Genomic DNA, 576716 nt, shown 5'->3' on the forward strand with positions numbered 1-576716 from the left:
CGATAATATTCCTGGCCAGACCAGAATTTACAGGTCGACTTCAACTACATAGAGCAAAGCTCGATTCAAGAGTTCCATTCAAGGCACTCGAACAGTTTCTGCCGTTCCCGGTTCTCCCGGCAGGTGGCGCCAGAGCCCAGTTCCTGGCCTGCCTCGCCGAGTCCGCGCGCGGCAGTGAGAGCCGGACGCCGCCGAACGCCGCCAGACGGCTCCCCGCGGCGATTTCTGCGCTAGTGGCTGCGCGCCCCCAGAGGTCCGGGTTTGCGCTGAAGTTGGGGAGCCGTGAGGATCCCCCCGTGGGTGTCGCGCCCCGGCCTCGGCCGCACCTCGGGCTGGCAAGCCACGTGTGCCCGCCTCCGACCCTCGGCAGAGGCGTCCTATGCCAGGAAGAGCTGAAGTTCTGCGGCACCGGCGTCCGTCCCGGGACGGTCCTTTCCGCTGCAACTTTCTCTGGATAGAGGGTGCGTGCGGATGGATCCCGACAGGGAGCGCTTTGGAGAGGCTACCCACCCATGGGAAGAGGTGGCCCGTTGGGTTTAGAGCCAAGGAAAGGAGCGGGCGTGTAAACTAGGCTTTGGAGGGAAGTAATGGGAGGGGCGCGTGAGGCAGGTTGGAGGGCAGAGAGAACAGCCCGGACCGGCGCTGATTGTCAGGCAACAGACGGGAGTGGCATGGGGCAAGGAAAGTGAAGTACGTAAGCTTGTTTGGGTGGAGGGTTGCCTAGGGAAACGGAGCACTTGAGAGCCTCTTCTTTCCCCTCTCCAGCCTCCTCTTTGGTGCTGAAGTCACGACCCCATCGATTTCTCCTTCCTCCCACCCCTCCCGCTCTCCTTCAGCCTGAGGGAACCCGAGGCGCAGAGGGCTGAGAATGAGGCGATAGTGGAGGATGAAGACATAGCCTTGGAGCCCCGAGGACAATGAAACCGACGCCCCTGCTGCAGCTGGCGCTGCTTCTTGTCCTGCCCAGGAGCCTGAGGGGGAAAGGGTGTCCTTCTCCGCCCTGCAAATGCCACCAGGAGGACGACTTCAGAGTCACCTGCAAGGATATCCACCGCATCCCCAGCTTACCGCCCAGTACGCAGACCCTGTGAGTACCTGGGAGAGGAGAGGGGAGGACTCAGGAGCCGAAGTCGGCTGGAAAAGGTGAATGGAAGTGCACAAAAAGAGCTTGAGAGGGTTGTGTGTGCGTGTGTGTGTGTGTGCGCCCGCGCGCGCAATGAGTAAAAACTGCATCGACCAAACGTGGGACTGCTGACGCTCGAGTTACTCATAACACAGAAAAAGTTAACGAAATTTTAGTACAAGATGAAAAGTGAGAGTTGTTCTTTCTAAAGAGCTGCTGTTCTGCACTTTGCCTACTCCCAGCCCTGGCTGAATCTTAATTTTACTTAAGATGTAAATAAGATTAATAGCAACTCAAAAACGGATCCTTTTGATCTTATTTTGGGTGATGAAAGTTGCAAAAAAAAAAAAGGGGGGGTTTCAACTTTTAATCTTTCTAGATGGGAAATTATCTTACCAGGTCTCTTGGTTCATCAAACATTTAACAAAAATTTAATCAGGGCTCTTTTAAAAACACAGTCGTCCCTCGGTATACATGGGGGATTGGTTCCAGGACCCCTGTGTACACTCAAATCAGAGGATGCTCAAGTATAGCATTTGCATATCACCTATGCACATCCTCCTGTATACTTTAGATCATCTCTAAATTACTTACAATACCTAATACAATGTAAATGCTATGTAAATAGTTGCCAGTGTGTGGCAAATCCAGGTTATGCTTTTTGGAACCTTCTGGAATTTTGTTCCCCCAAATATTTTCAATCCAGTGTTGGTTGAATCTGCAGATATGAAACCTGCCCAGATGGACGGTCAACTGAATATCCTTTATACTTCGTCTGGAATTCACTTTGTATGAAGTATCTGAGTTATTTACTCAAATGTGAGATACCCACTGATGTAGTGCATCCAAAAATCTCCTTTGGCTTTGGCATGGTAGAGGTATAAAGAGATGAAATTTCATAAAGTACATTTTTATCTGCGTGTTAAATGTTACCAGATTAGAAACTTGATGTTAAATGAGTTTTGTGTACATCTGTTCCTTAACAGATGTTGAAATCAACGATTGAAAGGATAATTGTAAACAAGGGAAGAAGGCTTTCTTGGGTGATTAGAAATAGAACAGTAGGAAAGAATAGTAAGACAGTCTGGTTTTACTGTTTACTTAACTGGTTAAACCCAGTTAAGGTACAAAAGCTCAGGTTATTAAAGAAAATGTAGGTAAGTGGAAAGCAATGGTGAAGTTGTATTTAAGATTTCCTCAAGAATTCAGCTCATAGGGACATTCAACAGTGGGTTATGAACGTTTTGGACACAGGTGTGTATTTCTATGCTGCGATATCTCAGTTTCTTATCTCACCTGGGTCAATTAGTGTAATAACGTCCAGTGAATAACATTCATTCTCGGGCTTCCCTGGTGGTGCAGTGGTTAGGAATCTACCTGCCAATACAGGGGACGTGGGTTCGAGCCCTGGTCTGGGAAGATCCCACATGCGGTGGAGCAACTAAGCCTGTGCACCACAGCTACTGAGCCTGCGCTCTAGAGCCTGCGAGCCACAGCTACTGAAGCCCGCGTGCTTAGAGCCCGTGCTCCACAACAAGAGAAGCCACCGCAGTGAGAAGCCCGCACACCAGAACGAAGAGCAGCCCCCGCTTGCCACAACTAGAGAAAGCCTGCATGCAGCAACAAAGATCTCCATGCTGCCACTACAGAATAAAATACGTTCTTATCCTCTTGATTAAACCCCTGCATTGACTCCCCATGTCTCCCATGATAAAACTCTTTTGTACAACCTACAAGATCCTTTAAGACGTAGCCCAGTCTTTCAAACCTCATGGCTCCTACTCTGTCACACTTTTCACTCCTACTGAACAGAATTTCTGGCACTTTCCCCAAAGTTCTTTGCTCTCACAACTAACTGCCTGGGCCTTCCCTTCCACATTCTCTTCCCTCTGCCTAAAGCGACTTTTCCCTTTTCTTCATCTGGCTAATGCCTACTCCAAGGTCCAGATTAGGTGTCAACTCCTTCAGGAAGCCTCTCCTTGTCCATGACCCCTAGGCTGGGTGAGCGACCTTCTCCACAACATTCTGTGCATTCACCCTGTCCTAGCCCTTACACACAGCTTTTCCGTAACTTGATATTTCTTTGAGTGCCTGTCTAAGCAGGACGTGAGCTTCTCTAACACAGGGACCCTGTCATTCAACTCTGGAACTACTCTGATGCTCAAAAAAAAGCTTGTTAGGTGAATGAAAGAACAAACAAATATGCTGGTCTCAGATTGTCTGCTGTGTGTGGGGAGAAAGGAGGCCAGAGACATCATGACTTCAGAGACTTCTTTAAGGGGAGCAGAACTTCAAGAGTCATTGAAAAGAAATGTGGCTCTGGCAGTGGAAGGGAAGCTGGAATCATTCTGTGTATAGTTCCACCAAGTGATGGGACAGGTAGTGTCAGAGAAAGAGCAATGAAATCAGAGTCAGGATACACATCTCTTCCTCCCTCTCTCACTAACTGTGAAATTAGGTGAGATAATTTATGTGGCAGGACCCAAGTTTCCTTCAGGGTAAAAGGGAGGGTTCCATTAGGTTCTTTCTGATGCCTGTGATGCAATGAGAATAGTCTGAGGGAATCCACTGAATCACTGGATAAAGACAGTAGTGGGGAGAATCTGACCTTGAAAACAGTGGGAAGGTGGGGAGAGGGAGGGCAGGAGGGGAGCTGTTCTGAAGAATGAAGTTATCCTGAGATAGAGAAGAGAAAATTGATGAAAAGTATAGGTTAAAGAGCATGCTAATTTGAACAATGACCGCAGCCCTGGGCAAAAGTAGCAGAATGATTTTCAAATCTTTTAGGGGCAGTAGAACTCTTCTGTGAAAGGAAAGCTTATGAGAGAAGTCAAATATGTAAAGCTAACAATCATACTGTGCTTTTTCCTGTTCTCAGTACTTTATACCAACTCACCCATTGAATCCTCACAAAATCAAATCTAGTAGACGATTTTATTACTCTCATTTCATAGATGAGAAAACTGAGACACAACAGAAATGAAGCTATTTGCTCAATGTCACACAACTTGTAAGCGGTACTCAGGATGTGAAATACTGCAGAGCTGCACCCTGAGCCCCCTGCTTTCAGAGGAAAATGGGTCTCACCCTGCCAGCTCTTCCCCAGTATGGTCGTGAGGCTTTGGAGAAAAAAGTTTGAAAGCTAGTGATGTCAAATAAGCCACAGATAACCTTGGGGGCTATTGTCCCTAGAAATATGCAGTAACTCAGAAAATGGGAGGGTAAGAGGAAAATAAAACAAGGAAAGAAAGAAGGAGGGAAAGAAGAAATTGGGAGGGAGGATTGGGACAGAGGGAGGGAAAGAACTACATCTATCGTACAAGGCCTTCCCTGCTGGAGCCAACCAGATCCTTGTCATTAAAAACCTGTTCTGAGTGGTAACCCCTATTCCAAATACAGATGCTGTTTAACCATTGCCTAGCCATTTTACAAATTACTATGGTGCAATTTTCCCTAACCCTTACCTTCTATCCACATAGTATGGTGCTGAAAGGTAAAGAGATTGCCTCTTTCTTCACCACCCATACACCTGTCACATGGGCTGGGTGGGAGTTATACTGTTTATGGCTCCCACTGAAACAGTGGTTTGGAATCTTTTCTTCCACTTCCCTCCCTCCAAATGGGCATGATACACTCTCTTTATAACAGTGGTTCTAACTAGGTGAGAAGTCAGGGAGAGCTGGTATCCCTACTCCCCGGTGGAACATTCTAGAATCTTTGATATACAGGTAGTCTGAAAAAATTGCTCCTTCCAATTGAGCAGTACTGATTTAAGGGAACGTTAATGAAGCAAGAAGAATAAAATTTAAGTTTTCATGTATAATTATAGATCATATTACCTTAACACCAAGGATAACAAGATTGACCCATCACTCTCATTCAGAGAGTTGCCATTTGCTACTTCTGTGTATAAGAGACCATCCCTTCTCTGAATGAGGAGGTAGATGAGGTTAGATGGCTGTTCTGGATTTCTGTGGATTCTTCCTCAAGAAAGTGCTGCCTTACCTTGCCTTGTCCTTTTAACCCACCTGCTTTTAGTTTTATGATGGTGACAATCATTGCCTCCACCCCCTCCATCCCCCGCCTTCCAGAGTCTAGGGCTTCAGTGAAGTAGTGGTTTGTCCATCACGCACTTGTGTGCCTTCAGAAATGTTTCTGAAAGAGTTGTAGCTATTGTTTTCGGGTTCTGCATTTTGCTTCAGTTTTTAGTCATTTGCATTCTGTATCTGTGTCTCTAATTGATGGCCTGCCCTGTTGTCTTCTAAACTGAAGATGGTAACTCACCATCTTCAGGATTTTTGCCTTCTCTGTGTTCTACCCATGCTATTATTTACTCAATATTTTTAGGTTGACTCACTTCTTCAACTAAAAGAAATCTGTTTAGAAGGCTTATATTGTGACTATAAATGGAAAATTAGCACGCCTTGCTCTAAATAGAAGGTAACTAGAAAACTAAATACAATTAAAACATAAATGTAATTCTATTCTAGCTTGAGACTATTGTCTTTGAATGTTCTGAGCCTGAGGCTGCCTTCTCTTTGTTATAAAGGAAGTTTAATAAGTGTTCAAGAAATATCAAAGAGATATCAATCCACCAATCCTTGGTGGTGTCAGAAAGACTGAAGGACAATGGAAAAGGGAATCACTTTCTCACTGTGTGATTCAATATTATTTAAAGCCATGTGGGCATTCCACCTAAAATAATCTCAAGTATCTCCAAGTCACACCTGTTTTACACTTAGGGAAATGTGGATTAATTCTACATTTCACAATTACTTCAGTTACAATTAGCGGTCATAACCTGAATAACATTTGGCTTTAACCTAAAGAGAAGCCCTCTGCTTCAGCACCCATATGCTGTCCAAACACGGACCAATACTTTGTGTCTTATAAAGGCAGCTTCACTTCACACTTCCAGGCTCTGTGATTTATTCTCTGTTATTCTGTGTGAGTATGTGTGTGTGTATATCAGTCAAGGTTTTCATTGGTAAGTAACAGAAAACCCGCTGTGTCTAGCTTAAGGAGAAAAGAAATATTTTGAAAGAATTACATATAATTTACAGAATCATCGTAGAACCAGGCTTTGAAAATAGGCCAAGGCCCACAGCAGGCAGGAAGTTGGAACCACCGCCAACCATCTGGTTGGAACAACTCCATGGACAATACCGTGATCACAGCCACAGAACATCTGTGGTGCTGGGCACCCAGTTGTATAGCTGCTGGACTATCTGTGTGCTGTCATAACTAATTTCTCAATTGTCCCTGCCTCTTTGAATCACCAGCCAGAGAATGATATCCTATGTGAGAGCAACTGATTATCTGGTGTAGGTTACCTGCTGTGTCCTAGCTGCTGGGGGTAGGAAGAGGAAAGAGGTCTCCCTTTATCACTTTTGGTGTCAGCAGTAGGAGATGCAGAATAGTGTCCTTCTAATATTACACACAATGGGGAATTTCCCACCAAAGAGGGGCCATATGCCCTCCACATGGCTCATCACTTCTTTCATTCTGCAAATGTTTATTAAGCACTGGCTATATTCCAGACACTGTGCTAAGCTCTGGATTTGGTGGAGAATGATGCCAACATGTCCCTGTCCTCAGGGGTCTCACAGTCTAGTGTGGAAGCTGAATATTAATCCCATAAACATGTAATTAGAATTGTGTAAGTGTGCTGAAAGTATACTTGGTGGAAATGGGCGGATGGGGGGGTTAACTTTGACTGGGGTTCAAAGAAGGCTTTGAGCTGTATCCTGAACCAGTAGAATTTGGGTATAAGCGTTTCATGGAGGGTGAGGAAGCATTGTTCCAGGAGGTGGAACTGCTCGTTTGAAGAACTTTGGAGAATTCTAACTTAAATGCTGAAGGGTTTGATTAATTCGCTTGGGATAAAGATATTGATGGGCAACAAAATATGTACTACATACTTTCTTCATAATACAATACAGGTCAAAGTGAATTCTGATGTCAGTGGGGGCAGCTTTTGTGTCCAAAGAAGGCTTTTGAGGGTAACTGGTTTTAAAAACAAATATTTGACTCATTAAAGTAATAAATGTAAAACCTAGGGGGTTTTTTTTGAGTTTTCCATGTATTTATTATTTTATTTGTAAATCTAATTGTAACAATTACTTTAAGGAAGAGTTTATAATTTAATAATATCTTAATAAGTACTTTAATAAAATAATAAGTAGTTTAAATGAATACAAATGTAATATATTTTCTTTTAAAGCATGTGAATATTTGACAAAACTTTCCAAATACTTGGAAAATTCTAGAAAGTCTATTAAATTAAATCTTATAAGTACCAGGAATCCTAAGTTTTTAGATATCCCAGTGCTCTTTACGGGGCAGGAGAATAAAGTGGTTAAGAGCATGCTCTCTGGAGTGAGGTCATCTGGGTTGAATGGCTTGCTGTACTGTTTCCTAGGTATGCTTTTGAGAATGTAGGAGAGAAAAAAATTTCCCCCTACCCTTCTAAGTTCTCGGCTGGGGCCTCTGTAACAGTAACAGATTAACAAAAGAAAAGCATACAAGTTTATTTAATATAAGTTTTACATGACATGACACAGAGCTTTCACAAGGAAATGAAGACCCCAAGAAGCTATTATGCCTGAGCGTCTTTATGCTAGTTTTGATGAAGCATGGTGAGCCATGGAACAATATGACAAGACAAAAAAAGGTGTGAGCTAAGTGTAATAAACGGGCAAACAGCAAAGTCTGTTCATTCAGATTCCTCTTGCCTTCCCTCTGTCTTTAGAGATAGGGATGGTCCTTCCCTCCGGGTATAGGGAGGACCTCTCACCAGAGGGTGTTGTGACCTGCTTTGGGAGAAGGTCAGAAAGTCCTCCCTGCACATGCTGTTTCTCAAATTCCTTAAAATACTCAACATGCCAAAGTTCTGTATTTGGAGGTAGCCTGTCCTAAACCCCATCAGGAACATTGCCTGATTGTTCTGTGCCTCAGTTTCTTCATCTATAAAATAAGGATAAAAGTAGTACCTGCCTCATTGGATTGCTGGGAGGTGTGAATGACCTAACACTGTTAAAGAATAATTTTCAAAGGCAGGTAAAATTATGACTCTCCTACAGCTATAAATTGAACACATTAAAGATTGTGTTTAACTCATTGCAGCGTATTAGTTTCCTAAGACTGCCGTAACAGAGTATCACAAACTGAGGAGCTTACCATAACAGAAATGTATTGTCTCACGGTTCTGGAAGCTAAGTAAGAAATCAAGGTGTTAACACGGCTATGTTCCTCTGAAAGCTCTAGGGAAGGATCCTTCCTGCCTTCTTCAGCTTCTGATGGCCGTGGGAATCCTTGGTGTTCCTTGGCTTGTAGCTGCAGGATGCCAATCTCTGTCTCTTTATTGATGTGGCCTTCTCGCTGTGTGTCTTTGTCTCTGTGTGTCCTTTCCTCATCTTATCACAATCCCAGTCATTGGGTTTAGGGCTCACCCTACTCCAGTAGGACCTCAGCTTAACTAATTATATATACAAACACCCTATTTCCAAATAAGGTCACATACTCAGGTTCCAGGTGGACATGAGTTTTACGGGGACACTAGTCAATCCACAACAAGGAGAAAACTGGTAAGATGTTGCAATCAGCTTAAAGGAGAGTCCACAAAATCAGCACTTTTATAGATGTGGAATACCGAAGTGAACATGCGGATGGAGGCAAAACTAACTTCTTTCGTGTGGGGAAGAGTGGGCAGAGTCAACTGAAGCGCTCACAGGACAGAATTTGCGTGTCCGCAGACAAAATTGTTTCGCCTTGTTGTCAGTCATCTACAACCTACAGAGCTGTAAAGTAGCTCTTGTTGAATCAGACTCAATCTTGGAAGAATGTGCTCTAAATCAATGCATAGTTTTCCACTGAAGCACGATTTTGCCCCTACAATGTGTATAAATTGCTTAGAGCAGTTACTGGCTCACGGTAGACATTTACAAGTAAACACAGTAAAAAAATAATTTTCTTTTCAACTTAAATCACAGGTTGAAATAAATTACTCAATCATTCATTTTAAATTGGAGTTGCAAGGGCAATCTATTAGATATTCCAACAGCCCAAGTTTAAATAAGACAAAGACCGAACATACCAAATATGTATTGACTATTCTTAAACTCAACACAAACATATTGATACTGTGGATCTGGGTTAGCCTCTCATTTCTATTCTTAATTGTAAAATTTCCCAGGCTAAAAGATGTCTATTCAGTAAGCAAGTTGGTCTTCCTCCTCTAACGAACTCTGGTTCCTAAGTTCCTTGTAATTAGGGTTGCCCTATCTGAAAGGAACCTTCTCTTGTACCTGTTGTCCAGGTGTAATTAATAGCATTCCTTTCATTCTCAAAGGTGTCCCAATTTGGAGGATAAATTACTAATAGAACATGAAGTCCAGAGGCCCGTAGGACATATGGGGACATTCTTAGCCTTGTTTATTGTCACCGTAACTGGGAGACAATAACTTAAAATGGGTTGGTCTCTCAATACCCCTTCAAAATCTGCAATCCCCACATAGTTAGGTAGCTAGCTTCCTTCACTGCTTCGGTTGATTTTGTGTTTCTTTGGCTCTCTTAAGATACTGAAAGTGTCTTCCCTTCTTGCTTACTGTAGGAGCCTCCGAACCTGTCCCGTCTTCCACCCCTGCCCTCCACAGTCTGTTCACACAGCAGCCAAAGAACTTTTAAAATGTAGGTCAGGTCATGTCCCTCCTCTACTCAGGAACTTCTAACAGGGTTCCTAGTTATCTCAAGATAAAAACCAAAGTCCTTACAGTTTTGGCCCAAAAGGCCCTATGTGATTCAGACCTTCTTTACTTTTCCAATTTTATTTCTTATTACTTTCATTCGTAATCCAGCTTTCACTCCATTGGCCTTGTTGTTCCTCACATTTGTCAGGATTTACACATTTGGTCCTTCCCTGCATCTCAAACATTATTTTCCCAGACATCCCCACGGTTAATCCCTGCACCTCCTTCAAGTTTCTGTTCAGATGGTACCTTCTCAATAAGGCTTTCCTAATCACTCCATTTAAAATTTAACACTCCTGCTTTAAAACATTTTTTAATCCATAGCACTTGTCACCTTCCAGTATCTAAGTAATTTGCTTGTTTTTATGCTTCTTGTTTATGTCTTTCTCCACAAGAATATAATCTCCACAAGGGCAAGGTTTTTGTTTTGTTTGTTGTTGTTGTTTGTCTGTTTTGTTCAGTTATGTATCCCCAGTGTCCAGAAAAGGCCTGGTATATAATCGATAGTCAGTGAGTATTTGTTTAATAGATGAACAAACGCATGAATGAATGTCTCCAGAGGCACTCTAATGTTGTCCCGTTGGGTTCTTTGCACCCTTTTATAATTCTTTTTCCAAGTCCTTTAGTTTTATTGCCCTGTTAAGACGGATGGAATTCTGCTTTGTTTCGTATTTTTCCTGGCTATCTGGGACACTACTTCTTTAGATACTGAAGTGACATCCACATCTCTCATTGTTTGTTCATATTACTAAAGACCTGTCGATGAAGATCCTTTGAACTGCCACCCCCAAGAAATTAACTACCCCAGTGCTTTCTAAACTTCCCAAAGGTAGGGCTCCTCGGCAAGAGGAAGTGGAGCAGGGCCCCTGGGATAGCTGGGACACTCAGAAGGAATCCAGGGCAAGCAGGACATTCCTTCGAAGTCTTTGGTTTATTTTTTAAATTTAACTTCCAAAAAATTACTAAAATTTTAAATTCTTTTCCATCACGTATTTGTTTTTCATGTGGCTTCTTGTATACCTTCCCGGAGTTATTTCCTTGTACCTTCAGGTTAACGCATCTCTGTATTTGAATATCCCCGTCACTTGATCCACAGAAGTGCCTTGATGCACAGAATGGCAGGCACTGAAGGAGGCCAGTGAAGAAGTAGTTTGGGAGGCAGTGCTGTGTGTAAGAGCTCCATGATCAGACCAGCTCTGCAGAGGCCAAGCCCATTCAGTCCTGTTCTCAGAGACCTGGGTCCAGAATGGCTGGTTATGTCACCTGCCCCTGGGTCTAAGTCTGTCTTCGTATATCAGCTCTGATAAAGTAGTAGACATAGAAAACAAATTCACACTACTTAAAATGTGTTGTTAAATGAGTGAACTTTACCTGAATTTATCAGTCAATTAATTGAAATAGCTTTTTCCCTCCAGAGCTGAGAAATTAAAATGATATCTTTGATTATTTTAATGTTTCTTGGTTGTACAAGGTATGTTTTTTACCCTTCAGGTTAAGATTTATTCCCAGAGAAAACCATAATTCAAAAAAACACATGCACACCAATGTTCATAGCAGCACTATTTACAATAGCCAGGACATGGAAGCAACCTAAGTGTCCATCGACAGATGAATGGATAAAGAAGATGTGGCACATATATACAATGGAATATTACTCAGCCATCAAAAGGAACGAAATTGGGTCATTTGTAGAGACGTGGATGGACCTAGAGAGTGTCATACAGAGTGAACTAAGTCAGAAAGAGAAAAGCAAATATCGTATAATAACACATATATGTGGAATCTAGAAAAATGGTATAGATGATCTTATTTGCAAAGCAGAAATAGAGACACAGACGTAGAGAACAAGTGTTCTCTACCAAAACCAAAGGGGGATACCAAAGGGGAAAGGGGTGGGGTGGGAGGAACTGGGAGATGGGAATTGACACATATGCATTATTGATACTATGTATAAAATAGACAACTGATGGGAACATACTGTATAGCATAGAGAACTCTACCTAATGCACTGTGGTAACCTAAATGGGAGGGAAGTCCAAAAGGGAGGGAATATCTGTATGTGTATGGCTGATTCATTTTGTTGTGCAGTGGAGGCTAACGCATCATTAGCCGTACTCCAATAAAAATTAAAAAAAAAAAAGATTTATTAACCAGAGGTTCATGGGCTTCCTAGGGGTCTGTGGTTGGCCTCCTGGGAATCTGTGATAACGTAAAAATTTGTATACAAGAACATTAGGACATTGCTGAGAGAGTTTATAATTCTTTGCAGATTTTTCAATGAAAATTTTTGGAGGTTTCTTGACCTCCAAAGAAATTCTGTTTTGGCATAATTTGGCATTTTTGTGTAACTGTAAGTATACGTTTGGTATCACCTATAATTCTTTTTATTATAAACATTTTTATTTTACTACAAAGAATGCTTAAACATATATTTAAACAAAAAAAAAGTCTTGATCGTTGAATGTGATCTATTTTCTCCTGAATACATTAGTATGGTTACTTTTTTATGCCTCACACTTAGCCTGTCCTTTGAATAGGCTTTTCACACAGAAGTTCACTGAATGTGGCTGTTCTTCAAGCCAATAGTTTAAAAACAGATCTTACAAGTGTCTAATACCTCATGTCTGGCATCAACTCCTCCACACTGACCCTGTTTCCATTTTCACTGAAGCTGGCCAGTGTGCTTCATTACTCTTTAGCCCTTCATTCCTGCAATTAAAAAATCATTGAAGAAAATTTCAAGTATGGGCAAAATGGTCCCATTTGTTCAAAGCTACAAATTGGATTTTAAAGCATTCCATTTAGATGTCAGACACTACTTACTTTGCTTCATTCTTGTATGAATCCTTAAGATCATTTAGGGTGTTCTGGAAATGTTCAAAACAGATTCTTTTCTTAAAATTACAGAGCAGGCATTTGTGATTTTTAAAGCATCTTATAAATATTACTCTCTTAATGTAGTGACATGTAAATATGGCGTAGGTTTTGCACCACCACAATAGTCCAGAAATTCAAATATTTCATCTTAACTAAACTCCCCACACCCTTTTTGCACCTGGGAAGAGCTCACTGTGTCCCAGTTTTTCTTTCAAAACCACAATCTTTGTATTTATATGATACATAAGCTCTTGGTTTACATTTTCCAAGCATTAGCTTAATTTTACCCACACCCGTGTGTTATCGTAATTACTCAACTCCAGTTAGAGGATTGAAATCATCTCTTCTTATTGCCAGGTCACTCTCTATTTTGTTATTTCAATCTTTTTGTGAGCTGGGAAACGAGAAGGCTAACTTTGGGTGAAGGATGTGGACTTGAGAATAAATAGGCTCTAAAGGGAGGGTGTCAGTGAGGGGCTTTCCTGTGACAGAGTCCTTAGTGGGCTGGGTGACTGCTCTGTTTCCTTCTCAACACATTTTTCAATTATTTCTGGCTTCATGGCCATGGTCCAGAGGTTTGAGATGACCAGAAATCTTACCTCTAGATAGATAGCATTTTGTTCTAGTTAGTTATTCTTCCTTCCTTTCTTCTTTCTTTTTTCAATAAATATTCATTGATCACCTATTAAATGTAAATACCATTCTAGGCATTGGAGATATATAATAAATGACCTCCTTGACCTTACATTCTAGCAGGGGAAATAGCCACCGAAAATAAATTAATAAATAAATAAGGAAAACACATAAAATGTGATAAGTATAATGGAGAAGAATAAAGGAAGGGGGAGGAGGAATGCCGGAAGTTGCATTTTAAATGGTCAGAGAAGGCCCCACTGAGAAGGTGACATTTGGATAAAGACCTGAAGGATCTAAAAAAAACTAAGCCAGGCTGGTATCTGGGTGGGGGGGATTCTGAGTAAATGCAAAGACCCAGAGTCGGGGGGACAGGAGAAGAACACGCATAATATGTTTAAGAAGTAACAAGAAGAGAAATGTAGCTGGAGCAGAAAGAGTTGTTGGAAATGACATCAGAGCAGTTATAGATCATGTTTACTTTATAGATCATTATAAGGTATTTGTGTGTGTGTGTGTGTGTGTGTGTAAAAAATAAATAAATATTTATTTGTTTGTTTTCTGAGTGAGATAAGAAGTTAGTAAGGATTTTTAATCACCCCCCACAAGAAAAATCGCATAAAAAAAATACCCCCCATAGGTCAGGGTGTTAACTCACCAACCTTCCGGGTTTCTTATGCATGGATGATATAAGAGTTTCCAAATATTAACAGAAAAGCCCCGGGGTGGAAGGCGAGAGGAACATGATGCAGGGCTGAGATGCAGCACTGTCAGGGTGCACCTGGGTGAAGCCAGCTGGCTTCTGCATGAACCGGTGGCTGCGGAATGGCTAGAGTAGGAGGCACGTAAGGCTGAGAGGATCTCAAGTGAGATATAAGAGATCTCCAATGTAGTTCACTCTTTGCACCACTCAGAAACTGCCCAAGATTTCCATTATATCCTGCTCCCATACGAAAATATGTTATCTGCAGTTTTGTAGGAATGATATGCCCTTACTTCTTTCCTGTGAAAGAGGAGGATACAAGTCCAATCTGCCACTCTCTTCAAGATGCAATCTTTGCAAAGACATAATGCAGGAGAGTTTCTGACATGAGCTAAAGTCTTCTCTGTTGTGTTTGATCCCAAGCTTGTAATTGATAGTTATCATCTCTCTGCAACTCCAATTCTAGATTTCTTTCTCCTTCGGACAGCACTTTGACTGGCTGGGGTGATTGCCTAGTGGTAGGACCCAGACTTGCACCTCCAAGTGTTCTAAACCCTTAGTTGCCTTGCCCTTTTCAACTATAGTCGCCCCATTTTCTCATTCACCATTATCACTGGCCATAGAATAACCAAGGTATGTCCCAGTGAAATTCCTGGGTTCTAGACATACTCCTTGCAGCTGCTAATGTGTAGCAGCCACCCCAGCTTCTCCCGGTTCTATTATTCCCATCAGTAGAGAAACTCCTTTATTTTCCTATTCATGCACTGGTACAAGGAGCCCAAATGACCAGGTGGTTATTATAGCATTAGGCCCCCTGTGTTTTACTTTGTGGAAGTTATCTGTCCATCCAGGAACTAGGACCTCTAATCTGGCAGGAATTGAGAGGTTCAAATTCTGGAAGTAGGTCACTGTGGTGATGGTGAGAAAGGCCAATCCTACCAACTCCCCTAGGTCCTCAGACTCAGGTATTCTAGCTGTAAAGAACATAATAGCATACAATGGCTATTGGTTCAGTGTGCATACTTCATTAGATCAGATCCCCAACCCTGCAGGACTTAGTCTCCAAGTTGGAACCTTAGCTGAGCCTTTAACGGGTCAGTCCCTCATTTTATTAGGCAGTCTGCTTCTGCATGATGGTAGGACTAGTGGATATGGCGGTCATGCACCCTTTGTTGTGCCTTCTCTGTCATGAAAGGTGTCTCTTGGTTGAGGGTTGTATTGCACTGTTGCACAAGTCGCTTGTTGCGGTATTGTGCAGGATTTCCTACTGGTAGATCAAGCATTTTATAAGCCCTTGAATAGTGGTTCTGGTGGACGTGTTGAGGTCAGGGAAGACAAACTGAAATCTAAAGTAAAAATTCTTTTTAAAATGAATCACTATTTTCTACAGGATGGAAAGGGTCCAGTGTAACCAAACTGCCACCAAATGGCTGGCTGTTTTCTGGGGAAATTTACCTTATCAAGGTTGCAGCATAGGGTTCTGCTGTTGGCAGGTCGGGATTTTACAGAGGCAGTATCTTGACTAGCTGTGATGAAAAGGAGCCCATGTTTGGCTTCAGTCCCTGTCACCATGGCCGTTTCATTCATGTTCACTGCACCATAGAATGGGTCATCTTGTCCAGCTGGTTGTTGAACATCACCTCTATGGTGGCATCGTAGAAATTTCCTTAGGGTGATCCAGCCTCCCTTTCAATCAATAGACTCCTGGTCTCAGAGATATTAAAGTTTTTTTCCAAAAATGTGCATCTTAAATTAATGAAATAGAGTACCTCTTGATGTAGGTCAAGCAGTATTAGAGTGAAGAATTTGCCACAACAGTAATTTTTAGGGTTAAATTAATGCCTTGATGCCAGAAAACTTGAGTTTCAAAAACAACTAGTTCTTCAGAGTGTTTGGATTTCTGAAAATTGCCATGATTTTTATCTACTATGGTTTATTAATCCAAGTTACTTTTATTACATCATAACAGTTTGAGCAATAATAGGAATTAAATGAGTTCTGTGTACTGCCTTAAAAAGCCTATCACTGTTATGTTATTTTCTTTTGCTGAATTATGTTCTGTGTGTGAACTCTGTGTCCAGCCCCATGCTATGTGTTTTCACATATGATATTTCACTTAGGACTCATGGTAGCTCTGTGAGGTAGATGTTTGACTCAGATGAGGAATCTGAGACCTAGAAATGTCATCTCTCTTATCTTTTATGTCACAACGAGTTGAAGTGAAAGGGTATTCGAACTCGGGTGTCCTAACTCTAAATCCAAGGCTCTCTCTACTATTCTGTAGTTCTCTTCCTAAATAACTCCCCACCACCCTCTCTTAATTGATGTGAAATTCATACAGTGCACCGAGTAGTATTTAGTACGTTCATAGTGTTGTACAGCCATCACCTCTAGTTCCAAACTCTTCATCATCTCTAACGGAGATCCTGTACTGATGAAGCAGTCTCTTGCCATTCCCCCTCGCCACATAGCCCCTGGCAACTATTAATCTGCTTTCTGTCTCTATGGATTTACCTTTTCTAGACATTTTATATCAATGGAATCATACATATGTGACCTTTGTGTCTGGCTTCTTTTACTTCATGTTTTCACATTTCATCCACGTTGTAGGGATAGAAAGAATGTGGGTGATCAGACGAGTGGCCCAGTGCAAAAGGAGATGTAAAAGGCCAAGCTTGGTTTACTTTCAAGATTTTTCATACAGGTTCATTTCTAACGCACCTGTATAAAAAGGACCCCCACCCCTTGTCTAAACACCTTACACCTTAGATATAATCATCTGAACACCAAAAATGTCCATACTTATTCTCAGAGGCTTAGAGCTACAAAATGACTTTCCCATGTCAAAAGGTTTTAAGAATACCCATCTTGTGAGGGAGAGTGTTTCTAGCCAGTTGGCTGAGGAACTCCATGTTCTTAACCCTTCTGGATCCCCACAGCAATCTTAGTCAATACTTCTACAAAGGGGTGACTTAATAGCAATGCATGAGCCATTATCCATAATTCTTACCCTTTTAAGAGCCAATATTTATGCAAAGGACTTCCCTCTGTTATAGGGAAGCTGAAGAACTCAAACAGTATCCCATTTGTAATGGTGTTTCTTTTAATAATATTTTCCATCTCTGTTAAAAATTTTTAACCAATATGCCAATAAAGGAAATTTGCTAAGAATAAAAAAAGGTTAAATGAGAGAAGTAGATTATTCTTCCCCTTATGTTTACCAGAGTTTACTTCTCAGCTATTTCTTCCCAACCTGCTCTGGACTTGGAGGCAGAAGCTGTAGGGTTAAATCCTAGCTCTCCATCAACTCACTGTGTGGAAGACTCTATTTGCTCAACTCACAGGATGAACAAGCTAGTAAGTTGTGCTATACCCACATCATGGAGTGGTTATGAGGATCACGTGAGGTTATGCTAGTAGCATGTACGTGAAATACCTGATAAACCAGAATAAAGCGTTGATCACAGGTTAACTGTTATCACTAATGCAGTAGTGGGTCTGAGAGCCTGTGAGATCTGGCCTGATTTAACCCTTGATGTGGGTATTATATTGCCTCAGGGAGGTCAAGCTTCCATGCAGGGACCATTCAGCAGCTGTTTGGCTTGAGGGTTGCACAGCTTTATTAAGAAGAGCAAACACTTGTCCACTGTGCAAAAGGGACAGTTTAAAGATTTACAAGATTTCTTATCTTCTTCCCGAGATATTCATGCCCAAGAAGTTACTCTTAGTAGGGTAAAGTGACCGAAATTCTAGCTGGGAGGGTCTCTGTCCCAATAAGGCCCATAAATCTCTAGGAAGGGTTTATCTGTTCTGTGTCAGAGTTTGGCTGAAAGGCTTGTTAGTATTTCCAAACTCTCCAGATGCCCCTATTTAATGCTTGGCTGGCCTTCTTATGTAGCATAACCAAGTTGCCATTTCAAAACCATCCTCAATCCCTGGAATCTAAAACAACAAAGCCAGAAGCTCTGAAATGTGCTCTACGAAGCATGAAAGAATCCATTAAGGTTCTGTCTGATTCAGTTCTATGTGACAATAGAAGTTCTAATGTATTTATGAAGAATTCCTTCTACTCTTAAGAAACTGGGCACTTTACAGAAAGTATGTTATCTCATGGCCAAAAAAAAAAAAAAAATAGAGTGACTTGGAGGGGCTATGCTTTCTTTTTATATTATATCCAATGTCTTCAGTTTCAATAGCAGCAAAGTACGGAGGGAAATATTGTGGTTAAAGCCATGTCAGCTAAAAGTCATGGTGAAGAGTAGAGGATGGAAGTTTCTGGAGCAATAAGTAAATGATTATGTGACTATGTGACAGAACTCTATATAGTAAGAGTGGTAAATAGAAATGGAGGTCATAAGTCAGGAGACCTTCAATAAGTCATGAACATTTTAGCAAGGCACTTAATCTTTCTGTGTCTCACTTTTTGTATCTGTTAAATGAACACCAAGGAATGGCTCTGTCCTACCTCGGAGAACTGATGGGTAGACCAGGGAAGTAACTGTTCAAGTGTAGAAGGTGCTCTTCATTATTCAAGGACAAATCTTTCTCATTCAGCAGAGTAAGAATATGGGGGGTTATGCTTTATCAAATATTTTGGGGAACATAGATGTATCATATAGGGATTTTGAGGGAATTAGACTAAAAACAAAGCAACAACAACTAAATACTTAATTTAAAAGCATCCACACCCATCCTTTCCTCCTCCACTCTTACAATAATGGAAGAGGAGTCTCTCCACCTGTGTCCACGCTCCCTGGTCTCTTCACCCTAGACTTTTTTTCCTCTCTCTTTCTCTCCCAGATCCTTTCCACTGCTCTCCAAACACACTCAAGTCTCTGTCTTCTTAAAAACATCTCTATAGTTCTCACATTTTAGCCCATCTACCACTCCTACTTCCCTGCCTTCTTCCCTTCACAGCTACATATTTATAAAGAATTTTCTCAAGTTGCTCTCTTGATGTTTTTACTTCCTATTCATTCTTTAGCTTAGTGAAATCTGGCTTCTGCCCCCATCACTCAATTGAAAAATCTCTTTTCCAAAGTGACTAACAATCTATGTTGAAAAATTCAGTGGACATTTTAGAAACTTTCCTGGATTGAACCTTTGGTAGCAGTGATGACCATCTCCCTTGGAGTCCTCCACTTTACACTCTGATTGCCTGGTGCCTCGAAGTGGCTCTCTGATCATCATCTAAGGTAGGGCTGCTATTGCACAATGAGGGCAGATACTGAGATACTGAGCCAGTTAGGAATGTCAGCTGCACTCCTACAGCTTAATAGCAAGTGCTTTCTTGAACGGAGTGCTCACCTCCACAACTGGATCTCAGTTGGTCTCAGGATCACAATTGGTATTTATAGTCTCTCTCTTCCACTGTCCATTCTAAATTCCCCTCACACTCAGCTTTCACCTCAGCTGGTCTTGATGACTGATCTAGTTGTCTGATCCAAGCTTTCATTCCTGAGGGGTTTGAGCCCATGGTAACTATACGCTTCTCGGGTCAACGTTGCTGTCCGTGTCCATTTTAGTCATAACGAAACAAGTACTTCAATATGCCCAAATGGATCAGCTGAATTCCACACATATTCCCTTCTGCTCTCACTGTGGAACAGCAGCCCTACCTCTTCCTGCTGATCAGGATCACTTACTCTTGCCAAGATATTAACTCCTCCTTTAGTCTGCTGATTCCCTGGACATAAGGAGTCCAAAATGCCTAGGTAGCAGTCATAGTTTAAAATTCCCTGCAGAGCCTAGAATTGTAGGGATGGGAAACACAAAGATCCTTAGTGGGTCATTGGATATAAAGGCAACTGAGGCTACTCCTGCTTTGGCTGCTTGGTTCCCAGGCCCATTTTTCTTCCTAATAGATCAAACATCCAAATAGAGGTTTGTGATTCAATGTGTAACCTGCATAATGGTACTCCATCACGGTCGAGTATTGCCTACAAGTTGTGCCTTTTGCAGGCTATTCCATTGCTCTGTAAAATCAATTCCTTCTGGATTATATGGTACTTGATAGGACCAGTGGATCCCCTGATATGGACTCACCTCCCTATCTCCTTCTCTGTGAAGTAGGTCTCATCGTCAGATGCTCTATTGTATGAGATTCTATGCCTGTGGATCAGACACTTTGAAATCTCTCAGCTAGTGGTGCTGGTTGAGGCTCTAGCGGCAGGAAAGGTGAACAGTTACTGATAATGTCTACTATTATGACAATAAACCACTGGCCCTTCTAGGAAGAAAGGGCTCAGTGTGGTCAACTTGTCACCAAGCAGCCATGTGGTGCTATCAAGTAATAGTGCCACATTGATTTCTGTTGCCAACTAGCTGGACTTTCAATGGTGATAGTGGCCAGATCAGCCTTAATAAGTGGAGTGGAGGGAGGCAGGGGGGTGTCTATGGTATTGGCGTGTAGTCTCTACTCTGTTAATGTTCCATTTATGCTAGTTCTGGGGTGGCCAATGATGAAGGCTGGCTACTGTCAATTGATCAAGTGATTTTGTCTTGGTTATTTCAATGTTTCTTCTATGGTAGCTGCTTTCTGACGGTCATTAATATATGATACAAAGGTCTTCACATTTTACACCCTTTCTCATATATTCATTCATTCTCCTCCATCTAGCCCAAACTTTTTTCCCTTCAACCTTCTCATCTTTGTCTTTTCCTTTCTTTCCTTTTCTTTTCCTTTCCTTTCTTATCTTTTCCTTTCCTTTCTTTTCTTTTCCTTTCCTTTCCTTTCCTTTCCTTTCTTTTCTTTTCCTTTCCTTTCTTTCCTTTTCTTTCCTTTTCTTTTCCTTCCTTTCTTTTCCTTTCCTTTCTTTTCTTTTCCTTTCCTTTCTTTTCTTCCCCCTCCCCTCCCCTCTCCTCTTCTTTTCCTTTCTTTTCCTTTTTCTTTTCCCCCCTGCATCCTGAACATCTTTGATTTTCTTTCACCCGGGGTCTTCTCTTCACCTTCCTTCTTTTGCACACAGCGTCAGCACTTATCGTATGGAGCCTGGCCCAGGCACCACCACGTGGGGTGTGGGGCTGGGATTGCCCCCCGGTAGGGCTCACACAGTGCCCGGGGGGTGAGGGCGGGGGTTAGCACGGGGAATAGTGCTGAATGCTGCAGAAGTGAGTGGTGCTTGGCGGCAGGAACTGACGGAGGCTCAAGGGTGCCGCACCTGTTTCAGGCAGTGAATAACCTGACTTCCGGTAGCTGAAGACTATGGACTGTCACTGCCCAGCTGCCTTTTCTAGTCTTTTTCTTCCCAGGCCCCTGACCAGATGGCCAAACCATTTGTTCACAAATCCATATCTTTTTTTTTTTTTTTTTTTGCAGTACGCGGGCCTCTCACTGTTGTGGCCTCTCCCATTGCGGAGCACAGGCTCCGGACGCGCAGGCTCAGCGGCCATGGCTCACGGGCCCGGCCGCTCCGCGGCATGTGGGATCTTCCCGGACCGGGGCACGAACCCGTGTCCCCTGCATCGGCAGGCGGACTCTCAACCGCTGCACCACCAGGGAAGCCCCATATCTATTTTTTATCTCTGAACACTTTTCCATGAATTGAACCCATTAGGAAGATTTTCCCTTGCTGCTATCTTTCAAGGCCACTTCCACTTGCAGCTGATGTCGATTTTGGGTGGACATAGTGAACCAACATCTACACACCAGCAAATGATCCATTGACCAAGATCTGGCTTTTTGTTTTTCCCTTAGCTTCTCATATGGGACCTCATACAGCCATAGGTGTGAACAAGGAAGGGACTGTGCTGCAGTCTTAGTAGGTGACTTGAGGGTCTGGGTTACCTGTTCAGACAGTTTACTCATGCTTTGTAGTTCTGCCCAGGTTTGATCTTGGATGTACCACTTTCCATCTGATTAACTGCTGCTGAGTCTGCCAGGTACTCTGACTTAGCCAGTCCTATAGAATTCAGCTCATGATGGACAGTTTAAGGTGCGTGGCCTCTTGGTTTCCAGGGTCCAGTGTTCAGTCTCATTTGACTGAGAGCTCAGTAGCTTACCAAGAGCTGTTTTTCTGTACTGCAGATGGTGCGGCCTTGCTCTAGAACTCCAGGGGACTGCATTATATTTCTCTTGTGAGGGCTAACCATAAAGTCCACTCCACACTATCTCTTTCCAGTATTAACACCTCCAACACAACAGGGTCTACCAGGTCATATGACCCAGCTGCTTGCGCTACAACCTGGTGTGCAGAGTCCTGCTCAGTCCCTACCCCAAGCTAGCAGGCTTCCATGTCAACTGATATATAGACAGAGCAATCCTTGTACAATACTCTATTGAATGAATAAACCACAGTTTGTCCATTTTCCTACTGAGGGATAAATAAAAGCATAACTCTTAACTGTAAGTCCTGAGTTTGGTCTTCAGCTTTCTCTGATTTCGCACTGGACTGTACAAGGGCCTTTACATTTAGTTTTCAATTGTTTGTTAATTGTTCTCAGCTTTTCATTATCTGTCTGTAGTAGCTTCAATTACAACTTAATAAAAGCCAGCTCTTTCTTTGGATGCATTGCCTTCCTTCACTTCCCTCACTCCCACCTCAACCCATCCCCACTACTTTCCTAGACCATGAATCATTGCAAAGGCCAGGAAAGTTCCTCAACAAAACATTCTTCCAAGCCACTCCTGGTGAAAGTTTTAGTAATTGGGCCGCTACCTTGTGCCGGGGACTACTTGTACACCGCATACCACCCAGTATGGGATCCTCATTATCAACCTGCAGAAAGTGATCCATTCCCTAAACTCTACTTTTGCTCCTACTTTCTCATACCTGTTCCAGTACCAACTGTATAGGTTCAGTTATTCTGGGACAGATGCTGAGACAGAATGAGGAGTGCAAGTAGTTCGTTGGGAGATAACATCCGTGAAAGGTAAAGGGAGAAGAAGCAGACTTTGGCAGGGATACTCTCAAACTGTGCTGCACGTCTGACGAAGTCTCAGCCAACCCATTGGGGAGCTCTTGAGTGAAGATTGCCTGTTAGAGGAACCCCACGTTGGGTGTAAAGGGTAGGCTCTAGTGCCTCTTCCATGCTCAGTCACTGGCTGTGGGCTTCCCAGGAAGAGTGGGTATTGGTTCAAACTCTGTGACAGATCTGAACTTGCTACAGATGGAGGCTGGCAGCTAACTGCCTCTTGAGAGCAAAATAGAAAGCTGTTTTTTCCAAGGTGATCGGAGTGGCATGTCTCCATGGCTGCCGCATCCATTTTTCTCTTTCATCTGTTCTGTTTGCACATCCCTGGTTTTCCTTACAAGCTTCTCTTTCTCCACCCATCATTTAAACAATGTTGCTTATTAAGTTCTCTGCTCATAGGATACTTGCCCCCAACTGTCTTGTTCACTCCAATTCGTACATCCATTGAGATGCTAAATGAATTGCAATTTCAGATCTTTAGGCTAAGTCTATTTTCTGAGCACTACATCTATATCATCCAAATGCCTATTTAGACATCCTACAGACTCCTAACATTTATATTTCCCAAAGTGACCTCATTCTTTTCTTAGCCAAAACCACCTTTCTGTCTACTCATCTCAGAGAGTGGATCACCATTTACCCAGATACGCAAAACAGACAGCATATAATAGTATCTTTGGTACTATCTTCTCACGCATCCCTAATATCAATCCATAATCATTACCAATCTAAACATCTCTTGAATCTGTCTCTATTGCATTCGTGTTACTGCCATGCAAGTTCACACCACCACCATTGTTTTCCACCTGAACCACTATAAGTGGAGATTCTTCTGTCCTTATTAAACGCAGCAGTCAGAGTGATGTCTAAAATGTACTATGGATGGGGGTCTCAGTTCCCTGTTTAAAATACATTATTGGTTTTCGTTGTTCTCAGGAGAAATTTCAAACTCTGCTTGGTTTATGAAGCCTGTGTGATCTGGCCCTGCTTCTCTTTTCAGGCAGATCTCTTACCAGTTTCCCTCCATTTCAGTCACTTCTATTATTTCAGCTACTTTTCATTAGTTTTATAGTCTAGAATGTGTATGCACTGTGCTGCTCTTATGCAGTTTTGCACAGGCTATTCCTTCTTACTGGAACATTCTTTATCTGCACTCCTTTTTTATCTGGTTAACTCTTACTCATCCTTTACTTTTTAAAGTTATAATTTACATGTAAAAAGTACAAAAATAGCAATGCAGATGGCTGTGTATTACCATCAAGATTAACCAGAAGTTGGGGCTTCCCTGGTGGCTCAGTGGTTAAGAATCCTCCTGCCAATACAGGGCACACGGGTTCGATCCCTGCTCCGGGAAGATCCCACATGCCGTGTAGCAGCTAAGCCTGTGCGCCACAACTACTGCGCCTGCACTCTAGAGCCCATGAGCCACAACTACTGAAGCCCGCATGCCTAGAGCCCATGCTCCACAACAAGAGAAGCCACTGCAATAAGAAGCCCGCGCACCACAATGAAGAGTAGCCCCGGCTTACCACAACTAGAGAAAGCCTGCGCACAGCAACGAAGACCCAACACAGCCAAAAATAAATAAATAAATTTATTAAAAAAAAATCAACCAGAAGTTAACATTTGGCCTTATTTGCTTCAGCTCTCTCTTTTATACTTTAACTAAGTAAAATGTTATAGAAACAGCTAAAGCCCTACCATTAGCCTGTATTTTGCTTCTCTCCCCACCTATAGGTCAAGATATATGTCTGTTGTCTCTTGCCTTCTATTATTGCTGTTAAAAATCTGCCATCAGGCTAACTGTCATTCTTTGTCTTTGACTTCTATTTGCTTTTAAGGTCTCTTTGTCTTTGATAGTCCACATTTTTACTATAATGCACGCAGGTATTATTTAATTTTTATTTATCCTGTTTTGAACTCATTGTCATGAGAGTTCTCAGTCATTATTTCTTTAATATTGTCTCTCCTCATTTTCTCTATTCTTTTCTTCTGTAAGCCCTATTAGATGTATTTTGGATCATTTATCTTCCATTCTTGTCTCTTAACTTCTATTTTCTGTTTTCCAATATGATATCTCTCTATGCTACATTTTATCTATTTTCCATGGCTTTATCTTCCAGTTCACTCTTCTTCAGCTGACTACTTTTCTATTTAATCCATTCAGTATTACTGCATATATTTTTCATTTCTGTTATATTTCAGTTATCTGTTCTTTTTAATATTGCTCTATTCTTTTTTGTGGTTTGGGTTATATCTTTTATGTTTTGAATTATTTTAAACAAGCTTACTTTATAGTCACTATGAAATCGTTCTATTTTCTGAAATTCTTGGGGTCTCAATTTGCTAGCATGTTGAGTCTACTAGCTCTTTCATGGTGAATTGTAACCTCCTTATTTTTAAATTTTGGATTATAAACTCATTTTCAGCAGGGCTGTGTCACTGAGAATCTTGTGCAGCCTGGGCTGTGAGCCGAGCATGTTTCATCAGGAGCTCTGCATTTGTTTCTATCGGCAATGTCATGGATCTCATCACTCAGGTCCATACTTTGTGTTACTATCACTGCTTGGGAGGTATCTCAACCAGGCAGCAGTTTAAGTGCTAACCCAAACACCCACATCTGTGGGTAGGTGCATTCCAGATTCTTAAAATATTTTTTTAATACAGAATGTATACAAGGGATATACAAACTTTAGTCAGTGGGCAGATCTTTTCTGACTCACATTTTCACTAAGTGTGTAGCCATCTTACATTGCTAATATTGTAACAGTATCTTAATTCCAACTCTGCCCTTCACGTGTGCCAATGTCTGTTCTTATGACCCACTGTCAGCATTAAAAGCCAAGCTCCCAGGTTACTGAGTCTGGCAATGCCTTCCCCACTATCACTTTCCTATTTCTAGACCACTCACAAGGCTTACCATTCTGTTTGCCATTCTCTCTTGATACCAGGGGAGCTCACCTATCCATTGAAAGAATTATAGTGTCTTACACAGAATTTACAGATGGTCATAGTAGGAAGGATTTTGGATTGTGTAGACTTCCAGGAAGTCTCCATCTTTCAGTTTCTAGATTATTCATTCTACAGATATCTTATTGTCTCGGGGGCTGTATAGGGTGTTGAAGACAGTGTCTTAAGGAAAAGGATAGAGATCCTGTGCTATCAACTGTACAATATAAATTAGGCATCAGTTTCTCCAGGAAAACTTCCCTAACTTTCCTCAAATCTAGATTACGTAGACCTAATTCAGCACGGTATGTTTCCTCGTTCTTTAACACTATTTTAATTGCATATTTACTTGTATGTATCATCTTCTAGACTGGACTATAATCTCCAAGATGGTGAAGAATGTCCTCTCGATTAATGATTCCACATCACCTTGCACAGAGGCAGCATACTGTAGGAACTAGAATGTAATTGTCAAACACAATTATTTCCAAAGATACTTGAAAATTTTAAGTCTTTATGAAAATTCCATTTTCAGCCTTTTATTTCCCCCCATCATTCTTACGAATGTCAACCTTTCTTTTTTTCTCAAGTTTTTCTTCTCTGCATATAAATGTGCTCAGGCCTCCTCTATTCTTAAAAACAGAGCAAAGCAAAATGATACCTCCCCTGGTACTTGGTACCCTCTCAAGATAGCATTCTATCTATTCTTCGGTTACGTATTACTCCCTTCTCCATTCCTGCATCTGTGAGTTCTCTTAAAAGCAAGGCAAAGCATTTGCAGCAACATGGATGGATCTAGAGATTATCATACTAAGTAAAACAAGTCAGAGAGAGAAGGACAAATATCATATGATATCACTATACGTGGAATCTAAAAAAATGATATAAATGAACTTATTTACAAAACAGAAATAGACTCACAGACATAGAAAACAAACTTATGGCTACCAAAGGGGAAAGGGGAGGGGAGAGATAAAGTAGGAGTTTGGGGATTAACAGATACACACTACTATATATAAAATAGATAAACAACAAGGACCTACTTTATAGCACAGGGAACTATATTCAATATCTTGTAATAATCTATAATGCAAAAGAACCTGAAAAAGAATGTGTGTGTGTGTGTGCGCGCGTGTGTGTGTGTGTGTGTGTGTGTAACTGAATCACTTTGCTGTACTCTTGAAACTAACACATTGTAAATCAACTATACTTCAATTTAAAAAAAAGCCAGGCAAAGCAGTCTTGGTGCTACCCACATGTCATTTCCAAAGTAATACTGGTCCTCCATGAGGCAACTTGCTGTAGTACATTGACACTGGATGCCAGCATTTATGACTTCCAGCCAATTCCCTTACCTCCTGGTGACCCCCTGAAGGCTTTGCTTTCTCATTTCTATGCGGGTACTTCAACTCTGGTTCAGTTTTTTTATATTGATTGTATTTTAACTCTACTTCAAGTCTTATGCTGCATACCACACTTTAAAAAACTAAAACCTTTCATCCCACTTTTTCATTGACAGTACAGTTCACCTGAGATTTCTCCACCAGGTTGCTCAGCTCTGGAAGTTCTCTGCTGTTTCCTGGTAACTGACAGACCGGTACTTCGATTAGGTTACACTGCCAGTGCTAAGCGTTTTGCTTTATGTAGTTACCCCTCAGGTTCTAGTATCTTCCTTTCACTCTCATATTCCTCATTGCCACTGTTTGTTCATCCTCTATTCATTCCTCGTTCCTTTGCCACTTACTTCTGACCCCATCTTTCTACCAAAACTTGCTATCCTGTGTTTACAAGGGCTTCTTCTCAGTCTATCTTCTGGATGCTTTCTGGTATTTGAAATTCTCGTCCTTCCCTTTCCTTTCTACCCATAACACATTTATTCCAAGAACTGGAAGTTCTGTTACAAATTATCTACTTTAGGGGTTTTCAAATTTGACTACAGGTTAAAATTACCAGGAGAGCTTATTAAAAATATTGGTTCCCAGGTTCCATTCCTGAAAATTCTTACCCAGTAGGTCTGAGGTAGAGGTTGGAAATCTGCATTTTAATATATTTGTTCAGTTAGGTAAAACGTGTGCGTGGTAAAAATTTAAACAATACTAATGCGTAAGTGCTAAAATGTAAGTCCTTCTCCATCCTTCCCCTAAAGTTCCCTAAATTCTCTCCCCAAAGGCAACCACTCTTAACAGTTTCTGGATAGATCCATCCATACCCAAAAGTCCATATTTTTAATACATGTTTCAATTGATTTTGGTACAGCTGGTTCACCAAACTTGGGAAAACTTTTACCCTCATCTTTCTTGAAATTCTTTCTTCCCTTGAAATCCTTTATGCTGGTTGTCCACTATCTCTGACAGCCTGAACTCTGTCTTCTCGACTCATGACTTACTTCTTCTGACACCTAAGTGTGGGTATTCCCTAAAGGCATTCTCCTTGATCTTCTTCTGTCTCTGTCTTCCTCCTTGACAATCCTTCCCAGACCCGTGAGTTATTCAGAGAATACACTCATCCTTCAGTCTCTCGCTCCAATATTTTAACCTCATCACAGACCAATATTTTTTCTACTTTTTAGACATTTCTGCCTGGTTGTCTGGAAGGACCTCAACTTCAACACCCAAAGCAAACTCATTTTCCTGTCAACAGAACTGCTCATCCTTTGCTCTTTCCTGCCGTCTTTACAGTCTCCCATCGTCATTGCCTCTTCTGTCTCTTCAATGTTATCGTACCTCTGAAATGTCTCACACTTTCATGCTCTGCGTTCCAGTTTTATGTTACAGAATTTTATACACCACTTTCACTTCTGTTTCCCATTCCCCTGCCCACTGCTCATCACCTGCTTAAGGACAGGAGCTCTGTCTTCTTTATTTCTGTGTTCTCAGCACCTTGCTCTCTCTCTGTCACATAGTTAAGTGTTCTATAGATATGTTGAGTCAATGAATACAGAATAAAGCTCAAACTTAGCTTGGTGGTTGAGATCTTCCATTTTCTACTTTACCAATTTCTTTGATTTAGGTATCTATTTACCCCTTGCTTTGACCAAAATGAACTAGTCATACTCTCTCGCATACACGTTATACTTTTCCTTTTGTATTCCTTCGTGTATGATTCTCCTGCCTGACATGCTCATCTGCCCCATAATTGCCTATCAAAATCCTACAAATCCTGAAAGCTCAAATGCCTCCCTCATTCTTCACAGATGTTTCCCAAATCTCTAAAGCCCTGGGTCCGCACAACATTTGGATTCAGAAAATGCACCTGTCAGATTTATAAAGTCACAGGATTTTAGGTGTGGAAAAGACTTTTGAGGTTATCTAAGGCAACCCTGTATTTTACAGCTAAGAGCGCTGAGGCCCAGGAAGAATAAATGTTGTTCTCAAACCAGTGACCCATAGAGCCAGACTTAGAAGGCAACTCTCCTGAATCCCTTTTTCAGAGCTGTGCTGCCTATGCAATTATTTTATCTTCTCTTCTCGACTATTAGCACCTAAGGTCACGGATTGAATTTTATTCAGCTGTGCTTCCCTGTACCATCTAATCTAGTGCCTTGCAGATTCACAAAGTTATCCTGGATTGAAATGAACTTTCATGTGCTGGTTAATTGATATTTTTAGCTAATAGCCATCTTGTCCTAGATTCCCTGGAAAACAGAGTCTGAGGCGGAGGTTACTTGCTGATGTGAGCGTGAGGAAAAAGAGAAGTAAGGCAGGGAGGGCTGGGGAGCAACGCACTGCTGCAGCTTCCTTCCCAGTAAGCCAGAAAAAATCCTGCAGGTCATGTGGTGAGTGCATCTGCACAGCCATGTAGGGCATCTGTGGACAGGCCCTGTGGAAAACCCATGTTTCAGAAGACAGTTCATAAGAAGGAACCTACCCACGCCCTCCCATCTCTTGTTTCCCATTGATTGAAGTCACTCCCCTGCACTTACAGGTGTGTCATCTGGCCTCTTTGATGGCTACTTGGAAAGCCAGATTCTTGCCCAATTAGAAGGCTTCTCATTTGGGTCCATAATAGAAGAGGATGCACATAAGATGCATCCAATAGAATATCCCTGACCTAAGCCTGTTATGATTGTTACTGCACTAGTTTCTATATTGATGCTAGAAACACAGGACTGGTGGCAGTTTTCTTTAAGAGAGAGGCCTGAAATAGGAATAATTTTTAAACATTTTATACAAGTAAACGGTGACATTCATGAATAAGAAGATTAAAATACAGATCGAACAAGTCCTAATTTTTTTCTCTCTTAGTCAAAAGTAATTTGTAAATTCATAGACGGCTTTTAAAAAATCAGTATTTTCTCCTATGATGTTATTATGCTAAAGTAAAAGACCTAGAAACTCCTCTTTCCATTAAATTGTTCAGTATAGTGCAAAAGAGTCCAGCCTTTTAACCTGTCACTCTCTGTCCTCATATGTTAACTCACATCTTTAAAGAAAGCTGCTCACCAGTGCACATGACAAAAAAACACTTGAGTGGGGAAAAGAATTCTTTTTTTCAGACAAGTGGTTTTACCTACTTACAAAAAAGACTTGAGAACTTGGACACACTTCAAGAGCCTCTGAATATTTTTCTTCAGCAGAAATTCCAGCCCAGACATTCAATAACCCAGGTTTGTTTTCAAAGTGGAAATAAAGAAACAAATTTCATAAAGACAGGGCAAAATTTGAAAGCAATTAATGTTGACAGGGCCAGGGATTTTGCTTCATTTTGTTATTAACCCTACCCCTCTTTCCAGTTTTATTGTCAGATATTGGAGAAGAGGAGGGGGGAAAAGTCTGGGAACTGAAAATAAAATTCAACAGAAAGGGGACCTTTGAAAACCATGTTCAGAGTAGAGCAAGAGTAATCGAAGGAGCAGATGGTCCGAGAACACTGTAACAGCAGATGACAAATAAGAGCCTAAGGAAGGTTCTTAGACTTCAAACTCTGAAAGGAATTTTGAGGACCAAGTTCAGCTGACATATTGGTGAAGTTGCTTTAAATTAATTCACACCACTAGAGGGATTCACACCATTCAGAGGAATTACATCCCTCGGTGCTGAAGAGATCCAGTCATCAGTCTCTGAAGGCACAATGTGGAATATCTGGGGAATCTTGGGGGAAAAAAAAAAATTTTGAACAGAAAAATAGGACCCCTTTTTCCTGGCTTTCTAAAAAAGGGGAAAAGACACTTCTTACTTGCTGGGCCACTTAATTGCTCTGAGCCTCTGGTTCTTCTGTAAACTGAGGATTATTCGCTAACCCTATTATCCATCAGAATTGTTTTGAGAATTAAATAAAATCTGCAAGCTAATCATAAATCCTAAATCAATATAAAAATGTTAGCAGTTGTTTAAATCTCTTCCTTCTTTGCATGTTCACTATGCTTTACACGGACTCACGGACTCCTGTTACAGGTCTTAACACGTTGCATAACATAACTGGAAACTTTGTGTCCAGTTTCCTGACTGGAATGTGAGATCCTCAAGAGGAGAGACAGTGACTTAGTTTTTCATTTGACTGCACAACCCAAAACAGTGACTAGCACTTAGTGGCGCTTAATCAATATTTGCTGAATGAGAAGTGATTAAAAAATAATCTCAGTAGGCTATGTTATAAATCAAACTGTGCTAGATGATAAATTTAACCGAGATGAATATAAACCCTATAATCAGCTCTAAATAATAAATTACACAGTTACAGGATGGTAACATCCTAGCCCAGATTTCATGGTAAAAAGCCTCTGGGGGCTGTAGCTAACTATAAAAAGAGCCAAGAGACAGATGAAATTCCTAAAAATATTAACATTAATTTTATTAATAGTATAGGGTATGCAAATCAAGAGAAATGATAGCCTCACTGCATTCAGCACACGTCAAATCACATTTGAAAAGGGAATGGACAAACTAGAGAAATTCAGGTGACTGCCATCCAAGAAGGTAGACAGTACCCCAGGCTATATTTTAAAAGTTGAAAGAGCCCAGATAGGGCCCTGGGGGAGAGAAAAATAAAAAAAAACAGACTTGATCTGTTTTCGGATATTTAAAAGCTATCCGGTGTTGCCCTTGTAGACAAAACTTAGATGGGTAAAAATTTACTTCCAAATTGGATTGTCATCTTTCAGATTTAGATACAGTATAAGACGGAATGTTCTGAAGATAGCAGCTGTTCAACAGTGGAATGGACTCCTCTAAGAGATGGAGAGACAAGCATTCAGGCTAAACACCTGTGGCTTAGACCTTCCTTGTAGTCCCCTCGGTGCCTAGCATAGTGCTGAGCACACAATCCATATTCCCTAAATATTTTTCTCAGATTGATGCCAAGGGAAACAGTCATAGTTAATTATGAGCGCATGCCTATCCTGCCCAGTAAAGTTTCGAATTGGGCAAATCACCCAGAGGCGTGATCTCCAGGTTCAATTTATTGTGCGCTCTTATCAGTACATTTTTGAACATGTACTCCTAACATCCACATTTACTTATAAATTCCATGCTAAACTACTGAACTAATCAGCACACTTTATACACGCTTATAAAACACACAAATAATGTAAAGGCAAAAGGTGTGAGAAAAAGAAATGCTAGTGTGTTATCTTTCTGCACTTTAGTGGCTCAGCGTGACCCCCTGCTTTGCAGAGAACCAGCGGACCAGTTAAGGAGCTTAACGTACTTCTGTCTCCAATACCTGGCTGTATGGGTGCTTCTTGGTCTGAATTATCTACATATCAATCTTAAATTTTTCCTTTTCCCATGTAGATAAAACTAGTTTTGATTTTTTTTAAAGAAGGGTAAGTGATTTTCTGGAGTTTCTGTATATTTTTGTAAGTCAAAAAAAATTAATAGTTTCCTGTTGACCCTGCATGATTTTGATCCTATTTTTCTATCTTATGTCTTAAAAATAGGTGCATTCCCTTGTAAATATAATAAATTTTACAAAATTGCAACTGTGTGGTGTTCTGTTGAGACAGAAATTTAAATAAATGCATCAGCAGGAACTGAATCAAGAATTTATACCCCTTTCTGTCAGACTTTCAATTAAATCCCAAAGTCCCAACATGAACCCAGCAGCCTTGTTTGAATACTTAGAGGTTCTTTGCTTCACCAATATCTTTTCCCTTTCCTAGGAGATTTGAACTGTTTTTGCATAAATTATTATGCAGTACAATGCTACATATTCCCATGATTGTCCTTTATTTTTGGAAACATTGTTCTTTGGCCAAGTGACTATAACTTTATTGCAACATTTTCTGAATCACATTGCTCCGTCACAGTAAGCTTTCAGAGAACCAGCCGAGGGAGTAGTAAGAGACAAGCAGGTGTCATCTCAGAAATTTATTTCCAGTTACCTAAGGGGCCAAAAAACTCCCACAAATTCAGATCTGGTCCTCAGCAGAAAGAAGCACTGTTCTAGTAATTGGGAAAACCTGGGGTTTAAGCAATGGCACCACTAGGAATCCAATCTCTTGCCTAAGTTTTCTTGGGATTCTCATAGCAATAGAGAAGGGGAAGTCTCCTGTACTAGTTCTTCCTTGGGCCTCCCTGGCTCCTGTTTTCTCAGATCCTAATGAAATAGACCCTGTGGTCTGAGGTGGGTGGAGGTAGTGGGATAGAGAGAAAAAGAAAAAAGTTTCTTCTTGTTCAGCATCCACTCACCAAATCTTTCTCCCAGAGCAAATACAAGCCTTAGCACTGGTTTACCAAGTCTCTTACTGCTCTGCTCTCTGGGTACCCTGAGCCCAAATCAGTAAGCTACTGAATCTCAGTTTCTTCAACTGTAAAGAAGACATTATTATTATCATTATTATTATTATCATCATCATCATTATCATTATCATACTACTACCATCTTTTTAGTCACTTCTGTTTCCTGCACTTAATCTCATTTAACCCTCATGTCAGCCCTATGAGTCAGGTTTTGTTGTTCCCACATTACAGATAAGGAAACTGAGTTTTAGTGAGGGTTCAGGAACTCAGACAAGGTCATACAATTAGAAAAGAGTAGCCCTGGGACTTAAATGAAGCCTCTGTGACTCCAAAACCCCGTTCTCTGCACCTCCCTTGGGAGCAAGAAGAGCAATACCGTCTCACAGTTATACCTTACAGAGCACTTTAATCTTTATTATACCCACCTCAGAATAATTCCATGAGGTAAACAGGAAAAATATTAACATCTCTTCTTCCCTATTCCTCTGTACCTCTTTAGCCTGCATTTTAAAAATATTTAAGGAGAGTAAAGCCTAGAAAATGCAAAGGATTTTTCTAAGCTCTTATGGATAGTAAATGGAGTTGAGATTAAGCAGGCTTTAGTCCTGTGCTTGCTCCACCACACTGCTTTGTCACCTAGAGATAAAGAGACCCAGCTTTGCCTATAGCTAGCACTTCAACCCTAAAATGGTCATTTAAACCCTGCAGTTTTTGCCTATGAAAAATAGATGGGAATAACAATAATAATAACTAATACCTATGTTAACTACCTCACAGTGTTATTACAAAGATGAAATGAAATCATATATGTAGGTGTTTATGGAACAAATGGACAATACACAAACCCAGATAGTGTTATCATTAGGATTATGCTGGTTAAACTATCATAGCATTATTTGCCAGTCTGGTTTCTGGCAAAATTTAAGACAGGGCAGGTTTGTGGTTAACGCTGCCCATCTCCCTGCCTTCCAATTCCCAGGTAGCACATACAACCCTGCTGCCTTTGTCCTGCCTCTCAGAAAGGAATGTTGCCTGAAAAGGCATTTGAAGGTATTTAAGAAGCAGGAGATCTTCCATATTTACTTACATTTTTATGATGAGGCTGCCTATCGCAACTGTCCCATGAGGTGGTGTTCACCTACTTGGGAAACCATCCACAGCTTGTTCTCCCCTGCATGGGACTTGGGAGCAGTTTTGTTGTGCTTTAGAGGGAAACCTTGAAAGCCAGGTGAGTTGTGCTTACACCACTGAGAACTGTCCCAGCGCCCATTTGATATAGTTGGTTACAGAGACTAATGAAGTAGTTTAAAAGGAGGAAATAGAATCTTTGCTCTGATCCAGAACAAGGGGACAAGAAAATACTGCTATCTTTCTGAAATTTATGAAACGAAAGGGGAGGCTATTTTTATTTTTTTAAGGAACTTTCCCAAAACAGGTAAGTTGTCTGTCTGTGTGTGTGTGTGTGTGTGTGTGTTGTGATGTGATGTGATGTGATGTGATGTGATGTGGAAGATATGAGGAGAATTGGAAGGAGCAGATGATCATTTCCTTGCTTGATTTCTTCATTCAATTCAATATTTTTGAGTGCTGACACTATGCTAGGCACTGGAAATGGGATGCTGAACAAGACAGATAAGTTGTCCATACTCTCATGGAATTTGCATTCCAGACAGGTGGCCAACATTGATCAAATGTATCATTACAAGTTTGATGGGTATTATAAAGGAGAAAAAGAGACTTCCATTACAACTTTATTTGTGAGCATACTACAATGCCTTGAAGTTATTACTTATAAAGGTCAAGAAGAAGCTACTGCCACATTCTAAAGAACACCAAGTGATTTCCAACAATGAAAAACTTGAATTTCTTAAATAGTAACTATTCTAAAAAGAAGCTAGAATGGCTAATCTTGGCTCTCAGTCTCTCTAAAGCCAATATAAAGGAAATGAGAGCTATACAACATTATCTTGACCTCACTGACCACCAGATAGCCCAAGAAACAGTGCATGCAATATGGTAGAAGGAAGGATCAAAGAATGTGTTTTATAAGGATAATGAATTCTGCTGAATTTTCCCTGTCTGGGCTCTAATAATTTTGGCTTCTTTTGTAATCATACCCTGTTGGAAAGCCACATGGCTTGGACTGATTTTTGCCTACTACAGATTTTGGATTCCAAAAGTACATCTCCATGACTAAAGAAATGGGCAGTCCCAGGTTGGCTGGCTCCTTAAAGAATACTTAAAACCTGATTGCACAACTGCATGGCCAACTGGGGTCTTAGCATTAACTTGAATTTTCTTACTGGCATCCAATTTTGAGGATATCATATTACTTTGGGAAGAAGGGAGTAGTTATTATGATTTTCATGGACTTGAGGGGTTTTGGTATTGGAAAGAGGGACTTGGAGATCATCTATTTTAATCTTCTACCAAATGTAAGAATCTCTTGTGGTTGATTCATGATATTCATCCTTTGAATACATATGGTAAAAAGAACTTACTATCTCGTTTTTGAAGAATTCTGTTATCCTTTCCTGCACTGGAGAAAATCTAGCACTATTGGTCTTAGATGTGTCTACTTGAGTGCCACAGATCGAATCAGAAAGAATCTCATTTCCATTTAATGACTTTCCTCCTCCTTAGTCTTTTCTAGGCTGAACATTCCATGTTTTCCCTCCCTTTTCTACACAACATGATCCTCCAAACTGCTACACTTTTGGATGATAGATTGAGGAGATGGGAGAGGAGCAAAATATTTGTCTCTTCCCTAACACATTTGCCATTTCTCTCACACACACCCACAACTTAACTTTTTTGGAAAAGTTTCTTAAGTAAATAAAAATAGCCTCCCTTTGTTTCACAAATGGCAGAAAGATAGCAGTACCTTCTTGTCCCCTTGTTCTGGATCAGAGCAAAGATTCTATTTCCTCCTTTTAAACTACTTCATTAATCTTTGTGACCAACTATATCAAATGGGCGCTGGGACAGTTCACAGTGGTGTAGGCACAACTCACTTGGCTTTCAAGGTTTCCCTCTAAAGCACAACAAAACTGCTTCCAAGTCCCAGGCAGGGGAGAATGAGCTGTGGATGGCTTCCCACCTCAGCAGGTTCGATCAGCATACCACCTGTGCCCGCATTCATATTGATATTTAAACTGCACAAAGCTACTTTAATTGTAAAGATAAAAACAGAATTTCTCCATTAATATAGCCAGATGGGGTGGCTTGCCAACTCATTCTCTGTGGTTCTAGAAAATGCCCAATAAAATAATATTGACTCTAAAATTAAGCTTTGGGTTTGAAGATGCTACCATGCTGTTGAGTCACAAGACTATATTAGTTTTAACTTTTATAATGCTACTAATTTTAGTAACTTTGGCAAAGGGAATATAAAAACAGGCTGTCCCCAATTTATAGGGTTGTGTTCCACAAGTCAGTTGTTTGGAATGTATTTCACATGTGTATTAAATTTTCCGGCTAGCCTACTAAAGAGTTTTTAACCTTAAGATGCCAGACGTTATAATACCATTTCCAGAAATCAGCTGTAAACCAGAAGGTAGTCTCGGGGTTTTTTTGCTTCACATGCACCTTAAGCACCACCAGAAATATTCTGACATCTAATATGTTTTACCATGTTTCTATGGGTTAAAATGTCAAATGTCCAAGTGACTACTGGGATCACTAAGAACATTTTCATGCTTTCCCTTTCCTTTCCAATAGAGTTAGTCCCCCTGCCCCAGTCAGCTGAACAAAGGAACCAGAGGCTCCTTGTGACCTGAGCCTGGTGGTGGCTGGGAGGGTGAGGTGCAGTGATAGATGCCAAAGACCTTCTGAAAAAAAGCACACTGTCAAGTATACTTCTCAGTCTTCACTGGTTCTACTCAGACACCCATTCTTTTCTTCCATGTCAGCCTGATTCATAGTCTCTTCATATCCATTCTCAGTCTCTCTCTTTTTTTTTCTCTGTCTTCCTGGGGGTCACAATGAAGTCTTTCAGGTTTGCTTCACTTGTCCCTTAAGCATTCTCCAAGGTTTTAACGGTTTTTCAGTTTTTCCCCACACTGGGTAGCAAAATGAATGAATGAATGACTATTACTAGGGAAATAGGAACTATAAAGAATCTCTCTAGTAGCATCCTCTGTCCCTCAATATCTCTTTCCATTTTCTGTCTTACTAACACCTGGAAGGGAGAGGCAGGATCACCTTGACCCTACTGGTGGGTCAAGTAAAAAAAAAGGACAAGCAAGGACAGGCCATGCTAGACCTTAAAGGAAAGAAGGTGACGTCTGTCTGGCATCTATCTGAGCTTCGATAAGAAAGCAGAACAAAGGAAAGCTTCTTGGGACATTTGGGAGTGAGGAGCCGGGACCTAGCTCTACTAGTCTTCCTTTCACCCCCTTTTCTCTTGTCACAAAGGAATACGTGTTCTCAACCCTTTCCAAGGCCATACCCCCACCTCTGTTACCTTCTCCCCTTCCTTTCCTTCGGAGACATGTTCAGCTATTGTGGGAGCACTGTTCCCTATCCACAAAATTCAAACAGCTCTGTACAGTGACAATTTTTTGGTAACTCACAGAAGCAGAACTTGGCCCAAACTAAAGTGAGTTATTTATAGTCTTAATTCATTCATATATTTACAAGTGGCATATTCGTAAAGGGCTCTATTTTCCGGCATCTTTCTCTTTCCAGCAAACTGTAGAAGTTAAAAGCATAGACTCTAGTGCCCCTAGCTGGACTTAAATCCTACCTCTGATACCAGGTGTGTGTGACCTTGCTTAATTTACTTAACTTCCCTGTGCCTTAGTTTCCTTGTTTGTAAAATGGAGATAATAGCAATGCCTACCTCAGTGTTGTTGTGAAAATTAAAATGAACTGATCTATATAAAGTACTGAGAATAATTCCTGGCACATGGTAAACACTTTACGTTTACTATTACCATCATGCTTTGTCCTTCACTGCTACCTACAAATATTATCTCATTTCCCCCTTGATGCTATCTTCCCAATAGTTAACTCTCTATCAGTTTCCTTTCATTCTGTCTCAAAGAGAAGACCATACATTCGCAGTTCCCGTTTATGTTCAGTCTGCTAAAATCCTGTCCATTATCCCTTTACTCAACTCTGTGATAACTGCTCTCCTAAAGGTCCCTTAGGACTCTTAACTGCCAATTTAAAATGTTGCAGTTTAGTTTTTATTCTGCTTGATATTCCCATAGATTATGATATTTCTGTAACAAATAGACCCTCTTCCTACCTCATCTCCATTCTGCCTCTCCTGAGACTTGCTCATTAAATGTTGACCTTCCCCAGGATTCGATCCTTTGTTCCTTTTGCACACTCCCCAGGCTCCTTAGAAAATCTCATCCAGTATTTGTCTTTCTGTGGCTGGCTTATGTCACTTAGCATAATGTCCTCAAGGTTTTGTATGACTCCACTTATCTGGGGTATTTAAAGTCATCAAATTCATAGAATCAAAGAGTGGAGTGGTGGTTGCCTGGGGTTAGAGGGAGTCGGAAATGGGCAGTTACTAATCAAGGGACATAAAGTTTCAGTTAATCAAGATGAATAAGTTCTAGAGATCTGCACAACATTGCAAATATAGTCAACAATAAAGTATTATATACTTAAACATCTAAGAGGGTAGATCTCTAGTATTTTTACTAAAATGAAATAAAATTAAATAAAAATAAAATAACACCTAAAACTTAAATCAGAAAAAGCTGGTAGCTGTGCAATAGCCAGCTAGTAAGTTTTTCTTAAATTTTTCGGTAAGGAAAAGCAGTTTGCATAGTAATAGCATACTATGGCTTATGTGAAAGAGATATTTATTTTCTTTTGAACAATGTTAAAACAGACAAATTATTATGGAGTTCAGTAACGTAATGAGCTCACAATAGAGTTAACCTTTTAAAAGTCACTTCCAGTACAATCACAGTAATGTAGCATAGACGATTAGAGTTATTTCTTGCCACCTTATAAAATTGCCAGCTCATTTCACATTTTTCTTTTAATGTACTTCAGTGAATTATTGCATGTTATAAAAATTTCAGTCTCTTCATATAATGAACCTCTATTGATTGGTTTATTTTAGTTCCATTTACTATTAATTATCAATAATGAATCACATTTAAAAGACATGTTAAAATGTCATCCTTTATTCGTGTGCTAAATTGATCATTTCTTTACAGAGTTATAAGAAAGTGATTTAAGTACCCTCCTAAAAGAATAAAATTTGAATAAACCAAAAGAAAAAGGAAAAAGAAAACCTCATCCAATTTAACATGTCAGCTATCATCTGGATAATGATTACCAGACTTTATCATTAACCCTGAACTCTTCCAGGTACTTCAGACTTCATTTCCTATTGCCTCCTGGACATCTCCACTTGACGACCTGCAGGAAATTCAAACTCAGCTCATCTCAACCAAGCTCATCATCTTCTCACCAATATCCTGCCCATAATCCCCACTCCCAACCCCAGAAGAATCCCACATTTGTGCTTCTTCATTCTTCATCTCAGTTTTGACGACATTGTACTTCACCGGCTAGCTTCAGCCAGAAATTCCAAATCACCACCTTTCTTTACTTTCCACATTCACTTACTCACTAAATCCCACCAATTCTTTTTCAGTATCATCACGAAAATCTACCTACTGCTTTAATAAGAACTTCCATCAACTATCATGTAGATCAGTGGCTTCACACTTTTGACCATGACCCAGAGTGAAAAATATGTTTTGCATTGTGCCCCAGGACACAGACGTATTTATGGATGTGTGTGTTTTATTTTATTTCATTTCCCTAAACTGATGACTATGATACCCTAAATTGATTTAACAATCTACCGATGGGTTACAACCTGCAGTTTGGAAAAACACTAACCTAGAGTAATGGCACTTTTCTACCCCTTCCCTCTCCCATATCTGTAACAGGGGTTTAATACATAACACTACAGGGTGTGTGTATCAGGACCTCCAAGGGCAGGTGTTGCAATTTGAAAAAGAAAATCACCCCCCCGCAGGTGATTCTGATATCTCCTATATGTTCTACTCAGTTATCAAAACAATAAGAAATATTTATTAAGCTGTATATATAAAGCTTAAGGCAGTAGTCAAAATAAGCATGATTCACTTATCTGGCTTTTATATTTACTTTTACTCAGAGTCCTCACACATCTCTTAACACTCCAAGCATTTCACAATTCATGCCTTTGCACATATTATTCTCCTGCCTTGGAATGCCTTTCACACTCCCTTTCATCAGGTGCATGTCTACACTTAACAATGTATATAAAAATCTATTTCTTGGACTTCCCTGGTGGCACAGTGGTTAAGAATCTGACTGCCAGTGCAGGGGACACAGGTTCGATCCCTGGTCCAGGAAGATTCCACATGCCGTGGAGCAACTAAGCCCGTGCACCACAACTACTAAGCCTGTGCTCTAGAGCCCATGAGCCACAACTACTGAGCCCACATGCCACAACTACTGAAGCCTGTGCGCCTAGAGCCCGTGCTTCGCAACAAGAGAAGCCACCATAATGAGAAGCCTGCACACCGCAATGAAGAGTAGCCCCCGCTCGCCGCAACTAGAGAAAGCCCACACGCAGCAACCAAGACCCAACGCAGCCAAAAATTAATTAATTAATTAATTAAAAAAAAGCTCATTATCTCTTATTAAAAAAAAAGAATCTATTTCTTTACAAAAGACAACTCGATAGTAGGGGTGCTGTGTCCAGTTTATGTGCTGTCCAGTTACTCTGTTTCCTGGTGAGCATGGGCCCTGCAACAGCTCATGCAGTTCCTACTAGCTCACCCCAAAAAGCTCTGGTACATTGGCCTGCACCTCATTTTTCTCTGATGTGTTCTGATTCAGAGGTACTGGAAGTCAGGTTCAAGGTGAAACAGGAGGGAAGGGGCAGGCACACCTTTTATTTATTTACTTATTTATTTATTTATTTATTTATTGGTTGCACCTGGTCTTAGTTGTAGCAGGCGGGCTCCTTTAGTTGTGGCATGTGAACTCTTAGTTGCGGCATGCATCTGGGATCTAGTTCCCTGACCAGGGATTGAACCCAGGCCCCCTGCATTGGGAGCTCAGAGTCTTATCCACTGCACCAACAGGAAAGTCTCAGGGCACACGTTTTAAAAGAATGACTTAGCCATAGGACATGACAAAAACTGGTTAGAACCAACTAGGTCCAAGATGGTGGAAGATTTGACTTCCAGTGGACCTTTAGCCTCATTATACGCTCATTGTAATACATTAACATAAGCTAAGTGACACACCAACCAGCGCCATGACGGTTCCGAGGGCGACCATCAAAGATCAAAAAGTGGGTAGGGGCCCAATTCCTGGAAATCTCCGCCCCTTCCCCAAAATAGTTGGAATAATCCTCCCACTCATTAGCCTGTGAAATTACCCGGCTCATAAAAACCAACCACCCCATATTTCAGGGCCTCTCATCTTCTGAGATGGCCCACACTCTGTCTGTGGAGTGTGTCTCTTTCTAAATAAATCCACTTCTTACCTATCACTTTGTCTCTCACTGAATTCTTTCTGTGATGAGACATCAAGAACTTGAGCTTCATTAAGTCCTGAGACTAGGTGTGTGATTGCAATTAAAAGACCTGTGCAATCTGGGTTGCAAAAACTAGGTGTGTGATTGCAATAAAAAGACCTGTGCAATCTGGGTTGCACGGTTTCAAAGGTTTGTTGAAGAACAAGTAGAAAGCTGAATCTGACAGTATGGGCTGCAGGTTTTACAACCACATGGGTTTCTGATTAAGAGTGTTTCCATCCTGATGAAACCAGGGTTTTTTTCCTCATCCCTCTCCTACCTGGAAATACAACATGAGGTAGTACTGTTATGATCCCCATTTAAACGATGAGGGAGCCAGGGCAGAGAGAGATTAAATAATTTGTGCAAGGCACATACCCAACAAGTGGTAGAGCCTATAGTTTGAAAACATCCTTAAAGATGAAAATGTATTACTCGCCTCTACTATTGTATTAAGGGGGGAAAAAAGCCCTAAGAATCTAGTTTATACTTTCTTACCCAGTGGTTCAGTTTTTTCTGGCTACTAATGATATGGTCTCCAAACCTTTTTGTGTACTTTAAAATATATGTGTATTTAAAATATATGTGCTCTCAATCAGCACTTTAAAATATATGTGTATGTGTGCATGTTTCATAGACACATACTACTATGTTAACATACCATGTAAATTATAAGACACACACACACAAACAGAAATCCAAATATTTTAAAATTATAAATAGAGGTTCTAATTTTTTTCTGTACTCCAGAACGTTGCCTTGGACACTGTGTTTTGGAAACCAGCTATAAAGTATTATACTTAATAGAAAAACATGCTTTCCTCCATACACAGAAATAAAATTGACCTACAATCAATATTTATTCACAGAATTGCTTTTCAAGGTGTGTTGGTCCGCATGTCACGTCCCCCAGGGCAGCATTAAAGACAAGCATTTGCAGTTTTGAGATGGCTAACCCTGATTAGGAAAGTAAATTATAACTGCCACAGATTATAATCTGACTAATGTGCCCTTGAAACTGCTAGGCTACAGAAGTTTTTGAATTTGGGGTCAAATAGGAGTGATGGGAAGAGGGCTGGTTGATTAACAGCAGATAAGAGTTCTAAATAATTTGACTTCTGCCTAAAATAGCTATGGGACTTGGGCAAAACATTTAATAATGTCCTTTGATTAAATTGCTTTTGCATGTATTAATTCCACTGATGTCATAATAACCCTGTGAAATAAGTAGGGCAGATACTACCACCTTCATTTTACAAATGAGCAAAGGCTTAAAGAGGGAAAATAACCTGCCCACACAGCATGAGGTATAAGTGGGCTTCACCACAGCATTTTTGAGTTTTGTACTGCCTTGTTTAACCTCTTTGGGGTTCACTTCTTTAAAAAAAAAAAGTCTATTTGTAGAACAGTTTTAGATTTAACAGGAAAATTGTGAAGATAGCACAGGTAGTTCATATATACCCTGCACCCAGTTTCCTCTATGTTTGGGTTTGTTAGAGCTGCCATAACAAAGGACCACAGACGGGATGGCTTAAACCAGTGGTTCCCAACCTTTTTGGTACTAGGGGCCAGTTTCGTGGAAGACAATTTTTCTATGGACTGGGGGTGGTTTTGGGATGATTCAAGCACATTACATTTATTGTGCACCTCATTTCTATTATTATTACATTGTAATATATAACGAAATGATTATACAACTTACCGTAATGCAGAATCAGTGGGAACCCTGAGCTTGTCCTCCTGCAACTAGATGGTCCCATCTGGGGGTGATGGGAGACAGTGACACCCAAAGTGTGTTGCTTATGTCCAGTCTACTCCGTAAGATGCAGCTTAATTGTCACTTGCCACTCACTGATAGGGTTTTGGTGTGAGTATGCAAGCAATTGATTTATTATGGTCCCTGTGCAGTCAAACCTCTTTGCTAATGATAATCTGTATTTGCAGCCGCTCCCCAGCACTAGCATCACCTCCTCAGCTCCACCTCAGATCACCAGGCATTAGATCCTCATAAGGAACGCGCAACCTAGGTCTCTCGCATGTGCAGTTCACAGTAGGGTTCGTGCTCCGCTGAGAATCTAATGCTACAGCTGATCTGACAGGAGGCGGAGCTCAGGCGGTAATGTGAGCGATGGGGAGTGGCTGTAAATACAGATGAAGCTTTGCTCACTCACCCGACGCTCACCTGCTGAGCGACCACGTTCCTAACAGGCCATGGACTGGTAGCAGTCCATGGTCCGCGGGGTTGGGGACCCCTGGCTTAAACAACAGATATTTATTTTGTCATGGTCTTGGAGGCTAGAAGTCCAAGATCAAAGTACAGGCAGCTTTGGTTTCTTCTGTGGCTTCCCTCCTTGGCTTTCAGACTACCTCTTTCTCACTGTACCCTCTCAAGGTTGTCCTTGATCTGTGTATTGTCTGTGTCCTAATCTCCTCTTCCAATAAGGACACCAGTTGATTGGATTAGAGCCCACCCCAATGACCTCATTTTAACTGAATGACCTCTTTCAAGACCCTCTCTCCTGGGACTTCCCTGGTGGCACAGTGGTTAAGAATCCACCTGCTAATGCAGGCAACACGGGTTCAATCCCTGGTCCTGGAATATCCCACATGCCGTGGAGCAGCTAAGCCCATGTGCCACAACTACTAAGCCCGCGCACCACAACTACTGAAGCCCACATGCCTAGACCCCATGCTCCGCAATGAGAAGCCCACGCACTGCAATGAAGAGTAGCCCCCGCTTACTGCAACTAGAGAAAGCCTGCGTGCAGCCAAACTCAGCCAAAAAAAAAAAAAAAAAAGACCCTATCTCGTAAAGCAGTCACATTATGAGGTACTGGAGGTCAAGACTTCAAAGTATGAATTTTGCAGGGGACACAACTCAGTCCACAACACCATTTTATTAACACCTTATATTTGTATGGTACATTTGTCTCAATCAATAAACTAATATTGATATATTAACTAAAGTCCATACTTTATTCATATTTCCCTAATTTTTACCTAACGACCTTTTCCTATTCAAGATACCACATTACATTTTGTTGTCATTATGGAGCGAACTGTGTCTCCCCTCCCCCCACCCGAATTCTTATGTCGAAGCCCTAACCCACAATGTGATGGTATTTGGAGGTGGGGTCTTTGCAAGGTAATTAGGTTTAGATGTAGTCACAAAGGTGGGGCCCTTGTGATGGGATTAGTGCCCTTATAGGAAGTGGGAGAGACCAGAGCTCACTCTATCTCCATCATGTAAGGACAAAGCAAGAAAACTGCCATTTGCAAGCCAGGAACCAAATCCGCCAGCACCCTGATCTTGTACTTCCCAGCCTCCAGAACTGTGAGAAGTAATGTCTGTCTAAGCCACCTAGTCTATAGTATTTTGTTATGGCAGCCTGAGCAGACAGAAACAGTCATCATGTCTCCCTAGGCTCCTCTTGATTCCAACATTCTCAAGGGTTCCTTGTTTTTGATGACCCTCACAGTTTTGAGTACTGGTCAGGTATTTTGTAGAATTTTCCTCGATTGGAATTTGTCTGATGTTTTCCTTGTGATTAGACTGGGGTTACAGGTGTTTAGAGGAAGACCGCAGAGGCAAAATGCCATTCTCATCATGATTTATCACTATTAATACTAACCTTGATCTCCTGGCTGAGGTAAGGTTTTTCAGTTTCTCCACTGTAAAGTTATTCTTTTTTCCCCTTCCATACTGTGCTCTTTGGAGGAAAGTCACTATGTGCAGCCTGAACTTAAGGAACGAGGAGTAACAGGTTTTCACAACTTTTATCTGTAAACCAGCAGGGCTGGAGTAGTTGGTTTCTAAATCACCTTTAGTTTTTTCCCCACAATCATGAGAAGTGTTTTTCTGATTTAAAAAGAAGTCTGTATTCACAGAACAGGGTGAGAATTCTGAAAGCTTGTGGGGGTCTCTTCTTCACACCAATGACAGAGATTTGGATGCAATGCACTGTTTTCAGTAATCAGTCCTCAATAATTATGTTAATTGCTGATTAGTTGCATCTGACAAACAAGAAACTCAGTACCATTTTCTATAAGTAAAGGGTAAAATTTACTAGAAATTTTACCTTGAATACAAACTTTATGTAGTTTACATTTTTTATCCCAGTATATGACGCATGCAGTGAAATTCAACCAACACGAATATGTAAGATAGGCAAAATAAGTGAATGTTGAATGGAAATTGTTTTCAGTCTTTATCAGAGATGAATTATTCTTAAAATAGGAAGAATTGCTAATTGTTTCATATCAATTTTCTATTTCCTGCATCAGCTTAAAAGTATCCACATTAAGAGATTCTTGAAAGCTCCAATTATTCTAGGAAAAATAAACATTTTCTCTTTAAATATTGGAACACTAATTAGTTGTTCTTTAAGATTTCCTTCTTTAATGATTATAGAAGCACATCTGTTCAAGTTAGCAACAACATTTTATCCAAGCAACATGGAATTGTGTTTTACCCATAACCAGTCCTCAGATGACAAATAATTTTGCTGTTTACAAACTAATTAAAATCAAGTTTAAGCCCCATTAAACATGATTACATGGGCAAAATACCCACATTTTTTTTTTTTTTTATTTTTAACACCTTTATTGAAGTATAATTGCTTTACAATGGTGTGTTAGTTTCTGCTTTATAACAAAGTGAATCAGTTATACATATACATATGTCCCCATATCTCTTCCCTCTTGCATCTCCTTCCCTCCCACCCTCCCTATCCCACCCCTCTAGGTGGACACAAAGCACCGAGCTGATCTCCCTGTGCTATGCGGCTGCTTCCCACTAGCTATCTATTTTTTTTTTTTTAACATCTTTATTGGAGTATAATTGCTTTACAATGGTATGTTAGTTTCAGCTTCACAACAAAATGAATCAGTTATATATACACATATATTCCCATATCTCTTCCCGCTTGCGTCTCCCTCCCTCCCACCCTCCCTATCCCACCCCTCCAGGCGGTCACAAAGCACCGAGCTGATCTCCCTGTGCTATGCGGCTGCTTCCCACTAGCTAACTGCCTTACGTTTGGTAGTGTATATATGTCCATGCCTCTTTATCGCTTTGTCACAGTTTACCCTTCCCCCTCCCCATAGCCTCAAGTCCATTCTCTAGTAAGTCTGTGTCTTTATTCCTGTTTCACCCCTAGGTTTTTCATGACATTTTTTTTTCTTAAATTCCATATATATGTGTTAGCATACGGTATTTGTCTCTCTCTTTCTGACTTACTTCACTCTGTATGACAGACTCTAGGTCTATCCACCTCATTACAAATAGCTCAATTTCGTCTCTTTTTATGGCTGAGTAATATTCCATTGTATATATGTGCCACATCTTCTTTATCCATTCATCCGATGATGGACACTTAGGTTGTTTCCATCTCTGGGCTATTGTAAATAGAGCTGCAATGAACATTTTGGTACATGACTCTTTTTGAATTATGGTTTTCTCAGGGTATATGCCCAGTAGTGGGATTGCTGGGTCATATGGTAGTTCTATTTGTAGCTTTTTAAGGAACCTCCATACTGTTCTCCACAGTGGCTGTATCAATTTACATTCCCACCAACAGTGTAAGAGGGTTCCCTTTTCTCCACACCCTCTCCAGCATTTATTGTTTCTAGATTTTTTGATGATGGCCATTCTGACTGGTGTGAGATGATATCTCATTGTAGTTTTGATTTGCATTTCTCTCATGATTAGTGATGTTGAGCATTCTTTCATGTGTTTGTTGGCACTCTGTATATCTTCTTTGGAGAAATGTCTATTTAGGTCTTCTGCCCATTTTTGGATTGGGTTGTTTGTTCTTTTGTTATTAAGCTGCATGAGCTGCTTATAAATTTTGGAGATTAATCCTTTGTCAGTTGCTTCATTTGCAAATATTTTCTCCCATTCTGAAGGTTGTCTTTTGGTCTTCTTTATGGTTTCCTTTGCTGCGCAAAAGCTTTGAAGTTTCATTAGGTCCCATTTGTTTACTTTTGTTTTTATTTCCATTTCTCTAGGAGGTGGGTCAAAAAGGACCTTGCTGTGATTTATGTCATAGAGTGTTCTGCCTATGTTTTCCTCTAAGAGTTTGATAGTTTCTGGCCTTACATTTAGGTCTTTAATCCATTTTGAGCTTATTTTTGTGTATGGTGTTAGGGAGTGATCTAATCTCATACTTTTACATGTAGCTGTCCAGTTTTCCCAGCACCACTTATTGAATAGGCTGTCCTTTCTCCACTGTATATTTCTGCCTCCTTTGTCAAAGATAAGGTGACCATATGTGCGTGGGTTTATCTCTGGGCTTTCTATCCTGTTCCATTGATCTATCTTTCTGTTTTTGTGCCAGTACCATACCGTCTTGATAACTGTAGCTTTGTAGTATAGTCTGAAGTCTGGGAGCCTGATTCCTCCAGTTCCTTCTTTCATTCTCAAGATTGCTTTGGCTATTCGGGGTCTTTTGTGTTTCCATACAAATTGCAAAATTTTTTGTTCTAGTTCTGTGAAAAATGCCAGTGGTAGTTTGATAGGGATTGCATTGAATCTATAGATTGCTTTGGGTAGTAGAGTCATTTTCACAATGTTGATTCTTCCAATCCAAGAACATGGTATATCTCTCCATCTATTTGTATCATCTTTAATTTCTTTCATCAGTGTCTTATAATTTTCTGCATACAGATCTTTTGTCTCCTTAGGTAGGTTTATTCCTAGATATTTTATTCTTTTTGTTGCAATGGTAAATGGGAGTGTTTTCTTGATTTCACTTTCAGATTTTTCATCATTAGTATATAGGAATGCCAGAGATTTCTGTGCATTAATTTTGTATCCTGCCACTTTACCAAATTCATTGATTAGCTCTAGTAGTTTTCTGGTAGCATCTTTAGGGTTCTCTATGTATAGGATCATGTCATCTGCAAACAGTGACAGCTTTACTTCTTCTTTTCCGATTTGGATTCCTTTTATTTCCTTTTCTTCTCTGATTGCTGTGGCTAAAACTTCCAAAACTATGTTGAATAAGAGTGGTGAGAGTGGGCAACCTTGTCTTGTTCCTTATCTTAGTGGAAATGCTTTCAGTTTTTCACCATTGAGGATGATGTTTGCTGTGGGCTTGTCATATATAGCCTTTATTATGTTGAGGAAAGTTCCCTCTATGCCTACTTTCTGCAGGGTTTTTATCATAAATGGGTGTTGAATTTTGTCAAAAGCTTTCTCTGCATCTATTGAGATGATCATATGGTTTTTCTCCTTCAGTTTGTTAATATGGTTTATTACACTGATAGATTTGCGTATATTGAAGAATCCTTGCATTCCTGGAATAAACCCCACTTGATCATGGTGTATGATCCTTTTAATGTGCTGTTGGATTCTGTTTGCTAGTATTTTGTTGAGGATTTTTGCATGTATGTTCATCAGTGATATTGGCCTGTAGTTTTCTTTCTTTGTGACATCCTTGTCTGGTTTTGGTATCAAGGTGATGGTGGCCTCGTAGAAGGAGTTTGGGAGTGTTCCTCCCTCTGCTATATTTTGGAAGAGTTTGAGAAGGATAGGTGTTAGCTCTTCTCTAAATGTTTGATAGAATTCGCCTGTGAAGCCATCTGGTCCTGGGCTTTTCTTTGTTGGAAGATTTTTAATCACAGTTTCAATTTCAGTGCTTGTGATTGGTCTGTTCATATTTTCTATTTCTTCCTGATTCAGTCTTGGCAGGTTGTGCATTTCTAAGAATTTGTCCATTTCTTCCAGATTGTCCATTTTATTGGCATAGAGTTGCTTGTAGTAATCTCTCATGATCTCTTTTATTTCTGCAGTGTCAGTTGTTACCTCTCCTTTTTCATTTCTAATTCTATTGATTTGAGTCTTCTCCCTTTTTTTCTTGATGAGTCTGGCTAGTGGTTTATCTATTTTGTTTATCTTCTCAAAGAACCAGCTTTTAGTTTTATTGATCTTTGCTATTGTTTCCTTCATTTCTTTTTCATTTATTTCTGATCTGATTTTTATGATTTCTTTCCTTCTACTAGCTTTGGGGTTTTTTTGTTCTTCTTTCTCTAATTGCTTGAGGTGCAAGGTTAGGTTGTTTATTCGAGATGTTTCCTGCTTCTTAAGGTGGGCTTGTATTGCTATAAACTTCCCCCTTAGAACTGCTTTTGCTGCATCCCACAGGTTTTGGGTCGTTGTGTCTCCATTGTCATTTGTTTCTAGGTATTTTTTGATTTCCTCTTTGATTTCTTCAGTGATCACTTCATTATTAAGTAGTGTATTGTTTAGCCTCCATGTGTTTGTATTTTTTACAGATCTTTTCCTATAATTGATATCTAGTCTCATGGCGTTGTGGTCAGAAAAGATACTTGATACAATTTCAATTTTCTTAAATTTGCCAAGGCTTGATTTGTGACCCAAGATATGATCTATCCTGGAGAATGTTCCATGAGCACTTGAGAAAAATGTGTATTCTGTTGTTTTTGGATGGAATGTCCTATAAATATCAACTAACTCCATCTCGTTTAATGTATCATTTAAAGCTTGTGTTTCCTTATTTATTTTCATTTTGGATGATCTGTCCATTGGTGAAAGTGGGGTGTTAAAGTCCCCTACTATGAATGTGTTACTGTCGATTTCCCCTTTTATGGTTGTCAGTATTTGCCTTATGTATTGAGGTGCACCTATGTTGGGTGCATAAATATTTACAATTGTTATATCTTCCTCTTGGATCGATCCCTTGATCATTATGTAGTGTCCTTCTTTGTCTCTTCTAATAGTCTTTGTTTTAAAGTCTATTTTGTCTGATATGAGAATTGCTACTCCAGCTTTCTTTTGGTTTCCATTTGCATGAAATACCTTTTTCCATCCCCTTACTTTCAGTCTGTATGTGTCTCTAGGTCTGAAGTGGGTCTCTTGTAGACAGCAAATATATGGGTCTTGTTTTTGTATCCATTCAGCCAATCTGTGTCTTTTGGTGGGAGCATTTAGTCCATTTACATTTAAGGTAATTATCGATATGTGTGTTCCTATTCCCATTTTCTTAATTGTTTTGGGTTCGTTATTGTAGGTCCTTTCCTTCTTTTGTGTTTCTTGCCTAGAGAAGTTCCTTTAGCAGTTGTTGTAAAGCTGGTTTGGTGGTGCTGAACTCTCTCAGCTTTTGCTTGTCTGTAAAGGTTTTAATTTCTCCATCAAATCTGAATGAGATCCTTGCTGGGTAGAGTAATCTTGGTTGCAGGTTTTTCTCCTTCAACACTTTCAATATGTCCTGCCACTCCCTTCTGGCTTGCAGAGTTTCTGCTGAAAGATCAGCTGTTAACCTTATGGGGATTCCCTTGTGTGTTATTTGTTGTTTTTCCCTTGCTGCTTTTAATATGTTTTCTTTGTATTTAATTTTTGACAGTTTGATTAATATGTGTCTTGGCGTATTTCTCCTTGGATTTATCCTGTATGGGACTCTCTGTGCTTCCTGGACTTGATTAACTATTTCCTTTCCCATATTAGGGAAGTTTTCAACTATAATCTCTTCAAATATTTTCTCAGTCCCTTTCTTTTTCTCTTCTTCTTCTGGAACCCCTATAATTCGAATGTTGGTGCGTTTAATGTTGTCCCAGAGGTCTCTGAGACTGTCCTCAGTTCTTTTCATTCTTTTTTCTTTATTCTGCTCTGCAGTAGTTATTTCCACTATTTTATCTTCCAGGTCACTTATCCGTTCTTCTGCCTCAGTTATTCTGCTATTGATCCCATCTAGAGTACTTTTAATTTCATTTATTGTGTTGTTCATCGTTGCTTGTTTCATCTTTAGTTCTTCTAGGTCCTTGTTAACTGATTCTTGCATTTTGTCCATTCTATTGTCCATTCTATCTCCAAGATTTCGGATCAACCTTACTATCATTATTCTGAATTCTTTTTCAGGTAGACTGCCTATTTCCTCTTCATTTGTTAGGTCTGGTGGGTTTTTATCTTGCTCCTTCATCTGCGGTGTGTTTTTCTGTCTTTTCATTTTGCTTATCTTACTGTGTTTGGGGGTCTCCTTTTTTGCAGGCTGAAGGTTCGTAGTTCCTGTTGTTTTTTGTGTCTGTCCCCAGTGGCTAAGGTTGGTTCGGTGGGTTGTGTAGGCTTCCTGGTGGAGGGTACTAGTGCCTGTGTTCTGGTGGATGAGGCTGGATCTTGTCTTTCTGGTGGGCAGGTCCACGTCTGGTGGTGTGTTTTGGGGTGTCTGTAGACTTATTATGATTTTGGGCAGCCTCTCTGCTAATGGGTGGGGTTGTGTTCCTGTCTTGCTAGTTGTTTGGCATAGGCTGTCCAGCACTGTAGCTTGCTGGTCGTTGAGTGATGCTGGGTGCTGGCGTTGAGATGGAGATCTCTCGGAGATTTTTGCTGTTTGATATTATGTGCAGCTGGGAGGCCTCTTGTGGACCAGTGTCCTGAAGTTGGCTCTCCCACCTCAGAGGCACAGCACTGACTCCTGGCTGCAGCACCAAGAGCCTTTCATCCACAGGGCTCCTTAATTTGGGATGATTCGTTGTCTATTCAGGTATTCCACAGATGCTGGGTATATCAAGTGGATTGTGGAGCTTTAATCCGCTGCTTCTGCGGCTGCTGGGAGAGATTTCCCTTTCTTTTCTTTGTTCTCACAGTTCCCAGGGGCTCAGCTTTGGATTTGGCCCCGCCTGTGCGTGTAGGTTGCCGGAGGGCGTCTGTTCTTTGCTCAGACAGGACGGGGTTAAAGGAGCCGCTGATTCGGAGGCTCTGGCTCACCCAGGCCGGGGGGTAGGGAGGGGCACGGAGTGCGGGGCGGGCCTGCGGCGGCAGAGGCCGGTGTAACGCTGCAGCCTGAGGCGCGCCGTGCGCTCTCCCGGGGGAGCCGTCCCTGGATCCCGGGACCCTGGCAGTGGCGGGAGTGTGGCTAGTGACCTGTGTTCGCACACAGGCCTCCTGGCGGCGGCAGCAGCGGCCTTAGCGTCCCATGTCCGTCTCTGGGCTCCGCACTCTTAGCCGCGGCTCGCGCCCGTCCCTGGAGCTCTCTCAAGCAGCGTTCTTAATCCCCTCTCCTCGTGCACCAGGAAACAAAGAGGGACGTAAAAGTCTCTTGCCTCTTCGGCAGGTCCAGACCCCTCCCCGGACTCTCTCCCGGCCAGCCGCGGCGCACCAACGCCCTGCAGGCTGTGTTCACGCCGCCAACCTCAGTCCTCTCCCGGCGCTCCGACAAAAGCCGGAGCCTCAGCTCCCAGCCCCGCCCACCCCGGCGGGCGAGCAGACAAGCCTCTCGGCTGGTGAGTGCCGGTCGGCCCGATCCTCTGCGCTGGAATCTGTCCGCTTTGCCCTCCGCACCCCTGTTGCTGTGCTCTCCTCCGCGGCTCCCAAGCTCCCCCACTCCGTCTCCCGAAGTCTCCACCCGCGAAGGGGCTTCCTAGTGTGTGGACACTTTTCCTCCTTCACAGCTCTCTCCCGCTGGTGCAGGACCCGTCCCTATCCTTTTGTCTCTGTTTAGTTTTTTCTTTTGCCCTAACCAGGTACGTGGGGGGTTCCTTGCCTTTTGGGAGGTCTGAGGTCTTCTGCCAGCGTTCAGTAGGTGCTCCGTAGGAGTTGTTCCACGCGTAGATGTATTTCTGGTGTATCTGTGGAGAGGAAGGTGATCTCCGCGTCTTACTCTTCCGCCATCTTCCCGGAAGTCTCCATACCCACCTTTTTAAAGGAGAGCTCTACAGTGTTAATTTAGAAGAATGATTATAATTAATAGTTTCCACATTCTCAGATTTTTAAAACAATATTAATATAACCATACTTTTATCTCTTTATAATTTATGGGACAGGAAGCAAATGATCCTATCTTGAATATGGGAAAAATTTTTAAATGAAGTTTCTGGAGGTTTCAAGTTGGCAAAATGTTTTCCAATGACATCATTCGTCTTATAGGCCACTATTATTCATATACTTACTGGCTACCCTCCGCATATTGTAGGTTCTTTATTATAGAACATTTAAAATGCATAAAGATATACACTGTACTATAGCAAATACCCTCTTTCAAGAAAATTATTAATTTTATAGTTTTATGACATATGCCATATCATAAATACCATAGGATTGTGTTTTATATTTTAAAATTTTATTTAATGGTATCACATTTTGTGTATAATTCTATAGTTTAACTTCTTGACTCCATATATGAGTTCAAGAGAAATTAATATTGATATATGTAGTGTAGTTTATTTTAATGGCTATATATTATTTCATCACATAGCTAATCAAACATTATTTATCCATTTCCTTATTGATAAGCTTCAAGTTGTTTCCAAAAGTTGACTCTTGTGAAGAATGCTGCAATGAACATCTTTGTATATGTTGCCTTGTGACAGTTTCTTTGGGGTATATACCTAGGAAAGAGGATTTGTTAGGTTGTAAGATACAGTAAACTTCAGCTTTATCAGACAATGCCAAATTACTTTTTGTAATGATTGTAGCAGAATTCACTCCTAAGAGTAGAACATGAAAATTCTTATTTCCAAATATCCTCACCACATCCTTAGATGTTAAATATTTACCAATCTGATGAATATTTTTCTTGCTCTCATTTTCTTTGTAACTACTGAGGTTGAGCATTTTTCATATTTATTCATCATTTTAACTTTTTCTTCTGTAAATTATTTATTGCCTTGTCTTTCTATTGCTTCAAGGAGTCCTTTATCTATCTTGGGTATTAATGCTTTGGTATACAATTGGTAAGTATCTTTTCCCAGTCCATCACTTGCCTTTTGATTTAGTTTTTAAAATATGTATTGAATAGGAAGTTATATTCTAGTCATTTAACTTTAATTGTGCAATCCTTTATTATAGAGGTAATTTAAATTTTGATGTAGCCAAATGTATCTTTAATTTCCTTTCAATCAAATCTAGTAATTTACTCCACTGAGGTCTTGCATGTCTTCCATTTTTAACTATCTTGTAGTTTTGTTTTTATTTTTCTATGAGATTTTTTTTTAATTATATTTTCTAAATGATTTTTGCTGGTGTACAACAATGCTGTTGATGATTGTATGTTAATCTTGTTTAAAACCAACTTTGCTGAATTCCCTTGATTTTCCTCACAGAAAAATATATAAATATGATTGTTTTGTTTCTTCCATCTTAATATCAACTCCTAAATTTTTCTTCTCTTAGTGCATTGATTAGGAACTCCAGTACAACACTGAATACGAGCATCCTATCTTCTTGACTTTAAAGATAATGCTTTGGAAGTTTACCCATCACATATGAAATTTGCTGTATTTTTTAGTAGATGCCCATTGTAAGGTATATCAATCAGGATTTAGAGTTAGAGGTAACAGAAGCTTACCCCAATTAACTTAAGCTGAAATCAGACAAATCCATTACCAAGGACACCATTGCAGGTATTGCTGCCTCATGGCACTGAGTACTGCTCCTATCATGTTCTCACTGTCATGGCTATCAGAAAACTTATCAACTTCATTATGGCTTGTTGTCACTCTCTCAAGATTCAAAGGCGCATATGCGAGCAGCCAATTAGCTATAGCTAGGAAATAAGCATGATTAGGTTGGGCTTTTCCTTTCTTGTACTGTCAAGATTGTATGAGCTTCATAAAACTAGTTGGTACACCCTTCACCCTTCCTTCCTTCCTCTTTCTCTTGTCCTCTTTTCTTCTCTTTTTCTCCCTCCCTCCTTTCCTTCCTTTTCTTCTTTCTTTTTTTCTGGAATGATTTGTACAAGAAGGAGAGTGTCAGTTTCTTGAAGGTTTGGTAAATCCATTCAGGCTGGTGCCTTGGGGGAGACAGAGATAGATATATAGCTAGATAGATAGAATTTAATCATTATTTGTCTATTTACGTTTTTCTATTTCTATTTTTGGCCATTCATTTTTTTCTAGAGACTAATCAGTTTCATTTAATTTTAAAAATTTATGAGGATAAAGCTATTCATAGTATTCTTTTCAGTTATTTTTTCTTTTCTTTTTTTTTTTTTGCGGTACGCGGGCCTCTCACTGTTGTGGCCTCTCCCATTGCGGAGCGCAGGCTCCAGACATGCAGGCTCAGCGGCCATGGCTCACAGGCCTAGCCACTCCGCAGCATGTGGCATCTTCCCAGACCAGGGCACGAACCCGTGTCCCCTGCATCGGCAGACGGACTCTCAACCACTGCGCCACCAGGGAAGCCCGTTTTCAGTTATTTTTATAAATCTGTACAGTATGTGTAGTTGTAGCCTCTTTTGCATTCCTAATACAGTTACGTATTGTGCTTTCTTCCTTTTTTCTGATCAATCTTGCTAGATGTTTGTCTATTTTATTTTCTCAAAGAACCAGCTTTTATGTTTATCAAATTTTTAAAATTATGGTACAATATTTATGGCCTAAAAGGAATTACAATTAGAATTTTTAGTCATATGTAGTAATTTCTAGGAAAAAGTTTGTTTGTCTCAGTGACACTGAAAAGTCCCCTGGAAAATATGAATTAAGATTTTTTTTTTTCTATGTAACTCTTGCAAGGAGAATCTTAACACATGTACATATGTATAGAGACATTTAGGTGTTTTTTCTGATGAACATATGTCTATATAGGATTTGTTAGGTAAGTGCCATTGTGATAGACTTTGTTGCTACAAATATGAACATACATGCCCTGTCCTCCAGGAGTTTTCAAGCCAATGAAAATTTATAGCCACTTTTTCTGTTCCACTCTACTGTTAGGAGTCAAGGTCATTATTAATCAGCTTTCATGACACTGGGCACTGACTTCCTGGGAAAGTGACTGGCCTGGACCTCACAGCCTCCAAAGCTTTCTCTTCATACCAGACCACACATATGGCCCACGGAGTGATATTTACTCTGACCTTTTAGAGTCTGAGAAAACACTGTTTAGTGGTCTGGCATCATCTATATTTACTTGGCTTGATTTGGGATAGAGTATAATCCTAACTCTTGATGAAAGGATTTTCATGCATTAACCTTATGGGTCATGATATTTGTGGGATTATTCCCACTCATAAAGTGATTTGTGGAAAAAATGTGTACTAATCTTTAATTTAGGATTAAAACAGATATACCCAGGAGACATGGGTCTATAAAATTCACCTTAACTTGAGAAATGCAATAAATAAACATTTCTAAAATATCTTGTTGGTTCAGTTATTTCAGTCCAAAACCAATTGGAGATCTGTTCTATATCAAGATTCCCCAGCCCTCTTGTGAGAAGGAGCTGTTTTTCACAATGTCAGAGATGGTCCTCCTCAGAGCCCTACAGGGTCTGCCCATGTAGAAGTGTTTGTCTCCCCAGGAAGAAACAGGATGACCTGAGCTTAAGTGTCAGACCAGAGAGAATGGTCAGATTTAATATCAACAGCCAGTCCCTGACTTTAGAGGTATCCTGGCTGATTCACACGATGCCAAATAACAAATATCTTTCTTTTAGGTGTCAGAGTCCAGTATGGTGGGGAGTTTGTATCTAGGGGATATAAAGGAGAATAAATGAGATCCTACGTTGAAAAGCCAGCCAGAGTACCTGAAAAATAGCTTTCAGTAGATTTCTTCTCCACTTCCTCCTTCTCCTCGCCATCTCATCCTTAGCACCTATCTAGAATTGTCTGTATAAGCCCTAAAGGTTTGATTGGACTTTGGCACCATACAGTTAATGCTACTGGACTCTAACATGCTCCGATAGCCACCGTTTCATCGAATGGGATCGGGGTTGGTAGCCAAACTAAGCTAATGGACTTTGTCGTCATAGAATTCCCACACCAAGTAGGAGGCATAAAATGACTTGGAGACCTGGTCATGCAGCTATTAGTCATGGTGTGTTAGTGGAATGCAGTCTCAAAAAGTTATTTCCTAAGTGCTTTCCAAAGACCTGGTTCTTCACACAGAGAGTTTTGGCCAACTGTAATGGCAGGGAGAAACTAGAGTGTCAGGGAGAACAGAATTGATGTTTTAAGTTTAATTTTATTTTGGATCAAATGTTCCTTAAAAATAAACCTTCACCTGATCCTAATTTTCATTTCAGTGCCATAGACTGGTGATTTGAGTGTTGGGGATAGAGATCTTAGAATCTGTTTATGTGGTATAAATACAGAAATGGTCTGGTTCTGAGTAGTAGGATCATGATCAGTGTTTGGATATAAACTCAAAACCTCTCTAAGTCACGTGTTCTTTTTTGAAGCATAGAAATTGGTCTTTGCAAACACCCTAAATCCCTTTGTTTGAGAAACTTTAAATACACATTGAGTCTTCTTGCCATAAAGTTCTGCACTGCATCTAGAAAGCTTCTTTAAAAAATAGCTCTGAAAACCTGAGGCTGGCAAAGAAGTTGGATAGTTGAAGGGGAAATGATAGAGCATTCTGTTCTGTGGTAAAGGGGAACAAAGGAAGGGGGAGAAGTTATTATTGTCAATTTAAAATTTTGTTTTAAATTTCTAGTGTACAGTGTTCAAGACTGGCAAAAATTTCAGTTTGTTTTATCCAAACATAGTTACAGTGTTAGATGTGTGTTAGAAATCCAGCATGTGGATGCCACCTCCTTAAATTTTAATAGCACAAGAAATGGGAACAGCAAGGGAATAAGGAAATAAACAGAGCACAGGCTTTTGCAGTTGATGGAATACCAATGGCGCTTGGAGGTAACAAAGGTAAGCTAAGGAAAGAATTGAATTTGAGCAATGTCTCATTTTTACCCATGTTACAAGTTTCAACCAGTTCTAATGTTCTGCTAATATTTTGTAATTTTATAGATGGTAAATTTGGATGGTGGAGGAAAGGGACTGGCATTAGGGTAATGCCCGGAGGGATGCTGGAGTAACCCCAGTGCAGCTTGAAGGTACTGGGAAGGTAAAAGGAGAGAGGGAGTGTACAGAGGGAAACTTGCCCCCTTTAAAACTGAGGTCAGCTGTGTGTGACACTCCAGAGCATTATTTCTCAAAGTGTGGCCCCCAGGACAGCTTGCATCCAAATTGACTGTGAAACTGTTAAAAATCCAAGTTCCCAGATGGCACTCCAAATCATTGAAACCAGAACACTGGGAATGTGGCCTGAGACTATGCATTTCAAACAAATAGCCTAGGCAATTTCAAGGCATGCAAACTCCTGTTTGAAACTTTGTGCCAAAGAATGTCAAGGGTAAGTAAAAAAGTAAGAAAGGAACCTACAAATACCATACATTAAAATACCATATATAAAAATGGCCACTGCTCAGGCTTCCATAACCCTTAGGTCAAACTCTCCTCTGCAATTGCCTAGAGAGTCATTGGGGAAATTTCGAACATGGAAATTTTGGAGAATCTCTAGTGTAACTGAAAGAAGGGAAGAATTGCAAAATGCCACATAAGTAGATAGCATGCCATTTATTGGGACAGATTGGCCAGGGCCCATTTCATGTCTCTCCGTTCCCATCTTGAAATGTACGGTCCAGCCATACTGAGCTGACTACATGTCCTCAGATGGACCACACTTTCCCTTGTCTCCATGCCTTTGCACTTTGTTGTTCCCTCTGCCTAGAATGTCTTTCTCCCGAGGGCAGATTTCTATTTGCTTTTCACGTCTTAGTTCAAGTGTTGCTTCCTCTGAGGAGCCTGACCACCCCAAATTCCATATTGCACAATTCTCTATAATAGCACTTAACACCGTCTATTGAATTACTTACCTGTCTTTCCCACTAGCCCATTAATTTTTCAGGGCCATTTATTTATTTCCTCTATTTAGTACAGAGCTTAGTTCATGAAAGCTGCTTGCAAATGTTCTTTAATAAATGACTTAATGTCACATACTGCCTAACCTGCATAATCCAGTAACGAGAATATTGTCACTTCACGTTGTGTAAGATTCCATTTGGAGTAAGTGAGAATTTTAGTTCAATAAATGAAATCAGTCAGTTATCCAGTAGCAATGAATTGATTCCACCTTTGGTTTTCCAAGGGTAGGAGAGAAACTACACACAGAGTAAGGAAGAGGTGACATGGGTAATTTTGACAAAAGTTTTAGGGTTAAATTGGTTCTGAGTGCAGCCATGCAATGAATGGGTGAGGGCTGTGTAAGGGCACTGAGCAGGAAGGACTTGGCAGGTAGGCCATAGAGAGGTTGAAAGTGTGGGGTGGAGGTGGGTTAGAGGGAGGAGGATGCAAAGTGCTTATTTCAAAATTTTACCTAGAGATGGCCCTGCACTCAAGAGTGGAGGCAGCTCTATTTACAACAGCCAGGACATGGGAGCAACCTAAGTGTCCATCGACAGACGAATGCATAAAGAAGATGGGGCACATATATACAATGGAATATTACTCAGCCATAAAAAGAGACAAGACTGCGTTATTTGTAGTGAGGCAGATGGACCAGAGTCTGTCATACAGAGCGAAGTAAGTCAGAAAGAGGAAAACAAATACCGTATGCTAACACATATATATGGAATCTTAAAAAAAAAATAATGGTTCTGAAGAACCTAGGGGCAAGACAGGAATAAAGATGCAGATGTAGAGTATGGACTTGAGGACATGGGGAGGGGGAAGGGTAAGCTGTGACAAAGTGAGAGAGTAACATCGACATATATACACTACCAAACGTAAAATAGATAGCTAGTGGGAAGCAGCCGCATAGCACAGGGAGATCAGCTGGGTGCTTTGTGACCACCTAGAGGGGTGGGATAGGGAGGGTGGGAGGGAGACACAAGAGGGAGGGATATGGGGATATATGTATATGTATAGCTGATTCACTTTGTTACACAGCCGAAACTAACACACCATTGTAAAGCAATTATACTCCAATAAAGATGTTAAAAAAAAAAAAAAAAGAGTGGAGGCAGACAACTCCTCCTTGTCTGATGGCCATGGCCTCCTTATGGCTCCTAAACACAAAACTCAAGCAGGTCCTAATTCTACCACATGAATAAATGAAACAGGCTGTGGGAACCTGGCCTGAGAATTTGACCACCCTAAGGAAAAATGCATTCAAAATCCCAGAAAACAGATTTTCAAACAAACTTTTGAAATCTAACCAACTCAGAAATTGAACAAGGCCTAGATTAGCTTTCTCTTACAAATCAACTTAGTAATGAAAGCAGATTTTATTTGTGCAAAGGTCAGTACTCCAGAGATACAGCAAGAGACATTTTATGAGAAGGAAACTAGATGCAGTTTGAGGAGCTGGAGATATTAAAAGAAAAAAGTGCATTCCTTAAACAAAGAGTATCAAAATGACCAAACTTTCTGAACCCAACAAGCAGACACATGATCTTATAAGTCATATAACATATGAGTTGGCCCACTCCAAAGAATCTGTGGTGCGATCAATATATAAAAAGGGTGACTCAGCTGTGCCAAAATACAAGCAAGATTGAACAGGCAAGAAAATGTGAATGGTTTAGTGCAAGCCAATCGCCATTTCTAAAACTCATTAACAAATATTTATTAAGCGTGTGTGTGAGAGAGATACTTAGGCACATAAGAGGTATTTAATAAATATTATTGAATGAATGAATGAATGAATGAATAAATAAACATCTGCTATGTGTCAGGTACAGTACTGGAGCTGGGGAGTAGTCCTAAGACACACATGGTATTTATTCTCATGGACATTACAGTCTAGTGGGATGACAAACAAAAGTGTTATGTGTAGAAAAGGAAGTACTAGTTTCTATTGGAGAACATAGAGCAATTAATTTAAGCCAGAGGGTCAGATAAAATATCCTCTATTGAGATGAGGAAAATTGGAGAAAAGGCTGGCTTGGGGTTGGGATAGGTGGACAGAGATGATATCATGAGTTAGATCATAATGAGATATAGTTAAGCTCAGTTAACCTGTGAACTCAATATGTTATAGTGAAACACAGGAAACTTATCTGTAATCCATAACTCGAACCCAAAACTTTAAACCAAAGCTAGAGTTCTGCTTAAAATATGCAGCATTAGCAGTGGAAATCTTAATATCCAGGCAATGTTTATTTTAAAAACCACGTATGTAGTAAATCTATTCTTTGAAATGGAATTGATTGCCCAACAGAGCTGTTTTTCTTCCTGTCAACTTTATGCTAACTAAAAGAACTCAAGAGTATGGATATTACTTAATAAGTAGGTATTATGTTTCAGAGGAAGCCTGTATAATAATTCAGCTGAGTATAATTAATAATTTTAACTATGTAAATCTTTTGAAAATCTACTTTCACAACAACTTCCTTTGAAATATAATTGAGTTACAATACTAGGGTCAAAACAACTTCCTTTATTCAACAGATGTACATACACAATTTCTCAATCTTTTTATTGGGCTGAAATATATGGAATTGCAGGGTTTTGGTCAAAAATTATTGAATATAAGTTGTTTTGTGTGGGTTTCATATGGTTTGACCTAAAGTTCTGGAACGGTACCTTGGGATCTCTGATGAAATAAAAGGAAATCTCTGATACTTATGTCAAGGAACAACTCGAGATCAATTCAGACTAGACAGACAGATGCATAAATAGATGTTTTTCTTTCATTTTACTCTAAGATAAATGTTGAATCTGAGGGTAATATATATTTATTTCTATCTTTAATCATTTCAAATTTCTTAGAAACATAGACTGTTAGACCTGAAAACAACCCTTAGATAACTACTCAGTGAATTTAGGTAGTTAATCAAGTAAATAAATGTTCCAATTTGCTTATTTATTTTTGTTTATACAAATCAAGATTTTATTAAGCTGCCCACTTATTTCGGTCTTGGGAGCACCATGGTTGATTTTTTTTCCTATGTTTTTATTGAAGTATAATTGATTTACAATACTATAGTTGTTTCAGGTGTACAGTGTAGTGATTTGCTATTTTACACATTACAAAATCATCACTATGATAAGTCTAGTTACCATCTGTCACCATACAAAGTTACTATAGTATTAGTGACTGTATTCCTCAGGCTGTATATTACATCCCTGACTTATTTATTTTGTTACTGGAAGTTTCTACCTCTTAATCTCCCTCATTTATTTCACTCATCCGTCCACCCCATTCCCCTCTGGTGACCACCCGTTTGTTCTCTGTATCTATGAGTCTGTTTCTACTGTGTTACATTTGTTCATTTGTTATAATTTTTAGATTCTATATATAAGTGAAATCGTACAGTATTTGTCTTTCTCTGTCTGACTTATTTCACTTAGCTAATACCCTCTTGGTCCATTCGTGTTGTCACAGATGGCAAGATTTCATTCTTTAATAAATGTTTCAATTTACTGGTGGTGGTTACGGGGGCATGGGCTCTGAGGTCAAACAGACCTTGATTTGTCTATTTATTTGACAAACTCTTTTTGATATCTCACCATTAAGCCAGACACTGATAGAAGCTAACTTCAAATGGTGAACAAAAGTCATCCTTACTACCTTACACAGGACTGGTTTTGTGGGACTCAGTTTTCTCTGTTATTGGGATGGGAGAAGAATAAAAGTATATGCCTCAAAGAGTTGTTATGAATATTAAATGAAATAAATGCATGGAAATTATTTAGTAAAGTGCTGAGCATATGGTAAAATTTCAGTGTATGGTAGCTGTTGACATTACTGTGGACCAAGCCCTCATTTTAAAGCTGACAAAAACGGTATCACCCAGATGTTCTCATTCTCCTCACAACTCCAACTTCTCTTACCTCTGTATAGGTTTTATGCTCAGAAAGCCTTGCAATATGGTGGGAGCTCTAGGCTTGTTCTTGCTGCTAATGATTCCAATGAGAAGACCGTGCCCTTGCCCAGCGATTAGTGGGTGGTGAGCAGAGTGAGGGGTTAGCCCCACTTGAACCACAAAGAAAGTATTTATGAGAAAGAGGGTTTCTACTACTAGAAAACAAGGATCAAGGAAAGGCAAGCTAGACAGACAAGAACTATAGCTATCACAGTTCACTTTAGTGAGACAAAGGGGAAAAAAGGGATGTATATGTGTGGTGGTAGTAGTGGGGTATGTGTGTGTGCATGCACACATATGTGTTTGTGAACCGTGAGTATGACTTAGATGACTCTAAAGCAATGGACTAGAAACCACAAAAATGATCAGTTCCTAAAGAAAAAAAGAGAAAAGTGAGCACTCACAAAAAGGTCATTTTCAAATTTGCATTCAGATTCTTTCATTGTACTCTATTTTGCACAATTCCTTATTATTTAATATGGTGAAGTCAACTACAACACTATGGATGAGGGCAATCGAAGTAAGATTCCTATAATTGCAATGATCAGAAACCTATCTCAAATTACCATTTCATGAAGATAAAGATGGGAGGTGAGGGTAGGCATAGGCTTACCTGGGGATGACAAGGCCAAACCAGATTTCTGTACCAGGTAGATGCAGGTGATGAACCTCTTGTATTTGCAAATACAGAAACCGTCAGGTACAGCATGAGATTAGATTCTATAATCTAGAAGAATAGGAAAAGTAGGACTCCTTGAAGAAATTTCCATAACAACCTGAAACTTTAAAATATATGGGCAACAGGCACTTTCTAAATGAGTATGAGTAACCACTGAATGAGTTCATGCAATGAGCAGAGTCATCAAGAATTCACACTGCTTTACCACATTGATCATAATTTGCATCAACCCAACATCCTTGATCTCAGAGTGATACTCAGAAATATTAAGAAACATGTCCCAAAGTCACACAGCCCATAATTTAGAAGGCTAGGTTGGGAGCCCATGTTCCCTGAATCTTAACCTATAGCTCTTTGTCTGTACTAGTGGTTGTCAAACTTGAGCATGCATTAGAATCATGTAAAGAGCTTGTTAAAATACACATTGGATTGCCAACCCCTGAATAAGGGCCTAAGAACTTACATTTCTTTCAAGTACACAGGCAATGCTGATGCTTTGGGTCCAGGGACCACACTGAGAATGACAGGTCTATACCAAACCTACTACCTTTAATATTTCCTCAATAATAAATATGAGATACAAGTAACTGCCAACACTCACTGAGAATTTACCATGTGTCAAGCACTGTTCTACGTATATCTATGCATGTTAATTCCCATGAGACAGGGATAAAGCAGGCAACTTGCCCAAGGTCGTACAGCTGATATGTGGCAAAGCTGGGTTGCAAAATCAGGCCATCTGGCTCCAAAGGCCAGTATCTAATTTATACACTATAGTCCACCTTTGGTACTGCAGTAGTACCTGTGGTATATGTAAGTCTACCTTTAGCACGTATCTGGTGTAACGTCAGAAGACCCAGAGCTGACAAAGACAATGGCTCTTACTGGGAGCTGCTGGTGTACAGAAACTGAGGTAATGAGTAAGAAAAAATTCTTTTAGTAATATCCACAATCTCTCCATTGCCCATAATTCTACAAACAGTAATCGCAATTTGTCATATTTTTTACATTGTCTTATTTTCTAGTAAATCCCCAACAAAAAATGTAAAATGTTAAACATGAAATTATGTAGGTACTAATCAGAATACTGATAAATGTTCAATTTGATTGCAATTTCTTTCTTTAACAAAATCTGCAAGCAGAAAGTCAAGTATATAGAAATGGAAGTGGTGACAAAAAAACATAAGAAGAGATATCCAAACAAGTTATAAGAATAATAAGTGTTGAGAAAGATATTGGAAGGTGGAGTCTGAATTCATGGAATCAAAGAGCAGGACTGTGAGAGCAGGGAGTGATGGGAGTCAAAGTTTGGGTAATTTGGTTTCCAACCACAGAAAGAAACCTTGGATGCCTTAAGAAAAAATGTACTTAAAGACTATGAGGTTACTCACATCATTTAATAATTCCTTCCAGAATATGTCTCTTTGCTGACGAATCCCTGATCAACCTTTGAGGCCCAGCTTACATGTCTCCTCCCCTGTAAAGTCTTCTGTCAGCATAACTGATCACTATTGCACTGACAGAGTTCATCCCTTCATTTATGGGTTAGGTGTTCCTCCTGCTTGTCTTCCTCACTAGGATAAGAGCAAAAAGATTCTGTGTTTTGTCTATCTTTGTTTTCCCTAAATCTACTGATCGTAGTAAGAGAAGGAAGAAAGGAAAGAAAAGGAGTAAAGAACAGAGGAAAGGACAGTAAGAGGGAGAAGGAAAACAGAAAGATAAAATAAATCATGTTCTCCTGCCTCTAAAGAAATTATGGTGCATGAGAGATCTGGTAGCCTGGTTGTTAGATAATGGAAATCTCAATTCTACTTTATACTCAATAAACATTGTTAAATGACATTAATTGCCCTACCACTCTGGGAAGAAATCTGTAATTTTATAATGTTTTAGATCAGTTCTTTTTAATATATTTTTGCAGCTCATTCAAACCACTTAGCACACTTTTAACTATGCAAAATATACAATCTGACTCGTGGTAAAGACATTTTCTAGGTAACAATATCAGTAAATATACGGCTGCACTTTCAGTTATGACCTACTTTTACTCTTTTCTAAGTTTACAACCTCAGTCCGTTCTCGATGACTGATACTGTTCAATAGCTGGTATGTCACATACCTTGATCTAAAAGTGGGCTTTAAAATTGCAGTTATTAGTATGGGTATGATGGTTAATTTCATGTGTTAACTTGACTGGGCCACAGAGTGCCCAGATATTTGGTGAAATATTATTCTAGGTGTTTTTGGATGACATTAACATTAGGATAGGTAGACTGAGTAAAGCAGATTGACCTCTCTAATGTGCGGGCCCTGGATTAATCAGCTGAAGGCCTGCATAGAACAAAAAGGCTGACCCTCTTGCAGTAAGAGGAGACTCCGACTGCCTTACTGTTGAGCTGGGATACTGGTCTTTTCCTGTGTTTAGGCTTAACTGGAACACTGGCTCTTCTTGGGTCTCGAGCTAACAGCTTTTGGACTGGAACTTGTAGCATCACCTGTCTTGGTGCTCAGGCCTTTAGACTCACGTTGGAACTACACCATCAGCTCTGCTGGGTCTCTAGCTTGGCAGCTGCAAATCTTGGGACTTTCAGCTTCCACAGTCACGTGAAAACCAATTCCTTATAATAAATCTCTCTCTATATATATACATCCTGATGGTTCTGTTTCTCTGGAGAACTCTATCTAATACAATGGCTAAATCAGTAGAAATATATACTTGTTTTTTTTAATGTGAGAAGAGGTGGAAAGTTAGGTTTGGACAAATCTGAAGCTGCTTTTATGAGTAAATCCCTGATACTGATTTTTATAACTTAATGCCTATATATCTTTCACATAAAATAAGATGTAATGGGAAGGGTGTTTAGCTGGGAGTCCGGATGCTTGAGTTCTGGATTGGATTCATATTATAAACTATATGTGAAACCTTGACTAAATCACTGAATCTTTCTTTCTTTTTTTTTTTTTGCGGTACGCGGGCCTCTCACTGTTGTGGCCTCTCCCGCTGCAGAGCACAGGCTCCGGATGCGCAGGCTCAGCGGCCATGGCTCACGGGCCCAGCCGCTCCGCGGCAAGTGGGATCTTCCCGGACCAGGGCACGAACCCGTGTCCCTTGCATCGGCAGGCGGACTCTCAACCACTGCGCCACCAGGGAAGCCCACACTGAATCTTTCCAGGCTCAGGTTCCCTCACTTTAAAAGTGAAAAGATGGACTATTTAGTTTCAGAATAGTAAAGATATCTAGATCCTATACCAATCTCTGGAAACAAACCAAAACCAACAAGGAAAATTAGCAACAGACATTCCCATTGTGATTATTAGAAAACCCTCATTAACTTGAACCATAATGTACATGAGGAACAGCTGTCAAGTACAGTAAAATTGGCCCAGAGGGAGGGAATAAACTGAAAGAAGAGGGCTGCTGGGGATCATAGCCTGAGAGGGCAAAGTTCTCTGAGTAGGTGGTACATACCAAGGAGCAAGACATTCATAAAACAAGATGGGTGAGCTCAAGGAGCTCTGGAAACCACACAAGGTACCCTGCAGTGGCAGGGGATGTGATGATTAATGAGGGCATTTGCAGACAAGCTAACTCTTCAAGAAGTTATCTTTGTGTTTGGCAGACCAGATGAGAAACTGAATGATAAGCATTTTAGGCTCTCAATCTCCATCCTCTACAGAATGTAAACTCCATGGAGACAGGAACTTTTTTTCTGTTTTATTGCTATATTCCCCAAATCTAGAGCTGTACCTGACACAGAGAAAGTGCATAATAAATAAATATTTGTAGGATGGATGGGTGAAGAGAGACTATGGCTAAATCAACCCCTTAACATACTTATAAGTGATACACACACACACACCCTTTCATTTTATTTGGGACCTTGATGTGAACTGAAAAATCTTCCTGCTATCCCAGAGCACCTCTCTGTCCCTTCACATATTCTCATACATTATTCTGCTACACCCAGAGAAAAATCCTTCATTATCAAAAAAGAATTTGATAGGATTTATGCAAAAGCATAAGATTTACGCAAAAAATAAAAACCTATACAAGTAACAAAGAAAAGGAACAAAACAAATAAAAATTATAAAAAGGATACCTACCAAGCTATATTTATTGCCGTAGAGCAAACAAAACATGTGACCAAATAGTTATCTGTGAGCTCACAAAACTTAATGAGATAAAAGTCTCAAAAAAGAAAAAAGAATAAGACAACGTAAAATTAAAAAAAAAATTAACTGGCAGATCTTGGGATAGAAGTAAAAAAGAAAAATAAAGTTATCATAGATATAAAAGCCTTGATAGAAACAGCAATGCTACCAATGCTGAAAATACATTCAAGACATCTTGAGAAAACTAAGCAAAATGAAATGGAAAAGAGTAAAGATAATAGTAGATGGAAAAAAGGTAGCTAAAGAACAGAGAAGGAAATCCAACACATGCAACATATGTTTTAAAAGACAAGGACAGAACAAACGGAGCACAAAAATATTCCAATATGTGCCCAAAACTCCTGAAATAAAAGAAGACCTGAATCTATAGAATTAAAGGATGCAGTATTCCAACAGATATAAGTATCTCCTAATACCCACGGAAAATCTAGTAAAGTTAATGGATTTCAAAGAAAAAGAAAAAAAAAATATCCAGAGAAAGGTGACATAAAGATCCCATCTTAAAATCAAAAGAATTAAGGTAGCTTCAAACTTTCCACATTCAGTGCAAGGAAGAATAAAGTCATGTCTGAAAAGTTCTCAGGGAAATAAAGTGTGACCCCAAAATTGTATACCGAGACACACTAGGCACTTTATCTCACTGTTCATATATGCAATAACTTTTTCAAATATGCAAGAAGTTAGGAAAATACAAACTACATGAGTTTTTAAAAAATGATTATCAAACTTAATCAAGATATGAATGTATTACATATAATAAAAGGACCAGCTGTGAGCATAGAGTCACTTTATATGTAGAACTCAGGTTAAAATAACTTGGGAGAATTATGATTATAGAACAGACTATAAACATAATAAATTATCACTTTGTAGAAATAATATAACTAACAAAAACCAGGTCTAGAGAGAAAAGAAGATGGAGGTAGTATAAGTGTACTGATTTCCTAATCTTCAAAGTATGTGTTTAAGGCTGCTCTAAGATCAAGTACATAACTAAACAAAATAAGTGTAGCAGAGAAGAAAAACAAGAAGGTGAAACTGAAAGTATTCTAAAAACATAATCACTCAGAGTGGGGCATTAATAGATACTGGTTAAAGAAAGAGAGAATGTAATATATTATTTGAAGTTATATTTTAGAAGATGACAAAAATATTACTAGAACTAAAATTGGACCATACATCTTCCATATTATGAAAAAGAAATATACACATGGGCAAAATGAACCTAAGAAATCACAAATCAATGGTAAAATGTTAAAAACAAAGCATAAAAGACTTCCGCTTCCAGGAATATTCACAATAACATGAACATAACATGCACATAACATAAACCACTCCTGCTGAGAAAAAGTAACAAAGCAGTATAAAAAAATTATTTTTCAATCTCACAGTCATCAAGGTAGTAAAGAATTGTAACAAAGAAGAGAGAAAGGAAACCTAGAGAGGTGAATCCCAGGAGTGGCTGATGATTCTGGAAGAGGTAATTAAGGGAGAAAGTAAGCACAGATTTTGGCAGCCCCATAGGGCTAGACAGTTAAAAAAAATTCTAATCTAAGTTTTGTCAAGTAGGGATCTCTGACAAAGCCCCCACATTGAGTTGGGATCCCAAAGGGCTTCATCTTAATGTAAGGAGTCACTGGAAGAAACTTGGGACTAAAGTACAGTTTCAAATCATCTCAGTCCCTATAATTGGATTAAGGTGATCTAGGATTGCTGGTGCCCCTAACCACCTCCAAAGGCAAATGTAAATCCCACCTGGAGGAAACTAATTCCAGGTCTTAAATTATTTCAACATTTTTTTCCATATACAATGTCTTGCACAGAATTAAAAATAACCAGACAAATGAGAAGAGAAGATGATTTAATTAAAAAACCAAGAGAAATAACAGCAATAGAAATGGATGCACAGGAAATTCAGATAATGAATTCTAAGACAACTTTAAAATTTTTAATAGAAAAGAGTTTTTAAAAACCCAAAGTTTGCTGTACAGTAGAAACTAACACAACATTGTAAATAACTATACCCCAATTAAAAAAAAACAAAAACAAACCAAAGTTGATTGTTTAAAAAGATGAATAAAATTGTTAAACCCCAGGTGAAGCTCCTCAAGAAAAAAGAATAAGAAATGAAATGGGATATATCATTACAGAGCTTACAGATATTTTAAAAATTATTATATCATTTAAAGATATTATTAACAACTTTATGTTCCTAAATATGAGAATTTAGATAAAATGGACAAGTTTCTAGAAAAAAATTCAACTTACCAAAACCGACACAAGAAGAAATAGAAAGTCTGAATTATCCAATAAACTTAAAGAAATTAAAAACCATATCAAAGGTTCATTGTAACTTCCCCAGAGTTATCCCATTCACTTTTTCTACTTAAAACTTTATTTCCATATTTTTGAGAAAGCATTCATTTTTCTATAGGAGTGTTTGGGGAATTTTTAAAAATTATGAGTACCTATTTCCTCTTCATCTTATTTTACTCAATTTTCTCAAACTCTCCTATGATTTACTTTTAAGGATTATATGTATTAGCATCTCAATTATATTTCAAACCATAGGAGGCAGACCATGTGGCAGAAGAGTGAAGGAAGAAAAGGAGTAAGGAGGGAGACATGGAAGAAGGGAGAAAAAAAAGAACTGTTCTGACTTGAATTATTAAAGTTCTGCAACCACACCCTTTGCTGCCTATTTATAGCCTTCTTACATATAGTCATGAATAGTCATAGATGTTATTAAATATGAAATATATTCAGAGAAGCAATATGAAAAGAGGTTAAGATTTGTGTATGTGTGTGTGTGTGTGTGTGTGTGTGTGTGTGTGTGTGTGTAGTCTTGTAGTCCTTGAACAAGGTCCTTGGACAAATTACTTAACCATTCTAATTTTCAATTTCCTAATCTATAAGATAAAGATCATCATGGTACACCTCCCATACCACTGTAAAGATTAAATGAGAAAATACACGTCACAGTATTAGTACAGAGCCTAGGATATAGCAGAATTCTATGAATAGTAGTTATTTATAATTATGATGGAGAGAAAATAAATAAAAATATATGTGATATGATTTTAGGCTTTAAAATGTGTTAATGAGGAAAACCCCAAATCAGTCAAAGTCTCTTTATGCTTCTTTCATGGAAATACAAACTTTCTATACTAAGTGGTAGAAATGAGTATGGCCATTCTGGGAAACTGTTCTAAGTTGGCCTACCTGATGGCCTATGAGTTGAACAAAACATTTGACATTTTTCTAAAGAAAAGAAGGTGAAATAATAACTTGGCCTTTCTTTAAAAAAATATACCAGGGACTCTGCATCCTTGCCAGTTTTCTGTTACACGGTTTGTTGAGACTGCCCAACATTGTCTGGAATTTCGAAGCCTCAGCACTATAAAAATAATTCACTAAAACCATCCTCCAAATAATTTTATATTGTGTACTTACTTAACACTGAACTTTGGACTACAGTATGGGATGGATATGCTGGGAATTATGTTGAGTTCAGTGAGAGTCCTGTATAAAGCCTATTTTGTCATGAAGAGCAGACCCTGATGTTTAAGGAATGGTGCTGATAGGTTCCAGAAACTTATTACCTACAATTACTAGAACATATTTATCGCAGCAAAGAGGGTATTTAAGAATGGCTGATGCAAACTCTGCAAAACACGGTTACTGATGTTCCAGTTTGAACCTTCAAGAGCCCTTGAAGGAAAAAAAAATTACTTTCACAGTGAACTTTCAATTGCCTGCTCTCTGATGTCTAAACAGAATAGACTGAGTTCATTTTTTCCTTGTCTCTTGGCTAAAAGACCACAGCAAACTGATCCTTCACTTAATTTCAAGAAAAAACAAATTGTATTTCTTTTGGTTAAATTCATTTTTCACCTCAGGGTTTGAGTTCCAGTTCATCTCATCAAAATATATTTTCTTTAAAAATCTGAAATCCTTTCCCTGAATTTTATTGAAAGTAAATTCTACTTTAATTATAATACGAGGTAAAATATTTTAGTGTTAATCCTTTTCTCTTTTGGTGAATTAAAACACATAGAAGCACTATTTAAAAATCATGACGCGAGATAAATGTTAAATTCTTTTTACCAAGGATCTTTTGTTTTGTGAAACCAGCTTTTCCGAAGGCATCACTCAAAAAAGGACTTCACTGAAAAGTGTTTTTAATCATTCTGAATGGAATTATCTGAATATGACCTCCCAGATACTGATGCATTTGGATTTCCCATCCACTTAGACTATTTCATTCATAATCAAAAATCATGTGGTTTCATGTTCATTGTTTTTTCAGTTGAGAGGTTTGTCAGGAGGAAAGGTGAATGTGACTTTCTTGTCTTTTTTGTTTTAATCAAGAGAATTGTCAATAGGAATGATTTCTGTATAAAATACACATGGAGCAAATATGACCTTTTGGTCATGACATTTTTCCATTATTACACTGGAGATTTTTCAGAGGTACACATCATGTTTTGTTGCCCTTTTCACATAAAATTATAGCACCATAAAACTTCAGACCTGTCTGTGAAAGCTAAAGAGTATTGGGAACCAGGAAGCTCTGACTGATTGCCATGATGAATAAAACAACCAGGAAATCTCTAGATTTTTCTTCCATAGATTTGAATATCCAGGTATGCCCTGCATAAGCCCTCCATCTTAGAAAACCTGTCTATACTTTTCCAACAGGGGACAGGGGAGATGGAAATCTGACCTGCCAGTGACATATACAGCATTATACTTGGAAGAGCATGGGTTCCCTCCACCCTGCCACTCTGCTCTCACCATCAAGTCACCAGTTTAGGTCATGCAGTTTAGGTCTCTAGAGTCATACCTTTGGAGGAAATACAACTATAAGAGGCAAAGTGGGCATTGGCTCTGAGTATCTACATTAATATTTTGATGAATAGTATTTATCAAAACTTATTTTTAATTGAGTAATAATTTGAGTTATGGTAAAAATATAAAGTTGTTTGTTGGGAAAAACATTAAGCTTCATATTGGAGAAATAAATATATTTTAAGGGCAATTCTATCTACATTGTTCCTCATTTATTTACACTTTGCTACTATAGAACACCAATAGGGTATCTGGTTTCAGATTTTAAAACTTGTGGGTTTTTTTCTTTTAGTTAGATAAAATTTAATTTTTTTTTCATGTGCTTCTTTGAGCATCTGGTTTTCCATGCATCTCTGGTGATTTTTTTTTAATTTTTTAACACCTTTATTGGAGTATAATTGCTTTACAATGGTGTGTTAGTTTCTGCTTTATAACAAAGTGAATCAGTTATACATATACGTATGTTCCCCTATCTCTTCCCTCTTGCATCTCCCTCCCTCCCATCCTCCCTATCTCACCCCTCTAGGTGGTCACAAACCACCTAGCTGATATCCCTGTGCTAGGCGGCTACTTCCCACTAGCTATCTATTTTATGTTTGGTAGTATATATATGTCCATGCCACTCTCTCACTGTGTCACAGCTTACCCTTCCCCCTCCCCATATCCTCAAGTCCATGCTCTAGTAGGTCTGTGTCTTTATTCTCATCTTAACCCTAGGTTCTTCATGACCTTTTTTTTTTCTTCTTAAATTCCATATATATGTGTTAGCATACGGTATTTATTTTTCTCTTTATAACTTACTTCACTCTGTATGACAGACTCTAGGTCCATCCACCTCATTACAAATAACTCAATTTCGTTTCTTTTTATGGCTGAGTAATATTCCATTGTATATATGTGCCACATCTTCTATATCCAGTCATCTGCTGATGGACACCTAGGTTGCTTCCATGTCCTGGCTACTGTAAATGGAGCTGCGATGAACATTTTGGTATACGACTCTTTTTGAATTATGGTTTTCTCAGGGTATATGCCCAGTAGTGGGATTGCTGGGTCGTATGGTAGTTATATTTTTAGTTTTTTAAGGAACCTCCATACTGTTCTCCATAGTGGCTATATTAATTTACATTCCCACCAACACTGCAAGAGTGTTCCCTTTTCTGCACACCCTCTCCAGCATTTATTGTTTCTAGATATTTTGAAGATGCCCATTCTGACCGGTGTGAGATGATATCTCATTGTAGTTTTGATTTGCATTTCTCTAATGATTAATGATGTTGAGCATTCTTTCATGTGTTTGTTGGCAATCTGTATATCTTCTTTGGAGAAATGTCTATTTAGGTCTTCTGCCCATTTTTGGATTGGGTTGTTTGTTTTTTTGTAATTGAGCTGCATGGGCTGCTTATAAATTTTGGAGATTAATCCTTTGTCAGTTGCTTCATTTGCAAATATTTTCTCTCATTCTGAGGGTTGTCTTTTGGTCTTGTTTATGATTTCCTGTGCTGTGCAAAAGCTTTGAAGTTTCATTAGGTCCCATTTGTTTATTTTTGTTTTTATTCCATTTCTGTAGGAGGTGGGTCAATAAGGATCTTGCTGTGATTTATGTCATAGAGTGTTCTGCCTATGTTTTCCTCTAAGAGTTTTATGCTATCTAGCATTACATTTAGGTCTTTAAGCCATTTTGAGTTTATTTTTATGTATGGTGTTAGGGAGTGTTCTAATTTCATACTTTTACATGTACCTGTCCAGTTTTCCCAGCACCATTTATTGAAGAGGCTGTTTTTTTTCTACTGTATATTCTTGCCTCCTTAATCAAAGATAAGGTGACCATATGTGGGTGTGTTTATCTCTGGGCTTTCTATCCTGTTCCACTGATCTATATTTCTGTTTCTGTGCCAGTACCATACTGTCTTGATTACTGTAGCTTTGTAGTATAGTCCGAAGTCAGGGAGCCTGACTCCTCCAGCTCCATTTTTCGTTCTCAAGATTGCTTTGGCTTTTCGGGGTCTTTTGTGTTTCCATACAAATTGTGAAATTTTTTGTTCTAGTTCTGTGAAAAATGCCAGTGGTAATTTGGTAGGGATTGCATTGAATGTGTAGATTGCTTTGGGTAGTAGAGTCATTTTCACAATGTTGATTCTTCCAATCCAAGAACATGGTATATCTCTCCATCTATTTGTATCATCTTTAATTTCTTTCATCAGTGTCTTATAATTTTCTGCATACAGGTCTTTTGTCTCCTTAGGTAGGTTTATTCCTAGATATTTTATTCTTCTTGTTGCAATGGTAAATGGGAGTGTTTTCTTAATTTCACTTCCAGATATTTAATCATTAGTGTATAGGAATGCCAGAGATTTCTGTGTATTAATTTCGTATCCTGCTACTTTACCAAATTCATTGATTAGCTCTAGTAGTTTTCTGGTAGCATCTTTAGAGTTCTCTATGTATAGTATCATGTCATCTGCAAACAGTGACAGCTTTACTTCTTCTTTTACAATTTGGATTCCTTTTATTTTCTTTTCTTCTCTGATTGCCGTGGCTAAAACTTCCAAAACTATGTTGAATAAGAGTGGTGAGAGTGGGCAACCTTGTCTTGATCCTGATCTTAGTTGAAATGGTTTCAGTTTTTCACCATTGAGGACAATGTTGGCTGTGGGTTTGTCATATACAGCCTTTATTATGTTGAGGAAAGTTCCCTCTATGTCTACTTTCTGCAGGGTTTTTATCATAAATGGGTGTTGAATTTTGTCGAAAGCTTTCTCTGCATCTATTGAGATGATCATATGGTTTTCCTCCTTCAGTTTGTTAATATGGTGTATCACGTTGATTGATTTGCGTATATTGAAGAATCCTTGCATTCCTGGAATAAACCCCACTTGATCATGGTGTATGATCCTTTTAATGTGCTGCTGGATTCTGTTTGCTAGTATTTTGTTGAGGATTTTTGCATCTATGTTCATCAGTGATATTGGCCTGTAGTTTTCTTTATTTTTGACGTCTTTGGTTTTGATATAAGGATGATGGTGGCCTCGTAGAATGAGTTTGGGACTGCTCCTCCCTCTGCTATATTTTGAAAGCATTTGCGAAGGATAGGTGTTAGCTCTTTTCTAAATATTTGATAGAATTCGCCTGTGAAGCCATCTGGTCCTGGGCTTTTGTTTCTTGGAAGATTTTTAATCACAGTGTCAATTTCAGTGCTTGTGATTGGTTTGTTCATATTTTCTGTTTTTTCCTAGTTCAGTCTTGGCAGGTTGTGCATTTCTAAGAATTTGTCCATTTCTTACAGGTTGTCCATTTTATTGGCATAGAGTTGCTTGTAGTAATCTCTCATGATCTTTTTATTTCTTCAGTGTCAGTTGTTACTTCTCCTTTTTCATTTCTAATTCTATTGATTTTTTTCTTGATGAGTCTTGCTAATGGTTATCAATTTTGTTTATCTTCTCCAAGAACCAGCTTTTAGTTTTATTGATCTTTGCTATCCTTTCCTTCATTTATTTTTCATTTATTTCTGGTCAGATCTTTATGATTTCTTTCCTTCTGCTATCTTTGGGGTTTTTTGGTTCTTCTTTCTCTAATTGCCTTAGGTGCAAGGTTAGGTTGTTTATTCGAGATGTTTCCTGTTTCTTAAGGTAGGATTGTATTACTATAAACTTCCCTCTTAGAACTGCTTTTGCTGCATCCCATAGGTTTTGGGTCGTCGTGTCTCTATTGTCAGTTGTTTCTAGGTTTGTTTTTTTTTTTTCGGTATGCGGGCCTCTCACTGCCACGGCCTCTCCCATTGCGTAGCACAGGCTCCGGATGCGCAGGACCAGCGGCCATGGCTCACAGGCCCAGCCGCACTGCGGCACGTGGGATCCCCCCAGACTGGGGCACGAACCCATGCCCCTCGCATCGGCAGGTGGACTCCCAACCACTGTGCCACCAGGGAAGCCCCCGTTTCTAGGTGTTTTTTGATATCCTCTTTAATTTCTTCAGAGATCACTTCGTTATTAAGTAGTGTATTGTTTAGCCTCCATGTGTTTGTATATTTTACAGATCTTTTCCTGTAATTGTTATCTAGTCTCATGGCGTTGTGGTTAGAAAAGATACCTGATACGATTTCAATTTTCTTAAATTTACCAAGGCTTGATTTGTGACCCAAGATATGATCTATCCTGGAGAATGTTCCATGAGCACTTGAGAAAAATGTGTATTCTGTTGTTTTTGGATGAAATGTCCTATAAACGTCAATTAAGTCCATCTTGTTTAATGTATCATTTACAGCTTGTGCTTCCTTATTTATTTTCATTTTGGATGATCTGTCCATTGGTGAAAGTGGGGTGTTAAAGTCCCCTACTATGACTGTGTTACTGTCGATTTCCCGTTTTATGGCTGTTAGTATTTGCCTTATGTATTGAGGTGCTCCTATGTTGGGTGCTAAATATTTACAATTGTTATATCTTCTTCTTGGATCGATCCCTTGATCATTATGTAGTGTCCTTTTTTGTCTCTTGTAATAGTCTTTATTTTAAAGTCTATTTTGTCTGATATGAGAATTTCTACTCCAGCTTTCTTCTGATTTCCATTTGCATGGAATATCTTTTTCCATTCCCTCCCTTTCAGTCTGTATGTGTCCCTAGGTCTGAAGTGGGTCTCTGTAGACAGCATATATATGGGTCTTGTTTTGTATCCATTCAGCCAGTCTGTGTCTTTTGGTGGGAGCATTTAATGCATTTACCTTTAAGGTAATTATCAATATGTATGTTCCTATTCCCATTTTCTTAATTGTTTTGGGTTCGTTATTGTAGGTCTTTTCCTTCTGTTGTATTTCTTGCTTAGACAAGTTCCTTTAGCATTTGTTGTAAAGCTGGTTTTGTGGTGCTGAACTCTCTCAGCTTTTGCTTGTCTGTAAAGGTTTTAATTTCTCCATCAAATCTGAATGAGATCCTTGCTGGGTAGAGTAATCTTTTTTGTAGGTTTTTCTCCTTTATCACTTTAAATATGTCCTGTCTCTCCCTTCTGGTTTGCAGAGTTTCTGTTGAAAGATCAACTGTTAACTTTATGGGGATTCCCTTGTGTGTTATTTGTTGTTTTTCCCTTGCTGCTTTTAATATGTTTTCTTTGTATTTAATTTTTGATAGTTTGATTAATATGTGTCTTGGTGTGTTTCTCCTTGGATTTATCCTGTATGGGACTCTCTGTGCTTCCTGGGCTTGATTAACTATTTCCTTTCCCATATTAGGGAAGTTTTCAACTATCATCTCTTCAAATATTTTCTCAGTCCCTTTCTTTTTCTCTTCTTCTTCTGGGACCCCTATAATTCGAATGTTGGTGTGTTTAATGCTGGTCCAGAGATCTCTGAGACTGTCCTCAGTTCTTTTCATTCTTTTTTCTTTATTCTGCTCTGCAGTAGTTATTTCCACTATTTTATCTTCCAGGTCACTTATCCATTTTTCTGGCTGAGTTATTCTGCTATTGATCCTTTCTAGAGTATTTTTCATTTCATTTATTTTGTTGGTCATTGTTGCTTGTTTCCTCTTTAGTTCTTCTAGGTCCTCGTTAAATGTTTCTTGCATTTTCTCTATTCTATTTCCAAGATTTGGGATCATCTTTACTATCATTATTCTGAATTCTTTTTCAGGTAGACTGCCTATTTCCTCTTCATTTGTTAGGTCTGGTGGGTTTTTACCTGTCTCCTTCATCTGCTGTGTGTTTTTCTGTCTTTTCATTTTGCTTATCTTACTGTGTTTGGGGTCTCCTTTTCACATGTTGCTGGTTCGTAGTTCCCGTTGTTTTTGGTGTCTTTCCACAGTGGCTAAGGTTGGTTCAGTGGGTTGTGTAAGTTTTCTGGTGGAGGGGTTTAGTGCCTGTGTTCTGGTGGATGTGGCTGGATGTTGTCTTTCTGGTGGGCAGTTCCACGTCTGGTGGTGTGTTTTGGGGTGTCCGTGGCCTTATTATGATTTTAGCAGCCTCTCTGCTAATGGATGGGGCTGTGTTCCTCTCTTGCTAGTTGTTTAGCATAGGGGGTCCAGCATTGTAGCTTGCTGGTCGTTGAGTGAAGCTGGGTCTTGGTGTTGAGATGGAGATATCTGGGAGATTTTCGCCATTTGATATTACGTGGAGCTGAGAGGTCTCTTGTTGACCAGTGTCCTGAAGTTGGCTCTCCAACCTCAGAGGCACAGCTCTGACTCCTGGCTGGAGAACCAAGAGCCTTTCATTCACACAGAAAAAGAGGAAAAGGGGAAAAAAATCTTTCTTTCTCCCAAAGTCCACCTCCTTAATTTGGGATGATTCGTTGTCTATTCATGTATTCCACAGATGCAGGGTACATCAAGTTGCTTGTGGAGCTTTAATCCACCGCTTCTGAGGCTGCTGGGAGAAATTTCCCTTTCTCTTCTTTTTTCTCACCGCTCCTGGGGTTCCTGCGAGGTAGCAAAAGTATCACCTTCCTCCTGTACTTCCTCTCTCCAGGTCCCAAAGTCACCTTCACAAGGTCTGCTAGTGTTGGAGGGTCTCCTGAAGAGGCGGGAGGTGGCTGTGGCTCACCGCGGGGACAAGGACACTGGCAGCAGAAGTTCTGGGAAGTACTCCTTGGCATAACCACTCCCAGAGTTCCTAAGTTTTTTTTTTTTTAATCTGCATCATTTGGTTTATTCCCTTTCAATTATGTTTTAGTATCTCATGAATTTAGAACAATTTCCTAAAAATCTTTTGTGGTTCAGAAAGAAACATAGAATATTAAGGCTGGGCTTACTCTTTATCTGGTGCTGTCCAAGAGAAATATAATGCAAACCACATGCATAAGTTAAAATTTTCTAGTTGTCACATTAAACTAAGTAAAGAGAAATAGGTGAAATTAGTGTCAATTGTATGTTTAATTAAATTAGTATGTTCAAAATTTATAATTTTAACATGTAGTCAGAATAAGATATTATAAATATTTTACTTTTTCTCTTATTAAGTCTTCAAAATCCAGTGTGTATTTTACACCCACAGTTCATACCAGCTGCATTTCAAGGGCTTGGAAGTCACATGTGACTATGACAATTGTGTTGGGCATTACAGCTGTACTCTGTGAAGGGAAGTTATGGCTACCGTACTGGGTTGAAAGAACCAATACTTCCTTCTTTCCACTATGCTCATCCCCCAACCCCCATGCCTTTGAACTTTTAATGAGAAAATGACTCTTCTAGAACTATAGACCATGCTCATAGCTATGAGTAAAAATGATCCAACCCTGCTCCACCTAACCACACTTTTTTAAATGGTTAATAACTTTTCTTTCATTTCAAGTGAAATACATGTTTTCTGTAGACAAATTAGAAAGTACGGATTACAAAAAGAAAAATTTAAATATCTCTAATCCTACTCCCTGAGAACTTCTAATATTTTGTTGAACATCTATTTAGAAGTTTTTTTGTGCAACTGATATAAAACAGTTTTATAATGCATACACTCTTTTGTGACTGGATATTTTTTACCTAGTATTACCTTTTAAACATTTCTCATGTTCTTTTTATGCAACTTCTAGATGAATTTTAATGGCAGAATAATATTTCATTTAGTACATGTACCATAATTTATTTAACCAATCCCTTGTGTTTGGACATTGCAACTATCTAACTATCAAATTTTTTGCTATCACAAAGGAGTCTATTCTTTAGGTTTGTTTGGCTCATGTTTGGAGTGAGGGAGCAGGGAGCACTTTTACAGGTAATCCAAAAAACAGGAAGATAGTTGCAAATTGCAGCCAACTAAATAATAGTTTCTGGGTTTGTCTGGATACTTTGAAATGTTCAGTTTAGCATGCATAAGGGATCCTCATGAAACTATCAGAAAAACCATACACGTGTCTAAAGATCAAATGCATTTTATTTATTTATTTATTTATTTATTGTTGAATGCATTTTAAATGCTTTTCAGGCTTATGTAAGAAACAATAAAAATTAGTCTCTTTCTTTTTCCCAAGTAGATATTCTGAAAGAAAATAGGTAAACACAATCTCTTTTATGTTATCATTTGTTTTTGGAATCATCATCGCTGTTGCGATGAAAACATAAATCCAAACTCATTTCATTTTCTGAATTGTTAGGGAAGCTAGAAATCTAAACGGTAATTTCATGAATGTAAAACATCTGCCTCAAGTGTCTCGTTTCCAGGGTGTGGGAAAAGGAAAGATCGTTCGTTGAGTTCTCTCTCCATCTTACCCCCAAATTATTCAAAATTCTCGGAGGCTATTTTTCACTAAGTCAGTTTTGCTTCCTAAGAGCAAGTACAAATAGACCACTGTTGCCATGAAGCCACTGCTCTTCCAGGTCTCTGCATGGAATGAAGTGGGTCTTCAAAGAAAGAAGATCTTACATTCAGCCAAGCAAGTTCCATGTTCAAATGCCTCAGATTACAATGTCTTACCTTACGTTCTCATGACAAGCAATTATTTCCATAATGATCAGATTAAGAGGGATGACCCAGCCACAGGTCCACCCTGCACAGAATCACTATTAGCTCCATAACTATTTAAACTCCTGCAGAGTCTAGGTCAGAAGTCTAGATTGCCCTACCACTCAGGTAAGTTCCATCAAGGGGTCCCCTAGGTGTCTTTTCCTTTCAATAAATCACACTGAGAACCATCTTAGTCCTTTAGTGAGGTTCTAGTTACATCTCAGCTCAGGAGGGAAGGGGTAAAAACCTTCCTTCCCAGGAGACCTTGATCCTGGTACAAACTTTCTCATATCTTCTTCAGTGATCAGCCCTTCAAGCAAAAAAAGTAATGGAATAGAGAGCTTCATCAGTCCCCCAAATGGGCTTCTCTTACCTTTCTCCCAGGATGGCCTCACCTCTGGATTCAAAGGTCCTGGGTTCAAATCCTTGCCAATTCATTTGTTGTGTAACCTTGAGCAAGTCAATTAACCTTACTGAACCTCAGTTTCTCTACTTGTAAAATCACAGGGGTGTTGTAAGGCTTTATGTAACATAAAGCACTTAGCCCAGCAGCAGGCACCTAGTAAACTACAGTATTCATTCCTGTATTACTTACCTATACATAACTAAGAAGGGAAATAGCAGACTGTGGTGCTCCATCCATATCAATTTAGATCCCTTCATTGTTTCAGTGGACCCCTTCCCCAACTTCTGTGTGGTTTTGCTTCTAGCAAATCATGCTTGCTCTTTAGAGGAATGCCTGGAGCTGATTTGAGGAGTTTATAATGGACTGAAGTAGGACTAAGAAAGCCACACTCTTTCTTTGAGTGAGGACCAACTCTAAGACATGATCTATACTCCAGAGCTCTCTGTGGGACCCCGCTGAGGCTGGGACTCTGCCTGAAATCACACCTTCACTCTCACACTTCACACACACACACACACACACACACACACACACACACACACACTTCTCACTCTTTCCTGTCCTGCTTCCCTCTGTCCCTCTACAGTTTCCCCTAGGAATACTTCCCTAATAAATCACTTGCACACGAATCCTTGCCTCAGGGTCTGCTTCTGGACAACATGGACTAAGACAGGAAAATCCAGTGATTCTTTCTAAAACAAGAAAAATCTATTCCAAGATGTGTTGATGTCTTGACAATGTTAATAGCACCTTCTCTTGTGCACACACAAATTCCAGTCTGCTTAATGGGATATCAGATACAGTAGTAATACATAAAGCTTATCCCTAAGGTTGAAATAATAATGAAACCTTGTAAATTATTTCATGAGGGGAAAATTAGTGTTTGGCCATTTTGAGGCAACTCGTTTTATCATCCAGTTGAAATGATTTCATAAAATGGCTATTAGAAAACTTACCCCAAGAGAGTCTCATGATATGGAGAACTGAGTGTTTGTAGCCTTATAAAAAAGTAATTGATTTTTAAACTGTGGTAAGAAAGCATCTTAATGTTATTTTTTAAATAAAATTGTTTGCAGTGAGGACAATATTTATTAGCTTGTGCCTCCCTCCTTCCCCACCAAGAAAAACTCCTTGCGAGCCATTTTCTTGTATGATTTGTGGAACAAAATCAGGAAAATGTGTGGAGTAAGATAGCATCTAAAAATGAGGCAGATAGGACTTCCCTCGTGGTCCAGTGGGTAAGACTCCACACTGCCAATGCAGGGGGCTCAGGTTTGATCCCTGGTCGGGGAACTAGATCCCACAAGCATGCCACAGCTAAGAGTCTGCATGCCACAACTAAGAAGTCCGCATGCTGCAATGAAGATCCCGTGTGCCGCCACTAAGACCCAATACAGCCAAAATAAATTAATAAATTAATTTAAATAAAATAAAATAAAAATGAGGCACAAATAACCAGTAAGGCTTGGTCACTTTGTATAACCCAATACTTTGAGGAAGGAATGAAGTAGAAAAAGGAAGGGAGGAAGAAACTTTGTAGCGAATTTTGGAGGTTCATCAGGAGCGGGTTTGAAAGAAGGGAGAAGCAGAGGAAGGGCTTTTAAAGATGTGTTGTGAGGATTAAGAATGATTCCCCTTTGGAGACCAGCTCAGTGCTTTGTGACCACCTAGAGGGGTGGGATAGGGAGGCTGGGAGGGAGGGAGATGCAAGAGGGAAGAGATATGGGGACATATGTATATGTATAGCTGATTCACTTTGTTATAAAGCAGAAACTAACACACCATTGTAAAGCAATTATACTCCAATAAAGATGTTAAAACAAAAAAAGAATGATTCCCCTTTGAACCCTCCTGCACTGTTGGTGGGAATGTAAGTTGGTGCAGCCACTATGGAGAACAGTATGGAGGTTCCTCAGAAAACTAAAAATAGAATTACCATATGATCCAGCAGTCCCACTCCTGGGCATATACATGGACAAAACTATAATTCAAAAAGATACATGTACCCATATGCTCATAGCAACCCTATACCCAATAGCCAAAACATGGAAACAACCTAAACGTTCATCAACAGATGAATGGATAAAGAAGATGTGGTACATATATACAATGGAATACTACTCAGCCATTAAAAAGAATGAAATAATGCCATTTGCAGCAACATGGATGCAACTAGAGATTGTCATACGAAGTGAATTAAGTCAGAAAGAGAAAGACAAATACCATATGATATCACTTATATCTGGAATCTAAAATATGGCACAAATGAACCAATCTACAAAACAGAAACAGACTCACAAACACAGAGAACAGATTTGCAGTTGCCAAAGGGGAGCGGGGGAGGGAGAGGGATGGACTGGGAGTTTGGGGCTGGTAGATGCAAACTATTACATTTAGGATGGATAAACAACAAGGTCCTACTGTATAGCACAGGAAACTAGATCCAATCTCTTGGGATAAACCATAATGGAAAAGAATATCAAAAAGAGAGTGTCTATATATATATATATGTGTGTGTGTGTGTGTATCACTGAGTCAGTGTGCTGTACAGCAGAGATTGCCACAACATTGTAAATCAGCTATAGTTCAAATTTAAAAAAAGAATGGTTCCCCTTTAACACTAACTAACTCCCACAAGTAAAGACAGGACTTCCTTTTACTGACTTAACAGTATTTCTTTGCAAATGACATTGCAGTGAGCCTAGGTCACATGGGGCCTTGAGTTATTTCTGAACTAATATCAACCTCTACCTTTCCCTATTCCCTAAATCAGAATCAATTTCAGTTTGAAAATGAGAGACCTCTGTTCTCTTCAAACCACTTCTTTATCCCTATAATTGGGAGGGCAAATATTATGATATAAGAAGTTAAATGCTTGTTAATTATAATACCTATTAATACTATTATAATCACAATCATAAAATTTTCATTTACCTTCAGTTAGTTTGTTTTACCTGGTGGTCATTATAACCCTGTGGGTTAATGAGAAGAGATACTATTCTCCACACGTGAAAAAAAATTGAGGCTCAGAGAGTTTAAAATTCACCTAAAGTCACAGAGACAGTTATTAGCAGAGTTGAGATTGGCCAGCCCAGTCAAAAGGCAGCTAAACTCTCTCCCCCATTGTACTGATGGAACACAGGTGGTAAAATAAACACTAACAATGCTACATGGAGAAGAATCATTTCTAGTTTGCCTCCTTACAGGTTATTAAACTCTGTTATTACCCAAGTTTTCAAGTAACTTTGCAACCAGGATAGAAATAATAGAGGGAAAGAGAACAGTGGACATGAAGCTTAACTTCTGTCATTCTGCAGGTGCTTATTAAATCAATCCTATTACATTTATCTCAGCTTGGTGAGGTTTATTATGATAAGATGTGGCTACTCTTAGCAATATGTGATACACGTAAAATTCATAGCACAATATTTGACTGGGTATTTTAGTTATCTATTATTGCAATAAAAAATTAGAGGTTTAAAGCAACCATTTTATTATATCTAAATTATAATCAGGAATTATATAATCTAAATTATAATCAGGGTAGGATAAGATATAGCTGAATCATTCTCATGGCATCATCAGAGTTCACTTAATGGTATTTGTGTGACAAATGGGTGTCGCTGGAGAGCCCAAGGTGTGTTCCTTCACATGTCTGCTGCTTCGTGGGGATGGCTGAATGCTGGTCTCATGTGGGACTGTGACTGGAGCTCCTACACTCTTCATTTCAGGGTAGTCAAACTTCTTTCATGACAGTTCAGGGCCCTCTAGATATTCAAAGACACCCATGCAGAAGCTTCAAGACATCTTCTAATCTAACCACAAAATGCAAGAACACTACTTCTACCACATTCTTTGGTCAAGCAACCAAGGCTAGCCCAAATTCAAGGGGAGGAAAATTTGTGGCCATCTTTTTACTACCACAGTGGACATCAGTAAATCTTTCTTTCCCTTAAGTAACAGTTTCCACATTATCTTATCTCTCTAAGCAATAGGAATTTTTTTTTAAAAAAAAAAGACAGGAGGGGCTTCCCTGGTGGCTCAGTGGTTGAGAGTCTGCCTGCCGATGCAGGGGACACGGGTTCGTGCCCCGGTCCGGGAAGATCCCACATGCCGCGGAGCGGCTGGGCCCGTGAGCCATGGCCGCCGAGCCGGCGCGTCCGGAGCCTGTGCTCCGCAACGGGAGAGGCCACAACAGTGAGAGGCCCGCATATTGCAAAAAAAAAAAAAAAAAAAAAAAAAGTAAAAAAAAAAGGACAGGAAAAATGATCCATAAAAAAGAGAAAATCAGTTGATAACAACAGACCCATAATGACAGAGATGATGGAATTAACAATGACACAAATTTTCTGTTATAAGTCTTCTAAAGAAACTCAAGAAAAGAAAACATAACCATAATGAGGAGAGAAATGGAAGATATGGAGAAGACCCAAATGGAATTCTATGGTTAAAAATACATAAAATGAAAAATTAACTGGATGGGCTTAATAGCATTAAACACTACAAAGTGAAAAATATTAAGACTTTGAAGACTTAGCAATAGAAAATATCCAAAATTGAGTACAGAGGGGAAAAAAGATATTTAAAAAAATGAAGAGTGCATCAATGACCTGTATGACAAAATCAAGTCTTTAATACACATGTAATTGGAGTTCCAAAAGGAGATGAGAGAGAAAGGGAACAAAAGAAAATTTTGAGGCAGTAATGACCCAAACTTTTCCAAATCTGATAAAAACTCTACGCCCACAAGTCCAAGAAGCTCTAATGAAGCAGAAGAAGAAGAAACAGAAAGAAAGCTACACCAGGGCACATCATAATCGAATTGCTGAAAATCAGTGATAAAGAGAATATCTTAAAAACAGCCATAGAAAAAAATAAATACACAGAGTTCTTGTCAGAAACTCCACAGATTGGAATGCAACAGAATGACATCTTTAAGTACTGAAAGAAAGAAAAAGCTGTTAACCTATAATTTTATGCCCAGTGAAAATATCTTTCCATATTGAAAGCAAAATAAAGACTTTTTCTGATAAAAGTTGAGTAAAGTCATTGCTAGCAGACCTGCACTAACAACAACAAGAAGAATAACATGTTAAAGGAAGTTCTTTAGGCAGGAAAAAAACAATACCAAATGGAAATTTGGATCTACATAAATGTATGAAGAGCAGCAGAAGTGGTAGGGAGGAAGACTGTGGTTTGAAATCAGTGTATAACACTTAAGACGCAAGCACAGAAAAGAAAATTAACTCATTCAAAAATATTAACACCTGAAATGCAAATTAGGAATGAGAAGAACTTGCTTTTTGATCATTTGTTAAATAAAATTATTTTTCTTCTCCCTAACAACAACAGCAACAACAAAAACATACACACACACAGACACACATACACACACATCTCCTTCAAAAATATTTGACCCTGGTATTTAACATTTCTGAATAGAATATATATATGATAAATCTATGCATACTAACTCTTTGATGTTTCACTCTTTGTCCTGACTGGTTTGAAAGTTTCCTAAGCCAATAGTCTTTTATCCCTGGATAAAATTCACTGACAGTACTTTGAAATTTTAATGAGAGATGATGAACTTAACGAACTGCCAATTTGCACATGACTACGAGAAAAAAATGTTAATGTTACCCTCTGCCAAAGCCTGCATTGCCATTTTTAAGGAAAGCTACTTTCCGAACACTGGACAGATGGCAAGTGTTCACCAAGTGCCTTTTTTTTTTTTTTTTTTTGCGGTACGCGGGCCTCTCACTGTTGTGGCCTCTCCCGCCGCAAAGCACAGGCTCCGGACGCACAGACTCAGCGGCCATGGCCCACGGGCCCAGCCGCTCCGCGGCACGTGGGATCCTCGCGGACCGGGGCACGAACCCGTGTCCCCTGCATCGGCAGGCGGACTCTCAACCACTGCGCCACCAGGGAAGCCCTCACCAAGTGCTTTTATCTGGAGTACAAACTGGAGGCCAGCTACGTTTATGGGCATCATTTTATATAAGACCTCATGCATTATAATTCCTGACATTCATTCAGTATTGTGTGATATATAATTCACTTTTCCTTTCTCCTCATAATAACTGAGAAGAGTGGATAATATCATCACCCTTCTTTGGTTAAGGTTCAAAAAGCCTTGACTCCCAGTCCATCACCCTGCTTCTTTCACTGACACTTTTAATCCTTCAGATTCTGTTATAAATTATAGTCTTCTGGTTTCAGCTTAAATCAGTTCTTTGGAGAGGACTTCTTACGCACTTGCACAGATCTGGGCTCTTCCTTCATAGCATTAACACAGTGATAATAATATAGTAAGTTAACTGTATTAAATAGCTTTTTTAATGTCTAGCTCCTCCACTGGTCTCAGCTTCATGAAGGCAGGATGTCCATCTGAGTTGTTTATCATTGCATTCACCATGCGTGGTGCCTGGAACATGGTAAACACTCAACATATGTGTAGTACTAAATACGTGTTGATTCCTGAAGTGCCTCTGGGTCACACCTTCACAACAAAGGAAAGAACCTATGGTTATGTAGTTTCAGAACACCATATGTATGTATACTTTATAGTGGAAGCCTTGCAGGACTGCTATTACTTTATTATATGAACTTAAGTCACTCAACCTTTCCTCATATTATTCATCCATAAAATAACAAGGTTTAGACAAATATATAGGTTTTAAACAGTGCTCCTCAAAGCCTAAAATGCTCCATGAGGGTTGAGGAAATGTTAAAGGGAACCATTTACATTTTTTCTTTTATTTACATACCAAGTAAGACTACCACACAAAGTAAACAGTAGTCCAAGGCTCTGTAATAAAATATTCCCAATAATATTGAGGCTGCACTGTAATGCTCCCTCGTAAATTAGAAACAAATGAAATAGAGGAAATTTTTAAAGTAACACATAATGGATCATAATAGAGATATATAAAATCTCTTAAAGGAAATACAACAACCTCATGCAATCTAGTTGAAGAAAATATCCAGCTGGCAGAGAATTGATCAGCCATAAACGCAGAGAGAAAGTGGAGTCACACATGAGAATTGTGGAAGTTCCTGTCTAGTCAATGTCCAAGACAAATGAAACTTAAACCAGTGAATGCAAAGTGCTGTGATCCCACAGGCAAGGTCATTCCTTGTAAGAAGTGGTGATGTTAGGCTCTCTTAGCCTGAGAGCATTAAAAAAGTGAGTTCCTCTCCTTCTTTTGATGGATTTCATGCTCTACAAGCAGCCTTCTGAATCTGTCTTGGTTCCCTACAATAGTCTGCTCACAAGAAAACATGGGCTTGGCATCATGACTACTCTGGTCCATGTGACAGTTTTATTTCTCATCATCGATTAATACATTGGCAAACAGATTTGTATGTTTTTATTTCTTTAAAAAAAAACAATTCATCTAGTGTTCAACCACTATGTGCCAGACATTGTTCTAGGTGCTTCTAACAATAATCTGTTAAATCTTCATGGCAATCCTATGAGGTAGGTATTATTATTATCATCTACATTTCATACTTTGCAGAACAGCAGTAGTGTATACTGAAGAATCTGATGTCTTTTTGCCTGTGATTAAAACCCTGCTCTCCTACTGAACAACTGTGTGGCTTTTAGCAAGTTATTTAACCTTCCTGTATCTCAGATCATCATCTGTAAAATGGGGATAATAATATTACATATCTCTCACGGCTGTTATGGTGATGAAGTAATAAATGTAATGTACTTTCATAGTGCCTGGCTCAGAGCTATGTAGATATTTATCATTTTCAATTTACATCCTTGTTGTACTAGTCTGGATTTTCCAAAGAAACAGAATACGTACATATATATTCTATATACAGAGACATAGGCAGAGGGAGAAGGATTTTTTACAATAAGGCATTGGCTCACATGGTAATGGAGGCTGAGATGTCTGAGACCTGCAGTTGGAAAGCTGGAAACACAAGAGAGCTGACAGTATATTTCCAGTCTGAGTCCAAAGACCTGAGAATCAGGAGAGACTCTACGTAAGTTCCAGTTAAGTCCGAGTCCAAAGGCAGGAAAAGACCAGTGTCCCAGCTGGAAGATAGGCAGGCAGAGAGAAAGAATTTTCTCTCTTACACAGCCTTTTTTTTTCTATTCAAGCCTTCAATGAATTGGATGAGGTCCATCCACAATGGGGAGGGAAATCTACTTTACTCAGCCTACTCATTTAAATGTTTACCTCATCCAGAAATACCCTCACAGACACAACCAGAATAATGTTTAACCAAATATCTGGGCACTCTATGGCCCTGTCAAGTTGACACACAAAATTAACCTTCACACTTGGGTTTACAAATATACTTTTTTACATGACTGTGCATATCTCCAAATCCTTTAGCAGTTAAAAATACCAATCATGTGGTATTGGTAAATACCAATTGGTATTTACATACACATCTACCAGTCTGGCTAAAATTTAAAAGACAGATAATACCAGGTGTTGGTGAGGATGCAGAGTTAACTGGAACTCCCATCCTTCACTGGTAAGAGGGAACATGGTACAGTCACTTTGGAAACCAGCAGTTTTTGTTATAATTAAGTATATATTTACCTATGATTCATAAATCCCACTCCTAGGTATTTACCTAAGAGCAGTGATTGTATATGCCCATAAAAAATTTGCACACGGATGTTCATAGAAGCTGTAAACATAATAACCCCAATTGGAAAAATATCAATTATAGAATGAATAAACAAATGATGTGTATTCATAGTTAGCAATAAAAAAGAATGACTGATACAGGCAACAACATGGATGAATCTCAAAACCATTATGTTGAACAAAAGAAGCCAGACAGAAAAGGGTGGCTAATGTATGATTACATTTATGTGAAGTTAACAAAAAGAGCAATCTGAGAGGGACGGGGTTACTGACTGGAAAGGGGCACAAGGGAACTTTCTCAGATGATGGAGATATTCTATATTTTGATCTAGGTCCCCATCACATGGATGTATGTGTTCATATATGTAAAGTATAAGTATACCTACCTATACTGGATGAAATAAAAATTCATATTTTAAGGTAAGACAAGAAAAATTTAAACATAAAATTTTTCTCTGCCCTTTGGCCTCCTCCCTCCCCTCTAGTGCACATTGTGTGTCTACATTATATGTTAACCAGACCTCCCCAACAGCAGAAATAACTGCTCAACCCTAAAGATCAATTTTCTCCTTCTGGCGCCAGCCATGTAACTCCTCGGAAGATAACATTCCTTTCTCAATCCTAGAAGGAGTCACAATGACTCACTACTCCCCTGTACGTGCAGACATCTCTGGTGAACTGTATGTACATTGCCAGTGTATCATTTCCCTTAAAGATAGCGATTGGTGTGGAACAGACTATTCACATGACCTGGGGAGATACTGGCCCACACCCAGTGGAAGTTCTTAGCTTAAATACTTAACGGATGACCTACTAATATTACTAGTCATATTACTTGTATTCTGCCTAATTGTACAAGATTATTGTTTCTTATATTACCAAATGTGTGACTGAGGCTCAGATAAAATTAATGATGATTAGGCACCTTGAAACCTAATTGATCAAATTTATAATTCTAAGATCAATTGCTGTAATAGTGTAACTCTAGTTATGAGAAGCAGCAACAAGAGGGAACCATTTCCTGGACCCCGACAGACAGGTAGTCCAGAGGATTTTGGCTACTGTTAACAGGGCCTACTTCAGTAACAGCACACTGAACGGCCTATCAACGAAGTCCTCACCTGACCTGGGGGTGAGCATTCCTAGCACCGTGGGACAAATTGCTCATGAAATGCCTCCCAAACCTTGGTTGAAATTAAGACCGAAAGGGAAGGGATTATAAAATAGAGAATGTTGGGCTTCCCTGGTGGCACAGTGGTTGAGAGTCCGCCTGCCGATGCAGGGGACATGGGTTTGTGCCCCGGTCCGGGAGGATCCCACATGCCGCGGAGCGGCAGGGCCCGTGAGCCATGGCCACTGAGCCTGCGCGTCCGGAGCCTGTGCTCCGCAACGGGAGAGGCCACAACAGTGAGAGGCCCGCGTACTGCAAAAAATAATAATAATAAAAATAAAGAAAGAAAGAATGTTGTCCACTATCCAGGTCTACACATTAGCCACTGCAGTCGCTGACCTGCAGTACACCTTGAAAGGAATTCATGGCGAAGATCAGGAAGAGGCACTCTGTGCTTTGGGAAAACTGGCAGAACAGACCTTCAGATAGATGTTTTCAGGGGAAATTTTTTATAAACCTGGATTCTTGCATCTTCCCATACTTAGAAAAGCACTAAACCATTAACTAAGACGTCTGTTCCTTGTGACTAGCAGCAAATTTCTACTGAGATGTGTGTTCGATTGTATATACCCCATTCACCAAGATCCAATGTATACTGACCTTCCCCTTTACCTCTTCAGAGCAGTTCTCAAAGCTCTCTGAGAGACTGTGTCCTGGGTTATAATTCTTAGACTGGCTCAAATAAAAATTTCCATTTCATTCTTAGACTGACTATTGATTAATTTTTTCATTGACACACTGGTATACCCTTAAGTAGCTAAGTAGACATTTAAGATTTGTGCATCTTACTGGACACAAATTATACTTGTGAAAAAATTTCAATACAATAAGTATCCCAAATGAAATAAAACTAAATTAAATATGTATTTTTCAATCTGGAAACCAAGCATCATAAATAGAAAACTCTCTCCCAGATGACGTAAGCTGGACAATTTCCATAAGCCAGATCTGTCAGGCCATTGCTTGGGTTTCTAAGTCTCGGATCACAAAAATTAAAGCCCAAACGGAAACTGTCTGTCCCAAAATGATGACTCATAGGCGCCTCTGGAATCTGGGTATTGCAGTTTCACACCTTGTGCTGCAGGCATCACCTGGTATTTTTGTACTGTTTGTAAATAATTCAGCAGCAGCCCTGACTGAAATCCCACTCTACCACCAAAAACAGAAAACACAACTTAGTACAGATTAAAATTTGTTCATACTTAAACATACGGCCTCTATGTAAAGAGTGCCAACTATTTGACTGTATGATTCTTCTGGGTCTACATCCCTGATATTAATCCCTGTGCTTGCTGCACTCTCTCACAACTCACCACAGAGTTAGAAAAAAAAGAAAATTTGCACAGTGGTAAAACAAATTCACCAATAAGAATTTTTTTCTCAGCCAAGTAGAAACAATGGGAAAACGATAAATGTCATATTTAATATTGTCCGATTTATAGTGTACAACTTCACAATATATAAGTATCTGGATTATTTGCACCAATTCTCTCTTCTTCTACTGCCAGTACTTTCCAGTACTTTTTACGGTCACACTTGGCACATCTAAATGATTATCAGTTGATTGATACAGGTATTTAATAAAAAGGAGTTTTTCCAGATCTGCTAGTCAAGACAGTGCCTGTAGTTAACAATAATGTATTGTTCACTAAAGATTTGTTTAGCAGGTAGATCTCATGTTAAATGTTCTTAACACACACGCGAAAACCAAGAAAAAACAAACAAAGAAAAGGGGACACAGGAAACTTTTGGAGGCGATAGATATGTCTATTACCTTTATTGTGGTTTCATGGGTGCATGAAACCCATATGGGTGCATATGGCCAAACTCATCAAATTGTATACATTAATTATGTATAGTTTTTTGTCTGTCAATTAACCTCCACAAAGCTGTTAAAAATAGAATTAATGTAATTCTGAATAAAAAATACTTTCTCCTAAAATTTTTTTTAACTAAAAAAATAAATAAAAAGGAGCCCTTGAAATGCAGATGACAAGGGAATTCCCTGGCGGTCCAGTGGTTAGGATGCCAAAAAAAACAGAAAGAAATGCCGATGACAGTATTAAACAAACAAGCTTGGTGCAGAATCACAAAATATTCTCAGCCTGGGCTTCCCTGGTGGCACAGTGGCTAAGAATCTACCTGCCAACGCAGGAGACACGGGTTCAAGCCCTGGTCCAGGAAGATTCCACATGCCCTGGAGCAGCTAAGCCCGTGCGCCACAGCTACTGAGCCTGTGCTCTAGAGCCCACGAGCCACAACAAGAGAAGCCACTGCAGTGAGAAGCCCGCGCACCTCACCAAAGAGTAGCCCACGCTCACAGCAACTAGAGAAAAGCCCGCACACAGGAATGAGGACCCAACGCAGCCAAAAATAAATAAATAAATGTATAAAAAAATAAAATATTCTCAGCCTGATTGCCAAGAGACCAAAAATGTGACACGCAAGTGAAAATTTTGGTGTTTCTGGACCACACAAGCTCAGCCATGGCAAAGAAGATCAGCAGGGATTCTCAACTCATGAGATTCAGTCTGGCTCATCTGCTCATACTCCACATTCTTTATCAAGTAAAGGCTGTAATGGGAAACCTGAAGCATTGCTTAATTAAAACCTCACCCACATGTACACACTGACACACAAACTATGTATTATGAGTCCAGAAACCTTGTAAAATACAAGACTCTGGAATGTTGATTGGATTTATGTGTTGATAAAATTTCAGTGAAATGAGCCTACTATCATGCAAGATTACTGTGAAAAATTTAATTGTGCTAACTGTTCTTTTTGGAACATAGAGAACTATCTGCTCTCTTTAGTAGCATTAATCAGATTTCCCTCTTCCATCGCTACTGCAAGAACAAAGACGGTACTTAAAACTGGATCCTATTCGGCAAAATCTGTAAGTCAATCAGTGGCATCTCACATGCATTTCGATTTCTGCACTGCAGCTTCCAAATGCAGATATTTGAGAAATATAAATCTTGCCTGCTCAAAGCCCAAAGGAAACATTTGACTCTAAGTCATATTCTCACTGATACTTCTTGGTTAAATAAGTCTTAGAAAAACAAATCAAATTACATCAGCAGCTTAAATATTTATTCTCTCTTGTAATTTCCATATCTTAAAGCCAACCTGTTTAACTATTAAATGTACATAGTCCACTTAGGATACAAAACTATAGCTGTAAACTTTTTTCCCCAATGACTTATATGTGATGCCTTAGTCATTAATAGTAAATACTGATACTATTTGTATAAAGTAAGCCTTCTGAGTTTTTTCATTCTATTTCAGAGAGAATAATCATTGCCTTCTTATTTTGAACCATCAAAAAAAAAAAAAGCAGAGTCTCTTCTGTACCTGGTGTATTTTCATACGAAATAAACATTATTTTGATGCTAATCCTTTGGATAATAGTATAACACCTTGAAACTTTTCTAATGTTTTTATCAAAAGAATATACTCTTAGATATGTATTTTTCTCTTCCAAAAATATTCAAAATGTATTCTGAAAGTAAAATAAAACATTTTGGCCAAATAATTACAATCATTTGCTTTCTTTCCTCTCCCATCTGCTTTTAAAGCAGTAATCACGGGCTTCCCTGGTGGCGCAGTGGTTGAGAGTCCGCCTGTCAATGCAGGGGACATGGGTTCGTGCCCTGATCTGGGAAGATCCCACATGCCGCGGAGCAGCTGGGCCCGTGAGCCATGGCTGCTGAGCCTGCGCTCCGCAACGGGAGAGACCACAACAGTGAGATGCCCGCGTAAAGCAAAAAAAAAAAAAAAAAAAAAACAAGCAGTAATCACATGTCACAAAATTCTTTGAATAAAGTTCTGCTTTTGAAAATATAGACAATGGAAAGAATATTGTGCATATTGTATCATTAGTAAGACAGCTGTACTGAGATACGTAATTCTTATCAGTGCATTTATATGGGTGGCTTTCTTTGATGAGAAATCTGGCTGAGAAGAATATCTTGTTTGTGCAATCAAGCAAAATGTTAGCATTTCAAAAATGATTGTCTTTTAAAACACGTTCTGCATGTAGGTGAGGAAAAAAAAATATTTCCCTTCTACTCCTCTAGGGTCTCAGCTAGGGCTTTGTAACCAAACACAGAGTGGCAAGAGAAAAGCATACAAATATACTTAATGCAAATTTTACATGACATGGGAGCATTTATGAAGAAATGAAGACTTGAAGAAGTGATTAAACGAGCATTCTTATGCTAGGTTTAATGAAGATAGGAAAGTGGTGGGAAAATGTGATAGAACAAAGGGGTATGAGCTGAGAATAGTAAACTAGGGGAAACTTGCAAGGTCTGTCATTCAGAATCCCCTCGGCATCCCTCTGTCTTCTGTGATAAGGCTGCTCCTTTCGTCCGGGGAGGGCACCTCTCACATGAGGGTCTTAGGGCTTGCTTCAGAGTGTGAAGGGGAGTCAGAGAATCCTTCCTACACCTCTGCTTCTCAGATTCCTCCAGCTTAAAGTATTCAGTATGCCAACACAATATGTTTTGGGATAGTGTGTCCTGAACTCCATCAACTACAACTAACTCAGTAGTAGGTAAAAGATCTTTGCTCTGACTTAAAGTGTGTATGTGTTTACGTGTGTGAAAGAGAAAGAGAATCCAAGAAACGTGTATTACAAATTTCAGAAATTCATATATTGGAAAACGATATAAACATTATTTGAAACTTTAACCAAAGGCTATTAAATTGCATTTAGACGTTATTTCTGTTCCAAGTCAAACTTCTCTGAAACCATTGTTACTCTAATTTTCTTTTAAATTAAGCATCGTTTCTTTACTTTTAAAGACAGAATAAACCCCCAAATTTTTAGCCAATGAAAGTTACAAATTAAGTCCGCATTACCTACAAGCAGCGTGCAAAATCTTAGATAAATATGCCCTCAATATCCATGCCTTAGGACATGCTCTATAAGTAAGACTATCTGTGAGCTTAAGTAAGTCTCTTCGGGTGGTACCCAACAGGTGTGTACCTTATCCTTTGTTTTTCTTAGGCATGGCCCAATTTTACTGGGAGATTTTAGTCCCAACGACTTGTTATTCTCATTTCTTTTTAACTTCAGAAACTTGGATCTGGACCAACAGGCTTTTAATCAATCCAATTAAGGGAATGTAAGTGGGAGACCTGTGAGGGAGTACAGGTAATCTATGGGACCTGAATTTCTGGAAACATATGAAGGCATATTGCACTTTATGCTGAATCACCAGTGTTGCAAAGGGCTGACAATCTACCCTTTTATCATTCAGGTTGCCTCCCTCTGCCCCCTTTTATAAATTAATTTGGTTTTACTGAGGCTTTGATTAGGTAAGTTACAGATGTATTTCTTCATAGACAGACATGATGTACTGGGTAAAAGGAATGGCTATAAATAGGTCTTAGTAACGTGGTGATAAGATGTCAGGGGAGGGGTAGTGTTCTATATTCCTGTGATTAGGTATTTTAGTGAGCCTATGCCTCTGGAATGTGAACTTCACAAGTGTTTCTCAGTTTTTTTCTCTCCCCCCTAGGTAGGACAGAATGGCTAGAGTGAGCTGGAGTTGTGTATTTCCCTTCCACGGGGTCTGGATAACTAGTTTCCCCTGAGGGTAGGCCTTGTTAAAAGGAACAGAGTGCTCTGATGTACAGTTGGCCCTTGAACAACACGGCTTTGAACTGCATGGGTCCACTCATTCGTGGATTTTCTTCAGTAGTAAATACTACAATACTACTTGATCCAGCAGTGGTTGGTTGAATCTGCAGGTGCAGAACTGCAGATACTGAAGGCCAACTATAAAGTTATACGTGGATTTCCGACTGTGTGGGCATTGGTGCCCCTAACTAACCCCTCCATTGTTAAAGGGTCAACTGTATTTCCAGATGGTTCCTTTTCCCCTCCCTGTGACAGAAGCACAATGGGATTTTTCCCTAGTGTTTACTCTTAGAAGCTTGTGGAACTCCTGGAGGTAAATCTCACAAAATTGTGGAAGTCCGCCCGTGACTAGGTTCTCCTAGAATTTCCAGCTCTCAGAGTTGTCTGCACTGCACCTCTGGCAATTGGTCAATCACAGCTCAGGTTTTCCTACCCTATCCTGGCACTGGTTCCCCCTTATAGTTTTTGCTCATGAGTCTCTGCTCTGGGAAGTAGGGACTCCTTGTATTTACCTGTCTCTCCAGTCCTGGGGACAGTGGTTTGCCCTATGTCTTCCCCTGTCCCACAGATCCAAGAAGAGCTGTTCATTTTTCAGTCTGTTCAACTTTTTGCTTACTGTTAGGAGGGAGGGGTGACTTCCAGGCTCCAGTCATGCAGAACCAGAAACCAGAAATTCTAAATATATTTCAATCCCTGCAAAAATTAGTAGTTCAAAGAGTACATAGATCAAGGAAATAGATTACTGAGAAAAAACCCTGCAGCCTAGAAGGAAAAATACACAATCTCAGTATGATGTCTTTTAAAAAGGTAGCAAATGAACAATGTGTAATTACCAACATTTAAATGGTAAAAACAGACCCGTGGAGAAGAGGGTAAGCATGGTGAGGCATTGGCTTTTTGCAAAGCCAGCTTAGAACAGTAAGTACACCTTTTTCCATACAGAATTCTATTCAAGCAGTTGCTATAACAAAGAAAGACAATAAAAAATGGAGGATCAAGGTGGAGACATACTGGAATGCATAAAGAGGTCTCATTGAGTAAGGAAACCACTCTCAGCCTTCTGAAAAGTAACAGAAAAGCAAACTGGAAGAAAAGGCACAACCTTTTGGTTGCATATGCAACAAAGACATCATGATCCTGAGAAGAATTAGCTCCTTGTCAGTCATTTATTTCCAAATTGCAGCAAGTTGACGATAAGATCAAGGTAATGGTTGAAGAGACCTTTGCTTGGGCAAAAAGATTGTAATCATACCACTATATTTAATCTTTAAGATATATCAAATGCATTTAATCCTCTTAATACATACTCTGGTGGCATTTCAAGATATTTCCATTGACCGTGAATTCAGTAGTCCTAATAAACTTATGAATATATTATGTTGCCCTTCCATTAACAAATTAAATATGATGTTATACAAGGCATACTAGTTCACTGATAATTCAAAGGCAAATTTTGAAGATTTATTGTCTGCATTTGATTCTCACTCTCAATTCTTGTTTTGTTGGGGGAAAAATTGTTTTCTTGCTTATGTATGATAAAGTATACATTGTAAGGATTGTCATGCTTCTAATAATGTGTTCTGTATAATTAAGGTGGGTTACTAGAAAAGTCTAATGATTTAAACTCTAATTGTGTAACTGTTATTTTCATAGGAAGTTTATAGAGACTCATCTGAAAACCATTCCCAGTCATGCATTTTCAAATCTGCCCAATATTTCCAGGATGTAAGTCAATTTTTTTTAATATAAAGAGAAGTTTGCAATTGTGACGTGTTATTTTCTGAATGTGTTCTATCAAGAAAAATACTTGTTATATATTGCACTTGCACAAGTCAATAACGTTCTACATTTCCAATATATATGAAGTTTATGTACAAGATGTTTATTTGATTTGGCTACATATTTATTCCCTAATTCCTAAATGATTTTTTAAATCTAAAGTAAATTTAAATTCCTTTGGCCTTAAGAATTTAATAATTCTTGATGTATTTCAATATATTTTGAGATGTGGCAAAACCTTAGCCAGGAATCTCTCCCATAAACAGATCTCTATATCTATCTCTAATCTATCTATCCCAGTTACCAATTCTTGATTTTCTTTTCACCACTAGTACAAACGTTTACATTTTGTCATAAATGTAGCCAGTGATTTCAGACTTCTCACTTTAAAAAGTAATTAAAATTAATTTGAAAATTTGAAATCGTAGAAAACTGAATTGCTATACACTCAAGAGTGAGGAGAAAAAGGGGTTCCATGTTGCATTGACAAAGAGTGTATGTGTCTGAAATGAGCCAGGTCTTTATTTCATTTAGTTGATTCTGACAAGCAATGCAGATAATCCAGGCCTACCAATGACATTACCACCAGCCCGTGTGGTCTCTGGCTAAATTTATTCATTTCATTACCATTTATTGAGTGTCCATTGTGTCATGTCAGGAGCGTTTGATGTTTTTGGTTGTTACAACTGGAGAGAAGGGTGCTACTGTCACCTAAGGGGTAGAGGTGAAGGACCTACTCAACATCCTACAAGGCATAGGATGCCCCCCACCTCCAACAAAGCATTATCTAGTCTACAATGTCAGTAGTGCTGAGACTGAGAAACCATCCCAGCTGAACATCTCTGCAGTTTTTTCTTTTTCTACCAGCCCTTCCTTTTTCAAATTCTTGCCTCCTTTGGTTTCCCTGCTGTTGTTCTCTCCCTCTTTTTAACATCTTACCCTGGCTACTCTTCCTCAATTTCCTCTCCTGGATTCCTATTTCATTTCATTTCATTTCATTCAGTTACTTACATACCAGTTCTTTGTTTATTTTGTCCTAATTCCTTTATACCCTCCACACCTTGAATGAAAACTCCCATTCCTTTGGCTTCACTATTACCTAATACAACTAATTCCTAAATGAGTATCTCTACCCCTGAGTTGTTCCTGCAGCTCAGGCCTGTATTACAAACTTCCTTCCAAATAGTGTCACCTTGATGTCCCACAGACACTTCAAACAACATATCCAAAATAAACTCATCATCTTCCTCCTAAACTGTTCCCTCTCTACTCCTTCTTGTAACAGCAGCACCATTTAGTGGTCTGAAAGCTAAAAGCCTCAAATTCCCCTTTAGCTCTTCCTTTTCCCTGATCTCCCCTATACAATTGCCTATTTGGTGTCTCTACTTGGCTCTATTCATTCATTCATTCATTCAATGAATATTTATTGAGCCCTACTTTGTGCCTGGCGCTTTGCTAGATGTGTCACGTACAACAGTAGACCATACTTATGGAGCCTCCAGTTTCCTTCCTAAGAGAGTGATAAGTGCCATGATGGGGTCAGTTCTAGGGTGACCTGGGAACTCATATGAGAGGTCTGTTACCTGGATATGGGGTGGGGTCAGGGAAGGCTTCCTGGAGGAAATGGTGCCTAATTTGCAATGTGTATTATCTGGCCAAAAAACAAAAGATGGAAAGATAGTTCCAAGCAGAAGAGAAAAGGGATGTCAGTGAAGTTAAAAATAAGTTTGTTGAGGCTGGAGCTTAGGCTGGGAGTGGGGACAGTAGAGAAAAACAAAATTGGGAGGGAAGCGAGTACAGGGCCTTGTGAATCATTTGAAGGAGTTTGAAATCTTCCCTAAGGACCAAGCCACAGAACGATTATAAGCAGGGAAGTGAGAGATCAGATGTTTTAGAAATATTCCCTGGCTGGGCTGTGGAAAAGGGGTGGAAGTGGAGCAAGGCTGGAGACAGGAAGTTAGTGAGGAGGTCGATGCAGTGCCTGGGGAGAGGGAACGGCAGGTTGAATGGTGAAGGCTGAGTGGGAATAAAGAAAAAGTGGCCAGGTTTGAGAAATAAGGGAGAGCGGACAAACTTAAAAGTTGGTTGATTTTGAAGGGGGAGACAGATGGAGAATTTCAACGACATTTCTGACTAGGACACCTGTGTGGTTGATGAGCACATTTGCCAAGGTAGAGAAGTTTTCTGTGCATTTGCTGTGGAGGGACAGGGGGTAAGTTAGGAATTCAATTTGGGGCCTGTGGCATTTGAGGTGCCTTTGAGGCATCCAGCAGCTATGTCTAATAGATATCAGGATAAAATTCTTTTATTAATTCATTCAAGAAATATTTATTCAGTCCCTGGTATATATCAATCATTTTTCCAAGAGATAGGGATACATCAGGGAACAAATGCACAGAGAGCCATGCCCCTGTGGAGTTCACATTCGAACGAAAAGAAATAGGCAAGGAACCAAAAACATAATAAAGAAATATATTAATACAGAAGGGAATATGGATATGGCAAAAAGGAAAAAAAATCAAAGTAGACTAAGGAGAACTGGAAATTCTGGGTATGTAGGGGCACTCAGGAGAGATTTTGGTAGAGATTAAGACTTGAGAGTCATAAACAGGTAGAAGTAACTGGGACCAGGGAAAGGCATCAAAGAGGAGAGGCTTAAAAAAAAACTGAAGAAAGAACAATTTTAAGAACATGAGGTCCCTAAGAAGGCAGGAGGGAATGGGGTCCAAATAGAGGGATTGACCTTTTACAGGAAGATGGACACCTTTTGTACTATAACGAGAAATAGTAGTTAGAGATGGGGCAGGTGCAGGTAAATTAATAGGCTTATTAGAGGGGGATTCCAGGAATTCTCATCTCAAGGTTTCAATATTTTCTACAAATTATTAAAAAGATTATCTACTAATATTTGGGTAGAAAGGGCAGAGTTAGAAATTTGAGAAGGTTTGAAATAAAATGATGGGCAATAAAAGAAGGAAGTTTGACTGGGATATTCAGGACATCCAGGCAGATTTGAAGGTCCTGATGAGGACTCTTCCAGGGAGACTATGTTTAGATTCTCCAGTCTGGGTTAAGTGTGCCCTGAACCCCATCAGAGAATTTATCACTCTACATATTAACCCCATTTACCTGTCTGTATCTCCCACTACTGTGAGTTCCTTGAAGCTAGGGAACAGGTCTGAATGGTCAATGCTCATTTACTGACATATAGTGAATGTTTAATAGATATTTGTTTAATGAAAGCACACACACATACCTAAATAATAGTTAGGGAGCTGTCACATCTACGGGGCAAGAGATCACCAGGTAGCATAGTTAGGAGCTGTCACATCTACAGGGCAAGAGATCACCAGGTAGCTTTGCCTGGAACAGTACAAATTCCCACCTATTATTCTGGCATAATTATTAATAGCACCCTGCATTAACTCACAAAAATATCCTATTGTGGATGATTAATGATATGGTTACTCTAGTTATTACATGAGACTTGCATGCTTAGAAGAAATATGAGGAGGAGGTGGGATCTGATTTTTCCTGATTATAAAAATGGGATAAGCAAGTAGGGAATCACTGCTCTTATCCCACTGAATAAATGGTTCCTATATGTTGTCTTCACAACCAAGCTATAAGAGTCCTCTAAGGAGGTATCATTCAGTTGGAGAAATTGGAACTTCAGTGATCATGACATGTGCTGAATGACTAAAACCTTAAGAAAGCTTTGCACCTCCTAAACTAAGAAATTCGGGAGAAAATTTGGAGCAGTGGATATGATGCAAAATTAGGAAAACAAGTTTGCAGCCTTCAGAATTAATCTTGTCCTTCAGATGGCTCAGCTTCATCCATTCTAAATCCCCACAATCTCTACACAATAAATTAATTCTTTTCAACATCTTCAGTGGTTTCCTCTATGTTAGAGGTATGATATTTGGATCAAAATAATTTATGTAATGTTATCCACAAGTGGCAATGACTTGGGAGACCTGATAAATCAAAGGATAATTGTTTAGAGAATAGATAATTCAAAACAGAAAGCACAGGACCTTTAGAATACACACAATACCCATGAGAAAAACACTCAAATGGAACAGTCAGCACTCCTCTTATAAAAATTGTATTAATGAAAATATTTTACTGGCAGATTCAATTCAAACTATAGGCCAGTGGTTCTTAACCCTGCCTGCACATTAGAATCATCTGGGAAGCGTTTTAAAAATAAAAATGTTTGCCCCATCCCTTAAATACTCTGAATTAATTATCCTGGACTGAGCCTTGGACATCTTATGTTTTAAAAGCCTCCCAAATATTTCAGTTGTATGGCCAGGGTTGAGAAGCTCTGCTACGGCCACAGGTGGACACCATCTGTTAATCATTAATTTTCCCAAATGTCATAGAAATGCCTCTCAATAAAAAGCCGTCATTGAATTTGGCTGCATTAGTCATTCTTATTACAAGATAGAATTTAGGAGACTTTTTGAAACATCATCCCTTATGTATTCTCGACAAGTTGTATTTAGAAGTTTCTCTTTTCTCCTTTTTAGTACTTAAAACTTTTATTTGTGTTGCCTTTCAATTACAAAGTTCAAAATAAATATTGAGTTTTCAGCCTCTCAAAATCAAGAAGAGAAGTCTTGAGAGAATATATAGTCACCACCCTATGGAATGTTCCACTAGAAATGTGGCTTTTTCTTCATCTTCTTTATAACTACATCTCTGACCTCATGCAATTAGCTACTCCATTAAAAATGCCTCTTATTTATTGGTGAATTCTTTTCTAACGTCTTTCATTTCCTGCTATTTTGAGTAACTCACCTGTTCATTCATTCACTCAGTCATTCACTTAATCCATATTTATTGGAAGTCTACTACATGACAAGCAATATGAAAGGTACTTTGAGTGTACCTTCAGTGTCCATCAGAAACAGACAGTTCCCCATTTCAGAGAACTGGCACTCTAATGAGACATCAATCACATATCATCCAAACACTTGCAAAGTTTCACTGTGATAATTAGTGGAAGGAGAAGTTCATGGTGCCATGAGGATATACTATGCAAAATTTGACCTAATCAGGAAATTTGGGGAAAGCTTCTAAAGGAAGTATCTGTTGAATGAAACCAGAAGAATGAATAGGTCCAATGAATTGGGAAACTTTCAGATAAAACAGGATCTAAAAAAAGTAATAACTAATTTTAACATAATTAGGGAGAAACCATGAGGGTTGTGCATGTTGCATGACCTGGGAAGCCCCTGACAAAGAAGTTACATCAAAATTAATAGTATGTTTGCAGTTCACAACCCTACTAACTTTCTACTTTGTTTTATATTTTTGTGATGTTCAGCTACTTGTCAATAGATGCAACTCTGCAGCGGCTGGAATCACATTCCTTCTACAATTTGAGTAAAATGACTCACATGTAAGTACAATGAAAAGTGAAGCATGAATCCAAGCCACAGCCAATCTTAACTGATAATTTGGGGGCTCCAGATGGCAATAGCAACTAGAACATGGGTCAGAATTTCCATTTATATTCAATTCTTAACTTGTTCTCACTCTCAGTTTATGTTAATTCATCCTAATTCTAACTTGCATGGCTGGAAGTTAAAGACAAAATTAGAAGTCCTCTTTTTGAATTGTCATTTCTTTCTATTACTACTGTGTCAACAGATTTTATTGACATGGATATCAGTAAGTCAATAAATATTTACTGACCACCTACTGGATTCCAGGGCCTGTGCAAGTTTCTGCAAAAACTAACTTTTTTCCCTCATTTAGGAAAGAGAAATGTAGCCTTGTGAGATTAGAACAGGAGTGGAGTTAAGAGCTCTGGCTTTGGAGTTGGTCAGAGTTGGGTTAAAACCCTGGTTTCTTTGCCTGTCATTGTCTAACCTTGATGTTCCCTGGTGGTCTAGTGGTTAGGTCACAGCAATCTCATTATCTAACCTTGGACATGTCATGTAATCCTTCCTAACCTCAGTTTCCTCATTTGTAAAATAATGGTAATAAGAGTTCCAACTTAATATGCTTATTATAAATATTGAATGACATAATGCATGTAAGCGTTTAGCACAGTGCCTCCCACATAAAACCAATCAATACACTTCATAAATAATTATTCTGTTTTTATTTCTGTAGTACCTTGCAATCTATAAAAAGTTTTACACAAATAATCACATTACATTCTTCTAAACAGCCATGTATTATGAAATATTAACTCTCTTTTCTTGATGAAGAACAAAAATACTTATCATCTATGAATACTTAGTATGTTCTAAACATTATGCTGAACATTTAAGTACTTTATTTATTTAACCTTCAAAAAACAACCCTGTGAAGTAGAGATTATCATTTGTATTATTTATTTAAGAAAAGCATAAATGTAGAGAGACTAAATACATTATCCTAGGTCACAGAGTTACTAATGGATAGGGTCAGAGGTTTTACATCATAAATACGTGACTCAAATCTTCTTTCCCTATGTAATACAGTACGCTGCCTTTAACACATTTTTGACCAGAGACGTATTATGGCCACAGGTATTAGTTTCTGCAAAAATCCCCCGGACAATAATGTGTTAAGAATACTGAGGCCCAGAAAGTTGTCTCCAGCTATGGTAGGCTAGCGGACATTATTATATCAACCATTGGTTTGAAAACAACTAGAGGAGCTAGAAAAAAATCTGTTTAAAGGTATTTGAGTGTTATGAAGGCAGCAAGAACTTAAGGGGAGAGAAGCAAATCCCCAAAACAACATTTGATTACTTTCCTCTTGAAGTATTTTCTAAACTGTAAACAACAGCTGAGGGGCTGCCCAGAGCTTTAGGCAGTCTCATAGAGCTAGGGAAATAAAAACTGGAGTTCAAGGCTTACTAAGGAGATGGTTCCTGGTAAACACCCAAGGATTTTAGCTGGGATGCCAAAAAGAGCTTCATCCCAGAAGTATGGTATAATGGGAAATAGGTCAGTCCTCACAAAGACTAAAGCTCAGCTTTCAATAAAAAATAACCAAGCATACAAAAAAAAAATAAAAAATAAAGAATTTATGGCAAAAATCAAGAGAAGAAAACAGACAATAGAAAATGATCCACAAGAGATTCAAATATTGGAGTTATCAGACAGACTTTAAAATAACTATGATCAAGACATTCAAAAATTTAATTGCCAAGATAGAGAATTTTAGAATAGAACTGGAAAATATTTTTGAAAGGATCAAATGGAAACTCTAGAATCTAAAAATTCAATAACTAAAATAAAACCTAAATACATGAGTTTAACAACAGATATACATAGGTCAAAAGAGAGTAAGTAACCTAGAAGTTAGGTCAGAAGAATTTATCCAACCTGAAGCATGGAGAGAAAAAGAAATATGTGGCACACTAAAAAGTCTAGCATACCTATTACTGGATCCCAAGAAAAATAAGAGAAAGAATGAAAGAAGCAATATTTGAAAGAAAATTTCCAAAATTCATGAGACATCAAGTCACAAATGTAAGCAGTACTGCAAACCCCTAAAGGATAAATACAAAGAAAACCACAACAAGGCACATCATAGTAAAAGTGCTAAAAAATCAAAGAAAGAGAAAATCATAAAAAGCAGCCAGAGGAAAAAAATACATAATACTTTCAAAGAAGTAACAACATGACTGAAAGCTGACTTTTCAACAGAAATGATGGAATCCACAAAGTAAAAAGTAAGATATCTGCGAAAAGGAGAACCACAAAAAAAAAAAAAAAAAAGGAGAACCACAAAAATAACAACAGCAAATATCAGCCAACCTAACAAAAAGATTCTCTGAAATTGAAGACAAAAGAAAGACATTTCAAGCAAACAAAAGCTGAGAGGATTCATCACCATTAGGCTCATATTAAAGAAACTGCTAAAGGGAATTATTAAGGCAAAAGGAAAATAATCCTACCTGATAGCACAGAGGTACAGGAGGGAATGAAAAGCAATAAACAAAAACAAACGAACAAAAGAGCTAAATGTAAATTAACCTCGACTGTACAAAACAAAACAAAACGTCTTATGGGGTTTAAAAAACAGGCAGTCTTTGCTCTGCATGATAGTGTTGGATCATAAAACTGTGCATGCTGAAACTGTGCAAAGCGATCTTAATCAATAATAAAAAGATTACTTTTTGTGACAAAAATTCTTGTCAAAACATTAAAATCTCTCTTACTATTGGGTTATAAATGCATGGGGAAAGTAAAAATAGTAAAACTAATATTTTTAGCACATTGTAATTTTAAACGTTAGAAGCATTTAGAAGTAAAATGTTTTATTTCTTTCTAAAAAGCTTATCAAGAGTAGTTTGAATAGCACACACATTTTTCTCTGTTGTATACATAACTTACAAGAGAGTATCACGTCACTATCTTGGCAAATTGTCATACTCCTTTCTAGGTCTGGATCAGCTTCCAATATCTATCCTCTGTTCTTTCAATGTCAAAATATTTCTGAGAGTCCCTTTAATGTAAGTTCTTTTTTTTACCAGCATCATTTCTTTGGGGACATCTTCATTCTTTTATTCACAACCACTTTTCTTATTTATGTCAATAATGCACCTTCACTTAAGTTCCTCTTATTAAATGTCTAGAGTCTCTCAAATGGTGGCACTATGGACGTTCCCATGGTTAGCAGTTTCTATGATTCTATTTACATTTATTCAAATTTCACTTCCAGCACTATCACATTTTGTTTCTTTGTTTCTTCCATCTTTGTTGGTCAATTACCTCTTTCAATTATCCTCTTTTATAAAATGTTGTGTGGGTTTATCACTGAGAGTCATGGAGGCAACACAACTGCACACCTTATTGTTTGTGTATGAACTGAATAATAGATGCTAGGTGACCTATCACCAATGACTTTGAAAGGAGCAGTGTAATTGATCACCTATCATGATGTGCATCTGTTACTTACATAGTGATGCGTGGACTGAAGATCTGGCAGCAAAGTTTGTACTTTATGCAATTCCTCATAGTTAATATATTGTGGTAACAAACTTGAACCATGTGGTTGGAACCAGTTATTATTTAAATTTAACTAAATAATGGTAACTGAACCTCATGCATATGGGAACCATGCAAAGCAAGGACTGCCTGTATACACAGAATTCAAATACACAATAGCAAACAAAGCGATGGGAGGGTTTTAAATAGTATTAATGCATTCTAAGTTCGTTGAATTGTCTGGGAAATGGTAAAAGCACTAACTTATATTAGACTTTTACAAATAACGAATAAATATTCTAATCCATAGGGCAAAACCTAAAATAACTGTAAAAGAATGGATAAATAACAAGCTAATAATAGTGAGGAATGGAATAATAAAAATTAATACAAAAAGGGCAAGAAATTAGAAGAAATAAAGAACTTCTGGAACAAATAGTAGATTTAACTCCAAATAACCAATATTTACATTAAGTGCATAAAAGGACTAAACACTCCAATTAAAATACAAAGATTGCCAAATAGGTTAATTAAAGATGCTGCTTATAAGAGACATACTTTAAATGTAAAGATATAGAAAGATAGAAAATGTAATGATGAAAATATTAACATGCAAACAGTAACCAAGAGAAAATTGATATAAATATACCAATATATATAAAGCATGAAGCCTTGCTATATATAAAAAGAAATTTTACTACGATATAAAAGGATTACTATACACTGTACCAAAAAGATATAATGATTCTAACCTTGAATGTCTATAAGAGCATAGCTTCAAACCATATAAAGCAGAAAGTAACAGAACTAAAAAAATAAAATAGATAAATCCACAATCATAGTGGGCGTTTAATATAGCTTTATCTGATAGAACATATATACCAAAAAAGTAAATAATCATACTCGTAAGAAATTAATATCTCAGTAGCTTACAAAAAATTAAAATCAACCATATTCTCTGACTAGTAGGTAGTACACTTCTAAATAATCATGGATCAAAGAAGAAATCCCAACAGGTACTAGAAAATAATTTTAACTAATTGTCAATAAAAATATGACAAATCAAAACCTGTAGGATGCAATTTAAGTTATACCCAGAAGAAAATGTATATATTAGAAAAAAGGCTGAAAATAATTCATTTATATAGCTTTCACAATAAATGTATAAAGGAACAGTGAACTAAAACCAAAGAAAGTAGAACAATACCCAAGAAAACTGAGAATTCAGGTCATTAAGAACAACAGTTAAAATTCAAAACCAAGTCTCCAGACTCCGAATATAATGTTCATTTATCACCCATCTTGCTTCTCTGCCCCACTCACCAAAAAATCAAGGCAACTGATTTGTAATAAAGCTCTATATAAATCCTGCATCTCTTAAAAGCAACTGTCTTGTCTTATTACAGCCTTTTTCTCATAAAGGTTCTAGTTGTTAATATTTCTCTTATAAATATCCATTTTCCCTCTCTGAGCAAAAGTGTTAACTTCCAAAAGCAAAGGAAACTATTAAATACAATGACTACAACAAGGATGAATTTGAAAATGGGTTTTTAAAAAGATACTTTCCTTATATATATGAGGTATTGAGAGCCTAATATCTTAGAAAGTAAGAGAATAATGCATCTTGCATTCTTCAAATTTTCCTACTATATATCCAACATTATTATCTGCAAATGGTTCTAGTCAACATGAAGGATAAATAAAGACTTTGGGTGCCAAACATCAATAATCTGTTTAATCCACAGACCGCATGGTACTGTCAACCAAAATTTCCTGGGATTCCTGAGCACAGAATTAAAGCCCTCTGATTTATTTAGGAAATAGCTCTTCACCATGTTGGATTTGCTGCAAGGGTAGGTACTAAACTAAGGAGCACTGATTTCAAATGTCAGTGCACGTTGCCAGTGCTTATTGAAATGCCTCAGTGAGCACATCAGCAGTTAAAGAGCATAATGTTATTCTGTTTCATGAATGTATTTCCTTCCTCAGCTGCCCTCTCTCTACCCCTTTCTGACCATGTGATTTGGTGAATAGACTGATCTAGGGCTACGGAGAACTCACACTTCATCATCCCCACTTCTAATCATCTCTCCAATGCCTTTTCAAACATTTCCTGCCAAAGCTCAATATTTGTCCTCTGAGACAGCTTCTTAATTCATGTTTAGATTTTATTCCCTGATATGAATTGGGGTGGTAGAACATAAACATTGCTTCTGTTAGTGACCATGAGCTAGGTTTCCAAAGATACAAAGCTACCCATTCATTCAATAAATACGGTATGTTTAACACTGTGCTAAAGCTGCGGTAATTGCATCTTATAGCTAAACATACACAATAATCCACTATTCAAAATAGTGGATTATTCTATTGTTATCCAAACCCTCTTCCCCTGGGCTCTGTGATACCACACTCCCAGCTGTCCTCTAACCATGCTGGTCAGTCTTTCTCATTCTCCTTTGCTGGTGTCTCCTCCTTCCCCACTTCAAAATGTTGGGGTTCCATATGGCCCAGTCCTGTGTCCTCTTCTCACTCCACACTCTCCCCCATGTGATCTTATCCAACAAGTCTCAAACTTACACATCTAGTCCAGGCCTCACTTTTTAAGTATTGGACCATTAACCTATTGGTCTACTTGACATCTCCTCAGTTGTGTTACATCTCTCTCACTACTTAAATACCCCAAACTGAAATCTACCTCTCCTCCTGAAATCTGTAACTCCTCTGATACTTGCTGAGCCTGTATATGGCACCTCCATTCACCTTATTGCAAATCCCAGACACCTGAAGGGATCACTATACCTTCTTTCCTCATCACCCACTTCTAATCCTTCACCACGTCCTGTCCATTCTACTACGCTAATACATAAAAAATTCATCCTCTTCCTCTCCGCTGCCACCACCCTTGTCCAATCCACCATCATCTCTTGCTTGGACTACAATAACTTCATAGCCGAACTGGTTTTTCCAGTTTTGGCTTCCTCTATTTCATTTCTGCACAACAGCCAGAGTGATTTTTCTCTTAGGATAAATCCACAGTCTTCAACATAAACTTCCAGGCCCAGGACTTCAGCCGGCCCTGCCCACCTCTGTCCCCTCATCTTGCTCCATTCCTGCACACCTGTGTTCTTTAGTTCCTTGAACAGTCCAAGATCTTTTCCACCTTGGGGCCTTCACATCCTTTTGCCTCTGTCCAGAAAGTTCTTTCTCTCTCTCTTTACCTGGTTAACACTACCGATTATTTTTTCAGCCTAAATATTACTTACACATACCCTTGATCCCACCTAAATGAATCCTTCACTTAAATCTATGATTGAACCCTTTATTTTTGCTTTATAGAACTTACTGAAATTTGTGAGAACAATGCAAATGTGTGAAGACAATAATAAATGTTTCCACAAGGCAGTGTGTTTTGTGTGCCAATCACTCACACCATCAAACCAAAACCAAAAAACGGGGAACAATTAGATATATTCTAAACATGCACTTTTAAAATCATGAATTGAAGCAGAAGACTGAAGAAGTCTGAATTAATGAAAATTACAATTGATAGAACATTTAGTATTATATGTGAACACACACAGATGCATATATGTTTAGCTGTCCTTAATGGAGAATTTACCATGTCCCAAGCACTATGCTGAATGCTCAACACACATATTTACTCACTTAATCTTTGCGACAATCCTCTGAAATAGCTACTATATTTTACAGAAAAAAATGGTGTTCAATAACTATATATATTTATATATAAAGTGCATTTTATGTAAACATCACATAACTGGACCTTGCTTTTCTGTCTAATAATCCCTGCCCTTTTTTTTTTAGTCCATTGCATTTACTGTAATTATTGATATGATTTAAACCTGCCATTTTCCAATTTGTTTTCAATTTTTCTTCTCTGTTCTTTGTTCCTCCTTTGTTTTCTCTTGGATTAATCAGGTTGTTTTTGCTTTTGTTTTTGTTTTCTAGTATTCTCTTCTATCTCCCCTATTAGCTGTTTAGCCCTTTGTAATATTTTCTTGTGGCTACTCAAGGGATTATAATATGCATCCTTCACTTATCATAGTCTACCAAGAACGATTATACCAATCCCCATATCATGTAAGAAACTTTTGAAATTATAATTGCATTTGCTCTCTCCCATTTTTTGTTCTGCTTTGTCATATATTTTATTTCTATATATGTTATAAATCCCACCACATTGCTATTTTTTAAAAGAGTTAATTAATCTTTAAAGAATTTGAGTAAAGAAAAACTAGTCTTTTACATATATTCCCATATTTAATATTTCCAGTGTTAATTCCTGCCTGTAGATCCAATCATTCCCTTTAGCCTGAAGAACTTCTTTTAGCATGTTACTGTGGTTCTGTTGGCAACAAATTTTCTCAGCTTTCATTTATCTGAAGATAACTTTATTTTACCTTAATATTTAAAAATTAGTTTTGCTGGGTATAGAATTCTAGCAAGGCAGTTTTTTGTTTTGGCCCTTTGAAGGTATCTTTCCATGTCTTCTGGCCTCCATTGTTCACTCATATTCTCATCATTGTTCTCCTATGGATAACGTGTCCATTTATCTCTGGCTGCTTTTCAGGCTTTCTCTCTATCTTTGGTTTTCAAAATTATGTACCTAGGTGATATTTTCTTTGTCTTTAACCTGCTTGGGGTTTGCTGAACTTCCTGGATCTATGGATTTCTGGTTTTGTTCAAATTTTGAAACTTTTGCCCAATATTTCAACAGACTATGGTGGAAATGACATCATGCATTTTCAGGCCCAGTCTTTAAGAGAACTGGCAGCTTTTAATTGAGACTCTTGGAGGCTTGAACCACTATGTAAGAAGTCCAGCTACACTGATGGGAAGACCATATGGGGAGGCCCTGAGATTACATGGAGATGGAGAAGCAGCCAGCTGAACCTAGCCTTCTAACAACCCGCATCAGAGCCAGGCATAGAAGCACAACCATCCTGGACCCTCCAGATTGATACAGACACCAGCTATATACCAACCAATGATCCTAGGGGATGCCACATGGGGCAGAAAAATTGCCCTGTTTAGCACTGCCTGAAATCCTAATCCACAAAATTGTGAGCTATAATAAAATGGTTGTTATTTTAGCCATTTAGTTTGGGGTAATTTGTTATGCAGCAATAGATGGCCAGAAGAGGTGGGACACTGAGAATCTGTAATAGAAAACTACAAGAATGGCAGGTTTCTTTGCAAATTATTGAGGATCCTAAGTGGTTACAAATTAGTTCTCCTCAGTTCTAAATTTCAGCTAGGATACTGGTTGGACCCAAAAGTGTACATATGATAAAGATTTATGACTGTAAATTGTGTACATATGATAAAGATTTGTAACTGTAAATTGATGAAACACTAGCCACATCCATCTTCTATTTCATTTCCTTTATAAAGAAGCCAATAGCATATAGTAGACGGTTGCTGTTGTTACTCCTATTAATAGTAGCTACCAATTACTGGATGCCTTTTATGGGCACGCACTCTGCTAAAAGTGCTTCACATATACTGTCCCACTTAATAATACTAAGCCTCAGTTTCCACTATGTAAAATGAAGATGGTAATAAGTATCTCACAGGGCTCTTACCCAAGTTTACTCAACTAAGAAATTTCAGAGTCAGAATTTGAAACCAAGAGTGTCTGCCTCCAGAACCAATGCAAACTCAAAATATCTCTTTAATTAAAAGAAGAAATAATTAAATAAAGTGCTGCCCTCAGAAATATGTTTTTACTGTTTTGTGGATTTTTAGGGTTTTGTTTTTGTTTTGTGGATTTTTTTGAAAATCACAAGTAAATAAAAATTCTACAACTGGGTAGGTAAAACGTGTGATTTACAGCAGATAGTGAGATAAGACTTAATTTTGCTGATTCCCTGAATTGAATCAAGTGGATTTATTGGAGGTTTTGAGAGCACCAGTCTTAGTCCTGATCATTAAATAATCATGAAAGTAGCTGTATACATCCTCCAGGCATATATACACCACCATGTGTAAAACAGATAGCTAGTGGGAACCTCCTTATAGCGCAGGGAGCTCAGCTCAGTGCTCTGTGGTGACCTAGATGGGTGGGATGGGGGGTGGAGGGGTGAGGGAGGTCCAAGAGGGAGGGGATATATGTATACATATAGCTGATTCACTTTGTTGTACAGCAGAAACTAACACAACACAGTAAAGCAACTATATCCCAATAAAGAAAAAAATAAATTGAAAAAAAGAAAAATCATTTTTATAATGTTCTATTTCTAGTGGAAAATCTGCTGATAAACTTACATTTTCCTCAATCCGCTTCAAAACTCTGAACATTTATAAACTCTCTTTGAATTAGCATCTATTTTTTAAATTCCTCAATAAATTAAAAATGCATCAAAATCATGAATATCACCTTCCATTATAGATTATTTTTCCCCAGTTATGTAATGGAATGTTAGTGGTAAAATGCTTTATCGATAATTATCATAGTAGAATAATTAAGATATCTCTCACTGAAAAGCCTTGATACACAGTAGCAGAGACAATAAAACTCAGAAAAGTCTGATGGGAGGAATAAGTTGTTAACTTTGGAGTATACAGTGTAAAACCTCTCCCCTGACTTATGAATCTTCAGTAAAATCTACATTGCTCACTTTCTGATGTGAGTGGATTCCTTATTATCAGCTGGCAAGTATGATGGAACAGAAGAATGATGGGACAGTCCATGTCTGGGTTACATTTTAGAAAAATGTGACTACAAGTATTTTTTAATCCTGTAATCTGGTGTTGAAGAAGTCCTCCCAAACTAAAATTGATCCATTAATAAGCATTTTAGGATAAAGTTGTCCAATAATTTTGAGTCATTAAACTTACTCTTATCTTAAATTTTAAAAAAGAAAATGTAGGAAATAACTTATTCTGTGAACTTATAGACTATTTCTGAAAAGTGAGTGTTAGTCCAAAAATCGGGACTTTAGAAGCTAAGGATCAAATATATACAAGAGCTTTGACAGCCTTGTACTTTTTAACCCAGTAATTCCATTTCAGCACATTTTCCCTAAGAAAATAAACATAGGAGTGAGAAAAAAGTTCACATAAAAAGCCATTTGGGGCTTCCCTGGTGGCGCAGTGGTTGAGAGTCCGCCTGCCGATGCAGGGGACACGGGTTCGTGCCGCGATCCAGGAAGATCCCACATGCCGCAGCGCGGTTGGTCCTGTGAGCCATGGCCGCTGAGCCTGCGCATCCGGAGCCTGTGCTCCGCAACGGGAGAGGCCACAACAGTGAGAGGCACGCGTACCGCAAAAAAAAAAAAAAAAAAAAGCCATTTGTCCCAGAATTAATTTATAATAGCAAAAATTTGGAAACTACTCAAATGATTAGGTAGAAGAATGGTTTAGTATGAAATATTGAGCAACCATTAGACATCTTTTGTCATAGACTAATCTCAGAGGAACTGCTTTTGACACAATGCTGTAATAACAACAACCACCACCAAATATATCTACGGAGAGAAAAAAACTGATTTTCTTTGGATCATGGAATGATGGGAGATTTCACATCTTTTTGATGTGAAAGTGTTTACAAGTTTTACAATGTATATATATATATAAAATCTTTATAGTCAGATGAAATAAACTTTTTAAAAATTAAGGAGTCCTTCAATATGCATTAATTTTGAAATTAATACTTGATGTTAAAATACATGGGTGATTCAGCTCCCTCCCACTGGTGCAGGTGCCGTCCCTATTCTTTTGTCTCTGTTTTTTCTTTTTTCTTTTGCCCTACCCAGGTACGTAGGGAGTTTCTTGCCTTTTGGGAGGTCTGAGGTCTTCTGCCCGCGTTCAGTAGGTGTTTTGTAGGAGCTGTTTCACATGTGGATGTATTTCTGATGTATTTGGAAAGAGGAAGTTGATCTCCGCATCTTACTCTTCCGCCATCTTGAAGCTCCTCAGTCCAGTTTTTGTCCCTAGGCATTCTTTAAACGTCAGTCTCTTCCTCCCACCGTCTCCACTTGCCTTATGTTACTAACGTGATGGTTGCATGAGATCAACATTTTATGGTTTCACATTTGGAAAAGGGAATCTCAAGCCTGTATTGCACAATTTTCTCTGTCCCCATAAAGCTCAATTAATCTCATATTAATTACTCTTCTAGCCCTTTTACTTCAGTAATTACTAAACTTGTGACTGCCATAAACTGACTCTCATACGTTTCATGCTATTAGTGCAGAAAACTATCCATTTACTTCAAATCAGACGGATTTTATAAGGTGAAAAACACTTTTCGGTATGGGTGAACTAAAAAAACAAAAATACGTGGGTGATTTATTATGTGATAAAAGCCTATCACAAAATGTTACTTCAACATTAATTTACTTAATTCTTAGTCCCAGTTTTCACATCGGTATAGTACAGCATTTAAAGCATTTAAAGTATTTAAAATAACAAAATTCTGGCTTCGCCAACATATTCACATCTTGGGTTTTTTTGGGTTTTTTGTTTTTTTGCGGTACGCGGGCCTCTCACTGTTGTGGCCTCTCCCGTTGCAGAGCACAGGCTCCGGACGCGCAGGCTCCGGACGCGCAGGCTCAGCGGCCATGGCCCACGGACTCAGCCGCTGCGCGGCATGTGGGTCCTCCCGGACCGGAGCACGAACCCGTGTCCCCTGCATCGGCAGGCGGACTCTCAACCACTGCGCCACTAGGGAAGGCCCACATCTTGTTTTTAAAGTAGCTAAATAATTAGTTGCTACTTCCCTACACCTCCTGGAGCATGCAGTAAAGTTGCACATGATAGATGTCCACTAATTATGTGTTTAAGGAATCTCTCCACACACCACTCACTAGAGTAAGCAGATCTAGTGAAAGTCAAAGTGGCCTGCCTCCCATTTTTTTGAACCATTGCCAGTTAAAAGCAGACTAGAACAAAAACCTGAAAATCAAATTGAAATAAGAGTTGCGAAGGATCTGGGACTGGCTGAGAGCTAGGTTTTTGGTTAATGGTCTTGCTCAGTTTCTTGTTTTAAACAACACAGTCTTATGCATTATTGCATTTGTATTTCTTAAGAGTCCAGCTATGCTGACTGGGGCAGCTTCTCTTCTCTTCAATTATTTTAATTCAGTCTCCGAGCCCGGTGGGAGTCTGACGCTTTCCTATCGCCCTTGGCCCCATCTAACTTTGCAGGTGAAATGCCAACTCGAATTTATTATCGCCCTCAATTCTTTCCCAGCTTGGCGTGCTTTTCATTCATGGACTGGAGATGTTTAGGGTATATAGGCAAATATCTCTAAGGCTGAGGATCACAGTCAAATGCCAGGACTAATGCCTATTGAATAATTGAGGTGGGAGGGGGGACAGGACAATGGAAGAAAATCAGTAGTTGGAAAGTTCCTTCATAGGAGGGTTTAAGCCTTCATTTCCCCCTTTTTGTCTGCTCCCTCCCCAACCTGAGAACTCCCTTCTCTCACCTTGCTGATTTCCCTGTTCTTTCGGTTTAGACTGGGTACTAAGTACCTGCCACAATGCCAGTTGTTTTAAACAAACCAATTTCTCTATTTTTGGCTCTGAGAATTAACAAATATTTCTCAGAAGAAGAAAAAAATCCAGAATCTAGATGTATGATTAAATGAACCTAGTGTATGCTAAATTATTAATCTGCTGTCTTGTGAAAACACTGCACACTGGGCATCATTAGACTTTTCATCTAAATGTCCATTTTATTTGAAATCCAATGAAGGGAAATTAAGCAATAATGAGTATTTATATTTAAGCTCTGGTCGATGATCTCCTTTAAACATCATTTAAAAAAACAAAACAAAACTGTATTTGGAGTTAGAATTCCTAGTTTAAGGCCCAGAGTTGCCTCTAACTGTGTAACAGATCAGTCACTTAACCTTTCTAAGCGTCTGCATTGTTTTGTCTCTAAAATAAGGAGGATGTTACCTGTTTCTCTAAAATCAGTTCTTCTATTCCCTCACTGGTAGAACTGTTCTGAGTAATAAATATACCCAATCCCTTTGCACCTTATAATTTTCCAAGGCTGGGCTTTTTTCTCTTCAGTAAGCTTCAAGACCCTCAAGTATTTCCCTGACACAGCTAAATCGCCCCACTCCGTGGAAGAGCATACTTGAAGATTTAAGCAGACTCTTTGGCACTGCATATTAAAATTTTTTATATAGGATATGTATTGCTATTTTGTTTAATTTGGGGTTTTCTTTTGCATGGCTTTTATTATATTTTTTTCCTGATTTGAACAAGATAAAATAAAAAGTGAAATTCACACATTCCTAGCCTCCAAACCTTTCTCCCGGAGATGACCACTATTAACAGTGTGCTCTGTATTTTAAGAATTTATTGATGCTTATTGTATGAGTTTGGGTAGGCTAATTACTGTAAGAAATAGACAAAAATAAAAATGTGTAAACCCTAAGGTAACAAGTTTATTTCTTCTTTATGAGACAGTACTGGGTAGATGAGCAGGTGGGCAGGGTAGCCTTCCTCCATGCAGTCACTCGGGGACCCAGGCTCCTGATCCAGAGGCACTGGGATCTTCAGCTCTTGTTCAAACTCACCCTGCAGGACATCTCTATTCCAACCCACTGTGCTGAAATTGCATATAGGTTTTCTTTCTCTCGGTGTCCCCAGCTTCCTGGCAGCATATCTGGCCTCCTGCACACTTGAGCCATAATTGCTTTACTCAAAATTGTGTGATTCAAATTCACCCTCCCAGGCATTCTTGGAACGCATTCCAGTTTGGACTCCTATTTTCTCCTTCTTATCAGAGGTTTCTGGTACTTACCTCTACACCTCCATTGCTTTTTTTGCAACAGCTATACCAGCTGCATTCACTTCTGACATCGGTCTCCATTTAGCTAAACTACTGGCAGTCCATTCCCCACTCCCCTTCTTTGTTTCAGCAGAGATTTTATTTTTCTAGATTTATCGAGATATAATTGACATATAACATTGTGTAAGTTTAAGGTATGCAATGTGTTGATTTAGTATACTCATATACTGCAAAATGATTCCCACCATTGCATGAGCTAACACCTCTGTCCTGTTACATAATTACCATTTCTTTTTTGTGGTGAGAACATTTAAGATCTCTTGTAGCAACTTTCAGTGATATAGTACAGTATTATTAGCTATAATCACCATGCTGTACATTAGATTCTCAGAATTTGCTAATCTTATAACTGGAAGCTTGTATACTTTAACCAATATCTCCCCAGTCTCCTGACCACACTCCCACCCCAGTCCCTGGAAACCACCACTCTACTCTCTGTTTCTCTGAGTTTGGCACTTTTAGATTTCACGTATAAATGATTTCATACAGTATTTATCTTTCTCTCAGCAGAGATATTTTAAAAGTCATTTGCAAACAAGTGTTAACCACTTACCTCAGAAGGTGGCTTCTTTTGCCTGGTGTTTTCTTGTGGTATCTCTTGTCCATCTTTCCCCTTTATTTCACTCATACATTTTCCCTGAAAAATCCATCTCCTCTTTTGTGTCTCCCTCTCTCTGCCTGTAGCCTCTCTCACCTCTTTCTTCTCTTACAGCCGCCATGTTGGTTGCCAGCCTCATTTAATCAGCTGTAACCAACAGCTGTGGTTCATTTCCCTTTCATTCTCTATCCCTAAAGTTGATTCAGCCAGGCTACACTCTTTTATTGTGACATTCTCTTGGGCTGCTCACTCAAGTTCACTTGTTCAACAATAGTCACTCATGGAGCAATTTTCCAGACTGCAAACCACACTCAGTTGTCAAACTCTTCTAACTAGTTTACGTTTGATTGACAGACGTTTGAACCGTCCTCTCCAAATGGAAAGCTCTGGCAAGGAGTTTACTGCTCACCACACAGAGCATCTCAACAGAGTCTGATAGTCTTAGAGGGGCAAGGTGGGATTGCTATGAGAGTGTGCAGTGGGGTAGCCAATGGTCCTAGTTTACCCAGGATAGAGGGAGTTTCAGGGATGCAGGGCTTTTAGTTTCAAGCCAGAGAAAAATTTAAACCATCTAGTTTAAAGTGGGTCTTTCTATGCAGGGTCTTGGTTGGATAAAGATCATGTTATGATAGTTTAGGATTAGTGGACACAACAAGGCAAAGATTTTGAAGTGAGGGTTTCTAAGAGTTTTGGGATATAAACTGTTGAAGCATTGATGGGTCTTTCAAGAAGTTCCCAAAATTAATAATAAAGTTATTTTCCTGGGCAAAAGTTATGCTAATGAAGACAAGGGACCGGGAAGGTTATGCTAATAATAGACAGTAAGCTGAGGTGGGGGAAGTGGGAGATGGTTTCTGTTCTCAGAGTTAATGCCACGCTCTCTTTTCCAAGGTCTGTTTCATATCCACTGTCCTTTGTCAAATGCAAAACCTAGTGGGGGTTTTTTGTTCGTTTGGTTTATGTTTTTAAATTTTTGCAAACATTGCATTACCTCCAACCCCAAGTCTCCAATGTCTGCTCCAGCTTTCATTCCACTCAGGAGAATAACAATAATAAAACTATCACCTATAGAGCCTTCACCATAAGCTAAGACACATGTCAAACCCGTTATAGACATTATTTGACCCTCATAAGAATCTTATGAAAGAGGCACTATTATTGTCCCTATTTTACAGATGAGGAAACTATGGCTCAAAGAGGTCAAGTAACTTGTCCAAGGTCATGTAGCCAGAAGTGGCAGAGCCAAGATTTGATCTCAGGTCCACCCAACTCTTCAGTAATAAAAGGGAGCAAATTACTGATATATGCTACACGTGGATGAACTTCACAAACACTCTGTTAAGTGAAAGAAGCACAGACTACATATTTATGATTCCATTTATATGAACTGTCCACATAAGGCAAATTTAGAGGTAGAAAGGAGATCAGTGGTTCCTAGGCAAGAGGCAGGGCGTGGGAATTAATTGCAAATGTGCATATGATTATTTTTTGTCATTGATAGAAATGTTCTAAAACTGGATTGTGATGATAATTGATTTTACAATTCTGTAAGTTTACTAAACACATCTAATTGTATCTAATCACAACGCATGAAGTTAATGGAAATTCTTTCAGTAAAACTGTTTAAAAAATCCCAGAGGCCAGATTCTAAGCCTTCTAGTTGTTACCAGCAACCCCTAGGTGCAGGTTCCTTTAGGAATCAAGCCTTAGGTGCCATTCAGAAGGGGATAGACTATAAGTCTTACTAAGTTTTCCTACCCTCTTCACATAAGCCTTTAAACTCTTTTAACCAATCTACACATGTTGAATACATTTAATTCTACCAATGAGAGCCTATTTCTAAACAGGCGCTAATTTCATTAATGCTAACTATGCATTTGGATTAGCATGTATATAAACCTAAGTAGATAAGTTATAGACATATATGATATTATCACATGTGCTCAAGAGTTTTCAATTACTGATATAGAAAAATAAACCCAAGTGAACTCTTAATACTCACTACCTCTACTGCCTCTGAAATAGCAATTGACAGAGGAGCCTCACTGACCTTATTTTCTTGCTGTAATCCATTATATAAACCACTCAGACTCCCACTCCAGGGCCAGGTTACTTGCTGTTGTTAATAAAGATATCTTCCCTCAACAAACCATTGGAGAGATTTTTCTTTTCTATTCAAATCTAAAAGGAAAAAAGGCTCTGAGACTGTAGATGAGAAAGGTCACCCCAAAATTTAAATGGATTGAAACTATCCAGTGATGAGAGCTGAACAGTCATTGTGTCCCTGAAAGGAGCCAAAAAGTAGCTTGTGGGCTTCCCTGGTGGTGCAGTGGTTGGGAGTCCACCTGCCGATGCAGGGGACACGGGTTCGTGCCCCGGTCTGGGAAGATCCCACATGCCGTGGAGCGGCTGGGCCCGTGGGCCATGGCCGCTGAGCCTGTGCGTCCGGAGCCTGTGCTCCTCAATGGGAGAGGTCACAACAGTGAGAGGCCCGCGTACAGCAAAATAAAAAAAGTAGCTTGTTGTGGATGGGACTGGCTCCTGGGAGAAGTCCCTGGGGCACCATGTAAATGTGTATTCCTCTCAGGAACATTTGCTAAACCTGATTTATGTTGTTTCATCTTTCATAAGAACAGAAAGGGATATATTAAAGTGAATATGTTTCCTGTACTTTTACAGAGAGATTCGGAATACCAGAAGCTTAACTTACATAGACCACGGCGCCCTGAAAGAGCTCCCCCTTCTAAAGTTCCTGTAAGTATTAACTCCTGTCCCTTCCTACCGTTTTTTTTTAAGAGAATTATAATGTAGGAATATCCCTAGGATGATGTGAGCCATTTTAGTGGTGTGTGGCCTGGAGCAAATCACATCCTGACTTACTCCCCACCTTTTCCCATGAGGCAAGGTAACAGGTGAAATGATCCACATTTTAAAAACCTATTCAAAAGTCAACACATAATGCTGGGACGAGAGACCTGCCCCAAGAGACATGAGGGAGAAAATGCCATCATGTATATATGGTCTTTAAATGAATATAACAAAACAAAACAAAAACCTCTGAAAGCCCACTGGTCAATTTTGTTAGGAAATGGGTATCACAATATTAGAGTGACTGTTACACAAAAACAAACAGAAAACAAAAAAGGGTAAAACCTCATCTCTTAGAGCTAGGGGGACAAAAATGGAAGGGACAGCACTTACTGCTTTGCTTTGGTGACACCTTGTGAGCTAACTGTAACCTCAATGAGAGCAGGGACCACAACACTTTCGTTCTTTGTTGTATCTTTACTGCTTAGCGCCTACTGCCTAGGTACTCAAGGAAGTGTGTTCAGTGGATGTGTGTGTATGGCCTCAGGTCTTCTGGGTACCTTCCTTTCTTCCCTTCTTTCTTGCTCACATGCGTTGTAAAAAATTAGAACACAAAACGTTATGAAGAAAAAAAGCCAACCTTAATCCCAATACTCAGAAATAATCACTATTAACATATTAGTTCATTTCCATCTAGGGATTTTAAATAAAAGTATATATCCAAATGTATTTTATGAAATTAGTCTTTAAGGATGAATAGAGTTTATCCAGGAAAAGGAGGGGGAGGGGTAGAAGAGAAATACAAGTGGATGGGATAGCATGATAAAGATACAAAGGTGTGGAACCACATTACTTGTTTGGGGAATGAAAAATAGTTCAGTATTGAAGAGGTAGGGGTGGGAGATGCCAAGAGAACAGAAGAAGATATGGATGAGAAATGTGGCTGAAAGGGTATCTGGGGAGTAATAAAAACTTACAGCACAAGGCAATTGCTCCTGTGTGGACTTTGAATTCCAATCCATCAGTAACTCTTTGATATGATGGTCCCCTGCTATGTGCAGGGCTCAGTGGGGAGCATGTAGGATAAAAAAACATTGTCCTTGACTTCAAGAAACTTACAATCTAGTTAAAGAAGATATTATATATGGGATTGAAAAGTTCCTCCCCTAGGAGAACAATGGTAAGTGACAAATAAGAGGTACATACATTATCTGGGGGTGCAGGTAATTAGAGGAGACATCCAGAAGGAGATGGACTTGTTCAGGGTTTTAAAGAATAGACAGGTCTTGGTCCAAGTCCCTAATATGGCATTTCCAGCCCTTTTTGATATGGTCCCCACTTAACTCTGGGTCTCCCCACCGTACTCTTCCACATGAACAGCTGTTGCAATTGAACTAGATGTTTTTTACTGTTCTTCAAATATACCTCATGGACTCTTACATCTCTCCTTTGTTATTTAGAATGTCCCATTTGCTTTTTTGAGACCTCAGGCTCTTCTTCCTCTTCAAATCATATGTCTTCCCTTCTAGAAGGAGTCAGGTCAGAATTTGCCTTAGATGGTACAGCAATGGGACTAGAATTTTCTCTACTGGAAGACTTTCTTTAAAGATTTACTGGTAGTTACAAGTTCTCACCATGTCATACTGAAGATCTCAAAAAAATCACTAAATCCACTACCTATGTTCTAGTAGCTGCAAGAAATGTTAAACCAACTAAGTCTGAGAGGCATCCAGAGTTTGAGAGTTTTTGTATTCATGCTGTCAATGCACGTTTTAATCTTGACATTTTGCCCTGATGACACAGCTTTGGAGAGTGAAGATATTGTCTTTGACTGATTTCCTCCCTTATCTGGACATATTTTTATGGTACTGCTGCCATGGTATTCTCAAGTGACTGCCATGGGAATACCATTCTTGGTAAAATAATGAACACAATATAATGTAGAGTTTGAAAGAAGAAGCCTGGCTTGGAGTTGGGTAATTATATTATCTTCCTGTCCCATCCTCTCCTTATTCTACCCTCCCTTCCCCCCAACACACACATAATGTCCTCCAGTTAAAACAAGGAAATCACACACACACACACACACACACACACGGAAAGAAATCTGAATTCCTATTTCTAGGAATCCCACTTGGTTCAAACAATCCCCAGATGCTTCTAAACAGAAAAGATGTATTGACACTGGTGGACTGGGCTAGATTCTTGATTCTTCAGGGAGCATCATTTCATCCAAGGATTAGAACTTGCCATGGTCTCTCAGATAATTAATGAAGGACTTAGGATTTGATCCTAGTCTGACTTCAGAGCACATACTTTTAGCTATTACATTATTCTACTTCTTATGTGTTGATTTTCTTACCTTATTTCTGTTCTTTTGTTCTTCTTTTTCATGTACTTTAGTGGCATTTTCAACACTGGACTTAGAGTATTCCCAGACCTGACCAAAGTTTATTCCACTGATGTATTCTTCATACTGTAAGTGTGCACATATGCAATATTTGGCAATATTTTACTTGCCACTGACAAGAACTGGGCTGCAGCCAGAGGGGTTGGTTGAAACCAAGTGAAGCAGTTGTTTCAAGGAGGAAGCAGTGATCAGCTGTGACAAATGCACTGATGGATGAAGTAAGGCAAGGACTGAGAAATGGCCATTGGGTTTAGTAACACGGGGCATCAGTGATTCTGAAGAGAACGCTTCCAGTGGGGTTCTGCGGGTGGAGAAGTCTGGTTGGAGTGGGCTCAAGAAAGAACCAGAAGGGGGAATTAGAGAGAGTGACCATAACAAACTCTTTAGGGAAGTTTTACTACAAAAAAGAAGCAGAAAATGCCTCAGTAGTTGGAGCATATTGAATACGGAGAAAAGGGTTTTTTGTTTTTTTATTTTTAATGGGAGAAACTATGGCATATTTTTGCTGCTGGGATTGTTTGAATAGAAGGAATTTGATGATAATGATGATACTCTATTTTTCACATAGTTTTTCACAGCTTTTCACTCTCCCATGTGTTATCATATTTGCTCCTCTCGACCACCTTACGAGACATAAAAAGAAGTAACAATTTTTCCACTAAACAAATGAGGAAACGGAGGAATAGAAAACCTAAGGGATTTTGTCTGAGGAGAGTCCCAAGGAGCAGTTGTGAGTGGTGCTCAAACTACTTCCTGTGACTTCTGATTGGGGCCATGGTGCTCTTTTCCAAAACCTATGACACAGTTAAGTATCTTACTAGTTGTTTAGAAGTGAAAGGACATATGCAGAGAGAATTACAGACTGAGTTTGAACTACAGAATCAGCAAAATGTAGAATGATAGGATCCAAACTCTTGGGATTCTGTTAGAAAAAATGCCCATGCTTCTTTGCTGCAGAAGAGCTCAGTTCATAATACAGGCCGTCTTCCAGCAACTAGACTGGCATAGAAATGTTCTCTAGGAGTATATGTCTTGCAAGTGGAGGGCACTTCAGTAATACTCATGAAATGAAATCAGCTGATCCCATTCTAGCAACCCTTTTTAGGGGTTCCACACGCTGAGAAAACGAGTTGCTCTGGACAAAGTATTAGTCAGCGATTCATGAGAAATCTCTGAGACCCACCTGCTCCCCTTGCACATGAGGATTGTCAGGAACCTCAGCCCACACCCAGAGCTCACTTGCTCACTGCACATGTGGGGCTCTGAGTATATGTCCACCTAGGACAGCTCTCACCACCTCACCGGACCTCTGAGCCACCAACAGCTAAGAAGTGTCAATGACACCTAAAAAGAAATAAGATAAAACTGAATTGTGTCAGGTTATTTATTTAAGGGCATATGTGCAGCAAGAGCCCAGCTCCAGAAGGAAAGCATTTTTTTTTTAATTTATTTTTGGCTGCATTGGGTCTTTGTTGCTGCACACAGGCTCTCTAGTTGTGGCGAGCGGGGGCTACTCTTCATTGCGGTGCGCGGGCTTCTCAGAGCGGTCGCTTCTCTGGTTGCGGAGCATGGGCTCTAGGCATGTGGGCTTCAGTAGTTGTGGCTCACGGGCTCTAGAGCGCAGGCTCAGCAGTTGTGGCGCACGGGCTTAGTTGCTCCACGGCATATGGGATTTTCCCAGACCAGGGCTTGAACCCGTGTCCCCTGCAACGGCAGGCGGATTCTTAACCACTGAGACACCAGGGAAGCCCAGAAAGCACTTTTTTCACCAGGTGTTTTTGTTCCTCTCCTGCAGTGAAATTACAGACAACCCCTACATGACTTCGATCCCTGCAAATGCTTTTCAGGGCCTGTGCAATGAAACCTTGACACTGTGAGTACTGCCAGTTCCACTCCTGCCAACAATGAAATATTTATTTGGGCCACTGTACTATTTCCACAGGCCATCCAAGAACCGTACTACCATATAGTATGTGCTCTATGGTCTACCGAGGGTTTCACATAGTTAAATAAGAGTAGTGACTCATGGTGTGGTGCTCTACAGGTGACGAAGTGGTTTAGGTAACAAGACGAGAGAGTATTCCCTTACAGAAGTGGTCAGCACACTTTATCTGTAAAGCACCATTCAGATTTTACAGACCACATGGCCTTTGTGGCAACTGTTCAGCTCTGCTATTTCAGGGCAAAAGCAGCCATCCACAATATAGAAACTAATGAGCATAGCTATGTTCCAACAAAATTTTATTTACAAAAACAGCCAGTGGGCCAGATTTGGCCTGCAGGCCTTATAATAGTCTGGGTTCTAGTATCCCCATTGAACAGAGGAAGAACCTGGGGTTAAAGCAAATTTAAGTGACTTTCCCAAGGTCACTGAGCTAGAAAATGGTGATGCTAAGGGCTTTTCATACTCTGCACTCATACTTCAACTGTGTCGTCACAAACTATTACTAAGTTCCTATGAAGGGATATTGAATAGAAAACATAGTTCTGCTCTACATCATCACTTTGCCAGAGTTTGAATGGGTTCTGCTCTTTAGTTGTTCAAAAGAAATGCTAGATCAGGGAAATTCACAAAATGTTCTAATGAAGGAGATCTAATAGAGGTACAAAAGATGAGTTAATTCTCCAAGCCGGTAAAAATTCCCCTCTCTCATTGAATTAGCTACAAAGTAGAGTTGGGACTACGTCCAAAAGATCCCGTCTCTCTAGTTTCAGTACCACTGCCCAGGTTCAGGCCTGGTGGGGGTTTTGCCCAGATTGTCACCCAGCTCCCTTTCTCCAGTCACACTACAGTCCAAGGGTTCTTCATCGTATGCAAACCTGATTGAATTATGCCCCAGCAAAATTGATCCAGGCCTCCACACGACCCTTTGAAGAGGCAGTTTCCAAGCGTTCCAAGTCAAGCAGTCTTGACCCTGTGAAGGTATCTCAACCTCTGGGACTCTATCCACAGTGGAGCATTTCAATTCATCCTTCTCGAAAAATGGGGAGAGCTCTCTTGATAAGACAAGAGACTCCTCAGCCACCATTTCATTTGACAGCACAGCAAAGACTGGGGTTCAGCCTGCTCAGTCCCCAAACCTCAAGGCCATTTACCTCTTCCGTAAAGCCTTCCATTGTGCCCACTCATTGTATATAAACACCAGTCTCAATTTCTTTGCAGAATGTTACCTCCACATTTTGACATCTTTTTCTAAGGACCCGTATCCCAAGCAGCCCTCTCAAGTGAAAGCTGCTGTTTGTCTCACACCCAGCATGGGGCCCAGTAGGCATCTGATAAACCTCTGAATGAGGGAACCTTAACTTTCCTGAAATCTAGAGGTGGGGATGGCATAGCTTGTCCATTATCTTTTCAGATGATTATTTCTACATACCTGCAAAAGTCCTGGCTTCTTTAAAGCTCATGCTCAAAAACTATAAACGTGAAAGGGTATGTGTCCAACAGCAAACTTTGTACCCATATTCCTGGTAGGATAGAGTTTCAATCAAAGTTTGCAACCCTTTGTTCTTTCTTTCCTTACTATGTTTTTCTTTCTTCACTATTTTCCCTTTCTGAGACCTACTTGTCCAATAAGAGTTTTATTTAATCTTTGAAATGTAATTCCAACAAAGAACATTTTTATTGTCCAGGCCTCTCAGCAAACTGTGGGAAAATAGAAATGCCAAATGTACAATTCTCACATCTTCATTAATGAACTCTAGTTCAGAAAAAATTAACTTACCTATAGAGCTTTCCCAGCTTCTGTGCTTAGCGTCCCGGTGCATTGCAGTCCTCCCCCAGGACACCTTAGTAGCAGGAAATAAACTCATTGTGTAATTATTTTAAACAAAACAAAAAGCAAACAAGGATTGCCTCTTAGTTCTTCACAACTACATACGATAAATCCAAGCTTGCAAGGTATTCATTTTAACATGATCGTCTCATAAGTGTCCACACCTTACTTGTTAAATGTATAGCTGTTTTATCCTGCCAGTAACCTTTTGATTAGGTATTATTTTATCATATTTTTACAGACAAGGAAAACTGCGGATAATTGAGGTTGAGAAGTTCTCAGGGTCACCTACTATGAAGTGACAGAGCCAGGTCTAATTCCAAGTTTGGAGTCTCCTGTATGCTTCTTACTGTGTTACCAGAGTTCACAGGAGGCACTGCAGTAGTTTTCAGAGTTCTCCTACAATCGCCACTCACTGTGCCTGATTGTGGACATGGCAGCCTTCTCTTATCCCATGCCAGTAGCCCCCAGGAACCCCCATGCACCCCTGTGTAGACCAGAGTTCCCATGGCTGGAGCTCCTTTTCCAGCAGAAAGGATGTGTCCTTTTGGTGTGTGGGAAGAATTGCTTTTGAGTTCAGAAATCCTGATTCCCGACAGCTGTGCATCAGTGCGGCTTTGGCAAATCACCTCCATATCTCAATAACCTGACTAGGAAATAGAGGAGATAATGCTTCAGTCCAGCCCTTGGAATCGCTGTATGAATTAATTAGTTGCAGAAACATAGCAACAAGTTAAAACATTAAAACTTCCCCCAAAGGCCGTGGTCTATCTATTTTCTTAGATTTGTTTTTGAAGTTCAATTTGATTCAGTCCTCAACAATTTAATTAAGCATTTAATATATGATACACCCTGAGGATTAAAAATATGACTATAAATGTGAAACAACATTTTAAAGAGAAAAATATAAAACCTATGCATTCAGATGAATAATGTCTTTTAAAGTGCTCATCTTGAGAAACTGCACTTATTCCTCCATTATTGACATTGGGTTAACTATTTCCTGAAACCCCAGTTTTTTGAGTATATGTAAAACATTTTTAAAAAAATCCTTAATGATTGCAAATCTTTGCTCATTAAAGTGAATCTGCTTCTGGGAAACAGCTTAAAGCTCTAGGAGCTAAGTCTGGAGAATGGGGAATTCAAACTGGAAAACACTATTCCATGTCCCAAATAAGACGTACTGTAAAGTTTTCTTGTAGGGCCTAAGAACCTTCATGCACATCTCTGGCACTGAAGAAATGAAGAGCAACCCTCAGAGAAGAGCCAGCACTACCTCTTATAGGTCACTGATTTCTCCTCTCTCTGTTGATTATAGGAAACTATACAACAATGGCTTTACTTCAGTCCAAGGACATGCTTTCAATGGGACAAAGCTGGATGCTGTGTAAGTCAAGGGTTGCCATGGAAACCACTATCCTGCCCTACACTCCCTCCCCCAAGAAGGACCATTCAGTGGGTCAGAATTCTGCTAGAGATAGGTTCCACCAGAGCATTCCTCAACCCCAGAGTTAGCATGACCAAGACTTGGGGATAATGTTAAGGAACTTGACAAGAGCCAGCTTTAGTGGATACACATTAACTCCAATTCTAAATCCCAAAGCTTTTATCCTTAATAAAATGGAGAACGATGGTGTCACCTTCTATTATCTTATAGGAGTGTGTGTGTGTGTGTGTGTGTGTAAATGTTCATCTATCATGTACATGAAGTAAAGGGGTGTCTTTAATTAAGTCCAAAGCTACTCAGAAGGTAAGGCTTTTCTTTTCGTTTTATCTGACATATTTTCAGGAAAGGTGTCAGTTTATATTTGATTCAGTTAGAAATAGCTGAAAAGCCATATCCAGATTTTGGCTTCTCTGCAAATAAATAATGCCTAGAACAGGATATTGGCAAAAAGATAGTGATTAACATGAGTCTCTGTCTTTGTAGTACCTTTCTATCAGATCTCTGTGGTCCCCAGTGTCCATGCCAGAGCATACTTTGTGTCTAAGAGCTGCTAGACTGGTTCAGCCATACTGGTGTGTGATTTAACCTAATAGCTAATAAATGACAAAGAGGTTTAGTAGAGTCTGCTTTCCACAGTATGGTGAACTAGATAATTTGTTTCTACTACGAAAGAACTAGATGATATATTTCGAAAAAACTTATTTTATGTCATATCCCCAAGAGAGGGAAATGAAACAACTAACAAACCAGTAGCTGAAACCAAAATGGTGGGTGCTTACAGAGGGTGCAGTTCCTTTGGGGGCAGCTGCCAACATCAGTGGTGCCAGGAGACTAGACTCAGTGAGAAGTCAGTGAGAAGGTGGAGAAGTGATGTAAACCTGAGACTGCTGGATTAAGCCAGGGAACCTGGATGAGAGCTGGAGTGGGACCACACTAGTGGAACCTCTGGACTCCTGGCAAAAATAAATGCAAACCTCTGCAGAGGAAAGAACCCCAGTGCAGGCCCAGATTTTTAAAATCAATCAAATAGGTGCTTACAGTCAAAAATCACACATAGGAAAGGAAGAAACTACCATGCGTAAGAGTCAGCTGAAGCAACAAACGATAGATTCTTGTGTTTAATTTGTTTTATGACCGTTTACTGAGTATTTTTAAACAATTGTATTTTTTCCATTCCAGAAGTTCTATTTGCTTCTTTAAAAGTTTGCCTGCTCATTTTTGTAATTTCATCTTTTTTTTTCCCTTTAAACATTTCATACATAGTTGTTTTATATTCTGGAAACGATCATTGCACAATCTTAAGGCCTGTGGTTCTAGATCTGTTGTGCTCTACGGTGCTTCTCAAACTTTATTGAGCATATAAACGATCTGGGGGGTCTCGTTAAAATGCAGAATCTGATTAAGTAGATCTGGGGTGAGCCCCAAGATTCTGCATTTCTAACAAGCTCCCAGGTGATACTGAGGCTGCTGGTCCATTGAGCAACTTGAGCAGGGTGAGTTAAATTACCTGCACAACACAGGTTAATAAGTTCAAAGTCATTATACCTTGACGTGGCTTCCTAACTTCTGTTTGAAGTGGGGTCTCACTCTTTACCAGGCTTTTGGGTTTCTTAGTAGTCTTTGTTAAGTGAAGATCAGAGTACCTATATCTAGATTGCCTAGGTGTAGGCTCATCTGGGTTGATATTAGTCATTTGTTTAAATACATAATTATAGGGGAAGTCTGAAAAGACTCAACAGAGTAACATGAATACTTATACATCAAATTTATTTACAGTATTGGAGAGACCCTACTTCCATCTTAACTTTATTGTTCAAATCTCACACAATCCTACATTTAATTTTCTTTTCTTTTTTTAGTGTGCAGGATGTTTATTGAGGAGAGCTCCTGGAATCTACCGATATGGAAGGGAGGGTATGAAAGCAAAGCAAGATGGGGTAGCAGGAAAAGTTGGCTGACCTGACAGAGAACTCTGGAGCTAAATATGGCCTAGAGTTTTCCTGTTTCGCTAAAATGGCCAGACAGCTATACTCCCATTTTCTTTGGTCGTTAGATTTAAGCTACCCTAACATAGGTTTCCTTAGGTGAGACCATTCTCTGCAGCTGAGGCAATCCCAGGGACTGATAGCTAAAGCTTTTCTCCTGACAGTAGGCCCAGCAGCTGGATAGACAATTCCTTCCTAGATGGAGGACCCAGGTGTATGAGCTCCATGCCCACCACTGTCATAACTTGAACCTCTTGGATTCAACTTATTTATTTATTTATTAACCTTTTCATTGGAGTATAATTGCTTTAAATGGTGTGTTACCTTCTGCCTTATAACAAAGGGAATCAGTCATACATACACATATATCCCCATATCTCCTCCCTCTTGTGTCTCCCTCCCTCCCACCCTCCCTATTGACCTTGTAAAGTTAAACAAAGTATACAGGTGGACTTCTTGCATCTTTTGATAGAATAATCTGAATTACTAATATCCAGCAGGGGGATACAGTATGCAGAGCTTCTCAGGGAGTTCTTGGTTCCAGGAGCACCTCTCTGGACTGGTGTTCCACAGAACACTTTTTGGGGAAAGCTACTTAAGAAGAATCTTTTGATATACTGCCTTGTTCGGAGGCAGGTAAATTTAACAAGGTTTATTCAAGAGGCAGGCTATGGAGAATCTTAAGAGCCAGTAAATTTTCAGATCATCCTGTGGTCTTCTGAAGTGAAACCTATGAAAAGATTATGTAGGAAAACGGTCTCTACTTCCTACCAACTTTCTCCTTAGACCATATCATGGGCTCTGTGAGAGGCTTGGTTGATGGGAGAGAGTTATTCTGATGAAAACAATGGATTCTAATTCACTGATTCTCTGAATTACATACAGTCTGTTCTAGTCACTACAACTATCCCTTGAAACACAGGAAAGAAATCAACGCACCATTTTCACATACTTTCTTGACATTTTTATGTAAAATTTGGAAGGGTTTAACAAATGTGGGCAATATTTCTTAACTGAGAATCATTTGTTTCTTGATTTTTAGAAGTCTAGATCTGAGATCAGCAAACTTTTTCTGGAAAGGGCCAGATAATAAATATTTTGGGCTTTGTGGGACATAAGATCTCAGTCACAGCTTCTCAACTCTACCATTGTAGTGTGAAAGCAGCCACAAACAATTCATAAACAAATGAGCATGGCCGTATTTCAATAAAATTTTATTTACAAAAATTGGTGACAGGCAGAATGTGACCACATGGTCGTAGTTTGTGGACATCTGGTCTAGATGTAGGTATTCAGTGAGGATGACCATTGTGTGATGAAGTATGTAGTTTAATTTCTCCCAATTCCTTGTAAAGGTTAAATGGCAAACATGGGATAAAGATAAGAAGTATCTGGACAAAAATATTTTAGGGTTTGAAAGTTAAGATCCAATCATAAAATAAAATAAAGATCTTTTTATCCAATCAGTATTTTAAACCTGAACTTAAATCTCTGCTCCTGTTATAAAACAACATTCCATCTGTTCGTTCTACCCTAAGTTTGTGATTCCTGGTTGATGGAAACTAAACTTTTCTTAGCTTCATGCTAAGAAAATGAATGTATCCTATAAATCCAAGGTAAAATCAAGATGATAATCATGATGAAGATGCCTGGAACTAGAGGAAGATAAATAAGGGTTGAGCTGTAGATGGAGAAAACAGAGGTCAGGTTTCCATAGTGATAACAAAATAGTATTCACTTTGTGATTTTAACATGGAGCTGTTGCCTCTATCCTCAATACTAACTGTGATTTAAAACTAATGTAAACACATCAGTATTCTATAATTACCCTAATATTGTTCAAATACTGTACATGGCATGTTAGCAATTTGTTGAATCCTCCAGAAGTATGTTCAAATATTTTAACTTCTAATTTAAACAATTGCTCATCCAAAAGCGTGATTATTCCCCATCATCTGCCTCATGTCAATTTACTGAAATTAGCAGATTTGACCTCACTTAGACCTATTTTATTAGTGTAACCGAAGAACACGGTTGCAGCCAAGTTGGACAAATTCCACATTGAGAACAAGCACTGATGCCTCAGCAGCAGTTGGGTAATTAAAAGTTCATGAAAATTATGGCAGATGCTCGAAAGTACACGGTCCTGTGATTTCATATGGAACCAAGCACACTGTCATCACTCAGATGTGGAATTAATAATAATACAAGCATCCCTTGCTCAACAGAAGTTGAACTGCTCTCAGTCACAAGTTAAGTCACACATTCATTCTTTGGAACCTCTTTTCCACCCTCTCCACACAATCTGGCATGGAGATATATCGCTTATCTCAGAAAATTTAATTCTCTGTATTGTATTTTGTATTGTCAAATTCTAGCAACAAGCTACCATCTGACAGTAAACATTTGGGCAGAAAAAAATACCATTTTGATGTGCTAAGAGCATACTGAAACACTAATCGTTATGAACAGAGAAGTCAACACAATTCATGTACTAATTAGCATCACACATTAGCTTATTACAAGCAAAACACTGCAGCTTGGAGCACTGGGAAAAGATGACGATAGAGAAGATTATAGGATTAAGCAGGCTATTCTTTCTAATGGAGTAAGTATTTGAACAGCTTGTAGGATATGCTCCAAGGCTGGCTTTTACCTCTGCCTGTTGAAGCCTTGAGCATTTTCTCACCTTTTACTGTTTACAGGCAGGTATCCTGATTTCAGCTGCTAAAAGGATTTTTATGGAACAGTGAGGGCTGGGCAGCGATTCTCTTTAATTTTCCAAATAACTGATGGTATGAGAGCGAAATACAGTTCCCACAGAAGTATTCCCATGAGAGTCACACAGTATAAACAGGTGCCCGCCCATTTACCCTAAGGGGATTGTGGAAATGCAGGCTCAAATTCTATCTTGGAGCTGAAATGTATCCTAAAACTCCCGAGAGAGCAAGGCTCAGCAGCAACCACAACTCTCCTTACCACAGTGTCATACTCCTCCCTCTGACACGTCCTCACTTAAACATAATACAGAGGGTGCCTTGAGCTAGGAGTTACCCAGCAACTGGACCTTCATTTAGTCATCCAGCATGTTTTCACTGAATGGCTGTTGCGTGCCAAGTGTGAGTCCAATGGGGAAGGATGTGAGCTATGTCTATCATACTGAGCTCATCAACTGGATAGTCTTCCCCAGCTCATTCCTGACCATCTTCATTTTTCTGACCACACTGTTCTTCCTTAACTGTGAGATACACGGCACTTAAATCAGGGCAGGACTTCTTAACTCCCCTCTCCCTACACCCCCCCACCCACCACATGAAAAATCTGACATATCTTTTCTCGGAAGAACTTCATTTCTTCCAAGAGGTTCTCAAAGAGGCATACATACTCCGAAGAGTGAAAAGTCATTGAATACTTACATGTAGCAGTGTCTATCCTATTTTTAAAGGAGATACCCGTCCTTTGCTCATAAGCCCTTCCCAGTATTTGTACTTAGAAAGACTTTCAAGAAGTCTTTCCTTTCACCGCAGACTCCGAGACTTTCTACTCTTCTTTTGTTTACATTCATCTTGTCCTTGGAAGAGACAGTTTAGATGATCACACACACATACTCTCCCAATAAAATAATCATTGTCTGGAGTAGGTTACCCATGTAGTCTACCAAGATTTGTGATTGACTTACCCAAGTTGGCTTACAGAATGTGGATTCCAGAGGAATCAGGATAAGTCCGGGTCAAGGAATCAATTTAACTAACCTGACATTCCCAGTAAACATTATATGATAAATGAGGCTGATGGAAGCACAATCTTCTTGGATATTAAGGCTTCTGCAGATATATTTCCCCATCCCCATCCCCTCCGCTCCAGGAGAAGGTAGGATCAGCAATCTGAACCCAAGGTTAAAGCTTCATGGCATTATCATAATTTGTGATAATAAGACAGCCCTCCAAACCGCTAAACAGCAGAATGATGGTTTCATTTTTAAGCACCTAATTATTTCTAAGAGATGAAGTGCCCAAACAACCCTCTTGGTTTTGAAGAATGCAGCCTCCCTCAAGACTCCAGTTCATCTCCGTTCAAGTTGGCTGCACCCTCTCTCCATCCTCCTTCTCCCCTTCTGGACTCTGGCTGGCTTTCCCAGTTTAAAGTCTTCTGCAGCATTTCTGGTAAACTCTAACGCTTATCAACCAGACTCCTTATCCTTGGGGGCGTATTGAATATCAGATGAGAACACTGCAGAATTGTACAAGCAATTATTTAGTTTTACAATCATTTCTAATGATTAGAGCAAGCCGATTTTCACTTGCGGCAGTCAGAGATGAAGAGGAAAAACTGAGATGAGCTCACCAGTCCTTACTTGATTTTCAGCAGTCTGGGAAAAGAATGTGATCTGCAAGTTGCATGGTCCAGAGAATATAAAAAGAGACACAAGCCAGTGTGGCACTTGAGTTGAGTTAGTTGTCTTTTTACAAAACCATGCTGCTCAAGATCCTCTCTCCAGGTGTTTTGTCTCCAAGGCAGCTCTTGTCTCCTCTGGCTATCACTGATCATGAACTCTGTGGACACAGTGGGTTGAAGGAGACTCCAACAACGATCGAATGAAGCCTATGAGTGAGAGACTTACATGATAGCCATTCATCCAGAAGGCACAGACTTGCTGCTGTTAACATCTCAGTTGCGTCTTTGTACATATATGAGGGTTAATTGATACCCCCGCTCCATTTTTGACTTAACAGCACCCTGGAAGCTTGGTATCCATCCAGCCATTGCCTGAAGAGGCCATGTCTGGACCATACCCTTGTGGCATTTGTAAACAAGTTGCTTGTCACTGCCATCAAAAAAGTCAATTGGCCACCACACCCTATGATGAGTCTTCTAGCTTTCATTCCCCATTACTTTTTCCATAAAGTAAAAGTTTAGCATAGCTCACCTCACTATTTTGGAGGAAAAGTGCATTGATTTTTTTTATTCAATCATTTACACCTTCCTTCAGTAAATAGTTATAGAGGCACTGAATTTGGCACTGGTGATACAACAATGAGTAAGACAGAGAGCTTAAACTCTGATTTGGGAGACAGATGATGAAAAAGTAAACAAATACACAAGATAATCACAGACTGTGATAATGCCATGAAGGAAACAAAGATTGCAATGAGGAAAACTGATGGTGGCTACTTTAAGTTAGTTCTCAAGCTCGATTTGAGAAAAAATGTAAAGGATCACAAAATGTATACCAATTTATGAGATGTCATTGTGTGAAGTCGTAGTACTTGTCATTTGGTTAATCCCTTATCCTGCACAGGAGAGGGAGACTTCTTGGTGTTTGGTAAAACTCTTCCTCCAATTGCTCCAGTGAACACCCATCTATGGCTCTGGGGCTGCCCTCTCTTATTCTAAGTTCCATCCTCTACAAAGGACTAGAGAGAGCAGAGCTGCTGGACCAGGAGAGGTTGAGGGCAGACCTCACGGAAGTGCTGTTTGTGCTTTCGCCTTCTGAACAGCAACAGAGGCTACCTCCTCATGGCTCAGCCACAAATAAAGCCACCCTCCCTCTCCTCAATCTCACCAAGAGATGCAGAGAAAGAGAGAGAGAGATGATTAACCAAGGAGAAGTTCTTCTGTGAGGGCTCTGGGGAAAGAATCCTTCTGACACAAAGTCCTCATGTCACACTATTTTTTTTTTTAATTGAAGTATAGTTGATTTGCAATGTTGTGTTAGTTTCAGGTGTGCAGCACTGTGATTCAGTTATACACATATATAGATATAGATATAGTTTTTCAAATTCTTTTCCATTATAGGTTATTACAAGATACTGAATATATTAATAGTTCCATGTGCTATACAGTAGGTCCTTGTTGTTTACCTAGTGTCACACTATTCTTATTAACCATCGCCCTTGAAGATTTTGCATCATGAAGAGCAAACACCATAAACAGAATAATGGAAGCATTATCTGTATCTAAGCAGATCTCCTGAGTCTCCACTGCATTCATTTTGCATCAACAGGTGACCACTCACTGACTCTTAAATTGACTAGTCTATGCAGGGGTCAGTTATTCTAAACATGTGTAAATTGAGATCATTTATAACAAGGAGATTTTATACACACACACACACACACACACATATATGATGGCTATATATATATATATATACACATACATAATGCTTTGTTTCTTTTTAGATAACATTGTTCTCTAAAAAAGCTAGGGGGGAAAAAGCCAGTTTCAAAATGCTTGGAAGCTTTTATCCATTTGGAGGTAATTTTATGTTTCAGAATCACTTTGTGACTTAAATTGCTCAAAAATATTTTACACTCAACTGCCCAATATATTTTCAAAACGGAAAGATCAGTGTGCCCATCAAGGCCCTTCAGGAAAGGTATACTCTGTAATCTTATCTGTATAACCTGCCCCCCATTCCCCAGATAGGATTGCCACAGAAAATGCTGGCCACCCAATTAAATTTGAAGTTCAGATAAACACCAAATAACCTTTTAGTATATGAATGTTTCAAAAATTACATGGGAAATACTTATACTAAAAAATTATTCATTGTTTATCTTGGCATCCTGTATTTTTACTTGCTAAATCTGGCAATCCTGCCCCAAATAAAAGATGTGAATCTCTGACAGTTCCCATCACCACTCGCCACCTTCACTGAATACCTGATTTAAGCCCAGTCATCAAAAGTAAATGTAAATATTGATCAATGTTGAGAAAAAAAATTTAATTTAGTTGGTATTGAAGAAGATTGAAAAATACAGTCGCCATTGGCCAGGTAAATAGGGAATTAGGCAACTTTTATATCATCTAGACATGCAAACTAGATCATAAACAAGTTCTCTTTCAAAGACTTCTGCCATAATTAATGTGTATAAACCTTGCACAATTGAAACCTAGAATATTTTGAGTGCTTAACCTGGAAGAAGGTAAGGTGTTTTCCAAATTCCTAAGAAACAGGTAATAGCTAAGGAGACCATGCTCTCATTTTATTTTGGTATTTATGTTAATTTGCTTAACCTCACCTAATCCATCCTCTCTATCACTTTCTCTAGTTACCTGAACAAGAATAAATACCTGACAGCTATTGACAAAGATACATTTGGAGGAGTTTACAGTGGACCAACCTTGCTGTGAGTAAGACATACAAAAGAATATTTGCCTTTTTTTTTTTTTTTAATGGAAGGGAGGGGGCCATTAAGAAGAGTAGCTGATGATGTCTGTGGGGAGGGAATGTTGTTGTCTTGGATAAAGGCTTCTGCTAGTACTTTTCTGCCCAGCTGTACAGGTTACTGCTTGGAAGAAAGTCCTTGTTCTTTGAGACTCAGAAGGCCCCAGACTCCACTGTGCCATCCTGATGCCTGATGCCACCTTGGTGTGGACATTCATGAAGGCCCTCTTTTGGAAAAAAAGACATTTTTGAGCAGCTGGTGTTTGCAAAATTCTGAGATATGAGGTCTACAAATAGGTGGAAGGCACTCTAGTCTTTGCTGAGAAATGAATGTGTATTGCATAATGCAATACATTATGGTACTGTACCATATGGGGGTTCATAGCACAAAGAAGGAAGAGTATAAAAAGTTTGATTCATATCTGGGAAAACTTACAATCACTGGAAAAGATGGGATGTAAACAGTTTTTAAAACAACATGGAAAAAAAGTTATTTGTGCATTTCCTCTGATTTATACCTCCACATGTAATCATGATGAAGTTCTGTTGATTCTGTCTCCCGCAAGCCTCTTCTAGTGCCATCTTCTCCATCCCCTTGGTCTTGCCTTAGTTTAGAACTTCATTCTTGAGCATCTAGTACAATCCTTGCCAAAGTGGAACAGAGCCCCCCAGGAGAAGCACAAGACAATCCATCAGAGGCACGAAGGTTCCATACATAAGAGGTTCCATTTAAAAATAAGAACAAATTGGGAATTCCCTGGTGGTCCAGTGGTTAGGACTCTGTGCTCTCACTGCTGAGGGCACGGGTTTGATCCCTGGTTGGGGAACTAAGACCCTGCAAGCCATGTGGCATGGCCAAAAAAATTAAAAAAAGAACAAATTAAGTTCTACTAATATTTTACATATAGATGATCACTGTCCCTCAGGTGTCAGGTAGGTAATGATTGCATCCCAAGGGAACAGCTGGTGATCCACAGTCTCGAAGACTTACATCCTCACTCTTTCACTTTTAACAATTTCACTTCACTTTTAGATTGAATACACCCAGTTAAGTGGGTTTATGGCCTTACTTTCTTAACACACAGGCTCCATATAAGAGGGCAGAGTGACCCTGAAAATCTATTGTACCATACGGGGATTCATTGTTAACTCATGGCAAAGTACTTAAAAGTATTATGCATTTTTCTTTTTATAAAAAGACAAGTGAAAAAAAGTGTATTGACCTTTTCTGTGATTTTTTTTTTTTAACCTGGAAGACATTTTTTAAAGACATCTTTAACTGCTCCTTCAAGATAAAGGTGATATTTCACCAATGAATGAGGAAAGTTGTTGCTCTTCTAAAGAAATGTGTGCTTTGGAAAGTCTTTAGAAACAGGTATTTGGAAACTTTTCCATGTTACGTAATTTTCCTGATGAAAATAGTGAATGTCACTTATAAAAATTTTGCTTTTTTAAAATCAGAAATTGAATTTTAACATGTTTTAAAACCTTTCAAATTAAGAGTTGCAGTGGGTTTAAAATCCATGTATATAAAATATGAAAATGAAACATCTTTAGACTACTTTGCAAAAACTACTTATTGACAGCTGAGAATATGAATTTCAATAAAAACATGTATTTAATTACTGAATTGGATTGAGAGATGAGAATCTCAATTTAGTAAGTACAGCCAAGCCTGCCCTATTCCATTTGGAACCATCTATCTTTGTGAGGTAACTTTTTCAATTGACAACCATTTAAACCAAAACAAAAATAAACTGACCCAGAAGCAGACCTCTGAATAGCTGTATCAGAAAGTGTTAAACGACAATTTTCATAATTAGTAAAGTATTATTTAATAACATTGATTTCACTTTGGTGAAATATTTTTTTAATATTACTTATTTGTTTTTATCTTATCCTTTTAAATGTATGGTTAGTGTGTTTTGTAATGTATAATGTATAACATGGTATTACAGTAATATGTGTATAGAGCTCATAAATATACATATGTTAAAGTACATACTCAGGCATTTTTTACTTATAAATACATGACATTGAAAGAATTTGAAGACCAATAGTGTAGACCAGAAACATTCAAAGTGTGGGTCCACTATAAGGTTGGCTCCAGAATGTACTTCAAAGCACAGCTTTCTTCGTGGATAAAGTCTTCCTATGAGAGCAAAGTTGCCCAAACTAAGCAGTGTGCTTAGTAAAGTAGTTGCTTACATTCCAGTACAAGCTTCTTACTTTATCAGGGACTCATAAGAAACAGCCAATGGTTACCACACTTTGAGTAGCACTAGTCTAAATGACAAGTCTCCAAATTTCCCCTGGCCTTCTATTTTTTTTTTTTTTTTTTTTTTTTTTGGCCTTCTATCTTTGACCTTCTCAATTTTACCTTCTCCAAACCTCCTTGTGTTCAAATGCAAATAGGATCTTAAAAACCAATGCTGGTCTCCCATTCCCCTCAGGATAAAGACCTTGGTGTGGCATGCAAAGCCCTGCTATAACCTTCAGCTTTATCTCTCACACCTCTATACACTCCTGACCAATCATCCATCCATATTGAAACTTTCAGCTCCCCTAATATTCCAACCTACTTATATGGCTATGCTAAACTCTTGCTCTTCCTACTGCTTTGAAAACCCTAGCACAACCTTATCTGTCTGATAAGCAGCTACTACCATTTTGACATTTGAGTAAAGATCTCTCTGAAGTCATTCTTGGCCCTCCTCTCCTTAGGGAAGGATGACCATTTCTTCCCTTATACACCCCACCTCTATTTATGCATCTCATGGCACCAGTGACATGTTTCTATCTATCTCTCCAGGAGCTCCTAGACGGCAGGGGCTATGTCTGTTTCATTTCTACAGTTCTAGTTCATATTACAGTGCCTGAAACACAGTACTTGCTTAAAAATGTTTGTGAAATTAATACAGTATACTATAAATATTTGAATCACACTTCCATAAATGCTATGGCATTTAAGTAGTAGTCACATTTTAAAGATATTTTAGTACATTGTCCTTATGGGAGAGTGTCCATTTCTACTTCTTTGGAAGCGGTAAATTAAATTACCTATTTGTTTGTGCTGCTTAAAAGTTGTTTTGATAGTTTTGGTAAGTCTCTTTTTTACAAGACTCTCTAACCAAGTTAAGAGCAGATGTGCAACAGCTTGACGATGCCAGTTCTGCTTCCTAGAGGCATGCCAGGTTACAAAAAGTGAACTATATTAGGAGCTAGACCTGGAGTTGATTCTTGGCTCCATCACTAATTGTGAGACCCAAGTCTCAGTTTTCTTATTTGTCAAAAGAGGGTAGCTAAAAGTAGTGAAACTTAAGTAAGAAAATAAATCTGAAGTATTTCATATATGCTTAATAAATGGTCAACATTATCATTACCTTCACTTCTTCCTGACTCTTGACAGCATCACTATTCTTATCTTTTGTAACCTCTCTGATCACTCCCTCCCGATTTCTCTCACTAGAGCTCACTGCCCCAGAATTTCAGTGTGGCTCAGTCCTGGATCTTTCTCCTCTATATCTTCTCCTTTGGTTAAATCATTTGCTCCCTAATATTATGAGAATATGAATAATTTCTAAATTTCAGGTTTCCGACCATAGCTCTTATTTAGTCATCTCACCTGCCTGGAATTCCTCCCTCCTCTCCCTCTCATTCCTACCCATTCCCATCAGTTTGATGAAACTTTTCCTGACCAACCTCTGAAAATGTACAGTCAACATTTACTGAGTACTTGGTAAGCCCAGGACTCTTCATTATGAGCTTTCAGTAGGGGAGGGTCACCACTTTGAAGGATGGTCAGGGAAAGCCTCATCAAGAAGGTCACAACTGGGAAAAGATTGGAAGGTCATAAGGGAGCAAGTCATGTGACTATATGAGGGAAGATCATTCTAGGCAAGTGCAAAGACCCCCAGGTGAAAACATACCTGGCGTGTTTGAAGAGTAGCAAGGAGGCTGTTATAGCTCAAGCAGAGCGAACTAATAGACATATACATTTCATCCAAAAACAGCAGAACACATTCTTTTCAAGTGCACATGGAACATTCTCCAGAATAGATCACATCCTAGGCCAAAAAAGAAGTCTCAATACATTTAAGATTGAAATCACATCAAGCATCTTTTCCAACCACAATGGTATGAGACTAGAAATCAACTACAAGAAAAAAATGGAAAAATCACAAACACGTGGAGGCTAAACAATATGCTACTAAACAAAAAATGGGTCGTTGAAGAAATCAGAGGAAATCAGAAGATACCATGAGACAAATAAAAATGGAAGCACAGTGTCCCCAAATCTATGGGACACAGCAAAAGCATTTTTAAGAGGGAAGTTTATAGCGATGTAGGCCTACCTTAGGAAACAAGAAAACTCTCAAATAAACAATCTAACATTATACCTAAAAGAACTAGAAAAGAAGAATAAACAAAACCCAAAGTTAGTAGAAGGAAGGAAATCATAAAGATCAGAGCAGAAATAAATGAAATAGAGACTAAAGAAACAGTAGAAAAGATCAACAAAATTAAGAGCTGGTTCTCGAAAAGATAAACAAAATGGATAGACTTTTAGCCAGACTTACCAAGAAAAAAGAAGAGAAGGCCCAAATCAATTAAATCAGAAATAAAAGAAGAAAAGTTATAACAACCACAGAAATACAAAAGTGTTTTCCAAACTATCTATCAAAGATGAAGGTAAAATAAAGACATTTTCAGATGTGCAAAACCTCAAAAACTTGATTTCCCTTCACCTTTTCTTGAAGCATAAACAAATAAAGAGAAAAATGAGAATTTTAATGATCAACATTGGACAGAGGCAAATGGAATTCCCAGGATGACCAAAAAGGGAGGTCCTGGGAATCTTGAAACCAGGACATCTACATCAGGGCTGAAGGAGGGCTCCAAGAGAAAGTTCTACAAATAAAAAGGGATTGATAGATTATATGATAGGACTGACTTTATGAAAAACTGAGTTGAGAGATATTTTAAGAACTTTGGAGCATATAACAAGACTCAGCAAGAGGTCCATTCAAACCAAGATATGTAAATAAAAGAGAAATAGACATCTCATGAAGAAACTAAAAATGTTACACAAGAAATAAAATGAAATCACAATATGCAGGCTTGTAATAACCAAAATACTAAATATAGGTTTAACCAAATACATCCTAAAACTATTTCGGGAAAGTTAAGGGGGTGTGAGAAGGATGTATGTGCAGGGTGATGGAAGAGAGCTAAATCCTCATCTTCCAAAGTAGGGAGTCAGTGGGTGAATGAAAAACCAATAAATCAAGAAGTATTTTCAATTATGGGAAGAATACTGGAAGTTGAAAGTGGTTGCTTCAGGGGCATCAGAGAGCAGAAGGCAGGGAAGAGCTGCACAGGAATCTGCTGTGTGTGTTAAGTTTCCAGTATAATTTGCTTTATAAAAATAGGTTCATGCATTATTTTAATAAAATTCTAAATTAAATTTTAAAAGAACACCACAAAGCATAGGAAGAAAGGACAATGGAGATTGTAGCATTTGAGAGGCCCGTAGGAGGAAAACAAGAAATGAATAAGAGTCCAGTCTCATTTCTCCACTTCCAAGCATCTGTCTTAAAATGCATCTGTTAACTAACCATGTATGGCCTTGCAACATCACTTTAATTCTTGTCTTGAACTTTTGTCAAAATCTTCATTACTTTATTTCCACCATATCTTCTCCCCATAACTAGAATTTAAGATCCTAGAGGAAATGGACTGTGTCTTATACGTTTTGTAATGCCCCCACTTCAAAAAAGAAGACAGCAAGTACTCAATAAATCTTGATAAAGTATAACTTAATATCAAAGACCCATGATTTGGCTATGATTTGGAGTAAAAGCCAAACTTGGAAAATCTTAAACTCCATCTAAAGAGAAGATAATTGGAATATATGTATACCTCATAAAGGTATTTGTGAAGACTGTATTCATCTCTGTTGACTAAAACAGTCAAATTTGCCAACTTAGTTTACCACCTGTTTTCAAGGTCATTTCTTTAAAAAGAATCTAATTTAAAACAGCTGCAACATCTAAAGTGCGATCTCATCTCCAATCTTTGCTAATTTTTTAAAAGCCTTTTAAATTTAGTTTCATAACATTTTTTCCTTATTGATTTTTTAATCAAGATATGCAATCTCATTTTCCATTTTTATACTGTCCATTTTTGATTATCGTGTTTTCTTTTCATCTTATTTTGAAAGAGAAGCTCTTGGTGTTTATAACCCCAAAGGAAAGAACACACTGAAATGTAATGCCTTCCATAATAACCAGAGTCCTCCAAGGTCTAAATTATGTAACTCATTCTAATAAGCATTTAACTTACTGTTGATAATGACTATATTATAATTGTCCCACTTACTATTATAAGTAACTCCTAAGAAGATGAAATCTCTGTGATAATATACTTGAGCTTGCACTACATGTTATCAACAAAAACAAACTTCAAAATAAACTATTGTTGCTATTAGCTGATCAAATTAATCATTTGAAAATCTAAGAGTCATGGCACTGCCATCTTGGTTTAGAGAAAAATAAGTCTTTCATATATTTCTTTTGACTCGTAATGCTCTCCACAAGGTCATACTATTAGATGGCTGAAAAATTGTGGCAGGGTTCTTTCTAGCATGGCTGAAGTCCACAGGCGTGTTGAATACATGATTTTCTAGGTTAATTCTGGGCAAAACTATTTTTTTATTGAGGTATAATTTACATACAATAACATGCACATCTTTAAAGTGTACAGTTTGATGAGTTTTGGCAAAACTATGTTACCTCATTGAAGGCTTAGAACATTTTCATGGCCCAGAAACTTCTCTCATGCCCCAATGTCCCATAGACAGCCACATATCTTTTTATTCTTCTAGTGTAAAAATAGGAGTGAAATTATCAGGTCATAGGATAGATGTATATTTAACTTTATAGGATATACTGTCAAACTGTTTTCCAAAATGACTATCCCATTTTCTAGTCCCACCAGTGAAGTGAGTTTCATACTTGCCAATCCATTGTATTATCAATCTTTTTTATTCTAGCCATGCTAGTGGGTGTAAAGAGATATCTCATGGTGGTTTTACTTTGTGTTTCCCTGACTATTAATGATGTCAAGCACCTTTTCATGTACTTGTTAGCCATTTGTATATTTTCTTTTTACGAGGGTCTGTTCAAATATTTTATCCATTCTTAAAGTTGGGTTGCATGCCATTTTGTTGTTATTGAGGTGTGGTCCTGAGAAATCAAATCAGTTTTAGTCCTAACTACCAGTCCTCTGTCATCCCTAGTTTATTCTCTCTTTCTGTTTCTCTTTTCTTTCCAAGGAGAAATAGCTAATCTGAAACAAACTCACACAAGGTGTTCATTAACTCATTCTGAAGATATTTTACTGAGCACCTACTGAACTCCATGAAAATTATAAGAATAAGATACAACCTCTGCCCTGAAGGAGGTTACAATCAAATTCAGGAGAAATGTGAATAAGGCACTATGAGTTTAATGTAAAAAGAGCCATAAGAAGTATTTAAAGAATCAAGATAGCATTTCTGGTTAGGGTGACCAGCAAAGGCCTTTTTAAAAGAGGTGGTATTTGAGATGGGCTTCAGGTGAGGGGCAGAATGACAATAGACAGAGACAGAAACTATAAGAGGAAGAACAAAGGCAAACGTACAGGAAAACAGGATATATTCTAAGAGCAACAACAACCAAAAAAACATTATTTGGGCCAAAGAATAGTGTCTGAAAAGCGCGTTGTGTTGAAATCATGTTATGGGAACATGACCTGACTCAGCAGGTAAGGATGACCCACTGAAGGTTACCATGGAAAGATTAGTAATAGCTGCATAATCCATTACAGTTTGTGGTCCTCTTCAACTCACCCCATGCTTCCTTTCCTTGGCCTCTGCCCACACTTGACCCTGACTATATTAACCCTGGGTAGCTCTGTCCCAGCCATGGCACTGGGACCGCTCATCTCTACATCCTGGCTGTTTGGCAGGCACTGGCCCTCCCTCAGAGGGAGGGAAATCAAGCCCAAAGACCTAATCAGCCTAGTGTTCCTTGTCTTCCTTTCTGTGCCTGCCAGCAGAGCCTCTGGAGTAGCTCTCTTGGAGAGGAAGGGAGCTTCCTAAGGGTGGAAAACCAGAGGGGTTTGTCTACTAGGCTGCTCTACTCTGGGCTGTGAAATGAGTTACAAAGACAAACAGACCTCTTGCAGTGCCCGACTTGGGCACCAAGCCAGACTCATGCCAAGGAAGCCGGGTTGTCAGGGAAGCAACCAAAGCAGGATAAGCAACTTCTCCTCCTAAGTCATACACCCTTTTCTCCAGAGGCACAGCAAAGGAGAGGGCCTGTGGCCATTTTGTAGAGTCTATGAGAGCTGCAAGGAAGGTCACAGAAGAAGTTGAAGAGAAAGAGAAGACAATTACCTTTCCAGAATTGTGTGCATGCTGGCTTCTTGCTAAAACAAAAGGACGGTCTGCTTCAGCCCTAGGAATCTTTGGACCAAAGGAGTTATGTCAACAACTCAGGATACTTGATTCCCCCCAAATCCAGATTTATTGATCAGTAGCATCTCTTACTACCATAGCCATTGATATGAGAAGAAAGGATTAGCACTTCAAGTCACGGAAATCTATAATGATAAGGTTACGTTTTACAATTATTGAGAAATTTTCAGAGCATTTCCCAACTAGGGGGATGACTCTGGTAGGAGAAGGATGATGGAGTTATTGCAAAGATCCTCAAAGCCATACAAACCTTTCAGCTCCTTCAATTGACTAAAAGCCCAGCTACTATTATCTTCAAAAGATTTTTACTTTAAATAAAGTTCTCCAAAGCACTGAGAGCCACTGTCCTAGAGCAATGGCCTCAAATGATCATGCATTTTACGTCAGGGGATTCAGTCTGAGTAAAGGTTTTTGTATCTATGCCACGCCAAAAAGTAAACTAGGATGACTGCATCTCTAAAAAAGAATAACTCACAAATCCATTAACTGTTTCTTTTAACTCAGTTTTGCTAAAGTCAATTATTTAAAGGATTTTTACTTTGATCAAAACTGATAGAAGATGAAAGAATCTTTACTGAGTCTGAATTCTAGGTGAACAACACTTGAAGTTTCAGGGAAAAAATTAGAAAAAAAATTCTAAACCATATTAATTTTCTAAACCAGTTTTATTAACTAATCAGTGCTCTTTAGCCAAGAGCCCTCAACAGTGAATCTTCAGAATCAACAGTGAATCTTCAGAATAAAAAGCAAGTAGGAACACATATTTTTCTCTGCAACTTTACATGTAAATAAATCTACTTTTTAGTGAGTGCCTACTAGTCTCAGTGCTAAACATTTTAAAATAAATTATTTTATTTTATACTATCAATCCCAAAGGTTTCTGACCTCTCCACACTACTCCACTCATAATTTCTGGTAATTTTACCCATATCAAGTCTCAGATGATGAAAGAAGAGAAATGAGATTGCATAGGGCCAAATAGATGAGGCAAAAATCATGCGTACTCTGTTCTGTGGCAAGTTTTACTCATGATTTTATAATTCACTAAAAGATGCTGATAACAGGTTGATAGGAGGGGTGAATCAACCTGGGATTAAATTTTTAAATAAATAACCCACAAATATAAATAAAGAAGCAGTTTACAGTGTATACAAATGAGGCACTCAATTCTTCCCAAGCAAATATGGATGAGTACTAAATCTTTGACTCTTCTGTGATTTTTACTCTTGGAACAGGTGGAAGGAAATAAGGTAGTTAAGGGTTTTCATTCTGACATGCTATCTCTGTCAAGTCTATGAAATCCATTTTGTTAATTATGTTCTGCTTCTGAGTCTAAAAGAAACAAACACTCGAAAGAAAGTGGACTTTTCACTTCTCACAGACTGATAGTGATGGTTATTATGTATGTGTGTTGTGCGTCGGGGAGGACAGGGGAGAGGACTTAACACTGAGGAGGACATGTTTGTGTTTCAGCATTTGACTGTCGGTAATACCTTGCCATCATTTCCTCTTGTTACTGTGTGGAGGAGCTCCCACCTTACTGAATTACAGTATACAGGTAGTTTTTCATTCCAGGATATATAACGCTGAGACAGTCAACTCCATGAGATTTCATAGGTCATGGAAGCTATAGTCTTAAATGAAGTGTAATTATGCAAACTCAAGAGCGAAAAGAAAGAAATAACAGTGATTATCGGAGTTACAAAGCAATTTTGTTTGTACGCAAAGACTTCAAGAAAAGATTGGTAATTTATGATCATCTAAATCTTTAGACAAACATTTTCTTATTAATAATAGGGGCAATTTTTGAGCTTCAGCTGTGTGCTAGGTTCTTTACAGATCACCTTGAGTCTCTTTAACTATTCAGTAGTAGGTGCCATGATCCCTATTTAACAAATGAGAAAACTGAGGTGCAGCGATATCAGGTAAGTCCCCAAGGTCACCTGGCCATAAGCGGTGATATTAGGATGCAAACCCAGCCCTAACCCAGAAACACCATCAATTTACAGCACATCAGGTCAACCCCTTTCACATAAGATGATTCTTGCTCCTGTTGTAATCCTCCAACGTTGCTTGATCATTTTCTTAAATTTCTACTTGAACATCCCCAGTTCTTGATCATCTGACTCTGAAAAAAACCAAAGTCCTCACCAAGGCCTTCAAAGACCTATGCTGTTCGCCCCCCACCCATGACCCAGTATCTCTGATCCCATCTCCTGCATCTTTCCTCATCACTCCACTCCAGCCACACTGAACTGGTGCCCCCAGGCACATTCTCACCTTGGGGGTTATGCACCAGCTGTTTTCTCTACCCAGGAGGCTCCTTCCCCAGATATCCATGGGGCTTGCCCTTCTGACTCCTTTGAGTTTTTGCTTAAATGTAAGCTTCTCACTGAGGTCTTCCCTGAATTCCCTGTTTAAATTAGAAGCTGCCCATCACCCTTCATCCCATTTCCCTACTTCCTTTTTCTCCATGATACTGAGCACCATCCAAACTTCTAGCTATTTTAGACATCTACTGACTTGTTTACTCTTTCTCCCTCCATTAGTATGTAAATGTAATGGGAGAAGAGATTTTTTTCTATCTTTCCCCATGGTTGTAACCACAGCGCCTGATACAATGACTCACACAGAGCAGAAGCTCCTTAAGAACGCCTCTTTTCTTATGGGTTCTCCGAAAATGAGCAAGCCCAGTAGCGAAGTAGTCCATGTGAACAACTTGCAAATTCTTGTTGCAAGTCAATCCTCATATGAAAAAACTAGACAGTTACCTGTGGGCACCGGCAGCTTGGAGGGATCTTAAAGTAGAATACCGGATTTTAAAACATGCTAATGATTGACTCATGTTGTAGAAACATAAGCAGTTTATATAGAATGAAGTCGAGGCAGATGCCCTCCTGCCTCCTCATTGTTGCTTTTGGACCATTATCTCTCCTCCTCCTTAAAACCTCTCCCAAACTTTGACTCTCGTGCCCTCAAACATTACCACCCAAATATACTTTTATTTTTTTTAACCACTCTTTTTTTGGTGTGAATTCTATACAAACCTTTTTTTTTTCCAATTTTGTTTTATTTTCTTTCTTTAAAAAATTTTTTTTTTAATTCAAGTATAGTTGATTTACCACCCAAATATCTTTTTTGTTGTGATTTGTGAACTCCAAAGTTACTCTATCTCATTTCTTGAAGCTCTCAGCACCTGATGTACTGTTACTGATTCCTCTAACACTACTCCTTTCATAATTTTTGTTGATTTCAGTATCCATGTGGATCTTCTTTCCTATACCTTGGCCTCTGACTTCCACTCTAGTAACCTTGTCCTCCTGGCCTCTGACTTCCACTCCAGTAACCTTGTCCTCCACTCTACCTCTAGACTTCAGGTCCATAGCCAATGATTCCAAACCCTTCATAATCTCAGTCTCAAACATTCTGCTGTCTTTCCACGTGTTTCCTTCTAATACAGTCATTCCTTCAATTCTTCGGTCTTACTAGGAGCTACAATCTATTACTAATATTTCACTGTCTTTCACCTCTCTCAAGTCTTCATTTCTTCCTTATGAAGCTTAAATTCCATATCTATCATTATAAGCACTGATCTGTACACACAGCCAACTAACTACCTTGACCCTCTCTCTATCATCCTTGCATAGAAAAACCCTACCTTGGTTAAGTCCAATTCCCACCTACTGTGGTCCTGGACTTTTGCAGGTGGGCTTGGCAAGTGGTTTCATTTTAAATCATTCACCCCAGGTGGGCCCCAAGTGCTGTACAGCAATAACATCCCATTTCCCTAGGCACTCTCCCAGATGAACATGTCAGACCTCTTCCCCTCTCCTCAATTCTCTAGTCCTCTCTCATTCTCATGCCCAGCTGATCACCTTGACTTCCATTTCATTTAGAATAAAATCAATCAGAAGAGAATTCCTCATGCTCCCACCACCACATCTACCCACCTTCCTGTATCTATGTCTACATCCTCTGTCTTCTCTCCTGAATTTTAAGTCACTTTTTAAGGCTGGGCCCTTCACCAAGGTCCTGGGTCCCATGCCCTCTCAGCAATTCAAGGGCATTGCTTCGGCAATCCTTGCCCTTCTGTCCCATAGCATCTATATTTTCCTCTTTACTGGATTATCTCCCATGGACATTTAAACATGCTATTGTTTCTCCCATCTTAAAACAATATTTCTTGAGCCTATGGATTAAAAGACACCTAAGAGACATATCAGTCAGCTGTAATACTTAGGTCAACTTGGCTCCTGACTCCAGTGAGACAACTACCTTGCCTCTCTTGGAACACTGATTGAATATTTGATGACTTTAAAGAGTTATTATTATTTTTAAGTGTTCTTTTATTTTTAAAAGATACTTTAACTTTCAGGACTATATGCTGAACTACTTATAATTTTAAAATATCCCTTCAACTCCATATCTACCTCTGTGTCCTTTTGTAGCAAGACATCACAAAAGAGTTGGCTAGAATCCTAAATCCTCTCCCCCAATCCCTGTTAAGCTCACTCCAATCACGTTTTCACCATGCCACCAAAACTGCTCTTTTCAAGGTCACCAGTGACTTCCACAGTTGCTAAATCAAACGGCCAATTCTTAGTTCGTGTCTCAGAAGCATTTAACTAGGTTGATGACTTCATCCTCCTTACAATACCTTCTTCTTCTGGCTTCCAAGACACCACTCTCTCTTGGTTTTTCTCCACACCTCTGATTGCTCCTTCCCAGTCTCCCTCTCTGGTTCTCCCTCTTCTTCCTGATCTCTTGTTGTTGGAGTACCCCAGGGTTCCACCTGTGGCCTTCTTTTTATCTCTCTTTATCCGTGTCCTTGGTGATCTCATCCACTCATATGGCTTTGCATAATGCCTGTGATATCTAAATAGAAGTCTCCAATCCAGACAACTCTACCAAATTCCAGACTTATAACACACTGCCTACTTGACACTGCCACCTGGATGTCTCATAGGCATCTCAAACTTGACCTGTCAAAACTAGACCTCTGACCATTCCTCCAAATTTGCTTTACCTTCAGCCTTCCCCATCTCAGGAAATGGCAACTCTATTCTTCCAGCTGCAGACCATATGTCATGGAGTCATTCTTGACCTCACTTGTTCTTAAACCCCCATATCAAAATCCATCAGAAAATCCCATTGGTTCTACCTTTTAAATCTATACAGACTCCAACAATTCTCAGCATCTCCACTGCTACCACTCTGGTCCAAGGCACCATCTTGTCTATTGTTGGTCTCCTTGATTCCACCCTTTGCTCCCTTTGGTTTATTCTCAAAGCAGTAGTTTGATCCTTTTAAAATAAGTCAGATTGTACCATTCCTCTGAAGGCTTTTGATCTCACTGTGATGAAAAGACAAAGTCCTTTTGATGGCCTACAAGGCACACGTGATCTGGCTCCCCATTACCTCTCTGACTTCTTCTTCCACATTTCCTAACCCCCTACTGTTTCAGCTCCAGCCATACTGGCCTCCCTGCTTTTTTAAGCATACCAGGTACACTCTCATCCCAGGGACTTTGCACTGACTGGTCTCTCTGCCTGGAAGGCTCTTTCCCAGATATAACTATGGCTCTCTCCCTCATCTCCTTCAGATCTTCGCTCAACCAACTCCTCAGTGAGGTCTTCCCTGACACCCATCCCCATCTCTAATTGTGACTTACCTCTGGGCTCTTCCTTTCCCCTACTCCGTATTGCTTCTCCCCATGGTACTTATCGTTATCATCTAACATACTGTTACTTTTTAGAAAAAATTATCCCTCTCTCTAGAATGTAAGCATAAGAAGAGCAGGAATTTCTGCATGTTTAGTCAACTGCTATAACCCTAGATTCTAGAACTGTTCCGTGAGACATAGAAAGCAATCAATAAATACTTATTGAATAAATGCACATGCTGTTTTAAAATTTTAAACAAATAATTAAACAAGCTCACTGTCTTGAACTTATAGCTTTTAAGCCCTAGTTATTTTTAACTCAGTATCAATAAATTAATTAAACTGCTTTTTAAGCAGTAAGTTAATCTTCTTTCTGCTCTTAGATGCATTTCATCTACCAATTTACAGATGTGACTACACATTTATAATGGATCAGCTTCTACATACTGACCTTTAGAAAACCTCACATTCATTACAAGCAAACATAAAAGAGACTTGCAATTGCTGCTGAAACATTGGCAAGCCGATTAGTGCTTATTTAATTTGCAATTGAATTCATCAAAGGTTAATCGTGTATTTGATAATGACAAAATATCTCACACAAAAATAGAAACTGTTCCAATGTTTGGGGATGCTAGAGCACCTAATCGCTTCTGAGGAGCAATTTGTTCTTCCTATGACATCAAATATCAGTTCGGTCTTTTCTTTTTCCTGGCATCCTTAAAATTTGGTGATATTCTTGCCCAGTATATAACCCTGCAGGCCTCACTCTCTCCAAATTCAGGTCCTGTTTCTTTCATTAGACACTTAACTTGAGATGGTTCCCATGACCTAGGCAATTAGACTTCAAACTGTCTGCCAGGCTCAGCTAAGCTGCATTCTGTTTTGTGAGCAAATACTTGCTAGAGACAAATTCTCTTGAAGTTCAGTGCCCATCACTTGATGAGCTCCTTGTGGAAAGTGCCAGAGTCAGTAAGAGAGGGGGAGGCCCTCCAGCTAGTAGGCTTCATTCGATATGGCTGCACTCACAAAGGAATTCAGGTCCTTTAACAGCTGATAGCTACTCTCCATATTGTTATCACTTCAAAACCAAAATTTAAAAATTAAACTATATTTTGAAGGATTTATTTTAGGAAAGATACACTATTAGGAAATTCTGGATTCAAACTGGTCAAATAAAAATTTAGATGAATGTGAAAAGATACAGCTTCAAATAACTTAAAATGATCCCTGCCTTGTTAAGTCTGAGGATTTCTTCAGACTGAGGCTCTTTCTCCATCAACTCCAGATTTGGAGATTGTCCAGTGTGGCTCAGCACTCAATAAGTATTCATTCTCAGCTCTTGCACACTTCTACATGCTAAATGGAGTAGTGATTAAAAGTCAAAGATGATGCATTGAACTTAAGCCTTTATTTCTTCTCCCTCCCGAGATTCCTCTTAAAAGATGGGAAAGAAAATTTTAATGTACATAAATCAACAAGGACAAAGAAGACGGGTGAGGGCAAATGGATGGCCTGGAGAGCTACAGAATTCTGGGGGGAAAAAAGGCAGAGGAGAAGGAGGCAAAACCCACACGGAGCATATATTCAGAGGCAACTTCCTTGCCCTGCAGAATCTCTGAAGGGTATGAGATTTAGCAGTGATGGATGTGACATGTGGCAAGAGACGTGGGACTAAAAACAAAAGGATTAATTGAAGGTCTCTGTCTGGAAATGGTAACCCTCCACCCCATTCATGCAAAACACCAACAGCCAAGTACCTCCCCTCTAAGCTGGAGATTGAAGTCTTTTTTCTGAAGAAGTTGAAAAACTCTAAAACAAAAAAGACCTCCACATTGGCATTTTAGGGTTCAGCAGCATAATGGCCATCTCCCCACAGAATTGCCCTAAAGCACAGTCTACTGCTAGACAAGCTCCCTATCAGATTTTCAGTGCCTTGTTCTTCAGCATGAATGTGACACCAAGGAACACAAGCCAAAGAATGCTTCTAACATGAAAGATCAAAACCAAGAAAAACAAATGGGGGGTGGGGGTGGGGAGGGGGATGAGTCTGGAGGAACCAAAGACGTTAAAGAGAACAGAAAAGAACTTTTTACAAAGCAACAATTAGTGACCTGAGATAAATCTGAGAAGATGTTTTATCCCTATAACAGTAATGATAATAATGGCTAATATTCATTGACAACACACTGTCAGTTGCTGTTCAAGAAGATGAGGCACAAAATGTTAAGTAACTGATAGTAAGTGGGGAAGCCAAAATACAAATCCAGATAGTGTGAATTGAAAACTCATGCTCCTAACTGTGTGTATGCGTCCTCAAACATGCTATAAAAAAGGAAGATAAAACAGGAAAGCACTCTTTAAAAATGTATTTGACAAGTATATATTCAGAGCCTTCTGTCTTCTAAGCACCAGTCTGTGTGCGAAAAATATAGCGATAAACAGAACAGGCAGAGTCCCAGCTCTCATCAAGCTAAATTAAAAAAATTCAAAGCCAGGCACAGAAAGACAAATACTGCATGATTCCTCTTATCTGTGGAATCTAAAAAAGTTGAACTCATAGTAACAGTAGAATGGTGGTTGCCAGGGGATGGGGGATGAAGGAAATAGGAAAATGTGGGTCAAGAGGTACACAGTTTCAGTTATGCAGTGTTAAGTTCTGACTGTCTAATACACAGCATGGTGACTATAGTTAATACTATAACGCATACTTGAAATTTGCTAAGAGAGTAAATCTTTTTTTTTTTCATTTTAACATCTTTATTAGAGTATAATTGCTTTACAATGGTATGTTAGTTTCAGCTTCACAACAAAATGAATCAGTTATATATATACATATGTTCCCATATCTCTTCCCGCTTGTATCTCCCTCCCTCCCACCCTCCCTATCCCACCCCTCCAGACGGTCACAAAGCACCGAGCTGATCTCCCTGTGCTATGCGGCTGCTTCCCACTAGCTATCTACCTTACGTTTGGTAGTGTATATATGTCCATGCCTCTCTCTCGCTTTGTCACAGTTTACCCTTCCCCCTCCCCATAGCCTCAAGTCCATTCTCTAGTAAGTCTGTGTCTTTATTCCTGTTTCACCCCTAGGTTTTTCATGACATTTTTTTTTCTTAAATTCCATATATATGTGTTAGCATACGGTATTTATCTCTCTCTTTCTGACTTACTTCACTCTGTATGACAGACTCTAGGTCTATCCACCTCATTACAAACAGCTCAATTTCGTTTCTTTTTATGGCTGAGTAATATTCCATTGTATATATGTGCCACATCTTCTTTACCCATTCATCCGATGATGGACACTTAGGTTGTTTCCATCTCCGGGCTATTGTAAATAGAGCTGCAATGAACATTTTGGTACATTGACTCTTTTTGAATTTTGGTTTTCTCAGGGTATATAACCAGTAGTGGGATTGCTGGGTCATATGGTAGTTCTATTTGTAGTTTTTTAAGGAACCTCCATACTGTTCTCCACAGTGGTTGTATCAATTAACATTCCCACCAACGGTGTAAGAGGGTTCCCTTTTCTCCACACCCTCTCCAGCATTTATTGTTTCTAGATTTTTTGATGATGGCCATTCTGACTGGTGTGAGATGATATCTCATTGTAGTTTTGATTTGCATTTCTCTAATGATTAATGATGTTGAGCATTCTTTCATGTGTTTGTTGGCAGTCTGTATATCTTCTTTGGAGAAATGTCTATTTAGGTCTTCTGCCCATTTTTGGATGGGGTTGTTTGTGTTTTTGTTATTAAGCTGCATGAGCTGCTGATAAATTTTGGAGATTAATCCTTTGTCAGTTGCTTCATTTGCAAATATTTTCTCCCATTCTGAGGGTTGTCTTTTGGTCTTGTTTATGGTTTCCTTTGCTGCGCAAAAGCTTTTAAGTTTCATTAGGTCCCATTTGTTCATTTTTGTTTTTATTTCCATTCTCTACGAGGTGGGTCAAAAAGGACCTTGCTGTCATTTATGTCATAGAGTGTCCTGCCTATGTTTTCCTATAAGAGTTTGATAGTTTCTGGCCTTACATTTAGGTCTTTAATCCATTTTGAGCTTATTTTTGTGTATGGTGTTAGGGAGTGATCTAATCTCATACTTTTACATGTAGCTGTCCAGTTTTCCCAGCACCACTTACTGAAGAGGCTATCCTTTCTCCACTGTACATTCCGCACCCTTTATCAAAGATAAGGTGACCATATGTGCATGGGTTTATCTCTGGGCTTTCTATCCTGTTCCATTGATCTATATTTCTGTTTTTGTGCCAGTACCATACTGTCTTGATTACTGTAGCTTTGTAGTATAGTCTGAAGTCAGGAAGCCTGATTCCTCCAGCTCCGTTTTTCATTCTCAAGATTGCTTTGGCTATTCGGGGTCTTTTGTGTTTCCATAGAAATTGTGAAAATTTTTGTTCTAGTTCTGTGAAAAATGCCAGTGGTAGTTTGATAGGGATTGCATTGAATCTGTAGATTGCTTTGGGTAGTAGAGTCATTTTCACAATGTTGATTCTTCCAATCCAAGAACATGGGATATCTCTCCATCTATTTGTATCATCTTTAATTTCTTTCATCAGTGTCTTATAATTTTTTGCATACAGGTCTTTTGTCTCCTTAGGTAGGTTTATTCCTAGATATTTTATTCTTTTTGTTGCAATGGTAAATGGGAGTGTTTTCTTGATTTCACTTTCAGATTTTTCATCATTAGTGTATAGGAATGCCAGAGATTTCTGTGCATTAATTTTGTATCCTGCTAGTTTCCCAAATTCATTGATTAGCTCTAGTAGTTTTCTGGTAGCATCTTTAGGATTCTCTATGTATAGCATCATGTCATCTGCAAATAGTGACAGCTTTACTTCTTCTTTTCCGATTTGGATTCCTTTTATTTCCTTTTCTTCTCTGATTGCTGTGGGTAAAACTTCCAAAACTATGTTGAATAAGAGTGGTGAGAGTGGGCAAACTTGTCTTGTTCCTGATCTTAGTGGAAATGCTTTCAGTATTTCACCATTGAGGACAATGTTGGCTGTGGGTTTGTCATATATGGCCTTTATTATGTTGAGGAAAGTTCCCTCTATGCCTACTTTCTGCAGGGTTTTTATCATAAATGGGTGTTGAATTTTGTCAAAACCTTTCTCTGCATCTATTGAGATGATCATATGGGTTTTCTCCTTCAGTTTGTTAATATGGTGTATCACGTTGATTGATTTGCGTATATTGAAGAATCCTTGCATTCCTGGAATAAACCCCACTTGATCATGGTGTATGATCCGTTTAATATGCCGTTGGATTCTGTTTGCTAGTATTTTGTTGAGGATTTTTGCATCTATGTTCATCAGTGATATTGGCCTGTAGTTTTCTTTCTTTGTGACATCCTTGTCTGGTTTTGGTATCAGGGTGATGGTGGCCTCGTAGAATGAGTTGGGGAGTGTTCCTCCCTCTGCTATATTTTGGAAGAGTTTGAGAAGGAAAGGTGATAGGTCTTCTCTAAATGTTTGATAGAATTTGCCTGTAAAGCCATCTCGTCCTGGGCTTTTGCTTGTTGGAAGATTCTTAATCACAGTTTCAATTTCAGTGCTTGTGATTGGTCTATTCATATTTTCTATTTCTTCCTGATTCAGTCTTGGCACGTTGTGCTTTTCTAAGAATTTGTCCATTTCTTCCAGGTTGTCCATTTTATTGGCATAGTGTTGCTTGTAGTAATCTCTCATGATCTTTTGTATTTCTGCAGTGTCAGTTTTTACTTCTTTTTCATTTCTAATTCTATTGATTTCAGTCTTCTCCCTTTTTTTCTTGATGAGTCTGGCTAATGGTTTATCAATTATTTTTATCCTTTCAAAGAACCACCTTTTAGTTTTATTGATCTTTGCTATCGTTTCCTTCATTTCTTTTTCATTTATTTCTGATCTGATTTTTATGATTTCTTTCCTCCTGCTAACTTTGGGATGTTTTGTTCTTCTTTCTCTAATTGCTTTAGGTGCAAGCTTAGGTTGTTTATTCGAGATGTTTCCTGTTTCTTAAGGTAGGATTGTATTGCTATAAACTTCCCTCTTAGAACTGCTTTTGCTGCATCCCATAGATTTTGAGTCGTCGTGTCTCCATTGTCATTTGTTTCTAGGTATTTTTTGATTTCCTCTTTGATTTCTTCAGTGATCACTTCGTTATTAAGTAGTGTATTGTTTAGCCTCCACGTGTTTGTATTTTTTACAGATCTTTTCCTGTAATTGATATCTAGTCTCATAGCATTGTGGTCGGAAAAGATACTTGTTACAATTTCAATTTTCTTAAATTTACCAAGGCTTGATTTGTGACCCAAGATATGATCTATCCTGGAGAATGTTCCATGAGCACTTGAGAAAAATGTGTATTCTGTTGTTTTTGGATGGAATGTCCTATAAATATCAATTCAGTCCATCTTGTTTAATGTATCATTTAAAGCTTGTGTTTCCTTGTTTATTTTCATTTTGGATGATCTGTCCATTGGTGAAAGTGGGGTGTTAAAGTCCCCTACTATGAATGTGTTACTGTTGATTTCCCCTTTTATGGCTCTTAGTATTTGCCTTATGTATTGAGGTGCACCTATGTTGGGTGCATAAATATTTACAATTGTTATATCTTCTTCTTGGATCAATCCCTTGATCATTATGTAGTGTCCCTCTTTGTCTCTTCTAATAGTCTTTATTTTAAAGTCTATTTTGTCTGATATGAGAATTGCTACTTCAGCTTTCTTTTGGTTTCCATTTGCATGAAATACCTTTTTCCATCCCCTTACTTTCAGTCTGTATGTGTCTCTAGGTCTGAAGTGGGTCTCTTGTAGACAGCAAATATATGCGTCTTGTTTTTGTATCCATTCAGCCAATCTGTGTCTTTTGGTGGGAGCATTTAGTCCATTTACATTTAAGGTAATTATCGATATGTATGTTCCCATTCCCATTTTCTTAATTGTTTGGGTTCGTTATTGTAGGTCTTTTCCTTCTTTTGTGTTTCTTGCCTAGAGAAGTTCCTTTAGCATTTGTTGTAAAGCTGGTTTGGTGGTGCTGAACCCTCTCAGCTTTTGCTTGTCTGTAAAGGTTTTAATTTCTCCATCAAATCTGAATGAGATCCTTGCTGGGTAGAGTAATCTTGGTTGCACGTTTTTCTCCTTCATCACTTTCAATATGTCCTGCCACTCTCTTCTGGCTTGCAGAGTTTCTGCTGAAAGATCAGCTGTTAACCTTATGGGGATTCCCTTGTGTGTTATTTATTGTTTTTCCCTTGCTGCTTTTAATATGCTTTCTTTGTATTTAATTTTTGACAGTTTGATTTATATGTGTCTTGGCGTATTTCTCCTTGGATTTATTCTGTATGGGACTCTCTGTGCTTCCTGGACTTGATTAACTATTTCCTTTCCCATATTAGGGAAGTTTTCAACTATCATCTCTTCAAATACTTTCTCAGTCCCTTTCTTTTTCTCTTCTTCTTCTGGAACCCCTATAATTCGAATGTTGGTGCGTTTAATGTTGTCCCAGAGGTCTCTGAGACTGTCCTCAGTTCTTTTCATTCTTTTTTCTTTATTCTGCTCTGCATTAGTCATTTCCACTATTTTATCTTCCAGGTCACTTATCCATTCTTCTGCCTCAGTTATTCTGCTATTGATCCCATCTAGAGTATTTTTCATTTCATTTATTGTGTTGTTCATCATTGTTTGTTTCATCTTTAGTTCTTCTAGGTCCTTGTTAAATGTTTCTTGCATTTTGTCTATTCTATTTCCAAGATTTTGGATCATCTTTACTATCATTATTCTGAATTCTTTTTCAGGTAGACTGCCTATTTCCTCTTCATTTGTTAGGTCTGGTGGGTTTTTATCTTGCTCCTTCATCTGCTGTGTGTTTTTCTCTCTTTTCATTTTGCTTATCTTACTGTGTTTGGGGTCTCCTTTTTGCAGGCTGAAGGTTCGTGGTTCCTGTTGTTTTTAGTGTCTGTCCCCAGTGGCTAAGGTTGGTTCCGTGGGTTGTGTAGGCTTCCTGGTGGAGGGTACTAGTGCCTGTGTTCTGGTGGATGAGGCTGGATCTTGTCTTTCCGGTGGGCAGGTCCACATCTGGTGGTGTGTTTTGGGGTGTCTGTAGACTTATTATGATTTTGGGCAGCCTCTCTGCTAATGGGTGGGGTTGTGTTCCTGTCTTGCTAGTTGTTTGGCATGGGATGTCCAGCACTGTAGCTTGCTGGTCGTTGAGTGAAGCTGGGTGCCGGTGTTGAGATGGAGATCTCTGGGAGATTTTCGCCGTTTGATATTACGTGGAGCTGAGAGGTCTGTTGTTGACCAGTGTCCTGAAGTTGGCTCTCCCACCTCAGAGGCACAGCACTAACTCCTGGCTGCAGCACCAAGAGCATTTCATCCACATGGCTCCTTAATTTGGGATGATTCATTGTCTATTCATGTATTCCACAGATGCAGGGTACATCAAGTTGATTGTGGAGCTTTAATCTGCTGCTTCTGAGGCTGCTGGGAGAGATTTCCCTTTCTCTTCTTTGTTCTCACAGCTCCCAGGGGCTCAGCTTTGGATTTGGCCCCGCCTGTGCGTGTAGGTCGCCGGAGGGCGTCTGTTCTTTGCTCAGACAGGACGGGGTTAAAGGAGCCGTTGATTCGGAGGCTCTGGCTCACTCAGGCCGGGGGTAGGGAGGGTCACGGAGTGCGGGGCGGGCCTGCGGCGGCAGAGGCCGGCGTGACGTTGCCAGCCTGAGGCGCGCCATGCGTTCTCCTGGGGGAGTTGTCCCTGGATCCCGGGACCCTGGCAGTGGCGGGCTGCACAGGCTCCCCGGAATGGGGGTGTGGATTGTGACCTGTGTTCGCACACAGGCTTCTTGGTGGCGGCAGCAGCGGCCTTAGTGTCTCATGTCTGTCTCTGGGGTCCGCACTTTTAGCCGCGGCTCGCGCCCGTCTCTGGAGCTCGTTTAAGCAGCGCTCTTAATCCCCTCTCCTCGCGCACCAGGAAACAAAGAGGGAAGAAAAAGTCTCTTGCCTCTTTGGCAGGTCCAGACTTTTCCCCGGACTCCTTCCCGGCTAGCCGCGGTGCACTAACCCCCTGCAGGCTGTGTTCACGCCGCCAACCCCAGTCCTCTCCCGGCACTCCGACTGAAGCCGGAGCCTCAGCTCCCAGCCCCGCCCACCCCGGCGGGTGAGCAGACAAGCCTCTCGGGCTGGTGAGTGCTGGTCGGCCCTGATCCTCTGTGCGGGAATCTCTACGCTTTGCCTTCTGCACCCCTGTTGCTGTGCTCTCCTCCGCGGCTCCGAAGCTCCCCCACTCCGCCACCCGCAATGTCCGCCCGCGAAGGGGCTTCCTAGTGTGTGGACACTTTTCCTCCTTCACAGCTCCCTCCCGCTGGTGCAGGACCCGTCCCTATCCTTTTGTCTCTGTTTATTTTTTTCTTTTGCCCTAACCAGGTACGTGGGGAGTTTCTTGCCTTTTGGGAGGCCTGAGGTCTTCTGCCAGCGTTCAGTAGGTGTTCTGTAGGAGTTGTTCCACGTGTAGATGTATTTCTGGTGTATCTGTGGGGAGGAAGGTGATCTCCGCGTCTTACTCTTCCGCCATCTTCCCAGAAGTCCTATGTCTGAGTCTTTAAGAGAGTAAATCTTAAGTGTTCTCACCCCACTACATCTCACCACATTACATCTGTATGAGATGATGGATATGTTAATTAGCTTGATTGTGGTAATCATTTCACAGTGTATACATGTATCAGAACAGCACTTTGTACACCATAAATATATACAATTTTTATTTGTCAATTATACCTCAATAAAGTTGGACATTGTTTTAATTAATTTTTTAATTCAATAGAAGAGATGGAAGATACAGTCAAGGAATTTTACCAGAAGATTCAATAAAAATAATAGCAGAAAATTATAAGAAAAGATGGAGATATGTCTGATGGTTCCAGGATGGTCCTTTTCCACTTACCAGGAATTCCAGGGAAGAAACTCAAGTTACTGTGTTATTCCAAGGCACAAGTTATCCTGGGAACAATACCAAAAATTGTCTTACAGGTGAAGAGCACAGGTCTCCAGATTGAAGGGACCCCTCTATCCCAGTGTCCAGCACAATAAATGAAAAAAGATCTATATCTACATCAAGGCACACTTTCATGAAATCTCACACCAGGGAAGAGAAGGCCATATAATTATTTCACAATATACACATATCTCAAATCATCATGTTGTACACCTTGCACGTAATATATGTCAATTATATCTCAATAAAGCTGAGAGAGAGAGAAGGCTATAAAAGCTGTCAGAGAGTAAAATCACATCAATGACCAAAGAATATATGGAATCTAAATAAAAAAGAAAAATGGTTCTGAAGAACCTAGGGGCAGGACAGGAATAAAGACACAGAGGTAGAGAATGGACTTGAGGACACGAGGAAGGGGAAGGGTAAGCTGCGACAAAGTGAGAGAGTGTCATGGACGTATATACACCACCAAACATAAAATAGATAGCTAGTGGAAAGCAGCTGCATAGCACAGGGAGATCAGCTCGGTGCTTTGTGACCACCTAGAGGGGTGGGATAGGGAGGGTGGGAGGGAGATGCAAGAGGGAGGGATATGGGGACATATGTATACTGATAGCTGATTCACTTTGTTATACAGCAGAAACTAACACACCATTGTAAAGCAATTATACTCCAATAAAGATGTTAAAAAAAAAATGACCAAAGAATAAGAACCTGAATGGCACCATACTTACCAAAAGCAACACTGGGTGCTAGAATTCAATAGAGTAAAGCCTTTAGAATTCTGAAGAAAAGTGATTTGCAACCTAAAATTTATAGCCAGGTAAAGTGTCAATTGAATACAAGAGTAGGGAAAAAAGTCATTTTCAGTCATACAAGGACTCAGAAAATATCTTGCATATATGACCTCCAAAAAATTACTTGGAAATGTACTCCAGGGAATTCCCTGGTGGTCCAGTGGTTTGGACTCTGCACTTTCACCACTGAGGGCGTGGGTTCAATCCCTGGTGGGGGAACTAAGATCTTGTAAGCCGGGAAAAGAAAAAGAAAGAAAGGAAGGAAGGAAGAAAAGAAAGAAAGAAGGAAAAAGAGAGAGAGAGAGAGAGAGGGAGGGAGGGAGGAAGGAAGGAAGGAAGGAATAAAATGTACTCCAGTGAAATGAGGGAGAAAACCAAGAAAGAAGACAACACAGAATTCAGGAAGAGACTTGCGCTGGAGAGAGGGCAGAGACTTAGAGAAGCGTGAACTGTAGACATTGGAGGAACCATGGGTTTCAAGCTGGAAAGCAACAAAACTTGTTCTTTCCAAGTTTTAGAAAGAACATCCTGTCCTAAGTCTGAAGGCAGAATTAGTAGACACTTTCTGGGAGACGAGTCCGGAAGTTTTTGCAAAACTCAGTTGAAATGTAATTCAGACCTAAACTAAGGTGGTGGTTATGAGAACCATGACACTGTAGACCCATAAACAGCAGAGCTGAAATCTGATTGGGGGTCTAGCTCAATTGCATTTTACTGTAAACATTCATGGCATGAATACTGAACAAGGACAAGAGAGAATCCACAAGGACATAAGCCCTGGAAGATGGCACTTGGTGGGCAGGAAATAAAGAAATACCAGCAGGCTTAGAGGGAAGAATCATTCCATTGGGTAATTTTGAAAAGAGAGACAGTGCTACATCCACTGGGAGGTATAGGAGCTCCTACCTTCCTTTCTGCAACACTCAGAGCTGTCTGATTAAAACTTTAGATCTCTGCAACAGAGGTTAAATTTTTTTAAAAGGGGGGGTTGAAGGGGAAGCCGTTGTTCCCCTTGCTTGACTCTGTAAGGGCTGAAGTAGCACCAGTGCAGCAGCCTACATCAGGAGAGGGCCGTACCTCAGAGCACTTCAGGATCAGTAGGCTTAATGGATACTTAGAGCTACATCAAGTGGCTCATGCCAGTGGGGAGTGAGATGGCTCCAGATAGATTCTAATTTGGGCTGTAAGCAGTCTGTGGCCCTGAGATGAGGTTGGAGAGGAAGGCAAGGGCCAGATCTGCAGGGCCTTGACAAGCATGGTATGAAGACTAGATGTTATTCATGTACATTAGGAAGTCACTGCAAGGTTTTGAGCAGGAGAATGACCTTGCTCCACCCATATGTTACGACTACTCTACTGCTGTGTGGAGAATGGACTGGAAGGGAGTAAGAGCTGACAAGAAAACTACCACAGCAAGAGATGCTGTTAGCTTGAACCAGAGAGCTTCCATTAGAGATGCAAATACGAGCTCTTCTGGAGTTCACATCCCTGTATTTTGCTCGATTAAATGGACGAGGAGCAGGTTGGTGTCAGGGTGGGGGATTAGAAGCTAAATTTGGGATGGATCTGTCAAGTTGGAGATGCCTGTGAAAAATCCATATGGAAATGTCAAATAAGCAGTTGACTATATACGCCAAGATCTGGGCTGGAGCTGTATTTGCTTGGTTCCTTGCTTCTGATTTGAGCTTAACTCCAGATTGTGGCAAGGAGGGCATTAACATTGAACACCTACTATAGGCCAAGTACCAATCATGTTACAGATGTTTCCATCACAAAGTTTATGCACATTTTCCAAAAACGCCTTCCCAATTCAGCCCCACTAGAGGCTACCTGGGAAACGCTCACTGCAGACACTCAGACAAATCAGGGAGTAAATTCCTCCCCCCCACCAGGTTGCTAGCGAGTTCCTGGAGGGGTTGCTGCACCTGGATCTATGTTCAAAGACTCCAGAGACCTGAAGATATGAAGGAGCCTGGTGATAATCCCAGCCCCCAGCCACTGAGCTGTCCTAACCTTCAAGCCTTCCCGGCTGAGTCCCAGACAGCACAGAGCAGACACAAACCATCCCCTCCATGCCCTGTTCAAATTCCTGGCCCACAAAAGCTATGCCTGTGATAAAAAGATTGTTGTTTGATGCCATTTAGTTTGGGGGTATTTTGTCATGCAGTAACAGGAATGGTTACTAAAGTGTTTTCTCAAGAAATATCTATTTAAAGACACAGACCTACTAGAGAATGGACTTGAGGATACGGGGAGGGGAAAGGGTAAAAAAAAGAAATATCTATTAAAATGCAAACGCACTACTTGGAAGGATAAACTCTTTCAGATGAACACACACAATCAGTGTATCCAACAGACAGCAAAGCAGAAAAAAGGAGCCAAGAGATGCTCTCCTGTTTCACCGACAGAAAAGAGACACGTAAGTGGCCTCCAGAAAACCGGAGGCATAAAGATGGCCACACCATGAAGACACATGGCTAAAAGAGAAAGAGATGCATCCAAAGGAAGATGAGGCAGGAGAGCAAAGTCCAGCCTCATTTACCTCACAGTTGGGCTTAATTCCTCAACTCTCTCACTAACCACAAAGTTATTCATTTAGGCCAGTTTTTCCAAATGTACTTGCTTAACGTTAAAAATCACCTGGGGATCATATAGTAACAAGCACCAAGGGTAATTATTACCCCCAGGCAAGTTTGGGAAATGCTGAAATATGGAATTTTTAAATTAAATATTAAAAAAAAGCGAACGTGACAGCCTCCCCCCAATAATCACAGTTCTGCAGTGAATGGGGTTAATACTCAAGCTTCCTGTTTATAAAAAGCAAGTTGCAAGTTCTAGCAGCCTTGAACCCTGAGAATGTAAATCCCAGCTAAGTCCAATTACAATAATGTGGAGTAGAAGTTGAAAATATTGGAATTCATTTGCTAATCAGTCATTACTAATTACATGAAACATTAAAAATATGATTGTAAAAAGAAGGAATATTTAATGAAGGTCAATTTAATTCAATTGATAAAATATAAAATAAGAGAGATGTTAGTTTAAATATTTATGGTCTTATTCAGGCTGTTACTCAACACAAGTAAAAATGATGGAGCAAGATACATAACCTGGATTCTGTGGGACTGAGAAAAGAGCAGGAAATGTCACACTAAAAGCCATGAATTAATTCTACTTTAGTAACTGACACTAATGTCTACACTGTCCCCAGCCTCACCACCTCAATCTGAATCTCATTTCAAATTGTTAATATAAATCCTGGAGTTTTCTTTCCCGGAATACATTTAGAGCCTTCTAAGGAATCTGTGGCGAGATTGTTCTGAGTCATGAAGCCACCATGTAACTGGTTATGACTCCCAAGTTCTGCGTCATTAGGAGAAGACTTTCATGATACTGGTATTGATCCATATCGATGAACACTTTATCAATCCCAAAACCCTAGCCCCCACAGAGACTGGGAGCAATTTAGTCCCCTCTGAGCCTGTTCAAATTTATTGCTCTTGCCTCCTGAGACCATTTAGTAGTTATATGATGTAGTTTTCCAGAGTAAAATTGACATCCATCTCTGATTCCCAGAGTTTGTGTGTATTGTAATGGGTAAAACAAAATGTCTGCTGAACTATGTATTATTTGTACTGATAGATCCTGGAGTTCTAAACAACAGAAATGGAAGTCCCTTGCAACATACCAACTTAGAAGCATAATATCCATCCTTAGACCAGTGGCTGTGTGTAATAACTCAGAGTGCATATTCTACAGCAGAAAGCATCGTGTCATCTCCCCATTAATCTCAGGCCTGTCTGTCTTTCTGGCCAAGAACTGGAAGGCCCTGGCTGCTCACCATCTCTCTGTATCACTGTTCTCTCCCTCCCAGGGATGTCTCTCATACCAGTGTTACTGCCCTGCCATCCAAAGGCCTGGAACACCTGAAGGAACTGATAGCAAGAAACACTTGGACTCTAAAGAAACTTCCACTTTCCTTGAGTTTCCTTCATCTCACACGGGCTGACCTTTCTTATCCGAGCCACTGCTGTGCTTTTAAGAATCAGAAGAAAATCAGAGGGTAAGTGACAGTGTCTGGAATAAGTGACAAAAGGCTTTGGTTGAAGTTGAATTAATTTCTGGGTTTGAGGAAGAAGCTCTGTGGTTTGAAAACCAGGAGAAGAAGAATTTGGAAACATCCGTCAGAGACATGAAGTTCATGGGACACAGTGACTGCAGACCGAAAGGGTTGCAGATAAGAAATAAGGCCTGTGTCGCTGGATCACAGCAGGGGAGGGAAGGATTTTAGGTGATGTTGTAGGAGAGGCAGGAATCTTGTAGAGGTTACACGACATGGTTTCTGGCCTCCAGACCCAACCCATATTAGGTGCCACAACTATGAGGACGAACTTAGGAACAACACGAGCAATTGGATTACCTGGTCAGTTCAGGCCTTGCAAATGTCACAGCTCCCTGGTTACAGTGTGGGCTTTGTAGTCACCTGGGTTTGTGTCCCAGCTTTGCCACTTCCTAGCTGTGTTATCCCACCCTACTCACTTAACCTTCCTGAGCCTTTGTGAAGGGAGATCGTAATGCTACCATTTACAGAGGTTTTGAGAAGAGCAAATGAGAAACTGAGTAGAAAACACCTATCACCATGACCTGGAATTTAAGTTCTCATAATATGTATTATTTTATTAACAGGCTGCTTGTGGAGCTGCAAAAGAGGGATGGCCTTCTTTTTCTCCCATGCTCTCTCTGAATCTTGTCTTCACCTACAGTTTCACTCTGCATCATTTCCCCTTTTGTGTCTGTTCTTCATTTATCTCTTATTCACTCCCTCTTGGCTTCTATATAATATCTGCGGGTTGACTTCCTGCACTCAGACTAGCAGTTGTAAATAAGTTGGGATCTAGCTGTGGGGATAGAAGCAAACAGGAAAGTTGAACAGCTGTGCAAAGAAAGCTACTGCGGGCATAACAGTGGCAGAAAACTAGGAGTGGGATACGGGGACGGTGTCAGCCAGCCCTGAGCAGAAAAGGGACCAGGGACGGGCGGGAGGCTAAAGTGGACCCCAAGGGCAGTATCCAGATTTCTCGTCAACCTCCAAACAGGTTGGAATAGGCAGTCCACCAGGCATTTTAAGCAGAGCTCAATAGATGAATCTGCTCAGCAGCTAAAGCCAGTTAAAGAATGCCATTTAGGGAATTCCCTGGTGGTCCAGGGGTTAAGACTCTGTGCTTCCACTGCAGTGGGCACTGGTTCAATCCCTGGTCGAGGAACTAAGATCCTGCATGCCGTGTGGCGTGGCCCAAAAAAAAAAAAAAGAATCCCTTTTGATATCAGTCTGGAGAGCTAGTGAAACACTAAATCTTACTTCCATAAGCATGTCTGAACAATAGTGTCCATTTATTCATTTGTTCAATAAATATTTATTGAGCACCTGTTATGTGCCTGGCACTGTCCTATCCACAGCAAGAGCCTTCTTGCATTTTGTTAACATTCTAGAATGGGAAGTCAGAAAAGAAACAGGCAAACAAAAAGAAGATATTAGATAGTGCTGTGAAGAAAATAAACACAAGGCTCAGGCAATGTATTAAGGAAGACGAAGGAAGCCTCTTCTGAGGAAAGAAAATCTGAGTTTAAAACTGAATAATGAGTAGAGGCAGCCATGAGTTTTTCAGGCAAAGGGAACATGGAATTCTAAAGCTCTGAAGAGGAAAAAAAATAATAATAGTAACCAAAATATACATGGCACTAACAATGTTCCAGGTGCTGTCATAAGAACTTCAAAATGATAAACTCATCTAATCCTTTAACAATCCAAAACGAAATAGATACTCTCCCTATCCCGTTCTACAAATGAATAAACCAATGTTCATAGACCTTCCCAAGATGAAACAGCCAGTAAATAGTAGAATCAGATCCTAACCTAGGCAGACTGGCTCTAGCATCCATACTTTTTTTTTTTTTTTAAGTCACTGCTGTTCTTGAACCGGTTGCAGACGAGAAATAAGGACCAATGTCAGTGGATCACACTTGGAGAGGGGAGGGTTATAGGAAATGACATAGGAGAGACAGGCCTGACCAGATCATGTAGAATCTCACAGAATCATGTATATCATATGAAGTAGTTTGCATATTTTGCTAAGTGTTGTGGGGACTATTAGAGGGTTTTCAGCAAGTGGTGACTTATATCTACTGCCTTGCAGAATCCTTGAGTCTTTAATGTGTAATGAGAGCAGTATTCGAAGCCTGCGTCAGAGAAAATCTGTGAAAGCTGTAAATGGTGCCTTCGAACAAGAATATGAAGAGGATCTGGGTGACGGCAGCACTGGGTACAAGGAAAACTCCAAGTTTCAGGATACCCACACTAACTCTCATTATTACGTCTTCTTAGAAGAACAAGAGGATGAGATCATTGGTTTTGGCCAAGAGCTCAAAAACCCCCAGGAAGAGACCCTACAGGCCTTTGACAGCCATTATGACTACACCGTGTGTGGGGGCAGTGAAGACATGGTGTGTACCCCCAGGTCGGATGAGTTCAACCCCTGTGAAGACATAATGGGCTACAAATTCCTGAGAATCGTGGTGTGGTTTGTTAGTCTGCTGGCTCTCCTGGGCAATGTCTTTGTCCTGGTCATCCTCCTCACGAGCCACTACAAACTGACTGTCCCACGCTTTCTCATGTGCAACTTGGCCTTCGCAGATTTCTGCATGGGGATGTACCTGCTCCTCATAGCCTCCGTAGACCTCTACACGCAGTCTGAGTACTACAACCACGCCATCGACTGGCAAACAGGCCCTGGTTGCAACACAGCTGGTTTCTTCACCGTCTTTGCCAGCGAATTGTCAGTGTACACACTGACAGTCATCACCCTGGAGCGCTGGTACGCCATCACCTTCGCAATGCGCCTGGACCGCAAGATCCGCCTCAGGCACGCCTACGCCATCATGGTTGGGGGCTGGGTTTGCTGCTTCTTGCTCGCCCTGCTCCCTTTGGTGGGAATAAGCAGCTATGCTAAGGTCAGTATCTGCCTGCCCATGGACACCGAGACTCCTCTTGCCCTGGCATATATTATCCTTGTTCTGTTGCTCAACATAGTTGCCTTTATCATCGTCTGCTCCTGTTACGTGAAGATCTACATCACAGTCCGGAATCCCCAGTACAACCCGGGGGACAAAGACACCAAAATTGCCAAAAGGATGGCTGTGTTGATCTTCACTGACTTCATGTGCATGGCCCCAATCTCATTCTATGCTCTGTCAGCACTTATGAACAAGCCTCTCATCACCGTTACCAACTCCAAAATCTTGCTGGTTCTCTTCTACCCACTTAACTCCTGTGCCAATCCATTCCTCTATGCCATTTTCACCAAAGCCTTCCAGAGGGATGTGTTTATCCTGCTCAGCAAGTTCGGTATCTGTAAACGTCAGGCTCAGGCATACCGGGGTCAGAGAATTTCTGCAAAGAACAGCACCGGTTTTCAGGTCCAAAAGGTTACCCAAGACATGAGGCAAAGTCTCCCCAACATGCAGGACAACTATGAACTGCTTGAAAACTCCCATCTAACCCCAAATAAGCAGGACCAAATCTCAAAAGAGTATAAGCAAACAGTTTTGTAAGTGGTAGGGGGACTTGGGCTGGTTTCTTGAGCATGCATTCCAACCACTGACACAACACACAGTTGACCCAACCTGCAGGTAGTGTTCAGCTCTGGAGAGGGACTAGCCTTAACCTAATCATTGCCTCCAAGAAGGAAGAGAGGCTACCGACATGTCTGAATTCCAGGTGATATCAAAGTAATGTATACTTTCTGGAAGAGTTGCTGGATGCTAAGTGCAGTGATGACATTGTGTAAAATACTTAATAAATATCACCTGAGCCATGTTGACATTGAGCTTTCTCACTTTCATACTAGAGATTCAGCAAATGGCAAATGCTATTAACTTGGTTGGTGACCACAAGATAAAACTGGCCCCATGTTGGTTTAGTTCCACTTCGTGTTCCCTGATACAACCCAAGAGAGTTTGAGTCCCTAGAAACTGAAAAGTCAAGCAGAACATCATGCACGGAACAGCTATTTTGACACACGAAGGAGGGGGAAGGTGTAGATTTGAGTTGTTTTTTCAGACTCTGAAACTTAATCATCTCTGCACAAGAATCTACCTGATGTGACCCAACTGTTGCCTGGAAAAACTGGCAAGGTTTCAGCTGTTGTGGCTGAGCAGACTAAGAATTACTCTTCTTGGCCAGTCTTCTGGCATTAAAGATGTGAACTCTAGAAAGTACTTATAAATAGTGACAAGTGGGAATTATGAGCGGGGCACACTAGATCTCCCACTGATTAATAAAGCAGACTGGACACTAGTTTACTATTGGATCTTGGGCAAATTACTGGGCTTCTAAAGTCTGTAGAAATGAAGGAGATTGATGGCCTCTTCCAGTTTTAAAACTCCATGTATATCCCTTTCCCTCAAAACATAGGTTGCCATGACAAAGAGAAAGAAAAACAATAAGGAAGCAGAATCTGTTTTTCCTATCTTGTAGGAAAAACAATGTGCCATCTCCTTCTCTTTGGAGCCTAGACATATGACCCAGCAAATTTTTTCTTTGTTTCATTTTTGGTTATGATGTCTGAACCAGAAATTCTATTGAGTGACCATATTGGGTTGGCTCTGAACCACTCATCTAATTATTAGATCTACACAGCTATAATTATCAGGCCAAAACCAGATTGATATTCACACAATAGAATTAGGGTTAGGGTGGTTTTGCAAATGCTTGTTATTTAGAGTTACTACTTCACTGTGCAGGTTCACTTCAAACATTTAACTTGTCTTCAGGGATTGGTTTCTTTACTTAGCCTTTTCTGACCCACAATACAGTACTAAAGAGAGGTTTCTTCTCTCTGAAACTGCCAGCTCTTTCCAACCTTGTTGACCACTGGACATAAAATCTTTATTCCCTAACAGTGCTCCCTTACTTAATATGGTCAGGATTTTTATCTATAGATGTATTCTCCAGGTTATCTGTCAAGACAGTCCCTTAATTTCATCCCAAAGGGAGATGGCATTTGCTTCTCAGTGCTCATGAACCACACTGTGCATTAAAACCACAGCATGAATTAAAAGCTTGTGTTAAGTCTATGGAGTGGGGCAAGTGGGCCCAGTGGGTCCCCAGAGATGGTGACCCTGACTTACCTGGAAACTCTCAATAGCCATACCCATTCCTGATTATCAGTGAGACATGGATTAGATGTCTTAGTAGAAATATTACACACACCTAAAATCATGACTAATCCACCAGTTCACTTGTAACTAATGAAATTAAACAAATGTGTTACCTTTGACATGTATTTCTCATCTGTAACATTTTGAAATACCACATCCTGATAAATAATGTGTTTTATCTTGAGTAGTTGAAATAATGCTTTGGAAACAGTCCTAGAAAAGTAACTTCGACAGAATTGTTGCTAAAATTTGCATTTGCAACATGAAGTAAATTTTCTTCCTATGAAATGACTATGCTGAGTCCTAAAGTATTGCTTTTTGTAATTTGTGAGCTTCTGTAGAGTTATTATTATATGTGTTAAAACTAAAGACAGGAAAAAAATTGGCACATTGGCTAATAAATCCATGTTAATAAATAAATTATTGACTACTAATAACTTAAGTATAATATTGTATCTTGGTTGTAAATGGTCTTTATGTGAAAAAATTTACTCATGGTTAAATGAATTATGATTCATTGAGAGGCAATGAATCTAAGAGAAAAAAAACGATTGGTGTTGACACTAGGAATTTATATAGCGCTCTAATGAAGATAATAAATCTACAAGACCTGGTCAGAGTTCACTTTATCTGGCAACTATCTAAAGATTTCAACTGCCTAAAGATAGACCCAAATCAGTGAGGACAAACAGCCTCAAGTCAGTCACAATAGATGTCACAAAAATTCATGCCCTAAAATTTAAGCATGTTGCTCAAAGGAGTGTCTCTCAAGAAACCCTCAAAGTTTGACTCTTGCTCTATGGATAATCTGCTGCATATCAGAAGCAGCTGATTAGAAAAAGAGAGTCTATTACAAGGCAGCACCATGAGAGGGGCAATAAAGTAAAAGTGAGGGCAAGAAGATGAAACTGGAATCATAAGAATTAAAAACAATAACAGGGCTTCCCTGGTGGCTCAGTGGTTGAGAGTCCGCCTGCCGATGCATGGGACACGGGTTCGTGCCCCGGTCTGGGAAGATCCCACATGCCGTGGAGCAGCTGGGCCCGTAAGCCATGGCTGCTGAGCCTGCGCGTCCAGAGCCTGTGCTCCGCAATGGGAGAGGCCACAACAGTGAGAGGCCTGCGTACCGCAAAAAAAAACAAAAACAAAAAAACAAAAAAAAACCAATAACAGTTTGAGAACAAATACTCCTCACTGCTTGAAGGTTTTGGAGAAAAAACTATATCATAACACAGTGGTGTGATTCTCATTCATTCTGAATACCTAAAGGGACAAGAAAAACTTGGTAGCAATACGTTCTACTTCAAAAGATATAGAGTTCCAGCTCAAAGTGATGGATGAGTTCTGGCATCTATCAATCTTCCTTTTTCAAATTCCACTGAAATGACAGTGAGAAAATATAAAATGGAATCAAGCCAAAACTGTATTGTAAACAGGAGAAATGGTACCAACAACACACCCAAGTCTTTGATGACTTTCTGAAAGATGGAAAGTTTCTGGCCTTGAGTTGGTGGATAACTTAGAGTGGAGAAGGCTGCAGCCTAGAACATACAGGATAAGGCTGTAGCTGTGGAAAGATGTGTTCTTCCTTGCAGAGTCTTAAGAGACCCCTAAGCCTGAAGGTCACAGGACTGAGAGGCTAACTATGTAATTAACTGCCAGCCCATCTCACCTGGCCCCTCCCATCCCCTCTCACTCCATTTAGTTAGAACAACTGACACATTCAGTGTTTGCCCCAGGTTGAAATCAAGAAACTTATCTTAAAGAAAGTGAATGTTCAGTGTTGATAGGGCTAAGTCTCTGGTCTGGGGCAGGGGGCAGGAAGCAGGGAACCTAGCCCACTTGCCCACTTCCTGCCCTCACATCATAAAGTGAAGCCTGGTCATTGACACAGACGCATCAACATCAGTGTCCAGTCAGGGAAAGGCATCTTGGGGGAGAAAGATCTACGCCATCAGCTGACATTAACCATTCTCATCCTTTATTCAAAAATAAAAATGAACCACAATAATTATCAGACATTTGAAGAGATGAACTGCATATCAATAGCCCAAAAAAAGACCAAATTGAACAAAGAGAACATTTCCCTAGAAAAGACAGTTCAGAAACACAGTATTATTTTTAAATTTGTAATTGATAACATCAGAGAAATTTGAGAAAATACTGGGCTCCAAAATAATAACAAGCTACTATTTTTTTAAAAAAGTAATAATCAAAAATGAGGAGGAGTTTTGGCAAATTTAAAATGGGATTGCCAAAGCCAAGAGCTTTAATAGAAGGACTAGGAGTTAAAGTAGAGGAAATCTAAAATGAACAAATAAATAAAGATGTGAAATATTTGACAAAAGTTGAAAGATACAGAGGATTAGTCTCAAAGTCCAACATATGTCTAATAGGAGTTTTAGAGAAAATGTAGAAAATGTAATAATACCAGAGCAACAGAAGGAAGAAACTTTCTTGAACTAATAAAGATTGATAGTGTCTCCTTAGTACTAAGGGGGCGGGGGGTGAATGAAAAAGACTCACGTGTAGAACAGTCCATATAAAATGTCAGAACACCAAAAGTAAAGGGGAGATCTAAAATGTTTGAGAGCGAATCAAGAGAGAAAGAGAGAAAAACATCAGGTATTGTAAAGAATTAACAAGCAGAGTCACCTTTAATTCAAGTTAACAAATTGTATACTAGAGGTCAGTGGAACAACACTTTCAATGCTGTGTGAAAAATATTTAAATCCAGGATACTATACCTAGCCAAATGTGCATCCAAGTGGAAGGGCAAAATAATAACATGTTCATATTACAAGTACTTGGAAAGTTTACTTATTTCAGATAAATTATCCAACACTTGGAAAAAAGCAAAAAGATAACTATTTTTGGTGTGTTTTCAGTGCAGTATTGGGCTTGACTTCCTATTGTTCAGGGTATTTTACAACTTGGTAAGGACAGAGGTTAACTTGTGCAAATGATTTTGATCTGATAGAGATTCAACTAACTTCTGCATGGTTTGTGGCCCCATTGGATATTAACCAGTTTTGTATCTAACCCAGCAGTTTTATCCTAACACTTAAAATTGCTTATAGATACTTAGCTTCTTAAGTGCTTTATTTTTTGGACCAATTTTAACAATTTGCTAATATCTTCATCAACTTTTAAGTTGAGTAAAACCTTTGGAAAAAATGTTTATTTTATATTTGCAGAAGCATCATTTTCTAACACTACCTATATATCCCATCTGAAAAATTACTTGAAGTTGTACTTCAGATATGACGTAATTTCCTTTTCAATGAATCTCAACACACTCCTGGTTTTAAAGCTAATAATATTTGTGTGTCATAATTCTCTAAACATTTTAAAAATCAAATTATATGGCTCACTTATATTTACCAGTAGAATATAAATATTACAAGCCTTGACACGTCAAAGTAATGGTACTGCTGACAAAAGTCAGGAGGGGGAGGGGGAAGGGAGAGGAGCAGGACATGATAAAGGAGCTAATTCCCTATCTTACACAGTGTGGAGGGAGGGAAGACTGCCCACAGTTAACAGAATAAGAAATAGAAGTTTGTTTCCTAAGGTTATAAAGTTGACCAGCTGAAAAACTTAAAATTAATACCAGCCTCCAAATTTTAAGGCTGAAAGTTAGGGGATTATGCTAAATCAACTAATTTCCTAATCTCCCTTATGTGCAGACAAAAGATACATTGTCTAAATATCTATAGTTCAAGTAACAGGTACCTAAGTATATAATAGTAATACAATAACAACCACCAGAAGAACTAAAATCAGAAAATGGCTAAAAGTAGTTTTCTAGGGATTGGGACTAGGGATTGAGTACCGTTAGGGGCTGAATTGAGTCCTCCCAGATTCATATGTTGAAGCCCTAACCCCCAACATGACTGTATTTGGAATAGGACCTTTTTGGAGGTAATTAATGTTAAATGCAGTCATAAGGGTAAGGGCATAATCCCATTGGACTGGTGTCCTTATAAGAAGAAGAAGAGACACCACAGCTCACTCTCATTCTTGTGCACACAGAGAAAAGGTCATGGGAGGACAGAGTGAGAAGATGGCCATTTGCAAGCCAGGAAGAGAGCCCATACCAGAAACGGAATCTGACAGCACTTCAATCTTAGACTTTTAGCCTCCAGAACTGTAAGAAAATAAAATTCTGTTGTTTAAGCCACCCACTGTGTGGTATTTTGTTATGGCAGCCCAAGGTGACTAACATAGATGAAAACTTTTCAACTGGTGCTCCTCTGTACTGCTAATTTTTTTATCATATGCTTACTTTTTAAAGACATTGGAATGGAAATTATTATAATAATATTATTCTTTAAGATAATAATTTAAATGTATCATTTAAAGAAAGGTGCAGAATGGCCAATTTTATCAGGTAATTGAGTTATTATATCTTTAGAGCTATAAGAGGGAGGCAGATATCACATTGAAGGTCACTTAAACAGTAATCTGACCATTATGAAATTTAGATTTTTAGGATGTGACAAATCTAAGCCATGAGTTTTAAAGTGCCTACTTTGTAGCAATATCAAGTAAACTAAACACTAAGAAAGTAAAAGCCCTTCAGAATTTATTCTATTGGACAGTCTAATCACATTAAATCAGAATTTCTGTTTCCCTTAAATGCATTGCTGTAAGTTGCACAGGGAGAATGAAGCAACTAATTGTTATATGAAATACGAATTTAGTAAGTAAAAAGAAAAACTCTGAATAAAGGAGAGGAAACTAAGATAGTGTAAACAACTTCAATTTCATCACCCATTTAGCATAATTTTGGAATCTATTTTGGGAATTTAAGAATATTGGGGAATATTCTGTTTCATTTATTGAAGTATTTTAGATGGAGAGGGATTAGGAAGGTGAAGGACAATTGCTATTGGACAGCACAAAATAAAAACTTTAATTGTATCTCAGCGCTGTACCTGCTAGTCTTAAAAAACATAACATGGTTCCTTATAGCCCATCTTGGCGGTTTAGAGTCACAGTGCACTATAAAAATGGCTCAGGCATATGGAAACCATGTAATGATTTATTAATAATTCACCATAATGGGATACAAACAAAGGATTCTAGTCATTGAGACATTTACAATCAAAAGCAGCACTATAGATCTGCCCATTGGATGGGAAGCATTTTGATAAAAGCCTATTTATAACTCATTCCTGTGACTCAGGTTTCTTTCACCATGGGCACTGCAATTTAAGGACTAACCCCAAAGGCAGTTGCAAAAAGGTCTGAAAGAGCCTCAGTTCTCTGGGAGGCTTTTCAAGTTTCTCAGCAAGGGCCATATTAAACAGGTGAGGTAAAAGTTTGAGAAAAACAAGACTAGTTTCATCCCTGTTTCTTTTTAGCAAATCCCAGGTCTAAATTTTATTACATTCCACATCAGTTCCCCGGACACCATGTGGAAAAGACTTCTGGAATGATAGTAGACAAATTTAGATATTGTCAAACAAGATATGGGCAGATGATTTGTGGATCTGTGGGAATATGGGACTCCTAAGATTTTTTTTTTTAATAACAAATTAGAACCATTTTGCTCTGTTTGCTCTCAGATATTTCTCTGATTTCTCTAAGTGTTCTTTAAGCACTTTGACAGAAGAGGAACCAGGGGAAGTATTAATAGCTTCAGCAAACGTTGGAGAAATGAGATACTGTGACCAGTCGATGCCATGGTCCAGATGAAAGAGGAGATGCCTGACATCATACCTGTTTTCACCATCTGTAGGCCAACTCTGGAGAAAAGGAAAAAGTGAGCACACACCTCTGGCACTCATAGCTCTTCCCAGAGACGTATCCAAGTTGCTACTTGATTTCATTTTCATTAATGCACTTGAGCCACTAGTGGGAGCAACAGTTGAAGGAAATTAAAGCATTTTCTTCTGCTTCTTTAACTGTTTGACCATCCAGCCTAAATGACACCCATGGTACCCACTCACCCTACAGCCACACCCTGTCTTCCATCTAGAAGACCCTCAATCTACACTGACCCTTCCATCCTATCCTAGTCCCAATACCCTCTTTCAAACCTATTCATTCTTTTCTATCCCTGTTCATGTCCTAAAAATACCATTTCTTTGGCCCTCATGCCACTATTAAAATGGGGAAAGGGGCCTATATGCTGCATCTAGGATATATTCAGAAACTTTTCAGGAATCATCATCATAGACTGGTGATGGAGAAAGTGAGAAGGTGCACAGTGTAGTAGTACCAGTGGTTGAATGGTTCAGGATTAATTACATATAATGAGAAAGAAATGTGTGGCTGGTGCTTTTTATCGTCTCCCTCAGCTGAAAAGGAAATGCAGGGGCTAATAATTTCATATTTATATGGTTGCCTCTTACAGCAGTTGCTTAGTAATGCCTACCATTTCTGTAGAAGGATTCTTTAACTTTTTGATAAGTTAATAATAACCACTACAAAATCAATGGTTAGAAGAAGTGTCCAGAAGCATCTAATTCTTTTGGGAAGACATGAGTTCTTAAATCCTAAACTTTAAAAACACTTTATTAGGGGCTTCCCTGGTGGCACAGTGGTTAAGAATCTGCCTGCTAATGCAGGGGTCATGGGTTTGAGCCCTGGTCAGGGAAGATCCCACATGCTGCAGAGCAACTAAGCATGTGTGCCACAACTACTGAGCCTGCGCTCTAGAGCCCGCAAGCCACAACTACTGAGCCCACATGCCACAACTACTGAAGCCCGAGTGCCTAGAGCCCATGCTCCACAGCAAGAGAGACCACTGCAATGAGAAGCCCATGAACCGCAACGAAGAGGAGACCCCGCTCGGCACAGCGAAAAGAAAGCCCACGTGCAGCAGCAAAGCCCAACACAGCCAAAAATAAATTAATTAATTTTAAAAAAACCACTTTATTAATAGCTAACACACACATAGATATGTGTATATGTATATAGTAACCCTGTTATGGTTCTTACTAGGTTTCAGAGCTGTTCTAAATGTTCTGTTAAAAGTAATTCATTTAGGATAAAGAAGATGTGGTACCTATATACAATGGAATATTACTCAGTCATAAAAAAGAACAAAGTAATGCCAATTGCAGCAACATGGATGGACCCAGAGATTGTCATACTGAGTGAAGTTAGACAGAGAAAGACAAATATCATATGGTATCGATTATATGTAGAATCTAAGAAAAGGCTACAAATGAACTTATCTACAAAACAGAAATACAGTTTCAGATGTAGAAAATAAACTTGTGGTTACCAGGGGATAAGGGGTGGGGAGGGATAAATTGGAAGATTGGGATTGACACATATACACTACTATACATAAAATAGATAATTATTAAGAACCTACTGTAGAGCACAGGGAACACTACTCAAGACTCTGTAATGGCCTATATGGGAAAAGAATCTAAATAAGAGTGGGTATATGTATATGTAAAACAGGTTCACCTTGCTGTACATCTGAAACTTACACAACATTGTAAATCAACTATACCCCAATAAAAACTTTTTTAAATAAAAAATAGAGGAGACCTTCAAGATGGCAGAGGAGTAAGACATGGAATGACCTTCCTCCCCACAAATACATCAGAAATACAACTACATGTGGAAAAACTCCTACAGAACACCTACTGAACACTGGCAGAAGACCTCAGACTTCCCAAAAGCCATGTGGCTGACAGGGTCTTGGTGCTCCAGCCGGGTGTCAGGCCTGTGCCTCTGAGGTGGGAGAGCTGAGTTCAGGACATTGGTGCACCAGAGACCTCCCAGCTCCACGTAATATCAAACGGTGAAAGGTCTCCCAGAGATCTCCATCTCAACACAAAGACCCAGCTTGACTCAACAACCAGCAAGCTACAGTGCTGGACACCCTATGCCAAACAACTAGCAAGACAGAAACACAACACAACCCATTAGCAGAGAGGCTGCCCAAAATCATAATAAGGTCACAGACACCCAAAAACACACCACCAGATGCAGTGCTGCCCACCAGAAAGGCAAGATCCAGCCTCACCCACCAGAACACAGGCACCAGTCCCCTCCACCAGGAAGCCTACACAACCCACTGAACCAACCTTAGGCACTGGGGGCAGACACCAAAAACAATAGGAACTAAGAACCTGCAGGCTGTGAAAAGGAGACCCCAAACACAGTAAGTTAAGCAAAATGAGAAAAAAGAAATATACAGCAGATGGAGGAGCGAGGTAAAAACTCACCAGGCCAAACGAATGAAGAGGAAATAAGCCATCTACCTGAAAAAGAATTCAGAGTAATGATAGTAAAGATGATCCAAAATCTTGGAAACAGAAAGGAGAAAATACAAGAAATATTTAAAAAGGACCGAGAAGAACTAAAGAGCAAACAAACAATGATGAACAACACAATAAATGAAATTTAAAATTCTCTATAAGGAATCAATAGCAGAATAACTGAGGCAGAAGAACAGATAAGTGACCTGGAAGATAAAATAGTGGAAATAACTACTGCAGAGCAGAATAAAGAAAGAAGAATGAAAAGAATTGAGGACAGTCTTAGAGACCTCTGGGACAACATTAAACGTGCCAACATTCAAATTATAGGGGTTCCAGAAGAAGAAGAGGAAAAGAAAGGGACTGAGGAAATATTTGGAGAGATTATAGTTGAAAACTTCCCTAATATGGGAAAGGAAATAGTTAGCCAAGTCCAGTAAGCGCAGAGAGTCCCATACAGGAAAAATCCAAGGAGAAACATGCCAAGACACATATTAATCAAAGTATCAAAAATTAAATACAAAGAAAAACTATTAAAAGCATACAAGGGAATCCCCATAAGGTTAACAGCTGATCTTTCAGCAGAAACTCTGCAAGCCAGAAGGGAGTGGCAGGACATATTTAAAGTAATGAAAGGGAAAAACCTACAACCAAGATTACTCTACCCAGCAAGGATCTCATTCAGATTCAATGGAGAAATTAAAACCTTCACAGACAAGCAAAAGCTAAGAGAATTCAGCACCACCAAACAAGCTTTACAACAAATGCTAATGGAACTTCTCTAGGCAGGAAACACAAGAGAAGGAAAGGACCTACAATAACAAACCCAAAACAATTAAGGAAATGGTACAGGAACATATATATCGATAACTACCTTAAATGTAAATGGATTAAATGCTCCAACCAAAAGACAGAGACTGGCTGAATGGATACAAAAACAAGACCAGTATATATGCTGCCTACAAGACACCCACTTCAGACCTAGGGATACATACAGACTGAAAGTGAGGGGATGAAAAAGATATTCCATGCAACGGGAAATCAAAAGAAAGCTGGAGGGGCTTCCCTGGTGGCGCAGTGGTTGGGGGTCCACCTGCCGATGCAGGGGACGTGGGTTCATGCCCTGGTCTGGGAGGATCCCATGTGCTGAAGAACGGCTGAGCCTGTGGGCCATGGCCACTGGGCCTGCGCGTCCAGAGCCTGTGCTCCACAACGGGAGAGGCCTCAGCAGTGAGAGGCCCGTGTACCGCCAAAAAAAAAAAAAAAAAGAAAGCTGGAGCAGCAATTCTTATATGAGACAAAATGGACTTTAAAATAAAGACTATTAGAAGAGACAAAGAAGGACACTACATAATGATCAAGGGATCAATCCTAGAAGAAGATATAACAGCTGTAAATATTTATGCACCCAACATAGGAGCACCTCAATACATAAGGCAAATGCTAACAGCCATAAAAGGGGAAATCAACAGTAACACAATCATACTAGGGGACTTTAACACCCCACTTTCACCAATGGACAGATCATCCAAAATGAAAATTAAAAAGAAAACACAAGATATAAATGATACATTAAACAAGATGGACTTAATGGATATTTACAGGACATTCCATCCAAAAACAACAGAATACACTTTCTTCTCAAGTGCTCATGGAACATTCTCCAGGATAGATCATATCCTGGGTCACAAATCAAGCGTTGGTAAATTTAAGAAAATTGAAATTGTATCAAATATCTTTTCTGACCACAATGCTATGAGACTAGACATCAATTACAGGAAAACATCTGTAAAAAATACAAACACATGGAGGCTAAACAATACACTACTTAATAACGAAGTGATCACTGAAGAAATCAAAGAGGAAATCAAAAGATACTTAGAAACAAATGACACTGAAAACACGAGGACCCAAAACCTATGGGATGCAGCAAAAGCAGTTCTAAGAGGGAAGTTTATAGCAATACAATCCTACCTCCAGAAACAACTCAAATAAACAACCTAACCTTATACCTAAGGCAGTTAGAAAAATAAGAACAAAAATAACCCAAAAGTTAGCAGAAGGAAAGAAATGATAAAGATCAGATCAGAAATAAATGAAAAGGAAATGAAGGAAACGATAGCAATAAAACGAAAAGTTGGTTCTTTGAGAAGATAAACAAAATTGATAAACCATTAGCCAGACTCATCAAGAAAAAAAGGGAGAAGACTCAAATCAACAGAATTAGAAATGAAAAAGGAGAAGTAACAACTGACACTGCAGAAATACAAAGAATCATGAGAGATTAATACAAGAAACTATATGCCAATAAAATGGACAACCTGGAAGAAATGGACAAATTCTTAGAAAAGCACAACCTTCCAAGACTGAACCAGGAAGAAACAGAAAATATGAACAGACCAATCACAAGCACTGAAATTAAGACTGTGATTAAAAATCTTCCAACAAACAAAAGCCCAGGACCAGATGGCTTCACAGGCGAATTCTATCAAACATTTAAAGAAGAGCTAAAACCTATCCTTCTCAAACTCTTCCAAAATATAGCAGAAGGAGGAACACTACCCAACTCATTCTACGAGGCTACCGTCACCCTGAGACCAAAACCAGACAAAGACATCACAAAGAAAAGAAAACTACAAGCCAATAACACTGATGAACATAGATGCAAAATTCCTCAACAAAATACTAGCAAACAGAATCCAACAGCACATTAAAAGGATCATACACCATGATCAAGTGGGGTTTATCCCAGGAATGCAGGGATTCTTCAATATATGCAAATCAATCAATGTGATACACCATACTAACAAATTGAAGGAGAAAAACCATATGATCATCTCAATAGATGCAGAAAAAGCTTTTGACAAAATTCAACACCCATTTATGATAAAAACCGTCCAGAGAGTAAGCATGGAGGGAACTTTCCTCAACATAATAAAGGCCATATATGACAAACCCACGGCCAACATCATTCTCAATGATGAAAAACTGAAACCATTTTCTCTAAGATCAGGAATAAGCCAAGGTTATACACTCTCACCACTACTATTCAACATAGTCTTGGAAGTTTCAGCCACAGCAATCGGAGAAGAAAAGGAAATAAAAGTAAACCAAATCAGAAAAGAAGAAGTAAAGCCGTCACTGTTTGCAGATGACATGATACTATACATAGAAAATCCTAAAGATGCTACCAGAAAACTACTAGAGCTAATCAATGAATTTGGTAAAGTACCAGGATACAAAATTAATACACAGAAATCCCTTGCATTCCTATACACTACTGATGAAAAATCTGAAAGAGAAATTAAGGAAACAATCCCATTTACCACTGCAACAAAAAGAATAAAATACCTAGGAATACACCTAGCTAAGGAAACAAAAGACCTATATGCAGAAAACTATAAGATACTGATGAAAGAAATTAAAGATGATACAAACAGATGGAGAGATATACCATATTCTTGGATTGCAAGAATCAACATTGTGAAAATGAGTATACTACCCAAAGCAATCTACAGATTCAGAGCAATCCCTATCAAACTACCAATGGCATTCTTCACAGAACTAGAATAAAAAATTTCACAATTTGTATGGAAATATAAAAGACCCTGAATAGCCAAAGCAATCTTGAGAAAGCAAAAGAGAGCTGGAGGAATCAGGCTCCCGGACTTCAGACTATACTACAAAGCTGCAGTAATCAAGACAGTATGGTGCTGGCACAAAAACAGAAATATAGATTAATGGAACAGGATAGAAAGCCCAGAGATAAACCCACGCACATATGGTCACCTTATTTTTTGATAAAGGAGGCAAGAATATACAATGGAGAAACGACACCCTCTTCAATAAGTGGTATTGGGAAAACTGGACAGCTACATGTAAAAGAATGAAATTAGAACACTCCCTAACACCACACAGAAAAATAAACTCAAAATGCATTAAAGACCTAAATGTAAGGCAGACACTATAAAACTCTCAGAGGAAAACATAGGCAGAACACTCTATGACATACATCACAGCAAGGTCCTTTTTGACCCACCTCCTAGAGAAATGGAAATAAAACCAAAAATAAACAAATGGGACCTAATGAAACTTAAAAGATTTTGCACAGCAAAGGAAACCATAAACAAGACCAAAATACAACCCTCAGAATGGGAGAAAATATTTGCAAACGAAGCAACTGACAAAGGATTAATCTCCAAAATATACAAGCAGCTCATGCAGCTCAATATCCAAAAAACAAACCACCCAATCCAAAAATGGGCAGAAGACCTAAATAGACATTTCTCCAAAGAAGGTATACAGATTGCCAACAAACACATGAAAGGATGCTCAACATCACTAATCATTAGAGAAATGCAAATCTAAACTACAATGAGGTATCACTTCATACCAGTCGGAATGGCTGTCATCAAAAACAATAAATGCTGGAGAGGGTGTGGAGAAAAGGGAATTCTCTTGCACTGTTAGTGGGAATGTAAATTGATATAGCCACTATGGAGAACAGTATGGAGGTCCCTTAAAAAACTAAAAATAGAACTACCATAAGATGCAGTAATCCCACTACTGGGCGTATACCCTGAGAAAACCATAATTCAAAAAGAGTCATGTACCACAATGTTCATTGCAGCTCTATTTACAATAGCCAGGACATGGAAGCAACCTGTGTCCATTGACAGATAAATGGATAAAGAAGATGTGGGTCATATATACAATGGAATATTACTCAGCCATAAAAAGAAACGAAATTGAGTTATTTGTAGTGAGGTGGATGGACCTAGAGTCTGTCATACAGAGTGAAGTAAGTCAGAAAGAGAAAAACAAATATTGTATGCTAATACATATATGGAATCTAAAAAAAAATGGTTCTGATGAACCTAGGGGCAGGACAGGAATAAAGACACAGACGTAGAGAACGGACTTGAGGATATGGGGAGGGGGAATGGTAAGCTGGGACGAAGTGAGAGAGTGGCATGGACATATATACGCTACCAAATGTAAAATAGATAGCTAGTGGGAAGCAGCCGCATAGCACAGGGAGATCAGCTCGGTGCTTTGTGACCACATAGAGGGGTGGGATAGGGAGGGTGGGAGGGAGGTAGACGCAAAAGGGAAGAGATATGGGGACATATGTATATGTATAACTGGTTCACTTTGTTATAAAGCAGAAACTAACACACCATTGTAAAGCAATTGTACTCCAATAAAGATGTTTTAAAAAAAATTAAAAATTAAAAAAAAAGAAGACTTCAAAAGAAGGTTACTTTCAAGCTGGGATTTCAAGGGTGAGTAGGATTTCAAATGTATAAATATAGGAGGATGGTGGGAAGGGCATTCCAGACTGAGACATAAACAGGAGCAAAGTCTCAGGAATGTGAACCACCATTAAGAAAAGGAACCAGAATGCGTAATGCATAGGCTTACAGGACCATAAGGAGGGAAGGAATGTGCTGGTTATTCTCCAGAGGCATTCTCCAACATTTTCTGCCCTGCAGCTGACCCCTAGGGACTGCATCACCCACACTCTGTTGCCTTCTGGATTCTAGTTGGTTTAGCAATGAGGGTGGGTGGGCACTGGCTTGAGATCAAAGTGCAGCTCTCCAGCTCCCTCCCTGTCTCCTGGCTGTTCTGGCAGTGGTAGGTCTATGGCTACAGCTCCTGACTTACCCATCTCTCTTCTTTGGCTCCAAGTTCTCTCCAGGGTCTATTATCACCTCACCCCTGCTTTCCCTGTCCATTCAGCCGAGCGGTAGTAATAGCTTTGCTGTGGCTAACTCCTGCGTTAATGTTTCATCATCCCTGTTGGGTTCCCTCAACCCCACGCATCACTCTGTAGATAGTTTGATCATTAAATTCTCCTCAGTTAAACCCTTTTAGTGGGCCATCTGTTTCCCGGCAATATCTTCACTGATTCAAGCAGACTGAAGCCAGACCATGGAAAGCCTTGCATGCCAGACTGTAAAGTTTAACCTCTATTCAGTAGACAGTGGAGAATATCAAGGCTCTTAGCATAGCGTTGTGTGGATTGCGCACTGCACAACCAAACGTGGAGGCCCTCCCTCTTAAGAAAGGGGGTGACATGGTTAAGAAGAACACAAAGGAGGAAGCTGGTCTGGGAGATATTTCTAGGAGAGAATCAACATGACAATACTATCAGTAGCTCAGATTATCATAGGCACTCTATGATACTAAGACTGGCAAGAGTGGCTGTCAGTTTTAAATAGAAATTGTCACAGCTACTTAAGTCTGAGCTAAATAGCTCATATTCTCCCCAATATCCAGAGTTCATCTTTTGCATCAACCTGTGCCCATTCACTGCAGGATCCTCCAGCACTTCTGACTTAGAAACCAGTTGTAGCTGAAGGTTCTTTAGCAGATATTTTTCCACTTCATTATTTTCTGATGTTAGTCTGCGGTGTTCTGGGAACCAGATAACCAAGTATAAGGAAGATTAGACATTTCCTTCAGGATGTGAAACCCAGGTCCTCTGACAAGTGAGACCTTATAGCAGTGCTCCCCAAACTTGTTCGCATCACGGCACGCTGAGAATCTCATCATATTGCATACACACCACCTAAACGGATGAGGCTGCTCTTGGCCAGAGGTGACCAAGATAGAGGCTCTGGCTGCCCCCAACCTCGGCCAGCTTCCCCAAGGGTTAAGCAGTTCAACATTGAGTCACATGTGCCACACACTCAAGACATATTAGTTGTGAAGTTCTGCTTTAGAGCTCCAACTCCTTCTGCACAAGAGCCTTTTCCTCTTGGAGCTCTCTCAGGAATCATCATTGACCTCAGGCAGGGTCTCGTCCCCTTTAACGTTTGCTCTAATCACAGACATATGACCCCTCCCTTGATTCTCTGAAGCACCGTCAGGGCCATAGCTAGCCCGTATTGAACTCTTATACAAATTAGAAAAAGGTGCCCTTGCTCTGGATGGACATTGCCTAGCACCAAGATGTGACAGCAGGAATGTTTAAATAAGGTTTTATTAAAAATTCATGGGATTATAAAAAGGAAGTGGCATCACTCAATAATCAGCCTTAGTTGGGCTTGGGGCTCACTGAAAGGCTGCCTCCTTACTTTGCTGGGCACCTTTCTACTCTCCTGCAAGTCACTCTATCTTTGTGACCCTTCCAGCTGGGAAACTGACTGCCCAGTCCTATTGGCTGGCTCTTCCCTAAGCAGCTTAACCTTCCGTGAAAGCCATACTTGTATATCAAATACCGCGATATATTTCCAACCTCCAGTGCTGTACTGAGCTTTAGCAACTATCTTGATGATACCCAAGATCTCAGGGAAGTTTGGCCAGTTCTACCATCTTCTCTCTTGAAGCTTTTACTCCTACTTCTGCTTCTGGGCCACCTAGTAATGAGGCTAATCCCATTAATCTAACAGCATGATCCACTAACCATAATGTACAGTATCAACTCCTTGATCAAAATCAATCCTCCGTCCTCCAAGGCTGGCAATAGAGGAGACTAGGAGCAGAAGAAAAAAAACTGAAGCTTTAAAGTACCCTTTCTTTATGGAAGGTCTCACTGCTTGGCCAATTTAAAACTGGGCTTGATTATATTAGGGAATTGACAGACAATTTTAGTTTTTACTTTGGGTAGAATAAGCACAGGAGAGTCTCTCATGAGTCAAATACACGTGAGTAAAATACACACTGGGATCAATAGGTCCAATAACTAGTTATGTGCTGTATTTGTGTACATCTAATGTCCTAGGTAAGTCCTGTTGCTGGACACATAGGCTCTTCAATAATAGCCCAAAATAGATCTGGCAGACTCAGCCTCAGAGTGAAAACGTGGCAAGGGATGAACTTTTTTCCAAATGTGGGGAAGGTTAACGTAACCTAAAACCAAAGCTCCTCTGTTCCTTGCCAGATGTGAATGACCTTTTTGTGACAAATAAGAGAACCTTAATGAAATATACCTGTACCACTAGGTGTGCTTACTGCAGACACTTACTCAGCAAGTCCATTAGGTCAGTGGATGAGGTCAAGGACTTGCCAAACTGGGGTCACTGTCAACTAATGGAACAAAAAGAGAAGGAAAAGAGAAGGAGGAAGAAAGCTAAGCAGTTTTGAGCTGAGACAGGAGTCACAGCCTCCTACATAGAACTGCTTGAGAATATGTCTTTCTCCCCCTTTCTCTTGCTAGAGAATTAGGAGCCTCTCAATGTGTTCACAGTTGACTGGTGTCACACAGCAAATCCTCCCCTTGATGGCATTCTCCCTCTGCAGGCAGCTCAGCTGGAGCACAAGGAAGGCACCTCTCCTCAGCTGTCCCCCAGTGTGACTGACACGTCTCCTGTGCCACTCACCCTTGGATGTCATTCTCTTGGCCAGCATATTATAACAACTAATTGCTCTGATAGTGATTCAAAGAGGAGAATACAAAACCACTGCTGGACAACTTGGTTCTTCTTTTTACCTTTTTGCCTTGGTCTGTAATATTGGCCACAAGTAAGGCACATCCATGTTAGCATGGCCCCAACAGTATTAGAAAACACCAAATTAAAGAGTTTTACTGCATTCTATGAGACCCTTTGGCACCTTATTGTTTTAGTTAAAACTCTCCAAGATTGCTTGTCCCATCTGATAATGATGGTTGAATTGGGGAATGGTGGCTCGTACCACCCTACTTCACCTCGTCACCATTGCAAACTATTCAGGTTGTTTGAAAAAAGCTTCCTTTCTCAAAAAAGGTGGTGCATTTTGATTGGCCTCAGTCAATCTGAGGCCAAGTTACCTTGTGACCAGTCAAGGGGCAGGAATTGTTTTAAGGAAAGAATCACAGAAGATAAGGATGCTTCTTGTAGCTTAATAACTTATATTTGGCAGGTTGAACATTAGACTTTCACAGGACTATCTCTCCCTAAACTTCTCACAAGAATCAGACTGTATTCCTTGGGTGAAGCCAAACCCAGTGACTTGGGCCCCTTTGACACAGCACTCTTTCCTCCTGTCTGCATGCTGAACTGCTTTGCCCAACTGTGGTCAAATCCAAAGCAACACCATTCTGCCAAGTGCTATCACCATCGATGAAAGTAGGTAGACTTGAGGAGTTGCCCTACTTCTGCTTTGCTGGATAGTGTCCCTCTTCTAGAAAATTTCACAAAGGTGAAGCTCCAAGTTCATAGGTGAAGAGCCGAGTGCTGCCCAGCATAGACGTGCACTCCCCAGGCTACATGAAGGAGCATCCAGTGTTTGTCAATCATTAAGCCTCTGTGAAACATGTTATATTTTTAAAGACAAAACTTTTTAAATACAAAGTTAAGATGATACCTACTTACAGGTAAATTAAATTTATAAGACAAAATGTTGACAAAGTTCTTCAGTTAAAGTAATGCAACATCTGTACTCAACTCTTCATAAGCAGCAAGCTACGTATTTAAAAAATAATGAGTTGTTCAAACAAATAAATGAAATTGTGTTTAGGCATCAGGGCCCATGCTGGTGGCTATCAGGAAATAAAAGAATGTAATTAATTTGGAAAAACTTTCAATGATAAATAAACAAATGTGATCACTATATATTTTAACCATCCTTGTTACCTTTTGCATACTTGCAAAACAGTCATGATTAGCTATCTTATGGCAAACACACAGGTCATATACTCAACTAAACCCATCTTCCCTACATCTTGGGCACACACCTACGAACACATCTCCCTGCCGTGTTTGCAGTTATTGAGGTCTGGCCAATGGAATATAAAAAGGGGTAAGAGTGTCACATTCAGGTCCATGAAACCTCCCACACAATCCTCCTGTGTTCTCTGTCTTCTGTCTCTGCCAGACAGAAGCAAAGGATCCCAGGGAGATGGAGAGAGTATCTGAAATCCCAGGGAAAGGTAAACTGATTAGATGGAAGGAGCCTATGTCCCTGAATTACTGCGTGGAGCAGAGTCTTCCCTACCAACCTGGGGTGCACTGTGACATGCAGGAAAAACAAACCTTTACTGAGTTAAGCCACTGGAATCTTGGAGTTAAAGAAACATTACATAAGTTCACTTTCTTTGACTAAAATCACATTCTTACACTGTATTCTTACCCCTTTATTTCAGAAATTGAGCAATGGTAGACAACATACCTTTATCTTTTCCATAGTTAGAACATACTTGAACTCTTTGCCAATGTTACTTGAATTCCTTCCATGTCAAACCTATTTGACAGCACAAATAATACAGAATTATGTAGTCATCTTTTATGCAGTCCTTTAGACAATCATGCTAATCCATGATGCTAAATTTAGAATTAAAATGCATTGAATCCAAATGTAAATAGTTGGGAGAAAATTTTTAAATAGTGTTATATTCCTTCTTTAATAATAATCCCATAATGGCCATTTTATGGAAAAGTAAATTTTTTCCTCATGTTATATACATTACTGTCAACAAATATCCCCGAATTACACAGGAAATCACTGTCATTGCCCGATGTATACAAAAGGAAATTTCAAAAAACTTTTTTCTTAAAAGGAATGATTTTGACCTTTTTTGACACCTGTATTAATGCTACATGACTAACAAAACCGTGAGAATTGCTTAGACTAAATCAGAATGAACACACGTCAAAATGCTTAAGAGAGAGGAATGTAGTCTTCACCTGTATGGATCTCTACCAATAAAAGGTAAAATATAAAAAATGGAATAACCAAAATGTACACTTTCTGAGTAGAATTAACTTAGGCTTGGAGAGTAATAATAGTGGCATCGACAAAACGTATTTTTGATGCCACCATTTTATCTTTGAATTTTTGTTACATATTTATATGTCAGGAATGTTTATTGGGACATCACCTCTGAGGAGAGAACTGAATTGAGATAAACGCTAGAAACTGTCCTGATTTATATAAAGAAACTCCATTGCCTATAATTCATGGAGTAATTGATTTTGTTATAATGACATTTGGTTCACTTTCTTTTAAAACTTCCCACACTAATTTTTTTTCTTCAGTTAATGTTCAGGTTTATCCATGCTTACCAATTTCTTTGTTCTCCATTCCCTCTTTCACCCCCATTCTGGTTCCCATAATCTTTTCTCCTGAAATTCATTATTTATCAATACTAATTCTTTCAGCCTGGGCCTTATAAATAATTTACACTTTCCAGTGTTATCTAAAATTATTTTTATTTTCATCCTCACTCAAATAGTAGTTTTAACTTGGTATAGGCTTCTAGGTTGAATTAGTCCACTTTAGCACTCTGAGTATACTAACTAGGTCATCGCTCTTGCTTTTGATGAGTAATCTATCTTAGTGGGTAAGTAGCTGGTCTCTAAGTTCAGCCTGGGTCCAGGTGTGGCTCCACCATTCACTTGCTGTGTGACTTGGGGGGAAAATACACAATCTTTCTGTGGCTTAGTTTCCCTATCTGTAAAATGGGGGGAAATCTAAAGCATACTGCATTGGGTTATTGAAAGATTCATGCATGACCAGTGTCTGTAACATAAAAAGCAATTTGGTGTCTTTTTTTATTTATCTTGCTCAGGACTAGATGTAAATGTAGATTCTACAGCTGTGCTTGAGTTCTCATGGGATTCTTTCTGTTTCACCAGAGCCCTGGGCATATGCATGCTTCCTTGAAAGGCACTACAGTGCAGAGACTAAAAGCACTGATTCTAATTTAGAGACTACCTGGGTTTCAATCTTCATGTGACGCTTGTACTACCACTGAACTTCTGGCATATTGTTAAAAAAAAAAAAACATTCTCTGTGACTCAGTTTTCCTGTCTGAAGTCCCTCTTCAGTGAAGGGGGATTAGAAAACTCCACCAAAAAAATGACAATAAAAGCTAACACCTATAACACATGACATGTGCCCTGCACTGTTCTAAATATTTTACTATATTAACTCATTTAATCTTCATAACAACCTTACAAGGTAGGTATTATTATTAATTTCATTTTACAGAAAGGAAAACAGTCATGGAGAGGTTTTTGTTTGCTTGTTTTTACACGACGTCTAAGGTTCAATGGACTTCTTTCCTTTCTTTCACACTCAGTTCTGTATACAATTTTTTTTCTTCTTTTGTACCAAAAAGGCTTGGAGGAGTGGTTAGGGCAAGGGACGAGGAGTAGGGATCGCAGCTCACACTAGCACTGTCTGCTGTGTTGCCAGGATCCAAAGCCTGCAACTGAATTTTGAACACTCTCTTCAGTCAAAGCCATTGCTAGAAAAGGCTCTTTTTGCGACACCACAAGTTCTTCTCTAATTCTATTTGAAAATGTGCTTTAATTTTCTAAAATCTTATTGACAACATGTGGCCTTTTCCACAGCACATCACTCCTAGGAGCCAAAAGTTCTTATCTGTAGGATATGAGCAAAGCAGATAAGACGTCACCTCTGAAACCCCAGCCTCTTTCCAAAAATCTCCTCTCTTAATTATTAAACAAAAATAATCTTCCTAGACTCACTAGAATCATTTTATACAATGGAAGAAATAATAGTACAATATATTCATCAAAAATAGTTTGCTTGGAAGTTCAAAGAAATAAGTCAAACTGCAGGCTTTTCTGATAGAACCAATTTTTTCTTTGCCTAGTGTATATAGGAAGAAATAAAAAAAAATATTGGGAAGAAAAACAATGTCGATAAAATTTAACTATCCAGAATTTAGACTAGTGTAATTTAAATATTGGTCATGAAACTTGCTGTGATTTTCTAAACCATTTACCTGGCAGCTGCAAGACTACAGTATATAAGCACTAGCTGTGAAACTAGTCCATGGTTCCCCTAAGTTCTCCCATCTGAAGCCCCTGATGACAAAAGCTCATGGCCACAGAGGTGGGGTGGGAGGGAGTCTCTGTAGGTGAAAAAGGCCCTCCACTGAGGAACATAAACCAGATCAGGGCTCAAACCTGGGACCTGCTGTTTACTCTCTTGTATGTCATTAATGGCCCTCAAGGAACGACCTAAGTGTCAGCCAGACACCTGATTATACCCCAATTCTCCTGTCTTGTAGGTCACCGTTTCTTTAATATTTAAATTAAAAGGTGTAAACTCCCATTCAAACACAGGAGAAAGCAGCATGCTGACTCCCACCCTAAGTAGTCTGGAGACACCCAGGAGTATATGTTTCTCCTGTTGACCTTCTGCTCTGATTTTCTTGATCCACTGTACCTTCAATCCCACTCACATCTTGTCTCCTGCAGTTTTGTCTTCCCTTCACCCTCAACTAGCTCAACTCAAAAGGCATCCCCTCTTCCTTTGATTCCCCAAAGCCACCATGATGATAAGCCTTTTGAATGAATCAGACCATTTTTTGAAGGCTTAAGAGTCAAAGGGATTTGTGGTGATGAGGGTGGGGAATGCCTCCCATCACAGAATCATAACCGCACATGCCTTCAATTTGAACTTTAGACACTGCTGTTCTTAAAAGCCCCTCAAGGGCTTCCCTGGTGGTGCAGGGGTTGAGAGTCCGCCTGCCGATGCAGGGGACACGGGTTCGTGCCCCGGTCCGGGAAGATCCCACATGCCGCGGAGCGGCTGGGCCCGTGAGCCGTGGCCGCTGAGCCTGCGCACGGAGCCTGTGCTCCGCAACGGGAGAGGCCACAACAGTGAGACGCCTGCGTACCGCAGGAAAAAAAAAAAAAAGCCCCTCAACTATCCTCGATTATAGAAACTTCTCCCGGGCTGTTTTCCTCTTTGGGGACGTCCCTCCACGTGATGCAGGACCAGCCCTCTTCACTTCTCTTCCTTCTTCTCCAACCAGCCTTCAAGTTCTCACGATCTCTTGGCATTTGTCACACACAGCAGTTCTTCTCTGTACTCCTTACCTCAAACCTTCTGAAGCCTACTTTTTAACGTCATTAAGGTGCTTCAAAAATAAAGGGCGATCTATTTTTCCCCATTTCCTAGCTCCAACCCCAAACACAGCAGAAGCTGTGACATCGGGCTCTGTAGGATCACATTCCTAGAAGTGGCTCCCTTACTCTTCAGTGTCTTTACAGAGAAGGAACCAGTATAAACACTCATTCTTCCCATTATATGAATTACGCCACCTCCTCCTGTTATCTCCCTTAAGAAGAACAAAAGACAATTCATTTTTTGTTTTAAATAGTAATGTTTCCCTTCCCACTACAGGAAGTAATACCTGTTCTCCAATGGAAATTAGGATGACACATGTGGATAAGCCTATGCAAACTGCCAGGCCTGTATTAAGTATGGAGGCATTGTGGTTGCTCTGATTTTGACTGGTATTATTTCCTCTCCTTTTGGGAATAGTGATCTTTTAAAAAAATAAATCATTTTATCATGCTATCCTCTGCTTTAACTCTCCAATAGACTCTCATTGCACCCAGATATAATCTAGGGCCTACAGGCCCTACTTTCTAGCCCTTTCATACTTCTCTAACCTCATCACCCTTCAATCCCCTTCTTGTTCACGCTGTCACACTCCAGCCATACTGGTCTTCCTTCACTGCTTGCATTCAAGACATACGTATTGAGCATCTACTATGCACCAGGTAATGTTTTAGACACTTGAGGTACATCAGTGAACAAAACAGAAAACACTTCCTCACACAAAATATACTGTAGCTGCTATTTCCTCTTCCTAGTATGTTTACCCCAGAGTTTTGCGAGGTCCGGCTTCCCTTCATCCTTTAAGTCTCAGCTCAAACATTACCTCCTCCAAGAAGACTTCCCCAACCACACTTTCTGGAGTAGTACCCACTCCCCTGGCCACGATGTATTTCATCATCCTTCTTTGATCGCAGCTGTATTTACTATTTTTCAATATTATCTTCTCCAATTATTTATTTATTTAATTTTAAAATTTTACTTATTAATCATCTGTCTTTCCCAGTTAGAATGTAAGCTCCATGAAGGCAGGGACTTAGCCTGTTAGGTTCCTCATTAAATCCTTTGCACATATGACAGTGCCTGTCATGTTGTAAACACTCAATAAACTGGATACACTGAATGAGTGAATAATGGATGAATGAATGAATGAAAGAAATTACATCTGCTTTTGCTTGAAGTCATTTTCCTTGCTCCGTGTGGTCCTTGTTGTCAAGAATGATACAAATAGATGGAGAGATGTACCATGTTCTTGGATTGGAAGAATCAACATTGTGAAAATGATTCTACTACCCAAAGCAATCTACACATTCAATGCAATCCCTATCAAACTACCACTGGCATTTTTCACAGAACTAGAACAAAAATGTTCACAATTTGTATGGAAACACAAAAGACCCCGAATAGCCAAAGCAATCTTGAGAACGAAAAACGGAGCTGAAGGAATCAGGCTGCCTGACTTCAGACTATACTACAAAGCTACAGTAATCAAGACAGTATGGTACTGGCACAAAAACAGAAATATAGATCAATGGAACAGGATAGAAAGCCCAGAGATAAACCCACGCACATATGGTCACCTTATCTTTGATGAAGGAGGCAGGAATGTACAGTGGAGAAAGGACAGCCTCTTCAATAAGTAGTGCTGGGAAAACTGGACCACTACATGTAAAAGTATGAGATTAGGTCACTCCCTAACACCATACACAAAAATAAGCTCAAAATGGATTAAAGACCTAAATGTAAGGCCAGAAACTATCAAACTCTTAGAGGAAAACATAGGCAGAACACTCTATGACATAAATCACGGCAAGATCCTTTCTCACCCACCTCCCAGAAAAATGGAAATAAAAACAAAAATAAACAAATGGGACCTAATGAAACTTCAAAGCTTTTGCACAGCAAAGGAAACCATAAATAAGACCAAAAGACAACCCTCAGAACGGGAGAAAATATTTGCAAATGAAGCAACTGATAAAGGATTAATCTCCAAAATTTATAAGCAGCTCATGCAGCTCAATAACAAAAAAACAAACCACCCAATTCAAAAATGGGCAGAAGATCTAAATAGACATTTCTCCAAAGAAGATATACAGACTGCCAACAAACACATGAAAGAATGCTCAACATCATTAATCATTAGAGAAATGCAAATCAAAACTACAATGAAGGCTTCCCTGGTGGCGCAGTGGTTGAGAGTCCGCCTGCCGATGCAGGAGAGACGGGTTCGTGCCCTGGTCCAGGAGGATCCCACATGCCGCGGAGCGGTTGGGCCCGTGAGCCATGGCCGCTGAGCTTGCGCGTCCAGAGCCTGTGCTCTGTAATGGGAGAGGCCACAACAGTGAGAGGCCTGCGTACTGCAAAAAAAAAAAAAAAACTACAATGAGATATCATCTCACACCAGTCAGAATGGCCATCATCAAAAAATCTAGAAACAATAAATGCTGGAGAGGGTGTGGAGAAAAGGGAACACTCTTGTACTGCTGGTGGTAATGTGAATTGGTACAGCCACTATGGAGAACAGTATGGAGGTTCCTTAAAAAGCTACAAATAGAACTACCATATGACCCAGCAATCCCACTACTGGGCATATACCCTGAGAAAACCAAAATTCAAAAAGAGTCATGTACCAAAATGTTCATTGCAGCTCTATTTACAATAGCCCGGAGATGGAAACAACCTAAGTGCCCATCATCGGATGAATGGATAAAGAAGATGTGGCACATATATACAATGGAATATTACTCAGCCATAAAAAGAAACGAAATTGAGCTATTTGTAATGAGGTGGATAGACCTAGAGTCTGTCATACAGAGTGAAGTAAGTCAGAAAGAAAAAGACAAATACCGTATGCTAACACATATATGGAATTTAACCAAAAAAAGGTCATGAAGAACCTAGGGGTAAGGCAGGAATAAAGACGCAGACCTCCTAGAGAACGGACTTGAGGTTATGGGGAGGGGGAAGGGTGAGCTGTGACAGGGCGAGAGAGAGTCATGGACATATACACACTAACAAATATAGTAAGGTAGATAGCTAGTTGGAAGCAGCCGCATGGCACAGGGATATTGGCTTGGTGCTTTGTGACAGCCTGGAGGGGTGGGATAGGGAGGGTGGGAGGGAGGGAGATGCAAGAGGGAAGAGATATGGGAACATATGTATATGTATAACTGATTCACTTTGTTATAAAGCAGAAACTAACACACCATTGTAAAGCAATTATATCCCAATAAAGATGTTAAAAAAAAAAAAAAAGAAGATATGGTGTAGGTATATATATATATATATATATATATATATATATTTCACTATATATATAGTGAAATATTACTCAGCCATAAAAAGAATGAAATCTTGCATTTGTGACAACATGGATGGACCTAGAGGGTATTATGCTAAGTGAAATAAATCAGGCAGAGAAAGACAAATGTGGCATGATTTCACTTATATGTGGAATCTACAAAAACAAAGCAAATGAACAGACATAACAAAACAGAAACAGAGTTATGGAGAACAAACAGGTGGTTGCCAGAGGGGAGGGGGTGAGGGAGGAAAGAAATAGGTGAGAGGTACAAACTTCCAGTTGTGAAATAAATGAGTCACAGGTATAAAATGTACAGTGTGGAGAATAAAGTCAATAATCATGTAATATCTTTGTATGGTGACAGATCAAAAAAAAAAAAAAAAAAAGAGTCATGTACCAAAATGTTCATTGCAGCTCTATTTACAATAGCCCGGAGATGGAAACAACCTAAGTGTCCATCATCGGATGAATGGATAAAGAAGATGTGGCACATATATACAATGGAATATTACTCAGCCATAAAAAGAAATGAAATTGAGCTATTTGTAATGAGGTGGATGGACCTAGAGTCTGTCATACAGAGTGAAGTAAGTCAGAAAGAGAAAGACAAATACCTTATGCTAAAACATATATATGGAATTTAAGAAAAAAAAATGTCATGAAGAACCTAGGGGTAAGACGGGAATAAAGACACAGACCTACTAGATAATGGACTTGAGGATATGGGGAGCGGGAAGGGTAAGCTGTGACAAACCGAGAGAGTGGCATGGACATATATACACTACCAAACGTAAGGTAGATAGCTAGTGGGAAGCAGCCGCATAGCACAGGGAGATCAGCTCAGCTCGGTGCTTGTGACCGCCTGGAGGGGTGGGATAGGGAGGGTGTGAGGAAGGGAGACACAAGAGGGAAGAGATATGGGAACATATGTATATGTATAACTGATTCACTTTGTTATGAAGCAGAAACTAACACACCATTGTATTGCAATTATACTCCAATAAAGATGTTAAAAAAAAAAAAAACAGTTCATCAGAAACAAAGGCCTCCTCACATTCCTACTCATGAACTTTCTTTCAGTTGCCAAGACCTAGAGGCAAGAAAACACTGTACTGAAGGAGCTTCTAGGGTCTACTACATTCTCTGAACCACACAGCGAAAAGAGAAGACATAGAACCATATTTGCCCTGTCATGTGACAACGGGAGAAGTATACTGTTTCTTGGATATACTCTGTACAGAGACCAATATATGTACAGTATGTACAGTATTTAATATTAATAATACTAGTAGCTAACTGTAGTGGGTGGAATGGTGGCCCCCAGAAAGATATATCCATGTCCCGGAACCCCTAAATATGACTTTATTTGGAAAAGGGGTTTTTGTAGATGTAATTAAGTTAAGGATCTCCAGATGAGATTATCCTGGATTACCCAAGGGAGCCTTAAATCCAGTGACAAGTGTCTTTATAGAGTAAAGCAGAGAGATTAGACACACAGAGGAAAAGCCCATGTGAAGATGAGACAGAGACTGGAATGAGCAGCTCTAAATCAAGAAAAGCCTGGGCTACCAGAAGCTGAAGTGCCAAGGAAGGATTCTCCCCCTAGAGGCTTCAGAGGGAACACAGTCCTGCTGACACGTGACTCTGAACTTCTGACTTCCAGAACTGAGAATAAATTTCTGTTATTTTAAGCCATCCAGTTGGTTGTAAGTTGTTATGGCAGTCCTAGAAATGGAATGCACTGGCCCACATTGTACTTACCCTGTGCCTACACCTGTGCTAGGTGCTTTGCCTTCATTTTCTCCTTTATTCACGGCAAATCCTCCTTACATGGGAGGTATTGTTCTTCCCCCTAAACAATGCCTTGCGCAAAGGTTTTAAATGCCTTGCCCCAAAGTCCCCTGAGGAAAGGTGGAGCCTTAACTCAAATTCAGATCTACCTAACTCTGAAGCCCAGGCTCTTTCCACCATACCTCTATTTCTGTATTTAATAAAGTGTTTGTTTTCAAATTATTAAAGAATAGGGTCTGATCCTGATGCCATTTCTAGAATATTTGACACCCAGAGCACTTCATTTTTTAACACCTCCTCCTCTCATATATGACACAATTATTTTCAGTAATAGTCATGAAATGAAATGAGAGTATTTCATTTACAGACTAAAATTTGCATTAACCAAACAAAAGGATTGCACTTCAGAGTTTATACTGTTTTATATTTAAGCAGAATAAAATTCCCAGTGGTCACAACGAAGGACATAATTAAATACCTAAATTTTGTTTCTTCCCTTACAATTATTGTGCTCCAACTGTTCCTTCCTAATCTACTGTTTAAAGACAGAATTATACACTACCACAAGAGTTGGACGCATGAGCTTAGCCTTAAATGAGTGTGAAGAATTCTGAACCCAGGGGAATTTATTCTTGAAACCAACGAATATGACTGTACCCCAAGTGTCGGGGTCTGACTGTATAACTGGCAGTTGTTCAAATTAACTTCCACACTGATTATAATGTTTGTTAAAAAATATGTATACTTTTAAAAATTGTGGTTAAAAACATAATATAAAATTTAACCATCTTAATTAACCATTTTTAAGCATACAGTTCAGTAGTGTTAAGTATATTCACATTGTTGTGCAACTAATCTCCAGAACTTTTTCATCTTGCAAAAATGAAACTTTCTACCCATTAAATAACTCCTCATTTGCCCCTCCCCAAAGCCTCTGGCAACCACCATTCTACTTTATGTTATTATGAATCACACTACTTTAGATACTTCCTATCAGTGGAATCATATGGTATTTGTATTTTTGTAATTGTCTTATTTCACTCATGTGAAATGTAGAAAAATGGCTTTTAAAAGATATGTAATGCAAATGAAGCTAACAAATATTTTATTATTAAAACTCAACACTAACTGCTGTATTTAGGCCAATTAGAACTTACACTAAAAAATTATTTCTTGCAGGGAGTGGTAATAATAAAAGCATGCCGAATTTAATCAGCTTTATTATTACGTCTAAATTCTCTGCAAACAGTTCGCCCCCTTCTTGCCTGTTCCTGGGACAGACTGCCCCCTGCCTTAGGGATACCATTGCTGCAAAATGTGCCTAGGAGGGCCACGTGGGACAGCCTTCCCCGGAGGCAGGCCAGGCCGGGCAGCAAGAGTTGCTGCCCACGCTCACGTACTTAAATTAAAAACTGAAAGTGGGGCTTTTCAGTGACCACAGGGCATCAGCCTCTGGGTTTCTATATTCCTGCTGCGCCCTACAATGAAACCTTCAAAAGCTGTAGGAACCACTTTGATTGCATTAGGGAGCTTACTTGGGAATAAACCTCCAGAAGAGAAGTGGTATGAGCTCAGTGTAGACAACCCTCCCTTCAGGTAAACAAAAATTTTTTTCCTGAAAGCACGTTCTTTTCCTTTAACTCATTTAACCTAATCCTATTAGTAGAGGGGGAAAAGTCATAACTAACCACTTTGCTGATCCTCAAGTGAGCACAGAACCACTCTCCAGAGTGGCTCTGTCACTGTGGCCCCAGGTGGTGTATTTATTTCTCTCCCTGTCTTTTCAGTGTCTTTTTAGAGTGGTGAATGCAAATGGTGAAGAGTCAACGAGTGTTCCCAGAATGCCTCCTCTGAACAAAAACAGGAGACCAGGCTGCTGTAAGGCTGCAGCCTCTTGTCCACGGGTTTAGCTAAGGTGAAAACCATTTGTTCCTGCAAACTGAGGAGATGGAGAGACCTAACTCATCCTTGAGCTACAATCTTGGCCTCACTCTGCAACAAGCCTAAGCTTCACTATCATCATTTCACTGTGTGATCTTAGTCAAATTACTTGACCCCCATAAAAATAACCACCCTCAGGGCTACTGTGAGAATTAAAAGAGCAGCCAAAGCTTGTGGCACTCAAGAAAGATTCACTCCTAGTCTCTTTCCTTCATCGAAACCTCTATTCCCAAACTTTTCTTTCTGCTCCACTAAGAGCTGTGTCTATAAAACCTTTCAGTGCGCTTCTCCTGTCATCTTTGATGCCCCTCTTATTTGGGAACAAGAACTCCCCACATAAGGACCCTTGACTGTGGGAGGTAAAACCCTAGGGGGAGGCTCCAGAATATATAGGACATGTCAAAAAGAGGGTTTAATAAAGAACATGAAAATAACATTAAGTACACATCACACACAAACTCCTTATAACGTAGAACATATCAACTAAAAAGTGCCATCTCAGGATAGGGCACAGGGTCCTGATGTATGTTCATACCAAGAAAAGAGAGGAAGTGTTAGAGTGGGGGGCCTGGTGCAGGCAGACTTGTGCTAGAACAGGTTTAGGGAGATGTCGATGACTATGGAACCTCTGTGCTCCTTGTTTCCTACAAATGGGCCTCCAGTGGCCTCATCCAGGCAAGCCCCAGCCTCCAGAGAGCAGTGGTGCTAGCGATGAGGCATCTTGACCTGACTCTGCCGACCCTCCTGACCACTCACTCTACCAAGACTGTATTGGGTTGGAGTTTGGGTCTAGCTATCACGGTGCATGTAGTAAGTATTCAATAAATAATGACAAAGCTATAAATAAGGAGCTAAAATTTAACTGAAACTCTTTTATGCTCAAGTATAATCAGCCAGCCAACCACAACTGTAACTGTTAAACAGTAAATAATGTTAACAATAATAATGTAAATACATTGCTGTTTTGTGTATCCAGTGAAGGTTATAGGATATTGAATGCCTAATGGGAGGAAGGGGTTAATATAAGGCAGAAGACTCCCTGCAAGGGAAGGAAGGTGATTCTTAAGACATGCCTCTGTTTCCAGTTTTGCTGAATCAAACCTTGTTACCCCAGCTTACCGAGAGACAAATGTGGAAGTGTTTGAACACTGGGATAGATGTATAACTGAATAGGAACCTTGCTGCTGAACCATGCAAAGGACACTGCTTTGCATGATTAAGAAAGCTTTTCATGCTAACTCATAGTTCAGTTTGGCTCATTCCCAAGTGAACTGAGCTACACTGTCAGGGCTCTTGGTTGTGAATAATAAAAACAAAATCTGATTAATTTAAGCAGAAAAAGAATTGATTAGAAGAATAGAGTAGTTTGCAGAATCAACAGGAAGGCTGAAAAACCAGGCTCAGTGAGCAATCAAGCAAAGGAGGCAAAGCCACAGCCCTGCCCCAGCAAAAGTGTGCTTAGGAGGCTGCCACAGATACCCTTGCCCCAGACAGTCACTGTCACACCACTGGACCTAAACATATATAGGACCTCTGCCTGGTCCTGAAAATTTCTTTCAAGCCCTCAAGATTCAAAGTCCTCTGATTTTAAAACTTACTACAAAGCTACAGTGATTAAAACAATGTGGCACTAATATAAAAGCAAACACATAGACTAAAGGAATTGAGAACCTAGAAATAAACCCTCAAAAATATAGCCAAATAATTTTGACTAGGGTGCCAACACCATTCAATGGGGAAAGGACAGTCTTTTCACAAGTGGTGCTGAGAAAACTTGATATCCACGTGTAAAAGAACGAAATTGGATCTGTATCTAACACCAAATGCAAAAATTAACTCAAAATGAATTAAATACCTAAATCTAAGGCCTAAAACTATATAGAAGAAAACATATGGCAAAAGTTTCACAACACTGGATTTGGAAATGATTTCTTGGATATGACACCAAAGGCACAGGCAACAAAATTTTAAAAATAGATAAACTGGACTTCATGAAAATTAAAAAATTTTGTGTATCAAAAAACAATATCAACAGAGTAAAAAGTCAATGCACAGAATAGGAGAAAATATTTGCAAATCACATATCTGATAAGAGATTAATATCTAGAATATATATAGAACTCCTAAAACTCAACAACAGAAAACAAAAACCACCCATCTCAGAAATGGGCAAAGGACTTGAATAGACATTTCTCCAAAGGAGATATACAGATGGCCAATAAGCACATGAAGTTCAACATCACTAATCACTGGGGAAATATGAAATCAAAACTATGAGATACTACTTCACACCCATGAGGATAACTACTATGAAACTAACCTGGGTGGAATTCTTCATTTTCCTGTCTGTACTTGCTCTGCCCAGCTTTTCCAAGCTACCCTACGGCATCCATAGTGTGGAAGATCTGTCAACACTGCAGAAAAGTCAGTGTGCCTTTTTCAAAATGAAGAAGACAGATCCTTGACTTTCTTCATAATAACCAGCACAGCACTTTTATTTACTCACTCGTTCATTTAACAAATATGTACTTTTAATGTCTGGCACAGAGTTCAGTCCTGGAAATATGGTTGACATATTCACAGCCCTAATGGAATGTATAGTCCAGTGACCCAATCTTCAGCCCCTAAGGAATGCCATAGAATACTCTTCTCTTGAGGCTTTTAATAAATGCCCGCATTCTCATCAATTTGATGGCCTCCAAAGTCTATGCCTAAGAAAACAAAAATGGCCCAGATAACCCCTCAAGTTACCCTTATCCTATGGGATGTGTAAAATTTTCAGATTTTGAGCTTTTTCATATTTTAGAGCTCTCATAAAGAGATGATTATTGAGGAATGGAAATTATGCCTTTAAACCAACTCCCTTAAAACAACAAAACAGCCAGCTGTACCCTGTTTCTCTAATTACAATCAGGAGTATTTCACACAAGGAGGTACAAGACTAAGCCCACAGAGACACTCTGGTGGTCCCCAGGTATTCCCTCCCACCCCATAGTCTGCCTTCTTGAAGAATACAATTGACTTTTTCTTTTTTAACATCTTTATTGGAGTATAATTGCTTTACAATGGTGTGTTAGTTTCTGCTGTATAACAAAGTGAATCAGCTATATGTATATGTATATCCACATATCCCCTCCTTCTTGCGTCTCCCTTCCACCCTCCCTATCTCACCCCTCTAGGTGGTCACAAAGCACCCAGCTGATCTCCCTGTGCTATGCAGCTGCTTCCCACTAGCCATCTATTTTACATTCGGTAGTGTATATATGTCAATGCTACTCTCTCACTTTGTCCCAGCTTACCCTTCCCCCTCCCCATGTCCTCAAGTCCATTCTCTAGGTCTGCATCTTTATTCCTCTCCTGCCCCTAGGTTCATTAGAACCATTTTTTTTTTTTTAGATTCCATATATATGTGTTAGCATACGGTATTTGTTTTTCTCTTTCTGACTTACTTCACTCTGTAGATGGACCTAGAGTCTGTCATACAATTGCCTTTTATTTTGGAAAGGCAACAAGGTTTACAGCAGCTTCTCACAGATAAGTCCCGGAGAAAAACAGAATGGTCTAGGAGGGTAACTACTTGACCTCAAATTGAATGGGATATTTTCACAAATAATTTTGCATCTGTTCTTAAAACCAACATGTGACAGGCTGTCACATGGGACCACAGATTCACTGCCAAAAACACAAGCAGTTAGTACAAATATGTAAAGTAGGCCAGGTGTAAGAAGAGGAGAATTGCCATCCTTTTGTCTCAACTGTACATTAAAAAGCCACCATTGTATACTATTAAAACAAGTTCGAGGAAACTTGGCCATGGGACATCACTGCCTGTAGGTTGCATGCCTCAAGGAATCTACCTAGGTATCAGGAGACCTTCTGGCTATACCTTTTATTAGTTGCACAATGTTGGTTAATTTGCATTACTTTTTTGGGGGTTTAAAGTCCTCAACTGTAGAGTATGAAGATCAAACCAAAAGAACCTTAAGGCCCTTTTGCTAATATAATGAAATATTTTCAGGGGATTCCCTGGCGGTCCAGTGGTTAGGACTTGGTGCTTTCACTGCTGGGGCCCAGGTTTGATCCCTGGTCAAGGAACTAAGATCCTGCAAGCTGTGCCACATGGCCAAAAAAAATTCAGACCTAATATGTGCCCTACACTTTACATACACTATATCTTACAAAAAAGGATGCAAGATAACCATTATAATAATGCTTTTACTATAGATTTTATAGATTAGGGATCTGAGGCTCAGAGAGTGTAGTACACCTGGCACTCAACCCCAGGTCAGCCTGGTTCCAAAGCCTGAGCTGTTTCACCCTATAGTATTTTCCACTGTGTGTCTAGGAGCTATGCTCATAGGCCCCTCTGAGTATAGAGAAACAAGAGTTTCCCAAGGGAAACACAGTCTCAAAACCTAGGCCTAAAACAAGCCAGCAAATCATCAGGGAAAAATGCAGAAAACTGTATACAATTAAAAGGCAGAGAGGTGAGAAGAAATAAAGAAAAAGAATGGTAAACAAAATACAAAATCAGTATTTATGATAACAGTAAATGGAATAAATTACCTACTAAAATGCTTAGTTACAAGAAGTCATGAAGGGACTTCCCTGGTGGTGCAGTGGTTAAGAATCCGCCTGCCAATGCAGGGGACACGGGTCCATGCCCTGGTCTGGGAAGATTCCACATGCCATGCAGCAACTAAGCCTGTGCGCCACAACTACTGAAGCCTGTGCTCTAGAGCCCGTGAGCCACAACTACTGAGCCTGCGAGCCACAACTACTGAAGCCCGCGTGCCTAGAGCCCGTGCTCTGCAATAAGAGAAGCCACCGCAATGAGAACCCCGCACACCGCAACAAAGAGTAGCCTCCACTCGCCGCAAATAGAGAAAGCCTGCGCACAGCAACGAAGACCCAACAAAGCCAAAAATAAATAAATAAGACAAATAAATGTATTAAAAAAAAAAAAAAGAAAAGAATCTGCCTGCCAATGCAGGGGACATGGGTTCAAGCCCCAGTCTGGGAAGATCCCACATGCTGCACAGCAACTAAGCCCACGCACCACAACTACTGAGCCTGTGCTCTAGAGCCCGCGTGCCACAACTACTGAGCCTGTGTGCCATAACTACTGTAGCCCGCGTGCCTAGAGCCCGTGCTCTGCAACAGAGAAGCCACCGCAATGAGAAGCCCACGCACCACAGTGAAGAGTAGCCCCCGCTCGCTGCAACTAGAGAAAGCCCGTGCACAGCAACAAAGACCCAATGCAGCCCCAAATAAATAAATAAATAAATTTATTTTAAAAAAAAAAAAGTCATTAAGGATGCTGTTTCTTTCCATCTTCTGCTCTGCCTCCCTGTATCATCTTTATCTTAAGCTCAGTTCTCAAGGTCATAGGATAGCTGCTAATGCAATTGAAGCTAATGCCTCCTCATCCAAATCTGACAGGAGAGAGTCTGAGCATTTCAAGCAAGAATCCTGAATCCCTGAATCAATGACCATGGCCAGGAAAGAATGGCTTAAGCTAACCAGGACCTCATCTTTATTAAAATACTATCCTCTTTGACTTGTAAAACACCAACCTCTCCCCTTTCTTCCTACTTAACTGGACTTGTCCCTTACTGACTCCCAGGACCAGCTTCGAAGGTATGTGACAAGTGCAGTCACAAAGGGCTCCACTGTCACCATCTTGAAATTCTTAATACATTTTGAACAATGTGCCTCGCATTTTCGTTTTGTATTAGGTTCTACAAATTATGCAGCCATTTCTGTTAACTAATCCTTTTCCCAATCTGTCTTGGGAGTGCCTTTAGGGTTGGTCCTGGATCCCTCTCTTTTTACATTCTTGCTTAGGTGAATCATTTCTATGGCTTTAAATCCTCTCAATATGATAATAAATACCAATGGTCTTATTCAGCTCAGACATCCCCGCTGAGCTCCATCTGCTTATATCTTGCCTTCTTGATACTTCAACCTGAATGTCTAATGGGCATCACAAACTTAATATATCAAATATGGATCTTTTTATTTCTCCCCCAAATATCTGTACTCTCCCATGCTTACTACACTTGAGCCTCTTAGATAACTTTTGTACCTTGTAGATACCATCCCCCTGTCCTGACTTGAAGCACTTGTGTTTCTTGTTCCCTCTGTCCACCAGAAAGCTGTTACCATTTTGCACTCCTGCAAGCAATGCATCATAAGGTCCATTTATCCACACCCTGACCATGACAGGGTATTTTTTTCTGGTCATTGGGTAGATGGAAAAATGATTATTATTGTCTTATTTTGTATTCCTTCAATTATTAAAAGGGTCAATTAATTGACATCTGCCTTTCTTCTTAGATGAATTGACTTGTTATATATATGTATTTTCCCTAATGGAGTATTCTATTCATTTTTAAGAGTCCATTATATTAAAAATATCAATTGTCTTCATAAAAAGTGAGTTAGAGCAAACCTGGGATGAGGAAGGACAAATCAAGAAATGTCAATGTAAGACAAAGCATGGTAGAAGCAAAAGAAATGTTCTTGACAATGGGAATATAAAGATCTAAAGGGAGAATGTTGCAGGCATAGGGGAAAATCAGGTGTAAATGCCTTGCTTAGGAACTGAACTTTGTGTTACTAGGTGGGTCCCCCTATGTAGTTGCCACCTGTGCATCCAAACTGTGACTCACTTCCACGTGAACATATATTAAGAAATGGGCTTTAGTGAGACAAATCTACAAAGTCAGGGTCAGCAAGAGAAGAACGAGCAGGGGCCCACATCCTGTCACAGAGAGGCAGGCCAAGGCCAGGGGCTCTGATAGACACAGTTGAGATCCAGTTGAGGGAAGTTGCCCCAGGTTCTCCCTTCATAGGAAAGGCCAAGTGTAACCTTTGTCAGACTAGTTGATGCCAGTCTGGTTTTGGGGTGACTCAGACTAGGTACCAGTGAAAAAAAGAAGGGAATCAGGAAAAACTTGTGGGTTTTGTTTTGAGCACCTGGTAGGCAGTGGAGCTATTTCCTAATATTGGTGAAGACTAGGTTAGATGATACTGAGCTTCAAATCCCAGTGACTGGGAGAACAGTAGTCACTGATACACACAAGGTTTGGGAGTGGGGAAATAGAAATTGGAATGAATTCCATTTCTGTTACATTGTGTTTAAGAAAGCAGGCTATTCCAGAAGTGATCAGGAGGTAACTGGTATCATTTCAACTCAACAACCTTCAGAAAGATGAAGTTTGAAGATAAGATCCAGAACATTCCTGATTCAAGAACACAGAATTCATTTCCAATGTGAAGACCACAATTATAAGTAAGCTTCTAGAATTATCTCCATTGGCAAGCTCAATGCTCTCTATAATTGCTAGTTTTTAGTCCTCTGATCTCTCACTTTAATCTGCAGAAGCATCAACCCAGATGGTAAATGTGTTTCTATTATGACAGGAAGATAAGGAAAATTCAAAGTAACCTAGCCAGTCTAAGATCTTTTCTGTGACCATTATGCCTTACTAAAACATATGGATATATACACACGTGCCAAGGACTGTGCTAAATGCAATGTATGCATCATGTCATTATCTTATCTTCACAACAACTCTATGAGGTAGTAGGTTTGGTAACATGCTGAACCTCACACTGCTGTCAATCCAATCCACACTGGGATTAGAACCCAGACAATCCAACCTCACTGCTTTTAAAGGCAGCAACCATCTTAACTCATCTCTGGCTCAACCAATAATACTGATCATAATTCCTGGCCTATGGGAGATCACCAAAAAGAGTTGAATGAATGAGTTAATACGTGCTCTGTGCTCGATTCCCTTTCAAACTAAGAAAACTTGTATTTCAGAACAGAAACAAAAGTAACCGATTATTTATATATGCAACTTCTTCCTTGGCTGGGAAGTAGGAGCATTGACACAAAGGTTATTTGCCTCCAGAAATAGGATTGCCAACAATCCCTAGGAGAGGGGTTCAGGTCAGACTCAAGAGTGATGTAATCATAGTTTCAATGTCTTTCAATAACAATAACACTTCATTATCACTTTCTCCATAAATGAAATGAGCAGAATCCACTGATATTTAGGAAAATCATGCAATTTTTAAAATGTTGTATTGCTACTACAGTTTTAGCTTTGGGAAAATTCAACCTATTTTAGACATATAGTTCAAAAAATGTTTACTTTAGGGGTAAAAAGGCTTAAAGCCTTCTGGTGTGTTTCATTATTCCTATCCATACCCATCATTCCCTTTTCTTCCCTCAGGCACTTTCTGCTACAGACAGATGCACTGCTTCACTAACTCAGCCTCCCAGGCTTAATTTGCTTGGCTGTATCCACATCTTTCACTGCCCCTCCTTAAATCAGACCACATTCTCTTTTGCTATTTTTGACCATTTAAAAACATTTTTTCCACTCCACAGGTCATTTTAAATTATATAATTATGAAATAAAGTAAATAACTGGGATATCTGAGTGCTTACCATGTACTACAAAAATCTTTACATGTATTATCTTTAACCCTCAAAACCATATTGTTGTCATTTTACATATGGAGAAACTGAGGCCAAAAAGGTTAAGATCATCAATGTAGGAACTTGAATTAAACTGCAAAAATACAAGATTTGCTGGCAATAAACAAAATATCTTTATTATGATTGTTTTAATGGTTAAAATTTGCATGTTTCCTAGATAAAGTAGTCCATAACAGGATTAAAAAATTACAAAAAAGCAAGCTTCTTAATGATTCATTTGAATTAACTATAAATTAAAATACTTGCTAATTATTTAATACCTTCTAAAATAACACAAAATATATTCAATATGTAATACAAGCCTTAATAATCTGATTCTCCTTTTATGCAATTATTTACAAACTCTGAACTAAAAGAAAAACATATGGCTAAATGGTGGAATTAAAGAACAAGTATGTTCTCAAATAATTTTATCCTAAGTAATCTATTCTTTGGAGTAGAAATACTCACTTAATACAGTATGTTAATTATAATCAATTTTAGCTACACTTTGTTGGTGCGAATTTAGCCCAAATTAAATTCCTGTGTGCCTAGAAATCACAACTATTCTCTTTAAAAGCTACTAAGAATTTATAACACAGTTTAATATTCAGACTGATATCCCACCCTACTTATTTTAAAGGTACAGAATTTAATGATACCTTCTTTTGATAAATGGAACTTACTAACAATGTAAAGCATTTTCCTTTCTAAACTGTATAGTTTTATTCAGTTATCTATATAACAATGTTATAAACTAGTAAGCAAAGCAAGCAGCATTACTTTTTTTAAATAACATCTTTAATTAAAGTTTTTGCAAAGGTAAAATATTAAACTTAAAATAGGTCTTAGTACATCAAAATACTAAGTTCTCTAATTGTATTCCAAGATGGTCTTTAAAACATAATATCCCATATATCACAGAAGAGCAACCTTGATCTGCAATTGTACAGAATGAATTTTACAAACATAATAAATATATTTACGCCCTTACACATAACAGTATGTACAACAGCAGTTGACAATAGTAGCTCAGAACAGCAAAAAGGATTAGCCCCTCCCCGCAATTGTAGCCCTGATACATACTGGATGATTTAAGGAAACTTGAAATAGTAGCTACTAACTCAATGTAGTTCTTCCCTTAAGAGAGAAGAAAAAAACAAGTTTATCTTGTTCCTCAAAATAAACAAAAATATCAAGTTTGGTGTGCTCTTCCTTAAACCATAAAAAAATGACAAAAAACAGACTAAGGCAGGCTTAAAAAGGGAATACAAACTTCAGAATAATTTCCATAGCACAATAGATTAAAATGCAAAACTATTTAAAATAAACCCATGAGGAGATATATAAAGTAACTATTTTTTAACCAATGAATTCAAAATCTGAAATAGCTGATTCAGACAGATAGGTGGGAAACAGACATATGAAATAAAATGAAAATGTACAAAGATGGATCAATAAAATATTACATTGCACAAAAGCTCAAAAAAGTTCAAGATGAAATAATCTGAAAATATAGGAATTTTCTCAAGTGGAAGAAAAAACTAAGTTATAAAGGGGACTCCCAAGAAAATTATGTCTGATTTCCTATACAAGGTGTATTTATCTTCTGAAAAGAATGGTGACGTTATTGCTATAAGATAATCAAAAATTACTCTTAGAAGGAGATAACCCTCTTCATTCCTCCATAAAAGCCAGAAAAAAAAGAAAACCAAATCCTTGATTTTCATATAGCAAAAGAAAATCTTTATACAAAAGCTATTATATTTTTATGTTCTTGCTGTCCAAGCCAGTCGATTACAGTATGCTCTTCAAGAACACATTTTAATCACTATACACACTGCTCAAATCTTGATGTATCCCTAAAAGAATAACATCAAGGTGGCTTTGATTTTAAGAGAGGCAACAATATAAATGTGGTATTATGGTGGCATTTAATAGAAAGAAATGAGCATTTAAAAAAATATAAAAGCCCAATATAAAGATCCCCCTCATATAACAAGACATTTTACTCTAGAAACTAATTGCACATTAAAGAGTTGTTTCAGCCAAATGTGGCGCTCCACAGAATTTAAATGTGCTCTCAGCCATTCAAATGGTCTGATTATCCAAACGACCACCAAAAAAGAGTACATACACTGAAAGGCACGCATTTCCACACTTTTATCTAGTACTTTTGCGTAAATTTCCTTAGCACTGCTGATTGTTTTTTAATAAAAGGTGCCATCACCATCTGTGCAAATCTAAACAAATCCTTTTCTGAAACCTTTACTTATTTCATAATACTAAGTGAACTATTTTCCCTCTTTGAATAAACATGTTATTTTCATTTCAAAATTCTGAAAGTGGGAATCCTTGCCTTTTCAAAGGAATGACAGAACCTAATGAAACGATTTGTTAAATAAAATGTTAAAAGCATGATTAAGAATTCAAGTACAATAAAAGATAAGCAAGTGGCATTCTTATAGCAAGCCACTATAATAAAACTAAAACATGCTATTTGATTAAAAAGGAACACGATGCAGTAATATATAAGAGCACAATTTGGTATGCAGTGTTGTTTGGACCAGCTTTCAGAATATTCACAGGTAAAAGAAAAGCACTTGCCAAGTATGTCATAATTAATATGCAATATACACAGGTGCAAATATAAATGGCTATTTCCTGCTTCAAAATAACCCTAATGAGTCACTCTGAAAGCAGTGGTTGTTCATGTTTGAGTATAAAAACAGGCCAGTATACAATTCTATTATGAATAATGTTTTCGTCTACATAGAGAGCCCAAAATATAAGCTGAATATCATACAGTAATCCAAGGTTCAGTAGCATAAGAACTACTAGATAGCAAAAGGGTTTTAATCAACACTGCAGCAATGCTAAACTTTTATAGGTAGTTCAGGTCATTGACTTCTTCACTGGGTAAATATAAACCTACTAGCAACTATACTCAAGGGCAAACAAACAACAGGACTTCTGTGATTTTACCCCCTCTCCCTTCTCTCCTCCCAGTCTCATTAATTAAAAAAAAAAAAAAACCTGTGTGTGCTTTGAGCATAGTGGGGTAAACAAATAAACCTCCAGAAAACTAAATTAATATAGTAAAAATTAAAACCGTATCACCAGTTATGGCATCTAAATAAAACCTAACTACTAGCATGCTAGAAACCACATTTATACCAAAGTTCAGAACATAAGTTAAAGGGACCAAGGTGGTATGTGGGGTGGGAAGCAGGCAAAAAAAAAAGAAAAAAAAGATTAGCCTTTTCAAGAAAGTTTAAAGATTTGTGTTAAAAAAGGAAAAACAATATATAATACCTCACAGTTTTTCTTTGCAATGTACTTTAAAGTGTTTCTATGTTACTTCTGGAAACACAAAGGCAAATAAAAGGAAGACAAAAATGGAAGACTTAAAAAAAAATCAATATAGAAGTAAGTTAAACACATGTGAATTTTGTCAAAATAAACCATGAAAAGAATTAGGTGTAAGAACAAAGGTGAATACACAAGTTCCTACAGTTCTCCCAAGCAACTCGTTCACAATGAACATAGCACTGCCACATTGTTCTTTATAGCCCCTTACAGAATACAGAGCTATGCATTCTTAATATCATATAACATTTCTATTATTTTTAATATACAAGTCAAATTTCTATGCTTTCTTCCCAATGTGCAAACTGGAGCCCATGTCTATATTATCAATGGCCTGGAAGGGCCACCAAATGAAAGAGGTAAATATGTACTTAGTGGCCCACCCTCCTCTAACCCCAAAATTTCTCCCTCAAATTACAAAGTTGCATTTTAAAAGTGTGTTCACTTAGAATCATTTTAAAATTCTTTACTAGTAAACACAAAAAAACTTTTATAATTACTAAATTGTTTAATAAAATTCCAGGTCCTCACCACCTGCCCAATGCTTCAATCAATGCACAGAATGTTATCTAAATGTTTGTTTAGCTTGAAGACTAAACACATATATAAGCATATACTCTTCAGCCCAACAGGAAAAAAAAATCTATCTATTCATATGTATATAATTTCAGCTAGATGGTACCTTTGTGCAATAACACTGTATTCCTGAGGAGCCACTGGGGTTTCTTTTTAAGGTGGGGGGGCTAAAAGAAACAAATGCAATTTTTCTGTTAGGAAATTGAAGTTATTTTAATTCTGCTCAACTCAGATGAGACCCAAGTCTTTAAACTACATTTAATGAGTCTCAAAACCTAATTAAAATAAATACCCATTCCTGGGTAAATTTTGTCTCCAAACTGTGATCACTGTTTACTTCCTTTAACTCTTAAATAGATGTTCCATAAAGCAGGGAAGGAAGAGGTATATATTACTGAAGGAGAACAGCAAGTAAAAATAATTAAGACCTATTATGAGAGTTCTAAATTGTTTCCTTATACAAATGAATTAAAATTCAACACATATTCTTACCCTTTTGTAAAAAGCTCACACGCAATTTTTACCAAATATAACCACGTACAATAAGCAGTTTCGGTTCAACCTATCAAAAGGGAAGTTTCTTCAGTTCATTCCAACAAGTATCTTCTGACTGAACTCAAGTTGGAGGAAGGAATATAAACCAAGCTTTACATGCTAATTACCAGTGGCAGGTACCTGTATTTAAAATCGACAATTACGGTTTTCTTACACAAAATCCCAACCCTCGCCACCCCAACAACCCCAGGTGCTACAGTTCCATGGCTTGCCAGTTAGAAGTAGTGTCTGTGTTGTCAAGGTCTCTTTGTTCCAGTAGCTCTGCTTCTACTGCACTTCTCTGACATGCAGAAGTTAAGTTTTGGTTGGTATATGTCCCAAGTTACAAACTGTCCACTTTAAATTTTTTTTTAAGTTTCTTTTGTTTTATTTATAAAAGGAAAGAACCAACTCTTCACCATTCTGCATCTCCAATGGCTTTGGAAAATATATAATCTCTTCCATTAAGATTCATAATGCCATCCTTGAGATGAAATTTCCATTTGTTTTTACTTCTGTGTATCTAAATAAATAAGTAAAAAATGTATGAGATAAAATAAAAAGAAAACAAACAACCATAGAAAAATCATTCACACATCAAACTTGTATATTACTGCAATTGCAAACTGGTTTCTTTTTTAACTGAGATATAACTGACATGTAACGTATTAGTTTCAGGTGTACAAAGACCATAAATAGTTACAAATTTTTTTCCTGTGACAAGAACTTTTAAGATCTACTCTTTTTGTAACTTTCAAATATACAATGTTATCAACTGTAGTCACCATGCTGTACTATATCCTCCTGATTACTTATTTTATAACTTAAACTTTGTATCTTTGACCACCTTCACCCATTTCACCTACCTCCAAACCCTCATCTCTGGCAATCACCAGTCTGTTCTCTGTATCTATAAGTTCACTTTTTTCGTTTTAGATTCCACATGAGATCACATGGCATTTGTCTGTCTCTGTCTGATACTTCACTTAGCATAATGCAAAGTCCATCCATGTTGTCATAAATGGCAAGACTGCCTTCTTCTTAAAGGCTGAATAATATTCAACTGTACATATACATACACCACAGCTTCTTTATCCATTCATCCACTGATGGACACCGAGATTGCTTCCATTCTTGGCTGCTGTAAATAATGCTATAATGAACAGGGGAATGCACATATCTTTCAGAGTCAGTGTTTCTGTTTCCTTTTAATAAATACTCAGAAGTAGAATTGCTAGATTGTATGGTAGTTCTATTTTTAATTTTTCTTTTTTTTTTTTTTTTTTTGCAGTACACGGGCCTCTCACTGTTTGTGGCCTCTCCCGTTGCGGAGCACAGGCTCCGGACGCGCAGGCTCAGTGGCCATGGCTCACGGGCCTAGCCGCTCCGCGGCATGTGGGATCTTCCCAGACCGGGGCACGAACCCGTGTCCCCTGCATAGGCAGGCGGACTCTCAACCACTGCACCACCAGGGAAGCCCTCTATTTTTAATTTTTAAAGTAAGGTTTACACTGTTTTCCATAGCAGCTATCCCAGTTTACATTCCCACCAATGGTACCACAGGGTTCCCTTTTCTCCACATCCTTTTTAATTCTTGTCTTTTTGATAACAGCCATTTTATCAGGTGTGAGGTGATATACCTCATTGTGGTTGACTTGTATTTCCCTGATGATTCGTGATGTTGAGCATCTTTTCATGTATCTGTTTGCCATTTGTATGTCTTCTTTGGAAAAATGTCTATTCAGGTCCTCTGCCCATTTTTAAATTGGGTTGTTTGTTTTGATGTTGAATTGTGTGAGTTCTTTGTATATTTTGGGTATCAACCCACTGTCACATATATCCTTTGCAAATATCTTCTCCAATTCAGCAAGTGGCCTTTTTGTTTTGTTGATGGTTTCTTCCGATGTGCAAGAGCTTTTTCGTTTGATGTAGTCCCACTTGTTTATTTTTGCTTTTGTTGCCTTTGCTTTCTTGTCAAATCAAAAAATCACCAATAAGACCAATGTCAAGGAGCTTATCATCTCTGTTTCCTTTCTTCTATGGTTTCGGGTCTTACATTCAAGTCATTTTGCACTGATTATTTTGCATGATAAAAGATAGTAGTCTAGTTTCATTCTTTTGCATGTGGCTTCCCAGTTTTCCCCACACCATTTACTGAAGGGACTGTCCTTTCCTCATTTTATATTCTTTGCTCTGCTGTCATAAATTAATTGACCACACAGGAATGGGTTTATTTCTGCGCTCTCTTTTCTGTTCTATTGATCTATGTGTCTGTTTCTATGCCAATACCATACTGTTTTGATTACTATAGTTTTGTAATACAGCTTGAAATCAAGAAGCATGATGCCTTTGTTCTTTCTCTAGATTGCTATGGCTCTTCAGGGTCTTTTGTGGTTTGATACAAATTGTAGGACTGTTTGATCTCTTTCTGTGAAAAATGCCATTGAAATGTTGATAGAGACTGCACTGAATCTATAGATTGTTTTGGATATTATGGACAATTTAACAATATTAAGTCTTCCAATCCATGAGCAAGTAATATATTTCCATTTACTTGTGTATTTTTCAATCTCTTTCATCAATGTCTTAACAGTTTTCAGTGTACAGGTCTTTCACCTCCTTGGTTGTATTTATCCCTAGATATTTTTTTCTTTTTGATGCAGCTGTAAATGGGATTGTTTTCTTAATTTCTCCTTCTGATAGTTCACTATTAGTGTATAGAAACTCAACAGATTTTTGTATCCTGAAATTGACTGAATTCATTTATTAGTTCTAACAGTTTTTTGGTGGAGTCTTTAGCATTTTCTATGTAATATCATGTCACCTGCAAATAGTGACAGTTTCCCTTCTTCCTTTCTGATTTGGATGTCTTTTATTTCTTTTTCTTGCCTAACTGCTCTGACTAGGACTTCCCATATCATGTTGAGGAAAAATGGTAGGAGTGAGCATGCTTGTCTTATTCCTAATCTTACAGGAAAAGCTCCAGCCTTTCATTGATGAGTATGTTACCTGTGGGATTTTCATATATGTCCTTTATTAAGTTGAGGTACATTCCCTCTACACCAACTTAATGTTGAGACTTCTTATGTTGAATTTTGTCATATGCTTTTTCAGCATCTATTGAGATGATCACATGACTTTTATCCTTCATTTTGTTAACATGGTGTATCACACTGACTGATTTGTAGATGTTGAACCTTCCTTGCATCCCTGGAATAAATCCCACTTGATCATGGTATATGATCTTTTCAATAAATTGCAAATTCAGTTTGCTAATATTTTGTTGAGGATTTCTGCATCTATGTTCATCAGGATGATACTGGCCTGTAATTTTCTTTTCTTGTGGCATCCTTGTCTGGTTTTGGTATCAGGGTAATGCTGGTCTTGTAAAATGAGTTTAGAAGTGTTTCCTCCTCTTCTATTTTTTAGAAGAGTTTGAGGATTGGTATTAATTCATTAATTGGTATTAATGTTTGATAGAATGTACCCATGAAGCCATCTGGCCCTAGACTTTTGTTTATTGGCAAGTTTTTGATTATTGATTCAATCTCCTTACTAGTAATCAGTATGTTCAGATTTTCAATTTCTTCACGATTCAGTCTTAGAAGGTTGTGTGCTTCTAGGAATTTATCCATTTCTTCTAGATTGTCCAATTTGTAAATGTATAATTATTCATAGTAGTCTCTTATGATCCTTTATATTTCTGTTATCAGCTGTAACATCTATTTCTGATTTTATTTATTTGAGTCCTCTCTCTCGGTGAGTCTAACTAAAGGTCTGTCAATTTTGTTTATCTCTTCAAATAACCAGCTTTTAGTTTCATTGATCTTTTCTATTGTCTTTTTAGTCTCTATTCATTTATTCCCACTCTGATCTTTGTACTTCCTTCCTTCTACTAACTTTGGGCTTCTTCTTGTTCCTTTAGGTGCAAAGTTGGTTTGTTTGAGATTTTTCCTTATTTCTTGATGTAGGCATTTCTCTCTATGTACTTCTTTCTTACAACTGCTTTTGCTGCATTCTACAAGTTTTGGTATGTTATATTTCCATTTTCATTTGTCTCAAGGTATTTTTCTAGTTCTCTTTTGATTTCTTCTTTGACCCATTGGTTGTTCAGTAGCATATTTAATCTCCATCTAATTGATTTCTAGTTTAATACCACTGTGGTCAAATTGGTTTTTAATAGTTAATTTGACAACCTCTCTTAAAAAAAAAATTCACTAGGTGCGTTTTTCAAAAATAAATTTATCTATAATTAGTAATACTTATTTTATAGCTCTCAGTACTTGTGTTCATTAAAGTAGTTAATAATATTTCTCTGAAAAATATCTTAACTCTACCAGGTATGTGTATACATGTCATTTCATAGGAAATTTTATACTGGCAAATATTTCAAACAGCAATACCCTTTGTTCTCCCTGATGCTTCTAGACCATTTTTTTTGGTCTTTTCTCTGTAACTCCTTTTATGTCTATGCCATTGATTTGACCTTAGGCTTTTCTTCATTCCTCTTATCTACTGACCACCAGGACACTATCTTTTCAATATTGGTATCATGTTTACAACTACTCTCTTCTTCTTCCTCACATACAGTAACAACTTCCATATTGCTGACCTTTTTAATACCGTGGCCCCACTGTATTAGAATTCACACTAATATTAGTATTTCTCTAATTATTACTTTCTCTCTAATTCTATTTTAGTTGTCTTCAGGACACCTGGCAACTGTTTTCTAAAAGGCCATCAATAATCTAGTTACCATGTCAACAGCCTCTTGTCGTACGACTTATTACAATATCCCTTAGCTGATTTCCAGGACTTCACTCTCTCCCTTCCTTCCAATCATCTTTTAAGTATCACTGCCACTTCAGGCTTTCATGTTCAAAAGAGAAAATTATAGCCTGGAGAGGTTCCATGGCATGACCAAGGGCATATCACAGTTAAGTGACAAAGATGATTCTCTTGCCCCAGTCCAAAATGCTTTCTACTAATCAGGCTGTTTTATATAATAATGCAGAAATTCTCACTATATACAGGTATTTTCTTATCCCACTGCTAAAATTCCATGGTCTAACATCCCTGTGCAGACAGTCTCCATGACACATTCTTAGCAAATCACTGTTCGGTGTCTGCTTGAGTATGGTTAAAAGTGGGGGGTAAAGAACTGCAAATTAAGTTATCCCTTCCTGGGATAGCTCTCTTATAACTCTTTCATACTTTACTCCTTACTAAAACTGCTTACTCCAAACTTCTACTTATTTATCGTAGTTCTGCCTTTTGGGAGTTAATTTAAAAAACAATCAAATACTTTGTATGTTTGAAAATCACTCCCATACCTTTCCTCTAGATCACTAACTTAAGCTATATATAAATTTAACATGTGTCAATTTTTTCTCACTTATTAAAACAAAATAGAGTACAATAAAGTGAAACAGTATTCAGGACAGAGACTCCAGCATTAAGTGGTCTTATAGCTCTGGTCTAATTACATTATGTAGATTATTACACCTAACACCTTAGGATGGATGATTTGAATGTCTAACAGATACAACACTTAACATGCCCAAAACCAGCCACTCTCCTTTCCCAAACTTGCTCCATCTGCAGCCTTTCCCATCCAAGTTGATGGTATCTCCATGCTTCTGTCTGATTCCTCATCAAAAAAAATTCCTATACTCATTCTTGATCCCTCCTTTTCTACTGCACATACAAGAGTCAGGAAATCCTGTTGACTCTTCCTTCAAAACATCCAAGATCCAGCTGCTTCTCACCACTTCCAGTACTATCATCCTAGCCTCAGTCACCATTATCACTCACTTGGATTATGACAATATCCCTCTATTAACCTCATTTCAACCTTTGCTTCTTCTCTGCTCTCACAAAGAAAGCTAAGTAATCTTTTTAAGATTAAAATGTAAGTGATATCACTTTTGTCTATTTGAAACCTTCCAATAGCTTCCCAATTCACTCAGAGGAAGAGCCCATGTCCTCCTACACCATCTGCCTTCACCTAGCTCTGACTTAATCTACTACTATACTACTCCCCCAAGTCCAGTTACACTGGCCTCCTTTTTGCTCCTCACACACAACAGGCAGGTTATGCCACTGAATAATGACAGGGCTAACTTTCTTCAAGTCTTTGCTCCTGTTCCATTTTCCCACTCTAATATAATTTCCCATACCAATTATCAGCTTCTAGCATAGCATATTAATTACAGTTGACCCTTGAACAGTATGGGTTTGGAAGTGCAGAGATCCACTTATACATAGGTATTTTTCAATAGTAAATACTACAGAATTAAGTGGTCTGTGGTTGGATGGCTACATGCATGTGGAGGAAGCGCAGATACAGAGGACTGCCTATATGTTACATGCTGATTAACCCCAGCATTGTACAAGAATCAACCGTAATTTATTTGTTGTTTGTTATGTTTTAACATCTGTCTCCCTCAACTAGAGTAAGCTTCTCAATAGCAGAGATTGTTTTGTTTTGTTCACTGGTGTATCTCAAGTTCCTAGAATAGTACCCTGGGACATCACAGACACTCTGTAAGTATTTTTTGAATAAAAAGATGTCTCCTCTTTTCTTTGACTTCCTGTAGAGAAAGTATTAACTATCCTAAAATTGGATATACAAATTTATTTCCAGTACAAACCAAGTGACTACAACCTGAAAGACATGGAATTAAATAAACAAGTGACATATATATAAAATAAATAAATAAATGAGCAAACAAGTGCTGAGTAGCCAGAAAAAGGAATTCCACAGACAAGTAAAGAAACTGACTGCATTCTGCTGCAAGACAACTTGCAAAAAGCAAATGTAGAAAAGTTTCATTAATCAAATAATAGTCTATATACTAAGCACTGAAGTCATATTGAGTAATAAGTAATAAATATTTTTACTTGAATAAAATCACAAAATACAACTTAACAATTCATTGGCCTTAAATTAAGCCCTTCCTGAAGGAGTGTCCCGAGTGCCAGGAAAAAGGCCTCTGAAATTTCCTAATGACAAACATATTAAATAAAATTACCTACAAATAAGGCTGAAGACTCAATACCTGATGCCATACTTATGGGAGAACCCTGCCTCATTATTAAGTTTAAGGTTCTCATTTGATTAGCAATACAATAACTCTATGATTGCTTCTAAAATTGACTCGTTGAAATTCTAAAGTTTAGTCTTCAAAAATAAACTCCTGAAGTTCAAGTTGCCTCAAACCACACCCACGCCCATTTCAGAACACACCATTCTTTACTGTTGGCTAAAACATCAAGACTCAACCCTCCAGTCTCCAGAACTCATTTGATTATAAAAATTAGATCTCTGCAAACTTTATAACTGTTTATCATTCAACACACTATTTAAATCTATTTTTTAATTTCTTAGTTTAAAACATTAAAATATTGTCTCTTGGAGCAAAACAAACCAATTTTAACATTTAAAATATTAAGTGTACAAAGGAGAATACAACTAGTCACCTCTAATATGAAAATACTTAGAAGCATATTCTTAAGTCAAGCTAAGGTAAAGGTCCTCTCTTGACTGATAAATCTGACAACTTGCTATCATGAAACTGTGCCCTGGATAATTTGGCTGCCAACAGGTTCCCTTGAGTCTTCCTGGCAATAAAGATTTACTGGTATCTCCCATTGTTTTAACTTCAATATGCTTCCTGTATGTGCATGTAACGAGAAATTACTTTTATTATAATGTGCTTGGTGTAGGGTATTAAAAGTGCTTACTTAGCAGTCATAATGTACACAAGTGGATGTCTGATAACTCTGAATCAATGACCTCACTAATTTAATTCTATAATTTCACGGGTATTCAATTCTCTTGACTTTACCTTTTCATTAGGAAATGATAAGATTTATTTTCTTAACATTTTCCCTATAGATCTGTTTGCAGTAAACATGGCTATTTATAATATTCATTTCTATAAAAGCAACACAAATTTAAGATTTTCATCATTTGTAAAGGAGGGCATGCAGGGCACAAATCTTGTATAATAATGACTTCAGTTCCAGTACCTGACACATTTAGGCACTTAATAAATATACGTTTACTGAATGAGTAGTGCTTATAAACAAAACCCAACTACTTCTGTTAGAGTTTTCAGCACATTTTAAAGACCTCTGCTAAAATTAAATTATAAAAATGCAATATAATTTGTGGATTTACTATAAATTTAGTGATTATAACCAGAAAAAAAATTTATTCCAAATTAAATGTTTCAGCAAATAACCAAAATTTTAACAATGCCAATAACTATAACAAAAATACTTGGGAAGTAGCATCCTTTTTAAGAATTAAGAAATCAAGGAATCAATAACTAATTCTCATAGAACCTAGTTTAAAAATTTTTTACTGCTACCAAAGTACAGCAAAGCTAAATAATTTAAAACAATTTTCAGTAAAAATTATCTTTTGTTAGTTATCAGTCTTGTTTTTTGCCGTTGTTCTTTTCTCCTTAGCAATAAAAAAAGGTTACAGAAATTTAATTAAAGCCTTTTAGCTTTGAGGTAGTTGAAGTCAGAGGGAAAACAGGGTTATCCCACTGAGTTACTATTCATGTTAAAGGACAACCACAAAGTAGCTTTACTTTGTTAACAGGTTGGGAGACAGTCTAAATTGAAAACAACATACTTCCCATGAGTTCTTTCATAACTTTTTTTTCAACTGTAAAGTTATACAAATTAATTTCTCATTCTATTAAAATAATCTAAACTATAACATTGTTTTCATTCACACTGTTTATACTGAATATAAGAGGCATCAATCAGCTGACCAAATGCTTGAACAAGGCAGACAGGATGGTTTAGGGAAGAAATTACAACAGAAAAAATGTCAGTAACCTGATCATAAAACCCTTACCTTATCATATTGGCATACAACAACATTTTCTGTATCAAAGAGTTCCTGTCCTTCCTCATCACTCACATCATCTTCACTATTGAGGGGTTCCTAAAAATGAAAAAGGGAGAATTCATTTACTTATACTTCATGTATTACTAGAAAAGGCCCTTCAAATATTCAGAGAAAAGAAACACAAAGACCTTGATGTTCTTTGAGAACCAAGGGCCAGACAGATGCATATATACCATGAATATATTGTTAACTGGCTGTGTTAAGACTCTACCAATGTCACTGAAATTCCAGCAAGAAATTAAATACAATAATTAAAATAGTTAAGCTATATAATTTATAAGCCTGAAAAGATGTTTAACTTTACTTCCTTTATTCTTTCCTAATAGTACGAAAAGATGATTCTCTTTAGTAACTGTTTTAAGATGCCTAGAAGTAGACCTAACAAAATATGAAGGTTTAATGAGATAATGGTAGTATGTACCACCAAAAGCAGCAGTGTAAAAGGGAAAACAATGGTGAAATTGGCATAGGAAAACAGGGTTATAAAACAGCTTGGCAGCCTGGATAGTCTTTACATTAAGGACTAGGACTAGGGATACAAATTAGTATTAGTGGAGGCTTAGAGCATAGTTAAGGCAATCATATTTAAAAAGAAGGAGAGGATCTCGGTCTCAGTATCAAAGAGAATTAAAGGCCAAGATCTAACTAGAGCATAAAATGACCAACTAAATTAACCTTGACCGCAGTCATGGCAGAAAATAAAACATATAACTCTGATTTCTAATTAATGAAGAAAGAGAAGCTAGGACAAAATGAAGGTGGAAAGAAAAATAATCAAGATGATATTAAGTCTAGGCCTATACCTACTCACACACATGTATATGTATATATATTCTTTAATTTAAAATAGGTTATCACCAATGTAAATGTAAAAAGAAAATTTACTGAGGTAAAATTCACCATTTAAACCATTCTAAGGTGTACACTTTGCACTTAGCACATTCATAATGTGTGCAATTACCACCACTATTGCCATTTCTAAGCAATATTATAGAGCTTAGGCAACAAGGCAAGAAAAACTACTTTTTCACTTTTGATTTGACTGCCTACAGAAAAAGCATGAAAGAATCAAAAGAGGCCACCTGGTAAATAAAGATGACAGTAGCCCCCAGCGCCCCCACCTGAAAACCCCATTTCCCTTGATCAACCTGCCGTGTCCAGGGAAGGAGCTGGGAAGCACAGCGAGGTTGCCTTAAGTACACGTGGGAAATCAAGAACTACGATATTTTTCTCTGTTCAAACAGCTTTTTAAAATTTGCTATGGTGTTTATAACAAAAAAGAAAATTAAAAAAAAAAATAAGTGGAGTAGCAGACGCCTTTTGCTACTCATCATTAATCAAGGAAATAATAATTAAAACCGAAATGAAACAAAAGTTTCTACCTACCAGACGCAAAAATTAAGCAGCCTGACAATGTCAAGTATTGGTGAAGATGTATAGACATATGCACCATTATACACACTGACTGCCAGAAGTGTAATTAGTACAACTATGTGGCATTTTATCGTCAGTTGAAGATAGGCATGCCTTATGATTCAGCAATTCAAGGTTTAGGTACAACACTTAGAGAAACTCTTACATGTGTCCCCAGAAGACACATACCAAAATATTGTATAACTGTAATGGTTAACAAGTAGAAACAACCCTAATGCCCAACACATCACAAAAATGGATAAATTTTTAACATTTAACAGTGAAAATAATTATATGTATATGCAACAACTCAGATGAACCTCAGGAATACCATGTCGGCAAAAAAAATCAACTTGCAAAAGAATACACAATTATTTCACTTTATTATAAACAGACATGTAAAACAAAACAATATGCTCCTTAGGAATATGAATACATATGGTAAAATATAAAGGTAAGTTAGCGATAAACACAAAATTCATGAGCAAGGTTACTCTGATGGCAGAAGGAAGAGGATGGGGATTGGAGACGGGCACCCAGGGGACTTTATTTAGGCAGTGGGATTTTTTTTTTTAACTAGATGTGGACATTGGGTTTTTTATATCATAAAATATTTTTGTTTCATCTATTCAATATTTAATAAAACAGTATTCTTTAAAACAACATTACTTAGATCAGCGGTTCCCAACCTTTTTGGCACCAGGGACCAGTTTCATGAAGACAATTTTATCATGGATAAAAAATTGGAAGGGGAGGGGCTTCCCTGGTGGTGCAGTGGTTAAGAATCCGCCTGCCAATGCAGGGGACACGGGTTCGATCCCTGGTCTGGGAAGATCCCACATGCCGTGGAGCAACTAAGCCCATGCGCCACAACTACTGAAGCCACTGCAATGAGCAGCCCGTGCACCGCAATGAGGACTCAGCGCAGCCAAAAAAAAAAAAATTGGCGGGGGATAGTTCAGACGGTAATGGAAGCGATGGGGAGTGGCAGAGGAAGCTTCGCATGCTCACCTGCCGCTCACCTCCTGCTGTACGGCCCAGTTCCTAACAGGCCACAGACCAGTACCAGTACACGGACCAGGGGTTGGGGACCCCTGACTTAGATAATTTAGAAGAAGTTTGTACTAAGATAAACCAGAAGATTACATCTTAGGCTGCAGAAGGCAATTAACAGTGGAAACTGTGGTAAGACAAACACCATCTTGAATACAAGTAACTAAGCTGGAATACTGAGGAAATCAAAGATATAATCACATGCTTCTAAAAATACACAACAAAAAATCAATAAGAAAGGATGGTTTGATCAGGAAACTTGCACAATCTTCTTAGATAGCCTCATCCACCAAAGGGCAGACAGCAGAAGCAAGAAGAACTACAATCCTGCAGCCTGTGGAACAAAAACCACATTCACAGAAAGACAGACAAGATGAAAAGGCAGAGGGCTATGTACCAGATGCAGGAACAAGATAAAACCCCAGAAAAACAACTAAATGAAAAGGAGATAGGCAACCCTCCAGAAAAAGAATTCAGAATAATGATAGTGAAGATGATCCAGGACCTCAGAAAAAGAATGGAGGCAAAGGTCGAGAAGATACAAGAAATGTTTAACAAAGATCTAGAAAAATTAAACAACAAACAGAGATGAACAACACAATAACTGAAATGAAAACTACACTACAAGGAAGCAACAGCAGCATAATTGAGGCAGAAGAATGGATAAGTGACCTGGAAGACAGAATGGTGGAATTCACTGCTGTGGAAGAGAATGACGAAAAAAAGAATGAAAAGTAATGAAGATAGCCTAAGAGACCTCTGGGACAACATTAAACACAACAACATTCACATTATAGGGGTCCCAGAAGAAGAGAGAAAGGACCCGAGAAAATATTTGAAGAGATTATAGTCGAAAACTTCCCTAACATGGGAAAGGAAATAGCCACCCAAGTCCACGAAGCGCAGAGAGTCCCATACAGGATAAACACAAGGAGAAACAAACCGAGACACACAGTAATCAAACTGGCAAAAATTAAAGACAAAGAAAATTACTGAAAGAAGCAAGGGAAAAATGACAAATAACATACAAGGGAACTCCCATAAGGTTAACAGCTAATTTCCCAGCAGAAACTCTACAAGCCAGAAGGGAGTGTCATGATATACTTAGATGAAAGGGAAGAACCTACAACCAAGATTACTCTACCCAGCAAGGATCTCACTCAGATTCGACGGAGAATTCAAAAGCTTTAGTGACAAGCAAAAGTTCAGAGAATTTAGCACCACCAAACCAGCTCTACAACAAATGCTAAAGGAACTTCTCTAAGTGGGAAACACAAGAGAAGAAAAGGACCTAGAAAACAAACACAAAACAATTAAGAAAATGGTAATAGGAACAAACATATCAATAATTACCTTAAAATGTGAATGGATTAAATGCTCCAACCAAAAGACACAGGTTTGCTGAATGGATACAAAAACAAGACCCATATATATGCTGTCTACAAGAGATCCACTTCAGACCTAGGGACACATTCAGACTGAAAGTGAGGGGATAGAAAAAGATATTCCATGCAAATGGCAATCAAAAGAAAGCTGGAGTAGCAATACTCATGTCAGATAAAATAATTTTAAAATAAAGAATGTTACAAGAGACAAGGAAGGACACTACATAATGATCAAGGGATCAACCCAAGAAGAAGATATAACAATTATAAATATACATGCACTCAACATAGGAGCACCCCAATACACAAGGCAACTGCTAACAGCTATAAAAGAGGAAATCGACAGCAACACCATAATAGTGGGGGACTTTTAACACCTCACTTACACCAATGGACAGATCATCCAAACAGAAAATTAATAAGTAAACACAAGCTTTAAATGACACAACAGACCAGATAGATTTAATTGATATTTATAGGACATTCCATCCCAAAACTGCAGATTACACTTTCTTCTCAAGTGCGCATGGAACATTCTCCAGGATAGATCACATCTTGGGTCACAAATTAAGCCTCAGTAAATTTAAGAAATTTGAAATCATATCAAGCATCTTTTCTGACCACAACGCTATGAGAGTAGAAATCAATTACAGGGGAAAAAAATGTAAAAACCACAAACACATGGAGGCTAAACAATATGTTACTAAATAACCAAGAGATCACTGAAGAAATCAAAGAGGAAATCAAAGAATACCTAGAGACAAATGATAATGAAAACACGACAATCCAAAACCTATGGGATGCAGCAAAAGCACTTCTAAGAGGGAAGTTTATAGCTATACACGCCTACCTCAAGAAACAAGAAAAATCTCAAATAAACAATCTAAACTTACACCTAAAGGAACTAGAGAAAGAACAAAGAAAACCCAAAGTTAGCAGAAGGAAAAAAATCATAAACATCAGAGCAGAAATAAATGAAATAGAAACAAAGAAAACAATAGCAAAGATCAATTAAAGTAAAAGCTGGTTCTTTGAGTAGATAAAATTGATAAACCATTAGCCAGATCCATCAAGAAAAAGAGGGAGAGGACTCAAAACAATAAAATTAGAAACGAAAAAGGAGAAGCTACAACAGTTACCACAGAAATACAAAGCATCCTAAGAGACTACTACAAGCAACTCTATGCCAATAAAATGGACAACCTGGAAGAAACGGACAAATTCTTAGAAAGGTATAACCTTCCAAGACTGAAGCAGGAATAGAAAATATGAACAGACCAATCACAATTAATGAAATTGAAACTGTGATTAAAAATCTTCCCACAAACAAAAGTCCAGGACCAGATGGCTTCACAGGTGAATTCTATCAAATATTTAGAGAAGCGCCAACACCCATCCTTCTCAAATTCTTCCAAAACACTGCAGAGGAAGGAAGACCCCCAAACTCATTCAATGAGGCCACCATCACCCTGATACCAAAACCAGACAAAAATATTAAAAAAAAAGAAAATTACAGACTAATATCACCAATGAATATACATGCAAAAATCCTCAATAAAACACTAGCAAACAGAATCCAACAACACATTAAAAGGATCATACACCATGATCAAGTGGGATTTATCCCAGGGATTCAAGGATTCTTCAATATATGCAAATCAATCAATGTGATACACCATGTTAACCAATTGAAGAATAAAAAACATATGATCATCTCAATAGATGCAGAAAAAGTTTCTGACAAAATTCAACACCCATTTATGACAAAAACTCTCCAGAAAGTGGGCATACAGGGAAACTACCTCAACATAATAAAGGCCATATACGACAAACCCACAGTAAACATCATTCTCAATGGTGGAAAACTGAAAGCATTTCCTCTAAGATCAGGAACAAGACAAGGATGTCCACTCTCACCTCTATTATTCAACATAGTTTTGGAAGTCCTAGCCACGGCAATCAGAGAAGAAAAAGAAATAAAAGGAGCACAAATTGGAAAAGAAGAAGTAAAACTGTCATTGTTTGCAGATGACATGATACTATACATAGAGAATCTTAAATATGCCACCAGAAAACTACTAGAGCTAATCAATGAATTCGGTAAAGTTGCAGGATACAAAATTAATGCACAGAAATCTCTTTCATTCCTTTACACTACTGATGAAAATTCTGAAAGAGAAATTAAGGAAACACTCCCATTTACAAACAAAAAGAATAAAATACCTAGGAATAAACTTACCTAGGGAGACAAAGACCTGTATGCAAAAAACTATAAGACACTGTTGAAAGAAATTAAAGATGATACCAACAGATGGAGACATATACCATGTTCTTGGATTGGAAGAATCAATATTGTGAAAATGACTACACTTCCCAAAGCAATCTACAGATTCAATGCAATCCCTATCAAATTACCAATGGCATGTTTTACAGAACTAGAATAGAAAATCTTAAAATCTGTACGGAGACAAAAAAGACCCCGAATAGCAAAGAAGTCTTGAGGGAAAAAAACAGAGCTGATGGAATCAGTCACCCTGACTTCAGACTATACTACAAAGCTACAATAATCAAGACAATATGGTACTGGCACAGAAACAGAAATATAGATCAATGGAACAGGAGAGAAAGCCCAGAGATAAACCCACACACCTATGGTCAACTAATCTATGACAAAGGAGGCAAGGATATCCAATGGAGAAAAGACAGTCTCTTCTTCAGTAAGTGGTGCTGGGAAAACTGGACAGCTACATGTAAAAGAATGAAATTAGAACACTCCCTAACATCATACACACAAAAAAAACTCAACATGGATTAGAGACCTAAATGGAATACCAACACTGTAAAACTCTTAGAGGAAAACATAGGAAGAACACTGACATAAATCACAGCAAGATCATTTTTGATCCACCTCCTAGAGTAATGGAAATAAAAATAAACAAATGGGACAGAATGGAACTTCAAAGCTTTTGCAAAGCAAAGGAAACTACAAACAAGGCGAAAAGACAACCCTTAGAATGGGAGAAAATATTTGCAAACAAATCAATGGAAAAAGTATTAATCTCCAAAATATATAAGCAGCTCATGCAGCTTAATAGTAAAAAAACAACAAGCCATCCAAAAATGGGCAGAAGACCTAAAGAGACATTTCTCCAAAGAGGACATACAGATGGCCAAGAAACACATGAAAAGATGCTCAACATCACCAATTATTAGAGAAATGCAAATCAAAACTACTATGAGGTATCACCTCACACCAGTTAGAATGGGCATCATCAGAAAATCTACAAACAACAAATGCTGGAGAGGGTGTGGAGGAAAGGGAACCCTCTTGCACTGTTGGTGGGAATGTAAATTGATACAGCCACTATGGAGAACAGTATGGAGGTTCCTTAAAATACGAAAAATAGAACTTCCATACCACCCAGCAATCCCACTACTGGGCATATACCTTGAGAAAACCATAATTCAAAAAGACACATGCACCCCAATGTTCACTGCAGCACTATTTACAATAGCCAGGTCATGGAAGCAACCTAAATGCCCATCGACAGACGAATGGATAAAGAAGATGTGGTACATATATACAATGGAATATTACTCAGCCATAAAAAGGAACAAAATTGGGTCATTTGTAGAGATGTGGATGGATCTAGAGACTGTCATACAGACCGAAGTATGTCAGAAAGAGAAAAACAAATGTCATATATTAATGCATATATGTGGAACATAGAAAAATGGTACAGATGAACCAGTTTGCAGGGCAGAAATTGAGACACAGATGTAGAGAACAAACGTATGGACACCAAGGGGGGAAAGTGGCGGCGGGTGGGGGTGTGCTGAATTGGGAGATTGGGATTGACATGTATACATTGATGTGTAGAAAATGGATGACTAATAAGAACCTGCTGTATAAAAAAATAAAATTTTAAAATTAAAAAGAAGATAAAGTATGGTTTGTTTAACTGAAGATAGACACTAAGAGTAGATAAGGTTATCTACGGAACTGCTATGGAATACAGAACAAAAGGAGGTTTTGAATAAATCGGTCACATTTAGCTTTTTCTTAAGTTTCTTCCCTTTCGAAATGTTGTTTTAAATTACTGAAGGAAAAGATTACCACATCTATCTGTTCTACCAATGTTTAATCTTTAAGCTACATCATGATGAATGCATAAGCCAAAGAATTAGAATTACATGCACTGTCTCCATCACCTTTATAAGTACAACTTAATTTGGTATTCATTCATTTTTTTGTTACCAGCTATAGAAATATTTTATAAAGATAAATACATCCAGAACAATCTAAAAATCTTAGGGTACAGTACCCTAACAGCCTCTAAGAAAATATAATTCATCAGTTTGGTACCAAGTAAAAGAAGAAATGATTGAGTAGTTTCTTACTTCTAGTCTTTTACTAGAAACTTACCTCTTCTACCTGCCCATCTTCAGCTCCATCTTTCTCTTTGTCTTCTTCCTCCTCATCATCATAGTCTTCTTCTTCATCTTCATCTTCTTCAGATGATGTATCCCCAGTCCCATCAACCTGCAACACCAGCGGGGCTTGCTGTTGAGCAGGCTGGGCCTGTGGCTGCTGTTGGCCAGCTGCGGTTAGCTGTGCTTGTGCTGGTGTAGGTGCTGCCACTGTTGTAGGTATAACTTGAGTCTTATTTCCTGTAAATAAGATTTGCTGGGGCTGGATGATAACACCTGTTTGTGGTGAAATCCCTCCAGGAAGAGGGGCCAGTACCTAAGGCAAAAGAAAAACTACAGATTAGTAACTAGCTAGAGGATCAAGTAGCTCAGTTTCATTGCTTGGCACACTGAAATAGGCCCCAATGCTAAAGAATCACCCCAAATTGCCATATCTCACACATAGTTAAAACTACCAAAGCACAGGAGGAATGTTTAGTGAGTGTACTGATCCACTAAATTTTCATTTTACCATTCAAATTTCTAAAGGAAAAAGATTTTCTGAAGATAATTGCTCCATTAATCAAGTACTTGCTATGTATATGCCAGACTCCAGGCTAAGAGTTACACGTTATTAGTTTATTTGCTTGAGGTATAGAGGTTTAATAACTTGCAAAGCTTGCAGTCAAGTCACTAAGAGGCAAAATGTGAACCTAGGTTTTCTGGTTCTGCTCTTATTATGCTACACTGCCTCCCTATGAAGAACACTGCCCTGAACTCTGAAGCCCTGGGTTCCAGTTTTGTCTAAGATCACAGATAAAGATGTAGCAGAGGCAAGTCTTTAACCTCTCTTCACTGTTAGATTAGGGTCAATGGTTCTCAATGCTGGCTACAAATTATAACAACCTAGTAACTTAAAAATGCTGATACCTGGGCTTCCCTGGTGGCGCAGTGGTTGAGTGTCCGCCTGCCAATGCAGGGGACACAGGTTCGTGCCCCAGTCCAGGAAGATCCCACATGCCACGGAGCGGCTGGGCCCGTGAGCCATGGCCGCGGAGCCTGTGCTCCACAACAGGAGAGGCCACAACAGTGAGAGACCCGCATACCACACAAAAAAAAAAAAAAAAAAAAAACTGATACCTAAGTCCCCACTCCTAATATTCTGATTTAATTGGTATAAGATGACATCTATTCATTTTATTTAAAGTTCCCCAGGTAATCCTAATCATGCAACCAAAGCTGTGAACCACCAGATCAGATGATTTCTAAAGTTCCTTCCAGCCTCTGCATCCTAGGATTCTAAAGTAAACCACAACTCAAAAAGAACCTATTAACAAATAGTAATTATATCTATTATAATGAACATATTTATAATTATAGTTATTAAATAAAAAGCAGAGAATGCCTAGTGATAAATTAAAAGCACTAAATGGCAATTCCTTGTCATTAGGTTCAAGGAAAGCAAAAATAATAAGACTATTTCTTTTAAGAAGTTTACAGATTAATGATGCAATAGACAAAGCAATAGCAACTCAAAAAGACAGAAGATGTCTGAGAACTGCAATATATAGCCTTATGAAAAGACAGGCGAGAGTACTAAATTCAGCTTGGGGGGACAAGGCCTGGTCAGGGAAGCCTTCCTAGTAGGCAACAGTTGAGCTTCTATTTGTGTTTTGGGAGATTAGCCAGGCTTTTTCTGTTTGGTTTGTTTGTTTGCGGGGGACTGGAGAGAACTGCTAGAAGGAAGGCCAAAGGTGGCATTCTAAACAGAACAGCATCAAGTGAAACCCAGAAGTACCAACAGGACAAATGTGGAAGGCTGTAAGTAGGCTGGATTAATGTTCCTCCTCTGTATCTCTATCATTGTACTATCATATTAACATTATTTGTTTATGTATCTGTCTCTTTTTCAAAGTACACAAGTTCCTCAAGAAAATAACCATTTCTTTCATCTTTGTCCTCACAGTACAAGAGTTTAACACCTGGCACACAAGTATGTGCAAATATTTGTCAACTTTGATATAAACAGCAGCTGAACCAGGTAACAACTGGAAGCATGGCAAAAAATAAAATGTGGAAAAATTTTAAAAAAAAGAACCCAAAAAAGATCTCATAACCCACGCTGAGGAGTTTACACTTTTTCCAATAAGCAATGGGAAATCATTAAAAGATTTTAAGATTTTTAGAACAATGACTATAAATATAGAGTAGCAGTCAAGTTAGGAGGGCACAAGGCTGGAGGCAGGGAAATCAATTAAGAGGATAACACAGTATTTTAAGTGAGAAATTATGAGAGCATGAACTAAGGAAATGACAAAAGAGAGTGCGGGAAAAGAAAACTAGTTTCAAATATATTAACGGACTGAAAGCATGTTTAAACTGCAGTCTAAAAAAAAGAAACTATTAAGAAGAATTGGTAGGATTTCATGATACCTTGGATATTAGAGGTAAGCAAAAGGGAGGATTCCACATACCCCCTTCCAGACAATACATAACCATCAGGAAACCAGACTCATGCCTGCTTCGTTCACTCCTAAATCTCTAGTCTCTTGCAAAGACTCTGATACGTAGCCACCCAATAAATGTGTGTTGAATGAATGCTGAATAACTAGCTTAGGAGGCTGGATGGAGAGTGGTGCCACTTATAAAAAGCGGGGGGGAGGATGATAAAGGATGAGTAGGGATAACAACAATTTAGTCTTAAACATACTGTAAGTTAAGCTGTGAGGTGTACAGGAGGAATTCAGAATGACAGGTTGTGTAGTATTAGAGAAGAGTCTAAGAATTTGTATAGACAAAGCTATGGAAAAAGGGATGGTAAACACCCAGAGAATTCATACAGAGGCAGAAAAAAAAGAACCCCATGGTGGTCAAAACTTAAAGATTTTTACCTGTTGTATAACAGGAGCTTGTACTCCACCAGGCTGCATTTGTGGTATAACCTGTTGTTGTAGAACTACTGACTGCTGAGGCTGAAAGATATACTGGGCACCATTGGCTGCTCTGACCACTTGAAGAAGCTGGCCTAAAGTAAAAAGCATGTATTCCAAATTACCACTTTAGCAGTGACCACCTCAAAACAAACAAATTCATAGTGAATGTCAGACCATGGTGAATGACAAAAATTACTAAGAAGGCTAACAATTTTATTAAGGGCTGTCATCCATACACAGTAAACTATAGTCCTTACCTTCTCTGACTTTACGACATGCTCTAATACATTGCTTAATATGTTTTATTTTCCTTATAAAGCTGTTTCCAACAAAGTTTTAACAACAGATTATGAGAGTTGATTAAAAGTGTAAATTATCTTCACTAACAAGTCATGAGAGAGGAATAAGTAACATCAGCAGACATTTCAGGGGCTGTTCATTTTTAAAGCTTTAAAGAAACAAAAGTATAATAATGCATTAATATCTTGAACAAAAGCACAGCATTCCGTAGCTTCAAGATGACTTAAAAAGCAGTAAGAGTTTGCTGAAGCAATTATTACTGCCACATAACACTAACAGTATGACTGGCTTATACCAAATCCCTCTAATATATTGTTTTAAATGATGCAGAATGTTGAATAAATTAAGTAGTAAGCAATTATATCTCATTAAAATATGTAGCAAGCCGCTAAGTTTGTTCTTCAAATATTTAGAAATTAACAAAACAAGAAATTGTATAATCATTGTACTTTTTTTTAAACATCTTTATTGGAATATAATTGCTTTACAATGGTGTGTTAGTTTCTTATTTATAACAAAGTGAATCAGCCATACGTACACTTATATCCCCATATCCCCTCCCTCTTGTGTCTCCCTCCCACCCTCCCTATCCCACCCCTCTAGGTGGTCAAAAAGCACCGAGCTGATCTCCCTGTGCTATGCGGCTGCTTCCCACTAGTTATCGGTTTTACATTTGGTAGTGTATATATGTCCATGCCACTCTCTCACTTCGTCCCAGCTTACTCCTCCCCTTCCCCGTGTCCTTAAGTCCATTCTCTACATCTGCGTCTTTACTCCTGTCCTACCCCTAGGCTCTTCAGAACCATTTTTTTTTTTAGATTCCATATATATGTTAGCATACGGTATTTGTTTTTCTCTTTCTGACTTACTTCACTCTGTATGACAGACTCTAGGTCTACCCACCTCACTACAAATAACTCAGTTTCATTTCTTTCTATGGCTGAGTAATATTTCATTGTATATATGTGCCACATCTTCTTTATCCATTCATCTGTCGATGGACACTTAAGTTGCTTCCATGTCCTGGCTATTGTAAATAGTGTTGCAATGAACACTGTGGTACGTGACTCTTTGAATTATAGTTTTCTCAGGGTATACGCCCAGTAGTGGGATTGCTGAGTCGTATGGTGGTTTTATTTTTAGTTTTTTAAGGAACCTCCATACTGTTTTCCATAGTGGCTGCACCAATCTACATTCCCACCAGCAGTGTAGGAGGGTTTCCTTTTCTCCACACCCTCTCCAGCATTTATTGTTTGTAGATTTTTTGATGATGGCCATTCTGACTGGTGTGAGGTGATACACCTCATTGTAGTTTTGATTTGCAAGAAATTGTATAATTAAATTACAGAGAAAATACTTAAAATCCAGGTAAATAAATTCTTCAAACATTATTATTAAAAGTAAATTTTGCCTGCTATGGAGAGATACTATATAAAATACAATGTAATAAATTTGCTCTTAAGATACTATAGGATTTAGTTTGATATCACAAATTAGTTCAAATGAGTTGTTTAACTTATTTGGTAAGTTAAAAGTGTTTAGCAAAAAACCAAGTAAATAAGCACTTCTAGGGCTTCCCTGGTGGTGCAGTGATTGAGAGTCCGCCTGCCGATGCAGGGGACACAGTTTCGTGCCCCGGTCCGGGAAGATCCCACATGCCGTGGAAGAGGCTGGGCCCGTGAGCCACGGCCGCTGAGCCTGCGTGTCCGGAGCCTGTGCTCCACAACGGGAGAGGCCATAACAGTGAGAGGCCCGCGTACAGCAACAACAACAAAAAAAAGCACTTCTCTATAATCATACTTCATTCAATAAATAGGATTCCATTCACGGATCAAAAGTTCAAGTGCAATTCTCATCTTCTCTACTGCATCCTCAGCAGTGATTATGGTTTAATATGCCATGGTCCTCAAATCATCTTATTTTAATAACGTAAGCCAAATGGTAAAAGAAGTATTAAGATCTTCTGTCTTTCAGTGAAGACAAAACAAAGGCTAGACGGTACAATTTTCTGAGTTATATAAATAATGGATCAGTTATTCCTAATTACCTGAATTTGTTAATATCTGTTGAACAGGAGTCACACCAGCAGGGAGTGCTAAGGTAGCAGCTGTAGCAGCAGCACTCTGGAAAAAACAATGAAAAACAATCAAAACCATGTATGTTCATAACAGCACATCAGTTTATCTCTGGCATATTTTAATAATATTTACAGTTTCATTTAGTATATACTAAAATGAAAAGTTCTAACAATAAGACTAACTGCCATTTTATAAAATGGTACAATAAAGACCATTGAGCCTAAACATCTTACCTAATTATTTCAAGCAATTAATTAGAATAATTAGGAGGTTTTTTCACCTGGAGAATGTACTCTAAGGAAATATAACCCACACTAACAGTGCTGTACAATAAATAAAATATCCATTCCATTATTTCCTTACTTATTCTGTTTCCTTACTCCCAATTCCTTGTTGTCAATTAATATACTTATGGCAAAAGTGTAAGTATCTTCACTTTAGAAATCCTAATATTTTAAATTTATACCATGATTAACAGGTCTCTAGAGAAAACCTTGTATCAGAAGACTGCAATTCTTAGCTGGCAACTCTTCTAAGATGCCATAAGGTGACAACACTGGCATTATCTAGGTGAAACATATATTACTGACAGTTTTATCAATATAGAAAATATCTTAAAAATCTTAAGTCACAAAAATTAATTTCTACACTTAAAAATGAAGTTAGTATCTGACTTTAAATTATAAAAACATACATGCAATTATACTCTGAATGTTTTTAAATCCAGGATAAATTCTTGATTTACTGCTTCTGGAGACTTCTCCCCTTTCCTCTGAAAGAATTACACTACATTTTTACTGTTTTTTTAAAATCCTGAGCTCAAAGTATTTCCATGTATCTCACTGTAACTATATACAGGTAGGTTTTTTTCCCCTCCCCCTTCAATCTTTTTTAAGGTACCAAACCTTCATATACTCAATCTAACTTATACATTTTTAGAAACACCTCTATTTGAATACGCTTTAAGAAATAAATATTAACTGTGCTTTGAAGTCAACAAAACTTGGAAAATTACACTCAGGTAGGTTACTGATACAACTATCTAGTCAGGCTCTAAGTATAGCCTTCCAAGAAAATATGCTTGTTGCCATTTGACAGGCCTAAGTAATCTCTATATCTTAAGCCTGAAACTCCCATTATGTCCCCAAAATCCAGCTATCTAGCTCACCAGGTTCTCTTTATAAAATGCAGGTTCTGCATTTCATTTTATTAAATAAATGAAAAATTTAAATAAATCTTGTCTATATAAGCAAATGAAAGGTAATCTAAATTTAAGGAATATATTAACAACCACTTACTATTGAGAAATATTATTTAGGAATATTAAGTGCCTATAATTCACATTTTATAAGATTAATAGATCTCCCTCTACTAGCAAACTGACCTAGCATTTTCCTTATAGCATACATGAGAAAATAACCACCTGCATACCTGTGCACACTCAAGTTGCTATAAATATTTGTTGTGATGTATCATACACAAACCATCTTTTATTAATGTCTGCTGAAAGTTCCTTCCTGTATTTTGTGAAAAGGCCCTAATGTGAATAACGCATTTGAGCAATTTCATAAAGAGAACCTGCAAAACTAGTTTGATATAAGGTCCTGTTTCATAAGTTCCCTGAAATAGCTTTCTACCAAATATATTATCACTATCCCATATTCTTATATTAAAAAAATTCTTTTTTCAAAATGAAACTGTTTTTAATGGATATCTTTGAATCAGGAATAATAATGCAAACAAACAAAAACACAAAAAACTTATTTGTAAAAAGCCTATACTGATTACATTTTAGAACATGAAAAACACATGAAGCAAACACTAACTGAAAACAAGTAAAATGCTGAAATACGTATAAATGCTAACATTTTATTGATTGAAGTCTGACCTATGATCTGTTTAAATACATATGCTCTTTAGAATCAAGGAGACACAGCAAATCAGTAAGGGATGGGCCATTAACTTTACCAGTCTTTTTAAACACAGTTTTAATTCAAAATTCTCTCCCACAAAACTTAAAATTCTTCAAAATTAGATGGGTCTACTGCAAGTGATTCTACTAAACTTTGTTTTAAAATGATACAAGTTATTCCCTAGGAAACAGTCTCAATAGTACCAACTACAATATGGATCCTACAGTGAGACTTATTTTTAAAGATGGAGGTTAAAAAGAAATTTGGTGTCTTAAACTTGAAAGGGAATTTTTTTTGAATAATAAAAATTCTTGTGAGAATCGATAGGCATGGACTTTTGTGATTTTCATGCAAAAGAATTGACTCCAGGAACTTGAACTGGAAGTACAAACAGAGATTCTTGATTTTTTGTGAATTTAAAAGTTCCAATTTCTATCGTGTAGAAATTTGCAATTCTGTAAAGTTATACATTTGTTAAGGCTGGTATATATCAATAGAAAGAAGTCGTTTGTCTAGTAGGTAAGCCCTGCTTCCTATATGGCTTATAAAACACAAAGGAGCTTTCAGGTTCACTCATCACTCACAAAATATAGTAACTGTTTTTTTTTTTTTTTTTTTTTGTGGTTCGTGGGCCTCTCACTGCTGTGGCCTCTCCCGCCGCGGAGCACAGGCTCCGGACGCGCAGCCTCAGCGGCCATGGCTCACGGGCCCAGCCGCTCTGCGGCATGTGGGATCTTCCCGGACCGGGGCACGAACCCGCGTCCCCTGCATCGGCAGGCGGACTCTCAACCACCGCGCCACCAGGGAAGCCCAGTAACTGTTTTTTAAAATATTGCTTTTTCGTTTAAAAAAAAAAAAATCTGGATCTGAAAAGAAAATCTCACTGCTAACACTAGACTAAGAGATCTTATTTAAAATAATGATTCTTTCCTATTAAAAGGATTTGGCTGGATTTAAGAATGGAATGTCAGAGCAGAGACACCACTAACAGTCTGTGTAGTTTAAACAGAAGAAAAGCCATTTACGAGAAAATGCCGGAACAACGATTCTAATTAAACTTTGTTTTAATGTTTTATTAAAAAAAAAAAACTGTGAGGATAGAAGTAAAGATTTTCTAAGGATCTGAGGGTTTCTTTCTTTCAGTTTTATTGTTATATCTGATGGGATATATTATATGTGCTAAGTGAAAGTTGAAAATTTGAGGACTTATGAAGTTCAGTGGCTATCTCTTAGTAGTATCAAAAGTCTAATATATAATAAACACAACTGAAAAAATGCATTTTAAAGTAGCAATTTACATGTTGTAATAAAACTTATTAGGCTATGCTATGGTTAAATCAGAGCAAAATTTGTAAATGTCTGATCTTAACGATACTAGTTATCTTTATCCAAATGGTTCATTTTTTAAAAATTTATAATTCTTAGCATTCCTAACCTCTTTCAGTTAATGGGTCTTCTGCAACATAACTATACTTGGCATAATGTTTGGTAGGTCCCGTAAACCTATTTTCAAAAAATAGCAGAAGAAGGGCTTCCCTGGTGGCGCAGTGGTTGAGAGTCCGCCTGCCTATGCAGGGGACACGGGTTCATGCCCCGGTCTGGGAAGATCCCACATGCCGCGGAGTGGCTGGGCCCATGAGCCATGGCCGCTGGGCCTGTGCATCTGGAGCCTGTGCTCTGCAACGGGAGAGGCCACAACAGTGAGAGGCCCGCGTACCGCAAAAAAAAAAAAAATAGCAGAAGATAAAACAGCTCCCACAAAGCATCATTCTTTTGGTATTTTCAACAGAAAGTTGCATAATTTTATGAACCTTAATGTCTAAGTACCAAGCTAAACTTTAGATTTGCTGTTAAATCCAATACTTAGGAAACCAAACAAAACAGCTATTTTGCTTAAGTCCTGAATAAACTTCAAGTTGTTAATATACAACATACACAAGCATAATCACAATTTGGGTTAGAATAAATAGAGCCAAGCAAAGTGCTATGTTCTGAGTCTTACCATGTTTGATGCATTCATATGTTGTATCAGCTTAGAATCAGGAACAATAACTTGTGGTGCTGCAGCTATGAAAAACAACAGGCACACATAAAAACAAGGAACCCTGAGGCTATTTCAAAAGAATGCTGTGTACTATACCAAAAATTTTTTTCATGCTTTCCACATTTTCTGCATGCAAATGCACTCAACCACTTGATATCTCAGAAAGTTATAAACTTTTACGGTAAATAACAGCTGTGACATACCCACCTTATACTGGAAAACCCACAATTAAAAAAAAAATTTAACAACACCTAAGGACACAAGGGACCTTGGGAACACGACATAATGAGATACCTAACACCTAAACATATATATTTCTGTGCATTCTTAAACTGGAAATTTTCAAACGTAATTTAATACTGTCTTGCCAACTCAGCAATAACTGTGTTATTAATATAATGATACTACTGCTGGAATGCATTATTGACCCATTAAAAGGGAGCTCAAAAAGTTATAATCTACATAGTCTTTTAAAATCTTTTTCTCCCAATTTGACAGTTTCCAGTATCTTATTTCCATCAACTTTTTTAAAAAATACAAATCATAAATAATGGCAATATCACGTAAGCATAAAAGGAACTAAGTGTTTGATTCCACAAATTTCAGAGAATAAATAGATAATCCCATTATCCTAATATTCTCTGAGTGAAGAAAATCAAATTTTAATTTATGATAACCTAAAATCCTAGTGCCAGGCCTGAAGGCAATAGGAGGAACGGTCATCAAGAAACATTAAAAGGATAAAATTACTTGATGCAAGGTACAGAGTAAAATCAAATATTAAGTCTTATTTGATATAAACAGTAAAATAACTCAAACAGACATTTCTAATGTGCATCAATATCAGTTTTAAGTCTTACATACACTCTCAGATGAGACAAATAAGTAACTCAAGTTACCTTAAGATGAAGTTTTCATTTATCTTTATTCTCCTCTCTGACAACAAGATTTACAAAACTTGAAGGCCTAGGAAGTTTTATAACTGAACAAATGTTTGTCATGACAGAAAATACTCCATGTAGAGGATCAAGCTTCTAAGCCTTTTCAGGGCCCAGATTTTCCTCAGCTGTGATGTTTTAAGAGCTACTTCACAGAGCCTCTATTAGACTGCAATGAAACAAAACCTATAAAATGACTTGCACGGTACAAGGCACTATGGATGCAGTCTATAAATACTTGTTTTTTCTTATTTTTAAACCACATAATATAAATTAAGATGTCATATATCCACTCTTCACTTAAAGGAAATCTAATTCAGTCAATTTAACTACATAAATTAATAAGGAATTAGAATTTCAGATTGCCAAAGTATAGTTACAAAAACCCTCCAGTGTTTATTTATAAAAACTAAACTCAAATGCCTTTGTAGGAACAAATCAGTTTCAAAGAAAGTAATGATTCTACTATATAAAATAATGAAACCCTTAGTAAATAAACCTTTATAGATCTGACTTAGGAAATCCACCATTGTGTAGCCATCTAAAAAAAGTAATAATATACTTACCTGAATATCATTTTAAGCTTTCTGTTAGTGAATTACTTGTTTATCATTACTACATAAATAGGAACCACATTTTATACACACAGATACAACCCCCTCAGCCAATAGAAAGGAGACACCAGAGTGTTTCTCTTCTTTGAAAATGACAACTTTCATTTCCAAGTTGCAGTAGGATCAGACAGCCTCACCTTGCTGAGACGCAGGAATAAGGACCTGCTGGGTCTGCGCTTGCTGAGGTACTGTCTGCTGCGGTTGAGCCTGGTGGTGATGGTGGTGGTGATGCTGCTGCTGCTGGGGTTGCTGCTGCTGTTGAACTTGCAGTAAAAGCTGCTGCTCTTCTGAATGAAATCCATCTACTGCCCTAGACTGCATTAGTTTATTCTCCCATAACTAAAGCAAAGAATATTAAAGATTTCTAAGTAAGAGTCAGGGAAAACAACGCTGGACATATGGATAAAACATACTTTATTAGTCAGTTTATAAAATTCTTACATTTTCAAAACTGATAAATCTACAAATCTCTAATTCTTACCCAAGTGTATGCCATAATGAAAACCAATTTTTAAAGTATCAAACCTCATTTTTGCTACTTAAGAGTACTGAAGAATTCTTTTGTTTCCTTTTATATCTTCAACAAACTTTCCATAGTAATTCCTTGGTTGCCAAGCAGTTTCATATAAGCAATTTTTCAGTAATCAAAAATCATCCTTTTTAGTATCAAATCCATTGTTAGCTATTTTATGGAAATCTTTCTTTCCTAACTTTTAAATAACATATAAAACATAAATTCATCTTTCCTTGAACTATGAGAAACATTATAGAGGCAGTCCTCAGGTTAGAAAACCCTACCTTTCTATCTGTCCAACCCTACATAAGGAAAAAGAAACAGCAATGCCTAATATGCTTTCAGAGGTATTCTCAACCCTCCACACTTCTTGAAATTCCCTTCCCTCTTTCATTATGACAAGGATTGACAATCCTTTTTTGCTTAACCACTTCTATTTTCTCATCTCTCCCTTGGACAGCTTCTGTGATGAAGGAAAAAAAAAAATCAAAAGTGGGCAAAAACAAGGAAGTAAAAGAAAATATTTACAACTATTCCATCCTTCTCCCTAACACACATTTCCTCTCTACAAGGTTTAGTGTTCAATCTATAGAGCCCTTATAAAAAAACTGCCCAAGAAAGTTACAAACCATTCCTTAAACATACATATAAAATTTAATCCAGTCATTCTGTACACAAGGATCTACAGATACTTTGTTTTCTCCCCTAGGATCTACTCTTGGGATATTGCCTAGCTCATGTAAGGCTTCTATCAGATCCTTCAAAAAGCTCCCTTTGCCATACTAACAGGGATTTTTATAAACTGCTGACACTTCCAACTGTTCTAGAAATTCTAGATCTACATGTTAATAACAATTCCAGCACATCTCTAACAATTTAGCGAAAAAGTAAACTAAACTAAAGGTCAATTCCCCAGAGCAACCATTCCCTTAGCAGTCTCAGTATTTAGGCTCACCTGAAGACTATTCTTACAGAGACAGTAACAGTATCTATTTCATGCGTTGTTGTGAGGAGTAAATAAGATTTCCATGTAAAACATTTATCAGAGTCTAGCATAAAGTCAGTCATCAATAAATGTTAGGTATTACAATTATTGTAGTGGTGGTATTAATTGTGTAATAAAGCATTACAACAGAAGTCAGGAACCCAATTAGTCCTGGTTTGGCCACTAAACGGCTTGGTGGACAAATTATTTGTCTTCCCTGGGCATTTTACTCATCTAGAAAGGGAACAAGCTGAATTAGATTACTTCTAAACGAACTTCCAGCTAGTAAATCTAAGTCGGTGCAAATCCCAGACTAAAAACAGCTAGGGTTCTTCCTAGGGTAACAAAAAACTACTTTTTGAGAGCCCAAGTTTTGTCTGGTTCATTTCTATAAAGTGGGCACCTAGCATAACACACAATACAAAATAGGCTCAGACACTGAATAAAATACACTCTACACTCTAAAATACACTCTAAATGTATTATATAGTAAGGCTATATAGGTAAGCCTCCCAAACAGTTATCACCCAAACTGTTTACACTTCTTTTCCCTGTTTCAAACAAAACAAAACCTCGCTTCTTGTAGGCCAAAATCAAGGTGCAAAAAGTACTATTAATTAATGCTTTAAGAAACAGGTCTTTAAGGGACTTCCCTGATGGTCCAGTGGTAAAGAATCCGCCTTCCGACACAGGGGACGCGGGTTCAATCCCTGGACAGGGAACTAAGATCCCACATGCCCCGGGGCAACTAAGCCCACACGCACCACAACTACTGAGCCCGCACGCCGCAACTAGAGTCCGCATGGCGCAAACTACAGAGTCCACACGCTCTGGAGCCCATGCACTACAACTACAGAGCCCATGTGCTCTGGAGCCTGTGTGCCACAACTAGAGAGAGAAAATCCACACACCATGACTAGAAAGAAGCCCGCGTGCCGCAACAAAGAGCTCGAGCACCGCAAGGAAAGATCCTGCACACAGCAATGAAGATCCCATGTGCTGCAAGTAAGACCCAACACAGCCAAAAATAAAAATAAATATTAAAAAAAAAGAAAGAAACAGAAAAAAGAAAGAAAGAAACAGGTCTTTAAACCATAATTTTCTAAATTTAAAGCTTCAGTTTTTATCACCTCCAATTGGTCTTCCCACTGCAATCCTGACCCATCACTTTAATGAAGCTTCCATGACAATGGTAAATATTAACAAATACACATTATGTGCTAAGTGCTGCGTACCACTACTCACCTAGTCTCCCAAGTCAATGATCTGTGAGTCAGAATGCACTCCAATGCCCTATCATTATTGTCAATTTCCTTTCCAAAGCATTATTCCAATCTATCCCTACTATAATGGCCCCAGTTCAAGTCCCTTCCTCCCATCAGTATTATTGCAAAGTGTTAATGACTAAGCTAATTGAGCTCCCTGCTTCAAATCATACATTCTACACATAATTATTGAATATCTCCCAGCTAGACACTGTTAGTGGCATTGAGAACAGACAGTGAACAAATCTGACAAAGATCTTTGTCCTTACAGAGCCTACATTTTAGTGGAAACTTGTGCTTCCAATCTATTCTCTATAAATCAGTAGTCCTCAAAATGTGATCCTGGACCAATAATATCAGTATCACCTGGGAACTTGTTAGACATACCAATTCTAAGGCCCCACCCCATCGAATCAGCAACTCTGGAGCTAGAGCCAGGAATCTGTTTTAATAACCTATCCAGGTTATTGTGATGTACACTAAAGTGAAAGCCACTGCTTTAAAGTATAAACCAATACTTTTCAAACTGCAGACTGCAACCCATTAATGCATTATTAAAAGTTAATTTAAGAGTTTTTGGTAAATGTAATCAAATTTTTCTTTTTAAATGTCAGACTGTACCCCTAACAACTGAGACTCTTTGAAGCAGAAGTCCAAAACTCTGTCTTTTAACTAGCACCCCAGAGAATCCTTCTCACTCTAAAGACCAAGCTCCTTAATGCAATATTATGTTAACTTCTCCAACTGCTACTATAACTTGCACTCTATTTTCCAAACTACTTGCAGTTCCCTAAATATAGCATACATACCTCCTGTCTAAACTTTCGTAAACTACTCCTTATGACTGACAGTCTTCCCACACAATTCCCCAAAGAATGCAAATGCAAAGTCACATAGCCGCGAAGAAATCGCTCACTGCCTCTATACCTTAGAGATATTTCTATTGGTACACTTTTCACACTAAGTCTACCTTCTCTATTAAAGTATGAACTCCTTCAGGGTAGAGACTATGTCTTATTCATAACCTAACAAAATGACTAAGAACTTATCAGAAATTTAATATTAATTTCAAAAAGAATGGAAAACGAACTTGTTTTCTAAGGTAGTTTCTCTATAAAAATGCTACCAACATTTTAGGCAGAATAACTCTTTATTTACAGGGTATTACCACAGGAAGTGTACATGAAATACAACACTCCTCTAGCCTACTAAATGCCAAAGATGCCCATTAGTCATTATAACAAGCAAACACGGAACCACACATTTCAAACTGCTTCTGGGGGAGCAAGGGGATGCTGGAGTAGTGGGCCACTGAGAATCCATATTTACTAAGTACCAAATACTGCTCTAGGTAATGTGAAAAATACAAGAATAATACCATACAAATATTTAGCATTACGCTTATAATATCAAATAATGTAAAGTTCAAATTAGTTGAATGTTTTCTGTTTCTCTTCAATTTCATTTTAAAATAATTTTATTTATCAAAATATTTTATTTTTAAAATATCATCTGTTTAAAATAATGTAATACTGTTTTGGCAACAGTAATCATATTAATACCCCTAAAGACTACCAAGAATACTGAATTGTTATTTATGTATGTATTTATTTATTTAGCTAGCTTAGAAAATAGGAAGAACTCTTCTCTCCACATTTTTATAGTACTTTTTCCCCCCAACACCATAGCTATTGTTTCTGGCAGTCCTATTTCAACAATCTTTGCCAGGTCTCCGGAATTAGACATGGAGAAAATTCATTTTCTGTTCCCAAAATGATTTGGATATGCATCATGTTATGCCCATGATGTTTACTAGACTAACACTGAATTCTTAACGTGCACTTAAGTACTTTCCGTGTACACTCGTTTTTCACAAAAATTCTTTAAAATAGACATTATTATTATCTCCTTTTTACAGAAAAAGAACCTGAGGAACAAGAAGTTAGGTACCTTATCCAAGATCACCAACTAACAGCAGGCAAAACCATCATACAATCCAGGCAATCTGACTCAACAGGGCTGGACCCTGAGAGTGAAGAGTAAATGTCCTTTAAATTTTAAATTTAAAGTTTAAATTTTGGACTCTAGGCCCTCACTTTCCTCACCATAATCCCAGCTCTGGTCCGAAGTTCTAATCTCTAAACTGTACTGCTGCTATCAGAGCAGGTCTAGTCATAACTCTGGTACCTTCCTTATCTGGAGACAAAAGGCTTAGCTTCAAGTCTCTACCACTTGCTAAATGATCTGTCAAAGCATATTTATTCCATTTTTTGATCTATAAAACGTTACCAGATCTACTGCTCCCTGGCAGTATGCTGGGCTAGAAATTCTAAAGGATTCTCCTACTCTCACAAAAACAACTAGCTCCTGGATAAAACATAAGACAATTGAATTTTTGGGCTCTTTAGAAATGATGTTGGGGAACAGAGCTTTCCCCAAGGCCAAATGATACAGAACAGTAGATCATCGTTCAACTTATGGTTCAAGTATTTATATACAACTAGAGTATACTTAGAATAGTGGTTCTCAATCAGGGGTAGTTTTTCCCCTTCTGCCCTGGGGACATTTGGCAATGTCTGGAGATATTTTTGGTTGTCAGAACTAAGGGGTGCTACTGGCATCTAGTGGGCAGAGATCAGTTATGCTGCTAATATCCTACGATAACTAGCCTTCTACAACAAAGAATTAACAGGTCCCAAATGTCAGTAGTGCCAAGGATGAGAAAACAGATCTAGGGGCAGATTAACTTTTTCAGATTTGTCTCCAAATGAGGAATTCTTCTCACTTTGTTTTATTGAGAGGCCATGTTTTCTATCTCCCATTGTACTTGCTATTTGGATAGGGGTGGGTCTGACAGTTTAGAAATCAGGATAATTTTATCACTTACTTTGAAGAGGACTTCTAGACTGTCATTTCCACCCATAGTCATTTACCAATCTAAAACACAATTTACATTCAAATATAGCTTTATTGAAAATCAAGTGGTGATCATTTTCTAATGTATAGAAATCCTGAATCCCTATGTTGTGCACCTAGAACTAATACAGTGTTGTAGGTCAATTACACTTCAATTAGAGAAAAAAGCAAGAAAACCAACATTGTGCTTTATGCATCTTTTCTATCTCCCACAGTTCATACATTAAAGGAGACTCACAGTGTTAACAGATAACCTCAAGAATCAGGTTGAATTATTTTAATGTAGAAGGTCCCTTTCTGAATTATCTAGTTGAACTTCAAATTACAGGCACTCTCATTACTCATCTTAATTCATAATCTAATACACCACTGTATCCTTCACAGCCGTTTGGAAGCTTTTGATAGAAGTTTGTGAAACACTATAAAATGGTGAGAAAGGGGATAGAACTAATGACAGTCTTTTATAAAGCTTAAAATATGAAATATTGTTAGTTTTCATTAGCAAGAATATCCAAACCTACAAGGTCTAATACAGTAGCCACTAGCCACACGTGGTGATTTAAAGTGAAATTAATTATAATTAAATAAAAATTCAGTTCTTCAGTTCCACTAACCATATTTCAAGTGTTTAATAGCCACATGTGGCTAGTGGTTACCATACTGGAGAGCACAGATATAGAACATTTTCATCACCACAGAAAGTTCTACTGCATAATGCTGGCTGTCAGACTGTTAAAACTAGGGCACATTCTGGAAATTCTAATGAGATCCTGAAGAAATTTAGTGCAGAGAATTAAAATAACAAACTCATTTCAGTCTAACAGTTTTATATTTAAATTCAGCTACAACCCAGAATAAAAGAGTATGCCCCGTTTAAAAAACAACAAAAACATTAAACTACCTTTTTCAGTTAGATTCTGGAGCAACGTGTTATTAATTTGTTTAATTAAGTATTTACTGAATGCCAACCACATATGCCAGGCATTGTGGTAGAGGTTGGAGATTCAAAGTTGAATAAGTCACAATTTTGTCACAGAAAACTAAGCATTAAACAAAAAATCAGTGCATAACCTATAAAACACAGATATTACTTTTTTTATACTATTATACTATATTATATGTACATATATCTGTATATACGTGTATACATGTATAAAGTCTTATGTACTAAAAATGCAGGTGGAGCTATTTGGTCTCAAAGATAGCTCATTCTGTTTGGAAAGAACACCTTGATTCTAACTGGGACCAGTAGGAAAATATCAACAGACTCTGTGAAAAGCAAGAGGAGATAACAACTTGGATTGACCACTAGTCTGACGTACCACAAATTAAAGCCTTTGGGACTAATTTTTTGCACCTAAAAATGCTGTACCTTCTACATAAGATCACAGATCTACAAGGACAACCATTATAAGGGTATAACATATTTATAAAATATTCATTACATGTAACATGAAGGAATCAAAATAAGCTTATTCTCTTCTTATTCATATCCCTGAGATACTTTATGTTTGAGTAGTTTATATTGCTATTCTTCCAACTCATGTCTCAGAGTTGGCATTCCTTCACTTGTATTTTTAAATACCTACTCTTCACTTTCAGTAACCATTACATTTCTCACAAGGTAAATAAATATTTCCTCATCTCATTCAAACCTATATTTTCCCTTCCTCACAGGGGCAGATTCATATTGAAAATTCTATAGAAGCTGCCCACAGATGCTGCAACATTCTAAGATATATTTTATCACCACAACACAGGTGAGATTTGCTTTATTTAAAATAGTAAGTTGCTAAATTGCAGCCTCCACACCTCTGTTGAATGGATAAATAAGACCACAACAAATGTTCCTTAGCATTCATTAACTGTGATTACTCATTTATACATAGCTCTAAAGGAGCTCAATTCCCAATCTCTAAGCCAGCAGTTCTAAAACTTTTTAGTCTGAGTCCTTTAACATTTTTACAAATTAATGAGGACCTCAATGAACTTTTATGAAATTTTAAATAAGATTTTTTTTTAATGTTGACATTTAAAAATAACAACGTGGGCTTCCCTGGTGGCGCAGTGGTTGAGAATCTGCCTGCTAATGCAGGGGACACGGGTTAGAGCCCTGATCTGGGAAGATCCCACATGCCGCGGAGCAACTAGGCCCATGAGCCACAACTACTGAGCCTGCGCATCTGGAGCCTGTGCTCCGCAACAAGAGATGCCGTGATAGTGAGAGGCCCGCACACCGCGATGAAGAGTGGCCCCCGCTCGCCACAACTAGAGAAAGCCCTCGCACAGAAACGAAGAACCAACACAGCCAAAAGTAAAATAAAATAAATAAATAAAAGAAATGCATTTCCATTTAAAAAATAAGATCCAGAGGAGTAAAGAAGAAAAAAAAAGAAAAAACAACGTATCCATTACATGTTAACATAAATACTTTCAATGAAAATAACCATATCTTCCAAAAAAATTTCGTGAGAAATGGCTTAAAAGGAAAATAGCTGGATTCTCATATCTGCTTCTACATTCAGTTTTCTTTAGTTGATGTATATGAAGAAAATCTGCCTTCTCATAGCTAAGTAGTTGGGAAAGGAAAAAGTATTTTAAGTGATGGTTTCTTAACAGGTAGCTGCAATGTACAATCTGAAACCATATACCAATTAACTTTTCAAACTCTTCGATTAAATGGAAAATATGAGTTCAGTGAAGTATGCAGACATGCCATATGTTAACACATTTCATTATAGAATATCATGAATAGAATATCAAACAATTTCATGTCTTAGTATCAACAATGATCTCATCTCAACCTTTACGTAAACATCTTTTTAATATTTGGTACATCAAAATGGGAAGCATGCATAAAGCCCTTCTGCTGCATATGGAACAGTTATCTCAAGGAAAAGCACTTGTACATTTGAGTTGCAAGTTTAACTGGTCACTTTTTTCATGGAATACAACTTTTACTGGAAATATGACAAACATACTATGATTATTCAGATTTGGGCATCTGTCCAACCGCATGGACCCCTGAAAGAGCCTGTGGGGAAGTCCACTGACCATATTTTGAGAACCACTGTTTTGAGCAGTAAGGCAAAAATATTCCATGATTTCATGAGTCATTACACCATCAAGAAAACACAAATGCTAAATAAAAGTATCTATATATTTCTGCTTAAATCCAAGTAAATAGAAGAGGCAGAAAAGCAGCTCCCAAACTAGAATACATTGTAAACCAAATATTTGGCCCACATAGAGAATCGGACTCCAGAACATGAAATTTATCAAGCACTTAATCTCCACAACATAAATACATTTTAGAATACCAGTGCATTAAGACCACAAAAAAAGAAAAAGTAAAAAAAAAACCTTACAGGAATGTCAAGTAATTAAAACATAAATGGATATTAACTGCCCATTAATAATAGCTAATACTATTGCCAGGCACTTTGCTAAACACTTTATATAGTCATTACATTTAATCCTCAAAACAAGCCTAAAAGGTAAGTACTACTAATTCTCATCTCACATATAAGGAAACTGAAATATAAGCAGTTTGCCTAACGTCAGAGGAAGAATGGATGGTAGAGCTGGGATTCAAAACCAGCACCCTTCACATAACTATACTGCTTCCTGCAACAAAGTCAAATGGTCATCATATGGCAAAATTATGGAGTATAGTTTCTGACTGAAGAGAATGTTAAAAAAAAAAAAAAGCAGCAAACTCACAGTTTTTAGTTCCATCAGAACTTGTTCATCGACTCCATCATCCAAAAAGATGTCTCTCACATCATTAATTACATCTTCAATCACAGATCTGTATAATTTAGGCTTTAAAGGGAAAATAAAAGACTGCTAAAAAACACTGCTTTTCACATATTAAAATATATAACATTTTCACAAATTCAAAACAAATGTAATACAACAGTCCCTTTTCCAACTCTCTAAAACTTATTTTAGAAGATGTAACTTTAAAGGTATGGCCATTCCCATAAACATCAATTGCCTTAGTTAAAATGAATTATTTGATGACTGCATATTTTAATAAAGGTTTTACGACTGTTTAATACAATTCATATACAGAAGATCATCACAGATACAAGGTCTATACAGTTTCCAGTTGTAATTACCCATGTTGTTATAGTCAAAACACTTAATGTGTTTTGACTATATCCAACGATATAGTTTTATGGGTTGCTATGTCTGGTTTTTATTATTCCTTGCTTGGTTTAACCCGTTGTATCTCCTAACGTCATCGCTGTCTTAACAGAAACTTATGTCCTGTGATTTGCCTGGTAATAATTTGCAACCTAATAAGTATTCAAATTTAAAAATCACCTAATTTTAGTTTTTGTTACCCAGTCTGTACCTTTAAATTATACCATCAAGCTGTTCATATAACCACAATAACAGGTCTCAAAGTCTCAGAGGAACAAGCCACAATGATCTCTTTTCCAGGATTTCTCTCCTACTACTGCCCAGATGATGCTATGGAATAGAACTATAAGCAGCCTCGATATTTATTTTTAAACTATTATTATTGTAACTATTATTGTTGGCATTACTTGGGGGGAAGCTTGCTTTTAGAAGGTTGCCAGAAAAATAAAATGAGAATAGATGTGAAAGCACTTTAAAAGCATAAAGTACTTTTTAAAAACCAAAAGGTAAGAGACGGAAGACTTTGCCCAACCCACATCCTATTTTTAATGGACAAAAGGAAGTTTGCTTGTCAGAGTGTAAAACCAGAGATGCCTTGCTATAAATCTTATCCATTATCACACAGAGCTAAGATCAACAGCCTTTTTATTTTAATACTTTGTCATTATCTGTGTTTTATATCTTGCTTAAAAATTACTGCTTACCCAATAAAACCAAGGGTTTGCTCTCATAAGCAAACCTCAAACATAAATAAATGTTTCATTAGCATCTCTCCCAGCAATACTGTTATCACAGGGGAAACCTCTTATGTGTCCTTGTCCAGGCAAAAATATAAATGAGTTCCTCTATACAACTTACCTCAACCATTAAAAACTATTTGTTCCTTTTCATTACAACCAGAAAAACAATTCATGTATCTAGTTTCTCACCTTTGCCGCTCCACTCACTCACCTTTTTATTTTGCCAAATCTGCCTCTATGAACTAAAATTATTCACGTGATTTCTGCATCTCTACAGTGCCTCCTTATGTTAGCATTCTGATTCTATATATAAAGGAAAGTCTATCTGACTATGGGTATCACCTTATCTATGGCAATTCAACTACTGAATTACAAAAATACATTTATAAAGTGTTTTTTTTAAACCAATGACTCAAGGCATTATAAAGATACAGTGTAATTTTAAATTGGTAGTATAAATCTCAAATTGACGATATAAATTATTTTTCCAGCAAAATAGATGTTGTTCTGGTGTTTCTGAAGTTGGTCATCCCTAAAAATATTCTGCTTGGATATCCACACATTTATAGGTACAATGTGCTTTCTTCTGGCACTCCCTACTTAATGAATCAATCTTGCTTTAAGATTTTGCTTTTGTGTTTTAATTAACCCACAACTTGACCACTTAATGGATTCATATGCACTATAGTTAAAGAAAGGGAAATGTGTATTATTCATGAAGTATACGCAATTTAAAATTGTTCAAGAGTTAAAAAGCGCGCAAAATACTGACGTTTTTCAAAGTATGTGAGTACACAGGCATTATTTGAAATAAGCAATTTCTGAATTATTTAGAATACTAAAATGTACTTAAGCCAAAGTTTTTGCCTTTTATGAAATACACATTAATTTAGGTTTGTCCTAGTTTTCAAAAACCAGATATTCCAAACTTAAAAACTCGTAAATTAAAGGGCCATTAGTGTCATTGTCTAATGATTAAAGGATTTCTTTCAAAAGTGTTAGTACCTGGCACAATATTGGAAAATAAGTTGGATTAATTTCTATATTGGATATCACATTAACAGCCAATGCAGCAAAAACACCGTCTACTTAGAATTTTAATACCCAGTTTCCACTAAGCAAATTACTCACAATTCCCCGATCCATAAATGTACTGTAGACATAGGTCCTACGTCGAAGCTTTAGGCACTTACTATTTCTTTGAAAAGCTTCGTATCTCAAATATTTATTATAGGAAAACATAATGAAATATTAGGAGCTATATTTCTAACATTTCCTGAATACGTGATAAACAAAATACTACCAAAATCAAATCCTCCACAGCTAACAATTAATGTAGAAAACTTTTCAAAAAAAAAATTACCGACAATAATGCATGCATCTTCTGAATACAAGAACGATTAGACATCTGAGCTTAAATTCTCTTTAAAAAATAAAAATAAAATAAAAGAGGATGGCAAGTCTATTTTCCCCTATCAAAGACCGCAAATCCCAGCTGCTGTATGAAAACAAAAACTTGGGGCTCTAAAAGCAGACCCGGTTGGGCACGAAATTACAGTGTACGCAAAGGATTTAGGAATAAACTGAGCTCTGCACGCGCCAGCCTCTCGCCTCGGGAGCACGCACCTCCCAGCCCCGCTCTCAGCAGCTCTCACTATTTAAAGCCGGATCTGGTGTTTAAATGGAGAGGCGGTGACGTAGGCCTGAAAAGCACCTTCCCATCCTGGCAGAGTCTATATTAGAGAGCGGCAATGGCTCTATATAAACAGGGCAGCCAAAGGGAGGAGGACCACAAGGCTCAGGGACTGAAAAGCAGGGTAAGCGGCCGCAGCCATGATGGATCGACCCGAGTCGTCAACGGTACGGAGCCGGGCTGCCGTGGGCTTGTCTGCATTTGGGACCGGGCAAAAAAGTGTTTTATTGTCATAATAAAAATAAGAGAGTGGGGTGGGCTAGTGATCACATTTTGCGTTGGTGACTGAAAAGGTTATTTATGTGACTGCTTTTTGCAAACCTACGTGATCGCAAGTAAGAAAAAAGGGACAAACGGTGAGAAGTAGGCAAATTTCAAGGCGAAAGCGGGGCACTTTGACCACTACTGTAGGCTTTGTTTGTTTTGGTGCTTTTGCTAGTCGAAGATACGATGGGGGTTTTGCTTCCCCTTCGCCATTTTACCGATTCGGAAGGAACCGAGATAAGTGCTTTTCAACCTTCGTCCTTTTTTTTTTTTTTTTTAAACATAAAATGGCCCCAATGAAGGCTCTTTAAGCACAACCGCCAAAACGCCCAAAGTAACCCCCAAAGTAGCCATTAACCTTTCACTGCGTTAAAGTGGATCGCGGTGGGTCTTGGGGATTCGCCCAGCTCCCCAAACACGGTTTTTGTTTTGAGGCTGCTCCGGGAGCCCTCCTCCAGCCGGCGCGGCCGGGCCCGCTTCGGGGAGAAGCGGCGGCGCCCCTCCCGCCCTCCCTCCTGGCGGCCGGGGTCTGGGGCCGGGGCCGCGCGCTCGCCCCGGCCCAACCGCCCCGCGGCGGCCCCAGGCCCAGCAGGCGCCCCCGCCCTCCCCGCCGCCGCGGCCGCGAGCCTCGGCACCCCCCCGCGCCCGCCGCCCGGCGCACCGGCCCGCTCCGCCTGAGGCGGGAAGCGGCGGCGGCGGCGGCGGCGGCGGCCGCGCGGGCGGCTGAAGAGAGTCGAGGCCGGGAGTCGCGGCCGTCCCCGCCCCCGCCCGGTCCGGCCGTTGCTGCCGCCTGAACGAAGCCCCCGCCGGCCACCAAACCACGTCCTTACCACGGTGTTTGTATTTGCCGAGTTCGCCATTTCCACACACAACACAAACAAGAGGGGGGCAACCCCGAGAAAAGATAAAAACAAAAACAAACAAAAAAAGAACACCCGGAGGGTGACCCAAGCCACCGCAAAATTGGGGGGAAAAATTTTTCAAACAAAATCGTATCCTGACGGAGGAGAGGGGAGCGGTGAGAGGAGGTAGAGGAGGAGAGCAGTCCTCGGAGCTAAAAACTCGAGAATCGCCCTTAAAAAAAAAGGCCACGACCCTTCAGGGGTCCTGGGGGGCGTTGCCCGCTCCCCACCCCGCACCAAGGAGGGAAACCACCACCGGTCGCCACTCCCCGCGCCACCGCTGCCGCCACCGGCTGCAGCTCCAGCCGTCCGGTCCGCCCGCTTCTCCCCTTTATATAGTGAGCCAACAAGCTGCGCGAGCCGCCGCCACCGCCGCTGCCGCCGAGAGACAGGGCGGAGGGGGAGGGAGGGGCGGAAGGGGCGGGGGCAGAGGTGGGCGGGTCTGAGCGCGAGACACCGCGAGAGCCGCGTGCGCAGGCGCGCCGGGGCGGAGGCCGCCGCGCGTCGTCACGCGCAATGGAGGCTGCTGTGAGGGCAGGGCCCGGGGACTTAAGTAGTGAAGTTGGACCGCTGTCTCCCCAAGTCTCGCGTGATCACGTGGTCGGCACCCAGGCGGAAGTCTCCTGCACCTGCTTTGGGATGAGGAACTTGCTAAGCATTGCTGGAAAACGCGTGAGTTCTGGTGACACAGGAGTCCAGAGCTAGCTGGGATCGCCTCCCGTCGGGCATTTATGCGCCGTCGCGCGGTGGAGGGGATACAAAATGCTGAAGGGGCGCCGGCTGTTGCCCCGCTAGGAATGGCCGCGGAGGAGGGCCGGTCACGTGGCCCAGCTTCCTGGCCCTGGCGCGCTCGGGCTGAGGGAAGTTTCAAATGCGGAGTCATCTCCGAGAACGGGCTCGACTCAGATTCCGATTTCCGAGGCGTTGGCACCTCTTCCCTAGGATGGGCCTTTAGCTTGCAGAATTGTGTACGAGTTCCTAAAAGGGATGAAAGCTGATTTGGGCTCCCCGTAAACACATTCCAGAATTAATAACACCTGAAGCCGTATGAGTTCTCTCCATCAGTAAGCTACAAAGTCTCTGGGTTTAAGTTCCCCAAAGGTCCGGCCTCTACTATCCCACGTACTTTAAATGACTTTTCAAGGTGGGGGAAATGCCACCCCACCCCACCCACCGCCAACCCGAAACACTGATAACCGGGATTACGATCGCACAACTTTTCCCGGTTTTTAAAAATATTGCCAAAATTCAGTGACTCCACATGGTCAGGACATACTAACATCTGAAATACTTGGCATGTGACACACCAAGTCACATGGCCTCTCGCTGCGGAAGCGGGGCAGAAAATGTCCATGTCTTGGACTGCAACTCAGTAGGCTTTTGACCTGTTCTGTCCAAGCTAATCTCGCCTTTATATCAACATTTCACGCAGAACAGAGAATGCTCTGTTTAGAAGGCAGAGCTCACAGTACCTAATTTTCTTGTCCCTAGGAATTTCCAGAGACATGGAATGTAGTCTGGACAAGTGAGGGAGTTTATCCTCAAAAGGCAAAGCAAAACAATGTCAAACTTGTATGCCCCTGAAACCATAGTTGAGGAATATCAGTTGCTTCTCAGTTCGCTGCACAGCTGCTTGTTTGGGAGCATCAAAAGAACAACAACAACAACAAAAAAAAATCACAGGAAATCAGTGTTCTTTATGTATTATATAAAATTATGATTCCATCAACATTTGTAATTCATTTAATAGTCGGGTGACCATTAGCCGGAAAAGTTATACTAATACTTTTCACTTCTTACTATTTTAGGAAGACTTGTTACCTCCTTATGTAAGTACTACTTTTTTAAAAAAATTAATTAATTAATTTATTTTTGGCTGCATTGTGTCTTGGTTGCCGCCTGCCGGCCTTCTCTAGTTGCCCCCAGCGGCGGCTACTCTTCATTGCAGTGCGCGGCTTGTTAGGAACCAGGCTGCACAGCAGGAGGTGAGTGGCTGGCAAGCAAAGCTTCATCTGTATTTATAGCTGCTCCCCATTGCTTGCATTACCGCCTGAGCTCCACCTCCTGTCAACATTATGGTGAGTTGTATAATTATTTCATTATGTATTACAATGTAATAATAATAGAAATAAAGTGCACAATAAATGTAATGTGCTTGAATCATCCCGAAACCACACCCCCCTTGCACTGCCACCCCCCCTCCCCAGTCCGTGGAAAAATTGTCTTCCATGAAACTGGTCCCTGGTGCCAAAAAGGTTGGGGACTGCTGTTTTTGAGAATACAGAAGTTGAGAGGAAAGATCTTATATCTCAAATTTGCTAATCCTAATGGAAGTCTTATTTGTAAAGTATACTGCATAATTACAGCATTCATTCAAGATATAAAAAGCACTGATATATTTCAGTCCTACCAAATAAAATTATAATCAGGTTTCACCTAATTTTTATTTGAAGTATAGTTGATTTACAATATTGTGTTAGTTTCAGGTGTCCAGCAAAGTGATTCAGTTATATATATGTAATTTTTTCAGGTTTTTTCCATTATGGTTATTACAAGGTATTGAATATAGTTCCTTGTGCTATACAGTAAATCCTTGTTGTTTATCTATTTAGTTTGTATCTGTTAATTCCATACTACTAATTTATCTCTCCACCCTCCCTTAGGTCTTCTGCCCATTTTTTTATTGGATTGTTTGTTTTCTCGATATTGAGTTATATGAGCTGTTTGTGTATTTTGGATATTAACTCCTTGTTGATCACATTGTTTGCAAATATTTTCTCCCATTTCATAGGTTGTCTTTTCATTTTGTTGATGGTTTCCTTTGCTGTGTAAAAGCTTTTAAGTTTGATTAAGTTCCGTTTGCTTACTTCGGCTTTTATTTCTTCTGCCTTGGGAGATTGATCTAAGAAAATATTGTTACTATTTATGTTCGAGAATGTTTTGCCTATGTTCTCTTCCTGAGTTTTATGGTGGCATATCTTATAGTTAGGTCTTTAAACCATTTTGAGTTTATTTTTGTATATAGTGAGAGGGACTGTTACAATTTCATTGATTTACATGTAGCTGTTCTGCTTGCCCAACACCACTTGAAGAGACTGTCCTTTCTGTATTGTATATTCTTTTATATTCTTTGTTGTAGATTAATAGGTGTGTGGGTTTATTTCTGCACTATCTATTCTGTTCCATTGATCTGTTTTTTTCTGCCAGTACCATGCTGTTTTGATTACTATAGCTTTGTAGTATTGTCTGAAGTCTGGAAGGGTTATATCTTCAACTTTATTCTTTTTCCTCAGGATTGTTTTGGCAATTCTGGGTCTTTTGTCATTCCATGTAAATTTTAGGATTATTTTTTCTAGTTCTGTGAAAAATATCTTGGGTATTTTGATAGTGATTGCATTCGATCTGTAGGTTGCTTTGGGTAGTATGGCCATTTTAACAATACTAATTATTCCAATCCAAGAGCATGGGATATCTTTTCATTTCTCTGAATCTTTTTTTAAAATTTATTTATTTAATTTATTTATTTTTGGCTGCACTGGGTCTTCCTTGCTGTGCGGGCTTTCTCTAGTTGTGACGAGCGGGGGCTACTTTTCGTTGTGTTGTGCGGGCTTCTCATTGCAGTAGCTTGTCTTGTTGTGGAGCATGGGGTCTAGGCACATAGGCTTCAGTAGTTGTGGCATGTGGGTTCAGTAGTTGTGACTCGTGGGCTCTAGAGCACAGGCTGAGTAGTTGTGGTGCATGGGCTTAGTTGCTCGGCGGCATGTGGGATGTTCCTGGAGCAGGGCTTGAACCTGTGTCCCCTGCATTGGCAGGCGAATTCTTAACCACTGCGCCACCAGGGAAGCCCTCTCTGAATCATCTTAAGTTTGTTTTATCAATGTCTTATACTTTTAAAGTATAGCTACCTCCTTGGTTAGGTTTATTCCTAAATATTTTTTTGATGTGATTTTAAACAGGATTGTTTTCTTACTTTTTTGATATTTTATTGTTAGTGTAAAGAAATGCAACTGATTTCTGTATATTAATCTTGTATCTTGCTACCTTGCTGAATTCATTTATTACTTCTAATAGTTTTTGTGTGGAGATTTTAGGGTTCTCTATATAGAGTATCATGTCTTCTGCAAATAGTGACAGTTTTACCTCTTCCCTTCTAATTTGGATGCCTTTTATTTCTTTTTCTTGTCTGATTGCTGTGTCTAGGTCTTCCAATATTATGTTGAATAGAAGTAGTCAGAGTGGGCATCCTTATCTTGTTCCTGAATTTAGTAGGAAGGCTTTCAGCTTTTCATCATTGAATATTATGTTGGCTGTGGGTTTGTCATAAATAGCTTTCATTATGTTGAGATATGTTACCTCTATATCCACTTCAGTGAGAGTTTTTATCATGAATGGATGTTGAATTTTGTCAAACGCTTTTTCTATGCTGTTGAGTTAATCATGTGGTTTTGTCTTTTCTTTTGTTAATGTGGTGTATCACATTGACTGAATTGCATATGTTGAACCATCCTTGTAACCCTGGAATAAATCCAACTTAATCATGGTGTATGATCCTATCTGTGTATTGTTGAATTAGGTTTGCTAATATTTGTTGAGGATTTTCACATCTATATTCATCAAACATATCCTGTAATTTTTTTTTTTTTGTAGTGTCATTGTCTGGTTTTGGTATCAGGGTGATGGTGGCTTCATAGAATGAATTTGGGAGTGTTCCTTCCTTTTCAGTTTTTTGGAATAGTTTGAGAATGCTAGGTATAAGTTCTTCTTTATTTGGTAGAATTCCCCAGTGAAGCTGTCTGGTCCTGGACTTCTGTTTTCAGAGGGTTTTTTGTTTTTTTGTTTTTGTTTTTGCAGATTCTATTTCACTTGTAGTAATCAGTCTGTTCAAATTATGTTTCTTCTTGACTCAGTTTTGGCAAGCTGTATATTTCTAGAAACGTCCGTTTTTTATAGGTTGTCCAATTTGTTGGCATATAACTGTTTATAGTATTCTTTTATGATTTTTTATGTATCTATGGTATGAGCTATTATTTCTCCTCTTTTCTTATTTTGTCTATTTGGGTCCTCTCTCTTTTCTTTTTGGTGAGCCTGGCTAGAGGTTTGTCAATTTTGTTTATCCTTTCAAAAAAAAAAAGGTTTTATTGATCTTTTCTGTTTTTCAATCTCTGTTTTATTTATTTCCTGTCTGGTCTTTATTATTTCCTTCATTCTGCTGACTTTATGTTTTGTTTGTTCTTCTTTTTCTAATTCTTCTAGGTGGTAGATTATAGAACAAAGTTAACTTTTGAAAAGAAGTCCCAAAATTGAAAATAAAATGAAGCAAATTAACCTAACAGTGTATTCCATAACACACAAAGAGGAACTTTTTCAAGTGACTTTAAAACACAGTCATTAAACTATATATATCTGTAGTGGGATATTCTCTAAGGACAAAAATATGAAAAGTTTTTTTCACTGCTCTCAATATTTTTATTTGTGGTGGTAATGTTGTATATGTATTCTTTTTTTTTTTTTTTTTTTTTGCAGTACGTGGGCCTCTCACTGTTGTGGCCTCTCCCATTGCAGAGCACAGGCTCCGGACACGCAGGCTCAGCGGCCATGGCTCACAGGCCTAGCCGCTCCACGGCACGTGGGATCTTCCCAGACCGGGGCACGAACCCGTGTCCCCTGCATCGGCAGGCGGACTCTCAACCACTGTGCCACCAGGGAAGCCCTCTTTTTTTTTTTTTGAATGTGATATGTGGGATAAAGAAGATGAGTGATTATATGATGTAATTATACCATCCCAGTCATTGTTGAGAAGCGGGATTCCCAACATAGGAGAAATAAATTCAGATTTAAGACAGAAGAGGATAAATGAAAATTCTGTAGTCCTGAATTTAAATTAGAAGTGTCACGGTGTATTTTGTCTCAAATATTTCTCCCTGGCTCTGAAAAGTCCTAGAAACAATAACCAACCCATTAACAATGTGTATACCTGGTACCTAGATTATGGTACTTTAAGACCAATGCTCCTTGGAGAAATATCTTATTCTGATTCTAGGTCAAAAGCAGGAAATGTCTTTTTTTTTTTTAAGCAACAAAAACCCAAACTCAATACATTTTAACTTATAAAATATATTGAATACATAGTTCTGAAAAAGTCTGAACACCTCACTGGTGATCAGCCCAGTATCTGTGAGCACTACTAGCTCCCGGATTATGATCTTGAAGTACCATTTTCCACTAAAAGTAATTAGAGCTCCTTGGAAATATTTCTCACTCCAGGACTGGGGCAAGAAACATATTAATTTAAACCAAATGAATTGCCTATTATTGCCCTACCTAATGCAAAATGAATCTAGAATATATTTTCATACAGATAGCATGAAAGTGTATTAGTGTCCTAGAGCTGTTGTAACAAAGTATCACAAACTGGGTGACTTAAAACAATAGAAATTTATTGCCTCATAGTTCTGGGAGCTGTAAGTCTGAAATCAAGGTGTCAGCAGGGCCATGCTCTGTCTGACACTATGGGTAGAATCTTTCCTTGCCTCTTCCCAGCCTGTGGTGGTGGCCAGCAACCCTTGGAATTCCTTGCCTTGGGTCTCATCACTCCAATATCTGTCTCCATCTTTACATAGCATTTTCCCTGTGTCTTTACATTGTTTTCCTTCAGTTCACGTCTATCTCTGTGTCCAAATTTACCCTTTTTATAAGGATACCAATCATATTGGATTAAAGCTTATCCTAATGACCTCATTTTAACTTGATTGCCTCTGTTAAGACACTATTTCTAAATAAGGTCACTTTCTAAGGTACTGGGGGTTAGGATTTCAACATATCTCTTTGGGAGGAGGTAATTCAACTCATAACAGAAGATATCAAAGACTTCTAGTGTCATGTTAAAAGAATTTAGGAGCCAACATGAAGAGGCTCCCACTGGCCAAAGATGAGACACTTTGAGTATCAATAGGATAGTACGTGCAGCAAGTTGAATTGCATCAAATATTTAAATCCATTAATTTATAATGCTGCTAAAAAACAAAACATTAGGGCTTCCCTGGTGGCGCAGTGGTTGAGAGTCTGCCTGCCGCTGCAGGGGACACGGGTTCGTGCCCGGGTCCAGGAAGATCCCACATGCCACAGAGCGGCTGGGCCCGTGAGCCATGGCCGCTGAGCCTGCGCATCCGGAGCCTGTGCTCAGCAACGGGAGAGGCCACAGCAGTGAGAGGCCCACATACCGCAAAAAAAAACCCAAAAAACATGAAAATTCTGATTGGTCACCATTGGAGAATGGTAGGGAAACAACTTATCATTTTAAAGACTGGTAAATAAAGAAATATAATCAAGCATTTCCAGCCTTTCCAACATGAATTGTACCAATTATCAAATAGTAGATGTAGTGGTTTGAATGGTAGCCCACCAAAAGATACGTTCATGTTCTAATCCTCAGAAACTGTAAATGTTATTTGGAAAAAGGGTCTCTGCAGGTATAATTAAGTTAAGGATTTTGTGATGAAATCTTTACTGTGTTAGGCCCTACGTTTATTGACAAGTATCTTTATAAGAGACACGGAGGTGAACAAACAGAAGAGGAAGAGGAAATGTAACCATAGTGGAAGAAATTAGAGCAATGCAGCAACAAGGAATGCCAACAGCCACCAGAAGTTGGAAGAAGCAAAGAACAGATTCTCCCTTAGAGGATCTGGAGGGAGTATGGCCCTGCCAACATTTTTGTTATGGACTTCTGGCCTCCAGAACTATGAGAGAATAAATTTCTGTTGTTTTTAAGCTACCACATTTGTGGTTATTTATTACAAAAGCCTCAAGAAACTAATACAGTAGATAAGAGGAAGATTCTCTTTAAAGAAGTATTACAGCTAATAAGTGAATGAAGAATAATAGAATATCACTATTTTGGAACCTCTAATGAATTAAGAAATGGAGGTGTTAAGCACTGACATCTGCCAACATCATAAAAAAAGAAATAAAATAGCCAGGTATTATGTGCTTCTTGATGAAGAGCATGCTACCACCTGTAAGGTAGTCTTACCCACACTCCCACCCCAAAATATATACCCTGAATGTGATCAAGCTTCTGTATCCAACTAACAATGTACAAAAAATACACAGGTTGCAGGGACATTTTCATCTATGTATCAGAAATGCAGCCAGCAAAATCCAGACCCTGGGAAGCCACAGGATAAATGATGTAATTTCTTCAACAAATAAATTCAGAACGAGAAAGGAGCCTACAGAGAAAGACACTTGAAAGACATATCAGTCAATCACAGTATATGGAACTTATTTAGATCCTAATTCAAATAAACTGTAAAAGAAAGATGACAATTATGAGACAATTGGAAATTCAAACACTTACTGGATATATGATGAAATTAAAGAATTATTGAATTAAATGAAATCTTCCATTAAAAAATTAAAAATAAGCCAATGAATCCTTATTTACAATCAGTAAATAGCAGTTCTTTATCCATACAGCTTGTCTTCCGGTGGAAAGACCGTTGGTATTCCCAAGAAGGCCTGGTAGGTATTGTGTTATAAATGTAATTAATATTAAGCATTGTGTTTAATTACGTGGGTTTCCTCTTTCTCTGATTCTTACATCTTAGCTACATATGCCTTATCTTGATTTACAAGTTGAACAGCTGTGATTTGGGACAGTTAAAAATGGTGAAAAGTAAAGTGCTTGCTCAGATGTTTTTATAAAAATATTCTTCTAACGGCCAAGTTATCTTTGATTTACCTACCAACTTTACCTTCTTACTCATATATCTTTAACTTGATAGAGGCTTCTGATATGAAAGATAATTCTACACAGACAATTTTCTAATAAAATATATCATAGTGGATAAATTAAATCTGAGTTAATCTACAAACTGTATCTTAGAGAATTATTATAGAAACTGGAAGTAGATGGCTCGATTTCAGTTTTTCTCCAGAACCTACCTTCCTCTGATAGTAAAGGTAGTAGAGATTATGAAAGGGGAGGTGGCAGAAAGATTATTGTAGCTTCCAGGCCATAGTGGAAGTAAGGAATTTGCATAAATACTGAGGGCTGGTCTTTGATTTAACAAGGGTTTCTGGGAGAAAATCAGGAGATGCAGTTCAAATACCTCCTTGAGAACAAGGGTCTGCATTAATGTAGGATGGTTCTTCAAAGTAAGGAGATAGCAACTAGGGGGAAAAAAAGGATGTTTAAACAGGAAAAATGGAGATTTAAAAAAGAAGAGGAATTTGCCATTTTGTGTTCCCTGCCAAGTTGAGAGACAATAATAATTATAATGGACTTAGTCTAAAAGATTTAATCACAAGGTACCTCCTTTAAAACTTGTAACAGTCCAATGAGACGAGTAATGTTATCCCTTTGTTATGGATAGGAAACTGAGACTCAGGTTAAACAGTGACTTGCCCAAGGTTATACTGCTGTTTACTCATGAAATTTTAGAGCTCCAGGTTCAAGGCTCTTTCCACCTGTCTTAGAAATAAGAAGCTATCAATCCAGGAGGATGTGAAGGTTTTGAATCAAATTATGTTGGTAGTTAAGCTTGTCAAATATATATTAATTATATATGTGTTAAACTTCATTTGGGAGAAGAAACTATAACATAAAAATTGGAGAGTTGAAAGTGAGATTAGTCGCGATTAAATGTGATTACCTTTGTAAAAGCATCATCAAAATGCATTTATTAAATCATTTAAATAACTGATGTCTCTGTTTCTACATTAGTTGAAAATCATCCATTTGCCATTCCAAATAGCACTTACTCAATTATTGAATTTGGTGAGAATTATCATTTTTCTAGCAAGAGTCTCTATAATCAAAACATTTCTGTCTAACTTTATAATTATATTTTAAATGCTTTCATAAAACAAGAAAATGGAGGGTTACCATTTTTAGTGGTAGAACATTGGGCAGGGGAAGTCTTTCTATTTTACCTCATGGACCAGTGGTATAACTCCCATTGTGTAGATAGAAAAATAAATGAGGGGCTTCCCTTGTGGCGCAGTGGTTGAGAGTCCGCCTGCCGATGCAGGGGTCGCGGGTTCGTGCCCCGGTCCGGGAGGATCCCACATGCCGCGGAGCGGCTGGGCCCGTGGGCCATGGCCGCTGAGCCTGCGTGTCCGGAGCCTGTGCTCCTCAACGGGAGGGGCCGCGACAGTGAGAGGCCCGCGTACCGCAAAAAAAAATAAAATAAAAAAATAAATGAAATTGGGCCTGTGCCAATGTCATTGCGCAATAAATTAGACGAGGCCATGTGTATTGACAGGGATAGTGGTACAGCAGTACCCAAGAGCATGAGCTTTGTAATCAGATAGACCAAGATGCTTGTCCTTGTTCCAGTCATAGGCAAGTTACCTCATCTGTAAAATGGCAGTAATATTAGTAACTCTCTCTACTTTAGAGAGTTGTGGGAGAATTAAGAGATAATACATGTAAAACCCCTTAGCACAGTGATTGGCACATAGTAGGTCCTCCGTAAAGATCAGGGATAATAATAATAATTTTGATGGTAATGAAAATGGGTTCTATTTTGTCTTTGTCTAGATTATGGTAAGCAGTGGAGTGGAACAAAAATTAGGAGTCAGAACACTTCTGAACTGAGTTCACCAATTAAGCAAGCTCATACCTATCTTTTGGGTTTTTTTTTAAACTTTTTATTTTATATTGGAGTATAGTTGATTAACAGTGTTGTGATAGTGCAAGTTCATATCTATCTTTTGAATGTGTAAGTTTTTTCCATTGGTAAAATTAGACTCAAAGAAGAAAGCAATTCCAAGTTTGAGATAAAACACATACTACACTCTAGATAAGTACATTTTTTAATACCAGTTCTTGAGGATAGATCATTTGAATAACTGATTTCTCTGTCTCAACATCAGTTGAAAATCATCACTTTACTGAAATGACTCAGATTGTTTAAAACTGAGGCTTTATATAAACTCTAGTCAAGAGTTATAATTGCTCATTTGTGAAGTATAGAATGCATTACCATTCCTCAGTAAATCTCAAATTAAAATGATAAGTTTTCAGGCTTCAGATATGTTGTAGTGTGTGATAAAAATCAATACTGTTATTTGGCCACAGGATGGCAAAATACACCTGAACCCAGATAGAATACAGGACTAGGAAACCACAGTCCCTAGAATGGTGTTTCATCTCCTCTTCATATATTTTGCTGCCTGCTTAGTGACATTTACCACTAACAATGGTTTTATTTTCAAACGATAGAATTCATCACATATTTGCTTCTTAATTCTAATTTTAGCAAACGACAACACAATCAAGTCCAAATCCCTTCTTTCTGTCTCTCTCCCCTTTTTGCTTAACCTCCCTTTATGTACTTTCCTTTCTCCCTTCTCTTCTCAGTCTCCCTTTCTTCCTTTGCTTTTATTTTTCTTTTTTAATGCAGTAGTTACAGAATACCAAACATAGCCTCTGTTCGGTGACCTTGATGTAATGTCATCATTCCAGTATTGACTTAAAAAATGAAATCAGAATTTCTGTCTGACTTTTTACAAATGTGATTGGATGATTATTAAATACAGACCATTTTGAAAGTCTCAGTATGTTCTTAGTCTCCATACTTAGCCCTCTTAATTTTAACCTTAACCAGTCATAACATTTAAAAAATATTTTATTGGGTGTGGGGGGGACCACAAAATGAGGGAAATTAAATTACCAAAACCATCAAAGGAAAACTATAGAAAATAAAAATGAAACTCTTGTGTTCTTGTCTCTACTCACACCTCTCAATCACACCTGTGTTTTCCCTGTACCTATCTCTAGATAATGGAATCATGCTTTAAATTTTATATGCAACTTGCTTTTTTCATAGACCCAGTCTATCTCTTCCTAGGCTAGTAAATTTCAAGCTGACTCAGGTGTTTTTTAGTGGCTGCATGGAGTTTCATAGTATGAGTACACAATAATTTATTTAACTTGAAAGTGCAGTTAGACTCTTTCCTTTTTTGCTATTTTAAACATTGTTGCAACAATATCCTTGTGCGTGCCCCTATATATGCTTTTGTTACTATCTTTGTAGGGTGGATTCTAAGAAATGGAGTTGATGAGTCTTAGGATTTCCACCTGTTAAGTATTAATTGATAGTCACAAGTTACCCACGCTATAGGTTGTCCCTCCTATCTCTGACTTTATAAAGATCCCATGTAGCTGTCCTATAAAGTTGAGACCAACTTCCTTTCTCATTCCTCCAGAAAAAGTTCTTTGCCTTTTAAAATTTGTTTCTGTATCTTTCTTCATACTACACACTTACAATGTTTTTCTTCACATATCTATCCTTTCTTCCTTTCTGGAGAAATCAGCTCTTGAAACCTTTAATTCCTTCCATCATTTCCCCTATCATTATTTCTCTATATTTTTTTAATCATTTGGAAAGTAATAATATTTGATATAATTACTTGTGCATTTTGTTTCAACATACATTTTAAAGGGAAAACTAAAACAAACATTTCCCCAGTGTTCTTTATTCTGGTACTTATTTTTCTTTCATACAAAGGGAAAGATTAAGCTGTTTCCTAAGGCCTGGAAATATTGTCTTTTCTAAATTTTGTACATAGTTTCTCCTTTTTTAAAAAAGCATTATAATTACTTTTTGTCTGATACCCACTAGACTTTTCTTCCATTCATTCAACAGGTATTTATGGCACATCAAGTCCTATTCTAGGCCAGGAGGGTACAGCACAGAACAAAACAGACAAAATTCCCTTCACTCCTGAAGCTCATAAGACTGGTGAGACAGATAATAGACGAAATAACTAAGTAAATATTATATAACATGTTAGGTAATTGTAGAAATTCAGGTGAGAAGAGTGGAGATGGAAAGAAAGATTCATGATATGTTTTGAAAAGAGATCAAGTTAGGCTTGCTTTGGGTAGAACATGAGGTTTAGATAAAGGAACTATCAAAAATACCTCATAGGTTTCTGGGACTTCCCTGGCAGTCCAGCGGTCCAGTGGAAGTCCACTTCCACTGCAGGGGGCACGAGTTCAGTCCGTGGTTGGGGAGCTAAGATCCTGCATGCCGCAGGCACGGCACAGCCAAAAAAAACCCCTCAGGTTTCTGTTAAGTAAGTGGGAGGATGTTGCTAAGATTGGGGAAAATTGAGGGAAAGACATGTTTGGGTGAGAAAATTTCTGTTTTGGTTAGGTTTAGACATCTGTTGAACGTTCAACTGGAGACGATAATAAACTGTTGAATATGAGTTTAGAACTCAGTAAGCTGACCTGGAGATAAAGATTTGTGAATCACTTAGCATGTATAGGTATTTATAGCCATGGAATGTATGAGATCATGGAAGGAGTGTAAGGGGAGAAAGGGGAAGCATGCTGATATTTAGAAAATGGGCCAAGGAGGAACAGCCAAAAAACAAGACTGGGAAGGGGCAAGAAATGATGTAGCGTATGAACCAGGAGAATAGGAGTAAGGATAAGGGGTGGACACAGGCACCAAGGGAAGAGAATGTTTCAAAAAGAGTGGTTACTGCTGTCCACTGCTGCTGAGAAGCAAATAAGATAATGATAGAAAAGATCTTGGATTTATCAAGTTGAATGACATTGACAAAAGTCATTATAGGGACTTCCCTCGTGGTGCAGTGGTTAAGAATCCACCTGCCAACATAGGGGACACGGTTTCGAGCCCTGGTCTGGGAAGGTCCCACATGCCATGGAGCAACTAAGCGCGTGCACCACCACTACTGAGCCTGTGCTCTAGAGCCTGCGAGCCACAACTACTGAGCCCGCGCACCTAGAGCCCGTACTCCGCAACAAGAGAAGCCACTGCAGTGAGAAGCCCACGCACCGCGATGAAGAGTAACCCCGCTCACCGCAAGTAGCGGAAATCCACACGCAGCAACGAAGACCCAACGTGGCCAAAAATAAACATATTTATTTATTTATTTATTTTAAAAGCCATTATAGTGTAGTGATGGAGATGGAAGATAAATTATAGTGAATTGAGAAGAAAATAAGTAAAAAAAATGGTGAGAGCAAATATAGACAACTTTTCGAGAAGCTTTGTTGTTAGCTCACAGAAATAGGATTGTATTTAGTGGGGTTAAAGAGGTCAATTGATTTTTTTTCAATGGTTTTTACTGTGGTAAAATACACATAAAATTTACCATCTTAACCATTTTTAAGTGTACAGGTCAGTGATATTAAGTGTATTCATATTGTTCAACTGTTACCACCATCTATCTCCAGAACACTTCATCTTGCAGAACTGAAACTCTTTGTACATTAAAAAATAATTTCCCATTCCCCTCTAACCCCAGCCCCTGGTAACCATCATTCTACATTGTATCTGTATGATTTTGACTACACTAAGTACCTCATATAAGTGAGATCATACAATATTTGTCCTTTTTTTATTGAATTATAGTTGGTGTATAATATTATGTAAGTTACAGGTGTACAATATAGTGGTTCACAATTTTAAAGGTTACACTCCATTTACAGTTATAAAATATTGGCTATATTTCCTGTGTTGTACAGTATATCCTTATAGCTTATTTTTTATATAATCGTTTATATCTCTTAATCTCCTACCCCTATATTGCCCTTCCTCCCCACTAGTAACCACTAGTTAGTTCTCTATATCTGTGAATCTGTTTCTTTTTTGCTACATTCATTAGTTTAATTTTTTAGATTACACATATAAGTGAAATCATACAGTATTTGTCTTTCTCTATCTGACTTATTTCACTTAGCAAAATACCCTCCAAGTCCATGCATTTTGTTGCAAATGGCAAAATTCCCTTCTTTTTTATGGCTGAGTAGTATTCTGTTATATATATATACCATGTTTTCTTTATCCGTTCATCTGTTGAGGGACACTTAGTTTGCCTCCATATCTTGACAATTATAAGTAATACTACTGTGAACATTAGGGTGCATATATCTTTTCAAATTAGTGTTTTCATTTTTTTCGGGTATACAGGAATGGAATTGCTAGTCATGTGGTGGTTCTATTTTTAGTTTTTGAGAAACCTCCATACTGTTTTCCACAGTGGCTACATGAATTAACATTCCCAACAACAGTGAGCAAAAGTTCCCTTTTCTCCACATCCTTGCCAGTATTTGTTATTTGTGTTCTTTTTGGTGGTAACCATCCTGGCAGGTGTGAGGTGATATCTCATTGTGGGTTTTTTTAATATATAAATTTGTTTACTTATTTTTTATTTTTTAGCTGTGTTGGGTCTTTGTTGCTGCACATGGGCTTTCTCTAGTTGCAGTGAGCGGGGCCTACTCTTCATTGCAGTGCACGGGCTTCTCATTGCGGTGGCTTCTCGTTGCGGAGCAGGGCTCTAGGCGTGCGGGCTTCAGTAGCTGTGGTGCACAGGCTCTAGAGCACAGGCTCAGTAGTTGCGGCACATGGGCTTAGTTGCTCCACGGCATGTGGGATCTTCCTGGACCAGAGCTTGAACCCATGTCCCCTGCATTGGCAGGCAGATTCTTAACCACTGCGCAACCAGGGAAGTCCCTTATTGTGGTTTTGATTTGAGTTTCCCTGATGATTAGCAATGTTGAGCATCTTTTCATGTGCCTGTTAGCCATCTGCATGTATTCTTTGGAAGAATGTCTATTCAGTCCTGCAGATTTTTTAATTGGGTTGTTTGGTTGGTTGTTGCTGTTTTGATGCTGAGTTGTATGAGCCGTATATATATTTTGGATATTAACCACTTATCAATCATATAATTTGCAAAAATTTCCCCCTGTTCAGTAGGTTGTATTTTCATTTTATCAGTGGTTTCCTTTCCTGTGCAAAAGCTTTTAAGTCTGATTGGGTCCCTTTTTTTTTTTTTTCCTTTTATTTCCTTTGCTGTGGGAAATGGATCCAAAAAAATATTGCTGTGATTTATGTCAAAGAGTGTTCTGCCTATGTTTTCCTCTAGGAGTTTTATACTGTGCAGTCATACACTTAGGTCTTTAATCCATTTTGAGTTTATTTTTGTATATAGTGTTAGAGAATATTCTAATTTCATTATTTTACATGTAGCTGTCCAGTTTTCCCAGCACCACTTATTGAAGAGACAGTATTTTCTCCATTGTATATTCTTGCCTTCTTTGTCATAGTTAATTGACCATAAGTGCATGGGTTTTTTTCTGGGCTCTCTGTTCTGTTCCATTAATCTAAGTGTCTATTTCTGTGCCAGTACCATACTGTTTTGATTACTGTAGCTTTGTAGTATAGTCTGAAGTCAGGGAGCCTGATTCCTCCAGCTCTGTTCTTTCTCAAGATTGTTTTGACTCTTTTGGGATCTTCTGTGTTTCCATACAGGTTTTAAAATTATTTATTCTAGTTCTGTGAAAAATGCAGTTGGTATTTTAATAGGGATCACATTGAATCTGTAGATTATTGGGTAGTATGGTCATTTTAACAATATTAATTCTTCCAGTCCAAGAACATGGTATATCTTTCCATCTGTTTGTGTCATCTTCAGTTTCTTTCATCAGTGTCTTATAGTTTTCCAAGTACAGGTCTTTTACTTCCTTAGGTAGGTTTATATCTAGACATTTCATTCTCTTTGATGTGATGGTAAATGGGATTGTTTCCTTTGTTTCTCTTTCTGGTAGTTCATTGTTAGTGTATAGAAATGCAAAAGATTTCTGTATATTAATTTTGTATCCAGCAACTTTACCCAATTTATTGATGAGCTCTACTAGTTTTCAGGTGGTGTCTTTAGGATTTTCTATGTATAGTAATCATGTCATCTGCAAACAGCGACAGTTTTGCTTCTTCCTTTCCAATTTGGATTCCTTTTCTTTTTCTTGTCTGATTGCTATGGTGAGGACTTCCAATACTGTGTTGAATAAAAGTGGCAAGAGTGGGCATCCTTGTCTTGTTCCTGATCTTAGAGAAAATGCATTCAGGTTTTCACCATTGAACATGATGTTAACTGGGGGTTTGTTATATGGCCTTTATTATGTTGAGGTATGTTCCCTCTATGCCCACTTTCTAGAGACTTTTTTTTATCATAAATGCGTGTTGAATTTTGTCAATAGTTTTTTCTTCATCTATTTGTCTGATTATATAGTTTTTATTCTTTTCTTTTTTTTTTTTTTTTTTTGCGGTATGTGGGCCTCTCACTCTTGTGGCCTCTCCCGTTGCGGAGCACAGGCTCCGGACACGCAGGCTCAGCGGCCATGGCTCACAGGCCCAGCCGCTCCGCGGCATGTGGGATCTTCCCGGACCGGGGCACGAACCCATGTCCCCTGCATTGGCAGGCAGACTCTCAACCACTGCGCCACCAGGGAAGCCCAAGGTAATTATTGATAGATATATATTTATTGCCATTTTAGGCCTTGTTTTCCAGTTGATTTTGTATTTCTTCCTTGTTTCTTTCTTTTTCTTTTTGTTTTTCCTTTTGTGGTTTGATGATTTTCTTTTGTATCATGCTTGTGTTCTCTTTTTGACTTTTGTGAATCTGTGGTTACTCTGTTTTCAAGTAACAGAACCCCTTTAACCCCTTCTTATATCTACTTGCTTTAGACTGTTAGTCAAATAGGCTCAAATACATTCTAAAAAAAAAGAAACTACATTGTCTTACTCTCTTCCTCCACATTTTATGATTTCGACGTCCTCTTTTGTATCTTCGTGTTTATTCTTTTGCTGTTCACTGTGGTTATCACTTCACAAAAACTTTTTGATTTTTTTTTAATCTGAATACTGGTTTAATAAGTGATTTACTTTACAATTGTGATTTTCTCTTTCCTATAGATTCTTGCTTTTCTTCTCTTTAAAGAAGATCTTTAAATATTTCTTTTAGGATAGGTTTAATATCGCTGTATTCTTTTAGTTTTTGGTTGTCTGAGAACTTCTTTATCTCTTCTTCTATTCTAAATGGTAATCTTGCTGGGTAGAGTATTATAGGTTGCAGATTTTTCCCTTTCAGGACTTTAAATATATTTTGCCACTCTCTTCTGACCTGCAGTGTTTCTGTAGAGATATCAGCTGAGAGTCTTATGGGGGTCCCTTGTAATTAACTCTTCTTCTCATTCTGCCTTTAGAATTCTCCTTATCTTTAACTTTTTCCATTTTATACGATGTCTTGGTATAGGTCTGTTTGGGTTCATCTTGTTTGGGACCCTCTGTGCTTCCTGTACCTGGATGTCTCTTTCCTTCTTCAGGTTTGGGAAGTTTTCAGCCATAATTTTTTCAAGCACATTTTTGATCCCCTTTTCTCTTTCTTCTCTTACTGGAATCCCTATTATGTGTAGATTGGCAAGCTTTATATTATCTCATAGGCTCTTATATTGCTTTCATTTTTTAAAATCTGGTTTTCTATCTGCTGTTCTGATTGGGTGATTTCCATTATTCTATCTTCCACTCAGATTTCCCATAGGCTCTGAGTTTACAAAGCCGGCAGTGGAGGCGTAAATCTGCACAACTCAGATTTCTGCCCTACCATGTGTGGCCAACCCGCTGGCGCACTCCCAGAACTCGTAGAGGTGGCGCCAAGTCATCTGAGAGAAAGAGGTTTTTATGGGTGCCCCCTTCCTTCCTTCCACACTCCTTAATAAAGGTGCTTCACTTCTATGGTGGGCCCAGGCTTCCGCATACACCCCTGGTTGCGGCCTGTACCATGCTCCAGCCCCTTCAGGCTGTCTCCACACGGCCAACCGCAGTCCTCTCCTCAGGTCTGTGCTCTTAAGCCCGAGTTTCAGCACCCAGCCGCCACCCACACCAGTGGACACACGTCTCAGGCTCAGGAGCATAGGGCAAGGGCCCAGATCATCTGTGCAGGTCTCTCTCTGTTCTGCCTGCCACAAACCGACTGCTGCGTTCTCCTCCAAGCCTCTGAAACTCCCTCTCTGTCCAGCTGACGTCCCCGCCAGTGAAGGAGCTTCCCAGGGTGCAGGAACATTTCCTGTTTCACAGCTCCCTCCCAGGAGTGCAAGTCCTTTCCTGATTTCTTTTTTTTTTTTTTTCTTTCTTTCACTCTACCTGGTTACATGGAGATCTTTCTTGTGATTTGGGGTATTTGAGAAATTCTGCCAGTGTTCACTAGGTATTCTGTGAGAATGGTTCCAGATATAGATGTATTATTGATGTATTTGTGGGAGGAAGTGAGCTCCACACATCCTTCTTTTTTTTTTCCCCTCCCTCCCACTCTTAATCCACCTCCCTCTGCCAGACATTCATTTATCTGCTTTTTGTCACTGTGGATTAAATTGCAGTTCCTAGAGTTTTATATAAATTGGAATCATATACTATATTCTCTCTTTGAGAGAATAGCATAAATATATTTTAGATGTTTTTTTAAATTTTATTTATTTTTATACAGCAGGTTCTTATTAGTTATCTATTATATACATATTATAATGTATACATGTCAATCCCAATCTCCCAATTCATACCACCACCACCACCACCACCACCCTGCTGCCTTCCCCCACTTGGTGTCCATACATTTGTTCTCTACATCTGTGTCTCAATTTCTGCCCTGCAAACCGGTACCAATGCCCTGTACCATTTTTCTAGATTCCACATATATGCGTTAATATACGATATTTGTTTTTCTCTTTCTGACTTACTTCACTCTGTATGACAGTCTCTAGATTCATCCACGTCTCTACAGATGACCAAATTTCGTTCCTTTTTATGGCTGAGTAATATTCCATTGTGTATATGTACCACATCTTCTTTATCCATTCGTCTGTCGATGGGCATTTAGGTTGCTTCTGTGACCTGGCTATTGTAAATAGTGCTTCAGTGAACATTGGGGTGCATGTGTCTTTTTGAGTTATGTTTTTCTCTGGGTATATGCCCAGGAGTGGAATTGCTGGGTCATATGGCAATTCTGTTTTTAGTTTTTTAAGGAACCTCCATACTGTTCTCCATAGTGGCTGTATCAATTTACATTCCCACCAACAGTGCAAGAGGGTTCCCTTTTCTCCACACCCCCTCCAGCATTTGTTGTTTGTAGATTTTCTGATGATGCCCATTCTTTTTTTTTTTTTTTAATTTTTTTTTTTTTTTTTTTTTTGCTGTACGCGGGCCTCTCGCTGTTGTGGCCTCTCCCATTGTGGAGCACAGGCTCCGGACACGCAGGCTCAGCGGCCACGATCACGGCCCCAGCCACTCCGCGGCATGTGGGATCTTCCCGGACCGGGGTACGAACCCGTGTCCCCTGCATCGGCAGGCAGACTCTCAACCAGTGCGCCACCAGGGAAGCCCTGATGATGCCCATTCTAACTGGTGTGAGGTGATACCTCATTGTAGTTTTTATTTGCATTTCTCTAATAATTAGTGATGTTGCGCAGCTTTTCATGTGCTTCTTGGCCATCTGTATGTCTTCTTTGGAGAAATGTCTATTTAGGTCTTCTGCCCATTTTTGGATTGGGTTGTTTGTTTTTTTAATATTGAGCTGCATGAGCTGCTTGTATATTTTGGAGATTAATCCTTTGTCAGTTGTTCCATTTGAAAATATTTTCTCCCATTCTGAGGGTTGTCTTTTCGTCTTATTTGTGGTTTCCTTTGGTTTGCAAAAGCTTTTGTTTCGTTAGGTTCCATTTGTTTATTTTTGGCTTTTTGTTGTTGTTTTGTTTTTTTGCAGTACGCGGGCCTCTCACTGTTGTGGCCTCTTCCGTTGCGGAGCACAGGCTCCGGACACGCAGGCTCAGCGGCCATGGCTCACGGTCCCAGCCGCTCCGTGGCATGTGGAATCCTCCCGGACCAGGGCACGAACCCGTGTCCCCTGCATCAGCAGGAGGACTCTCAACCACTGCGCCACCAGGGAAGCCCTATTTTTGTTTTTATTTCCATTACTCTACAAGGTGAATCAAAAAAGATCTTGCTTTGATTTATGTCAAACTGTGTTCTTCCTATGTTTTCCTCTAAGAATTTTATAGTGTCTGGTCTTACATTTAGTTCTTTAATCCATTTTGAGCTTCTTTTTGTGTATGGTGTTAGGGAGTGTTCTAATTTCATTCTTTTACATGTAGCTAGCTGTCCAGTTTTCCCAGCACCACTTATTGAAGAGACTGTCTTATTGCTTTTGGTGCCTTTTGGCCACATGCTGAGAAAGCCAGTTCTCTATTGCTTTTTTTTTTTTTTGCGGTACGCGGGCCTCTCACTGTTGTGGCCTCTCCCACTGCGGAGCACAGGCTCCGGACGCGCAGGCTCCGGACACGCAGGCTCAACGGCCATGGCTCACGGGCCCAGCCGCTCTGCGGCATGTGGGATCTTCCCAGACCGGGTCACGAACCCATGTCCCCTGCATCGGCAGGCGGACTCTCAACCACTGCGCCACCAGGGAAGCCCTCTATTGCTTTTTAATGAGGATAAACCTAATAAATATAAAACATTAAAAGGCAGCACACAAGTGATAAAGGCAGTAGAAGAGATGTACAATAGGGGTTTGTTCAAAAGAGTTCAATACGGGAAGAAATAACTGGAGACTGTCCCAGTCTCTGAGGTCAATGTCCCTTTCTGTGCCACTGCCGCCAGATTAGTCTAGGCTGTCAGGACTTTATGCCTATTAGTGAAAAGAAGAGAGGGGAGGAGAGCAAGAGGGAGATGAGAGAAAAGTCTTGACCCCTGGGGTGTGCTCTTGACAGGTGGAGAATAGATTTTATCCTGTTCTTTTCTGTTGACCTAGACTGTGCTGAGGAGGGAAGTACATGTATTTTGATTTTAACTCCTTTTGAAAAATATTATCTGTAACTTTGACCCCACTAGAGAAAAATTGTGAGTTTTTGTAAGTTCTTTTCTGGAGAGCTAAGATATAATTCTCTTCAGTTTGGAAAGATACTTCAGTGGGTCCATAACAGGATGTGATAGAGTGGAACTGAAAATTGCTTTGCATAATAAAGTGAAGTACAATGGAGACATTATACTTCTATTCAAGTTATTTGGTCTGCCATTCCACTCAGTGGGTCTGTGAGGCAGATAAAAGATGCTGTCAAGACTGAAACAGTCAATTCATGTTGGTAAAACTCAGGGAATAATTGTGTGACTCATTTTTATGACTTCCCCACATTGACCATGCACTGGAAGGCATTGTTCAGGTGGCCGGCATTTTTGGTGGTGATGACTCCTGTTGGTATCCTCAATGAAGAAATTGAAAAGTTAATTGAGGGTCATGGAGCGACTTTCATTAAAGAAGACTGACACCGTAGTCTGCTTTATTTTATAGACAGTTTAAGTGATTTTCAAGAGTGTTCAAGAGTGTTGAACTTTAGAACTTAATTCTCATTTAAGGTGGGATTTTTAAGAAGAGTTTTGAGTTTTCCCTTGGCAGTGAGACAGTGGTTTGGGGACTTGAGGGATTGGTTCCATTTACTCAGGCTAGAGCTGAGCAAGAAAGATGTTTAATAAGGACTTCCTCCGTGGGGTATGGGTAATGAACTTTAAAAACAGGGATATCTGATATTCAGTTTTAAGTTCTTTTCCTGTTTTGTGCTGTAAATACTCACCATTGATTGCTAACCTTCAGTAAACATTGGTTGTACCACCAGCCTTGAGTTATTAGTGCCTTGCAGAATGGAGAGAGGGGGCTGCCTTCATTAAATAAGATAATGCATCTAAAATACTTACTACAGGTCGCTGCACCAGAGTATAAGCACTACCTAAGTGCTTTGGGAATACAGAAAGCTTTTGGGAATGCTTTGGGAATACAGAAAGCTGCCCAGTGTGGAGAAATACAGAGGAGGCAGTCGGAGGTGATCAGAGGGGAGCTGGGTTGGGAGTTTAGAATAAGAGCTGACAAATGACACTGAGGACATTTCAATCCTCATCCTCACTTCCCCTCATTCTCAACTCCCCCTCCCCCAAATCCTGAGGAACATTAGGGAGCATACTTAGCTTCAAACAGTTACTTGAGTAGTTATTCCACTTGGATATTAAAAGGAAAGGGGGACCTTAGAGGCTAAAACCTTGTGATAATGTGGGACCTAGACAATTAAGTCTCAAAACCTGTTCAAGAGGACTCTGGGCAGATAGGGATGGAAGAATAGGGGGAAGGAGTAGAATATTCTTCAGAATCCACAACTTAAGAAAATATTATGCTCTTGTTTGGCTTTTAACACTATTGTGCACCTGCTAACAGTTACTAGTATCAGTTAATTTTGTACCAACTAGGCTATAAAATTCTGTGTGTTCAGGATAGAGTTCTCTCAATGGCAGGGGACCACTGAACTGGCCTGAGTTATCCCCTTGTAGATAACTGTACTTTGCAATGTCTATGGTCTGTCTGAACTAAACAAAACACAAAGCTCTGTTTCTTTCTTGTTTACTCCAAAAAAACTTTGTTTTCTTGCGTTTAATCTTTTCCCTAGACCAAAATACCCTGCACATTGTAGACAGATTCGTCTTTCTAGAATAATGCTCTATTGCCCAGATTCTGAAGTGGCTTCATAGCATTTATTAGATTGAGTCCACGCTCAACCTGGAGGCCAGCTCTTCCACAGCATGGCCTCACTGTCACTCTTACCTGTTGATGTGCATGAACCCCTCACCCAGGTCGGGCTCACCTGCTAATCCAACCACTTTACACCTGCCTCTTCCCAACCCCAAACTCCCTTCCTCTTGCCACTGAGCTAAATTTTACCCCCACCTCCAGATCTCACTGAAAAACCATCTTTCTTGTGAAAATCTCCCAAGTATTCTAGTCCATATTGATTTTTTTTCTGTCTATGTTGACATTGGTCTCTTGGATTCATCAATCAGTTGAACAGTTATTTGTTGAGTGCTGACAGTGTGGCCAAGAACGTAATGCAAATACTGTTATTGATTATGTGCTGTTACATTTCTAATTTACTTATATGTGTATGTACTTACTGCCAAAAACAAACCACCTTAGGAACTGTTTGTTTTCTCATAGAAATAGACCCAAAATATCAATGCGATAAATATATCTTGAATTGACTAAAGTATATTCATGATAAACTTAACTAGGATACAGGTCACTTGTTAACTTGTCAGCTTATGATCACTAACTATATTAACAGGGTGATGAATCTTCTTAATAATAAATATTTTTTATTATGCTTGACCTCATTAAATCTTGCATAGTGACAGATATTGTTTTAAAATTTTTATTACCAGCTCTTTTTCCTAGCTCAAAAAGGGTATTACAGATGATAATCAGCAGAACAAGTAAAAACAAAACCTCACCTCTATAGAGTTAGCCAGTGTGTAGACTTTATTACATAGGCACATTTTTTTTAAGTAAGCTGTTTTTAACATAAAATAAATCACATAGTACAAGCAGTTACATTGAATGAGGACAGATGATTAAGGAAGGAAAAGCCAAGCCTTGGATCAGCTGAATCATTCACTGGATCTTGGGTCCCTCCATCCTGACACATTGAAATGCTCTATGAGCATTACAAAAATGGAGAGTGAGGAGGGGGTGCTTTTTTAGCGCTCCCTGGCTTAAAACACTGATTGATTTTGTTTCATTTCTTGAATATGGTAAACTTTCTCCAGGTTCTGTTGGCAGGTTGACTGACACAAAGGTTAAATGCATGCTGACTTAGGGTCAGAGGAGTTCATATTCTTCCCTCTGTCACCCCAGTACTTCAAAACCCTTAGATGCTTTGGTCCAACAGGTTGCTGTCAGGATCTGATTGCACATCTGCTTTCCCAGAACCGCTCCCATTGGAAACCACGTGTGGGTGCTGACCCTGAAGCACACAGAGGCCAGATAGCGGTGCTTAAGGCTTCAGTCACAGTGCGGCTAGATGGTGTCCACAGCCAGCACTGAGGGTTTGATCTGAGGCAGAAGGTGGGACTGAACAGGAAGAGGATGCTAAAATTCCTTTACTTTGTCCGGCTGGAATTGAGCCATTATATTTGAGCAACTCTTAGTATAGGAATCTAAAATCAAACTAACACATACCACGAAAGAGATGCTATTTTGTAGCTTGTACACATTTTTTAAAAATAATTACATTTTCATGTTACTAAGAGACTGTGAGGATAGGGAGGACCGACCCTTTCATCTCCTTTTGCCATAACTGTGTTACAGATAGTCCCAGAATGTTTACTAAGTTTGTTTTCCCCCTCGATTTCTGCAGTCTTTTGTATAAAAGGATATATCTGTAAATTGTTGATCATCCCGACATAGCCCCTTGGAGGGTTAGACCGACTTCTGCTTCAGGTAGTACCCAAATCCTATCAGTTCCTCTTCACCTTCACACCACTGTTGTGCTGGGTGATGCCAGAGGAACTTCCAGAGCAGTGTTCCAACTGATCTTCACCGTCCTTTTGATCCTCCATGTTTATCTGTGTTTTGAAGGCAACTACAAAATAGAGGACTGCAGGGTTGTCTGGGCAGATAGTAAAGGATAGAGACATTAAAAGAGAAAAGATGGGCCAGCTGCTTTTCCCAGTATTCAAATTTTAAACTTCTTGGTTCTTAAGATTATATGAAGAGTCCTATTGATATGAAGTATCACTGACAGTGGCACCAAAGACAGTTTGTAAAATAATCCGTAACACTGGAGCTGGAAAGGATCTGAGGGAACAATCAGTCCAGCGTCCTCACTTTTTTAGCTGAGGTTTCTGAAGCCCAACTGGGAAAATTGCAAGTGACTTAACATGATGATTGTCTTCATGACTGTGTCCTTTAAAGATTCAGAGAAACCCCAATTCTCCCTTGATAAAGGGCACGCCCACCAATGTCTTTACATCAACAGTCCTCCGTGTCCTTGTGTTTGGCCTTAGCTCCCTTTAGGGAAGCTGGTTACTGGGACAGCACCTTGACCAAATACTTATTGAACTGAATTAATTCTGTTGTTTATCCCTGCTAGGCAATCTTTTATTATTCCTGGAGCTCCTTACATTTAAGGCCTCTAGTTCAAGTATTTTTATTTATTTATTTATTTTTTGCGGTACGCAGGCCTCTCACTGTCGTGGCCCCTCCCGTTGCGGAGCACAGGCTCCGGACGCGCAGGCTCAGCAGCCATGGCTCACGGGCCCAGCTGCTCCGCGGCAAGTAGGATCTTCCCGGACCGGGGCAAGAACCCGTGTCCCCTGCATCAGCAGGCGGACTCTCAACCACTGCGCCACCAGGGAAGCCCCTAGTTCAAGTATTCTGAGGTTTGGTGGCCAGTGCTGTATTTGTCATTTCTCTATATTTTTTCATATTGCCATTCTGTTTTTTGATTCTGTTCTTTTATAGCTTTTCTTTACATGCAGTTATTATTTGCCTCTCTCCAGGTGCTACCAAACACATTGCTATGGATAGTTTCTGCCTTTACAGGCCTGGAATTGCAAATTCAGAGATACTTTTTTTTCCCCCCAATTGTTAAAAGGACTAGACTCTAAATCAGGTTTGCTAAGGCACAGTATAAGAAATGTAAAAATTCCATATTCCTACTTTAGTTAATACATGGGAAAATACTACTGACACACACATTTATTTTCTACATTTATGTCTCTTTCACTTTTAATTCTTTAAATACATAAATATGAGTCGCAATATCCAAAGCAAGTTTCATTTAAAAAGAACATAATTAAATGGTAGAGAGATGGTGACTTGTAGGGAATTGGCACTTAGACATTGGTAATGACAGTATGTTTAGAAGGTGAAAATGCTATGACTAATTTTATATAAGAGCTGTCATGTTTTGAATGACACTTGTTAGTGAAATGTTAAGAGATAATTCCTTTACTAGATAATATTTTTTGTGGATTTAGCTTTTTGGTCAGTTTTGTTTGAATTTCCTGTTGCATTCTTAACATCACCTAAACTCTAGATATGCTAGAATTAACTTATAATCATTCGTAGAAGAGTTAAAGTTACCATTCCCACCTGGGAAAAATTTTAAAAGTAGGCTAAATGGCAGTGCTTCCTAGTCAAATCAACTTAATATTTTAAAGATTTTTAAGAAAAATTTCAGATCATTCTCTCTTTTCCCACCACGAAACTTATTATGAGATTTAAAGCAGCTCTGAAATCATGATGTCACTTCACACGTTTCAGCCTTACTACCCCAGGCCTCCATCTTTCTTACTATGGTGACAAAATAAATGCGCAGTAACATTGGTCAGTGGTTAATGTTGGGGAAAACAAAGATCTAGCACACCAAGACTGTCCATGTACTCTATTAAATGCTTTCTTCTCCCTCTCACCATTCGAATGGTCAAAGCTTAGGCTCACAGAGCTGTCTGACTTGCAAGAACAAAACTGAATCAATAATCTGGACTGTGACAGCATCTGTGCTACTGTTATCTTTGGGCACAAAAATGTTTTTCAATATGAATAAGATATACTGTAGTTTAAGTTCAGATGCACATTAAGTGCTTAAGTGCTGACAGTTATCACTAGTTGACAGTGGAGGCAAGGAAAGAAAAATTATTTAAGTTCTCCAGGAAATAGAAGCATGCTTGTGTGCTTTAATGTGTTTGATGATAAGTAAGGGTTAGGTAGCCTTAGAGTCTAAGCATCAGTATTCATTCAGCAAACATTTATTGAATACCTAAGTAATTTTCCTTTATTTCATTAATATGTTTATCCTATCAGCACAGGATTTAAGGTAGCTGAAACTTATTATATTCCAAACTAACTTGGTGGTAGGTACTAGAAACAAAGAATAAGAGCCATTTCTTGCCTCCATGGATCACATTTCTTGGGAATATGAATTTCTAGGGAAATAAGCTCCTGCCCTCATCTACAGGATTTGAAAGGAAATTACTCTAATTTCAAATAAGAAATATTTTACATTAAAAGAATGTTCTTGGGAATTCCCTGGCAGTCCAGTGGTTAGAACTCGGCGCTTTCAATGCAGTCGCCTGAGTTCAATCCCTCATCAGAGAACTGAGATCCCGCAAGCCGTGCAGCACAGCCAAAAAGAAAAGAAATGTTCTCATGGGTTATGAGCCCTGCCAATAATGCAGGAGGGTTGCATGGGGTGGGGGGTGGTGGGGAGAAGAAAATAGAAGAGAAAAAAAAACTGCACGGATTATATTTCATATGAGTAAAACGCACAATTTTGATAAGGCATAACTAGTATATTTACAAGAGTGGCAAAGGGAGTTTAATGGTACACCCACAAAGTACCTCATAGTCTCGTTTGATATATCATGAGTACATTTCTCATCCTCCTTTACTATAAAGTCAAAAAAGGAAGTCACCAGTCTCAAAAAAAAACACAGCTCTTAATATCATGGGACATCTAATTTATATTCTAATAGTAATAGTAAGACTATGTATTGGTAAAATGAACTCACTTCTAATATTTTCACATTACTGATAACATAGACAAGGATTATTTGTGGCCACACACACAAAATCCAAGTCCAGGGTGGCAAACTTAGAATCTGCATATCAAAAAGGTATTTGCCCAACAGTGTTTTCTATGTAGGCTATTAACAAAACTACATAGAAACGACATCTAAAAATATATAGTATTATATTTCCCACCCCCCCTAAATGCTACCCATAATCAACTTCCAAAAAACAGTAGAGGGAAAACAAATCTGATGAAATCAAGGTGGTAGGTTTTTAAAAATGAATGATAATATGATTGCTGAATGTAGATAGCATGGAAGGGATTTCCCCATCCCTTGGTTTAAAAAAAAAATGTCCAGGTGAAAGTACAAAGGCAATGAGAAATAACCAACAGGAAAAAAGGGTCCAACCACCGATACACATGTGATGCTAGCAGGTGAAGCAGAGATCTTGAGAGGGTGCACAGGTGCTAACCTTGGGTAGAGAAGGTGCTAGAATGACCTTCACCTTGCCAACTCTTCAACCCATTTCAATGTTTCTATAAGGAATCTCATGTGCTTTTAGCACAACAGGGGAAGGGCTAGGCCTTGGAGTCCTCAGTTGACAAAGACCTCTAGGGGACTCCACTGTATTTCAAAGAGCATGAAAAACCACTTATCAAACTAAAAACAGAGTCCTAATACTGTTGAAACGAAACCTATATGTAGAAGGGATCTTGTTAAGAATCTAGCCCAAATCCAATCTAAGAGTCCCTTTCATAGCATTTAGGATGGGTTATTTTAGCCTTTGGGCATTTGCAGCAACTGGAAGTTTTACTGTTTGAGTCCATTCCTCTTTAGAACAACTCATTACAAAGTTCTTTCTTACATTGAAGCAAACATCTGTCATCTATAAAGCTCCTCTTTTTGCCCTTTGAAGCAACACAGGGAAAGTCCAATTCCTCTCCCCTTTTATAGCTCAACAGAGATTTCAAGGCAGCTATTGTATCATTCCCTCTTTTTCCCTTTCCAGCTATACCTTCTGTTCTTCAGAGGAAGTATTCCCCTATTCCATGTATAATCACACTCTCCACAACCCTGGCCACCTGACGGGACACAATCAATTTATTAACATCTCTCTTAAAATGTGGTTCCCAGAACTGAACCCAGCCCTTCATCCAGATGTGGGCTGACCAGTGCAGCATGCAGGACTCCCTAGACTTCTGTTACCACAGGCTGAATGCATTAGTTTTGTGAATAGCTATGATATACTCCCGATTCAAAACTGAGCTCACTTCCCCAAGAAAACATTTTATACAAAAACTGCTGTGAAACCAGGACTTTCCAACACCCTTCCCATTAACACACACAGGTAAACACACACATAGGTACCCCATTTTGTACTTAGTGGGCTGCATTTAAGAAACTCAGAATATAGAGTTTCTCACTAATGCCTATTTAATTTCATCCTTTTAGTTTCAGTCTTATGTTCAGGTATTTCAAAAAATTACAATGATTTCTATATCCTAATGTCAATACATAGAATTCAGTGAATATTCACGGAATGAACTAATCCCGAATCTGCCAGTCAACAGACTAGTTATATGTCTATTTCTATGTCATCTACAAATCGGATAACCCTTACTCTATTCTTCATGGGAGAAACAGGAAGGCAGGTTAAAGCTGCCTTTAAATTGTTGAGCTCGTATCCTCTTTGGGATGCAGAGGTACAGAATGTGAGCTGGAACAGATGAAGAGAAAGAATATTGAGTGTCCTAGATTCTTGGAATCAGGATTTAGTGTTCCCAACATTAGAAAAATATGGCTTTCCCTCATCTCTACCCTAGAGTCTTCTGCCTTTTAGATCTATTACAATTCTGTGATTATCAAACTCTGAATTTTTAGGAAAAGCTCATACAAGCTCAGTTTTGAAACGGCTTTTAAAATGATCTTTTCAACTTATATTTCCTGTAAAGTTTGAGTTAAAGAGACACACAGCTGTCTATTGGCTATGAGGTATAAAAAGAGTTCCCAAATGCCCCTGACAAATGCCTGAGATACATGTATCCATCTGTTTCAGGAATCAAAAATGGCCTATACTTTTCAGTGTGAATTTGGAAATTCACTGAGATTTAAGCTGTCTCCTGAATTGAAGATAATCTTACAATGAATGTTCTTTTTCCCCAGAATGAAGAAAAGTAAGCTCAATTTTGCTTTCCCTTCAATAGCCACTCTTCGCAGAATGTGGGGCTACTCACAGAATTTAGAAGTGTCCTCTTGTGCCTTTTTTCCATTGTCTACTGTGACTCAGGGTGATGAACCCTGGGACTGATGCCTTAGAAAGATGGAAAAAGTGTTTCAGTCAACACTATCTAGAACCAGGAGGGAAGCATCTCAAAAACTTCTGTTGCACAGTGTTAACATTTGAAGAATGGAGACACCTATGAAAGGTCTAGCAGACCCAAAGAGGAAATCGGTTTTGTACCTTTTCTCAACTTTTTCTAAGGGGAGTGACAGGGATGGAGTCTTAGTTAATTAACTTCTCAAGATTCTTTTCCAGAAACTGATGTAAGTGACAGATGAACATCGGAAGGAAATCATGCCAACAATGATGTTGGGAGTTTCTTTTCCTGACTTTATCAGTCACAAACCATACCCAAGTGCTGTGAGATAAGCAGAGTGGAGAGGAGGCTTAATTATACAGTAAGCTCCAAAAAGTCAGGTGATGCAGGTGCTTCAGGCATGATCAGAGCCTCTCCAAAGCAAGCACCTTAGGGCTTCCTGTTAGAATACAGGTAACTACAAACAGGGAGGTCCAATACACTGTTCCCAACGTGGAGTAGCCATGGTAGGCAGTGCCTTGAACTTCAGCTATTCAGGAAGACATCCTGTCGTGATGCTTAGGTCAGGGCCCCCTGCAGTAGGGCTTCGTCACTGGACCCCACACTCCTTGGGATTTTCCATTTCATCTCCTTCAAAGTCTGGCTTCAAACTCTTCTTTTGCTCAATTTCCACCTGTCAAGAATAAAAGTTGGAGAGAAATATCAGAAGAAATATCAGGAAAACATCCCAACAAATAAATACACCAAAAGAGAAAAGCTCACTAGGTTCTTTGAGAGTCCTTGTAATTTGGTTAATGTTCTGGGCTTTAGTCACACCAAGCTACTGGCCATGTGTATATTATGGCTCTGTCTTTGCACATGCCCTTTGCTTGGTCTGGAATTCCTCTCCCTCTCAGTCCACCTGGAAAATTCTTATTCTTTGCCTTACACAGATACTCAAAGGTCACCTCTTCTGTGAAGCTATTCTTGACTCACCAGGTAGAGTCAGGTGCTCCTCTGTGTATATTCCCACTACACCCTGGACCCGCTACACCACAGACTTCGTAGGACAGGGCAGGCCCTTGTTCACTATTGTACCCCTATGATATGGGCATACAGCAGGCAATCACAAAGGTTTACCAAATGAATGAATTCCTTTGCAGCTGGCTCTTTACACTCTCCGTTATTTTATCCCTTTAAAAAGTCTCCAAATGGATAGGTATTGTAGTGTTTACGGTTCTGCCTATATCTTTTGGAAAATACTGTAGCTGTAACTGTAAAGAGATTAATAAATTAATCTTGCCTTGAGAGTGATATACCTCATCTGAAGCCTTTGATAAATCAGGCAGGGAATCCTTTGAGCTGAAGGAGTTTCATAATTAAAGCCGCTCTTCTCAATACCACTTGGATATTTATGATGAGGGAAACAATTCAAGACAGAACAGTTGACTAGGGTCATGTTTGAGGAAAGTGCTGGGTTCTTTCCTGGCCACAAGATGGAGTATTTGTTCTTTCTGGTAGTTTAATGTTTTAAATCACACAAGTAAGGAAATATTTAAAGAACAATTAAATGATCATATAAATCTAAGGATGTCATTACGAATAGAAAATTATTAAACCACTTTGCCAAATCCTTCTTCAGTAACCCCCTGTTTTCCGTCTTTGGCATATAATCTCCTATTGAATTTCTAACTACTCAGGATACAATACTATTTGTGTCGGAAATCTCCAACTTCATTTCCTCCTTCACAGCCCTGATCCTGTTACTATTATAGAAGCTTGCCTGGCTTTTGAGTTTGTCCAGTTATAGCCCAGTGACCAGGTTGTATGACTTGGTATATGTCATACTTCACTATGACATACTGTCATACATAGTGTCATACTTCACTATGTAAACTTCATTCAGATCCACTTCATCAACACCTGGAGCTGAAATATATGCTTTGGGTTAGCATTTTCCTGACCCTCTCTCCACTTCCAAACTCACTCCCCTGCACATAAATTATATGACAAATGAGTAATAATAATCCCATTACCCCATTACTCTGTTGTTGTTCATGACGACTGAAAGACATTATATACTCCTCCTTCATCAGCCTGTACTTCTCTTTCCAACCTTTCTCTTGCCTGCTAGAGAGATTATTCATTTAACTCAGAGCAGACTCAACCACAGCTATGCATGGTAAACCGCCTGCAAGGTGGTAGGAGAATACCCTGCACCCTGGGCAGGCACTGCTAAAAGGAATGAGAAGGGGGAGGGCATGGGGGTGCACAGACAGACTTGGAAACATGAGCCAGATGCCTCCCGAGGCTACCTTGTAGCTGTAGTGTGCAGAATAATTGACCCACTTCCTGACGTCGGTCTTGTCTTCCACAGAGATGGATCTTACGGCAGCTTTGGAGGCAGAAGTTGTAGGCATGCTGAACTCGACGTTAATGTGATTGGCAAATCTGGAAGGCACTTCCCGGTCAGAGCCAAGTTCAAGATGGCAGAAGAAACAGTGTGGGTGACCAGAAGCTATGAAAGAAAGACAAAGAATCTAGGGTTCAGGTTCTTTGGGGAGGAAGTAGAAGAGCCTCAATAACAAACAAAAGGAGGCCTGGCAGTCTTTAAGAGCATCCAACTCTGAGCAGAGAATCTGCCTCGGCAGAAATCACACTGTATGTGCTTCAGACCTTTTGACATAACATCTGACTACAGTAGCCTGGTATCCTAGCAATAAAACCCATGACCTGAGAAATGGAGTGCTTTCTGCCTGCTCAGGTCAGAGTGCTATGTGAACACAGTGTAAATACTATGAAATAGAGGTTGTATATTGGCAGAAAGGAATAAAAGAGATCAGCACTTAGCACCTAATAAAACATCAAAGACGGCCACCTGGAGCAAAATCATCAATTTCCTTCGGAAGATGAATTTTCTTAATAGCATTTGATTTTTTTTTTTTTTTTTTTTGCGGTATGCAGTCCTCCCACTGTTGTGGCCTCTCCCGCTGCAGAGCACAGGCTCCGGACGCGCAGGCCCAGCAGCCGTGGCTCATGGGCCCAGCCGCTCCGCGGCATGTGGGATCTTCCCAGACCAGGGCACGAACCCATGTCCCCAGCATCGGCAGGCGGACTCTCAACCACTGCGCCACCAGGGAGGCCCAGCATTTGATATTTCTTTTTAAATGCTTTTGGCATGTTTTTTTGGTGAACAGCATATAAAAATGACAAAGCCCTTAGAAACAGCACATATGCTTTAGGGAAGCACGTGGAACGCTGGAGAGAATACAGACTAATAGTCAGGATACCTGGGTTTGACCTGCAGTTCTCCTAAGTGCAGAGATCCCACACCCAAGTCCTTTTTGTTCTCTCCAGGCCTCAATTCCTCATGTGTGAAGTGGCGAGTTGGGCGGGGGTGGAAAAGGGTAGGCTGGATAATGCCAGGCATCGTCCCTTACCGCTATTTAACTCTATAAATCTATGGCTAGTTCTACTGTATTTGGAAGGCAAACTTACGGTCTGATTTTCATTTGAGGACTGTTATTAGATTATTTGAGGGAAAAGAGTCAGAACTTAGTTCTATGACGATCACCACCGCAGCATCGTCCTCGCTCATCAGATGTAACAGGAAACGTTTGTTGATAACTCTAAGCCAAGTACTGTGCTTTATGCAGATTCTCTCACTTCTCTCTCTTCATAACAGTCCCCTGAGGTCATAATTATTACGCTGCACAAATGAGGAAACTAAGGCTTCAGGAGGTAAGGTCAACTGCCTAAGGTCATAGCTAGAAAGTGGCAGAGCCAAGAACTGGACCCAGCAGTCTGACTCCCAGATGTTCTTAACCCGTTTGTCTGAGTCATAACCTCACAGTCCTCAAACCTCAAGACAGGTTTGCAGGGTGACAGGGGTGGAGAAAAAGGAAGCTGTAAGAAACCCATAAAGCAACTCACTGTGGATAAACCATGTGACTCTGGCTTCATTATGTAACTGAAACAGCCCTTAGTTATCCGAGTTTCCCCAAATAAACAGTTCCAATTTCCTTTATTGGTCTGGGCAGGACTTTTTAATCTCGGAGCCTGAGGACATACACACCCGCTCTCCAAGGAAAACATAACAGAGTGAAGTATTTGTTTTGCTCTGTTTCACAAATGTAACATATTTCAATGGGTCTTTCTAAAGAGTAATACTTTGGAAAATTAATTGAAAAAATTGCAGTTTTTTAGGAAAGGAATTTAAGATATATGTAGTAGTAAAAATTACATTATTTGAAAATGAATCCAATTTTTTAAAACTGTGTACCACAGATGTAATTATATAGCTGTCACTTACTGAACACTTATTACAGGCCAGAGACTGTGCTAAACACTTAAAAACATTACTAATTCCTTTCTTAATGAGCTAGGTGTTAATAACCCTATTTTATAAAAGAGGAAACTTGAGATTTCTCTGAAAGGTTTAAGTAAATTGCCTGAGGTCACACAGCCATTAACTTGTAGTACTGGGAATAAAACTCATTATCTAACTGACTCCAAATTATGTCCTACACTCCTCTCAATAGATTGCTATAGATTTAGATCATTACAAAGTATTTAGAGGAGTTTCTTAATTTAATTCAATAGCAACCTGAACAACAGTTTTATCTAATTACCCTTATTTACACATGGTTGGAACACTGAAAATCATAACTTTCCACAAAACTGACCCCCCTCTTCTCACCCCACCAAAGCATATTCACAGAAAATTCTATGAAAGCAACGTTCTCTCTTGAGTTCTAGCATCAGCTAATGCATGTGTAGGGCTAGTGGACAGATAGGGAAGTACAATTTTGAAAGCTAATACAATTTAATTCATGTTAATGAACTAATGAGCTCACATTATGTCATCTTCCTTGATGAAGCTGAGAAAATTTAATATTAAAATTCAGATTTCTATTTTCCATAGAAGGGGAATCATATTAGAATTGTTTTCCCTTCACCTGATCTAATGAGAACTGGAATTCCAGCAAAGAAAGCTACCTATGCAGAACAGAATGTTTTGTTTCCTGGCAGACAATCTGGGAAAGCACAGAAACTTGTTCTGGTGCCTTCTAGGATTAAAGGAAAGCTCTTGGGATTAGGACGGGAGGGGTCCTGGGAGAGCACAGATAGAGGGACCCTGCTGGTGGGAGCCATGTTGGAATCCAGTGGCAGCTTGTAAGCCTTTTGATGGCTTGACTGGGATAAGCCTGCTGTGGCTGCAGACTTGAGGTGCCAACAAAGCCCAGGATGCCAGCCTGCTGGCCCATGCTGCCCTGCAGTCTGACCATCCTACCTGTTGGGGCTAGGGTTGCAGGGCCACTGCAGGTGGGAGCAGATGTGCAGAGGTTCAGTCCTCTTTCACTGTAAGTAGAGGTGTGAGGATTATGAAAAATGGCCTATGAAAGGCACCTTCCCAAAGCTATCTCAAGACTAAGAAGAGCTCAGAAAAGGGACAGTTACTAACAGATCATCGTCAATTCTCTGGCTTCATGGATGGAGCAGTGGATGGGGAGGGCAGGGGCTGGGCACAGAGAATACCAGCAATGGTAAGAACTTGCATTCTGACTGGAATTCAGATCCTGTACATCTCAAGTTTCCAGAAAAAGGGTGCTATTAATTTCCTGAACTGACACAGAAATATACCATTGGCCAGAAGTAGAAATAAGAAGCTCTTGGGGGGATTTCATGTCTAAAAATACACAACCATGACAGCAAAAGCAGTAATTGAGTGGGGGGTAGGTTTACGTGAGAAATATCCCCAAATATCCTTATGCTGTCCTTATGTATTTTAAAAATCATTCACAAATAAGGTTCCAGTAATCTAGAAATACATATGTAGTATAAAGGCTGCATTTACTTGGCCTTGAGCCTACTTAACACTACCCCGCTGGGAAGCATTAAGGAAAGTGGTTGCTGAGGACTATTTATTCCATGCCCTGCATCTGCTCCCTTTTTATTCTGGTAACAATCTTTTTTTTTTTTTTTTTTTCTTTTTTCTTCCTCTTCGAGAAATACTCTTCCCCAGCACTGCATGTCATCTTGGTGGTCATGTCAGTCAAAATGCCCTGTCCTCCCTTTTACTCTTGGGAAGTGGCACAAGGACAGAAAATGGCCTGTGATGGTTTGTCCCAAAGGCTGCAGCCTGAGGAGACATCCACAGTTCCTGCTATCAAGAGCTATCCTTTCTGAAGCCTGTTTCTTCCTTCAGTTCTGTGAGCTATCTGTATCTTTCCAACAATTTATTTCTTTTTGCTAAAAGAAGCCAGTCAGTCTCTGCTGCTTATAAAGCCCCTCACATGGTTCTTTTAAATATTTGAGAGAAAGAACTTTGAAACAAATGGGGTATGTGTGTACACACTGAGAAAACTGAAAATCTCTGTCCTCATAGTGGAAGTAACTTTGAGTTTGTGTCTGTTTTGTGTCATCTACTAAGAGGCAGCTCTGGTATGGAGAAAAAAGACCCCTGGATGTGATGAGTCACGTCACTCCCGGTCCTTAATTTTCTCATCTGTGGAATGGAGAGGTTTGACTAAGTTATCCCCAAGGTCCTTTCGAGCTCGAAAATCCAATTATTCCATAATGAAGTGATCTGAATACATGCTTAGTAAATTGCAGAGCTAAAAATTCCAGTAAGCATAAACCTGAGGTCTTTTCTCATGTCAAGCCTCTTGCGGGTTAAACAGTAATTTTCCCCGTTACCTCAGTTCTCTTCTCAAGGGCATCCGTGCCAAAGGAGAATTGAGGGTTTCTCCTTTCTGCCATCAATTCACATCGGCCTCATGGCTGAGGCAGAAATCACAGTGCTATCACCAGGAGAATACAGTGCTGATTTTAGGGAAATGAATAAGCAAGCTCAGAGAGGAAGACTTTATGTTAAGAATTCTGTCAGTTTAGAAATAGGGGGTGGCAAATCCAGCCTCAAACACAGAGGTCCAATTGTCTTTTCAGTTTGCACTGCTACACCCAGTGTCTGACAAGAAAGCCCTGGTGTGTGTCCACTGCCTGGCCTGCCTAGGGAGTTGGCCAGATCGTATTGCTTCTTGGCTTCACGTTGTTTTACATTTAGGGTAACACAGCCACTCCACACTCAGAACAGGAAATGAAGACTCCAGTCATACTGTTAGGATTTAATAGTGAGAATGGAAAAAAGAATATCTGCATAAGAGAAAGACTTTAACCAACAGTTTTTCCAAACCTCTCTCTTTCTTTCTTTTTCTTTTCTTTTTTTTTTTTTTCTGGCCCAAATACCCACTTTTTTAACAGATGAGCGAAGTTTATTATAAACAAGAAAAGTGATTTAAAGGGTCACAGGATCATGGGCTTATTGCGTACCACTGGGGTCACCCAGACTTACTCTAAGAAACAAAGCTATTAGAGCTGGTTTGATTACTCCTTAGTTTTGTCATTTCACCAAATCTCACTGGACCCATGAGGAAAGTCATTGCCTTCAGGCTCACTCAAGCACAGAAGCACCCCTGCTAGCTGGGAGCAGGCCAGCTAGGGCTGGTAAACTGTCTCCTTTGTTTAAATTAAACATCCCTTCCCTTACTTTCTGTCCTTTTGGATTTCAGTCCTTTTGGACCTTCATGTCCTGGCTGGATCTTCAGTCTGATCAGAAGCCCCTTCCCCATCTCCAGATCCTGGCTCTGAACTTGGGATGTTATGATTGACAGGCCTTGCACAGGGTGACTGGAATCATAGATCTAACTCTTGGCCTGTACTGTACACATGATTGGCCATAAACTGGCTCTTTTACCTATACTTGGGGCAACAGACATCTCTTCAAAGCCCAGAAGCCTTCTAGGATCTGGAAAAGGATAGCTTCCAACACCAGATAAAACTTTAATGAGTCAGAAAAGAATACAGAATCATAAGCTGCCTTGGAAATCTGCTTAGCAGCCCAGCTGAGAAGAATAATGCATAGTTTTATGGAAGAACTGTGATAGTAAGAGAGTAGAAAGATGGAGTGAACTGGGTCATGCATGTTTGTTAAGTACTTTGCTCAAATATTTTTGTTTTTCTGGTCCCCCATTCCCCCATCCCTCCCCATCATCATTCCTATCACATAACAAAAACCAGCACTTCATAGGGAAAGAGAATGTGGAACTTTGATCCCAGCTCTTTCACAACCATGTGGCAGTTTTCACAGAAGAGAAAGCTCTGCCTACCTGAGTTTTTGTCAGGCAGTCGGTTTATCCTCCACACAATGGAGTTGAAGGCATGCTCATACTTCGCAGTTCCCAGAGTTACTCTCATGACAGGCTCAGAGCCAGACAAGCTAGTTGAGCCAAAACTTGCCCCCCGGTTCACTTTGGCTTTCAGAGACTTTTCCCCCAGGACACTTTCCCTGCGGAAGTTTTTCACCCACTCACTGGGCACAGGGTAGCGAACCATCACATTCTCACAGGGAACCTGAGTGAGAGGATCACAGTTAGAGGAGAAGCCAGATGACATCCTCAGCCAGCTCTGCACCTCCACCTCTGCCCCACTGATGCTTGCCACAGTCCTGAGTGTGAATGGCAAGGTCTTCTCGGCAAATACTGTCCTGAACCTCATTAGCTCAAGTCGGCAGGCGTCCAAAGGGTTGAACAGAATAACCCGTGAGCTGTTGAATACATCCTCATCCACACACCTGTGAAAATGGCACTCATGGAGCTTGATCCACTTTGTGGTGGTGGTGGGCATGATGTCTTGCCGGGAAACGATTTCGTTCCCTTTGACGAGGACATCATTGAGACCCAAGCGGCACTCGGCAAGGCCAGAGAGGAAACTCAGGATGTGGACCCGTGTCAAGACACGGTGCTGGAGAATCTGGTTGTCTCCTTTGCTCACAAGGCCAGAGAATTCATCTCGGACATCCACTGCAATCTCCTCTTCAAGGTAGTTCAAGCCAACTGTGCACAAGTCCATTGACAACACCGGCAGGTCCATGAGACGGTCCTGAACTGCACGGATGAAGCTCAGGAAGTCATCGTAATTGGTGGTGCCCAGCTTAATCACTTGTTCCCTCTCGGCCACGTGGGCCACGGCAGGTTTAGGCTGGTATTTCTTCTTCTCCTTGTAGGTGACGCGGTCTATCCGCAAGCTGTGGATCCTGCCGTTCTCATCATAGTTTTGGAGCCGGGGCTCTGAAATCTCATGGCAGATCTCCAGCTTGAACTCACGGAATGGCTTTTCTAAGCCCTTCTCATAATACAGCTGCAGATACCCACTGTCTGTCAGTTTGATGTAGATGGGTCCCCAGTGCCTAGAGGACATGATGTTTTTCTTCTCAGGGATCCTAAGCATCATGGGCCAACCATCCTTGGGCTGGGACAGTGCGGAACCTGGTGGGTCGTCATCTAGTTCAATCCAGGCTATTGGGTCATCATCAGGGAGTGTTGTACTCCCTAAGTGATCGGGATCCTCAAGTTGGAGTCGTTTGAGTTTTTCAACAGTATCACAGTGTGACTGGTTTTTGCTTGAATCATCAAAACTGATGGCATCCTTGTAGATGACAATGAGAGAATCTCTTTGGCTTTTGCCTGTGGTACCAGACATGGAATTGTCTTGGGAGCGCCTCTCCTGCTCCTCAAAGAAAGCGCGGAAAGGGTTTATAGGGGAGGGTTGTACATCCTGTAGAGTCTCATTCAGAAAAGGATTGGTTGCCCTCCAAAGAGGAGCCTCAGGCACGGAAGGCGGACGGTTTAAGGAGGAAATGTCCAGCTTCTGAACTTTGGAGAAGTTCATCAAAGTGCTCTTGGGACGTTCCCTCTTCTTAAATGACCCAGTTGAGTTACAAGGTACATCTGGGATCACAGATGCAAGAGGTGGTGTTTTCGGCTTCAGAGGAGAGGTGATTGGTGGCAAAGGGCTGCTGACTTCATTGTCATCAAAAGTGACCCAGCTAGGGAAACGAGCAGAGGTCACTAGAGTGGCGGGGTGTCCGTTCATAGCTGGACTGCTGGCCTGCCAGTTGATGGCCTCCATCTCTACCTCTTCATCTTCCTGAAGAGAGGAAGAATTGTCTAAAAGGAAAAGGAGAACATATGAAGGGCTGCTATTCAGGGCCTCTAGAGGTATAGGAATGAGGGATGACTAGAATTTTATATGGAATCCAGTAAATTCCAAAGCATTTCATTACTTGTCCTCAAGTGTTTCGTCTGGGCACAGCTCTCACAGTTTTGTAATAAGCAGTAAGAATACAAATGTCAATACAGAAGCACTGATAGGACCCAGGTCCCTTGCAATTTAACTCTTATACATTCTCCCTTTATTTTATCGAAGTTTCTGGAATAGTTTTTTTTCTTGACTCTAAAGTATGTATTCTTATATTTTTAAACATTGAAAACTACCTCCTACATAAAATGATATAAAGCTGATCTCATTGAACAAAATAAGCCATATGCTCTAAGTGATAATATGATTGCAAATAATGTAATCAGAGAGATTTTTACCCAAATGTGGTAAATAAATATTAAAGACAAAATGTTAACATCCTTAATATGAAATAAATTTACACAAGTGAATAACAAAAATACAAAAACTTGAATACAGGCAAAGGACATATACAGACAACCCAGGAAAGAGAAAGGAAAAATGTCTAATAACCATGTAGAAAATGTTCCGTCTCACTAGTAATAAGAAAAACGTAAATTAAACCCCAAAAATCAGTGAAGATTTTTAAAGTTTTAGTATTCGATGAGGGTAAAGGTGCTATAATATGAACAGTAAATAGACCCTTAATGGGACCGTAAGTTGCTACAAACTCTCTGAAAATGGTTTGGCAATTTGTATTAAGGGTCTTACAAATATTCATGAACAATGACTTAGTAATCTCACCCTAAGGAAATAAATCCAAATTAGGAACCAAGTTTTGGGTGAACGTTAAGAAACTGAGGCATACAATGGAATAACAAGCAGCCATTAAAATGTTTACAAGTTCGTATAACATGAGAAAATGCTCCTGACATTAATCTCTTCTTTTTTCTCTAAAATACTTTCCATCTTGGGGTTTAATTTATGGGGAAAAAAAAAAATTATTACAAATAAAACTCCACCCTAGCAGGGCCTTCGAGGAAGGAGATACAGGAGTTGAGTTTCGATGCAGGAAGACCCAGACCTTTTCAGTAAAGATGCTGTGTGTCTGCTGGGGTTATAGGAAGGAGGAGGAAATGAGGCCTTTATAAAGCAAGGAGTGGATTCTGAGGAAGGAATGGCACAGAAAACAAATCTGTATCTGGCATATAGTAAATGCTCAGTGAAGAACTGTTAATTGAATGAGTGAGAAAAAACTTTGCTTTGGAGCAGTTCTATTCTCTCTGTCTCTGGAGGAATGTGTATGGGGATCTCTGCTGCCATTCCACCCACTGTTTTTACTGTCAGAAATTTGGAATCAAAGAGAAATGAATACTCAAATGGTTAAGTCAAATAGTTGGCTTTTCTTACCATCCTGCTAAATCTTCACAAATATCATATCCAACCACACCAAATGAGCAATGTCACATATAATTAAACATGTAATTACACATGGATGGGATGGCTGCCTCTCATCCATCTCTCAAAGTACATTTATTCAAACAAATAGCAATTACCTCTACTGAAAACATCAGTTTGAAAATATAAGCTAAATGCATGCATGAGTGAGCATACATACATACCCACATTCGCCCCAGAAATATAATGAGCAAAAAGTATTTTCTATATATGCAGCATCACAAAAGAATTTAAAAGCATTATAAAATGAAAGATGAGACTCTCCTTCAAATTAATCATTAATCCACTTTTGTAAATGCATAAGTGATTTATTTTCTAGAAAATGAAGGGAAAAGGGTCAGAAAACAATCCAGGTTTGTAGGACTTATATTTTATTACTACTACAACTGCTGCTGTTGTTGTTGTAATGAAGCCTAAAGGGAACAATGTGGCCCTGAGTAAAATACAATCACTTCCTTGGAACAGTAACTAATCCTCCCTAGAGAACTGGCAAAAGGGGTGTATCGCAAAATGCATCACTTTTTAATGAAGCAGCTCTATGGAGCTTTTGTAAGCAGTATTTCCACCCAGACAGTCTGGTATTGACCCACCCCTTGTGCCAGGGATATCCTTTTTGCCTTGGAGCTCATTACTACTCCCTAGTTCAAAACGTGCCCTAAGTCCTTTTCCTTTGGAGGGTGGCTTTCTGCCAAAGCTGTTTATTCTTGCTGCTAAAGGATTCTCTTCTGTTGGGAGACTTGTCCCCAAAATAGCACTTCTCATCTTCCTCTCCCAAACCAAAAAAAGGGGGGGGAAAGGCCTCTGTCTCCACTGAAGATAATTTTCTTACAATAAATTTGTTTTTAAGCCAAGTTACTTGAGATCACACCAAGTCCTACACAGTTGTGAAGCATTTGACTCTTAATACAATTTAAATGAAGTATCTTTAAATTTGGGGGGAAATTTTTTGAATTAAATTAATTTCTAGAGATTCTACATTCTCTTAGACAGCCATCAAAAAGTTTCAAAAGACTTATAAAGTCTCTCCTTTGGCATTTTCATCTTCCATGATTACAACCTGTTTTAAAAATCCATCCTTTGGGATGATAGTGGGGTATAGGTCAAATTTCTGAAAATGAGAATTTGTTTTTCTACAAAATCATTTATAAAGAAAAAATATCTTAATAAAGACACTTTTATAGGGCTTCCTTGGTGGCTCAGTGGTTGAGAATCCGCCTGCCAATGCAGGGGACACGGGTTCGATCCCTGGTCCGGGAAGATCCCACATGCCGCGGAGCAACTAAGCCCGTGAACCACAGCTACCGAGCCTGCGCTCTAGAGCCCGCTAGCCACAACTACTGAGCCCGCCCCATGACTACTGAAGCGCAGCCAAAAAAAAAAAAAGACACTTTTATAGATGAACAGCAAAAGTGATCCATAGTTCATATAGGTCATAGTGGTTCATATTTTCATATGAAAATAAAGCATTTCTTGAGGTGAACCTAAGGACCGCCAAATAGTACTTTAAAAAATTATCCCCTGTTAACACTGACTTCCCTATTTGTGAGTTCTAATTTTTTTTTTCATTTATCACTGGCTGAAGGACATCCTCAATTGTTTTTATAAAGGTTAAGTCATATATTTTCTGAACCTCTTTTTATTAAAGAATGGTCTTTGAGACTTTCACGTATAAAAAAAATGACAATCTGTATGTAAAATTTCTTGGGGAAAATATTTGTATAAGACAAAAATTCGACCTCTTTAATATATAATGACAGTGTATCCTTAATAAAAATGATACACCCTCACAATAAAATAGGATGAAAACAGACTATTCACTAATGAAGAAATATAAATATCTAATAACTCTTTGGAAAAAAGAGTTTAAACTTATAAAAGAATAAATACAGGACTTCCCTGGTGGTCCAGTGGTAAAGAATCCGCCTTCCAATGCAGGGGATGCGGTTTGATCCCTGGTCGGGGAACTAAGATCCCACATGCTGCAGGGCAACTATGCCCGTGCACCTCAACTAGAGAGCCCAAGTGCTACAAACTACAGAGTCCATGTGCTCTGGAGCCTACATTCCACAACTAGAGAGAGAGAAGCCCGCACGCTACGACGAAAGATCCCACGTGCCACAACTAAGACCCAACGCAGCCAAAAATAAATTAAATTAAAAATAAATAAATTAATTAAGTAAACATTCTTTTTGGCGGTACGCGGGCCTCTCACTGCTGTGGCCTCTCCCGTTGCGGAGCACAGGCTCCGGACACGCAGGCCCAGCGGCCATGGCTCACGGGCCCAGCCGCTCCACGGCATGTGGGATCCTCCCGGACCGGGGCACGAACCCGTGTCCCCTGCATCGGCAGGCGGACTCCCAACCACTGTGCCACCAGGGAAGCCCTAAACATTTTTTTTAAAAAAAGAATAAATACAATTCTCCCTGTGTCAGAGAGACAAAGACTTAGAAAGAATAATAATCATTACTGGTGACACATGGAAATTTACACTCTATAATGTAAGTGTTAAAAAGAAATCTTTTTGGAAGGCAATTTGAAAATTTGTACAAAAGTCTCAAAAAACATAATCCAAGAATTCTACTTATAGGCTTTATCTAAGGAAAGAACAAGACAGACATGTAATGATGTATATAGTGGTATGTTTATCATAGCAGTGTTTGTATCATGGAAAAATTGGAAACAAATGTCCAATAATGGGAGATTGGTTAAATGGAATCTCATGCATCAATCAAGACAATGCTGTTGATGATGTTAATTCACTGGAAGCTGATCATGATATATATTGTTGAGTGAATAACAAGAGCCTACAGTGTGGAGTCAGACTGCCTGGGTTTCAATTCCGTGTCTGCAGCTTATTAGCTATGTGACTGGGCAAGTTGTTTAATTTCTCTGCGTCTCAGCTTTCCCACCTATGAAACTAGAAGAATATTAAATCCTACCTAACAGGGTTGCTGTGAAAATTTAATACAGATGTTAGAATTGTATTTGGCAAATAATAAACGTTCAGTAGATGTTAGCTGCTATAACTACTGCTGCTGTTGCTACTGCTGCTAGAATGATACACATTCATGATATAAAGTGTATATATGTACTAAAAAGCTTTTTGATGTGACAACAAATGTCTCATGTGGGGTAAGAGGTGATTTTTAAAATTCTAAATCTGTATTCTTTTTAAAAAAATGCTGTATTGCTTACAAAATAAAGAAATATTAAAAGGTCAAAACCTATCTTTATTCCTCCCACTGATTGACCTTAGAGCAAGAAAGCCAACAGCTTCACTGTAGTCCATGTGGATAATGCAGCAGTTAGATCTTTCCTAAGACACTTATGACTGGTGTGGCTGGTAAGGGAAACAATAAGGGGGAAAAAAGTCTGGCAAATTTCTCCACTAAGAAATCGGCAAAAACTAATGATCTTTAGAACAACATTAACTATCATCCACAATTCCATTTGACTGACTTATTAAAATATAATCAAAACACCAGCATCATTTTAATTACTCTCTCTTCCATATTGCTTTTAGTATTATGAGTTGGCCTCTGCCGAATAAAAGCCATGGATGAAGATTAGGTTCTTATTCTACATCACAGGGAGAATTTCCAGTACCTAAGAGCTTCCTTAATGCCTTTACTGATGCAAACTAAAGAGAAATGGTGGATTCTTTTAATGTTAGACCACTATCTTTTTTTTTTTTTTTTTTTTTGCGGTACGCGGGCCTCTCACTGTTGTGGCCTCTCCCGTTGTGGAGCACAGGCTCCGGACACGCAGGCTCAGCTGCCATGGCTCACGGGCCCAGCCGCTCCGCGGCATGTGGGATCTTCCCGGACCGGGGCACAAACCCATGTCCCCTGCATCGGCTGGCGGACTCTCAACCACTGTGCCACCAGGGAAGCCCGACCACTATCTATTTTAAATACCACAAAGATTAAATTAATTGATTACAACGGCAATCAAAACCACCAAACTGAAGAAAAAGTAAGCACTATGGGGAAAAAAATCAGATTCTATGATATTTTGAATACAGCAGACAGTCTGCCATCTTCCTCCCCCATTTGTTAACCTAATTTGTTAAACGCAATGACAAGTGCAAAAAACTTATTGAGAGCTGTTCGCTGGAATTTACGAGCAGTGGCAAGAACAAATATTCTCAGATTACTGTGGTTTTCTCAACATGAGATAACAGTCACTGTTGCAAGAGAGTATACACTGTATGACCAGACTCAGATGCACAGTAGGCACTTAAATATTTGTGTAGTAATCTGCAAAGCAAGAGGAGGAACACAGAATTTTCAGGCTTGAAGAGATTTTAGAAATAATAAAACTCGACCCCTTCATTTTGCTGAGAAGACCAAGGCTCAGCGAGTTTAATTCAACTGCCCAAGATGAAATGAAAAGTCAAGTCCCACTTTTAATATTCATTAACTGGTAATTTCTTAAAGCTTGTTCATTAGATTAAAATCCGATTAACTTACCTTTGAGATTGGCAAGAGTCATCTTGACACACAACTTTTTAGGAGCCGTTGTTCAGTGGTAGAAAAGAAGTTAACTAAACAGGATTGACATTTATACAGGGAAGCCTCTGGGCATAAAGTCTTCCCCTGATAATGTGAATGTGTATGGGTGAGAGAAAGGAGTTACTCATTTGAACCTTATCAAGGGAGCTTCTAACTTGGATAAAGTAAGCTGAGACCTGCTTAATCATCACAATACACTGATAAAAAGGAGAGTCAGAGGGTCTGAGTCTATTTATCTGTCCTTCCGCATTGTCGTGGAGAGGGGATGCTTTGATGCTGGTCAGAGATATCCCCAAAGTGAAGAAGTCAATTCATCAAACTACCACTTAACCACTACTTGACAGAATCCCTATCAAGAACATTTTACACTGCATTCTGGGTTTTATTTGCTAAGAGGACCTAAGAAGCAGTACTGAGCACCTTCAAATGACTGGTCCAGCTCACCCTGCCAACTCCCTCCCTGCTTATCGAGACTGACCTAATACATTTCATCACCCTTTTTTTTCCCTCTCATAAAAGCAAGCATCAGACTTTAAGTTTGATGAATGGCCCAGGAACATCCCCAATATCTTGTGTTCCAAGTCTGTTCTAAATTTTTAAAATCTGGTTCTAAACTTTTGCCTGTTTTACCATTGCCCATTTCCCCATGGCTTCTTCAATATTCAACCTCTGGATCCCTGCTTTTGGCTTCTTCCTCTAACAACTGAACTTCCACTCAACTAGCTTACTGGTTTCCCTGGCTTAAGTTGCCTCTCTGATATCAGCTTCTTATGTTGTCTTAGATGAAGGCTCTATTCTCCCACCTGGGCAGAGATCCCACTGTAACCCCTTGCTGTTGTCTGACAGGCCCAACTTCAGTTCCCCAGCAGAGGTCATAGGCAAGGGGCAGGGCTGGATTCCAATATCTACGGTAAATTGAAAAACTGGCAATCCATTTAATAAATTAATCTCTTAACATAAATCAATCTCTTAACATTTTATATATCAGGGCATCTCAGAGGCTTAACTAGTGATGATACCTGCTGACCTAACCTGTGTTTTATTTATTTTTTATTGCCATAGCAAAAAGCCCCCTGCATTTCCTTCCCATCCTAAACTATTTTCCGAGCCCACCAAAGACGAGTAAACAAAGAGGAGTTTCTAGGGTCTGAGCCCTTTTGGATGGACTGTGAAACTCTCTGCTTAATGGCCCATCAAACTCTTCTATGATGTGACAAGAGAGTGGAAAGGGCTCTTTTGGTTCAGGAGCTTAAAAGAGAAGGGAGTAGCATCCAGATGTTACTGTCAGGGGGAACGTATGGTAGAGGCAAGGGAAAAAAGGGGTCTTCATCCTGACTCTGATCTGAGCATAGTTCTTATGCCTAGGAAGTGCCAGCGCTGGGGACCAGGAAAACGACTGCCTGGAGGGGCACTGGGTAAGTTCCTAGAAACAGTGGCAAGCCTACAGTGCTCGTGCCCTTACTGTGACCAGGACAGGTCACTCCCCGGGACTGCCTGTCCCACTGCCACAGTGGAAGTCTCACTTGCGTGTGCCCCCAGGTCCTTACTCACTATTCACCTGGTCACCACATGAGGACACACCGCAGCAACAAGCCAGGATACTTGTAAGCTCCAAGGAACCACTGGACCCCTAAGCGGGTGAGGGAACAGACAAGGTCCTGGACTTGAGTGAAGAACTAGGGTGAATCAGTATGCCCTAAATTAGGGTTAAAAGGGACTAAACCGTGCATGCTGTTACATTTGGTCAGAGATCTCAGTTTTTGTTTGTTTGGGTTTTTTTTGCGGTACGCGGGCCTCTCACTGTTGTGGCCTCTCCCGCTGCGGAGCACAGGCTCCAGACGTGCAGCCTCAGCGGCCATGGCTCACGGGCCCAGCCGCTCCGCGGCATGTGGGATCTTCCCGGACCGGGGCACAAACCCGTGTCCCCTGCATCGGCAGGCGGACTCTCAACAACTGCGCCACCAGGGAAGCCCAGAGATCTCAGTTTTTAAGAGCCTCATCACTCTTACATGAACAGGTAAAATCAGGTTTCACGTTTGGCAGGATGATCCCCAAATCCTGGAACTTCTGAGGAAGGTAAAGACACATCTTACTACTTTTACCATTTCTTAACTGCAATAGTAAGAAACAGAGAAAAGGACCAGACTTATGAAGGATTAGGGAGCACCCAAGGATAAGGGCTTGACTGTCCTCCTGGTTATGTTGGTGAGTAACAGAAAACAGAACTATGCCTCAGAGAGCATGTCAAAGCGGCCAAATGGAATTCACCTAGAGGTTTCAGTCTCACCAATGGCTTTGTCATCTCCCTCTCTGCTCCCTTCAATACACGGGTCTACTTTTAACTGGTACTAATGTCCTGCCAATCAGTCTATGCCCCTACAGAGCTGGGACTCATCATCCTCTTTACATATAATACTTCTAACTCTGACGTCCACTGCACGGGTCATGGACCACCTGCACCATGGGCATGGACCCCTGCCTACTTATTCTGGGGGTGGAGCTTGGGAGTCTCACCTAACCCTGATGCACTTACACACTTTAAGCACACACAGCAATGCCTACTTTCCCTTCACTGTCCTGAAACAGTTCCAGGCAGAGCCATTCTACTGTAGACCAGATTCAAAGTCTGATCATTTTGAACCTTAGTGATGGGAAGTGCTACTTCTCCGCAGCTGATTCTGTAAATTTGGTCAGGCGGCAAAGAAACAGCGCTGGGGACTCTCATGCATTATTACATTTGCTTGTATACATGTGTATTTATTGGGAATGAGAAGAGCAGGCATTCTGACTGAGTCTGTATCAGGCCTATCTTCCATTTGTTAACTTGGCTAGGCTATAACACACCTTGCAGGAGGAATTCAAAAGGTCTGTTGGGATGGGGGTATAGTCAGCTGGGCTAAGGTCACCCATAGAAAGGTTAGGGGCAATTCTTGCAAGCTGAAAGGATCCATACAAATGATCTCCTTTCACCTATATTACCCAAAGCTCACTGCTCTTTATGTGGATATTCCAGCAATGGCAACAAAAACAAAATAACCAAACAGCTCCTGTACGCCGTAAGCCACTTCTTTTCTATTGAATTTCGAGTAGGTAATTTGATTTCATTTCAGTACTTGTCCAGCTCCCTTTTAGTTACCAAGATCAAAGGAGACATTCTTACAGACTGACAGTAGGTGCAATTTATAAACTGTAAACATACCAAGTTAAAATAACCTAGTAGGAAACCAACCAATTTCTAGCATGACAACAGATTTATTCTAGCAGGTAGAGATCTCTTTGTACTCCTGAACCTGTCGAGTTTTTCAGAAGAACTCATAAGGCAAACAGAGTGAAAAGCTATTTCCAGATGATTCATACACAGACTCAGTACTTCTGCTCACTTGCTCCAGGACCCTCACCATCCAGCAATATACACCAGTGTCTCCTGGGTGGACACAAGGCCCATAATAGAAAAGACGGCTTAAAAGTGGCTTGTACTAATGCTGGCTTGAGCTCCAGGCCCCATGCTTGTCTTCACCACCTATTTTATGCCACTGCAGGCAGCAGAGGGGAAAGCTTGGACTTGGGCTCTGGAGTCAGATTGACCTGGCCCTGCTTCAGAAAACTGTGTGATCTTGGGCACATTACTTAACCCTCTCTAAACTTCATATTTATCACCTCTTAAGGGGGAATAATAACAGTACCCACTTTGTAGAGTTGTGAGGGTAACAGAGATCGTTAAAGGACATTGAATTTGATTAACCCGTAGCACAATAAATGTTAGCTATCACAATAAAAAATATGTAAATATTATTATTATTTCAGAATTCTTAAGGAAGCAAAAAAGAGGAGAGAGGGGAAGAAGTGGGAGAAAAAAATGCCTTTGAAGTTTCATTAGAATCAAGGGAAAGTGGGACGGAGAAAGAAAGAAGAATGTTTGTCTCAGGTTATGAGTCCATGAATCCAAATCTTTCCATAATTATTGCAAAGGCTTGGGAATTACAAGAGATGTAAGAGTCTGCGTTCGTGAAGTCACTGTGATTATAACAAAACAGCACTAGAATCTACCACCTAACAGAAGTGCTAAGTCATGAGTACAGTTTGGTCAAGACAGGACATGCAACTTTCTATTACCCCTAAGAATTGCCTTTGTAATTGCTGGGCAGGTCTAAGATGTTATAGTATTCCAGAGAAGCAGTCCCCAAAGGAGAGCAGCACACCCAAGGAGGTACAGGATGATCCACTGGGGTGGAGGGAGAAAATATCAGAACTTCTATTTTTGTTGACTTTTTTTAAATTAATTTTTATTGGAGTATAGTTGCTTTACAATGTTGTGTTAGTTTCTACTGTACAGCAAAGTGAATCAGCTATATGTGTGTGTGTGTATATATATATATATATATATATATATATCCCCTCTTTTCTGGATTTTTGACTTTTTAACCCATCCTTTAAACATTTCTAACTTTTGTTTATATGTTAGAAACCATATACTAAAATACTTGCTTGTAATTTATAAATATATTTATAATATAGTATATTTATAAACATACAAATATTAGAGGCTCACGATCAAACCTTTGGAGAATCACGACCAAACATTTGGAGAAGGCTAGTTCAGTGCACTAGGCATATTTCAAATACTCAGCATGGGTGCACACACACACAAAGCTATCACCTCTTCCCTGTCCTCTGTAAGAGTTGGCCATTGTAACCAGAAAAATGGCCGTGGTTGTCAGTCCAAAGGGAAAGGTGCTTTGGCAAATAAGAAGGATCTATTACTCCCTTAAACTCTCCCACGATTTGGGCAATAATTGACTCTTACATGCTCCAGCTCCCTGGTGGCCATGCTAACAACCTATCCTGGCCTTTCCATGTCGCTTTGAATCTAGCTAAGCATGACTTGACCACCACCCACCTTGCTCTCTAGAAAGTTTTAAAACCAGTCTTCCAATTCTGCAAAAATTATAAAACTGACCTAAACAAATAACTATTGGAGTTGCTGCCAGGGCCAAGGATTATGCGACCTCACTATCACAACAAAGGTCTTTTGATGTCCCTTTCTTGGTTATACTCTTGGTGTCCAATAAATACACAGCAATGGAAGGAAGAGGGCCTGTCTGTGAGATCTTGACTCATGCCAGGGTCATCACTAGCTTTATAGCAAATATCTATTGAATTAAATGCTTTAACTCTCCTATTGCTCAAATAACAGGTTGAGACTGTTACTTTTGCTTTCAATAAGTCTTAGAGGAAAAGTCAACCCACACGATTCAGAGGGGAAGAACAAAGTCGATACAGCAAACAATATACAGGGAAGGAATACTGTATTACCTTCCCTGCATCCCTCCCCTGCTCCTTGGGGTAACAGCATCACAGCTGAACTTTTCTCCTCTCATGCATGTCTTTCTGAAGTGTCAGTGAAGGTGCCCCACCCAGGATGCATATGACCCAAGAAAAGTCAGATTCTTGTTGGAAATTTTGAATGGACTAACTCAAGTGCAAAAAAGTGGTGGGAGCTGAGTTATTGACATGGAGGCACCCTGAAGAGTCTGCACATAGGTCCTTGCTGACTTGAGCCTGAAGGATGCTAAGGTTCCCAGCCATCTGTGGGAGACGGCAAAAATGGCCACAGATTCTTCCTTTCTCTATCCATGCTCTTGGGCAGTCCCCCACACCCCCGCCACATTGACTCTGACCTAGGGCATGTGATTACATTGACTCTGAGCTACAGCATGTGATTTGCTTTAGTCAAGATCAAATACACCACTAGCAGAAACTTGAAAAGTGCTTGCATGCTGCGGCTTGCCCTCTTTTGCTCTACTTGGAACCCCGAGACCATCATTCAAACAAGCCTACAGGGAGATGAGTGACCACATGGAGAAGTAAGGCGCCCTAGCCAACCAGGCAGCTGATCACAGACGCACGAGTGAGCGCCTAAGGAGATCAGCTCAGCCTAGTATAGACGGGGAATCGCTCAAGCGTGCCCAGATTGCTGATTTGCAGCATCTTGAGCTAATAAACAAAGGGTGGTTTAGGGGGGCCACTAGTTTTCAGGGTGGTTTGTAACACAGTAAAAGCTGATACACCAACTTCCTGAAGCTTGAATTCTCAGCTTTTCTTCTGATTCTGTAAACAACTATATCCTTAAAATAAATTCCTGTCACTTAAAGGTAGTACAGTTGGCTTCTGTTCCTTGCAATCCAAGCTCCTTAGCAACCAGGCAGAAGACCTTCCAAACTTGTCTGGCTATTGAGCAAAAATATTTCCATTTTATTGCTCCTCTTTACCCTCCCTTGCTCTTTTCACAAGGAAATAGAACAGTATTCTTCTTGCTTATATAATACAAGACACTTACTTCAAACTCTGTAAGTTTGGAAGGAAGGAATTTTAAGACTCTCATCCCTAGAATTGTCATCCTTGGCCCAGGTCACCCTAGGCATAAACAGGTAGGAAGTGGATAGGCCCTGAGTGCATTGTCAAGTGGTCAAGAGTACGGACTCCAGCTTCAGGCTGGCTCATATCCTGGCTACTCCTTCTCGCTCTGTGACCTTGGGCAAGTTACTTAATGCAGGCTTCAGTTCCCTCAACTCTAAAATGGAGATAATAATAGTACTTACCTCTTAAGTTGTGGTGAGGACTGAGTTAATGTATTTAACGTTTGCATAGCAAACATTATATAAATATTTAATAGTGTTATTATCACAATTATTCCTTAGAGTCCAGGTACCCTTGGGGAAGATTTTGCAAAGAGACATTTGGCATTGTGGGAACTTTGATGAATCCACAGAACAGAAGGTTTTATTTCTAGTCCTGGCTCTGCCGAAAACCCCCTGTGGTCTTGGGTAAGTCTCTCTGTGCCATTTCCCCATTTAACATGGGATAATCATAATCTCCGTTCTAGTTTGGAAGCAGATATGAAATAACACGTGTAAGCATGCTTCTGAACATTCAGAAGTGCTCAACCACTGTTTGGTAAGGCCTGTGATTACTTTTCACATAGTGAGGTACTTTCAGCTTCCAAGTGAGTCCTACAATTCTTCACGCTGTCTGAGTGGGTCTGAGGTGGGCAGTTACTGCATTTTAGAGATAGAAGACCATAAAAACGCAGAAAGCAGTCTTGGAATAAAGACTTCTTTACAAAGATATTAAACCAAAACTTGTGTGTTGAGAGGCTTGGTTACATATCAGATCGAAGAGGCCATGGCCTTTTCAAAAGTCTCCCAGAAACTGTTAAGTGTTTCTAAGAAGGGAAATGAAATCAAGTAACTAGAGAACAGAGGAAAGTAGAAGGACAAGAACACTTTCATACCTTTATACATCCTGCACTGACAGATGTCCTTTAATTGACTTGCTTCCCAACTGTCCCAGGGACCAAGGTTGAGTGTTCTTTGCCTCAGCTGGGGACAACTCAAGGTTTAAGGCCCACAGAACGTAATGTACTCCCATGTGAGTTCATTTTAAGACAAACCATTTTCATGAATGTTCCAGTCACCAAGTTCTAAAGTAAATAAATTTTGTTTCTATAATACAAAGAAGGTAAAACTTTTTGATAATTTTAAGAAAGAAGTTGTATTTTAGAAAACTTGGATGGTGCAGAAACACACACAATTAAAAGCACCTGAATCTTGCTGCCACCTGAGATGACTGATGTCACCATCATAGTGTGCTTCCTTCAAGCTCTCTCACTCTGCACATAACACATTCACGAACACACACCTCTCTACAAAGTAGGGATTATTCTGCATATGCAGTTTTAGGGCCTAGGTGTTTTGGCTTAATGTTCTCAGATGAGAATTTTCATGGGACACCATTCAAAACAAGTAAGTGCCGGTAATTGTTGGCAGGATCTGATGGAGCTGTTAGTATGAGCATTACGTTTGCTAAAAGAGTTTGGACTGCAAAGCATGAAAATATATTAATTCCAGTTCATATATTCAATATCTAGCCGCCTCAGGGGGGATATGCAGAAATTCCATATCGGGGGGATATACAGTAAAGTAATAAGAAAGTATGACACCGGATGAAGGATGATCAATGCTGATGATTTGTTTCATGAAGTAAATTTGACTCCTGTTGACATTTAAAGTCAGGGACTGCAGTAGACAGGGATGAGATAATGGGATTAGGACTTCTATCTCCAAACCTAAAGCTTCTTGCCCCACTGTGACACACAGAGATGTTGACAAACATGCTGCCTTCCATTCTGTAAAAACAGTAACCTTTGTGTCCTCACTGAGGGCCTTTTCTGGGGGTCATAATGAATCTCTTCTGCAGCTGGACACACAGCCGGCTGATCAGTACACGTGGTTACTTGTTGCCTCTTCTTCTTTGCATATATGACAGAAGTCAAGTGAAGGACATAAAGCCAGAAGCATCAGCCCACCTCTAAGCCAGAACCTCAGTTACATCATAGGGTGGGGCGCACAACCTAAAACACGGAGGTTTGCTGCCTCAAAGACTTTTTAAAAGCATGCCATATAGCATAGGAATTGCCATCCTATCTTTAAGAGCAGACTGTGGTAAATACACTAGTCAGCATGGATGTAATAAAGGTTGTTAGCAAATAAAGAATAAATAGTCCCAAAAATATTTAAAGAGGAAGAATGTACTCTAAATCCTTAAGATTTCTGATTAAGATTAAGAGGGGTTAGGAGTGTGTATGAGGAGATAGGTACAAACTGTCTTTAGAATCAGGGCGAAACTGAGTCAGGGAAAGAGATCTTTATGGTGTTAGTTTTTCTTCAAAGCATTTAATTTGGGATTGGATTATCTAACCCTACAGAGCCCATAGGGACTTTTGGAGTGTGTCTGGAGTACTCTGGTGATTTCAGGAGTAGACTTTGGGTTTTAGGGCAGGAGAGGTTGCTGGAAGGAGAGAGGATAATAGCTCACCATGGCCACCACCTCCAAGACAACAGCAGTGGCAAAGCTGACACTCACCAGTCATGTATCACATGTCATGTATCACCTGTCAGGTGCTCTGCCTAGGCCTGTACCAAAACCATCTCATTTGATCCTGGAGACACCTACATGAGGTAGCTCCTACCATTATCCCTATTCTATTGATGGGGACACAGGCATAGAGGTTAGATGACTAAATCAATGTCACAGACAAGCAAGTGGTGGCGTTAGGATCTAAACCCTGGAGGTTCGAATTCACAACCCTCAGCTTGACCCCTCCCGTATACTGCAGCTCAGTGTCTTTAGAACTATCTAATCTTGAACAAGTAACCCAATTTCTGTCTCAGTTTCCTCTCTTTTAAAGAGGATAATAATAATCTAGTCTATTTACCACAGTACGGTTGTGAGGATCAAATGAGACACGTGAATGCATGCGATTGCCATTTGTAGAATATGGCATGCTCTACAGTTTAAATTATTTTTATTATTACTGATGAAAGGAAGAGAAAGAGAATACTGATTTCTTCATTTTGAGGGTTTGGGTTTTTTATTTTGGCTTAGTATAAAAGTTTTAATTTTAACAATCAACATAAGGCAATGAAAATAACTGATATGCACTAGTAGGTACATTAAGTATTGATAAAAAGCAGAAAACACTCCCTGTATCAGGAACCTGTGACTAAGAAAGAAAAAAAAAAAAAACAGTGATTATTTTGACAGGACAGTGACTTAGAATAGCTCCTTGTGGGGCTTGGTAGCTCTGGTGATAAATCTCCTCTAACTGCTGGCGGACAAGTGACACTTCCCTTTCCGGAAATGGAAATGAACTCTCAAGGATTTGTGACTCTCCAAATAATGACTTCCTGCTCCACAAAAACAAAGCCCAGCCGCTGAACTAACAACCTATCTCTGGTCCCTATTCAACATCCTAGGGCTGCCATTCTTAGTCTGGTCTGAAGGAGGCTTCTCCAGCTCCAGGCCTCTAAAGCCTCACTATTCCAGAGATAGACAAAAATGCCAGAATTTAAAAGCCAAGGTTAGAAAGAGTTACCTCTGGGCAAAGTCACGCTGCACTCAGACTGGATCTGTTGGAAGTCATTCAACTCCCAAGCAGGCCTGGAGTCCCTGGTCCATACCTCTATCACAGCACACACAGGCAGGATCCCTTTGTGTTTATTTTCCAAATATGGCCAGTAAGTTCCTAGAGAAGAGAAGCTACATAAAAGCCTTTTGAACTGAATTGCACTAGGGACTTCATCTAGGAACCCAATGTTGGGACAGAGGGAAAAATGAGCCTCTCCTGAAATTAAATGATAAAAGGATCAACAAAGAAGAGTTTAGTCATCCACCATTAAATGGTTTGTGAATGTGCTGCTCTCAGAGATTTAGGAAACACCTAAAACCAGTCAAAGGTAACTTGGATATAATTTCAGAAAGATTTGATAGGAGTGAGTCTAAAGTCTACTATTCATAATCTAATTACATAGAAGTTTAAAAACTTTTTTTTAAAACACAAATAATCCATGTCCATTGACGAAAATTTACAAAATACAGAAAAGTGAAAAAAATAATAAAAAGCACCCAAAGTTCCACATTTACCACCAAAATATGAGACATCTGTGCTGTTATGAAGGTTGATGAAGGAGAAAATGAAAATAACAGCCAGGAGTGTTCAAAAGTTAACTGTCATGTGACACTAAACCATGTATAGTACTGGGATCTGGTGGTCACTTTCATATACATGCCTGGACTTCTGTCCTCTTAGGCAACCCCTCTTCACCTCTCAGGAATATTATGAAAGTTATCCATACATGCACAGAATAGTGTTGTACAAGAATATACTGTGACACCATCTCAAAAAATTAAGAAAAGGTATCTAGTAAAATTTAATACCCATTAGTAATAAAAACTTTCAGCATACTAGGAATGGAAGAGAACTCTTCAGTCTGATAAAGGGCATGTATCGCAAAAAGCTCAGCTAACATCATAATGGTGAAATATTGAATGCTTTCATCCAAGCTCACCACTCTATTCCATACTGTACTAGAGTCCTTAGGCATCGCAACAAGGTAATGAAAGGGAATAAAAGAAGCTATATGAATGGCCATATAACACATGAAAAGGTGCTCAACATCATTAGATACCAGGGAAGGGTAGATGAAGCTACAATGAGATACTACACATCCACTAGAATGGCTTAGAAAGTGTGATAACAGAACACCACTACAGTGATAAACATAAGTGAATTAGTTACACATGCAGCAGCATAATGAATCATTAAACCACCATCTGAATCTTAAGAGTCCTATCACACCGTCGCTCACCTTGGTTTCATTCATTCATTTAATCTCATACCAACACTATAAAGTAGATACTGTTATCCCTCTTTTAATAATGAAAAAGATTCATAGAGGAAAAGTAATCTCCAAGATTATATTAGTTCATTCAATATTTACTGAGCACATACTGTTTGCCGACAGGCAGTGGAGCATGTGCTGAGGATATAATGTTAGCAAAACTAGACCCAGTCCTTCCTCTACACAATACTGCCAGGTAATATGATGGGCCTGTCACGAAAAAAAAAATAAGACCATCACTACCTTTAAGTTCAGAGTCTAGCTGTACACCAGAATCTAACACAACATCAACTATAATTAGAAAAAAAAATTTTTTTAAAGAAGTTCAGAATCTAGCAGAAGAAACTGGCAGATAACAATTTACCGTGCAGTAAAAGCAATTACAAATTAACACAAAGTGTTCTTACAGGTATATGCAAAGTGCTGTGTGTATTCAAAAAGGGAAATGACTGATAATTCTGCAGTTGATGGAAGCCAACCTGGCAAACATTTGAGCTGGTAATGTAACAACAGACAGAATGCCTTCAGGCACTGAGGTAGAGTGGAAGGACTTGATTTGTAACTAAATACACCTGGCTAAGATGCCTGCTCAGGATTTACATTTGTGAAATGTGAATACCCAACAACTTGAAGGGGTGTTGTGAGAACTGGAAATAAACCTGTAAAGATCCAAGCACATGCAGAAGACACTCAATTCACAGTAGCTTTTAGTTTTGGAACAAATCACTGGTGACAGTCATCTTGCTAATATACATCCCCTGCTGTAAATTTGTGTCAATCCCAGAAAGTCTCACCTCTCAATACAAGAATATGATTCACTTTCTGAGGCCGAAAAGCTTAAGACTATATCTTAAACCCATGGCAATCTGCTGGCTTTTGACCTTTCTCCTCATCTGAACATGACCTGAGCCCCAATATATGAGACAGTGGGTAAAGTAGAGTTGGCTGTCTCAGTTAGACTGGCTCATGGAAGGTTAGAGGCTGGGACCCAGAAACATTCGGACCAGTGGGAGTAGCAGCCACTCTGCACTGTGCCTCTTTGCACAAAACCGCTCAGAACATGCACTTTATCAGCTGTCTCCTCTGTGCCCAGCTCACAGCAACGCTCACTTTAATCTGCATCAGATACCCATATCGGTCTACAAATTTCCAGAACAGGGGTTAGCAATAAGTATTAAATTAATCTGAGAGAGACAGCCCAGTAAGGGAAGGACCAAAATGGCAGAACTTTTTCGATACACAGAGGCTCTTCCCGTGGTGCCTGCATTTTAATATAGATAATGCAATAGGCCCGGTACCCTTCCTGGTGGCACAGCGCACAGGTTAGTGCGGCTGAACAAAATGCGGAGGCATTTTCAAAACAAGAGCTCAGAAGTTGTTTGCAAGGCTGACCAGCTCTTTATTGACATTTCCAGTCAGAGTGGAATAATTACAGCAAGAGCGACCAGAGTGCCGACCTCTCCTAACCACATGGGTTTATATGTGCACAGCTGACTGACAAACTAACGCAGAAGGGTGTCTGCATGGTTTAATCATCAGGGCAAACACTGCAGACGACTCTACAAGGAGCACGGCACACGGAGAGAGAGCGGGCTCGCACTGCGTCACAGGGCACAGCGGCTGTGGGCAGCGCTGGGCAAATTACATAGAGCTCTCCAAGCCTCAGCTTCCTCGCCTATAAAGTGGGATGATGCCCTGCAGGATGCTGTGAGAGTTACATCATGTAGACAGGTGCCTGGCACAGCGCCTTGTGGGTAGTGGACACCTAGTAAATGGTCATTTCTGTTACTTAACTAATGTAAGGCATGGTCGTCTATAGTTTGGGGGCAGCCAAGGGAAAGATATATGCTAAGAGTGGATTGTTTTGTTGGATAGAGGCCATGTTAAATGGCTTTTAGCCTGTGTACATGGAGTTCAGTGAAGGGTGTGTGTGTGTGTGTGTGTGTGTGTGTGTGTGTGTGAGAGAGAGAGAGAGAGAGAGAGAGAGAGAGAGAGAGAGAGAGAGAGAGAGAGAATATGAGAATATGTACTAAGTGAGTGGAGGATATCGGAAGAGAAGGGAAAAAAAGCTTTGAGAAGAAACACGGACGTCTTGTTCCTAGACCATAAGCTATTTGAAGGCAAAGCCTCTGCTTTATTTTATCTCACCTTCAGCCCTGTTTTTAGTCACTGTTCCATGCTCCATTAGAATCTACCATAACGCCTGACACCCAGCAGGCACTCGGTAAACATTTCCCGGACCAGGCGCTGCACTCTCACTGGCAGGTGTGGCTGTGACTAAACACAGGAAAAGGAAGCCAGCGGTGGTGGTGAGGGACACTTGCCAAGCGGCGGCTCTGACACGCAGAAGTGCCCTTTGTCCCAGCAGCTGAGTCACTGTACGACCGCACTGGAGCACTGTGACAGGTTCCATTCACAACAACAATAATGACATGAGGTCATTCCCCCAACAAAGCAATAAACCCCAGATGGAGGCTCCAAATCCTAACACAGGTCACCCTCTACGCTAATGAGCAGATCAGGTGCATTAAATGCTTTACCGGTCCACTCTGGACTAGGTGTTCCGTATACACTGTTCCCATTAATTCTCAGGACAGCCCTATGGGAGGTAATAGTGATAGCTGATAGGTAAGAAAATGAAATTCACAGGGGTTAAGTAACTGGCCTGAGGTCAAATACTTCACCAGATTTCAAACCAATGCCCTTTTCACATACTTGAAGTAGAAGACACATACAGAAAGGTGTGCATAAGTGTATAACTAAATAAATTTTCACAAACTGAGCACATTCATGTAACCACCGCCCAGATAGGAAACAAGTCCCCTGTACTCCTTTCTCATCGCTCCCTGGCTCCAATGGTAGCCAATACACTCACAATTCTATATGAGTTTTACCCAGAACACTCGACGACAATCTCTCCTCCCATTGAATCCTTAGGTTTTTCTTATGTGTACCACCCATCTGGAATTTCCCAATACTCTCTTGTAGTGTCAACTATTTGTTCCTTTACGTATCTTGTCTTTTTAATTATTACTATAAATTCCTTGAGGCCAGGGTTTTTATACTTTTTTACATCCCCCTAGCACATCTAGTATGAAGCAATTACTCCAAAATACATGTACCTAACAGTTATTTTCTGCTTTCTACACACATCTGATGCTATTTTAAGCACTTTACCTGATTTCATTTAATCCTCCCAACAACCCAATCATCTCCCTTTTACATATGACAAAACTGAGGCATAAAGAAGTAACTGGCCCAAGGTCACACAGGGAGGGATGGAGTAAGGTTCAAACTCAGGCATCATTACTCCAGGGCATGCATGGATTGGAGGCCTCTCATGATTTTGTCCCCTTTTCATAAATTGTGTCCTAAAGTATGAAACACATGTAGAAAGAAAACCACATAAATCACACATTTAAAGTTCAACAAGTTTTCACAAAGTGAAGACACTTAGGTAACTCACACCTAGATCAAGAGACAACATGGCCAACAGCCCGGAAGACCCCTTCACGCCCATCCCAGTCACTAAATACCCCCCCAGGGTACCCACTGTCCTGATTCCTAACACCATATATTAGTTTACCTGTTTTTAAACTATATAAATGAATCATACAGTATGTCCTCTTTATATTCACGAGAGTCATTCATTCTGTTGCATGTGGTATGATTAATGTGTATTGTGGTATTGTATTCAATTGTGTGAATGTGACATAATTTATCCATTCTGGTGTTATTAGACAGTTGATAGATTCTAGATTTGCATAACTGTAGCTAGTGCTTCTGTGAACATTCTTAATGTCTTTTGGCATATGCATGTATTTTTCTTGGGTACATACCCAGGAGTGGAACTGTTCTGTCCTTGAGTATGTAAAGTGACCACACCAGTTTACATTCTCATTTGCAGTGTTTGAGAGTTCTGGTTGCTCTACATCTTTGCCACTTGATATTGTCCATTCTTTTCAGTTTAGCTATGCTGGTGGATGTGTAGTTGCATCATATTGTGGCTTTAATTGGGCTTTCACTGATGACAAATGACGGTGTACACCTTTTCATATGTTTATTGGCCATTTGGATATCCTCTCTGTGAAGTACCTTTTCAAGGCTTTTGCTGATTGAGTGATCTGCTGTTTTGTAGAAGTTGATTTGTAGAAGTTCTTTATATATTCTGGATATGAGTTTTTTGTCAGATGTATCTATTGTAAATATCCTCTTTCACGCTGTTGCTTACCTTTAACTTTTTTTTTTTTTTTTTTTTTGCGGTAAGCAGGCCTCTCACTGTTGTGGCTTCTCCCGTTGCGGAGCACAGGCTCCGGACGCACAGGCTCAGCGGCCATGGCTCACGGGCCCAGCCGCTCCGCGGCATGTGGGATCCTCCCAGACCGGGGCACGAACCCGTGTCCCCTGCATCGGCAGGCAGACTCTCAACCACCGTGCCACCAGGGAAGCCCACCTTTAACTCTCTTAATAGTATCTACTGATTAACAGGCAATCTTAATGGAGTCTAATTTATCAGGGTTTTTTTCCCTTTATAGTTAGTACTTTTGGGGTCTTGTTTAACATGCGCTTTTTTTTAGGGACTGCCTCATCAGAGATTCCCTAGTGGGACTAAGCAGTCAAGGTTCCCTGCCTTCCTGGAGCCACATGAGCTAAGCTAAGCCACTGCAAAGCTCTTTCCCTGGAATTCGACTCCTTTGAAAATAAAATTGAAGATGGTTATCATTCACTCATGACAATGGTAGCACTGGAAGAAACCATCTGCAAGTCCTTGTCAAAGACCCAAATGCTGTTCTAGCTCCTGTCCTTTCTGCGGCTGGCTTTTCAGTTTGATTTCTTAGCCTTTCCTTCAATTCTGTGAGCACACCCTCCTCCCCAATCCCCATATCCTTTCAATAAACCCTCCTATTTTATTTCTAATTAGCCAGAATCTACTTCTGTTGCTTGCAAACAAAAAAATCCTATCGATTCCTTTCTTCGCTCTCTCTCTTTTTATATATGGCACTAAGCACAGAAGTATAGCTTGATCCATTTCACACACTTTCATGATTCCAGTATAATTTTTGAAAGCTATGAGCTTTCTGGCATCCCAGAGCTGGCTCTGCCTTGACACTCACCACATTAGGAAAAACAATGGCATTTTCAACTCATTGGCTCTTAGGGAAATGAAGAAGGGGAAATCTAGCTAAAACTGGACATTCTCCAGTAAAGCTGACAATAAAAAGGTTACAATAGGGCATGAACCCCTTAACAAATTATCAAGCAAAGGCAGCTCTGTAGCTGTGCCTAAGCATGATAATTACTATCTCTTCTAGCTGGTAGGTATAATAACGAGCACTGATAATTTAAATGGAAGAGCAAACGATACTTTGGGTAGAATATTGTTTGAATAAGGAGCACTTCTAAAAACCAAATTTATCCTGAAAAGCCAATCTACAGAAACACTGTTAAAACTAGAAGGGTGGGCTTCCCTGGTGGCACGGTGGTTGAGAGTCCGCCTGCCGATGCAGGGGACACGGGTTCGTGCCCCGGTCTGGGAGGATCCCACGTGCCGCGGAGCGGCTGGGCCCGTGAGCCATGGCTGCTCAGCCTGCGCGTCCGGAGCCTGTGCTCTGCAAAGGAAGAGGCCACAACAGTGAGAGGCCCGCGTACCACAAAAAAAAAAAAAAAGAAAACTGGAAAGGTGTCTGGGGAATCATCTCAGCAATTGCTCTCTTAGACCGTTCACATTTCACAAAATATGAGCACGGGCCAACATTAACAAGAGAGATTTTAAAAAAACAAACAGGGACTTCCCTGTTGGCACAGGGGGCCCAGGTTCGATCCCTGGTCAGGGAACTAGATCCCACATACATGACACAACTAAGAGTTCGCATGACACAACTAAGGAGCTGGCCTGCCACAACTAAGCCTGGTGCAACCAAATAAATAAATAAATGTTAAAAACATAAATTAAATTATTTTTTAATTTAAAGTAAAAAAAGAAATAGAAGTTATAACTACAAATTAGTCTAAAATGGTAAGCCATACACATAGTGCACTGAAGTAATTATAACATTAGGCATTCCCGATAACATCTTTGGGTAGTGTTTTCAGAACCTGCAGTGCTGTCTTCAGTGTGACCCAAGTGGTGGCAAATCTTTATTCCTCGAGGTCAACTGGGTTTGATTTTTCAAAACAGTCAAAACTCACTTGGAGTCACAGCTGTTGAGTAAATTTCTATAAATTTATTTCCTTTTTTAAAAAAAGAGACAATGCAACATAGTAGTTAAGAGTACTGACTTTTAGGGCTTCCCTGGTGGCGCAGGGGTTGAGAGTCTGCCTGCCGGCCCAGTCCGGGAGGATCCCACATGCTGTGGAGCGGCTAGGCCTGTGAGCCATGACCGCTGAGCCTGCGCATCTGGAGCCTGTGCTCCGCAACGGAGAGGCCACAACAGTGAGAAGCCCACGTACCGCAAAATAAAAAGAGTACTGACTTTTAGAGAAATCTGGATTCTGACACTTGCTGATGTGTGATCTTGAATACAAAACAGTCTATTTGAGCCTCAATTTCTTTATGCATCAGAAGGGACTAACAAGCAACAAGGATATACTCCATAGCACAGGGATATATAGCCATTATTTTGTAATAACTCTAAATAATTTAGAGTATAATCTACAAAAATATTGAATCACCATGGTGTACACCTGAAACTAATATAACGTTGTAAATCAACTATACTTCAATAAAAAATAAGGGGGGGGCTAGCAGTTTATCTGATAGGTGTGGCTGGTAAATTAGATAATATAACTGAAGCTATTATATCTTTAACTTTTATTATTATGACTAAGGAAGGAGAATGACTTTTGTTTATGGAATGTGAATTGGTTCTGAAAGGGCTTCCCGAAAAGAAGTTTACAACTTTTATGCATTAGCATAGTCATTTGTGAGTGTCAAGACTTAAACTGTCTCTGGATTTATGCAATCCAGCTCAGACCCAGAAATTATTTTTAAAAGGACTCTGAGCACACAAAACACAATCACAGAGTCCATGTACTAAAGCTGGGATATTTATTCACAGGTGGCTTCTTGGTGACCGACAAGGCCTAGCCACTCATGCTCTAATTCTAAGCTCATCTCTAGCAACTCGTGGGAGGTGAAGCGGGCCGTGAAGACAGGTTAACTGTGGTGAAGGGAAAAATGAAAGAACTGATGGAGGAAACAGAAATTCTCAAGGGACAACCAGATTCACCCAGAGACATGTTTTACCCAAGGACATATAAAGTGAGGGGCTCTGGGAGGATTAGGGACAAAAAGGCTGATTTAATAAGCAAAAATCAGAATTTCGAAGTTCAGAAGGGCTGGTTTCTAGCGTAGTGCTAGCCAGGTAGAACAGGCTGGTCTTCTGGTAGAAAAACTTTATTTGGTTCAGCGACTGGATTAGCAACCTTTCCTTGGTGTTTGCTTAAAATTTTGCTCTGCTCTGCTTCTGTGGGAACAGAAACAGGTCATCAAAACACCCACAAAATTTTGTTACCTTGACCCCTGAGCCTTAGGGTCCTTATCAATAAAATGAGGAAACTCATGCCTACCTCACAGTACTATGCAAGTTAAATGAGATCTCATAAAAAGCACTTATTACAGTGTCTGGCACATAGCAGTTGCCTGATAAATACAAATTACTATTATTATTGGCTTTATACAAAAAGATGCCAAATATTTGGAGCTGAACTATGAGGAAGATAATAATCTATAGACTGAGAGAAAAATTAGTTCTAGTCTGGATAATTCTAGAATTTTCTGAATCCTGAATTTTGAGCAATTGCTATTATAGCTTCAATGTATATTTTCTTAAAATACATTCTCTATACCTTTTTATCTATCTACATATGTCATACAATTTTACTTCATTGAAAGAATAATCACTTAATCAATTATCCTTGAGAAAATCTATTCATAAATATCTGGGTCTTATGCTCTGCAGATCTGACACTTTCTTGAAGTTGCAGAGCTGGAGGATGACGTTCCACTGTGGAACCATCAATCCCCTGGACCATGTGTGAAGCTCAGGGATCTGGCTCTGCTTTGATCATGACTGTATCTAAGGGCACAGGGTTTGTGGAGGAGATATCCTTCAGAGGGAAAAACAGGAACTGTTCACTTTGTCATCACTGCCTCTTTCACATAATAGGTAAATGTAAATTTCCTACAGAGAGTCAGGGATAATGTGCCAAAGACAGGAAGAGACTGGGTCAAAGGTGTCATCTTGTTTGAGAATCCCCCACTGATGACCACCCTCACATTTCAAAACGATGGCTCTCAAATCATTTTATGTCCATGGTCACTTTGAAAGAGTGATAAACCAAGAGGCCACATATTCAGGGCCTGAATTACGGCTGGAAGACCTGTCCTTCTGCCACTCGGAGAATCCATTTAATACCCATAGGCCTCAATTTCCACATCTGTAAAGTGAAGGGTTTGCATTAGATGATCCTGAATTTGTCTTGTCTTTAAAACCCTATAATTCATATCCATTCTTCTACTTTTTTATTGTGAAAGAGAACAGTGTAAGCCACCTCTCTTCGACTAGAACAAAGGATATGACATTGCTTTGATGAGATCACAAATAAAAGAAATGATAAAATATGAATTCATGTTAAAAATATACAGTGCCATCCTGCAGTCATTACCAGAGAGCTGTCTGCTCACCGTGTGATGTGCCTGCTTGTCATACGCTCTTTCTCTCTCATCTATGGCAATGATGGAAAAATAGCTGTGAACCCTCAAAAAGGGTCATTCAATACCAACTTAGGAACTGTCAAGACTAACCAGAGCTGCAGACAGAGCACCTCTGTGGTCAACAGGTGAGTGATGGCAGCCTCAGGGGCAGGTGGTGAGGTTTAAGTTATATAGGACTGAGAAGTCTAACTGGCCTCTAAATAGCTAATTATCCAGGTGTTATTCATGAGCTAATCATGGATAACATTTATTGAGTACTTACTATATGCCTGGCCTTAAAGCCATGTGCTGTACATATGTATGTGTGTGTGTGTGTATACACACACACACACATATAATCTAAATATTTGATTATCACCCCTATTTTGTGGGCCAGGAAACTAGGGCTACAGAAGCTCAGGGTCCTGGCCATGCTGCTCAACCAAATTGTATTGACAGCTCTTTCACAGTGAAGATGAACAGGAAATCTATTTCCTTTCCCCTGTGCCTTTTTTCCTGGTCCAGTAATTCACATCCTTTCCTCTCAGGCCTGAAAAGTCCCGAGAGACTGGATGGCTTGGGAAGTTTGATACTTGATCTACTCTTTTTTTTTTTTTTTGGTTGCACTGGGTCTTAGTTGCAGCATGTGGGCTCCTTGGTTGTGGCATGTGAACTCTTAGTTGTGGCACACGTGTGGGATCTAGTTCCCTGACCAGGGATTGAACCAGGGCCTCCTGTGTTGGGAGCGCAGAGTCTTTTTTTTTTTTTTTGCGGTACGCGGGCCTCTCACTGTTGTGGCCTCTCTCGTTGCAGAGCACAGGCTCCGGACGTGCAGGCTCAGCGGCCATGGCTCACAGGCCCAGCCGCTCCGCGGCATGTGGGATCTTCCCGGACCAGGACATGAACCCGTGTCCCCTGCATCGGCAGGCGGACTCTCAAACACTGTGCCACCAGGGAAGCCCGGGAGCGCAGAGTCTTATCCACTGCGCCACCAGGGAAGTCCCATTCTTTAACTTTTTAAAAGTGTTTTCCTCTAAGCACCAAATGGTTCGGCGACTACCTCTGTCTCCCATGATCAAGTCAACTGGTAGCACTGATATCCCTAGAGTGCTTGTTATGTGTCAGGCATTAGTGTACGCATTTGGGTGGAACAGCAAGTGCATGTAAAGCACTTGGGGAACAGAAGACAACGAGCTTGTAACTGAGATTACCACCTCTTGGAAGACAGAGCTGAATTTGTACTGCTTTACATATTGCACCTAGTTTTATACCAATCAATCAACAGTTAAAGAAGTAGAACAGCATACTGGACAGAGCAGCAGAATAGGAGAGAGTGGAAGAACATGGGCATAGGTCTCCATCACCCCCATTCCTGCCCAACCATCTCTGCTCTGCTCTCCTTCCCTCCCCCAACACTGGGATAAAACCCTGATACTGAGAAGCACCAAATGTCAAGGGGTGTTTCTAATTGTGGAGGGGCAAAGGAGAAAAAGCTGAACTATCTCTTCATGGAATTAAAAACAATAATAATTTTTAAATCATACTATGTGCCAGGCACAGTGAAAAAACTTTTTTTAGTTGATCTTATTTGCCTCTCACAAGAATCCTATGAGGGCGATACTATTATCAATGCCACATAAAAGAGGAAGAAAATGGGGCACCCAGAGGTTAAATAAAATGCCCAAGGTGTCCAGTTAGGAAGCGGCAGAGCTGAGACTGAAGAGAGGCTGAAAACACCAAAACTGAAAACAAGGGGTTTGCTTTGTAAAGAATTTTGTTAAAGTGGTATTTGTTCCTGGCAGCTCTAGCAAAAGGCAAATCCCTAGGAAACCAAGAGATTCCTTATAGCCAACCTTCTCTGGAACTAACTAGCCAGGAGACATCAGATAGGAAAGCACCATAACCCATAGATAATCTTTGTTGTGTCTATTTTTGGTAAATGAAGGAGTGGTCAATTTATATCGCCCAGTGAGACACACGAGCCTGACGACTTGGCTGCCTGTTATATGTGTGTGTGTGTGTGTGTGTGTGTGTGTGTGTGTGTGTGTAGGATTTATGCAGTGTAGGCACAAAGCCACAGGCACTCCTTGCATTCTCGGCACACATTCCTTCCTCCCCATAAAGAAGAGAGATCATGTGATTGTTTTAGTCATTCTTCTCTTCCTGAAACGGCTTTGGGACAGATACAGTCTGGCTGGGGTTTAAGCTCCCAACTGGACCAAGCATAAAGGCAGGCTACTGACACCCTCTGTGTCTGTGGGTGTTGGTGAGAAAAGGAAGCAGGGACAACTCTGCAGGAAAAGGCTGTCCTTTGCCATTAAAGCTGAACTCTCAAGGGAGAGGATCAGAAGAGAAACTTTACCTGTCTCACCCACCCATATGCTCTCTCTATACCTGTTCTCAAGATAAACGGAGGCTGCTTTGGCTTTTTGAAGCTCCTGATTTCATGCTTTCTACTGAAACTTAATTAGTAAAACTCCCTGAAGCCGCCTCCCCTACAAACTGCAAATTCACTGAGACCAAAAGGAGTTGTATCTTCCAATTCAATCTCTTCCCACCCCCAACGCCTCCTGTACCTGGCTGATGAGCATCCATCACACCTCCAACCTAAGGAATTCTTGCTCTTCCCTCCAGGCGTCCTCTAGACTAGGCTTGCTGTTTCAAATCAAATTGCCCCTGGCTGTTTAATCATGTAGTAGCTAGCTCTGGTTTCATGATGCATTGGCCTGTATTGATCATAAGTGTATTGGTCTACAGGAACCTGCCAATCCTTTTGAAAATTAGTACCTTTCTGGTTTTTAAGGCAAAGAGATTTCTGGAGTCCAGTCATCTTTTCGTGTATTTATAATCACCTTTTGGTGGCAACCTCTTTGTACCATCACTCAACACTTCGGGTAAGAATTCTGCTTAAGAAACTTGTCCTTGCTTGTGAAGCCTGGCAGTCAAAAAAGAAAGACACTTACTGGCAAATTAAATAAAAAGACACAGCCCAGGGGCTTCCCTGGTGGCGCAGTGGTTGAGAGTCCGCCTGCCGATGCAGGGGACACGGGTTCGTGCCCTGGTCCGGGAAGATCCCACATGCCGCGGAGCGACTGGGCCCGTGAGTCATGGCCGCTGAGCCTGCGCGTCTGGAGCCTGTGCTCCGCAACGGGAGAGGCCACAGCAGTGAGGCCCCCATACCGCAAAAAAAAAAAAAAAAAAAAAAAGACACAGCCCATGTTTTCACTGCTCTTCTTACCTTCACCTCTTCTTCCTCCTCATCTCTTTCTCCCTTCCTCTCTCTCTTTCTTTCCTTCTTTCTTGGTCCACCACTTCCATTCTTTATACTGTCTTTTAAAATCTCCTTCCAAGGCCTTGCTCCATTTCATGGATTGTGACACAAGAGGCTAATCGGTCCAATCAAGGAAAATGAAAACCTATCAAATGATCAGATCAATGACCAGAACCCAGGGTTTTTGGTTTCGTTTTAATTTCTTGAAGCATAGTTTGGGTGTGGAGTGGGATGGTAGAGAATAAAAACAGGGAGAGCAAATCTGAAGACCCTTGAGGGCAGAGACTGTGATATAATCACCTTGCACTCTCCATAGAGCCTAAGTCAGCCACACAACAGTGTTTAGTGAGTGGCTTCAATATACAGAACCAGTGGTGACCAAAACAGACTGGGTGCGTGCCTCAGAGAGCCCTCAGACTCATGATGAGAGAGAAAATTAATTGAAAAAAAGAAAGAAAGAGAGAAATAGATCACTACAAACTTTGATAAGTGTGGTGAAAGAAAAGAACACACTATCAGGGAACATATGCCCAGTCCTGATCTAGCCTGGGGGTGAGAGTAGGCTCCCTTGAGGAAGGGACACTGAAACAGAGATAAAAAGTCTGAGTAGGAGTTAAGGGAGTTGCAAATTATAAGACGGTCGGCTTTCCTACTTCTGAAACAACTGGAGTACCACTTTTTTTGTGTGGGGGAGAGACATGAAAGAAATCTTAGGAATGTCATCCAAATCTTTCATTTTAACATGTAATAGAATTCAAATCCTCGTATGAGCTGCCGAAGGCCACTCCACCTAGGACTAGAACCTGGGCTCCTGGCTCCCAGCCCAGAGCTCCCTGGAGCACACTGTGGACTACACGGCAACAAGAATGGCATTTCAGTGACCACAATGGACTTAAAGGCAGTGACGGATGGGACTCTGAGACATAAAGATAGAGGGCTTATCCCATATTCAAATGGTATGTAATGGGCTGGGGATAAAAGGTTTTTAAAATTGAACTTTTGGGGCTTCCCTGGTGGCTCAGTGGTTGAGAGTCCGCCTGCCGATGCAGGGGACACGGGTTTGTGACCCGGTCCGGGAGGATCCCACATGCCGCGGAGCGGCTGGGCCCATGAGCCATGGCCGCTGAGCCTGCGCGTCCAGAGCCTGTGCTCCGCAATGGGAGAGGCCACAACAGTGAGAGGCCCGCGTACAGCAAAAAAAAAAAAAAAAATTAACTTTTAATAAAAAGAACTCAGCACTGCTTCTGAAGAATGGCTTGATATTGTGCAAGGTTTTTTTGACCAAAAGTTATTTGTAAATCAGGAACAAAGAGTGAGCCAGGCAGATTTCCCCATCTGCATGCAAAGTGAAAACAAGATGTAGAAGTGATAACAACAATGGGGCAATGTGATAAATCAATCCAAAGTTGATATTTAAGGTCTAGTGATTTCATCCATTAGCCCAGTGAGAACTACAATTAGCACTAAACTCAATCACCACCCCTGAGATGACACGCGGCAGCCCTGAGTGACAGATGGAGCATTTTTTAAGTGCCTGTGAAGCCTCGTGGGAAGTCAACACCACCTAAGCGCCTTTCTCAGCAGCTTCCCTATTTTCTTTCCTCTCTGTGACACCACTACACCAAGGAAAAACTAACACTGCCACTTCTCTTTCTCAGTTATTTTGTCCTTCCTTCACTTCCAAATGCTGTGGGGTGAGGATATCTCTCAGAAGAGAGGTCTCATTAAGAAGGGAGAAAAAGATTCTACTGAGTACAGATTAAATGTCAATTCCTTCCCCTCCTCACACCTCTTCAGGGGACAAAAGATTGGAAATGTTCCAATCAAAACAAGATCTCTCTCTGCCTTTCCATGATTCTTAGCCCCGGCTTTGTGTTGGCCTCTTTGTTCCTGCAAAGAAGCTGCTTCATTGAAACATCACAGATAAAAAACAGTTGTCCCCCAGACAATGAAGTCGCCTGCACACAGGCATCTCCAAAATAGGCAGGCCACAATGCCGGCAGAATTCTCAACCTGTTGCTATAGTAGCAGAAAGAATGTGATTCCAGCAGCTCTGCAGAGATTCATATCCAAATCCCACCAGCTCCCAAAGAGAACATTAACCCTTCGCCATCCCTTTTCAGGGGCAGAACCACCTGGGACGAATCCTTAAGTATTCTAGGAGCTGGATATTGCAGTCTTAATATTCACTCACTCATTCATTCATCCAACAGCCATTCATTTAGATTGTTATGCTGGTTCCTAGGTTTTCAGTGGCAAACAATGCAAACATGGCCCTTGGTGTTAAGAGGAGGAATAAGATATTAAATCACTGCTCAAATAACAATATACTATGCAACATCAGTGTTACATGGGAGGCACCAGTTTTCAGCAAAGCCATCACCAGAATGGAAACAACCTACCCAAGAAAACCAGCTTATACATTAGTTGCAGCAGACAACTGCAATTATTTGATTGTTTACATGTGTTCATTTGACAAAAATACCACTAGAATGTATATTCCAATCACATCATGCCTCCTACAAAGCATTGGTTTAAATGAGCTATTTAATCAAATCAGTTTTCCACATAAAATAGAAACAGGATTGTTTGTTGGAGAACATAGCAAGCAGTTGCTGACTTGTCACCAGGGAACAGAAATAGCAGGTTAGGGCTCAGAAAATACATGAAAGAAGCACAGTCCTAAGAACCCTGGGAGGACTTCTAAACAGCCTTCACCCCAATTTATTTCTCTGGTCAAGAGAGAGTAACAAAGAAACCTCAGGAAATACAATTTAGAAATGACCTGTAATCCAGCCTACTCTCCCTAACTTTGTGGTGTTAAATCTCATGTTATTGAATACCTTCCTGCTAGACTTCCTTGTTTCCCATGGAGCACAAATACTAGGAAGGCAGGTTATCTTAGGAGGATGAACTCGGTAGGTAATGATATCCTCATATGCTTTTTGTGAAACAGGGCAGCATCGATCGGATTGCCAAGCAAAAGCTGAAAAACCAAGAAGACAGGTAACTAATTTCGATTGGCTAGTAAGATGCAGTCTCAGGGAAGTCACATAAAACTCTGTACCTGTTTCCTCAAAGGTAAATCTGATATACCACATAGATCCAAAGGCACATGGATCAACAGCAATGCCTGAAATAAAGTACTCTGTTATCATTCTTAGTAGCGCTGTAAAACAGGGTTTCTGCCCTGAGAACCTCAATCATCTTTTAGAACACTGGCTTCAACCAGAGGCACAGGGTATAAGCCTTTCACGAAACACATCAGGGTAAATGGGCCATCAGGAAGGGATATCCACCCAAATCTCTTTTAACCACTGCAACACTGGAGTAGGGTTTGGGACGTAAGGAAAAGAATGGTGCATGCCAATCCACTTCTACAAGGATCAAGTCTTTGGCCACTCTAGTCATGCACTGACAGTGAACCCTGAGGGGAATTCAGAATGGAGAAAAACAGGAAGCATTCTGTGCTTTGGATATACTGGCCCCTATATAGTTAAGATGCATATTTAAGAAAAGTATTTAATGACCCCAGATTCTTGCATCTTCCCATATATAGAAAAACACTAAAATCATTAATTTGAGATGTCTGTTCTTTGTGATTAGCAGTAATCTTTGGATGTTCGACTACAAGTTTTTTTCCAGGAAAAGAAGTCATATATATCCTGGCTCCTCCCTCACCTCTTCAGAGCAGCTCCTCAGAGCTATCTGAGAGGCTGCCTCCCAAGCTATAGTCCTCAGTAAGGTCCCCAAATAAAACTTAACTCACAACTTTTACATTGTGCATTTTCACTTCAGTCAAAAAGGAAAAGGTCCCAAGTGTTCAGACTAGATGGAAACTGGTTTCTGTTTGCCTGAGAAAAAAGTGATGATAGCAAAGGGATATGGTGTGACGTATCAATAAATTAATGACTCCACCCAAATAATGCCCATCCTGGAAATACACAGCCAAGCCCAGTGACCCAAACCCTTGACATTTTGGAGGACAGAGCAAGAATGGAAATGGAAGCATTTTGTTGGAACTCCAGTGCCATTTCTGTATCTATCAAGTCTGAAGTACCTGCAGGAATTGTTTTCCCTTTAAAATTCCACTGGCTAGATCATAGTAGCAAAGAGTCTGATGCTTACTTCCTCATTACAGGGAACAGGCTAGTTTCAGAAGATGGACACTTTCTGCCTCTTGGTTACTCTGGGATCTACCTATGGTTTCACCAGCTTTTCTAAGCAGGAAAAAGTACAACCCCCCTCATATGCCACTCCCCCACTATGGAATCTTACTTTTAATAGCCCTAATTCTTCACCCCTCTCAGTATCCATGTCCTTTGCCACATGACTTTACAGTTTCTCCCTGCAAACATATATTTCCCTGACCTTTGACAATGGTCTTGGCCACGTGACTTGCTTTGGCCAACAGGATGTTAACAGATTAATGACACAACCAGAGGACTGAAATGAGTTTGCTCATTGTGGCTTGTGCTCTTGTATCTCTGCCATCAACCATGACAAGAACACGCCCAAGCTAACAGCTGGTCCCAGGGGGAGGATGACAGACATGTGGAGTAAAGCCACCCCCGAGTAAGTCCAGTCAAGATCAGCTGATTCTCCCCACCCCAACCTACAGTCATGGGGGTTAATAAAAGCATATTATTGGATGCCACTGAGATTTTGTGGTTGCTTGTAACTCAGCATTAGTCCACCATACATCCACCATAGCAAAAATTAATCTGTAATTTATTAATTAAAACACTGTTTGCTTTTTTTTTGCTTTGTTTTCTTAACACATAACAAGAAATGGATCTCTGATTTTTGCCCCCATTACACGACAAGGTCCTCAGAGCAGGGTCCTATGACATCCCTAATGCCCAAGATTTATTCATGGAGTCCATACCATGTTCTAAATCCCAGGAGACGCAATGATGAACGATACACAATTCCAGCCACCATCAGTCTGCACCTGTGAATTTTTTCCGATCTAAGACCAGGTCAATGTGCTTTAGCTCAAAGGTGATTATAAAGTTTACTTATGCAGCTGGAAGTACACCAAGTCAGTAGTGAACTCTGAACCACTTGAGTGTTCTTTGCCTGGAATCATAACCTCTTTCAGTAATGGAAGGAATTGACAAGACCATTGGATTATTGGTTTTCAATCTTAGCCAATCACCAGAGCTTTCTAAATTATAGATTCCTGGTTCCCATCTATAGATATTTAGTTGAATACTCTGGCACAAGGCCCAGGTGTCTGTGTTGTTAAAAAGGTCTCAAAGTAATGCCGATAATGATAAGCACTGGGACCCCACCCATGCACCCACCTAACAGAACCTCTCCATCCAATGACTGAATCTCTTATGTTGAGTTGCACTAAGCATTTGTGATGACATTAAAAGACCCAAAAGTGAACACAGAGGGACTATTTCCAGATGACCACATGTATCCATTACTTACTGTTAGCATGATAACCCATTCCAGAACTCAGTAGCTTGAAACAATAAGCACTAATTATTGCTCAAGAGTCTATGGAGCTGGATCAGTTTGTCTGATCTCTGCTGGATCCACTCATGTGTCTAAGGTCAGACAGCTGGTCTAGGACTGCTTCACTCACATGTCTGGTAGAAGACCACTATCAGCTGGGGTGACAAGGGTCTTAGCGCCACAGAAAGCGAGTCCAGGAGTTGTCCCTATGGTGACTAGACTGGATTCCAAGGGAGCAAGCAAAGGTATACAAGGCCATTTAAGACCTAGGCTGGGCTGAGGTGGCTAGTGCACCACAGCTAGCCGGGAGGGAGGCCAGGAAAAAGTCTGGACCTGCTAAGAGGCAAGAGACCACTGTTTTGGGGTGCACGAGGAGAGGGGATTCAGAGCACTGCCTAAGTGAGTTCCAGAGAAGGGCACGAGCTGTGGCTATCAGCTCGGACGCCAGAGACGGCCATGAGACACTAAGGCTGCTGCTGAAGCCACCTAGAACCCTGTGTGCAAGCACAGGTCACTCTCCACACCGCCCCTCCCAGGAGCCTGTGCAGCCTGCCACTGCCAGGTCCCGTGATCCAGGCACAACTTCCCCGGGAGAACACACGGTGCACCTCAGGCTGTTGCAATGTCATGCTGGCCTCTGCAGCCGCAGGCTCACCTCACATCCGTACCCCTCCCTCCCCCTGGCCTGAGTGAGCCAGAGCCCCCGAATCAGCTGCTACTTTAACTCCGTCCTGTCTGAGCAAAGAACAGGCATCCTCAGGTGACCTACACGCAGAGGCAGGGCCAAATCCACAGCTGAACCCCAGGAGTTGTGCGAACAAAGAAGAGAAAGGGAAATTTCTCCCAGCAGCCTCAGGAGCCGTGGATTAAATCTCCACAATCAACTTGATGTACCCTGCACCTGTGGAATACCTGAATAGACAACGAATCATCCCAAAATTGAGGCAGTGAACTTTGGGAGCAACTGTTGACTTGGGGTTTGCTGTCTGCATCTAACTTATTTCTGGTCTTATCTTTCTCTTAGTTTAGTATTTAGAGGATATTACCATTGGTAACTTTGTTTATTAATTTGGTTGCTCTCTTCCCTTTTTTTATATATATAGATATATATTATTTTTTCCTTTTTCTCTTTTTGTGAGTGTGTATGTGTATGCTTCTTTGTGTGAATTTGTCTGTATAGCTTTGCCTTTACCATTTGTCTTAGGGTTCTGTCTGCCCATTTTTTGTTTCCTTATTTTAGTATAGTTTTTAGCACTTGTTATCATTGGTGGATTTATTTTTTGGTTTGGTTGCTCTCTTCTTTCTTTCTTTTCTTTTTTTAATTACTTTTTAAAAATTTTTTTATTTTAATAACTTTATTTTATTTTATTTTTTTCCTCCCTTTTCTTCTGAGCCATGTGGCTGACAGGATTTTCGTGCTCCAGCCAGGTGTCGGGCCTGTGCCTCTCAGATGGCAGAGCCAAGTTCAGGGCATTGGTCCACCAGAGACCTCCCAGCTCCACGTAATATCAAATGGCGAAAGCTCTCCCAGAGATCTCCATCTCAACGCTAAGACCCAGCTCCACTCAATCACCAGCAAGCTAGAGTGCGGGACACCCTATGCCAAACAACTAGCAAGACAGGAACACAACCACACCCATTAGCAGAGAGGCTGCCTAATATCATAATAAGGTCACAGACACCCCAAAGCACACCACTGGATGTGGTGCTGCCCACCAGGAACACAAGATCCAGCCTCCTCCACCAGAACACAGGCACCACTCCCCTCCACCAGGAAGTCTACACAACCCACTGAACCAACCTCACCAACTGGGGGCAGACACCAAAAACAACGCGAACTACGAACCTGCAGCCTGTGAAAAGGAGACCCGAAACACAGTAAGTTAACCAAATGAGAAGACAGAGAAACACACAGCAGATGAAGGAGCAAGGTAAAAACCCACCAGACCAAACAAATGAAGAGGAAACAGGCAGTCTACCTGAAAAAGAATTCAGAGTAATGATAGTAAAGATGATCCAAAATCTTGGAAATAGAATGGAGAAAATACAAGAAATGTTTAACAAGGACCTAGAAGAACTAAAGAGAAAACAAACAATGATGAACAACACAATAAATGAATTAAGACTTCTCTAGAAGAAATCAATATGAGAATAACGGATAAGTGACCTGGAAGATATAATAGTGGAAATAACTACCGCACAGCAGAATAAAGAAAAAAGAATGAAAAGAATTGAGGACAGTCTCAGAGACCTCTGGGACAACATTAAACACACCAACATTCGAATTATAGCGGTCCCAGAAGAAGAAGAGAAAAAGAAAGGGACTGTGAAAATATTTGAAGAGATTATAGTTGAAAACTTCCCTAATATGGGAAAGGAAAGGAAAGGAAAGGAAATAGTCAATCAAGTCCAGGAAGCGCACAGAGTACCATACAGGATAAATCCAAGGAGAAACATGCCAAGACACATATTAACGTTAACAGCTGATCTTTCAGCAGAAACTGTGCAAGCCAGAAGGGAGTGGCAGGACATATTTAAAGTGATGAAAGGGAAAAACCTACAACCAAGATTACTCTACTCAGCAAGGATCTCATTCAGATTCAATGGAGAAATTAAAACCTTTACAGACAAGCAAAAGCGAAGAGAATTCAGCACCACCAAGCCAGCTTTACAGCAAATGCTAAAGGAACTTCTCTAGGCAGGAAACACAAGAGAAGGAAAAGATCTACAATAACAAACCCAAAACAATTAAGAAAATGGTAATAGGAACATGCATATCGATAGCTACCTTAAATGTAAATGGCTTAAATGCTCCAACCAAAAGACATAGACTGGCTGAATGGATATAAAAACAAGACCCATACATATGTTGTCTACAGAGACCCACTTCAGACCTAGGGACACATACAGACTGAAAGTGAGGGGATGGAAAAAGATATTCCATGTGAATGAAAATCAAAAGAAAGCTGGAGTAGCAATTCTCATATCAGACAAAATAGACTTTAAAATAAAGACTATCTCAAGAGACAAAAGAAGGACACTACATAATGATCAAGGGATCAATCCAAGACGAACATATAACAATTGTAAATATTTATGCACCCAACATAGGAGCACCTCAATACGTAAGGCAAATGCTAACAGCCATAAAAGGGGAAATGGACAGTAACAAAATCATAGTAGGGGACGTTAACAACCCACTTTCATCAATGGACAGATCATCCAAAATGAAAATAAATAAGAAAACACAAGCTTTAAATGATACATTAAACAAAATGGACTTAATGGATATTAACAGGACATTCCATTCAAAATCAACAGAATACACTTTCCTCTCAAGTGCTCATGGAACATTCTCCAGGATAGATCATATCTTGGGTCACAAATCAAGCCTTGGTAAACTTAAGAAAACTGAAATCATATCAAGTATCTTTTCCAACCACAACGCTACAAGACTAGATATCAATTACAGGAAAAAAATCTGTAAAAAATACAAACATGGAGGCTAAACAATACACTACTAAATAACCAAGAGATCACTGAAGAAATCAAAGAGGAAATCAAAAAATATCTAAAACAAATGACAATGAAAACACGATGACCCAAAACTTATGGGATGCAGCAAAAGCAGTTCTAAGAGGGACGTTTATAGCAATACAACCCTACCTCAAGAAACACGAAACAGGGCTTCCCTGGTGGCGCAGTGGTTGAGAGTCCGCCTGCCGATGCAGGGGACACGGGTTCGTGCCCCGGCCTGGGAAGATCCCACATGCTGTGGAGCGGCTGGGCCCATGAGCCATGGCCGCTGAGCCTGCGCGTCCAGAGCCTGTGCTCCGCAATGGGAGAGACCACAGCAGTGAGAGACCGCATACTGCAAAATGAAAAAAAAAAAAAAGAAACAAGAAACATCACAAATAAACAACGTAACCTTACACCTAAAGCAATTAGAGAAAGAACAACAAAAAAGCCCCAAAGTTACCAGAAGGAAAGAAATCATAAAGATCAGATCAGAAATAAATGAAAAAGAAATGAATGAAACAATAGCAAAGATCAATAAAACTAAAAGCTGGTTCTTTGAGAAGATAAACAAAATTGATAAACCATTAGCCAGACCATCAAGGAAAAAAGGGAGAAGACTCAAATCAATAGAATTAGAAATGAAAAAGGAGAAGAAACAACTGACACTGCAGAAATACAAAGGCTCATGAGAGATTACGACAAGCAACTATATGCCAATAAAATGGACAACCTGGAAGAAATGGACAATTTCTTAGAAAAGCACAACCTTCCGAGACTGAATCAGGAAGAAACAGAATATATAAACAGACCAAGCACAAGCACTGAAATTGAGACTGTGATTAAAAATCTTCCAACCAACAAAAGCCCAGGACCAGATGGCATCAACGACGAATTCTATCAAACATTTAGAGAAGAGCTAACACCTATCCTTCTGAAACTCTTCCAAAATATAACACAGGAAGGAACACTCCCAAACTCATTCTATGAGGCCACCATCACGCTGATACCAAAACCAGACAAAGATGTCACAAAGAAAGAAAACTACAGGCCAATATCACTGATTAACATAGATGCAAAAATCCTCAACAAAATACTAGCAAACAGAATCCAACAGCACATTAAACAGATCATACACCATGATCAAGTGGGGTTTATTCCAGGAATGCAAGGATTCTTCAATATACTCAAATGAATCAACGTGATACACAATATTAACAAATTGAAGGAGAAAAACCATATGATCATCTCAATAGATGCAGAGAAAGCTTTTGACAAAATTCAACACCCAATTATGATAAAAACCCTGCAGAAAGTAGGCATAGAGGGAAATTTCCTCAACGTAATAAAGGCCATATATGACAAACCCACAGCCAACATCATCCTCAATGGTGAAAAACTGAAACCATTTCCACTAAGGTCAGGAACAAGACAAGGGTGCCCACTCTCACCACTCTTATTCAACATAATTTTGGAAGTTTTAGCCACAGCAATCAGAGAAGCAAAGGAAATAAAAGGAATCCAAATTGGAAAAGAAGAAGTAAAGCTGTCACTGTTGCAGATGACACGATACTATACATAGAGAATCCTAAAGATGCTACCAGAAAACTACTAGAGCTAATCAATGAATTTGGTAAAGTAGCAGGATACAAAATTAATGCACAGAAATCTCTGGCATTCCTATATACTAATGATGAAAAGTCTGAAAGAAATTTAGGAAACATTCCCATTTACCAATGCAACAAAAAGAATAAAATACCTAGGAATAAACCTACCTAGGGAGACAAAAGACCTGTATGCAGAAAACTATAAGACACTGATGAAAGAAATTAAAGATGATACAAACAAATGGAGAGATATACCATGTTCTTGGATTGGAAGAATCAACATTGCGAAAATGACTACACTACCCAAAGCAATCTACAGATTCAATGCAATCCCTATCAAACTACCAATGGCATTTTTCACAGAACAAGAACAAAAAATTTCACAATTTGTATGGAAACAGAAAAGACCCCGAATATCCAAAGCTATCTTGAGAAAGAAAAACGGAGCTGGAGGAACCAGGCTCCCAGACTTCAGACTATACTACAAAGCTACAGTAATCAAGACAGTATGGTACTGGCACAAAAACAGAAATATAGATCAATGGAACAGGATAGAAAGCCCAGAGATAAACCCACACACATATGGTCACCTTATTTTTGATAAAGGAGGCAAGAATATACAATGGAGAAAAGACAGTCTCTTCAATAAGTGGTGTTGGGAAAACTGGACAGCTACATGTAAAAGGATGAAATTAGAACACTCCCTAACACCATACACAAAAATAAACTCAAAATGGATTAAAGACCTAAATGAAAGGCCAGACACTATAAAATTCTTAGAGGAAAACAGAGGCAGAACACTCTATGACATAAATCACAGCAAGATCCTTTTTGACCCACCTCCTAGAGAAATGGAAATAAAAACAAAAATAAACAAATGTGACTTAATGAAACTAAAAGCTTTTGTACAGCAAAGGAAACCATAAACAAGACGAAAAGACAACCCTCAGAATGGGAGAAGATATTTGCAACTGAAGCAACTGACAAAGGATTAATCTCCAAAATTTACAAGCAGCTCATGCAGCTCAATAACAAAAAAACAAACAACCCAATCCAAAAATGGGCAGAAGACCTAAATAGACATTTCTCCAAAGAAGATATGCAGACTTCCAACAAACACATGAAAGAATGCTCAACATCATTAATCATTAGAGAAATGCAAATGAAAACTACAATGAGGCAGCACCTCACACCAGTCAGAATGGCCATCATCAAAAACCCTACAAACAATAAATGCTGGAGAGGGTGTAGAGAAAAGGGAACCCTCTTGCACTGTTGGTGGGAATGTAAATTGATACAGCCACTATGGAGAACAGTATGGAGGTTCCATAAAAAACTAAAAATAGAACTAGCACACAACCCAGCAATCCCACTCCTGGGCATATACTCTGAGAAAACCATAATTCAAAAAGAGTCATGTACCACAATGTTCACTGCAGCTCTATTTATAATAGCTAGGACATGGAAGCAACCTAAGTGTCCATCGACAGATGAATGGATAAAGAAGATGTGGCACATATATACAATGGAATATTACTCAGCCATAAAAAGAAATGAAATTGAGTTATTTGTGGTGAGGTGGATGGACCTAGAGTCTGTCATACAGAGTGAAGTAAGTCAGAGAGAGAAAAACAAATACCGTATGCTAACATATTATATATATGGAATCTAAAAAAAAAAAATGGTTCTGTAGAACAGAGGGGCAGGACAGGAATGAAGACGCAAACATAGAGAATGGACTTGTGGACACGGGAAGGGGGAAGGGTAAGCTGGGACTAAGTGAGAGAGTGGCATGGACATATATACACTACCAAACGTAAAATAGCTAGTGGGAAGCCGCTGCATAGCACAGGGAGATCAGCTGGGTGCTTTGTGATCACCTAGAGGGTGGGATAGGGCAGGGTGGGAGGCAGGGAGATGCAAGAGGGAAGAGATATAGGGACATATGTATATGTATAACTGATTCACTTTGTTATAAAGCGGAAACTAACACACCATGGTAAAGCAATTATACTCTAATAAAGATGTTTTAAAAAAAAAAAAAAACACCTAGGCTGGGGACCAGTACACAAGCACACCTTTACTTCTGCACATTCTATTGGCCGAAGTAAGTTATGAGGCCAAGCACAGATTCAAGGGCTGGGGAAACAGACTCCACTTCTTGGTAAGGGAAGCTACAAAATCACATCACAAGGGTCTAGATTCAAAGAGGGAAATAATTGGGGCCATTTTTTCAATCAATTTACTATACAACCTAGTGGAAGAAAAATATCGGCACCAGCCAAATGTGATTTCTACGTGTGGGCCAAAGTTTTCACCCTAAGCTCACAAAGTTATAAAATTCTCAGGTTGACATTTCATCTGATATTCCTCATTTCTACTCCTGCCTGGGCGCGCGCGCGCGCACACACACACACACACACACACACATATCTTAATCCTCACGATCTTGGTCTCAAACTAAAGCAAAAGAAATCTATTAGCACATTTTATCCTTTGATGTTTTTAAAGATGATGCTAGATGACATGCCACCCTTACGAGGATTTGTTTTAGGGCAGGTCTCCCTGTGATGTCTCTTCCGGGCTGAGGATATGCCTACAGGTGAAAGGTGACTGAATGATTACCAGGGCTACATCCTCCAAGGGACCCCAAACCATTAACACGAGGAGAAGCAACGCAGAAGAAATATGACAGAAAAAAAGATAACACAAAAGTAGCAACTAGTCTTGAGGAGCAGGAAGCTGGAGCTCACTGAAGATTACAGGCTGAGGCTAATTATATTTTTGCCTGCTGCTGGCAAAGCCCTCTTCGTTCCACTTCCCTACTTCATCACCCTTGCCCTGACTGTGACTGTTGAGGAAATGCACTAAACTACAGTGGCTGAATCCACAACTGTCTTCCTTGCCCCAGGCCCTAAGATGTATGCAGTCTGGCTGGGATGTAGCAGCAGCTATTATAGCATCCCTACTAAGGTGCTGCTTTCTGTGTTTTGGGAAAATCACCATGACCTTTTGGTTAACTCCCCTTGAATTCTCTAAATACCTACTTGTGAGGTCTGGGACAGCAGGAGGTGGTAGAGAAAAGAGCTGCAGAAACCAGAAAACACAGGCTGGCAGAGAAGTGGCCAGGGCTGGGTAGTGCCTGAAGGCTCTTTAGAGCGTGTAGGAGAAAGCAGACTCTGCTCAAATGCAAAGCTGTCTCAAGTGCACGGTTTGGTTCCCGTTTAATACAGCCAGTTTTCTCTCTGCTTGGTAGGTTCACTGCTTCAAAGACTAAGAAACAGGAGTGGATGAAAAACACAAGGAAATAAAAAGAAATGATAAATTTACCATAGCGATGCCTCAGAAAAGCCAGGTTCAAGAAGATATTGCACTCATTTTAGTTTACGTAGAAATTCCAGGAAGTTCTGAAAACATTTAGAACAGGCCCTCTATAGGAAGAAACGTTGCCCACACTCTTCAGAACTTTATTCTCTTCCTAAGCACTGGATCTGGGAGAGGAGGAGGTTTGGTAAGAATGGCGATGTTTTTATACTGTAATGCTTAGGATCCAAAGCGCAAGTGCCTGTGAGACCCAGAGTGGCTATCAGTACTGTTAACTCCACAGGTGGCCTGAAGCTGCCTCTGTTTGTTTTTCAATCATCACTGAAAAGAGTCACAAATTGAAACCCTGCATCTCTAGGTAAAATCATCATAAGGGTTCCCACCCCCATCTCTTGCTCACTTGGCAACAAAATAAGTGGCGTTCCTGGACGTCTTCTAACGAGCTGGCTGACTGGGCTGCAGTCAATCTATGCTTTTGATTCATTAGCCAAGGGGAATCCAGAGCTGTAAGAAAGCGAACTACTGGTATTATCACCACAGGAAGAGTGATAATGACAATGATGAAGAATTACTGATTTCTGCTCAGCAAAAGCCACCCTGTACTTTCCTGAAACTTAGAAGAGAGGTATGCTATCTAAGAAGGGGACAGTCACCCTGCCTGTGCCCCTTCCCACTTCAATACACACATACCACGACTTCATACCCTCTGGGTACAGTACTTTTCAGGGCTATTGTTTACTGCTGCTCTAAAAACCTAGACATGTGAAGTACAGGTTGCTCCTTATAGAGAATCCTTCAGTTGCCTGCAGAGCGGTGCCAAGAAAGAACCTGGGCTGCCTCTGCAGATACCTGGGCACTGGCCAAACTTGCACATGTGTCTTGTAAGTGCCTCCGGTCTGGGCAATTTCTGTTACAGCTTCCCAGGCCGTGTGCTCCTACAAAATCGCTTAGTGCATCATCTTCACTCTCTAATGACGATGTAATTCCTCATGGCTGTTAAAAAAATAGGGCCGTCTCAAATATACAGTACTATACTGGTATAGTACCAAATTCACGTGACACATACACAAATGTTGTCTTTCCTGTGACATTTTTCTTGAAATCTCCTTAGATATTAAAGTTTGGGTGAGGCCAGGACCCAGAGGCAACAGTTTTATTCCTTCACATGCCAGTGCAATCAACGGCTTGTGTTTAGAATAAATATTTGAGACTCAGAAGCCTGTTAACAATGCAGCGCTTGATTGCTCTGAATTACTCTCACCCACAGCAATCAGGGGAGAAGTCCTTGGCACCAGCTCCATGCAAAAAACCTGCTTCCCAGCCTCCTCCATCTGCCTTCTGACTCTCTCTTCAAAGAATTCTCCACACACCACACAAAGGTCTCAGTTTTCTCCGTTAAATGCCACATGAATCCCACATTGAACATCTGACTTCTTTCTTCCCAGAGCACCACAGATTTAATTCAATACTTCCATGTTCCTGTATATTTAATGGAACCAACTTATCTTTTAACTCTTTGACTCAAACCCTTCTGCTGGTATCTTTCATTGGACACTGAAAATAGGGTTTTCTGTTGACTAGTTTTAGTTTTGAGACAAAATGTCATCTTGGTCTATTTTAAAGCTATGGTAACAATTAAGCTACTTTTCAATTAGTCAGAGGTGCCCATGTATTAAAATGCTCACAATTCTTACCACTTTTCCTTCTCCAAAACCCATTTGGTAAGCAATGTGATTTTTTTTCCTATGGGGCTAAAGGGTAAACTATACTAACCAGAGGTAATTAGAAGGTTAAATTTTGCTCAAGGCCAGACTATCAGATTACAAGTTCTAATAAACCCCGCTGGGAGAAGACGTGCCTTTGTCTTGGGACCACTGAGAACTAGCCAATCAACAAAACAAAACACCTTCAATTCTATCAGAAACTCTCCCATCTAAACACAATGGAAAAGGAAAGCCGACACCAAAGCAAATAAAATGAAGTGGTTCCTCTGCTGGCAGCCCTTACCGTGGGGGGCAAAAACCCCCTGTGGACCCTGGCCAGGGCTCTGGCTCCTCCTGGGGTGGGCGAAGGGTGGTGAGGGGTCCAGGACTTGGGTGCAGGTAGAGGTATGCTCCATGCATGCTTGAACAGGACTCGCCGCCTGCCTGCCTGCCTGCCTGTCTGCCACTCAGTTCTCTAGTCTGGGTGGGAAGGGCCAAGATGGAAAAAAAAAAAATGCGCAGGTTACTCACTGGCCTTCCCAGGCAGGGCGGGCACACCCAGGAGGAGAGAGAGGCCAGGCGCAGATAGGCAAATTCTTCAGAGATCTTGCTTCCGATTCCTTTTGTTAATACTTCCTGAACTTTCAACTCAATCTGCACAAGCGTGGGTACTTTGGGGAGGCAAATAACACTTGGGAAATTAGATTCCAAGAGCTCAATGCAAAAGGTTACTTTGAAAAGGCCATGCTTTCCTGCACATACTTTTACATTTAACCCTGAAATTTGTTTCCACTGTTTTTGAGCATTAATCCTGGCACAGAAAATGAGAGTAACAGGCAACCTTGGTGCTGGGCCTGGAATGACCCGGAGCAGGCAAACCCAGATGCGATTTAGAGAATGAATTTCTCTATCAGGCACATTCTTGAAATAGGTATCTGAAAATCAAGATTTTAGAAATGGAGTCACATTGAAAATGCAAGAACTTGTTACCTGAGAGCCTGGCCTTTGATAAATCCTGAAATGAAGCCTTTCATAAATGGAGGGAATCCTTCAGTAATTTGTTTTGGTAAATGTGGGTGTTCATGAACAAAGGCACAGCAGTATTACAATAGAAGGAGATAGAGAGATGGAGAAGGGTGAGGAGAACTAACACCTATTAGAACCAGGTACTTATCTCATTTATTCCTGAAAACATCCTCAGGAATTCCTCTTCCTCTTTCACAGGTGAGCACGCTGAGACCCAGAGGTTAGGTAACCTAGCCAGAGCTCAGGCAGCTAGTGAATGGAAAACCCAGGATTTGGACCCAGGTGTGTCTGAATCTAAGACCCAGCATCATCCCACTGGACCACCAGGCACCTCTCCCACCATTCCTGAAGAAATACTCACCTTTCTTCTACTCGCAGTTGACAGAAGGCTAAGTCACCTTTTCTTAAATTTTTATACCATTTCCAAAACTGCTGTGCCATGAAATGTAATTCTGCAGGATACTAATAGGTGTAATAAAGATGAAAAAAAAAATGTGCTGTGCAGGTTTCTTTACTGTAGCTCCTCACAACCTTTAATATGCTAATATATATATTATGAATCTCCTAGCTCCAGACTTAGAGTGTCATGTTTCCTTTCCCAAAGGTTGTCTACTTGGGACAAGGAGACCTTCTGGGTTTGGGAAACACTTACAGAAATGGGTTATTGTTGGACTCTTCTCCCCCTTTGCTCTACTCTGAATGTTGATGTCCTCCCAAAACTCCCATGCTGGAACCCAGTTCCCACTGTGATGGCGTTAGGTGGTGGGGCCTTCGGAACATGTTTAAGTAATGAGGGTGGAGCTCTCATGAATGGCATTAATGCTCCTATAAAGGAGCCCTTCCACCACCTGAGGATACAACAAGGAGGACCCTTACCTGATCTCAGACTTCCAGCCCCCAGAATTATGAGAAATAACTTATTTCTGTTGTTTATATAATAAGTCACCCAGTCTGTGGTATTTTGTTATAGCAGCCTGAACAGACTAACACACCTTCCTTTTTCTTTTTTTTAAAATTTTTTAAACATAAAAAAACTCATGACAATTTCAAACAGTATATAAGGATATAAAATAAAAAGTAAAAATCTACCTATTCTAGCAATCATTCCCATTCCCCAGGGGTAACCACTGTTAAGAATTTTTTATGTACCCGCTTCAGAAATGTTTGTGTTTGTAAAGCATATATGAATACTCTTTTAAAAATAACACAACTGGGATTAAAGTATAACCAGGGTGTGTTATTTGGCACTTTTTTTTTAACTTAATAATGTATTTGGGATTTTCCATATCAGCATATAGAATTGCTACTAGCAAGTCAGAGTCAAAAAAAGTAAAAGGTAGATCTATAATACAGGATTACTGCTTTACTAAAGGGTCCCCTACGTGGGTCACAGGATGCTTGGTGACTCAGTGTCAGAATGCCTGGATTCCCTTCCCAGCTCTGTCTAACCCCACACTTGACCCTTGTGTACAGGATGGAGAGGACCCTAAGACCTAACCCACCCTACCAGCCATTGTGAGGATCAACAACGATGATGACAATGACACCACAGCAACCACTCGAGCATATTTTTTGTACATATTAATTCGATGAAGCCTTACTTGCAACAATCCTTTGAAGATGTGCTATTATTATCCCCATTTTTAGATTGAGTGAGCCATCTCAGAGTGCACACCCAGCACTCTGAGTGCACAGTAAGTGCCTGAAGTTCTATCAACAAAGTAAACATGATGTCAGCAACCCCAATCTTTGCCACGATATATTCCTCAAAGTAGCACTAGAAAGTGGGGGCCATTTTCCCTTAGGATAATGTATTGATAATTGGGGGTTCTGTTCCAACACCTGACCTTGGCTTCCTATAAATTCCAGACATAATAAGATCTTGTAAAACAGAGATACAAATCTCATTTAAAATAGCAGAATGATGTTCCATGCCTCAGAGTTTTTGAGAGATTAGTCCCTACAACCCTTCCTTTTTACTGATTAATGAAATAACATCCAGAAAATGTGTGGGTCACTTCTGGGCACATACCCTGTTACATTGTCTCAGTCATGAAACAATTTTTAAATGTGCACACATTTGAACCCCATATGACTACACAAGGGACTCCAACATATTCTATACGTACATCGTATCACAGAATATATTGTATCACAAACCCTACATAATATTAGTACACAAGTTAGAACAAGCATTAAATATTTAATTAGAAATAGCTTTTCTTGCCTCCTTAGAATTTAAAAGGTCATCTGAGAAATGATTTGACTGACTCATTTCTCTTAGAAAAACTGTCTAGGGAAAAAGGGAATCAATACCTTCTTACCCTCTCAATACATTTTCCTAAAACAGCCAGAGACCTTCCACATCAGTCCACCAGGTTTTTTCCCCCTAACATAGTTGCAGAACACCTCTATAGTTTGGGAAATCACTCAGGGTCTTAGCTTGGTTTGGGGTGCCCATGCTTTGACCTGGTCCTCCTGCCAATCTCTCTCTCTCTTTTTGTTCCCCATCCTTCTTCCCCAGCAAGGAAAGCCTTGAAGGTGAGGTAAGTCACAGAGGGGCCAACTGAGAGAAGGGAGGAAGAGGAGAGACTCGCATTCCCTTAATGTGGTTACAGTTGACTGCATGCTATGCATTTTACCCTAAGGGTTTAAAAAAAAAAAAAAAGGACGGAGGATCTAACTCCTTCCCTCTTCCGCTTTGACTCCCACCCCCAGTGCTAGAAGATAGATTTCAGCACAGCACCTAGAAGATGGTAGGAGCTTATTCAAGTGGGGGGTATTTGTCCCCTCTCCTGCCCTCTAATTTAGCATAACCTTCATGTCCAGTGCATTGTTTCTTACTCTCAATTATATTCAGCAACGACTGTCCATCCAGAAAGAAGTCAGGTAGCGCAGCCCTGCTCCGACAAAGGCACACGTTTAAAAGAAATGCTTGCTTTGGCTGCTGTGAGATCAGGAGTAAGGAAGGAACAGCGGTGCTTAACGGCATCCGAGACAGGGCTGGGGTGCCAGCTCCGCTACGTATGTTCTGGTCAACTCACAGGTCGGAACTCCAGCTTCCTGGTCTCTCGAGTGACGATAATATCATCTACCTCGCTGGCTGTGATTGACAATTAACTGAAAGAAGTATGTGAAACATTCTTTAAACGGCAGAGTTCCAGGTAACAGCATGAATATCAGTAGTGACCATCACTGCTCTCAGCTCTAAATGTGCTGGCGGTAGAGCATGACAATTGCTTTAAAAGAGGAACTAAGTTGTTTCTGCTGTTCCCGATCACCCAGCCCATAGCCTACTCAGCTGCTGTTCCCAGAGCAGGTCCATCAGAATACTAACTAGTAGGTGAACACAATTCCAGTAGAAAATGGACCAGCTTATTTTTCATATGGACAGAGATTGTTTTCCTTCATTCCTCTTGTTTTATCAGACCCTCTGAACTACTTCCTTTTAGCAATAATTATAAAACGTTTTTTAAAATTTTTTGTTATGGAAATTTTCAAACATATATAAAAGTGGAGAGAAAGGTGTAACAAACCTCCACGTACGTATCACCAGCTTAATTATCAATGCATTCAAACCTTGTTTCACCTATATCCCTACCCACTCTGCATTATTTTGAAGCAAGTTCCCAGTATCACATCATTTTATCCAAAAACATTTCCGCATGTATCTCCAAAAGAAAAGGATTCTGTTTATAAGCGTAACAAAAATATTACAGCAAAAAACTATAATTACTTAATATTATCCAATATCTAGTAAGTATTAAAAGTTCTCCAAATGTCTCAAAGATTTTTTTTTGCACTTGGTTCAAATCAATTCTGCAATTAGTTGATAAATGTTGTCTTTTTTAATATAAAAGTTCTTTTTTCAGCTTTTTTTTTTCCTTTCTATTTATTAGTTAAAGAACCTGGTTCTTTTGTCATATAGTTTGTCCCACGATCCACATTTTAATTATGTTGTGATTTAACAAGTTCTCTGCCCCCCGTGTTTCCATGAATTCATAGTTAGATCTAGAGGCTTGATGAAATTCATATTGGATTTCTGGATAGAACAGCAAATTGATAGGTGGTATTGTGTACTTCCATCAGGAGGCAACTCATATCGATTACCTCTGATTTTGTGTGCTTAGCAGCCATTGAGAATCAGTGCCTAGGTATTATTTCATAGGGATTGGAAAATGGTGATTTTCTCCCATTACTTTTTCATTTATTAATTGGGATGCTATTATTATTAAAGGTTTATATTTGCCTGAAATGACAGCATATATTTCCCACTTCTGCTTTTGGCCATGAGGTTTTATGTTAGACAGTATATCAGAGTTCCTTTCTATCTACATATTTTATTAAAATCTATTATACTGAAAAGATGATCAAGTTAAAAAAAAAAAACTACTCAATTAGATTTCTGGGGAAAACAACTGGGAAACATCATCCAGAAATCTTCACTCCAAGGGTAGAGAAAGACGGGTCCACAGCACATCATTCAGATTCATACTTGATTCTTACGAGCTCTATGATTTTCGTCAAAGTTTAACATTTTGACACCCAGTTTTCTCATCTATAAAATAGGGATACAATACCTACTTTGTGGTTTCTGTGAGGATTCATGATAAAGTATGCAAAGAGCCTGTTCCAGTGTCCAAAAAATGAGTAGATGCTCAATAAAATGTAGTTACTACTAGTTGCAGCACTGTTTCCTCCAGACCTAGTTGCTTAATAAATGCTGGGTGAATAAATAAAGGGATGTTGGGTTTACTTTGTCCCAAGCTGATGATGGCTTTAAGATGCTGGAGACATAGAAGTGAACAAAACAAAGTCTCTGCTCATGAATTTACATGTAATCGTATAAAGGAATGGAAATGGGCATTATTTGTTCCAGGATAATAATTATTCCAGTTGGCTATTTTGAAAATAAGTACTGTTGGTGACCCACAGGGTTGGGGCAAGAGAGAACAGGATCAACTCAATTACATCACTAGAGACGTAAGAAGGAATCAATTTTCTCCATAAGAACGATAAATCAGTGCTATTATTACCTTTGACTTGGCCTGAGGTACACTGAAGGCTCACCTAGTGTACTGGGTTCAACTGTATCTTCCCAAAAGGTAGGCTGATGTCCTAACCCCCAGAACCTGTGAATATGACCTTATGCGGAAATACAGTCTTTGCAAACGTAATCTATTTAAGATAAGGTCATACCAGATTAGAGTGGGCTCTAAATCCAATCACTGGTGTCCTTATAAGGGACAGGGAGACACAGAGATACACGGGGAAGACCATGTGGGGATGGACTCAGAGATTGACGTTATGCTGCCATAAACCCAGAAATGCCAAGGATTGCCAATACCACCAGATACTAGAAGAGGCAAGAAAGGATTCTTCCCCACGGGCTTGTGAGAGCGCACGGCCCTCCTGACACACTGACTTCGGATTTCTAGCCTCCAGAACTATGAGAGAATAAATTTCGCTTGTTTTAGGCCACCCAGTTCATGGTAACTTTTTCGGGCAGCTCTAGGAAGCTAATACATCCAGTGAACCCAGACCAAAGATCTGGACCAGTCAGCCTACTTGCGGCTCAAACTGTTTAGCGGGATAAAGAGAGCAAAGGTGAGGGGAGGCGGTCCTAGACAGGAGAAGTTGAATCAGTTTTAGTTCATCTTACATCAACTAGGCCCATGACGGACTCTTCAAAGCTGTGCAAGTACCAACAGGTAAGCCTGCTTTACCTGAAAAGCAGGTAGACAGAAGCCACAGAACTTGTTGGCACTGATACCTTAGGAATGAGAATGTTCTTTGAGAAGTTTGGCAGGGGAAACAGTGACATCCTCTTCTACAGGGTAAAGGAGAAACACTAACACTGCCCAGACACAGTGGGAGAAACATTCTACCCTAGGCACCTACCTCTCTACATTTACTGTATCTCAGGAAGGCTCGATGGCCTAACGGAAAAGCCGCTAAGCACCCCCCTAGTTACCTAGCCATGCTGAGCCTCTGCTACTGCCCCCCTCACACTATGAGAAGAGGTCAACACAATAATGCAGTAAAGAACTCAGCCTGTGAGAGGTGCTGGGCTGGCACCCTCCGTAACGTCACTGTCTAGATACCTGGTATAGGAACTAGTGGTATGGCCATTCACAGACATCCACTCAGCCCCTTTTCCGTGCCGGGGAACCGGGCTGGACGCTGAAGAGACTAAGAATGAGCTACACTTTTTGATAAATTAATTGTGTTGGGGATGTGGGATTGGGGATGGCTCCTTTTTTATGTTTCCCTTAAAATGTCTTTTAATTTTATAATATTTTATAATGAAATACTTAAAATTAAAACTCTGATCTAATTTAAAAAAAAAGATGTGGGAAAAGCTGCCACACGTGTATGTGTATATACGCATGTACTTTATATATATACGTATATATCCACACACACACACACACACACACATTGCTCAATCTTCGCACAAGGCACAGCACTAGGTACCTCGGGAGACGGGTACCCTCACCAATACCCAATTTACCCTCACCCCCACTGCACTAACACTGGGTCAGTAGCACATGATTTAGCACGTAATTGGTGGCTAATTATTTCAGGTGTGCTAGTTTTATTTTCCCAGGTTAGTTCCCCCAGGGCAGGAATTACCTCCTTTCACACCATCTGTTAGCACCCACTCAAAAGCCCACCATGCCCCAGGATTAGCTGGCCTTACAAACTAGACGATGCAATAGACTTCTCTGGACCTTTCTGGAAAACAAGCCATAACAAGTTGCCTAGTGATTATGTTAAGGCAAGGAAGGAAGCAGAAGAGAGTATGACTAAGACTTCTGCTCACATTTAGGGTCTGCTTCTTCATTTCCTATTGGTTCGCCCTGAAATGGCACCACCAAGACCACAGGGCAAAACATGGCAAGAGCCACCTGTGAGGCACCAGCACCTGAAAAAGAGATGTATGTGTGTGTGTGTGTGTGCGCGCGTGTGTGTGTGCGTGTGTGTGTGTGCGTGTGTACACTGCCATGTGTATAATACTGGAAGGCTAGAGCAAATAAAAGGCCTCTGGAATTTTATTGTTCCTTCACGACTGCCACAAATGCTTTGGATGCTTGCTGGAAGCAACCAGGATAATTTAGCCCCTCCCATCTTAGGAAATGTGGACAGGAGTACTATGTGCAAGCCACTGTGCTAAGTACTTTAGATCTGCTCCTCTACTTACTCCATTCAGAGGCTCTCACCTCAGGTAGCACTAACCCTGTTTCAGGGGTTGGGAAGCTGCCTAGAAAGGGCAGAGCTGGTATGCATCTCCTGTCTTGGTGACCCCAGCATAGATTATCTGCGTGACCACAGTTCCACCCTACTGGGAGGGAGGGGAGAGAAAAGTATTAAATAAAGTTGTTAGTCCCTAGCCCTTTTTCTCCCCTACTTGCATCCATCACTCACCAGTATGACAATGAACTCTGACCAGAGACCCTCAAATGATGCCACAAAGCTGCCTCTATGCATCTCTCTATGCTTGGACAGAGGAGAAAAAGATGACCTCGTTGAAGCTGCTGAATGAGGGTTAAAAGCTGCATCCTCCCTCCTCTCCACACAGAGCAGCTAATCGAGGTCACAGCCATAGAAACCAAACAAAAGGCTCCCAGGAGCCCACACATCCTCGCCTCACTGCTGCCAGCCACTGTGGGAAGGGAAAAGGGAGCACCCGCCCTCCTTCATTCCTCAACAACTTAATGAAGATTTGGCCTGTCATCTTCCCAGGGAACAAACCCCGTGGCTGTCTGAGATTGATTTTTATTCTCAAACAACACAGCAGATCCTCCTTTAAAACCAAAGTCAGCAATAAAATGGATCATAAACATGTGTATGGGGTTATAACCCCCCAACTACTCTAAAGTGGCTGGATTTCTCCCAGCCCCCCGGGTCTGTCAAAACGAAATTCCTGAGCAAGTTCCCCATGTCACCACTGGGGACGGCGAGGTTGGTGGAGTCCATGGCTCTCACAGGGCTGCTGCCACAAACAGCTCTCTTAGGCCACATCCCCTGTGGTCTCAAAGTAATGGGCGTATTTGTCTGATATCATTTATTAGCAAATGAGGATATCCAGCTGGCTTTGCAGATTTGAGATGATTCTGAAAAAAGTCACATTTACACTCTAAAATGTCCAAGATTCTAAGCACATAAATGACAAAAAAAAAGTACTTTGTATACATCATAAGCAAGCACTATTTTTTAATCCAGCAAAGAAAACTGAACCATTGCCTTGTTAGACTTATTTTATTTATGCGCTTTAAAATCGCTCTTCTGGGGATATAAATTCCAGGAAAAAAGTCATCATTATTCGAAAATTAAACATATTTTACTGTTGAGGTCTCCAAATGGGCGTGAGTATATTAAACCTACCTCAGCGCCTTGAACTTCTTTTGTCACCTTTGTAGAACTAAGCTGAATTGTAAACTGTTTCTGAGACTGAGGATATTTAGCTCTTTTCAAATAAGGAAGAAGATGTCATACAGAAAAAAGATTGGGTTTATTCTTTATAGATCCAAGGCGTGGTGATAATAACTATAATAACAATTATCATTATACTGGAAGAACTGACATCTATTAAGCACACCTATAGTATCAAGCAGTTTTCTAAGAACATTAAATACATTTCTCATTCACCTTATCAATCCTATGAAATTACTACTATGATTGTTCTAATTTTGTAGACAAAGAAACTGAAGCTCAGAAAAGTTAAGTGTTTTCTACAAGGTCAAACTGCTAATAAGTATGGAAGCCAGTGTTCAAACCAGGCAGTTAGTTGCCAAAGGACTAGTGGGTAGATAGTAAACATGGCTTGAACATCGAATGGGCTGCCTCTCTAGTGACTGCATCCTTCAAACTTAGGTATTCAGGCAGGAACTGCCATACTAAGGACTCATATACACATTATTATTTATAAAATAGATAACTAATAAGGACCTACTATATAGCACAGGGAACTCTACTCGATACTCTGTAATGACCTATATGGGAAAAGAATCTTAAAAAGAGTGCATATATGTACATGTATAACTGATTCACTATCTGTACACCTGAAACTAATACAACACTATAAATCAACTATACTCCAATAAATAATTTTTTAAAAAGAGCTTCACTTGGGACCTTGGCAAACTACCTTTTCTAGTCCCCGGTGATGCTCAGTTCTTCAGATTCCATGATACTGAGCTACTTAGTATCAGTACGATTTTATTTTCCAGATTTGAACAGATTCTCTAGTTCCATTTTCCCACATTTATCAGGAAGTTCGTAGGTCATTCAAAAAGCAGAGAATCCGTTTGTCGTCACACATGATATTCACATTTCTGTCTAAAGAAAAGAGCTTGGTTTGCACACCTGTTCCCAAATGACTTCCCTTTCTTCTTCTTGGAAGCAGATGGTAAAATATGTCTTGGTCAAAGTTTCTGTTCTAAAGCCAAGAGGCTCATCAGTGAGAAGGATGCTACACAGCACCTGCAGCTCACTCTACTCTTAAGCGAGCCCCGGTTAGAATGGATGTCAAGGTTCAGGCGTGGCAGTGAGGCCAGAGACGATTCCGTCAAACCAGCCAGCCAGCCTTCGGGAAGTGACTGTGCCACCTCCAGGGTGTTAGTAGTTGGCCAAATCCGATACCCACTTCCTTTCTGCTGGAAGTGTGCATCTAAGAAGCATCTATAATGGAGAAGTGAAATATTCGATTTGTTGAAAGACTGCTTATTTTGTCTGGCTTGACTACTTTTTTCCTTCACTTCACTTACTTAAATATTAGGCCACAATTCAAATCCCACCACACACTATGGAGCTTTCAACACAAAGGACTTGGGGAAGGTGCTAATTTCATCATCCAGGCTTGGAATAATTTAGAATCTTGACCAACTTTCTAGAACCTCTAAAACAGTGACAACCACCACCTATTATTATTATGAGGGCCGACAGCTAGGATTTTAGGCCTCAAGCAAGCTCTTCATACCTTCCTCTCTTTCTACTTCCACGTCTTTCTCAACTTTGCCAAAACACCCTCCCTGGGCACCTGGAAGGAAAGAGGGACATATCTTGTTTATCAGGAGCTGAAGCACTTTGGCTGATGTTACTTCCACAAGTGAGGCTGGCACAAGGAACCACTGGCAAGCCTAAGTCAGAAATAATGCAGAAGGAAGACGGGGAAGGGGCAAGACACGTGGAGTGGGAACACCCTACAGCAACGGGTGCGCCATCCCAGGGAGCCAGGCAGCTCTTCTGAACAAAGACTTGCTGCCGATTTTTTTTTTTTTTGCGGTGCACGGGCCTCTCACTGTTGTGGCCTCTCCCGTTGCGGAGCACAGGCTCCGGACGTGCAGGCTCAGTGGCCATGGCTCACGGGCCCAGCTGCTCTGCGGCATGTGGGATCTTCCCGGACCGGGGCACGAACCCGTGTCCCCTGCATCGGCAGGCGGACTCTCAACCACTGCACCACCAGGGAAGCCCTTACTGCCGATTTTAGGTACAAGAGTCAGCACTAACGACAGTGACCCATTCTCTGCATGAAGACTGACCAGAGACACTCTCCAAGACACTACCCAATAACCATCTGTGTGCTAATGGAATGGAAAGGAAAAAGGAAGAGAGAAGAAACTAGAAGAAAGAAAAAGGGAGGGGGAAGAGGTCTCACTACAAGCCCTAATCATGTCCCTCTTCACCCCAAACGCTTCCTGTCATATCCATCTAACAAGTTGTGCAGAGATGGTCTAGAGAGATGGACGGTACAGGACAGGAAGGTGCTGAGTGAGGAATATCCACTGCTTCACCTCTCAAGAGCGGTTTCTAATTTTGGTTCTGTGGATACGGCTAGACTGTCAGTCATGCTGGAGAGACTGAAGGGAGAGACAAAGGTCTAAATTAAAGGAAGACCAGGAATTCATACCACGGCTATGGGCTCTGCAAGTTTCATAAATAATACTCTTGGATTTACTATGGAGTCAGACCTGCCAAAATTTACAAGGGGATGTGTAACCTAGTTGAGGAAAGTCATCAAAAAATGTCAGCATGAGAGGAAACAAGATCAAAATAAATGATCTGTTAAGAGTATTATTTGTTAATGGAGCATATTTAGGAGAAAGAGAATTTGGGGGTGGTGAAGAGAGACAGATACACAATATGCAAGGCAGATATTGAAAGAGCAAGGTTCTTGAAGAGGCAATAGGATTAATTCAAGACTTTCTGGTTTTCAGTAGAGCTCAGGGGCACAGAGGTTACACATATGTGGTAGGGGTTACTCAGGATTGAGAACCGGCCAAAGGGATATAGCGGCAAGTCAAAGAGCTAAAGATTCTAAGGCTGTTGGTAGAACACCGAAGAAAATTACCCTTGGGTTCCAGGCTGGGTAGGAAGGAAAGTGAAGCCAGAAGATCACTGAGAGAAGTTCCAGGCAGCAGTGAGACCCAAAGTTTGGCATGCCACTGGACAGCTGAGAGGGCAACTGCCCATAATACCTGCCCTCTACATAGTATTCATGGTTTAGAAGTTAACTTGACCATGCATACCTCATTTTATTCCTCAATAAACCCTGGGAAGTAGTTACATCGAGTAGGTATCATTATGGCCATGTTCCAGATGAAGAAACTGAGGCTGAGAGGCACAAGTGATTTCCCAAAATCTTACCACTGCTAAGTGGGAGAGTGAGGCCTCCAATTGAGCTCTTCTGACTACTAGTCCAATGCTCGTTCCACTAGCCAAGGGTTCCACATCACTGGAAATAACATTAAGGGGAGGATGGGCTTGGAGAAGACAGTCAAGGGCCAGAGTCAGCAATGCACATGCACAACCTGGGCAGAGGATGGTGGAAGTGGACGTGGAGGTTTATTTAAAATTGTGGAACAGTGGCAGCTCCATAATGACATGAAAGTAACCAAGGGGAAAGGAGATGATGCCAGTCCTTCCAAGGTTGAGGAAATTAGAGCCACAGGGAAGGGAAGCCAGATGACTTTAGGACAAGAAAGTATAAGGAGAACAATGTACAGGTAGAGGATGTAGACTATTTTCTCACCATCAACAAGAGTTTGAAAGATACAAGATGGCTCAGGTTGGAATGAGTGAATGAATGAAAGGCAAAGGAGCAGGGCAAAGGGGCTCTGGCCTCAGATGAATGATGAGCGACAGCAAGGATGAGGGAAACCATGGGTCAAGAGGGGGTGGGGCTGTAACAGTGACAGGAAAGGAGTAGTTGCTACAGAAGCTGTGGAACATTCCCAAGGTTCCAAGTCCTAGTCCCAGGGTTCTAACTGGAATATTAGTGTGAGGATGTGAACATCACTGTGAGCTTTAGATGAGACAATGTGTATAAAAGTACCTGATGGTACCTGGCAAATAGCAGGTGCTTGATAACCTTTGGTTGAAACTGAAGTTAAGTCATGTGGACTTCGGGAAATTTTCTCCTCACTGTTGACTTTTGTCCTTCAGTCAAATACTTACTGTATACTGTTACAGCAACGTGTTTGAGGTCATCTAATAATGAATCAGACATGGACACTGCTTTTAGCCTCAAGGCACACTGATAGAGACTACAGTGTAATCTGATGGTGAATATTCACTTGTTCAGCAAATAATTATTGAGCATCTATTATGTGCCAGGCACTTGGTGATGGACCAGTGACAACAGAAAGTCCCTGTGAACAAGGAGTTCATGTGGGCAAAATAGACAATTAGAAACAGACAAATATTATCAAGTGGGGTTAAGTGCAATGGAAAACACAAAGCAGGGTAGGGAGATAGAGAGTAAATAGGGCACAGAAGGCCCTGTGTCAGATGGGGTGATCTGGGAAGGCCTCCATGAGGAGGTGACAACTGAGCAGAGACCTGAATGGAGTAAGGGAGTGAGATGGGTGACAGTCTTGAAGAACAGTCTTCCAGACAGAGGGAATAGCAAGAGAAAAAGCCCTGAAGCAAAGAACAGCACATGAGCCAGTTCTGAAATGAATATGATAAAGCAGAAGGTAGTAAGTGATACAGTGAAGCTGCTGTGGTAGAGAAGTTACTCCCGCCTTGGGGTGTTGGTGTATTTGGGGAGAGCATGATGAGGAATCAAGGCAGGCTTCCTGGAGGTACTGGCATCTGAGATGGACCATGATGGAGGAACTATTTGGACCCATGGCAAAGAACACTGTCAATCAAAGCCCAAAAGGAGAAAAGCAAAGGACGTGCGTGGGGGACGAAGAACCGTTTGGTTTGGATGGACAGCACATCTGATAGAGGGCAGTGGTTGACAATCAGGAAGGAAAGGTAAGATAAGACCAAAATGTGGAGGGAGGAAGGGCAGAAGGGAAGGAAACATACAATTTTTGAACTATCCATCAGGCGTGCGGATAGGTACTTTATATGATTTCACTTAGTTATTATTTATTTCAGTAAATAAAAATTTCTTCCATTAAACAAAATAAATATTTTAGTAAGTAGCTCCTAATACACATTGCCAAGCTCATGCTAAAGATGACAAACTGAAGCTAGGTTAAACCCAAGAGTGAGCCATGGATACCACAGTAAGGAGGTCAGAGTTTAGGCAGGGAAGTCATGGAAGGTTTGTGGACACAGGAGGGACACAGGCAGCACTGTGCCACCCTGGGATGAACACAGTGTGGAGTGTGGTTCCAGGGTCGGGGACAAGCAAATGATGGTACAGACCTCAGACTACCAACTGACGGGATTAACTGTCTTGTTTCTTTTGTATAGTCGGCCTTTTTGCATCCAAGGATGAGAAACAGCGGATATGGAGCACAGACTGTATTCATTATATTACGTCATTTTACACAAGGGACTTGAGCATCTGCAGATTTTGGTATCCACAGGGGCTCCTGTGGTCCCTGCAGATACCAAGGGATGACTGTATTCCCAAGGTCACGGGGCACAGTGATTGGTCTATATTAGGTTGCCAGTACTTGATTAATAGCCCACCCAATTTGAAGTTCAGAAACAAGAAAAGCACAGCACCTGCTCAATCTAGTCCTTCTTTTCTTGGGACTCATGTTCCATATGAGAGACTTGGGGCTGTTCTTTCAGACCTGCCCAAAGAAGGCTTTTCTTAGACTTTTCAAACTGTAAGGCAAAGTATCAAGAAGGTCCTCAATCTTTGAAAAGCTGGATTTGTTTGTTTTTTTCAAATAAAGCAAATTGTGGTGTAACAATACAATAAAACACTACTCATTAGTAGAAAGGGATGAATTTATGCAACATGGATGAATCCCAAATAATAATGTTGAGTGAAAGAAGCCAAATTACAGAACCTACTGTATGATTCCATTTATACAAGATTCTTAAAATCTCAAGCGAATCTTTGTAGGCAGAGTAGTGGGTGCCTGGGGCAGGAGATGGGGGGGTAGTGAGAAAGGAGGATTACAAATAGATAGCAGGAACTTTCGGTGGCAGATACGTTCATTATCTTGATTCTAGCGATGACTTCACGGATGTAGACATGTTTCAAAGCTCATCACACTGTACCCTTTAAAAGTGTTTCGTTTATTGTGTGTCTATTATACCTCAATAAAGCTGGAGGAAAAACATAATGGTCTACAGATCTTAAACAGGGTCCCTATAATCAGGGGGGATAAACACTACAGATTTCTATACGTTTTGTGGCACAGCCTCTTGTGTTCATGAACATTTGTGTTCTCTGCTTTCCAGGCATGTAACGAGGCCACATTTTCCAGCCTCTTTGACAGGAAGGCATGGCCAGGCCCTGCGTTCTGGCCAAAAGATTGTGCACGTCCACTTCCCACCCACCACCTGAACAGAGGAGACTCTGAGCACAGCAATGGGTCCCTGAACTCTGGAGCACAGCACCCTGTCGCCACCCTGCACTCACAGTCGCGTGGATGAGAAATAAACTTGAACTGTGCTAATCCACTGAAATCTTGGAGTTGTTAAAGCAGTTAGCTGCCTATGTATAATTTATATAAGGACATTATATAAATTATTTCAATATTATTAATATCAATATATAATATAAAGTATATTAAATATATATGAGGTATAATATAAAGTATTGATATGTCATTATTATCTGTATTTTACAATACATATTCATACATTAATTGGTATATTAATATGCCTAATACTGATATTAGTATTGGTAGTAGAACAGAGGACAAATCATTGAAAATTAATAAGCCTTAGTTTCCTCCTCTGTGAAAAGGCAGGATATTTTTCTCCTTATCTCACAGGCTATAATAAAGAGTGAATAAAATTATGTATGTATTTGAAAGCTTTTTGAAAACAAGTGTGTTTTTACCTACAATAGAATTACCTTAACTGCCATTCTTTTCTTTGTTCCAACTCAGAAAGACTCTCAGCTCTAGCAAGTGCCTCATATTTGATATAATCTGAGCAGACATGACCTGCAAACCATTCATAGGGATAATTCTTTCTGGTACAAGATGGGAAATGGATAGGTAGATACATTCAAATGTAAATTCACAAATAATGGATACCTTTAAAAAATAAAAATACTATCTGCTCTTTTCACATTAGGGACTTTATTTATATTCTCTCATTTTATAAATTTTTTACCAAGATGTGGCCCTGAATTCTATTTCTGGAGGGTCACAAAGAGAGTGAAGCAAGGTAGATGTATTGATAACCCAAACCATCACTACTGGAAAAGGAGCCTCAAAGCGCACTGAATGTTAGCAATTCAGGAACGGAAATGCGAGCAACTGGGAGTGCAGAGGGCACATACCTGCCCAGTCACAGAACTCCAGTCAACTCCCGGGATTTCATCCAGGCTCTTCTGGGTAGCACTACCATACATACGATAACAAAAAGTTCTGCCAATACCATATTTAAAGGTATACAGATATATTTTGTTTTTTACAGATTGAAGGTGTGTGGTGACCCTGAATCTAGCAAGTCTATCGGCGCCATTTTTTCCGATAGCATTTGCTCATTTCATGTCTCTGTGTCACGTTTTGGTAGTTCTTACGATATCTCGAACTTTTTCATTATTACATTTGTCATGGTGATCTGTGATCAGTGATTTTTGAAGTTACTATTATAACTGTGGTAGAAAGGGCAAGAGAACTAGAATTAGAAGTGGAGCCTGAAGATGTCACTGAATTGCTGCAATCTCATAATAAAACCTTAACAGATGAGGAGTTGCTTCCTACAGATGAGCAAAGAAAGTGGTTTCTTGAGATGGAAACTACTCTTGGTGAAGACGCTGTGAAGACGGTTGAAATGACAACACATTTGCGATAATGTATTTAATGACAACAGCATTCAGAATATTGCATAAATTTAGTTGATAAAGCAGTGGCAGGGTTTGAGAGGATTGACTCCCGTTTTGAAAGAAGTCCTACAGTGGGTAAAATGCTATCAAACAGCACTGCGTGCTGCAGAGAAATCATTCCTGAAAGGAAGAGTCAACCAACATAGCAGACTTCATGGCTGTCTTGCTTTAAGAAGTTGCCACAGCAACCCATCCTTCAGCAACCACCATCCTGATCAGTCAGCATCAAGGCAAGACCCTCCACCAGCAAAAAGATCACAATTCGCTGAAGGCTCAGATGATGGTTCGCATTTTTTAGCAACAAAGCTTTTTTTAAATTTTATTTATTTATTTTTGGCTGCGTTGGGTCTTTGCTGCTGCACGCAGGCTTTCTCTAGTTGTCACGAGCGGGGGCTACTGTTGGTTGCAGTGCACAGGCTTTTCATTGCAGTGGCTTCTCTTGTTGCAGAGCACAGGCTCTAGGTGCTCGGGCTTCAGTAATTGTGGCACATGGGCTCAGTTGTTGTGGCTCGTGGGCTCTAGAGCGCAGGCTCGGTAGTTGTGGCACACAGACTCAGTTCCTCGGCTGCATGTGGGATCTTCCTGGACCAGGGCTCGAACCCATGTCCCCTGCATTGGCAGGCAGATTCTTAACCACTGCTCCACCAGGGAAGCCTCCAGAGGATGTTTAAATTAAGGTATCTATCTTGTTTTTTAGACATAATGCTATTGCACACATAACATACTAGAGTGTGAACATAACTTTTATATGTACTGGGAAACCAAACACTTTGCCTGACTCGCTTTATTGCAATATTCACTTTGTTGCAGTGGTCTGGAAGGGAAGCTGAAATGTCTCCGAGGTCTGCCTGTACAATCTTCTTTCCTTAGACACCAGTACTGAGGGTTTAAGGAAGGATGACAAAATCCTGGAGTTGAAAACAAAGATTAACAGCTCACAACTGGTTGCTTTCTAAATGCGTAGTGCAAGCAGCAGACACTTCAGTGTAAGGGAGGTGGGGGGACTGGATTGAAATATGCCAAAGTGGAAAATGCCTCCACAGTCCCAGCATCCTCTTTGGGAAAAGGACAATTACTTGGCAAAGGGAAAGCAGCAAGTCTCCCGGGATACATTCGGCTCAAACTAATAATGTGTTGCTTGAGGCAACCAATTTGTCCAAACAAACCAATTCTGAAGAGGAGGAGGGGCGAGGCACCTCATGAAAGTAAACCTGGCATGGGCTCCCTACCCCCATCCAGCCCTCCCCCTCCCTCCACCCTCCCTCCCTCCTCTTCTCAGGGAAGCTTTTCTTCCTGATTCTAATTCTGCAGAAAAATGCCATAGACACAAATGGTTTCACAAAGCATGCTGAGTGAGCCCACCCTTCAGTCAATGAGAACAGAAAGAATAAAAGAAACTGCCTTTCTGTAAAGGCAGTTTACAGAAACTAGCCAAGGACATAAAGGAGAACCTCTTCGGAGTTCCACTTGGCCGTTTTTCCACAACTTAAAAGAATTTTCCTCCCATTGACTAAGTCCTAGCTCTAAAACATGAGGAATTCTGAAAACCGCATTATATCGCTATCATCATAATGACTACTCCTTATTTTATTCCAGAAACTTTATGTTCCAGGTCTCACTGAACCCTCAAGATAAACCTGCAAGCTCAGTATTATCATTATTATTTCCATTCTACAGTTGAGGAAACTAAAGGTCACTGAGGTTAAATAATCTGCCGAATGTCACAGAGCAAGGGAGTAGCAGGAGTGGTCTTTGGTCTGTCAAACTCAGAAGATCATGGCTTTCCGTCACTCTATATCTACTTCCTGCAAAGAGTAAGCAACTAGCATCATGCCAGCGAAAAATCACAAGTATATGACAGCAATGTTTGAAACAATGGCCTCCCCCACAAAGCAAACAGGCCAGCACTCAACCCCCAAACAAACAGGCCAGCCCCCAAACAAACACATATAGCACAGAAGAAATTTTAAAATGCTCTAGTAACATATTTAATTTTCTAAGTGGAAGTATTTTCATTCTCACCGAGCTGAGGTCCCTGTGCAATACATCATGTTCCCACTAGCTATCTATCTTACACATGGTAATGTATTTATGTCAAGCCTAATCTTCCAATTTGTCCCGCCCTCCCCTTCCCACCCTGTGTCCACATGTCCGTCCTCTTAAACTCCGCCCTGTAGGACTGGGTGCAGTGAAGTGGTCCTTGCAGAGAGCTCAGCCACAGGACGGGCAGAGCTGCACAGCGTCAACAAGCCTGGACATCAATCCTAATTCTGTCCCTTAACTAATGTGTGGCTCTGGGCATTGGTGTTGTCATCTATAAAAGGAAGATCATAACACTACAAAGAACACCACAGAAAGTAATGAATAAAAGGCACTACAGTTGTCACCTCCTCTTCAGGACTAGTGCATTAGCAATTCTAAAAGGAACTTGCAAAATCTCTGGTTGGAGGTCACAGGTTTTTTTATTAAGTACTTCTGAAATATCTAGTTTAGATAATCCGTATGGAGCACAGCATCTTAAACTCTACCACTCTTTTTCATATTTTGGTCTACATAGATGGTTCAATAATCACAAGGACCTATTTCAGTATCACAGAAAAGCTTTCCCCAAATCACCTTCTTTGCACTCTCTGAGCTAAATAAATAGGAAAGGAAAATATGGCTGCTTTGGTCAAAGAATATACAGGGTAAGTGAAATTCTGAGATACCCAGACAGAGAGAGAACCCCCCACTGCACCCACACACACACGTCAATTGTTTTTTAGAAAATTTAAAAGACTATAGTAAAACCCAAATAAGAACAGGAAAACAAAATGAATGGACACGACTGGATAAATGGCTAACATGTGAAAACACAGGAAAAAAGTCTTATTTACACACTGGCTGCACCTATCTGTTCCCTTTTAGTTCTTCCCTGTCATGAAGTTACATTTCAATTAGCAAATACACTTAAGCCTAGGTAACTGGAGAACAGGATTGCGAACAAGGGTCTTCTAGCCCTATATCAGAATAGTTAATTTATTCCACAAATATCCACTGCATAAGTTCAACGTGCCAAGCAGTGTTCTGGGAATATAAAATGAATATGATGTGGTTCCTGCTTCCAAGAAGGCCTCAGTGTAGTGGGGACTCCTGAACAAGTCACTGCCACCCAATGAGATAAACTCATGAGGGAGGTTTGTACATAGCTCCCAGGATGCAGAGGAAGCAGCGCTGGGCCCCCAGAAGGTTCTCTATAACTGCTGCCCACAACTTACTCCATTCACAAACACCAGCCTCTCATTACCAGGCACCAGGCAGGGAAACTGAGGAGAGAGGCTTGGACTGAATCCCAACACTACCCTTTCAGTTGTGTGACTTTGGCCAAATCATTTAATCTCCTTAGCTGTGTTTCTGCTTCTACAAAATGGGGTAGTAATATCTACTCTTAAGATTATGAAGACTAAATGTGTCTGTGCATGTGTGTAACACATTCCTAGCATACAGGAGATGTTCCATAGCTAAAAACTATTTTTTAAGTTATATATAATGATCCTTTTAACAGCAAAAATTTGTAGGTTATCCGTTCTTCATAGACAGATGTCATACACTTCACTCTTTTCTGTATTTGCAATGACTGGCAAAATACCAGTTTTACTCAATAAAAATTTGTGTTTCTGAGAAACTTTTGAACCTCTTTGAAAAGAAATTTTCAAAGAGAGCAGTCATTAGAGTTTTAAAATACTGATTTAAATCCAAAATGTAGGGCTTCCCTGGTGGCGCAGTGGTTGAGAGTCCGCCTGCCGATGCAGGGGACACGGGTTCGTGCCCTGGTCCGGGAGGATCCCACGTGCCGCGGAGCGGCTGGGCCCGTGGGCCATGGCCGCTGAGCCTGCGCGTGCGGAGCCTGCGCTCCGCAACGGGAGAGGCCACAGCAGTGAAAGGCCCGCGTACCGCAAAAAAAAAAAAAAATCCAAAATGTGCAACTTAATGGGAACAAGAATATCAAGGATCCTGGGGCATCCTAATAACAGAAATGGGGCCAAATTTCTATTTGTTAATGAAAGAGAAAAAGATGTAATTGTTTTAAAAATATGTTCTTCTGTTCTTCGATTTTGAGGAGGGCACTATTACTCAGGAGGGATACAAATTATCACTGAAATTCATAGTTAGACAAAAGAATTTTTAAAATAAGTTAGCTCATTTTGTTTTCCAAGCAAAATATATGCAAGGTGAAAAAGAATCATAAAATACAAATGTGCCTTAAGAATAACAAGAATCCCCTGTAGCCCCATCATGCACAATGATAATTACTGTTTACTGGGAATCTGGGCCCCCTGGTCTAGTGTTCTACCAGCTGCAGCAGGATTACGACAAAACAGGCAACAGAGAAACGTGTTACATCTTATAAAGAGGCACACAGCCCCGGTGATGTTCTCATTCTATCCTTAACCAATAATGACAACAGAAACTTTCTAAGCATATAAAAAGTGCTTGTCACAAAAATTGAACTCCCGAGTCCATAGGTTTCTACCCATCATAAACACTTGTTTCTGAGGGGGGGGGGGAAGAAAAGAGGCCCAAATCCCTGGGGATCTCCTACTGCTCTGGCAGAATTCCATTGTGATCAGTTAAATGCAAATAAATCAAGAACATCTGGTCTACATTTGTTTTAAAGCCCACGAGGGTTTAAATACAAAGAACGTTTGGCAAAATGTATTCCTGAGTCTATTGAATTAGAATTTTTAAAAAAGGCCAAGAGGTATAGCAGAGCATGAGACAAAGTAGAGCTACCTTTGTAAATCCAGGAAAGTTTGTCAAAATATTTCTTTCTGGTTTCTCTGGTTTCCCAACACTTTAGCAATGGCATGCACTTCCAACTCAAATTTGCTAATTTATGTATGTTTGGGTTTCTATACCTTGAGATCTGACCAGGTAACCAGATAGGCACTATGGGTTAATGAAAGACTAAAATGATTTGTAGATATATATAAATATATATATGTGTGTATGTGTATATAAATATATATGTGTGTGTGTGTATATATATATATACACACACATATAAATATAAATTATACATATACATAGATACATACATAAATACCATATCATTTCAGAACTTTTCAAAATCTTTAATAAGCTAATACATGTTACAAATCTCCAGCAAAGGTGGCAGGGGGACTTCCCTGGTGGTCCAGTGGTTATGAATCCGCCTTCCAATGCAGAGGACATGGGTTCGATCCCTGGTCAGGGAACTAAGATTCCCACATGCTGCATGGCAACTAAGCCTGTGCCCCACAACTACTGAGCCCACGTGCCGCAACTAGAGAGCCCACATGCCGCAAACTACAGAGCCCATGCACCACAACTACAGAGCCCACGTGCTCTGGAAACCTCGTGCCACAACCAGAGAGAAGCCCGCACACCACAACAAAGAGCCTGCACACAGCAACGAAAGATCCCGTATGCCGCAACTAAGACCTGACGCAGCCGAAAATTAAAAAATAAAATAAATACTTTTTAAAAAAACAAAGGTGGCAGGTCATGACCTAACTCGTTGGCCCCAGCATCCTGGCTTTTCTTAGGCGGCTGCATGGGACACACTTGGGAGAAATGCTGGACTCTTAAACCCAAATGGGATACAGATGTCTGGGATGCAGATGACTCTCACCACCTGGAATCCCACTCCTTTCATGCAAGGATCCATTCAACAGACAACTATTAAACACCTGCTATGTGCTTCACCCAGCATCAAGTTTCTCAGTTTGCATATACACCTGAGCATTGTCATCCCACACGTAAACCGACACCTTTCTTATGCATAAAAGAAACCCAGGGGCTTCCCTGGTGGCGCAGTGGTTGAGAATCCGCCTGCCGATGAAGGGGACACAGGTTCGTGCCCTGGTCCGGGAAGATCCCACATGCCGCAGAGCGGCTGGGCCCGTGAGCCATGGCCGCTGAGCCTGCGCGTCCAGAGCCTGTGCAACCAAAATGGAGGCCCACTACTTAACAGCAGCTTGTGCTACTGTAAACATTTTTGTGTTTTCTCTTCTCTTGGTTGCAATGGACTTCCAAGGCAGAAGGCTTATTTTTATTCCTTCGACCCTCTTACCATTTATCAACTCAGGTAAAACTAGGGGCATTACAGAGCTACTGTATGTGATGACAGGGTGTGCCTGTCATCTAGGGAAAGGGGACCCTGGGGAGACAGGGGGTGCTATTAGGGATCTTGCCTAGTCCCACTTTTGCCATTTGCACTGGAAAGCCAAATCCCAGAGCAAACCTCTACACTGCTCTCCAGCTCTGCCCACACCCTGTGATTTAACCAAGGTGAGGGGATTGGGGATTTATTTGCCTTCCTCCTGCTAATTATCCCCTTAGTGAGAAAACGAGAAGAAAGTGTAGGCTGATCACAGAGTCCTTCCCTGCACAATTATGCTGGGAATCGGGATTGCCCTGTGGGGATGCCAGCTTCTTGCAGGACTCCTGCCGCAAAGGACAGCGAGGAGGTACGGCTTGCTGTGGCCTCGTACAGAGCAACAGAGCCAGGCAGACAGGCCGGGCCTGGGCCACCATAATCCCGCTCCACACAGGAGATGAATCGCGGAGCATCTGCCCCAGCCGCATCTGCAGGGAAACCCCTGGGCTGGCGGGGCAACTTCTCTTCACCCTCTTCTTCCCTCCGCAATGCTAAAGGACATGGGGGTCGAGAGTGGGCAGATAAATGACAGAAGTCTCCCCAAGGAAGGTCCTCCCAAGGACCCCCAAGCCCTCAGCACAGGAACCCATCATCCTGAAACCCCGCAGCGTCTCTCCACTTACCCCAGCTCACTGCTGAGGACCGCGAAGCCCCTCTCTGATCCCATCCCACAACGCGTATGGTTTACAGTCCTCTTTGGGGCAATAAAGGAGTAGGCAATAATTACCCTCATTTCCCATGCTAAAGGGAAATAAGGCACAGGGCTATTCAATTAGGATTGTTTTTTTACTCCTTGGGCGCTGTACGAAGCACCTCTGCACACACCCTGTCGCCCTGCCTGTGCAGGGGTGCCCAGCCCCATTTCACAGATGAGGAAGAGAAGCTCCAGGGAGACAGAGGTGGATGAGAATCTGCTCCCCAGCCTGAGGGATTCAGTTTACCCTGACTGAAACATCCAGCCTCAAAGTAGGGCTCTCCCAGAGGCTGGCCAGTACCACAGGCCCGGTGCTGGGCAGAGGATGGGTAGCCACCTGGCTGGGGGGACTTTTCCATGTTCATCAATTTCTTTGAAGCTCTCAATAGCTCAACTGAAAGCATCTGTAAATTCCCCATTGCTGGGGTAGATGGGTAAGTGCCACAGGCTTCAAAAATACTTGGTCGTCCTCCTAAACCTTGTTTTTCCTTATCTTCCTTCTATCCTGGGACCCAGGATGAGTTAAAGGCTTTTCAAAGCCAGAACTCCACCCTGTTGGCACCGGTCAGGTATATATATGTATTTCCTCTATACCTATCTGTACAGCAGGTCTGGAAGGTAACAGCAAACTGATAACATGACGACTCTGGCACTGCCAGGTTTGGGAGCCACTGGAAAAGGCTTTGGAACTTTAACTAAGACACAGATTTGTCCATTCCTTAGCGGTGTTCTCTTAGACAAGTCTCTTAACCTTCTACAGACTCAGGGTCAACTAGGATATGAGAATGATGCCTGCCAGCAGGATTCTTGTAAAGGCAGAGATAATCCACATCTGACACACAGCACACACTCAGTAAGTCCTGGCTATGATTACTACTACTTCTGCAAAAGAGGACGGTTGCTAGAAGGCCATACATCTAGCCTCCCTGTAGCTGCAGAAACCGCCTCCTGCTGAAGGAGGGAACCGAGAGCATCACTCATCATTCTCTAGTCCTGGTTTTGCATTTGTGTCTCTGGAGTGACCCCAGCCTGCGGGACATTTAGTTCCTGGTAGGGACCAAAGTGTGTTGGCTATTCTCCATTTGCTTCACCACCACCCCTCACTCCAAAGCCATTCTCCACCTCTCTACACCTGCTCTGTGGCCTGGTGGCTGACTGCTGTGGGCTGCCTCACCAGGGCTCCATGCCCTTTGGTTTCCGACAAGATCTGCTGATGCGAGGACCAACACAAGATCTGGGTAGTTATTCTCCCCACTTTGCCAAGTCTCTGGCAGTGGTGTTGTTCTTTCTATAGCCATAGCACCTGTGGGGCAGCCCCTCTTCCATGAATCTAGGTCTTGTTGCCTCTGTAAGCAGTTCTTTCATTAAACTCTCTTCAGATAAACCCCTCTGAGGGCACCATCTGCTTCCTGCTAGGACCCTGACCAAAACAACACAGGGCAGGAGGCTTTCTCAATGAAAAGGGAGATACTAAACATAATTATAAGCTTTGGGGACAGCTTAACAATGTCCAGTTCAGGCTACGACTCTGATCTTCATCATTTGAACCTCTAGGAATTAAAGCAATTTTCGCCTAAGTAAAGAGGCCACCAAAAAGAACAGCCTGAGCCTAGAGATGTTGACTTTTGCTGCAGTGAGGAGCCCACCTCTACTTCTCTAAAGCAATAAGAACCCTGGGGCAGGAGAGAGAAGAAATCACATCCTTGACGATCATTCGTTCTGTGTCAGGCATTATGTTAAGACGTTGTACATAAACTGTCTCACTTGGAGTGAGTAATAATTTGGCTGAGGTAAGAACTATTATTACGGCCATTTTTCAGATGAGGAAACTGAGTCGTAAAGATACTAAGAATCTTGCCCAAGGTCACAATGGCAGAAGGAGGATCTGAACCTGAGCAGTCTGACTCCAGCATTTGTGTGCTCTTAGCCTCCTCCACGGGAAGGCTTGGCAAAGAGGTTGAGAGCAAGGAGATGCAAACGGGAGGCAAGCACCGCCTCTCTTCCTCACCACCTCAGCTTGTGACTTCCCATCCACAAGATGCTCCCATCCATGAAGTGCTCCCCAGGGTGGAGAGGGGGGTATGAGGGCATATTTCAGCTGCTGATCAAGATCATCCGTCACAGAGCATCAACCAGAACTGAGTGTGTCAGTGCAAACAAAATGCAATAAAGAACTGTGACTTGTGAAGAGAGAGAGAGAAACCATCGTAAACTAGGATTCCTTGCAATATTATCAAATACCAAACCAAATCCTGTCTGAACCCTTTAGTCTGCAAGAGGGATCACTCTTACTTGTAGAACCTCCCAGTAGCACACACCGTGAGGACAAATGTTACCCAAATTTGAAAAATGATCCAGAGACAAATTCCTAAAGCACACCTTTGAGAAGGAAAAACATATTGTTGGACACACTGGGTAAATTCATCTACAGAGAAACCAGCAGTAACTCTATCACTTTCAAAGGAAAGCAATCCCTTGGGCCAAATAACCAAAACACTAACCACACACAACATCTTTCCAATGCTGCCCTAAACCCAACCCATAATACAGTGCTTGCTGACAGGCCCATATTCTACCTGCAAAGCCAGCCAGCATCCCACCCTACACCTACCGGAAATGTAATAAATGAGAACATGGGATGTTATACACTGGCGCATAGCTCAATCCAGGCACAACAGAAAAAACAGAACTGCAAAATGATCTGTACTCTGGACACAGTGGCTGCATCCTGATTCTCATTCCACTTCACATAACATTTCCTTTTTCTCTGCTTAAATGTAACCTCCCTCTTGCTGAATAGGGAAGGTGCGTGGGTGGTAGGATGAAAGATTCAGCCTTGTTCATATTACACATAGTTCGGTTAACCAAGGAGAAAATAAATTGACAGGGAACCGTACTTGTACAGAACAGTCAGAAAACAGCCCCTTAAGATACACTGTCAAATGGTTTCCCAGTATTGATAACCTTGCCAACCAACCAGCCAATCTGTGTGCATGTTTTTTCCCAGTGCAATTTTGAACCACTCAGGATTCTAGCTTTTTGACTGGATGACTATGCCTGAACTCATTCTGCAAACAAACCTGGCTGCAGAGATTTGATGAGTGGCAACAGGTCACCAAAAGTGATTTGCAGACCCCTCTGGCTTGGGGCTCCATCTTACCAGTCGAGTCGGCCCTGGAAGCCAGGCCACTCTGCTCCTCAGCACTGATGAGCTGCAGGCCTGTGTACGAAGGGCCAAAACTAGGACTACTGGTGTCTTCAGAATGTGTGGTCCAGCTGCTCTCGGAGGGCAGAGGGCATCTCCTCAGGGAGCTGAAGGAAGGGCACGTCCAGCAGGGCATGGTCAATGATATGGCTGGGGACAGACGGAAAACCAAAAACATACAGTATAAATAGTTGTACTTTGTTTATCTTTAGTGCTTGTCTGACTTTGATGTTATGAAAGTCAGACAAGCACTAAAACAACACAAGCACTATGAAATCTCAACAGCCGTACAAGGCAAGGAAGTGTCGCTCATGATATAGACAGGGAAAACTAATTGAGTGAGACCCCACAGTGAGTCAGTATCAAAACCGGTACTACAATTAAGGTCTAATGACCCTCAAATCAAAGATAAGCTCACCAAAGAATATGAGTGATTTTAGGCTCTACTTTTTTTTTTCTTTTTTGGCTGCATTGGGTCTTTGTTGCTGCCCATGGGCTTTCTCTAGTTGTGGCGAACGGGGGCTACTCTTTGTTGCGGTGCGTGGGCTTCTCATTGCGGTGGCTTCTCTTCTTGCGGAGCACAGACTATAGGCGCACAGGCTCAGTAGTTGTGGCACACAGGCTTAGCTGCTCCGCAGCATGTGGGATCTCCCCAGACCAGGGCTCAAACCTGTGTCCCCTGCATTGGCAGTAGGATTCTTAACCACTGTGCCACCTGCGAAGTCCCTAGGCTCTACTTTTATTTCTAAACCTAGGTTTCGGTTTCATTCAGACCTAAACTACATGGAGCTTTACCCTTACCCTTACATTTCCTCCATTTTTAGTGGCACACCAACACTCTCAAGAAAACTTACCAATTTGCACTGCAAAATTAGAGCTAAGTTGGATTAAGAATGTGAATATAGATGTATTTGCATATGAATGTGATATGTCTCCCCTTGCCTTGAGTTTGACTATAACTGGAGAATCTGTAGACTTTTACATATACAAATTCAGATCTACTAGGACTGCTGACCTGGCATACAATGAAAAATATCTTTAAGGGGGAAGTGCACAGGGCTTGGCTTTATCTCTGTAACCTTGAGCACCAAAGTTAGCAAAAAACACTTCGGAAAGTTTCTTTTTTTAAAATCAAGTTTCCTAATGTTCCTAATTTGTCTTTGGTTAATTGTGTATCACATGGTTTCTCCACCGTGTTGCATAAGAATCTGATCGCAAATTTACTGACAAGTACTGAAAACAAGTGCTGAAAAGAGTGTGGACAGGGAAGGAAGAATTAAAAAAAAGAAAGAAACTAGCAATTATTGAGTACCCATGAAATGTCAGACACTCGTACAAATGTTATCTCATCTTGCCCATGGGTCCTGAGAGTTAAACAGTGGTCTTCCTTTACACAGGGGGTAACAGACTCAAAGAGGTTAAGTAGCTTGTCCAAAAACATAGAGTCAGTCAGGCCTCCTGGCTGGAGATTCCAAATTATGGTGTTGGGCTCAGAAACAGGAAGAGATACTGAGATTTAAGAGGAAAATGAATAAATAAATAGCAATATCTGTGACATGGTGTAAATATGAAACTACAGAGAATTTTCATTTTATTTTCTTAGGCATTTATAAAACATAGAGATCTTTTCTCTATCTGGAATGCTTATGGCTCACACCCCATTTTCCGTAAAAATGTGACCTTCTCCTGAGCTATTCTTTCCAAAGATGCAAGTCCCCTTCTCTGCTTTATTTCTCCTTAACGTTATCTCTAACAGCCTATATGTCCCATGTCTTCCTCGCTAGAATTCAAGCTCCTTGGGGGCAAGGATTTTGGTTCATTATTGTTCACTCTTCTGCCCTGAAGGCCAGAAGGATTTGCTACCCCAAAATATGCCCTTTTGGCATAAGGATTATTTTAGGTTTATTATATTTCAGAAACAGCTGATGAGGGAGAAGCTCTGAAAACTCAGTGAAAGTTACCCTATTGTAAGGGACATTTACATTTATAAGGGAAATCTCCATTTGTAAAGCTGTCTCTCTGTACCAGGAATAGGAAGAGGTCCAAATCTCTAGAGACCCTTTACCAGCAGAGAAGGCCTGGACTTAAATCTGCAAAACAACCTTACCCTTGTTTACCAGGGTAACCTGGTAACTTACCCAAACTGGCCTATTCCCTCCCCCAACATCCTCTTTTGTCTTTAGCTAGTATTTAAGGTGGTGGCTTGGGCCATTTCAGGGAGTTATTCATTTTTTTTCTGGGTACCTCCCATGTATATAGGAGTATACATGTTTATTAAACTTCTGGGGAGCTGCTCAGAGCTACGTCCCAGGGACTTGGGACTGCAGGCAGCAGTGTGGCAAACAGGGTCTTGGTGCTCCAGCTGGGTGTCAGGCCTGTGCCGCTGAAGTGGGACAGCCGAGTTCAGGACAGTAGTCCACCAGAGACCTCCTGGCTTCACATAATATCAAACGGGGAAAGCTCTCCCAGAGATCTCCATCTCAACGCTAAGACCCAACTCCACTCAATGACCAGCAAGCTACAGTGCTGGACACCCTATGCCAAACAACTAGCAAGACAGGAACACAACCACACCCATTAGCAGAGAGGCTGCCTAAAATCATAAGGTCACAGACACCCCAAAACACACCAATGGATGCGGTCCTGCCCACCAGAAAGACAAGATCCAGCCTCATCCACCAGAACACAGGCACGAGTCCCTGCCACCAGGAATCCTACACAACCCACTGAACCAACCTCACCCACTGGGGGCAGACACCAAAAACAATGGGAACTACAAACCTGCAGCCTGCGAAAAGGAGACCCCAAACACAGTAAGTTAAGCAAAATGAGAAGACAGAGAAACACACAGCAGAGGAAGGAGCAAGGTAAAAACCCACCAGGGGCTTCCCTGGTGGCACAGTGGTCGAGAGTCCACCTGCTGATGCAGGAGACACGGGTTCGTGCCCCGGTCCAGGAAGATCTCACGTGCCACGGAGCGGCGGGGCCCGTGAGCCACGGCCACTGAGCCTGCGTGTCCGGAGCCTGTGCTCCGCAACGGAAGAGGCCACAACAGTGAGAGGCCCGTGTACCACAAAAAAAAAAAAAAAAAAAAACAACCAGACCTAACAAATGAAGAGGAAATAGGCAGTCTAACTGAAAAAGAGTTCAGAGTAATGATAGTAAAGATGATCCAAAATCTTGGATATAAAATGGAAAAAATACAAGGACCTAGAAGAACTAACGAGGAAACAAACAACGATGAACAACACAATAAATGAAATTAAAAATTCTCTAGAAGGAATCAATAGGGGAATAACGGATAAATGACCTAGAAGATATAATAGTGGAAATAACTACCACAGAGCAGAATAAACAATGAAAAGAATTGAGGACAGTCTCAGAGACCTCTGGGACAACATTAGATGCACCAACATTTGAATTATATGGGGTCCCAGAAGAAGAGAAAAAGAAAGGGACTGAGAAAATACTTGAAAAGATTATAGTTGAAAACTTCCCTAATACGGTAAAATAAATAGTCAATCAAGTCCAGGAAGCACAGAGAGTCCCATACAGGATAAATCCAAGGAGAAACAGGCCAACACACATATTAATCAAACTATCAAAAATTAAAATACAAAGAAAAAATATTAAAAGCAGCAAAGGAAAAACAACAAACAACATACACGGGAATCACCATAAGGTTAGCAGCTGATCTTTCAGCAGAAACTGTGCAAGCCAGAAGGGAGTGGCAGGACATATTTAAAGTGATAAAAGGCGAAAACTTACAACAAAAATTACTCTACCCAGCAAGGATCTCATTCAGATTCAACAGAGAAATTAAAACCTTTACAGACAAGCAAAAGCGAAGAGAATTCAGCACCACCAAGCCAGCTTTACAGCAAATGCTAAAGGAACTTCTCTAGGCAGGAAACACAAGAGAAGGAAAAGACCTACAATAACAAACCCAAAACAATTAAGAAAATGGTAATAGGAACATGCATATCAAAAGCTACCTTAAATGTAGCTATTTACTTACATTGGCTTAAATGCTCCAACCAAAAGACACAGACTGGCTGAATGGATATAAAAACAAGACCCATACATATGCTGTCTACAAGAGACCCACTTCAGACCTAGGGACACACACAGACTGAAAGTGAGGGGATGGAAAAAGTTATTGCATGCAAACGGAAATCAAAAGAAAGCTGGAGTAGCAATTCTCATATCAGACAAAATAGACTTTGTTTTTGTTTTTGCGGTACGCGGGCCTCTCACTGTTGTGGCCTCTCCCGTTGCGGAGCACAGGCTCCGGATGCGCAGGCCCAGCCACTGCGCGGCATGTGGGATCTTCCCGGACCAGGGCACGAACCCGTGTCCCCTGCATCGGCAGGCGGACACTCAACCACTGTGCCACCAGGGAAGCCCCAAAATAGACTTTAAAATAAAGACTACTACAAGAGACAAAGAAGGACACTACATAATGATCAAGGGATCAACCCAAGAAGAACATAGAACAATTATAAATATTTACGCACCCAACATAGGAGCACCTCAATACGTAAGGCAAATGCTAATAGCCATAAAAGGGGAAATCAACAGTACCACAATCATACTAGGGGACTTTAACAACCCACTTTCACCAATGGACAGATCATCCAAAATGAAAATAAATAAGGAAACACAAGCTTTAAATAATACATTAAACAAGATGGACTTAATGGATATTAACAGGACATTCCATCCAAAATCAACAGAATACACTTTCTTCTCAAGTGCTCATGGAACATTCTCCAGGATAGATCATATCTTGGGTCACAAATCAAGCCTTGGTAAACTTAAGAAAACTGAAATCATATCAAGTATCTTTTCCAACCACAACGCTACGAGACTAGATATCATTTACTGGAAAAAAATCTGTAAAAAATACAAACACATGGAGGCTAAACAATACACTACTAAATAGCCAAGAGATCACTGAAGAAATCAAAGAGGAAATCAAAAAATACCTAGAAACAAATAACAATGAAAATATGACGACCCAAAACCTATGGGATACAGCAAAAGCAGTTCTAAGAGGGAAGTTTATAGCAATATAATCCTACCTCAAGAAACATCTCAAATAAACAACCTAACCTTACACCTAAAGCAACTAGAGAAAGAAGAACAAAAAACCCCAGAGTTAGAAGAAGGAAAGAAATCATAAAGATCAGATCAGAAAGAAATGAAGGAAACAGTAGCAAATGTCAATAAAACTAAAAGCTGGTTCTTTAAGAAGGCAAACAAAATTGATAAACCGTTAGCCAGACTCATCAAGAAAAAAAGAGAGACGATTCAAATCAGTAGAATTAGAAATGAAAAAGGAGAAGTAACAACTGACACTGCAGAAATACAAACGATCACGAGAGATTACTACAAGCACCTATATGCCAATAAAATGGACAAATTCTTAGAAAAGCACAACCTTCCAAGACTGAACCAGGAAGAAATAGAAAATATAAACAGACCAATCACAAGCACTAAAATTGAGACTGTGATTAAAAAACTTCCAACCAACAAAAGCCCAGGACCAGACGGCGTCAACGACGAATTCTATCAAACATTTAGAGAAGAGCTAACACCTATCCTTCTCAAACTCTTCCAAAATATAACAGAGGGAGGAACACTCCCAAACTCATTCTACAAGGCCACCATCACGCTGATACCAAAACCAGACAAAGATGCCACAAAGAAAGAAAACTACTGGCCGATAGCACTGATGAACATAGATGCAAAAATCCTAAACAAAATACTAGCAAACAGAATCCAACAGCACATTAAAAGGATCATACACCATGATCAAGTGGGGTTTATCCCAGGAATGCAAGGATTCTTCAACATATGCAAACCAATCAATGTGATACACCATATTAACAAATCGAAGGAAAAAACCGTATGATCATCTCAATAGATGCAGAAAAAGCTTTTGACAAAATTCAACATCCATTTATGATAAAAACCCTCCAGAAAGTAGGCATAGAGGGAACTTACCTCAACATAATAAAAGCCATATATGACAAACCCACAGCCACCATCATTCTCAATGGTGAAAAACTGAAACCATTTCCTCTAAGATCATGAACAAGACAAGGCTGTCCACTCTCACCACTATTATTCAACATAACTTGGAAGTTTTAGCCAGAGCAATCAGAGAAGAAAAACAAATAAAAGGAATCCAAATCGGAAAACAAGAGGTGTCACTGTTTTGCAGATGATATGGTACTATACATAGAGAACCCTAAAGATGCTACCAGAAAATTACTAGAGCTAATCAATGAATTTGGTAAAGTAGCAGGATACAAAATTAATGCACAGAAATCTCTTGCATTCCTATAAACTAATGATGAAAAATCTGAAAGAGAAATTAAGGAAACACTCCCACTTATCACTGCAACAAAAAGAAAAAAATACCTAGGAATAAACCTATCTAGGGAGACAAAAGACCTGTATACAGAAAACTATAAGACACTGATGAAAGAAATTAAAGATGATACAAACAGATGGAGACATATACCATGTTCTTGGATTGGAAGAATCAACATTGTGAAAATGACTCTTCTACCCAAAGCAATCTACAGATTCAATGCAATCCCTATCAAACTACCAATGGCATTTTTCACAGAACTAGAACAAAAAATTTCACAATTTGTATGGAAACAGAAAAGACCCCGAATATCCAAAGCTATCTTGAGAAAGAAAAACGGAGCTGGAGGAACCAGGCTCCCAGACTTCAGACTATACTACAAAGCTACAGTAATCAAGACAGTATGGTACTGGCACAAAAACAGAAATATAGATCAATGGAACAGGATAGAAAGCCCAGAGATAAACCCACACACATATGGTCACCTTATTTTTGATAAAGGAGGCAAGAATATACAATGGAGAAAAGACAGTCTCTTCAGTAAGTGGTGTTGGGAAAAACTGGACAGCTACATGTAAAAGAATGAAAATAGAACACTCCCTAACACCATACACAAAAATAAACTCAAAATGGATTAAAGACCTAAATTTAAGGCCAAACACTATAAAACTCTTAGAGGAAAACAGAGGCAGAACACTCTATGACATAAATCACAGCAAGATCCTTTTTGACCCACCTCCTAGAGAAATGGAAATAAAAAGAAAAATAAACAAATGGGACCTATGAAACTTAAAGTTTTTGCACAGCAAAGGAAAACATAAAGAAGACGAAAAGACAACCCTCAGAATGGGAGAAAATATTTGCAACTGAAGCAACTGACAAAGGATTACTCTCCAAAATTTACAAGCAGCTCATGCAGCTCAATATCAAAGAAACAAACAACCCAATCGAAAAGTGGGCAGAAGAGCTAAATAGACATTTCTCCATAGAAGATGTAAACATTGCCAACAAACATGTGAAAGGATGCTCAACTTCACTCATCATTAGAGAAATGCAAATCAAAACTACAGTGAGGTATCACCTCATACCAGTCAAAATGGCCATTGTCAAAAAATCTACAAATAAATGCTGGTGAGTGTGTGGAGAAAAGGGAACCCTCTTGCACTGTTGATGGGAATGTAAATTGACACAGACACTATGGAGGACAGTATGGAGGTTCCTTAAAAAACTAAAAATAGAACTACCATATGACCCAGCAATCTCACTACTGGGCATATACCCTTAGAAGACCATAATTCAAAAAAAGTCATATACCACAATGTTCACTGCAGCACTATTTACAAAGCCAGGACATGGAAGCAACCTAAGTGTCCATCGACAGATGAATGGATAAAGATGTGGCACATATATACAATGGAATATTACTCAGCCATAAAAAGAAACAAAATTGAGTTATTTGTAGTGAGGTGGATGGACCTAGAGTCTGTCATACAGAGTGAAGTAAGTCAGACAGAGAAAAACAAATACTGTACGCTAACACATACATATGGAATCTAAAAAAAAAAAAAGGTTCTGAAGAACATAGGGGCAGGACAGGAATAAAGACGCAGACGTAGAGAATGGACTTGAGGCCACAGGGAGTGGGAAAGGTAAGCTGGGAGAAAGTGAGAGAGTGGCATGGACATATATACACTCCCAAATGTAAAACAGATAGCTAGTGGGAAGCAGCCACATAGCACAGGGAGATCAGCTCGGTGCTTTGTGACCATCTAGAGGGGTGGGATAGGAAGGATGGGAGGGAGATGCAAGACGGAGGAGATGTGGGGATATATGTATATGTATAGCTGATTCACTTTGTTATGCAGCAGAAACTCACACACCATGGAAAAGCAATTATATTCCAATAAAGACGTTAAAAAAAAAAAACTTGTTTTTCTCTTGTTAATTTTTTATCACAGGGGTTTCTCAGCTAAGAACCTAGAAGGGTAGAGGAAAAATTATTGTTCCTCCCCTTCAAATCCCCATTTCTAGAATAGTGCCTGGTGTAAAGTAGGCGCTCAGTAAGGATTTGTTGGTTATGTCCATAACAGTCTATACACAGACATTCTATATTAAATACAGACTGTTAAAATAAAACTCCCACACAAACATAGGGAAAAAAATCAAAACACTGAATATAAAAAGAAGAAACAACCAAGAAAAAAAACAAAAGCAAAGGGAATTCCCTGGGAGGCCAGTGGTTAGGACTCGGTGCTTTCACTACTGGGTCCTAGCTTTGATCCCTAGTCGGGGAACTAAGATTGTGCAAGCTGCATAGCACAGCCAATAATAATAATTATAATAATAATAATAAACAATTTTTTAAAAAAGCAAAGCTGAACTTGTAAAAGCTTATAACAGGATTGCCATTTCCTACAGTATCATGGATTAGACACTTAACTATTATGGAAATAAAAGTAAAATATTAGGTAAAATGTTAACAACAATATTTACAATACATTACAGGGTAAGCAAGAAAGTAAAGAGTTATCAGAGGCCGAGTGAAAGCTGGAACCCAGAAATGGTAAGCAGAGCACACAACCTGATTTTTATACCCTGAGGATTTTGTACAAACCAGGGAGACTCCTAAGTTTGAATTTTTTCAATCTCTTGTGAAGAAGGTGTAGGGGAACAGAATTTGCCACCTTAAAATATGTCTCTGTGGCATATTAATTGTCTTAAACTGGTCATTTTCTAAGAAACAGCAGACATGAGAAGTACTCTGAAAACCAAGTAAGAGTTACCCTTTTGTAAAAAAAATTTCCATTTGTAAGGGAAATCTTATTTGTAAGGGTTTGTCCCTCATGCTGTACCTCATACCAAGAGGAGGATGACCAAATCTCCAGAAACTCTTATCAGTGGAGAAGGTCTGGACTTAAATCTGCATCATAATCAGCCTTGTTTACTCTGCTTTTCCTGGTCATCTCCCACCAAAGACTCTCATCACCCTCAACATCCTCTTTCGTCTTTAGCTAAGGATGGTATATAAGATGAGGGCTTCAGCCATCAAGACGAGTTACTCAGTTTTTCTGGGTCTCTCCCATGTATACGTGTCATTAATCAAAATCGTTTGATTTTCTCCCGTTAATCTGTCTCATGTTAATTTAATTCTTAGACCAGTCTGAAGAACCTAGAGGGGTAGAGGAAAATTTCTTCCTCCCTGACAAGGCAAAGGGAAAATAACCTAGGACTTACCCAAGATGGAAAATCTAACAGAAGATCTGGCGCCTAAAGCTAGAATTCTCAAAGGGCTCAGTTAAAGGGTAAATTAGGAATAACCCCCACTAGTAACCCCATGCTAAGGGTGCAAGATAGAGGGGGGAAAAAAATCTGAGATTTTATAACCACAAGCTGTCCCATATAGGGGTTTGCAGCTAAAACTACTTGTGTGGCCAGAAAAACTTCCAGTCTGAGAACCTGGTCAAAGTATTTCCACTTTGACAGTGGAAAGAGGGTAAAAGCCATGGAGGATAGAGTGAGAAGGTCCCATAGATATCTAATCTGAGTCCTAAAGAGAAGAGAGAGAGAATGAAGGCAATATCTGAAAAAATGCTGGCTGAGAATTTCCCAGAATTTATGAAAGATTTTCTTTGTCAGATTAAAAAATCACAAAGTATCTCAAGGAGGGTAACCAAAAATAACTCCGTAAGTAGATATCAAAACTATATAAGACTGGGGCTTCCCTGGTGGCGCAGTGGTTGAGAGTCCGCCTGCCGATGCAGGGGACACGGGTTCGTGCCCCGGTCCGGGAAGATCCCACATGCCCCGGAGCCATGGCCGCTGAGCCTGCGCATCCGGAGCCTGCGCTTCTGGAGCCTGTGCTCCGCAATGGGAGAGGCCACAACAGTGAGAGGCCCGCGAACCGCAAAAACAAAAAAAACAAAAAAATAACTATATAAGACTGAAACCAAGCAGGACCCTATGGGGCTCCTGGGCACAGAAGCCTTTCAGTGTCCCCTATTTCCTGTTTGTAGGGAATAGATTCCAGCCTCCATGACCTTCCCTGAGTTCCGCAGGGCAGATTCGAATGGTTGCTAATCAGGGAAGGGAGGGGTTGCAGAGACAAGGGAGGAACAGTCCAGAAACAGTAGTGCAGCCTTGGGGCAGGGATACACATAAACATATCTTTGAGCTCTTTACAGAACTAAACCCCCCAACAAATGGAAGACTTAGCATTCTTCATTTCCAATTAAAGGAACCAGAGAAACTCTTCAAGAGACCACCTGAGACCAGATTAAAGGGGTGCAGGCCCTGCGCACACCCTGATCCTTATCAGCAGCCCTGCCCTTGAATCACTGCTGTAAGTCGTCACCAAATACCCCCAGGTTGGGACACACAGTTTTTGAGGGGCACAAGCCCACTGTGTCCCCCTTTGCCTGGAAAAGCAATAAAGCTATTCTTTTCTACTTCACCCCAAACTCTGTTTCCGAAATTCGATTTGGCACTGGTGCACAGAGGCTGAGTTTTCGACAGCAAGAACAAAGACATACAGAAGATCTTAAGAGCTAGCAAAGAGAAAATAAGATTACCAGTCTTATTCCTATTCCCCAGTTTTACACATGGTACGTGTCTGTGTTGTATTTATTTCTATGTAATGTTATCAACGTGTAGGTTTATGTATCCACACTACAGTCAAGATACACAACAGCTCCACCACCACAAGGATCCTGCCTGTTGCCCTTTTATATTCAATCCCACCTCTTCCCCTCATGCCCTGTTCCTAAACCCCTGGCAACCACTAATTTGTTTTTCATTTCTATAATTTTGTCATTTCGAGAATGCTTTATAAATGGAATCATGCAGTACGTAACCTGTTACAATTGGCTTTTATCACGCAGCATAACGCCTTTGACATTCACTGACGTTGCTGAACATATCAATACTTCATTCCTTTTAACTGCTGAGCAGTATTCCATAGTATGGATGTACTACAGTTAGTTTCACCATTCACCTGCTAAAGGACATCTGGGCTGTTTCCAGTTCTTGGCTATTATAAATAAAGGTCTATGAACATTCATGTACAAGTTTTTGTATGAACATAAGTTTCCATTTCACTGGGATAAATGCCCAAGAGTACAACTGCTGAGTTACATGGTAATTGCATGTTTAGTTTTATAAGAACCTACCAAACTATTTTCCAAAGTTGTACCATTTTACATTCCCACCAGCACCATTTTACATTCCCACCAGCATACATGAGTGTCTCCTTATTTTCTTAACAGGGTCTTTTGCAAAGCAAAAGTATTAAAAGTTTTAAAAGTCTTTAACCAGCAAGAAAACAAGAAAGCATCTATAACAACAACAAAAAATATGAAGCATATATAGTAATAAATTTAACAGAAGATAGGCAAGGCCCCAGAGGAGATACTTGTAAAGTGTATTAACAGACCACAGGGAAGACCTTATTAGATGGAGAGATATACTATATTTAGGGACTGAAAGAATTAATGAGGTAAAGATGTTAATTCTCCCTAAATTGGATTATAGAGTTTTGCCTCTCAATCACAATCCTAGCATGTTTTTTTCCTCATATTAAGCAGAATACACTATTTAGATATGAATGAAATCAAATGTTTAATAATATAAATATATTTGTAAATATATATTAAAATAAATAAAACAACAGAAATAATATTGGGAAAATACTACTATATGGAAAAAAATGAAATTAGACTCCTACTTCACACCATACAGAAAAATCAGTTCTAAGTGGATTGAATGTCAAAGTGTGAAAGGCTACATAAGATGCATTTTAGAAGGCATATAGCTTAATATGGTCATGACTTTGGGGTAGGGAAAGATTTCCTTTACCAAGACAAAGAAAGTACCAAGCATACAAGAAAAATAAACAAATTTCATATAATTAAAATTAAGAACTTTTCACTAAAAGGCACCACAAAGCGTCAAAAGACCACCCACACGGTAGGAGATAATATCTGCCACACAACATATCCACAAGGAACTCCTAGAAATCAGCAAGAAAAAGGAAAATACCCTCAACAAAAAAATACGCCACTAGGCATTTTATGAAAGAAAAAATCTAAATGAAAAAAAAAGTAAAGAAAAGGAAAAAAAAAGAAACTCAACCTCATTAGTAATCTAGGAAATGCAGATTAAAACCACATGAGATACCGTTACTCTTCCCCCTTCCCTCTCTCCCTGCCTCCCTGTGACAAAAATAGTGCAACATGACTATCCCAGAGCAGGCGGGGAAGTGGAGCCGCAGCATCTTTCACATGTGGCTGGTAGAAGAGTAAACTGGAACCACTGTAGTAAAAGAGTTGATGTTAAAGTTATCTGAGAAAGTGGAAAATAAACACACTCTGCAGCATAGCAATTCCCCTCCAACTTTTTTTTATACAAGAGAATCACTTGCACTTGTTCACCAGGATAGGAATGCTCATAGAAAAGACAAAAAGTATGCTCATAGAAGCATGTTCGGTTTTTTTTGTTTGTTTATTTGTTTGGTTTTTTTTGCGGTACGCAGGCCTCTCACTGTTGTGGCCTCTCCAGTTGCGGAGCACAGGCTCTGGACGCGCAGGCTCAGCAGCCATGGCTCACGGGCCCAGCCGCTCCGCGGCATGTGGGATCTTCCCGGACCAGGGCACGAAGCCGTGTCTCCTGCATCGGCAGGCGGACTCTCAACCACTGCGCCACCAGGGAAGCCCAGAAGCACGTTCTTAATTGCAGAAAAGTAGAAATAACTCTAACATCCATCGCTCATAGAATGGGTAAATGAATTGTGGAATATTACTAAGAAGGAATACATTGCAATAAACACTAAAGGAACTATACCTACAGGTAATAACATGGAAAAATCTCACAAATAATGTTGTGTAAAAGGAGCAAGCCACAGAATAATACATGCAGTATTACTCCACTTACATAAGGTTCAAAAACAGGGAATTCACTTATGTCATTCTCAATGCATATGTAGGTAGGAAAGCTGTTAAGAAAAGTAAAGCAGGGACTTCCCTGGTGGCACAGTGGTTAAGATTCCTCACTCCCAATGCAGGGAGCCCCAGTTCAATCCCTGGTGAGGGAACTAGATCCCACATGCATGCTGCAACTAAGAGTTCGCATGCCACAACTAAGGAGCCTGCTTGCTGCAACTAAGACCAGGTGCAACCAAATAAATAAATATTTTTTCAAAAAGAAGTAAAGCAGTTATCACAAAACCCAGGAAGTGCGTGACAGAGGAGGGAGGGAAGAGGATGTCTGGAAAAAGGATGTCATGATCAGCAGGGAAATATGCAGCTTCTGGGTGATGACAGTGTTCTATTTATTAAACTGGGTGGTGGGTTGTACTGTCGTCCTTTTAATTTAATACACATTTTAAATATGTTCCTTTGTGTTTATTTGGTAGATAATAAAGCTTATTAAGACCACATATCAAAAGACTAATTATTCAAGAAAGGAAGCTATTTTAACTATTTGTATTTTCACATTAGCTCTTTACATTTCTTAGATAAAACTCCAAAGTTTCCCTTGAAAGAGAAACTAAGAATAATGCAGCTGGGAGACGCAAAGTCCCTACATCCTACAAACTGTTCTCATTTGGTCTCATACACTTTATTTATCAGCTTAGAAATCTTGGATAAATCATTTTACTTAGGTTCTGAATTGACTATCCTCAGGCCACAAGATCAGTTGAACGGTGAGAGAAAGTACTGGGTTTGGAGCTGACTCTTCTCTCAGGGACCAGACCTCCGACAGCCTGGCCGGCGGAACAGCAGGCTGCTATCATCACGATGCTTCAGAGCCACATCCACCCCTCAAGGAATAAAGTGAAAAACAGACAGAAGTCTGCCTTCTCTCCTTTCCTATGAGGTTGTGCACAAGGACTCTGGATCCAGACTGCCTGGTTCACATTCAGCCCTGTAGCCTGGGACAAGTTACTTAATACATCTGTTCTTCTGTGTTTTCACCTGTAAAATGGAGCTGAAAACAGTGCCCGTCTCATAAAGGGATTAGGCTAATACTGACAGAGCACTTGGAAAAATGCTTGGCACAAAGGAAGTACTCAAAAAGGATTAAGTGGTCGTTATTACTTCCAGACATAAACTTATGTCCAAATCTACTTGAAATCTTGACGTAGATCTCTAACTTTACAAGTCAGAAACAAAGTTCCTACTATCCCTTCCACACCAGCTCCTTCACCCTTTCAGATGTTCAGAATGAAACCTTGATTCTTCTTACATTTGGTCCATCCCAGCTTCTGTTAGTCCTACCTTCAAAATATACCTGGAATCCAATCACTTCCCACCATCTTCAAGCTACCACCCTGGTCCAAGATACCATCCTCTCCTGGATCATCACAGTGGCTGTCCCCTGGTCTCCTGTCCTCTCAGTCCGCTCTCAACATAGCAGCCACACAGTCTTAATAGAATTATCTGTGCAAGCCTAGTGGGATCACACCACACCTCTGGCTCAACACCCTCCCACAGCTTCCCATCTCACCCACAGTAAAGGTGAGAATGTCCTCATTGTGTTTTCAAGGACCTACGTGGTCTGAGACCCCTCAACTTCTCTGTCTCATCTTCTTCTCGAACTTCTCCCTAATTCACTCCACTCCAATCACATCCCACGAACACGGCCACCTTCCCAGAGTCCCGTCACTTGCTGTTCCTTCCTCCTAGAAGGCTCCTTCCCTGATTTCTGCAAGGCTCACTCCTCACTCCCCTCAAGTCTTTGCTCAAAAGTTACTGCTCAGAGAGTCATGCCCTGACCTTCTGTAAAATTTCACATCCTCCCTCACGCTATTCCCTTTCTTTGCCTCATTGTTCTCTTCTTCCCACTTACATTATCTAACACACTTACATTGCATCTACTTCTTGATCGTGTTTCTGGTGTGGCTTCCCCAGCAGAATGGATGCTCCATGAGGCAGGAATATCCCACTGTATCCCCGGTGCCTTGAACAGTGACTGGTAAATAGTGGGGGCTCAAAGCGCCATTGATTGAATAAATAATAAACTTACAAGTTGTCAGCTGAAACAATACAGCAAATACTGTTCTCTCTTTTTATACTTTGGAATCCTGGGTAGACTAAAACTTCAAATACTTATATACATTTTGATGTCATGTCCTTTATTTATACTTGGACGTTTACTCACTAGGGCTAAGTGATTTTTCCAATGCCATAAACATGCCCATCCATGAATACAAAATAGATCTAATTCGACTCTTCATTTGTGGCTTTCACGCTATTTCATAGCTGGCAATACAAAGCAGCTGCCCCAGGACTGGCTCAGAAGAGCGCCTGCTCACCCCAGAAGGCTTCATGGGTAACAGATTGCCCGACCGCTGGATTAACTTCAGCTTGGGGAGAACAGGGACGGTGTCCAACTTTCTCATAATTGCATTCCCAGCACCTAAATATTCTTTGCATGAATGAACCAGTTAATTAATGCATGCTTGGGCAGCTTATTGTGTTTTGTGTCCCACACTGAGGGTGAGGGTGAGATAGGCCACACGGCTCCCTGGGTGAGCTAGCATATTCTCTGGAAGAGGAGAATTCTGGAGTTTTAATAAAATACGTATATGTTATGTTAGGCGTATATGTTGTATGTGTATATATGTAAGTGTACATGTTATATGTGCATATATGTAAATGTGTGTGTGCGTACATGTTACATGTGTATGTCTGTGTATGTGTGTATCTACGTGTATGTATGTGGTATGTTTATACATACACTATGTGCATAACAGTGGAAAATCAAAAACTGATGATAACAACCAGCTGATAAGAGAAAGGCATGATGGAGAAGAGGCTGTTATAGTTTGCTTATTAAAAAAAAAAAAAAATTCACTTCACTGAGGAAGCCATCCTTCAAGTTCTACTAGCCGCTCACTGCCCACATAAACAATAATGTTTCTGCTTTAGATTTCATGTACATCTTTCACCTTTTCATTCATTAATCCAATAAATCAAAGTGAGCACCTACTAAGGTCCATGCACCGTATTCTGGGATAAAGAGTAAGTGAGAGAGACAAAGTCCCTTTCCTCTAGTGGGGAAGAGAGACAGTAAACAAATGAGCATACAACCTAATTTCAGGTAGAGACATGGGCTGTAAAGACATATAAAGCCAGAAAACGCAGAGAAACCAGGCTTCCTGATTCCTAGCCTAGTGCTTCTTCCTCAGGTGAGTGGCTTTCCAGCTCTCTCTCTCCCTTTTTTTTAAACCCCAAATATTTCTTTCTTCAAACGGAATCATTTAAGACGTCCAACATGTGAAACAAGCATGGCTGGAACAGCTCTAGTTGAAAATGGGGTGAGTGGAGGGTTTTCGATAGCTCAGCTACCCCCTCCCCAAGGGCAGCTGGGCCCTGAACGTTGTCTGAGGAGGGACCCCCCCAAAACACTGCTCCCAGAGCACCCAGTCTCACCCAGAACACAGAGAAACTCCCTGTTCCATCAAAAAGGGACACTTCCCACCCAGAAGGGATGCAAGTTCATTTTTATTTTATTTTTTTAAAATATTTATCTATCTAAAAAAAAGAAAAAGCAGGGAGTTGGTGAACGGAGGCGATGCTGAGCAGAGCTCTGAGTGAAAATGTAGGGGAAGAGCTTTAAAGGCTGAGGGGACAGTAAGAGCAGAAACGCACTTTGGGGAACAGCAGGAGAGGTGACAATTGGAGCAGAGTGGAGCTCAGTGGAGAGGGGCAGAGAGGTGGCAGACCCCTGAGGAAGAAGGGCTCTGTTAAATTCATTCCTGAGTGCATCACGGTCTGAGATGGATTCCAGAAAGGTCATTAATTACATTTAAAGGCAGAGAAGAATAATTTAAGGTATTAAAAGAAAATAAGACCTCCTCTGTTGAGGAGAGAAATATATATGCATGTCAAATGCAGGGCGTCTGGTCTCTGTATTCACCAAATGGCTGGGATCTTATCCCACCCCCATCCACCACTCACCCACCCGCCCCCAGTAGCCAGAATGAAAAACATAACAGAAATTAACCAATGGACTAGTCTTCGTCAGGATTAAGTCTCTCAGCTGTCACCCCTGCCTCCCTCTTAAATGGCTGACGGCATCTCTGGTCCTCCCCCAAACAAGTGGCTCTTTCTCTGGTCCCAAATAATTAGCTTCCCCAGACACAATGGGAAGGCCTCAGTCCAAGTTGTGAGGGAAGACATTTGAAGGACAAGCGAATACTAGTGTTTTGCTTGGGCTGTGGGACAAATGTTCCGGAAATCAAATTTTTTTTATGTTTGTAATTATGCATATCCTGCAGTATCTGCATAATGGGTCCAATTCAGCCTTGGCCTTGCCACAAAACTGCCATGTCCCTGGAAGGTCAGCGCATAACATGATGAGTGAACAGGAAGCCTCATGTTGATAATAGTGCCTTAATTTTTTTTTGTTTTGTTTTAATTTGGGGATGACCTTTGCTCTGTCAGTCAATTTGCATGCATTTGCAAACATATTCTAAGCACACCCATACACTTGTAAAATGCACATCTGTGAAATCAGCCTTGGGTCTGAGATAATCTTTGTAAAGATTTTAGGTGACAGGGAAGCTAACTACTACATTCTTCCTGGTGCACGGTAGAATTTTAAAGTCAGAGCAGGCAAAATACTAAGTTAGGAAAGCTTTGTGCAACGAGGCAACCTCAGAAACACTATTGCTAAAGGACCCAATGTGAACAAAACACACTTGGGTTTAGGTTCGTTCTCAAAAATCTTTCTTTAAGAGAACAATATAAAGATTCAATTTTGATTTGAACAGATCCACCATAAGGTTTAAAAAAAAAAAAAGAAACAAAAAACTTTGGTTCTGCTCACGGTTTAACAGAATATCTGTGCACTTAGTTCAGAGTTTGGCAAACAAGTTTGCAGTTAAGTTTTTTGACATTTTTCACCATGTAACCCAGATCGTTCACACAGCATCTTCAAACTGGAGGTGTGAACAGTATTCTTGTGCTAATTTAAGTCCAAAGTTTAAGTGTTTGACAGTTAAGAGTCTAATAAAAATCTTTCAAAAGAGGATATTTATCAACACAGCCTGAGCCAAAGTGGTCCTGTTAAGTCAGATATGTGAATTCCACATTTGGCCTTCACCAAATTTCAGGGGTCTTCATGGAAGAAACAATTTTTACAAAAGAATCAAAAGGCATGATTTTATATGCTCTCTCATTCCTAGTATCCTCAGGTCCAAAGAACTGGTGGCAGCTCTCTTTCTTATATATGTAGTTATAGAAAGGCTCTGTCACTCAACTGATTTTATTCATATTTTTCTGAGGGAGAACAGGTAGCTCCTTTTTTCCCAGACCAACCATGAGGGCACTTATTCACTCCAAACCCTGCCCTAGTTGAAGTCCAAAAGAAAGTTGTTCCCTTGATGGATTTAAGCATCTCTGGAGTTGTTTTCCCCTCTAGCTGTTACTCCTGGCTATCCAGTCACCCTTGGTATGTGTCAGTGAACAATAAAAAGTAGCCAGGTCACCAGGGTGGGGACTAGCTACTCCCTGGCTTCTCTAAGTTCCCTGCGCACCTTCTGGCATTTAACGCCACAAAAACAAGAGATTTAACACTAATGACAGTCTCTTTGTCCCTTACTCCCCGTGTCTACAGCCTCCTGCATTTTAATGAAGGCAAATTGCACATTCCCCTTCCAGGCTGAAATCCAATGCCCCCTTGACTTTATTCTTAGGTGGCACAACTTAAAAGATAAATTATTTTGTGGGGTTTTTTGGTGTTTTGTTTTGTTTTGCTTTTCTTCTGTCAAGAAAACTGTGGAGGAGTGGAGGAATGGGGACTGGGGGAGGGGAAAGGAGTATCCCAGATAACATTTCTCTACCTAGGCACTCCTTGTGTGTGATCATTTCTTTCCCAACTTCTCTTTGCAAGCCAGGATGTTAAGGTATGAAAAAAGCTGGCTGAGTAAGGCTCCACTTTTTGCTTCCAGGAATCCAGACTAGGAATGTCACTAATCAGTCTTCCTTTGTCGTCTTCCCACCTATTTCTCTGAGGCCACGATGATTTTCTCATAAAAGGAACTCATAGAGAGGCTGCATGGGATGAGTCCAAGATACACATTTTTCCCTTTCTCCTGACACAAAGACATCTGACCAGAGGGTGCTAGGCATTTGCTAGAAGCAAATAGGACAAACGTGAGGAAAATGGGAATAAACTGAGAAACTGTAACTCCGTTATAGGAAAGAGTCCGTTTGTTTGGGTGATACTTATGTGACTGGGAAGACGGCTGAAGCCAAAAATCAGTTTCCATGGAACCTTTGTTCTGGCTGAACTTCACCACCTGCATGCATGGTGGTGTAAACTTTAAAAAGTTTGTAAAGGGCTGCAAACTTTGGAGATGACGCATAGCGGCTAGCACAGAACATCTGCTTGGTAAATGGCCTGCACTATTAGAGATGCTCCACTAGCCCAGATTGACTCATTCTCAGTCTGGTTCCATTTTAAGATTTTGGAGACGTGATATATTAACTGTGGCTGCTATACCAAAAACCCGGTGGCTTTAAACAACAGAAGTTTATTCTCTCCTAGTTCTGGAAGCCAGAAGTCTGAAATCAGAATCACTGGGCCAAAATTAAGATGTCAACAGGGTAATGCTCCCTCCAGAAGCGCTAGGGGAGAATTCATTCCTTGCATCTTCCAGCTTCTGGTGGCTGCTGGCATTCCTTGGCTGTGGCCTCATGATTCCAATCTTCAGGGCCAGCATCTTCAAATCCCTTTCTGTTCTGTCTTCTCATTGCCTTCTCTGTGTGGGCAAATTCTCCCTCTATCTCCCTCTTACATATGTGATTGTATTTAGGACACACCCAGATAATCCAGGATTATCTCCCTATCTCAAAATCCTTAACATAATCAATCTGCAAAGATACTTTCTACAAATAAGATAATGTTTACAGGTTCGGGGGGCCTAGGACCTCATGTCTTTGGGGGCCATTATTCGGCCTGCCACACCAGGAAAACTTAGCATTATCCAAAGAATAGAGCAGGGAGCGGTGACTGCAAGAAGCCTCAGGCTGTCTCTATCACCATGAAGATACTTGCTGTCCACACTGCGCTAGTTTGGTGTAATGCCTGCAGTTAACGTATGTGATATCATTGACACAGCACAGGTATCCAAATCTTTTGGATTCAAATTTTTAAAATCTGAGCTGCTCAACAGCCTCCAGGATGGAACTGCCTGCATTTTCTGTGTTGAGTGACCTGAAGCCTAGTTTCTCCTGCTTACCACCTGGCCTTAGCTCTACCAACCACTCACTCTTCCTTATTGTTAAACACAGTCTGTGTGAGGAAACCCATGAGGGAGCTGGCCTAGTTGGTGAGGCTAATTTGGGTAAGAGGGATGTACCCGGCGGTCCTTTATTTGGGGGGGTTCCTTGATGGGCAGTTGGGTATCAGCAGGAGAGTTGAGATAGAAGCCTTGGATTTATTACCATTTTCTTTACCGCCCTGATGCTCTGCAGAGTCCTCTATGATTCTTGGGTCCCTGGGTTAGAAACACTTGCTGAGGTGGGGCTGACCCTACACATTGGGCCTCACGTCTGCTGGGAAACCAGCCAACAGGCTCTTCCTGCAGCAGAGGGCTCCATCTCCACAGAGCTGAGTTAAATGTTCATACGTGGAAACAGATGGAACTAGTAATGAACGTTTGGGCAGTTTTCAGGCCACAATTATGCTTTCACACATTTGGAAGTTGTCATTTCTTGATTTGCTCTCTAGTGATATCAATGAATCCCATATCCTTAGTGCAGTGCAAGGCTGGCACTAGGGCGAGGCAAGTGAGGCACTCACCTTGGGCGCAAAATTTAAAAGGGTACCAAAAAACTTAGTAATCAAATAACATTTTAAATACAATATTTAAAAAATATAAAATCAGCAAACTGTGGCCCACAGGCTAGCTACCTATTTTTGTACATAGAGTTTTACTGGAACCAGGGCTAGGATTAGGGTGCAGGGTGGCAGTCATGAAGGTATTGGTTGAATTTTGTCTTTAAAATGCTGATATTTTGTTCATCAAGGTTTTTTTTTTGCATTGTTTTGACTTTCTCAAATAATTTTTAATTTTGATTTTTAAATTTAATTTTTAAATTAAAATATTTTTCAAACCCAGTTTTTTTCAAGATAGCCATTTTTCTTCAAGACAACCATTATATCTTGGTATGGAACACAAGTGTTTTATGCATATTTCCCAATTTGTCACAGAAAATATTAAAAAGATGTACTTAAGAATCCAGATTTAGGGCTTCCCTGGTGGCACAGTGGTTAAGAATCCACCTGCCAATCCAGGGGACACGGGTTTGAGCCCTGGTCCGGAAGGATCCCACGTGCTGCGGAGCAACTAAGCCCGTGCACCACAACTACTGAGCCTGCTCTCTAGAGCCTGTGAGCCACAACTACCGAAGCCCCGCATGCTCTGCAACAAGAGAAGCCACCGCAATGAGAAGCCCGCGCACCACAATGAAGAGTAGCCCCGGCTCGCCGCAACTAGAGAAAGCCTGCATGCAGCAACAAAGACCCAACGCAGCCAAAAAGAAATAAATAAAATAAATAAATTTATTTTAAAAAAAAGAATCCAGATTTAATAAAATTAATAATCTTTACTACTTCATGAAGGATATTATGTGAAATTGACTTTTTTTTTTTTTACTATGTGTACACAGTGGCCATAAGTTTTACTTGCCATTACTTTTACACCATTAATGCAAATGCCAATACAGTAAAAAAAAGACCAAAAAAATCTTAGAATTATTATGAAAATACTTTTGGTCCCACACACCCCTTGAGAGGGTCTTGGGAAACTCCAGAGATCTATAGACCACACTTTGAAAACTACTGCCTTAAAGGATAAGGTTTTAATGATTTAAAGGTTAAAACCATTAAAGTTCAAAACCATTATCAATAACAAGCTAAAATCCTCAGTCAGATGGGGGCAACATAATTATGACTAACTCCAAAGTTAGTTTTGCAAAAATAAGTGAAGAATTAAAGCAAATTGATCCATCTGTCATATAAACAGTTCTAAGCAATTAGGAGATCTTTGAAACTAAAGGTAAGGTATGAACAATAAGTAAAAGAATCTGAATGCCTTGAATATAATCAGTGATCTGAAAGCAGGCCCATTTAAGGGCAACCCATCCCTGGCCTCCCCTGCCTCCGGGGAATGAGGAAGCAGAGGAAACTATAGCAATAACGGGAAGATTAAGGCACACATACCACACACAGCATCCCTAGGCTGTTCAAAGATCCTGGGGCCAGTCTGCCTGGTAGTAAAGCTCTCTCCTGCCACTTCCTAGCATACAACTGTGGGCAAATTCCCAAACCACTATCTGTCTCAGTCTTCTCATGTGTAATATGAATATAATATTAAATATACCTTCCTCATATGATCGTTGTAGAGAGTTCATGAGATGACGTAAAGCACTGAGCACAGTGTCTGAGAGAATAAATATTTAATGAATGTAACTTACTGAAAACAAGCATACTTCTGTACTGATTCATTGCCCTGTGTTCAGTAACTTTCCCTCAAATGCACAAATGCTTAATTAGCCAGCCCACTGTCTTACTGTGTTAGGTGTTCAGTAAATGTTACGTCCTCCCTCCAGCCAGACTGGGAAGCCTGTCTGGACCTGTCATTTCATCCATGCTGCTTTGAGTGTCATGGCTTTCTCACCAACAATTCATGAGAAATCTGATGCTTAAATGTGAAAAAGTGTATCAATGTGCAAATTGTTATGTAAAAATGGAAATGTTTGTTATACAGTAGAATTATGCCTTATATTTTCTTAAAATTATTTTTATTGATGTTGAAAACACGTTTGAAAAGCAAAGGAATTGTTTTTAAACATCAAAGCTAGCAAAACATTTAACCCACCAACAGAAAAACATCAACCTGGCTTTGCTAAGATGTCTCTGTGGTAGACAAAATAATGCTCCCCTACAAAGATGTCCACATCCTAATCCCCAGAACCTGTGAATATGTCCTTTTACATGGCAAAAGAGACTTTGCAGATGTGATTCAGTTAAAAACCCTGAGATGGGGAAATTATCCTGGATTATCCTTGTGGGCCCAGTGTAATCACAAGGGTCCTTAAAAACAGAAGAGGAAATAGACATTTCACCAAAGAAGACATACAGATGGTCAAGAGGCACGTGAAAAGATGCTCAACATCACTAATTATCAGAGAAATGCAAATCAAAACTACAATGAGGGGCTTCCCTGGTGGCGCAGTGGTTGAGAGTCCGCCTGCCGATGCAGGGGACACAGGTTCGTGCCCCGGTCCGAGAGGATCCCACATGCCGCGGAGCGGCTGGGCCCGTGAGCCATGGCCGCTGAGCCTGCGCGTCCGGAGCCTGTGCTCCGCAACGGGAGAGCCCACAACAGTGAGAGGCCCGCGTACCGCAAAAAAAAAAAAAAAAAAAAAACTACAATGAGGTATCACCTCACGCCAGTCAGCAGTCAGAATGGCCATTATCAAAAAATCTACAAACCATAAATGCTGGAGAGGGTATGGAGAAAAGGGAACCCTCTTGCACTGCTGGTGGGAATGTAAATTGATACAACCACTATGGAGAACAGTATGGAGGTTCCTTAAAAAACTAAAAATAGAACTACCATATGACCCAGCAATCCCACTACTGGGCATATACCCTCAGAAAACCATAATTCAAAAAGAGACATGTACCACAATGTTCACTGCAGCACTATTTACAATAGCCAGGTCATGGAACCAACCTAAATGTCCATCAACAGATGAATTGGTAAAGATGTGGCCTGTATATACAATGGAATATTACTCAGCCATAAAACGAAATGAAATTGAGTTATCTGTAGTGAGGTGGATGGACCTAGAGTCTGTCATACAGAGTGAAGTAAGTCAGAAAGAGAAAAACAAATACCGTATGTTAACGCATATATATGGAATAAAAAAAAATGGTACTGATGAACCTAGTGGCAGGCAGGGCAGGAATAAAGATGTAGACATAGAGAATGGACTTGAGGACACAGTGGGGGAGGGGGAAGCTGGGGTGAAGTGAGAGTAGCATGGACATATATACTCTACCAAATGTAAAATAGATAGCTAGTGGCAAGCAGCAGCATAGCACAGGGAGATCAGCTCCGTGCTTTGCGACGACCTAGAGGGATGGGATAGGGCGGGTGGGAGGGAGGCTCAAGAGGGAGGGGATATGGGGATGTATGTGTGTGCATGTGGCTGATTCACTTTGTTGTGCGACAGAGGCTAGTGCAGTCTTGTGAAGCAGTTATACTCCAATACAGATTTAAAAAAAAAAAAAAAAACAGAAGAAGAAAGCAGAAGTCAGGCAGGGGAAGATTTGCCTATAGAAGAAAGGCACAGAGAGATGCAACATTGCTGGCTTTGGAGACTGAGGAAGAGGCCACATGCCAAGAAATGTGGGCAGCCTCTAGAAGCTAGAAAGGGCAAAGACACAGATTCTCCCCTAGAGCCTCCTGAAAGGAATGCAGACCCACCAACACCTTGATTTTAGCTCAGTGACACCCATGCTGGACTTCCGAACTACAGAATTGTAAGATAATAAAGTTGTGTTGGTTAAGCCACTAAGTTTGTAGTAATTTGTTACAGCAGCAAATAGAAAACTAATACAGTCCCAAAGGTTATCCCAATCACCCTTGGTATGCTTCAGTGCACAATAAAATAAGTAGCCAGGTCACCAGGCTAGGAACTAATCATTCCCTTGGCTTCACTCAGCTTCCCAGTGCAGCTTCTGGCCATTTAAATGCCACAAAGTAAGAGACTGACCATTAATGACAGTTCCCACCCCTGAAGATTTGGATTCTAAAGGTCTGGGACACAAGAACATCTATGTATAACTGGTGACTCTATTAGAGATGGTTAGTGGTCCACACTTTGAGAGACATTCATTTTACTCACAGGAGCTTACAATTTAGGTGCTAAGTAAATAGAATTCTAGTCCATAATAGATGAATAAATATGCATACTTCCAAAGAGAAATTAACAGCCAGGGCAAGGGTAAAAGGCTGGAAATGGCCCAGAACACATAAATCCTTCCACATGCTTATGTTAATAAAAACGTGTCACAGAATTAAGCCAGATGAGATCTCTGTCTGCTCCCTCCAGTGCTTCAGGGCTCTGGAGCAGACAAAACAGAATGCTGGCAGCCCTGCAGACCTCTCATGAAAAAGCGTCCCTGGTGAGCACAGCCCCCCACCTGTCCTACCTGTCCCACCTGCTTCTTTATGAGGTGGTAATGTGCTGGCCCAGGGTGTGTCATCTTCAAACTGAACCCAGCTGCTGATGGCTGAAGCCAGGTCAGGTGGAGGCTGCTCAGGGCTCAGGGGAGGGGAGGCCGCTTCAGAGATGAGGCCCATCTTTTCAGAAGAGTCATCGTGCTCTGAGGGGGAAAGGTCCTGAGAGCCTCCATCCACCACACGGTTCTCCCCAGAAGAGATCTCGGACTGGTCTGAGGAAGACGATGGTCCTGGGAGGTGCTCTTCAGTGCCCCCTGAAACAGATACCAGAAACTACCATCACATCACGCGAGGAAGGCCACTCTTCATAACTGTCTCGTGGAGGAAGAACAAAGGACAGGCAAGCAGTGATCAAAGGACTCACCATTACAGGGTGTGAGGGCAGAAAAACAGCCATGCCCACCTGCCTCTATGCTTAAAGAGTGTTTACCTTAAAATGTATAAAAACTATACCCTAGGATGTCCATAGCAGTCTCCATACAGGCTGAGACTGGGAGTCTTGTTCACTATTCTTATCCTACCATCTACTCCAGTGCTTAGGGGTCACAAACAAAATTCCTACAGAGGCCGAGCAACAGATAGAACTAGGTCGAATTAGAAAAGCGAAAGGCAATGGGTAATGGTGGAGACTGTGGCTCAACAGGAGAGCTTCTGTCTGGACTAAAAACATTCAAATTCAAACTCTGCGCAGTCCAAACAACACACATCTGCGGGCCACCATGTGCAAACCCTGCACTAATGACAGCTAAATATGGCACAGAGGCCCTTCCTCTAGCTTTTGTATCACTTCATTGGTCCTGGAACATTTAATAGCCTTCAAAAATTTGTTTTTAAATAACAGAACTAGATCCCAATTGTGGTGGTGACTACACAAATCTATACGTGTGTTAAAATTCATCAACTGTAGACCAAAAATGGTCAATTTTACTGTATGAAAATGTTTAAAAAATAAAAGTACTGATGCGAAACTCCTTTCTCCCATCACTAGCCAAACAAACAGGTCTACCTGAATGTAATTATTTAGATAAGCGCTGTCCTAAAAAAGTAAAAGGTGGGCCATATATGAATTTTAAATTTTCTAGTAGCCACATTTTAAAACTAAAAAGAAACAGGCAAAACTACTTTTAATAATACGTATTTCATCTCAGCGTGTTGAAAATGTGTAATATCAACATGTAATTGATAAAAAACTGTTAATAACACATTTAACTTTTACTAGGTCCTCGAAATTCAGTGTGGGTATTTCACATTTATAGCGCATCTCAATTCAGACGAGCCACATTTCAAAGACTCGATAGCCACATGGCTACTGTATTGGACAGCACACCTGTAAACTCACACTTTCCAGGTGCTGTAAACGAAGCTGGGACGATTTCAGGTGGCAGTAGCAGCGGCTGTAGAACAGAAGCAGCTGATGTGGTTCTGTAAATAGCTCCCGCATCCTACCTTGACCTTCATCCCTGAGCACAGTTCCCCAGAAGTCAATCTAGCCACCTTCATCATGATCACGGGTGACAATTATGAGCCCTTTCCATGTGCCAGTCACTGCTGTAAGTACTTTACATGTTAATTCATTTAATCCTCACAACCACCCTGAGGTAGGTACTGTGATTACCCATACTGCACAGATGAACCACCACCCAGGGAGGTTAAATCAATTATCCACCCAAGGACACATCACTCATCCATAATGCAGCCAGGATTTGAGCCCAAGGGATCTGGCTCCAGCTCCTGTCACTCTTGACAATTATGCTTTAAAAATTGAGACCATCCGAATTGCTGTTGGGAATAATAACCGCAAAGACTGAGCATGAAGTACTTTGGAAATAGGAAGTTAATGTTCATTGGAAGAAAGCAGCCAATACTTTTGGTGTTTCCTGGTCCTTGTTTGGGGCCCTAGGTTCTAAGATGTTTCCTCCAGGCTTCTAAGTGGAAGAATCTGGACCTGAAGAAAGTGACAAACTGGCTCTGTTTTCCGTATCAAGATCCCCCCCCAAAAGAATGATGAAATGGAAGCCATAACAAGCAGGTGTGGTTCTTTGTTAATCTTTTCACTTAGGCGATGGACGTTCTCCTTACCCTCAGAAGGGACAGGAAAGAGCGGCTCCTCATTGAAAGAGACCCACTCCGACTGGTGGGTAGCGATCACATGGTCCAAGGTCGTCATGCTAGGAAGGTGCTGGTCATCTTCACACTGCTGGCCTCAGGCAGACCCCAGAGCAATGCCTGGGGTGGGGTGCGGTGGGGGTCTGGTAGCACAGTGGACTTGGGCCTGGGGTCTGTTATTGGGGGTCTCGCGGAGAGTGGCACTCAGAACGTAGACAGATTAGCCTCTCTTGCCTTTGGTTAATCTGCCAAGTGGAAATCTGTTTAAAAAATAAAAAGTAAAAGGGATAACCATCACATTATAACCAATCCACTCAGGTCTTGAGCTTTCAACACTGCCCACAAGGAGGTCTGGGTCGTTTCCAACCTATTTACCTTTCTCTATCCCTGTCTTGCCTTCACTTCTCTTACAGAAATATCTGCTTTTAGCATCAAGATCTCTGTATGTGCCTTCAAATCAGACATAAATAATCACGCAGATTTTAGCAATTAGATTCTCCAATTTTCCCAGTTACTATATTTTGGAAATACTTTTATCTATAAGGCCATCATTGTAGAAGAAATATTAAAATTTTTCAAAGTGCTTTCACTTTCCTTTACCAGATGGCAAAATAAAAGCATGTTCTTTCCTATTAAATCAGTGTGGTTTTTTGCCTTAGGCAGGTAGCTCTTTGCAAGCCTGATTTAAATCTTTGGCAGAAACCCAACCATCTCCAGATGGTATCTCCAAGCATGATTTACCAATCAAGAAAAACAGAAAAGGAGTCATCTTATTCATTTGGAGTAAGGGGGTAGGGCATATTTACTTTAGTGGAAAATGTGAGTTAAAGAAACACGTTTTCACTCTAGGACAGTTTGAATTAGTATGTAAAAGTCTAGCCTTTACTCACATTGCAATTATGTTCCATGTAAGGATACTTAATAGACTCATAATATTGCTTGTACAATTAATGTCTTTTTACAACTGGAACCTAACTCTTGATCTTATAATGAATTAGCAAAATCTGAATTAATGTTTCCACATAAGAGCTACTATCCACCTTGAACAGCATCAGTTCTTATTAACTGAATACTCACAATATTCACTTTAGTCTAGAATAATTTAACTTATAGCCTTCTAGCTGGTGCGCAATAAAAAGAAAACATTGAAATTTTACTACAGGTTATTATCTGCAGTAAATAATCTATGCTAACGATAAAGAGAATAGAAACATTTAATAGCTTTTGTTTTGGTAATTAAAACAATTAGTTTTGTTGCATGATACTTCGTAAAAACAAGTAATGTTTCCCACAGAATCTATAATTTTCAGAAACCTATTTTCATACCATACTTTGACTGAATAGCCATTGTAGTTGGGTAAGAATTATTATAATTCTTTCACAGAGGAAGAAATCTGGGCTGAGAGGAGTTAAGTGACTTATCCAACACTTTTGCTGTTTCAAAGCCTTTGTTTGGTGCCCTAAGATTCTAAGATGTTTCTCCCAAGTTTCTAAGTGGAAGAATTCACACATCCTAGGATAGTGACAAATGGACTTTTTATTCCATAGTAAGAGACCACCAAAAAAATGATCAAGTAGAGGTCATAACAAGCAGGTACACACCTGCACCAAGCTAGGAAGTAATAGATGCAACACTTGAGCCCAGGTCTTCTGATGCCGAAACACTCTAATCTTTGGGTCATAGCCACAAAGAAAAATACTAGAGAATATATATAGACTACCACCAACTAAAGTACTTTACAGACATTAATGACAATGGAACCATAATGAAATGATCAGTGAAACTGCTCACTGGAAATCTGCCAGGGAATCCAAGCTGTGCGCAGAATGGAAAGTCCAGAAACCTCTCTTCCAAGTTCCTCTCCTAAGATCCTTACCAATCACAGGACCAGACATGTGCTAAAAGCCTGGAGAGTGAGTGCTCCAAACCAGATCTCACCAGAGAACCAGGCAGGGCCCACGGACCCAAAGAGCTGATTCCAGTGGGCTTCTCCCATTAAGCCTTTCTCAAGCCCGTCAAATGTTAGCATCAATGTGGCAATGGCTGCAGGCCAAGAAAAGACAGTAAAATTGAAGAGTCAGATTCCCCCTCTCCCAACAACAGCAGCATGCAAACCAGTTCCAACAACCACCACAAAGCCACAATACTACAAGTCCACGTGCTGACATTTGCAGCATCATAGCTCAATGGGGAAAACATCCTGCCCATCCCATGATGATGAATCCAGCGAAATTCACGGATGAGTGTGGGTGGATGAGGGGAAGGGGAAGGAGAGAAGGAAAAGGGTGAAAATAATGGAGAAAATATCTAGAAATTTTAGAGCTCCAAGATTTTAAGCCAGTAGTCCAGCTCTCAAGTTTTACAGATGGAAAAAAAAAACCCAAAAAAACTGAGGCCTAAGGAAATCAGGCATAGTAACAACAGAGATTGAAATGGGCTCGGGAGTTCCACTGTCTGGATTTGAGTACTGTACGGTCTTTAAGCCTCAGTTCACCCCTCTGCAGCAAAACTCATGTCATAATTTTAAGGATTAAATAAGATAACATACACCAAGTGCTTAGTACTGGGACTGAAAAACCCTATGTAACAATGATGATGATCATAGCAGGCGAGCTTACAGAGGGCTTACTGTATGCCAGGCCCCAATCCAAGCTCTTTATAAATGTCAACTGTGGTCATCACTACCGTAGGTAAATGCCTCACACAAAGGTACACTGTTTGCCAGTCGAAGTCTTGGGACCAGACACAAATTTCACAAAACCACCCCGTTTCTGTCACTTACACATTCTGATTTTAGTGATTTCCCTTTTCAGTGCTTTTTCGAGCAGTTCTCCCAGATGCTAAACGGAGTCACGCACTCAACTTCCTCTTTATAGATGCAAGCGCTTTCTGGCTGAGGAACCAAGACTACTACTGAGACGTATGAACAAAAGAGGAGCCCCCAAGATTTATCTACCCTTCCTCAACTTGCCCATCCCAGATCCAGACATGGCTGGTTACAGACCATGAAAAGTCTCAAGAAAGGCTGGGGGAAAAAATTTATCACAGGGAACCGCCTATCATAACCCTGTGAAATGGATTCTAGGTATTTGCCATGAAACAGCTATATCCAGTGAACCCTGAGATGCCTGACCCTGAAGAGTGCTGGGCGAGCAGCTGGAAGCCCTCAGAGGAACCTGATCGTTGTGAGCCTACGTTCACAACGGAATTGGTTTCTCTGTAAAAACCTCACCCCGTTTTTAGAACATGAATCATAAAGTGAGGCTTAGAATCACCACAAACGAGCAGTGACTCACTATCAGTAGCAGTGCTGACCAAGAGACACTAAAAATCTCACTAAAGTCTCTGGGCTGCCATTCCAGAGAGAAGCTTCTTCCTCGGCTTCCCTTACACGCTAAAATGGGGCGGGGGTGGGGGTGGGGGTGGCGGGTGGAGAGTGCAGTTGACTGATAAGATGGGAGTCCGAGAAATAGTTCTGCCTTATGCCAATCTTCTAATATGCATTCAGGAGCCCTAGGTGTCCAGAAACGTATCTGGCACCCTTGGGATATTGAGCGATCAAGCAGCTTGCAATCTAGCTGTGGAGATGAAGATGCTCAGGACAGCAAACACAACAAATCTGGGAACAACTGCTTGCTGGAAGACACACCAGAAATGCCGTGACAGTATGGTCATAGATCTGCAAGGGCTGGAACCATAAGGGACTAAGCAGGTTTTTGGATTTGAAGGACATCCTTGGTTCTGAAACACTGGAAGGGAAGAGTAAGGACATCCTTGGGACAGGGGTTAGTCTAAGTGACAATTAAGAATCAGACCTTCATGGGACTTGTTTTTGAACCAGTAAAGAGGTCTGATGACTGCTGAGGTATCTACTGGGGAAATGTGGGGAGAATGGACTGATGGACCTTAACAGCTGAGGAGAAGAGTTCAGTGGGAAATGGGAAGTTGGTGAAAGTCTACGAGCAGACAGTGACCCAAGAGATGGGCTTATGGGAGATAAACATTCCTCAGACTGTACCGAGCAGGAATTTGGTGATGGAAGCTATCAGCCACAACAGGACCCTAATGTGTCGCACAGAGCCAGGGGCCAGCATCATCAGGAACGTGTACTGGGTACTCTGTGCTGGACCCATTCTAGGACCTGACAGTACAATGAAGACTGAGACGGCATCACTAGCCTCTAGTAGCTTACAGTAGAATGCAGGGAGGTATGACAGTGACATAATAACACAATAGGCTCTTTAACCTATTGTGACAAGTTAGCCATCAAAACAATGACAGCAACCTTATAGAGAGTTAGGGTGCTAAGAGACTACTGAGGGCTTGAGCAGTAGGTGGTCATGAGCTGCATCTTAAATGGGAAGGGAGGGCTCTGAGAAAATGAGCAGAGGGGCAAAGGCATTCGAGGAAGAAGGAGCAGAAATGGCATGTCTAGTTCACAGTGAGTTACGCTCTGTTTATCTGAAGAGGGTGGGAGTGAGCTGAGTGCACCGGAAAAGGAGGGGTTGGGACAGTGACAGTTCTCAATTTTAGGATGAGTTTGAACTCCTGAAACTACCCTTTCTGTTCCCACAGCCATTGCCTTGGTTCAGCCCCTCAATGTCTCTCATTCAGACAATTACTAGTCTATTACCTCTCTCCCTGCCTTCAGCATTATCCCCTCTAACCTATTATCCAAACTATTATGCCAGCATGGTCTGCTTAAAACCTGAAGATGCCCATGCCACAGCTCTGCTTAAAAAGTCCTCAGTGGCTCCTTTCTTCCTGTGTTAGCCAGAGTCAGTTTTTGTTGTTTGCAATGAAGAACTCTGATACACAGTACCCTTCCTTGACTCCCACTAATCCCACTTGTTCCTTATCCACCATGTCTTCTGTATGCTGGTAGTATCTTACCTACTCTCATTTATCAAATGATAATGAACCTGTTTGCTAATATGGCTATCATGTCAATTAGCCTGTGAGCTCCCTGAGGAAAGGGACTGGATTTTGTTCTTGTGGATATCTCCAACTCTTTGACTAGGGTCTGGCATTTAGTAAATGTTTATTGAGTAAATAGCTGAATGAATGAACGAAAGAATGGACAAATTAACTTGTTTTACCACATAGTAGGTAGCTTCTTCAGGTCTTCTGAGCTGGCAAATGTTTTAGAAAGGTTAATATAAACACCATGTAGGACTTTCCTGGTGGTGCAGTGGTTAAGCATCCGCTTGCCAATGCAAGGGACACAGGTTTGGGCCCTGGTCCAGGAAGATCCCACATGCAGCGGAGCAACTAAGCCCATGTGCCGCAACTACTGAGTGGGCACTCTCTAGAGCCCGTAAGCCACAACTACTGAGCCCGTGTGCCACAACTACTGAAGCCCACACGCCTAGAGCCCATGCTCCACAACAGGAGAAGCCACGGCAAGGAGAAGCCCGCACAACGCAACAAAGAGTAGCCCCCACTCGCCACAACTAGAGAAAGCCCGCGCGCAGCAACAAAGACCCAACGCAGCCAAAACTAAATAAATAAATAAACACTATGTATAAGATAGCTTGGGAAACAACCTGGATACAGGGCAACTTGTCCATTCCCCTTTCTCTTTGATCTAACACTGTGCTATTCAATTCCAACAGCAGCCACTAGACACAGGTAACTATTGAAATGTGGTTAGTCCAAACTAAATTAAATTCTTTTATAGTTTCTATTTCTCTGCTGAGATGCCTTTATATTCACTCATTCTGACAATATTTTCCTTTAGTTCTTTGAACATATTTATAATAGTTTCTTTAAAAGCTTTGTCTGCCAAATCCAACATCTGGACCATTTGGGGATTAGTTTCTATTGACTTTTTTTTTTTTTTTTACTATGTAATATTTTCCTGTTTCTTTGCATACCTAACAATTGTTGAGGATACATGAAGACATTCTAGATTTGATCTTCCTCTGCAGAGTTGATTTTTGCCAGAAGTCAAACTGTCTGCCCACCTTGATCTTGCATAGGCTTGCATAAGCTTGGTCTTCCACTTTGTTGGATGAATCTTTGCAAAGTCAAAGATGTTCCCCAACCTCCTCTAACTACCGCAGGACTCAACTTCCAAACTCAATTTCCCTTGCAATCTTTCTTGACAGCACTTGGCTCTAAGCTTTGTTAGGGCAGATTTAAAGTAGGCCTTACTCTAGGGCAAGTGTTGGCAAACTATAGCAATGAACCAAGTCTGGCCCTCTGCCTTTTTTTTTTTTTTTTTTTGCGGTACGCGGGCCTCTCACTGTTGTGGCCTCTCCCGTTGCGGAGCACAGGCTCCGGACGTGCAGACTCAGCGGCCATGGCTCACAGGCCCTGCCGCTCCGCGGCATGTGGGATCTTCCTGGACCGGGGCACGAACCCGCGTCCCCTGCATCGGCAGGCGGACTCTCAACCACTGCGCCACCAGGGAAGCCCTGCCTTTTTTTGTTAAAAAAAAAAAAAGTGACACTGGAACAAAACCATGCCCATTCATTTACATGTTGTCTTTGGATGCTTTTGATCTACAATAGCAGAGTTGAGCAGGTATGAGAAATATTGAATGGTTCACAGGGCTTAAAATAATTACCATCTAGCCCTTTATATTAAAAAAAAAAAAAAGAAATTTACCAACCCTGCTTGAAAGCATAGACTTTTGCCCCTAAGACACAGATTTTCTGTATCTCTTCTGGATGCTTGGGATATTATTAAGGTGTTAAAAGGTTTTTCCACTGTTTCTGGGCTGGACCACCAGTGTCCCTCAGTATCAGCTGCTTGACCTTTAGTATCTCTGTGCAATTCTCAACCCTGGAGCCGCCATTTTTGGTAAATCTCATATAGTTTCGACCTGTTCATGGGCACTCTAGCCTGGCCAAGGACTCCCTGGGTACACCCAGAGAGTGCACCCAGGGAGTCCTGTTCCCCCCCAGTCCTATGCAACCCTCTCCTCTCTAGTGCACTGCCCTGTGGATTCTAGCTGCTTCAATTGCCCCAAACTCAGATCTGTGTTTCCTTAGTTCAGCAGGAGTGCTGTGCTCAGCTGAGACTCTAGCGTACTCCGTTGCAATCAGGAAACCCTCCCCTGGAAGACAGCCAAGGTGAGCATCAGGCTCACCTCATGAGTTTTCCTTCACTCAGGAGGGAAATACTGTGCTTTCTGTTGACCAATACCTGAAAACAGTTACCTGATACATTTTGCCTGGTTTTGTGGTTGTTTACTGCAGAAGGACCAGTTTGTTAACCAGTTATAGCAAGAACTGAAAGTCCTCCCCTGAAACATTCCTTACTGACTTGTGCTCATTTTTAAAAAAAGAAAAAGACACTAGTGCAGATCATCTATACTAGGGTGATTTTATACTGATGTCCTGGAAATATTAATAAGAAGTTTTACAGAACATTTATAAATCATATGAGAAGGAAAGGAGGGTTTCATATAGCCATATGGATTAAATCCATCCCTTCAGAGCTGGGACAATGTTCTATTTTGTTAGGTTAGCTATGCTATAAAACATCATAAAATAATTCTTGCTTGGTTAGAGGTTATTTAAATCTGAGAATTTAGTGATCTTCCTTCTATATCTCTTTGTCATATGTATTCAACTAGACAGTTACTTTAAAAATTTCCGCATCCACTTGTTGGGTTTTGAGGTTACTGACAAATGCTATCCAGCCTGCTATCAGGGGTTTATGCAAATACATCTTAAACTAGATCCTGGTGCCAATTCCAAACTCCAAAGTAAAGCCTCAAATTTTTCCTGGTCAAGGAAAAGCAACTAAAGGTCAAAAGGAAAACTGGGAAGAAAGGAAGAATGGGAAAAAATAAGACTATGTGAATTGTTTGTATTTCTTTAGAACTTTCTTCTAAAATAAGACATTCAACAAACTTACACTGAGCATCTACTAAGCACTCAGAATTGTGCTCAGTACAGTCATACAAAATAATATCAAGCATGGTTTTACACTCTGCAGCCTCTGTCACAGTGGGCTACAGAAATCACAAAAGTTAGGGCTTCCCTGGTGGCGCAGTGGTTGAGAATCTGCCTGCTAATGCAGGGGACACGGGTTCGAGCCCTGGTCTGGGAGGATCCCACATGGCGCAGAGCAACTAGGCCCGTGAGCCACAACTACTGAGCCTGCGCATCTGGAGCCTGTGCTCCGCAACAAGAGAGGCCACCATAGTGAGAGGCCCGCGCACAGCGATGAAGAGTGGCCCCCGCCTGCCACAACTAGAGAAAGCCCTCGCACAGAAACGAAGACGCAACACAGTGAAAATTAATTAATTAATAAACTCCTACCCCCAACATCTTTAAAAAAAAAAAAAAGAAGAAATCACAAAAGTTTAGTCAGGAAGTTAAAGTAACAATGTTGCTTGCTTCATAAATTCTCAGAATAAGCAGAAGCCTGGAAGGCCTGATTACCCTGTGACAAAGACCTAAATCAGATTAAGGACTTGGAACACTGCTTCTTTTCCTTCTTCTTCAAAATTCTTTTCCTTTGTGAAACAACAGAGTTCATGTTAGATAGATAATTATTCTATCATGTGATTTTTCTTCAAAATAAACAATCTTGATGGCTGTGCTATCCAACAACTTCATGGCTCCACATTCAGAGTCAAGGATCTATGTCACACTTGACTTGCAAAACAGGTTGCCTCTGATCTCAGCGCATTCCTGAGGCAGTGACCCGTAATGACATCCCTAGGTAGCTGAACAGTATGTCACATTCAGTGAATAACCCTGGTAGGAGGTCAAGCTTTAAAGTTTGTGGAATACTTTCTAGCACCTTGAACTCTTAGAAGATGGCTTACTCCATCTTGTAAACTCATCTCAGCTTACTTCAGTTTTACATCTGGAATAGAGATACTAATATCTCCCTGTATGAAAGTAGGAAGTTGGTGTGGATAATTTCCTTTCATCTGTATTTTAGATGTTCTATCATGAGACTGTCAGTTTCCTAGGAGTCTATAGGAGTCCTGTGGGTCCCAATGGCCATATTTCCTAGGCATAACCCTAAAACTTTCCAAGAAGCTTAACAAAATATTGTTATTATATTTCTTTGAAGCTGTCATAGATTGTAAACTGCATCTAATTTCAGAGATTATAAAATATTAAAAATTGTATATATACATACATATATTTCTTAGAATCCATGAAATACATTCTTATTTTTATACCAAATACTTACCAAAAACCACAATTAGTATATATTTCCAGGATGCAAAGAAACTCATGGGTAATTTCAATCCATTTTTATAATAACACTGAGATAAGTAAAGCAGAAATTTCTCTCACTTGATAGATAAGGGAACTGGCTCAGAGAGGTTGCTTGACTAGTCTAAGGTCACACAGCTAACCATGACAGAGTTGGGACAGGATTACAAGTCTCTTGACTCTAAATTCTGCATTTTTTCCACTATACCACATTCTACCTTCCAGAAAACAAGTATAACAGATATGTTAGCTACATCATCAACATCCATTTCCTCTTATCATCCAGCACTGGAGGATAGGTCATTATTGGTTGAGCCAATCACAATAATTCCTATTCCTGCTTTCCCAGCCTCCCTTGAACCTATGGGTGGCCACTTGGCTAAGTTCCGGCCAATGAGACACAAATGGAAATATGGTCAGAAATAAAGCTCTGAGAAGTGTTTTTTATCTATGTTCTGTTTTGCATTCCCAATGAAGATAACAGATATTACTCATGCTGTCCTAATCCTACTCATGTTCTCTTTTTTTCCTGCCTTGAATACAGTCATGATGGCTGGCTGGAGCTACTATAACCGCAAGGAAAGGCTAAGAGAATCACAGAGTCATTGATCCTGATGTCATTGAGCCACTGAACCAGAATCAATAATCACTCATCTCTATATATATTGCTATGTGAAAAAAAAATTTTGGTTTAAGTTATTATAATCAAGTTTTCTGATACTTACAGGCAAATGCAATTCTAATAAAATGAGAGAGAAATTGTGGCAAGCAAAATTCTATGATGACTCCCATAATCTCCACACCCTGGTGTTACTATTGTGATTATGTCATAGTACATGGCAAAAGGGATTTTGCAGATACAATTAAGGTTACTAATCAATTGACCTTAAGATAGGGTGACTATCCATGCAAGCTTAAGCTAATCAACGAGCCCTTTAAAAGGAGAGAGTTTTCTCTGGCTGGTAGCAGAAGAGGAAGTCAGAGAGATTCAAAGTGTGAAAGGAAGGTTCCCCACTGCTGAGATGGAGGCCACAGGGCAAGGATCTGAGGGCAGCCTCTAGGAGCTGAGAGTGGTACCCCACTGAGAGCCAGAAAGATAAAGGAGACAACAATCCTACAACCACAAAAAATTGAATTCTCTCAACAAAAGTCACAAGCTTAGAGGAGATCCTGAGTTCCAGGTGAGAACACAGTGACCAACCCTTAATTTCAGCCTGTCACATACTGGGCGGAGGATCCACCCAGGCTGTGCCAGCGCTACAGTTTAAAAATGGGACAAAAGATACAAGATGCGGTTAAGGTTCTCGGAAGAGAGGACGCGGTTAAGAAGGCACATCTTGGGGCCCAACCTGGACTTATTGAATCAATTCTGGGAGTGGATTTCAGGAATCTGCATTTCAGCAAGCTCTTCAGAGGAAAGGTCAAGTGAAGACAAGTGGCCGTGTGCTCTATAAGAGAGCTTTTACCAGAAACTGAACTGTACCAGAACCTTGATCTTGGACTCTCCAGCCTCCAGAACTTGTGTTTACTGATCCATCTCCAGGGCCACCGCCATGTCCAGCCGGGGTGGGAAGAAGTCCACTAAAAGTCCCGGTCCGCCATGTCAGAAGTCATCTTCCCTGTGGGCCGGATGCTGCGGTACATCAAGAAAGGCCACCCCAAGTACAGGATCGGAGTGGGCGCGCCTGTGTACATGGCCGCCGTCCTGGAGTACCTGACAGCGGAGATTCTGGAGCTGGCTGGCAATGCAGCAAGAGACAACAAGAAGGGCCAGGTCACGCCCCGGCACATCCTGCTGGCCGTGGCCAACGATGAAGAGCTGAATCAGCTGCTAAAAGGAGTCACCATCGCCAGCGGGGGAGTGTTACCAAACATCCATCCAGAGTTGCTAGCGAAGAAACAAGGATCCAAAGGGAAGTCGGAAGCCATCATCACACCACCCCCAGCCAAAAAGGCCAAGTCTCCGTCCCAGAAGCAGCCCGTGTCTAAGAAAGCAGGGGGCAAGAACAGGGCCTGGAAATCCAAGAAGCAGGGAGCAGTCAGCAAGGCAGCCAGCGCTGACAGCACGACCGAGGGCACACCCGCCGATGGCTTCACTGTGCTCTCCACCAAGAGCCTCTTCCTCGGCCAGAAGCCAAACCTTATTCACAGTGAAATCAGTAATTTAGCCGGCTTTGAGGTGGAGGCCATAATCAATCCTACCAATGCTGACATTGACCTTAAAGAGGAACTAGGAAACACGCTGGAGAAGAAGGGTGGCAAGGAGTTTGTGGAAGCTGTTCTAGAACTCCGGAAAAAGAACGGGCCCTTGGAATTAGCTGGAGCCGCTGTCAGCGCAGGCCATGGCCTGCCCGCCAAGTTTGTGATCCACTGTAACAGTCCCATCTGGGGTGCAGTGTGAGGAACTTCTGGAAAAGACACTGAAGAACTGCTTGGCCCTGGCGGATGACAAGAAGCTGAAGTCCATCGCCTTTCCATCCATCGGCAGTGGCAGAACGGTTTTCCGAAGCAGATGGCAGCTCAGCTGAGCCTGAAGGCCATCTCCAGTTACTTCATGTCAACAACGTCCTCTTCCATCAAAACGGTGTATTTTGTGCTTTTTGACAGCAAGAGTATAGGCATCTACGTGCAGGAAATGGCCAAGCTGGTCGCCAGTTAGGCTGAGGAACTGCAGAACCAGCCCGCACCGTGCCCCCGCCTCCAATTTGAAAGAAAGAAAAGAAAAAAAAAAAAAAGATTCCCTCCACTCCTAGTGGGAGGCAGGAACCCTTTCATTTTTTTCAGTTTTGCTCATCTAGGGAAAATAAGGTTTTGGTTTCCAGTTTAATTGTTTTTGACCTTCTAAAATGTTTTTACGTTAGCACTGATAGTTGACATTACTGTTGTTAAGCACTGTGTTCCAGACCGTGTCTGACTTTAGTGTAACCTAGGAGATTTTATAGTTTTATTTTAATGAACTCCTGCTTGACGCAGAGCAGCAGGGAGAGCAGTGTCTTCTACGTGGGGCAGAGTTCAGGAAGCCCATTTTGTAACCGTGTGTCGTGTGCTTTATTGTATACCCAGTGGCATTCTTTTTACTATAATGTTCCTTTTTTTCCCCTCAAGAAGAAAAATCATGAATTTGCAGCAGACTTAATTTTTGTTTACTTTTTGTCTTAATGATGGATTTGAAAATGAAAGATTTAAAAGGCAGAACAGAATCTGTTGTCCTTAATTATATTTGCAATTTGGAATTCGTGGGAATTGATTTAGTAAAATGTTAAACTGTTAAAAAAAAATGGGAGAATTAATTCTAGAGCTCAGAATCTCAAGGGCCTGGGCATAGCCTTCTTTAGACAATTTCCAAACATGGATAAGGGACTGAATTTCAACAAAAATCAACTATTGCCCATAGGACGGAGTAAATTAAAAAACAATACAGTAGCAAAATACCACTAAACTTTACATGTAGCACTTTGGAACATATTACATGGATTTCTCTCTCTAGAAAGTTTAATTTCTTTTTCTGCCTTGCTTACTTAGGCCACTGCAAAATTAGCTTGCCTTTCCAGAGACAAGGAGCAAAGCTGAAAGGGTGATCATTTTCAGTGCAAAATGTTAAACGACAATTTTGGGTGCCTTTCCTTTGAAAATCAGGAGGCCAACAAACATTCAACCAGTTTTCTGGAGAAGGAATGATGATATCATGCCAATGACTCTTCAATTAGGGATGTTAGCATTTTGGAAGGTGTCAGAGGTGGGATGAAGGAAGAATGAGCACAAAGGAAGGAAAGTAAAAGTAGAACCAATTGTGGAATCACCAAACTCTTTCTAAAAATAGGATATGTAGGTACTTCCATGGTGGTACAGTGGTTAAGAATTCACCCTCCAACACAGGGGACTTGGGTTCGATCCCTGGTCAGGGAACTAGATCCCACATGCTGCAACTAAGGAGCACACATGCCGCAACTAAGACCTGGTGCAACAAGGATAAATTAAATAAATAAAAATTAAAAATAAATGTTTCCAAAAAATCAAATAAATAAAATAGGATATGTATTAATTCATCCAACAAATTGTTAGTAAAGGCCTGTTAGATATTCGGGTTACAAAATAGATAGATACAGACCCTGCCTTCAAGGGGTTTCTATCCAAGAGGGGAAAACAGGGACGGGACAAGTCAACTATAAACAAATAAGAATCCTGCAAATCAATAAATGGTTCAGACAAGGAATAGCAAGGGATCCTATAATATATAGGGTGATAGGAGCTCTCTCTGAAGAGGTTACATTTAACTACTACCTGAAGGATGAGAAGACCCAGACCATGACAAGAAGTAGAGTGTATTCATGGTAGAAAAGACCAAAGACACAAAGAGTCTGAGATGGGAAAAAATTAACAAGAAGAAAAAAAAAAGAAAAAACTTGAACTGAGCATAGAGGGAGCAAGGAGGATGGGGCATGGGATAAGGTTGCAAAGGTAGTTCAGTTTATGAACTATGTAGATATGGGGTCTTGTGAGCCAGATTTAGATGTTTAGATTTCATTCTAAGCACAATGAAAAGCCAATGAAGGATTTAAAGCAGAGTAACAAAATTCAATTTGCCTCTTTAGAAGCTGAGTGGAGAACAGATTGGAAGAGGAAAGAATGGAAGCAAAGAGAACAATTAGGAAGCTACTGTACTAGTTGAGACAAAAGACAATGAAACAACTAAAGTATCCATCAACAGATGAATGGATAAACAAAATGGGGTATATACATATAATGGAATATTATTCAGTCTTAAATAGGAAGGAAATTCTGACATATGCTATAACACGGATGAACCTTGAGGACACGTGCTAAGTGAAATAAGCCTGTTACAAAAGGACAAATATTATACTATTCCACTTATATGAGGTACCTAGAGTAGTTGGATTCATAGCAACAGAAAGTAGAATGGTGGCTGCCAGGGGCTGGAGTGGGGTGGGGAGAAAGGGAGCTATTATTTAATGGGTACAGAGTTTCAGTTTTGAAAGACGAAAAGTGCTCTGGAGATGGATGGTGGTGATGATTGCACAACAATGTGAATGTACCTAATTCCACAGAACAATACACTTAAAAAAGGTTAAATGATACATTTTTTGTTATATATATTTTAACACTATGACGCTCCAGCCAAGCCCTAGGACCCTGTGACTCCAAATGGACAGAAAAGAGAAGGGAGCCCAAGTTCGGGAGAGCTGCCATGCTCTGTCCCTCAATACAAGGGCATGTAGGAGCCAGAGGTCCTGGACCAAGCAGGCCACTCTATAGCTAGCTGCTTAGAAAAAGGTTGGAAATGCGGCTTTTCTCTATGAGATTCTTTGAATCTCAGGCTTGGGTGGAAAAAATGAAAATGCTGCTAAACAACTCAGTAAATACAGAAACAAATGTCCTTGGTGATAACTCTATCAGCAGGAGAGGGGCAAGTACCAGGCATTCCATAACAAGGGCAGGACTTTCCTGAAACCACAGACAATTTTACAATTTTGAATAATTATTAAGCGAGATAATGTGGGTGAGAGTGCTCTGTAGACTGCAGAGCATGATTCAAAAAGTAAGCTCTGCATATTTTTGTCAATCAAGGAGAATGTGGAAAGGGATAGGGGCCCAGAAAACAAAGTCTGGTGCTTTGCAGACTCTCCTGGGGCCACCAACCATTCTTCCCCATGGTTGGTCAGGGAAGCAAAGGCACAGGGAAGGGAGCAGCTGCAGTGCCTCTTGCTTTCTAACAGTGATGCCCACGGCCCTATCTCCTACCTCCTTGCCCTGGACCCAAGGACTACGTATGTGCAGGCTCACCTTTGTCATCTCACAGATCATCTCCTTTGTTCCTCCCACCATCCTTCTGAGGTAGGTACTGTTAGTACTAATCAAAAAATTTCATTTTTGAGATGACAAAGCTGAGTAAAGAGAAGTTAAGTAACTCACTCAAGGCCAGAGAGCTAGTAAATGGCAGTGCTGGGATCCCAACCAAAACTGCTCTGACTTTGTAGACTTTTCTCAAACAATTCATAGACTCATTCAACCAACCAACCAACAAGAAATAAGAGCTTAAAATGTTAGACTTTCCTGGCAGTGCAGTGGTTAAGAATCCGCCTGCCAATGCAGGGTACACAGGTCGAGCCCTGGTCCGGGAAGATTCCACATGCCGCGGAGCAACTAAGCTCTTGCATCACAACTACTGAGCCTGCGCTCTAGAGCCCGCGAGCCACAACTACTGAGCCCGTGTGCCACAGCTACTGAAGCCCACGTGCCTAGAGCCCATGCTCCGTAACAAGAGAAGCCACTGCAATGAGAAGCCCACGCACCGCAACGAAGAGTAGGCCCCACTCACCACAACTAGAGAAAGCCCGCGCACAGCAACGATGACCCAACACAGCCAAAAACAACACAAATAAATAAATATTTTTTTAAAAAAAGCTTACTATGTTCCAAGTCCTGACTCTGTGCTAGACGTTAGGTATAGAGAAGTAGATAATACAGAATCCAGAAAGGTCAATTAGCCAATGGCCTCATACTCACAAAGGACTTTAAATACTAATAAAAATGAAAGCACATGTTTCTTCACAGAAATACAGTGAAAGGATTGAAAGATGTGCCTCCAACCTTAAATACATGTCCCATTACCAAACCACCCTTCACAGAGAGTTTAATGAGTATCATTTATAGCTCCTATAGTTACCTTGTATGTAGCAAAATTATATTACAATGTGGGTTTCTATGTGTATGAGTATACATTGAACATTTGAATTTCGTTCATGCAAATATACAAAAAAGGTCCTAATACTTTTTTAACCCTGTCTTAGAAGTTTTTCAGTCTTTACTGAGAACCTCAGAAACAGGAAGGAATATTGGTCTTTCTCCCCTATGTCAAAGAGGTCCTGAACTTGAAATAACCCAGGGGTTACTATGGAGGACCACCAAAGGTCACAGGAGTGGGATGCGGTCACCCAGGGAGGCTTCTTGCAAGAGGCTATATCTAGCCTGGGTCTTAGGAAAATGAACAGCACAAGCTCTGCAGTCAGGCAGGCCAGGTCCCCCCGTCGTTAACTGTAAACATGGGCATGTCTCAAACTCTCTAAACCTGAATTTCACCTAGTATTGATAGTTTCCGAGATTCCTGTAAGGATGAAAGAAGATGCTGCATGTCAGACTTTCAGCACAGTGAATACTATAAGTGCTCCATTAATGTTACGTAGCACCGTTATTATTTCCACTAATAAAGGGTGAGTAGGAGAAACAAGGCACGAACTTGCTGATTTCATTCCTGTGGTCCTGACATTCAGGAAGTGAAAGTGGAGGAAGGGGGAAATCTTAGAAATTTGGGGAAAAAAGGAAGTAGTGGTGTGAGTTTCAGCCTGAGACAGGAAACAGCCTGCTCAGCTGGATGTGGGCCACTCGTTGGCCTGGAAAGGTCTAGTGAAAGAAGGTACCATAGGCGGGACACCACGTTGGGCGGCTTTGGGACCTCATTTATGTGGTCACCTATGTGAGTGGTGTCTATGCAGTGTGAGTCGCACAACCTGTGTAGCAGAAGGCAGCAACCTTCCCAGATGGGCGCTCGAAGGGTCCCTGAACAGAAGACTCCGCTGCGAGAGGCACCAGGCAGGGTGTTCCGCTGCTGGTGTGTCCAGATCAGCTGGGCTGTCTCAGTTCATGGCGGGGCAGCAGTATTACCTGCACTGCCACCAACCTCTTTGGACCTTATGCAAACCCTACTTAAAGGAGTCCAGCTGGGACAACAGAATGTGGGATTATTGCAATTTACAGCACAGCTACAGGAACACGGAACTTTCATTTTAGAAGCTCCGGCCAATGGTCCCTATACCAAGAATAACAAGGATTAGAGGAAATAGAGCTCTAGGCCATAGATCTCAAGCTCGATGGGTGGCTCTATAATAAAGTGAGCTCAATATGGATTTGTGTAGAAAAACACAGAGCTTTATTCCCCCCAGGTAGATGACAAAGAGGAAAACTATATCCCTATCCTTCTTTTGTGGAAATGAAACTTTCCTCCTGGGCTGAACTGCCAACTCCTCTTTAGTCTTTCTACTGTCGTGTTCAGCATCCCTACTGCCCAGAAGCCCTCCCCAGCACTCCATCCCCTCCCAAATAACACTCCCACAGCGCAGTGCTGCACAACTCTGGGTGGCGCCATTCACGCACGAAGCAATGGGGACCCTGCCCCTTATCTGACTGCTGCCCTACGGGTGTAAATTCCAGCAGCCCTGAAATAGCACACGCCCTCCCACCTCAACATCCACACTTTAGAAAAAGAAAGGAAATGTCGAATGTTCAGGAGGAAACCTCCACTGGGAAAGAAGATGAAAGTAACTGGCTATGGCCATAAGAATCCTTGGGCTTATTCTTCACTCACCAGTGAAGCAACAGTGATAGGAAATAATAATTAAGCCTGGGTAATCAGGAGAATGGCAGCTGAACTGAGGGCAGAGAAGGTCCCAGTAAATAGCCTAGGGAAATTAGGAGTGTGGAATTAATTGGGACTGGGGGTGGGAAATGAGGTAATTTAGGATACGTTGAGATTCAAGGATTGTGAAACCAGAAGGTAGGTGTAGAAGATGTAGATTTGGGGCCTAGAGAAAAATTAGGGGTAAAAAGTTAGATTTTAGAGTCATTTTAAAAATGAAGATATATGAAGCCAAGGGAGTGAATAGGTTATCAATGGAGGAAGTAAAAAGACAAAAAAGACGTCTGACTCTTGGATTGTGTGGTGAGAGGAACTAAAGCGGGGGCAGGGGGTGCAGAGTGTCCGTCAGATGGTTAGAGAAAAAACAGAGGCCTCTAGGATCATGAAGACAAGAGAGAATTTTCAAGGTAAGTTTCTCTAGTGTTAAATGCTGTAAAGAGACATTTATGGGGCATGGATGGTCACTGTTGACCCTTAAGAAAGTTAACTGGAGTGGTGGCTCCTTGAGGGATGGTCCATGCCCTCTCTCACAGTACTGCCAAAGCTCCAGGCCGGCTACACAGAAGGAAAGCAACAAGCATTTGTGGAATAAAGTAAGGCAGCTAGACTGGAAGCCCGATTGCAAGGAGTTAATAATATACCACGATCGGACTTCCCTGGTGGCACAGTGGTTAAGAATCTACCTGCCAATGCAAGGGACATGGATTCATGCCCTGGCCCGGGAAGATCCCACATGCCGCGGAGCAACTAAGCCCATGCGCCACAACTACTGAGCCTGTGCTTTAGAGCCCACGAACCACAACCACCGAGCCCGAGTGCCACAACTACTGCAGCCCACGTGCCTACAACCTGTGTTCCACAACAAGAGAAGCCACCGCCATGAGAAGCCCGCGCACCACAACGAAGAGTAGCCCCAGCTCACCGCAACTAGAGAAAGCCCGCATGCAGCAACGAAGACCCAACACAGCCAAAAATAAATAAATAAATAAATATTTTAAAATAATAATAATAATAATATACCATGATCACAGTTTAAAGTTTTACGACTCTTAATAGAGCTTTTGTAAAAAGAAGGCAAAAAATATCAGCGTACACATTGTTAATCCCGATTACAAGCATCTATGGAGGAAGTACTTTTCTACTTACTTGGCACAAACTGAAACTTGCCTCGGGGAGGGGGAAGCTCTTTCCTGGGATCTTCCCTGGCATGAATTCTCTGAATGACCATAACAAAATTGCAAAACTTTCCCGCTTTAGTTTCCACAAATTTATTAATTGGGGATTGATATAAATTTATTGAAAATACCTGGAAGGTGAGAAACAGACTTAACTGGTCTCAGACTCTATGTGGTTCTCACATGTTCTCCAACAAAATATCTAGCAGGTAAACACTACTTCCATGGAAGCTTTTTACCAGGCCCTCCCACCTGTTTTAGCAAGATTAAAACTAGGACTGAGACTTACCAAGAAAACACCTCTTAAAAACCCAATAAAACCTAAGAACTACAAAATCTCACCTTAAATTTGTTTTCTATATAGAGATGAACACTCTCTTATTCTCAAGTTGTATTTTAAAAATAGATAGTAACTATAGCAAATATCTTTTGACTGCTTACTCTGTAAGACACTGTGCTGAGGGCCTTACATGCATAATCTTATCTAGGCTTTACACAGTTTATAACAGTGCTATTATTAATGTCTACTTTTCAGATAAGAAAACCAAGGCATGGATCTTTCTCAAGGCCACAGAAGTAGTAACTGGAGCTAGACTTTAAGCCCAGAATATATCACAAATCCTCATAAGGATCAATTTTCATAGATGTATAATATTCCACGGCATCACTGACATTTAAAGATACATGTTTGTTTGTTTTTTTAATTAGAAAGATATCTTCAAATAAGAAATCATGGAACAGATGGCCAGCCTGCACAGGAATGAGGTCACAGGTTCCAAATGATGGATCTTGTTCTACTAATGAACCCATCTTCCCAGTTCCCCTAAATGAGGGGATCCAATGCAGCATGGACAAGGAAGGATAAAGGGTACATGACTGCAGGCTCAGACTCCCAGCTAAGGCATGACAGATCCATACACTAGAGACCACCTGGCCTGTGGTGTTCCTTTCTCTTCTACCTTTATTGGCCCATTTTTCTAGAGAAATGGTGGTAGTTTGAATGTATGTTAGGCTGGATTCCTCAGAAAATAAGAGCCTGAGACCAAGCTTCTATGCCAGGGCTTTAGAGCAATCCCAGGGAAGCAAAAGTGAGGGAAGAAGAGAAATGAGGCAGCAAAAGCAAATGTACGACGGAGTGGGACTGGCTGTGACTTCACAAGAATCATAGCTTCGTGCTCGGTCACACGGGACGTCCCCAGAGAGGCTGTTAGGAACCGCAGCATCTCAAAAGCTTCCATCGGAGGAAATGGTGCTAGCAGAGGGAATGAATCTGCCGGCTCCTGCCTGTTTCTTGTTCCCCATTAGTCAAAGTTCACTCCATGGTGACCCAACTTCCCCACACGATTGGGATGTATCATCTGGTCCCTTTGGCAGCAGATGGGGAGGCCAGATCCCATACCCTGCAGGGTGGTTCTTCATTTGAGTCCAGAAGTGGTGGGAGGAACCCCAGCATGGCCTTGGATGGCAGGATGGTAGAGACCAGTAGAGCTGGGCACCACTGCATCTAAGAGACAGGTGGGGCTAAGAGAATCTGAGGTGGTACCTAAGCAGAAGCCAACACAGGAAGGTTAAACCTAGGCAGGAATCAATGCTGGTATGCAATCCCACATACACAGAACACAGAGAAGATGATCTATAGGTCTTTTTGAACTCTGGGCTATTTGTGCTCATTGAGTTTCTGCAGGTGTCATAGGACATCACCCATTAATTTCTTCACCCATTCAATAGCATTTATTCAGCAGCTCCTATTGCTAGACATATTCTAGTGAAATCCTAGGGATAGAGAGAGGGCTAAGACCCAGACCCTGCCTGGCAGAGGGAGACAGGCAAACAAAAGATGATCACAATACAGTGTGATCAGAGCTACCCCAGGGGCACCCAGCAGTGCCATGAGCACACAGAGGAGTCGCACCTCGCCCAGTCTTGGGGTCAGCGAAGAATAACTGAGGGAAGATGATACCTGGGCAGAGGCTTGAAAGGTGAACAGAAAGTAGAGGCAGGGGGAAAGGACTTGCAGTAATGGCATCTATAAGAACAAAACAGGACAATACAATATGGTCAATTAGAGGGTGCCATTTTACTTAGCCCTGTTTAAATGGATTGTGTTAACATGCAAAGCCACTGTTTGTTACCAAAAAAGGGTGCACAACGGACATCCCTGGCTCTTACATTCATCCCCAGACCTCCCTCCTACCTAACCCCCCGCCGAACATCACCCATCACTGACCCCAGCTCCCAAAGTATGCATCAGGGATGGGTTAGGATCTGGAGATAAGGCATGGTATGAGGGGAGATGGGGCTGAGAAATGAGGTTCAAGTTCAGAGATTCAGGGTTAGTGTTAGAAAAGGGGTGAGAGGTGGGGAGGGGGTGATGCAGAGCTGAAGTGATGGTATCTGTTTTGTACATGACTTAGAACCTTGAAGTGTATGATTTTTAATAAGTCCCCCACTCCAAACAGCTGTAATAAAGTGTAATGTGTTCATACAAAGTCTCGGAGATGAATAAAAACTTGATGTGTTTTCTGAACTATAGATAATTCAGTTTGACTGAAGTAATGAGTCAGATGGAGAGTAGTAAGAGAAGAGGCTGGCAAGCCTGGGAGTCAGGTCAGACAGAGCCTTGCAGGCCATGCCAAGAAGGCTGGGTTTTGCCATAAAGGCAATGGAGATCAATTAAACAATTTTAAATGAGGAAATAACATGACTCAGTTGTATTTTACAAAGATCATTCTGGAAGCAATGAGGAAGGTGGACTGGAGGGTGGGAAGACCACCTAGTAATTATAGTGATCAGGCATTGCAAGCTGAGGGATAAAAAGGGGGGATGTTTTTTATGAGCCATTTAAGATGTAAGATCATCAAGGCATGGGGAGAAAGTCTATTTGGGGCTCATTTAGATTGAGGGAGTAGTGGTGGGTGGATAAAAAGGATCCTGGAAAACTGGATAGATTTTTGTGCTATTCACCAAGATGAGGACTTTAGGGGGAAGAATACTTAAGGGGTGGTAGGGATATGATGAGTTCAATTTTAGACCTGATGAGTTTGATGGGCGTACGGGACAACCACATTGAGATGTCTATGGGTCCTGTTCAATAGACAGGTTGAGAGCTCAGAAGAATTGAGATGAGCGTTCATCACACAGACTGACAGGTCACCCAGAGAGAATGTATAATATGAGGAGAAGCAAGAACCAAGGGTGGGAAGATCAACATTTACATGCTGGACTCAGGATAAACAGCCCGGCAGGAGTTCACTATAGATGCCTTCTCCTGTCACATTGTGGAGGCCAGGGCCAAAGTCAACCTCCCAATTGCAGGGAAACTCAACCCGGTTCGCTTAGAATCAAGAGGAAGACCAGGTAAAAGAGACATTAGTGTTCACTTCAGCTAGTGAACTCTTCAGGTAATACAGAGTTCAGGGAGCTCTGTAGGCTCCAGGATAAGACACAGAGAGGGAGAAGAACAGGAAGCATTCGACAGAAGCACAGGAGTCGTACATTTCTGGATTTCCAGCTTTCCAGCACTGGAGGAAGTAAAACCTTCCTCATCTTTCTGCAGCAGGGGCTTCACCTAAGATGTTTTACACACTGGTACTTCCACTACATATGCAATTCATCCATCAGGAAGGGGTCTCTAGTTAGGGCCAAGGCCAGGATACACTCTGGGCCTCCCCCTAGAACTTCTTAACCATTGTTGTTTTTTTTTTTTTGAAGTATGACTCTCTGGATTTATTTGAGATATAAATTAAGTCTTCATCTCTGGGTAAAAAACACATACATGCAACATTCTGTTTAATTTCAGGACATCTTTCCTAAGGTCCCTCCATGAATGCCCTAGGGATCTCCATACTCCCTGCTAAAAGCTCCACCCTAGAACAATTTATCTAGCTCATGTCACTTTCAGACCTTTCCAAACTAAGCAAAATCATTCCAGAGGAGCACAGCAGAAGGAAGCCAGGCACTGTGGCTTCTACTGACCCTGAACTGATAATTCCTTATTTCCATTTTCAGTAATGCAGAGGATATCTCCTTCCCTTTTCTAAGAATCCCTCCCCTCCCTCTTGCCCCAGCAAAACAGACACACAGGCATAAAACCAAAACAGCCCAGCCAAACACTAAAAACTCAGGCTACCGCAGTGGGCCTCACAGGCTGCAGCTACAGCCGGGCCCTGGGCTGATTGCAACGTTATTCCTGTGAAGCAGGCCCCTCACAAACAAGAGACCTCCCAGTTCACACTGCTGACGAAGGCAGGGGTACGTGAGCGTCTCCAATGGCCAGAGACAGCGGCAAGGAACAGGGCACACAGGGTGGGTCTCACACAGTGTGAAAGTTGAAGAAGTATCTGTTCACTGAGGGCTGGCCCTGCTTTTGTAGAGCAGGTCTTGGGTTTTGATGGGTGACACCTGGCACATTTTACAGATTGTAAATAGAGAGAGCAGATATGTTAAGTATTATGACTTGTAGACAAAATAATCCTCACATTATAAAACGTGAGCAACTTAGCACCTTGAAATGGTGACAACACACCCATCTCCACACTCCTAGTGTATTTCCTTCTTTTAAATTTATTTTTCTAATTTTTATTTATCTACCTACCTACTTATTTATTTATTATAAAAGGAATACAATCTCACTAAACAAAATTCGGAAAATATAGAAAACCAGTATAACCACTGGTGTACTTCTGAAATGATATGATTTCTAAAAATTCCCTTTGCATGTACCTTTTCAGCTTCCCAGGGACACTTCTACTGTTTAAGGGTAAAGAGTTCCTTTGGGTTGCGGGGGGGGGGGGGGGGGGGGGCAGGGAGAGGCTGTCACCACAGACAAATGGGACAGAATCCTTTGACCTTGTGACTGCCTGGGCTCTCACCTCATGGCTAAGAATTATTTATTCTATTGTTTTTTCCAAGTTGACGGAAATTTCCCACAGTTTATGCCTATTCTCCTTACTTCCTCAACCTGAAAGACCAGAGAGAAAAATGTAATCACTGCAAACTCTTGCCTATTAATTCTTCTGCTTTGGTTATTTCTAATGTTTTCTTTCAGTCCTCACACCACCCACCTCCATCTGGAGAAGGTTTCTCAAAAATTCTAGCAGAGATTTAGACACCAACCACAACGTTACATATATTTGGTCCCGTCACCACTAATAGTAGTATTTCTTTTGGTAGACGTCTCGCTGACAGTAACTCTTGCAAAACAGAAAAGCCACAAATTCGTTGCATATAAACCACATATGCAAACACGGCAGACATTCTAATTAGAGAATTGAGAGACAAGACTTCAGAATTTCATTCGCCATATCTCTTGGTTCTTACTGAGCTTTGAGAGTGAGACGTTTTAAAAAAATTCAGAATTGTATTATTTGCTGAGTGAAAACCCAGTGTCTTAGATGCATTTTCCAACCAAGTGTAAAACTCGAATTTAAAACAGTCGGGAGGATCAGTTCATTTATTGGAAAAGAGTGAGAACTTTCTTACCCGGCTCATAGTGGTAAAGAGCACGTATGAGGTTAGCATATATAATACTGAAACACTGACACTGCCAGGGATATCCATTTTTTTCCGTGTTTCTGTTTTCAGGTCTCTGAAGGCTTGTGCGTCTGTGATTCACATACCAGTTGCCACATCTACAGGCCAGATCTGATCTTTGGATGCAGTGTTTCAATTACAGAGGAAGTATAAGTGGCTGACATGTAAAATTTATTGCAGTACCCCCTTGACCTCACTCTTTTATTTTTAATAAAAAGAAGGAAGGAAAATAGCAGCAGTGTGGGTTAAATTAAAATGTGGTTTCCACTTCAGGCAAAATTCAAAGGGCTTTAAAAATTCCTCACTTCTCACACATTGGCACGAACAGGGAGAATTTCACAGTGATAAAGCGATTAACAGCTTCATAGCATTAATACAGCTGCACTTACTGAGCTCTCAAATCTCTGAGATGGGCATTTTTACTACCAGTTCCCATCTCAAGATAAGGAAACAGAGTGTCAGAGGGTAAGTAGCTTGCCCAAGGGCACAAAGCTAGGATGAGGTCAACTGGTATCTGATCAGAGTCTACTGACTCTGAAGTCCAAGCATTAACAGAACTCAGATGATAAACTAGCCAAAGAAAACACCAGCATTAAGTAGGTCCACCCTTCATTTCACACTTGCAAATCGAAGGAAAGAACAAACTAGAAAACTGGAAACAGCCTGACACTTCCACTGGAGCTGGAATACCCCCTGGTTCAGCCCTCGGACTCTTCTTTGTCTGCTTCCATTCCTTCACGATGGCTTTGGATGCCATCTCTAGCTAGATGGAATAAACCACCACATAGAGGTTTCCAGCCCTGACTTCTCCCCTGACACCACTGATGCCCACAGAGCACCTTTACTTCAATGTCCAACAGGCCTCTCAAACTTAACATATCCAAAATTGAACTACTCTCTGTCTCCCAAAACCACTCCAGCAGAAGCCTTCCCCACCCAGGATGATGGCAGCTCTATCTCTCCAATAGCTCTGGGGAAAAAAAAAAAATCAAGTCATCCTGAACTTCCCTCTTCCTCTTACACTGTTTCTCTCATGTTCATTTCACAAAAAGGCAGTTTACAAACATATTTCTCATATGATTCTTTAAAATGGCAAACTCCACTAGTACAATTAATAATTATTTCATTTGCATGTAACTCATCATGAGTACCTTTACTAAAGCAGTCAGGTGAGCTTTATCCATCGTAGACAATGGAGCTTTATCCACTGTCTACCTACAAACAATGATGTTCACCTACTACTTTGTTTTTTATGTGTTATTTGATAAACACGTATGTAACACCTCCTATCTGTCAGCCGTTGATCTCAAAGTGCTTTACAACTCACTTAACTAACTCATGCACTCCTCAAAAGAACCCTATAAAGTAGGTACTATTATTATCCCATTTATTTAGATAAAGAAACTGAGGCACACAGAAGTTAAATAATGCCCAAGACCACACAATTCAAACCTGGACAGTCTGGCTCCAGAGTCCACATAAATGAACCTACCGTGTTATCTGGCTTTCTTATGGCCAGGACCTACCTCTGCCAAGTGCCCAGCCAGGACTGGCTGTACGTTCTCTGTCCTCTTCACAGGAGAGAAGCAACCAAATGACAGGGATCAGAGCCCCTAGTCCCATGAGCACAGTGCTGTGCGTGATGGATGGTGCAGCTAGAGGAGCTGCTGCAGACACGCCCACCCACCTATGCCAATCAGGCTGATGTGAGTGACAGAGACACGCAGAATTTACGCTAACAGATCCCCACTCCCCAACTCACCCCCTTTCTGGATGATACTTTATAACAAAAAATTTAAGGAGGACGAGATAGGGAAACGAAGAGAAGGAAGTGTGCTTCAACAGCCCTGCTGATAGTGTGAACTGAGGGAGCAAAAACAAGGGCCGTTTCCTCCCACAGGGATCTCTGTGGGTGTGGTCAGAGTACACAGACAGCCCCTGTTAACTCTTCCCAGCACTTTTCCTTTTGTTTCCAGATACAGTACAATAGTGACTAAGGGCACAGTTTCTAGAGCTAAGTGATTAAAAGAGGGTGCAAAGTCCAGGTCCACTACAACCTTTGACAAACTACTCAACTCCAGCCTCTGCTTGTCTCGTCTGTGAACTGAGATCCCACTCTTCCCAACCGTACAGAGCTGAGACAGAAATTAAGTGAGATAATACGGAGTGAACTGCTAGCAAAGGACCTGGAATTAGTAAAACTCAATGAATAATAGCTATTGATAGTGATTTTGATAATTTTGATTAAAAAAGTTTTTCACACCTTTCAACTGCTCAGAGTCTGAAGTGGAGGGAGATGGAGGGACAAGGAGTAATGCCAAAAAAAATACTTTATGTTTGGGACTTCCCTGTTGGCGCAGTGGTTAAGAATCCACCTGCCAATGCAGGAGACACAGGTTCAAGCCCTGGTCCGGGAAGATCCCACATGCCACGGAGCAACTAAGCCCGTGCACCACAACTACTGAGCCTGAGCTCTAGAGCTCGTGAGCCACAACTACAGAACCTGCGTGCCACAGCTACTGAAGCCCGCGCACCTAAAGCCCACGCTCCACAACAAAAGAAGCCACCACAATGAGAAGCCTGTGCACCACAACGAAGAGTAGCCCCCACATGACACAACTCGAGAAAGCCCGTGCGCAGCAACGAAGACACAACGCAACCAAAAATAAATTAACTTTTTAAAAAAATTCTTTATGTTTGGCAAAGATACAAGTCAAACTGTATTTCTGACAGCTCTGGGTTCACGAAACAGACAACATTTAAACAATGTATAACTGAATAAGCTATGGATCACCCCAGCCTTATCCACTTAACCACGGTATTATAATTTCCCTCTTTTAAAAACTTACGTCAGGAAAGACAGACAAACATATTCAGTTTCTAAAGCAAACAGAAATAAAATCTGTTTTCATTTAAAGCATCTCACTTTTTTTTTTTTTTTAAAGCAATTAGCTAACTTCAAAAGGCAGCCAATGGAGTGATTCTATCCTGCTGGTAAGTGTCTGGTGTCTCACTTCAAAGTTCAAGCAGACTGAAAGCCACTGATAGTCCTGCTATACTGGTTGGCATTTGGCATGAAAAGTGCTGAGATTGCTGTTTCATTCAGATGGGAGTGTTTGCACAGACCCACAGCACTGAAATGGTACTTTCTTACAGTGAGAGCCAGGATTAAGCCTGAAAGAGAAGGGTGTAATTATCTCATCCCCAGATTAAAATTAACGAGGACCTCTTGGGGTTACAGTTGAGGGCCTCCATGGGCTACAATAATAGATGGAGAAAATCTTAACTAAATGTCAAGGACCCAAGTTCTTAGAGCCACCATCCCTATGGAGATCTGCAAAGCAAATGACGCTGGGAACCACCAAATGTCAGGGAGGTGGGATCCAGGGATGTGGACGTGCCAGGGTATTCTTGCATGACTTTAAACAAGTCACTTGACTTTCCCAAGTCATTTTGCAAGTGGAGAGAGACCAACCACCTGCCAGTTTGACAGAGTTTATGATAGGATTAGATTGTATTGATAAAGTGGTGCGTCATCCTTAGCTCCAAAGTGCTTTCCTATTAATAAAATGAAATGTTAAGAAGGTCAAATGAGAGTCCAGTGTTACTCATCTTCTAATGAATCAATGAATGGCTTAATTTGTCAGGAGCTGTAAGCCGTCAGAATATTCGTTTTTGTTTTTGTTTTTCTTTTGCGGTACGCGGGCCTCTCACTGTTGTGGCGTGGGCCTCTCATTACTGTGGCCTCTCCTGTTGCGGAGCACAGGCTCCGGACGTGCAGTCTCAGCGGCCACGGCTCACGGGCCCAGCCGCTCCGCAGCATGTGGGATCTTCCCGGACCGGGGCACGAACCCGTGTTCCCTGCATCGGCAGGTGGACTCTCAACCACTGCACCACCAGGGAAGCCCCCGTCAGAATATTTGAATTAGATGGTCCGAGGGCGCTCAAGAAAGGAAGACCTCAAGAAGCTCAGGCTTCCCTTCTCCTCTCTTACTTGACCCCTTCACTCCAGATACAGAAGTCGAATCACAGTCCTAAACAAGCCTGTGCTGACCAGCAGAGCCACAGATCACTTAGGTCCATTCCCTAAACCCCAATGCTCCACCCAAATGCTACTTCTACCTCCGATCCAGTGCGACTGCTCCTCCATGAGCCTTCCCGTCCAGGACAACCTCAGAAAGATCCCATCTCTGGATTCACAGCATGCATACCCCCTTTTATTATATGCCTACTCTTGGCCTCACTGTTACGTACCTATTATTAATTTTGCGTAAATATTATGCCTTTTCTCTCTCAGATTAGAGGCCGTGTCAGAGGACTAAGTACTACACTTTTCTGAATTCCTCATGATGTCTTCCTCGGAGCCTTGCACCTAGAAGATGCTCAATGCCATTCACATGAAGCCACCTTCCAAAGATTTTACTGGGCCATTAGCAATCTGCCAAGTAGCTTCACACTCCTCATTGTGACTAAACATTGTAAAGAACATTGACCATCTGTTACCTGTTGGTGAGGCCACCTCAGTGCACACAAGTCTGCGTTGGTGCAGGGCCGGCTGAAGTGACAGAGGTGTACACAATGGACAAAAGATTCATGGGACTTAGAGTTTTCAATCCTGCCCTTCTTTTATCTGTCTATAGAATTTTGGTTGTTTCTATCTACGTTATTATATTTCAGAAAAACAACAATAGCACTGGAAATCTACCACCAGAAATTGCTAGACATTGAATATATATATGGTATACATTATAGCATTTATTCAAATAAACATAGAGTATACTAGTTATCTAGTTATTTAATATGTATGTTACTTAAACATCAAATTTCTGGATAAATGCTAAGCAACAGTGAATAGTAACACTTTCTAATGACTATGATCAGTGTTTTAAGTCCCTCCTGGCTAGTTTAAGTGTCCCTTTCCTCACTGGCTCTCACTCATGTCTAGGGTTTTGTTTGCTACATCTTTTGAAACTTTAGACCAAGTTTCCTGGAGACCTGAGATTGAGGGAACTGCAGGAGTTCACCGTACAGTTGCCCAAGAGAAGGTAGCACTAAGGCCAACCCTGCAGGAAGAGGGGAAACAGCTGGCCTTCCAAAATTACCTGGACAGGGAAACAGACAGATCTGACCAACAGAGCTGGCCTCAGGCCTGCTGGACAGAGGTTATGGGTCCAAGCTTTCACATCCCCCCTCTGGAGGTACCCAGAATCCTGGGGAATTCTCCCGTCTCCCAGAGCACACCGTTAAGGTGTCATTTGTCTGTCAAATCTCTATTAGGGGGCTTCTCTGGTGGTACAGTGGTTAAGAATCTGCCTGCCAATGCAAGGGACACGGGTTCGAGCCCTGGTGCGGGAAGATCCCACACGCCGCGGAGCAACCAAGTCCATGCACCACAACTACTGAGCCTGCACTCTAGAGCCCACGAGCCATAACTACTGAGCCCACGTGCTACAACTACTGAAGCCCGCGAGCCTAGAGCCCACGCTCCGCAACAGGAGAAGCCACCGCAATGAGAAGCCCGCGCACCTCAACGAAGAGTAGCCCCTGCTCACCGCAACTAGAGAAAGCCCGCAGGCAGCAATGAAGACCCAATGCAGCCAAAAACTAAATAAATAAAATAAATAAATTTATTTTAAAAAAATCTCTATTAGGAAAAGTATCTTTTCAAATCTCACTCACTTCACATTATAGCTTAGGCCCACCATGACATTTCTTACTTTATACAAATTTAATAGGCATAGAATTTCCAGTATATTCAACACCCCAATGGACCATTTTACACTCATGCCACCTTGAAACAAATACTGTAACCCGCTAGCTAGCACTCAAAATGTTGACCCTGAAAGTATTTCATTCATTCACATGGTGTCTGTTGGGCAGGCATATCACTGATTATCTAGACCCCAGTAGAGTTCAAACTTTTGTCACATCCAAGATTGAGAAAAATACAGCAAAAAGAAAACAAACCCTCACGATGCTTTATTTCTTCTGTCACGTTGTACACGCCAACATATTTTCTCCTTAACGTCTGATCTTGGAAGGCTCTCTCATTACAGGAATGCTCTCTCATTACAGGAGCAGTGAGTCACAGCTAAGGGAACTGTCACAACTTGCGCCAGCCATTAGTATAAGCCAAACCATGGATGACTTTGGGTTCTCAGGGGGTTATTTATCTAGGGGGGTTGATCACAATTTGCATGATCATACGGTACAGATGTTTATTCGTGAACGTGACCTCAAGAGAAGAGAGCAATTTCTTGGTCTGACTACTTTAAAATTCAGCCAAATGTCCACCCAGTGGGCCAACCCAGCTCCAAAAGATATCAGAGCAGTGAGATGGATCAGGGTGGGAAATACACTGGCCGACTTGAGTGCAAGGTCTGGAACCAGGCAATGTGCTTGCTGACAGGGAGTCAGGGCAGAATCACAAGGGAGGGGATAAAGCAGCACTTGCACACTTCTTACCTCTCAGAATCTGAGCTTTTTTCATTTCCTCACTGTGAGAATTGCATCTGCAATTCAATATACACCTAGAGACTCAGTCACTCTTACAGACCCCACTGTTTGTGGCCAGAGCCAGCCTTCAGCAAAACTGCCACAGGGATTATGCTGGGACCTTCCAGATTTTTTTCCTCCTTCCATTCTATTCCGGCCTTTCCCTCAACTATGTCTTAATTTCTCCCTTTAATTCAGTGGTTTTCAAAGTGTGGTCTCTGGGCCAGCAGCAGCAATATCACCTGAGCACCCCTCAGAAATGCTTGTTCCCAGGCATACTGGTTCAGAGACTCTGGGGGTGGGGCCCAGAAATCTGTGTTTTTTCAAGCCCTTTAGGTGATTCTAATGCACCCTAAACTTTGAGAACAGCTGCTTTAAGTGACAATTATAAAATAAGGACTTTAAGATGAGAGAGACATCCATTTTAGGAGAAGACTTGTTAAGAAGACAAGCCACCCAAGTGCCAAATGAGCCACTTCTAGGAGTGGACTCAAGTCATGTGACAGATAGTGAGAGATCTGCGGCTGCTGCGTTAGTCCGAGCCCTCATCATCTCTTACCTGTAAGTCTCACCTATTTCATTCTTCCCACTTTGCTACAAGAGATGTGTGCTCAGCCTGAACATTTGATCATACCAAACCCCAGCTTAAAATCCTTCAGCATAACACAACATTGTAAATCAACTATACTTCAATTAAACAATTAAAAAAAAAAAAACCTTCAGCGGCTGTTCCCTGCCCATAGGATAAAGTCCCAAAACCCTGGCACACAACCCAGGGCCCTGCATCATCTGCCTCTAGGACACCTTCCTGGCCTTGTTTCCTTCTGCACTTTCCCTCCTGATCAGCTCTGCCTCACGGGTTTGCAGGAGGCTTACGAGTCCCCATACCACTGACATCAGTTTTGGCCATGTGACTTACCTTGGCCAACAGCATGAGAACTACTACTTCTAAGCAGACATTAAGTACTATAATAGTTCTGTTCTGTCATGTTCTCTTTTTCTCCCTTTCCCATAAACAAGATTAGTATTGTCCCAGAAACAGGCTGTTTCTTAAGCCTTAATAGACCCCCAAATAAAGACAGATGAGAAGTAGAACCGAGAGTGACCTACCCTGGACATGCAGCATATGTGAGAAGTAAACTTTGGTGGTTGTAAGCCACTGAGATTTGGGGGATATTTGTTTATTTTGCCTAAGATGACTATTATAGCACTTCTGATATCCCATATCCTCTCTATCTGGACTTCTCCCCTCTGCCCTACCCTTCCTTCTAATCCCACCTCAACTCTGTTTGCACAAGAGAACTGCTCATTAGTCTACACTCAGCTCAAGTGTATCCCCTCAGTAAAGTCTTTTTTTTTTTTTTCTTTCCCAGGTACAGCCGATCATTCTCACCTTGCGGACCTCCTCTGCATGCTACAGATCTATAACTACATGCCCGGAACGGTGCTAGGAGCTTTCTATTCATTAGCACCATCCTTAGAACTCGTCCAAAAAAATGTTTTTTTGAGTCCTCATTTTACAACGTGAGAGACTTTGGCTCAGATAAACAAAGCAACTTGTCCAAGTTTCCCAGCCATCAGCCACAGAGACAGAGTTCTCACCAGGGGTGGGTCTGGCTCTGAACTCAGCAATCTTTCCCCTGCCCCACGCGTCTGTCTCCCTCCTCCAGCACGAAGCTTTCAAATCCTCCCACTCAGGTGAAGAGAGTAGGTCCCCTCATCAACACCTGAAAAGGCTGCTGAATTAATCTGACACTTGAAAGATTTGCATCTGGAAGTGGGCTTCTTACCCTCTGAGAAGATAATCACTATCTCTAAGTGGATGTATTTATTCTAAGCCTCCTGGCAAATGTGCTGGAGACCCTAGGAGAACTGGGGCCCTTTGTCTGCGCCCTTTCCCCAGGTCCCAGGTTATGCGGGTAATGTGCTGGAAAAGACAGGTTCCCACTAACATCACCCTAGAGAATTTTTGGTAAGGTCCTTTTGGGTTTGTTAGAGGGTAGGAAGCAAGTAAGTAGCAGAGGGCTCAGAAATCCAGCAAGTCTGATACACATTGATACTTTAGCTTTTAAAAAGACAAATTCATGGAGTGAAACGTTTATCTGACTTTTCAAATTAAACAAGGAAAGTGACACAGTGGCAAAGAACTGAACCAGACCACCCAGGTAGAAAATGGGAAAAAAAAAATCGCCTAAGGTGGGAAGTGCAACTTTGGGTTTCTATGAGCTGCTGGCATTCTGTTGTGTGGTTGGGCTGTTTGTCTGTTCTTTTCTTCTCTCTCTTTCCTTTTAAACTTTACTTGTTTAAGGGAGGAGTAGGAAGTATAAGAACCTTCACAGTTTCCCCCCAAATCAGCGATATTAATGAAAGATTCAACAAAGTACCATGATATTCTTTTCACAGAACATTCATACCATTTTTTTCAAATGTTACAAAGTTTTCTGATACTAATTGGAATCCATTTATCTCTCTCACCATTCCAATGAAGGTTTTTGTTTTTTTTTTAATCCCAGGACCTTTAAATGACACCATCCTTAACATTATTAACAGTATTTTTCCCTTTCAAGTGTAAAAAGCTGTTCAGAGCTCCAAATAGTCACTGGGCCGGTTTGGACACGTCTGATTTACTCTTTAAAAGACCATCCACTCCGTATAATAAATACTAAGAGCCAGCGTTTATTGAGTACTTAGCGCTGTCCTGAGTGTTTTTCAGCATTGGCTCATTTACTCCTCAAAACAACTCTATCAGGCAGGTAAAAGCATTGTCGTGCTTTACAGATTAGAAGAGTGAGGCACACAGAGCACGAAGGACCTGCCTAAGAGAAAAAGAGACAGGCAGAAGCCACCAGCTGCACCAGAGCACAGTTAATGATTCACTCACAGCCCTCGGGCAGCTCCTTTTAGTAGAGGCTGCAACACACGGACACACACACACACACCACATCAACTCTCTTCATCTCAGTGAGAGGCGGGTGTCCTGCAAATTGCTTGGCAACGCGAGGAGGAAACTCCATCCAAAGCCCGGGTCCGCCGGGTCCAGGCCGCCTCTGGGCGCTGTCCAGCGGGCAGCGCGCCTGAGAGGCCAGGCTGGGGTCCTGTCTCCGGACAGCCCGAAGGTGGGGCAGAATGCCAAACCGGGATTTCTGGCGCAGGGGGACGGGGGGGGGTGTTGGGGGAGAAAAGCACCGTCCGCAAGTACACCTGTTGTCGCCTCCCTTACTCAAGCCAATGAAGACGTCGCGGGGACTCAGATCTCGGGGAAGACGCCCACTGGCAAACAGCGTCTGTGTATGAGTGTGGGTGTCGCAGGTGTCTTGTCCACCCCCGCCCGCCTTAGGCCGACTCACCTCACTCCCTCTCACCCCTGGACGGCGGCGGCTGGTGGAAACGCGTCTCCCGGGGTCTCCGGCCGAGGTAGGCGTCAGGGCGCTAGGGGCTCGGGCAGCGCCAGCGGCGCTAGGACCTAGCGGCCAAGTCGCCCCCCGCCCGCTCCACCTGCGGGGCCCCTCTCCCCGGGCACGCTCACCCTCCCCGTGCGGGGCGCGGGCTCGGTTACCTGTGACGCCGCCCGCAGTGTCCAGAGAATCGGCTGGAAGGTCGCCTCGGCAAAGGGGGCTGGGCTGGCCCGGGGCTCCCAGTCCGCAGTGAGGCTCTCGCCGCCCTCCCTCCCACCCAGCCCCGCCGCCCGCTCCACAGTCTGAGCTCGCTCTGCGCCCGCCAGCTCCCGGCGCCGCTCCCGCCGCTCCTGATTGGCCGCAGCTCGCGCCCGAGCTGCGCCCTGATTGGGCAGCCGGGAGCCGGGGCGGTGGGGCGGGCCGGGCGCCGACCGGACCTGCTCCCGGCGACCCTCGCACAGCAGCCTCGCATCGCCGCTGCACCCAGATGCCCCAATCCAGACGCTGAAACCGGGATCCTTCCCCTCCGCGCGAGTGGAGTCCAGGCACGGGGCGGAGCAGAAAGCGTTGTTGCAAAGTAGCAGGGGGATGGCAGGGAGTGGAGATCGCCTAGGAGTCTTCTCCCACACCGCGTGTCAAGGCAGGACGGTAGAGATCATTGCTTCTCCGGTGTCGCTCCTACATTTGACTTCACGTTCATTTAATACTTTTACTATAAAAAGGGCGTAGGACGCAGGGCAGTAGCTTATAAACAGTGGGTGCCAAATTGTGTTCGTGGACCCAAATCGTACTTGACAAGCAATCTTTTGTGGTGCAACCAGAGCTTGCAAAGAGTAAGCGACTTGTCCAAGGTCCTAATCACGTTAACAAGTTATTAAGGACGAGAAGGACGACTAGATCTTCCTTTACAAGGAATTTATACCTAGCTAGGGAGATGAGCCTGAATAATAATAATAACAACAACATCAACCCTAACGTTTCCGTGACGCATATTATTTGCCAGTCACTTTTCCAAGTATTTTACATATATTAATTCAGAAATACAGGAAACATCTGTCATAAGGATGTCCACATGTCCCGTGTGGACAAGTGACATCAGCTCTGAGTATGGAGAGATTTTCATCTGGAAGACACACTCAGTAACTCCACACTGCGATGGAGAGGCACAAGTTAGAATGGAGAGGGATTGTTGGGAATAAAATTATTTCCATCTTCATTTCTTCTTGCATTTCATAGTCTTTAGTCCTCCCAACATTTTCTCCCACCTGCAATGAACCTTTCTAAAGACTAAAAACAACTACTGTAAATCAGGGTGCTCCCAGAACTTTGTTCTACCGCTCAGAAAAGGACGCCCCCGCAAAACACCCAGATAGACAATGAGTAGAAATAAATAGCAGTTTCTATTTCAGGAACTTTGACTTTGGCTGCAGTAATGTCTTCCTGACAGCAAGTATGTAACCATTTTCCTGCAAGTATTTCCCCCAGTTCTAGCTTCCTATGTTGACAGAACCCTTGAGTGAGAAATTTAGTTTGATAAAGAAGATAAAAGACCCTAGTGAAAACCAGCTTGACCCATTCTAAACAGCCTGATTTTTGCCCTCGCGTGAGCTGAAAGACGTTCACTTTGAGGAGCCCAAGACTCCTGGAGGAAATTAGCTCCGTTTTCTCCAGTTTATATCAATGGACAATCAATTCACTTTATATTGAAAAGATGTACTGGGCATAGGTGAAGCCTAAGCCTCACCTGGTAAAAACCTGAGGGCACAACAGACCGTACGAGGAAGTTTCTTTCACCAGCATCCCTCCCCAAGCATCAGTTCCTCACTTTCCATGGCTGTGGCTTTTGCCAAAGCAGAAATTCCATTTGGATTGGTCATACTGTCACTCCAAAGAAAGGCTACCTCAGGCAAAGAACTAGGCTGACCCAAGATGATTTCTTAAATGGATCAACCCTGGTATCATCACACTAAACTCAGCCCTCTGGAAGGATAAGTGGAAGAAGAATCTGGATTCCATCACATTCACTCTGGAATCTTCCTGTGGGCAGAAACCCTTTATGTATCCATCTATGCCCTGTGTCATCTAGCAGAATGCTTTGCTTAGTTTTAATTCCTGTGTGGCATTTCTTCCCTGGCGACTTCTACTTAGCACTAGAGACTCAACTAATGTAGCTCTTCCTCCATGAGGCCTTCGCTAACTCTCCCAGGCAAAGGTAGTCATCCCCCTACCTGTGTTATATCCTCACTACAGCATTCTAGTTCCCATGGCTGTCAGGCAATGGGAAGTAATAGGTATTCAATAAACATGAACTGATTGACTAAAATCGCTGACAGGTTAATAGGGTAGTACTAAGGAGACTGGGGCCACATCCCTATCCTGGTCAACAGGGCATCCTGCAGTTCCAAACTGAATGGATATTTAGTGTGGGTCAAAGTGATCATCCATCCAACCCAACAGTGAGTAGGGAGTTTCTGTATGTCAAGCACTATCAGGTAAAGAAAATAATAGTTCTCTCCTAAATACATGCAAAATGAAATGGTGCAGCTGATTTAGAAAACGATTTGACAGTTCCTCAAAGAATTAAACATAGAGCTACCATATGACCCAGTAATTTTGCTCCTAGGTATATACTCAAGAGAATTTAAAACATATGTGCACACAAAAATGTGAACACAGATGTTCATGGCAGCATTATTCATAATAGCTGAAAAGTGCAAACACCCCAATGTTTATCAACTGATGAATGGATAAACAAAATGTGGTGCATCCGTATGATGGAATATTATACAGCTATAAAAAGGAATGAATACTGATACAGTGCATGTTACAACATGGAAGAACCTTGGAAACACTGCGCTAAGTGAAATAAGCCAGACACAAAAGCCCACATACTGCATGATCCCATTTAGATGACTTTTCCAGAATGGGCAAATTTATAGAGACACAAAGCAGATTAGTTTTTGCCAAGGAGCCGGGGGAAGGAGAAATGAGGAGTGACTGCTTCATGGATCTGGGGTTTCCTTTTGTGGTGATGAAAATATTCTGGAATTAGATAATGGTTATGGTTGCACAACTTTGTGAATATACTAAAAATCACTTGAATTGTTATTTTTTTTTTATGTTTGGCTGCATTGGGTCTTCATTGCGGTGTGCGGGCTTCTCATTGTTGTGGCTTCTCTTGCTGCAGAGCATGGGCTCTAGGTGCGTGGGCTTCGGTAGTTGTGGCGCACGTGCTTAGTTGCTCTGCGGCATGTGGGATCTTCCCGGACCAGGGCTCGAACCTGTGTCTCCTGCATTGGCAAGAGGATTCTTAACCACTGCGCCACCAAGGAAGTCCCTGAATTGTTTTTTTAAAAAAGTCCACACCATGCATTCTGAGGGTGCAGAAACTGTCAATGAAGGAAATGTCAGTCAAATCCTAAAGTGTAGTAGCTAAAAGTATAAAAGTGTGGAGAAACAGAAAAGCCAGTGAAAAACAGCTAAAAGTCAGATTGTCTTCCCCTCACGCTCTAGCTTTCCACAGCCCAGAGGAGATTTACTCCTTAGATCTGTATTGTCCAAATGAACATTCTATGGTAATGGACATGTTCTCTATCTGAGCTATTTATTATGAAAGCCACTAGGCACATGTGGCTATTGGATACTTGCAATGTGGTTAGTGCGACTGAAGAAGTGAATTTTAAATTGTGTTTAAATAGCTACCTGTGGCTAGTGGCTACTTTACTGACAGGGTAGCGTTTGCTGGTTTAGAGGGCTAGAGCCATCTTCACTGGCAGTTTGGAACAACACTGGAAGGCATCGGAGGGGGAGAGTCTATGTCTTTATGTCCCAAAGCCCAGCCCAACAATATACCCACTAGAAATCCTTCAATACCATCTCACTCCTCCCAACCTCCTCCCTTCTGTGAACTCAATGAACTTCAGTCAAAATACAGTGTTTAGTTTTGTCTTTATGGCAAGGTGCTTCCATTCAATAAATATTTATGGACCAAGCGCCCTGTGGAATTCTGGGAAGAGAAAGGTATGTAGACAATGTCAGCCAAGTTCCCAAGGGTTGTTCTTGACAAGGCTGAAAGGATGAAGGGACAAGAGAAATCCCTTACAAGGACCTGGTTCCTTTCCTCCTTCCCTCCAACATCTCCTACTCATACATACACATACTCTTCCAAGTGGGAAATCTTGCTATTAAGATGTTGAAGTGGGGCTCCCCTGGTGGCGCAGTGGTTGAGAGTCCGCCTGCCAATTCAGGGTACACGGGTTCGTGCCCCGGTCCGGAAAGATCCCACGTGCCGCGGAGCGACTGGGCCCGTGAGCCATGGCCGCTGAGCCTGCGCGTCCGGAGCCTGTGCTCCGCAACGGAAGAGGCCGCAACAGTGAGAGGCCCGCGTACCGCAAAAAAAAAAAAAGAAAAGATGCTGAAGTGATGCGAAGAATCTTTATTTAGATTTCCTGTTTCCCACTCAAGCCTTTTAACGTCCTTAACTCCCTCAATACACCTTCTAGTTCATGTTGCTCTTTCCCTTCTGTGAACTCTCATTGAATTTGAAATCAATAGAACGTAATGACTTTCTAAGTGTTCTTCTGTAATGTGGTGTCCCCACCGCAAGATTCATTTGTTACACAAATGTTTATTGAACTCCTGCTTATTTCTGTGCCAGAATAGTCCTAGGGGCCATGGATGAAAAGAAAGACAGGGTCACTGGGCAGCTTAGCGCCTAGTGAAAAGACCCACAAAGAAACTGTTCTACAGAGTTTGGCTTAGATGTGTAAGAAGGTTTACTGAAAGCACAGGGCAAGGAACAAATGAGTATACATAGAGAAATCAGGGAAAGTTTCTCAAAGGAGGTGACATTTGAACTGAAGAAATTTGAAAGATGAATAAGAGTTTTTAAAACATTTTTTTAAAGTAAGATGTTATTCTTTTTAATTGAGGTATAATTGACTTATATTAGTCTCAGGTGCACAACATAATGATCCAATGTTTGTATATATTGTGAAATGATTATCACTTTTTAAAATGTAAGATGCTATTTTTTTCTTTACAACTTAAAAAAATTTTTCACTTATTTATACTGTCCACCTCCCAAAGTTGGATTTGAGGCAGTATGTCAAGAAAAGCTCTGGGGACCAATGTTTGAAAGAATGCATTAACATCAAAGTCCAGCTCAACATCTGTGACAATGGTTTGCACTGCTAACAAGGGTATTAACTGGACAGTCACTCTGGCTGCCCTCAAGGCTTAATCCTGAGAGCAAAACAAAATAAATATGTCTCTCTGATCTCAAGAAGTTTAAAATGTCTCACCTGTACTATTGCAATACACTTCTCGTTGGTCTCTTGTGTTTAATCTTATTTTCTTCTATTCCAGTGTATCCTAAATTTCAGTCCCACCATCTGTGTCCCACCATCTGTCACCCTTCTTGCAGATGTACCTCATTCTCCATGTATCAACTGTGATATTATATACTTAACTGTTTCTTTAAACTGGCTCTCATTTTGCTCAACTTTATTGAAAGGCAATTTTTATATCATTGTCATCAGTGGAATACCAGTATCAGTTGCCATAAATAGAACATTGACCACAAAAATAGTACAATGAAAATAAAACCATGTTATCTAATCTTAGCTGGATACTGTTGGCTGCTGAAAGTTCTGAGTTTGAGGCCCTGCTTTTTCTTTGCTAAACACTGCTCTGATCCATTCCTCTCAGAGCTATCAGAATGATCTAACATGTAAATGCTATCATTTCTCTCTCTCTTATCCAAAACCCTTCAGTGGCTCTTCATTGCCAGGTCTTCTCTTGAACTCCAGGTTCTATTCACTACATTCCTAGAATGCGATCTCTTTCAATGTCAACCACACCCCTGCCTGCCACGTACTGCCCAGAGGGGAGGACAGGATGGATGAGAAGAACAATCTCATTCACTCGACGAATGTCCATCCCTCATCGATACAGCTTAAGATTGATCAGGGAGAGCACGATGTCACCACACTGATAGAGACAAGAGAGGACATCAACCAGAGAAGCCTGTTGGCATTGTGGAGCAATGGGCTGGAAAGCCCCAGAAGGAAATAGGGATGATCACCCTGGAGGACGGGCGGGGAACCCATGGAGAGGAGGGGGTCCCTGCCCTGGGTGCCCGCACAGAGTAGAGAATGCCTCAGATAGACCAGAGGCAGCACCATAGTTGGAATATTGCCAGTCAAGACCAATGCAGGGGCCCACAGGTGCAGCTCAAGTCAAAATTCGGCAGTGAACTGTCAGTGGCCCAGAGCCCTGAACTTATCCTGCGTATGATTTGAGTGAGACATCCAAAATCAGTACACCAGGACCATTCTGGCAGCCCATCTTGTGCAATCCTGCAAAAGAAATAGTGCACAGGCCAGTGAAGCAATCCATGCTCCAGGCCAGCCTCCTGGATGGAGCACCCAGCCACAGGGTACCAAAAATCCCGGCCGTATGAATCTAAGAGCTCCTTGGGGCTCTGATCAATTCCATGTGCACATAGGGAGTCCAAGAGTGCTTACAAGGGGAGAAGTAGGGACAGGTGGGGACTGACCCAGGCTCAGGGTACCCCGCCCAGATAGCACTTTCAGCCCCAACCAGTCTCAGGCACAAAACTGAAAAATTGTGAGGAAGGCATTCCAAAACACAGGACCCTGAGGCCTGGAGCCTGGGTCAGCACCCCATTTGCCTGGTCTAAGGACGGTACTGCCAGTAGTATACCTACTTTTCACTGTTGAGGTTGAAAAAGTCATATAGTGGACTAGTTTTCCAGCCTTGCTTGTAGCTAGGGATGGCCATGTGGCTTAGTTCTAGCCAATGAGATATAAGGGGAAGTTTACCAGATGGGGAGGAGGGAATGTTTGAGAAAGATTTTCCTCCTTGATATAAATGAAAGCCTCTTTTTCAGCCCAGTCTACTTTCTTCCTTCTTTTAATATGCTTTTCTAAAGATGAGATACCTGGAGCTGTGGCAACCTCCTTGTGTTCACAAGGCAACAAACCTAAAATAAAGCCAAAAAGCCAAGGACTAAAAAGCAGAAAGAAAGAGCCTAGCTCCTTTTGCTGTCATGGAGCGTCATACCTTGGGACTTCCAAGACCTGGTTAGAAGATGTGTCATTCTACCATGATCAGGTTGCTGAGACTCAAATGAGACTATACACCTGGGAATCCTTCATAATCTACACGATCGCATAGAGATATTAGTTATTTTTATTAGTCCCATTTGACAGATAGGAAAGCTAAAAAAGAGGAAAATTAAATGACACCCCAAGATAAAGAGGCACCATGGGATTTTTGTTGAGAGGGAGAACTGATTTCAGACAGCTTGGGATTGACATCCAGTTCTGCCGCCTCCTTGGTGTCATCCTGGGTTGGTTCCTGAGCCTCAGTTCCATATTTATAAAGTGGGGATAATAATATACCTACATCAGAGGGTTTAGGGGAACATTAAATGAGGAGATGCCCATAAAGAATTTAGCACTGTGCCTGGCACATAGTAGGTGCTCGACAAATACTTAATCTTATTATTATTTTACTACACAGATACTTGTAGCAGAGCTACAGATCTCCTGGATCTCAGCCTTGCTCTGCATTAAAAGTGAGTTATGAGAAAACACTGTTAAAGGGAGATTGCCAGAGGCTGCAGTGGTCTGTCAAAATATCTGGCATTTGAGAGGCAATACAGCAGGTGGGCAAGAGCACAGAGTTGGGAGCCCGGAGGCTTGGGTGTGAATCTTGGCTAGGTCACTTAACAGTTGTAAGACCCTTGACAAGTTATTTAGCCTCTCTGCGCCACAGTTTCTTCACCTCTAAAATGGGTTCTTGTGTGGAGTGAATGAGTTAATGTGTACCAGGTGTTTAGGGTGGTGGCTGGCACATAGTGTTAGGAATTACTATATACTATTCATATTATTATTTTGAATTATTTAAAAAATTCAAAATAAAGTTTGTTCTTGAAAATCCAATGGGCTTTTATTTCAAGATGATTGGGCGGGGGGGAAGAGCACAAAGATACATCTGATGTCTTTGTGGCTTTACCTGTGCTGGCCCCTTTGCCTAAAACCCTCCCTTTTTTGGCCCATAAAACCACTACATATTCTCCACTCCCCCAGGGCCAAGGCTTACTCTCTCATGCTCCTGTCCCTCAAATAGGACTCATCTCTCCTTTTTACTCATCTGTGTATTTCCCGATGTCCTCAGTAAATATTTCTTCAATGGAAAGGTGAAAGAGAGTAAGGGGGATGATTTGAAACTCTTGTAGTTTGCAGACAAATACAGAACCATAGTTCATACTGGAACTTGTGTCTCCCTCTCAAACGATGAAGGGATTGTCAGAGGACTTAGGCAGGTGGGCCCTCTCAACACTAGGAGGAAAAAACACCAAGAATAACAATCTAATCTTTAATGGGAAAGAACTCCAGCCCCCATAGCCACATCCTCCACGGTTGAGGAGAAGCCGTATGGTAGGTAGAGTGAGCCAGAGTGGGCTGTGGACCCCGGAGAGCCTCTGTCTGAATCCCATTTCTGTCATTCAACAGCTATTTGAATGACATCTCTAAGCCTATCTTCTCACCCATAAAATGAGAGTAATACCAGCCTCCAGGGGTAATTTTGATGATGAAATGAGACAATGCCTGGAACTTAGAAAATGCTTACTGTTTGTTAAGCGAATGAAGAGGGCTATAAAAAGCCAGTACCATTGTTGGATGAAGCCGTGCTGTCTCTGAAAGTACAGCATTGCTGAATGTTGTCCACTACTTGTCCTTATGATGTACCATTCCCCAAATCGTCCTGGAGGCCTTCACACAGCTTCTCATACTCTCCATCTGAGGTTGATCTGCTATTGAGAAGCCCAGGCAGGCGGAGATTTGGCAACCCCCTTCCCCAAAGCCTTCTCCTCTCCAGCTGGCACAGAAACACTCCACATTTGCAGCTTACATGGCAATTACGAGAACCTACTCCCTTATACTGTTTTTCTTTTCCTAACGATGGAGCAATCACATGATTTCAACAGGAAAAACAACTCTGGAATTGGACACTGTCTGGATTGAACCATGGACTTTCTGGTCCCCATGTCTGAGCCCCTGGAAAGAAAAGACATTCAGTGCTGGTGGGATGGGGCATGAGCTGGACAAGAAGCATGGCCAGCACATACTCACAGCAGGCTGGCCAACTGGGCAGGTTGCATTTCAGGACGAAAATCAGTACGATCCTAACAAACTCAGAGCTCGTATTTACTGCTGCTAAGGACCAGCACTTTATAGGCATCGTCAAGCTTAATCATCACAACAACGCTGAGAAGCATTTCTTATCTTCATTGTATCCATGCGGAGAATGTGGCTCAGAGAGGTTAAGGAGGTCTCTCAGGGGCACACAGGAGGCAGGGGCTTTGCTAGTATTCCGTTCCTTTTGCAAGGCCCCAGAGCCTGTGTATCTTTTAGCCCCTGCCTACAGCAAAACTTCCAAACCCTCAGGTGCACACAAGTCTCCCGGGACCCTGTGGAAATGCAGATTCTGATTCACTAGGTCTGGGGTGAAGCCTGGGACTCTGCATTTCTAACACAATTCCCAGGGATGCTGCAGATCCAGGGACTTTTGTTGCAAGGGTTAGACCAGTGGTCTCAACCTTGGCTGCATATTGGATCACCTGGGAGCCTTCAAAATGCTGATGCCCAGACCTCATCCTAGAGTTTCGGATTTTGTAGATCTGGGGTGCAGCCCTGGCAGAGGAGTTATAAATCTTCCCAGTGAATGAATGTGTCACCAGGGCTGAGGCCGCAGTTCTGGAGGGAAGACGCCAGGTCACACTGTGCTCCCCTTTCCCAACCGCAGAGGCGTCTAGGGCTGGGCTTTGAGGTCGTCCTTGAAGAGGCCTCTCGCAGCAAACTCCCAGCCTAGGAAGAGGCCAGAGCCACCACCTGTTTCCTTGAAATAGTTCGCAGCTGTGCCGGGTGACCTCACAGGCTCGGCTCTGCCACGGGCCAAGCTGCGAACTGGAAAGCTCTCTTCCTAAGTCATTGATTCAAGTCCCTGCAGGCTCCTCCCTGTGTCCGGGCAGCCGAGGGGGAAGAGCGGGGGGCGGGCGGGGGGGAGCCGGACTGGGGAGCCCGGAAAGGACCTGCCCCACCCAGGGACCCCACGATGGGCCGCCCCCAGAGCTGCCTCGCCTGGGCTGCGAGCGTGCCTGACAGCCTCCGTCAGCCTCCCTCCCCAGCACTTGGGAACAATGATGAAATGACAAGTCCTTCTCCTCCCTTTAAATGATGTGTAAACAAACAACTACTGAAGTATATAAGTAAACATGGAAAATCCGTCTTCCCTTCCTCTTCCACTTCCCCGAGACAACCACAGGGAACAGTCTGGGGGCTTATCCTTCCAAATCTTTTTCTCTGCATAAATACGTCTTTGTACACACATACACACATGTAAATACTATTTTATAAACTAAAGTCATCATGTAATATTATTCCAAACACTGTCATGGATATCTTTTCCATGTAGTTACATATACTTATAAATTATTTTAGTGTGTCTCAATGTTTCAAACATCTGAACTCAGAATCTCTTGAGGGCATTATTTAAACATAGAGATTGAGAATCAGAATAAGTGTCTCAGATGGCTTTTTTTTTTAAATTTTAAATTTTTGAAAATTTGAGATACAATTTCCATATAACATTGTATTCATTTTTGGTATATATCTCCAGTGGTTCTTATGGAAAATGTCTTGCTTTTTAGCATTCGCACATGTCTTATATAAGAATGTATCATCATTTATTAGCCAGACCCCAGTTATTGAACATCTACGTTGTTTTCAGCTCTTTTCTTCATGTTATAAACAATACTACAAACATACACACATTGTACAGGTACCTACGTGTGTATTTCTGTAGGATAGTTTGTGGAAGAGCTAAGTCCCAGGTGTACCTGGAACTTCTTTTCCCTCTGAGAGGAAATGGAAATATAATGTGAGTCAGAGACATCATTTAAAGTTTTTAGTAGTCAAATTCATTATAGTAATATGTTTTTGTTCAAGCTGATATATCAACAATATTATCATCTCAACATATAATAAAAAATTATTAATGAAATATTTTACAGCTTTTAATGCTAAATCTTGAAAACTGGTGTAAAGTTTTGTACTTTACAGCACACCTCACCTCGGACTAGCCACATTTCAAGTGTTCAATAGTCACATGGGGCAAATGGTATTATATTGGACAGCGCAGATCTAGAACCTTTCTTCTTTTCTTTCTTCCTCCCTTCCTTCCTTCCTTCCTTCATTCCCCCTCCCTCTTTCTCTCTCTTTCTTTCTTTCAAACTTTTCTTTTACTTGGGAGATATTTATAGGAGACAAGGAGAAAACAATTGTGGAGCAGTTACAATCTATTTGTCCCTAAAGGAGCACTTAATATCTGTTATTGTTAACTGCTCACAAAGAAGCGCGGTGGAGAGAGAGGTGAGAGTTTTGCAGAGGATTAAGCTGAATGATACTTTAGGTTAAAGACATTTTCTCTTCAGAACAACTCTATGAGGAAGACAGGGTGTGGGTTATTTCAGTTTGAGGTTAATAATTTGCCAAGATCACACAGCCAACAAACAGAAAGGCAGAACTAGAATCATGTCTTTTCTTTTATCCCACAGATGTCTCCAACACAGTTAAAGTCCATCCTTACATTAATGGTGCATGGAGAGCTGTCAACAAATTAGTTGAATTATTAGAAGTCACATGGTCAGTCTAACCTAAACAGTTTGCCATTTTGTACTCTGGTTAAAAACATGTGCACTGATGCCTCCTGGTGGAAATTAGAGTTTTTGCAAGCTTCAGGTAAATGCATTTGTGCATCCCTTGTTCATTAACTGTATTTGTACACAAAAGTATGAGAATTACATGGAGGTCCTTGAAATTAAAAAAAAAAAATCATACTGAGAAAAAGCTGGAAATCACTGCAGGAGATTCTTGCATCTCAGCCTGTCTGAGGGAGAGTCGCAAACAGATCCTAGTTTAGGTTCTGCTTCAGGTGTCTTTTTCTTAATTGAGGTAGAGTTGAAATAACATTGTATATGTTTCAGGTGTACAAAATAGTGATTCGACATTTGTATATATTGTGAAATGATTACCACAATATGCCTAGTTAATATCCATCACCGTATACAGTGATCCTTTTCTCTTTCTCCCCCAAACTACCCAGCCTTAGTGAGGCTGTCAATCAAGTGCCCTGCCCTATCCTGGCTGAGGGGTCAGCTTAGAGATGTGAATCATCTCCAACAGTTGTGCTAACAGTTTCAATCAGCTGGACTACTAGAGCTGCCTGCAACTTTAGCTTTTGTGTGATTCTGAGACTTACCCCATACCCTCATGATAAATTCCTTTTTTAATTATTTCCAGAATAAATCTAAAAGATAATATATACATTTTAATTTAATTCTGCTTCACTTTGGAAATTTGAACAAGTTCTCATAAGCATCAAAGGAATGGAAGACTTTCACTTGCTAAATGTACAGCCAGCTCTTTTTCCCTGGAAGGCAAAATGACGACCAACAACTAATTTGATCAAAATTGAGGTATAATTGCCATATAACATTGTATTCATTTTAGATATATGATATCTCCAGTAGTTCTTATGCAAAATGTCTTGCTTCTTAGTAGTCTCACATGTCTCATATAAGAATGTATCATCATTTATTAGCCAGACCCCAGTTATTGAACAAAATTGTCTTCAGAAGAAGTTTGACTACAGTTTGGTAATCTCTAAATGTTTGGGGCACCAGCTGTTAGGTGAGGACGTAGAGAGGCCCTTCGTGAAGAAAGTGAAACAGCTTCAAACTGGTGCCTGTTCAAGCTGGAAGACTAGAAGTGCAGCCTCCTGGTGCTGAAGCCCCACATCGAAAGCCCTTCAGTCATTAATCATGACTGCAGCAGGCTGGCCTGGGTGACTGGGTCCTCCATCACCCAAGAGAGACTCACAGAAGTCTGCTGCCCCTCTAACTCTAGGCCCTCAACACCACTATGATCCCTCCCTTCTTATCAGCCCTATGCTCATGACCCACCACAAAGCCCACTGACCCCAACACCTCAACAGGAAGGGCCACATCCCATCCTTCACCCACAGATCTTCAGATTTCATCCCCACTCTTGGCATCAACCAGAGTCTTTTAACAAAACCTAAGGTGGCAGCACTGAGTTATCTCTGAAGGTCATATTTGTAAGCATTGAAAAATTGAATATTGATGAACTAATGGTTAAAATATAATTATCAGCACAATGACATCACCACTGTTGACTGCTAACTGCTGTGAACATGCTACTATTCTCACAGTGCTTCCACACCTGATGAAAAGTATGTCAGTGATCCTCCGTGGTTTTTTTATTTTTGTTGATGATTCAGTGCAAGTTAATCATCACCAGAATGCCCTGGCAGTGACTTTTGGACTAAAGCCACGGGTTCTATCAGGAGTGGAACCAGTGCTGAGTCCATGAGTCCTCATTGAATACTTGTTGGTGGCAACCTGATGACTAAATATAGACAAGAGCTTAATGAAGCATCATCCAACTGGGTAACAACCTTAATGATAGAAAGGGAAGGACCCAGGAAACTGAATATGTAAAGGGCTCCTTATTGGCTTATGCTTCTCCATTTCCAGAAAATGAGTCATTAAAGGCAGGAATGTTTGGGGGAAGTTGTGGCCACAGGGTATTCACCAGACTGGACAAGGACGCTTTGCCCAAGGACAGAAGTTACTGTGGCAGGTGTGAAAAGGCATTACAGAAACCACAGTGGGGGTAATCAACCCACAGCTATGCGGGAGTTACCTGAGCGCTTGAGTAGTGAGACGAAAAAGGGGAGTCCGGGAAGTTCCATTTTCGAGGTCCACCAGAATTTTCTTCCAATCATGGAGGTGTTATGGAAAACCCTGTGGTGATAAAACCTCAGTCCAATGTTGTAGAAACAGAACATGGAGGCAGAAGCCACTCGCTCGTCTCTCAGGTGCTTAAATCCTGCTAACGAGAGACTCCTTCAGTTGGTGATATGAAAGTGAAACACGACTGATTTGACTAGCACCAATATTTTAAGAAGATACACCAAAAAGCATAAACACTAACTTTACAGTCAGATTTTTTTACTCTTAATTTAACCTTTGAACAGGCAACACAATGACATGGTTCAGGGTACACAGTCAAAAGTTTATCCCCCATCTCTGTCACTCAGTTTTCTTCCCTTTAAGCCCACCAGTGTCACTAGTGCAACATATATCTTTTCTGTCATAATTTAGGCACATACAGATACATATCTTCCTCTCTGCTTTTAAAAGCATGACACCATTTTGTTAATGTTCCAATCCTTGCATTTTTTTTACTTAATATGTTTTGGAGATCTTATAGTAGTACATAGAAGGACTCCTTTGGGTGTGTGTGTGCGTGTCTACATAGCATCATATTCTTTGGGTGTAGCATAATCCTTACTGATGGATATCAGGTGATTTCCAGTCTTCTGCTATGATTATCAACAGTGTTGAAATCCCTTCCGCTGTGCATTCTCAGTGAGAATCATATAGCCTTCAAAAGTGGTTGAAAATGGGTTCTTGGCAGGGGCAAAGAAATCTTTCTCTTCTTATTTATAAAACACAGCAATACATACAGCACATAAACACATATTCATTATACAGTCGGATATGGAGGGTGGGCCGTGAAAGACTTGAGCATCCACAAATTTTGGTATCAGTGGTGGGTCCTGGAACCAATGCCACGTAGATACCAAGGGATGACTGTATCAGTGGTATTAAAATTGCATGAGGGCAGGAGTGTGCAATTAGGGAAAAAATACCTAAAATGATTCCTTAGGAAGCCAGCAATGAAAAAAAGTGGAGAAACTCTAACACTGCATTAGTTCAATCCCCACTGTCAACAGGATACAGGATGCAAGACTGGCTCAGATCTGGCACATCCCCTGGAAATGTGCACATTAATGTCGGAGCAAAGTCGGGATGCTGGAAGCAAGAGGAAAGGGTGACTGTCGGAGATCCCCCAGGGCTTGTGGTCTTGAGACTCTGGCTTCTGGTGGGGTGATGGTGGGCGTCTTACCAGGAGCATGGGGACCCTGGGAGCCTCCCTCAGACTCTGCTGTCCTGTGTGACCTAGGACAGGGGTTGAATGAGTGAACGTAGCCTTCCAGTGACAACCTTGCCTTTTTCTTGACTTACTCAGAAATGCTTGAAATATTAACAAAGTTTTCTCTTGATTTTAGAGCCTCTATCTACATTTTAAAAAACCCTCACAAACGTCTTCACTCAATAAAAGTCCATTCCTTCCTCCCCACTCATTTACTCGTTTGGCAGCAATGATGGTTTATTTTTATTTATTTATTTATTTATGTTTTGGCCGTGTCACGTGGCTTGCAGGATCTCAGTTCCCTGACCAGGGATTGAACCCTGGACATGGCAGTGAAAGCACCGAATTCTAACCACTAGAGTACCAGGAGACTCCCAGCAATGATGGTTATTCTAAACCATCATTATTCTTCTTCATTATTATTATTCTTCTATTCTAACCACTAGAGTACCAGGAGACTCCCAGCAATGATGGTTATTCTAAACCATCATTATTCTTCTCCATCATTATTCTTCTTCATTATTATTCTCCCTTGAATGTAAATAATTACAGTTGACAATCTTTAAGGACAAGAGGCATGAGGGAGTAAAGCATTTTCTAAGAGAGTAGAACCCACATGCCCTCCACCACTACCCCACACCCCGCCCGGAAAAAAAAGATAAATTTGTGAGATGATGTGTGTGCTAAGTAACTCGGTGGGGGGCAATCCTTTGCCCCTTGTGTACATATAACAAATCATCATGATATACACTTTAAATATCTTTAAATATTTCATATGGCAATGATACCTCAATAAAGTTGAAACTTTTTTTAAAAGTCCTCAAATTAAAAAAATAAAATTAGTAGGGGTCCTCTTCTGGCTCAGGGTTGGTTAACACACAAGTGTTTTATCCCTGAAGACCTATGGGGCTCGCATAGCTCCCTGTCGCTTTTGGAATCCCTTTCTGTGGCTCACAGGGGACAAGGAGGCCAGGTCCCTCACCACACCCAGCTGCTTCCTTTCACACTGCCCATCAGACTTGTTTTCTTCCTTCAAAAGATTGCCAACCCTGCCTGGACTTCCTGGGGCTGAGCCCGCTTCCTTTGTCTGTTCTCATCATTCACCAGGACAGAGCCAGGGTGGAGGTTTTGGCCAGCTAGGCAGATCCCTCAGGGCACAAGGGACAAGAAAATGTCACTGAAATGCCAGAACCACCCTTGAAATTCAACCAGATGAAGAAAACTGCATTTACAAGAGTTCCTCTCAGGAAAAGTACAGATGTGATTGGCAAAGGGCTGCTTCAGGTGTGTCTGGGGAAAGGGGCAGGACCACGGGGCTGCTCCAGAAGCCCTGCTGGCTGCCAGCTGCCTTCCAGGAATTGGGTCTCGTTAACATGGAACTTTTGTTTCCTGTGGGAGGTATGCATGTTCAGGGCCAGAGCTGAACTGCTCAGGGCAGCTGCTCTGCCTCCTCACCTTCCACCCTGTTCTGTAAGGGAATTCGAACAAATATTTAAACTATTAGCTTGTTAGCCTCCCCAGGGCACTCAGATGTCTGGGTCCAGCCCTAATCAGTTTTTGTATTTTCTAAGATATCCTTTCTTTCTTGTTGGAAATGTACATTTCAAAAGAAAAATAAATAAATAAATAAAAACAAAAAAAGTCTTGTAGCCATAAAGGAAAATGACAAATTTGACTACATCACAAAAAATTACGCATGACCAAAACCACCAAGACCACAGTCAAACACACATCAGACTGGGAGAGCACAGTCATTCTTTTTACAGAAAGAGGTTAATTTCCTTAATACATAAAAGCTCATTGACATCAATAAGAATCAACAATCTGATAGGAAAAGTGAGCAAACAACATGACTATCAGTTCACAGGAAAAGAACTGCATGTGACTTCTCGTACACGGAGGATAATCAAACCTCACTCACAGAAGAAATGCAAACTAAAGAAACACTGGAGACTCTTGTTGGGAAAATAGGATCACTGTACACAGCAGATATTCCCGTGGCTCATTTCTGCAGTAGAGACTCTTCCTATGCACACCATCCGTGTCCCACATCAAGTGCCTGCTTCTCTCTGCTTCTCATGGGTGTGGAAGAACAAGACTGCAAGACGAGAGACCAGGAGGTCTGGGGAAGCATCTCATGGATGGACCTACGGGGGCAGATCTTTGTTTCTCAGGTCTTTGCACTCAACAACCCGGGAGACAGGATGACTTGTCACGTTGCTGTCAGACAACCTCTGTCCTCCTCTCTCAGTGCTTTAAACAAACAGACAGACAGACAGACAAACACTATGTACCAGCAGTGCACAGAGGCAGCATTGATGATGCTAAATAGAGGCCCAGATGATAAACACAATGATTTTGGAGGCTGGAAAAATGACTGGGTTGGAGGGTCAAGGAACACTTTCAGTGTGCCCCAAGAACCAGATATATGGATGCGAGGGGGCCTCAGTTTGAGAACCTAAACTGTATTTACTGAGAATCAGCCTTGTCTCAGGATCTTCAGAGGAAAGAACGCACTGTGAGTTAGCAGTCAAAGTATATGTCCCAAAGACAACAGGCTAGAGATGGACGAGGGGACAAGTTTAAGAAGAGCCGTTGGGTCTGGACCTCAGTGTGTGTTCCTATGACGCGGCTTCCTGCAGGAGTTGCGGGGCCGTGGTGAGGCGACGGTGCTGCTCCAGGAAACTTTCTCTCCAGTGGGGGCGCACTGGCTACAGGGATGCTGCTTTGGGACGGGGAGGAGGGACACATTCTCCACCGGGGCACTTCAAGGCTCGTCGGCGCAGGGGCCCATGTCACACAAAAGAAATCTCACCCACGGGTGATGTCACTCTAGTTAGCAGAGGATCCTAAGGCCACTTCTGAGCCTGCCTGGGGACTCTAGGAACTAACTGGAAGGAATTTGAGATGGTCCAAGGTTCTCACAGAAAGGGTGGAGCTGGAGCCAAAGAAATAGCCTTTTTGTTACTGTCAACGCGATCAAATTTTTAGCTCAAGTGTGACAGTGTCTGGGGAAACGCAGGACTCGTTAGATGGGAGAGAGGTAGAGAAGAAGAAAGAAGCGCCAGGTTGTGGGACTCCAGGGCAGCAAGCTTGGGGAAGGCTTTAGCCTGTAATGGGGAGCCATGGAGGGTTCTTGATCATGTTTGTTGCAGATTGTTTAGGGAAGATTAGTTTGGGGTACAGGAGATCGTGGGGGAGGGGTGCAGAAATGGCATGGAGACTGCTACTGATGGGACTGGAAGATCTTAAGCAACATGATAACAGCAGAAATGAAGAGGCTGGACGACCTGAGACAGAGCGCGGAAGAAGCATCTGTTTTCATATGGGGGTATTCTCTCTGCCTCCAGCCCCTGCCTCTCCTTTCCTGGCTGAGTCCAACTTGTCCCATGCGCTCTAACTCCTCTTTCAGGAAGTCCGCCCTGACTACTACCTCCCTTCCCCAGCCGGGAGGGGTGGGGTCCCCTTGTGCGCCCCACCTGGCCTCCCCTCCGCCATCCCCCTCAGCCATTGGGTTGTAAGTGTGGCCTGGTCCATCCCCTCTCTAGGCTGTGTGTCTCTTAAGAGCAGTGAGCTTGAATATTTATTGGTATATTGTGTGCCCAGCCCACAGGTTCTTTGTACTTATGGAGCTAGAAAAGAGGGAGGAGTCTAAAATGCATTTCTCTGAGGAAAAAAATTTCATTGTTTCCACTTGTATTTTACTTCTGTCTTTTTTGTTACATCTTAATTTTTCCTCATGTTATCTTAAAATTTAAAGGTAGCACTGATGTGTATGCAGCATAAGTGTAGGGCAGCGATTCTCAGCTTAAAAAAAAAAGGCTATTCCCATAAGGAACATTGTTTAGATTTTGTTTTTTCCTTGGTTGTCTTTTCCCTCCCTGCCCCTCCGCGAATAAAAGTTTAGTACCACAGATATCCTGCATATCTATTTATGTACTGTGGTCCTTTGGAGGGTGACAAATCATTGCAGTATCTAAGATTTTTTCAGGAATTCCCTGCCCCCCTCTAAAAACCAATTTTCTCCTCCTTGGGGGCCATATAAGCCCCTTTGAGAATATGTGGTATAGGCTGACTGTATTCATTTTCTAGGACTGTTGTAACAAATGAACACAACTTGGTGGTTTAAAACAACAGAAATTTACTCTCTCACAGTCCTGGGGCCCAAGGTCCAAAATCAAGGGGTGCTCCCTCCAGAGGCTCTGGGGGAGAATCCTTCCTTGCCTCTTCCAGCCTCTGTCGGCACCAGGTGTTCGTTGGCTTGTGGCTGCATCCTCACAGGGACTCTCTTCTCTGTGTCTTCCCTCCTTCTGTCTGAGTCAAATTTCCCTCTGCCTTTTTCTCTTACAAGGACAGCTGTCGTTGGATTTAGGGCCTGCCCCTATAATCCAGAATATCTCATCTCGAGATCCTTAACTTTTTCCAGACAAAGCCACATTCACAGGTGCCAGGGTTAAGACATGAAAATGTCTTTGGGGGCGCCACCATTGGACCCCCTACAATGACTAAAATATTTGAGGTGGCAGGGGACATCGTGTCAGTGACACAACAAGAAAGCTTGGTGTGCATTTCAGAACTCACACTGCTGGTCCAGTGTACTTATTAAAGTTTTGTGATGCTTCTAGCAGTTACAATGATGTTATTGTGGAAATCCAGGGAGCAGACCCCTCTCAGATCCGGCCTATTCCCAGAAAAGACTTTTTCCTCCTTCATCTTCCCTCAGATGTAGCCATTTGGCGCCCTCTAGTGGAACCTGTGGGAACTTGCGGTAACTACAAAGTTACTTTTCAGAGGAAACTATTCACAGATCCAAAATGGTTAGCTAGGTGAGACATATGATAGAAATGAAACAACAACAAACATAACTTGGAGCGTCTATATTATAACCCAGTACAATTTACCGCCCACCCTCGAGAGAAGTGATGCCAGGCAGAGTCGGAGGAGATGCCTGCATGTGGATTAGGGTTCTCCTGGGTCCTGCCGGGCCCTTTAGGCAAAGAAAACTAATCGAGGGAGGCTACCTGCAGGAAGGAAATAGAATGAAAATGGCCGGGTATCTCTCCCGTCAATATCCCAAGAAAGGAGCGAGGCACTTTCAGTCATAAAGAGATATTTGAAAACTTCTTAGTCGTCAGTTTTTCGTAACAATATTACTTGGAAAGACTTCTGCAAAAACCCTAAGTGAATCCCCTAGCTATATTCTTTGCCAGTTTTTCATCACAGTGTTTTCATGACGGCATCCATCTATTGGATGAAGAAAGATTTGTGTGGAAAGGCCCGTTTCCCGGGTAACTGCATACACGCGGACACTTTGATACAGCACCAGCTGTCCAGGCATCCTCACCGCCCGGCCCCCTGCAGTCTGAGTGCTTCTCCTTCCTGGCACAGGGTCATGGACATAATAAGCATCCAGGCAGTACTGAGTGGAACTGCCACTCAGAGGTTTTCTTGGTTTCTTTTCAGTGGTGGCTTATGTACTAATGTTTCCTGCTTTTCAATCTGCAAAGGGCTCTGTCACTTCCGCGAGCTGCCTCTGGTGTAGAGCTCTCCTGCCCCTGTTTCTGGGGAACAGCCGCTCCTCTGTGGGGTGGGAGTTGTTATTCGCGGGCCCTCCGTGGGCCACGCACGAAAGCGACTTCCAGATGTACTTTCCTCTTGCTCGCCTTAGAGCTGTTTCCCAGCAGGGATTTCCCCTCCCTGCGTGGTGATGGGAACAATAGGTCAGGGAGATCACGGAAATCTTACACCAAGAGGGTATATCACACAGTAACAAACCCGTCAAGTACCTCTGCATTTAGGTAGGTTTTCTCAAGAGCTGACTCTGGATCTTAACTGTTTTTATAATGTTGCTTTTAAGTCCATCCACTAATTCAAACATCAATCAAATCGACGGGTGTGTCAGGCATCATGCCAAGCTCTGGGTGTACACCGGTGAATAGGACAGAAATGGTGTCTGTCCTCCAGGGATTTACAAACAGGGAGACCAAGATTAAACAAATAGTGTAAATAATCAATGATAAGAAGTGCTATAAAGGAAAAATACCGAGGGCTGCCTAACAGGTGCACCTGATTTAATGCAGGGACAGGCAAGTCTGAGCAGAGATAGGAGGAAAGTGGGCGGGGCCAAGGGGCAGAGGGGAGGCAGGAAGGCAGTTTGGAGACTTGAACAAAGCCGGTATGATGAATGCAGCACATGCACATAATCCTCCATTAGCTCTAATTAATCTTTTCACTAGCTCAGCTGTTTCAGGTAAATGGATGAGGGAGGTCTTGTTCTAAATTTATAGACAGATTGGGCTGGCGCAGTTGGGGTTAACTTAGAAGCACTGAAATCATGGAGACAGCTTTGGTCTTCAAAATCTCCTGGAGGGGCTTCCTTGGTGGCACAATGGTTAAGAATCTGCCTGCCAATGCAGGGGATACAGGTTCGAGCCCTGGTCCAGGAAGATCCCACATGCCGTGGAGCAACTAAGCCCGTGCGCCACAACTACTGAGCCTGCGCTCTAGAGCCCGCGAGCCATCACTGCTGAGCTCATGTGCCACAAATACTGAAGCCCGTGCGCCTAGAGCCTGTGCTCCACAAGAGAAGCCACCACAGTGAGAAGCCCGTGCACCACAACAAAGAGTAGCCTCCGTTCTCAGCAACTAGAGAAAACCTGTGTGCAGCAGCGAAGACCCAATGCAGCCAAAAATTAAATAAATGAATAAATTAATTAATTTTAAAAAAAAGCTCCTGGAGTCCATTTTAATTTTTTTTCTTTTTTTGTTGAGGCCATTTTTTTTTTTTTTTTTTGCGGTACGTGGGCCTCTCACTGTTGTGGCCTATCCTGTTGTGGAGCACAGGCTTCAGATGCGCAGGCTCAGAGGCCATGGCTCACAGGCCTAGCCGCTCCGCGGCATGTGGGATCTTCCCGGACCGGGGCACGAACCCGTGTCCCCTGCATCGGCAGGCGGACTCTCAACCACTGCGTCACCAGGGAAGCCCGAGGCCATTTTTTAATGAAGTCCTTGAGGATGGGGCTGATGTCTGATTCATTGTGTCGCCCTTGGATTCTCACAATTTATAGCAGGAGTTGTATACGGAGGAGTTATCTAGAAGCAAGTCAAACACTGATGATTTTCATAACCAATGGGCTGTTTCTTAACTTCTAAGGTTGCTGATGTCATGAAGGAAAACGAAATGTGACTGTGGCAGCCTGTCTCCAAGATGGACACTGTTGGTTCCTTCCCTCCCAGTCTACCTATGCCTATCCTCCACCGGAAGGCTTCCTCTGCCCACACCACTTGAATCTGGGCCGGCCTAAGTGACTTGGTGACTCGTAGAGGGCAGTGCAGATGACGTCTGGGGCTCCCAAGGCCAGGTCCCAAGAAGCCTTGCAGCAACACCAGGGCTCTTGTAATTCTTACTTTGGGGCAATTTTATGGACCCTGAGAGGGCGAGTGCCCAGCTGTTTTGGGCCTCTCAGCCCAGGCACCAGACATGAGTTGAAGGAGCTGTCTTGGATTTTCTGGCCCTGGAACACGTCAAACAGGAAAAGGCTTAGGCCCCAGCCATGTGGCTTCTCAAACCAGCCCAGCAGAGGCCCTGGACATGGTGGAGCAGAGTTGAGCCAACACTGGTGTGCTCTAGGTGGTCTTCATGCCTTTGTAAAAACTTAATAAACCGAAGCCTCGATTAAATAGGAGACCAGAAGGGGATGCTCTCATGGCCTGAAACAACAGGGGAGCCCAGTGGGAAGAAGAGACTTCTTTCCTGGCAAGGATTTTGCCAATGAAAAAACGATGGACTCTATGCTTACTATAGCCTCCCTGACTTCCTTTTCCCCTCTGTAGGAGAGCTCTCCTCCCCTCCCTGTTCAGGGGACTTGCACTTGCCTTGCCATGGTTGCAGACCCCAAATTACAACTGTCTCCTGATCCCAAATAAACCCATTTTTGTTGCAGAAATAACTGGCAGTCTATTTGTTTTAGGTTAACATTTTGGTGGCCCATATGGGGACCAGAGAAGACCCCTGAAGACCATATGGCCCCAGGGCTGGTGAGCAAACAGGTGTGGTACCCCCAATCGAGCCCATTGTGCTCACTGCTTTTCTTGCCAACCTTGGAATTTGAAAGTCTTTCTTTCTCCTGGATGTGAGTTTCTGCCCCCTTTGTGTTTGAAGCTCTCCAGGCTTTATTCGGGATCTGTTTTAAGGTTTAGTCCTTTCTGGTTAAGGCCTGGTTTTGTATGCAAATACTCATCGGCACTTCAGTCTGATTTTGAGATCAGATGGTTTCAACAGAAACTGGCTGAGAAGTGTCAGCCCCATCCTGTGAAACAGGGGCTGTTCTATGGCAACGGGCTGGAAAACCTTTGGCCTGGTTCCTCTGGGACCAACCTGTTCCTTAGAACTGGCTGGTATTAGGCCTGCAAGCTATTCAAGCTGCAAGATGTTTGAGATACTTGAACTGTTTAAGCTGTTTGAATTGAGTTATTTGAGCTGTTTAAGCTGTTTGAAACTTATTCTAGAGAAAAACCTCTGAGAAATGGGATCCCAGTTACCTAAATATTTTGAGGGTGTCCCTGACCCCAGGAACTCTGGCTGATTTTATGTTTAAAAAATCCAGTTTATCCTCACGTGCATTTCTAACTAAATGGACCAACCTGACCAAAGGCAATTTAAAATATCAATGGCCATTATGAGGAACTTTTGACATCCCCAAACTAAATTTCTTAAAAACAAACTAGACCACAATAGCTCTAAAATTTCCGGAACTCAGTAGAGCACATATTTTGATTGGTATTTTGAGACTTCCCAAGTGTTATCAGGAGCCTAAAATTGCCTCTCCGCAAAATAAGATTTTAAGATTAACTGAGGCAAACGGACTTAAAGATAAGATGGCTCCCGAAGCCTCAGGCTCTTCCTTGATTCCACCTCTGGTCCATCTTCCTCCGCCCTTCCTACGCTGCCTTCCCCCCTCTAGACCCTCAGGTTCCCCATACTAATTCTCTTGCCAAACTTCCCTGTTTCTCCAAATCTCTGCCTGATCCCTTTTCCTCTGAACGTATCAGAACCTTTCCCTTTAAAATGAAGACTTCTGAGGATCCAGAGGTTAAACCTTTAATTTCTATATTCCCTGGACTAAAGCTGAGCTGTGAGCCATAGTCAAAGATTTTCCCAAAGTAGCGGAAATCCTCACAGATTTGCTGAGGAATTTAATATAGCCATTCAAACTTATCAACCTGGTTTTTCTGACTTATATACCAGCTAGTTCATAGGCTTGTCAGTGAAGGCCAGGCCCAGCATTAGATGACAACTGCTAATTGGGAACATCCTGAAAGGTCTCTAGAATTACAACCAGGAGACCAGCCTACTAACTTACATGATCAGGCTTGGGCAATCCCTAGGTGACTTCATCGAGCAATTCATAGGGCTTTTCCAAAGCCTGTGGATTGGAACAAAATTCAGTCTTGCACAAAAAAATCTGAACATGTTCATGATTATTACAATTGGCTTTGCATTTGTATTTTAATTAATTAATTTTGGGCTGCGTTGGATCTTCACTGGGGCGCGTGGGCTTCTCATTGCGGTGGCCTCTCCTGCTGCAGAGCACGGGCTCTAGGCATGCTGGCTTCAGTAGTTGTGGCTCGCGGGCTCCAGAGTGCAGGCTCAGTAGTTGTGGCCCACGGACTTAGTTGCTCCGTGGCATGTGGGATCCTCCCGGACCAGGGCTCAAACCCGTGTCCCCTGCATTGGCAGGCAGACTCTCAACCACTGCGCCACCAGGGAACAATCGGCTTTGCATTATTTTTAAAGAAAATTCTAGTCTTCCTTCAGATGCTGATTCCATCCTGGTAGCTTTTAACTCTAACTTTATTAATGGGCTGAACCAGGATCTTTCCCTTCTAGTAAAAAGGACCAAGATGGAATGGGAAACGATGTCTACTCTAGACTTGGTTACTCTGCCAAACCAGCTCTCTCCCACTCTCCCACCTGAAAGGGAGACTGACAGAATTCTTAATCTTCATCTCCAACAAATGAAGACTCCTAAATGAAACCCAAAGCCTCCTAAGCTTTTGCTATTATTGCAAAGAGCCAGAACATTGGAAAAGAGATTGTTACAAATTTAAGTACTTAGGCACCTTCAGCCCGTTCACTAGCATTTGTGACATCCTCCCGATTCTCAGTGCCGGGGCTCCACAGAACTACAGGAACTCTTCCCAATCCTCCCTCTTAATCAGATTGAAGAAACATTTCCCCTGATTGGGAATGAAGTTTTTCCAGTCCTGACACTGGAGCCACACTCTCGGTGCTCAGCCTCACTACTATATGGGATCATTTCCTTAATTTCTCTTTCTGATCTTTCGTTGTTAGTGTATAGGAATGCAAGAGATTTCTATGCATTAATTTTGTATCCTGCAACTTTACCAGATTCATTGATGAGCTCTAGTAGTTTTCTGATAGCATCTTTAGGATTTTCTATGTGTAGTGTCATCTGCAAACAGTGACAGTTTTACTTCTTTTCCAACATGGATTACTTTTCAACCCCACTACTATAAAGCAGCCCCCTCCTTGGAGTACTAAAATGGTTCAGGGAATTCCCTGGCAGTCCAGTGATTAGGACTCAGCACTTTCACTGCCGTGGCCCCGGGTTCAATCCCTGGTCAGAGAATTAAGATCCCACAAGCTGCATGGCGTGGCAAAAAAAAAAAAAAACCCAACAACAAAAACCTAGTTCAAATACTGGGGATCTCTAATGAACCTTAAGAGGTTTCAGTCTCTAAAGCTATTCTCTTTCGTTTAGGCCCTTTGAGAGGCACACACCCTTTTCTCCTTAGTTTCTCTACCCCTATCCATTTACTACACTGAGATTTGTTAGGGAAGTATCATGCTGGCATTTCTTTCTCCCAAAAGGATAAAATAATTCTAGAACTTGATAATAGCCATCAAAGCAGCCAACCAGTGAACTCAATGACCCTTTGACATCTCTGGACCCTTGCTCCATCTCTGACGCTACTAGACTGATTCTGGAAACACATAATTTGTCCCTATTCAATCAGCTACCACACTCCTTGTGGGCAAAATCTCCAACTGATATGGGCAAATTTTGCAGTCCACCTCCCATCAAGATTCAAATAGATCCTTCAAAACTTCTTCCCAGAATTAATCAATATCCTATAAAGAAAGAAGCCCTTCAAGGCATAAACCCTGTAACAGATTACAAGGCTCAAGGCCTCATAATCCATTGGACTCTCCCTTGTAATACTCTGCTCTCCTTCTCAAGTCTCTTCACAGGAAGACAGCCTCCACTTCCTAAAGCTTTTAGCCTTAAAGGGATATAAGGTCACCAAAGAAAAATTGCAGTTTGCTCAAACCCAGGTTTGATATTTAGGGCATCTGATATCAGAACAGGAAGTACACCTACATCCAGATGGACTTCACGGTGATCTAAGTTTTCCAAAACTCCAAACGGAGTGCCAACTGCGAGGTTCTCTCAGGCTAGCTGGGTATTGAAAAAAAAGTCTACTCAATTGCTTTTGGCATTTAAAACCTCTGAGGGCTGGCAAGACCTTAATGACCATCCAGTGCAAGCAGCCTCTTGATAAAATGAGCGGTTTGCCCAAGACCATCCACTCACCGTGAGGACTAGAGCCCAGTCCAGAGCTTTTCTCCCCTTGCTATAGCATCCTTCCTTTCTTCCTTTGCATTTCAGCGCCATTCACTGGGGGCAGGACTGATCCCTAATCGCTTTTATGAAGGGATTAGGCAACTCAGGAGGGTTAACGGGAGAACCTGTCGGGAATGCAAGACCCAACTATAGGCCATGGAGGTTGTGTATAGGTCCATCCCTGTGCATCTGTCCAATTTGTCATCATGACTCTGGCACTGGAATAGTGACTCGTAATTAAAAAGCCCCTTTCCTTAGTGGCAATAGGTCTACTGGGATGCAGTGTAGTTTTTCTGTAGCTAAGGCTGGGGTTTCATCCCAGTTCACAGGCCTTTCTTCTACTTCACTGCTTTAAGGTATAAATGTCCAGTTCCTAGCTTAGTTCACTGTGCCCGGTGAGACCTAATAGGTTCCTTCTTTGGTTTAGTGAACTTGAGTACAAAAAGCATTAGTTATGCAGTTTTAATTACTTTTAAGCCTTAAATGAGTGATGAAATATAAATACCAATTAACACATCTAAGGCTTCTTCAATTACTTTTTTCCTTGCCTTTGAAATAATAAAGGCTGTTGTTCACAGCTCCAGTGTGGACAGTTCCATTTACAGCATTTATTTCATCTAGAGTCAAAATAGGGACTATAGGGAAACCAGTGTGCTGTTCTCACCTCTGTCCTGGCAGTAAATTTCCATGCATCGTGTAAGATGCTACCAGCCAAAGAACATTGTCCAAATAGTATGCAAAAGCAAATAGCATCTGTATAGGTTGAAGAAAATTCAAGAAAATTCTTTACTAGTACAAGGGAAACAAGACCAGCTGGATGATTCCCTCTACTTCCTCCCCCTCCTCTCTTGCACAATCGGGATTACTTTCTATTTGTTTTCATTTAGAACAAAAAGAGCCAATTAATCAAATTTTCCTAAGGAAAAAAAAATTTAGGCAATGCATGGGTGAAGAGTGGGGAAACCCAGATGCACAAACTCTGAAACTCACAGCTGTGCTTTCACATCTTAAAATAAATGTTTCCAAGAATGGAGGCTTCCGTTGTTCACATTTAAATCTTGAATCATGTAAAACTCAGTGACAACTTCAAAGTCAGAATCCTTGTTTAGGATACTTAAATCTCATATCTAATACTTAGAAGACTTATGAGAAATTCTTTTCAATCCTGAGAGGCTAAATAAGAGTTCTATTGGGAGGTAGAGAGAGGGCAAAAGGAAACTGGACTGAGCAAAACCAGAAAATATTTATATGAATGTTCTCAAGTCAATTAACTGACCATATTCGACTCAACTTACATAAGAAAAAAATCACGTGGGGTTTTTGTAAGTGGGACTTAATACACAATTCAGCATTAACACTAGGTCATGTTTAAAATAAATTAATCCAGACTGAAAACATTTGGCCACTAGGAAAACCAGAGTTTTTGCTCAAGGTTGTTCAATCTGATGGCTTTCTAAGTAGTGGTGGAAATGACATGGGAAGAAATATACAAGATCCATTAATGCAGAAGCATCTCCTTTTGAACTGGTAGATCCTAAAGCTCATTTTATTTTTCACTTGACTCTTCAAGTATTTGGAAAATATCCAAAAAGTAAAAAAATCTTCCTTCTGTTTTTTTTTTGTAGTTTCTACTACAGAAACTATTTCTAATTTTTTACTTGCATATATTTATGTATATGTCGTGACACAGTATAAGCAAATTTCAAGGTTAGTGTAGCCAATCCAAATTAGTGTCATAAAGGTAAAAGGGAGAAGCTGTTTCTCATCAAGTTGCATCCAGTGAAGACCAAGGACTCATTTTAATGACTTGTCAGAAAGGGGCTAACTGGTAAATAGGCATCACACCCAACTCCAGGTTGAATGATCAAACTGCTGATGTTATAGCTCCGATGTCCAACTTTCCAACTTCCTCAAAACTTTTATTTTAGTCAAGGTCAAAGTCATCTTGGGTGGCTGACTATGCTCCCAGAAGTAAAATTTGAGACCCAATTTCTCCACTTGCCACAATCTGCATCATGCAAACTTTTTCAAGGATCTGATGCTTCTAAGATGAACATTTTAGCTCGATTTCTTTTGAGTTGGCTGCTAGGAAGTTAGGGCCAGATTTGTAGCCTGGTTCTAACATGCATTTTGTGTACAAAGTTCACTCCTGATTTAATACTGTTTTCTCCTTTGTTTCCCCTTTACTTACTTATCCTAAGTAAATTTCGTCACGTTGCACCGTTATGTAGCTCTGTAAGCCCTCCTAAAAACTTTCTGGGAAAAGACAATGCATAAACAAACTTTAGCTAAGTTTTACCATAATCAGGATAAAAGTGAATACGCATACTATATATCACAGGCTGATTCAGGTCAAAGATCTGAGATTTAAAAAGGGAAACATGTCTTAGCAAATTCATATTCTGCAGGATAAAATTCAACTTATAGAAATCTGAATTTCAATAGTTAAAAGTAAATGTAAGATGGATTCAAACTGCCCCTCATCAATGCTTTCTAGAAGTTTCTGAATTTCCAAAATGGTTCATGAAAAAATTGAATGATTCAGGTTTTAAAAAAAGTCTGCCTGGAGAGGTGCCTGGCCATGGTACGTTATAGCATACAGGATAACCAGAGGTGGAATCTTTATTTCACAGGTTTCAAGATACAGTACAAAACGAATCTGTACATCTCTCTATTAACAGGATTTGTTTACACAATTATATTACACTTCACCAGCCTTTATATTGAATTTAATTAAATACAAAATAAATTTACAAAAAGTCTACCATGGTGCTCTTTCCCATGCCAGCTTACGGTCTTTTAAAACGTCTCCTAAATATTGATAGTGGTTACACCTTGATCGTATCAATATTATGATTTTTTTTTTAATCAAAGAGAATAGTGTCATCTTGTTATTCCAAACAGGAAAGCCGGTGCATGAGAGGTGACTCCCTGCACACAACCGAGACATCCTTCTCACGCGCACATCAGGTTTTTACTTGTGCAAATAGTCACTTTAAAAATACAAATCATTTTTACTTGGAATATTTTCAATTCTCTTGAAATACCAAGTGGAAGGAGAAATTTAGCTTCTTTTCGAGGACTACTACACATTTAAAAATCAGGTAGTGCCTCTGACAATATGATATTCAGAAATTTTGTATTTTCATTTACATTTGAGAGCAATGACTAATGAAAAGTATTTTCGTGAAAATAGAAGTTTCTTCTGCTTTATTTCTTGCACAGTTGTAGTCATAATATTGTATAACATAATTAAATTCACTTTCAAAACAAACACTACCTGTTATTGGGACAAATGTAGCCCACGTTGCTCTTCTTGGTAGGTAAAGGGGCTATTTCTCTGAAGCACTTTTTGTTTTGAAATGTGCATGTGAAATGTTAGTCCAAACCTCTGAAAAAGGTTTTCTGCAGATGTAGCTAGACAATATAATACACATGCTACACACATGAAGAGCTGTGGTCTTCATTTATAGGCTTGCATGCATACTTCCAAACACTGGTTTGAAGAACAAACATGAGGAGCAAAGAAAGGGAGAAAAAAAAAGCTTATACAAAATACTTAAGTTTCCTGGAGGCAACAGCAGCTCCTTAATTAAATAAAGCAACAGATCATGGCCAGATCACCAGCAGAAGTTTCTACAACTTCCCAATGGTACAGAGATAAAATGGCTTAGCAGTAAAACTCTCACAAATTAACCTTATATGCACAAAATAACCTTATATGCAAAGGGTAACACATCCTCAACAGTATTAAGATTAATGACTCACAAGTTCATCTAAATGCTAAATAATAATGAATTCTGAAAAAAAGAAACCTTTTGGTTTAATTTTTCTGTGCCATTGGATATTAACCAAAAATAAGATAAGCCTTACCCAGAATACAGAAACAAAAGCTCCAAAAACAAAAAGGAAAAAAAAAACAAACCAAGTCCCAAACCCCAATGCTACCTTTGTTAACATAAAACAAAAAGCAAAACAGATAGTCTCAAGACTCTGGAACAGTTGACTAACCAAGAAACCAAATGCACAAGAGAATAGAAGCTAAGTAGAGTACTATTGTCATCACCTTGGAAGGCAGGAAGACAGACTATAAAAGGGATCAGGAGAGAAGGGCTACCACGGAGAAATGAAGCCGTACTCTGCTAGCTCTAAATTCTAACATTAAAACTCCTGAATCCTGGAGTTAGTTTAATGTCACTGACATTAACTAGCTTTAGTTACTGTCATTTTATTCAAATGGATGCCATTTGATTAGGTAGGTATTGAGCATTATTTTAGGAGAAACACCAAACCCAGTTCCTATTTGCTTAGGTATCATGTCTCTTGTACAGAATGAAAAAGGGAACAAAGTATTTTGAGACAGTCTTTAAATGAAGCCATAGGAACGAAGTTATTTTAAATTTACCATTCAAATTTCCAGTAGCAAATGACCCAGGGTAAAACAGGAGGTGGACAAAAGCCAAGAAAAAGATCTATTTGGGAGATTAATAAAAAGGACATGGCTAGTGGTACACTACCGGGAAGTTATTGCCTGGAGAACAAGACCACGCTTTCCCACCTGCCTCTGGGTAGTGCACACTGCTTTAAGAAATGTTTTTTCAAAGTACTAACAGAGGGAAGTAAAGATAGAGATAAGAATGCTGCTAAAGGAAAAATTAGGTGGATGGTAGAAAAATACGGAAGTTTAGTTGTTCAAGTTTTAAATAAATTAAAACAGTTCCTTCGAAATGAAGCGTGGCTGCTACTGTGGATCATACTTATTTTGAAGGTTGGGGGAGAACGGGCAGGGGTGAAGACACCAACATACTGTACCGACTGTACTCAAATCTCTAATGTAAGAGATCAAACAAGTCTTAATATTTACATGAGCTGCCCAAAGCAACATGACACTTCTGAGGGTAAAATTTCTTACCTTTCAGATCTGCATTTATACATATGGTTCTCGCTGTCATCACCTCTTCCTATTAGAAGCAATTATCTAGGAGGAAAGTTTGCTTACCAGGTTTCTCATAATACTCTAAACACCAAAAAAGCACACTACTTCACATTTAGAGCCTTCATGTTCATTACAGACTAATTCACTCTAGTTCTAAATACAATCTCTACTTCAAAAACCAAAGTCTTACAACTCTTCAAGTTTTCTGGCAGATAAGGGGTTATGGAAAAAGAGTATAAAGATTAATATAAACAGATGAGGTCAGCAGGCACAGAAAGCCTGCTCACACACTAAGAGAGCCTCAGACCAGATACAGGCTGGTGAACACTGCCATCCGACAACAAAAAGGAATACAATTTGGTTGAAGTTTTAATTTTTTCATTTGTGGTATGTGACCTTCTCTGTTTTCTTTGTTGTTGCTGTCGTTGTTGTTTTCTGTAGTACTTAACCAGACAATTCTGAAGTGTAATAGCCTTGATTTTCCTGATGTTAACAGTGGGAGGGTGGTGAATACGAAAGCTAAGCAAGTGGTTGATCTTCTACTGTAACATCAAACTGCAGAAATAAAAATCTCCCTGAACAGTACAAACAGGCTTTGGCTTTCCTCAACCACTGATTTTAATGCATCTCAGATTCTCTGAGTGTTAGTATTGTAATGGTAGTCACTGTATGCCATAGCTTGGCAACAATATTTCATATTTTAAAAATTCAGGAGGGTGGTCTGTTCTTTTGCAATAAGAAATGCAAAGTAAAATAAATCCTGGTAACAAATGCTTCAACTTTTGGGAAAGTGTGTCTGTGATCCTGGTACCCCACTCAGAGTTCTTCAATATTGTTTTCTAATCTCTCCCCTTTAGTCCATCCTCTGGCTTCCAGATAAAGGCTCTGTATACTCAAAACAAGCAAGCAAATTACATTGAGTAATTTGGGGCAAGTTCACGTGTTAGCTCAAGAAGTCAGTTCACAATGTTTTCTATATATTCCATTCCAAGGAAATGAAGTTCACATAAAACTCTTTAACATGGCCTTTCAGTCTTTGAAGGAGAGAAGTATGGTATAAAGTATGACAATCACCAACAGTAAGAAACCTCCCAACCTTGCCTTTTAAAGTAATAAATATGCTGAATATGTATACTTGCATGTGGCCTGGCAAAAGTTCCTCGGTTATCGCAGTTCTGAAACACTTTGAAGACTTTTTTTTTTTAACTTAAAAGGCAGTTCTATTTTCAGACTTTCAAACATGTTAAGGTTAAATCTGCAACTAACTGGGTTTTCCTTTTTACATCGATCAGTTTTTAGTGTCGACGCATGAGACCTTAAAGATGGTTGACAGAACTTATGCACATTGAAAGAATGACCAAAAGGACCCAAGAAAGATAGCTGGACACAGCAGACATTACCTTGAGTGTCTCACATGTTTCCAGGAAAAAAAAAGGGGGGGCAGGGGAGCCACTGAGAGTTGTTATTCCATACGGCACTGAAACGGACATTCAACTCAGTTTAGGTAAGAGTTACTTATCCCTGAAAATAAAGGCATCAGATTCTAAGCAGCTTTAGGAATTCAATGCTTCCTTGTGCCTCTTCCAGGAGGTGGCCACTGATCCAAAGTCCTAAATCAAATGCAAGTGTTCTTGGTAAACGATTTCCTTGTTTGTCACTGGTCAAGGCTGGCCGCCGTGGGTCACTGTGGTGGCTGCTGCTCGGGCGGCCCCTCCTGCTGTGGTGGTGCTGGCCGTGGCCCGGGAGGCCTGGGGACAGGCATGTCCTGGTGCTGCCTCTGCCTGTAAGCGATAACTGTCCCCAACAGCAATGCGATGATGGTCATGAGGTAAAGGTCCCACTCAGGTCCCAAAAGCTGGTCCATATCAAGCTGGGTGAACAGATCTCGAAGCTTAATGAGAAAAGTATAAAAATCATTATGATCATTAAAATATAATAGAAGGAGCTAGGAAAGTTACATCACAGATTAGAGATAAATACAGAATTTATTAAATCAATTGGTTTTAGTAACATTTTGCAATGTGTTCCAAAAAAAAGGGTTTTACTAAACTCAGAACTACCATATGACCCAGCAATTCCACTCCTGGGTATATATCCGAAAAAACAGAAACACTAATTCTAAAACATACATGCACCCCAATGTTCATAGCAGCATTATTCATAATTGTCAAGATGTGGAAGCAACCTAAGTGTCCATCAACAGATGAATGGATAAAGAAGACGTGGTACATATATACACAATGGAACATTACTCAGCCATAATAAAGAATGAAATTTTGCCATCTGCAGCAAAATGGATGGACTCGGAGGGCATTATGCTAAGTGAAATAAGTCAGACAGAGAAAGACAAATAGTGTACGATATCACTTATATGCAGAATCTAAAAAATACAACAAACTAGCGAATATAACAAAACAGAAGCAGGATCAGATATAGAGAACAAACTAGTGGTCATCAGTGGGGAGAGGGAAGAGGCGGAGGGGCAATATAGGGGTAGGAGACTAAGAGGTACAAACTATTAGGTATAAAATAAGCTACAAGGATATATCATACAACATGGGAATTATAGCCACTATTTTATAACTGTAAATGGAGTATAACCTATAAAAATTGTGAATCACTATATTGTACACCTGTAACTCTATATAGTATTGTATATCAACTATACTTCAATTAAAAAAATAAAACCCACCAGACTTTAACAAAGAATCCAATCTAATAAAATTAAGGATAAAATAAGACAAAAATATAAAGACAATGAGTTCAACTGAAAAAAAAATTTTTAAAAGCCTGAAACTCAAAATAATGTCTGAGGACCAGAGCTATGGTTCCTTTCCATCAGTAACCTAATGCACTGATTTCCAACCATTTTTCACAGGAAATATTTGAAACAAACACTGGGGACAATGGAGGATGAAGGGGGGGCGGAAATCAGTATCTTGGCACACCTCACCTATAACCTATTTCTAGTGTTGACACACTAGCTAAAAAGCTCTCTTCTAATGAAAGCAGGGCTATTTTACTACTTCTCTCATGTAACTGAAGATGACAGGAATTCAGAAATTTAATAGCTGAACAAATAATGCTTTTTAGTTAGGATTTAACTAAATATTTAACAACTGAAATTGAACTTAAAAGTTATTTTCTTCATCTATGATATTTTAATTGTTTTAATGTCACTTAAGTTATTCCTGGTATTTTCTGACTGATGCTTACCCACAAAGAAAGTAAATATGGGGCATAATCCTTTATGTTTAAATAAAATTACATTTAAAAGGTCCCCATAATATAATATTTGTAGGTACAGGTGCTAAAATTTTTCTGGAAAAAAAATTATAACAAACTATTAACTGTGTTCCCTGGGGTGGGACCCGCAATAGGAGACTTTGTTTTTCTGTATTTTTTGACTTTCTCACCATCAATACTTATTACTCCTTTTTTTTTTTTTTTAAGTTGGAATATCTAGGTGGTAGGATTACCGGGCATTTTATTGTCTTCTTGAAACTTCTGTATAAAACACAACAACTTAACATGGTGTATTACATGACCAAATCCTAGACTGTAATCAGTAGTTTATTAGTGATAAAAACTGTGAGAGACAAGAGTCTGAAATAGTCCTGAGAAAGAAAGAGCAGGCGGCCACACTGTTAGCTTTTCAGTTAAAGGAACAAGGATCCTTTGAGTTAACGGAGCGTACAGCATACCCTGGCTCACGCTATTGAACAATTATAAATTTGACACTACAAATGTATAAGCAATCAAGAGGACAGAGGCCAACATCTCCAGCCCTCTGGAGCCCTATACGTGGAGGACCTCAGTGCACGTGCTAGGGCTGCAAAAGGGAGGAGTTGTCGAATTTCTCTTTATAGATGCTGAAGCAGCATGGACTAAATTTACATCTGTGTAACAAAGAGGGAATGCCCCTTCCGGAATCTAGTGCTGAAATGGTGCATCAACTTGTTCTACAAGATATTAACAAAAGGTTGAAACATCATCCTTTTCTGGTCTGGCATGAATTAAAGTTAAATAGCCCTTCTTTCTGCATACATTTTAGGACTTTCAGAGTTAAATGCTGCACCAGTGAATCCATTAGGAGGAACGATAGGTACTGTAAACAAAACAGAAAACTGGAGAACCCAAGAGCACCAACATTGTGTTGGTAACTAGAGTTGGTAGTTTTGAAGAGAATGGGTAACCCACCCATCTCCTAGCAAAGTTCTATCATTAAGCATATTTAAATAATTCAAGGTATTTTTAGAAAATATAGTTTCAGTGGTATTTTTAACATGTTCCACTATCAGAAGAATCTGAAGTACAAGAGCCTGGACAGGTTCTCAGGTTCTACTTCTTTTCATGTCTTAAATTCTCTTTTTAAGGGGCTGGTCTGAGTCACTGCTAGGCAGTCATCTGATTTAATGTTTACTGGAATTAGTTAACTACTATTTCAAATTGCCATGGTTTAGTCTCAGTTTTCCCTAAACCAGGAAACATCTGCACCAATGAAAAATACTTTAGCACTGGGAACCACTGTCAAATGTTACCTGGGAACTGTTAAGTGCTTTGTGGCTATACTCATCCCTCACCTGATGAGGTCCCTTCATCTGGGAAGAAGGAAAGAGACCAGACACTTGCAGGTCCTTCCTCCCCTCCCCCAACTTTGCAAAAATGAAACTGTGGACTGAGAAGGTTACATCATTTGTATTCTAGTTAAAAGAGACATGGACCACTTACATTTGTTTCCCGTATGTACTGCAAGAAATAGACAATACCCAATTTGCAGAGTGCTAGGAAGACTGGTACTTGTGCATCTGGGCTGGCTTCCGCTGCCATGTCATAAAAACGTTTTGCAAGGTGAATATCCTATAATACGGGTAGTAAACCAAAGTTCATTTCTTGTTAAACTAAGTAAAAATAATTACTATTTATATATTAGGAAAGTTTATTTTACCTTTCAAGTTTCATTTTAAAATTTCCCTTACCTAAAGAAAAAAACCCAAGCTTTAATTAGGTAAAATTTGTTTAATTATCTAACTGCTTAATTTTGAAAAACTTAGTTGAAAAATTTAAAAGTTAACTTGTGTTCCCCTGATCTGACATCCCACTTGCTGTGCAGATACGGTGGACACAGCTATATACCTATGCATAACACTGTTAACCTGGAGACTTCCAGGGGTGACCTGTAAGTCTCAAGTTAATATTTTCCTACTTATAACCAGTCAGTGTAAGCAATTCCTGGTTTCAGTCTGCAACAGTGATCTTCAAACTGGGGTAGACATACTCAAAGTTTTCCAAGGGGTGCATGCATGGACAGCGATAAGGGACTTGCATTCTGTGTTTTCCTGTCTTAGATGTATTTCTATAAAGGGCAAAACAAGTCATTACTAATTTTGGCCCAGGTTGGAGTGCTCTGCATTTAGATAAGTGGTAGAATGGGATGGTGGGAGGTGCAAAATTCTCATTTAACAACCTCACTTCTCCCATCCCCTGACTACTGTCAAAGAATACCAAACTCATAGGTAAGAATTCCATGAGACATGGGAAAGAAAGGCTAAACATTAAGACTGACTTTTTCTACATATTTAAATATAAGCAGTTACTTTCAGCTGTTCTCCATACTTGTCCCTAAGGTGAATCCTTTTAGTTAAAAAGAAGAGCACCTTCAAATAAAAGTAACAGCATGGTCAGTGTCTTTGACTTTTTAAAAAATGTAACAAATTTTATTTGTAGTAATATTTCAGAAGACTGCCCTGCATCTCTCTCATCCTCGAGCACACACACATATTGATATCTACACTGTTATATTTAGGATATTAAGCCAAAGAGAGATTCATGAAAACGGAAAAGTATATTTTTCAAGATTCATGATAACGGAAAAGTATATTTTTCAAGATCATGCATCAAACTTTATGTGATCTGCAGCCTCTGTGTGGATGATTCAATAGGGTAATTAAATCTTATCTATCAATCAAATCCTGAATTATTTATTCCAATTATAACCAATCCTCATCTTGTTTAATACTTAATATTTTTCTATCTATACTGGATGCTGGACTGATTAGCTTTTAGAGTATGAGTATCTCTTTTATTTAAAAAAACAGAAAACATAAGAAAAGGTGATCATAATGTCTTATAAAAACGAATGAAATTATTCTGATTTTTATACATGATTAATTATTCTTAAAAGCTGAATCCCAGGGTTCCCTCCCCTAATGCTAATCAAAGGAATTCTATCCCTTTTATCATAGTCTTTATTCATAAGAATTTGTATAAGCTTTACATTACAAATTAAATTATGAGAAAAGCACACTGATTAATTTTCTTGTTTTCTTGTCTTACAGCCTATTATAAAAACAGACTGTTATATTACTTTAATTGTGATTGTCTTTAGCAAATTATTACTAAGCGTATAAAAACCATAACTTACGGGTAATCTTTACATTAGGCATCAAACCCATATTACTTTTATTTGAATTAACAAAGTCAGACTTTCTGATAGAAACTAAGTCTGATTTGGCTGACTGATCTGACAATGCAGGGAGGCTTCAACAACTATGTTACATGGCAGAGATTGTCCATGAACTGAACGCACTCAGCCTGCAGCTCCAGATTCTTGATAAAACTATATTCAAGTATCTTATATTAATATAAATGTAAAATATCAAAACTTACATATTGGAATTAAAATACTCAAGTGTAATAAAATAAAAAAGCACTTTGACAAAAAACAGTGCATTAACAAAATGAAATGAACAACCTTCTAGATTTAAAAGCACATAAGGTCACAAAGTGTCTCTAAGTGACTGAATGAGCAAGGAGTATCATTAGCTATTGATAAGCCTTGGGAAAGCCTTTTAGACATCACTCCCAGAAACTGAGAAAGTATGAGTCCAGTGATCAGGGAACACCTCCTTTTGCAAGTCTCTAGTTTCCAAATCTTTGCTTTCAACAGAACTGAACAGAGGCTTAACCAAGTTATCAAGTGACAGATCATTAGAAATAATTTTAATGACAGATCAGTCTGATTTTTGGCATATGTTATGGACTAAATGTTTGTGTATCCCCAAAATTCATATGTGAAACCCTACTCCTAATGTGATGGTATGAGGAAGTGAGGCCTTTGAGAGGTAATTAGGACTGGATGAGGTCATAAGGGTAGAGCGCTCATGAACGGAATTAGTGTCCTTATCAGAATCCCTAAAGAGCTTGCTGCTTCTCTCTCGCTCTTTCCTCTTGAGAGGACACAGAGAGAAGAGGGCCTTCACCAGACACCAAATCTGCTGGCACCTTGATCTTCAACTTCCCGGTCTCCAGAACTGTGAGAAATAAATGCCTGTCGTTCAAGCCACTGCGCTATAGTATTGTCACTGCAGCCCAAACTACCAAGACAGCATACAACTCTAAAGCAGTTTAAAGAATTAAGTGACCTTACTATAATAAAATTCTTCCCATTCCCATATACTTATTTATGTGAACAAGGTTCCAGTCATATATTTATAAAATGAAAACAAGAATTAATGGTAAACCTGTTCCATGATACTTAGGCTAATTTTTAAAAATGCTCTATTTATCTCATTAAAAGATACATTTTCAATAATTACCACAAAAAGTAAAATTTTATCAAATTTATAATATCATGAAGTTGATGAGAACAATAGTATATTAATAACTGACCAACTATGGCTAATAATATCTTGAGAATTTTTCTTAATACTTAAGAGCCTATAATCACAGGAAATAAAATTCAAATTTGAATTTATACACTTTTTTGTTTCAGATAAGCATGATCAGTGATCAGTACATTACACTGGTATACAATTCTGTGGGAATAATGGACTAAAATATAAATTCAGGGAGAAAAGGAAAAGATACTATTTTCATTTAACGAATTTGCTGTGTATTTTTAAAAAATTAATAATGGGGTTATCAAATTATTTTGGTACTTAAAGTAATTTAGTCATTTTATTTATAAAAATGTTAGTGTTTAAAATAGCTAGGACTTAGACCCTTTGAAACTTATGATGAGATATTTTAAATGTCAAATTAAAAATGTGCAAGAGGATACACAGTTTTTCAAAATTATTTTAAGGGTACACAGGCAAAAACTTAAGACCGTGGGTCTAAAGAATGTTAGACTTCATTAGGAAGGTAAAAGAATGAATATATTAAATTCATTTCAAAATAATCTAGAAATGATAGAATTTGGCTATTGATGGACAGTTTCTCAAACAGCAGTTATCAACAGAGGCAGCACTGCTTTTCCATTTTCATGAATCTATCTTTGGCTTAATAGCCTAAATATAACAGTGTAGATATCAATATGTGTGTGTGCTCGAGGATGAGAGAGATGCAGGGCAGTCTTCTGAAATATTACAAAACTGTCTCTTAAGTTAGCACCTAAAATCTGAGCACATTCTAAAGCAAACCTATTTCCTATAAAAATGAAGATGTTTCCCCCCAAATCACAATTACATTATCCATACATTTGTTTCAAAGTCACACTCACCTGTTTAATGCCTAGTCCTTTCTCATGCATATATCCCAGGTTAAACATAGCTTGTGCACTGTGCTGCTGCTCAGATGCTAGGCGATAATGAATAAACGCCGTCTCATAATCTACGTCAGTGCCAAATCCATAGAAATGGTAGTCTCCAAGCTTAATTCTAGCCACAGTATAGCCTGAAACAAAAGGTAAATGCAAAACCGCCAATAAATAAGGTGTGTTGAAAACAGACCAAACTCTTATTTCTCCTCCTGCTAACATGTTTATATAAAATAAATGTTAATTTGTAACACACGAACTTTGTAACAAATTCTTCAGCCAACATAGAAATTCGGTAAAAATTTAACTAGAAGGGTTGCTTTTCCGAAGAAGGCTTTTGTAATAGTCAGGGAGAGGTAAAACAAAGTGGGTGTAATCTCTATTTCACTAATAATACTCCTCAGATGATCAATCACTCTACTCTGTCATTTAACATTTTAAAATAATTCAACTGGGGACTTCCCTGGTGGCGCAGTGATTAGGAGTCCGCCTGCCGGTGCAGGGGACATGGGTTTGATCCCTGGTCCAGGAAGATCCCACATGCCGCAGAGCAACTAAGCCCGTGCGCCACAACTACTGAAGCCTGCATGCCTAGAGCCCACGAACCACAAGAGAAGCCACCCAATGAGAAGCCCGTGCACGGCAAAGATGAGAAGCCCCTGCTCACAGCAACTAGAGAAAGCCCACACGCAGTAACAAAGACCCAAGGCAGCCAAAAATAAATAAATAAAATAAATAAATTTATTTAAAAAATAATAAAATAAAATAATTCAACTGGACCATTGTTTAGGCTTGGAGAAAGGGACAGGCAGACGATGTTGATAGTAGTATGTGTGAGAAAGAACTATTCAAATAAAAAGGAGTGGGGAAAGGCTGAAATCTTAGGTTTTACACCTATAGTCTATTACACGTTCTATTCAGTTCTCATTTAGTACAACATACTAGCCTCCAACTAAAAACCAAAGAGTAAAGCATAGTATGATATAAATGTCCAGTACGATAGAAACCTTGCAGTTCAACTTAGAAACCCTGGGACTGGAACTTCCATTTTAAGAATGAATACCAATCATGAAAGCAAACAAGTTAAGCTATAGTTAGTATCTCTGCTTAATTTTAAAGTGGTGAATGACATGATTTAATCTTTATGTGAGATTAAAAACAAACAAAAAACAATAAAGAAAGGTCCCTGGGTAAAATTCTTATCCTAGAATTAACCAACCACTCACCTTGTGAGGCGGCCCGGTTCCAGTGTAGCAAAGCTCTGGGATAAGTTTCATTCTCACCTACGATGGTTGCTTCTCCTACAAGGAAAGTTGAAATACAAATCAGGTGTTTAAGGAAAGGCCCTAGACTTTTAGGCTTTATCTGCAAACCAGGGTGGATACATGGAGCATAATTTAAATAAGTACTGGGATATAACAAATATTAAATGAAAAAACTATTGAAATTAAACAAGTATGGGAATAAAATACTGAGTTCAAAGGAATCATTGCATTCAGGGCAACACTACTTCCTGAGACATATTTTCACCACAGAACTAATAACGAGATTACTGAAACACTAGAGATCTACATACCACTGGAAAAGCAATGTTTCTGCATCTGCTGTAGTTTGAAAAATGTATTTACTGAAAGCAGTTAATTTTATGATGGACGTCAAATCCATTTCTATTGTCAACTGTATAAAACTAACTTTGATGGCTTAGAGATCTGAGGTAAAATAACTTGAGCATGTGTGCTGTTATGTTCTAGTTATAATAATAGAGAAGTATCTTTGTGGCTTTCCTTTTTAAACAGGTTAACCCAAGGCAGGACTAAAATGAACCTTACTCTGATCGAGAATGAAGGCTGCATTGCTTTGTGCCACTTCATAGCCTTGCTCCGCCAGCAGGAGGTACTGGATCACTGCGGCATTGTAGTCACCATCTTTATAGCTGTTATAGGCAGTCATGAGCCTCTCAGACCACCGGCCCCGTTCACATACATTCTTAAACAACTAAAAAAACAGGAAAAAATAATCAATACAAAATTAAGAAAGATATGTTGGAAAATCATTTTTGCACTTTGGCTATAAGCAATTGTTAAGCTTGCTCTCTCAATCAATCTCTGGCAGTTTTACTAAGTATATATATAAAAGTCTGGGATATTTATTTGAAGCTTTCACCTAGTCTTTAGAACAGGTTTATAAAAATAACAGCAAACAATTACATACCATTTACTCTGGCCAGGCACTATCCTAGTGATTTATGTATAGTATGTATATTGACTCACTTACTCCTCCCATGAGGGACCACTCTCTTATGAGGTAAGTCCTAGTAACAAACAGCTTCATTTTACAAGCGAGGAAACTGAAGCATAGAGTGGTTTAGAAACTTTGCTAAGCGTTTCACAATGTCCTTCTAAAGTGCCAATTACGAGAAAGCTAACAACGTTCACTTAACATACACTTTTTGATGCTGACCATGTCTCAGATACTGTCTTAGGTGTTAGAGAGACTGTAGACAATAATATCTGCCCTTATAAATGCTGATTCCAGGAGGGAGAGACAAATGGAATAAGTGTGATTCTAACACACAGACCCTCAGAGCCTTCTTTCAGTATACCAGTGCTAGTTGGCTAAGTCTGTTTCTACTCTAGAAGAAATCATGCAAAGAAAACCAGAATTAAAACAGTAGGATTGGGGGTGGGGCAGGAGGGAGGTCCAAGAGGAAGGGGATATATGTATACATATAGCTGATTCACTGTTATACAGCGGAAACTAACACAACATTGTAAAGCGATTATACTCCAATAAAAAAATAAAACAGCAGACTTTCCTACGGGGCAAATTAATTTCCTACATACAGGTTGGTAGAAAAGCCCTTACCTCCACTGCAGTGTGACATGATCGCATTACACCTGTGCCGCTGGCATGCATCTGAGCTAGGTTATAGAAAGCCAAGATATGGCCTCCCTGAGAAGCTAAATTAAAATACTTCAAGGCCTGTTTATAATCCCTCTTGACTCCAATGCCATCTGTAAGGAAAATTACACGAGAGGTTAGGAATAGTCTTAAATAAGATTTAGCTGAAGCGTCAGAGAAGCCTTACATAGGAATAAAACTAAATGAAATTCAGAATTCTTACTCTGGAAAGATGTGAATCTTATTAATATAGATTTGTACATCAATACAGATTAATATACTCTACAATGAAACACAAGATGCACACATCATTGTATTGGGAGAACATTAATCAGCTAGAAATTCGATAGCTCTCACTTCCATATCATAGTGGCATCTAGAGGAAAATAGGTAATTTAGATTTGGTGTGTCCATCATTAATTTCAACGTTACTTACTATAGTACATGGAGCCAAGCTGTAGCTGCCCATCCACCCAGCCTTGTTCAGCAGCTTTCTGGAAATACTTCAGTGCCAGATCATAATTCTGTAGAAAAAGAGGTCATATGATCACATGGTAAGAAAGTTCAAATGGCTGATATACTCAGAAGTCAGGAGATTCATTCATAAAAAGAATTAACAAGGCATACAGAAAATATTCTTAAAATCATTAAAAGGATGACCTTCTAATTTTTTATAATACAAAGACGGTAATATTTTTTAAGTCATGAGGGATTAACATTTAGGACTGTTAAAAAAAGCAAATATACTCTTTTGTGAAACAATTTGCATGTCTGCTCTCAGAAAGCATAAACAACACTAGTAGAACAGCCGGCCAGAAATTAAGAAACAGTCATCGTATCTTTTCGATTAACCAACTAACCCTTTTAAACCTCAATATTTCTAATATTAAATAAGAAAAATTCTCTCCTTATTTGTTCTTTCCTGGGTAGCTTATCAAACATTATATGATTATTATATTTCAAATATCAGACATATCCCCATAGAAAAATTAAAACAAAGGTCACTACTGGATTTCAGTACCCTAAAATGACTAGAAGGAATAAAAATGAGACCACATTACTGTCTTTTGTGCTAGGAAATACATACAGATTAGAATTCTATACCTAGCTCTTAGTTTCGGGCCCAAATTAAAAGAACGTATTGCTTGGAGAGACCACACAGAGATGAGGATCCAGAAGCATCCAACGTGAGCAAGTAGCACAGAAGAATGAAGAGCAATGGCCCAGGAAAACCAAGACAGCCCCCGGGAACAAAGAGTTCAAGTAAGGTAGAACCAAAAAACGTCCTGTGGGGCTGACACTGAGGAGGTTACTGGTGAGCTATGTAGAGCAGTTACATGAGGTAAAAGCCTGACTGTTGAGAGCTGAAGAGTGAATGGTAGCAGCTCACACAGTTCATTCTCTGGGGAAACGTGGCTTTGCAGGAAAGGGCTGGAGAGAAGAGAGGTGGTAGCTAGAAGGGCAAGGGGTAGAACAGAAAGCTTTTCTCCCTCTACATGGGAGGACTTAAGAATTTTCTTAGGCTTGGGTGAAGAAATAGCAGGGAGATATTTAAGTCTGGGAGAGATGGCAGAGTAGGTGGGGTAGAGAGCATAGATGGAACAATGAGAAACAGCTTCATACCTTAAGGAGAAGGTGCCAGAGACACAGCTATTCTAAGAAGGCAGCTGCTATGGTGGGATGGGGTAAGGGGTGGTAGGGAACCAAACTCAGAGTTTCAGCTTTGCTTATAATGAAACGGCCTCACCTGGGTTGACTGGGAGCTAGTTAAGGAATACTTCCCTATCTCACCAGCTGACGGCTCATTAAAGTCAGACGTCAGATTGAAGACTTACAACTTGAACTCCTCTCCCGTAGAGGTAAGCCATTCCAAGCCCACTCTGTCCAACTGGGTTGCCCTGCCAATCAGAGACAAAGTGAAAGATTCATTACAAAATAGGCAAGAATAAATGACTGCAAAAGAAATAATTTACAAGCATATTCAAAACATGTTTTAGTACTTTTCAATTTAAAACTAAATTTTCTCCTTCCCATCAGACTAAACATGATACTGAGTTTTAGAGATTTGACTTTCAGTAATTGCTGAAAAAGAGTAAATAGTAAATTCACTTACAATTAACTTTTGGTGACTTACCTTATGACTATCTGTTTCATGAATTTATGATATAAAACATGACATGTATTTAATCTTTTCAAAATTAAAAGTAGGTCATTGTTTTTCTTTTTGGTAGTTTTTCACTGGTAACTTCCCACCCCAATAAAGAAGATGCTGCCATGGGGCAGAATCAACGAATTAATATTGGGATCAGGTGGCAAGGATATGCTTAAGACTGTTGGAATGTTGTGGAGCAAAGACAATCATTGTTTTGAGACCGAAAAGAGAAAAATCTAGTATTCACCTAAACTCAGAAGGACAGAGCCATCTTTAAAAAAAGTGTCACAGTGCCCCTTTGGGAAACACTCCACTGACATTTGGGACTACAGTAACATGTACTAGTTGACAAAGAGGTCAGTGTACACACTGGAGCCAGAGGATCTTAAATAGTCATAGGCAGCTTTCTCTGGGCCAAAGAAAGCCTAACTTATGTATCATGGTTATCAAAACTACCCAGTCATGTAAGCTTTAAACCTCAAGTTGCAACACAAATAGGATAAATTATATAACACCCAATTCCATTACTAAAATCATTATTTCCCTGATCAGGAAACTTCTCAATGAAATTGAAACAGAGAATTAATATTCAATAATCCAGTCCCTAAAAAAAATACATACTGCTTTTCACCGAGTAGGTTTTTTCTAGCCAATTCATCCATATGAATCATACTTACATAAGCACTTCCAATAATTCATGAAGTCGATTATGACTAACCCCCTTAACACAATAAACTTTCTTATGAAAATAATAGTAATATGGTACACATTTCAATATACTGAGTCATGAAGTCTTACCATGTCAGCAGCTTTTTTAAAGTAGTGAAGAGCTGTCTCATTACTCTGAGGTACAATATCACTTCCCTCTGAATACATCTGAAAAACAGACCCCAATTTCAGTATGAGCTGTAACCTTCTCTCCAATTACATTCTTCTCCTATCTCAGCTCATTCTGGGTTTTGTTAGATTTCATGGAATCTTTCAAAAAAGTTTAAAATTCCCCACAAGATATTTTAGAATTAAAAGCAAAACCTTAAAAGTAGACATTTTTTATATATTCTATGTCATGTCAAATTAATGACTTATCTATAAACATGAATATATAAAATCAGTTCACTGATCAAACTCAAAAGAAGAAATCTTTTTTATTAACTACAGTTATTTTATTTTATTTTTGAAACATCTTTATTGGAGTATAATTGCACTACAATGTTGTGTTAGTTTCTGCTGTATGACAAAGTGAATCAGCTATATGTATACATATATCCCCATATTCCTCCCTCTTGCGTCTCCCTCGCTCCCACCCTCCCTATCCCACCCCTGTAGGTGGTCACAAAGTACTGAGCTAATCCCTGTGCTATGCAGCTGCTTCCCACTAGCTATTTTACATCTGGTAGTGTATATATGTCCATGCCACTCTCTCACTTCGTCCCAGCTTACCCTTCCCCCTCCCCATGTCCTCAAGTCCATTCTCTACGTCTGCATCTTTATTCCTGTCCTGCCCCTAGGTTCATCAGAACCATTTTTGTTTTCTTAGATTCCATATACATGTGTTAGCATACGGTATTTGTTTTTCTCTTTCTGACTCACTTCACTCTGTATGACAGACTCTAGGTCCATCCACCTCGCTACAAATAACTCAATTTCATTTCTTTTTATGGCTGAGTAATATTCCATTGCATATATGTGCTACATCTTCTTTATCCATTCATCTGTCGACGGACACTTAGGTTGCTTCCACGTCCTGGCTATTGTAAACAGCACTGCAATGAACATTGTGGTACATGTCTCTTTTTGAATTATGGTTTTCTCAGGGTATATGCCCAGTAATGGGATTGCTGGCTCATATGGTAGTTCTATTTTTAATTTTTTAAGGAACCTCCATACTGTTCTTCATAGTGGCTGTATCAATTTACATTCCCACCAACAGTTCAAAAGAGTTCCCTTTACTCCATACCCTCTCCAGCATTTATTGTTTGTAGATTTTTTGATGATGGCCATTCTGACTGGTGTGAGGTGATACCTCATTGTAGTTCTGATTTGCATTTCTCTAACGATTAGTGATGTTGAGCATCCTTTCATGTGTCAAAAGAAGAAATCTTAAACCCTGAGACAAATCTTTCTTCTCACTCTGTCCCAGCGCAAATGGTTGAACAATTGCTTGGGATAAGCGATTAAACGAGGAAAAGAAGAGCCGATAGCAATGTCCACCTTCCTTTCTCCTCTACCACTGCTTTCCCCATGATAAGATGCAGGGTATGTCTTAAATTCAGGAAAGGAAATAACTAAAAGGTTATCTTAAAAGGTTTCAAGCACTGAATGTCTATATAGTACCAGGTACGGGAACTGACAAAAGGGCCAGGAGAAAGGAAAACTGAATGACCAGTAGTACTGTTTTTATCAATGTAAGTATTAAGGAAATAAGCAAAGAAAATCTTTTTTTGAGATAAGGAAAATTAGTAAATCAGAGCAAGAATCGAGAGGGCTGAAATGAAAAGTTGTTAAATGCTAACAAAAATAGATAGGCAGTGACTTCCCTGGTGGCACAGTGGTTAAGAATCCACCTGCCAATGAAGGGGACACGGGTTCGAGCCCTGGTCTGGGAAGATCCCACATGTCGCAGAGCAACTAAGCCCGTGAGCCATAACTACTGAGCCCACGTGCCACAACTACTGAAGCCCACGTGCCTAGAGCCCATGCTCCACAACAAGAGAAGCCACCGCAATGAGAAGCCCGTGCACCGCAAGGAAGAGTAGCCCCCGCTCGCCACAACTAGAGAAAGCCCACGCACAGCAACAAAGACCCAACACAGCCATAAATAAATAAATGAAAAAAAAAAAAGATAGGCAATACCAATTTCTATGCTGTAACAGGAAGTCTAAATGTAAAGTTCTCAGGTCCCAAATTCCTAGCTGTGGCAAATACTGGTTAGATCTTCTCTTTGTAAAAGCTTTTGAGATATAGTCTATCTGAGCCTCCTAACCTTAGGACTTGGCTATAGATGAAAATATCCATTGGTTTATAATGTGTTAATTTTCAAAATAATGAAAAAAGGAAGTTTTGAGGTTATGCCATGACATATGGAATCTATTCATTAAGTATCTAGACTTAAAGGTTCCCTTGCTTGAGAAAAGAACTGCATTGAGACGTTGGGTGATGGCTATCATATTTAAGACAATTAAAAGGTTTGCAGACACATTTCAACACACTCTAAATGTCTCTTATTCAGCATGAAAGTAAACAGGTAATTATGACAGACTTAGCAAAAAACTGCACAGCATAAAGAATAAATTCCTTATTACTGTGTATAATACACAGAAAGTAGGGGTGCAGACAGTGACAGCTAACTTCGATGGAGAATTAACATACTGACAAGCAAATGCTATGTTACCTTTAAGTTACTTAAGAAAATGCCTCAGAATAGCACTTATCTTAAGACAAGATATCATACGCTTGTATTGGAAATTTTATTTCCAGCTTATATTTGGTAAATTGTAGACGATGAATACAATACGTGCTTACTATGTGAACACCTCTTGCTATTACAGAAAATGTTCACAGGATGTACAGTACCTTTCCCAAGAAGGCCATGGCATGAGAATTGCCAGCATTAGCTGCTAAATTGAAGTAGTCAAATGCTCTCTGTGAGAAAGGAATTTATGAAAATTATTAGTTGTTAATAGAACCTGCCCTTGGCTTTTAACCAAAATAATTACCACACGAACATTTTAAAAAATCTTGTTATACTGCAGTATATCTCAGTTTAAGTAAATGACAACACAACGTCTCCTGGATGTCTGAGGTACCCACCCCACTTCCCTCTCATATCCAATCCATCACTAAGTCCTATTTCTTTCACCACCAAATACTGATACATCTTGAATCCATCTACCATCCTCCATTCCCATAATTCTAGTGTAAGCTGCATTATCTCTCAGCAGAACTTCTGGAATGCTCCCCTCCCTGATCTTTCTGCTTTTATTCTTGGGGTCATCCAAAGCGACTGTTCTTAAATCTCAACATGCTGGTCCTTCCAGCCCCTTGAAGTGCTGCAGGGAATACACTGACGTGACCAGACACTGTTTATCTCAGTACTGTTTCACCTTGTTCCCTGCACTCTGGGTACACCAGCCATGTTCCTTCCTGCCTCAGGACCTATACACATGCTGTTCTTTTTGGCCTGGAATGATCATATTACCTCCAAGGTTCAACTTAAATGTCATCCACATCTCTTCAGAGACAAGTGCCACCTCCCCCTCATTAACCTATCATTGGGCTCATTAATTCTCCTTTGTAACAATAACCACAATTTATTACATATTTGTTGGTGTGATCATTTAAAAATTACCTAATGCTTCTATTAAACTTGAAGCTCTGTAAAGGTAAGGACCAAGGGTAAGGTCCAGCATTGTATCCTGAATGCCTTGCAGTGAATGGGACCGGTGGTACTCAAATATTAGTTGAATTCATGCAATTATATATTGGGAATTCCTTTTCTTCTGTGAAAATTTATCACTGTGTAATTGTTTCACAGGTAGGCAGCATACACCACCAAGAATATCCCAAAACTTGTTGTGTAATGGTATGTAGCAAATTCTTAACCAGAATTCTGTTCTCTCACCTGACACTTTTTTACTAACCAGTTCATCTGATGCTTCACTGGCCGAATGACATGTAATTTTAATGACCTAAAGACACTTAAAGTTGTCAAAATGCTGTTTGAATAATAGTTTTAAAAAGCATCAATATTTGGTATAGTTTTAGCGATAAATGTATTTTGTTACAAACTAATTCTTAAAGTTGATATAATATAGTGCTTGAAATAACCTTAATTAGAATACTTAACTGGTGTGGTAGAAAAAGAGTTTCATTAGTTTGAAGAACATTTATTGAGAACTTAATATTATACATGCTAGGCACTGCCAGGTGCTGGGAATGAAGTGGCAAACAAGGCAGACATAGTTCATGCTGTTTTGGACCTTATATTCTAGCAGGGGAAACAATTACATAATTAACTAATTTATAATGGACAAAGGCCACAGGGAATACAGATTTTCAGAAGTCATAACTGTGGTCCATGACCTATTCTTGAAGTGGGGTTGTGGTCAGTGGAGACATTCAGGGGAAGAGATCCTGGAATTGAGTTCTGGAGAATGACTAGGATTGTTATGTGAATAAAGGAGGTGGGATAATAATATTCACTCTAGTCAGAGGGACTGGCCTTCCAGAAGTCCGGAGACAGGGAGGTTCTTAATATTTTCAAAGACCTGAGAAAAGGTCCGTGTGCCTGTGACTCAGAAAGCAAGGGGCTGGTGAGGTAAATAGAGACTGGTACAAGGCCTTGGAGGTCATGTTAAAGGTTTTGGTTTCCAAGCTACTAGAAATCACAGACCACTCAAGAGAGTTTTAAGCAATGGAACTGCACGATCAGATGCACAGTTTACAAAGACAGGCTATTGCTTAGGAAATGCAGGCGGGTAATTATTCACACAAGTGATACGTATATTGATGGCAACAAGGGAAGAGACGAGCGATACACAGGACAAAAAGCAGACCGAAGTTGGTGAGTGGATATGGATCTGACCGCTATAGTTGTACACTCCTAATTTCTCACAAACTCAACACTGAATTTTCCTCAGTTCTAGGAAATATTTTCCAATAGGAGTTTTCTAAGACATACTTCTATCACAATACCTATAGAAAACCAAGACATTGTTGATGCATTTTCGGCCGTATTGAGAACTAGGTTTTGGAATTAATAAAACCTTTCCCATCACTACGAGGTATGATCACATTTTTGTTCCTCAGTTTCCTCAGGGGTTAGATCTTGAAAGCTCATTTGTGATGTTACCAACATCCATTAATCACAAAGCTTGATATTGTCACTGACTTAGCAAGAAATATATCTGGAGCATCATTTCTTGCTACAATATGAAATGTAAAGCCCTAAGAACAGGAAGGTTACCTGATGGTTTTGTTCTACTCCACGGCCTCCGTGCAGATGCAGCTGTCCCAGACCAACCTGAAAATGAAAAAGGAGGCAAGAGTAAATGGCAGCACCTGCCTCTGGCATGTAATGAAATTAGACCAACAAGAAACCATTTGGTCACAAAAAAAGGTTTCTGTTCACAACACAGAAAATTAAACATTTAGTCTTAATTCCCTAAGATATTACTCTAACTTACATTTTTTGTTTGTTTTAAAGACTCTCTTGATGTGGACAATTTTTTTTTTTTTTTTTCCGGTACGCGGGCCTCTCACTGTTGTGGCCTCTCCCGTTGCGGAGCACAGGCTCCAGACGAGCAGGCTCAGCGGCTATGGCTAACGGGCCCAGCCTCTCCGCGGCATGTGGGATCTTCCCGGACCGGGGCATGAACCCGTGTCCCCTGCATCGGCAAGCGGACTCTCAACCACTGCGCCACCAGGGAAGCCCGATGTGGACAATTTTTTAAGTCTTTATTGAATTTGTTACAACATTGCTTCTGTTTTATGTTTTGGTTTTTTGGCTGAGATGCATGTGGGATCTTAGCTCCCCAACCAGGGACTGAACCCACACCCCTTGCACTGGAAGGCGAAGTCTTAACCACTGGACCGCCAGGGAAGTTCATATCCTACATTTAAAAAAAAACTAAAAATGTCCGCTTTTAGTTGCAAAGTATCCTGATATAGAGGTGAAATAAAGGCATTTCCACACAAACTAAAGAAAAGTTCAAATCTTTTGAACTCAAGAGTATTCTTTAAGAGGGAAAATTATCCTGGGAAACTTGGAGATGCAGTAAGAAATAAAGAACAAGAGAATTGTAAATTTGTGAGTAAATCTAAATTGGATGGACTATATAAAATAATAGTATCTTGTGGGGTTCAAAAACATATAGGATTAAAACACAGACAAACTCAAACCAAAATAGGGTAAGAAAGGAGAGAAAAAGGAACTTGGAAAAGCAAAATAAAAGTGAGATAGAAAATTGAAACTCAAATATATCACTAATTACTCTACTTAAAAGACTGAATGGATGAAGAAAAATGAACAAAACTAGTCATATGATGCTTGCAAGAGACATACCTTAAACATTAGAAGGTTGAAAGTACAAGATAGAAAAGATATTCTGGGTAAATACTAACCAAAAAAAAGTAGTGTAGCTATGCCAGTTATCAGGCAAAATACAACTAAAGTAAAAAATATTTCTGGAGATAAAAGAGGTCATTTCATGATACAAAAGTTAGCTCAACAGAAAGATAACAATATTAAGTTACGCATCCACATGGCTTAAAATCTATAAATCAAAACTGATGAAACTAAAAGGAGAAAGAGACAAATCCACAATCAGAGTGGAAAATTTCAGCAATATTGTCTCAGCATTTGACAGAAAAAGCAGCCAAATTCAGTAGGGATTCAAAAGATTTGAACAGTAGGATTAAGAAACACGACAATTGACACATATCAAACACTACACCCAACGACTGTAGAAATTCACATTGTCTTTAGCCCACAGAATATTTGCCCAAACTGACCAAGATGGGGCATCAAGCAAGTTTCAAGAACTCTAACAACTGAAGTCATACAGAGCATATACTGACTACAGTAGATTAAGCCAGATATCAACAACAAAAAAGGTAAGCAGAAAATTCCCATGTACAGTTGTCCCTTGGCATCCATGGGGGACTGGTTCCAGGAACCCCACAGATACCAAAATCTGCAGATGCCAAGTCCCTTATATAAAACGGCATAGTATGTGCACGTAACCCATGTACAACCTCCCGTACACTTTAAATCATTTCTAGATTACTTATAATACTTAATGTACATGCTATGTAAATAGTTGTCAATACAATGTAAATACTACGTAAATAGCTGCCAGTGTGTGACAAAGTTTGCTTTTTGGAACTTTCTGAAAAAAAAAATTGTTTTCAAATTTTTTGATCCACAGTTAGTTGAATCTTTGGATGCAGAACCTGCTGTTACAAAGGGCTGACTGTATGTGGAAACTAAGCAATTCATTTCTAAATTACACCCGGGTCAAAAGAAATCACGATGAAAATTAGAGCTAAATATAATGAAAATATGATAGTGGGAGAATGTATTATACTAGCTATCAAGTTCTATAAAGCTACGAAAATTTGAGACAGTATTTGCACAAGACATGTACAAGAAAATGCAGAGCATTATTTGTAACAGCCCAAATCTGGGAAGAATAAAATGGATAAATTGTGGTAGTTTCATACAATGAAATACTATATAGCAATGCAAATGAATGAATTACAGCTATGTGAAAACACATGGATTGATTTCACAAAAACATAATGCTGAGTAAAAGAAGTTGATACCAAAAAAATGCTGTATGATTTATTTTTACGTAAGACTCCTTCAAAAACAGGCCAAACCAATCTATGGTGTTAGACGCAAGCTCAGTGGTTACCTACAGGCAAGAGGAAAGAGTTAGGGAAGAAGAGTTCCAAAGAGGGGCTTCTAGGGTCCTAGTTACACCACACAAGAGGCTCCCTTGCTGATAATTCATTGAGCTGTACTTCAGTTTTGTGTACTTTTCTGTATTCATGTCATAACTCAGTAAGTAAAAAAAAAGAAAATGATATACTATACCACACACTTTTTTCTTTAACTTGAGATTTTCACTTAATACACTGAAATCAGCTTTCTACATTAAGTAGTATTCTACATAATTTTTAATGACTGCATAGAATTCCATTATATTGGAGTGTCATATTTGAGCCAATTCCCTATTGTTAAGCATTTAGAGTGTTTTGAATTTTAATTGGTGTCATATAAAAGAAAGATGTATAATCAGAAGAGACAACTTTATTTTAATTTCCATGAGCTAAGATACGGCTAAAGTTTTTTTCTTTTTTAAAAAAATATTCCCTTCTATTAGTCTGAAAATTAACTGTTCTTAAAATGGACAGTGAAGTTCTCCTTTTTATTTTAATATCATCAAAACAACCAATGAAACAGCATATTATACATGATACTTTGATGTACTGAATACATCATACAGTTTACATTAAACAAGCCTACTTCTGTCCTTGACCTTGAGAAAATTATAGTCTAAGATAAGGAAAGGAAACAGGGATAGCTCTGAAGAGCATCTGAAATTCCAAATGTGCCAGAGACTTTTTGTTTGGGGGGGTGACAGTTTCCATCCTGGGTGACCCCCGGAAGAGCCTTCATCACCACCGCAACGCCGCTCCATTTAAGCAGCAGTTTCCAAATGGGGTGCACAGCGGAGTCTCCCCGGCCAGCTTTCACGGAACCATCAATATGCCTGGGCCACATCCCAGGTGAGTCCAAAGGGAAGGTCGTGAGAGTGTGGTAATCATGTAGCTAATAATAGCTCCGTGAAAATGTTATAGATATAAGTGCTTGCCCCCAGAGGCTGTCACATACAAGGCAGTAAGATCTCGCGGGAGATGTTTAAACACATACCTGTGCTTGCACATCACCTTTTTCAGCTAAGAACTGGTAATACTGAATCAAATCTTCTTCAAGCATTCCACTGTTCATTCCTGGATTTTCCACCTCGTCAGGCAGCCGTATTCTCTGTACTACTGAGCCTCCCGTCAGTGAGATATCACTAGCAACTGAAATGTGGACAAAGTAATGATGGGTATGAAAGTCAGAGGGACCGTCCCACAGGGGGAAGTACAATTCCAGCTGCCAAATGCTGACAGACACTATGTTAAAGGAAATTGTTTCCACAGTGGTCTATAGAGTACAAAATAGTAATCTAAATTCAGGGGTTTTTTTCCCCACATAATATTAAGAAGTGGAACCCAAAGCAAATTTTTGAAAAGTACTTCTTAATCAACTAGTGTAAAGATGATTCTACTTGAGAGAAACAGTCACAGTATTTCAAGTAGTACAATGAAAATAGATGTATTTAAAATTAATTGTTTGGATTCTTTTTTGGTTTTGGTAAGGTGAAAGGCAAAAAGGTATATACCATGATTAGCAACAAGACGATAATGAGTCAGTGCAGATTCACAGCTCTGGAGGACCCCAATGCCAGCCCAGTATCGGTAACCCTGTAATACAACTTCAGGTGAGAAGAAGGCAGTTTCACATGCTTCAGTGGCATTCTTGTGGGAACAAATAAAGCTAACTATAGGCAGAATGTAATTTTGCTGTCCTTTGATCCAAGTACTTGGCTACATCATTTATCCTGAGTTTTACATTGAGGTAACTTATTCAGCAACTTCAACAACCAGGCTAAGAACTAGGAAATAAATAATAAAGTTCCGAGAGCAATCAAAATAGATGCCATCAACTTTATGTAATGCAGTGTGCCCATTTACCTATAAGAGGAAATTGCTTGGGCTCTTAGAATAGATTTCAATTTTACTTCAGATACAATTTTAACAAAAACAGGTTAATCTTCCAAAGTAGCTCTTAAAGAAGGAACAAATTAGCAAAATAGGGAAGACAAGAGACTACTAGAACAGGCACAGTAATACCAGCAATAAATGACTTCAGAATAAGGGGGAAGATAGCTAATTATAAAGAGCATAAGACAGAGCTCTCTGGAGCCATTTAGCACAGACTCAAATAGCTTTACCAATTTTAACAATCCTTAGGGAATGACTGTATAATAACATGTATTTTTTTTTTAACTTTTTTAAAAAAATAAATTTATTTATTTTTGGCTGCGTTGGGTCTTCATTGCTGCGCACAGGCTCTCTCTAGTTGCGGAGAGCGGGGGCTATTCTTTGTTGCAGCGCGTGGGCTTCTCATTGCGGTGGCTTCTCTTGTTGCGCAGGATGGGTTCTAGGTGCATGGGCTTCAGTAGTTGTGGCATGTGGGCTCTAGAGCGCAGGCTCAGTAGTTGTGGCGCAAGGGCTTAGTTGCTCCGCGGCATGTGGGATCTTCCCGGACCAGGGCTCGAACCCATTTTCCCTGCATTGGCAGGTGGATTCTTAACCACTGCACCACCAGGGAAGACCCATAACATGTATAATATTGATACTTAATGTTCTTGTTTTGTAGCCACCATTTAAGGAGACTGATAAGTAGTTTAAAAAGATTTGTGTCAAAAATATCTAATATTTCTTGAAAATTCATCTAAAAATAACTTTTCAATTACTGTTTGAGGAATAAACGTTCCTGGAGATTAAACAAACAAGTGAAAAAGACTTCAAAATTAGTAAGGAGTGTTTCAGAAACCTAGAGCAACACCCTTGTTTTTCACTTACTGAAACTCCTTCAGCAGTTTCCCTCTGTAACAGGACTAAGCCCAAGCTCCCTGGTGTGACGTACAGCTGTTTACATGAATCCTGTCTACCTGTCCTGTTGACAGACTACCTGGCATTCTATTTTCCAACGTTTTAGTTGCTCCTTTCTTCAGAAGTATCTCCTTCCAATGCCAGTATGGGTGAGGTGCCTTTTAGGTGATTCCCTGACATTCTCATGCTGTATTGTAACGACCTCCTTACTCACGTCTCCCTTTCTACATTAAAAGTTTGTTGTGCGATAGTATTATATCTTACTGATCTTTGGAATTCTAATGACAAGTATTCAGTAAATATTTTTGGAATACACATAGGGAAAATTATCCAGGATCTACCCAATTGGCCAGAAAACTAGATTTTCCTTCTTTGTTAAGTGTCATAATCCCATCAATGACCAGGCCTAAAGACCCCTCCAGATTTTGGACTGGTTTCTCTGCTTTCAGTCTCATTTCTGCTCAATCTATTCTTTACATTCCTGCACGAACTTACATATTCATTTGGAACAGTAATATGGGTCAGAGGTCATGTGGACTCACCCAAAGTCAATTTATAAAGTAGAAGGCAGATTAAACACCTCAGCAAAAAAAAAATGTGGTAGAAAGATTCTATATTTTAACACTAAGCCGTTTAAGTGATCAACACTATCAGGTAATACATAAGAGATACTCTGTAATGAACTTTATAGGACACTGGTTATTTGTATATTTAGTCCTTCATCTATTTAAATGTAAAATCTGTCATAACCCAATCTAAAAAATGATTCTGACAAACAATTCCAACTTATAGAAAACTGAAAAAGAACCATTTATCAGATTTCTATTTTAAGGGAAATCAGCCAAACTAATCATTTTAAAGACAAACTGTGGACTCTACCAATTTTCATCCACACGTAGATTCAACTGCTGTATCCATTAACAAGAAGCTGAAGGACATTCAATTGAATATTGGGTCTTAATGAATATAAGTAAATTTCAATCATGAAATCTAGAAAAGTTGCGGCCACTTGTAAACCAACTATTCAATGTTATTAGCCTTCAATTTAAATCTTACTTACCAAAACCATGTGGGCTATTAGGTTGCCCCCAAGAGCTCCGAAAGTATAATAAACAAGGGCCTGTGAAAGAACAAAAGATGCTTAACTCAACATAGTTACATATTTACCCAATTCAAATTATAATATACAATAAAGTTTTAATAATATTACCTTTGCCTGACTTGAATTAACACCAAGTCCAGAAGCATAGAGAAAGCCAAGAGCCTGAAACAAAATGATAAAAGGCAGACAGTTTTATGAACCATGAAAAGATGCAAGAATCTTTAAATGCTAAAAGATTTGAACAGTTGCAAATATGCACAGCTGTGGAATTAAAAAGCCTCAGAAATGCATTCAAGGTTTTACAAATTACACAATGAAATATAACTTTAAGCAACTAAAAAAGCTTAGCTTGAAGATTAAAGACAATTTAATAAAACATCAACTAGAAAACTGAAGCTGAACACATTTAAATATGACCTTTACTTGATTCTTGATGAACAGCTATTATGAAAACAAAATGTCTCCTATACCATTACATCAACATATTATCTATGTGAAGGGTGATACACAATGATAGTGGGTAAGAGATTACTAAATAAGCTATTGCAGGAATAAAAAGAGGCAGCAAGGGGCTAAGTTGAAGGGATCAAGGGAGAAAGGTCACTTTACAACACTAGAGCATACACAGTTTTCTTAAAAAATCCCAACCAACCAAACAATGTATTGGTAAGGTTCTACCCTCTGCCCTCTGAGGATTATCCCTGATGACATGAAAGCATAAGCTAAAGTTGTAAACGCAGGTGCTATTCTCATCAAAAGCCACGAGCTCTTCTACATTTCCCAGCCTCCCTTGAAGTTAGGTAGGGCCACTGCCTGGGATGTGACCAGAGGGGATGCAAGCCATTTTCAGACCTGGCCCTTAAAAACATCCCAGAGAATCCTCCAGTCCTCCCTTCTCCCTTCATGATGGCTTGGAAGCCCCATGTTCCAGATGGTATATAGCTACATGACGGAAGCAGCCCCTGACCCTGAGTCACCATATGAAGAGTAACTCAGGCAGGAGAGCTGCATGGGACCTGGCATAAACAAGAAATAACTCCTTGCTGTGTGAAGCCACTGTGATGTGGTGCTTTGCTTCATCAGCTAGAATTAATTATGGTGGAGAGAGTGCTTTGCAGTGTATAAAGCACTGTGGCATTGTAAGGTTCTATTATTAGAGGGAAAAGATGCCTTAAAAGTAAAACCATTCCTCAGAACAGAATGTGTCTGAAGATAAAGAATATATGTGTGAATTTTACATAACCTGATTTATGTAAAAAGGGAAAAAAAGCTTTGAAAACAAAGGGGAGCAATTAAGATATAACCTGTTTATAAACCAAAACCAAGACTACATAAGAGTTGCATACTGATCAGGTTATCAGTCCTGTGGAAAACAATGGTCCAAATGCCTTTACTGTTTATAGTCTGAAAACAGACTTCCTCTGTGACTAGAAATTCTGTGTTATCTTTAAGCAAATCCCACACCATCGATAAATCTTTATTATTGAAGGCATTTTTTTTTAAGCGGGCAGAACACCTTTGTAAGTAGGACACAAAACCCAGAAACCATAAAAGAAAAGATGAATAAATTCAACTAAAGTTGCTTATTTTACATGAAAAAACGTATAAACAAAATTAAAAGACAATATAAAGAATATAGATAAACAGCCAGATGCAGAGGTACAAGGGCGAGGTCCGTAAGAGTCCTGAGCGCAGGAGCTTCTGTCCCCATGGAGTTGGAGTGTACCACCTCCTGCCACATGGATGTATTCACCAACCTGGAGGCTCTCCAAACCCCAGAGTTGAGGGACTTTTATGGAGGCTTCTTCACATAGGTATAATTGATTAGTAACTCAATCCCCAGCCCCTTTCCCTTCCCTCTATTGAGGGCATTTTAAATAAACGTGGCCCCTAAATCCAGGCATCAATCCTACCATTACTAGTGGGGAGTCAAGCAGATATTATGTATCAACTGGCTCAAAGGGCAATATGGAATCAGAACATCTGCTACACAGTAGCCTAACTAAAAACATTTTACTTGAGTTCATCAGCCTTTAGCTGTGTCATTCAGTTTTAGGAAACACAGATGATGAAGAAACAAACTAAAGGACACCATGAGGAAACAAATAGACAAACTGAGGCAGAACATTCTGTAGAAAAACTGGCCCTATCTCTAACACGGAAAAAAAAAAGAAAGGTGCGGGCTATGCTAGAAGTAGCGACCAAATATAAGTATAGTCCTGGACCAAATACTGATTTGGACAAAACAGATGTAAAGAAAATGTTTTCGCTCAACACCGTACGAATATGGTATGGGTGTTATATGATGTAAAAGTTTACTGGAATTGGAAGAGCTAAAGGCTATTGATTGAAAAGAGCAAGTTATGGAACAGTAGGCAATGACATTTTATTTTAATAAAGAATTTACACGAAGAGAAAGGTCTAGAAGGGAGGGTATGCATGGACTAACATATTACCAGTGCCTATGTCTGGGAGGTACATATGTGATGTTCACTTTCTTAGCTTTTTTAGTTTGTATTTCTAGTTTCCTTATAAAGGACATGTACCGCTTCTGTAACAAAATATCTTTTTACAAAAATACCAAGATTAACAGGAGCTGGAGCACCTGACCTTAGGAAAAAAAAATACAACGGTGAGTAATTTCAGATAAAAAACAATTACCTTCGTTTAATTCTCTGAAGATTTAAGTTGGAAAACTACAAATATAATTTTGGCAAGATGCAATTGCAAAAACGCCTTAAGTGACTATAAATGTTCTCAAACTAAGGAAAAAGACTGTCCAAGAAGACTGGGAAAATGATCTGCCACAAAATTAATATTTACAGTTTTACTTGTTAAAGGAAGTCAGGGCAAAGAAGAGTACCACGCTGTTAAAATAAACCAGTGCTGTATGCGGAGAGATCCTCCACGGAAAGTATACTTACAGTTTGTCCCTTGGGAGAACCTTCCTCAGTCAGTTTCTCAAACATCTCTTTAGCTGCCTGGATATTCTGTGTCAGGTAATCACCAAACAAAAGAGCATAGGACACTCTCTCCAGGGCCTTGGTATGGTTCATGCTTGCTGCCTTTTGAAGATACCGATATGCTCTTTAAACAGAAGTAATGAAAAAACAAATTAGCAATATTTTGGAGCTGCCATTTTTTTCAAGATCTCCTAAAATGCAGCTTCATTTCCTTATTCTATAGAATCCCTCTGATATTTTATTTTTACTAAAGTAGCGTTATTTACAAAACTTACTTTTGTTTTTACATAAGGTACCAGTTCTGTTATTGCAATATCTTGGAATTCTAATTACACTAATAGTAATCCTAAAAAATTCGATTAAAAAAGTTAACTAGATTTGCAATGTGAGAACTATAATATGGTGTCCGGTAAATAATCTAATGAATGATATAATCACCATAACTGTCTTCTTTGCACAGACTATAACAAAAATCAGCTGAAATTAAAGGGACATAAAATGTTACAGGACAATCACTTGTTTTATGTTCTTTCATTCCTAAATTCTAGACTTTGCAAGAAAATTACAAAGCAAAACCAAAAAATCAGAAAACACTTTACAGCAATTCCTTGTTTGTTTTATGTCACTTTGAATTCTGGATACTGTATGTATTCCTGGCTCTGAGAAATTACTATAACTTAATCAAATATTGCCATTTGCTCACTGTTCATTCTTGTGACTGGTTTTAGGACCTTTTTACCCCAACAAGCTAAAATCTGATAAAAGTAATGCCCCTAATATTCATATATCATATTGAGTTTTCTTGTAATGCAACTTAAGAAATCCTTTGTCTCTGGCAGTACATTAAATTTAAAAAGTACTTATCCATTTATCTCAGTAATGGCCTATCTCAGGGTAAGAATGGAGTTGGCTGTGCTACCTACTCTCTTTTTTGGCTTTTCTTATTGCTTCCATTGAGGATTTTCATCCCAGTCTGGTACATCATTTCCGCTTCCTGCATTTGCCGTCTTTTGGCAGCCTCTTCTTCAGCTAAAAATAAAATTTACATTTTGAATTTACATGGATAATTCTGCACCAATTATTTATCAAACATCAGTATGTATTCTTTCTTTTGGGTAGTCATGCAAACATAATCCATGATCTTTCACCATTTTCAAGTCTGACTCTAAAGACACATGGTTTTCAGTGTGGCCTTTATCTGACAAAAGATAAGGCAGGAAAATCATTGAAATCACTTTCTTTCAGAGAAAGCAATATCAACCTGCTTTTGGAGGGTACTTTTCTGCTAGTAATTCTAACTTTTTATATAATTCAACTAAAATTTCAGTAGGAGCTTATGATTATATATGCCAAGGTCAGCTAAAATCAGGACAGTAAAAAACAGAAAAATACTGTTGTAGTCAAAGAACACTTCAGTCTCACCTGAAATGCTGTATATTTTACAAGGAGAAAGTATTTGATTAATTATATAACAAAAATTAGTAAAAAAATTGATTTTTATTAACTACAGATCCTGATTAATTAGTGTTCAAGTTCTCTACTTTTTTTCCTATGCACTAATACTAATAACCCTGAAAATCACAGAATTATTGCAGATTTCTCAAAAATTATTTTGTTACTGTAATATAGCATTTAACAGAAATATAGAACTCACCAAGAGACATCTGAGTATTTCATGAGGACTAATATTTACAGGAACAGAAGTGAGCTGTTCTTGCAATATAAAAACAAAATCTGATGTGTTAAACTGGAGTACTTAATCATACTGGCCTACATCCAAAGACGGACTGTAAGACATATTCTAGGAAAGCCTAAATAGTCTATCAGAGCCATTATTCTGAAAATGTCATTTGGTATCAAATGAGGTATATTCAAGGTTTTCCGTTGTTTTTTATTAGTTAGAAAGTTTTTCCCAAAAACACAGCTTGAATTTAGAAGTCAGTCCCTTCGTACTGACATGAACACTTAGGACAGTTAAATATACTATATTTGTCAAATGTTACCTTAGCACAGTGCATTTCGCTCAAGTATTTAGGAAAGGTATGATCTATCTTTCTTTCTTTTTTTTTTTTTTTTTTTGGTGGTACACGGGCCTCTCACTGTTGTGGCCTCTCCTGTTGCGGAGCACAGGCTCCAGACATGCAGGCTCAGCGGCCATGGCTCATGGGCCCAGCCGCTCTACGGCATGTGGGATCCTCCCGGACTGGGGCGTGAACCCATGTCCCTTGCATCGGCAGGCGGACTCTCAACCACTGTGCCACCAGGGAAGCCCTATCTTTCTTTTAACCACTATTAATTAGCCTTCACCATAATGTTCTATTTCCTTTATTGCCAAAAAATGTTTCACATTAATTAATTTAGCAGCCTGCCTGAGAGTTTCAGAACAACCCATGCACACCAATGGAAAACCACCTCTAAATAAGGCACAAATGTGATAAGCCGCTTGAGTGACGGCCTAGAAGTAAGTACACTGCACGCTTCCTGCGCTGACGTCCAGGCTTTAAGGCAACAACCTCGTCATCGACGTTGACCATTTCTCACAAAGGTGGAAAATGGACGGCTACGAAAAGGCCTTTAAACTGTTGCCTGAGACACAAAACAATGTGGATGTGCCGCCTACTGAGCAATACTTACTTTCACAAAAGCCCCACTTTTCATCTGCCTTGTAGTCATAGGTTGTAGCACACCACAGTCTGCCATCTTCCCTCCCATCTGAGGTACATTCATCATATTCCTTATCCAGGAACAGAAAAGGGAAGTGACAGGGCTCCCCGTGTGCTGTGCCTTCAATGGCGGTCAAAGCTGGAAAGAAAAAAAAAAAATCTAAACATGAACAGCACCTCTGGTATTCATGGATTTAACACTGTCAATTTCAACTATGAGAATCCAAAGACACAGATACATGATTTGTAATGGGGAACATAAAAGACCCGGCACTGATTTTGTTCAGGGACGACGTGAAGGTGAGTCAACTTATTGAGCATGGCTAGCTGACTACCCAGCTCTATATCTAGATTAGAATTTTGGAAGGTCTTGAGATAATAACCTTAGAATATCAAAAGTCTACTGAAAACAGCTGCCCAACCAGTGAGCAAAAAATAAGGCAAATGCAACTGAATCAATTCCAGTGCTCAGCACAACTCTCCTTTTTTTCCTATCTGAATGCTGTAAGTCAATTTCTTCAATAATATAAAGTTACACAGGGAAAATGCTCCCCCAGGCAAAGTTAATCACTCACATACTCCTCTGTGATCCCCCAGCATTTTATTAGAGTACTGATCACACTCACTGAGCTTCTTTCTTTACAATACTCTAGCTCCCACTAGACTTTGAGCTTGTTAAGGGTAAAAACCATATCTCTGGGCTTCCCTGGTGGCGCAGTGGTTGAGAATCCACCTGCCGATGCAGGGGACATGGGCTCGTGCCCCGGTCCGGGAAGATCCCACATGCCGTGGAGCAGCTAGGCCCATGAGCCATGGCCACTGAGCCTGCACGTCTGGAGCCTGTGCTCCGCAACGGGAGAGGCCATAACAGTGAGAGGCCCACGTACCGCAAAAAAAAAAAAACAAAAAAAAAACCATATCTCTAATTTGTTCTGTAAGTTCTTTCCAAGTATCTCCTAGGTGCTGGGAATTATGCCAGGTGCTGGAAATGACGTGGAGCAGAGGTCTCTGCTACATGGAACTTACTGCCTAGCAAGGAAGAGAGACATTAAACACAAGTATGATTGATGTTATGGAAAGGAAAGCTCCCCGTCAGGAACTGCAGTTTACACTGAACCTCATGGATGTCTAGGAAGAGGTGGTGGATGAAATGCTTTGGGGTGGGGTAGGGGGACAAGCATTGTAGACAAAGGGAAAAGTACGCGTTAAGAATCAAATGAAAGACAGCATGGCATATTAGAGAAAATAAGGTTCATTATCTCACAACATGTAGTGTGAGTGTCAAAGTGGACAAGAGAAGAAGCTAACGAAGCACAAAGAAGCCAGACTAGGGAGGTCCTGACAAGTCTTACTAACTCAATTTGGATTTTATCCTGAGAACAATGGAAACTCAAGAGTTTAAAGTAGGAATGACATGCGCATACTTATACTTTACTTAGAGAGGGGACAATGGAATGCCAGGCTCGATGCAAGGTGACTGGTTTAAAGGTTGTGATAGTGGTCTAATCGAGAGGTAATGGTAGCCTGAAGAGGACAATGAAATGAAAAAAGTGGATGTACTCAAGTGATGCTAAGGAAGTAGATATGGTACTACTTACTGACTAGATGTGCAGATGAGAGGAGAGAGGAATCAAGGAAGGCTCCCAGGTATTAGGCTTCAGGAAGTGAGTAGGTGGTTGTCCTTACTAAGATAGAGAACACTAAAGGAGGAGTAGGTTACTGGGTAGGGATGAAATGGATCAGGAGAGAGACAAGTTAAGCTTTGCTCCTGCTACGTTCAAGGTAGCTAACAGAAAATAAAACAAGTGAAATGTCTTAGACATCTTTTCAGCTGTAGCCAAAAAGAAAGTTCTCCAGTTTACAGATATATTTGAAGGCAAGAGTATGCATAAGAATGCCAACTAAGAGGTATATGAGAATACCAAAGGGCCAGGCCTGAGCCTAGGCTCCAACCATACGGTAAGTATGAGTACATATATGCCAACGTTCATTTTGCTTTTACATGGAGAATTTAATTAGGCAGCAGAGCTTAGTAAGTAACAGTATAGGTTCTGGAGTCAGAACACCTGACTCAAACCCTACTGATTATTAGCTGTGAACTTTGAGTAAGTTATTTAATCTCTCTCCTTACCCATAAAATTATTTGGAGATAACCTCCTTATCTACAAATAGGGATAACAGTCCTTGCTGCATAGAGTTACTCACAAAGATGAACTGAAATAATACGTGTAAGGGACTCATCATGGTGCCTGCCACGTAAGGCGGTAAGAGTCTAGGAGATGGCAATTGCTATTTTATTCCTGGCACTTCTGCTCTGAAAGGCTAGAAAATGTATGCTCTTTCTTTCCTGTGTAAAGAAGAATACATTCTAAGACTAATTTGAAAATTATTTTCAGTAAGTTATGAAAGGCAAACAAATTCAAAATGGTTTACCACCAGATAAATGTCATTCATCATCCTGGTAATCACTGACCAGAGGCAAATAACTTTTTCACCTTTGATCTGTCCACTTTTTAAGAAATGATCTTTAATGCAACATATAAGCAAAGCATCCTTTATCAACAACCTCAGAGGCATCACTTTGACTACAGAATCTGAAAAAGGCGCTCCCATGCACTGCTACTAGATTCAAATTTGCTTTGGAAAGATAATATCTGTACAACTGCAGTTTGTAAACTTGAATTTCAACTTAAATAACATACAGTGGTTTAAAGTATATTTGATTTTTCCCTATGATAACAGAAATTTCTGTTTTAAAAGTAAATAAGAATTGTCATAAGAATTCTAATTTGCCAGAACTTATATTTTCTAAGTGGTTCAAATACAGGAAAGCATTCGTTTTCATGTGATGGAACAATACAGCAGAAAAGAAACTGGAGAGAACCCAAAGGTTTTTAGCAACAAAAGGTTTTAACCTACTATGGAGTCAGCACTAGTTTTAACCTACTACTGAGTCAGCACTAACTTAAGCAGGAAGAACTCCTAGGGTACACCTGCTTTATCAATTTAGTAAAACCGAAATATCTTGGTCAAAATAATGTGTTTATTATTAAGTTAGTGGAAAGAAAATTTGTATCTCTCAGCTATCTTCTCCAAGCAAAATCACCACAGGGAAACTGCTGTTACCTTTTAAACTTATTTTAAAGTCTTCCAAAAGGTACTGACTAGGACTTGCTGGTTTCAAGTCAATAATCTCAAGTTGATATTCCTCACAATAGCGTTGATTTCAGTTAATTTTCTTCCATGGAGAAATTCTCTAAGAATTTTGAAGCTATTATTTTAAAAACAGCCATGAAAACAGTACCAGTTTTAAAAACAATGGTAATCACTGCTCTGGCATAATGAGGCTGACTGAATATGCAATTTGAGTTAATGATAGCCAGTAATCAAATGTGACACTTAAAATGAAAGGGAAAAAAATGTGTTAAGTCAACTCTGCACCTTCATGTAAAAATGACATAGTATCACAATCTATTTAGACCTTGAGAGTAAGATATTTAACTTAACGGTATTTGAGAACTTATAATAATGAACAGACTGCTGCTCTATATTTAAACTAGTAGAAATTTGCTCTTGCAAAGTCAATTAGAATCATTTAGGAAAGCTAGAAAGGTTTTTAACAACCCCCCACCCCCTGCTCCCCCCCCAAACCCTACCTGAACCTGTAATCCTTCAGCACTGGCCAGAATATAGGTAAATGGGAACTTCCATACTGTTGGCAGGAGTGTAGAGGGGTATTCAATAATATCTGTTAGAACTGAAAAGCTCCATACACCTTTCAATCCCATTTTTTCACTTCTGGGATGTTTACTTAATAGAAGTGCTCCCACGAAGATAAAAAGAGGTATGTCCAAGAGAGCATTTGTGCATCATCATAATTTTAAAAACATAAAGCCAAAAAGAACTCAAAGGTTATGATAAGTAGGTTGGTTAAATCAACTACAGTGCAGGAGTTACAGAGAAACCTGGGCATCAACACAGATGGAATCAAAGGTCACTAGAGAATGGTGTAGACAGAGCAGAAGATAAAGGCTGAGTCTTGGGGGCAACCTTACGTTTCAACATCAGGCAGGTTCCGAGGAACCACAGCCAAGTGAAGAAAGCATCTTCAGAGAAAGGAAAAAAATACATGAGGGGTCGGTAAGGTAAGGACCAAGAACTGACCAGGTATTCAGCAATTAGAATGCGCCTGGAAGAGAGTGGCTTTAGTGGTCTGGAGGGGACCAGGGCCTCGTCACACTCCGATTAGAGAATGGAAAGAGAGGAAGCAAAATCAGTGAATAGAGACAACTCTTCCAAAGAATAATGCTATGAAGGGGAGTAGAGGAGTAAGGTGGTTGTCGGAGGGGCACTGGGGGCCAAGTCTTGGTTTTTCTAATGTTCAGATATTATAGCATGTTTGAACGTTGGTGGAAAGAATTCAAGAGTGTGGGCAAAGACTGTCGTTTGCCATTCAGTAAACAAAGAATGCTGTCTGCCATAGAGCCACCAGCCACTGCAGCTGCATCCCCAACAGTGCACCCTGAGGGGAATTCAGGATGGAGAAAAACAGGATACTGGCTCTATATAGTTAAGATGCATATCTAAGGAATAATTTCAATGAGCCCAGACTCTTGCATCTTCCCAAACATAGAAAAGCACTAAAATCATTAACTTGAGATGTCTGATTTTTGTGATTAGCAGTAATATTTTGATGTCTGACTACATGCATTTTTTTCTTCCCAGCAAAAACTATATATCCTGGCTCCTCCCTTACCTCTTAGGAGCAGGTCCTCAGAGCTATCTGAGAGGCTGTCTCCCACCATACAGTCCTCAGTAAGGTCCCCGAATAAAACATAATTTGCAACTTTTAGGTTGTATGTTTTTCTTCAGTTGCCAAGAGAAAACAATGTAAATGTGGCTAGAATGTTGCTATTGGTACTGAATTAAATGTCCTGGAATACAAATACTCATCTTTTCCTCATTTTTAATTGTAAGATCAAAACAAAACAAAAACATCAACCTCTTGATCCATACAGATAAAGTCAAGGGATTTAGCTCTCAAATTCCTCATTTTAAGAGCATTTACACTCTGTTAAAGACTGATAGCATATCTATAAGTTTAGATGGGTATTCTGTTAATAAGACGACTATTTAATCATGCTGCTTGTTTGAAGCAATTTTGTACTTCCAAATATACAGCAGTAAGTAGCATTTTACTCAAATATATTTAGAGTCAAAAATATACTTATAGTCGGGCTTCCCTGGTGGCACAGTGGTTGAGAGTCCGCCTGCCGATGCAGGGGACACGGGTTCGTGCCCCGGTCCGGGAAGATCCCACATGCCATGGAGCGGCTAGGCCTGTGAGCCGTGGCCGCTGAGCCTGCGCGTCTGGAGCCTGTGCTCCGCAACAGGAGAGGCCACAACAGTGAGAGGCCCACGTACCACCAAAAAAAAAAAAAAAAAAAAAAAAAAAAATATATATATATATATATATATATATACACACTTATAGTCAAAAATTATATTTATAGTCAAATGTATTTATAGTCAAAAATTGAAACACATTTAACGTTAAAAAGGTACCAACCTCAAGATAACTGTCATATAGTGTTCAGCAATTTTAGTAAACACAAAGATAAAAACTCAATCAACCAACCAATTAACATCAAACTTCCTAAAGTACTACAGACGGAACACAAATAACAGATGATTTGAAGCAAACCATACTTGAGATAAAGCAAATGGTATAGGCCAAATAAAGAGGTATTTACCGTTGACTGAGAAATATGGTATAGTAATCTTCTAGAGAAAATAACAATTTTATGTTATTTGCTACAAGAAGACTGTTTTCACCCAAGGTTGAGAATTGCTAACTAGAGTTGAGAAATTACATTAATGAAGGACAGACATGCAGACTATACTAAGGAAGGCACTGCTTTAAGGATTAAGATGTATTTTTCAGAAAACTAATGAAATGTAGTCACCTAGAGAATGAACAAAAACATTAAGATCAGAGTTCATATAAGCTCAGTTCTCTCTGTGAAAATAATCATTCAAAAGAAGAAAGCACTGGCCCATGTGCCCAGAAGAAAGTGACAAAAGCTTCACGACACTTAGGTGACAGGCAGTCAGAAACTAGAGTGAAACTTGCTCAGGAAAACTGCTGCTTAAGAACAGTGAGTTTGGGGACTTTCTGGTGGTCCAGTGAGTAAGACTCCACACTCCCAATGCAGGGGGCCAGGGTTCGATGCCTAATCCCACATGCATGCCGCAACTAAAGATCCTGTGTGCTACAACTAAGACCCGATGCAGCCAAAATAAATAAATAAATATTAAAACAAAAGAAAACAGTGAGTTTCACTAAATAATGGCTGTAAAGGCATTTTGAGTTCAAAAGCCCTGGTGGGGTGCTTTTCCACAAGGATGGTCTCCCAAAGGCGTTTCTTTCCACAAATAATTTCTTGTACAACCAAACAAAAGAAACAATGATAAAAGAAAGCTCTACATTATAGACCTGTTGTAGGTTATGGCCTATGTTTCCTTAACCATTTATCTTCTGTTTAGTCAGAGTACTAAGGTTTGTTTATTCCTTTCCACCCCCCCCCCTTGCATGTGACAATGAAGCAAAAATGCTATCCTATTACTCAACCAACTTTCTTACTTCAGAACCCAATTTTAAGCATGTTTAATTAAGTTTAAGCTCAGTGCCATTCAAAACAGACCAAGATGCTGATTTTTTTTTTTAAGACTATTAGGGTAGTGTGTTTATTGTAGAAAAGACAATCCAAGCAATGGGAAAGTATACAAAATTAAAGAAAAATCACTGTCATCTTTAGTTACCACTGAAAATTATCTTTCTCCAAAGGTAATGACTGTTCCTAGAAAAGAGGTTCATTTTTCTTTTCAAGTGCAAATGTGGGGAAACAAATGGCCTTCTTTCCCATAAGGGACCTGTGATGGTTAACTCTTGTGTATAAACTTAGCTGGGCCACAGCATCCAGATGTTTGGTCAAACACAACGCTGGGTTTCTGTGATGGTGTTTTTTGGATGAGATTAACATTTAAATCATGGACTTTGAGTAAAGCACATTACCCTCCACAATGTGGGTGAGCCTCAATCAATCAGTTAAAGGCCTAACAGAACAAGAGCAAGAAGGAATTCTGCCAGCAGAGGGCCTTCAGTTCTATTGATATTTCTCTGCAGCACCCTGAGCAATAGAGGATCAATGGGGCGAGAGCTGGTTCCTTATACGGGGTGAGGGTAGGGGTGTGTCCAGGGGCTGGGCCGGAGCGGTGGCTTAGGTGGTCTGCCCACCCCTATATGGTGGCGTGTGCAGGAGGCATGAGCAGTGCCCTGCTTTTGCTCCCGACCCCCTGCTTTTGCTCCAGGCTCTTCAAAAGTGGCTCTTCAAAAGTGGCAGTTGGGTTTTTTGGTCTCTGTTATCTTTTGTCCATAATTTTGCCCCGCTGTCACACGCACGCAGTTATTTTTAGTCCCATACAGTTTCTATATATTTGTTGCTTGAGGAGAGATGTGTCCAGGGGCAAGCACTGCAGCACTGCAGCAAAGGGTCCCGGGTCCCAGGCTTCTCTCAATACTAAGTGAATTATTTACAATGTGACATTTTCACTTATCACTGACATTCCTTCAGGTGGAGCCAGTGTAGACTGGCTAACAATTCGTAACCCCTTCCTCACCTCTGTGGGGCTGGGGATGGTCAAGTGATAGTTTTGGCAGTTCTACTAGTGACTTCCGAGGGAGGCTGCTGCTCCTCTGATGCAGGCACCACTTCTTCCTGCGGACCTAGGACCTGGAGATACAGCTACCACCAGGTGTGACCGGCTGGGACAAACATGACGATGAAGTCAATTTACTAAGGAGACTGAACAGGAGAGAGAGGAGCTGGAACCCTTGATGGCACAAGCCCTGAACCACCTTATCTATGGAGTTCTGGTTATGTGAGCCAAATAAACCTCTGCTCCTGCCACTGGTTGATGGATTTTCTGTTATTTGCCAACAAAACTTGTTCCTTTTAAAATGACTATTGAGTATTCTGTAACAGGGGAATACCACAGTGTAATCATTCCCCTCTTGGTGGCCTTTCATTCATTCCTTTTCAACAAATGTTTACTGAGGTGATATGCAGAAAACAGTTAACACAACAGACATGACTGCTATCCTTTGAAAGGTTGGCCCTTGGCTGGCATCTGGGAACTTAGACTCTGGGAGGGTTCCTGCCACCCTAACCCTAGTGGCTCACTGTACCTAAACTGCTTGTACAAACCATGTGGTTCATGCTCAACATCTGCTTTCCTTCTGGGAGTCTGCAATTTTGGTAGATTCCAGGCGGACAGTGATTATATGACTAGTCTCCACTAAAAACTCCAGGCACTGGGTCACTAATGAGCTTCCCTGGAAGACATTTCACATGTGTTGTCACTTGTGCTAGGGGAATTAAGTGCATCCTGTGTGACTCCACTGGGAGAGGACCCTTGGGAAACTTGTACCTTGTTTCCTTTGGACCTCATCCCACGCTGATTTTGCTTTGTATCCTTTCACTACAATAAATCATAGCTGTGAGTACAACTATATCCTGAGTCCTCCCAGCAAATCATTGAACCCAGGGGTGGTCTAGGGGGTCTCCCAATATCAACTGGCATCAGAAGTGGGGTTCCCTAAACCAACCCTGACTCACTAATAGACGGTGAAATTTTGGGAAAAGAAGAATAAGGGGCCCGGTGTGATGTATCTTTGGTGCCCAGCTGATTATGGGGTTATCCATGGTATGCAGCAGTAGCTGATCTGCTGTATGTTATGAGAGGTAAAAGTTACCTGTGGAATCTGAAAATGATAGATCCAACTCCTGGAGAGCAGGCCTGCTGCATCCCACACTGCTTCTGGCCATGCTGGCTAAAGTGATGCCTTTGGGTTTTGCTCTCTCCTCCATGGGAGGAAAAAGGGGCCCCAAATGCCCGAAGGTGAAAAGGCCAAAAATGTTAAAAGTCTGCATTCTGCTCTTCTCCAAGTGGGCTGGGGGTGGGGTTTAAATCAGGTCCCAGGGCTGGAGCAATATTTTAGATAAAACAAAACAAAACAACAAAAGAAAAAGGGAGGGAGGTCACACCACAGCAGTTTTTTCAGCCTAGCTGCTGCTGCAGTACCTCCTCCACTCCCCTTCCTCCCCTGCATTCCAGCCTGGATCTTCCCTGGCAGCTGCAATGCTAACACTGCAAACACTGAACATATTGCTAGGAGTTTAAGTAAATTTGCAATGAGGAAAAAAGAAAAAAGGAAAATTTTTTAGTGATTTTATATTTTGTGGTTATGACATCTGGATGTATGGTAAAAATGGATATAAAATGTTAAATGCTTGTAACTGCATACATGCCAGAGGAATCATCCTGATCAAGGGAAGCTGCAAAAAAAGAAATGTGTTAGTGGGACACAACTTCCTTGCATTTTGCCGCCAGTGGGTGGGTTGGAATTTAAACTCTCTGAGTATTGGAAACAGAACAAGTCTCTGTAACTGATGAGTTTTGCTATGGAAGATATGAATTTTTGCTTGTTGGAGCCTCTGGAAAAAGGGAGGCAATAAGAAAGAAAGGTGACCTACAGATGGAGATCTACTTTTAGAGTTCTAAAAAGCAGGTTTTAGTTGGCTAATGAGAGCTTGTGAAAGTGGAGGTCTGTCCCTTAGAGACCGATGTGCATACTTGTGAAGGGGTCGATTTGGACTTGAAGAATGACAAAACCAGACGGTCACAGGAAAGCCTTATCTGCCACTTGGCCTTTCTGGCCTGTAGCATCTAGTCTTTGCTGCTGAAGAAAAGTCTCTGACTTTTTTTAAACTCCTGAATTCACAGATCCTAACTGCCTGTATCTGATTCTAAGCTGAGGCCTGATATTGTCTGGTGTAAGCTTCCAACCTAAGTGGGAGCTGTGTTGAACTGAAAACAGGCATAGGCTCATAAATAAAACTCATACTCTGTGACCTCTGCACATTAGGCCACCTCGCTGTGGGGTCTACCCTATGAGGACATCATAGCTGCTCAGCTGCACCGTCTGGGTCCCATACAAATCCCAGCAGGAAAGGACTTGTTCTTTGATGGGACCATCTGAAATCAAGCTGCTGACTGCCTGTATAGTGCTGACACAGAGCCTGACCACATTCTTAACTTGTGGCTATAGCTGAAAGCTGCAATTTGGGAGAGGGTACATCACAGCAACTGTGACCTCTGATCACTCCTGACAGGCTGAGCCGACTCCAACCCCCTCTAGAGCATGTCTAACTGAGGTCAACTCCCTGTGCCTGTGTCTCCTGAAGAGCTGCCATTCGCAACGATGGACTACACCTCTGACTCTTCTTCCGTCACCTCTCTCCTGCTGCACACGCCTGAGTGCAAGCTGATTAGTCATGCAGCCATCCTCAGAAAGGGGCTGATCTTTTCTAGGCTGTTCACCAGATAAAGTCACCAGAGTGAAAGGGGTGGGAGGTTATGTAAAACTATTTTGAAATTTTTTGAAAATTTAGGAGTTTTGTCCTGACCGATTCGTGAAAATGACGTTTTTTCCGGTTTGGCTGTATAAAGGGGATTTTCTATGAAGATGTTTTGCACCTCTTTTACAGAACCCCTCCAGATGAAAGGTCTGGATGAGAGTAGGGGATGACTGTAAAAACATAAAATTATGAATGTTGAGTGGAAAACACTGATTTTAGAACAACCAAGGGAAATAAACCAAAACCCCTGCAGCTGGAAAGGCACAAGAGAGGGGAGAGGGCGTTATGATCTTTGTTCTTCGAAATTACTTCTGGAAGCTTCTTCCTTTTCCTTAAGGAAAACTCTCTGTGCACCCCTCCAAGCTGTTGAGAGCGCTCTGAGTTCAGACAGCTGAGCTATGATCATACCCAGCAGCGCTGACTGAGGCGGCAGGATCTGACCCAACCCCTGCACTTTTCATGCAGAAAACCTCCCGATGCTGACCACACTCACGAGGTGGATGAACTGTTGTCACAGGCAACAAAACTGTTTGGAACTGATTGGCAGTCCCCCTGAAACCAAGCACTGAACTAAATTTTTTGGATTGGACTGGGATCCCTAGGATAAGATACCCACAGTGGGCAGCCACATCATACTGCCTAATTTATGTCTTGCTCGGGGTGCCCAACGATTGTAAACTTTCCGTTTCTTGGGAATCCCCAAAAATTCCTTCTGGGATTGTACTTCTGTATGTGTACCCTGACTATCACGACACTGCCTTAGCCCTGGAAGGCTTTCAACTCAGCTTCAACTTACTGGCCAGACTTGTACTGGGCCTGAACTGATGCTTTGAGCCAGGTAAAAAAGGTTAAAACAGAAACTTAAGGAGGAAGCTACCTGTCTAAGATAGACCTTTATGATTAATGGGATTTCTTATTTGGCTAAGACACGTGAAGAGCACAACTGAAATCAATACTGCAGGTTGGTCTCACTCTGCTGTCTGGGTCATATTGATAATAATTTTGCTGTGAAGACAACCTGGCCAATGACCAAAGAGGTATGCCACGTAGAGTAGAGTGAAAATAGCAGGCCTAAACTTCTATCCTTGAAAAGGCCTGCTTACAAGGCTGGCCCTTGGCTTGTGTCTGGGAACTTAAGATTTTGGAAGAGTTCCCACTACCCTAACTGTTATGAGTGACTCACCTCAACTGTACAAAAAATATGATTTATGCTGAACACGTGCTTTCCTTCTGGGAGTCTGCAATTTTGGTATGTGCTAGGCACAGAGAACCTATATGACTAGCCCTCTATAAAAACTCCGGTACTAGGTCTCTAAGGAGTTTCCCTGGTAGACATTTCACACGTGTTGTCACAACTTTTTGCTGGGTAAATTAAACACATACCGTGTGACTCTTCTGGGAGAAGACCCTTGCAAGCTTGCATCTGGCGTCCCCCAGACTCACCCCATGCACCATTCCCTTTGCTGATTTTGCTTTGTACTCTTTTTCTGTAATAAATCATAGCTGTAAATACGACTATATGCTGAGTCCTGTGAGTCTTTCTAGAGAATCATCGAGCCCGGGGGTGTGGTCTTGGGGACTGGGAATAAGTGTGAAATGTTCCAACGAACAGCAGAAAGCAAGTGTGACTGGAGTCCTGTGAGTGACAGATGAGGTCAGAGAGGAGAGGCTTGATCACATAAAGCCTTGTTTGGATTTTATTCTGAACATGACAGGAAGCCATTGGTGGCTTGTGAACAGGAAGTAGGATCAGTCTGCCTGCTGTTAGATAACTGGCATCAGGGGAAAGGGTGAAAACAGGGACACTGGATAAGAACTCCTTACATACAAGAGATTCATAACTACCCTTGGGTGGTTCAGGAACTACTTTAGAAAAGAGAAACCTAAGTTTATCTTTAAGGATGAGCAGAAAGGCGACACATGGATTTGGGCAAGGGGGTGAGGAAGGCATCCTAAGCAGTGGGGTGAACTTGTATATGCCTCTGAAGAAGGGTGATGGGTTTAGCATCGCTGGAAAAGGGCAAATGGGGGGAAGCTTTGGGAGATGAAGATGGCGGCCACATGCACCCAGAGGCTTTGTGAATCTTGCTAAGAGGCAAGCACTTAATCTCATAGGCAAATGGAAAATAATGGGGGTTGTAAATAGGGGAGTTATAGGATCAAATTTGGGTTTTAGGAAGATCAATATGCAGAGACATGGGTAAGAGGCTGACAAAGGAAGCAAGTCTAGAAGTAACTGTCATATAACCCAGGTCTAATGTAGCTGGGAGTACACAAAAAGTCATGCATATGCAACTTATATGTATGTACATAAGCCTTTTCGTGTATTAATAATACATTAAAAACAAGTTTGAATGAAAAAAAAAGCAATTATTGAAAAACTAAAACAAGTGAATCTGAATGTTTATAAAGTTGTTGGTATGACCACACAGAACATTACTGAAATGATTTTAAAACACATCATATTATTGATACAAATCACTAGTAAAATAAATACTAAGAACAAAAAGAACCACAAAGAAACCTTAAACTGCATTCGGTGGTTAGTGGTAAGGTTGCCATTGTTATTTTGAAATGATATATACTTTATTTGTTTGATTAAAGTAATATAACAATGTTGTTAGGTACCATGATTTTCAGCATCAGGGCAAGGAGACCCAAACATAAAAGAAAGAAGCAAAAATCCTGATGGGTGGAAAGGACTAACAGCAGACTTGAAATCCACTCTCTCTTTTTACTGCCCAAGAAACAGAGAGACAGAGAGGTGACGTGATCAAATCGTCTGAGACACATGCTAACAAGAGGCCTTCTGGCAAATGCACTCAAGGTATTTACCACCAGGAGAGTCCTTACTTGTGCACTGCTTTACCAGGTTGGACCTGGTTTGTCCAGACTGTTCACTGTACATAAACCTAGGATGTAAGTATTTATCAGGCGTGACTTCCTAGAAAATACCACACAAGCCATGCAGTTATCAGGGAATAAACTGGAGATGTTTCATAACCGAAATAGCTCCCTTTTGTGGAAGTGACACTCCATATCAATCACTCAAAAGGCCTCATATATTAAAAACATATGTTAAAGTAAGCCAGAGCGCACCTTAACTGAGGTTAAGACAGGACCTGGGAGCAGCTCTGGCAGCCACAGATCTGTGACTTGTGTCTTGTGATAATTATATCTTTGAAAATATTAGTCAAGTTTGATAGTGGGTAGGATCTCTGATTCTTGTGAGTTTGTCACTCTGACCCTCTGTGTTATCTCACTTGTAATATTTAATTTGAACTAGAATAATCAATATCAATGTTATATTTCCTAACCTTACCCACCAAAAAGGCCTATTAGTAATGACAATTCACTTGCAATGCATATCCTTGGTGTCTAGATTACAGTATCTAAAATAAATACAATTTCCCACTAAAAGGAATATGGATTCCCTGGAGAAATGGCTGAGATTCATTTTGGGGTAAGGAAAAGTATAAGATGAATTTGGGACATCTTGTCCCGCTTAAAAAGGAAGGAGTTTAAAAGTTACCTACGATTAGTCAAAAGGACAAAGGAATGAACTTAAAGGGACTCTCAAGAGCCAAAAATGCAATAATGTGAGCAATAAAAAAGCATGATTGCAAAAGAGTAAAGCCTAGCTGTATAAAACCCATGGATTTGTAATGATGCTCAAAAGCAAAGCAAAACGAACAGAAAACATATTCACTGGTCTCTTTTGGAGGTCGTTAGGGCACCAAATCATTATCTGAAAATATTTCAAGGGAAAGAATCAAGCATTTCTCTTGCTGTGTGGATTATATTTCTGGGTAACCAAATAGTTGATGAGGGAAAGTTCTTTAGAAAAGAACTCCTGATAACAAATGCAGGAGGAATGATAAGTTAACAAGTCATTATTTTGAAACTCCTAATGAAATAATGCATCCAGACAACAAACGAAATGGTTCCCAAAAGCTCTGGGTGAAAGGTCAATGAGGAACTTTTGAATGGCTGGGTCAGGCTGACACCACCCAACCTTGCTGACCAATCACTAGGAGTGGGACAATCAGATACTATGTAACTCCCAGGTAATGCAATGGGAAGCATACAACACTAACTATAAATATTATCGATTAAAAAATAGAACTAAATCTACCCAGGCCTTCGGAGCCAACTTCCAGTTCATAGACTAGACAGCAGATAGTGGAACAAGTTCAATTACATTACTAGCATATGACCAGCTAGATCTAGAATGAGGGAAATCCTATGGCACAAAGGATATTCTTTCTTTAACAAATAAAATGACACTTAAAAACAAGGAAGGGAAAATTGTTACAGGTTAAGAGAAACCTAACATCTTAGTGTGGACACCGACTGACAGAAACCAATTCCAAAAAGACATTTGAAACAAGTGGGAAAACTAAACGGAATCTGGGTACTGGGTGATAAAGGAATAATAGCTAATTTCGTGGGTGTTATAATACTATTGTATTTTTCATTTTGTTGAAAAAAAATTCTTACTTTTAGAGATATGTACACAGGTAAAACAATGTGGAATTTCTTAATAATCTAGGGGAAAAAAAGAGTAAATGGATATGGAGTGGCAAAGATGAAACAAGAACAAGAGTGTTGATGGCTGTTGAAGCTGGGTGACGGTGCGTACATGGGGGTCATTACACCCTCTACTTTTGTACTTGTTTGGAAGTCTCCCTAACAAAAAAGAAAGGAATGAAAATAAATATTTGGCAAAAATTAAAAATGGTAATATACACTTGGCTGAGGTACAGGAAAAGGAACAGACTTACTTTTCTGCAGAACAGTTTAGCAATATGACTCAAATGTCTTTTCAAATTTTATACTTTACTTTTAAGAACTAACTCTAAAGAAATTTTCATAGATGTGTACAAAGGTATACTTAAAATGGTCTCCCAGCAAAAAAAAATATTATGGTATATTTACATGTAAAATTTTTTATAGCCATTAACCATTAAATTGTAAAAGAATATTAAATAATATGGGAAAATGTTCAAGACAAACTGTTAAGTGCAAAACGCAGGCTGTAAAATAGTATATACATTTTGAACCAGTTTAGTCTTCTTGAAACCATACATCTAGAAAAAAGCCTGAAAGAGTATTCTCCACTATGTTGACAGCTGTTATTTCTACTTGATGGGATTAAGGTACTTTTAATCAAAGAAAAAAATGGTTTCTCTTTTTTTTGTATAAAATATTTGTAATAAAAATTATATTTTTAAAAGGTAAAACGTGGATCAATTCTCGAGATTGGCTAATAACAGAATAAGCAGATATGGCAGCGATCTTTGAAATAATAAACCAAATGACAGATGGGTGGTGGGACAGGGCAGAGTGGACACATTAATAACTAATTTTTAAAAGAATAGGTATTTAGCACACTCTACTGTGAGAAAGATCAAGCTGTAAGTTTAAAAATTAGAGTGTCAAGAAAGCAAAAGTTAGAAGAGGATTAAAGTTTTTATGTAACTTTAGGATAAGCAACTAAATCAAATTACCTAGGACGACTGAAAAGATTATTGTAGTAAAAATCCTAACACAGTTCTGAAAATAACCAAAGCAGCAAGTTAGACAACACTTCCTGTCTGAGTTTCTATTTTCTGTACCACTCTGACAGACTGTTACATACTGGAGTCCAAAAAGAAATGTTCGAATACTAATATAATACAAATGCAATTGTGACCATCAAATTCAGCTTCTGTAACTTATCCTGTAAAATTATACGCTATACATTATATGTGGTGAATATCAGTAAAATAGGACTACTGCACCTTCTATACTAGCTTTAAAATTTCAGTTGCCTCCTTCCTAAATAAGGCAAAAGTAAACAAAATGTCCAGACTACCTGGTTTCCGTACTTTCATTGGCTCTTCATAGTCCTTGTTTTCTGGATTTGCAGATTCTAGAAAGCTGATTTCTTCTGTGACAGTTTCCCCTTCTTGGCTTCTGAGGCCATCTTCCTCTTCTTGAATAGGTGATTCCAATTCTGATTCTTCTGAATCAAGGAATATCTGACCAGCGACTACTCTGCCTGCTGGGCTATGGTCCTCTACCGACTCATCTGACGGCAAAGAAGTCTGACAATATAAAGTATTTTTAGTTTCCACTACTAACAAGACTCCCTCCAACCTAATTTGACCATTTCTTTCACTAATCCAGATACACCTCCTTCAGTTCCTTGAATGTGTCATACTCATTCGCCTCTATACACTTTGGCATGTGTCCATCACATGCTTTCATCACCTGCCTAAAACTGACTCTTCGGATTTCAACTTAGATGTTACCTCCCCACAAGAAGCTTTCCTTAAATTCCCCAAGTCTAGGTTAGGGTCTCCCCCTACTTGCTCCCAATATATCTTATACTTCCCTGTATGACAGCCCTGTACTATAACCTCCTGTTTCTTACCTACATTCCTTCCAATCTAGAGATCAGGGATCATAACTGATCGGTCTCTTTGAAGATGTAATAATCAGCCTTATTCATTCAATCAACCAAGTAAGTGCATTAACAGATTTTTTTTAATTGATAAGTGTAAACAAATGGCAGAGGTTAAATCTTCAAATTAAAAAACTAAAAAAAGAAAGAATAAAATCAATCTCTCATTAGGCAGTAAAAAATGTAACTGCCTTCAGGCTCTTCAACACACACACACACACACACACACACACACACACACACACACACACAGCACATTTAAGTTGGAATTAAATCTAGTAACCAACACTCTTAGAAATATTATTCTCTCTCCTATAGGTCAGTGATTTTTCCTCCCAGAAGAACTAATATTGGCAGTAGCTATCTTTCTTTTCCTTTTTTAAAAAAATATAGTTCTGTTGCTCAGAAGATGCAGATTTCACATCTTTTTGAAGATACATCATTCATGCTTTTAAATTGGGCATCAAATACTGGTCAATGTAAATTTGAGTACACACCTTGGAATCTAAGGTTTCATCCTGGTTGCCTTCTTCATCTGTAAAGAAATTTTAAGACAATTTAGTCATCTTTCTTGTTTGGAAATTGCAGGTATGTTAAATGAAAGCATTTGATAACACAACAAATAATAAGACACTGGATAAATAAATCTATAATTATCTAAAAATTGGTTGTATTCAACAACTGTTCAGAAAAGATTAAGTGAAAGGAGAAAAGGGCGCTGGGGGTGGTATTTTTTTTCTCTTTATTCAGGAAAGACATTAGCTTCATCTGGTACACAGGTAGGAAGACCAAGACCACCACCACCAAAACCAGACATTTCTTCAGATGCCATCCAGTTCTTTTGTTATAGTTAGTCCACTACTGAGAATGAGTTGCTAAATTTATAAAAATAGAGCCCTGATTTTGTGGTTCGGGATTCTACCCATTCTTCTCCTCAGCTCAGAATCTGGAGTTACTCTAGCTTATTTTAGTGATAACTAGCATTTTATTGTTCACTAAGACTACTAAAGATGGACATTAAGAATTATTATTATCTGACAGCAGAGTGGCCAAAGATAGTTAGAATTTGTGTTCGACTTTACTGAAGACATAACCAGATATGCATTAAAAAGTAGCATCACACTATCATGTATTTACTCACAAGAGATCTATTTATTAAGAAATCAATAGCTTATATCAAATAAATAATAAATCCAGCCACTATTTACATCTTTCTTCCAAATTCATATTGGCTGTTTTGGTTTTGTCCAATTACATTAAGTTTCCTTCTATTATTCTTTCTGCATTTCTCTGCTACTTCTATTCTGGCTGCTTGCTATTCTTTTTCCTGCTCTTATATAAACACATTCAACAACCCAACGGCCATTCACAAATATTTGATCTTTGTATTCCAAGCCAGTTAAAAAAACAACTGTCAGATGATCTCTAAGTTTCCTTCTTACTATTAAAATTACCTGATTTTATCCAGGTGTAAGCTTCAGTACTGCCAGCTCCGTAAATTATGTGAGAAATTAACCAGTAGACAAAATGCTATAAGACCATGTGATTTTTTTACTAGAAAATTTGGCGTTATGGTTGCCATTTATCTTTACTTCATATGGTTAGATCCTAAATATGATTGGTAACTTGTAACTCCAAAATACAACAAAAACATGTTTTGGAGTTTGTGTTACCAAAGTACTGAGCCAACTTTAAGAAGTATAATCAACTCATTATGTACCAAATACCCAACTCTATTTCACAGTATTTGTTTCTTTTGAATATCTGAGAAAAATCAGTCTACAGGTGAGGTTGTGCCATATATAAAGTGCTGTAAATTCAAAGAAAACTTAAATTATAGCTATTTTCACACTCACTACTTTTAGATTACCTTCCAAATATTTTATTTCTGGTGGGTGGGGAGGAGAAGGGTATAGCATGTATTAGTCCCACAGTGCCCATAACGTTTAGGTAGTGATGTCAATTAATGAACAATCATCCTTCATGATCACTTCTTCACAAGTATTACCCAAAGCCCAAGTTCTAACATATGGTTCAAAGTCCATTCTCAGCAGATCTTTGGATAAAGGAAAAAAAATTCATCTCTAATAACAAAGTTGTATGTGTGAATGTATTTAATTAGTCATAAACATTAGCTAGTTAATAAATCAAGAGCAGACATTAAATGTGAAATGTATAGGGTATATCCCCAAATACTGAAACTTTAGATTAGTTGGAACTCAAATCACTAATCACTCAACTGAGTACCTTGTCACAATAGTTCACATATGTAGCTAATAAGTAAATAATATAGATGCCTGTAAATAAATTTTAAGACATGTACATTTGAGACACTACAAGCTGTTAGGCATTAGAGTAGCAAAATGTGTTTCTGAACTCCCAGAGACATGGGAACTTGTGACATCGGGGTTACTCTGTATGAATGGCATCATGCTTCTCTTTCTTTTCTCTCCACGAACTAGGAATATATACTCAGGTTACTGGTAAATAAGAGCTTTCCTTCTCATTTACTAAACTGGGAAAGCATACTCCAGATGGTAATCTTAAAGCAAAGGTATTTTCTCTTTGAAACTAATATGTCCATTCACATAACACTTTAAAGAAGTTTCTTATAAGCTAGAGACTTACGACAGGCAGTCAGGTAAGGATTAAAAATACTGAAGTTACACATAAATAAAAAGAATATAGTAATGCTTTTATCAGAACACATACATCAAGCAACAAGAAAAATGCAAAAGGAGTCAATGAAGAGCTATGGATTTCTCTCAAGAGTATCATATCCAAAATACCATGGTTTACATTACTTTGGTAATCATACCCCTTCCTTTGAAAAAGACCAATTTTCATTTTTATTATATCAGCTAACAAAACGGCAAAACACCAGGGATACTCTTTCAGGGAAAAGTGGTCATTACAAATTCATTTTCCAACTTGGCATGTAAATTAAACAGACTGATATATCTTCAAACACAGAAAGTCTTACAAGTTTAGTGAAAAGAGACCAGATATCCTGTCTTTGGCTTTGCCATTGAATCTGTGCAGATCCTAGGATACTGCTGATTCCCAATTACTCCAAATCCAAGGCCTGGAGAGCCAGGCTCAAAACCTGGCTTCATTACATGTTAACATTGCACACACGGTTCAATATAGCAAGTTTGCTCAGCCTCCTCTTCCTCAAGTGTCAAAAGGGAATAATATCATCTGCCTTGTTGACTCTCAACAAAGTTTTAAGGAACAAAAGAACAGTGAAATGAAACATATTCTGCAATCTGAAATCTACTCTTTAAATACATGGTGTTAATTAATATAACTGTTACCTGAGATACCTAGCAATGGACCTAACTGACAAGACTCTGTAATATTATTTGGCATAAAGAAAAAAAGTAAACCATTTTAACCAGTAAGACACTTCCTGTCAAAAACAAGAAAACATGTGAGAAAAGTTAAAGCATTTTTCATTATTATCTTGAGAAAATGAGAGTAGTATCTTTTAAATCTCCTCCTTTAAATTTATCTATTCACAAGGAAAAGAAAACATTTCTAATAAAAGTATTATACTTTTACATGCCTTTAAGACAAGATATTAGATAACAGCTAGTAACAATGATAGGATCAAGATTCCCTTTGTTGGCTGATCAAATTCTACCTGGCAATAAATGCAACTTGCTCTGGGTAACCACCAACACTCAAACATTATGTCAACACAAAATTATGACCCAAAACTTGATTTTTAAATAGGAGTAAATCTTTAAAATAAAAATGAGGCTGATATCCTGTATAAATAAGCAATTTAATGAATAAAAAAGTCAACTGAAAATCCATGTACTCAACTTATAAAACTTTATCTCACAAGCGTTTTATGATATTTGCACTTCACGTGAGAACAGCAGTGCCTTTATTACTGATCAGCATGCACATCTATATAGTTTTAGTTCTGGCTGAGTAAGATTTTCGCCTCTCCCAGAGAAACGTTTTGGCAGTTTAACTATGATGGAAATCAGAACAGATGTTTTGTGAACATAGTCCTTTGAGTACATCAACACAACCCAAAGATTTAACACTTCAGTATTAACAGTCTTCTATTATAATATATGGAGAATCCCAACTGTTGACTAAAAAACTTCTTCAAGCATCATCTCCACTGACATGATGCTTTAGATATGTGCAATCTAGTCAAAGGAAGATGCAGGAAAATGTTTACATGCTTTAATTTTCTTTAAGTTCTGCAAATTGAATTCAGAGGGATATGCACCATGTTCTTTAATTAGTAGTTCTTACACTTTAGGGTGAAGAATCACTTGTGGAGCTTTTTGAACTACAGATACCCCAACCTGTTCCATACCTAAAACTGCATTTTTAACAAACCCTTAAGAGGAATTCTGATGCAGGTGGTTCATGGTCCATCAGGTACTCTACAGTACTGATTTCATACTTCCTTTGATCAAGTAACTGCTAGCAGTGGCTTCAGGAGTTACACAGAGTTTTAAAGATTTGGTCAGGAACACAAATCAACACTAGAAGGCGGGGGGCGGACCTCAGAGCATGATCTTGGCAGTAAAGTAACTGGCATATGCTTGTTGCTTTTGAAATGGTATCTTAAACCACACTATGGATAGAATTTTAGGTTTAGACCTCTTATTTTAGAAGCAGAATGACATTACAGCATTGACTTACAACTAGGACGGATAATTTGAGGATTCAGATAACCATCTGGGAAATTTTCTGTTGGGGAAAAAAAAAAAAGAGTTGACATTTATACCCTGCCTTGTTCCAAAAAAAATTTAAAGCCACAGAACTGCTGTTTTGTTAACTGAAACTGATTAAAATTCAAAAGCTTTATTGTACTGATTGTTTTTTTAACCAATACTCAGAAACACTAAATGCTTCTTTACCAACACTCTCAAAATAGACGTTTTCAGATGTAGGTGGATTAAACTATTAAAAAAGAAATGATAATTTTCAGAGCCAGGGTATAAATCAGCTAACTGGAAAATCAAATCAAAAGCATATGAGTTTCTCTATCTATGTAAAAAGTTAAATCTAGATGCTATCCAGTTTACATTTATAAGAACCAAGATTTTTTTTCAAAAATCATAAAATTACTGTCAGCAAACATGGGGCGGCTCAGAAACACTGTGACACAGTAAAAAATACTTTCTCAAGAATATTTCTTTAAAAGGGGTATGGAGTAAGCACATTTACATGAAAAGTCTTCATTTTTTAAACAAAGAGGGCAATCTCAGGTGCTAAGCAAACCCACCAAACCACTGTCAACATCCTGGTTTTGATGGACCTGGCTCTGCCCAGACAACCCCAGGTGTACCAATTACTTAACTTACAAATCCCAAAGCCAAAGTTTCAAAACCGATACAGCACATAATCTACATGAGAGTCGTGGAAGCTCCGGAAGGGCTCCTGTGTCACTGTGGGTCTAAGCCAGCTGTCAGGATTCATTCTCATGGAGTCACTACTCCTTCGGGAGGAGTCGTGTAAAGTTTGTGAAGTGAGGAGAGGTGTGAGCAGGGGGACCGCCCCTTCTTTTCCTCCCCTCTCAAGCTCCCCTAAACACCCGCTCTGACCCAGGCCAACCGAAGCCCAAGAAATGACAGCGAGTGACAGGCTACTGCGAGGTGTGAGCTGGAGCCCCCACGGCCCTGCCCCGGGATGGAGGCCGGGGGGGCGGTGGCTCCTGGCCTCCAGTCCGAGGGGGCGGATACTGACCCGAGGAGGCGGAGGCCGAGCCCAGCAGCACCGCACAAAGCAGGAACGTCAGCCCAACCCAGACCCGCATCCTGCTCTCAGGGCCGCTACCACCCGCTGGAGCTGTCGCTTTCTCCTCTGCCACCACCAACTCAGCCGCCGCCACCGCCGCCGCCTCGCTGCTGCTCTTCCTGCTCTGGTTTCCTTCCTCCGCCCCTTCCCAGGCCTCCCTGCCCTAGCATTCAGCCAATCCCCGCCCGCCGTCGTACGCTCCTCGCCCAATCGCCGCGGCCTTCCCGCCCACCTTATTGCCCCGCCCCTAGGGTCAAGACTTGGCCAATCATTACGCGAGATTCTCACACCGGCTTTCCCGGTTGGACCACGGCCTCACCGACATGGCCCCAGCTAATTGGTAGCTCCTGTGTTTAATCATCCCGGAATCAGAGCATGAGTCCAGGGTTGGACGAAAAGTCACCCAGGACTACAATTCCCACAATGGACTTCAAGGGCCTCTCTCTCTGTGTGCTCTTGGGAAACGTAGTCCATCGTGGGGCAATATTTAAAAGTGCAGGTGGTTGTAGAAGTTAAGAGAACTTAGCTAACACCTGGGCTAGACACCAACTCCAGGCCGTGAACTCACAGGTTTTTTTTTTTTTTTTGAGCCAAATAAATATCAAGAAACACACATTATAAGGTTAAGAGTTTGTAATATGTTAAGCTCTTCCTCTTTGTTTTGTTTAGAAAATTTGAATTGGACATAGTGGTATCAGCACTGAGGAAAAATACAACAGCTAGACTGAATTCGAGGTACTTTTTTTAACGTAAACGAAACAGTACCATATATACGGAAACCAGGATGGAACTCACTACTGGTCCCCCTTTCCCCTACAAAACAAGAGGAAATAAACCCCACCCAGTACAGACTATGTCAATGCTAGTATTCATTTTTACGACATCCACCAGATAATAATAATCTGGAAAAAGGGGTAAACAGTCTTCACAAAACCCTTCCAAACATTTGTCCTCATCCCTCTCCTTTTGTAAGTTACATTGTTTTCTTCTTCATTGACTACCTAGGTCTTACATTGACTAGGTTCAAGAGTCAAATGGTGTATTTGGAGATAAAGGTGACAGATTGCATTGTAGAAGTGGAAATAGTCTTGTGTATTAAGTACTAACTCCACGCATGCTCCAACTAGGTAGCAGAGCAGTGGCTTAGTGTTCCTACCCTTTCATCAAATTGTCATTCTGCTTTCCCTAGTATTCACCCACAGTCAGCTCTTAGGTCTACAACCTAGACATTCTGAGTTCAGGATTTTGGCAAAGTCCACACTGGCCACATATCTTCATACCATCTGTGTTCCATTTTCTTTGCGGAAGAGTCCTCTTTTCCAGGAAGAGGATAAAAAACTATTGTCAACATTCACATTGGAGAGGATGAAGGAAAAATATTGTCCCATGAAAGAGTTCTCTTTTCTACTACTACCACACTCATCTCTATTTTTGTCATTAACAATGCTTCCTCAGAGTTCCTCTCATTTTAAATCATAGAGTAAAATCTAGTATAGCATGTGACCATTTTTCTCTTTCTCACTGAAAACTTCCTTACTGACGCTCATTTTCCCTTACCTTCTTGATGCACCTGAGTTCTAGCCATACTCACCAACACCATTCTCTCTTCACTGTAAACTAAACTGCATACTATGGCCAGATGAATTTTCCTTAAACACTGCTTTCATCTTCTTTTTCAAAAATTTTTAATGGCTGCCTTAAAACTGACAGTTCTACTTTCTTGTGGGAAGTATTGGGGAAGAAACTTCTGCCCTCCATAAGAGAAACAGTGATTATCTGACTGATAAGATTGAGGAAGTTTCACTGTTTGGTTGAGACCCAATTTCTTTTTTCATCTTTTTCTTTACTGAGTGCTTCTTATATTCAAAGCCCTGTGCTAGGTGCTGCAATGACAAATTTTCAGCTTCTCTTTTACTACTTTCCCAGTTTCCACATTCACACTCTCTTGCCTTCTCATGGGCTCCCCTACCCTCTCCCCACTGCCCTTGCTTCTACTTCTTCTTAGCCACAACCCTGGCATCTTCCCAACTTCACTTCCATTTCATCTTGGCTGAGTCTTCTCTGTCCAGGCCAGTCCTCATTAATCCTCATTTCTCTAAGTGTCTACAGAACAGTCACAAACTTGCCTTTTAAGTGGGTGGTAGCTTGCTGAGGCCAAAGACAACTATGCAATTCAATGTACAGGAATATAGCATTGGACTTGTCACCTACTAGCACTAGATAATTATTTGTTGATTAATGAATACACCTTACCAATAAAGTGTTTTTAAACTATTTTCAAAGCACATGCTGTCTACCATAGTTTAATCTTAAAAAAATCTACCATACTTTTATCTTAGAGGAAATATTAAGGAGCACTTGCACCCCTATTATACAGGAAATTTACTTCACTCCTCTTACCTCATCTGAAAAATGGGTATGTTAATAATACCCTCTTCACCAGGACACGAAGTCTGTTGTGAAGTTCGAGATATACAGGGAGGAAAAAGTGCTTTCTTCATTATAGAATCGTCTACAAACATTCTTTCTTTTTTTTTTCCCCCACATTTCAATTGACAAGTTTTATTTTATTGTTGACAAAAAATCAGTATTTCCCAAATTGGGCCTGTTATAAACATTACAGGAATGCTTGTTAAAATACAGACTCCCAGCCCTCTTTTTCCGGGTCTGGGGCCTAGGTTTAATCATATCCCCATGTAATTCTTTTTTTTTTTTTTAACATCTTTACTAAAGTATAATTGCTTTACATTGTTGTGTTAGTTTCTGCTGTATAACAAAGTGAATCAGCTATATGTATACATATATCCCCATGTCCCCTCCCTCTTGCGTCTCCCTCCCACCCTCCCTATCCCACCCCTCTAGGTGGTCATAAAGCACCGAGCTGATCTCCCTGTGCTATGCGGCTGCTTCCCACTAGCTATCTATTTTACATTTGGTAGTGTACATATGTCAATGCCACTCTCTCACTTCGTCCCAGCTTGCCCTTCCCCCTCCCGGTGTCCTCAAGTCCATTCTCTACATCTGCATCTTTATTCCTGTCCTGCCCCTAGGTTCTTCAGAACCACTTTTTTTTTTAGATTCCATATATGTGTGTTAGCATATGGTATTTGTTTTTCTCTTTCTGACTTACTTCACTCTGAACGACAGACTAACATTATTTCTTATTGATTCTTTGTTTGAAGCAAAGGAGCAAAGCAAATTAAAAATTAATTTTTATTAAGACTAATAAAGTTAGCTTTATTCCCTTAATTTGAAAAAGATTTAGAGCTGCTAAAGCTATTGTCTTTAGCCAGCAATGAGTAATTGACATGTTCTGAGACCTTGACTCCCTGGGGGAAATTCCAAGTCTCCAGAGCAGATCTAGAATATGGCGTGGGAAAGCCAGGTTTATTTTGTCAGCCTACTACATTGCATTTTGATTAATTAGTGGAAAGGTTGTGAATTCTCCATGGCCTTATCCAGTCTGAGCATACACTCCTCAAGGCTTCCTGCCAACATTCCCAGTTAAAGTTGTGTACTCATTCAATTTGTACAAAATGTTAGTATTATTTAATTCATAGACTTTTTTTTAACTGTTTGCTCAGCTGTCTGTACTCTGTTCTACTTGTTCATATCACTGTTCTAGGTCATTGTCACAGATTTCCGAGTTGCAGAAAACCTGTTTGCTCTGCATTACAACACAGCATAGGACCCAATAGAGGTAGATAATAAGTGCCTTTTTATGCAGTTGACATTGATGTGACCTTATTCCATTGAAATGAATCAAACAATCAGCAAATATTGAGAACCTCCTGAAAGTGTTGAGGACGTGAATCCAGCTTGTTCTTCATTTAAGGATGGTGAGATAACCCTCAGAGCCTTTTCCCAAGAATGGAGTGATTGTCACCAACTCTAGTTGAGTATCCTTGCCTGTGCTATTCTTAGAGATCTATCTGAGTTGGCAATGTGTGAAGGCTGCCAGCACTTGCATGAACATATCTGCCAGGGCAGGATAAGGGCGAGACAGGGAGCAGGATATTTTCCCCTCGGGGCTTGGAGAAGAATGTACAGTACTTTCTTTGAGGTAGATGAGGTGAATTAAAGTCATTATTTTTATGTTTCTTTTTCATGGATAAATGAAAATATAAAACCTTGCACCATATTGTGAGATAGAACCTGGCATCTCTTTGTGTACATTCCGCGCTCCTTGAGTAAACAGACAATGTTTTTATATCTTATTGTATACCTAGAATTCCAGGATTGTATATGGCAGGTAGATAATTTAGTAATCAAAATAAACAAGCTTTGAATATTCCAGTCACTTCCTATGGTTATAATGAAGTCTTGTAAAAGTCAGGAGGTAGATCCCAGATTACGGAGAAGTGTATTTGATATACTACCTAAGTTTGCGGTAATAGAATGGATGGGGTCGTGTGTATGAGTGTAAGGCTCTATTTACCAAGTGTCATCCTGAAGTGACATTTACTTTGGAGATGTGTATTCTTTCTGAGCAGTGTTGACTCCCACCAGATAAAGGAAAAGCCAGGATACCTTTATACCCTGAATAAATGGACAGGCATCTTTTGACCTGACTTTTTCATAGATTTAACTACCAGTTCTGGAGAAAGACTGGATTAAAACTAAATTTCAATAAGAATTTGATTAAGTGAATCTTAGAAAATGGAGATAAACTGCTGGGAGCTCCCATTAGATTCAGAATACTTAACTCCTGCCTAGATGGCAGTGTGTTTCATTTGTGAATGTTGGATTAGGGACATTGTATTCACAGGATAATCCTTCCTTTCTTCCTTCATTGATTCAACACATATTTTGGGGGCACAGTCAATGTCTTCCAGCCAAAGACCACCAGGAATACACCAGTAGTTGAACACATTAGGTTTAGTACTTATGGCAATGAGGAAGAACACACACACTCTAGGGTGTTTCAGGAAGGGGGCTTTAAATAGAACCTGTTATAGGACTTGGGCTTTGGTTGTGTTATTTGTGGGAGAATCCAGGAAAGCCAGTTTTGCTCTGGATTGGATGCTATTAGAAATACCCCTGATTTCTATGATTTCGTAGAAATCAATCCATACATCTTGTCTTAAGGGAGAGGAGACTAGAAGCAGGATAAAACTGTCATTGGTGAAGAAGTAGCCATTGCTCATTTTGGCCAAGAGAGGAAGTGTTGTATTTTGTGGGTGGTCCAGGGAACTTGTTTTTGTCTGTGCTTAGGTAAAATTATGAAACGGCCTTGCTTTGTCTCATTTTACCTTGGTCTCAGAGTAACCTGTCTGTGGTTGGTATTCTGTGACATTGTTTATGTCCAGCAGGAGAATAACATGGCCTGGGTGTGGATGCCAGGCCAGCTTCTGGATGTCACGGGCCGCTCTTTGTTTACCTTTCTCAGCACCTCCTGTGAGGCTCTTGTTGCTTGGGATTTAGCAATCCTCAAAACACACAAAAGTCATGGAGTTTACATTCTAGCCAGGGGGAGAAAAAAGAATAAAATAAGTAAGTAAATTATGATATATTAGAAGCTCATAAGTGCTCTAGAGAAAAAACATAAAGCCAGGGAAGAGAATAAGGATACTAATGGGAGGGTTGGGACCATTTAAATTTAAAGTAGGGAAGTCAGGAAAGGCTTCCCTGTAATGCACACATTTGAACAAAGACTTAAATTGATGAGGGAGTGAATCATGAAGATGTGAGAGTGAAGAGTCTTCCGGGAATAAACAGCAGGAACCAAATGAAGGTTCCAAGGGAAAACCTTACCTGTTAGGGTCTAAGAACAGAAGGGAGGCCTGTGGCTGCAGAAGAGGGTGAAGGAAGGCATAGCAGGCGAGGCGAAGCAGGGGATGTCAGAGAAGAGATTGGGGCCAGAAGGTTTAGGGATTTGGGGTCAATATTAAACGGTAATCAGAATGCGATTTTTTAATATTCTGAGACTGGCTATCTTGAAGTGTGGCTTGAGTAATGGCCTGGAGATTTCCCCTCTGCTGCACCAGAATGACCCAATTAATTACACAAACGTCTTTATTAATTGTTTGGACATAATGCTAAAGTAACCAATTAAAACAATTGTACTCAAAAGTTTGATTCAGAGGAAGTTTATACACCGGTTAGGAATTGAGATAGATAAGTGCAAAATAGCCATTATCAAGAGAAGGATCTTCAAGTAAGGATTTTTAAAATATTCAAATAATATTGTAAATGAAAATCCCTTGGAAGTAAAATAGGGTTTTTCATCATTTCCTATACTTGAATAGGCTCCCACCTATACCGGATTGACTTCATATAAATCCAACTCAAAGGGGTGCATTGACAAAAAAGAAATATGAGTTATATATATTAAAATATACATTAATAAATATATATCCATATATGCATGAAAAATGTGTGTATACACAGGCACACATGTATGTAATGAAAACAACTGAGAATAAATTGCAGACATGATGCCTCTTTATCCCTAAATATGTTAGTGTGTATTTTCTGAAAACAAAGAATTCTCTAACATAATCACAGAACTGTTACCAAAGTTAGGAATTTAGCACTGATTCAAATACTGTTATCTAATCTACCGACGTTATTTGGGTTGCCCCAATTTGTCACAATGATGTGTCTTTTTTTTTTTTTTTTGCGGTACGTGTGCCTCTCACTGTTGTGGCCTCTCCCGTTGCGGAGCACAGGCTCCGGATGCGCAGGCTCAGCGGCCATAGCTCATGGGCCCAGCCACTCTGCGGCATGTGTGATCTTCCCGGACCGGGGCACGAACCCGTGTCCCCTGCCTCGGCAGGCGGTCTCTCAACCACTGCACCACCAGGGAAGCCCCCAATGATGTCTTTTTTAACAAAGGAAAATCCAACATCGTGAGGTGTATCCAGTTTGTCATGTCTCATTAGTATCCTTTAACCTGGAACAGTTCCTAAGGCTGTGTGTATGTGTGTGTTCCTGAACCTCACTATATTGACATTTTTAAAGTGTATAACATGTTATTTCATAGAATGTGCCCTAATTTCAGTTTGTGTCATGATTAGATTCAGGTTATGCACGTTTGGCAAGAACACCTCAGAAGTGATGTTAAATTCTTCTCAGTGCATCACATCAGGAGCCAAGTGCTATTGGTTAGTCCAAATCCTGGCAATGATCATTTTAATCAGTTGTTAAGGAGGGATGTTTCCACTATATTTACCTTTTATAATTAATATGTATCTTGTAGAGGATACTTTGAGACTATGTCAACATCTCATCATCCCTCAAACATTCACCCACTAGTTTTACCATGTGTATTCATGATTCTTGCCTGAACCTATAATGACCATGATGGTTGCCAAATGGTTATTTTCTAATTCCATCTTTATTTCTACATTTTTTATTAGCTTTCTCGTGTAGGCAGAGCTTTCTCTTCTTATTTATTTATTTAATTAATTTACATTGGTGCAAATTCATAGATTCTTTATTCAATAGTTTATAATCTTCACTATCATTATATTTTGAGGTTCAGATCATCTCATATTTGGCCAGTGGGTGCTCCTTCAAACTGAGTCCTGTATCTTTCTGACATGTCCCCATCATTATTTGAGCATCCCCTTACATTTTGAACTATTTATATATTTTCTGCTTTTCCTAACCCAGCCCTGGAATCAGCCATTTCTCCAAGGAAGCCTGCTTTCTTTCAGTGGAGAATGGTGTTTACATTCCAGGAATACTCATTGCTATTGTGGGTTTAATGCTTCCAAAATCTCTTAGTGGATGAGTTGGAGAGTGTGTGTGTGCGTGTGCGTGTGTGTGTGTGTGTCTACATATGCATATAAACATGTGCATACATATGAATGCATACACACACCCATAATATACATATGCACAGCCACACACATCTATATCCATTTCTATATCTATTTATCTCTTTATATTAAAACCTCTGAGGAAATGAATGAATGAACCATAGAGAAAATAGAAGAAAATATTTGCAGTATATATATATATATATATATATTTTTTTTTAGGGGGGGTATGCGGGCCTCTCACTATTGTGGCCTCTCCCGTTGCGGAGCACAGGCTCTGGACGTGCAGGCTCAGCGGCCATGGCTCACGGGCCCAGCCGCTCCACGGCATGTGGGATCTTCCTGGACCGGGGCATGAACCCGTGTCCCCTGCATCGGCAGGCAGACTCTCAACCACTGCACCACCAGGGAAGCCCCTGCAGTACATATATTTTAAAGAGAATACAACTGGTGGGGCTGTAAAGGCTTTCAACTGTTGAGTAAAATTTTTCTTATACGTTGAAACATACACCTACTGTATAACTCAGGAGTTTCATTCTTAAGTATGTACTCAAGAGAGATGAGATCATGTCCACAAAATATCTTGTGCAAAAATGTTCATAGTAGCTATATTCACAATAGGGAAGATTTTAGAATAACTTAAAATGTCCACCTTCTGGTGAATGGATAAACAAGCGGTAGTATTTTTATACAATGGAATATTACTCAGCAAAAAAAAAGAAAAAAGAAAAAGGCAAGATGACTGGTTTGTACACATCATGGATGAATCACAAAAACATTATGGTGAGTGAAAGAAACCAGACACAAAAGAGAGTACACTGTTTATGATTCCATTCTATGGAGCTTGAGAACAGGTGAAACTAATTTATAGTGACAGCACTCAGAATAGCAGCCGCTTCTGGTGAGGGTAGGTAGGGCCTCTGGAAAGAGGCAAGAGGGACATTTTGGATGGTGGCAATCTTCAGTAGTCGATTAGTGTGTGGTTCACATGAGTATATCTATTTGTCAGAATTCATAGAACCATGCCCTTAACATCCATGCATTTTACTGTATGGAATGATACCTTGGGGCAGGCAAAATAATGACCCCCGCCAAAGGTGTTCATGTCCTAATCCCCAAACCAGGGAATATATCACCTTGTAAGGCAGCGGTCCCCAACATTTTTGGCACCAGGGACCAGTTTTGTGGAAGACAATTTCTCCACGGGGGGTGGGGGGATGGTGCAGGCAGTAATGCAAGTGATAGGGAGCCATGAGGAGGCATGGGGAGCGGCAGATGAAGCTTCGCTCCCTCGCCGCCGCTCATCTCCTGCCGTGCAGCCCGGTTCCTAACAGGCCACAGACTGGTATCGGTCCACCGCGCAGGGGTTGGGGACCCCCGTTACAAGGCATAGGACTTTGCTGATGTGGTTAAGGGTCTTGAGATGGGGAGATTCTCCTGGATTATCTGGATGGTCCTAAACATAATCGCAAGCATCCTTACGAGAGGGAGGCAGGAGGCTCCAAGTCAGAAAGAGAAGAAGTGATGATGGAGGCAGAGGTTGGAGGGATGCTGTTGCTGAAAGGGGGTCGTGAGGAATGCAGACAGCCTCTAGAAGCCTCTAGAAGCTGGAAAGGCAAGGAATGGGTTATCCCTTAGAACCTCCAGAAGGAACACAGCCCTGCCAACTTGGCGATGTTAGCCTTTGAAGGCCTATTTTTGGACTTCTGACATCCAGAACTGTAAGAGAATAAATTTGTGTTCTAAGCCACTACATTTGTGGTAACTCGTGATAGCAGTAATAGGAAACTAATATATGCCTCATTTTAAAATATATTTTTAAAAAAACACTTCTTAAAAAAGTAGTCTCATGTGCTACTAAGAAAAAAGCCGTGTTGTAGAACAGACCTGGGTCCTACTCTGGATTGTGTCATCTGCCAGCTCAGCCAGGGAACTCTGTCAATTTATGGAACCTCCCTGAGGCTCAGTTTCTTAATCTACAAAGTCAGAATCACTACACTTGCCTTACTTCTCAGACCTGTCATGAAAATTAAAAGCAATAAAATAAGAAAGGATTCTGTCAACAGAAGACCAAAGAGTAAGGCCTTATTATTGTCAGACTTTTACCCAGCACATATGCATTAATGACCAATTGTGGTCGGGCAGTTTGAATTCTACCTCTTGTGTGAAAGGTAACTAGAGTAGAGGGGCAAAGGTCATGGGGAGAACTTCTTATCAGGCTGTCCTTGTTCATGTTTTTAAAAATAACTTTTTATTTTGAAATACTTTGACTCATAAGACATTGCAAATATGTACCTATTCATTTTCAAAGGGTGCTTATTATTTCTCTCTATTTATTCCACTTCTACTGACAATCTGGACAGATCCTAGGTTTGCTGAGTTCCTAATCGTAGTAACTAAGCTTTGCTGTGCACTCGCAGTGTCCCTAGCACTGTGGTAGCACTTTACATATGCAGTTGTCATTTAAGCTTGATGTTAATAGTAATATGAGGAAGGTACTTCAATTTTCCCTATTTTGTAGACAGAGAAACTGAGGCATAGAAATGTTTAGTAACTTCCCCAAGCTGAGTGTGGGCACCAGTATTTCAACCTGGAGACTGATTTCAGAGACCAAGAATGAAGAGGAAGAAGGCGTCCATCCTTGTATCACAGAATCATTTAGAGACATTTCTATATTTTGTACACAAATATACATGCAAAAGGAGTGCATGTACACATACGAGGGAGTGGTTTTTGTGCTAAGTCAAGGAATAAAGGAAAAAAAGGATTTATGATAAAGAAAGAGAGGGGAGGAAAAAGTTGGAGACCATCTGGAAACTGTAAACATTTTTAGCAATTTTTTAAAAGCACTGATTAGGTGGCGACTAAGAAAGAGGGCAACCTGGGTATTCTGTCCTTGAGCAGTGTCACTAAATGTACCAGAAACCATTTTTAGTTATTTATGGATTTTCCAGAAGACCTTGGGAGTTTAGCCAGGGAGTAGGCAGGACAGGTACCTCCAGTAATGAGGGCCAGGTCCCTACGTCAACTCCTCCACGCTAATTAGCCAGGCCTCCACCATTTTCCTCATCAGAATTTCTCACTTGTCAGGCTTAAGAATGGAGTTCATAGTTTAATAACAATTAAATTCATCTCCAAGTCCTGGCAATTCTTGTCCCCTAATGTTTCTTGAAAGTTCTACTTTCTTTTCTATTTCCATGGTCACCATCCTAGTCATAACCCTTATTACTTCATGTCACATAAACTTGCTGATGGGACCATCATCAGATTCATTTTCCTCAAACTCTCTCACTTAAAAACTTACAAAGTTTTCCTATAACCATGGGTAATGAGTTAAAATTTCCCCGTGTGACCACCAAACACCTTTTTTTCTCTCCTGTCCTCTACAACTCCAATTTTATATTTTCTCCCCTAACATATATGTATTAGGGCAGCTTGGGCTGCCATAACAGAATACCATAGACTGGGTGGCTTAAAGAACAGAATTTATATCTCACAGTTCTGAAGGCTGGAAGTCTGAGATCAAGGTGCCAGCATGGTTGTATTCTGGTGAGAGCTTTCTTGCAAACAGATGTCTTTTTGCTGTGTCCTCACAAGGCACGGAGAGTGAGTGAGTGTGCCCTCAGATTCTGATGTCTCTTTTTATAAGGACACTAAATGTATCACAGGACCCCACCCTCATGACCTCATCTAATCACCTCCCAACGGCTCCATCTCCAAATACCATCACATTGGGGGGTCTAAGGCTTCAACATATGAATTTGGGGGGAGGGTGAATGCAATTCAGCCCACGGCACATACATTCTGCTTCAGGTGCAATTATACTGCTTGGACACTCCCGCACTTTCCTGTATCTGTCCTCTAGCGAGACTGCTTGCACTTATTTCTTGATTGTCTTAAGACCTTTCCAAAAACCAATTCTAGATTCGAAGAAGCGTACATCCAGTTTAATCCGTCTTTTGTTGGACTTTTTCCCTTTTCATAAAATATTCCTTTGTGCTATTTTAGTTTGTATGTATTTGATCTTAAGCATTTTGCTACATATTTTATTCCAAAATTATAACTGGGTTGTAGTGAGGCAAGTGCCGCGTCTTGCAGAATAAATAGCGTTATAAAGAGAATCTCTTTATTATGAAAAGATTTTGACAACCTAACTAATGGGCTACTTATCTATAGCACTACAAGACTCCATTACCAGCAAGACAGGAGAAAAGCACAGTAACTGAGAGTTTATTGTGGCAAGATTTAGAATCATAGAATTTTCAAGCTTTTGTCTCTCACATTACATATTTTAAAAACCTCATGCCTTAAGAAGTGACTTGTTTAAGATCATATAGCGGGTTAATGATGGTGATATAGACCTGATCGCTTTGTTTCCAGCCTAAAGTTTATTTATTAAAATGTATGTTTTTCATTGGCTGTTGTATTAGTTTTCTATTGCTGATCAACAAATTTAGCAGATTAAAAACACATTTATCATCTCATAGTTTCCATGGGTCAGGAGTCCCGGCACAGTTTAAACGAGTCCTCTGATTAGGGTCTCACAAGGTTGCAACTGAGGGGTCTCAGACCTAGGTTCCTTCTCTGAGCTTATGTGGATATCGGCAGAGTTCATCTCTTTGAAGCGATAAAACCCATGGCAGCAAACTCACTGCTTCTTCAAGGCCAGCAGAAAGAGAGTTTGTTGCTTCAAATCTTTGGACGGTAAACTCTTTTAAAGGGCTCATCTGATTAGGTCAGGCCCTCCCTGGATAACCTGTCTTTTGATTAACTCAAAGTCAACAGACTAGGGACCTTATATTTGGAAAAATCCCTTCACTTCTGCCATATAATGTAACCTAATAATGGGAGTGACATCCATCAAAATTAAAGGTCTGTCCTCCACTCTAAGTCAGGGTATGTACACTGTGTTAATTTTTAAAAATTAGGAAAAACACCTACAGAGAAAACAAAGTCACTTCTTGTTTGATTTCCTAAACTAAACATCATATTGATGTATCAATATTTCTTTCTAGTCATTTGTTCCTATTGCTGTTCCCTGTGCCTGTTAGGGTTTTTTGTTTTTTGTTTTTCACTTTAAAAATAAAGTCATACAGTGTATACAACTAAATTTGATACTGTATTCATTTGGTATTACTTTGTAAGAATTTTTACATGTTGTTATATATTTCCCCTCCCCCCCAAGACATACTGTTTTCCTCTACTAAAAATATCTTTTCAGTGGGGGAAAAATGAGAAATATAGATAAGCAAAAAAGGAAAACAAGTCAACTGAAATTGCAAGATTTAGAAGTCGCATTGTTTAGGAAAAATATTTTGATAACTCTTTGAGGTGTAAGATGGAATCCTGAGTTTCAGGATGTTGGAGGATGTTAAGATTTTAGAGAAGGGGAAAACTACTCTGAAGCTAGAGGGGAAGAATATGGAGCTCCTGGGATTGTGGGGGGGGGAGTGAAGAGCAAAGGGAGGAAAAAAGGAGAAGCAGAACAGATGATGGTGTGCCAGGCACTGTGCAGCCTGACTGTCCACGCCCCTCTCCCCAGCTCAGTCTGCATTACGTCTGCTAAGACTTAGAAATCTTGGTATGGGGCTTGCCTGGTGGCGCAGTGGTTAAGAATCCGCCTGCCAATGCAGGGGACACGGGTTCGAGCCCTGGTCCTGGAAGATCCCACATGCCATGGAGCAACTAAGCCCGCGAGCCACAACTACTGAGCCTACATGCCACAACTACTGAAGCCCGCACACCTAGAGCCCGTGCTCCGCAACAAGAGAAGCCTCCGCAATGAGAAGCCCGCGCACTGCAACAAAGAAAGCCTGCGCACAGCAACAAAGACCCAATGCAGCCAAAAATAAATAAATTTAAAAAATAAAATAAATTTTAAAAATGCAGTAAAAAGGAATCTTTTTTTTTTTTTTTAAAGAGAGTAATAGGAAATGATGGATAGGTATTTTTTAAAAAAAAGAAAGAATTCTTGGTATGAAGGACTTGTTGTAAGGCAGGGTTTCTCAACCTTGGGATGATTGGCATTTGGGGACTGGATAATTCATGAGGGCTCCAGGTATTGAAGAGAGTTTAGGATCATCGCTGACTTCTACCCACTAGATACTAGTAACAGCCCCACGTCTCAGTTGTGACAGCTAAAAGTATATGTAGACGTTGCCAAATATCCCACCGTGGGGCGAAATCAGCCCAGCTGAGGACCGTTGTTGTAACGGAAATGGTAGAAGGGGCTAAGCTCCGTGTGGGGTGATTACGTTGACTTTGTGATATGCCAACTTGCTTAAGCTGAACTGCCTTCCCAGAATTCCTCTTCCTGTACGTTTCTAGTTAGGGTGGGTCCCAAGACTTTTGTGGGGGATTCAGAGGGCAGAAGGGAAGCAGCAGCTCACACAGGCTGTAGAGCCCACACACGTTCTTGCTGATCTGCTGACTCACCCCATTGGTGTGAAGCAGCAGCTAGACCTGCAGCTGCTTTACTGTCTTGAATCCTCCTTCAGCATCTCCAACTCCAGGTATGTTAAGCTGAATGGAGAACGGCTCTGGCTTCTGTAGGACACTGATGTCCCTGTATTAGTCTGCTAGGCCTGCCATAACAAAGTACCGCAGATGGGTGGCTGAAACAACAGAGGTATAATTTCTCACAATTCTGAAGGTTAGAAGTCTGAGATCAAGGAGCTGGCAGGGCTCGTTTCCTCTGAGGCCTGTTGATGGAATCTTCTCTCCATGTCTTCACATCATCACCCCTCTGGGTGTGTTTGTGTTCTAATTTCTTCTTCTTAGGAGGATACCAGCTGTACTGGATTAGGGCCCACCCTAACAACCTAATTTTAACTTACTTAACTCTTTAAAGATTTTATCTTTAAATACAGTTATATTGAGATACTGGGGTATATTAGGGTTTTGTAGAAAAACATAAACAATAGGTCTCTCTATCTATCTTCCTATTTATATTTATAATACATATTTATGTGATCTATCTATCTATCTATCTATCTATCTATCTATCATAACAAATAGAGGCTAAGAAGTCCCAGGATCTACCATCTGCAAGCTGGAGACCCAGGAAAGTCAGTGGTATAATCCCAGTCGGAGTCTGAAGGTCTGAGAACTTGGGGAGCTGAGTCCAAGGAAGGGAAGGAGAAGACTGATGTTCCAGCTAATGCAGGCAGGGGAAGGGAATAAATCCTCCTTTCCTCTACTATTTGTTTTATTTAGCCCCCCAGCAGATTGGGTGATGCTCACCCATGTTGGGGAGGGCAATCTGCTTTACTGACTCCATCCATCCAAATGTTAATCTTATGCGGAAACACCCTTACCGACACACCCAGAAATAATGTTTAATCTGGGCACCTCGTGGTCCAGTCAAGTTTATAAAATTAAAAAATTAAATAATAAAAATAAAATGAAAAATTTAATTTAAAAATTAAAATAAAATTAATCACCACATGGAAGTTAGGACGTGAGACATACATATATATAACACCACATGGGAGTTATATATGTATATATGGAATATCACTCAGCCATAAAAAAGCATGAAATTCTGCCATTTGCAGCAACATGGATAGACCTAGAAAATATCATGCTTTGTGAAATGTTAGACAGAGAAAGACAAACACTGTATGATGTCAGTTACATGTGGAATCCAAAAGATAATACAAATGAATGTATATGCAAAGCAGAAACGACTCACAGACAGAGCAAACAAATTAGTGGATACCAGCGGGGAGAGGGGAGGGGGGCAAAGTAGGGGTATGGGATTAAGAGATACAAATTACTACATATAAAATAGGTAAGCAACAAGGATGTATTATATACCATAGGGAATTTATAGCCATTATCTTGTAATAACTTTTAATGGAATATAATCTGTAAAAATACTGAATCATTATGCTGTACACCTGAAGGTAATTTAACATTGTAAATCAACCATACTTCAATAAAAATAGTCTTCACTTCCATGGCTACCCACTCTGCCTCCTGATGTTCCGTGATGGACCCCAACCCAGGCCAAGATTCAGCAAAGCACAATTCAAACGTGCCATTTCTACATATAACTAGAAAGGTCTGACTTGAGCGTCTTGAGTATAAAATAAGGGCACAATTTCTTTTCTTCCCCAGTCTTATTGAGAAATAACTGACATACATCACTGTATAAGTTTATAAGGCATACAGCATGATGATTTGACTTATATATATCGTGAAATTGTTATCACAATAGGTTTAGTTAATATCTATCATATCATATAAATAGAATACAAAGAAAAGAAAGAAGCGATTTTTAAATTTATAAATGTTATAAGAGATTAAGATTTAAAACCTCACCTCTTCTTCCTCATCCTCTCCCCCAAATTTTATCATGCTTTTAATTATATCAATAATTAGCGCTTGCATCATTGTAATGATGTAAACCTTGTTCACCGCAGAACCTATTAGAATACTGAGATTACATGTCCTTTCTTTTTTTTTTAAATTGAAGTATAACTTACAACACTATTTTAGTTCCAGGTGCACACTATAGTGAGTTGATATTTCCATATATTACAAAATGATCACCACGATACCTCTGTTTACCACACAAAGTTATAATATTATTGACCGTACTTCCCATGCTGTACATTTCATCCCCAAAGGGCACAGTTTCTTAAATATTTAAAGTACAGTAATTCTAAGCTCTTATCTGCCATCATTAGCATAAAACCATTTTCTTTTTCTGGCGTTCTTTTCTTCAAAGTCAGCGTGGCTAGCTTTCTAAAGTACTAACTGATGTGCTATTTCTCAGCCGCCAGGAATAGCTGTTATCCTTCCTTATTTGAAAGCTAAAGGAAAGAGCATCCACAGCTGTGGAAACAATTCACACCGTGAAACAAAGATGCCAGGTTCTTGATTTCTGTCACTCTAAAGTGGAGCAGGATGGATTTTGATATGACACAAAGAGAGTTTATTTTTCTATTCCAGGAATAGGAAGGAAGAGAGAGAGGCAAGAGGATCCCCAGTCTGCAGCAGCAGAGCTGATGAACTGCAGTGAGGGGACGAAGAAGGGTGCTCTGCAAGACCCATCCCCTCCCCACTCACGGACCTGTAGTGGTGTGTGTGTGTGTGTGTGTGTGTGCGCGTGTGCGCGTGTGCACACGTGCACGCACTGACAGGAGTCATGAGGAATGTCCAGGACAGGAGGAAAATTCCTTCCTTGAATTTGAAATTCCTTGGGTGTGAAATAAAGAGATTTTGTAGCTCACTTTCTACCCGGTCCTTTGGAGACATTGTCTTACTCTGTTTGGGATGCTATAACAAAATACCACAAACTGGGTGGCTTATAATCAACAGAAATTTATTTCTCACAGTTGGTTCTGATGAGGACCTTCTTCCAGGTTGCAGACTACAGACTTCTTGTGGTATCCACACATGGCAGAGAGCAAAGAGAAAGTAAGCTCTCTGGGGACCCTTATGGGGGCACCAATCCCATTCATGAGGGCTCTGTCCTCATGACCTCATCCAAACCTAATCACCTCCCTAAGGCCTCACCTCCTCATACCATAACATTGGGAGTAGGGTTTCAACAAAAATGAATTTGGGGGGGACACAAACATTGTCCATAAGAGATGTTAACCTTATAGTGTCTCCTCATGTCACCAGGCATAGAGAAGCTGTGAAAATGGGGACATGGAATGTCTAGTCACAGGAGGGTCCAGAGTGTGGTTTGGAGAGGCTCTGAATGTTCTTAGGTACCTGAGGAGAGAGAGTGGAGCATGAGAGCCAGTAGGCTTGTTGCTGGGAGCCGGGAGGGTGGCTGTAGTCCCATCGAACCTTCTACGTCACAGTGCCAAGCTGTGAGCCAGGTCAGCAGGGAGAGGTCAGAGGCAGTGCTGGGCTGAGAGGACAGTGGGGGAAGATCAGGGGCCAGGAATACTGCCTCGCCTTGCTGCCACTTTGTGATTTAAACTTTCCCTAATGTAAGATGTCCCCCTGGGATGGGGGTTGTGTGCGGGTCAGTAGATCTTAGATTGGTTCAATTTTAAAGTGAAGGTGAAAAAACCTAAACCAAAGCAACAGAAAACATTTCCTTTATGAGACTGAAGGAAACCTAACCCCGAAAAGACTAAATTGTCCGCCATCAGAGAGGTGCCTGGCACAAAGATCAGAAATTAAAATGAGTAGTATTGCATTTTATTCACTGCTGTGACTCTGGAAATACACACCTGGTACAACCTCAGTCACTCTTACAATCCTCACAGCGACCTGAAAATCATATGTGTGGTTGTTTTGCTGCCTGCTCCCTTCTAGGGGAGCAGGAACTCAGACCTGCCCTCCAAGGTCGCAGTCCAAACTGCCCACCTGCGGACTGCGCTGCCTGCCTGCGGCTCTTGATGGTCTCATGCGCCACCTTGTGGCCATCACTTGATATGGCGCCCGCTCAAGGTCGGAGGCAGGAAGGTCCTTCCCTCAGTGCCTTTAAGGTCAGAGGCTGCTTGGAGGGAAAATGGTCTTAGGCTCCAGGAGTTACAGATCTTGGTGACATACACATGACTGTTTCCCACAAAGCATGTCCATGGCATCAGGATGGCGGAGGCAGGACGGTTCCAGAATCAGTACCCTGCTCTGCCCAGACTAGGCGTCTCCTAGGACTACCTGAGCCCTGGCTGACGGTCACAAGCCTATCTTCCCCTCTCTCTGCGGTGTCTTCTTAGGTTCTCCTTTCCAGCTAAGAGGCCTCATTTGAGGCCATTTTGTCCTTCAGACGTGTTCTATTATATTTTTTTAAAAATGAACTTTTAACCTTAGAATGGTTTTAGATTTACAGAAAAGTTGCAAATGTAGGACAGAGTTCCCATATGCTCCACACCCAGTTTCCCCTATTGTTAATGCGTTCTTACATTGATGTAGTACCCTTGTCACAATGAATGAACCAGCACTGATACATTATTATTAACTAAAGTCCATACTCTATTCAGCTTTCCCTAGTTTTCAACCTCATGTCCTTCTGTTCCAGGATCCCATCCAGGACACCGTATTGCATTTAATCATATCTCTTTAGCCTCCTCCTGGCTAGGAGAGTTTCTCAGATCTTCCTTCTTTTTTATTTGTTTATTTATTTTTTTTTGAGATTGACAGTTTTGAGGGATCCCGGCAGGGTATTTTGTAGAATGTCTCTAAATTAGGATTTGTCTGACGGTTTTCTCATGATTAGACTGGGATTATGGGTTTTGTAAGAAAGATCACAGAGGTGAAGGGTTCCTCTTACCACATTAGGTCAAGGGTACATACAATCAATAGACTTATCACTGCTGAGGCTGACCTTGATCACCTGGCTGAGGTAATGTTTGCCAGAGTGCCCCACTGTAAGGTTACTCTTTTTTTCTCCCTTCTGTACTGTACTCTTAGGAAGAAAATCTCTGTATGAAGCCTTTTTGTTACTTTTGAATCTCAATGAAAAGATCCTGTGTCTCCAGCAGCGATTCTGTTTTCCAGGGCCCTTCCATAAGCAATTTATTATTTGTGGTTCAAGGAACATTAAAAAATAATATTTGGACCCATTTTCATGTATAACTATCCTCTGAAGGCTATTGTCTTGCAAAGACAAGATACTACGCTGGATACCACAGTAGTGGGGGAGGAAGCCTTCACCTGCCATGCTGAGCTGGTGTCATGCTTGTGTTCCTCCGATGACGGACGCCAACGGACACACCTGCCAGACCTGTGCCCCGCGTTTCAGAGCTCAGGGGTGAGTACAAATGGAGGCCTATACTCTGTGTTTCCAATGAACTAAAACTTATAAATTAAGCAAACCAACTGTTGTATCCACCTGCCAAAACAAATGCCCCCCACGAAAAATGTGCAAAGCTACAGATTTAAATAACTGCGACTCGGCAAATATCAGACAGCTGAATTTAATTACTATCACTCAGGCCTGGGTGTTCTGTTGATGGTCATGTTTGGGTGAGTCATACAGACATATGTAAGTTACAAATTACACATTTATTCCAAAATTTTAATTTTTCTTGCCTTAATTTCAGCGATATCTCTACTTAGGTTGTTTAATCAAGATTTTTCACAAAATTTCTGCTCTATTAAGGAGTGCCAAATTACGTAATCTTTCTGGAGGCATTGACGTTCTTAGATAGCTTTTTACTCCAAATTGGAGAAACCACTTTGCTGAGGCTATAGCAATTTGAATGGCCAATACAGTTTTTAAAGCACTACTTAAATTCAGAAACATACAGCAAATATTATATAACATGTTCAAATATTGTGATAGGGTTGCATGTGGTAAATTGTATTTATATTACAGAAAATATTACATATTTTAATTCATTATACAATTGCTATTTTTATACCATAATTTATTTTTTTTTAATATTTTTATTTGTTTTTGGCTTCGTTGCTGTGCACGGGCTTTCTCTAGTTGCGGCGAGCAGGGGCTACTCTTCATTGCGGTGTGCGGGCTTCTCATTGCGGTGGCTTCTCTTGTTGCAGAGCAAGGGCTCTAGGTGCGCAGCCTTCAGTAGTTGTGGCGCATGGGCTCAGTAGTTGTGGCTCACAGGCTTAGTTCCTCTGCGGCATGTGGGATCTTCCTGGACCAGGGCTCGAACCCGTGTTCCCTGCATTGGCAGGTGGATTCTTAACGACTGTGCCACCAGGGAAGTCCCATGTACCATAATTTAAATTGTTCCCTAGAGTAGTATCTAGATCCATTCATGGATCTTCTTTCAAACTTTTCAATGCTGAGGTATTATAAAGAGAACTTAAAAATAGTAGTTAGATATTCAATTTGTTAAAAATCTCTCTTCAGTTAGCAATATACCCTGATCCGTGATTTTCCAGAGATAGGCTTTCTAAAATTTGTTTGGGAAATATTTATACATAATCATGAAAACATTTTCATTTTTTCTAAATTCTTTATATTTTATTAGAATATCACTTTGTTGCATATTTTACATCAGTTTCTTCCAATTTGGAAAAATATTCTCTAAAATTAAAAATATATAGTTTAATAGCTTTTTAAAAATATTTATTTATATATTTGGCTGCGCTGGGTCTTAGTTGTGGCGCGTGGGATCTTCGTTGCGGCCCTCGGGATCTTTAGTTGCGGCATGTCGGATCTAGTTCCCTGACCAGGGATCGAAGCTGGGCACTGGGCCACCAGGGAAGTCCCTTAACACAGGGGTCCCCAACCCCTGGGCCATGGACTGTATCCGTGGCCTGTTAGGAACCAGGCCGCACAGCAGGAGGTGAGTGGCGGGCGAGCAAGCAAAGCTCACCGTCGCTCCCCATTGCTCCCATTACTGCCTGAACTTCCATGAAACCGGTCCCTGGTGCCAAAAAGGTTGGGGACTGCTGCCTAATAGCTTTTGAAGTGGAATATTATAGTAGATCTGTTTTGTTTCTTCTTTAAAATTAAGCAATGGGGCTTCCCTGGTGGTGCAGTGGTTGGGGGTCCGCCTGCCAATTCAGGGGACGCGGGTTCGTGCCCTGGTCCGGGGGGATCCCACATGCTGCGGGGCGGCTGGGCGGGTGGGCCGTGGCCGCTGGGGCTGCGCGTCCGGGGCCTGTGCTCCGCAGCGGGAGGGGCCGCAGCGGTGAGAGGCCCGTGTACTGCAAAAAAAAAAAAAAAAAAAGTAAGCAATGGATCATGCCAAATAAATACAGATAGCACAAATTCAAAATTAATTTTATTTTTGATGATTATTCACTTTTTATTTGGGTATACGATTTTGCTGAACTCTCCTAGTACATCTTAGATCTTCTCTAAGTGGAATTAGTTGCTTTAACAGAATGTAGCACACATCTCATTATGAGTCAAATTTTGGTATAGGGTCAAATATCATGTTCCATCATGGTAATCCATCTTTGGGCAGATCCAGAAACCCTGCATTTCATCTCTGGAACTGTTCCAAAGAATAGCATTCCTATTGGTGCAGATAAGCCCATTTCACCCAGCAATAAATTCCAACTATGTTCGTGTGGAACATAGCACAAACAAATGCTTCTGGACTTCTGGTAAAAATCCTGGCTTACTCATCTTCTTGTTTGCCAGCCATGTCAGTGAGATTCGGCAAGCCTTTAAGCTTTTCTCATCAATCTCTTAAGTCAACACCTAAAATTGCAAGTTATTTTCTCAGTTTTTCAGTAAAGTCTAAACGTATTTTCACAACTGCTGTAAAACCAGTGAGATATATACATTTTGACTTGTTTTCCTTTTCTGGTAGTTCAACAATACATGTAATGAATATACATTTTTTTAATTTGAATTTTGATGCTTGTACAACCTGACTGAACTGAGTAATAATAACTTTTTAAACTTTATGTATGTTTTCTTTCTTCACCTTATTACTCCTGAAATAAGTGGCCTCATTTTCTGTCCTCGAGAGTGATCATTTACTTCATTATGTTTATCTGCATTTTATTTTTGTTTATTTTAGCACCAAAAATTGAAACCATCTGTACTAAACATTTTCCATTGTTTTCTGTAAACACTATGCTTATAGTGAGCCAAAAAGCATCATTATGCCTGGCAAATTCTGGATACATAAGATCATCCTTTTAAGAACATCACGGTAAGGGTCTCAACTGGCACCGCTTATGTTTATTGAATATTATCGATTGCTCTTTATTCATCCCTTTTTTCAGTGCTATAATTGCATTTATTTGCTTTCTGTGTGCACATTATGTTTTGTGATATGTAATTGTATCTTTATTTGATAAAGAATATGAGGTTTTAGGAACTTCATCTGACCTATCCATATTGTGAATTGATGAGAAAAATCTGTTAATTAAAAAAAAATAGCAATTAAATTTTCATTAGCGAATATATAATAAATTGGTCAGGAATTTTATGTGAGTCATGCTTGACAGAAATTTGCCCTTTTTTTTTTGGTTTCCGGTTTTAAAATACTTACGTAATGTGTTGAGTTCCACTTTCATATATTTTATTAATATTTCTATCATGATCTCAATGACCTAAAGCATTAGGCAATAGAACTCAAAGTGTGTATAATTTAGACATATTTTCATCTAAAATATGTATGTAAATAAATTTAAAAATAAAAATTTTATGTATATTTTCAAAAAGTATTTTTCTTTTGAAGTATTCAAAATTATGTTAAAATTAAAGGTGATGTATAAATTATAATTAATGAATATGAACTTTTAATAAAAATGAAAGTTAAAACATTTTAATATAATTTTTCTTAAAATTTAATTAAATTACATTAAATATTTTATAAAAATAAAACTATTTGCAATTCCAGCATTCAGGGTCTATATAGTTGCCAATGTAAAGCGTCATACGTGTTATATTTAAACCTATTTCTACAAAATTTAAGAGTAATTGCAAAATGTCCCTTCATTACCATTTGCAACTGCTATGAACATCGTGAAGTTTTTGAGACTCTTCAGAAATGTGAATTGGAATAGGAAATACATCAGGAAAAACAAATGCTTGGCACTACTGGGAAATGATAGTTTATTTCGAAAGGATCTGTCTCAGTTCCTTCAGACTGCTATAACAAAATACCATTAATTGAGTGACTTATAAAGAGCAGAAATTTGTTGCTCACAGTTCTGTAGGCTGGAAGTCCACGATCAGGGTGCTAGCATGGTTGGGTTCTGGTAAGAACCCTCTTTTGGGTTGTAGACTGCCAGCTTCTTCTTGTATCCTCACGGGACAGGAAGGGGTTAGGATTTCAAAGTATGAATTTTAGGGGAATGCAAACATTCAGACCATAGCAGAATCTATTACCTTTATGCTGAGAGGGAAAAGTTATTTTGTGGTCTCTTTCCAAAGCAGTATCTACACTTCCTACATTGGCCGCAGAGCAATACATCTGGACACAACTACCTTCTGTTTCAAGGGTTTAGAGCAAGAGATATGCAGAATCATTTTTCCAGCCTGGATGGCGGTAGTTATGAATGATGTTTATGTTGCAGGTTGCACTGAGCCTGAGTACATTCTTGGTGCTTGCACATGCCTCTGTGTGAGTGTGTGTGTGTGTGTGTGTGTGTGTGTGTATACCCTAAGACATACGGTCCAGGGCAGCTCTCTTTTTGCTCAAAGAGCAGTACTGACACCTGATATCAGACATTAAAGCAGTGTGGGTAGAAGAATAGATTCAGAGTTAAGAATTCATTTCGTCTTTTTTTTTTTTAAATTAAAGTATCGTTAGTTAACTACAAAGATGGTTTTAAATTCTTATAAGGGAATGGCCCCAAAACATACAAACAAAACTAAACAATCCCTGCAAAAACCCCACCAGAGAACTCCAAAGCATTATGTGAATTTTTGTCGAGATGATCACATTTTTTCCCCCAGACTACCTATTGTTTTTTACAGCCCAAAGTGCACATGTAATCCAAAAACCATTCATCCGAAAATGAAAAAGATCTTGTGCATAATATCAACAGGTTGTGGCTTCCCTGTGTGAGATAATAGAAAATAGATATATTCGTCTTTGCCTCTGGTTTCTGACACAGGGCTCCTGAACCCTTGTAATTTGCTGGGTGATAGGACAGTCTTTTTTCTAATGAGATGACTCTTGGGCTCCTGGATGGGGGCTGGTCACCAGAAAGATAAAGCCATGATTAGGAGCTTGGAAATTTCAGCCTCAGTCCCCGCCCCCTCCATTCTTTAGAGAGGGGAGAGGGGCTAGAAATTGAGTTACTGATTGATTATGCCTACTTGATGAAGTGTCCATAAAAATCCCCAAAGTACAGGGCTGGGGAGCTTCCATGTTGGTGAACTCACGGAGGTGCTGGGACAGTGATGCCTGGAGAGGGCATGGAAGCCCTGCCCCTTCCCCACATTCCTTGCCCTGTGCATCTCCTCCATCTGGATGTTCATGTGTCCATATCCTTTTATAATAAACTGGTAGACAGTAAGTAAACAGTTTTTTTGAGTTCTGTGAACTGCTCTAGCAAATTAATCAAACCCGAGGAGGGGCTCCAGGGAACCTCCAATTTGTAGCTGATTGGTCAGAAGCACAAGTGACCACCTGGACTTGAGATTGGCATCTGAAGTTGAGGGGGAGGCAGTCTTGTAGGACTGAGCCCTTAATCTGTGGGATCTGATGCTATCTCCAGGTAGATAGTGACTGAATTGAGTTAAATTGTAGGACACCCAGCTGAGGTCGGGGAAAAACGCCGCACATCTGGTGTCTGAAGGGCTGTGAGCATGGTCATGTGAGAGTAAAGAAGAAACACAGGAGGACTGAGGTACTTTTTATACACTCTGTTATTCTCCATGGCACTTATCCCAATGCGTAATTAGTTTAAAATTTTTATGTTATCTGTTTAACATTTGTTTTCCTTGTTGGGGTTTGAGGAAGATAATAAATCCTACCTCATTACTTCTCTGGGTTCAGAATCAATTAAGAAATAAAACACAGAAGACAGACAGGGATAAAAACATCAGTGTTGTTACTGATGACACTGCCTTGACAACTCCACTTGCCGCTGATGTTCATGAATCATTCAAAGGGAGATGCCTGAGTTTTTGCAAGTTCAACTGTGTCCTTGGAGGATATATGCAAAACTCACAATCCCCCACTCCCCACTTCTTTCAGGAGATACTGTAAACATTTCCAGAGATTAAAACAATTAATTTCAATCTCTTTTAACAACAACAACAACAAAAAAGGCCATATGGCTTGCTGGGAGCAGAACTGCAAGAGGAATGGGGCGGTGGGGGGAAGGGATAACTTGGGAGATTGGGATCGACATATACGCACTACTATATATAAAATAGATAGCTAATAAGAACCTACTGTATAGCACAGGGAACTCTATTCAGTACTCTGTAATGACCTATGTGGGAATAGAATCTAAAAAAGAGTGGATACATGTATATGTATAACTGACTCACTTTGCTGTACACCTGAAACTAACACAACATTGTAAATCAACTATACTCCAATTAGAAAAAATTTTAAAAAAACGGTACTCTAAATTCAAATTGTGTGATTATCCAATACACAGTACAGTCTCAAGGACAAATGCTATTTCAGTTTCTAGCTCTGTTACTTACTCAGTCTGAGTTTGGGGTCATGTTCTCAAGCATGCAGACTCAAGTTCTTCATACGCACAATTAGAATATTAACATCTAGAAGAAAAAAATGAAATAGGAATATGACGTAAGCAAGTTGTCCACTAAGTAGACTGTGGTGTGCAGAGACAGCTCAGAAAGCATGTATCAGTCTAGAAACATGTTTAGAAACCCATCTCCTACTATTAAATGTATATGAATGTCTTTATAAGTAGACTATTTTATGTCCGAACAATATGAATTCTGTTTCCACAGATGGTTAACCTGTGTAAGGCATATTTTTTTATTCAATATATGTGACATATTATATTTACTGGAAAAAAAAAAAAGTATTGCAACAGGAAGGACTTACACGTTGGCAGAACCAACTGCCCAGCAGGACTGGGTCGCGGAGAGGAACGCACGGCGCCTGCCTGCGCGCCTGCGCAGCCATGAAGGCGGGGAACGGGGACTCTTTCCGGCGTGTTCGCTGGTGTTGGTTGGTTCGCAGCCTGGCGAGTTCTCTGGGTGAAGTCTGAAACTGGCTCCTGTACGTGGAGGGCAAGGAGAGACTGAAGAAAGAGGCAGGCACTCCAGATTGGTAGGTGGCAGGTTTAATAAGCAAGGAAACTTACATACGAGGCTTGTCTTGGGCGGCCCCAAGACGAGTCGATTCTGCCCCCGCCGGCCAGAATCGGAAAAGTTAATATAGAGGCCTTAACAAGGTTCAGTGGTGCATTCTGTTCAGATGGCCAACACAGCACCTTACTCTCTCAAGGCTGCATCCTTGAAAACAGCTCCCAGTGTGGGACCACAGGGCAGAAGGTACAGAGGAGGGCTGGGAATCTCTTATTGCCACAGTCCAACGGGTGGGTCAACCGGTGGTCACGTCCTCTCAATAACCGCCTCCAAACCGGGTCCTTCTTTCTATCATGTTGGGCTGGGGGTGATGGAGATGGATATTTAGGGTAGAGGTGTCGGGGTTGGGGGGGAATCACCAAGATTCCAGAGTTCTGAGCCTGCTGTCATCCTAGGATCTCTGGTTTAAATGAGAGACGCCAATTTTCACTCCTCTTGAAAAGATGGCTTGCTTGAGAGAGGTAGGTAGGTAGGTAGGTAGGTAGTGAGGTTGTGTGAGGTCACCAGGGGTCTTGAACTGGGAGGGAGAGAAGAAGGGAGCGAATTCAATGAAATTGGGGTAGCTCAGAATGAATGTTCAGACAGAGTAGAAATGTTATATGTTCTTGGAAGGTGGGTAAGCAAAGCCAGGTTGTTGCTTAGAGTGAGATGGATGGACGGGGAAGGATCAGCCGTGTCTGAGCCCTGGAGGTGACCAGGTGGAGGTGAACCTGGTTGTGGAAGGTAAATTAAAGTGAGGAGGTATAGGAAGACACAGGGGCTTGCCTGGCATACAGATTTCAGCTTCCCGCCACCCCCGCCCCCAATAGAAACGCTGTTACCTCTAATGAAATTGAAGTCAGGATCCTGCAGCTCATTTGAAGGGTTGCAGCTAGTGGCAAAAACTAACAAGTTTGTGCTCAAAGGGGAGCTGAGTAAAAAGCCATGGCTAAAGAAATGTAAAGAAACTTGCCAGTTAGGCTTGGAGGCCAGGCCGCCTTGCAGAAGAGCATTGCATGTGTTTGAATTTTAAGAAACACTGGTTTGAATTCAAGGTTATGTGGAGTTTTGAGTGACTGCTCAGTATGGTTTACTTAAAAGACATATCTGCACACAAACCAAAATGACCTGTATAAAGCTCAGGCAGTGACTATATGTGTATGCTAGTCTATACACATCGGGCATCCCAGCCATTCCTTATTTATTCATCCAGTTTTACATTAGATACCATTTTTACTAGGGCTACCATAGGAAATTGAATAAATCCAACCACAGGGACAAAGTGGCCTTCAAAAATGTAGGTAGTAGCCAAGCAAATTTTACATGTCTTGTGCAGTTTTGCAAGGAAGTAGGTAAGAAGGTGGAAATGTGTTTTGCAAATCTGCAGCTGCTGAAGCATTTGATTTTAAAGACTAAGGGGGTGACCTAGGATGGCAAGTTTCTTTCACTTTTTTTTAAAGGAAAGTTTAGGGTTATATTGATCCTGTGGTATCATCGAATTTCGCCTTCTCATTTTAGAAAAGATAACAGACCCACAGAGAATCAGAGTTTTGCTAAAGATAATAAGACCTTGCTAGCAGTCAAGCAGGATCTGGTAATCTGAAGGCATCGTGCTCTGATAAGACTGGATGTCTGTGGGGTTTATGTGAATTGCTGGGCAGCAGGGTCTCCTGAGGGTGCCCTCAAATCCCTCTGCCTGCTTGTCCCCATGTATAGGCCTTGTGGAAGCCTCCTGTTCCCCTGACACCCCCGGGGATGACTTAGGAGAGCCTCTAGGAGGATGAATGAATCCTGCGTGTGTACTTCCTGCCCCCACTGTGTGACCTCTGGCTGCCTGCCATGGCAAGCTAGTTAAGAGAACACAGAGGCTTTAGTGCTATTTTCTTTCCTTAGTAATCTCTCAGGAAGCTTCATTTGTATGCAGTCTCTCAGGAAGTGTCGTTTGTATGCAGTGACACTGGAGGAAAGGGAGGATTCAGCTTTGGAAGCTGGGACATCGGATTTGACGAGGGGAAGGTCAGTGCCCCCTGCAGTTGCGCAGCTGAGTCTGCAAGACGGACCTCCTTGCCTGTCCCCTTCTCATGACCACTCCTCAGGCAGGAATATCCCCTTTAGGGTTTAACTCACTACCAAAGCCACCTCCTCACTCCTGCTCTGCCACACTTTGGAGGCCTTTCAGCCTTCGGAAAGATGCTTACCTACTGTGCGCCCCCTCCCTTTAAATAGAAGAGAAAGACACAGCCAGGGAGGTCAAAGGAGTGATGCTGAAGAGAGAGTGTAAATCAGTGATGTCAGCTTTCCTTCCCTGTCAAACCCAGCCCCGGAGCTATGTTCAGCTAGTGCACATAGCATTATTCAACAGATCTTGGCTGATTGAAAATAAATTTGCGGGTAAAAAAAAGAAGATTGAGATTTCAGAACACGGTGGGAGTATGTTTAACATTGATTCTCTGATCTCAGAGAAAAGAAAACAAAGGCAATTTTCCTGTGACTTTTTTTAAAATTAATTAATTTAGTTTTGGCTGCATTGGGTCTTTGTTGCTGCGCGTGGGCTTTCTCTAGTTGTGGTGAGCGGGGGTTACTCTCCGTTGTGGTGCACATGCCTCTCATTGCAGTGGCTTCTCTTGTTGCGGAGCACCAGCTCTAGGCACACAGGCTTCAGGAGTTGTGGCTCGCGGGCTCTAGACCGCAGGCTCCGTAGTTGTGGCGCACGGGCTTAGCTGCTCTGCGGCATGTGGGATCTTCCCAGACCAGGGCTCGAACCCGTGTCCCCTGCATTGATAGGCAGATTCTTAACCACTGTGCCACCAGGGAAGCCCCAATTTTCTTCTAATTGCAATCAGAATATCTTGGAGATGAAAGGAATCTTAGTGATTATTCAGTTTCCTTGTTGTTTTACAAATAGGGATTTAATGACTTGTATTTCTCGCTCTCTGAACCTTGCTTACATAACCTGTACTCATATATTTTCATTTTTGAATTGAATAGAACATCTGTTGGATAGATACCCTAACACTTCTTCCCTCACATTTCCCATTCCTTGCTCATGCTTCCTGAATGTCTGGCTGTCGAGTGGCTCATTAAGCTGGGAAGCAGGCAGTGGCTTTGGGGTCTTTATGCTTTAATCCTGAGTCTTGTCATGGGCTCATGACTTCTGAAGCAGGGCCCTCGACAGTTACAAAAACTGCCCGAGGTTCAGATTTACAAACACTGACAATTTCCCCAGGGCTGTTTTGATGAGTGCAGTTAAAAAACACAATGCAAGTTCCCCCACCCCTACCCTTCCCCTTTTAAAGTGCTATTACATGCTACAAACTGTTAAGTAATGTAGATAATCTAGGATGTTAATAACCAAGGTCCGTCCTCCAGAACTACACAGCAAATAGGTGCAGGATTGAGGTCCAGTTCCAGCTCATAGCGATGTGAAGTGAAGGCAGCAAAGTGGCTATGAGGCTTGAGACACATCACCCAAGCTTCACCAAAGCCCGAACTGTATTTGGCCCATAGTAGTTTCTTAATGAATGCTTGTTGAATGATAAATTTGTGTGTTTATAAAAAGAGGGGTCTTAAATGCTTTAAAATAATGAGCTAAAAAATATATCAGAACATGTCAACTTTGCCCTGCTTGAGCATACTCAGATGATATGTGTGCATGGCAGGCGATCAACACGTGATATATATATATATATTAATTATATATGTGTATATATATGTGTATGTGCGTGTATACATATAAAATACTGCTGTTGCAAAGCTACAACTGCTGCTACTGTTATTCATCCACCCAACAAATATTTTGTGAGTATCCACTATCTGTAGGATGCTGGAGCTACAACTATGAACAACAATCATTTGTATGATGTAGTGGAAAGCGTATGGGCTTTGGAATCAGACACAACTGGGTCTGAATCCTAGCTCTTTCACTTACTACCTCCAGAGTGAACTGGGCTTGCTCACTTCTCTGAGCCTTAGTTTTCTCATCTGTAATGTGGGGATATTAGTAGCATCCTTGAGAGTAGGGTTGTTATGAAGACTAAATGAAGTAAATAACATCTGTTAAGTTTACAGAGTCACAGAATGTGGTCAGTATAGGAAGTTTTTCCACGGAAATGTTTCAGATGCTGTGGCCTTTCGCCACGAGAGGGCGGCATAACCACAGTGTTTGGAACTCGCCTTTCTCACCACACAGATGGCTTTCAGCCTTGAACACAACGTTACCCTCGTACTGTGAGTTTAATGCAACATTTAAAGGCCTAAACAGCTTAGTATAATACTTTAAAAGCGGCAGGTGCTAACCTCCAGGCTTCTATTCAACTGGGTATCGATAGGAATGATCAATTAAGTGTTCCACATTTCCAGATGTTGAGAATATTTTTGCAATTAGGACTCGGCTGGATCTGACTTTTTGAGTCTTAAAAATTAGGCTATGTTATCTAAAAGCATCAGGCTGTCTGTGGGTATATCCAGAATTTCATGGGGAGTTGGCCCAGCTGTTCAACCCGGGCCTCCTGGCAGTCATTTGAAGTTTGTACAAATTCTTTACTCTGTATAAGACAATCTTTTATTCAACAGATATTTATTGAATACCTACTATGTACCAGACGCTGTTCTAGGTGTTGAATATTCAGCAGGAGGTTAAAAAAAAAGACAAATCAAGACATCATCACTGTTAGTAATATATGAGATTTATCAAATTCCTAAATGAAAGTAACAAATAGGAAAGAAGCGGCACAATAATAGGGCAGGGCTACCCATTCTCACCCCTGGATCTGGAACTATTGTAGGTCCCTAGGAATGGCCCAGAGCTGGCCCTCGCCCATGGCTGAGGCTGGACTTTGCCAATGTGATGTCCCAGCAGGGAACATGCATATCAGTGATTCTAAACCTTTGTGCCATGACACACAGGTGTGTTACTAAGAATTATAAAGAGTACACAAGAGGAAATTTGCTATTACCATGAATCTCAGCCTGGAAATCAGGGAGCAAAAGCTGTAGCTTGCTTTATCCTCCTATGAGTCATTCTAATTTTATTTTGTTCCCTGATTCTGTTAGGAGGGCGGAAACTTCATCTCAGTCAGTTCATGGCTCTAATTCTGCGTTGGGTGGTGCAGCAGGGGGTGATGTGAAGGCACTGGTGAGTTGCTGGGGGCGGTCTTTCAAGTCATTGATGTCATCTGGGCCGAAGGCATCTGTTTAGAAGTCCATGACTCATCTGGTACTTGGTTATCAGTTCGCTCAGGTTGACAAGGAGACATCCATCCTCTCTCCCATAAGTTGCAGACTCATTAGCTCATTCTACTACCTCCTGTGCCTCTAGGGGCACAGGAATTAATCTTTCACACTCTGTGAGGACGCAGTAGCCCTGTCTAGCTGTCCCGGAAACACCAGGTAGCCTTTTCTTCTTTGCATCTTGCTGCCTCCTCCAAAGGTTCTTCCCTGAGAATGGGGATCCTCTTTCCTGCTCCCAGATGCCTCGTCTCACACCTCCCTGGGATTTTAGTGCCTCCTTGGGGTTAAAGTGCCCCTTTCTCAGCATTCCTAGCTTCTAGGATCTCATTGCTTCCCCGGTACACTATTTCAAGCTTAAAAATTCTTTTAAGTCTAGGATTGGGAGAAATCCTTGCTCTTTTATCCATGATTTCTCTCTAAAAACTGATATCCCAAATTCTCTTTCACCTAAATTCCTAGTCTTATGCAAAAACCCAAATCTAGAATGAATCTTAAAGGCTGCAGGATTTTCCCCTTGCTGTGACTCTCTACCTCCCTTCTTACTCCAAAATAAGCACAGGCTAAACTTGCTGCTTGGGTGCGGGGAGAAGGATAGAAGAGTGAAAGGAAATACAGGGAAAAAATATCGGTTAGTATTTCAAATACATTATCCTGCCACACCAATAATAAAGCACCCACATTTGTGAATGATTTATCCTTTTTATAAATTGGAGTAGTTTCAAGGTTATCCTATAACAACTTCCATGCTATTGTTCCTTTGGATTTCAGCTCAATCATTTCTTCCTCAGGGAAGGGTCTTCTGACCTGCCCTCATCTATGCTTTCACAGCACGATTTTTCTCCCTCTCATAATACTTATTCTCATTTAAAAGAATTATGACAAAGTACACATGACAGAATTTGCCAACTTAACTATTTTTTAGTGTACAGTTCGGGGGCATTAAGGACATTCACATCGTTGCGTCACCATCACCACCAATCTGTCCACAGAATTCCTTTCATTTTATAAAATTGAGATAGTTTTAAGTTATTTGTGTGATTCTTTGATTAGTGTCTGTGTACTCCACTAGGCTCTAAGCTCCATAAGGGCTCAGACTATGCCCCGTTGTCCTCATTGCTATTTTAGTCTCTGGTACAGTGTATACCACAGAGTAGTGGCTCAACTGGTCGTTACTGAATGAGTGGGTGGCTCTCACTTGCTCTACTTATATGCATTCTTTTTTTTTTTTTTAACATCTTTATTGGGGTATAATTGCTTTACAATGGTGTGTTAGTTTCTGCTTTATAACAAAGTGAATCAGTTATACATATACCTATGTTCCCATATCTCTTCCCTCTTGCGTCTCCCTCCCTCCCACCCTCCCTATCCCACCCCTCCAGGCGGTCACAAAGCACAGAGCCGATATCCCTGTGCCATGCGGCTACTTCCCACTAGCTATCTACCTTACGTTTGTTAGTGTGTACATGTCCATGACTCTCTCTCGCCCTGTCACAGCTCACCCTTCCCCCTCCCCATATCCTCAAGTCTGTTCTCCAGTAGCTCTGTCTTTATTCCTGTCTTACCCCTAGGTTCTTCATGACATTTTTTTTTCTTAAATTCCATATATATGTGTTAGCATATGGTATTTGTTTTTCTCTTTCTGACTTACTTCACTCTGTATGACAGACTCTAGGTCTATCCACCTCATTACAAATAGCTCAATTTCGTTTCATTTTATGGCTGAGTAATATTCCATTGTATATATGTGCCACATCTTCTTTATCCATTCATCCGATGATGGGTACTTAGGTTGTTTCCATCTCAGGCTATTGTAAATAGAGCTGCAATGAACATTTTGGTACATGGCTCTTTTTGAATTTTGGTTTTCTTAGGATATATGCCCAGTAGTGGGATTGCTGGGTCATATGGTAGTTCTATTTGTAGTTTTTTAAGGAACCTCCATACTGTTCTCCATAGTGGCTGAACCAATTCACATTCCCACCAGCAGTGCAAGAGTATTCCCTTTTCTCCACACCCTCTCCAGCATTTATTGTTTCTAGATTTTTTGATGATGGCCATTCTGACTGGTGTGAGATGATATCTCATTGTAGTTTTGATTTGCATTTCTCTAATGATTAATGATGTTGAGCATTCTTTCATGTGTTTGTTGGCAGTCTGTATATCTTCTTTGGAGAAATGTCTATTTAGGTCTTCTGCCCATTTTTGGATTGGGTTGTTTTTTTTTTTGTTATTGAGCTGCATGAGCTGCTTGTGAATTTTGGAAATTAATCCTTTGTCAGTTGCTTCATTTGCAAATATTTTCTCCCATTCTGAGGCTTGTCTTTTGGTCTTGTTTATGGTTTCCTTTGCTGTGCAAAAGCTTTGAAGTTTTATTAGGTCCCATTTGTTTATTTTTGTTTTTATTTTCATTTCTCTAGGAGGTGGGTCAAAAAGGATCTTGCTGTGATTTATGTCATAGAGTGTTCTGCCTATGTTTTTCTCTAAAAGTTTGATAGTTTCTGGCCTTACATTTAGGTCTTTAATCCATTTTGAGCTTATTTTTGTGTATGGTGTTAGGGAGTGATCTAATCTCATACTTTTACATGTACCTGTCCAGTTTTCCCCACACAACTTATTGAAGAGACTGTCCTTTCTCCACTGTACATTCCTGCCACCTTTATCAAAGATAAGGTGTCCATATGTGCGTGGGTTTATCTCTGGGCTTTCTATCCTGTTCCATTGATCTATCTTTCTGTTTTTGTGCCAGTACCATACTGCCTTGATTTCTGTAGCTTTGTAGTATAGTCTGAAGTCAGGGAGCCTGATTCCTCCAGCTCCATTTTTCGTTCTCCAGATTGCCTTGGCTATTCGGGGTCTTTTGTGTTTCCATACAAATTGTGAAATTTTTTGTTCTAGTTCTGTGAAAAATGCCAGTGGTAGTTTGATAGGGATTGCATTGAATCTATAGATTGCTTTGGGTAGTAGAGTCATTTTCATAGGGTTGATTCTTCCAATCCAAGGACATGGTATATCTCTCCATCTATTTGTATCATCTTTAATTTCTTTCATCAGTGTCTTATAATTTTCTGCATACAGGTCTTTTGTCTCCTTAGGTAGGTTTATTCCTAGGTAGGTCTCTCCTTAGGTAGGTTTATTCTTCTTGTTGCAGTAGTAAATGGGAGTGTTTTCTTGATTTCACTTTCAGATTTTTCATCATTAGTGTATAGGAATGCCAGAGTTTTCTGTGCATTAATTTTGTATCCTGCTACTTTACCAAATTCATTGATTAGCTCTAGTAGTTTTCTGGTAGCATCTTTAAGACTCTCTATGTATAGTATCATGTCATCTGCAAACAGTGACAGCTTTACTTCTTCTTTTCCGATTTGGATTCCTTTTACTTCCTTTTCTTCTCTGATTGCTGTGGCTAAAACTTCCAAAACTATGTTGAATAAGAGTGGTGAGAGTGGGCAACCTTGTCTTGTTCCTGATCTTAGTGGAAATGCTTTCAGTTTTTCACCATTGAGGATGATGTTGGCTGTGGGCTTGTCATATATGGCCTTTATTATGTTGAGGAAAGTTCCCTCTATGCCTACTTTCTGCAGGGTTTTTATCATAAATGGGTGTTGAATTTTGTCAAAAACTTTCTCTGCATCTATTGAGATGATCATATGGTTTTTCTCCTTTAATTTGTTAATATGGTTTATCACATTGATAGATTTGCGTATATTGAAGAATCCTTTCTTTCCTGGAATAAACCCCACTTGATCATGGTGTATGATCCTTTTAATGTGCTGTTGGGTTCTGTTTGCTAGTATTTTGTTGAGGATTTTTGCATGTATGTTCATCAGTGATATTGGCCTGTAGTTTTCTTTCTTTGTGACATCCTTGTCTGGTTTTGGTATCAAGGTGATGGTGGCCTCGTAGAAGGAATTTGGGAGTGTTCCTCCCTCTGCTATATTTTGGAAGAGTTTGAGAAGCACAGGTGTTAGCTCTTCTCTAAATGTTTGATAGAATTCGCCTGTGAAGCCATCTGGTCCTGGGCTTTTCTTTGTTGGAAGATTTTTAATCACAGTTTCAATTTCAGTGCTTGTGATTGGTCTGTTCATATTTTCTATTTCTTCCTGATTCAGTCTTCGCAGTTTGTGCATTTCTAGGAATTTGTCCATTTCTTCCAGGTTGTCCATTTTATTGGCATAGAGTTGCTTGTAGTAATCTCTCATGATCTTTTGTATTTCTGCAGTGTCAGTTGTTACTTCTCCTTTTTCATTTCTAATTCTATTGATTTCAGTCTTCTCCCTCTTTTTCTTGATGAGTCTGGCTAATGGTTTATCTATTTTGTTTATCTTCTCAAAGAACCAGCTTTTAGTTTTATTCATCTTTGCTATTGTTTCCTTCATTTCTTTTTCATTTATTTCTGATCTGATCTTTATGATTTATTTCCTTCTGCTAACTTTGGGTTTTTTTTGTTCTTCTTTCTCTAATTGCTTGAGGTGCAAGGTTAGGTTGTTTATTTGAGATATTTCCTGCTTCTTAAGGTAGGATTATATTGCTATAAACTTCCCTCTTAGAACTGCTTTTGCTGCATCCCATAGGTTTTGGGTCGTCTTGTCTCCATTGTCATTTGTTTCTAGGTATTTTTTGTTTCCTCTTTGATTTCTTCAGTGATCACTTCGTTATTAAGTAGTGTATTGTTTAGCCTCAATGTGTTTGTATTTTTTACAGATCTTTTCCTGTAATTGATATCTAGTCTCATGGCGTTGTTGGAAAAGATACTTGATACAATTTCAATTTTCTTAAATTTACCAAGGCTTGATTTGTGACCCAAGATATGATCTATCCTGGAGAATGTTCCATGAGCACTTGAGAAAAATGTGTATTCTGTTGTTTTTGGATGGAATGTCCTATAAATATCAATTAAGTCCATCTTGTTTAATGTATCATTTAAAGCTTGTGTTTCCTTATTTATTTTCATTTTGGATGATCTGTCCATTGGTGAAAGTGGGGTGTTGAAGTCCCATACTATGAATGTGTTACTGTCGATTTCCCCTTTTATGGCTGTTAGTTTTTGCCTTATGTATTGAGGTGCTCCTATGTTGAGTGCATAAATATTTATAATTGTTATATCTTCTTCTTGGATCGATCCCTTGAACATTATGTAGTGTCCTTCTTTGTCTCTTCTAATAGTCTTTATTTTAAAGACTATTTTGTCTGATATGAGAATTGCTACTGCAGCTTTCTTTTGGATGCCATTTGCATGGAATATCTTTCTCCATCCCCTTACTTTCAGTCTGTATGTGTCTCTAGGTCTGAAGTGGGTCTCTTGTAGACAGCATATATATGGGTCTTGTTTTTGTATCCATTCAGCCAATCTGTGTCTTTTGGTGGGAGCATTTAGTCCATTTACATTTAAGGTAATTATCGATATGTATGTTCCTATTCCCTTTTTCTTAATTGTTTTGGGTTCGTTATTATAGGTCTTTTCCTTCTCTTGTGTTTCTTGTCTAGAGGAGTTCCTTTAGCATTTGTTGTAAAGCTGGTTTGGTGGTTCTGAACTCTCTCAGCTTTTGTTTGTCTGTAAAGGTTTTAATTTCTCCATCAAATCTGAATGAGATCCTTGCTGGGTAGAGTAATCTTGGTTGCAGGTTTTTCTCCTTCATCACTTTCAGTATGTCCTGCCAGTCCCTTCTGGCTTACAGAGTTTCTGCTGAGAGATCAGCTGTTAACCTTATGGGGATTCCCTTGTGTGTTATTTGTTGTTTTTCCCTTTCTGCTTTTAATATGCTTTCTTTGTATTTAATTTTTGACAGTTTGATTAATATGTGTCTTGGCGTATTTCTCCTTGGATTTATTCTGTATGGGACTCTCTGTGCTTCCTGGACTTGATTAACTATTTCCTTTCCCATATTAGGGAAGTTTTCAACTATAATCTCTTCAAATATTTTCTCAGTCCCTTTCTTTTTCTCTTCTTCTTCTGGAACCCCTATAATTTGAATGTGGGTGCATTTAATGTTGTCCCAGAGGTCTCTGAGACTGTCCTCAGTTCTTTCCATTCTTTTTTCTTTATTCTGCTCTTCGGTAGTTATTTCCACTATTTTATCTTCCAGGTCACTTATCCGTTCTTCTGCCTCAGTTATTCTGCTATTGATCCCATGTAGAGTATTTTTAATTTCATTTGTTGTGTTGTTCATCGTTGCTTGTTTCATCTTTATTTCTTCTAGGTCCTTGTTAAATGTTTCTTGCATTTTGTCTATTCTATTTCCAAGATTTTGGATCATCTTTACTATCATTATTCTGAATTCTTTTTCAGTTAGACTGCCTATTTCCTCTTCATTTGTTAGGTCTGGTGCGTTTTTATCTTGTTCCTTCATCTGCTCTGTGTTTTTCTGTCTTCTCATTTTGCTTATCTTACTGTATTTGGGGTCTCCTTTTTGCAGGCTGCAGCAGGTTCGTAGTCCCGTTGTTTTTGATGTCTGTCCCCAGTGGCTAAGGTTGGTTCAGTGGGTTGTGTAGGCTTCCTGGTGGAGGGGACTAGTGCCTGTGTTGTGGTGGATGAGGCTGGATCTTGTCTCTCTAGTGGGTAGGTCCATGTCTGGTGGTGTGTTTTGGGGTTTCTGTGGACTTATTATGATTTTAGGCAGCCTCTCTGCTAATGGGTGGGATTGTGTTCCTGTCTTGCTAGTTGTTTGGCATAGGTTTTCCAGCACTGTAGCTTGCTGGTCGTTGAGTGAAGCTGGGTGCTGGTGTTAAGATGGAGGTCTCTGGGAGATTTTTGCCGTTTGATATTATGTGGAGCTAGGAGGTCTCTTGTGGACCAGTGTCCTGAAGTTGGCTCTCGCACCTCAGAGGCACAGCATTGACTCCTGGCTGCAGCACCAAGAACCTTTCATCCACATGGCTCAGAATAAAAGGGAGAAAAAGTAGAGAAAATTAGTAGAAGTAAGAAGAAAGAAAGAAGGGAAGGAAGGGAGGAAGGAAGGAAGGAAGGAAGGAAGGAAGGAAGGAAGAAAGGAAAAGAAGGAAAGAAGCCAGAAGGAAAGAAAGGAGGGAGGGAGGGAGGAAGGAAGGAAGGAAGGAGGGAAGGAAGGAAAAAAGACAGAAAGAAAGAAGATACAGTAAAATAAAATAAAGTATAATAAAGTTATTGAATTAAAAATAATTATTTAGAGAAAAAAAAAAAGGGACGGATAGAACCTTAGGACAAATGGTGGAAGCAAAGCTATACAGACAAAATCTTACACAGTAGCATACACGTACACCCTCACAAAAAGAGGTAAAGGGGAAAAAGTCATAAATCTTGCTCTCAAAGTCCACCTCCTCAATTTGGGATGATTTGTTGTCTAAAGGAGGGAAGGAAGGAAGGAAGGAAGGAAAGAAAGAAAGAAAGAAAGAAAGAAAGAAAAGTAAAGTATAATAGAGTTATCAAAATTAATTATTAAGAAAAAATTAAGAAAACAAAAACATTGGACGGATAGAACCCTAGGACAAATGGTGGAAGCAAAGGTATACAGACAAGATCTCACACAGAAGCATACACATACACATTCACAAAAAGAGGAAAAGGGGAAAAAATCATAGATCTTGCTCTCGAAGCCCACCTCCTCAATTTGGGATGATTCGTTGTCTATTCAGGTATTCCACAGATGCAGGGTACATCAAGTTGATTGTGGAGCTTTAATCCGCTGCTTCTGAGGCTGCTGGGAGAGATTTCCCTTTCTCTTCTTGGTTCTCACAGCTCACAGGGACTCAGCTTTGGATTTGGCCCCGCCTCTGCGTGTAGGTCGCTGGAGGGCGTCTGTTTTTTGCTCAGACAGGACGGGGTTAAAGGAGCCGCTGATTCGGGGGCTCTGCGCACTCAGGCCGGGGAGACGGAGGGGCATGGCGTGCGGGGTGGGCCTGCGGCGGCAGAGGCTGGCATGACGTTGCACCAGCCTGAGGCCCGCCGTGCGTTCTCCCGGGGAAGTTGTCCCTGGATCCCGGGACCCTGGCAGTGGCGGGCTGCACAGGCTCCCCGGAAGAGGGGTGTGGATAGTGACCTGTGCTCGCACACAGGCCCCTTGGTGGCGGCAGCAGCAGCCTTAGCATCTCCCGCCCATTGCTGGGGTCCGCGCTTTTAGCCATGGCTCGTGCACGTCTCTGGGGTCCGCGCTTTTAGCTGCAGCTCGCGCCCGTCTCTGGGGTCCGCGCTTTTAGCCGCGGCTCGCACCCGTTTCTGGGGTTCGCGCTTTTAGCCACGGCTCGCACTCGTCTCTGGAGTTCCTTTAAGCAGCGCTCTTAAACCCCTCTCCTCGCGCACCAGGAAACAAAGAGGGAAGAAAAAGTCTCTTGCCTCTTCAGCAGGTGCAGACTTTTTCCCAGACTCCCTCCCGACTAGCTGTGGTGCACTAACCCCTTCAGGCTGTGTTCGAGCCGCCCACCCCAGTCCTCTCCCTGCACTCTGACCGAAGCCCGAACCTCAGCTCCCAGCCCCGCCCACCCCGGCGGGTGAGCAGACAAGCCTCTCGGGCTGGTGAGTGCCGGTCGGCACCGATCCTCTGTGCGGGAATCTCTCCGCTTTGCCCTCCGCACCCCTGTTGCTGTGCTCTCCTCCGCGGCTTCGAAGCTCCCCCCTCCATCTCCCGCAGTCTCCGCCCGCGAAGGGGCTTCCTAGTGTGTGGAAACCTTTCCTCCTTCACAGCTCCCTACCACTGGTGCAGGTGCCGTCCCTATTCTTTTGTCTGTTTTTTCTTTTTTTTCTTTTGCCCTACCCAGGTACGTGGGTAGTTTCTTGCCTTTTGGGAGGTCTGAGGTCTTCTGCCAGCATTCAGTAGGTGTTCTGTAGGAGTTGTTCCACGTGTAGATGTATTTCTGGTGTATCTGTGGGGAGGAAGGTGATCTCCGCGTCTTACTCTTCCGCCATCTTCCCAGCACCCCCACCTGTATGCATTCTTGAGTAGGAAAGGAGGGAGGTACAGCTAGTGTGCCAGAAATTTCTCACAACTCTGAGTGCACGTGGGCATGTCTTGTACAATTTCACATCTTCTAGGAAAATTTGAAGACTTTGGGTTAACGTGGCAGACTCAAACTGCATCTTTCCCCTAAAACCTAATGAAATAAAGAAAAATCATAAACAGTAACCAAAGGAGGAAAGAGATATAGTTATAAGATTATAGGTATATAGTATCTATCTCTCTCTATATAGATAACATTTATCTATATAATTATCTAGCTATCTAGTTATAGACTTACAGATATAAGATACAACAACTTTAACTTTAACAATAACTTTAGAAAACTAGTCTTGGGCTTCCCGGGTGGCGCGGTGGTTGAGAGTCTGCCTGCTGATGCAGGGGACACGGGTTTGTGCCCTGGTCCAGGAGGATCCCATGTGCCGTGGAGCAGCTGGGCCCGTGAGCCATGGCCGCTGAGCCTGTGCGTCTGGAGCCTATGCTCCGCAACGGGAGAGGCCACAGCAGTGAGTGGCCCGCGTACCGCAAAACAAACAAACAAACAAACAAACAAAAAACCTAGTCTTTATGGAAAGACTCAGAAGATGCAGGAACAGTGCAGAATCCTAGCCAGGCCCAGACTCTCCAGAAGCTAGACTGGTGAGACAACAAAATTCTGAGAATTCTCACTGATAGCTCCAAATTTGAAGAGAAGCCAACTGAGCAAACTGACCTTTATTTTTCTTCATCTGACTGAGGAATAGTGGAATGGATACTGAAAGAAAGCAATGAGTGGGGGTAGCTCCACGGTCAGGCATGGAATTGGAGAAGCCTGCTGAAGCCCAAGGTCACCTGGTGAAACCCAGGGTCACCCAGCAATGGGAGTGAGATACACACATTGCCATGTGCGTGAAATCGGGTAAGGTGGCCCTTTGTGCAGTACAGATACCAAATAGTGGAAGAGAGAGCAGGATTAGGTTTTCCAACCAAATGTGCCCTGCTCACCATCTCAGGTGAGTTCTTCCATTTGAGTCTTGGACAGGAAACTAGAAGTCTCAGATGCAGTGCAAAGAGAGTCAAGCAGTCAGCCCACTGCATCAGATCAGATAGAAAGTCTGCTCAGGGCTGTCAAGCATGAGCAAAATATAAATAGCATGGCAGCAATGCAAACCTACTACAACAAAAGAAACAACAAGCAAACCACAAACCAAAGCAAGCAAGCAAGAAGTATAATACACAGACTTCATTTTAGAAGAAAACATAACTCAAGAAACAGAAGAAAATTCTTTGCAGTCACTTTATGTTATAGAACAGTTTGTTATAAGAGAATAAATATAATCAGTCAAGAACTTAAAGATAATAAAACAATAGAGTAAAATCAGAGAGTTACAGAAGAGCTATGGAATTAAGTTCAAGAACTAAATAATGTCACTATAGAACTAATAACTGGTAACAGCAAAGAACAAAATTTAAACATTGCTGAGATTTGAATTATTAACCCAGAAGAAAGGCTTGAGACAATCTTGGTAAATGTAATTAAGAAAACAAACATTAAAGCAAGTAAATTGGGGACTTCACTGGTGGTCCAGTGGTTAAGACTTTGCCTTCCAGTGCAGGGGGTGCAGGTTCAACCTCTGGTCAGGGAGCTGAGATCCCACATGCCTCCGGGCCAAGAAACCAAAACATAAAGCAGAAGCAATATTGTAACAAATTCAGTAAAGACTTTAAAAATGTTCCACATCAAGAAAAAAAAAATCTTAAAAAAAAGCAAGTAAATTGAAGCTAATAGATATAAAATGCAAAAAAATTCAACATAAAAGTATTGGGTATCTCTGAAGTGTTCAGGGAGATAATGAAGAAAATGTTCTCTAAATTGAAGACAAAACTGAGTCTGCAAATCCAAAGGGCATACTGTATTCAAGGAAAATTAGAAGCATAAAGCTCAACACTAAGACATATTTTAGTGAAGAAGGTGAAATTCAATGATAAAGAAATAATTCTGTAGGAATCTAAAGAGAAAAAGCAAGTCCTCTACAAGGAGAAAAAAACCACCTTTTGGTCTCAGATTTCTCCACAACAGTATTTAATGGCAGAAGACAATGGAACCAGACCTCTAAAATCCTGATGGGGAAATATTTGACCTTGGACTCTTTTACCTATCTAAGATGACATTCAGGTGCAAAGGGACTTGGAAACACAAAAGAACTTAATAGCACCTGTAGGAACTTCTTGGAAAAAAACTACATGCAAGTAAAGCCAGCCATTTAATGTATGAATCAAAATACAGAATACAGGAATGTTAGAAGCCCTGGTAAATATTGGTGGTGAAAACTGAATTCATGTAAATGTAGAATTAATACTAATTAACTATGGGACATACAGGTAAAGAACAAATGTAAATGTTATAAACATAGACCATGTAAAAATAATAATATAACTAGCAAATATGAAGAAGAGGGGGAAAGAAGAGGAAGAAATGTAGAAATAACAGAGGGAAGAGAAACTCTACCGAAATATGCAGCCTTAAAAAAGACTGCAATTCCCCGATGTTTTTAATAAATTCATTTCTTAAGAGAGACCTTTAAAATAATTTTTTTTGAGAAAGTGAGAAAACATTTGTTTGATGTTAAATAACTCCTTCTATTTCACCATAGTTTCCTTTACTTTTGTAAAATGAAAGTAAATTTGAAACTAATACTTTTTAATGAAAAATTCATATATTAAAAATAGGCTCACTTTAATAAACACATTTCCCCTTTTTCTCTTTTTCATTCATCTATCTTTCCTTCTTTCCGTATTTATGCCTAGAAAGGCATGTGTGATAATTTTAACTTAATACTAACAGTTATTCCTGGCTATGGGATTTGGATTTTTTTTTTACCTTTGGCTTTGTGATTTTTCTGCATTCTTTCCGTTTTTCTAATAGGTATGTACCATTTTTATCAAAATGAGTGATTTTTATTTAAAAACCAAAGAAAAGAGTGGAAATCAATATGATGTGTTAACAGTGGTTAATTCTGGGTGGGTGGAAATTGGATGATTATTAGGCTTTTCTTTGTAATATCTATATTTTTTTAATTTTAAAAAAATTTGAAGAGAGAAAAATAAGAAGGATAAGTTGAGAATATCTGCTTTTTATCAACTGAATAGCAATCATGCGAGTGTCATTTGTGGCCTGCCATAAATTCAAGGACAGGTTGATAGGACTGGCTGGCCAGAATGGGTTGTAGGATCCGTCATAGTAAGCCACAGGATGACAGGCTGGCGTGGCAAACGGCCACTCTTGGGTGGTCCAGGAGAAAGGTGACAGCGTCTGGGTATTAGGAGTCTTTTTCAAGGCATTGGGAGAATCATAGAAATTTCAAGAGAACAGACAGACCTATTCATCATTGCATATACTTAAATATGCCATGACTCAATTTTCCCCTTGAAGTGTAACACCTAGTAAAGTCTGGGAACACTCATAGGTGTTAATTTTTTCATTGACTTTGTAATTGAATTTTATTCTACTTATTAAGTGTTCATCACAGGGGGAAATATATCAATGAAAACTGGTGAAACAATAAAAGTTTTATACCAAAAATAAGAGCAGATTGATTTTGTTTTATTAATAGGAAGAGGATAGGATGCCCAGACAATAGGTAAAACATAAAACTAGTGTGGCTGAAAAGTAGCTGCACATTATAATGTCCGTAACCATGCTGGTCTGACCCTTCCCTTGGTGCTCTAAGACAGGCAGGCACAGTACAGTTGAAAGAGCATGAAGTTTAAAGTCAAATTCCTGCTCTTCTACCTACAGTTGCCTTCTCTAGGAAGTGGAGATCCTATGGCCAGCTTGGTTGGGTTTGATTCAGATGACCTATGTGTAAAGAGCAATGAACAGTTCAAGGGAGGTAATTGCTATTGGAGCACGTGATGAGCAGGGCAAACCTCTTCCTCTTCTCTGGAATGACCACCGACTAGCTGTTGCCTGAAAAGTGTGCTCTCTTTTCCTTACTGCTGTCTTTATTTCAAATTGACCAATTACCGACCCACGCAGGGAGTCCACTGGGGCACCTGCAAACTTAAACATGAATTAAACTTTATTCAGAGGGAGAGGTGGGATGTTCTAGCCCTGATGCTGTAAGAGACGAACATGTGCGTGAGGCCCATGTCTTATCTTGGGTACCGGAGAGCTGGAGGGAGCGCAGAGGTGAGTTGGCTCAGCATTCCTCACTTTCTAGGTAAAGACTGTGACCCAGAGGGGAGAAGGCTTGCTTCACATATTGCTAATTAGTCGTGATGCTGTGATAAAAGGACTCAGCATCCTGACTTAGCATAAGCACCTCTACTTTGGGCCAACAGGGGAGTTTGAATGGAAGGACTGGCTTATAAGGAAGTGTGGAAGCTTAGAAACTAGACTGGGGAAAAAGAGTTGACCCTCAACACCCCTGGCCTAGCCTGTGGGCCCTCCATGAGGATGCTGTAATTCCAGCAGCCTGCATGTCCTTGTGGGAAAACGGTCATTTCCTTGTTGCCAGGAAGCATTGCTGTCTTTTCCCCTCTCCTCGGTTCACCTGCTGATCAGCACATTGTCCAATTCCAGAAGCACCGCTGATCAATAACTGTTCTCTGTGATGTGTCCACGGAATAGACTTGAACGTGGGTGTTCCTGAACCTTGAGAAGACCACGTGGAGGAACAAAGCCAGAGATGGCACCTGGAATGCTCCTGGACACAGAAGCAAGGAGCCAAGGGCAGGGTGTGGTCAGCAGTGAGGGAGTTGAGAGCAGTACAGTCAGAAAAAAAGTGGGTCCCTGACATAAGTGTTGAGGTCTCACCTGTGGGTTTGTTTCAAGACCCTGGGAGTGAGAGCGTTGGTGATGAGGTACTGCAAGGTATAAGCAGTTAGTTCATAGAGGCTTCAGGGCAGGCAGGTCTTTAGCCTGCAGTTGGTGGATTTGACTGACCGCGATTCCCTCATGTGGGACTGAAAGTCTGTGTCTTGGAAGTTTGCGCTTCTTTTGAGACAAGCCCCTTGCAGACGCTCTGACAGGACTGGGCTGAGATTTGTGCTTTGCCACATTTTTATCTTAAGGCCCACCTGCCCTCTTCTCTGCTCACTCTTTTCCTTTCTCCAGGGTCTTCCCATTTGCAAAATCGAGAAAGCACACATTTAGAAATTCCAGGAGAATGGAACAAAGATGCTTTATGAAAAGGAGACATGATCTCATAGAAGAGCGATGTTTATTTACTCCAGCCCTGGAGAAGTTCATTCTAAGGGCACAGTTTTGAAGCCGATGACACCTGGGAGGGAGCTGGGTGCTTAAAGTAAATTGGGAATAAAAAATGCTCGTTGCCTCGAGGCGCTAAAATCTAAAGGAACTAGCACAAATTTAAAGACAGACTCTCAGAGTTACTCTTTCCTCCCCACTGGCTTTAATTGCTATTTTTGCTGTTTTTTTTCTGAACTTCTTTTTATATTTGGAGAGAAGAGGAACATGTTCTTGGGGACTTGGGAGAATTGGGTTAAAGTTGATAACTCTAGACATCAGGTATTAGTAATGGCTCTCAGAGAAAGTTGGTCAGAGCAGAAGAAGGTGGGTTTGGAGTTGGGTTTGCTCACCTCCAGGTCCATTTTCTCCAGAATTTCCCTTTTCCTTAACTTGTTCCCATTTGGTCCTCCCCCCAAGGCTGTGGCAAGTCCATTGGCCTCCCTGGCTTTTATATTCTGAGCCAAATATTCCATAAACAAGATCACCCTGCTCCCCCACCCCCGCCTCCCCCCCAGTTCTGAAGAAATGGACTGTTGTTAGGCTTGACACGTAGTAGGTGCTCAGATATTCATTCAGGTAATAAGTCAATATGTTCTAGGTTTAAACACAAATGGAGGAGGTGAGGCTCAGAGACCTTCTCACTCTTTCCAAGGTTGCATCCTAGCAAGTAGCGGAACTTAAAGTCTGGTCGAAGTAAGGGAAAATGCATATAAAAGTAGTAAACCTAGTGGAAGCAGGGTCTCCTCAGCGTCCCACGATTAGTATGGGGTGTTCACTGTTGGAGTTATAGGATGAGGGCAGTGTAGGCTGGAGTCACTGATAAGACTTCCTGGAAAAGCTGGGGCTTGGATTGAATGAGAAACAGTGAGAGGAGGTGGGAGGAGCACGGTATTCCAGGTGGGAGGCAACAGTGAGCCAAGCCTGAGAGGCAGCACAGTTTTATTATTTAGGGAGCATCTGGGAGGGAGACCAGTTGGCTGAAGAAGTCTGAGTAGAGGCGCTGCAGTAGATGAGGTTGGAGAAGCCAGCAAATGCCAGGCTGGGAAGCACTGACCATCTTTATCATTTGCACCATCCTGGTTCTTGATCCCCAGGGATGAAGTGGACTCTGTGGTGCGTACACTGCCCGGATGCCACCTCTGAGATCCAGCATGTGTTCCCGCAGCTGCCAGGTGTATTGCCTGCTGAGAGCTCATGGCTGAGTCCATCCCTGGGTAGGGAGCTGCCTCATTCAGTGTTCTGCCCTCTAGTCAATGACTAGTTGAGATGGGGGTGCAAAGGCCTGGTCCTCTTGCCCCAGATGTGGGCCAACCCCCAAGAGCTGTGTCGGTTTTGGAGCTCCCGTGGGACGGGCTGAAGTCGCTGCCCCAGTGCAAGGCCTCCCTCTGTCCAGTTCTGCCCCTCTCTCCCCTGAAGGTGTGGTTCAGGAGTGTGCCCTCCACTACACTCTCTGCATGAAAATGTACTATCTCAGCATCTGTTTCCTAGGCAACCTGCCTTAAGCCAGTTGAGACAGCAGTTGTTCTAGAAAGCAGACTAAGAAAACCGCTTGCAGTGAAAACCCCATTGCCGGTGGCAGGTAGAGTAATGCTAGTACTTGGCGTGCGGTAACGGTGCAATCAGAACTTTCACCAGTGGTGAACTGGGATGGGACACCAGTAAAACAGATCAGACTGGTGGGTTCAATAGCTCAGGCACAGGGACGGTTTTGGGGAGTGGTTATTATAGGGACTACTAACTGAATAGCTCTTGCTGGGGGCTATCTACGCACTGGTGAAAGACTGAGGGTGATCAGTGGCCCATTTAAGGCCACTGACTAGTGAAAGCTAGAGGTCCTCCTTGGTAGATAAAAATATTATTTTCTCTTGCAGCCAGAGGGCAAAAAAAGCTAAAGAGCAGGTTCAGTATTTCATTACAGGAACTGCGATCTCCAGAGGAGGTTGAATTCACAGCCCAGCAGGTGCACCTCACCAGGTCATGACCCTGCTTGGGAGGAAAGAGGACCCTGAGACTTGGGCTGGGGAGGTCTGAAATGATTCACTCAGAATTTTTTAATCCCCTGAACCCTCTGGACCCCATGGACCTGCAGAAGTAGCTACTCTGTCCTGCAGTAATCTGAGGCTTGAGCTGTTAAGTCTGGGACAAGGATGTTTATAGTAAGACTACAAGAAGGGAAGGACGTGGAGATGCTAAGAAGAAATGAGTTTTGTGTTCCAGTGGTCACTAATGCTCCAGTGGTTACTGGAATAGTAGGCAATTTAATACATTGATGAATAAGGTATTGTAATAGCAATAAATACGGTTTATCTATGTATAGATTAGGTATAGTAAATCTTACATGTCCTCAAGATAGAATGTATTTTTCTCTTTCCTATTTTCCAATTTCCATTTTCAGTTTTATGTCATGAAATAATAATAACAATTCTAACAACAGTGATTAAACTAATAAATAACATTGTGCACTAGTGCATGAGAATGAAGAATGTACATTATAAATAATGATAGTTTATTTATGATACTGTCTCTACTCACCCTTTCTCCCAGCAAGGTGTTTGGGGATCTCAAAAAAGCTACCAAACAAATACACCCGCACATATACATAGGAGATACAGTATAGTATGTATTATATCACAAATAAGAAATCTTCCAAATGACAGTTCATAAAGAAAATGGTAGTCCTAGAATAAAAATCATTAGAGATGGTGGACATTTATTACACTTATATACTACTAAAGCTTGGTTTTGTGAATCTCAAACTTAATTTAGATGTTTTTGGAATACAAATAGATACAAATCTTAGTAAAACATTATTGACTCTCAGGTGGAAAAATACATTCCTATGGGTTTTTTTTTCCCCCGACAAAGCTATGCATATCTTGTCAGTTTCAGTGGTTTACAGATGTCTGGGTTTTTGGACTAATACATTAAAAAAAAACCCAACCTTTTGAGGACCACCATAGGGCAGCAATCTATTTTGCCAATTAAATTTATTTGGAAAAAGTCATTGTTCTTTTACTACTATTATTCTATAAAAAGAATGAAGATTTAACAGTAAAAGTTAGGAAGGATATCATCTCATGAGAAAGGGCTTTCAATTTCTTTGACGAATAAAAAAAAATTGCTTCATGAAAAACTCTTGGTTTTTTTCACTTATTTCGTTGGGAAACAGTGAAAAGTTTTGTCAAGATGGGCATTGATGCTATACATGGACAGAAGATTAGGAACCAGTAATGTGATGCATTTCTAGGAATTAGATTTAAGAAAGTTTTCATTATTTCCACTGGCGAGATGCAGAACGCACATTACAGGTTGATTTGAAGTTACTTGCTCTGGGGCAGCTGTTCTCACACTTAAGCATCAGCATTCTCTGGAGAACATCTTAGAACACACTGCTGCCCCGGACCCAGAGTTTCTGAGTCAGAAGGTGGGGGCTAAGAACCTAACAGGTTCTCAGATGAGGTTCACACTGCTGGCCTGGAGATCACTCTTTGAGAGCCACTGTTCTAGAGTATTAAAAAAGGCAATTGCTAAAATGTATTTTCTTTTTTTCAGGAATGTTGTACTAATTTTGCAGTATTTCTTCTTCTCATTACTCAAAGAGTACATTCAGACTGCAAGCTCTGTTTTACGGAACAGAAAATGCGAATATCTTGCCCAAGTGTTCCCATGGCCTGGGACACCTTTATCACCTTGCCTTTTTTTTTGGATGCATTGGGGCTTTGTTGCTGCACGTGGGCTTTCTCTAGTTGTGGCAAGGGGGGCTGCTCTTCTTTGCAGTGCGTGGTCTTCTCATTGCGGTGGCTTCTCTTGTTGCGGAGCACGGGCTCTAGGGTGTGTGGGCTCAGTAGTTGTGGCTCGCAGGCTCTAGAGCACAGGCTCAGTAGTTGTGGCACATGGGCTTAGCTGCTCCTCAGCATGTGGGATCTTCTTGGACCAGGGATTGAACCCGTGTCCCCTGCGTTGGCAGGTGGATTCATAACCACTGCGCCACCCAGGAAGTCCCTATCACCTTGCCTTTTGGGTGAATGCTGACACATTTTTCTAGAGCCTGTTTAAACATCATCTCCTCTTTCCTTAACCCCCCATGTAGAATCGATCTCCCACTTTTATTTCTCCATCTCCCTCATTTCCTCCCTTTTCCCCTTCCCCTTTCCTTCTTCCCTCCCTTCCTTCCTTCCTTTTTCCCTTCCTTCCTTCCATCCTTCCTTCTTTTCACCATTGTCCCTATTAGGTTCTGACCTTGTGAAGAGCAGGTGCTAAACTTCGAATCCTAGAATCTAGCATCATGCCTGCTGTTGACTTTGTCCATCTGTTTGGCATATCACAGCAACAACCAAGTTAGTGAGTTGAATAATCATCTAGTTCATTTGTTCTCTGTAGATGGTCTGAATTATCCAGGTTCAACATTTTGTCTCCTTCCCCTCACCTCCTGCCCCCTATCATCTATAGCACAGTGTTATTTTTTTTGAATAAAATCATGTGATAGCTGCTTAAGCTGCCCACTTTAAGTGTCTACTGTACCAGCCAACAAGTCAAATATTGAGGTAAATATATGGAAGTCCCCAGTCCCCATATGTGTCAATTTCTAGCCTAACTGGCTTTCCTAGACTAGAATCCTATTCAGTATATCCCTGGCAAAAATTTGTGTACTGTGCCTACCAGTTTGGGGGAACATCAAAGTGTGATGCTTTAGATATATAAATACCAAAACTCTTCAAGGTCCTTTCAAATATAAAAAAATATAGAGAGAGTAATACATATGCTTTGGGTATTTTTCCAAATTCCATAGGTAGGAATAGAAAACTGGAGCCACCTGGAGCTCTTGAATTTTCCAGTGGCTTAATGTCCCTTCTTTCCATTACTTACAGACTGTATTTCTTTTGAGATCAGGGGACATTATAATGGGGTAGCAAAAATATTGACAGGTCAAATATATGCCAAATATAGATGACTTTTTATTTTTGATATTGTGGATTTGTTTTTGCCATTCTGGCCAAAATCTCAAGGCCAAAGACTCTCGATGGTGTGACCCAAGCACTCAAGTGCTCAAGAAGAAGCTGAGTGAGTGTGGAAAAGACAGGTTCACAAGCTACATTACATTTATCACTGTTTCCAAGTCCATGAAGACAGAGATGAGAGAGCAAAACATATTTGGACTGTAGACCTGCGCTAAGGAGCAGAAAGACATGCAAATAAAAGAATCGCATAGGGCTTCCCTGGTGGCGCAGTGGTTGAGAGTCCACCTGCCGATGCAGGGGACACGGGTTCGTGCCCCGGTCCGGGAAGATCCCACATGCCGCGGAGTGGCTGGGCCCATAAGCCGTGGCTGCTGAGCCTGCGCATCTGGAGCCTGTGCTCTGCAACAGGAGAGGCCGCAACAGTGAGAGGCCCGCATACTGCAAAAAAAAAAAAAAAAGAATCGGATAGAGGGACTTCCCTGGTGGTCCGGTGGTAAAGAATCCTCCTTCCAATGCAGGGGATGTGGGTTCAATCCCTGGTCGGGGAACTAAGATCCTACGTGCCTCGGGGCAACTAAGCCCACACACCACAGCTAGAGAGAGAAAACCCGTGCACCACAACTAGAGAGGAGCCCACGCACTGCAATGAAAAAGATCCTGCATGCCTGAGTGAAGATCCCATGTGCCACAGCTAAGACCCGACGCAGCCAAAAGAAAAAAAAAAAAAAGAATGGGATAGAATAGATAAAGGGAGTTGGCATCCCAGAAACTTTAAGGCATTTCCTCTAGCTAACATGAAATGTAATATTTCTCTACATACATTAATTAAATAAAATAAAAAGAACATTTTAAAAATTAATTTTTGTCAAAGGATGACATACTATTTTATGAACAAGGATTACTCAATACTTCTTAGGCATGTTTAGATTGCTTGAACTCTTTCATTTAAGAAAGGTAGAGTGTGTTGCCCTCAAAACTGCACAGCTAGTGAACATTGGTTTAAAGTGCTTTGTTACATTTCATTCAAAGGTGTCTACGTGAGCAGCAACTACTTGGTTCCACTATCGCCGGAGACTTTTAGGGCCTTCCCTGACTGTCACCTGGGTGCCACGACGTGGGTGGGAGGAAGAAGCCGCCCTAGCTGTGTGTTGTCCTTGCGGCCAGTGGGAAGCGAGTGCCCTCTCGAAAGCCCAGGGGTCCCATGACCCCTCTTACCAGTGCCATGGCAGTTCCAGGTTGCAACAAGAACAGTGTCCAAGCAGGCTGTAAAAAATGTGTCTATCCTGGTCACGTGACTTTTGAATGCCGCAATTTTCACCGAGTAGACCCCAGAAGGGACATAATTTTGGATGTCAGCAGCACAAGTAGTGAGGAGAGTGATGAAGAGAATGAAGAACTGAATAAACTGCAAGCATTAAAAAAAGAATAAATGAAGAAGAGGAGAAGAAAAAAGCAAAAAGCAAAGAGAAAATCAAGTTGCAAAAAAAAAGGAAAAGGTCTTATTCATCCAGTTCCACTGAAGAGGACACTTCAAAACAAAAGAAACAAAAATATCAGAAGAAAGAAAAGAAAAAAGAGAAAAAGAGTAAGTCAAAAAAGGGGAAGCATCATAAAAAGGACAAAAAGAAGAGAAAAAAGGAAAAGCATTCCTCTGACCCTAATAGTTCTGAAATCTCCAAAAAGTAACTGAGACTTTGGCCTGAACCATTAAATTTAAAAATTTGGTTTTGAAAATTGTTAGACTTTCCTTGAAATTTGCTGTATAATTATGCTTTGCAATAAATCACAGCCTTTTCCATATAGACATTTTTTCATATATGGGGCTATTACCGTCTGGCAGTATTTTAGTGTACTATGATTATAGAGTATTGAAGCAGTCTTATTACTTGATAGCCATGCCCCAAGTATGGATATTTGTGCAACAAAACTCATTGTTTTTGGTATTCCTCTGTGTGTGTGTCTGGCTAGTGTTGTTACTTCATAAGTTGATCGTAAATGGCTTTACTACAGTCAACATAGGCAATCTACGTAGCAGTTAATGAGTACTGCTGAATTAAGTGTCCATCTTCCAGTGTTAAAGTGAGGTAGGGGATAATGCTTTGCGCTTGACACTGAAAAATTTCATAGCTTTATATCCTATGATAATGTATAAAGAAAGTGAAGTTCTTTACTGTTGTTTTTAAATCTTGGCTTTTTTCAGATGTCACAGGAGATGAAGCTGCTTTATTGGTCTTGACCAGAACCTTTTCAATGAATGGCATCAGCAGGAAGTTGATAATGAAAGTATTTATAACAGAATTTCACTGTTTTCTGAGATGCAGAGTTTCTAGTACCTGCCTCCTTGGTTTTTGTAACAAAATATTTCTTCCTTGCTTAAAAAGACAAGTCTAGTTCAGCCTACTAGTAGGTCTCGTAGAGATGATGATGTGTTGGGCAGGATTTTTAAGATAGACTCCTGAGTTGTTTTACAAATATGCCATATTGGTATGTCTTAAAGAGATACCTCAAACACAGAACTTTTTATTTAGGAGGATAACAGCTAAATCTTCATTAGAACTGATTTTTTTTTTTTTGGCGATACGCGGGCCTCTCACTGTTGTGGCCTTTCCCGTTGCGGAGCACAGGCTCCGGATGCGCAGGCTCAGCGGCCATGGCTCACGGGCCCAGCCACTCCGCGGCATGTGGGATCTTCATGGACCAGGGCACGAACCCGTGTCCCCTGCATTGGCAGGCGGACTCTCAACCAATGCACCACTAGGGAAGCCCTAGAACTGATTTTTATTGTATTTGGTATGTAAATTTTATGACGCTTGTTTCTACGAGTAATGTGGAAATTTTTTATAAATGTGAACATATTAAAAAAAAAAAGGTGTCTACGAAATGCCACATGCTAATAGAAGCAGCCATCCTTGTTTTGTCTGTAGACAATTCAATTATGGAAAATACCCAGAAAGAAGTTGTGAAAAGAATTTCATTAAACAACCAAGTAGCTCCCATCTTGCATGTATGTTTTAAAGAAGGATCAGCTTGTAAACTTGCTGGTAATTGACTGCAGAATTGGGCTGTTCATTGAGCAAGTATTTATTGAGATTGTAAGGGGTGAGAAATAGTACACAGCAGGCTCCCTTGTAAGAATGTGCAGGTTCTGGGGGAGAAGGGGAGGAGTAGGTTGGTCTCTGGCCTTCCTTGATGGGAGGAACTCTTCTATGTTTAAGGCAAGAGCAATTCTGTCAAATAATATCTCATTACCTCTTTTATTATTCTGGCTCAAAGTGAATTCACTCTTTGAGTTCTATAGTGTTCTCTGTCTGCCATTTTCTTATCAATTAATGATGTATTGCTTCATATTAGCATAGGGGAAAGAGAGGTGAAATTTCTGTCCACCAATAGGGCCATGTTTACTAGGGTCAGGGCAACTGTGTGTTAAAAAGCCTCAGGTACTTCTTCCCTTCAGTGACCTCAGTCGCTGAACCAGAGCTTGGAGAGGTGGCCTCGGTAGGTGCAGCCAGCTTTACTCTCTCTCTTCCCCCTCTCCCATGAGTGCTCAGGGTCTCTGCCCTGTACCATATGCCCCCAGCCAGAAGGTGGTGCAATCCCAAGATTTGGGTTTGGGTTTAGGAAGATGGCAAAGGCCCATTTGGCCTTCAGGTAGAACATGTGCACCCTTCAGGCTTTCAACCAACTCTTCACAGGAGTTTAGAGCATAATTCCAGTTAATTAAAGATAGCATAGATCTTCCATTCCTATTTGTCATTGTCCCTTGTGTGAGGGATCTCAAGGTGGGGAAGGGAGGCTGGCAGGATTTGGGCATTGCTAGGTGCCTTTGACAAGAGCATCTTAAGCTTTATTAAAACCCTGACAATAATTTTTTAACTTTTCATTGTATATATGTTATTCATTTAACGAGCTGTTATTGAGAAGCTAATAGGGTTCCCTGTACTAGAGACAACTAGATGTAAATTCCTGGAAGGACAAGTGGCTACATTTTAAACTTCTTAGTAGCTGTTCTCTTTTCTTCCTTATTTTATTTTATTTATTTATTTATTTTTGCGGTACATGGGCCTTTCACTGTTGTGGCCTCTCCTGTTGTGGAGCACAGGCTTCGGACGCGCAGGCTCAGTGGCCATGGCTCACGGGCCCAGCCACTCTGCGGCATGTGGGATCTTCCCGGACCAGGGCACGAACCCGTGTCCCCTGCATCGGCAGGAGGACTCTCAACCACTGCGCCACCAGGGGAGCTTTCTTCCTTATTTTAGAATCTAGCAAAGTGCTCTGCACTTCTTAGGCACTCAATAATTATTTCTGATTAAATGAAACACTGAATAAAGTCCCAGCTTCCTGAGAAGATTTCAGGCCAGTAGAAACGTTATTAGGTACAAGAGAGGAAAACCTAGGGATGATTGAGTACTACATGCCAGAGACTTGCTGGATACATTATCTAACAGGGATAGAGAGCCCAGGGTCTAGTTCTAGGAGTTTGGAAAGAGACTGTCAGGGCCTTCCATAGAGATAATTCACGAGGGAGAACATTCTGAGGCCGCACCAACTCTTTATTCCTGGAATGACAGTCCATGAATGCCTAGTTTGAGAGCCAGACAGAAGAGAAAAGATAGAGTACAGGGGACTCCAGGGATTGCGAAAAGGCCGCAGTGGGAAGGCCTCAGGGAGAGGTGTGTGTGGAGCTTGACGGGAAGAAAGAAAGGACAGGTGGTTTGGAACAAGTCTCATGTTTTCTAATGCTCCCCGTGAATTGACGAAAGGAACTGTTGGGCAGATAGGAACTGTTATTCTCGTCACAATGGGTCAAGAGAGGTCTGGGATGCATTGAAGGTTGCTAGTGTACAAATGACTGAAGAAATACTGAAAAGTATATTAAAAAGTAGGTGTTTTTTTTAAAACCTTAAAAATATTTATCCACATACAGATTTTATTTGAAGACAGTATAAACAATCTAAACATAAGTCTCTTTTAAATGTGGGCCAAATGTCCCTTATGCCCACTCTTTGATAGGCCCCATCCTCATACTACTGATAGGGAAACTGACGCTCAGAAAGAATGAGTGATTGGAAGAATGTCACACTGGTAAGTTGTGGCGACAGGATTGGACCTGGATCTTTTGGACTCTAAAGCCTTTTTTTTTTTTTTTAAACTATATCATACTATCAAAGCAGCATAGGATCAGACAGCAAGGGTTGTGTTGCAGGTCAGGGCATCCAGAACACCCTACTGCTCTACCTGCTGTTTGATCTGTGTTCAAAGAGCCCAGGGAATGGTGACCGTCCCCTACCACCACTGCTGCCCTGCTGGCCGTGACCGTTTTTTTTGCAGATCAGATGAGAAACGTTTGAGAGTCTTGTGCAGTTTGATTCTGTCAGGTCAAAGAACTTGCCATTGCCCCCAAGCAGAACAAAATGTTTCAAAGTGCCACATCACTGTCCTTAATGACTTGATAATTAAGACAACAATACATAAGTACAGTTTAAATGTAAGCAAATTACTTGGAAAGAAAAAAATAAGCAAACTCAAATGATTCACTATTTGTTAAATTAGAGCAGAATCTTTTTTCTTTTTTAACATCTTTATTGGAGTATAATTGCTTTACAATGGTGTGTTAGTTTCTGCTGTATAACAAAGTGAATCAGCTATACTAGAATCTTTTTTGTTTGTTTTTAAAAGCCGTTAACAATGGAATCCTAAATGAATTGATGGAAAACAATAGTAATTAGAGACAGCTCTGATAATAGTGCAGGAAGAAGAGCTCTGTGTGTGTTGTTAAGTCAAAGGATACTTGGCTTGGGTCCTAGAAGGAGGGATCGTGAAAGCGTTTGAAGAGTTCTCTTGATTTGATCCCCCTGAAGTAGAGCTGAGACAAACACTGGGGGGCTCAGGGAGTTTATTTGGGAGGTGATCCCAGGAAACATGAGTGAGGGAAGGTAAGGTAGGAAAGGAGAAAAATCAAAATCTGTGTTAGTGAGCAAGCTATTGCTGTGGGCATTGGGGGCTCAATCCTGCTGGAGACCCCCTGAGAGACTGTAGAACACACTTCAGAATTGTTCCACAGAGGGACTGCTGAAGACAGTTTTTTCACCATCCCTTCTCGGTTGAGGGTCGCTCCTGGGAGCATTACGTCCTGGACCCTTCTCAGCTGCCCTGACAAGCTCCTAGGCCCTCGAGCAGGCCTTCAGGCAGAGAAGCAGAAAGACATCTCCTTGATGGGGGGTGTTGGGAACCTGCTGGCATGCATGTAAGTGTCCTTGGAGGCTGCTGGTGAATTCAGAAATGTGCCACGGGGACATGGGGCAGGACATCAACAACATCTGTTACAGATGGACTTTTATAAGCTGTCATCCTTCTAGACCAGCACTGTATGATAAAAATATAATGTAAGACCCAAATATGAGCCACATATGTAATTTTGTATTTTCTATTAGCTACATTACAAAATCAAAAAGAAACAGGTGATATTAATTTTAACAATGTTTTATTTAATTCCCTATGTCCAAACTGTTTATATTTCAACATGTATTCAACATAAGAAATTACTCATGAGATATCTTACCTTTTTTTTTTCTTACCAAGTCTGTGAAATCTAGTATGCATTTGACACCTACAGCTCATCCCAGTTTGGACCAGCCACATTTCAAGCGCTCAAGAGCCATATGTGGCTCATGGCTACTGTGCCACACAGTTCTAGATGACTCTGAGAAGGACTCTCCATGAGTATCCATTCCCATTTTGCTGAAGGAGCCGCTGGTTCCTTGTCCTGTGGGGAACTTGTTTCTCAAGGAGGGGAAGACCATGGCTTCTGTTTATGCAGCTCCCTTGTGCGTACTTTTATTAGGCAATAGGCTAGTTAAGAAGATTGTTTCTATATGCTGTATATTTTGCACCTGTTTACACTTCTAATATTGATATAACTGATATTTTGAAAAACAAATGAAGAGGAAACATCCTGTTAAAATAAAACCTAACCAACACCAAGGAAAAAAATAAAGGGACACTCATTTGGAAATTGCATAAAGCAAAAATATGTGATTTTCTTCAAAGTAACATTTAAGTCATAATCTCCCCCCAGTATTTTAGGGTTATCCTTTCTTATTTTGTGAACATTATTAAGTGATCTCTTTTTATAATTTATAGACCTTTTCAGGAGCTTTCTCTGTCCTTTTGATTTCAGATTCCCTTCTTCTGGTTTATGTGGCAAAGACTGTCATGACGAATTTTTCTTGAGGACATTGATGATTGTTTACAGCTTTTGAGGCCCTTAACCAGGGCTTGCTGTGGAGGTCTGGGGGAGCACTGGGAAGGCAGGGCACCATTTGGCCTGACCATTCAAAGGCTGGTAGCACCAAATGAGATTCTACCTGTAGTTACTACATTGAAAAAAACCTTTCTTGTTGGATAATAAAAATAATATATACATTTAAACTATACTACATTTCTTGCAACTTCCCTCTTTTTTCATATTCCTTTAAAAAATATCTAGGAACCCTAAAAAATGGCCTCTCTTTATAGGTGAGAGGAGTGACAGATTTTCGTAACTGACTAGCGTTTCATTTCCAATCTCCTCTTTTTTTTTTCTGACTCTAATAGAGAGGCTGTTAAGACAACAACAACAACAAACAAATATTAATTTTCTAGTCTTCCTTGAAGTCAGCGGGTGGCCATGTGATAGTGTTGGCCAATGAGATATAAGTGGAAATCTGCTGGTGTCTCTTCTTCCTTATTCCTTTCTGGAACTCAGACATGATGGTTGGCAATGTAGCAGCCCTTTGGACACCAGGAGACAATTGGCATGAGGATGGTAGAGAAAAAGCTAGAAGATTTGGTATCTGATGGCAATTTTGAGCTTCTCTGTCAGCCCTGGAAGTACTTTCAGACTTCCTGTTTTGTGAGACAAATACCTTATATGTTTAAGCCACTGTTAATTCGATTTTCTTATACCTACAGAGAAATGTATTTCTGTCTGATATAGAGGCCCCACCAAAACCACCACTGAAACAAACTCAGTACGCATTTGCTTTCTTGCCCCTCTCTACAAGTGGCTAATTAAGCAGTCACCCAGAAACACAATTAAAACAAACAAATACACAAAACACTGCAAGTCTGAAGTTATCAATTCTCCAGAGTCCCAATTAGATACATCTTTGAAAAAGTATAGACTAATCAAATCATTTACCTGTGTG

General features: G+C 40.2%; 4 protein-coding genes, 1 non-coding gene and 2 pseudogenes across 11 annotated transcripts; 3 read left to right on the forward strand and 4 right to left on the reverse strand.

Annotated features, from left to right (window-relative positions):
* Positions 1–200: 200 nt before the first annotated feature.
* Positions 201–174113, forward strand: TSHR (thyroid stimulating hormone receptor). The gene is made up of 11 exons (XM_004262300.3): positions 201–461; positions 766–1087; positions 99414–99485; positions 104878–104952; positions 122596–122670; positions 125128–125202; positions 126930–127007; positions 130226–130294; positions 139395–139472; positions 168350–168538; positions 170670–174113. The coding sequence occupies exons 2-11, from the start codon at positions 918–920 to the stop codon at positions 172081–172083; spliced, it is 2295 nt and encodes a 764-aa protein (XP_004262348.1). The 5' UTR covers positions 201–461; positions 766–917; the 3' UTR covers positions 172084–174113.
* A 37258-nt stretch (positions 174114–211371) lies between these two features.
* Positions 211372–257551, reverse strand: GTF2A1 (general transcription factor IIA subunit 1). Of its 2 annotated transcripts, none has more exons than XM_004262302.3 (9): positions 257113–257551; positions 253157–253258; positions 243891–244092; positions 242160–242224; positions 238214–238289; positions 235825–235958; positions 232950–233270; positions 224619–224708; positions 211372–216263 (listed from the first exon to the last, which is right to left on the reverse strand). In XM_004262302.3, exons 1-9 carry the CDS (start codon positions 257140–257142, stop codon positions 216156–216158), a joined length of 1128 nt encoding a protein of 375 aa, XP_004262350.1. In that variant the 5' UTR covers positions 257143–257551; the 3' UTR covers positions 211372–216155. The 2 variants fall into 2 exon arrangements, with proteins under 2 accessions (XP_004262350.1, XP_033272836.1); XM_033416945.2 differs by lacking the exon at positions 257113–257551 and adding an exon at positions 255457–256144.
* Positions 242783–242926, reverse strand: LOC117200283 (small nucleolar RNA SNORA79). The gene has a single exon (XR_004481752.1). It is a non-coding gene; the product is annotated as a small nucleolar RNA SNORA79 (small nucleolar RNA).
* A 23775-nt stretch (positions 257552–281326) lies between the features above and the next one.
* STON2 (stonin 2) lies at positions 281327–432152 on the reverse strand. Of its 5 annotated transcripts, none has more exons than XM_033416828.2 (7): positions 431998–432152; positions 397590–397876; positions 395489–395764; positions 369823–370017; positions 295852–297690; positions 289999–290201; positions 281327–288377 (listed from the first exon to the last, which is right to left on the reverse strand). In XM_033416828.2, exons 2-7 carry the CDS (start codon positions 397675–397677, stop codon positions 288294–288296), a joined length of 2685 nt encoding a protein of 894 aa, XP_033272719.1. In that variant the 5' UTR covers positions 397678–397876; positions 431998–432152; the 3' UTR covers positions 281327–288293. The 5 variants fall into 5 exon arrangements, with proteins under 5 accessions (XP_033272719.1, XP_004262351.1, XP_033272632.1 ...); XM_004262303.3 differs by having other exon boundaries at positions 395480–395764; XM_033416741.2 differs by lacking the exon at positions 431998–432152 and adding an exon at positions 408298–408435 and having other exon boundaries at positions 395480–395764.
* LOC101277467 (core histone macro-H2A.1-like) lies at positions 408347–410086 on the forward strand (annotated as a pseudogene).
* A 29051-nt stretch (positions 432153–461203) lies between the features above and the next one.
* On the reverse strand, positions 461204–517920 carry SEL1L (SEL1L adaptor subunit of ERAD E3 ubiquitin ligase). Of its 2 annotated transcripts, XM_004262304.4 has the most exons (21): positions 517736–517920; positions 512512–512549; positions 511424–511655; positions 495057–495224; positions 493346–493451; positions 492384–492546; positions 489568–489621; positions 489418–489477; positions 487082–487163; positions 486565–486719; positions 483091–483147; positions 480699–480767; positions 477924–478001; positions 476809–476871; positions 475410–475497; positions 474938–475086; positions 473902–474067; positions 473299–473373; positions 472037–472209; positions 468265–468393; positions 461204–465424 (listed from the first exon to the last, which is right to left on the reverse strand). In XM_004262304.4, the coding sequence occupies exons 1-21, from the start codon at positions 517803–517805 to the stop codon at positions 465215–465217; spliced, it is 2385 nt and encodes a 794-aa protein (XP_004262352.1). In that variant the 5' UTR covers positions 517806–517920; the 3' UTR covers positions 461204–465214. The 2 variants fall into 2 exon arrangements, with proteins under 2 accessions (XP_004262352.1, XP_033273520.1); XM_033417629.2 differs by lacking the exon at positions 495057–495224.
* A 51682-nt stretch (positions 517921–569602) lies between these two features.
* Positions 569603–570456, forward strand: LOC101277952 (protein SREK1IP1-like; annotated as a pseudogene).
* The last annotated feature ends 6260 nt before the right edge of the window (positions 570457–576716 follow it).

The sequence above is a fragment of the Orcinus orca genome, chromosome 2 (assembly GCF_937001465.1).
Source record: "Orcinus orca chromosome 2, mOrcOrc1.1, whole genome shotgun sequence".
In the NCBI taxonomy this organism is placed as follows: Eukaryota; Metazoa; Chordata; class Mammalia; order Artiodactyla; family Delphinidae; genus Orcinus; species Orcinus orca.

Coding starts and splice junctions, on each gene's coding strand:
- TSHR (XM_004262300.3), top strand. CDS start 918: ATGAAACCGACGCCCCTGCTGCAGCTGGCGCTGCTTCTTGTCCTGCCC. Junction 99,486..104,877: donor CTGCCCAATATTTCCAGGAT/GTAAGTCAATTT, acceptor TGTGATGTTCAG/CTACTTGTCAATAGATGCAA. Junction 130,295..139,394: donor GGGACAAAGCTGGATGCTGT/GTAAGTCAAGGG, acceptor CACTTTCTCTAG/TTACCTGAACAAGAATAAAT.
- SEL1L (XM_004262304.4), bottom strand. CDS start 517,805: ATGCGGGTCTGGGTTGGGCTGACGTTCCTGCTTTGTGCGGTGCTGCTG. Junction 492,547..493,345: donor AAGAAAAGCCAAAAAAGAGA/GTAGGTAGCACA, acceptor TTCTGTTTAAAG/AGCATATCGGTATCTTCAAA. Junction 465,425..468,264: donor AGTACATACGGGAAACAAAT/GTAAGTGGTCCA, acceptor TTTCTCATTAAG/CTTCGAGATCTGTTCACCCA.
- GTF2A1 (XM_033416945.2), bottom strand. CDS start 255,567: ATGTTTTCCTATAATAAATATTTGAGATACGAAGCTTTTCAAAGAAAT. Junction 238,290..242,159: donor ATATGAATGCATCAAACATG/GTAAGACTCAGA, acceptor TGTTTTTTCCAG/AGTGCTGCTGCTACAGCTGC. Junction 235,959..238,213: donor ACAGATATTAACAAATTCAG/GTAATTAGGAAT, acceptor TTTTTACTTTAG/GCCAGCTTCTTCAAGTGGTC.
- STON2 (XM_004262303.3), bottom strand. CDS start 397,677: ATGACGACCTTGGACCATGTGATCGCTACCCACCAGTCGGAGTGGGTC. Junction 395,765..397,589: donor CTTTCCTGTCCCTTCTGAGG/GTAAGGAGAACG, acceptor TATCTGTTTCAG/GGGGCACTGAAGAGCACCTC. Junction 297,691..369,822: donor TTCCAGGGCCGACTCGACTG/GTAAGATGGAGC, acceptor TTTTCCTTTTAG/ACAATTCTTCCTCTCTTCAG.